Below are 576,716 nucleotides of genomic sequence, written 5' to 3'. Positions count from 1 at the left end.
TGAGTCCAATATGTCAGTCTGTCGATTTTGTCATTTCGCCGAAATCCTCTTGGAGGACATTGAATGGTTCTTTCCTTCCTCTTTAACTTTTGGGGGATTGTGTGAATGGATTACTGATGTAGGTTATCAAGGATCTCTAAGGGACTTGTCCTGTATCTGGAGGAATGGCTTCTAGATGGTATTCACCGTCTCTGGGACTTCCAGGAGGGAAGTCAAAACTCGGACTGGCAAAGGGTTCGAGTCTGGCCTGTCTTTTAAAAAAGGTAGAAGAGAAGCGTTCCTAGGCAGTTTTCTACTGCCTCTGTTCAGGGACTTGTTCTGTATCTCTGCACAATTGAAACTGATTTGTTGGTATTTTGTGGTGTAAATGTGGCACGCGCCTGTGTAAAAATGTTTTTTTTTGTTTCTGTTTTGTTTTGTTTCCTTTGAAAAAACCTTCTAAACATCTCCTGAGTTTCTGTGGTGATTCAAAGTTTTAATGGGGAATGTATCTAGTTGTCGTGTCTATTAGTCTTGCTTTCTTTGTTCAGTATGAGTACCGTTTCTTTCTGGATGAGACATGGGTCGAGAATCCTGTCCTGGGATGTGGGAAAGGGAGGCCCCCACATCTGTTCCTGTCAGGCCCCCAACAGGGGACTTGGGCAGTGTTCCTGTTATCTGCTCAGATCCCAAGACTGTAAAAGTACTTGTTCACTGAAAGGGTGTAAGTGTGGATGTTTATTTAATGTTTGTATGTCTAATTAGGCATAATTATTTGTTCATATAAGTGTGGAAGTCTGTGAAAAGAAAAAAAAATGTTTGATTTAAGGCTGAATGCTCTGACCGATAGCAAACTGGGTTCTTTTCCAAAGGGCGCTTGCTCTCTGTCAGAGGTGGAATCAGCCCGCCTAACTAGTAAAAATTGCTATCTGTTTGTTTACTAAGGACATTGATTTGCTCTGTGATATTTCTGTGTTGGGTTGAAATTTTGGAATTCTAAAGTAGATTTAAAGGTATTTGTGGCTTTTCTTGTCTGATTGGGACATTCCTCAGGGCACAGAGAATTTATAGGCCCTGCCCCTGCCTGTGATGAACTGAGGATCTTTCAGGAGACCCTCCAGGCTTTTAGTAAAATTTCCTGCACACCCTAGTCATCCTCTGCCTTCTTTTTCCAAGGCGACTAAGAGTCATTTTCCTCCACAGGGATTGTCTTCCTCTAACTCACAATGGGAAATAATACAGGCCAGTGTCATTTGGCTTGCTGGTTAAAGGAAGACAATGGGCCCTGGAATCTGTAAAGGTGGGCGGGAATAAAGCTGGTCAAATGTATTGAAAGGGTTCGGTACCTGTTGCTGCTAGCAGAGGAGGGGCTGATATCACCTTCCAGTCCTCCAGTGCACTCCCTTGGGAGAGGCCTGATCGCTGCTCTGTCACAGGGGATGGTACGATGGCAGGGGCCTGGTACCCAACCCACTGCCACAGGAGCGCTTTGTAATGTGCAGGGCATATTTCCCCTGGCCAGCTAAGGGCTGCTGGCCCCCACCATGCCACCATTGCTGGCTGGAGGCAAGCGCTTTTTCCAGTGGGAACAGAGAGAAAAGGGCTGCCAGATAAAAATGCCTCTTCCCCTGTGGCGGGAGCACCTCCACTGGTCACCTGGGGACCTGCGTCAAGCTCCCCACCTCCGCCTATCCGGCTCCCATCTCCCGCACCCTCTGGTCCTCTGCTCACCGGGGTGTAATTCCCTCTCATCCCCCCAGGGGTTATTTTGAGTAGGTGGTGAGGAGGAAATTTCCCTGCGCCTCCTTGTGCCTCCCTGCGCCCCAATGAGACCCAAGAACCCCCAGGGACAAGGCCTCCTTGGACACTTTTCACCGCGTTCTGTTGGAGGTTTGGTGCGGGGGGGGGGGGGGGGTTGCTTAAAAGGAGGTAGAAGGAATGAATTGGTCACAGCTGGTAGAGGTAGCCCAGAAAGTCGTTAACAGTAGGGACACCCCAGAGGAGAAATAGGACTAAAGGAAAGAAAAGGCCAGCAGCAAACTAGGAAGAAATTAGTATACCTATTGTAGGAAGTAGGGGCACTGAAAGAGAGAATATCCTGGTAGGTTAACAAAGGAAAGCGGAAGGCTGAAGGGAAAATGCAGGCTCTGAAGGATTTACACTCAGGGAAGGGAACTAATAGGGCCATGACCCCCAGTTAGTTTCCTGGTGTATTCTGGAGCAGCCTATTCAGTCTTGACAGAGCCAATGGGACCTGAAACATCTAAGAAGACATCGGTCCAGGGAGCCACCGGACAAACTGCCTTTTTCCTTGGACATCAAAGAGAACTGTGGACATTGGAAAGAACGTGGTAACACATTCGTTTCTGGTCATGCCAGTTTGCCTGTACCCCTTTCTTGGACGTGATCTCTTACAGAAACAACAAGCCACCATATCCTTTGAGGGGGATGGAGCACACTTCACTGTGGATCCAAGGAACCCAGGCCCGGACCCATCTACCCCTGGCCGCATTCTTCTAACCTGTCCTCTCTCAGATGAATATCTCTTGCAGGAAAGGGCCAATGTGACTCTGCTTACTTGGGGAAATTACGTCTCTTTCCCATGGTTTGGGCAGAAAACAACCCCCTGGAGTTAGCAAGTCATCAAGCACCTGTAGTGGTCCAATTGCAAGCCACCGCCACTCCAGCTTGGGTTCGGGAATACTTAGGGGCAGTTGGATACTGCCGCCTGTGGATACTGGCGTTTGCGGAGATTGCTAAACTGGACCGAAGTGGAACAATGGGCTTTTTGAGGAGCTAAAGAAGGCTCTCATCTCAGCACCTGCCCTAGCCTTGCCAGATGTCAGGAAGCCCTTCCACCTCTACGTGAGTGAGGTAAGGGGCATTGCCAAAGGGGTTCTCACCCAGACTCTAGGTCCCTGGAAGAGACCTGTGGCCTATCTGTCTAAGAGACTAGACCCCGTGGCTGCAGGGTGGCCAGCGTGCCTCCGGGCAGTGGCCACCACAGCATTGCTGGTAAAGGAGGCAGATAAACTGACTTTGGTCCAGGAACTAGCCCTGACAATACCCCATGCTGCAGAAGCCCTCCTTTGAGGTGCTCTGGAGAGATGGATGTCAAACACCAGGGTCACCCAGTACCAAGCTGCCAAGGAAGCCGTGCAAAAACCAGTGGGGCCTTTACAAGAGAAAGTATTGGCAGAACAGAAGCAAGCTACCAGAGGACCAAATGCTTGGTCGACTCTACCAGATGGCAGACTGTTGGTCCCAGAGGCTCTAGGTCGGACTTTAGTTGCCCAGTTACACCAGGCTACCCACATAGGCGTCACCAAGACTTCTGAACTTTTGTGAGGCAGGTCACAGGTAAATGCAAGGTAAAGAGGGTCCCCCTGGGAATTCGGGCCCAGTGAAACTCCCTAGGAGAGCATTGGGAGGTGGATTTCACAGAGATTAAGCCACCGACATCAGTGTATAAGTACCTGCTAGTTTTTATAGACTCTTTCTCTGGATGGGTTGAAGTCTAGCCCATCAGGACAGAATCTGCCTCTATAATGGTCCTTCAGCAGCAGTATCAACCTGTATCCCTAGACGAAGGTCTCTAGTTCCATGATTGAAACTCCCCAAAAGAAAAGGGGGGAATGTAAGGCCGCTGAAACCTCCCTTCCCCCTCTTAACTAACTTTTCCAGTAAGCCCTGGTTATTGTAAGAACAAAGAGAAAACCCCCCCTCCTCCTGTGTTTTAACTGACCTTTCCAGTAAGCCCTGGTGCCCTGGTCTGGTCATAGCATAGCTATCTTATCTCTTCCTGGGACCGGTTTGTGTAAAGACAAACCACCCTGCCCCTTAGGAAATGAGGCAACTACTAACAAAGGTCTGTCCCTGCAGGAGAGGAGTTAACTGTTAACCTAGTTCCCTGTTTTCCAGACCACCTGCGTGTGGTTTTTGCCTTTATAAACTCATGTTCTGCAATTGCTCGGGGCTCCAGTCAGCCAGCGCTTCCCTTGTGTTGCTGTCTGCCTGAGAGCCCCTGCGCTGCGCTTGTAATAAAGAACCTCTTGCTTTTGCATCAAGTTTCGGTCTCCGCGTTTGACTTGGGGTCGTCGCCCCCTCCATAGGACTCACCGGGGGTCTTGGGACCTTACAATTGGACCACAGACATAGACTATCTTTTCTTACTTGTCAACTTATAAAATTCAGATCACACTAAAGTCTATAGTTCCTTTTTTTATTCAAAACATGGAATGTGGTCCCTCCCTGGGCCACACTTGAGGGTGCAACAGCTGCTGGAACTAAGGACCCCTGAGCCCTGGACCCAGGGCAGCTCCTCCAGGCATTTACCCACTTGCTGCTACTCCCTGCCTGGCTGCTGGAGACCCCGGAGTACTTGCTCCTAACCTAAAGCAGTAGGAGAACAAATCACTTTTAACTCCAAATGCAAAAGGCTGCCCTGCCCAACATGGGGTTAGTGCAATGAATTATCATGCAGGCTGTTGCTTACCTTTGGTGCCTTCTCCCATGTTCCTCACTTTCAAACCGTGTCCCCTCCAGGTCCCAGGAGCAGGCACATAGCGCCAGAGGCTCTTCGTGCCCACTCTGGGCAGCACAATCACCCAGCCAGGCTCTGAGAGCCCTGCTCAGAAGGGCCAGTTCAGCTCTTGAGTGCCATCTTCCTCACTGTTGGTGGCAGGGAAGGGGCATGGTTGTGTGAATCACAGCCAGCTTCTAGAGGAGGCCGCTGAGGCCCCGCCCAACCAACTCTCTACAACATAGGGAGATGGAGTGAGGCCTACCTTACCTTTGGGTTTCCTCCCAAAGATCCCTGGGATAAGGATGCGGTGGGTGCTGGCTGGCAGCTCAGAGAGTACTCCATTCCCAGGTGGGCCGACGCAGCTCATGGAGCCTCATCTTGCCCTCGGGCCTTAGTGTGCGCGGAAGCCCTAGTCTGTGAGCCATGGCATGAGGCCGCATGGCACACCCAGGCCCTGAGGATCTTTAGTGCTAGCACTGGGCAAGCCCACCTTGTCTGAACTGCCCCAGACCTAGAGACTCTCCACCCAGCATACTTAGTGCCTTCACATCATGCCCAGCTTCAGGAGATGCAGGTAGGTGGCAGAGCGAGACGGCTGCCCCACCCCAAGGCACAGGCTGACTCCACTTCCCCAGAAAACTGACAGAAGATGCAGGGGAAATCCCAGAAACAGTTGCTCCAATTTAATTTAGCCAGAAGAAGGTGTGTGGATGTAAAGCAAGTGTTAAATGACTAAAACCAGTGTTTAATCAAGACCTACCTTCAGTTCTGTAAGGATTCAGGGAAGGCCTAGACCAGGAGGGTGACACTGGGATTGAGTTAGGTGACAGGTGGAAAAGTGACTGGGCCAGTGGGTGGTATGAGAGTAGTCAGGGCACATAAAAAGCACATTTTTATTGCCTATTCTAGCCATGATGGTATAACCCTGACCCACGGTCTTTCTGTCCATGGTCCATGTCTTCACCAGTCCCACCAGAGGAAATACCCAATTCCTGGGCTCGGGGTCTGCTTGCATCCCCAGGACCAAGGCCCACTGTGTGTGTGTTTTATTCCTATGCTCCCGTGGTTACCACAATTGGGAAGCAGTGACTATTTCTCCTGAACTTGCACAGATGTGATTACATCATTCATCAGGGGCTTCTTTTCTACAAAGGCCTTCCAGATTGGCGGCTGAGGTTCAGTCCTGCCCAGCATCCGTTAGCACCCATCTGTGCCAAGCTGCCTGGGCCCCAGGAGCACACACACAACCACTCATGCCTGGAAGAGTTCACGGGCCATGCGAACACAGGTGAGAACAACCACACTGCAATGTGATCAATGACAACGTAAAAAGTCCCACTTCAAAAACTAAGTTTTATTTGAGCCAACTCATTCGTGGCCACATAAGGGCCAAATCAGGGAAGCCACACAGACAGAGGCAGACAGGCGGAAAAACAACGAAACATGTGTGTTTTTCAAGGTAATTGCTAACTCCGTTTTAGAGATCAGCTTTCACCTGATTAATTATCTAGGAAAAGAGAAGACAATAAGCCCACAACTTGAATGTTGTTTAAGTACATTGTCTGGCATACAATTTAATGAGACCACTTTTTGAAGAGTATTTAAAATTATAATTTTTGTTGAAAGAACATTTGTTGAGGGCCAATAAATCTATTGCATGTGTATGTAATTTAAAAAAAATAAATCAGATCTCCCTTCAGTAGCTCAAAACTAACACTGGCAGTAACTGTCTGATTGCAGCTTTAATGGTGCTGTAATGGGGACAGCACATTGTACAGTTAACAGCAATTGCCTGTAGTTAGGGAAGCTGATCAAGAGAAGAGAATGTTTATTATTCCTATCATTGAAAAGAGCGAGTCTCGTCCCATTTCATTTAAGGGAAATTATTCTGTTAGGATATGCATGTGAACCCACCGCCTCATCGTCATTCGGTTTTATTATTCTCTCTGAGCCGCTGTTAGGGTCTCAGACGCTGCCTTGCGAGCCAAGTGAAAACGCGGAAGAGAAGGACCACAGCCATGACTCTCTCTGACATCCGCTCTGTGAGACCCAAGTGCTGTCCCCACCCAATCAGAAAACAGGCCAGCTCCCTGGAGTTACTTCTTTGTTTACCAACGGTTGTCCCCTGAAGAAAGGTGCCAGGACTCAGTTACTTAAAACAAAGACCATTTGGATTGCTCACCTGCCTTCTGGTTCCTTGGCGAAGGCGCTGATCTAGGATGGACTGGGCTCAGCTGCAGCTCTGGCTGTTTGACCTCTCCCTGCGGACTCGGGTCTGTTCCAGGAAGGGAAGCAGCTATGAAGTGGAAGCTCCTGGCAGGAAGATGGCAAAAACACAAACCCAACACCACAAGCACAGTGCAAGCCTTTGCTCATCTTTGATCTGCTGATATTCTAGAGAATGCTAGTCACATGACCAAGCTCAACATACCTCCATGGAGCTGGTATTCAAGCACAGGCTGGGGCCCTGGAACAGGCTGGCAGCACCCCACACCTCATGGCATCCCCACCCCACAACTCTGCAGATAGCCCTACCCACCAGAGCTGGGCAGCACCTCCTCCTGGATCCTTGGCCTTGACTTCCCCTTTAAATCTCAGGCCCACAAACAGGCTACACAGAAGGACATTATCCCACTGCTCAGTCATCACTAGCATTCACTCCTGCAAGAGGCAGTGATGAGGGGGAGGGTGGGGGTTACGTGAAATTATTTATGTCGTGTTTGCTCTCAGCATTTCAGGATGGAAGCTGAGCTCCCTCACTGACTGATGGGTGCAGTTAGAAGAATCCACAGCGATGGGAGGCTGGGCACTCGGAAAATCCTGGCACGCAGGGGAAAGGATGCAAAGGGCTCAGGGAGCCTTCTGTGAAAGCCCCACAAACTAAGCCTCTCTGAGCTCTGTCACTTACAGCTGCTCACCTTGGGCAAATTAGTCACCGTCTCTGAAGCCTGTTTTCTCATCTGGAAAATCAGGGTATCTCCCCCAGCTCACAGGGCTGTGTCAGGAGTCAGTGAGGAAACTGTGAATGCTGCTAAGAGAGGGGCTGGCACACAGCCTGGCTGCATCCCTTGGCACAAACTCCATTTATTATCAGATGAGAAGTGATTTAGAAAGGTTAGGAGACCCAACCCAGTCAACCAGCTGACAAATGGCAAGGATGGAGTTGAAGGCAGGTGTGTTTTCAGCCAAAGCCTGTTTCCTTCCTCATCTCTAGAAGCTTAAAAACAGGAGGCAAGAGTTAACAACTGTGAATTCCATCTGCTTCCCAAGAGAAACAAGAATCATTAGATGGTGTCGGGGAGCTAAGCCCTGTACAGAGGACTTCTCCAGGGGGCTTACTAACTCTGAGGACCGCCATAAAGATTAACCGAGATGCTGTGTGAATACGCCTGCCCCAGAGTAGATGGTCAATAGCGGTAGCTGTCATGTCCTGGTCACTGAAGTTGCCTCTCTTCCCCTGTATTAATCACCTACGGTGCACAGCCATTCCCACAACTTGGCAGCTTAACACAACACCAATTAATCCCACAGTGTCTGTGGTTCTGGCGTTGGGGCATGGGCAGGTGGAACCTCTCCTCAGGGTCTCACAAAGCCACAATCAAGGTGTTGGCCGGGGGCAGCATCTCCTCTAAGGCCCTGGTGGAATCCCTGGCTCAACGGTGAAGTTCGGTTTCTTGCTACTAGAGGAGTGAGGTCACCGGGTCCTGGGAGCCACCTGTCATTCCCTGTCACGTGAGGCAGTTGATTCTTCAATGCCCGCAGGAGAACGCTGCTGCCGCCACTTCCATCTCTGATCCCTGGACCCTGCTTGCCCAGGCCCACCCAGAACAACCTGCTGTTTGATTACATCTGTGAGATACCTTCATCTTTGCCTCATTGCAACATCTAACTGTGGGAGTGAAATCGGATTCACAGGTCCCATCACAGACAAAAGGAGAGGATTACACCCAGTGTGACCCATAAGGGATTCCCTCAGGATTCTCGCAGGCCGCCCATCCGCATCCGAACAGAACACAGAATCTCCTGCCGGAGGAATAAAACTCTAACAGTGTTGTTTGGTCAGCGTCCCTGAAACAACTCCCTTTCAGGATCTCCATAACAGATGGCATTTTATTTCACCAGTGGGTGTCTTTGGTTACTGGGCTATTCCTGGAACAAAGCTGGCTGACACAACCTAATTATGTCACAACACTGTGAATTTAGGTAAAAACGGCACATCGTTTGGAACATAACAGAGTTGGTTAGCTTCTATCTCTGTCTTCTAAGCATGTCGGTGAGTGCCTCGGGCCACAGCAGCCCTGCCCTGGGAGGCCTGGACACTCACTGCAAGTGTCCAGTGTCCCCCACGTGGCCTGATGGACAGAGAAGGTCCGGGCCTCATCGACCCAGGAGGAAAGCAGACTTTCAGAGCGAGGATCCTCCTGGAGACCCCTCCCATCTGACCCCACAAGCAGCTGGTCCTGCCTCCACCACAGCCCCACCTCCTGGTTCTCATGTGTCATTCTGGAACTCTGTTTGCGGTGCGAACGGGGCATCACTAACACCCATTGCCATGAGGAGCCCTCAGGCCAGAGGAAGACTGAAGTTTTAGCCTTAGTGTGAGGAAGGAAGAAAAGCATCTGTGCGAACAGGACATGTACTTCCCAAGCACTCCCAGTCACCTTCAGTGATACTCAGATGACTATTCGTACAAAGCAATATCCTCTTCCCTGCATCACCTTGAATACTCCTCACCAGGGCTGAAGGGCTGAGCAGGTGAGGATTCACGGGGCTCCCGAATTTATGCCCTGTGGATTTTGGACTTGCAGTTTCACAATTGCATGTGCCCATTCAGATATAGATATAGGAGAGAGAGAGAGAGAGAGAGAGAGAGAGAGAGAGAGAGAGAGAGAGAATGTGGTTAGAGAGAGAGAGAGATGGAGATGGGCATGCACATGGACATGGACACAGACACAGACACAGACACAGACACAGACACAGACACAGACACAGACACAGACAGCCTTCGGGTTTCACTCCCTGGAGAATCCTGACTGGCACAGAGGCCTTCATGCTGTGCTGCATGTGGGGCAAGAGCAGAGCCTGAGCAATGTGCAGAGGCCATGAGGGGTCAAGTGCAGTGCCAGGGTCCTTCCAACTCTAATCCTTTCTGACAACAGGACAGTAGGACCACAGACAGACTGGCTCAACAGAGCAGGGGAAGTCTGATTTAGACGCTTGTCTCAGTCCCAGAGGCTAAGCAGGGCAAAAGGCGAAATTGCCCTGGTTCCCTAATCTACCACCTACCTACTCCGCCTCCACCAGTGCTAACACCGCATGCAGGGTCTCAGATGTGGAATTATTTCAAAGGAAACTGTTGGAGGCCATGGAGATGCCTTCCAGTCACAAAGAGGGAGAAGGACACCCTCTCGTTCCTCATTTCACAAAGATGACATCACGCCAGCTATAACCAAGCTCTTTAGAAACAAGCTTCTGCACCGAGTGGCATGTGGACAACATCCGAGCACCTGCTCTGTGCCTCGCCCCAGGTGAGCACCCACGGGGCAAATGCTAGAAGGAGGAGGCCCAGTTCCTCCCCTAAAAACCTGACCTCCTATCAGGTGCATATCCCTCTCTATGCCAGGCCTGGCCCTAAAGAGGGCCCCAAACCATACTGTACAGAACACGTGGGCAGTCATTGTGACCCCACCTGCTCCACCCCTGCCCACTTTGTGACTGCTCTGTGAAGCCCTCTTTCCACCCCTCTGTCATGAGCCCTCTGCCTCCCTCAACCCTCTACCTCATGCTTGTGGACTTGATCCCCAGTGAGGGGCGTGCAGAAGGCAGCTGATCAGTGATTCTCTCTCATCATTGATGTTTCTATCTCTCCCTCTCCCTTCTTCTCTGAAATCAATAAAAGTATATATATTTTTTTAAATCAGGCAGGACCTTACCTCCTTCACATCTACCCACCAACCCTGAGAGGGGGGCCAACCAAGCTTCAGGAAGAGGGTCTTAGTCTACTCAGGCTGCCATCGCAAAATACCACACACGGAGCAGCTTACACAAAAGGGGTGTATTTCTCACAGTTCTGGAGGCTGGATGTCCAAGATCGGCATGTTTGGTACTTCCTAAGGCCTCTCTCCGCGGCGTGCAGATGGCCATCTTCTTGCTGTCATCACACAGTCTTTGCTCTGTGCATGTGCACCCCTGGTGTCTTGGTACATCCCAATCTCCCTTCTTATAAGGACACCCATCAGATTGGATCAGGCCTACCCTAACCACCCCATTGTATTTTAATAACCTTTAAGGCCTGCCTCCAAGCACAGCCATATTCAGTGGTGCAGGGGATTCCAGTATCAACATATGAATTTGGAGTGACACAATTTAGCCCATAACACAAAAAATGTGAGTTTGTTCCATTTTGGGGGAATGGGGTGAACCATCCCGGAGGATGAGTCATGGAAGGCAATTCACAACAGAGGTGGGTCCCCACTGGATCCGGTTCCCTCATTCCCTTCATGACAACCCCTGGAGTTCCCAGAGCTCACGTCATCCTCCCTCTGGGAGAGAAAACTACAGACATCTGGAGGAGCAGTGGCCTTGCTCCTCACCCAGGTCTGGCCGGACAGAGAGGCACCCCAACAACCACCAGGCCTTTGAGCATGTCCCTTCCAGCCAGTCTCAGCAGCTAAGTTAGGTAGGTTGGTAGAATTTGCCATTTGGGGGACATTTTTTACACAACTCAATGGAATATTATGTAGCAAAGAAAATGATTAAGTGGTTTGTTAATTTTACTACACTAAAATAAAAAATTTCCAAAATTATATGATCACGATTGCATTTTTAATTAAATTACATATTTATATGAGAAAATACTCAAAATCTCATGTTTTAATGCTAAATGGTGCCGTCTCTATACATTAGAATTGTATGTCATTTGCTTTCTGGTTATGCATTTTCTTTTTCTACAATGGCCATGTATTGCACACAGAAGGAAGCAGTAGAATGGAGCTCTTAAAAGTGTACACTCTGCAGTCAAACCTCCTGGGCTCCCCAAAGCCGTGCTGTGGCTGGGAAGCAGCTGGCACGCCGCACCAGTTCCCTCGCTGTGAATGAGGCTGCCTCAGCCTCCCCCTCATGGGGCTGTGATGGGGATGAAAGGGGAGGATTCACTTCAAGCCCTCAGCACAGGACCTGGGCTTCAACAGTGTCCAGAGTTGTTATTTCTATAAGTAATACTCAAAACCGGGCAAGCATTTCTCTGATGGTTAGTAACATTGAGCACCCTTTCGTATGTCTCTTGGCTATCTGTATGTCCTCTTTGGAGAAGTGTCTGTTCAGGTTATTTGCCCATTTTTAATTGGATTGTTTGGGGGGTTTTTGGTGTTGAGTTTTATAAGTTCTTTATAAATTTTGGATATTACCCCTTATATTCTCCCATTCAGTGGGCTGTCTTTTCATTTTGTTCGTGGTTTCCTTTGCTGTACAAAAAAACATTTTAGTTTGATGTAGTCCCAGTTGTTTATTTTTTCTTTTGTTTCCCTTTGCCTGTGGAAATATATCAGAAAAAAAATATTGCTATAAGAAATGACAAATTTTACTGCCTATGTTTTCTTCTAAGAGTCTTAAGTTTTGAGTCTTTAAAACATTTTGAGTTTATTCTTGTGTATGGTGTAAGAAGGTGGTCTAATTTATTTTTTTTTTTTATCTATCTGTCTGATTTTCCCAACATCATATATTGAATAGACTATCTTTAACACATTGTGTGTTTTTGCCTCCTTTGTCAAATATGTATTAATAGGTCATAAAGGTGTGGGTTTATTTCTGAGCACTCTACTTAGTTTCATTTATCTATATGTGTGTTTTATGTCAATACCATGCTGTTTTGATTACTATGGCCTTGTAGTAAGATTTGAAATCAGGTAGCATAATTCCTCTAACTTTGTTCTTCTTTCTCAAGATTGCTATGGCTATTCCAGGCCTTTTGTGGATCACATACATTTTTGGAATATGTGATCTAGTTCTGATAAATACACCACTGTAATCTTGATCGGAATTGTGTTGAACCTATAGATTGCTTTCAATAATATGGACACTTTAATGATGTCAATTCTTCCTCACCATGAACACGATATATGCTTCCACTTATCTGTAGCTTCTTCAGTTTCTTTCTTGAGTATCTTGTAATTTCCCAAGAACAGGTCTTTTACATCCTTGGTTAAATTTATTCCAAAGTATATTATTTTTTGAAGCAATTGTAAATGGGATTGTTTTCTTAGTTTCCCTTTCTGATAGTTCTTTGGTGTATAGAAATGCAACTGATTTCTGGTTATTAAATTGTATCCTGCTACCTTACTGAATTCATTTATCAATTCCAATTGTTTTATTATGGAAGCTTTAGGGTTCTCTAAATACAGTGTCATGTCATCTGCAAATAATGACAGTTTTACTTCTCCCTTTGAAATTTGGATGCCTTTCTTTCTTCTTGTTGTCTGATTGATATGTCTAGGACTTCCAAGGACTAAGTTGAATACGAGTGGTAAAAGCAGACATCTCTGTCTTTTTCCCTGATCTCGAGGAAAATGCTCATAGTTTTTGCTCACTGAGTATGATGTTAGCTGTGGATTTGTCATATATGGCCTTTATTACGTTGACATATGATCCCTCTATTGCCACTTTGCTGAGAGTTTTTATCATAAATGGATGCTGGGTTTTATCAAATGCTTTTCTGCATGTATTGATATGATTATGTGGTTTTTATCCTTCATTTTGTTTATATGGTGTGCCACATTTATTGATTTGCGGATATTTTACCAACCTTGCATCCCAGGAATAAATCCCACTTGATTATGACTTTTTTAGTGTATTGCTGAATCTGATTTGCTAATGTTTTGTTGAAGTTTTTGCATATTTGTTCATCAGGAATATTGGCCCATAATTTTCTTTTGTGTGTGTGTGTGTGTCTTTGGTTTTGGAATTAGGGTAATGCTGGCCTTGTAAGATGAGCTTGGAAGACGTCCTTCCTCTTGAGTTTTTTGGAACAGTTTAAGAAGGATAAATGTTATTTCTTCTTGGAATATTTCACAAAATTCACTTGTGAAGCCATCTGGTCTGGGACCTTTGTTTGTTGGGATTTGTTGTTGTTTTTTTATTACTGCTTCAATTTCAATAGTTGTAACCTGTCTATTCATAGTGAGGAGGCTAAAAGGCTAATTCCAATGTAACACTGATATTTGGGGCGGGGGGTGAGGGGGCCTAGCAATCTGAATCCATGCCAGCAAGTCCGGTGTACATTCTTGATAACCTATAATTAAGTCACTACCTCTTTCCCAGAAACTGGCCTTGTAGAACTTGTTACAGAGGCCATAAAATTGTGAACAGTGCACTGCCCCAGAGGGAGGGTTATTAACGCTGGCACCAGGCCAAACCATCAGATATGGCCTGGAGACCCCCAACACCTGGGGGCCTTCTTGCAAACCCCACAAAAACGACCAGAAGCATAATCCATATTCAAGGGATGAAGACCCCATAAAGATATAAAAGAGAAGCCTCCTGCATGTTACTTTACTCAGATTTGGAAAGTTATTCCCTGAGTCCACCGGTGTAAATAAACAGTGTCACTCCTTTTCTCTAAAGCATTACTTGGTTTTTCTCTGGTCTTCTGCAACAATAGTCTCTGATTCTTCCTGATTCAGTTTTGGAATATTGTATGCTTCTAGAAATTTATCCATTTTTTCCATATTGTCTAATTTGTTGGCATATAGTTGTTCATAGTATTTTCTTGCAATCTTTTGTCCTTCTTTGAAGTCAGTTGTTACTTCTCCTCTTACATTTCTGACTTTTATTATTTGGGTCCTCTCTCTTTTTTTCTGGATGCATGTGGTTACAGGTCTGTCAACCTTGTCCTTGGTCCTTGAAAAAAATGCATGAAGCAGATTATTCCTTAACCACCCACCAACCACATCAGAGTTGAGCAATTAATCTGTTCTGCATCTTAAGCTATTGAGATTTAAGAGCTTTTTGTTACAGTAGCTACCATTATTTTCCCAGTATGATAGGATCCTGAGATGTGGGGCTGTCACCAGAAAGGGACTGGGACTAAAGCGAGTGTGCCCCAACATGGTCTGGAATGTGTGGGTTATTGATTTTATGCAAGGAAGATTTCATAACACAAGTCCAGATGATTTTGAGAGTATGTTTATTATTTATTTATTTATTTATTTATTTTTATGGATTTCAGAGAGGAAGGGAGGGAGAGGGGAGAGATAGAAACATCAATGATGAGAGAGAATCCTGCACACCCCCTACAAGGGAATTGAGCCCACAGCCCACAGCCCAGGCATGTTGCCTGACTAGGAATCAAATCATGATCTCCTGGTTCATGGGTTGATGCTCAATCACCGAGACACACTGGCTGGGCTGAGACTATGTTTATTAAAGTTGGGAACAGTGAAACAAAGGAAAGGCTTAAAAAAGATCACAGAAACAGAAGTGAGCCTCAGCAGAGCTGCCTGGCCCTTTAGGAAGAAAGTCACAGAGGAAGAAGAAGTGAGCCAGCTGGGTTTCATGGACTCAGGAAACAAGTTACAGAGGCAAAAGGAGGGCCTTTGGAGACAGGTTTGGGGCTTAGTCCTGGATGAGCTGCTGCCATTCACTGCTCCCCTGGTTGCAAGTCTAGTGGGGACTTGTGAAAGGGCGAGGGCTGTGCCCTCCATCTTGCCCCGTACCCTCCATGTTGGGGCAGCTGCCATGTGCTCAGGAGAGTACCTTCTTCCCGGAAGCCCAGGCCCCTGCTGGCCACGCCTAGGATTTCTTTAAACTAACCAATGACAATCTAGGGATGTGCGCGCCATAGAGATGACCACATCCTGTGTAAGAAGACCCGACTGGCGCCTGGCCAATTGGCAGGGCCCACAGTCAGCTCCCCTCCCCTCACTCCACCCCCTATTAAAACCCTGTTTTTCCCACTGTGGGGGCACTCTGCTTCCAGTCGCTGCGTCGGCCAGGAGGAGGAGCTGAGCTAGCTCAATAAAGGACCCTCTGCTTTTGCATCGGACTGGCCAGCTCCCTGGTGTGGTTTTCTTGGGGATCTTGAAATCTGGGCACAACAACTTGCACTTAGAGCTTAGCAGAAAGAGATCAAAGATAGTGCCTGAGGAAGGTGTAGGTTTGCTCTAGGAAGATTGTGCACTGGGGTCCTTTGCTTCAGAGTTTTTATCTGTTTTCTTAAAGCAGGAATTTAAGGGCAAGTCTCAGGGGAGGATCTCAATACAATAGTCATTGGCTTTCCAGGTGTGTCCTTCAATATGCTGACTCATCAAAATGAGCATATAGAGGGGTCAGGATCATTCCCCAGTCAGTTTCACCTTCAAATAATGTCACTGAAGAGGGACTGGGACCAAGGTGGGAATGCCCTGGCCTCCCTGGAAGGTGTAAACCACTTGCTCCTAAATGTCCTTGGTTAGGGAGGACAGGAACTTGTGATTTACTCACTGGCTATAAATTGCTGGGTCTTGCTTAGCTATCTGTCTCAGTTTCCCCATTTCTTGCCAAGAGATTTTTCTAGTTTTTTACTATCCTGCCTCAGGGCAACAAATGTTCAATTTTTTTGTTACCATCTCTGCTGTACTAATTAAAAGCTGTGTGCCTTTGAAGCAAATTATTTAACCTATGTTAACTGTGATTTGCATATTGTAAAGTGCATCTAATAAGACATAAAATACAGGGTTGTGGGGATATTTAAATATAAATTCCCTAACATTGCCACTGGCTTGTAGTGTTAAAAAATAAAATCCAACTCAGCACATTTGAAGATCTAATTGGCTTTATTAAATAATTCATAAATTAGAAAGCATTCCATCTAGCAAATAGAAGGGCTTTCTGAGAGAATATACAAAATGAAGGACTTTATGGAAAGAAGGGTGGTACAAGGGAGCTATTTGCAAAACAAAAGAAAAGATTATTTGGGGGGCAGAACATTTTTTCTTTGGAAGTAGAGAAGAGGAAGGGGGATGATCATGCAGATTGCCTCTTCTTTTAATACGGGATGAAGAGGGCCCAGGTGACAGATTACCTCACTGAAAATTTGACCAGAAAACTCCATACTGGTTGATTAAGATTATGTTTTGGGGAGAGAATGAAACTGCAATTTGATCAAGTATTAAATCTAGGTTTGGTATCATGGGCTTTAGCATGAATTATACCATTTGGGGTGTGTGTGTGTGTGTGTGTGTGTGTGTGTGTTTTAAGCAGTAGCAAGTGCTCAATTAGTGGTACTTAGCTATCTCCCTGAAACCCTTCAAGTCCAAATTTTTCACAAAAATAAATGATACTATATGAAGAAGGAAGAGAACTGTATTTTTCTTCTTCCCTTGAGATGGACTGAGTCAGGATTTTCACAGTTTGCCTCAGTTTGGTTTCACACTTCTGTGTTCACCTGAGAATGCTTTATTTACCTGTAGTAGAATTGAATAGGTGTGAATTTCAAGGTAACAGCTCTGTAGGACTTACATTAGCATTTCAAAAAAAGCCGTCAAATGGCTGATGAGAAGGAAGTGCTTTCACACACTGCCTAATCTCTTTTCACACATCTGTGCTCCAGGCTAGATGCTTTTATCACCTGTGGAAGGAATTGAATAACTGTGAGTTCCAAAGCCATCATATTTTAGCATTTCAAAGAGAAATCAAAGGAACTTTAAAAAACACTTTCATATTTCTAAAAGTTATACCGGAGTTTTTTAGGCTTCTAGGAAGTAAGTTTTACTTTAAATACAAAAAGAACTGAGCTAAGAAATATTGGCAAACCAGTTTCACAGTGGCTAAGAACCTCAGAGTTCAGCAGGGCCCTTCTGCCACCTGGTAATGAAGTGGTCCCTCAGCCTCTGCTACATTCCATGGGTGATTGAAAACTAACCCACTGGACCCCACTGATGCACCACTCTATGAGAATTTTCCTTTTCCTTAGCAAACATCTGCTTCCCTAAACATCTATCCATTCTTCTGGATTTATATGCTTTATAATAAGTTCCAATGAGCTAAGTTCCCTGGAACTTAGTTATGGAACTAAGCTATGAAACTAAGTTATGGAACTGCGGTAGGCAATTACACAGACATGACTAGAGCAAGGACAAAGGGCCAGGTACAGAATATTACCAGGGCAGCAAGCAGCAGGCGAAACTGGGAAAGCAGAGACCTTTCCCCAGGGAAACCTTTGCTCCCCTAACGTATTCGATTTGGACCCCCTGACCTTCCATCTCGCTGGTCATGCAGTTCAGACCCTCCCCTGACCTTTCCTCCCTTGGCAAGTTGTAGTTATATAGATTAAACCCCTCAGAGGAGAATAGTCCTTAAGCATTGAGCCCCCAGGACAATGAGGTTCTGACCTGTATCAAATACACATAGCCCTGAGTTTGTTTCAGCTCCAGGCCCAGACAAGCAACAAAACCATATAAGTGATGCCATCAGGACCAGCTGCATTGACTAATGACCCCTGCCCTGGCACCGACCAATCAGTGGTGACCACAACCCTGGAAGGACCCCCTGAAAAGCTGATGAATATTCTACTGTGATCCTCCCCTGGGACCTCCCCTAAAATCTCCACCCTTAAAAGCTTTTAGGATGGAGAACCCAGTGCACTCTTCCTCCTGGGAGCATGCCTGCATGTTTCCCATCCCCATCTTCGTCCCCCACTTGCACGCAACTCCTCCACTTTAGGGACATTACGAGACCCGTGACCAGAGAGCAATGGGCAGTGGCAGCTCATCCCCGGCCAACCCCCTGACCCTGTCGCAAAGACCCCCTTTTCTCTGATTTCTTAGTGAGCCAAAGCAGCACAGCCTCAGCTCATTTCCCCACCTAGTCGCTCTCCTGTTGCTTCTTCTATGCTAAGTCCTTTCCTGTTTCACTGACCTCAGCTTTAAATAGCATACCCTCGTAGTCACCTGGACTTGTGTTGAAATCTTTCCTGTATGAAATCAAGGCCACACACACTCAGCTAGCCCTAGCCCAGTGATGGCGAACCTATGACACGTGTGTCAGAGGTGACACGCAAACTCATTTTTTTGGTTGAGTTTTCTTTGTTAAATGGCATTTAAATATATAAAATAAATATCAAAAATATAAGTCTTGCCGGAACCAGTTTGGCTCAGTTGGCCTGCAGACTGAAAGGTCCCGGGTTCGATTCCAGTCAAGGACATGTACCTTGGTTGCGGTACATGCAGACAGGCTAAAGGCCAGGTCCCTTTCTGGTAACATTTTCTAGCACTCCAGGTGAGACCCCTAGATGGTGAGCCTGGAACATACCTACACCCTTCCCTTTCCATTCTCACCCTGCCTAATGTGTTACCTTTGACCTTCCCTCTCCTAAGCTCCATTGTCAAATGTGTCATAACAACTGATGCTGTTCCAACATTATGGTGCCCTGACTTGGACTGCTTCATTCCTGGTAAGCTGGTCATCCCTGCCACCTTGGCTTGCAGAAACTGACTGACTGTGTTTTCTTTCTCCTTGCATCCTTTCATCAGGCCATGAAGTTTTCTTTCTTTGTGTGTGGACTGCCACCCTGTGCGAGCATGGGACGAGCATCTAAGAGCCACTATGGCATTCACCACTTGAAGACTCCTGTGACAAGTTAAGTTGGTCATGGACTGGGGAAGTTTGCACTAGGCACCTCACTGACTACTGAAAGGGTGAGGGCTATGCCCTCCATCTTACCCCAGATCCTCCATTTTTGGGCAGCAGCCTTAGCCATGTGCTCGGCAAGGAGCTTCTTCCCGCAAACCCAGGCCTCTGCTAGCCACACCTAGGATTTCTTTAAACTAACCAATGACAATCAAGGGAAGTGCGCGCCATAGACACAACCACATCCTGTGTAACAAGACCCCGACTTGCACCTGGCCAGTCGGCAGGGCCCACAGTCCTCTCTCCTCCCCTTACTCCAACTCCCCTATAAAATCCCTCTTCCCACAGAGCTAGCTCTCTCTGCCCCCGCCACCCCTACCCCCCCCCACCCCCCTGCTTCAGCGAGTGTGGTCGGGGAGCTCGAGCTAGCCCAAATAAAGACTCTATCTTCTTTTGCATCGGACTCGGCTGGCTCCCTGGTGGTCTATTGGGGATCCTGAAATCTGGGCTTAACAACTACAAGATAATGTCCATGGACCCAGGAGCACTATAAAATCACTCAAGTGCCTTCCCTTGGCTCTCCCTTTGTAGTTACTAGTTCCAATTAAGAGAGAGAGGTCCTTGACTTTAGGCTAGAACAGTGATGGCGAACCTTTTGAGCTCAGCATGTCAGCATTTTGAAAAACTCTAACTTAACTTTGGTGCCGTGTCACATATAGAAATTTTTTGATATTTGCAACCATAGTAAAACAAAGACTTATATTTTATATATATATAATTGATTTTTTACAGAGAGGAAGAGAGATAGAGAGTTAGAAACATCGATGAGAGAGAAACATCAATCAGCCACCTCCTGCACATCTCCTACTGGGGATGTGCCTGCAACCAAGGTACATGCCCTTGACCGGAATCGAACCCGGGACCTTTCAGTCCGCAGGCCGATGCTCTATCCACTGAGCCAAACCGGTTCTGGCAAGACTTATATTTTTGATATTTATTTTATATATTTAAATGCCATTTAACAAAGAAAAATCAACCAAAAAAATGAGTTCGCATGTCACCTCTGACACACGTGTCATAGGTTCGCCATCACTGGGCTAGAAGGACGTTCTTTTCTATCCATTTTTTTTCCTTCCTTTATGTCTGGGGTTGAATTCATGCTAACTTTCTTTGAGCTGGGTTGTTGCTGTTTTTTAATCCTCAAAGTGCAGCTAAAGGTTAATGGTTGAGAAATTATAGGCAGTAGATAAGGGTTGATATAACTAAGGACAGGAGAAAAAATGGGTGGCTTATTTTTAACTTTGGCTTTTCAACTGGAATTGCTTTCTGAGGGTCTGAACAAAACGTTTTACAGAAATGAGAACCTGAACTCATTCGGCTCCAAAGATAAGGGGCACTTCCTCCCTCCAGCACGATCTTGGGTGTACTTAGGTGACTAAGAATCTTTGTGGAGGTGTCAGGGGCCATCTCACATGACCTGAAGGCACCCATAGGGAATGACAATTCAACTGTAATTAAACAATTGACTCACCCAGGGGCATGCATATCAAGGTTGGTCACCTAGCACTTTGAGTCCTCACAGCTGTATTAGACAACCAGGGAGAGAAACTGAGGCATGTAAAAGGCTTGATGTGACTTGGGAGGTGAGAGCCCCATGGAGCTCAACTCATAAACAGCACACTTCAACCCACTACACAACACCCCTAGGAATTTGTTCAGACTCTGCAGATATCCAAAAAAGACTAAGATATTAAAATGGGAAATGAGGCCTCTAAGGTCAATAAAACCCAAGAATCACAGCTCCCTGTTAATACTCCTGCGGATTATATGTATAATTTGTACAAAATTTCAACTTGCAATTATCTACAAAAAAATGGAAATTTTAACTAAAAATAATATCAGTTTGAAATGGCCACAATGGGGAACATTTCACCCCTATAAGTTAATTTTTCTGCATGTTCAATTAGAAAAAGTTAGCTCTAAAATTAAAATGAACAAATGGGAAGTTTATCTTGATTGATAATTAGAAGCTTCAATTAAAGGCACAGATAAATTATCTTCTCTCTAGGAAGTTAATAAGAACATTTTGAAGACGTGTCTGAACTAAAGCAGGCTTCTGGGAAAAATTAAAAATAGTGCAGAGTAAGTGAATGCTACACAGATAAACTTCCAGGACCAAAATGGAATTACAACTAAAATACAAAAAAAATAAAAAAGCCTGATAAAAAACAAAACAGCCTGAATAATCTACTGAAAATTAGCTGGAGAGAACCTTGATAACCAAGGACAGAAAGTGGAGACCACATAGAGACTGGTAGGAAGGGCAGAGGTGCGAAAGAATTGGTCGGGCTCCCACAGACAGCAGCTGAAGTTCCAGAAAGAAATCTCAGCTGTGGAGGGTTACCACTGAGAACTCTGGGGTCTAAACCCCAAGATGGGAGCACCAGAACTGAGAAATGTTCCAGCATAACATCTGGCTCTGAAAAGCAGCAAGGTTGCTGTCTGCCAGGGAGAGATGGCTAGAAATACAGGTACCCTTTTAAAGGGCCAACACACAAAATTTTCATGTGCAGCCACCCACCTGTGCTCCAGCAGAGGGAGGGTAGAGTGGACTAGAGCTGTGTAAGCAGAAGCCAGGATTAAGGGCTTTGGGGTTAGAGCTCAGAGGGCAGACACCCTGAATACCTGTACTGAGTGTTGCCCTCACGCTGCAGAGGACATCATTCTCAGGCAGACCTTTGCTAGACAGGTGATTTTTGCCTGGGGAGAAGACAATTACTCACCCTATTGGAAAACCCCTTGCTCCACAGTTTGGAGTTTCTCAGGCCCATTAAGAGATTGAGAATAGAGAACCTGGCGAGAGAAACCAAGATGGCGGAATAGGTAAACACCGGAAATTGCTGCCTCCCACAACAAATTCAAAAATACAACTAAAAGACAAAACGGACATCGTCCAGAACTACAGGAAGGCTGGCTGAGTGGAAATTCTACAACTAGAAGGAAAGAGAAAAGCACACTGAGACTCAGAGGAGCTGCGGAGGTGGAGTGCAGAAGTATGGAGGCGCACGCAGCAAGGGCTGGTGACTGAGGATGCGGCTGTCTTTTTGAATTGGGAGGGAGTCACAAGCCCCCAACTGCTCTGAACTCTGGTTCTGGGAAGTCTCTGGGGACCCAGACTCATGCAGGGAGAGACTGGATGGTCTGGCAGTGGGCAGAACTCAGAACTCAAGGGCGGCTTTCCCTCAGAGGTGCTTGCAGCAATTACCGGGACACTGAGATGCTGGGCCCCTTAGTGCAGGGCTGAGGATCAGCCATAGCTGCTTGCTCCACCCTGTTGATCCCCTGAGACCCCACCTAACCCAAGCTGCTGCAGAGGCTTTTGCATATGAATGGCCTGGCCCTTTGCAATCTGAAAATTACCTAACAAACTGCAGCTGGGCCAGACAGACCCAGAACTTCCAAGAGAAGCCCAAGGCCACACAGCAGCTTGCATTGCTTCACAGCTGGGCCTCATTTGGGCACCTCCAAACCCCAAACAAGGAAGGGGAATCTTCAGATCTCTTCATAGCACCTGCTGGGTAGCCTCAGGCAGAGGCTAAATTAGCACCTCCTTAGATCCAAGAGCCAGTGTACCCAGTGGTCAGAGTAGGACCAACCAGATTACAGCTCCTCAGATCCATAAGGGACACACTCAGGGGGCAGATTCAGTGAGCACCAAAGCCCCACTGAAACAAGTCTTACCCCATAAGGGTTTCTTCAGCACAGAAGTTCTCCCACTGCAGACACAGCTGATTCTCACAGCCAATTGGCCTGGAGGTCAATTCCTCCCAGTGATATCTACAACAATCAAGGCTTAACTACAACAAGACTGTGCACAAAGCTCACAAACGGGTGCGCCAAGAGTGTCCACCTCAGGTAACTGGGGAGGCTGAGCCACTGGGCCCTATAGGACACCTAGCAAACAAAGCCACTCTACCAACACAGGGAAGCATAAAAAATGCAGAGACAAAGAAACAGGACACAAATGACAGAAACAGAGGAAAGCAAACTACTGAATATAGAGTTCAAAGCCACACTTTTAAGATTTTTCAAGAACTTTCTAGAAACCGCCGATAAATTTAGTAAGACCCTCAAAAAGTCTGGTGAGACCGCCGATAAATGTAGTGAGACCCTCAAGAAATCTAGTGAGACCCTTGAGGTTATGAAAAAGGACCAACTAGAAATTAAGCATACACTGACTGAAATAAAGGATATTATGCAGAGTTCCAACAGCAGACTAGAGGATCCCAAGAATCAAGTCAAAGGTTTGAAATACGAAGAAGCAAAAAACACCCAACCAGAAAAGCAAAATGAAAAAAGAATCCGAAAATACGAAGATAGCGTAAGGAGCCTCTGGGACAGCTTCAAGAGCACCAACATCCGAATTATAGGGGTGCCAGGAGAAGAGAGAGAGAGCAAGATATTGAAAACCTATTTGAAGAAATAATGACAGAAAACTTCCCCTACCTGGTGAAAGAAACAGACTTACAAGTCCAGGAAGTGCAGAGAACCCCAAACGAAAGGAATCCAAAGAGGACCACACCAAGACACATCATAATTAAAATGCCAAGAGCAAAAGACAAAGAGAGAATCTTAAAAGCAGCAAGAGAAAGAAACTCAGTTACCTACAAGGGAATACCCATACAACTGTCAGCTGATTTCTCAACAGAAGCTTTGCAGGCCAGAAGGGAGTGGCAAGAAATATTCAAAGTGATGAATGCCAAGAACCTACAACCAAGATTACTTTATCCAGCAAAGCTATCATTCAGAATTGAAGGTCAGATAAAGAGCTTCACAGATAAGGAAAAGCTAAAGGAGTTCATTACCACCAAACCAGTATTATATGAAATGCTAAAAGGTATCCTTTAAGAAGAAGAGGAAGAAGAAGAAAAAGGTAAAGATACGAATTATGAACAACAAATACACATCTATCAACAAGTGAATCTAAAAAGCAAGTGAATAAATAATCTGATGAACAGACTAAACTGGTGATTATAATAGAATCAGGGGCATAGAAAGGGAGTGGACTGACTATTCTTGGGGGGGAAAGGGGTGTGGAGGATGCAGGAAGAGACTGGACAATAATCGTGCACCTATGGATGAGGACAGTGGGGGTGGGGGTGAGGGCAGAGGGGAGGGTGGGAACTGGGTGGAGGGGAGCTATGGGGGGAAAAAAGAGGAACTGTAATAATCTGAACAATAAAGATTTAATTTAAAAAGAGAGAGAGAGAGAGAGAGAGAGAGAGAGAGAGAGAGAACCTGGCTAGAGAACCTCCCTATGCTGATCAACTGAAAAAAGAGAGAGAGAGAGAGAGAGAGAGAGAGAGAGAGAGAGAGAGAGAGAGATTGAGAATAACAATAAGCCTTTGGGCAGAAACAATTACCCCACCCAGTTAGAAAACCTCCTGCCCCACCTGTGGATGATTGTTTAAGAGCTACTCAAGACTGAATCCAATCAGTCTGAAGGAAGAGGCCAGTCTCTGGAGGCTTTGAAACTTTGCATGATCTAATTAGTCAGAAACAGAATTTTACACAGGCCCATGTCCAGACACATCATAATTAAAATGCCAACAATTAAATAAAAGAAAGAAACTTAAAGGCAACAAGAGAAAAGCAATTTGTTACCTACAATGGAGCTCCCATAAAGCTATTAGCTGCACTAGAGATTGGGAAGCATAGCAGATCTACCTAGTACATAGTCACAAGCCTAGAGAGTTAGCCATAATAAGAAGACAAAAAAAGCAACCCCAAATTGCTGGGGTCCAACCCCAGAGGGTCCATGGGTCCCCAAAGGTGTGGACGGAGTCGGCAAAGAAGGAATGACACAGAGACAGCGTTCAGTTGATCAGCAGCCTAGCCAGGATCTCTGGCCAGGATCTCCAGCCATGTTCTCTCCAGCGAAGTTCTTCTGTCCCTAGGTTCCGTGTAGGTTCTGTCTTCTTAGTTCTGAGTTCTAAGTTCTGTGTGTTGCTGTCTTGTTACATCTGTATTTATACCAGTTGATTCAATCCTATCAATCTCTATTACAAAGGTTAGGGCGTTTCTTATCTCCATTCCAGGGAGTAAAGATTATGTAGCTTAAGCATGATTGTTCGTAGTTAAAGTGATTAATTACCCGCCTGGCACTTAGTTAAGAGGTTTTTATTCCCTCCCTAACTTCAGGGGAAAATCCCTACCTGGGGAAACAACCTTTCTCAGAGACCTTGGTTAAAACACATAGAGCAAACATATTAAGAACAGTATGCCATATATGCCAGGTCCCTTGAAACAGCAAGCATGGACCGGCTCCCGGCACCAAATGAAAGAACAAGATAATTCTCCTGAAGAAGAGATAAATGAAATGGAGATAAGAAATTTATCAGACAGAGTTCAGAATAATGATGGTAAAGCTGCTGAACAGCATAAGAAAGATATAGTGAAGAATGACATAGCACTAATAAAGAACACAATGGAAGGAATACACAGCAGATTAGGGGAAGCTGAGCATCAGATCAGTGAAATAGGAGATAGGGTAGGAAAAAAAAATCATGCAATCACAGAGCCAAAAAGGAAAAAAAAAAAACAAAACAATTTAAAAAGAGGAGGAAATCTTATAGGGGAGCTGTGGGACAACATGAAATGTAACAATATTCACATAGAAGGTGTACCAGAAGAGGAAAAAGGCAGAAAGGGATAAAAAAAAAAAGTGTTTGAAAAAATAATGGCAGAAAACACCCCTAACCTGATGAAGGAAAAAGTCACATAAGTTCAGGAGGCACAGAGAATCCCAAAAAAGAAGAACCCAAACAGGCCCATGTCCAGACACATCATAATTAAAATGCCCACAATTAAAGACAAAGAAAGAAACTTAAAGGCAGCAAGAGAAAAGCAATTTGTTACCTACAATGGAGCTCCCATAAAGCTATTAGCTGATTTCTCATCAGAAACTATACAGGCCAGAGGGAATGGCATGAAGTACTCAATGTAATGGAAAGCAAGAATCTGAAACCAAGATTACTATATCAAACAAGGCTATCATTCACAATAGATGGTGAAATAAAGAGCTTCTTAAAAAAAAAAAAAAAACTAAAGCATTTATCACCACCAAACTAGCAATACAAGAAATGTTAAAGAGACTGCTGGAATGAGAAGAAGAGAGAGAGAAACATAGGCATACAGAATTAAAATGGCAATAAGTAAGTAGCTATCGATAATATCCTGAAATATAGATGGATTAAATGCTCCAATCAAAAGGCATAGGGTAAGAGTAAAGAACCAAATGGTGGCATAGGTAAACACCTGAACTTGCTGCCATGTACAACCACATTAAAACTACAACTAAAAGACAAAACAAACCACGGGAAGGCTGGCTGAGTGGAAATTCTACAACTAGAAGGAAAGAGAAAAGTGCATTGAGTCAGGCAGGAGGTGGAAGTGTGGAGGTACAGAGGCACATAAGAAAGGGGCTGGTAGCTGGGTATGCTGTTGTCTTTTTCAGTCGGGAGGGAGATACAAGCTCCTGACTGCTCTGAACTCCAGCTGCAGGCAAAAATTTGGGGACCCATACTCATACGGAGTGAAACTGTATTGTCTGGCATTGGGCTGGAACGTGAGGGTGGCTTCCTCGCAGAAGTGCTTGCAGTGTGTATTGTTCCTGCACAGGGCCGTGGGACACAGACCCCAGGTCCTTTTTGAGGCAAAGCAGACTGGCAGCCATTGCGGTTTGCTCTGCCCTGTTGATTCACTGAGACCCTGCCCCACCCAATTTACATCCCCACCGAGGCTGTGCCCAGAGGCTTTTGCATATTAATGGTCTGGCCTTTCTCTGCCTAAAAACCTGTCAAACTTTAGCTGGGTCAGAGAATCCCAGAGATTCCAAAAGAAGGCCTAAGGCTCGTTAGCAGCCTGCATTACTTCACAGCAGTGCCTCATCTGGGATCCTCCAAACCCCAAACAAAGAGGAGGAATCTGCAGATCTCTCTGTAGCTTCTGCTGGGTGGCCTCAGGCAGTGGTTGACTTTGTACCTCCTTGGAGATCCAAGAGCCAGTCTACCCAGTGGTCAGAGGGAGACCATCCAGATTACAACTCTTCACATCCATGAGAGACAAATTCAGGGGGCAGACTCAGTGAGTGCCAAAGCCCCACTGAAGCAAGTCCTGCCCCATAAGGGTGTCTCCAGCACAGAAGTTCTCCCATTGTGGACACAACTGGTCCTCACAGCCAATTGACCTAGAGGTCAATTCCTCCCAATGACACCAACAGCAATCAAGGCTTAACTACAACAAGACTGTGCACACAGCCCACAAAGGGTTCACCAAGAGTGTCCACCACAGGTAATTAGGGAGGCTGAGCCACTGGCCCTATAGGACACCTAGCACACAAAGCCACTCTATCAACACAGGGAAGCAGCAAAACCTCAGACATCTTTCATAGCAATATGTTTATGGATACATCTCCTAGGGGAAAGAAAACTAAGGAGAAAATAAATAAATGGGACTACATCAAAATAAAAAGCTCTGCACAGCAAAAGAAACCATCAACCAAGTGAAAAGGGAGTGTACTGTATGGGAGAACATATTTGGCAGGGATACATCTGATAAAGGGTTAATATCTAAAATGCTCAAAGTCACTGATCAGAGAGACGCAAATTAAAATTAGAATGAGGTATCACCTCACACCTATCAGAATGGCTACCATCAACAAATCAATAAATGACAAGTGCTGGTGAGTATGTGGAGAAAAGGGAACTCTAGTACACTGCTGGTGGGAATGCAGACTGATGCAGCCATTATGGAAAACAGTATGGAGTTTTCTCAAAAAATTAAATATGAAACTGCCATTTGACCCAGTGATCCCACTTCTAGGAATATATCCTAAGAAATCCAAAACACCAATCAGAAAGAATGTTTGAACCCCTATGTACATAGCAGCACAATTTACAATAGCTAAGATCTGGAACAGCCCAAGTGCCCAACAGTAGGTGAGTGCATAAAAAAGCTGTGGTACATTTACACCATGGAATACTCTGCAGCAGTAAAAAAGAAGGGTCTATTACCCTTTGAGACAGCATGGAGGGACCTGGAGTGTATTATGCTAAGTGAAATAAGCCAGCCGAAACCGGTTTGGCTCAGTGGATAGAGCGTCGGCTTGCAGACTGAGGGGTCCCAGGTTCGATTCCGGTCAAGGGCATGTACCTGGGTTGCGGGCACATCCCCAGTAGGAGATGTGCAGGAGGCAGCTGATCGATGTTTCTCTCTCATCGATGTTTCTAACTCTCTATCTCTCTCCCTTCCTCTCTGTAAAAAATCAATAAAATATATTTAAAAAAAAAAAAAAAAGAAATAAGCCAGTCAGAAAAAGGCAAGTATCACATGATCTCACTCATGTAGAATTAAATGAACAAAATAAACTGATGAACAAAATAGATCCAAACATAGAACCACAGAACAGACTGTTGAATCTCAGAGGGAAGGTGGGGGAGGGTGGGTAATTGGGAAGAGATCAACCAAAGAATTTGTATGCATATATGCATAAAGGCCTGGGGCAGGAGGCAGAACGGGCTAGAAGGGGTCAATGGGGCGGAAAAAGACACCATCTTCCTCCTTTTTCCTTCCCTGTTTTTCTACTCTCTATCTCCTCCACTACAGCTCCCTATTGACCTAGAGAAAAGTGAAAATAGAAATTTAGACAAAAATAATCCAGGAATTCTAGCAACTCCCTTCATATAGAAGTCTGTCCCAGGCACATGGGGAACCAGCAATTGTATATGTTTCCTCGGACTAGAACAGAATCAAGAAATTTAACTAATGATTTTCCTGACCCTCTCCAAGATTCCAATGGGTTTGCAAAGAAACTTAATTTAACTGTTATAACATACAATCCTGGCTATTCTGACCTATTCTAATTAAGACACCTACTGGTTTCTGAGAGCAAGGCAACCAAATGGCTGAATAAGGATCGATGGCATACTCTTGTAGGGGATTTTTACAACAGAGAGAGACAGTTCAGGAAAAATGCAGGAAACTAGCTCACCAGCTTTACTAAGCCATACCTGAGAATTTTCCCCAGAAAACGGACTGGATCAAAATTCAGCAATGTAAAAGAAAGCCTGACAAACCGGTGCTTGATTTCTCAAAACATTTTGAAAAAGACTTTTAAACAATACTCAGGTCTGTCTCCAGACAGTTTTAAGGATCATCAAAATGGTCCCGTACTAAATTTGGCATTTTTTGGAAGGACTAGATGAACTTTGATCAAACAGTATAAATTAAACTGGCAGACTACACATACTGATAAACTAGGTATTCTGGCTGATCAACTATCTAAAATTATTCAAAGAAAAAGATAAAGCTGCCAAAATTATGAAATTACAGCTCCAACAATTAAGCAATCAAGTCAGATACACCCAAAGCTTTCTCAGACAAGGGGAAAGGATAGTCTGTTTTTACTGTAAAAAGCCAGGTCAACGTAAGAAAACTAAAATGGGATTTAGAAAGAAAAAAAACAAAAGCAAGCATAGGGCTGCTCTGAGGGCTATATGAGGGCATTTCCCCTTCTCCTTACTAACGCTTTAGAAGACATTGAAATTACAATAAAAGCAGTAATTTCTAAGGCCCTTGTAGATAGTGTGGCTACTTTATGTGTTTATAACCTCTCCCCGGAGTCAAGGTTATCTAACCAATCAATGACTGTTTTAAAATCAGAACCTGCCCTCTTCAAACTAGGGGATGTTACGGGGCAACATATATTTTTACTGGTCAAATTAGCCCCAATTCATCTGATAGAGATTTTCTTAAAACCCATGACACACACATATCCTTTTCCAAGAATGGTGAAATATATTTAGAACAAAATGAATCAAATACTGAACCAATTGGGAAAATAATTATTTTAAAGGAACTTCCACAAAAGGGAAATGAATAATCTTGAAACTTAACATTTTTGCAGGATATTCCAGTGCAACTTTGGGCCCTTTCTAGTACAGATATTGGCAAGATCAAGTCAGTCACTTCTATTAAAATAACTATTGATAATACTTTGCCTCTACCTAATATTTACCAATATCTTTTAAGTCTTATATATCCTTTCACAGGGGTTGCCTAAGACCATCAGAAAACACATATATAATTACATATTGTTTTTGTGATGAATCACTATGCTTTAATTATGTTCAATTTGTAACAATGAAATTGGGGGTCACCACAACATGAGGAACTGTATTAAAGGGTCGCGGCATTAGGAAGGTTGAGAGCCACTGCTTTAAGACCTGATGCACTAGCTGGAATTAAGCCCATTATACAAGATTACTTAAAAGGGGGACTTATCATGTTATGCACACGGTCTTGTAATTTTCCTATCCATTCACAAAGAAACCCAATGGGAAAGGGTGGAGACTTTACATGATCTCAGAGCTATAAATAAGATAGTTATTTCCAGATATGCTTGGGTTCCAAATCCACACACCTTATTTTCAGCCATTCCCATGGCCTGCCAATATTTTTCAGTAATAGATTTATGCAGTGCCTTTTTCAGCATTCCAGTAGAAAAAGACAGTCAATATTTCTTTGCCTTCACCTGGAAAGATCACCAATTTACTTGGAATGTAATACCCCAGGGATATACAGAGAGTTCCACCTATTTCTCCCAGATATTAAAAGCTGATTTAAATTTCCCAGGGATTCTAATCTAATCCAATATGTGGATGATTTACTTTTCTACCCTAGTACATTACTAGAATCCCCCCCCCCAAAAAAAAACCCTACAATTTACTTATTACAATAGCTATAAAAGGACATAAAGTCTCAAAGGATAAGCATCAATTTTCTTACCTCTAGTAAAATACCTTGGCCATCTCATATCTAAAGATTGGCTACTGATTAACTATGGAGGAACCCTATCTTCTCCTCTTCTAAAAACAAGAAATCAGCTTAGAGGATTCCTGGGTTTGACTGGATATTGTCACAATTGGGTTCCAAATGTTTCATTGTCAGATCAACCTAATCCAATTCAATGGAACACTGAACGGGAGCAAGCTATAGGAGCTTTAAGTCTAATGAGAGTACTGGTATTATCTAAAGCTCTGGGTTATCCGAATTATAAACTTCTCTTCTTCCTTTTCACACATGTAAGTAAAAGAAATGCTTTAGGAGTTCTAACTCAGAAACATGAAAATCATCACAGACCTATAGGATATTATAGTCAGCAGTTACACTGCAACCAAAGGGCTCCCTCCCTGCATGAGGGCCATCTCCGCTACAGCCATGTTATGTAAACAAACAGAAGAGATAGTATGGGCCCTCCTTTAACTATTCATGCTCTTCATTATGTTGAATCTTTACTGAACTCTCATCACATTAAACATTTCTCTGTCAGTTGACTGGCTTCTTATGAAGTACCCCCACTCTCTGAACCTAGTATTACTTCAGTGTAATCATCTTAACCAGCAACTTTGTTATCCTCTTTACAGAATGAAGACACCCACAATTGTGTTTTGCTTACTGACCATCTTCTTGTTCCTAGGAATGATTTACAGGAAACTCCTATTGATAATGCTGATTATCTGGAAGATAAGCAGGGACATTATTGCTGAATATGCAAAAATGTCCATGAACATAATTGAAAGTTCTTATCTACCTGAAATAAGATCTTCCCAACAGGCTAAACTAATTGCTCTAGCTTGGGCTTATCAAATGGCCAAAGACAAATATTTATACTGATAGTCGCTATGCATTTGGTGTAATGATATGGAAGCAAGGAGGCTTCTTAACTTCCTCAGGAAAGCTCATAAAAAATGGAAAACTGTTTGCAGAATTATGAGATGCCATACAGCAACCAAAACAATCGGCAATTATCAGAATTCTGGGACACTCTAAAGCTACCACCATGGAAGCAAAAAGAAATCATCTCACCAGCACTACAGCTAGGCAGGCAGCAGCAAACAGGCAAGTTATCCAGAACCGAGAATGTTCTTTGCTTCCTGTTAATTCAATAAGAGACTATCTTTTACAGTTCCAACAGACGGCTGTGGAGGAAGTAAAGAGGAGATGACAATAAAAAGAAAAAAACCTTTGACACAGACAAACAAATATGGACCCAATCAGAAACCTATCTTACCTAAAGGGGCCCAACTCCCTATACTTCAACATGTACATGAGCTAACACAGTGAGGTCCTGAAAAGATGATTGCATGGCATAAAAAATATTGCTGGAAACCTCCTACTGTAGCTCATAAAGTGTACAGCTGATGTTGTATCTGTCCAAAATATAACCCAGAGAAACCACTTCATGGACCCCAAGGACATTTCCCTCTGGAAATTGGATTTTATCCATTTCAGAGATACAAATATATATTAGTTATGATTTGTGTGTTTTCTCACTGGGTAGAGACATTCCCTTGTAGGAGAGCAACAGCCATAATGGTGGGTAAATTGTTATTAGAAAAATTTAATTCCAATTGGGGAGTTCCCTCTGAGTTACACAGTGACCAAGGGACCGATTTTACTGGACAAATAATAAAATCCATCTGTAACATTTGTCCCATTCTACCGCGTTTTCATTGTGCTTATCACCCCCAGGCCTCTGGATTGGTGGCATGTACCAATGATACAATCAAAATTCAACTATCCAAGCCCTAGGGGGGTGGCTCTATTGATTGGAGCATCATCCTGTGTATCAAAAAGGTTACAGGTTTGATTCCTGGTCGGGACACATACCTAGGTTGTGGGTTCAATCCCTGGTTGGGGTGCATAAGGGAGGCAACTGATCAATGTTTCTCTCTCACATCAATGTTTCTCTCTCTCTCTCTCTCTCTCTCTCTCTCTCTCTCTCTCTCTCTCTTTCTCTCTCTCTCTCTCTCTCCCTTCTTTCTCTGAAAATCAATGAAAATATATCCTCAAGTGAGGATTTTTAAAAAGTCAACTTGCCAAAATTTCAAAAACCTTTAATCTCCCCTGGACAAAAGCTCTCCTTAGAGTGCCCCTCAACCTGAGATCTACTCCTTTTGGTAAACATAGCTTTTCTCTTTATGAAATAGTCACTGGCTGCCCTATGCATTTCCATGAAGGGCCAAATGCACTGACTGTGCTAAAAGGAGACATTCTAAATTATTGTCAAGGGATTATTATCAGTTTAAAGAGATTAATAAAAATTAGTAGCTGATTCATTTCACAGCACAATTCCAGGAGATGAAGATTTCAAAGACTGTGGTTTACAACCAGGAGATTTGGTTTATTGGAAAAGACATTAAATAAAAGACTCTCTCCAACCTCACTGGAGGAGACCTTACCAGGTATTACTAACTAACCCATGTACAGCCAAACTCATGTATCCACATTTCTCATTTTTTAAAAAGGCACTTACCTGCAAATGGAAACTACTCCTGTCTCTGACACTCACTCGCCTCTGTCTGCAGCAGAGATCAAAAACATTCTGCTGACATCAAAGGCAGACAGCTATCTCACGGCCTGTATGCTCACAAATGAATGTTGAAAACTGTTAAATTTGTTTTTAAAATTTTTTTTATATCATCTAATTGTTACTGACTGTATGCACATAAAATGATTCTTACATTGTTATTATCCTCCTGTGATTGCCTAATGTAAACACTATCTGTCTCCACAGACCCCCTCTCCATTATTAGATATGAAAAATTTAACTTGGGTACCTGCATTTCTTTCCCACATACTAGACAATGATATTCTGATTATTAGTTATGATAATGAAATTAACGCTTTGTTGGTCCTCTCTTACTATTAATATAAGCTTCGGTACATTTTTATCCTTTATATCTATTAAAAATTATCCATCTTAGGCAAATACCTCCCAAAGCAGCGCCATAATAATTCCCCTGGTAGAATTATATATGGATCTAATCTAAATAAACACTGTATAGCTATAGGAATCAATAATATAAAGCTAAGACAAATACCTGGATATGATGGGAAAAGCCTTGCAGCAACCTGCCCTATCTGTCATCCTATCTAATAATAGACAAACATGGTAATTAACCGTAACTTCGCTACCCTTCCCATTGACTAATCAGGGTGATATGCAAATTAACTGCCAACAAAGATGGCAGTTAACCGCCAACAAAGATGGCGGTTAATTTGCATACATAGGCGCAATGATGGGAGGCCATAGGGGAAGGATGGTGATTGGAAACACAGGTGGCAGGCAAGAGCCGGGAGGCACTGCCCTGGCTGCCTTTGCCCGCCCCTCTGCTGGTGATCAGAGAAGCCAACGGGGGCAGGGAAGAGGCAGGTGCCGTGTGTGTGTGTGTGTGTGTGTGTGTGTGTGTGTGATCCCACAGCAGGAAAGGGCGGCCTGCAGCCAGCCCCCGTGTGCACCTGCCTCCCCATGGGATCACGGATGTGATCCCACAGCAGGATAGGGCAGCCTGCAGCCACCCCCCCTGTGCACCTGTCCCTGGGTCGCCCTGGCGATCCCACAGCAGGAAAGGGCACCCCACACTGGCCACAGCTCAAGGGAGAGTACAACATGCAGTGGAGGCCAGGAGCCTGAGAGATCAACAGAGAGGGGCACCTGCTCCAAGCCTCCAGGGTGTGGCTGGGGTCAGGTCCCCAGCAGAGACACACACACACACACACACACACACACACACACAGCGCCTACTCTGAGCTTCCAATGTGGCTGGGAGCAGACCACCAGTGGACACACACACACGGCAACTGCTCGGAGCCTATGTGGCATGGCTGGGGGCAGGCCCCAGCAGACACACACACACACACACACACACACACACACACAAACACACACATGGGACGCCTGCACCAAGCCTCTGCTGCCAGACTGTGGCCATCAGTAGGACATCCACTGAGGGCTCCTGGACTGAGGGGCAGGCTTGGCTGAGGGAACCCCATCCCCCAGTGCACAAATTTTGTGCACCGGGCCTCTAGTATTATATATTGTCCTTAGACTCACCAGTCATGCTCTTGTGGCTAGATGTTAATGAAACAAGAAAAATAAATCAATGAGTCTCCATTTCAGAAATGATCAGAATTAGTTGGTAGGTAGATATGTCTGTAACTAGCCTATCCTCCTTGCATCCTGATACCTGTGGGAAGGCATATGGAATACTCAAACTCTAGCTCATTTGGGGTAACCTCTACTCATTTAAATATGCCATAGAAAATTCAACATTTTTTGGCCCATTCAATATACCCCAATTGTTCCCAAGCCATAGCAACCCAATGGCAACAACATTCCTGGTAAATCCAACAACATTGCCCTCTGGAAGAAATAAAAGGAGACTACTTGGATTATTAGAAGCTGAACTTGGTATTCTGGGGCAAGTTGAACTTGCACCTAATAAAGAACATCATCATTAGAAAAAGACTCTATCTAAAATAGGTCACCCAGGAATTTGAAGATGTCAGCATAGGTGAACACAGGTACTCGCCACCTCCCACAACCACATCAAAATTAAAATTAAATATGGAACAACCATCATTCAGAACAACCTGAAATCTGGCTGAATGAAAGTCCTACAACTAGAGAAGTAAAAAGGAAAGCACATTGATACCAGTAGGAGGGGTGGAGGCTGGTCCAACAACCATGTGTGGCATTTTTTTAATCAGGAGGGATATCTTGGCTGAGGAGGCTTCCTGTGAGGAGCAAGGGGTCCAATCGCCACCCCAGACCCCCAGCCCAGGATTCCAGAGCTGGGAAGAGAAGCTCTCATAACTTCAGGCTGTAAAAACCAGTGGGGATTGTGGCTCAGTGACATGGAGGCTACTGGAGACTCAAGCAGTTCCTCGTAAAGGGCCAGTGCACAAACTTACTTGGACTCACTCCCTCTGAGCTCCAGCACTGGGACAAGAGCTTGGGGGATCCAGCCACCCCCAAGGGGAGGAACTGGATTGTCTAGCATCAGAGCAAGAACTCAGGAGCAGCTTTGTCCCAGACAAGGGTGCTTGGAGGGGTTATTGTTCTTATGCTAAGACCTCCCCCATCGCAGAGCAACTAGCAGCCATATCTGAGTTTCCATCAGCCTGGTTCACACTGTTCACTCCACCATGGTGATTCCCTGAGACCCTTTCCCATCCAATTTGCAGCCCCACCCAAGCTATTTGCAGCAGCTTTTCCATATGAATGGCCTGTCCTGGCTCAGACTTCAGACTTTGCTAAAATCTCTCAAACAACCAGCAGCTGGCATCAGCAAGACCTGGCACTAGCAGTAGCCTGCCTTGCTTCACATCTTGGTCACACCTGAGCATTTCCAATCCCAACAAAAAAAGCAACCATCTGCAGATTGTCCTGTAGCTCCTGCCTAGTATCCCTAGGCAGTGGCTGACTTTGTACCTCCTGGGAGGCCCCAGAGCCAGTGCACCCAGTGGACAGTTTCAGACCATGCCAGATTACAATTCTACACATCCATGAGCAACACATTCAAAGGGCAGACTCAATGAACACCAAAGCCCCAGTGAAGCAAGTCCTGCTCCACAGGGGTGTCTCCTGCACAGCAGCCCTTCCACTGTAGTTACAGCTGGTCCTCAAAGTCAATTGGCCTGAAGGTCAACTCCCAGTGATGTCAACAGCAATAAAGTTTCGACTACAACAAAACTGTGCACACAGCCCACTCAGGGGCACAGTGCACCTAGAGTGCCCAGCTCAGGTGACTGTGTAGGCTGAGCCACTGGGCCCTACAGGACACCTACTCCACAAGGTCACTCTACCAATTCCAGGAGACATAGCAGCTCTACCTAATACATAGAAACAAACACAGGAAAGCAGCAAAAATGAGAGACAAAGAAACATGTCACAAATGAAAGAACAGAAGAAATTTCCAGGAAAAAAAAACTAAATGAAACAAACTGCTAGATACAGAGTTCAAAACAATAGTTATAAGGTTGCTCAAAGATATTAATGAGAGCTTTAAGGGACTTAGTGAGACTTTTAAGGATCTTAGTGAGAATGTCAAAAACATGAAAAAGCATCAGACAGAAATTTAGCATACACAAACTGAAATAAAGAATAATTTATGAGGATTCAACAGTAGACTAGAGGATGCCAAGAATCAAATCAATGATTTGGAATATGAGGAAGGAAAAAACACCAATTAGAAGAGCAAAACAAAAAAAGAATCCAAAAATATGAAGATAGTGTAAGAAGCCTCTGGGACAACTTCAAGCCTACCAACATTTGCATCATGGGAATATCAGAAAGAGGAGAGAACAAGATATTGAAAACTTATTGAATTAAATTATGACAGAAAACTTCCCCTACCTGATAAAAGAAATAGGTGTATAAGTCCAAGAAGTACAGAAAGTCCCAAACAAGAGGAACCCAAAGAGGCCCACACCAACACACATCATAATTAAAATGCTAAGGGTTAAAGACAAAGAGAGAATCTTAAAAGCAGCAAGAGAACAGCAGTTAGTTAACTACAAGGGAGCACCCATGCAACTGTCCACTGATTTCTCAACAGAAACTTTGCAGGCCAGAAGGGAGTGGCAAGAAATACTCAAAGTGATGAATAGCAGGGACCTACACCCAAGATTACTCTACCCAGAAAAACTATCATTTAGAATTGAAGGTCAGATAAAGAGCTTCACAGATAAGAAAAAACTAAAGGAGTTCATCACCACTAAACCAGTATTACAGGAAACTGAAGTGTCTTCTTTAAGAAGAGAAAGAGGAAGAGGAAGAGGAAGAAGAAGAAGAAGGAGAAGGGGAAGGGGAAGGGGAAGGAGAAAGAGAAGGAAGAGGGATAAAAAATATGAACAATAAAATGGCAATGAATACATTTCTATCAACAATTGAATCTAAAAATCAAAATAAATGAACAAGGAATCTAATAAGCAAAATAAACTGATGAATAAAATAGAACCAGAGGCATGGAAACATGGAACAGACTGACGAATCCCAGAGGGAAGGGGGAAGGGGAGGAAGCAGGAAGAGATGATTAGCCAAAGAACTTATACTAGTATGCATATATGCATTTCCTATGGACACAGACAATAGGGTGGTGAAGACCTGGGGCAGGGCGGGAACTGGGTGGAGGGAGACAATGGGGGGAAATAAAGGGGACATCTGTAATATTCTCAACAATAAAGATTTTTAAAAATAAATAAATAAACTAGGTCACACAGGAAATGTTTCAAGTGGAAGGAAAAGAGTGGGAAGCAGCATGAAAAGACAATGAGGCCTTAGCTCAATGGATAGAACAGACTGGACAGACTATAAAACTCATACACAAACCCACCAAAAGGAATGTGCTAAGAAGGCAACTATTTCAAACTCATTATATGAGGCCAGCATTACCCTAATACCAAATCCAGACAAGGACACAAGGAAAGAAAATTACAGGGCAGTATCCTTAATAAACATGGATGTAAAAATCCTCAACAAAATATTAGTAAACCTAATTCAACAACACATTAAAAGAATCATACATCATTATCAAGTGGGACTTGTGCCAGGGATGCAAAGATGATTCAACAGCCAAAAGTCCATTAATATCATAAAAGACATTAACAAAATGAGATATAAAAATCATATCATCTCACTAGATGCAGAAAACACATTTGACAAAATTTATAATCCATTAAAAAAACTGTCTACAAACTGGGTATAGAGAAAACATATCTCAGCATAATAAAGGCCATATTTTACAAGCCCACAGCTAACACCAGACTCAAAGGTGAAAAGCTGAAAGTGTTTTCCCCTCTAAAATCAGAAATAAGAGAAAGTTTCAACATACCTTTGGAATGCCTGGCAAAGCAACTTGGTAATAAAATAAAAAGGCATCAAAATGGAAAGGAAGAAGTAAAACTGCCACTACTTGTAGATGACATGATATTATATATAGAAAACCCTAAAAACTACACCAAGAGACTGTTAAAGTTGATAAATAAACAAGTTCAGTAAATTTGAAGGGTAAAAAATCAATATTCAAAAATCTGTTCTGTTTCTGTTTACTAACAATAAAGTATCAGAAAGAGAAATTAAAAAAACAATCCCATTTACAATTATATTTTTAAAAAGCAAAATACCTAGAAATAAATTTGAGTAGATAAAATAGCTGTATAAGACATTAATAAAAGAAATTGAAAAAGATATAGGTAAATGAAATAATATCCTATGCTTATGGATTGAAAGAATTAATATTAAAATGTCCATACTATCTAAAGCAATCTACAGGTTCAGTGTAATCCCTATCAAAATATCAATGGAATTTTCCCTTAACTGGGGAAACATATACAAAAAATATATATTACTAAGAGCAATGCCTTTGAATTTACTATCTATGTTTTTTTTCTTGTTTTATGGTTTTGGGTCTTACCTTTAAGTCTTTTATTCATTTTGAGTTTATTCTTATATATGGTGTAGGAAAGTGCTCTATTTTCATTTTTTGCATATATCTGTCCAGTTTTCCCAAAATTATTTATTAAATAATTGTATATTCTTACCTCCTTTGTCATAAATTAATTGATCATGTAGACCAGGGTTTATCTCTATTCTGCCCCATTGATCTATGTGTCTGTAACTATAGCCTTGTAGTATAGTTTGTTATTAAGTAGCATACTACCTCCAACTTTGTTCTTCTTTCTCCAGATTGCTGTGGCTATTTGGGGTCTTTTTTGGTTCCATATAAATTTTAGGATTATTTGTCCTAGTTCTATGAAAAATGCCATTGGTGTTTTGAAAGGAATTGCATTGAATCTGCAGATTGTGCATTTTAAAAATGTTGATTCTTCCTATTCATAAGAATGTTACATGCTTCCATTTCTTTCTCTGGTGTCTTACAGTTTTCCAAATACAAGTCTTTTACCTCCTTAGTGAAATTAATCCTAGGTATTTTTGATGAAAATATAAATGAGATTCTTTCCTTAATTTCTCTTAATCCAAAATACAAATTCAAAAATATATGTGTATTACTATGTTCATCACAGCATTACTTACAATATTCAAGATATGGAAGCAACCTAAGTGTATGTGATGGGGAGCATAAGACATTTTTGGGGGGGCTAGCAATCTGAACTTGTCCCAGTAACCTGCCTTCTACTGCACACTCTTGCTAGTCGATAATTAACTCCATTTGTGAAAGAATGTAGGAGACTAGCAGCCAGACTCTGTAGCTAGTTAATCAGTGTCCCTAATGCACATTCCTGGTAGCCAAGAATGAAGTCACTGCCCCTTCCTTAATTATCTGGTCTTGCAAGACCTATTTACCTAAATACTTCCAATTTACAAGGGGCCCTAAACCAAGGATGTAACAGCTTAACTACAGGGCGGTCACTGGTGCCCTCCAGGATGGACATTAGCTACAATCTAGGTTAACCATCTAACTGACTCTCGAGGGGGCTATGAGAGTCCACTACAGAAGCTGGTAGTTAGGAAACAAAGAAACTCAGAAATATATAAAGAGAAAATCTCATTGTCTAAGTTGTTCAGGATCTGGACCTTCGAGTCTCCTGAACCAGCAGCACGGCTTTGAATAAAGGCTTTCCTGAACCTCTGAAGTGTTCAACTATCTTCTTCCACGCCAATTCCATAACACATGTCTATAGACAAGTGGATAAAGACGATATGGTACATATATACAATGGAATATTACTCATCCATAAAAAGGAATAAACTCTTGCCATTGGTGGCAACATGAATGGAACTAGAAGTATTATGCTAAGTGAAATAAGTTAGTAGAGAAAGACAAATACCATATCCTTTCACTTTCATGTGGAATCTAAAAAACAAAATAAATGAACAAATAAAACAGAAATAAACTTATAGAAATAACAAACTGACGGTTGCCAGATTGAAGGGAGATAGAGGACTGGGTGAAAAAGGTGAACGGATTAAAAATAAGCAGGCAGTTACAGACTAGTCACAGGGATGTGAAGTACAGCATAGGGAATATAGTCAATAACATTGTGATGACTATGGATGGTGTCAGGTGGGCACTAGACTCTTAAGTTATATAAATGTCTAACCACTGTGCTGTACATATAACCTCATATGTATTGAATGTCAACTATAATCCTATCTAATAATAGACAAACATGGTAATTGACCTTACCTTCGCTATGCCTCCCATTGGCTGATCAGAGCGATATGCAAATTAACTGCCAACAAATATGGCAGCTAATTTGCATACGGCAGGCAGGGTGGGACAGCGTGAGCCACCATCCAGGCCCCCGTGTGCGACCTGGGGGCGGGGGCTCAGGAGAGGCAATCGGCATCACTTGCCTTCGCCTGAGCCCTGCCTGCCCACCGGGACACGAAGCCCACTCCCATGTGCGACCCAGAGGGTGGGTGGGGGCTCAGGTGAAGGCAAGCGATGCCGATCACCTCGCCTGAGCCCCCGCCTGCCCAATGGAGACACGGGGCCCTCCCAGAGAGAGAGAGAGAGAGAGAGAGAGAATTTGGCACCCCACATCCCTCCCTGATCAACCACTGAAATTCCAAGCCAGCAAGGGCTGCCTTCAGGCCGCAGCTCCAGGTCCCTCACCCCTACCCCAAGCCCCAGAGCACAGTGCTGGGCAGGGGCACCCAGGAGTTCAGGAATGCAGTGCGAGGGGCTGGCACAACGTGGGCGGGGGGGCTGTGTTTACACCGCCAAGTTTCCCACTTCTGCCCTGGCCCACATCCCTCCTCCTTCCCCTCAGAGGCCCAGCTCCTGCCTATATGCTTGCTGGGCAGGCCCAACTGCACCGGGGAGTGAGCCATGGTGATCGGGATGGCCACTTCCTGGGATGGGATGGCCGGACCACGGCGATTCATGAGGGTAATGAGGCCCATGGGGCATGCGCAGCCCTCAGGCAGCGGGGGTGGCTGGCCAAGCCAAGTCTGGCTTCAGTGGAGCCAGTGGGAGCCCGAGGCCACCCGAACCCCCACAGGTCCTGGGTGAACGGTGGCTCAGTGGAGAGCGGTGTCTCCATGCATGGTGCCCAGGGGCGGCTGTGAGCTTCTGCAACCCCACCCCACACTTCAGGGAGAGGGAGAAGGCTCGTAGCCACCAGCACCCTAGGCTGCACCGCCTGTGCCTCAGCCTGCCAGGTTGGCAGGATCCAGAGCAGGTGAGCTGCTCCCTTCCCCCAGTGGTAGAACAGGGAGGAGAGCACTGGGTGCAGGGAGGGGACCTCAGCTGGGATCCTCCTGATGTGGGGAAGGGGCCCAGCATGGGCCCGGTGGGGAGCTTAGGAAGTCTGGCTAAGCAGGCGCTAGTCCAGCCGTGGGCAAACTACGGCCTGCGGGCCAGATCCGGCCCGTTTGAAATGAATAAAACTAAAAAAAAAAAAAAAACCGTACCCTTTTATGTAATGATGTTTACTTTGAATTTATATTAGTTCACACAAACACTCCATCCATGCTTTTGTTCCGGCCCCCCGGTCCAGTTTAAGAACCCATTGTGGCCCTCGAGTCAAAAAGTTTGCCCACCCCTGCGCTAGTTCATACCAACTCTTACTCTGCCATCTTCCTCCAGCTCTTCAAGCTATCCCCGCTGCCCCACCTGTCCGGGGGAATGGGCTCTGGGTGACCTCCCTGCGCTCAGACTGTGGGCCCAGAGACCTCAAGGAAGAGTGCCCGGCTGGGCCCGGGCAGGGGCTGGTGCAGAACTTTCAGGGCAGAGCTGCTTCGGTGTCTCGGTGAAGTTTGCAACTGACCCAAGGCGGAATCCCGAGAGGGGAAAGGCCGGGAGGCATGAATTGCCAGCACTTTAGCCACTTGAAAACAGCTCCACTTGGAATGTGAGGCGGTTGTATGTTCATCTGAGAAGTGAGGGGGCTGAACTCCACCGTCGCTGGGCTCCTGTCAGTCTGAGGCCCAAGCATCCACCATGACAAGGAAAGAACGGAGTGAGGGGCCCAGAGGAAGGGAGGACGATTGAAGAAAACCGTGTCTAGACTTTCCCCAGCCCTCTCCTTCTCTCTGCTGCCTACAAGAGCCCCAGGCCCGGCCACAGTTCTGTGTCCACCTTTCAGTCCCCTATTCTCCAACCACAGAGGAAAGAAATAAGGAAAGAGTCTGTGCTGCCTTCAGAAAGTATCTATATACCTGATCGGCCAGTTGCCTTCCACAGAGGGAGGCCAGACTGCGGCTTAGGCCCACTCCCCACAGGGACATCAGTAGGACATCCTGTGAGGGCTCCCAGACTGTTAGAGGGGGCAGGCTGGGCTGAGGGATGCCCTGCAAGTGCATAAATTTTTGTGCACCAGGCCTCTAGCCTATATATATAAAAGCCAAGCAACTGAAAGAAAGGAATGACCGGACAACCCATTGCTATGACGCACATTGTGGCAGCCTGATTGGGGCCCCAATCAGCCCTCCCAACCTCCTATGGCCCCTCCCCCTGGCCGGCCCCACCCCTGATTACCCCCCCCCCCCATCAGGATGGGCCAACCGGACCCCACCCATGCACAAATTCGTGCACTGGGCCTCTTTTTTTTTTTTTAGAAAAGGGAGGGAGGCACTCTGCCTTCTTCTTTGCTTTCTCACTTGAACTGCTCCCTCTGGGAAAGTCAGATGCCATGTCATAAGGGCATTCAAGTGGGCTATGGAGATGACCACCCATGGCCGAGTTCTCCTGTCCATTGGCATGTGAATGAGCCACCTTGGACAAATCCTCCATCTCCAGTTAAGCCCTTGCGGTGACCCGCACCTTGGAGAGGGTCCGACGGGTAGAGGCGGAGTGGGATGAAATACAAGAGTCCGGGGTTGGGAGGACTGGCACAAGGCACCAGCACCAGCACCAGTACCAGCAACTTTATTCTTTACACACACTGCTTTATATCTAAGCTGTGGCTGGTCATGCTTCATAGATCACTGCTAGGACTTGGCCAATTATAGGGAAGTAGCAGATTGTTACAGGCTGGGCAAGACTGGGCAAGCTTTGTCTAGATCCATCTATGTTTGACAGTTACTATGACAATCAGGTTATATTTTAGTAACTGCACTTTTAGCCACCGAGGTCGTGCCTCGGTCAAGCCTAGTCTAATTCCACTTTGCTGCAAACTCTAATAAGGCCTTAAACCTTTCCTGAGCTTTGACCTTAAAACCTTCCAGGATTGACATAGGGTAGAGTCCAGGGCTTTGCCATGTCCTCTGGTCAGCTTAGACTTTGCCAGCAGCATGACGGTCCCCAACAAGCCCTCCAACTGCTGCAGCCCCTGCCAACACCCCAATCGCCATTCATGAGATAATCTGAGCCTTAACTTCCCAGCTAAGCCTCTCCTGAATTTCTAATATACACAAACTGTAAAAAATAGTAATAATAATAAATGCTAGTTAATCTAAGCCTCTAAATTTTAGGGTAATTATTCTTTCAGCAATAGATAATCCATAGCAGTTTACATTCATTTTCACTTGATATAATTACTAATATGGTTGGTTTAATTCTATCATCTTGCTTTTGTTTTCTATTTGTCCCACCTGTTCTTTGATACTTAGCTTATGTTTCACTTCCCCTGCCTGTCTTCTTTTGGATTAATCAAGTAGTTTTGTTATCTTTCATTTTATTTACTCTATTGGCTTTAAGCTATAACTGTAATTTTAAATGGTTTCTCCAGGGACTTCAATAGGCATCCTCAATTTATAGTAGTCTGGCATGAATTAATATTACAGCATTCATTTAAAATATAATAATTTATAATGGTATAACTCTAGTTATCCCCCTATTCCATGCTTTTGTTGTTATATGTTCTACTTCTACATACAAAGCTAATCCCACCGTATTTTTAGTATTGCCTTAAACCAGTGGTTCTCAATCTGTGGGTCTCGACCCCTTTGGGGGTCGAACAACTCTTTCACAGGGGTCACCTAAGACCATTGGAAAACACATATATAATTACATATTGTTTTTGTGATTAATCACTATGCTTTAATTATGTTCAATTTGTAACAATGAAAATACATCCTGCATATCAGATATTTACATTATGATTCATAACAGTAGCAAAATTACAGTTATGAAGTAGCAATGAAAATAATTTTATGGTTGGGGGTCACCACAACATGAGGAACTGTATTAAAGGGTCATGGCATTAGGAAGATTGAGAACCACTGCTTTAAAAAATCGACAGTTCTTAAAGAAAAAGTTAAAACATCCCTTTACATTTACCCACATATTACAATGTCAAGTATTTTTTCTTCTTTCTTTGCTAATCTGACCTTATATGTGGGTTCCTTTATATACTAGTATATAGCAATTTTTTTTCCTTTGAAATGATTTTGTAGCATAATTCTGATGGACACAAATTATATCAAACTGTGTTTGCCTTTTAAAGTTTCTTTTTCCCTTCATTTTTAGAGGATATTTTGACTGGATATAGAATTCTTCACTTTCAGTATCTTATGTTATTTCAACATTTTAAAGATGATATTTCATTGCCTTCTGATTTTGTTTCTATTGTTCCCATCAACATAATATTGTGCACACACACACCAACTGCTAAGACTTTTTTATCTTTGTTTTTTATCACCTTGACTATGATTTACATAGGTATTTTTTCTGCTTGGCATTTGATGAGCTTCTGGGATTTGTAGTTAATGTCTTCCATCAATTTTGACATATTCAGCCATTATCTGTTCAAACTTTTTTTTCTCTCTCCTCTACTTCTGGTACCCTAATTGTCACATGTTAGATTGTTTGATAATTTTTGATCATTCTGTTTGGCATTGGTTGTTGGGGGGGGTGGGGGGGGGTGTTTGCTTTGTTTTTTACTTTCTTTTTTCTTATTTTTCCATTTGTGTAATTTTTATTGGCTTGTTATTTAATTTACTATTTTTTTCAATTATGTCCATTATAGTATTAAGTCAGCCCAATAGATTTTTAATATCAAGGAAAACATTTTTTGGTTATAAAATTTCCATTTTAAAATTTTATTTTTTAATTCCTTTCCATCTTTCATTTATTTTTTTCACCTTTTCTGAACTTCTTTAAAGTATTTATAATAGTTATTTGATACCTTGTCTGCTAATTCCAACATCTGGGTCATCTTTGAATCAACTTCTATTTACTTTATTGTCATTATTATAGATCATATTTTTCTGCTTATTCATGTGTGGTTATTTTTCATTGTATGCTGAACATTTTCAATGATACTTTGTGGAAATTCTGGATTCTATCATTTATCTCTATATAGTGCTTTATTTTATCCTATTAGGCAGTGGAATTCCTGGCAATAAGGGTCTATTTCTGGTTTATTCTTAATCTTAGAGTATTTCCTTCCAAGGAAATTGCAGCCACATAGCAGCCTCAAATTCCAATCTATGTTCCCTGTGTTCAACAAGACTTCTACCTTCTACTTGGGCTCTATTTTCCTGTACTATGGCTGGAAAATTGCCCGAGGCAGGAAACCAGGGCAAATACAGAGCTCATCTCCTGTACTTGCCACTAGGCTCATTGGAGGATGGCATTGGACTGTGACAGGGAATTCGGGGTGGTCTCTGGCCAATAGCTAAAGCAAAACTGGGGCACTTGGTTCAACAGCCTGCAAAGCAACCGAGACCCCACCCATACCACCACCTTGATTGCAGCCTTTCAGAGGTCTCAGCTAAGGTGTGCCTAGAATCCTGACCGACAGAAACTATGAGATAATAAATGTGTGTGCATTTAAGCAAAAAGTCTGTGGTAATATTGTTATGCAGCAAAATATATATAACACAAATAGCAAGTCTGATACCATCAAGTTCTTTGTGACAGAAGTAGAAGTGATCCCTTCTTGTTAATCACAGAAAAGGAAACCCCAGGATATGGGACCTGGAGAAGGGCAGGAGACACGCTGCCTTATGCATCAGTTGTCAGCTAGAAGAGACCACCCAACCTCAAAGCACCCCTTCCCATCTTAGTGCCCCGTAGTCCACCCTTAGAGCTTTATTCTTTGAATTAAATATTCTTCCATTCAACAAAGTTATATTAAGTTTCCTATATCAAAGCCCCTGTGCTTGGCACTAAGGTAATGAAGATAAATTACCCATTCTCCTTGCTTTCAGGAAAGGCACAATGCTATTAATTTTATGTATGCTATCTCATTTTAATGTTCACAATAATCCATGAGGTGGGTGCGATTATTTTCTGCATTTTTCACATTAGGAGTTAACACTCAGAAACATTGCAAACATAGGCATACATCTAATGAGTGATCGAATCAGAATTTGAACCCAGACTTCTTTTTATTCCGAAGTCTCCCCACTCCATTATGCTAAATTACTGCCTTGTGGGGGAGAGACAAATAAAAACTGCACTTGTAGCGCAATGTGATAAACACTCCATTGGGGGGAGTCCTCTGGACTCAGGAAAGGCTTCAAGGAGCTGCGCCTTCCTGGGACCAAGAAGAGGGGTGCTGGAGAGATGCATGCCCGATCAGAGAGGCGGGGGCAGCAGGGCCAGGTGGCATGGTGCCTGTGGAAGGCTATGATCTGCTCAGGTGGGGAGTGGGCCTGTGGGAAGGGTGACAGGTAGGCACAGAGCCCCGTGCTGGAACACAAGGCTAGGATGGGAACTAGGTGTGAGGGAGTTCCCCTCGAAGCAGGAAGAGCACAGCAGAATAACTTGGACACTGGAGTCTCCTCTGACCCTGAGGGGAATCTGGGAGCAGGGACAGGGACCCAATGTCTCCTTCTCACGGTGACATCTGGTGTCAGCCGTCAGCCATGCCATGGTTGCCTCCCTATCCCAGTGAGAGAAACTGCTCCACCCACAGCCCTTGTTCAAGGGGTGGTCTAAGTAGCCATGGCTCTACCCATTGACCTTATGCCTCTGGCCACAGATAACTGCCCCAGGAATGGACACATGCTTTTGCTTTCCTCGAATGTCATGTAATAAGTACACCACACTCCAGACAGATTGGCTGAGGTGCAAAACCATGTAGCTCAAGGCCAGTGAGCGCCACATCTGGTCAAAGCCATGGTAAGCATAGGTATAGGAGGGGTCTAACGAGTCACACAGGAAACTAGTCTACAGAGAGAAACAGAGGATGGAACAGAGACACAGAGGGGAGCGGAGCTGAGGCCACCAGACCCCAGAAGGTGAGAGAAGAAAAGATGGTTAGAGGTGCTTCCTCAAGACTTCCTGGTCCTCACAAGATCTAGTTGTACACCCTTCTCCTCGATTCCAGTATATTTCCCTAAGTCCTCACAATAAATTACCTTCATCCATGCGTTAGTTTAACTAGGTTTCCACTTGTTGCAACAAATGATCCCTCTTTGATTAGAACTCTCCTTGCCAGTGATGGAAACCCTGCACTAATTGGCTCCATTGTGTGCTCACTCACACAACTGAGAGAAACTGCAAGGGGGCGGAGGAGCTGGCGACCGACACAGCTGAGTCCAGGATGCGTGCCATGTCCCTGGTGAGCTCTCTTGCTCTCTTGCTGGAAGCTGGTCCATCCTTGCTGCTTGACACAGTCACTGCAGGGAAGAAACATCTGCACAGCTTATGTTTCAAGGGACCTGGCATATATGGCATACTATTCTTAATATGTTTGCTCCCCCTCTTAGCGCTATGTGTTTTAAACAGGACCACCTCCCCGAGAAAGGTTGTTTCCCCAGGTTAGGGATTAACAGGACTAGGGAAGAGAATAAATCAGTAAATCCCCCTAGTGTTACAGAAATACCATGTACTACTTATGAGGAACTTGGACTAAGACTGTTGGCAATAAATTTGGGACTTGTTGGGCCCACATCTCCAGGGGTCTGCCCACCAGGGAAAGCACCAAAGCCTATACCCCTGGATACCCACCAACACAGCAGTCCCAGGGAAGGCAAGCAACGGGGCTGGGAGGACATAACCTTTACTGGGTAGGATAATCTCCTTCAGTCACTTCCTTGTAGCTTATCAGTAGAGCAATGACCTTGGAATAGCCCTTGTAATGGAAACACAGAGATTAACCTAGACAAGATTAAAATCAACAGAACTAGATTAACAAACGCCCTAACCTTTGGAATAGAATGGATAGGATTAAACTCAACTGGTATAAATACAGATGTAACAGGACAGTAAAGACTGAACCTGGCTGGAGAACCTCCTACGCTGATCAACTGAACATTGCCTCCCTGTCATTCCTTCTTCGCAGACTCCGTCCATCCACACCTTTGGGAACCCCTGGACCTGCTGGGGTTGGACCCCAACATCTGGCGCTCAGCGTCTCGGCATGAACCCACAACCCTGAGATTAAGAGTCTGGTGTTCTACCGACTGAGCAGCCGGCCACGTTCCAGCCTCACACCCCACGGGGCTGGCATCCACTGACTGCCTCAGGAGCTGCGCAGAGCTCGAGCGGAAGGCGGGGCGCCCGGAGCCTCTCCCGGGGATCCGCGCCTGAGGAGGCGGGAGAGCCCCCCTGACGGGGCGTGAGCTGGCGACACCGCCCCTCCCGCTCTCACTGCGCCGCGCGGGCCCCTGCCCCAGCCCCTGCCGCGGAGGCGCCGCTGTCTGCTCTTGAGCCCTGGGTCAGCCGCTCTTGGGAGTCCCCGCTCTCGCCCTCCCCCCATCCCCCCTCTCCACCCCGCCCGCCCGAGCCCCCGGCATGGCGTGCGGGGCCACTCTGAAAAGGACTCTGGATTTCGACCCGCTGCTGAGCCCGGCGTCCCGAAGCGCCGGCGATGTGCGCCATGGTCGGCGCCCACCTCGGCCTCGGCCGTCGCCTCGCGGCTGAAGCGCCTCCGAATGGAGCCGTCCCCCTTCGGCGGAGTCTCGTCCCGCCTCACCGCAGAACAAATTCTGTACAACGGAAAACAAGAGCATCAACGCATGCAGAAGAGAAGACATTTAGAAACTAGTTTTCAACAGACGGATCCACGTTGTACTTCGGATGCACAGCCACATGCATTTCTCCTCAGTGGACCAGCTTTGCCAGGGACTTCACCTGCAACATCCTCACCTTTAAAGCAAGAACAGCCCTTATTCACCCTACAGCAAGTTGGGGTGATCTGTGAACGCTTGTTGAACGAACGTGAAGAGAAAGTTCGAGAAGAGTATGAAGAAATACTGAACACAAAACTTGCAGAACAATATGATGCATTTGCGAAGTTTACGCATGATCAGATAATGCGACGATACGGAGAACAGCCTGCTAGTTATATCTCATGAATCACATTGGAACCCTGATCTAACTAAACCTCAAGCCTTCATCAAATGGAGAGACTTACTTACAGCAGCCTGGAAGGGACCTGGTGTACTTTTAACCTGGGTGGGGGGATATGCTTGTATATTTCCACAGGACACAGACTCACCTGTGTGGATTCCATACCATCTAGTCCGACCTTATGTCACACCACCCTCCGTCTCTGCCTCACCCTCCTCCTCCCCGGTACCATCCATATCGGCCGACCCAGAGGGCACAGCTGACTCCCCCCCGGACACCGACACCACCATCAAGCACAGCCCTGATGGACCCATGATCCAGCCCTTCAACGCTATGACACTTCGGGAAGCCCGTCGCCAATGACGCCGCCCTCTAACCAGATCAACAAGGACAACCAAACCGCCGCCTCGAGGACAGCTGAAATCCCTTGACTGAAGAGGCCAGCAACCTTCTACAGGAACAAGGCTCCGTGTGCACGCCATCCACTATGTTTATAGCTATGCTCACTATCATTGCTTGTCAGTCTTCTTCCGAGTCTTAAACAACCCAATCCGAGAGGTGCCCGCTGATTTACACGCACTATCATTGAAAAAATAAAAAAGGGAGAATTTGCTGGAAGCCGGTCCATCCTTGAAATAGAATGGATAGGATTAAAATCAACTGGTATAAATACAGATGTAACAGGACAATAAAGACAGAACCTGGCTGGAGAACCTCGCTATGCTGATCAACTGAACGCTGTCTCCGTGTCATTCCTTCTTCTCTGACTCCATCCACACCTTTGGGAACCCCTGGACCTGCTGGGGCTGGACCCCAACACTCTCTCTATATTTTAAGCTTCCTCTCTTCCTGCAAATGGTCTTCTTCCCTGAAGTGGGGAGATGCTTCTGGCAGCCCAGAGTCACATTCTTCCAGCATTGTGATCCCCAAGGTAAAGACAGTCTTTCCATCATCAAGAGAAAATCCTGGAGAAAGACTCACATTGGTTAGGTGGACCAAGTTAATATTCCTTCACATATCACTAAGGCCAGGGAAACTGTGATGCTCTAATTTGCTGGGTATGGGTCATATTATCCCTCTGACCTGAAGGAGACCTGAGGAACAGGTAACCAAAGGAGGGGGGAAAGGGAGAGCCCTGCTGGGAATCTATATATATAAAACCCTAACATGCAAGTAGACTGAACGGTGGAACAACTGAACAACCAAACAACCAAACAACTGGTCGCTGTGACATGCGCTGACCACCAGGGGGCATGCACGGAACATGGCAGGCATCAGCTGTGGCTGGATGGTGGAGCAGGTAAGCAGGGGCACCAAACCAAGGCGGGGTGCCAGTCACTGTCATCAGGGCAAGCCTCTGTTGGTTACTGAAAATTCTTTGCTCCCGCACGCCATAGTCCTGCCGGCTGCTCACCTGCTGCCAGCACTGACCCCGCTTGCACCCACTGCTGGCACCAGAGCCACCACTCGCACCCACTGCCGGTTCCCAGCGCTGACCCTAATCTCTCGGCACCATCAGCAGTTGTGAGCAGTGGCTGCCGGCCCCGATCACCCCTTAGGGCTTCTCCACCTCCCCCTGCTCCTGAGGGGCAATCCAGGCCAGCAGCCGCCTCTTGCACCCGCTGCCGGCAACAGCTCCACTCACACACACTGCTGGCACCAGAGCCACCGGTCACACCCACAGCTGGCACCGGGGCCCCAATCGCTTTGCGCCCTCAGCGGGTGAGGGCAGGGCCAGCACCATCAGCGTGTGGGAGTGGCAGCAGTGGGAGCGGGGCTGCCAGCAGACAGGGGACAGGGGGCTGCAGTGGGAGGGGCCGGGCGGGGGCGTGAAGGATGGGCCGGGACCCGCTCCTGTGCCCACTGCAGCCTTGCGGCCCACAGTTCCTTTCAAGGAGCACAAATTCGTGCACTAGGCCCCTAGACCCAGTATAACAGCTACGACATTCTTGAGCTAAGTGGCAACCAAAGAAGCAAGGACCCTGTATTCCACAAAACACTTAAGATACACAGGGAATCCATCAATAACTGATCCCATGCAACTCCAGCATATGAGCAAAAGTAGAGACACTGGGGGTCCGAATCTCTATCCATTTGCCACCAAACACCAGACCAATGGAGGTGTCTCTGTTCTTATGTGAAGCAGCACAGCAAAGCAGAAAAAGTCAGCCTTGGCATCGCGACCTGGGTTTACGCCTCAGTTCTGCTGTTTACTGACTACGGGATCTTAGGCAGCCAACATAACCTCTGAGCCTCACCTTTTCATCAATAGTCTGGAAGAAATATTACCTACATCACAAACTAAATGCAAGGATCACATGACAACAAAAACACCTATACTGTAATGCTTAACAAAGAGCAAACACAGAAGAGCAGGTGGGCTGTGGCTGCTACCGTCCCTGAGACACACCTGCATGTGGGGACTTGTGGAGCCATGGACACGACAGGGGGGTGCCTTTGGCAATGGGACTTGAGAAAATGTTCCTGACTGGTCACATTTCTTCCTATTTGTATCTCAGACCGGAGACTTGGGATTTGGGCTTCTCTGATTCTGTATGACAATGCCCTACGCCCTTGCTTCAGACAATGTCCTACTCATGGTTCAGCTGCCCAAACGGGGGACAATTTTAGTGTAAAAGGCATTGCCAATGATAAACTAGTCTTATCACAGTACCAAAATGGCCTGCTATGTCTCCATTATACATGCCCCAATATAATAAAGGCATCTTCCTTTTACATCACGAGGAGAAAGCCTTTTTCTCCCATTTCTATCTTAAGATGAACCCAGGTCGCTCATGCTCTGAATTCAATGCTGTCTTCCTCGTGTCTGGTTCTCCCGTGAGGGAGGGCAGTGAGACACCTTCCTCTTGGATGTCACAGCCCTGACCTCAGTCACAGTTCTCCAACTGCACACACTCAGAGGTTGGAACCATCCAAATGCTCACACATTTAAGAAAAGGCTGGAGGCGGCTGGTGTGGCTCAGTAGTCGAGCGCCAGCCCATGAACAAAGAAGTCACTGGTTCGATTCCCAGTCAGAGCACATGCCTGGGTTGGGCTCGATCTCCAGTAGGGGGTGTGCAGGAGGCAGTCGATCGATGTTTCTCTCTCATCAGAGTTTCTATCTCTCTATCCCAGTGGTCGGCAAACTCATTAGTCAACAGAGCCAAATATCAACAGTACAACGATTGAAATTTCTTTTGAGAGCCAAATTTTCTAAACTTGAACTATATAGGAAGCCACATTCAACTTTAAATTCACGGTTTTCGTCTTCCGTTTTTCTTTGCTGCTTCTTTGTAGCTATCTCAAACAGGGCACCTAAAAAAAGTTTCATTTTATAATAATAAAGCCACCAACACAAAAGAATTACAATTCTCAAACTGATGACAAAAATACCTGTAGGATTTGCAGCTGGTTGGAAAAATACAGGTAACTTTATGTTTCGAGTAGGTACTTTTGTCACCCGCGCGATTTGCGGATGCGACTAGCTCTAACCACTGCACATGAGACTGCTGACTGACTGGCTCACTCAACTCATGCATGAATCGCGCATGCCTCCCCCTCCCCGCCCCCTCCCCCCCCCCCCACCCCGCGCGCTGCGTATCCCGCGGCCTCGTCTTTCATCACCCAACGGACCGACACCCCCCACTTCTTCTAACGCCACTTCTTCAAAATAGACTCGCCCAGTCCGAAACCCGACTTCTGCGCATGGGCCACGAAGTTTCAATCGCACTGTATGTGCGCACCCGCATGTGGTATTTTGTGGAAGAGCCACACTCAAGGGGCCAAAGAGGCGCATGTGGCTCAGGAACCGGGGTTTGCCGACCACTGCTCTATCCCTCTCCCTTCTTCTCCCTCTAAAAATCAATAAAAACATTTTTTAAAAAGAGAGAGAGAAAGAGGAAAGAAGGAAGGAAGGAAGGAAGGAAGGAAGGAAGGAAGGAAGGAAGGAAGGAAGGAAGGAAAGCTGGAAAGCCCAGGCCTGGCTCAGAGTCCCTGGTTCCCACACAGCTATTCTCAGGCTCAGAGGCACCCTGGTTCCAAAACCATCTGCACAGCTGCTCCTTCTGTATCCGTTATCAACCCAATAGCGCCATCACCTGGTGCCAGCTCTGCCTGCCCTGGGTCCTCTGAGCTCCCCCAGGGCAGGGGCTGCGTCTTCATCACATACACACAGAGCCAGGCACCTCACAAACTCGGATGTTGAGAGCAGTAATACCTCCACGTGCGGGTGGAGGAAGGATGCATGGGAGAGTGGAGAGGTGGGTAAAGGGATGGATGGCTTCTGACTCAGTGTCCACGTTCCACCCTTCACTTTGCTCCTGGTGTCCTCGCTCCGCCGCCTGGCGCCTGGCGAGGCACTGCGCTCCCCGCTGCCTGGGCGGCCCTCCAATTGCTCCTGGCCTCAGCTTCTCCCACTGACTCCCAGGAGCCTTTCCCAAGCGAGGCTCCCGCCCGCACATACTGTAAGCGCGCTCCCCTCCTTCCTGAGACCTCCCTGCCGGCGGCTCCCTGCTGCAGGCCCCTTGTGCTCCCCCCTGGGCTGTGGGGACAGCGGGGAGGTCAGTGCAGTGGCCGCACAGACGCCCTCGTGCCCACCCAAGGCCGCCTCTCCAGCTGGTGAATTCTGCAAGTCACTGCGGATTTCCGCTTCCTGATCTACCAGACGGAGGCCATTTGCCAACCTCGCAGGGTTATTTTAAGGATCAGAGGACATGAAAGTGAGTACAGGGCCTGGTACACGGTGAACTTTGAGTTGGAGCCCCTGGTTCCCTCTCCCCTCCTGCCCGCAGCCCGCAGCCTGGCCCTCCGCCGCCCGGTTCCCTGTGGGCTTGGAAAGGTCTGCAAAGTCCTGGGAAGCAAGCGGTAGCTCCTACCTTAGGATATGGCCCGTTAGACCACGGGAAACGGAGGCCCAGAGACATGGAGCACTGGGTGCATTAGAGGCGGCCATAAACTCGCATCCCTGCGGCCCTCCCGAGATCCGCCGGACCGTCCGAGGGGCCGGGCAGATGCAGGGCGCAGTGGGCACTCACACCCGCCTCCCTGGGCCACCGCCGCCGGTGGTCGCACACGGGCACTAACCGCAGTGGGAGCGCAGCTGCCCTCCGCGCTCCCCAGCACCAGTGCCAGCCGCCGATGCGCCGCCCCAGGGGCTCAGCCGCAGCCCTCGGACACAGCGCCCGCCAGCACCAGGGTCCCGGACACTCACGGGTCGCGGCAGGTCATAAAATGGCTGAGCCACGAGTGTTGGCGTGGTTTACACAGCAAATAGGTACCTGGAACAGATGCCTCGACGAGCCGGGTCACACCCAGCTCCGCTCTGGACCCTGGGGGCGCGGCAGGGGCTTTGTCGGGGCAACAGGTGCATCGCCCTCCACGGACGCGGAGCCAAACGCGGGCTCTGTCGCCCTCTGGCGGCGCTGCGCGGCACTGCATCGCGCTCCCTGCCAGCATCCTGCCCGGCTGCCCGCCCTCCCTGCCAGCCCAGCAGCCCCGCGCCGCCAGGAAGGACTGTTGGTGAGGCAGGAGCCTCCGGCTGTACCAGCCCCAGCCGCCATGATCAGCATCAGAGCAGCCAGCCCTGTGCTCATCAGGCCTGCCGACAGGATTGGAGAGAACAGCGGGAGGCGTTTTCCTCATGAACTGGGGCTTCCAGAGGGGAGATGGAAAGCAGGCCGGCAGAGGAGGGTCAGCCGCCCTGTGTGAGCCCGCCAGGCAGGGCCTGGCACACGGAAAGCAGCCTCCCCTCATAAGGAGACCTCACAGCGCCAGATGGGGACAGCCCTGGAACAGAAGAAGGCTCAGAAGGCGGAGGGACTTTGCCAGTCCCTTCTACCCACAGGGAATGGCACCCCAAATAAGAGCTGGATGGTTTTGTTGTCATAAAATATACATAACATCCATGGCCAGTGTCTCTCAGTGGTTAGAGCATCATCCCGTGCACCAAAGGGTGGCAGGTTCAATTCCTGGTCAAGGCACATACCCCCAGCCATGATCGGAGAATCAGGTGCCTTTTCCACCCTGGCCAGTGATAGCAGGAAGTAGGGGTGGAGCCAGCAATGGGAGCTGGGCACAGTCGAAGCTGGCAGTCCCAGGAGCTAGGGGTCCCTTGCCTTGGCCTAAAGCGAAGCCCACGATCGTGGGGCCGCTGCAGCTGTGGGTCCCCGCTGCCCGGGCCAGGGCACGCTATCGCGGGCTCCCCCCTCCTCCCGGCCCCCGCTGCCACTGCAGGTCCCCGCTGCCCGGGCCAGACGCCTAGGCCAGAGGCGTCAGGCCTGGTCAAGGGGCCGATCCTGTGTTTGGAGGGTGATGGGGGTCAACGCCTGAGGGCTCCCAGTATGTGAGAGGGGGCAGGCTGGGTTGAGGGACACTCCCCCCCACACACACACACACACCCAGTGCATGAATTTCGTGTACCAGGCCCCTAGTATATATATATTACATAAACGTTACCATTTTTACCACTTCAGTGGTATTAACTACAGTCATAATGTTGTGAAACCCTCTCTACCATCCACCTCCATAACCCTTCATCTTCCCAAACTGAAGCTGTGTGCTCGTTAAACAACAGCTGCCCACTCCCACTCCCCAGCCCCTGGCAGCCCCCATTCTACTTTCTATCTCTACAGATGTGACCACTCTGGTACCTCCTGTAAGAGGAATCACAGTATCTGTCCTTTTGTGACTGGATGTAATATCCTCAGAGTTCATCCATGTTGCCCAAGTGTTAGAATTCCCTCCTTTTAGACTGAATGGCTGTACCTCGTTCTGCTTATCCCTCCGTCCATCAGCGGGCAGCTCCCAGCTGTGGGCTATGCGAACAGTGCTGCTGTGAGCACGCGTGTACAGAGCAGTGCTGCTGTGAGCACGTGTGTACAGAGCAGTGCCGCTGTGAGCACGCGTGTACAGAGCAGTGCTGCTGTGAGCGTGCGTGTACAGACCTCCGTTTGTGTCCCTATTTTCACTTCTTTCTGGATTTTTTTTTAATTTTTTTAATATATTTTATTGATTTTTTACAGAGAGGAAGGGAGAGGGATAGAGAGTTAGAAACATCGATGAGAGAGATCAATCAGCTGCCTCCTGCACACCCCCCAGTGGGGATGTGCCCGCAACCAAGGTACATGCCCTTGACCGGAATCGAACCTGGGACCCTTCAGTCCACAGGCCGACGCTCTATCCACTGAGCCAAACCGGTTCGGCCTTTCTGGATTTTTACAAAGTGCTTTTTCTCTCTGTTGACTACAAAATTTAGAGATTTAATCTTTCCCATCTGCCCACCCAGCTCTACCCTACACCAAAGCCTGGCTGAAGACGGAGCCAGCCTTGTAAGCCTTTTGCCTGGACCCCTCAGGTTAACAATAACAGCATCTATAGAGCAGTTACTGCATGTCACTGCTTTACAAAAGCTCTAATGCTTACAACCCCAAGAGGTGGGTACCACCTTCACACTTTATAAATGAAGAAAAAAGGGATCGAAATGGGCTGAGTCTTGCTAAAGTCACCAGCTAGTGAGTAGCAGAGTCAGGAGTTGCAGTCAGGGCTGTGTGGGTCCAAACTCCCCGCCCTTCCATCTGTCCACCTACTTGGTCCATTCACGAGGGCTCGCTCTCGCCTCCCTCACCTGAATCTTTCCGCTGATCTCTTTCCTTCCCTCCTTGATCAGCACTGAAGCAGCACTTCCCCGGCACACCACTGTGCTGCCAGGGAACGCAGCCCTTCCCCCGCCCAGGAGTGCCCCGCTGGCACACCACTGTGCTGCCAGGGAACGCAGCCCTTTCCCCGCCCAGGAGTGCCCCGCCGCTCTCCCCAGCGGAGATAATGCCTGGCAGCGGCTTCCAGTCCATATTGTGGAAAAGAGAGCAGAGGCCTCTCCAGAGCGGGTCCTACTTACCCTCACCCCTCGGCACAACAGTGTCTCCTGACGAGTCCCCTTTGCCAGGAGGCAGAGCCTGTGCCATGACCTGTGACCCCAGGGAGGGCAGAGCAAGGTTAGGAGGCTCCCAGGGTCGAGCTCGGGGAGGTGGAAGGGAGAGCCAGCACACTCCCCCAGACCAGCGGTCAGCAGGACGTCCCCTCTCCACTCCGGCTCTGTGTCCAGCTTCCCTTGGCCAGGCCCTGGAGGGCAGGGGCCCCCTGAGCCAGTGTTCCAGTGCTCGTGCAGCCGTCATGGCCGCAGGACACCTGCTGGGCCCCCTCAGGAGGACACTGGCCCACACGGTCCTGCAAGAGGCCCAGGGTGGGAAGATGGAGACCAGGGCGTGGGGGGAGGGAAGACTCACATCTAGAGGAGGGGAGCCTCCTGGCCGCCCTGCCCTCCCCCTCAATGTGCCGCATTTCACTGAGATTTAATTAGAATGTAATGTGAGCAAGAGCAAACGAGGGCTCTTAATTGAAATTACATTTCCAGCTCCATCAAGGCTCACAGCCCCGAAGCTACTAAAGCTACCATAGACACGGCAGCACCCCGCAGAGCGGGCCCGAGTGCCCCTTCACCCCTGCTGCAGGGCCAGCAGGCAGCGGTGGGGACACCGCTCTCCAGGGGACGCCTTCGCGGAGACCCGCTTTCTGCTCCTCAGAGGCCCTGCCTCGCACCAGACCCCAGGAGCAGGAGGAAACGCACGCCTGGGAGCTCTCCCCCCTCGTTCTCCTCCTCTCGGGTGTGAGTCTTCCCTCCCCCCCACGCCATGGTTCTTACTTTTTACCCGTTTCATAGGTGAGAAAAACAGACTCAGAAGCTAGACAGCTCGCCTGCCTGCGCCACCAAGCCAGCCAGAGAGGACTGGGCCTTGCACGCAGGAGCCGCTCCCCTCCAAGCAGGTGCGTCCTTTCTCTCCACGGCTCTGACGCCACCCGCAGCTCCTTTCATGGAGTCCCAGGAAAGCGCTCCAGGGCCCATGTGTGCAGGCTGAGGCCTGGTGCTGGCAAACACAGAGGCTGTCTCTGGTTCAGCTCCGGGCTCTCACCTCCATCCGGCCCCCGGGGAAGAAGCCAGCCTGGTCTCCATCAGGCCCAGGACAAAGTGTGGTCCGTGTGAGGCTTAGACCTGCTTGTCCCACCCGCTGGCTGGGTCTGCTTCTGGCTGCGAGGGCCACGTGGCTGCTCTGGGGAGACAGCTGGTGAGCAAACAGGGCCAGCATGTGCTACCAACCAGCCAGAGAGAGCACCTTTGTTAGGCTGGGTGTGGGGACCCTGACCAGAGTGCACCGCGTGTTAAAGGCCCACGTGCCACACGCATGTGCAAAGGCCATGACACAGTGGCGTTACTGCACGCACTACGCAGGATCACCTCTATCGTGTGTAACACGGATGTCCCTACCTGGCAGGAAGCCTCTTTTATCCGCGTTAGTATAAAATATGTTGCTGAACAGCGGTGGGGGCTGCTGCTTGGCTGGCTGCTGTGTGTGCAATGGCTGCTTTGTCTGCATGAAAGCATGTCCCATCCACCTCTGGCTGCTCGCGTCCAATTCCCCAGCATCCAAAGAGGTCCCATCCCCAGCAGAGGGGCTCGGATCCAACAACTAGTATAGCTGGCAAGAGTCTGGGGTAAGTAGCCCGTCTGCCCTGCTGGAGGACAGTGGCCTCGCGGGCTGTGGTATCCGGTAGCAGTGGTCCTGATGTCTTGGACCCCCTCAGAGGACTGGGAGCAGGTCAAGGTAACACCGATGGTGTTGGGGAAGCCATGTTGTCCCTGATGAACCAGATCCCCAAAGACCAGCAGAAAGCAGCCGGAGAGAACTGAGACAAAGGCGGGCCCAGTCCAGGAACAGGGAGCAGTGCAGCCTGGAAGAGATAGAGCCTCGGGAGACAGGCAAAGGCAAAGGGCCGCCATCTGCCCACGCAGCCGCTGGGAGCAAAAGCCGGCGAAAGACAATGGGGGCGAGGAGGGGTGCTGAGAACCTGAGCCTCCAAGCCACAGGTGATGAGCATTTTATAATGTGTGTGAAAAATGGTTCTCACCACAGCCCCTCCAGCAATGTTCGGCTCGCTGGCAGCCATTCTGACCCCTTTTGTAGACCGCCATATACATGAAGTTACGATGACTACGGCCAGCTTGGGGGATGTGGAAGTCAAGTGGCAAGAGAAGGGAGTGATGAGACCTGTAATACATCCTGGGAATGGATGTGCTAAAGCAGCGGTTCTCAACCTGTGGGTCGCGACCCCTTTGGGAGTCAAACGACCTTTTCACAGGGGTCGCCTAAGACCATCGGAAAACACATGTATAATGACATATTGTTTTTGTGATGAATCACTATGCTTTAATTATGTTCAATTTGTAACAATGAGATTGGGGGTCACCACCACATGAGGAACTGTATTAAAGGGTCGCGGCATCAGGACGGTGGAGAACCGCTGTGCCAAAGGATTAATGACTGCAGCAACCCGAAGTGAATTCCCCCGCAGGTGTGTGGTGAAGCCCATCACTGGGGGCACCAGCATCACGCGGCCATACAGTTGCCTGGCCTGCCCACTAGCCCGGGTAGGACAGTGTTGTGTCCCAGGGGCCATGGAGAGATTGGACAGGTGGTATTGCAGCCAGAACAGACGAGGATCGCCCGCCCGCCCGCCCGCATGCAGCCGCTACGGCCCCCAGAGTGGCCGGCGGAGGAGCCTGACGGCGCCTGGCGGATGACTAGATAGCAAGGAACTGACGTGGGAAAGTCGACGGTGAACTTTTGTCGTCCTCCCTCAGGGATATTTGCACAGCCCTGCCATTTGTCATGGTTTGGTGTCACAAGACTTAGCTGCCTGGGTGTGCCCCTCACGGTGCCGATGTTCCGTTGTGTTGATGGTGTTGTGCTAACCTCTGGTTCTCTTGCCGATGTAAACGCAGCTGCCAGTAGTCTACAGCAGGCTTTGAACTCATGGGGATGGGCAGTCAACGACTGCAAGGTCGAGCGACCTGGCTTATCTGTCAGATTCTGGGGAGTTGTCTGGTCGGGTAGGACCAAGGTGAGCCCTGAAGCAGGCATTGGCAGGTGCAGGCTTGCCCACAACGTGAAACAGCTGCAACCTGTTAGCCTCTGGGGGGACTGGCGAGTGTTCACTCCCCGCCTGGCGCAGTTGTTACGGCTACTGTATCTGTTGTCCTGGAAGGGGGCGACCTAGGACTGGACTCCAGAAGTAAAGGAGGCCTTGCTAGCTGCCAAGAAGGCAGTCGCCCAAGTGGGCGGAGAAGGTACCCATCAGATTCTGGCACCAGTTATGGAAGGAAACCGGGAGTGGACATGCTCTTGTTGAGACAGTGGGCAGCCATGTGTGCTGCCTTGCAGGCCTGTGAAGCTGTTACGGCATAAGGCAAAGTGCTTGTAAAGGCAGCTAGTCCTATAGTGGGGTGGCTTAGTCTCAGATAACCATGCCCAGGTCGAGAGCAGCACAAACTCCAGGTTTAGCAAAGTGGGGGTCCCTATGTTGGGACCTGTGATTTATGAGACTCTGTCAAGGGGTGGAACTCCTATGGAGGCGCTGCTCCCTAGTCCATTCTGAGAGGGCCCGCCAACCCCCACTCCCACCCTGGAGACCATGTGGTGTACGGACGGGTCTAGCAGGGGAGCCCTGCTGCACGGACAACTGTAGCTGTCCATTTAGATACTGACGAACTGTGTGGTTCGATTCAAATGCTGGGAAAAGAAGCCATTGGAACAGACAGCTGAGCTGTCTTTAAAGACTTAACTTTGTGTTGCCACAATGGCACAAGCAACAGTGGATAATAGATCATCGCCCCAAATAGAGACAAGAAATAGGGCCTGTTAAAAGGCAAGCTCTGCTAGGGGCAGACCCACCTAGCCTAAGAGGCTGGGCTAGATGAGTTAGTGATACAGAGATATCCTCAGACACTGCACATGCAGATGAAAACAGCAGGTGAACAGTTGTGACCCAAAGCCTGCCCCCTGGCAGAGGGGGAGAGGCAGTGTGGACCTGGCCGTGGTCCGTTACAGGAGAAGGGCCATGGTGGCCCTCCTATCCGCTTGGGGAAACGGGCACGACTATAAGTTACAGCCACACCCCTGGATCCAGCCCTGGCAATGTAAGCAATGCCCTGCAAGAGGTAGATAAGGACGTTCAGGCCATACAAGCCCTCTCCCATGACCCCCTCTGAGAGGGGTGAAATGGACTGTCAGGCATTGGACGTTCTTGAATTTTGCTATTGGGGATGGAGTACTGATCCTAACATGCTGCAGTTTGTATTGTTATTGTGGGCTCTATGTTCAAGGAGCTGCATATGGGCCAGGATACCCCTAAAAGACCGTCCAGCATAAGGGCTGGGTGTGAGGACCCTGACCAGAGTGCACCGCGTGTTAAAGGCCCACGTGCCACACACATGTGCAAAGGCCATGACACAGTGGCGTTACTGCACACACTATGCAGGATCACCTCTATCTTGTGTAACACGGATGTCCCTATCTGGCAGGAAGCCTGTCGTGTCTGCTTTAGTATAAAATATGTCACTGAACAGCTGTGGGGGCTGCTGCTTGGCTGGCTGCTGTGTGTGCAATGGCTGCTTTGTCTGCATGAAAGCATGTCCTATCTACCTCTGGCTGCTCCCCTAACCATCTCTTTCCTAGACCTTCAAGGGTGTTGTGTCCCCTGTCCAATCCCATCCTTTGCCCAGGCTACTCAGGCAGGTCTCTATGGTCCCATCTTGGCTTCTACTGTGCATGTGCCCAGCAGAGGAGTTGCCCTTTATTTTTCATTCCTCCCCGCAGTAATCTGTGAGGAACGGGCTGGTGGTTCCCTGGGGAGAGTGTGAAGCTGTACCTCCTAGTGAAGCGAGCAGGCTTATGGTTCCGCTCCCTCGTTCATTCGGCTGAATAGTGTCTGATTCCCTTTGCGCCCTTCCTCATTACTATCTAGCTGCCTACACTAACCATAGACACACTTCCTGCGATGGTGAGGGCAGGGTACTGAGATAAAACAGCGCCCCAACCAGGCACACTGACCCAGAGGACGCCTGACCCTCGGGGCGACACAGGGCTCTCCCCTAGAATATGCATGTTGAAAGGGTAATACAGAGGCTGGACTTGTCCCCTGCTGCCCAGGGCTTACCACCACCAGATGCCAAAGCCTAGGAACCGGCGCTCCGTCCTCTTCTGCCTCTGCAGCACACGCATTGCCCGCCCCACACCTGGCGATCCTGCCCGTTTCCTTCAGACAGGCTAGCTTTCTGTTGCTTGCGGCCCAAGAACTTTAATATACATGTCAAGGAGCCTGAAAGAGTGTATAGACAGAGACCTTTGGCATCCTAACTCCATGCACTTGCCCAAAGCTCATTCTTACTCGCTCCCCAGTGCTCACCCCCTCCATCCGGCCAGTCTCCGCTCTGCTCAAGCTGAGTCCGTTCCGGCCTATGCCCAGGCCACTCTTCTGCAAAAACCACCCTCCACACCTCAAACTCCACTTTTCCTCAGCCACAGAAATTCTACCCGTCCTCCAAGGCTCCTCCTAACCCTCTCAGCACACTCTGAGCTACCACAATACTAACCACAAAATAAGAATCAAGCCCAAAGTATGTTGCTTTGTATTGCTATTTACTTGGTTCGTAAGACCTTTGCTCATAGCAACCTTATACTCTCCTGGTGTTGTACAGGGAGGGTCTAGCACAGGCTGGGCACAGAGCAGAGGAACTGAATTGCTTGTCGGATGGCCTGGCAGAGACTGCTACCACGTGTTTAAAAACTGTTTTACTGCACTTCTCACGTCCCCTCGCTTTTAGGCATGGCCAATGACTGTGTTCCAAGGGCCACTGGAATGTGAGCAGAAATGATGTGTGCACTTCCAGCCCAAGACTTTAAGAAGCAGGTGTACGTGGGACCACCCACACCCTCCTAACCCCCTTTGGCTACATGCGGATGACAGTGAGGCGCTAGAAGACGACAGAGGCTAAGCTCTAAATCACGGTGGAGGAAGCCCTCTGCCCACCAAGAGCACGTGCTTTGAGCAATTACGTAAGTGAGGAATGATCTCCTATTGTATTTGAGCATTTGTGAGAGCCCTTGTTGTGGCCCATTTGTTAGAGCGGCTCACATTATGCAGCGATCACCGATGCTGGTCACAGTGGTGTTGGAGAAGGTCATGGTGTTTGCAGTGGGAATCATGGTGAAGGTGGCCAGTGGGTATGGAACTATGATAACCGTGAGGATGGCAGGGAGGGTGACCACGACAATTTTAATAATTATACAATCTGGCTGATGTTGTTAATGATTGTGCGAGTAACTATAACAATAGTGATTTCATAGGCACTGATGAAGACTTTGCTGTTACACAGAATTGGCAACTAGGCCCAAAGCTGATGGAAAAGAGTCACTGAGTCCTCCTTCTTTAAACAAGGCCACCAATATTTAGGCAGCAGGCACTTCCTCGGAGACCAGTAAGAGTTGGCAGAAAAGGCTCAGTGGGTAGGATAGAGCATTGGCCTGTGGACTGAAGGGTACCAGGTTCGATTCCAGTCAAGGGCATATACCTGGGTTGCAGGCACATCCCCAGTAGGGAGTGTGCAGGAGGCAGCTGATCAATGTTTCTCTGTCATCGATGCTTCTAACTCTCTATCCCTCTCCCTTCCTCTCTGTGAAAAATCAATAAAATATCTTTTTTTAAAGAATAAATGAAAGAAAAGAGTGTGTGTGTCTTTCTCACTCCTTCTTCACTACCAGCCTGGGAGAAGCAGGGACTTGGAGATGAAAGGGAGGTGGGAGGAGATGGCCATTCACTTATGAGAAAGTGGGTTTTAAGTTGAATGAACTTGCATAACAAAGCACAAGAGCTTGGGGCAATGGAAAATTGTCCAAGATATTATTAAAGGATGGGAAGGGGAAGTCCACAGAGCACAGATAAAGTGCTTACTTGCAGGGGGAAATACAACCAATCCATGTTTCTATGTAAATGTGAGCATCTTCAATAGGTTGATTACATCACAAAGGGAATGAAGGTAACTCATTAATTTTTTTCATGAAATGTTTACCAAGTGGCTACCAAATTCCAGACCACTTGTTCACGGGAATGATGCTGACAGGGACCACCCGGTGAAAGCTAGTCTCATTTAGATGCTGGGGCCTGAGTTCCTTTGGCCCCTGGTGTGCCCTGGGCCATCTCCGCCTGTAATGATATGGTGTGCCCACTATAGTAGAGACCCAATTTAATAAAAATTGAGCAAGGTCGACATTTATTGTTCACCCCTGAAAACACCCAGGTAAGACAGCCGGGCCTGCGAGGCAGCCCCCCCTCATCGGTCTGCATTTGCCCGCTGCTCTGCCATCCTCATCACATGGCTTCCATCTCAAGGGAAGCTCCCACCCACAGGTCCACGTCCAGCCAGTCGCAGAAGAGAAGTGGAAAGGAAGGCGCACACCTGCCCTGAGAGGGCGTGGGCCAGAGGCAGCAGCTGTCACTTCCGCTCGCCCTCCATTGGCCAGAACCTGGTCACATGGCCACACCGATGGCCAGGGCGGCTGGAATGTCATCTTGAGCTGGGTGGCCACGTGACAGGTGAGAAACTCCTTTGCTGCGTAAAAAGGAGAGATGAATAATGGACAGAGCTGGCAGCCTCTGCCACACATGGTGGCTACACAGCCAAAGTGATCTTTGAAGAAATATAAGTTGGATTCTGTCACCCTTGCCCAAATTAAAATATTTTTATTCCATTGCAATAAAACCTAATCCCCACCCCCCCCCAACCCACCCTGCCTTGTAAGATCTGGTACCTGCCCTCATTCAAACCTCACCCTGTACCTCGTTTTCCTGGCTCATGATACTCTGCCCACAAGGGCCAGATTCTGTGAGATCCCATAACATGCAAGCTCCTCGCCATGTTGGGGCCTTTGGGTTCTTGGTTCTCTCATCCAAGGATGCTCTCCCCTCAGCCCTGCTCATGGCTGGCTCCTCCCCATCTTTCAGGCCCAGATAAATGGAAGCTCCTCAGCCAGGCCAGCCTCCCACCCCTTACCAAGCTACTCTGCAGGTACTTCTGTCAGGGGCCTTACCACCATCAGTAACCCAGCATTGATTTGTTCAGTTAGCCACCGCACGTCTCCCGCCCCACCCCACCCCCCCACCCCCCCACCCCCCACCCCCACCCTCACCCCCATCCCCCGCCTCCGGGATGGGAGCACCCAGAGGGCAGGAGTCCTGTTCGTTGTTCACCATTTCAACCCCCACACCTAGCATGGGTAGGGACTCAATGCATATTTGCTAATAGCACTGAGGGTCTAAGACCTTCTCCTCCCTTTCCACGAATAAATCTGTAGATAAGCATGTCAAATTCAAAGGCTAACACAGGCTAAATAAACGAGGCATGCAGCCCGCAGGCCGCGAGTTTGACTGACTTACTGTAGATCCATATTCCCCATCACGCCTGTAGAGATTAAGTAGGTGATCTGGCCCCAGAAGAATCCTGATTTCACCTACACAACCAGCCACGTGGTGGAGAACAGCTGGCCTGCTGCAGGAGGCCGCCCATTCATTGTCTTCACTAGCAGCGATGTGCAAACAAGGATCCCGGAGCGCTGGTGAGCCTTGAACCCATGGCAAGGGCCAGAGTTATGCGCCGATTGTCTAGTCCAGACAATGGGGGCTCAAGCTATTTCCTGATCAAATAGTCTCAGAGTAAATCCTTCTAATATTTACTGACCTTTAAGATAGTCTGTCTGTTACTGCAATTGCCTGCCTGACTAAGGGCTTTATGTGACGAAGGGCTTTGTGTATCCAATATTAAATAAAAGGCTGGCAAGGCCTGGGCACCAGTGGAAGTCCTTCCCCTTGAGTTGGGCTTGCCCACCTGGCCCCCAGTATTTCCAAATTATCTCTTGTCTCGTCTCTTTCATTTGTGTGCGGCTCCTCCTCCAGATCCTGAACCGTGAACCACGCGGGACGTGGGGGAACATACACAGCTGCTCCTAGCTCTTCACCCAAAGGCACCACACAGATCGGAGAAGAGGAAAACTGCACACGGCCCCTGACATTAGGCCAGGAAATCACATCCCTAATAAAACTTGGAGACAAAGAGCGAGGGGCGCTGTGAAGAGGAACAGGGCATCGCTGCCTGGGGCTGGTCGTTTGGGCGAATCCGTAAAAGTGAACATAAAGGCCCCGAGCAAGGAAGGGGGACTGCCTGCAGGTGCGGAGAGCCAGCGTCCTGCTTCCCGCTGTGAGGAGACCGAGCCGCTGGTCTCAGCCCCGCCTTCATTCACTGCAAGAACAAGGACAACGCAGTGGCCTCGCCATCTGTTTGCTGAGAAGCTTGGGCGAAGTCATGTCTGCGCTCCTTCCAGCTCCAACGCCCCCGGGAAGAAGGGCTTTCTTCGTTGGTCTCAAAGCCCACGAACTGCTGCACTGAGTGGGTTCCGTCCAAATGCCTCCTCCCTCCGGGGCTGCAGAGCCCCTTTTCTCTTCACACTCTTGTCCGGTGCATCTCTCTGCCATCAAACACTGGCCAGGAGGCTGGAGAGGCTGCGCCGCAGCCCAGCGCGGGGGCGGGGCGGGGGGGGGGGGGGGCGGGCTGGGAAGCCAGGACTGGCTTCTTGCCTTCTCGGGGTCCTTCCCCATCAGGAGGAAACACCCTGGCCCTCTGTTCCCGAGCCACACGCCAGCGAGGAGACAAGAACTGCTTGCTCAATAGCCATGGGACTCCCAGCCTGAGCGCCAAGTCAGCACTGTCAGCAGCATCCTTTCTCATTCAGGGCGGACAGAGCTTCAAGCTATGTGTGGGGTCCTGCATAGAGTGTTAGACACAGGAAACGGAGAAATTCCACCACGGCTGGGGAATGAAAAGACAGCAGGAGAATTAAAGGACATATAGTGAGTTTCTATTTTCAGTCTGCCCCTAGACCGCATGCTATAACGACGACATCCAGGATGGAGCTTCCCGTCACTCCCAACCTCGGGAAATAGGAGGGTGAGCAGGATAAGGGGAAGCCTGGCAGGGTGATGTGCAGGTCATTTTCTTTCGAGAGGGACTACTGACACAAATACATTGCTGGGGACACACAGCCACACAGGAAGTAGACAATCTGAATAATTCTATAACGATTAAAGAAACCAAAACTTTTATAAATAAAACAAAAATATTTCCACAAACAAAGCTCCAGGCCAAGGTGACTACCCCAGAAAACTGTAGCCAGAGCCTTTATAGACACAAAAAGAGGAGACGTGCCCCAGTCACTTCACTAGACCAGCGCAACCTCGGTCCCCACACCTGGCTGGCCGGCAGGAGAATGTCGCTGGGCCAGCTCATCACAGCCAGACTGCAGGAGTCCTCTCACATGAGCAAAGTAAACCCCGCGGTCATTTAAAAGGCCACTACATCATGAAGTGCAACATTTAAACATCAACTGACGTAACAGAATATAGGGGGGAAACCCTATGATTATTTCAAAAGATACCAAGAAAGATAAATTTCAAGACCAGTTTATAATAAACCCTCAGCAAACTGGAAATAACAAGGAACTTCTAACATTTGCTCCAGAATACAACTAGCATCAAGCTGAACAAACATGTCCCCCCAGGGTCAGGGAGAGCTCAGGGTGGCTGCTCAGCACCGTCACCAACATTGCGCTGGGGCTGTGGCCCAGCAGAGGAGCAGAAGTGAAAGGCATAGTCTGGAAAGAAAAAATAAAACTATGAGCAAATGGCCCGGGTACATGTGTTCACCACACAAAAGAAAAAAACTAATCATTGAATTTTGCAGAAATGCAAGATACAAGGTCAGTATTTAAAAAATCAATCTTATTTCTGTACCCTAGCAACAGACACTTGGAAATTAAATGTAAGAGATCACAGCATTTATCACAGCTACAAAAACTATTAAGAATTTAGGAAGGCCCTAGCCAGTTTGGCTCAGTGGATAGAGCGTCAGCCTGCAGACTCAAGGGCCCCAGGTTCAATTCCAGTCAAGGGCATGTACCTTGGTTGAGGGCGCATCCCCAGTGTGGGAGTGTGCAGGAGGCAGCTGATCAATGTTTCTCTCTCATTGATGTTTCTAACTCTCTATCCCTCTCCCTTCCTCTCTGTAAAAAATCAATAAAATATATATTTTTTTAAAAAAGAATTTAGGAAGTAACCCAGAGCCATGCTGGAGCTGGCGTGTCTGCTTGCAAAGACCCACCCAACACACTTGTGTTGGTTCCCTGTTGCCCTGTAACAGGCCATCACTCGCCGGCAGCTGGTATTCCACGGCTCAGGGGGCAGAACCGCACAGCGAGGTGGGGTTCCTGGCCCAGGGTCTCACAGGCTCCGGCCACGTTGTGAGCTGGGCTGAGGTCTTACCTCGAGGGTCTGGAGAAAATTCCTGTTCCACCTTTTTTTTTTATTATTGTTTAAAGTATTACACATAGTAGTACATGTATCTCCTCTTTTTTTTCCCAATTGACATTCCCCCAGCCTCCCCTACCCTGTCACATGGTACTGGCACAAGAACAGACATATAGACCAATGGAATAGAATAGAGAATCCAGATATCCACCCAAACCACTATGCTCAATTAATATTTGACAAAGGAGGGAAGAACCTACAATGGAGTCAAGACAGTCTCTTCAGTGTTCGCTTTGGCAGCACTTATACTAAATTGGAACGATACAGAGAAGAGAGATTTGCATGGCCCCTGCATAAGGATGTCCAGCAAATCTTGTGACGCGTTCCACATTTAAAAAAAAAAAAAAAAGACAGTCTCTTCAATAAATGGGGTTGGGAAATTGGACAGATACATGCAAAAAAAAGAAACTAGACCACCAACTTACACCATACATAAAAATAAACTCAAAATGGATAAAGGACTTAAACATAAGACAGGAAACCATAATAATACTAGAGGAATCCACAGGCAGAGAAATCTCAGACATACGCTGAAGCAATTTCTTCACCGATACTGCTCCTATGGCAAGGGAAACTAAAGAGAAAATAAACAAATGGGACTACATCAAAATAAAAAGCTTTTGCATAGCAAAAGAAACCATCAACAAAACAACAAGAAAGCCCACTGCATGGGAGAACATAATTGCAAATGTTATCACTGATAAAGGTTTAATCTCCAACATTTACAGGGAACTCATACAACTTAATAAAAGGAACATAAATGATCCCATAAAAAAATGGGCAATGCCCTGACCGGTTTCGCTCAGTGGATGGCGCGTCGGCCTGCGGACTGAAGGGTCCCAGGTTCGATTCCAGTCAAGGGCGTGTACCTTGGTTGCAGGCACATCCCCAGTAGGGAGTGTGCAGGAGGCAGCTGATCGATGTTTCTCTCTCATCGATGTTTCTAACTCTCTATCCCTCTCCCTTCCTCTCTGTAAAAAAATCAATAAAAATATTTTTTTTAAATGCGCAATGGACCTAAATAGATACTTTTCTAAAGAAGACAGAAGGAAGGCCAAGAGACATATGAAAACATGCTCAAAGTCACTAATTACCCGAGAGATGCAAATCAAAACAACAATGTGGTACCATCTCACACCTGTCAGACTGGCTATCATCAACAAATCAATAAACAACAAGTGCTGGAGAGGATGTGGAGAAAAAGGAACCCTTGTGCACTGCTGATGGGAATGCAGACTGGTGCAGCCACTGTGGAAAACAGTATGGACTTTCCTCAAAAAACTAAAAATGAACTCCCATTTGACCCAGTAATCCCACTTCTAGGAATATATCCCAAGAAACTAGAAACACCAATCAGAAAGGATATATGCGCCCTATGTTCATAGCAGCACAATTCACCATAGCTAAGATTTGGAAACAGCCTAAATGCCCATCAGCAGATGAGTGGATTAGAAAACATCTACACAATGGAATACTATGCTGCTGTAAAAAAGAAGGAATTCTTACCATTTGCAGCAGCGTGGATGGAACTGGAGAGCATTATGCTAAGTGAAATGAGCCAGGCAATGAAAGAAAAACACCACATGATCTCACTCATTTATGGAAAATAAGGAACATTATAACCTGATGAACAAAAACATAGATACAGAGGCAGTAAAACAGATACAGACTGTCAAATTACAGTGGGAGGCTGGGGAGTGTTGGGGAGGGGGTGGTAAGAGATCAACCAAAGGACTTCTATACATGCATATAAGCACAACCAATGGTCTCTTCCACCTTATTTTTTCTGGCACAATTCACTTCCTTGCTGCTGGAAGACTGAGTCCCCCCTCCCACAGGCTGTGGGCAGGGACCATCTCAGCTCCCAGGCTGCTAAGTCATCAGCAGGGAGCCTGCCTCAGGTTGCATATTTCTCTGCTTCCAGTCTCTCTAACTCACACTTCTTCAACCAGCCAGAGACACGCCCTGCTTTTAAAGGGCTCCTGTAACTCGGTTACACCCCTTGGATTGTCGGCCTACCTTAAGGTCAGCTGTGCCACTATCACGGGAAACCTAATCACAGGGGTACATTCCACGTCCTCACAACCTGAGGACTACGCAGTGTGTACACCAAGGGGGCGGGAAGTCCTGGGCCATCCTGGCGGCTCCTGCCACCACAGCATTTCCTCCAAACCCACGTTCATTGCTCTCACGCTGTTATCTTGAAATCCACGTCGGTGGGAGTACTCGCACCACAGAAATTAGCAGATGCCATAAATCGGGGCTTTCCTGTCGCCCTGCATCCCAAAGAGCAGGTTTATCAGCAAAGTGCTGAATAAATCTAACAAGAGATGGACCCGACTCTACACTGAGTGAGGATGGCCCACATGCATGGGCCATACCTGGTCCATGGATTGGGAGACTCAATACTGGGAAAATGTCAGCTCTCCAGCAGTGATCTGTAGGCACAATCCAATCTCAATCAAAATCTCACTGGCTGTCTGTGTAAATCATGTGATTCTAAAATTAATACGGAGGCGGGCTCTCTCTGGGGCACGCCCACGCCTTGTTTGTGGGAATTATAGGAACTGACAATACTAAATCCCGGCAAGAACGTGTGTAACTGTTAACTCGTATTCACTGCTGCTGGGAACGCAGTTAAGACAGCCGCTGACACCCTCTGAGCAACAGCTCCACCCTTGAGTAAGGTCACCAACAGTGACATAAAAGAGTCTCAATAGTGGCTTTATTTAGGAATGGAAGACAACTCAATTACCTATGAGCAGAAGACTAGACACATAACTTATGCATGTTCATAAAACGGAGTTTAACATAGCAGTGAACAAAAATTAACTACAGCCACATACAACAGTGAGTGAGTCACCCAGATGTAATCATGAGTGAAAAACACAAAAGAGTACATACAGTACACATTCAATGAAATTTAAGAAGAGGCAAACTAAAACTTCTACATTCATCAAAGACATTTGGGGGATAATTAAGACGATGTAAATAAGTACAGTATTAGAGATTTGTTCATTTTCTTAGGTGTGATGATGGTCTTGTTACCTTTCATCTGAAATAATTAAGAGTGAAGTGTCATAATATTTTTCAACCTACTTTTAAATAGTAAATACTAAGATCATTATTTTTATTATTAAAAATAAAGCTATTTTCATCTTGGAAAATTATGAGAAAGAACTATAGTTTTCTCATAAAATATAATATAAATGCTTCATTTTGGAATAAATTTTTAACCAGGAATAAAGGGAAAGATTGATATAGTTGACTATATTAAAATTAAGAACTAGTAAGAACTTCTTTCATCACAAGGTTAGTAAGAGAAAGGGTAAGCCACAAAATGGGGGACGAGATTAATGAGTATTCGCTTTACAATAATGCATTAGGCTGCACGTTTAATGTCATGTGCTTCTCTGTGTGTTTTTGTTTTCCACAGAAGCAAATAAAAGGTTAAAAAGACATTGGGATGTAAAGGACCCAGTGGATTTGCTCAGCCAGTAGCCCCTGAGGAGGCCTTTATCTTGCTTGTTAAATGGGTCGTTTAGTTGAAAGGAGGGGTAGCTCTGCTGCCTGTGGAAGCTTTGAAAACAAACAAACACACACAAAAACTAACAAGCAATTTTCTCCAAAGTGCTGGGGAAGAAGAACCTGGGGCGGCGAAGAGGTGGGGCCTCCGCCCGGGGAGCCGCCTGGAAAATATAAAACATGAAGCCAATTAATTTTCCCTGATTGGCATAAAAATTAATTTGCCTAGAATTATTCATGCTGGAGGGTTCTAATTATTCCTCTCCATCAAGATGCAAATTGAGTTTTGTGCAAGGAAAACAAGAGGGACGCCAGAGGAAAATGGTGGGAGACAGGCCTATAGGGAGGGAGCAGCTGGGACCCAGTGGGTGACAAACACTTAAGCATCCTGAGCTGTGTGTTTGGGGCGAGGGGGGAGATCCTCGGGGCCAGCTGCTAGAAGTTGCTCTCCCCTGAGAGGAAGCACTGAGTCAGAGAAGCACACCTGAGTGCCCATGCTGACAGCTCCGGCCCAATATGTGCCAAAACTGGGGAGACCCAGAGCTGCTCCCTCAGCTGATGCCGGTGCTGGGGACAGCTACATAACAAAATAAAAGGATGTGCTGTATGTGCATCTCTGCTGGTGACGGGTGTTCAATAAATGCCTGATGACTCACTGCTGCGTTACTCATCTTTCAGCAGCCCACTGAAGTCACACCTAGAACTAAGGTAACTGAAGAAGAACCAAAATGGCGGCATAGGTAAACACCGGAGTTTGCTGCCTCGAACAACCACTTCGAAAATACAAGTAAAAGACGGAACGGACATCACCCAGAACCACAGGAAAGCTGGCTGAGGGGAAATTCTTCAACTAGAAGGAAAGAGAACAGCATACGAGACTCAGAGGAGGCGCAGTGCGGAAAATACAAAGGTGCGGAGGTACGCGCGGAGCGGGCTGGTGGCTGAGGGCGCGGTTGGCGTTTTCAATCGGGAGGGAGGCTCAGGCTCTGAGCTCCAGTTCTGGGCGAGTCTCTAGGGACCCAGACTCAAACAGAAGAAGCAGGACTGTCTGGCTTTGGTCAGAGCGAGTGCAGCTTTCTCTCCGAGGTTTGCAGCAGTTGCTGGGACTCTGAGAGGCAGAGACTCTGGGGACGGGACTGAGAGCAGCCATAACTGCTCGCTCCAGCCCACCCTGTTTGATCCCGTGCGACCCGCCCCGCCCAAGCCCTGCACAGAGCCATTTGCCAGATAGCCTCAGGCAAAGGCTAGATTAGCACCTCCCCAGAGGACAGAAGTTTTCCCACTGCAGACACAGCTGATTCTCACAGCCAGTTGGCCTGGAGGTCAAATCCCCCCAGTATCAACTACAACAATCAAGGCTTAACTACAACAAGACTGCGCACAAAGACCACTAGGGGGTGCACCAAGAAAGCATACAAAATGCGGAGACAAAGAAACAGGACAAAATTGTCCATGGAGGATATAGAGTTCAGAACCACACTTTTAAGGGCTCTCAAGAACTGTCTAGAAGCCGTCGATAAACTTAATGAGATCTATAAGAAATCTAATGAGACCCTCGATGTTATGATAAAGAACCAAATAGAAACTAAGCATAGACCGACTGAAATAAAGAATATTATACAGACTCCCAACAGCAGACCAGAGGAGCGCAAGAATCAAGTCAAAGATTTGAAATACAAAGAAGCAAAAAACACCCAACCAGAAAAGCAAAATGAAAAAAGAATCCGAAAATACGAAGATAGTGTAAGGAGCCTCTGGGACAGCTTCAAGCGTACCAACATCAGAATTATAGGGGTGCCAGAAGATGAGAGAGAGCAAGATATTGAAAACCTATTTGAAGAAATAATGACAGAAAACTTCCCCTACCTGGTGAAAGAAATAGACTTACAGGTCCAGGAAGTGCAGAGAACCCCAAACAAAAGGAATCCAAAGAGGACCACACCAAGACACATCATAATTAAAATGCCAAGAGCAAAAGACAAAGAGAGAATCTTAAAAGCAGCAAGAGAAAGAAACTCAGTTACCTACAAGGGAATACCCATACGACTGTCAGCGGATTTCTCAACAGAAACTTTGCATGCCAGAAGGCAGTGGCAAGAAATATTCAAAGTGATGAATGCCAAGAACCTACAACCAAGATTACTTTACCCACCAAAGCTATCATTCAGAATTGAAGGTCAGATAAAGAGCTTCACAGATAAGGAAAAGCTAAAGGAGTTCATTACCACCAAACCAGTATTATATGAAACGCTAAAAGGTATCCTTTAAGAAGAAGAGGAAGAAGAAGAAAAAGGTAAAGATGTAAAGATACAAATTATGAACAACAAATACACATCTATCAACAAGTGAATCTGAAAACAAGTGAATAATCTGATGAACAGAATGAACTGGTGATTATAATAGAATCAGGGGCATAGAAAGGGAGTGGACTGGCTATTCTTGGGAGGGAAGGGGTGAGGGGGATCCGGGGAAGAGACTGGACAAAAGTCGTGCACCTATGGATGAGGACAGTGGATGGGGAGTGAGGGAGGAAGGTGGGGTGGGAACTGGGTGGAGGGGAGTTATGGGGGGAAAAAAGAGGAACAAATGTAATAATCTGAACAATAAAGATTTAATTAATAAAAAATTAAATAAATAAAATAAAACATCAAAAAAAAGAAAGAAAAAATTAAATGTCAAAAATTGAATCCAGAATATAATAAAGGATACTATCTCATGACAAGTAAAATTTAATCTAGTACTTTGGGGATGCTTTTATATTAGGAGATCTATCAAAATAATATACTATATTAAATTGTTTAAAAGAAAAAAACAAGCAATATGATAATGTAAATACATGTTTCAAGTATAAAAATAAATCAATGGGGGGAAAAATATCCTCGGGTGAGAATTAACAAAACAAAAAAAGAAGTCCCTGCATACTGCACATCAGCCTGCACCCTTTGCAAGGTGATGACACCGGAGGCAAAACCTCCCAGTGCAGGTCTGTCTGAACTCATGGTGTCTCCTCACTGGCAACGTGTACATTTTGAAAATGGAGCTTGACTTTTGCTAATTCAGACTCATCAGAGTTTTAATACAATCAAATTAGGCCCTATCATATGACATTAGTTGACGTCAAATAAAATTAGACATTTTTGAAAATCTGAGTTAAGAAGGAAGGCTGCTCCTACCCATAAGCTTTGCAGAAAATGAGCATGACTTCTGGAGCAGCAACTCGAAGCCCAGGGACTCTGCTTGCAGCCAAGGCCCTCCTGTAAACTCCCCTCCTGGCTCACGGCAGGTCTCCTCCTCCCAGGGTGGCCTCCCATCCACGGCATTGTACTTCCCCTCAGCACAGCCAGCCGAGCTGCTGACATGGAAGCTGGACTGAAATTAACATCTGAAACATGTGATTTCTAAGGGGGTCAGGGTGCAGAGCAGAGCAAACTTGGTGTGTGGCCCTGATTCAAGAGGATGTCCATGGTGCTGAAATGATACCTCCCACACACACACTCTGGGACCCCCCTACCCCACCTCCTCCTTCCACAAATGAATGTCTAGAAATACAAATACTAGGTGAGTAAGGGGGCATTAGCCCAGGGAGGTAAAGGGCAGGGAGGCGACTTCTCCACACTCTGGGCTCATCCATGGTAGCTTCAAGTCTCCTATTTCAGGACCAGAGGGCAGGAAACCATGTGACAAAAACAATCTTATAAAATTAGCATTTTTCCCCAAAACTCTAAGCCACTTCTGAAAAGGGAAAGATAAACAGCAAGGCAAAGACAGTGTCTCAGCCCTTCCTTGCTCAAAAGCCCTGGGGTCATGGGGTCCAAGCAGAAGGTCTGTGGGCTTGGGGATGCCTCCTAGTCACCTCCTTGTCATTTCCACCACTGCTCATCCCCTCCGGTCCGGTATGCAACTGTTTGCCCATTCAGAGTGACAACTGCTCTACCAGAAAATGTGGGGTTTGGGGTACTTTGGGGCTGCAATGGGAGGCAGGGATACCCCCTGGCCTGTGCTTATGGAAGAGTAACTTCATGGTTAAGGACTCCAGTTTTGATGGGCTGGCTCTAGGTGTGGTTGGAGGACTGAGTCCATGCTCAGGGTGGGTCTGGGGTCCGTGGTCCCACTGAAGTCCCAGTCACTGAGCACAGAGGGGTCTTTTCTGTCTCCATATCCCCAGTGAATGGCATGGTGGGTGCTCAGACTAGACTAGACTAGCCTCTGCCTGAGGCTACCCAGCAGGAGCTATGGAGAGATCTGCAGATTCCTCTTCTTTGTTTGGGGTTTGGAGGTGCCCAGATGAGGCCCAGCTGTGAAGCAATGCAAGCTGCTATGGGGCCTTGGGCCTTCTTTTGGATGTTGTGGGTCTCTCTGACCCAGCTGCAGTTTGTTAGATAATTTTAGGTTGCAAAGGGCCAGGCTATTCATATGCAAAAGCCTCTGTGCACAGCTTGTGTGGGGCGGGTCTCAGGGAATCAACAGGGCAGAGCAAACAGCTATGGCTGATCCTCAGCCCTGCCCTAAGAGGCCCCAGGTCTCAGTGTCCCGTGGTAATCGCTGCAAGCACCTCTGAGAGAAAGCCGCCCTCGAGTTCCGCCTGCTGCCAGACTCCCCATATGAGTCTGGGTCCCCAGAGCCTCGCCCAGAACTGGAGTTCAGAGCAGTCGGGAGCTTGAGACTTCCTCCCAATTGAAAAAGACAACCATGTCCTCTGCCAACCCTTTCCACGTGCGCCTCCATACCTCTGCACTTTACTTCCACACCTCCTCTGAGTCTCGGTATGCTTTTCTCTTTCCTTCTAGTTGTAGAATTTCCACTCAGCCAGCCTTCCTGTGGTTCTGGATGGTGTTCGTTTTGTCTTCTAGTTGTATTTTTGAAGTGGTTGTGCGAGGCAGCAATTTCAGGTGTTTACCTATGCCGCCATCTTGGTTTTCCAATTGTTGATTCTTTTTTTTTTCTTTTTTTTAATATATTTTATTGATTTTTTACAGAGAGGAAGGGAGAGAGATAATTAGAAACATCGATGAGAGAGAAACATCGATCAGCTGTCTCCTGCACATCTCCCACTGGGGATATGCCCGCAACCCAGGTACATGCCCTTGACCGGAATCGAACCTGGGACCTTTCAGTCCGCAGGCCGACGCTCTATCCACTGAGCCAAACCGGTTTTGGCCAATTGTTGATTCTTTAGGAAGTCATATGTACATGATGTAATCTGTGGTCTGTGAATAGACATAGTTTTGCTTTTCCCCCCCATCTATGGATGCCTTTCATTTCTTTCCCATTTGCTCTGGATAGAACTTCCAGTACCATAAAGAGTCACAGTGGTAGTCAGCTTTCTGGTCTTGCTACTGATTTCAGGAGTAAACTGTACAGCCTTCAACAGTGAGCATAATGTTTGTGTTGGTTTGGTATTATGCTATGTATCATATTCAGCTAAGTTTCTACTTTCTTGAGTGTTATATTCTGTTTAAGGCTTTTTCTGCATCCACTACTATAATCCTGTGCTTTTATGTCACAGTTATTTTGGCACATTACATTGTGAGGTTTCAGTGAGCTGAATAATTGTGTGGAGAGTTCCTGGTGTAGAGACCCTTGCTTATGGTGCATAATGTTTTTATGTGCTGTTGTTTGGGGAGGATTCTTTCATCTACATTTATTAATATAACAGATACTGGTCTGCTGTCATTTTGTTTTTGTGATGTACTTGTGTGATTTGACTGGATTGGGTTAGGTGTCAGCAGTCCCAAGTGCTAGGGCAGCATCAGTGCAGGAGAGAAGGATGTGGCCTGGCCCCTCCAGTGTCCTGTGCCAGGGTTTGCATCTCAGTGGAAGGAACTAGGCGTGTGCATCTGGGGTCTGAGTTCAGATTTTGGCTTAACCCTTAGCCACTAGATGACGTGGACAACAAGGTGCTGGCCAGAGGAAACCTGGGTTTACTAATTTGCTGTTTGCACAGCTGGTCACTCTCTCTGCTTTCAGAGCCATCATGCAAGTTCAGCTCTAACGCATCCAAATTCTACTTTCATAAAAACAGCCCATCACTCCCGGGTCCCCATCACCCGTAAAGAAGTGCCAGGGCTGGGGAGGGGGCTGGGCTGGAGTAGATGTTGTGGTTGTGGTTTATAGTTGATGGTTATAGTTATTTATTATGGTTTGTGGTTTGTAGTTATGGCTTATTAGTCTTTCATTTATGGTTTAAAGTTTTTGGTTACATATGTACAGTTCATGGTTATATTTTATGATCATGGTGTGAAGTTTTTCGTTATGAATTGATTTTTATAGTTTAATGTTTATTGCTATGGATTAAGTTTTATGGTTATGGATTAAGGTTTATGGTTTTATGGTTCAATAGTTTCATAGTTTGTTTCTTGGTTTAATGGTTTATGATTTTACGGTGTTCAGATTTATGGTCTTATGGTCCAACTAGGAGCCCAGTGCACGAATTTGTGCACCTTGAAAGGAACTGTGGGCCGCAAGGCTGTGGTGGGCACAGGGGTAGGTCTGGGCTCATCCTCCACGCCCCTTCCCGGCACCTCCCACTGTGGACCCCAGCCCCGTCTGCATGAAGCCCCACTCCTGCCACCACCGCTCCCACGTGCTGGCGGCGCCAGCCCCACTCACACCATTGACAGCACAGAACGATCAGGACAGGTGTCAGGCACCGGCAGTGAGTGCGAGAGACAGCTGCCAGCCCCAATCGCCCCTCAGGAGCAGGGGGAGGTAGAGAAGCCCTGAGGGGCAATCAGGGCCAGCAGCTGCCACTCACACCCGCTGATAATGCTAAGCGATCAGGGCTGGTGCCAGACACCAGCAGCAGGTGCAAGCGGGGCCAGTGCCAGCAGCAGATGTGAGTGCCGGGCAGAACCGTGACACACCGGAGCAAAGAATTTTCAGTAACCACCAGAGGCTCGCCCCGATGACAGTGACCGGCGCCCCGCCTTTGTCTGGCGCCCTGCTCACCTGCTCCACCATCCAGCCACAGCCAATGCCCACCATGTTCCACGCACTGCCACCTGCTACTGATGCCTGTCATGTTCCGCGTTGTGTCCCCTGGTGGTCAGCATACATCATAGCGACCAGTTGTTCGGTTGTTCTGCCATTCGGTCTATTTGCATATTAGGGTTTTATGTATATGTAGATACTATGAACCTTTGTGTGCAAGTCTCCGCATAAACATGTTTCCAACACTCACGTATGTATCTAGGGATGGAACTGTTGGGTGATAGTCACTGTATGTTTAACTTTTCCAGAAACTGCCAAACTGTTTTCCATAGCAGCAATAAGACCAGTTTTGAACCCTTGACACTGAGGTGTCGAAGTGGTGATCAGAATCCACGCATAGAGAACAGACAGATCAACTGGCGAGTGGACATGGCAGAGAAGACAGGCTGAGAAGAAAGGAAACCCCCAGGAAGAGCTCCTTCGTGTGGCCTCGGCCTCCTATTTCCACACAGACTATCACAGGACAGCTCTCGAAGTCAGATGATATGATGAATGTAAAAATACAAAGCAGAAAGTGACATGAAATTTGTTCCCAATTTCAAGAATATGCAACTACAGTCTGTTTGCTCCCATGCCCGCTTGGCTCAGAGGTGCTGTGTAAGCTGTGCTGAGACAAATGACTGCAACCCTGGGCCTCGCCTCCCAGCTCACCAGGGTCAGCGCCAATGCATCCGTCTTTACCTCTGTGGGAGGGGCTCAGGAAAGAGAACGGACATTCACACAGCGCTTCCTAAATGGTAACACTCTAGTCAAAATTTAATAGAGTCCACAATTCTTTCAAAATAAGGTTTTTAAAAAGTTAGTAGATTTAGGAAAAAACACAATGCAAAGATTATATATGCATTTTAAGATCTTTGTTGTAATTTCCCAATTTTCTCCCATGCTTACCTATCCTATATAATAAAAGGCTAATATGCAAATCAACACAACAGCATAACAACCAGTCACTATGATGGGCACTGACCACCAGGGGGCAGACGCTCAACGCAGGAACTGCCCCCTGGTGGTCAGTGTGCTCCCACAGGAGGAGTCCTGCTCAGCCAGAAGCCCTGAGCCAGGCTCATGGCTGGCGAGCACAGTGGCGGTGGCGAGGGCCTCTCCCGCCTCTGCGGCAGCACTAAGGATGTCCAACGGGTGACTTAGGCCAACCCTCAAGGACTCCCGGACTACAAGAGGCCACAGGCTGGGCTGAGGGATGCCGCCCCCCCCTCCCCCGCCCCAGAGTGCAAGAATTTCATGCACTGGACCTCTAGTTCTTTTATAACCACAAAAGTAACATGTCAAAGAAAAATAGTTCTACTCCCTTCTCCCATTATGTATAAAATATATGAGGATTAAAATCAAACTCTTCTGCCATTGGCTCAACAATGCTTGTGCCAACCCTGCATCCTTTTCTGCTTTTCCTCTGCAATCTTGGAAATGCAGGGGTATTCACATTCCCAGGCTCATCTCAGTTTAAGAAGTTAGAGCCGCTTGATGTCACAAGACAGGCCACAGCCTAATAACCTCGGTGCCCACAGGGCACGTTTTATTAAACGAGATGCAGTCATGTCGGGTCATCTGAGGGGTGACCCTATAGGCAAGGCATGAGAAGGCTCAGAGCCACAGCCCTCCACCTCCAGGGTCGGAACCAGAAGGCTGGTGGCCCGGCTCTGCTAGGCACAGTGGAAGAGAACCTGGGTCCCTACCTGGCCCTTAGTTCTCTCTGGGGATTTGAAAGTTATCTTCTGGGTGCAAAGAAATGAAGCCCTAACATTTGATTTTGATCTTTTTTAACACTGAGAATGGGTCTCTGTCCTAGTTATATCAGTTCTGGATCTAATCAGTTTCTTATTAAAATGGAAGGGCCCAATCCACTGACACTGCACCCAAAACCCCTTAGTGATTAAAACCATCTTGCAGTCTTCCCCAAGAACGCAAACACCCAGCCCTTGGTTCTCCCCAACTGTGAAAAATACTCTGGCTTCCCTTCATCATCAGGGTGAGCAGTTTGACAGAGGGACATGACAGGGAGCCAACGGGGAGTCTTTTCTGCCTTCTAACCTGGTCTCGCTGGCAGGTCCACTGGTACATGCAGACAGCAAGGTCAGATTCCACCACTGAAACACACTGCTGACACATGAACACAAAACTCCAGCCAGAGCAAATGGCTTTGGATAAATGTTCATATTAAATGACACCAGATGATCATGAGTAACAAATGTAAGGGAAAGGGTAAATAAGAAAAAAAGGAGGGGGAGGGGAAAGAAGCCTAAGTTTCTTGCCTAAAGATTTTACATATTTTCATAGTTTTATTTTCCTTCAGCCAAAAACCCTGAGGTCTTTATAGTAAGTAAAGGATTTATGGTGATAGGATGGAGCAGTGTACATGCATTTGTCCCAGCTCCTTCATGGACACATGAGCTAGAGAATGACACAGGCCTCTGCTCCTCCCCCATCTTCCCCTCCATGTCTCCAACCCCCTCCACAGTCCCCTAGGTTGCTTATTACAGACCACTCCTCTTCTCTCCCAGACCTCTCCCAGCCGCCAAGAGCTCCTCCGTAGTCATTGATTCATATACCCTACCCACTCTATCTAAAGGACTCCTCATCTCAAGAGTCCTAAATTCTAGTCCAAAAAGGACAGCCATTTGTGCAATATCTCCTATCAGAATAAACTCAACACTAGGAAACTGAACTCATCTTCCCCTCAAAACAACTCCAACTTTCTCATGTTTATGCTTTCAGCTCATGCACCTGTCTCCTCTCAACTCCGCTCCCCTCGTCTTATTCTGTTCACCGCTATAACAAAAATACCATAGACGGGGCAGTTTAAACAACAGAACTTTATTTCTCACAGTCCTGGAAGCTAGAAAGTCCACGAACAAGGTGCCGGCAGATTTGGTGTCTAGTGAGGGCCCGCTTCCTGGCTCACAGACACCCCTCTTCTGACTGTGTCCTCACAGGGCAGAGGGAGGAGAGCTCTCTGGATCCCTTTTATGAGGGCACTAACCCCACTCATGAGGACTCCACCCTCATGACCTAATCACCTCTCACCCCCCTTCCCAACCTCCTAATACCATCCAATTGGGAATTTGGCTTCAATATGTGAATTAGGGGGAACATTAACATTCAGTCCATAGCATTTCTCTACCCCCAGTCAGCACATTTACTCAATGTTTTTCTTTGCAGTGCATTTCATCTGCACCTTACCCATGCCCAACCTCAGCTCCCCAAGATGACCCTTATAACCTCAAAGACATTCTCCCTACCTCTGCTCTCTCACCTTGGTAACATTACAGAGCTGGGATTCTCCTGCCACCTCCTAAAACAAATAAACAAACAAAAAACTACAGTATTCCCATGCCTACTCTTAAAGTCCAAACTCCCTAACCTCTCAGTCCTAGTTCCACACTATCTAAATCCTACCTCTTTCATGGACTAGTTCAAATCCTACCTTCTAAATCCCTATAGCAATCGTTCACAAGTTATTTAGCAGTTAAGTACTACTTATTATGACACCTTGTCTATTAGCATCTTGAATTTTAACTTACAGGAGGGAATCCTCATAGTTGGTTGAGAAAACAGATTGGCAGTTTCTTAAAAAGCTAACATAAAATTACCATTTTTATCAGAGACTCCTACATATGTATCCAAAAGAAATGGAAACAGACTTGCACAAGAATCTTCACAGCAGCATTATTCATAATAACCAAAACAATGAAACTTACACCTTCACCATCTGATGAATGGGTAAAATGTGGAGTATCATACAAAGGAATACTACTCAGGAACCAAAAGGACAACCTGGATGAACATATTAATGTGGATGAACCTTAAAACATTATGCAAAGTGGAAAGACATGCTGGTGATTCCTGTTATATGAGACATGCAGAAAGGCAAATTTATAGACAGAAAGTTGATTGGTGGTTGCCTGGGGCTGAGAGTGGAACAGGGATCATGGGAGAAGATAAAAAACTGATTTGTTGGGATTGTTGCACTGCTTGATAAATTAAATCACTAAATTGAATACTTGTTGAGTCAATTTTATATGTAAAATGCGCTTCAATAAAGTTAACATTTCTTTAATTACAGTAGGTACTCAAATATTACTTGAATATTTCATCTCTTACCTGTTTTTATTTTCCTCACCACCCTTTCCCCTGCAATTAGACTCTGAACACCTTGAGGGTACAGACGACATCTCCCACTTATTTATTTTTTATGCTAACTTTAATATGAATTGCACCTACTCCAAAGCTATACATACTATTCTGTGTTCCTAACAATTTGCAGTTTGTGGCTTTGACTTTTGCCTTGCCAGGCTATGGAGTGACGCATTCAAAAGCATCAAGGACGGAATGGTGTATGTGGTAGTTGAATCGCAGCTCCTCTGCTTCAAAGCTAGAACTCAGGGCAAGTTAACTGCCCACGCCTATTGCCCAGGTCTCTAATGAAAGAAAAAAAAAAAGTGGTAACTACCTTACAGAGTTGCTATGACGATGAGTGAGGCGGTCTGGATTAATGGTTGGCCCAGTGCTAGAAACATGTCAGCTCACCGAATGCTGGCTGAAACACGCACAGCTCACCGAATGCTGGCTAAAACACGCACAGCTCACCGAATGCTGGCTAAAACACACACAGCTCACCGAATGCTGGCTGAAACACGCACAGCTCACCCCGAATGCTGGCTGAAACACGCACAGCTCACCGAATGCTGGCTGAAACATGCACAGCTCACCGAATGCTGGCTGAAACATGTCAGCTCACCGAATGCTGGCTGAAACACGCACAGCTCACCGAATGCTGGCTGAAACATGTCAGCTCACCGAATGCTGGCTGAAACATGTCAGCTCACTGAATGCTGGCTGAAACACGCACAGCTCACCGAATGCTGGCTGAAACATGCACGCACAAACCCAGCCCCAAAGGCAGGTGCCCTAGAGAAGCATCTTTCAAACAGGACACAACCTTCAACAACAGAGTGGACACCTACAGACTGCGCTACCCTCTTCTTGTCATCTACCAGGCAAGAGTGGCCCGGTGTCAAATGGAGTTGAAAATAAATATTAAAATTATAAAACTAAGCAAGAGTGGCCCTGGAACATCTTTTCTCCCGCCCAAGCCCACTGAAGTGTATGTATGACAGAAACACTACTAATCATTAAACAAAAGGAACTGAACATACCTACAACTTTCAACATAGTTTCTCTCCCAAGGGGGATTGCACTTCCTAGCCCCCTTGGTGTTTAGCAGGGCCAATGTCCAGCTCTAACCAACGAGAAAAAGTGACCTGTCACTTCCAAACCAGAGCATGCTGCCAAAACCCTCCCAGTCCTTTCCCTCTCCCACAGCAATGGTCCAGCCGCTGGCCGCTCTTGAGGACGGCGTGGAGATCCCCAGCCACCTGCGATAGACAGGGAGTGTGAGAACACACCTTGTTCTTGGCCAGAGTTTGGAGGTTGTCTCCACAGCACAATCTAGACTTGCCTGACAGTCACAAGGCTCTCAGGCTATGAAGTTATATGCTTTAAATATCTCACCCAAAAGAGCCTTCTAAAACTCTTTATTCTCTGGCTCCGTGACAAGCCACTCTCCGTTTTCTGGCAACTTCTGTAACCATTTCTCCATTCCCTCATGAACATACTTCCTCTGCCTAACTCACTAAACCCTACTGTTAGCCAGGGTTTTGTCCTCAGCTCATTACTGTTCTCATTCCACATGCTCTCCAGGGAGGCCTTACCCACTCTCCTGATTTATCCACATGTGAAGCCGTCCAAAGCTATCTCCAGGCTAGTTCAGGGTTTCCCTTATACCCAAAGTCCTGCTGGGCCTAGCTGACCCACAGCATCATAAATCCAACATATCCAAAAGCAAACACATCAGTGCCAAGCCACCTCGACATGTATCTCCGCCTACCTCTCCCTTAGTTAACAGCACCTAAATCTACTGTCACCCAGATCAGAAACCTGACAGTAAACTAGAGTACTCCCTCTCCCCCACCTCCACCCTCCCTCAACCAACCAGTCCAGTCCAGTTCACCTCCCTTAAATGTGTGTTATTGTTTGAGGAGAGGGGAGATAGTTTTTTTATTTGTTTAACTCTTATTACAGTATATACTTAGAAAAACATGTCAAGTTCAGAAAATGTCTTATTTTGGTATCAGCTATGACAGTAATGTTCTACCCTGAAGAGACAAGTAGTTTAGTCCAGACCAAGAAACAAGAGAACTATAATTTCATAATTATGTCAGTAGCAACCTACATCTTCATCTCATCTCTTTAGCCACTTGCTTCAGTAAATGTCTCAGAACACTGCCAAAGAGCTGTCATTTTTTATTAGTCTCTTAAGCAATAATTCATATTATTCAAGCTGAAAACAGGGTAAATCTTATGGTTCTTTTTATGGAGTTCTCTTCTTCTTATAAGTCTACTAGTGCCCGGTGCATGGATCCGTGCACATTGAAAGGAAATAGGTGGCCGGTGGGGTGGAACTGGGCGAGAAGGGCCGGACACGCTCTGGAGCCAACCTCCCGCTCTGGAGCCAACCTCCCGTGGCCCCTCCCCAGCCGGCCGCACACCTGGGGCGGTGTCATGGCTCAAAGGGCGTCTGTGGACTGAGCGGAGTCCCTCTAGCAGGGGGGTCCCTTGGCCTGGCCTATGGGGATGGGGCTGAAACCAGTTCTCCGACATCCCCCCGAGGGGTCCTGGATTGCGAGGGCGGTTCTCGGGAAACGCACCCCAGAATCGGGCTCCCTCCTGTCTGGTTCCAGGGTGCATCACCTGAGAACCGCCGCTGTCAAGTCACCGCAGCTCGGCAGTTCCTGCGTTGAGCATCTGCCCTAATGGTCAGAGCACATCATAACCACCGGTTAGAGCATCTCATCCCTGGTAGTCACTGCACGTCATAGCTGCCGGTCGGACAGTCAGACGGTCACTTAGCCTTTTATATATATAGATGAAGAAAGCATCCACTAATTCATGCCGTTCTCTAAACTGCTTGGTTTTCTAAAACGGAATAAAATAATGCTGGTATATAAAACCAGAGCCAACGCTTCTCAGCTATGCAGCCAAAACTCTTGCAATTTTCCAAGCAAGGTGGACCACGCGAATGCACCTACTCGCTGGGCAGTGCCATGCCCACTGTCCTCTGGTTACTGTACCTACTGCACAGCCGTCTGTGCTGCCCACGCTGGTCTTCTTCAGCCTCAAACAGCATTCAGAAGCTATTCTCCATACAGACGAGTTCTCACAGCAACACAATTAATCACCACGGACCAGAAAACAAATGCCCACTTCTTATTGCTTTACAGTAAGCCAGCAACGAACACAAATAAATAATTATAAACTTGACTCTTAAACTCTCAAATGGAGCTACAAGACCAGAATGTGCTTCTATACTTAAAATGCTTTTGTTAAAACTAAAATCCACAACTTCTGCCACAAAAACTTAATATTCTCAAGCAGAATCAATTTACTTTAAGAGGCAAAGAAAACTAGTCAAATGTACTGCCTATGTCTGACTATGTAATTAAAAGCCTATCATACTCAATGTAGACAGTGTTCGTGTCACACTTTAAAGATCCAAACACTTTTTCCTTTCTGCAAACTCTTCTGCAGAAAGAGCTAAATCCAACAGTGCAGAGCAATTATGCCTCATTTCTACTTCTTTCCTCACAATGGCAAATTTGTCAGTCCTTAACTCAACCTGATAAAAGCTCTGATTTCCAGGCCAAACATCCACTGTACACACAGAACGCCCAAAATGGAATCAGGCATGGAAGGGTGGTACACCTGAAATCTTCAGATTCTGGAAACACTGGCACCTTCCTTTCAATGAGCTCCAAAAAACTGCGGATGTCACCATTTTAATAACTTCAATTCAAGCACCACCACCTCCACACACACACACCTGGTAAACAGCCAATGACATGGCAAGTATTCGCAGTACTGCCTGAAATGAGGGGAAGGAGGGTGCAACCAGATTTATGTGACTTGCCCAAAACTGTCCATCTAAAACCTGACTATCGGGAGAATCACCAACAACCTGAAACTGCTTACTTTGAAAACAGTGCCAAATCTGCTGGTTCATTTTTTCAGCTGGTTTTTTAATTCAATGTTTTCTCTTTCTTCCAGAAAAAGCACAGCATTTTTCTCTCAGAACACACCAGTCAGGGTATTGCTAACTAACTTGACTGGGTGGCTTTATACTCCCACACCAAACAGTGCAGCTGGCTGCTAGGAAAAAGGTTTCATATCTTAGAAATACATCATAAGAAGTGTTAAAGATGTGTGTGAAACGATTTTTAATTGCTTGCAATAGCACAATGTGAAGGCAACATCAGGAAACCAGGTGTTTAAAACACTAAGTGCTACCCCCACACCGGTAAAACAGCCAAATGATAGCATGTTACTCAATTATTAAAACAAAAACTTCCCAGACGTATCTGCTGAACTTGACTTTGCAGTTTAATTCTATGTTTTGATGGCAGTGAGGGAACCCTGGAGCTATTACTTCCTTGTAAAAAATTTCAACACCTGATTTACTCACCTGGCTTAAAAAAAGAGAGGAAAATATAAAATAAGTGTCCTTTGGTTAGCAATCATCCTTTTTAATTATCTGTTTGCATACCTGTGTATGGGGGCTACTTTGGATATAGAAAATACCGAGGATCACAAGACAATAAGCTTCTCAATCAGGACACCAACAGCATCAGGGTAAGCAGGAAATAAACTTTACCAAGAGACTGACACTTGCACTTTTGACAGAACTGAACTACAGAGCAAATTCACTGAAACAACAAAAAAAAACCCTGTCCTTGTAAAGGCTAATCTTTAACCCCCAAAGATGTGTTCCGATTCTGATACACATACCACACAACTGGCTAAGAAAATAAATCGCGGTGCTTAGCAACAGGGCACCGTGACTGCAGTGAGCGGCCCTGCGCCCACCTCGCTGGCGACTGAGGTCAGCAAGGCCAGGCCCGGGGAGAGTCTCCTATTTCTCCACACACGCTGCTGCTGTCTCCTTATTGAAGCCTCGGATGGAGAGGTCATACACCACCTCCTCCACTTTCTTCACGTCGTACTTCAAGCCATCGTAGCGCTTCCTCAGGGAGTCGTTTTTCAGGTTGAGGAGGCGGAACCCGGAATCCAGCTCATTGATGAAGGTGGAGATGTGAAGGGGCCGGGAGTAGTCTCCAGCAGTCACACTGTTGACAGACAGCCTCGACTGTGCAAGGAAAGAGAGACTGGGATGTGTTACAATGTGGCTCCGCCGTACCATGTCCCCCAAATCACCACAAGACCCTCAGGCCACACACTTTCACATATTATCTTGAATGAATACATTTCTGACAAATGCTTAATATTACTACTAACTTAATAACTTAAGAAATCATTTTTCTTTTGTTAGAGTTCCTATGGGCTACAACTTATTCTACATAAATATTATTTGTAAACCCACAGTGAACAGCCTTATAACAGCTTTTTTTTTCCATCTTTAGAATTATTTTCATAACATAATTTCTCAGGAAAGAGACTAAGAAGATAAAAGCAAGAATAATTAATATAGTTATGTAGGTAAGTTGCTCTCCAAAACAATTACATGAGTTAACACAGTTACCAGGAATATGTTTTTCCACTACTTTGAAACAAAGAGGTATAATCATCTCTTAAAAATCCACACATTAGTAAATATGCACCTCGTCAGAATGGCATTTCTCTGGTGACAAGCAAAACTCATACCGTGCACAGTCAATGACTATCTGGTGACCAACAGATGGCTTCTAAATGAATCAGACTCCCGGGATTTTCGTACCCATTTTAAAAAATAACAGCGAAGTGGGAAGGTGAAAAAAATTAACAGCTCCAGGACCAGACAACTTCACAGGTGAATTCTACCAACATTCAAAGAAAATGTAATACCTATCCATCTCCAACTCTTCCAACATATTGAAGAGGAAAGAATGAATGTGTCCTAACTCAGCCAACATTATTTGGAAACCAAAACCAGGCAGGAACAACACACACACACACACACACACACACAAAGATTACAGGTCAATATCTCTGATAAACATAGATGCAAAAGTCCTTAACAAAATACTAGCAAATCAAATAAAACAATACATTTAAAGCAGCGGTTCTCACCATGTGGGTCGACACCCCTTTGGGGGTCGAACGACCCTTTCACAGGGGTCGCCTAAGACCATCGGAAAACACATATATAATTACATATTGGTTTTGTGATTAATCACTATGCTTTAATTATGTTCAATTTGTAACAATGAAATTGGGGGTCACCACAACATGAGGAACTGTATTAAAGGGTTGCAGAATTAGGAGGTTGAGAACCACTGATTTAAAGGATCATACACCACAATCAAATGCATTTCACTGTAGGGATACAAGGGTGGTTCTATATTTGCAAATCAACCAATGTAGTACACATTAACAAAATGAGGTAAAAATCATATGATCATTTCACTAGATGCAGAAAAAGCATGTGACAGGATACAACATCCATTTATGATCTTTTTAAATATATATATATATATATATATATATATATATATATATATATATATATAATTTTTATTTCAGAGAGGAAGGGAGAGAGGAAGAGAGAGAAACATCAATGATGAGAAAGAATAATCTATTGGCTGCCTCCTGAACATCCCCCTGCTGGGGGTGGAGCCCGCAACTTGGGCACATGCCCTGAACAGGGAATGAAACTGTAATCGCCTGGTTCATAGGTTGATGCTCAACCCCTGAGCCACACCAGCCAGGAAGCCATTTATGATTTTTTAAAGAGACCTCTCAATAAAATGGATATAGAAGGAAAAGTGCCTTAACATAATAAAGGCCATATAAGACAACCCCACAGCTAGCTAACTTCATACTCAACAGTGAAAAACAAAGCTTTTCCTCTAAGATCGAACAGAAACAAGACAAGGATGCCCACTCTTGCCAGTTTTACTCAACACTACTACAAGTCCTAGTCAGAGAAATTAGACAAGAAATAAAAAGCATCCAAATTGGAAAGGAAAGAGTAAAACTGTCACTATTTGCAGATGGCATGATTTTATATATATAAAACCCTAACGATCCCACCAAAAAAAATCAGAAATAAAATTTCAAAATACAAAATCAACATACAGAAATCTGCTGCATTTCTATATGCTAACAATGAACTATCAGAAAGATAAAGAAAAACAATTCTGTTTACAACTGCAATAGAAAAAAAAAATACCTAGGAATAAGCAAAGGAAAGGAAACACTTGTACACTGAAAAGGAAAAGACATTCTTTCTTGAAAGAAATTAAAGACAAAAAAAGATGAAAAAAACATTCTGTGTCGATGGACTGGAAGAATTAACATTGTTAAAATGTCCGTATTACCTACAGGAATCTACAGATTCAACACAATCTCTATTAAAATCCCAATGGCATTTTTCACAGAAATAGAACAAAACAAATCCTCAAATTTTGGAACCACGAAAGACCCCAAATAGAAATCCTGGGGAAAAGAGAACACAGCCAGAGATATCACACTACCCGATTTCAAACTACACTACAAAGCTACAATAATCAACAGTATGGTAATGGCAAACACACACACACAGAGACCCATGGAAGAGAACTGAGCCCAGAAATAATCCCAGACATATATGGACAAGTAACTTACAGCAAAGGAGACAAGAATATACAGTGGAGAAAGTTTCTTCAATAAAGCTGGGAAAAGTGGACGGCCCTATACAAAAGAATGAAAGTAAACTACTATTGGCCCTAACCGGTTTGGCTCAGTGGATAGAGCGTCAACCTGCGGACTCAAGGGTCCCAGGTTCGATTCCGGTCAAGGGCACATGCTCAGGTTGCGGGCTCAATCCCCAGTAGGGGGCATGCAGGAGGCAGCCAATCAATGATTCTGCCCTAACCGGTTTGGCTCAGTGTATAGAGCGTCAGCCTGCGGATTCAAGGGTCCCAGGTTCGATTCCGGTCAAGGGCATATACCTTGGTTGCGGGCACATCCCCAGTAGGGGGTGTGGAGGAGGCAGCTTATCTATGTTTCTCTGTCATCGATGTTTCTAACTCTCTATCCCTCTCCCTTCCTCTCTGTAAAAAATAAATAAAATATATTTTTAAAAAAATAAAAATAAAAAAATGGGACTACATCAAACCAAAAACCTTCTGCACAGCAAAGAAAATCATTAACAACAAAGGCAACCAACCAAATGGGGCAAGATATTTGCAAATGGTACTTACAATAAGGTACTAATTTAAAAAATATAAAAAGAACTCATACAACTCAACAACAATAACAACAACCACCTAATTAAGAATGGGCAGGCCCTGGCCAGTGTAGGTAAGTGGTTAAAGCGGCGGCCTGTGCACCAGAGGGTCTCATGTTCAGTTCCCGGTCAGGGGGCACGCACCTCAGATGCGGGTTCACTCCCCACCCCTGGTTAGGGTGCATGTGGAGGCAACCAGTGGATGTGTCTCTCTCACATCGATGTTTCTTCCTCCCTCTCCCAACACCCCCCACCCCCCCACCCCCCCCACCCCCCCACCCCCCGTCTCCTTACCTCCCTTCTACTCTCTCTGAAAAGCAAAGGAAAAAATATTCTCAAGGTGAGATTAACAAAGAAACAAAAAATGGTCAGAGGATCTGAGTAGCCATTTTTCCAAGAAGACATACAGATGGCTAACAGACACATGAAAAGATGCTCAACATCACTAATCATCAGGGAAATGCACATCAAAATCACAATGAGATATCACTTCACACCTCTTCACACTTGTTAGAATGGCTATTATCAAAGAAATAGGAAATAATAAATGCTGGGGAGGATGTGAAGGAAAGGAAACCCTCATACACCATTGATGGGAAAGTAAATTGGTGCAGCCACCATGAAAAACAGTATGGAGATTCCTCAAACAACTAAGAAGAGAACTATTATGGTCCACCTATTCTACTTCTGGTTATTTATCCAAAGAATATAAAAACATTAATTTGAAAAGGCATATGCACCCGTGTTCACTGAAACTTTATTTTTAACAGCCAAGATATATAAAAAATTAAGTGTCCATGGATGGATGAATAAATAAAGAAGTGGTATATATACAATGGAATACCACACAGTCATTAGAAAGAATGAAATCTTGCCATTTGTGACAACATGGGCGGACCTTGAGGGTATTATGGCAAGAGAAATAAGATGGAGAAAAATAAATGCTCTCACTTATATGTGGAAACTTAAAAAAAAAAAAGCAAAACAAAAACAAACTTACAGATACACACAACAGACTGGTGCTTAACGGAGGGAACTTGGGGGAGGGAGAGTGAAATGGATTAAAGGGGTCAAATACATGGTGACAGATGGAAACCAGACTTTGGTGGTGAGCATGCAATAGAGTATAGAGACATCAAGCTATAATGTTGTACACCTGAAATTTATGTTAGTATTAACCAATTAACAGTAAAAAATAAAAAGAAAGAAAATGGCAAATTACTAAGTATATTACCAGTTCACTAGCAAGAATTAGAACTCCTGAGAGATAATCTTCTACATCCAGGTGAAATCCTTTCTCCCGATCTGGCTCAACTAAAAAAAAAAAAATCAAGATAAAAATGAGATCATGATATGAATATAATTTAAGCCTTAGCATTTTTTTTAAGTGTGTAAAAAAGGATGAATCATATAAAACAATCTTTTGTTTCCTAGTAATTCTTATTTTTCAATTACAGTTGACATACAATATTAACCTTGGCAACTAGACTTCATTAAAAATTTTTCTAGCTCTCAAGCAAAGTTCAATTTTCCTGTCCACTCTTCTTTTAAAAAGTAATACCACAAAAAATGTCAGAGAATATCTGTTTTTAGCAGAAGTCGCAATATCTGCAACTGACTTCAAATGGTTGACAAGCGCACACAAATAATGCACACATGCACACACAGACACACCCAGTGTGGAGACTAAGTAGATGTGGCAAAATGTTAAGAGTAGTGAGTCTGACAGAACCTAGACACAGAACCTACTCAGAACCTAGAGACAGAAGAACTTCGCTGGAGAGAACATGGCAAAAGATCCTGGACAGAAACTGGAGACAGAACCTAGAGACAGAACCTAGCGAGAGAACCTGGCCGAAGAACCTAGAGACAGAACGTGGCTACAGAACCTGGATAGAACATGGCAAGAGAACCTCACTAGAACCTGGTGACTGAACCTGGCTGGAGAACCTGGACAGAACCTAGCGAGGGAACATGGCTATGGAACCTGGCTGGAGAGGCTGGAGAACCTGGCTGGAGAACCTAGCAAGAGAACATGGACACAGAACCTGGCTGGAGATCCTAACCAGAACTTTGCTGGAGATCCTGACCAGAACTTGGCTAGAGATCCTGGCTAGGCTGCTGATCAACGAACGCTGTCTCCCTAGCATTCCTTCTTCGCCAACTCCGTCCACACCTTTGGGGACCCCTGGACCTGCTGGGGCAGGACCCCAGCAGTAATGTAATTCCCTAAGCCTGTTTCATGATTGAGGAAATGGGGTAATACTAATAATTCCTTCAAAGGATTGTTGTGAAGATTAAATGAGATGATATAAGGAAAACATTAGCACACAGTAGGGATGCTGTATTGTGAAATCAAAGGCAAAATCCTTTCAGAGGTCTTGCTTAATTCAGAAAATATTTATTTGAGGATCTGAGACTAAGGTTATTTCCACTTAAGTCTTTACTCCCTATGAGACAGGTTACCAACTGGGTGATGTGAGCCATAAAACATACATGTTTAAAACCAAGAAATAATTAATTAACATTATCAACTTATGCTCACAAACTGATAAAATTAGGCAGACGTGTCCTAAGACTACATCCATAGGCCCTTAAAAAAAAAAAAAAAAAGAAGAAAAGAGTAGTGAGTCTAAGTGAGCTGTAAACAGGCATTCACTGTATTATTCTTCTAACTTTCCTACAGCCTTGACATTTTTAAAAACTAAAGTTTACAATTATAACAGCCAAGTACAAAGAGAAGCCACTACATATTTTTAGGTTTTGTGTTTCCAAGTGACTGGTTTTCCACCTAGTTCTCATTTGCTATAATAGAGATTATAAGCCAACAGCCTCTTCCACCAAAAATTAACCTACCCATGAGTATTGGTTCTGCAGATCAATACTAACGAAGACACTTACTGCCAAGGATTTCTGTGACTGCTTCTCGAGTCACCAGTGTTTCTGATTCCAAGTACACAACAAAGGCCGCCAGGAAGACCAGCCGCTGCAACACAAACCTCCAGTGCTCGTGAAATCTACGGAAAGACAAGCACCCAGTTTGAGGGACCAGAGGCCTTAAAAAAGACAGGTGTAGTACAGTCAAGTTCAAACATTTTAGAATTGGAATTCTTTTCCAAATAAAATTTTACATGAAACCCCAACATACGAAACATGTAAGAGCAATATGACATTTAAATATATTAGATAGATTTAGTGTAGATTTTGCAAGTTCAAATTTATAATTACAAACTAAAAGTTTAATAAATAAGCATGATTCAATTTTATGAATACAAAAATTTACAGCTGAAGATTATGTTCTTAATAAATAAGAACAATGACAGTGCTCTGAGAAAAATACTGGCAGCTGAAGACTGAGGAGAAACACAATTGTACATCAGCTTCAACACCTAACTCATTCCTACATTTTGAGTGTAGTGTATCAAGAAAATTCTGATTCACACATTAAGTAATAACTACCATTTGCCATCACTACATAAATAGACTTAAAAAATCAGGGCTACTACAGTTAAACTGAGCCAGAAACCTGGAAAAGAAATAGGAAATTTGACAACTTCTGGATATTGATGCTATGCCTCCTGTGGCAACAATTCAGAAAAAAATTTCAACACAATGCAGGCCAAACAAAACCTTCTGAGGGCCAAATCAGCCACAGGGCAGCCTGTGTCTGACTCCAAATTACCTGGTCTCTAGGGACGCTGACAATTCTATCCTCCTGCTTCTCTAAGCTTCAGTTACTACCTCTGCAAGGTTTGGCAAACTTTCTCTGTGAAAGGCCAGACGATAAATATTTTAGGCTTTGCAGGTCACTTTCAGTCTGTTACATATTCTTATTTCTTTCTTTTTCTAACAACTTTAAAATAAAGAAGCAATTCTTAGCTTCCAGGGGCAGCAAGCCACGGGTAGTTTGCCAATCCCTGCCTTAAAAAACCTTGTGAGGTTGTGCTACCCACTCCCCACATGCATGTTCTATTTATTGCCCATAAATATGTCTGAAATGAGTATCTTCTTCAGTAAGAAAATAAACATAAATAGATAGTTTAGGTTCTTATTTACCATATTTTATCAACATCCATTTAATATCTGTGAAATCAGGATGCATTTTACAATCTACATGTTTCACAATTATGATTGGCAACAACTTTTCTTCCATAAAACAATATATACTTTAAAATAACTGGGAAGTAAATCCAACAACATATGGCATAAAATATTGGATAAATATGTTAGTTGGCAGTGAAAGTCAAGCTTTAAGGTAAAGCTCAACTCCAGAGCCTTAACAGCAGATAAGGTTCATCCAATTTCACAAGCAACTTGAATACACTAAAAAGATACTTTATTTTGACCTCACACAACAAATATTTTGTTTTTAGCTGCTTTTTCATTGCAAAAATTATACATGATCTTTAAGAAAATTTTGAAAATAAAAGGGAAGAAAATAATATCACCAATTTTGTCACCGTTCAAATACTGCCATTAATAGTTTGATTTTGTTTCTTTTTGTTGCTTCTTCTACATAGAGGGATTTTTAACCTAGTGCTAAGCAATCATTCAGTACATATAATTTTCTGCCTTTTTTAAACTTAATATTATAAAATAATGCTACTTTTCTTACAAACCTGTAATACTGTTCAGCAGGGAACTTGGTCTTCAAAGACATTAGATGTGTTTTCACGGTACCAAAATGTTCTCGAGCTTTCAAACACCTCTTTGGAACTGATCACACCAAAAAAAACCCAAACAAACAAAAAAAACAATAATCAAACATCATAATGAAAGACCAAATTTCAAATACTTAATAGTGCTTAATACTTACTATTGCTTAATAATCTATGCAGTCTACCTGGAAATAAATCAACTTTTTAAAAAAGCTCATGACCAACTATAGGATATGAATCTCTGCTTTTCAACCTGGCTTTCAAATTTTCACCTCTAGTTCGCCTACTGATGAACCAATACTGAGAAATAAACAAAAACTTGCTGAAAGGGAATGTTAGGAAACACAGCATGAGCTATCAGGAATGACCTCATCCCTAAGTGGCTGCACACCAGATGCACTACTAGGCAGTCCTCAAAGGAGGCGTAAAATTGATCTGCTTCTAGCTTTCATATTTGGTCAAGAAGAAGTTTTACCAATTATTCTCAATCAGGCTGACCAACTACATATCATGGAGAAAAATGACTTGCCTCTGACACCTATAAATTACTTTATTATACCATTCTCTATCTGAAAATGTATTTCAGCTCTTTCAGCTGTGCTTACAATGAAGGTTCCATGTTAAAATTTATCATAATTGATCTCCATCCATTCAAGGGACTAACTGTACACACAATCAGAACATTTTACAGTGGCCATTTCATATCTACAAATGTGTACTAAACCATATGCAATACCTGAAAGGTTTGGTGTGTTTCTGAAGCACCAAATAAACGTTGCTAAATACACAAGTGAACTATGATACTACCACTATTATCAGCAGCAGCACGTCATCAAATAGAAAACATCCCATATTACGTGAAAGTGGGAAATCAATCAGAACACAACTCTGCAAACCTGTAAAAACGATAAACTCCCCTACTCCAGCTTTCATTCCCCATCAAGGATGAGGAACATTCCTCACAATGAAATGACACAGAGCTGAAATGCTCTTTGGATGGTAACGCTCTTTAAATGAGATTGATGAACTGGGTTAAAACCTCAAACGTCAAAACGAAACACTTACTGTCCTGAAACCCAGCACCTTGATGGACCCCTTGCAGTAGAGTTAAAATCTCCCGGGCTGTTTGTTCTAAGCTCTGCACTACTTTTCGGATTTCCTAGAAAGAATTAAAAACCAAAATATCAGGTCAGTTCAACATCATTATCGTCATAGCCTCAAACCAAATATGCCAGGTAGCACGTCTGATTATGACACCTTCACATACAAGGGAAACACTAACCATCTTCACAGGGACTGAGCCGGCACAGACAACCCCGGGTCTGAATCCCGACTCCCGCCCCTTCCTCTGAGGCCCTCGGGGAGGGAAGCCGTCGGGAAGCCTGAGGTTCCTCATTAACCCTCAAGGGTAAGAGCCGCCTCCCCGCATCTCAGCTTCCCCGCAGGACCCCACAGCGCTGAAAGGGGCTCAGGCACCTGCATGCCGTTTGCAAAGACGAGAATAAAAGGCAGCACAGGGGCGGGTCTTTCTCATTCACTCATTCATTCTACAAACACTCACGCAGCACATCCCCGTGCTAGGCATGTGTCAATGCCGGGGAGCCAAGTACAGCCCCTCCTTCCGGGCAGTTCAGCTGGCATTCAGAAGACAGGGCTTGCACAGGTTTCTGAAATGTTAATGCGTTACCAGAAAGCGTAACAGGCAATCGATCACTTGGCCGGGGAAATCCCGGAGATGAATATGGGAGCGCGGGAGGGGGGCGGGGGGGATGGAAAGCAGCGGATTTCAGGAAGAGCAGAGAGCATGCAAAACCTCTGAGGCCGGCACCTACGGGGAGCCGGAGAGATGAAAGGGGGTAACGTGACCACGACATAAGCGGAAGGTGGGGTACGGTGACAATGGACACATACGCGCAGCTGGGTTTTCACCCTCCGTGCAATGAGCAGCCATGGGAGTTTAAAGAGAGGCCCGGGGGTGCTTTGAAAGACACGACACACAAACCGCCCGCCGCCCGAGCCCCGGGAGCTGGCGGAGGCTTTCAGTCCACGGGCTGGGGAGGGGCGGGGGGGGGGGACTGGCACTACAATGAGGCAGGGGAGCCGGGGAGAGGCCGGACCCGGGGGGGACGAGGCGCTCCCCTAAGCAGAGGGAAGCACCGCGCTCGGAGGCTGAGCGACGGAAGGGCCGGGCGGTGGGGCCCACCGGGGCCGGGAGAGGGGCTGGGCCAGCAGGGCTCACCTCCCGGATGTCCTGCTCGGCAGCCAGAAAGCCCTGCAGCTCCACGAAGATCTCGCTCACAGACATGGCGCCGGCGGCACCGGGATCGGCCAGCGGCGAGGGCGAGGGCGAGGGCGAGGGCGGCCGGCTGAGAGGGCTCCGCAGACGACCAGAGTTCCGTCAGTCGCAGGGGCCGCCGCCACCGCAGCCGCCTCGTCGCCGGGCCCTGTGCTACCTCCGTCGCTGGGGTCCTCCCAGGCCCTCGGCGCGCAGGGAGCAGGGCTGCCCGCCACGATGCCTGCGGTGCCGCCCGCCTCCTCCGGAGCCAGGCGCGCTCCGAGGGCGGGCGCTGTCCACAGGCCTCGCCGGAAACAGCTCGGGCCGGGCGCCTCAGGGCGGCGGGCTGCCGGAAGTGGGGGCGTGGCGTGCAGGTGGCGCCGCGCTTCCGCTAACTTACACAGTGAGCTTTATGCCCCAGCGCATGGCGGGGGCGGGGGGAGGCGCTCAGTGCTGAGAGGTGCATTCGGCTGGAAAGAGGTTGCAGTCGTCCTCTGAGAGTAAGAGAGAAAACAGTGCGTTAGAATCGGCAGAAAATGCAAGGGAACGTGGAAGTATGAGGGACCCAGTGTGTGCAAAAACCTTACCCCTGTGCTCCTTGAACGCATTCTCTGTAGCACCTATTTTTAAATTGCATGGCTTTATGCGGGTCCTCAACCAGTTCAACCCGCAAGAACCCCAGGTTGGAGTGTGGTGACGAAGGGAACTCACTCAGTGCAAAGCGGGTCAAAAGGCTCGAGCACCATCAGGCTCCGCTGGGAAGCAGCCTCGGCCGGGCTGCTGCTGGCTGCCGGGCCCCGCTCTGCTCCAGGCCTGTCTGCCTTGCCTGCGCTGGGCGCCGAGGGAGACACAGTCTTCCCTGGAAAGAGAAAGGGACCCCAGAGAGTGTTTTACAGGCTTACCCAGGGGGTGGCTCGGTGGCTGAGCGCCGACCTAAGAACCAGGAGGTCACGGTGCCACTCCCAGTTGGGCCATATGCCCGGATTGTGGGCTCAGTCCCCAGTAGGAGGTGTGCAGGAGGCAGCCCATCAATGATTCTCTCTCATCGTTGCTGTTTCTAGCTCTCTCCCCCTCCCTTCCTCTCTGAAATAAAAATATATTTTTTTAAAAAAAAAGATTATGACTTTTAAAAATCTGAGAGGAGTTAGCTTGACCTGCAGGCAGACAGGCAGGGGTCCAATGGAAAACAAAGGCAGGTGACATGAGTCAGGGCCAGACACGGCAGTTTGAGCAAGCCTACTCACAGAAACCTACCATGCAGGAATAAATGTTTCTGGGCTCAGAGCAGGAGGTCTGTGAAAGTAGGAAGAGTCTGCAACAATAAGGTGAACTGACCCATAGGGACAGGGTAGTTCAGGCCTGTAGCTGGGCAAGCACAATTGAGGGAATCAATCAGGTGTTGACAGATAGGGAGCAGGCTCGTAGCACATATATACCTCTGGAGTGGACTGATTAGCTTCACCGGACACCCATTATTGGGGCCCCTCCCCGTGGGGGGAGCTGAACCTGCTTGTAACAAATTTTCCATGCTTTTGCTTAAATCTGCAGGTCTGTGATCTCATTTTTCAGCTTCAGGAGACACAACCCCGGACAAAAACCTCAGCTCACCGTTCTGGTTATCAATTCTAGCTGAAACAGGAAGTCTGCCAAATCACTTTATTTCTGAAATTCTAAGGTGATTTTCAAGCCTACCATAAGGGAGTCTTTTCTCATTTGTCAAGTTAGAATTAGTACCTCCTATCTCTAAAAGTTATGAGGATTAGCAATAATGTGTGTAAAAGACTACTTTCTATCTCTGAATTTGACTACTCAGGTGCCTAGAAACGGAATTCATACAGTATTTGTCTTTTGTGCCTGGCTTACCTCACTTAGCATAATGACCTCAAGATTCATGCATGTTGTACTTGGTGTCAGAATTTCATTCCATTTTAACACTGAATATTCCACTTTATGTATATACTACATACTATTTATCTATTCACCTGTCAATGGACATTTTGGTTGTCCACCTTTTGGCTAATGTGAATAATACTGCTATGAACATGGGTGCAAAATTATCTGCTCGAGTCCCTGCTTTCAGTTCTTCTGGGTATATAACCTGAAGTGGAATGGTTGGATCATGTGGTAATACTATGCTTAATTTTTTTGAGAAACCTTCATACTGTTTTATAAGCCCTTTTTTTAACAACTGTTTTTATTTCACTTCTCCCACAAGAATTTTAATCCAACGTAAAAGTATTTCTTGTTTAAAATCTTATGATTATCCATCATAATCCCCTAAAATTTAATATAAATTAAAGTGCAAATTTTCTATTATCATAAGGAACTAGATGTTAAAATTCCTTCTAGATTATTCGACAGTAATACATGGTTGATCAAAATAACATAAATATATTATTCATTTTATAAATATTAAACAAGAAGAGTAAAGTTTTAATGGACTTGATCTTTAAATGAGATGAATAGAGCTATATGTTCTTTTTTAAAAAATATATATATTTTTATTGATTTCAGAGAGGAAGAGAGAGGGAGAGAGAGAGAGAAACATCAATGATGAGAGAGAATCACTGATTGGCTGCCTCCTGCACGCCCCCTACTGGGGATCGAGCCCGAGCCCAGGTATGTGCCCTGACCAGGAATCAAATTGTGATCTCCTGGTTCATAGGTCCACACTCAACCGGCTGGGCTATATGTTCTTTTTTTCCCCCAATTCATATAGCTGTGGATGAATATTCTATAGATAGGTAGGTAGGTAGATAGATAATTAAATTCACAGTAATTATCCCCTGGAGACTTCCCCCATTATTCTTTACAAGAAGCAACATGGAAACCTAGAAAACTCTCAGTGTAGAGTCCCACCCGACAACCTCACTGCGCTAATTAATCCCACGGGTGCCTTGGCCTCCCCTGGGTCATGGGTTAAGCTTCAGAACTGCCATTATTATGCTCCCTATGATAGCCGCAGCCCAGTTCCAACTCACAGAGGCTCTGGCTTCACCAGCGACGTCCCAGGGGGGCTGTGTACATAACCTGAAAGGGTGTGAGGTTAACTCTCCAGGGGCAAACTTTGACAGTGAAAAGCAGGATATGGTTACAAACTCACAGATAAACTCCTTGCCCTTTCTCTTCCTAACAGACTATTCTAAGAACCAATAGCTCCAAGCAGTCTTCCCATAAATGCAGAAATGGCCCATGTATCTGAGCAACCAACTGCGTTTTTTGTAAGACTGTGACAAGTGTAACAATGCACAATGTTGCATTGGCATTCTGTCTTTTGCTGCCTCATTCCATTTGTCTTTTACTCTCAATGACCTGAGATTCACCCATCCACCCAATAATATGTTAGCGCCTAACCTTTTCTTTACACTTTGCCGTCTTGAGAATTCAGTCTAACATATTCATGAAGATAAGGAATGGAAGAAGTTCTCTTATAGTAATTTCACTTAAATTCCTTGCTTGAGCCCTAGCCAGTCTGGCTCAGTAGATAGGGTGTCAGCCTGTGGACTGAAAGGTCCCGGGTTTGATTCGGGTCAAGGGCACATGCCTGGGTTGCGGGCTTGTTCCCCAGTGTGGGGCATGCAGGAGGCAGCCAGTCAATGATTCTCTCTCATCATTGATGTTTCCATCTCTCTCCCTCTCCCTTCCTCTCTGAAATCAATAAAAATATTTTTTTAGCCCTGACTGGTTTGGCTCAGTGGATAAAGCGTCGGCCTGCGGAGTCAAGGGTCCCAGGTTCGATTCCAGTCAAGGGCATGTACCTTGGTTACAGGCACATCCCCAGGAGGGAATGTGCAGGAGGCAGCTGATCGATGTTTCTCTCTATCCCTCTCCCTTCCTCTCTGTAAAAAATCAATAAAATATATTTTTTTAAAAAATTCCTCGCTTGGCTTCCCCAGGAAGCCATTCCGCAAGGCTCAGCAGCGGGAACGGAGGCGGCCGCCATTTGCTGCCGGACCCCAGGATGTCCCCCAAACTCTCAGACTCTGCGGAGCGGCTGCGCCCTGCGGGCAGCCAGAGCTTCCCCAACAGCCAGTTCTCCGAGGCCGCCTCGCTCTACAGCCGTGCGCAGCGGGTGATGCAGGAGCAAGGTTCTTTGGACTATAAAGAAGAAAGTGTTCTCTACTCCAACCGAGCTGCCTGCCACTTGAAGGATGGGAACTGCAGAGATTGCATCGAAGATTGCAGTTCAGGGGCCGGGACGGGGGGGTAAGAGCTCAACTGAAGGACTTGTATGTATGCATATAAGCATAACCAATGGACATAAGACACTTGGGGGTAGGAGAGGCCCGGGGATTGTCAAGGGGGGAAAAAAGGAGACATATGTAATACTCTTTGTAATAATTTAAGAAAAAAAAAAAAAAGGCCCTAGCTGTTTTGGCTCAGCGGATAGAGCGTCGGCCTGCGGACTCAGGGGTCCCAGGTTCGATTCCGGCCAAGGCATGTACCTGGATTTCGGGCACATCCCCAGTGGGGGGCATGCAAGAGGCAGCTGAATTGATGTTTCTCTCTCATCGATGTTTCTAACTCACTATCCCTCTCCCTCTCCCTTCCTCTCTGTAAACAAATCAATAAAATATATTTAAAAAAAAAAAAAAGATTGCACTTCAGCACTGGCCTTGGTTCCCTTCGGCATGAAGCCATCGCCGCTGCGAGCATCGGCCCATGGGGCACTGGAAAATATCCCCTGGCCTACGTGGACTGCAAGACTGTGCTGCAAATTGATGACAGTGTGATGTCAGCCTTGGAAGGCGTCAACAGCATGACCAGAGCTCTCATGGACGCACTTGGGGCGGAGTGGCGTCTGAAACTGCCCTCTATCCCCTTGGTGCCTGTTTCAGCTCAGAAGAGGAGGGATTCAGAATATCACAAAGAGACACCTAAAGGCAAATCCAAAGAAACCACAACTGCCAAGAGCAGAGTGCGTTCTGGGGATGTGGAGAGAGCCAGAGTTCTGAAGGAAGAAGGCAATGAGCTTGTAAAGAAGGGAAACCATAAGAAAGCTATTGAGAAGTACAGCGAAAGCCTCTCGTACAGTAACTGGAGTCCACCACGTACAGCCACAGAGCGCTCTGCTATCTGGCCCTGAAGCAGTACTACAAGGAAGCGGTGAAAAACTGCACAGAAGCCCTCAAGCTGGATGGGGAAAACGTGAAGGCATTTTACAGACGGGCTCAAGCCTGTAAGGCTCTCAAGGACTGTAAGTCCAGCTTTGCAGACATCAACAGTCTCCTAAAAATTGAGCCTAAGAATGTCCCTGCACAGATGTTGCAGCAAGAAGTTAACCAGAACTTAAACTAAAATCCCAAAAGGGCAGCAGGAAACCTCCACTGGGTGACCTCCTCTGTGTCTGCTTCTGGGACCCAGCATGCCCCCCAGTGAGCTCTGAAGCACCCTCCCTCTGCCCGACAAAGCAGTAGGAGCCTCCAACCCCTGAAGAGGCTTTGTTCAAACTAAGCTCAGTGTAGCAAAAACCAGACATTGTTTTGCTGGAAAGGTCCCCTGCTGTGCCCAAGCCCTGTTCTCCATCCCCCTGCCTGGACAGCTAGCGGACCACACAAACAGGTCCTCATCAGCAAACCCCTGGGCCTCGGCCCTGCCCCGAGCATGCTCCAGACTGAGTGCTGCCCATGAGCGTCGCCAGGCCCACCTCACTGTGGTTCATGAGCAGACTAAGCTGGGGGTGTGGAAGGGGGACCACGGGACTAGAAACACCTGAAGCAGCCTGTTGAGCTGGTTCTCCAGGGCTGCCAGCCTGCCCTGTCCTTGCCATAGTCCCCTGTGTTCTGAGTTCCAGCCCGCTTTGGCCAGGCCCCACTTTGGTAGGGATGCAGAACCCTGACCCTTGGGTGGCTTTGGGGCTCTGCGCTGCTGCTTGCATCAAGGAGCCTAGGCTGTGTCAGGAGCCCAGAGGTGGCCACTCCTCCTGAAGGGGGGTAGGATCAAGGCCTCCTTGAAGTCCGTGTCCTTCTGTTCTGGGCAGGGACTTTGGACCCCAACAGTGGCCCTCCAGGCTTCTTATTTCTTTGTTATATGGAGTTAATTTGAACTGAACTGACTCGGTTTTGTTGAACTGTGCATTTAAGCGATTACATTAAACATTTTTCTTCTGAAAAGTAGTAATAAAATAAAATAAAATTCCTCGCTTGCTATTGACCAAAATAACAGTGGTTTATCATCCAATATTGTTTTTAATAATTATTGGTGGACATTTAACATAGGCTTTCATCAATGCTTTTGAAAATGAATTAGACACAAACTTACAAAAAAACAACTTACAAAACGTTGTGTTATCAGCCAGTAGATTATCCCTTTCCCAACACTTACACCAATACTTCAAATGGTTCCTTTGTCTGGTGGCCTAAAAGTTTAAGCACCCAATGACAATGCACCAAGCAATGCATCATAGTAAGATTTGAATGGATTAGAGATTTTTACTTTTTTTTTTAATTATAAGAAAGAAAGTCCACAGCTCAGGCAAATTTGTTGGCAAATGGAATTTGTGTCATACCCACTAAAGTCATCGGCTAAGCAGCTGTTCCTTCCTGTCCCCCTCGGTCCCTCCTTGGGCACTGGTTTGCTTCAGGATGGTCATACCTTAAACTCACAAACTAGTCTCATCCGTGTTAATGTTGGCCTCACTGGGTGGCTGATGTGGGAAAGTCCAACACTTTCCTTTATGATTTAATTCCTTAAATGCCTTTAACTACACCAACATGAGGCTAGGTATTAAGAAGTTATGAACAACCAGAGAAATTGCAAAGCAGAAGAAAAAATTTAAAACTGTACTATTCCCATAGTCCAAAGAAAAAGCAAAATAAAACGGGGGAGAGCCTGTTACTCTTTTATCATCCTTTACTTTCAACCTGCTTATATAATTATATTTGAAGTCAGTTTCTTTTTTTCTAATTTCAGGGAGGAAGGGAGAGGGAGAAAAGGATAGAAACATCAATGATGAGAATCATTGATTGGCTGCCTCCTGAACACCCCCTACTAGGGATTGAGCCCACAACCCGGGCATGTGCCCTTGACTGGAATTGAACCTGGACTCTTCAGTCTGCAGGTGGACGCTCTATCCACTGAACCAAACCAGCTAGGGCTGAAGTGAGTTTCTTGCAGACAGAATATAGTTGGGTCATGTTTTTTAATTCACTGACCAATCTCTGTCTTTTAATTGGTGTATTTAGGCCATTTACTTTTAATGTAATTATTGATATATTAGTGCTTAATTATTGATATATTAGTGCTTAAGTCTTTCATTTTTATTTTGCTTTCTGTTTGTTCTCTACTTTTCATTTCTCTGTTTTCTTTTTCCTGCCTTCTTGTGAATTTTTTTATAATTCCACTTTTATGTATAGTGTTTTTAATATATCTCTTTGCATAGCTTTTTTAGTGGTTGCTATAGATATTACATTATATATACACTAGGGGCCCAGTGCACAAATGCGTGCACCTTGAAAGGAACTGTGGGCCGGGAGGCTGAGGTGGGCACAGGGGCAGGTCTTGGCCCACCCTCCACACCCCCAGCCCAGCCCCTCCTGCAGCAGTCCCCTGGTCCCTTGTCTGCTGGCAGCCCCGCTTCCGCTTCTGCCACTCCCACACACTCACGGCACCAGCCCCACTTGCGCTCGCACTCACAGCGCCAGCAGCAGGTGTGAGTGGGGCTGGCACCATCAGTGGGTGTGAGCAGCAGCTGCTGCCCCAATTGCCCCTCAGGAGCAGGGGGAGGTGGAGAAGCCCTCAGGGGCGATTGGGGCTAGTGCCAGGTGCCAGCAACGGGTGCAAGCGGTGGCTCTGGCGCTGGCTGCGGGTGTGAGCAGGGCCAGTGTCAGCAGCAAGTGCAACCTCCAAGGGGGACTGCAGCGCATGGAAGCAAAGAATTCTCAGTAACCACCAGAGACTCACCCAGATGACAGCGACTGGCGCCCCGCCTTGGTCTGGCGCCCCTGCTCACCTGCTCCACCTTGCCACCGTGCTCTGCTGCCTGCTGCCAACACCCACCATGTTCTGCACATGCCCCCAGGTGGTCAGCACACGTCATAGTGACCAGTTGTTCGGTTGTTCTGCTGCTCAGTCTATTTGCATATTTGTCTTTCATATATATATATATATATATATATATATATATATATATATATATAGTGGGGCCTTAACTTACGAGTTTAATTCGTTCTGTGACGGAACTCGTAACTCAAATTACTCATATGTCAAATCAAAAGTGAATGAGTGAGACACGTGATGCTGGGCTGATGTTGTGGCGTTCACTGTGACGTTCGCTGCGCAACTAGCGGTGGGGTATCTGAAGCTGGCTCGTAACCCGAATTTTAGCTCGCAACTCAAAGCAAAAAATCGGCCGAGAGACAGCTCGTATCTCAAAAAACTCGTTAGTCGGGACACTTGTAATTCAAGGCCCCACTGTATAAGACAACTTAATATAGCTGTTAAATATTTTCTGTACATGCAATTATAACAACATCAGTCAGTGTTATGTTTCTTCAATAATCAAACATAATTTAGAAAATTCAAAAGAAGAAAAGTCTATTGAATTTACCATATTTTGCTTACTCTAGTCTTCCTTCCTGATGTCTAAGTTTTTCTTTTCTTTCCTTTTCTTTTTTTCCCTTTTCTTTTCTTCTCTTTTCGTCCTGTCTAGAGACATTTGTCATCTTTCTTTTAAGGTAGGTCTGATGGAAATAAATTCTCAGTTTTCTTTCATCAGAAATATCTTAATTTCCCCTTAATTCCAATGGGTATAGATTTCTGTGTTTATAGTTCTTTTTATTCCAGGCTTTAAAAAGCATTAGGCTACTTCTTTCTTGCTTTATGGTTTCTGATTAGAAGTCTTCTGTCGTTCTAATAATTTTCCCTCTATAGGTAAAGTATCATTTTTTCCTCTGGCTGCAAGATTTTTTTCTTTGTCTTTAATTTTCAGGAGTTTAATTATAATGTGCCTTTTCTTTTTAGCTTATTCTATTTGGGATTTGCTCACCTTTTAATCTGCAAGTTTATGTCTCTTGACAAATTTTAGGAGTTTTTGGACATTATTCCTTTAAGTACTTTTCCAGGCCTGCCTTCTTGCATCTCTCCATCTGGGACTTCAATGACAATAATGTTAGATATTTTGTTATAATCCTACAATTCCCTGGAGCTTTGCTCATTTTTTATAGTCTGTTTTATCTCTGTTTTTTTTTTTTTTTTTTTTTTTTTTTTTTTTAAATATATTTTATTGATTTTTTACAGAGAGGAAGGGAGAGAGATAGAGAGTTAGAAACATCGATGAGAGAGAATCATCGATCAGCTGCCTCCCGCACATCTCCCACTGGGGATATGCCCGCAACCCAGGTACATGCCCTTGACCGGAATCGAACCTGGGACCTCTCAGTCCGCAGGCCGACGCTCTATCCACTGAGCCAAACCGGTTTCGGCTATCTCTGTTTTTTGAATTTGTAACTTTTATTTTTCATTTCACTGATTCTTACCTCTCTTTTCTCCATTCTGCTCAACTTTTCATTTTGTATATTATATTTTTAATTCTAAAATTTCTATTTGGTTCCTTTTATGTTTTTTATTTTATCACTAAAACTTTCTATTTCTTTGCTGAGACTATTTCTTTCATTCATTTCAATTACGTTCATAGTTTCTCATTGAAGATTTTTTAGCATGGTTGCTCTAAATCTTTATCAGATAATTATCATGTTATCTTGCTCTTGGCATCTATTGGTTTATCTTTTTTATTCAGTTGAAATCTTCCTGGATCTCGGAAGGACAAGTAATGTTTTCTTGAAACCTAAACATTTTTTAATATGTTATGAGACTCTGGATTTTATTTCAACCTTCAGTTTTCCTGGCTTCCTTTGACACTGCTCCAGCAGGGACAGGGGGACACTGCCTTGTTACTGACAGATGGGATAGAAGAGCAGGTCCCCCACTAGGCCTCCTTTGACCCCCCAGGTAGGAGCTCTTCATTATGGCTGAATGAGAGTGAAAGTCCAGTGTCCCCACAGAAAGGGATTTGACTGATCTTGGCTGGGCTGGGCTGGGCTGGGCTGAGCAGGAAGTCTGTGCTTGGTGTCAGCTAAAACGGGCTAGAATAAACTGGATAACTCTACTGTACTTGGCAGGGCTTGCTTGTGTGATTCAGGCTCAGCTAGTGTTAGGTTGATGTAGGCTAGGCCAGCTGGTGTCTGGCTGTGTCCCACTTCTCTCTCTTCCTCCTTCTGGGAACAGCAGGAAAGCCCAACAGTGGATTCCCATAGCAATTGCAGAGACAGAAGCAAGCCACTGGAGAGCACTTACAGTATCCTTATCCATGGCGGATATATGTCACAAGACCCCAAGTGGATGCCGGAAACAGTGGACAATACCAAACCCTATATATACATGCTTTTTTCTATACATATTTGCCTATGATAAAGCTTAATTTCTAAATTAGGCACAGTAAGAGATTAACAATCCTATCTAATAAAAGAGAAACATGGTAATTAGCCGTACCTCTGCTACCCTCCCCATTGGCTAATCAGGGCAATATGCAAATTAACTGCCAGCCAAGATGGCGGCCGGCAACCAGGCAGCTTGAAGCAAACATGAGGCTTGTTTGCTTCAGTGACGGAGGACTCCAACGTTCCCCACCTGCTGCTGCCGGCCTCTGAGCTTGCAGTTTAAAACATTGTTACAAATATAGAAGCTAAACAAAACCCCAGAAACCTGCTTTCAGCCAGCCGGGATCTCAGAGTTGGAGTTGAAACAGTGTTTTGATTATAGAACCCAAACAAGCCGAAACCGGTTTGGCTCAGTGGATAGAGCGTCGGCCTGTGGACTGAAAGGTCCCAGGTTCGATTCCGGTCAGGGGCATGTACCTGGGTTGCGGGCATATCCCCAGTTGGAGATGTGCAGGAGGCAGCTGATCGATGTTTCTCTCTCATCGATGTTTCTAACTCTCTATCTCTCTCCCTTCCTCTCTGTAAAAAATCAATAAAATATATTTAAAAAAAAAAAAAAAGAACCCAAACAAACCAGATACCTGCTTTCAGCTGCCGAGGCCTCAGAGCTGGAGCCAAGCCTCAGAGCTAAAGCTGGCCCAGAATAAAAGAAAAAAGAAAAAAAAGGAGCAGTTGGGAGCTTCAGTCACCCGCCAGCCTGAAAATAGCCCTCAGCCCCTCACCCAGACTGGCCAGGCACCCCAGTGGGGACCCCCACCCTGAAGGGTGTGTGACCAGCTGCAAACAGCCATCATCCCCTCACCCAGGCTGGCCAGGCACCCCAGTGGGGACCCCCACCCTGATCCAGGACACCCTTCAGGGCAAACCAGCTGGCCCCCACCCATGTACCAGGCCTCTATCCTATATAGTAAAAGGGTAATATGCCTCCCAGCACCAGGATCAAGGGAGCCGCGAGGCCTCCCGGCACCAGGATCAGCGTGACAGGGGGCAGTGCTCAAACCCCCTGATCGCCCTGCGGCTCTGTGTGTGACAAGGTGCGGCACCCCCCCCCCCAACGGGCCCTGCTCTGTGTGTGACAGGGTAGAGCCATAACCTCCCCATCGGCCCTGCCCTGAGTGTGACAGTGGCGGCGCCCCAACCCCCTGATCCGCCCTGCTCTGTGTGTGACGGGGCGGTGCCCCAACTCCTCTATTGGCCCTGCTCTGTGCGTGACAGGGGGGAGCTCCCCAACCCCCTGATCGACCCTGCTCTGTGTGTGACAAGGGGGAGCTCCCCAACCCCCCAATCGGCCCTACCCTGAGCATGACTGAGGGTGGCATCGCAACCTCCCAATCCGCCCTGCTCTGTGCATGACAGGGGGCGCACCCCAACTCCCCAATCTGGCCTGCTCTGAGCCCAACCAGGGGCTGCACCTAGGGATTGGGCCTGCCCTCTGCCACCCGGGAGCAGGCCTAAGCCAGCAGGTCGTTATCTCCCGAGGGGTCCCAGACTGCGAGAGGGCACAGGCCGGGCTGAGGGGCCCCCCTCCCCCCCGAGTGCACAAATTTTTGTGCACCGGGCCTCTAGTCTATACTAATAAAAGGGTAATATGCTAATTAGACTGGACATCCATCTGGACGTCCTTTCAGACAAAGCCACAGTGTCAGGCGCCGAGGCAGAGGCAATTAGGGGCGATCAGGCCAGCAGGCAGAGGCAGTTAGGGATGATCAGGAAGGCAGGCAGAGTGGTTAAGGCGATCAGGCAGGCAGGCCGGTGAGCAGTTAGGAGCCAGTGGTCCAGGATTGTGAGAGGGGAGAGGAATGTCCACTGCCAGTTTAGGCCCCTGAGGGGTCCCGGATTAGAAAGGGTGCAGGCTGGGCTAAGGAACCCCCACTCCCGTGCATGGATTTTGTGCACCAGGCCTCTAGTAACTAATAAAATGGAACAATTATGACAATATACTGTAATAAAAGTGAATGTGGTCTTTCTTTAAAACTACCTTATTGTACTGTACTCTCTCCTCCTCCTCCTCATCTTCATCCTCCTCCTCCTCTTCTTCCTCCTCCTCCTCCTGCTGCTCGTCCTTGTGATTATATGAGATGATAAAATGCCAAACTTGGTCCTGAATCTGTGTACCCATCCCCTACTTGCAGTAAATGTCTTGGTGCCACTCATTTCGAGGCTCCCTTGCTGAAGTGTTCCTATCGGTTCAGTGCTTTCTGGTGCAACTCTTTGCCATCAGTTGGAACATGTTTTCTGTTCATGTCCTCCACACACAGAATGTAATGCCTTTTCCATCTTAACTAAGCATTTACCATGCACTTATCATGCTACAATTTTTACAGTTTGAGGTACAAGAGCAAAACCAGCACATATTTATTTTTTCTTCTTCCCAATTTCACAGACTTGTTCTTAGCAACCTCAGCACATGATATTTTTTCTTTCCTTATAATTTGAGAACTTTCACCTTTTCATTTAAAAGAAGCACTTTATGGCTTCTCTTGGCATATCCAAATTGCCAGCTTCACTATTATACTTAAGTGATTATATAATTACTCAACCAGAAGCTCAGTAAAATTATAATTCTTAGTATTGTGTTTTGCTCTAACTGGTTTGGCTCAGTAGATGGAACACTGGCCTGCGTGACCAAAAGGTCCCAGGTTCAATTCCGGTCAAGGGCATGTACCTCGGCTGTAGGCTCCTCCCGGCCTGGGCCCTGGTCAGGGCTTGTGTAGGAGGCAACCAATCAGTGGGTTTCTCTCACATCGATGTTTCTCTTTGTCTTCCCCTCTCTCCACTCTCTCTAAAAATCAATGGAAAAAATAACCCCAGGTGAGGATTAAAAATAAACAAGATTGTGTTTTAGCAATGCAGTGTATTTTGAAGTGCATCCCCTGAGTCATTGTTTCCTTTCCTCCTGTTGCCGATTTCTGCTATTTACCAAGTCCCCATAATTCGAACAGCAGTGGGAGTTGCACGTGAGCAATCTTGTCACTGCGGACATTTGGAACTCAAATCCATTTCTACAGACCAGGGGCTGACTTACTCCAGTGGTAGCACAGCATGTTTGCCAAATAACGTTTCTTTAAGCTCTGATTGCTCTCACTGTGCTTAGGTGAAATCCAAGCCCCTTCCCTGGTCCCCAGGGTCCTGCCTGGACCCGGCCCCTCCGCCTCTGCTCTCTGCACTCCAGCCCCCAGGCCCACCCACTCCTCCTGCTCTGCCCACACTGGTCCTTCAGCCTGCAGCGCTTCCCCCACTCGGAGCCTCACTCTTCCTCGGCCCCAGGTCTTACGTCCTTGTAGAGGCTCTCACTGACTTCCCATTCAAACTATTGCTCCTGCTCCTCTTTCATCCCAGGTTTCAACTTGTCATTAATGGCACTTCTTTCAACATACAGTCATACAATTTTTGGTGTCGACTGTGCACATTCATCCCACAGCTCCATTTTTTCATTGTCTGTATCCAGTGTTTTGGGGGCAGAGAATTGGGGGTGCTTAAGGTATTTGGAGGGACAATTCTTTCTTGATGATGATGTTTAGCAAACAACCACAATATCCTTGATGATGATGTTTAGCAAACAACCTCCAAATCTCAGTGCTCACAACAAGCTCTGATATCCACTCCTGGGCTGGCCCGGCTGGGCTGAGCCAGGCTCAGATCTGCTCCCTTCTCTCACATCGGGAGCTCGTCCAAGGGCCCAGGCAGAGGGCGCAATGGCTGCCAGAGTACATTCTTCTCACGATGGATGACACCAGAGAGTGAGAAGAACAGAGGATTCTTCTTAGCACCTCCATTTAGAAATGGCACAGTCTCACCTGCCCACGTTCCTCTGGTCAAAGCAAATCGCAGGACCTGAAGTCAGTGGGTCAGGAGCTTGGACCCACCTGCGGGAAAGCACAGCAAAGGGGTGAAGAAAGAATAAACAGTGGGCAAATAATAGGATGAAAACACTGGACTGTCCCGCTCAGGGCAGGATGCTCAGTACCTATAAAACGTGGGTGCTAAATTTTCACACACCAAGTCAGCGTGAAGACCCCATATGCCCCCAACCTTTCCAAATGCTCCCAAAGGGGCTAAGTCACGCCCACCCCACCCCACTGTGAACCCCTCTCAATGCGTGGTGAATGAATCAACTCTGCCAAATCACCTTCCAGTATAGTTGTAACAATTTGCACACTGTTTTAATGTGTAAATATCATCCTATATAATAAAAGCCTAATATGCTAAGTGTCCGACCGTGCGACCAGTCGCTATGATGCACACTGACCACCAGGGGGCAGATGCTCCAACCATAGGTCAGCTTGCTGCTGGCGTCCGGCCGATTGAGACTGGGTGAGATGGGTTGGACACGCCCTGAAGCCCTCCCGCGGTCCTACCCCAGCCCCAGTTGTGCACCAGTCGGGTTCCTTGACCTGGCCTGCACCCCCTCGCAATCCAGGACTCCTCAGAGGATGTCAGAGAACCAGTTTCAGCCTAATTCCCGCAGGCCAGGCCGAGGGACCCCACCTGGTGCACTAATCCGTGTACCAGGCCTCTAAAATATATATAGATAGATAGATAGATTTTAATTGATTTTATAGAGAGGAAGTGAGAGAGATAGACATATCAATGATGAGAGAGAATCATTGATAGGCTGCCTCCTGCACACCCCACACTGGGGGTCAAGCCCACAATCCACGCATGTGCCCTGACCGGGAATCGAACTGTGACTTCCTGGCTCATAGGTCAGTGCTCAACCACTGAGTCATGCCAATTGGGCTGTATCAGTGTCTTTTAAGCACTAGAATCTGATCAGGCAGTAAGGGAATCTCACTTAACTTTTCAATGTGTTTGAGTGATTTTTCTTATGTATACTAAAATTTCTTTTGGGTATTGTTTCCTGGACATCTTTTTATTAAAGCTTTTATCTTTCTCTTATTCATTTCTAATAACTTTTGTCACTTGAAAATAGTTTCTCATCTTTTATAAAATTTTAAAATAATTTTTGAAGTGCGGACATTAGCCATGATTTTATTTGCCAAATGAACATGCCATTTTTATTAGCCCAGTAGGTCCCTTGTCAGTAAGCTCTTTGGGCTGCTTCCAATTCCATCCATCATAAGTAGCATTGTGATAAAAGCCTCTGTAAGCCGTCATCAGGACTTAGATCACTTCTTTTGATGGGTTCTGTTTTTGGGGGGGGACGGGCCGGGGTGGGGGACAAAATGTTATGCTCTTATTAACACAAAGACAATGTGCACACAAAATATCTATTCATTTCCTTTGCTGTGCAGTCTGGCATTGGGATTGCTGACTCTCGTGGCCAGCTGGGCTGCTCTTTGCACAGTGGCTTTGCGGCTCTGCGGAGATGTGGACCATTGCGGGACAGTAAGATCTGTTGTGCGCCAGCAGCCTTCAAGCTCCTTGGCGTTGCAGACCAGGAACTTCCAAAAGCCCCTAGGCAGCATGAGCTGTGTGTTCATGTTGCTCCTGTCACCAACGCTGGGCGTCGAGATCTGACCTTGAATCTTCCATGTACCCTATTGTCAGCGGCTCTAGGTTTCCGCCAGTTATGCTGAATTGTGACATAGCAGACTGACTGGTGTCCAGTGAACTTCTTGGTCCTCTTTTCTATGATCTTGTGCTTCATGAGGGGTCTGAGGGCAGCACGGTGCCAAGTAGGAGATGCTGCCACCTACACTGAGGAATGACAGGTTGTGTTTTTAAAGTTCTTGACATATTTTGCCAAATCACTCTCCATAGAGATAAAACTGATTTCTACGGCCCTTCCCCCCAGTTCCAGTGCACTCTTCCCAGTGTGCATGTGAGCACTGCAGACATCCTGGGCTAATTTAAGGGTGAAATTATGCCTCGTTTAATAGCACAGAAGGTTATGTAGTGGGTGGTGCACTTCGGCAGGGTTCCTTGAAGGGCAAGAGGGAGTGGAAACAGAAGACTGGCTGGGAGGCAGGGCCTGGAGCCTGAGAACAGGAGGAAGGAGTTAGAACGTCAGAGTGAAGAGGGAGAGAAAGAATAGTCTCATTGGTACCCGCAGGATCTTAACTCTGAGGCGACAGAGTGACTGCATGGAAAGGCCAGTGTCACTGAGAGGAGTTTCTCACTCGCGGCTCCCAGGAGGACGGCACACACGCCCTGCAGGGCGCATGGCCTGGTCAGGAAGCAGAGGCAGCAGCTGGGAGGCCAGGCAGGGCTTCACTGGGGCTGGCATGGGGTAGGCAAGGCAGGGCAGGACCCTGGCTTAGGACGGGCCAGTTTGAATGACTTTTGTAGCTTTGGACCATAGGCGTGGTCCCCGGTTGCCTGGTACCTGGCCCTGGAGTGATCTGGAGCAGGGGGGCAGTGGTTGGTGTGGGAGTTAGACAAAGAGGAGGCGCGTGAAAGGCATGGCAGGCAGGGCCTGTGCTACCTCCGAGAACTGGCTTGCCCTGAAAGGACAGCCTCTCCCAGCCAGACAGCTTCTGAAGGCGTCAAAACATTATGAAATACAGAAAACACCTGACTAATCCAGGCTGGGAAGAGGGCATCACGCCGTGGACTGCAGGCCCTGCCAGGCCCACGGCACCGTGACCCATACTCCATGGCAGGAAAGGATCACGAGGTGGAGGAGGAGATTGGCGAGTCAGCCCGGGGCCTTTAGAGGGAGTCTGGACCTTTGGGCACCCCCACAATCCCCTCCCCCTATCTGCACCCCCTGGGGTAGTCACCCCACTTCACCCACGTCACTACCGACAAAGAGGCTGGGTTGGCCAGCTGTGTTCAGCTTGCAGGTGACACTCATTGGGGTGGCGCTGCCGACAGGCTTTCTCCCCTCTTCCCTCTCCCCGGAAGTCTCCCTCTCAGGCCCGTCCCCACAAGCCGTTGCCTGAGTGGGCCGAGCAGGCTGACTCCGACAGCGTGGCCCCTCTCGGGTGGCACATGTGGATGACTCCACAGAGACCCGGCAGAGTGATAGGAAGGTAGAACAGGGGAGGGGAAGGTGGGCAGGGTGAGCAGGCCCCTCCCGGCGCCCACCCTGTGTCCCTGCCCCTGCCAGCCCTCAGGCTCACCCCACAGAGTCCTCTCCTCCTGGGCCCAGCTCCTGCGCACGCGGCACACCCTGTCTCGCCTACCGCCCACCCACCTCCTATCCCAGCCACCAGTCCTCCCATCTTGGCCCCCAGCAGGTGCTCCAGCCTATGGGCGGTGATGGTGGTGCCACAGAACGACAGGCCATTGTTCTGTCCCCACGGAGGCATGGTGCCGGAGGCTAGTGGGAGGCAGGGAAGAGAGAGACCCACAGTGGGCACACTCATCAGTCCACTCGGGGGTGTGGAAGCGCATGCAGGCACTTTGGTTATTTCGATGACTGGGGTTGAGTGCTGGGGGAGGGGGCAGTGTGCGCGGGACAGCCCAGCTGGGTGAAGGCCTGCTCCACCCAAGGCTCAGGTGGTCTCCCAGCAAAACAGAAAGAAGGGAGTGAGGGGAGGAAGGACAGAAGGAAAGAAGGGGGGAGGACGAGGAAAGGGAAAGGAAGGACGAACACACTGGCACGGCTGGTCCCCTGGGATGAGGAAGGCCGCTGCGGGTCTATCAATAGCCTCTTGCTGCTGCCACAGGACAGCGCCGTCTCACCAGACACTTCCTCAGAGATGAGAAGCCTGCGGCCCAGAGCGGAGGAGGGCCTCCCCCGGGACATGGCGGGGGCTGGGCAGGGGGTGTGACAGGCTTCTGGATGTTCTGACCAGGATGCCAGACAATTCCTGTGACCACCTGCCCAGGTGACCCTCAGACCCTGGGTGGCAGAGGCACAGAATGGGACCTTGCCCTGCAGGTCGGAGCACACATCACTGGAATTCCTGGAGGGCACTGTTCTCTGAGCGTGACCAGGGCTGGGAAGGGTATGAAAGCAGGCCAGGGCTGGGCTGAGTGAGGATGGGGGGCTAGACTCTCTGCCCCCAGTAAGTGCTGGCTTCTATGGTCTAGTGAAGGGCCAAGGCGAGGGTGCCTGGCACTCCTGGTGAGCACCCACGCTCCTCAGCGCCAGCCCTGACACGGCCAGGCAGGCACCGCACAGGCTGACCAGCCAATGCGGCCGTGTTGGTCTCCTCCGGCTGCCAATACAAGATACCAACACTTGACAGGAACGGGGTGCAGGGGAGAAGGTGGAACTGTTACAGGATTCCAGGGCAGGAGGAATAGGGAAACTGAGGCAGGAAAGTTAAAACAAGGCCAAACAGTGTGAGCATTTTGTAGCCAGTTTGTAATTCCCCAGCCAAGGCCACAGCAAATGGTTAAAAACCTCCCTAATGAGAGAAGGCAGAAACGGAGGGGAAAAGGGAAAGTCAAAAAGGGCAGGCTTACTCCCTAAGCGAGAAGCCAGCAGTCTCAGGCTGGGCGAGATAAAGTTGCCAGGTGCTTCTCATGAATTCTGGGAAGGTCACCACAAAGTAAAAAGGGGCCTGGAGAATTAATCTACGCCAAGATATTCAGCAGAGCAATTTTGAGACCTCTAGACAGGAGGGTATATAACGCCTCAGACCCCCACCCAACGCGCTCTTCAGATTAGCTGAGAGCCCTCTGTGCTCCATGAGCCAGATGCGTGGGTTTGCTTGCTTTGCTTTTTCAATAAAGCTTTAATAAATTGGCTTTTCACAACGCAGTCAAGGTCTCATATAAACTCATTTATATGAGAAGACAAGGATCGAGGTTGGGCACAGCCCTCTCCACTGACTCAGGGGGCTGTCTTGTCCAGTAACACCTCTGGTGAGAGTTGCCTAGAACAGAATCAAGAGGGACAATGTCAACAGTGACCCCCTTGAGAATTTCTCACCTGAGACAGGTCTGAGCTGGGGGAGAGGAGATATTTGACATCAGATTTTGAACACCTGGAAAATGCTCCTATTTGCTGATGTCCCCAAGATTTCATCCAGGGGAGAGAGAAACGAGCTCATGAAAAGGAGTCCTGAGAGAAAATACCATAGTTCTCTGCGTGCACGCTCCTAACCATCCAACCTGTTCATGAAAACACAGTTGTAAGGAAACATTTAATAGAAAGAGCTGATCCAGCTACAGAGTCATAGAAGGCTGGCCCTGCGGGGTGAGGGTCGAGCTGAGGGAGACCGGGGTGACGGAGGCAAAGCAGGCCTGGGAGGCAGGAATTTTAGGGGAGCATTGGCAGGTTTAGGGAGTTTTTAGAATTGGGGTCCATGGAAAAACACAGGACTACAGACTGGGAGAAGGTACATTTCCATAACACAGGAAGCCAGGTGCAGTTACATCTCCATAAGACAAGGGAGCAGCAACAGTTGCATTTACATAGACAAGGGAACTGGGAGTAACAGGTCTATATTTACCAAATAAAGAAGGAGGAAGAAAGCCCAGAAAGAAAAGAGCAATGAGGGAGGAGGGCCTCAGGAGTTCCTCTAGTAACTAATTCCAAAGGGAACAGTGACCAATCAGAGCGATATCAGGACACAGGAACTGCAGCCTTTATAAACCCTGGAAACAGGAAGTCGGTGGGACCCTTTTCCCCTTCCCCACGTGGGAGTCTATTCTGTGGGACTCTTTCTCCCTCCCCACGTGGGAGTCTGTACTTGTTCTTCAATAAATTTTTACCTTTGCTATATGTACTACCCTCTGTCTGTGCATTCATTCTTCGTCTCCGGCAGACAAAGAATCCAGGTTCCAGTCCAAAAATTCTGTTTCAAATGGAAGCAGGCTGGTCCTCATTAGGGGGGACATATAATCTAATAGATAGAGCACCTATTTGAAATCTTAGAACACATATACTTGCCGAAGCCGGTTTGGCTCAGTGGATGGAGTGTCAGCCTGTGGACTGAGGGGTCCCAGGTTCGATTCCGGTCAAGGGCATGTACCTGGGTTGCAGGCACTTCCCCAGTAGGAGATGTGCAGGAGGCAGCTGATCGATGTTTCTCTCTCATCGATGTTTCTAACTCTCTATCTCTCTCCCTTCCTCTCTGTAAAAAATCAATAAAATATATTTTTTTAAAAAAAGAACACATATACTTATGTGAATAGGGGGTTAAGTTTCTTATATGTGAATAGGGGGTTAAGTTTCTTATATGTGAATAGGGGGTTAAGTTTTTCTTAAAGTTTCCTTTTCAAGGCCCATGCGAAGCGATTGCGGAGGTGACTCAGCTGTGAATCCAGCAAACAGCCGATAAGCAGGGTCAGGCCGACCCATCAGGAGCCAAAGCATCATCTCATCCCTGATGACTAATTACACTAGCAGGCTCTGCGGGCCCCCAGGCCTGCACATAGCTGCATTCCTCACCCCAGCCCCAGCCCCTTTAGAATCCTGTCCCCTGAATCTTGCTGGGAGGCAGGATTTGATGCTTGTAAGCGCCCTGTCTTCTTGGTTGGCTAGCCTTCTCAATAAACGCCCAATATGATCCAACCCTGCCTTTGCTATTGGACACAGCGACTGGCGGCTGGAGCCCAACCGGGGGGTTTCCCGGTAACACTCACTGCACAGCCCCTCCCATGCCACTCGACCTGCAGACCCACCCCACTCTTCCTGCACCTGCAGGTGGGCACCAGCCAAACCTGGCTCTCGCTGGCTCCGGAACACCTGCTGCCTCCATCCCCCAGACCAGCTCTGCTTGGACCTTTCCTGTGGCCTCCCTCTCCCTGCTTCCTCCGCAACCCACTCTCCTTTACTATTTGAAAGGGATGCCCAGCCACAGCCTTGCTTAAAACCCTCACACCTACTTCCATTTACAACAAACCTCAAGCTTTCAACTTCGGCACGCAGAGCCCTAGAGCTCCAGTCTGCCCCCAGCTCCTCTCCTCACGCAGGGAGCTGCAGCCACACTGGACGGTTCCTTCTTTCCAGCCCTAAGGGCTCTGCACGTGCTGTCCTCCTGCCGGCATATGGGCTTCCAGGTCTTCACTCCGGCTCCTTGCAGCCTTCAGGTCGCAGCTCAAGTGCCACCTCCGTCTGATCACCCAGTGTGCCTCGTCCCCGTGGGACTCCCTCATCTCTCCGGAGCACCAATCCCACCCTCGGACGTCCTTTATCCAGCCCTCCCCCGAGTCTGGAAGTTCCCTAAAGGGAAGCAGCACAGGGACACACAGTAAGGGCTCACCGACAAGTCAGTGACAAAGAAAAAAGAACTAAAGTATGGGTAGCAAGACCTCAAGGTCACGGGTATTGTTTTGGAATTAATTTTTTAAACATCCCACCTGCCCTCTCTTCGCCCTCCCCCCCCCCCCCCCCCCCCGCCCGCCCCAACCCTCCTCCCCGCTGCGATATTGGCAGGCCGCACAGTAGGCGTGAACGCATTACCATCTACCATAAGCAAAAGCAGGTATGAGAGCGAGGCCAAGCGGCGCCTCACCAGCAGGGGGCGCCCGCCCCCGTGCTCCGCCCCCCGTTCCCTGTGGCGCCGGGCACGTCGGCCGCCTCCACTTCCGCTTGGGCGGAGCTACGGGCTCTGGGACTTCCGGGGCTGCCGCGTGGAGCTCTGCGGCTCGGGCGCTGTCGGCATGGCGGTCTTCGCGGGCCCGGCGCAGCCGCTCCTGTCGCTGAACCCGCAGGAGGACGACAAGTTTCACAAGGAGGTGGCCCAGGCCCGCCGGCGCGCAACGAAGGTGGGCGCCTCCGCGACGCGCGGGCCCGCGGAGCCCGGGTCGGTCCCGGCCTCGCCCTCCTCCGGCCTCCGCCGCCTCCCGGGTCTCCCAGGGCGGCCCCACCCCACGAGCTTGGGGGCCGAGGCGGGAGGTGGAGCTGGCGGGGAAAGCATGGCGAGGCATGCAGCGGGTTCGTGGGCGCGGGGACGGGGGCTCTAGAGGACGGTACCCGCCGGCTTCACTCGCTGACGGGGCCCGGCATCGGTTGCATTCGCCGTGGCTTCCAGCTGGAGACACCCGTTTGGAGTTGACCCGGGGGAGGTCCCGGCGGCGTGAAGGCTCGCCGTGGCCCGGGAATGTGCGGTTGGCGTGTTCGACTCCACGGCGATCTGCATGCGAAGTGGAGGCTGTGTCGGTGGAGGTCCCCGCCGGGTGGTGTGGAATAGCGTTACAGACCCGCTCGCGCAGCCATGGGCCACGACAGAGGTTGAGCGCCCCCATCGGCGGGGGTGGCCAGCGGCGCGGCCGGGCCTCGGGGGAGGCGGGCACCGCTCAGCGGAGCCTCAGCTCTGCTGCTCCGCGGGCGGAGAGGCTCGCAGTCCCGATCTGGACGGAGAGCTAGGGTTCTCCAAGCTTCGTTGCAATGTGATTTTTTTTTAATTATTAAAAAAGTATTATCCTGGTTTTCATGTCTTCAGAAACAGAAGCAAGAAAAAGAAAAACTCACTCCCGGAGTCATTTATGTGGGCCACCTGCCTCCAGCACTGTACGAAACCCAGATCCGAGCGTATTTCTCCCAGTTTGGCACTGTGACGAGGTTCAAGCTGTCCAGAAGTAAAAGGGTAAGGTTTTCCTACTGAAGCAGGCGATTTGTTTTATTTTTCAAAAGCACATCGTCGTGGACAGTGTAGAGGGCGTGCTCACACGGTATTATTCTTACCCGTCTTCGCTCCAGAAGGGGTCACGGGCGAGGTTCAGAGCCTGAGTGGCTGCCCCAGAGCCTCTGATGACATGGGCAGTTTTGGTAAAGGGATCGCGGTGTCCTGCAGCTGCGCGTTCAGCTGCACAGGGACGCCAGTTTGAGGAGCAGTTCGCACCCCTTGTGTTGGCCTGGGTGTACGCACCCTGTGACAGCAGAGGTGTGTACGTGAACCGTGAAGAGCAGGGACACGGGCCAGGCCACGTGTGTGCACGGCCTGGCCTCCACGGGTTGCTGGCTGTATGGCCTTGGACACAGTATGTAACCTGTCCATGCTTTAGTTTTCTCATTTGCAAAATATGAGTGAAATAGCACCATCGTCCTAGGGGTATCTCATTACAGATTAGGCGAGGTAGGGGATGTGAGGTTCTTGGGACAGCGCCTGCTACAGAAAGAGAGGTGTGTGTGTGTGTGTGTGTGTGTGTGTGTGTGTGTGTGTGTGTGTGATTGTTATGTCATCCCTACCTTCTAATTTAAAAAGGTTTATGTGGTTTGTTTCAGGAATAGAGTGTGCTGACTTCTCCTATAAAACTTACAATGTTCCCAGCAGCTTCACCCAAGAGTGAAATATTATAAAACCTAAGGTTCAGTGGGAAGCTAGGTAAACTTGAGTGTGTTCAAGCAGAGGAACATAGCAATGACACTGAATGTAGTAGTTACATGGATAAAGCTCAAAATAGGTTGTTGAATGAATTTTTTTTTTCGTTCTCTGTTTATTTTTTTACCACACACGTACACTTATATTGTTGTAACCATAGAGACCTCTCATTGTTGGGATCTTTATTTTTCTTGATGTAGTTTCTTCACATTTTCCCACTTGAGTTATAACAGATCAAAGTTAGTTTTATATTTGGTACGTGAGTGGATAAGGTATGTATCCATCTTCCGCTAGTTGTTCTAAAGTTACAGGTATTAAGTTTTGTCAAAGCAACATCTCAACATTAAAGTGGATTTCAAATTTAAAATGCCCTGGTATTTCTCTAATCCTAACCAAAGTAACACATTTTCTTTGTATGCCTCCTCTTCCCCCCCCCCCCCATTTGTCTATTTATAATGGTAATGGTTGCTTATTTTGTGGGTGAGCTATTTCAAACGTCCTGAAATCTACCAGAAAATGATTTAGAGACTTGAGGTATCCATTTTCCTTTATCAAACATCAACTTGCTTCAGGCCTTTGTGTTTTTTTATTCAAATATATTTTATTGATTTTTTTACGGAGAGGGGGAGAGGGATAGAGAGTTAGAAACATCAATGAGAGAGAAACATCGATCAGCCGCCTCCTGCACACCCCCTACTGGGGATGTGCCTGCAACCAAGGTACATGCCCTTGACGGAATCGAACCTGGGACCCTTGAGTCTGCAGGCCGATGCTCTATCCACTGAGCCAAACCGGAAGGGCCAGGCCTCTGTTTTTTTAGAAATAGATTTTAGGTAGGTTTAAGGTCCCTTTTGTGCCCTTCCCCAGTCTTCTGCACCTGCTCCCATGCCCAGGAAATTACTGTTCACAAAGTCAGTGTTTTTCATTACTGTATGTGTTTTGGAAATCTGTACTACAGATTGTATAGTAGTATTCTCTCTTTCTGCACTTTTATTTATTTACTAGAGGCTCGGTGCACAAAAATTTGTGCACTCGGGGGGGAAGGGGGAGTCCCTCAGCCTGGCTTGTGCCCTCTCGCAGTCTGGGACCCCTCGGGAGATAACGACCTGCTGGCTTAGGCCTGCTCCCGGGTGGCAGAGGGCAGGCCCAATCCCTACGTGCAGCCCCTGGTCGGGCTCAGAGCAGGGCCGATTGGGGAGTTGGAGCACCGCCCCCTGTCATGCATAGAGCAGGGCGGATCGGGAGGTTGCGATGCCACCCTCAGTCACGCTCAGGGTAGGGCCGATTGGGGGGTTGGGGCACCGCCCCCTATCACACACAAGGCAGGGTCGATGGGGAGGTTGCGGCGCCACCCCCTGTCACGCACAGAGCAGGGCCAATCGGGGTTGGGGCACTGCCCCCTGTCACTCACAGAGCAGGGCCCATCAGGGGGGTTGGGGCTATGTACCCTGTCACACACAGAGCAGGGTCGATCAGGGGGTTGGGGAGCTTCCCCCTGTCACTCACAGTGCAGGGCGAATCAGGGGGTTGAGGAGCTCCCCCCGTCACTCACAGAGTAGGGCTGATAGGGGAGTTGGGGCACCACCCCCTGTCACACACAGAGCTGGGCAGATCAGGGGGTTGGGGTGCCGCACCTTGTCACACTCAGGGCAAGGCGATGGGGAGGTTATGGCTCTACCCTGTCACACACAGAGCATGGTCCGTGGGGGGGCGGTTGGGGCGCCGCCCTCTATCACCCACAGAGCAGGGCGATCAGGGGGTTTGGTCGCTGCCCCCTGTCACGCTGATCCCGGTGCTGGGAGGCATATTACCCTTTTACTATATAGGATAGAGGCCTAGTGCATGGGTGGGTGCCGGCTGGTTTGCCCTGAAGGGCGTCCTGGATCAGGGTGAGGGTCCCCACTGGGGTGCCTGGCCAGCCTGGATGAGGGGCTGAGGGCTGTTTGCATCTGGTCACACACCCTTCAGGGTGGGGGTCCCCACTGAGGTGCCTGGCCAGTCTGGGTGAGGGGCTGAGGGCTGTTTTCAGGCTGGCAGGTGACTGAAGCTCCCAACCCCTCCTTTTTTTCTTTTTTTTATTCTGGGCCAGCTTTAGCTCTGAGGCTTGGCTCCAGCTCTTAGGCCTTAGCTGCTGAAAGCAGGTATCTGGTTTGTTTGGGTTCTATAATTGAAACACTGTTTCAACTCCAGCTCTGAGATCCCGGCTGGCTGAAAGCAGGTTTCTGGGGTTTTGTTTAGCTTCTATATTTATAACAATGTTTGAAACTGCAAGCTCAGAGGCCGGCAAGGCAGGCAGGGAACGTTGGATTCCTCCATCACTGAAGCAAGCAAGCCTCATGTTTGCTTCAAGCTGCCTGGCTGCCGGCTGCCATCTTGGCTGGCAGTTAATTTGCATATCTCCCTGATTAGCCAATGGGAAGGGTAGTGGAGGTATGGCTAATTACCATGTTTCTCTTTTATTAGATAGGATTCAGTCTATTTTGAGCTTTATCCACGTAACTACTACATTCACTGTCATTGCTATGTTCCACTGCTTGAACACACTCAAGTTTACCTAGCTTCCCATTGAACATTAGGTTTTTATATTTCACTCTTGGGTGAAGCTGCTGGGAACATTCTAAGTTTTATAGGAGAAGTCAGCACACATATACATGTATGAACACATAACTGAAATACAAGTTCTATGAGACACTACTTAACCATTCTGTTCAGTTGTTTAACATGACCTTCTGACCTAAATTGATTGTGTTGAGTGTCATTATGGGTTTATTAGCCATTAGAATTCCCTCATCTGTGAACTGCCTATTCTTTTTTCTTTTTTTTTTTAATTTTTTTCTTTATTTATTAAGGTATTACATGTGTGTCCTTACTGCCCCGTTGCCCCCCCCCCCCCCACTCATGCCCTTCACCCCCCTGTTGTCTGTGTCCATTGGTTAGGCTCATATGCATGCATCCAAGTCCTTTGGTTGATCTCTCCCTCTTACCCCCACCCTGAACTGCCTATTCTTATCTTTTGCCCTTACCGTCTTTTTCACAAACTTTTTTCTGCCTTTTTTGAGGATCATTTGTAAATATTTTTCTGTACTGTAATATAATCATTGTTTCCCCCAGAATTGTATTTTGAAAATGTTCAAGTCTACAGAGAAGTGGAAAGAACAATAATGTAATGAACATCTCTTCTCTCTCCTGGATTCACCCGTTATTGACACCCTGACACATTAGCTGTATGTCTCCATAGCTATAAACACACATACTTCGTTTTGCTGAACCTTAGAAGGAAGTAGCAATCATAAAGACTTGAAATACTTCATCGTAAATGTACTAGGAATCCGGACACGATACAGTAGTCTGGCACAGCGGTCGCCAGCCGGTGGTCCGTGAGGTCCGACAGGTTGGCGCCCGCTGGTCCAGCGTGGACTTGCCGTAGTCACCCAGTAGTCCCAGACGTCTTTAGCTGCCGGTTTCCTTCCTGACCTGGGATCAGTCACGGTTCCTGCATTGCATTTGGTCGGTGTGACTCTTCAGCCTGTGTAGGATAGTCTCCTTGCCCTTCTGCACTTTGTTTTTCTTCACATTGGCTATTTTGAAGAGTTCAAACTGTGAATTCCAGCTGTGGTTATGGACTTACTGTGTGATCAGATCCCAGGAATACCCCGAGGTCAGTGGCATGTTCAGCCTTTTTGGGATCTTTCCTTTTCCCACAACAGTTTCCACATTGTATGCCATGATGTTATTTGCTAATGGGGCTGATGTGATTATTTAAATTAATGGCATTTTAGCAGCTCAGTGATGTATTAGAGTTTAATTGTTTTCGTGGCGGATTTTTTAATTGCAGACTGGAAATAGCAAAGGTTATGCCTTTGTGGAATTTGAATCTGAAGATGTTGCCAAGATAGTTGCTGAAACAATGAACAACTACCTTTTTGGTGAAAGGCTCTTGAAGTGTAAGTGCACTTGTCTCCCCGTGGGCCTGGTTACCTGCTGTTGATGGGTGGCTGTGGTGTGAAGGACAGATTGCTCAGCTACTCAGACATCCCACGTCATTTCTGGAGGATCCCCTTAAGGATGGTGCAAGATCAGTTCTAATTAGAATTTTAAAATCTAAACCAGACTGAGCTGTGTTTGTGCCGAGATGGAATTGGGGAGTGATTTTAGGCGCAGATAGGAAGAGCGACTAACCCACCTTAAAGGGCTGTGGAAGGCTTCCCTGAGGAAGTATTTAGATTAAAATCTGAAGTTTTAAAAGGAGTGAGCCAGGTTCAGGGAAGGAGATGAAGATTGAGATCCTGGCCGAGCGGACAGCAAATGCAAAGCTAGAGGTGACTAGCAGTATCTGCCTATGAGGGACTGAGGAGAAGAGCAAGAGATGAGGGAGAAGACGAGGGGAGGCCAGGTCTTTGAATCCTTATAAATCTGGGAGTTCGATATGTGTCCTGAGGACAGTCGGAGACCATTAATGGGTTCTAGATAGGGTAACAGTGAAGGGGGGAGTCACAGTTCAGACGGTGCAGCTCTTCTACCAGAGAAACCATGACAGCACCAGACTAGAAGTTCGCCTACAGAAACTGGCGCCGCCGGCTTGCCATCCCAGCGCAGCCCTGTCTGGGTCCCAGGGCCCTTCAGAGGCAGAGTTACGTTTCGGGGGGGGGGGGGGGGGGGGGCATCCAGGTACCCAAGTCAGGCACATCTTGTCAGGCAGCTGATGAGGCTGCCCAGGCGGCATCTCCCCGGCCTCTCTTCGTTTTGGTTCCTCCTGCCGTGACAGTCCCAGCAGCCTTGCTGCCGGCATGGGTTCATTCACAGAAATGAAGGAAGGGTTGAGGTGAGCCAAAAGGTGTCAGAGGACTGCACATGTGGGTCCGTGCTATGCTGTGCCCCTCCCACTCGGGTGAAAACTTGTTTCTTTTTTGCATATAGGTCATTTTATGCCACCTGAGAGTGTACATGCGGAACTTTTTAGAGAGTGGCACCTTCCGTTTAAGAACCCGTCTTTCCCAGCAGTGAAACGGTATAATCAGAACCGGACCCTTCTTGAAAAGCTGCGGATGGAGGAGCGATTTAAAAAGAAAGAAAAATTACTCAGGAAGAGACTAGCTAAGAAGGGAATTAGTTATGATTTTCCTTCATTGGTAAATATTTCTTCAGAAAATACATTTTGTGCTTTTCTTCTTGGAGGTGGGCTTTGTGTCTCAGTCGCTGTGACATGATTACGGTTTTCTCTGTAAAGTGTCTAGCTCACTGCTTACCACATACTAGGGTTTGACTGAATTTTTGAGGCGCTGCATTGTCAGCTCTTCCTAAAGTGTGTCAGGCCAGACCCAATGGTCCACATTGTATAGAAAAGGGAATTTCAGAAAGGGATTAGGTTTTGCATGATCTGTTTTAAATTACTGAAGTTACACCACCCTTTAACCCAAACCATAATGCTTCTAGATTGCTATTAAAAGTGTCCTTACCAGAATTAAATGAAGTTTGGCATTACATGGTATCGGTAAACATAAAGACTATAAATTGGCCACCCTTTTTATGCCATTCCAGTTAAAATTTTGGTTTTTGTCCTTTTAAATTGGAGATAAAGTGCATGTCAGATTTCAGCAGCGTTGTCTGTGAATTAAGTGAGCAGGGGTTAGAATGTAGCGAACCTGCCGGCATGAAGCTGCCTCAGCACAGGTGCCACTCAGTCCCCGTGTCCCTGCTCGCTGGTTCTCCCTCCGCTTTCCTGGGGGAGAGCTGTGTCTTCCACTACGAAACGAGTGCAGGCCGCTCGGGTGGCTAGGATAGGTGACGATCTTATTTCTTCTCTAAATTCTGAGGTTGGTTTGGATCTTTCACAGACCCTTCCAGCTTATTTTCAAACAGCTAATTTGTTGGGAAGAGATGGGTGGCATCTCTTCCTAAGTTTATTAGGTCTTTTAGCCTTATCCAGAAACCAGAAGACTGAGTACGCCTTTTGGCCCAGTTCTGGTTGTTGATCCTTTGCCTAAATCCCAAACAGGCTTTAACAGCATGTGTTTAAAAATCACTGTGTCCCAGGCAGCAGGCCCTGGTCCTCTTACGAACCATTTGGGAGCTGGTCCTCTAAAGCAGGACGCTAGGCCAGCTCAGGTCTCAGCCTCACTTCATCTCCACAGCTTCTGCCCATCCCCCAACTCGGCCCCTCTTTACTTTTTGCCCTTTACTGGAGATCATTCACTATATTTGTGGATTTTGCTTTTTAAATTGGAATGCTTTCTCATTTAGGAAGGATCTGCTGATAACATGTGTAAGGATCTAATGGTAAGTTAAAAACGTAAATATGTGATACTGCCAGGTAATAACTTCTTTGTGTTTACTTAAGGTTTTACGTAGGAAAAAGAAGAAAAGCAATGCTTCAAACACCAACCTTCAGAAATCCACAAATATGCAGGTAAGATTTTTCTTTTATTCCATGCCAGGTGTTAGGGAAAGATAAATGGGTAAATATATTCAAACTACGAAAACTGTTAAATATACAAATTGATGAAGTTTCTTAAACTTTATTGAAGGCTTTACCTAAGAAGGAAAAGGAGAAGGCTTCAGCCACCCCTGAAACTCCTGAGAATACTGTGGATAGCCAGGTAAAATTGTCGTTAGTATTTTGAGAATCAGGTAGTATAGTTCAAAAGAGGAGAAACAGTTCCTGCTACTGTCAGTTTGTTAAAATTTCACATTTAGCCCTAGCCGTTTTGGCTCAGTGGATAGAGCTGGGTCTGGGGACTAAAGGGTCCCCAGGTTCGATTCTGGTCAGGGGCACATGCCCAGGTTGTGGGCTCGATCCCCAGTAGGGGGAGTGCAGGAGGCAGCTGATCAATGATTCTCCTCATCATTGATGTTTCTCTCTCTCTCTCTCCCTCTCCCTTTCTCTCTGTAATCAATAAAAATATTTAGAAAAATTTTTCTCACATTTAATTTGTGACTTCAGCAGATACTGTGAGTTTACAAGCAAAAGTTATCGTTGTGAGTTTATTATTGCACTTTGTACCTCTTAAGCAAAGTGACTGAGTTAGGAGAGAGGAGGCCACTGTTTTTATAAATATAAGATCAAGGTTTTCTACCTCATACCCTATAATGGAGCATATTATATTACAATCGATTGTGGCTTTTTTGTACTAAGTTTGATAAGCACCTAAACTCGTTCCTGTGTGATTATGTCACTGAAAGATGGAAATAGGCCTGAAGTAACATTGCACAACTTGTAAAAATAGGAGGGAGGGGTAAAATATTCCTCATATCTTCCCACATTTATGTATTATTTCTTGTTGAATTTAGGGCCCCACACCAGTTTGTACACCAACATTTTTGGATAAACGAAAATCTGAAGTGGCTGAAATGAATGATGATGAAGATAATGAAATAGTTTTCAAACAGCCCTTATCGGGCATAAAAGAGCAATCACAAGAGACTGAAACACCTGCACAGTCCAGGAAAAAAAGAAGAAAAAGCAGTCAGTGACTCTGAGCGTGTTGTGAACAGCACTTCTTCTGGAAAATGTGATTTTATTATGAGGGCTGTGGATTGGAAGGAGCACTGTCGGTTCCAGTCAGTAACAACAGGAACTGGTGACTGGCTTGCCTGCCCCTGCCCCGGTCTCCCAGTCTCTTCCCAGATTCATATTCATGTCTGCATAAAAGGGTCACCATGAACTGCAGGTTTAAATACTAAACTGCAGCGTTTGTTAAAGAAAATAAAACCTTGCTTTATTGTCTGCATGGGTCTCTGTGTAGGCTGTGCACATTTAACCCATAAGGGGATTTTAGACTTCCGCATCCAGTGGTCAAAACTGGGGTCTCTGTGTAGGCTGTGCACATTTAACCCATAAGGGGATTTTAGACTTCCGCATCCAGTGGTCAAAACTGGGCATTAGGTACAGTGAGAAGGCAATTCAAGTGTGTATACATGTGTATGTGGTCATTTTCCTAATGGTAAGTTAGTTTTTGGTAAGCTAGTATGGACTACTAACCATTAAAGTATCATCAGTGTGGAATTGGATTTCATGGCTTAAACAGTGACCAGCAAATAAACGTGTTCTACTTACAATTTATTTGTATGCAAGTGGGACTTGGGTGTCTTGAAGTAAAATAGTAGGTTTTCACCTCAAATATTTTTAATTTTCTAATGCCCTTGAAATATGCTTTTGTATTAGCTAATTCATGTTCATTGAAAACTGCCTTCAAATATTTTTTATCCAGTATTTAGTAAATCTTTAAAGTGATAGTGGGCTGAGATGGCAGCATTTGTGCTACAAGACTTAGTTGTGATAGAGACAATATGTGGTGCTCTCATTGCTGAGCGCACTACAGGTGGCAGTGGCACAGTTTCATCTCGATGACCTTTGTGTGCCCCATGTCTCAGTACCATGGGTTTTACGTATTTTGATTACCAGTGCATACCTATCCAGTCTAAAGAGAAAATGTTCACGGTGGACTGGATTATTTTATCCATTCAGATGGCAGTGGCACATCAGCTGTGCTAAAAGAACACAATATATATAGACATTATCAGACGAAGCATTCATCACAATATTCCCAACTCAAAAAGCAGAATTAACCATTTTAAATGGACTATCAGCACAATTTTGCTAATCCTCACCCAAGGATATCTTTCCATTGATTTTTAAAGTGACTAGAAAGGAGGGGGAGAGACAAGCATTAATGTGAACAAGACATGTCAGTTGGCTGCCTCCTGCATGTGCCCAAGTTACTTGCCCTTGACCAGACTCAAGGCCAGGACCCTTTGGTCCAAGGGCCAAAACTCTATCCATTTAGCCAAACTGGCTAGGGCTCAGCAGTTTTTTTACCCCAAAGTTTATAAGGTGGTAATGTTTCCGTGTGGCTTATTAGGCAAGCAAGGAAAGCCCTTTACCAATGGTGAGGTAAATTGTGATTGCAGCAGCTGAAGAAATGTGTCCAATAAAAAGAACTTACAAAAAAATTTTTTGTTGATTTCAGAGGAAGGGAGAAGATGGAGATAGAAATGTCAATGATGATAATCATTGATCGGCTGCCCCCGGCACACCCCTTACTGGGGACTGAGCCAGCAACCTGGGCATGCACCCTTGACTGGAATCAAACTTGGGACCCTTCAGTCTGTAGGCCAACACTCTATCCATAGAGCCAAACCAGTTAGGGCTAAAATGAACTTTATTTTTCTTAAAATATATTTTATTGATTTTTTTACAGAGAGGAAGGGAGAGGGATAGAAAGAAACATTGATGAGAGAGACAAACCGGTTAGGGCATAAAATGAACTTTTTTTAAGGTAGCCTTTATCCCTGGCCAGTGTGGCTCGATTGAACTTTGACCTGTGAACCAGGCCAGTGTGGCTCGATTGGTTGAACTTTGACCATGAACCAGGAGGTCACGATTTGATTCCTGGTCATGGCACATGCCTGGGTTGCTAGGGGCCGTGCAGAAGGCATCCAATCAATGATTCTCATTGATGTTTCTCCCTCTGAAATCAATAAAAACATTTTTTTTTTAAGAAGATAGCCTTGCCGAAACCGGTTTGGCTCAGTGGATGGAGAGTCGGCCTGCGGACTGAGGGGTCCCAGGTTCGATTCCGGTCGAGGGCATGTACCTGGGTTGCAGGCACATCCCCAGTGGGAGATGTGCAGGAGGCAGCTGATTGATGTTTCTAACTCTACCTCTCTCCCTTCCTCTCTGTAAAAAATCAATAAAATATATTAAAAAAAAAAAAAAGATAGCCTTTAAACAAGAAAGTTGCTTGAAGAGTTGAAGTAACAATAGTTAATTTAAAAACAAGGCCAGTGAAAATGGTGACGGAAGGAGATTTGACTTGGGTTGGTGAAGAAACAAAAAAGTAAAATAAAAACAAGGCAAATTATTTTGATTGTTTTTCCCAGGCACTTAAGAAGTTAAAAGACCTTACCAATACTGTTCAGCTCACTGTTCAAAAAGTCAAGATTTGAAGTGCTGGGATGACCAATTCATCAAGGTTTCCCCAGAACCTTTCTGGTTTTAACACTGAAAGTCACATGTTAGGCGAACCTCCTCAGTCCCAGGCTAATGCAGGCAGTTTGTCACCCTAGAAATGACTGAAGAATTAGCCTCTGTGCAGAATTAGCCTGTCTGTGGAACAACTATAAGCAAAAATATTTTCAAAGTGGAGAGAACATTCATTCAGTACAACTGAAGTGGAACCTTCCAACATGTGCCATACCTGATTTTGGTAAAAAAGAAAAGAAAAAAAACAACAAACATAGGGAACTAGAAAAAGACTTAGACAAATGTAGAGTTTCTGAAAATATAAGGTGTTTAAGGCCTGCTTCTTGTATTATTCACCAGCAAGTACTTAAAGAAATATGTGAATTGCCCAGCTGGGTGTGTCTCTGTGCTTGAGCATGGACTTAGGGTTCAATTCCTGGTCAGGGCACATGCACAAGTTGCAGGCTCAATCTCCAGTAGGGGGCGTACAGGAGGCAATGATTCTCATCATTGATGTTTCTATCCTCCCTCTCTGAAATCAATAAAAATAAATTTTAAAAATTAAAAACATTTAAAGAAAAATATGTGAACCTATCATGTGTTTTTGAACTAATCATGTCACTGTTGTACTTCATTTGTTGTGGACTTAGCTATCATCAGTTCCAGCAATTTCTGACAGAAATAGAAGCTCAGTATTCTGGCCCTAGCCAGTCTGGCTCAGTGGATAGAGCATCGGCCTGTGGACTAAATGGTTCCAGGTTTGATTCTGGTCAAGGGCACATGCCCAGGTTGCAGGCTCGATCCCCAGCAGGGGATGTGCAGGAGGCAGCCAATCAATGATTCTCATCATTGATGTTTCTATCTCTTCCTCTCCCTTCCTCTCTGAAATCAATAAAAATGTATTTTTTTTTTTTAATGTCTATATGTGACACGGCACCAGAGTTAAGTTGGGGTTTTTCTTTTTTTTTTCTTTTTTATATTTTACTGACTTTTTACAGAGAGGAAGGGAGAGAGATAGAGAGTTAGAAACATCGATGAGAGAGAAACATCGATCAGCTGCCTCCTGCACATCTCCCACTGGGGATGTGCCCACAACCCAGGTACATGCCCTTGACCGGAATCGAACCTGGGACCTTTCAGTCCGCAGGCCGACGCTCTAGCCACTGAGCCAAACCGGTTTCGGCAATAAAAATGTATTTTTAAAGAAGAAGCTAGCCGAAACCGGTTTGGCTCAATAGATAGAGCGTTTGCCTGCGGACTGAAAGGTCCCAGGTTCGATTCTGGTCAAGGGCATGTACCTGGGTTGCGGGCACATCCCCAGTAGGAGATGTGCAGGAGGCAGCTGATCGATGTTTCTCTCTTATCAATGTTTCTAACTCTCTATCCTCCCTTCCTCTCTGTAAAAAATATATTAAAAAAAAAAAAAAAGAAGAAGAAGAAGCAGCTAAGTATTCTGACTTGCCTACCACACAGCAGTTCGATGGCTTTGTGGTGGTAAAGTTTTGTTGAGACGTCCCAACTTGAGAGCCAAAACTGCACATTTCTGAATGCGAAGAACCCCCCTCAAACACTGAATGGCCTTATCATTTAGCTTTCGCTGCAGACTTGGTGTTTCTTAATGAATTCAACCTAGAAGCAGAAGTCAGAGCACCACTTATATTTGAAACTAATATTTTGCTAAAGTAACTTTGATGACAACATCTGAATACAAGAAATGTCACGCTGTATATGCTGGCAAAAGTTAAAACAGATCTCCATACCCACACAAATCTGTAGCAGATATATTTTCCATCCTCAAACTACAGTTCCAGACCTCAATATAAGTGAAAAGGAAATTTGCATATTTCAAAACCCATTGCAAGTAACTTTGATGATAGAAAACACTAACTTAACACCGACAAAAACTCAAAATATAAAACTAAAAAACAGGAAAACAGAAGGAAACTCCATGACCTAGTGTTAGGCAAACAGTTCTTAAACGTGACATCAAAAGCACGATCCGTAAAAGAAAGAACTGATATGTTGAACTTAAAATATAAGACTTACTCTGTTTCAGACACTGTTAAGAGAATGAAAGGGTAGGCTGCAGACGGGGTGGAACTGTTTGCAGAGGACTTTTTATGTAGCCTAGGCCTCTCAATCAGCCCACTTGTCATAGGGAACCCAACTTCTGCCTTCTGACCTTAAAATGGAAAGCAGTATAGACTATTTTCATCACTTGTATTCCCAGTAAGGACTCAAACATGATTTAAAGTATATGGTGATTAACATCTATTAAATATCTGCATATGTCAGATATTGTAAGCATTTTAAATATACTAACTCATTTAATTAAAAAACCCTATGAAATAGATATTACTATTCCTATCTAAGAGGTGAGGAAACTGAAGCCCAGAGAGCTTAAATAACTTGCGAAAGATAGTATATGGTCAACATACAGCCAATTAAGCTGACTATGGACTTAAAGTTTCCTTTCAACAGGATAAGCTAGGTTGTTAGTGGTAATGTTAAAAAAAGAAAGATGTGAAATCCTTGCACTGACAAGACCTGGTGCCGTTTTTATTATTCTTGTAAGACCTGGTGAATTTTTTATTTAATTATTCTTGTAAGACCTGGGGACCTTTTGAAACGGAGGCAGAAATGGGGCACTGGGGCTGGCATGGGAGGAGGAGGATATTAGGTTCCCTTCTTATGTGCTCAGGTTTGAAACAACTGGAAACAACATAACACTAGATGGCACTAGACCCCAGGCACTTAAATCTACAGTAAATTCATTTTACTTAAAGACATTGGCAAAATGGTATTATTTCTAAAGAGGTTTATACCTTAATGCTAATATTTTAAAAAACCTCCCTGAGAAGCATCACTTTACACACACACACACACACACACACACACACACACACGCACAGCACCAAGTTCTACACTAGAGTGCAGAAACTGCTACTGTGAAATCACACACCTGGGTGCTTAGTAACATCCTTTGGATAATTGCTTACTGTTGAAAAATATATTTGCCAAAGGATTCCAGGGCATCAGCAATCCAACAGACTGATGATGAAAGTTTTTAGCTTATCTAATTGCATGTAGTTATGAACTTATGTTAATCGTGCAATAATGTGAGCTAACAGTTTTATAATTTGATGTTCCCCAGTGTATATTAGAATGTGGTGGTTCTGGTTAAAAAGAGCGTTTTATGTAAGAGAACTTTGTTTTACTACCGTAATCATGATACTTAGTCATGGTATTCAGGGTATTTCCCATTTTCAGCTCTCTGTGCTCACTTAGGTATTATTTTTGTGTGTGAGGCCTGAATTATAAACATGAGTAAAATACTGCACTTAGAATTTGGGGCATTTTTCTACTTCAATTAGTAAATTTTAATATTTTGGAATTGTTTTTTCAAATCGTATTGAAGTGATATACTTCTGGCCTTCTCTCTCAAAAACAAAAAACCCCTAACTGTTTGGGAAGTTAGGGATTTACTAGGGTCAGGATCTAATGTCCATTTATCCAGTCTTAGAATGCTTCACATACCTATCTACAAATTTCTCCAGTTCCAGTAACCAATCTGTTTTATAATTAAATTGCTTACCAAGTATTTCAGTGGCCAGCTCTGCTTCTATTTGTGCTAGCAGAAAGGAAGAAATTAATTTTCATTTCATTCAGCAGTGGTATTATGGAAGTTACTTTTTTGTGCTGACAAGTGGCCCATTTCAGAATCTCCTCTGTTATAAATAAATGCTGTCACCCTAGATGCCCAGGAAAAGACATTCAGACATTTGCCACTTGCCATCGTGTCCGTAGCAAATGCGCCGTGAGAAACACTGCCGTCCTCCGGCCGCCTCATTCGCAGGTTCTTCTGTGGCTGCAGTCTCCCGGCGGCAGTGCCAGAGCGCTGGTTTGGAGGGAAGCAAAGGAACCATGAAAAGATCTGTATTTTCTGTCCGAAAGAGAAACTATTCAGATGGTTTTTGGCAGGGATACAGGGTAATCACTGGCAATTTTTTTCTTCTGACGGATTGTGTCAGTTTTTCTTCTAGTTCTACTTTAACACTTAGCTAGATGATAAATATTGTGGCTTTTTTCTAATTAGCTTTTTTAAAAAAATCACTACTGATGCATGCTTGGTATAATAAAAAATGCAAACAAGTAGTTTAGTAAGTGCAAATTGTATAACTATTTCCCACTTTGCAAATCTGTACTTAGCCAGTTATCTGATTTGATGTTAATGTAGAAGCAGCCATATAAAAGCATAGTTACTCATCTAGCTCATTATTTATGATTTACTGGTGACTTTTTTCCTTTAATTTCCTATTTTGTTGTTAATCCTCACCCAAGGATATTTTTCCATGGATTATTTTTTCCTCTTTTTTTTTTTTTTTTTTTTTAGAGAGAGTAGAAGGGAGGGGGAGAAACAGAGAGAGAGAAACATTGATGTGAGAGACACATCAATTGGTTGCCTCTCACACATGCCCTGGCCAGAGCAAGGAATCAAACCCACAACCAAGGTACGTGCTCTTGACCAGAATGAAACGCAGGACCCTTCAGTCCTCTGGCCGATGCTCTACCCCCTGAGCCAAACCAGCGAGGGCTCCTTTTATTTCTTAAATTTAATTTGTTACCTGAAGAGGGAATACATACAGAAGGTACAAAAATTCAAACAGTTCCAAAAGGTACGGAGTGAGAAGTCAGTCTGTGTCTGTGGGTTGCTCACTCTGCTCCCACCCATTGGCATGTCACTCCCACCTCAGCACATGCAGCAGCTGATCTCATGGTCTCCCTCCCATGCTGCCTCCTCAGGAAGTGCTCGCCGCCCAATCACTTGAATAGAGAGTCCCCGTTGGCTTTGCCTCTATTATCTGTTTTCTACTTATTGTCTATCCCCAGCCCACACCAGGTACCCACATTTCTAAGGGCAAGGACTTTGTCATGTTTGTAGTTATATCCCCAGCAATTAAGAAAATGCTGGCAATCCTATTTGTTTCATTAATGCATTCAAACACATTGGTGTCAGGCACTGAGGGTTAGCAGTGAATAATGCCAGCAATATTTTTGTCTTCCATTCTAGTATTGTGAGGCAAAGCAATTATCAAAAAAGTAAAAGAAATACTTATTATGGTAGAAAGTGGTAAAATGCTGTGAGAGTTGTGAGAATAAACAAGTAATCTTTTCTGACAAAGAAGGAATTTAGCCAACTGTCTTTTGAAACCACAAAGGTCAACCTTCCCATCCTCCTTTTTCCTTTAAATTAGCCAATCGCACAAGAATGTGAACCTAAACTCTGACCAATCAAGAGTGAGGGTCGGATGGTGTGCGTCAGGGATAAAACCCGGTGGACCATCTGCTCAGTGTGCACTCTGCCAGACCCTATGCATGCACACCCTCCTGCAGGAGGAATGTATTTGCCTTGCTGTCTGGCTCCCAAGTGTCCTGTGTGTTCTCCCAGGACCCCTGGTTTTGGCGCCCACCTTCTTTCTAACAATTTTGGGGGCTCATCTGGGATTCCATTGGTTGCCATGGGGGCCATTGGACCCATCTCCTGAGGAGGCGCATCTCGCTGCCAAGTTGCAGTGGCCTCGGTGAGGAGGAACAGCCATTACCCCCTGGGCCAACTATGTTCCTCTCTCTATATATATTTCTTCTCGTTACAGCAGTCCCTTTAGCATTTCTTGCAGTGCTGGTTTGATGATGATAAACGCCTTTAGCCTTTTTTTGTTTGGGAAGCTCTTTATTTTACCATCTATTTTGAATGGTAGCCTTGCTGGGTATAGTAATCTTGGTTTCAGATCCTTGCTTTCCATTACCTTGAGCACTTCATGCCATTCCCTTTTGGCTTGTAGAGTTTCTGATGAGAAATCAGCTGACAGCCTGATGGGAACTCCTTTGTAGGCAACAAATTGCTTTTCTCTTGCTGCCTTTAAGATTCTCGCTTTGTTTTTACTTTTTGGCATTTTAATTATGATGTGTCTGGGCATGGACCTGTTTGGGTTCTTCTTGCTTGGGACTCTCTGTGTCTCCTGAACTTGTGTGACTTTCTCCTTCCCCAGGTTAGGGAAGTTTTCTGCCATTATTTCTTCAAACATGTTCTCTAGCCTTTGTTTGCTTTCTCTATCCCTTGCTTGCTCTCTTCCCCTTTTGGCACTCCATTATGTGAATATTGTTATGTTTCATGTTGTCCCACAGCTCCTTAAGCTGTCCTCCTATTTTTTAATTGTTTTTTCTTTTTGGTTTTCTGAGTGATTTTTTTCTACCCGGTCTTCTAATTTACTGATCCTATCCTCAGCTTCCCCTAATCTGCTGTGTATCCCTTGCAAAGTGTTCTTTATTAGGTCTATGCCATTCGTTATTTGCGACTGATCATCTTGCATAGTTACTATATATTTTTTCATGTTGTTGAGCATCTTTACTATCATTATTCTGAATTCTATATAAGATACATTTCTTATCTCCCTTTCATTTATCTCTTCTTCTGGAGAATTTTCTTATTCTTTCATTGTTTTTGTTTGTGTTTTTTGTTGTGTTTTTTTTTCCCATTTGGGCTGCCTGTTTGGATTTGTGTCTATGTATTAGGTAGATCTGCTTTGACTCCCAATCTCTAGTGCAGGACAATGTTGGACACTGTTTCTGACTGGCCCTGTGTACCCTCCTTGAAGCTATCAGCAATCCACAGCCTAATGCTCCCTCTGCAGGGGCTGGATGCCTTTGGAAAGGACCAAGGTGTTACCAGGGTCTGCTTTTCCTAGCCCCAGCACGGAAGGAGAACAGGCAAAAACTCAAAGCCTCCAGAGGTCCTCCTCTGCCTGCAGTCCGATTGTTATCAGCCTTGATTGCTCTCAGGCTAATGAACACAGGGTGGGGCAAGAGTTTTTTCAACAGGTTGTGGCAACTGCCTTTCCCTCAGGCCAAAACCACCAGGATATCAGATTCCTAGAGGAAAGATGTCCTCTGCAGCGAGGGAATGACTCAGCACAGGAGACCAGGGTGGCTGCCCTCTGAGCTCCAACCCCAGAGCCCTCAACCCTGGACTCTCCTCACACAGCTCCAGTCCACTCTGCCTTCCCTCTGCTGGAGCCCAAGGTGAGTGGCTGCATACACAATTTTGTGCACTGGACCTTTAAGAGGGTGCCTCTATTTCCAGCTGTCTCTGGAGGGCAGACAGCAGCTCTGCTGCTTTTCACAGCCATGTGTTATGTGGGCACCTTTCTCAGTTCTGGTGACCTGGGCTGGGGGGCCCAGCTTGGGGTTTAAACCCCAGAGTTCTCCGTGGGAACCCCAACAGCTAAGATATCCCTTCAGCTGCTGTCTGTGGGAGCCCAGCCAGCCTTTCTCGCCTCTGCCCTTCCTGCCGGTCTCTATGTGGCCTCCACTTCCCATGCTCGGTTAGCAGGGTTCTCCCAGCCAGCGTTCCGTTGATTTTTCAGGGTGGCTTTTCTGTATTTAGTTGTATTTCCAGTTTGGTCCTGGGAGAGTGTCCGTGTAGTTCCCACTTACTCCACTGCCATTTTTTTAATCTTCTCCATACAAGTTATTTGAATTGAATCCTATCTAATAATGCATGGTAATTGACTGTACCTTCGCTACACCTCCCATTGGCTCATCAGCATGACATGCAAATTAACCAATAAAGATGGCGGCTAATTTGCATACTGCAGGCGGGGCGCGGGCCCCGCGTCCTGGATCCGTGACCCGGCGAGGCGGGGCCGGCAGCGCGTGATGCTGCCCTCGGGACCAGGGCCGCGGATCCATGACCTGGCAAGGGAGCAAAGCAGCAGCGAAGGAAGAGAGCCCAGGTGGCAGAGAAGGGAGGGAGTCGAGGGCTAAGCAGTGAAGGGAGGGAGAGAGGCAGTGGAGAAGGGAGCAAAGCCCGTGTAGGTGGGCTTCGCTCCCTTCTCTGCTTTGCTCCGTTCTCAGGAACCCCTATTCTTGCAGTAATCTTCCTGCAACGGGCATCTAGTAATTAATAATGAAACGATTCAAATCAGGCAAAAGCAGTTCCCTCATTAGAGGTAACCTGACACCTCCCATTTGTAGAGCAAGGGTGGGAAGCATGGAGCTGTTACTTCTCATGATTCTCTGGCACCTTACTCTGCTTAGGGACTCTGGCTTTAAGATTGGAGTCAGGATTCAAACCTGGGATAGCTTTCCTCCACATCTTTCTCCTCATGACCTTTTTATTCCTTTTTAGAGCAAGATCTTTTCAGCCCTGAAACTTCTGGTAGTTACAGATCAGTGTCTTCATTTTTGCTCGGCTTTAGAAAACTTGACACTGTCCTACAGAATGTTCTTTTTCTTTTTATTCAAGCATTTTGTGCTGCTGATTGGTCTGAAAAACGTCATTCCTCTAATCCATAATTACATATCTGAGACAGTCATGGACAGATTAGGAGAAAAGATACCATTACAGAGAACAAGGCAACAGGATCCAAGCTCATAGAAGACCGTAGTTTTGTTGATCACTAGGGAGTCTGTCTTAAACATCTCCTGTGATGCGTAGCGTCCCAACTGGTATAACATAAAGAATTCCTCCTATTTGAGTCTTTGGCTGCCCTTAACCATGAATCCTTGATCTGTCCTTGGCTTTTATTCCTCTTACTCTCCCTTGGGGAGTTCTATCTGCACACCATGAATTTGACCACAGACTTTCACTGATGGTATACCAGAGTATGTTCTTTCTTAATGCTGCATAAAATAATGGAGTCTTACAATCCACAGGTGCCTCAAATTCTGTGAAGTGTGACACAGCCATGTGCAAACTGTACATGCCAAGCACCTGTGCTGCTGCTGTGCCCCTTCCGTGTGCCCCTCAGCTCCCTGCTTATCTCAGTCTCTGACCTCTCCTCACAGCACAGCATTTTTTCCCAACCAACATTAGCTACTTGTTATTTTCTTATTTCCTCTATTTGTACAATGGAAATATTTCTCAGTAACCCATCTTCCTTTTTTGGTATTCTGTAAACCAAAAGCATTGCCTTTTATTTGTTTTCTCACTTGATCCATTTTTTCCCTCCCAGGAAATGAAATCAGCATACATGACACAAAACCTGGGCCCCAATGCTGGTGGAGGCAGGAGACCTGGGAGGAGGTCCGGGATCCGGGCCCTCTCCTGGCCGTGCAGGAACTCACTGAGCCTGGGTTTCTGGATCATGGAAAGAAGGCACTGAGTTAACTAATCTCTGAGGTCCTTCTTGCCCTAAATTCTGGAGTCCTTCATTTGACTCTACCGCACATCCTCACTGGAGAAGTTCTGCTCAATCCCAGTCTGCCCTGGGGCGGGAGATCTCTGAGACAAGCGGGCTGGAGCAATCTGTGCCCTCTCTAGTGTGGAGTTAAACCTCGCCTCCAAGACAACACCCCTCGTCACCCTTGTCTCCCCATTCACAGCTCATTCTAACATCCAGAGAACCAGTCTGAGGAACACAGGAAAGGGAGCGTGAGCTGCCAGCAGCTAGGGGACACCCCACTGTAGTGACTATTCACTTGTCTGTCTCCCTAGGACGGGTCTTGTTCAACTTTGTGCCCACCCTCACCCCCTCTTTCACACTCAGCAATGGACAGCAGAGTAGGTACTCAGGAAATGCCCAGCGAGTGGATAGGTCATATGTGGGCAGTACGAGTGGGAGACATGCCCAACTAGGTAAGTGAGAAGGAGTGAAGCAAGGAGGGAATTATCTGATGCTACTGTGGGGACGAGGGTGGACCTAAGATTCAGAACATGCCAACATGCTGGGAGATGATTAAGAAACAGAAAAAGGACTGTGACAGACCTGTGTTGTTTTTGCTTGCCCAGCATCCTTCCCTGTGCATTAGCACCCGCCCCCACCACCACCACTTTCCATTGAGTTTACCACCTTTCCCCACTGTCATCCATGTGATTTGAATGGAGTGACTGCAGCCTGAGGTGTTACAGTAGCCACGAGACCTGGGCTGCAGGCAGGCATGTTACAGGATTTGAGTGGCTTCCCTGGGACTCTTGCTGGAACGATTGGGAATAGGCATCTCTTTACAGGGCCTCTGACTCCCAGCACACAACTCAGGTGGCCCATTTATCACCAAATGGAGCTGAGAAGAAAGCCAACCCCAAAAAGCTGAACATAAATATGGAGGCAGCTGGTTCCTGACACACTTCACTGGTTTGGATCCCTTGCTCCAGCAGAGCCCAACCTCCTGGGGCCTTCTCAGCAAGGCCTGTCATCATTCCCCCTTTTCCTCCCTTAACTCAGCTTGTATTCGGTTTCTACCACACACAACCAAAGATATGCTAACACAAGTGACCGATTTTTCCGGACTGGCAGATTTCAAACAGTTGCAGGCGTAAAAGAGTAAAGTCTGATCCTAATGAACAGCATTGGGAATTATAGCCAGAGATGAGCTGAGAGCAGTGCTGGGCAGGGGAAGGCTTGCAAAGCCTTGCTGGGCTGCGGGGCTGTCGTGGCCTGGAGAACATTCCTCTCACCCAGTGAGCTCGGGAAATAGGAACCGCACTCCGCTGGCCTCGTGTAGGCAGGTGCTGCAGTCTTCAGACAACACTTCCAGAAGTCTCACCGAGCTGACAGCAAGGGTTCTCGGGAGCCTGCGGGGGTGGCCGCCACCTGTTCTGCTAGTAAAATGTCCATACTCTTGTCACCCTCGGTGTGACCAGTGGAACAATTTCTCCCCCACCCCACATGGTTTACACTGTAAACATGTCTTGCTTAATTTAGCCTCTTCTTTTCTGACTAAACATTACCCACAGCTGCCTGCTGGGTGGGAAAACAGCCAACAAATCACCAAGCAGGTGTGTGTCAGTGAAGACTTTCCTACTAACCAGTGGGGATGCTGACCATTTTAAAAGCCTGGGGGTGGGAGGCCATAAAAGTCACTTGTGCAGAGGGTGTGGGGTGGCAGTTAATTACCCCACCCCCACCCCCCGTGGGTACATGTGCATGCCAGGGCATCCTCTGATCTGTAACAGCCATGCCAAAGGCAGATCCCTTAAGCAGACAGCATAGGCCAGTGGCAAAGTTTTCATTTGTTTCTCCTCCCAAAGCCAGGTTTTCAGATTAAAAATTTGTTTTGCTTTCCAGTGCATTGAAACTTGCCATGGCCCAATCTTGTCGGTATGGCTCAGTTGGTTGAGCATCAAACCATAGACCAGGAAGTTACCGGCTCAGTTCCCAGTAGGGGGCGTGCAGGAGGCAGCCAATCAATGTTTCTCTCTCATCATCGATGTCTCTATCTCTCCCTCTCTTCTCTCTAAAATCAATTAAAAAACATTTTTTTAAAGGAAAAAATAAACTTGCCACGTTTTCCTCAAAAAGAACAGAAGAGGAGAGATTTAGGATGGCAGAGGACTAGATGGATGTAACACTCTCCTCCTCTTAGGACCAACCTGGAATTACAACTAAACTATAGGGCAGTCAACCTGAATAACAAACTGCAGTCTAGCTGAACAGCAGGCTTACAAGCAAGGATTTACAGAATAAGTCACATCAACTCTGGTAGGAAGAGTGGAGACACAGAAACGGCTGGACCCCCACCCACAGGCAGCGGCTGAGATTCCAGAGGGATATCTCGGCTGCAAAGGTTCCGCTGAGGAGCAAGGGGTCCACACCGCCCTGGGCTCCCCAGCCCAGAGCACCAGAGCTGGGAAGAGGCGTCCACATAACACCAGGCTGTGAAAACTAGCAAGGATTCTGTCTGCCAAGGAAAAGACAGGAGTCTGCTGGAGACGCAGGCACCCTCCTAAAGGGCCAACACAAAGTCTCACGCACAGCCACGCCCCCTCCGCCGGCACAGGGAGGGAGGGGGAAGCTCTCTGGAGCCCCTGGAGGAGAGACTTGGGTTTGGGGCTCTGCGGAGAGAGCTGAGCTGACAGCCACTGGGACCTCCGTGCTGAGTCACAGTTCTGCACCAGACACCATTTTTCTTTCTTTCTTCTTTTTTTTTAAAAATATATTTTATTGATTTTTTTACAGAGAGGAAGTGAGAGGGATAGAGAGAAACATCGATGAGAGAGAAACATCGATCAGCTGCCTCCTGCACACTCCCTACTGGGGATGTGCCCGCAATCAAGGTACATGCCCCTGACCGGAATCGAACCTGGGACCCTTGAGTCCACAGGCTGACGCTCTATCCACTGAGCCAAACCAGCTAGGGCAAAATATATATGTGTGAATGTGAGTTTTATTTTATTTTTAATGCAAAACAACCATACAGACAATAATGATAGTTTTATGCTCACACAGACTAAGCAACTGGCTCAAACTCACAGAGGTGAGAGAGCGTTCTCTGAGTCTGTTGGATCGAAAACCCTATTTTCTATCTACTTTCTGTCACCTCCAACCACATAACTGAAGGAATGGCAAGATTTTAAATTTCAATAAGAAACAGAACTGCAAATTGATTTTTTTCCTTCTTGGTATTCTAACAGCACTTACTTTCTTTGTCCCTCATTTTTTAAAAAATGTATTTTTATTTCAGAGAGGAAGCGAGAGGAATGATGAGAGAGAATCATTGATCATCGGCCTCCTGTACGCCCCCCCACTGGGGATGGAGCCTGCAACCCAGGCATGTGCCCTTTACCAGAATCGAACCTGGGACCCTTCAGTCCTCAGGATGACGCTCTATCCACTGAGCCAAACCAGCTAGGGCCTTTGTCCTTCATTGTTAAAAAAAAAAAAATCAGTTTTATTGGGATATAATTTGCAAACAATAAAATTATATTTATTTAATTTTTTACTTTTAAGTGTGAGCTGAGTGAGTCTGACAAGTGCAGCCAGCACCACGATGAAGATACAGACCCCTTCCCCTGCCGGAAGTGCCCCCTTCCCACCGCTGGTCTCCTCCCCCAGCCCTGCGCCGGCAACCAGGGCCCTCATTTCTGAAGGCAGGGTCTCCCGGGCTGTAATTTCACATGAGTGGAGTCATACAGCGTGTACTCGTCTTTGTCTGTTTCTTTCACAGAATGTAATGCCTTCAAGATCATTCGTGTGCCCGTGGTCTGTCCTTTTCATGGCCGCGTGGTGTCCCGCTGTGGCTGAAGCATAGATTATCCCCTCACAACTGATGGGAGTTTGGATTGTTTCCATTCTTATACCGTCATTCATAAAGCTGCTCTAAACATTGCTGTACCAGGCTACGATGGAAATACCTGGTGGTGGAATCTCTGGGTTATATGATGTGCATTTTAACTTTATAGGAACCTGCCAAACTGTTTTATCTTTCCAACAGCAAATCCCTGCCCATACTTGGTACAGACAGTCTGTAATTGTAGTCATTCTAGTGGATGTTTAGAGATAGCTCACTGTGGTTTTAATGTCTGCCCCTTGTTTTCATAGAGAATTCGAGGGGGGGGTCAGAGCTTAACTTGATGCACTCATGGTCACATCCAAAGGCTGAGCTGCCCAAGTCAAAACCTGGGAGAAAAGCCTACCTTTTGGAGGACAAACCCCACGTCCTGGTTGGTTTGAAAGCACAGTTTACTAGGAAACCCACTGCTCACCTGCATTGTTCCCGAGGTTAATGTTACCAAGTCTAAATGTGCAGCTGCTCTGCTTTGGGAAGAGGAGGGCTGGCTTCACTCTACTCACTGGCCATAGTCATGACCTCCACCCCCTGAAGCCCCTGGGCATCTATCTCTTCAGACCCCTGACCACAGAAGAGACATTGTAACAGTGTGCCAGGCACTGTCCCAGGCACTGGGCACCAGCCCTCACAGGGCCTACTGCCTAGTGGAGAAGACAGGTACCAAACAAGCAATTATGCAAGTAACGTGTTCCGAAAGGCAAGTACAGCAACCCATGCGCATAACAGTGCCAGGGGCCAGAAAGGTGCCCAGGCACTCCAGGAGGGAAAGAAAGAGGCACAGCTCTGAGGAGGCTCCAGCAGGGTGAGTGTGGTGAAACAAGTGAAGTCCGGCACGGCCAGCGCCTCTAAGAGATCAGGCCCTGCTCACTGCAGTAGGACAGGGCTCGGCCTCTGTCTTTGCCAAGTTCCCCAGGCTGTGCTGATGCCCGCCGGCTTGGCCAGCCACAGCCTTAGAGGAGAATCGGCGGGACCACCTCCCACACCATGCCGGTCACAGCCTGGCCTCAGGGGAGCGCAACTCGTAACAGATCTGATCTCGGTTTTTATTGTTGACTCTATTACAGATGCCCCTCACCCCCCTGCCCCTTGCCTCCCTTCACCCTGCCCTCCTAGGCCTTCACTGCATTATTGTCCGAGTCCATGGGCCCTTGTTTATTTTATTTTATTTTTTTTTTTTTAATGACTGTCTTTTCCCTTCTATTTTTATTTTTTATTTTTTTTAATATTTTTTATTGATTAAGATATTACATATGTGTACCCTCTACCCCCCTCCCCCCGCTCATCCCCTCACCCCCCCCCCCCCCCCCGTTGTCCGTGTCCATTGGTTAGGCCTATATGCTTGCATATAAGTCCTTTGGTTGATCTTTCCCCCTTGCCCCCACCCTCCCCTACCTTCCCTCCAAGGCCCGACAGTCCAATCAAAGCCTCTCCGTCTCTGGATCAGTCCTTGTTCATCAGTTTATGTTGTTCATTATATTCCACAAATAAGTGAGATCTTGTGGTATTTATCCGCTCTCCAGTTCCATCCATGCTGTGGCAAATGGTAAGAGTTCCTTTTTCTTCTTCCTCTTCTTAAAGAATACCTTTCAGCATTTCATATAATGCTGGTTTGGTGGTGATGAACTCCTTTAGCTTTTTCTTATCCGTGAAGCTCTTTATCTGACCTTCCATTCTGAATGATAGCTTTGCTGGATAAAGTAATCTTGGTTGCAGGTTCTTGCTATTCATCTCTTTGAATATTTCTTGCCACTCTCTTCTGGCCTGCATGGTTTCTGTTGAGAAATCAGCTGACAGTCGGATGGGTACTCCCTTGTAGGTAACTGACTGTCTTTCTCTTGCTGCTTTTAAGATTCTCTCTTTATCTTTTGCTCTTGGCATTTTAATTATGATGTGTCTTGGTGTGGTCCTCTTTGGATTCCTTTTGTTTGGGGTTCTCTGCGCTTCCTGGACTTGTAAGTCCATTTCTTTCACCAGGTGGGGGAAGTTTTCTGTCATTATTTCTTCAAAAAGGTTTTCAATATCTTGCCCTCTCTCTCCTTCTGATACCCCTATAATTCTGATGTTGGTACGCTTGAAGTTGTCCCAGAGGTTCCTTACACTATCTTCATATTTTTTGAATCTCTTTTCTTTTTTCTTTTTCGGTTGGGTATTTTTTGTTTCTTTGCATTTCAAATCTTTGACTTGATTCTTGGGATCCTCTTGTCTGCTGTTGGATCTCTGTAAATTATTCTTTATTTCAGTCAGTGTATGCTTAATTTCTAGTTGGTCCTTTTTCATGTCCTCCATGGTCTCACTATACTCCTTGAGGGATTCATTAAATTTATTGGCGGTTTCCATAAAATTCTTGACAAACCTTATAAACGTGGCCTTGAACTCTATATCCAGTCGTCTGGTCTCCTCCGTTTCTGCCAATTGTGACCTGTTTCTTTGTCTCCGCATTTTAGCTGCTTCCCTGTGTTGATAGAGTGGCCTGCGCGCCAGGTGTCCTGTAGGGCCCAGTGGCTCAGCCTCCCCAGTTACCTGGGGTGGACACTCTTGGTGCACTCTTGGTGCCTTGGTTGTTGTAGGATCACTGGGAGGAATTGACCTCCAGGCCAATTGGCTGTGGGAAGCAGCTGTGTCTGAAGTGGGAGAATGGACCCCCTCTGACCACTGGGTACAGTGGCTCCTGGATCTAAGGAGGTGCTAATTCAGCCCCTGCCTGAGGCCACACAGCAGGAACCACGAAGAGGCTCAGCTGTGAAGCAATGCAAGCCGCTGCGGGGCCTTGGGCCTTCTCTTGGAAGTTCTGGGTCTGGCTGGCCCGGCTGCAGTTAGGTAATTATCAGGTTGCAAAGGGCCGGGGCATTCACATGCAAAAGCCTCTGCCGCAGCCTGGGTGGGGCGGGGTCTCAGGGAGTCAAAAGGGCGGAGAAAGAAGCTATGGCTGATTCTCCGCGCCCGGAGTCGCGCGTCTCAGTGTCCCGGTAACAGCTGCAAGCACCTCTGAGGGAAATCCACCCTCAAGTTCGCCCGCTGCCGCCTGACAGACCAGCCTCTCCCCATATGAGTCCTGGGTCCCCAGAGACTTCCCGGAACCGGAGTTCAGAGCAGTCGGGAGCTTGTGATTCAAAAAGACAGCCGCGTCCTCAGGTGCCACCCCCTTTCCGCGCGCGCGAGCCGCCGCCATACCTCTGCACTCAGCCTCCGCAGCTCCTCTGGCTCTCAGCGTGCTTTTCTTTTCTTCTAGTTGTAGAAATTACACTCAGCCAGCCTTCCTGTTGTTTTGGACGATGTTTGCTCCGTCCTTTGGGATAATTTTCAATTGTTGTGTGGGGCGACTATTTCCCGGTGTTTATCTATGCCGCCATCTTAGTTTCTCTCCCTTGTTTATTTTTAAAATCAACTTTATTCATGTATTTTCTACAGCAGCTTTTACTAATTTAAAAAAATCAATGAGTTTCCACAAATATACAGCTATAAAACCACCATCACCCCCAAAACTTCTCTTGTACCCCTCTCCCCTTGCCCCCACTCTGGGCCCTGAGCAACCACTGATCGGCTTTCTGCAATACTAGAGGCCCAGTGCACGAAATCGCACATGGGTAGGGTCCCTAGCACCTGCTGGCCAGGGCCACCTCCCTAACCCCGCTCTCCCCACCACCTGCCACGACTGCCACCACCAGCCCCGCCCCCTGGTCAAACTCCTGTTGAACTTCCCATCGAGGGGACAATTTTCATATTAGGCTTTTATTATAGAGGATAATTTCCTATTAATGAAATCATGCAGTATGGAGTCTTCAGTGTCTAGCTTCTCATTTAGCATAATGCTTCTGAGTTTCATATATGCCGTGTGTATCAGTAATTCATTTAATTTAATTACTAAGTGGTATTCCTTTGTCTAGATTACTACACTTTGTTCACCAGGTGATGGGCATTTGAGTTGTTTCCACTGTTTGTCTATTATAAATAAAACTTTTTTAAAAAATATATTTTATTGATTTTTTACAGAGAGGAAGGGAGAGAGATAGAGAGTTAGAAACATCAATGAGAGAGAAACATCGATCAGCTGCCTCCTGCACATCTCCTACTGGGGATGTGCTCGAAACCCAGGTACATGCCCTTGACCGGAATCGAACCTGGGACCCTTCAGTCCGCAGGCCGACGCTCTATCCATTGAGCCAAACCGGTTTCGGCATAAATAAAACTTTATGAAAAAAAAAAACTTTATGAAAAACAAGTCTGGCCCTAACCAGTTTGGCTCAGTTGATAGAGCGTCGGCCTGCGGACTGAAAGGTCCTGGGTTCGATTCCGGTCAAGGGCATGTACCTTGGTTGCGGGCACATCCCCATTAAGGGGTGTGCAGGAGGCAGCTGATCGATGTTTCTCTCTCATCGATGTTTCTAACTCTCTATCCCTCTCCCTTCTTCTCTGTAAAAAATCAATAAAATATATTAAGAAAAAAGAAAAACAAGTCTGTTTTTATTTTGTTTTTCTTGGGTAAGAAGTGGGATTGCAGGGTTTATGCCAACATACATTTAACTTTTTTAAAAAAATATATTTTATTGATTTTTTTGCAGAGAGGAAGGGAGAGGGATAGAGAGCTAGAAACATCGATCAGCTGCCTCTTGCATACCCCCGACTGGGGATGTGCCCGCAACCAAGGCACATGCCCTTGGCCGGAATCGAACCTGAGACCCTTCAATCCGCAGGCCGATGCTCTATCCACTGAGCCAAACTAACTGGTCAGGGCACGTTTAACTTTTAAGTAACTGCCAAACTGTTTTCCAGCGTGACTGAACCATTTTGCATTCCCACCAAAATGTAGGGGCCTTCCCGTCCCTCCCCATCTGTGCCAGGACCGGCATGTCAGTCTTTTTAACTCAGGTTGATTGTTAATAAAATCGGTCTTCCTGCAGAAAGGAAATGGGTTGAAAGGGACAAAAGACTGGTTAGGGTGCCGCCGTAGTAGCTTGGGCAGATGGCTTTGAGAGGCCCTTGGAAAACCTCTGGTCTGCCTTCACCGCAGCAGAGGCTGCAGGAAGGAGATATAGGAAGTTTGCCTTAAACGCGCCGAGTCCAGAGTGCACAGAGGAAATGAGACCCTGACCAGGTAGGACTGATCAAGGCACAGGAAACTCTTGACCCGCCAAGACACGCTCCTGCCTGCTTTGGGGAGTGGAACTGCATCAGTGGAGGAGGAGGGGCAAGGCCAAGAGATGGTTCTTCTCTCCTTGGCGGGAAAGAAAAAGTAAATCCTCACAGGAAGGAAGTTATACGTCGTGACTTATTGATTGATTGATTGATTGATTGATTGATTTTTAATCCTCACCTGAGGATATGTTATTGATTTTGGAGGGAGAGGAAGAGAGAGAGAAACAGCAGTGTGAGAGAGAAACATTGACCGGCTGCCTCCTGATGGAGGTCGGACCCACGTCCTCGGTATGGAATCAAACCCACAGCCTTTCAGCGCACAGGACAGTGCTCTAACCAACGGAACCGCGCTGGTCCGGGCGGGTTATCTTTTGAAATAACACTATATCACAACAGCACTCACTTAATTAGTGTTAATTTACAAAGCAGCTCATCCTGAGGGCACAGAACTTCCCCTCACGTCCTCACAGCTTAGTAGCCAAGTGAAGGGAGCTGACCATCTTTCCTAACATTGTTCCCACCGGAAGCTGCATTTCTCGGACACTCTCTCCGTGTCTAGCCTATTTGTTTGCAGCCTCTCCTGCGCAGGCCTGGCCGCTGGAAAGAGCGGCCACATAACGTGCATCACTGCAGCCTTGGCCACGGCGGTACCTTCGCAAGGGCCCGCTAGCATGCCTGTGTGCTCCCAGGGTTCCAGCAGGGGGCGCTGCGGAGGCCCGGGCCCTGGGCGGCTCCATCCTCAGCGCTGGTTCCCTGAAGCCACACAGGCACCTGCTTTCACGCCCATCTCGGAGCGGATTGAAATGGGGGTCAGCCACAGGAAGTGCGCTACGGAGACGGAGTGGCTGTGAAAGGTGCCAATCGGGCACACGCTCCCAGCTCCCCAGGTGTGTCAAGGGGCCAATCTGCTCTACGCGCTCCCTGAGAGAAAAGCGCTCCTCTATCGGAGGACAGAACTGGAGCTTTGGCTGCAACGCTGTGCCTTCAACGGCAACTCTTTAATCCCTTTGTCTGGGGCGTGAACTCAGCTGCCAGAACACAGGGGTTATTAATAACGGTAGGACTTTTCCCCAGTCTCCAGATCAGTTAGCAGAGGCCTCCGGTTACTTCCTTCTGGATGCTTCTATTATTTAGGGCGGGAAGTGGCCTTCTCATTGAAACCTGTACAGTTTTCACCAGCTTGGGAATTGCACTGCGCCCCCCACCCCCAAACTGAAGCCACCAGGAGGTCTTGCCCACCCTTGCAGCCCCCCGAGCTGGCTCGGCCCGGCGGGCACCTTCGCTCGTGCTGAGCTGCTCCTGCCGTCCCCAGTGGAGCCAGTGTCTGCCTCTCCTTTCCACGGGCTCCTCACTGCCAGGTGCAGTCCCACGTGCCGGCCGGGATCTGAGGACCGGCCTGATTTAGAACGAGGTCATTCTGCGCTGACTCTTCTCCTGCTGGAGGCCCCAGAATCAGCTGCTGGGCAGGTGCTAAGCCGGGCCCAGGTCTTAATTTGGGGACACTGGGGTGGACCCTCTGCGGGAGGAGCTCCGATGGCAGCAGCTGCCTCAGCGGGGGATGGGGGCGGGGATGTCCTGACTGTAGGTCTGCCTCCAGGCGTGCCCTCAGCTCTCCTTTTCCCGTTCACCCGTTCCAGGGCCCTCGCCACGCCTGGATCTCAACTCCGGAAACTCGCTCCTCTGACTCTAACCTTCCAAGGTGGCCGCCCGGGGCCTGTGGCCACATTGTCAGAGATGGCATGCTGCCATCCTCAGCCCAGCTGGGCACACTGGGGAGGACAGGCCTGGGGTCCCCTCCCTGCCCCAGGCCTGTCCTCACCTGCAAAGAAGCTACAACGAGACCACCTGCCCCGTGAGGGTTAGTGAGTGGGCGCACCTCCCACACCAGCGCACAGTAGGCACACACTAAGTGAGCGCCAAGAGCTGCCTTCGTCTTCCCCAGCCCTGCTCCTCCTCTAATGCCCGCCCCTCAGTCACTCAGACTGGATGACAAAGCAGCATTCTTTTTCTTTCAGGAAATGTGGCTGAGACAATGGTGTAAAAGCAAGATCATCGCTTTGGCCTCCGTCAGGCCTCCTGCCTGTGGTCTCTGTTCTTCTTACTCAGAAAGACCCGTGGAGACCCGCGTCCCTAGTAAGGTTGCCTAGCGCTGCTCCGGAGCGTCCTGGTGGGGCAGGTGCCCCTGAGTCCACGCCCTGGAGCAGCTTCCTCTCACCACAGCAGGATCGGCTGCTGGCCGCTCTCCCCGGATCGGCTGCTTCTGCCCACAAAGCAGTATTCTTGTACGTCTATCATTAGTTTTTTTTTTCTTTTGTGATAAAATACACCTAACGTAAAATTTAGCATTTTAACCATTTTTAAATGTACAATTCAGTGGTATTAAGTACATTTACATTATTGTGCTACCACCATCCATCTCCAGAACATTCCCATCTTCTCAAACTGAAACTCTGTCTCCTTTAAATGGCAATTCTCTATCCCCCTCCCACACACCCCTGCACCCACCTTCTGTCTTTAGGAATGTGACCGCTCTAGGTGTCTCCTACAAGTGGAATTACACAAGTGTGTGTGTGTGTGTGTGTGTGTGTGTGTGTGTGCGCGCGCGCGCGCGTGCGCGACTAGCTTATTTCATTTAGCCTCGTGTCCTCGGGGTATTCCATGAGTAATATGTGTCAGATTTTTTTTCTTTTTAAGGCCGAATGATAGTTTTTTGTATGTATACAGCACATTTTAAAAATCCATTTATTGGCCTACTTTGTAAAAGGATTTACAGAGAGGAAATTAGGGAACAGTCTTAAACCCACAAATTACAGAGGAGCGTACAGTGAAGCTTGTCTCCTCCTGGCTGAGGATGGGGCACCCAGCCCTCTGATTGTCCCTCAGCCACGACCCGGCCATTCCCCTCCTTTCTGTGCCCACTGCCCAGCCCTGGTTTCCCCCCGAAACCTTCCAGTCTGGTTTCTCCAACCCAGACTCCGTCTCTGGAGGGCATCCCACTCGCCTGTCCTAAAGAGAGCCCCCCTCACCGCCCCTGGCCTTCCAGGCGGCCCCACTGCCATGACCGACCATGATGGTGCCCGGACCCCCAGTGGGGATAGCTTCCTCGCCAAATGCCTGGAGAGATCTTCTCACAGTCGTCAGCACAAGTGTCTCCTCCCTTAGAAAGGCCTCAGAAGTGCCCGGCCGGTGTGGCTCAGGGGACAAAAAAGCTGCAATACATTTACACAGTGGAATACTACGCAGCTGTGAAAAAGGAGCTTTTACCCTTTGCGACAGCATGGATGGAACTGGAGAGTACAGTAACCCCTTGATTTTGTGGATCTCAATTTAACAGACTTCGGATTCAATGGACTAAATCTCCGGTCTGTATGTCATATGTGAAAATCAACACCTGTTAATTTTAAAATGCTTTGAACCAAGATTTGCTTATAACAGTGATGGCGAACCTTTTGAGCTTGGCGTGTCATCATTTTGAAAAACCCTAACTTAACTCTGGTGTTGTGTCACATATAGAAATTTTTTGATATTTGCAACCATAGTAAAACAAAGACTTATATTTTTGATATGTATTTTATATATTTAAATGCCATTTAACAAAGAAAAATCAACCAAAAAATGAGTTTGCGTGTCACCTCTGACACGCGTGTCATAGGTTCGCCATCACTGGCTTATAATTAAAATAACAGGTTATTTTTTGTTATTAATTATATATTTTAAAAAATATTTTTATTGATTTCAAAGAGAGGAAGGGAGAAGGAGAAAGATAGACACGTCATTGATGAGAGAAAATCATTGATTGGCTGCATCCTACACAACCCCTATTGGGGAATGAGCCCACAACCAGGGCATGTGCTCTGACTAGGAATTGAACCGTGACCTCCTGGTTTATAGTAGACACTCAATCACTGAGCTACACTGGCTGGGCAATTCACTGTTCTTTTTAACAAATTTTAGCAAATAGGCCATATATTGGAAAAAACACTGTAGTAATTTCACCAACATAGATAAACATTACAAATCTACAACTATAGTCCACACATTTAAATCTAAGAGTCACTATTCAGAAACAATGTTCAGCGAAAGATTAGCACGTGACCAACCACATTACTCAGGTCATTGGTTCTGTTGTCACGTGGCTGATTTTCTGCAGCAGTTTTTTCTAATGTATCTTTATTGTGGAAAGTATTACAAATGTCCCATTTTTCCCCATTGACCCCCTTCCCCACCTTCACCCCCCAACCCCCTCCCCCATGCCTTCACTGTGCTATTGTCTGTGTCCCTGGGTGCATATCCTATATAATAAAAGCCCAGCGACCATAACGGCAGAATGACCAGAATGACCACTCAACCAGTCACTATGAGGTGCACTGACCACCTCTCGGTCCCTTTCCCCAGCCGGCAGGCTCCCATCACCAGGTGGCGAACAGGGACCCGGGGGTGGGTGGCGGCGGGGTGTAGGACTGGTGAGCAGACAGAACGGCCAACCTCTTGGTCCCTCACCCCAGATGGCAGGCTCCAATCACTGGATGGCGAACAGGGAATCAGGGTGGGTGGCGGGGGATGCGGGCAGCACCAGGCCACGGCCCCCGCCCCCGCCGGTTGCCCCACACACAGAGGGCGACCTGCGGCAGGGGTGGGGCCGGTGAGCAGGCAAGAACGGCAGACCTCTCGGTTGGTTTCTCCCCCCACTGGCAGGCTCCCATCGCCCAATGGCAAACTGGGAACCCGGGTGGGTGGTGGCGGGGGTCGGGGGTGAGGTTGGCTACCAGCAGCCGGGGAAGATGGCCCTGATTGCAGGCTAGGCCTAGGGACTGTACCTGCACACGATTCCATGCACTGGCCTCTAGTATGCATATAAATTCTTTGTTTAATCTCTTCCAACCTCCAGCCCCACCCCCAAATTCCCTCTGAGATTTGTCAGTCTGTCCCATGCCTCTACCCCTGTCTCATGCCCCTATCCCTGCTACTTGCTTCTATAATGAGATCTGGCTGATGTTCCTAGGTGCACTAAGCCATGCCCCAAATTTGTGCATTTGTTTACTTGTATTACTGGTGAAAGCATGAATTTAAGCTAAGTAAAGTAAGCCGGCCGAAACCGGTTTGGCTCAGTGGATAGAGCGTCGGCCTGCGGACTGAAAGGTCCCAGGTTCGATTCCGGTCAAGGGCATGTACCTGGGTTGCGGGCATATCCCCAGTGGGGGATGTGCAGGAGGCAGCTGATCGATGTTTCTCTCTCATCGATGTTTCTAACTCTCTATCTCTCTCCCTTCCTCTCTGTAAAAAATCAATAAAATATATTTAAAAAAAAAAAAAAAAAAAAAAAAAAAAAAAAAAAAAAAGTAAGCCCATTAGAGAAAGACAAACATCACATGATCTCATTTTTATGTGGAATCTCTTTTGTTTTTGTTTTTGTTAATCCTCACCTGAGGATATATTTCTATTGAGTTTTAGAGAGAGTGGAAGGGAAGGGGGAAAGACACAGAGAGAGGAACATTGATGTGAGAGAGACACATTGATTGGTTGCCTCCCGCACATGCCCTGACCAGGGCTGGAGCTTGAGCCTACAACCGAGGTTTCTGTCCTTGGCCAGAATCAAACCTGGGACCCTTCAGTCTGCAGACTGATGCTCTATCCACTGAGCCAAACTGCCCGGGGCTATGTGGAATCTAATGAACAAAATACATTGATGAACAGAATAGGTCCAGAGGCATGGATGCATGGAACAGAATAACAGATCTCAGTGGGGAGGGGGTGAAGGGGTTGGGAAGAGATTAACCAAAGATCATACATGCATATATGCATAACCCATGGACACAGACAACAGTGTGGGGAAGGCCAGGTGTGTGGGGCGGGGCAAAAAGGGGGAAAGTGGGGCACATTGTGATACTGACAATGATTTAAAAATGCAAAAAAAAGTGATAACTCTGCATGTGTGTGTGTGCGGGACATGTGTGTGTGTGTGTGTGCGGGACGTGTGTGTGCGTGTGTGTGTGCGGGACGTGTGTGTGTGCGCGGGACGTGTGTGTGTGTGTGCGCGGGACGTGTGTGTGTGTGTGTGTGCGCGCGGGACGTGTGTGTGCGCGCGCGGGACGTGTGTGTGTGCGCGGGACGTGTGTGTGTGTGTGTGTGTGTGTGCGTGCGGGACGTGTGTGTGTGTGTGCGCGCGGGACGTGTGTGTGTGCGCGGGACGTGTGTGTGTGTGTGCGGGACGTGTGTGTGTGTGCGGGACGTGTGTGTGTGTGTGCGGGACGTGTGTGGACGTGTGTGCGTGTGTGCGGGACGTGTGTGTGTGTGTGTGCGGGACGTGTGTGTGTGTGTGTTGGGGGCCAGGTGTGTGTGTGTGTGTGTTGCGAGACGTGTGTGTGTGTGTGTTGCAGGACGTGTGTGTGTGCGTGTGCGGGACATGTGTGTGCGTGTGTGCGGGACGTGTGTGTGCGTGTGTGCGGGAAGTGTGTGTGTGTGCGGGACGTGTGTGTGTGTGTTGGGGGCCAGGTGTGTGTGCGTGTGTGCGGGAAGTGTGTGTGTGTGTGCGTGCGGGACGTGTGTGTGTGTGTGTGTGCGGGACGTGTGTGTGCGTGTGTGCGGGATGTGTGCGTGTGTGCGGGACGTGTGTGTGTGTGTGCGGGACGTGTGTGTGTGCGGGACGTGTGTGTGCGCGCGCGCGACGTGTGTGTGTGTGCGGGACGTGTGTGTGCGCGCGCGACGTGTGTGTGTGTGCGGGACGTGTGTGTGTGTGTGCGGGACGTGTGTGTGCGTGTGGGACGTGTGTGTGTGTGTGTTGCGGGACGTGTGTGTGTGTGTGCGGGACGTGTGTGTGCGTGTGTGCGGGACGTGTGTGTGTGTGCGGGACGTGTGTGTGTGTGTGTGGGACGTGTGTGTGTGCGGGACGTGTGTGTGCGCGCGCGCGACGTGTGTGTGTGTGCGCGACGTGTGTGTGTGTGCGGGACGTGTGTGTGTGTGCGGGACGTGTGTGCGTGTGCGCGCGCGACGTGTGTGCGTGTGTGTGCGGGACGTGTGTGTGTGCGGGACGTGTGTGTGTGTGTGGGACGTGTGTGTGTGTGTGTGCGGGACGTGTGTGTGTGTGTGTTGGGGGTCAGGTGTGTGTGTGTGTGCGGGACGTGTGTGTGTGTGTGTGTTGGGGGCCAGGTGTTTGTGTGTGTGCGCGGGACGTGTGTGTGTGTGTGCGGGACGTGTGTGTGTGTGTGTGCGGGACGTGTGTGTGCGTGCGTGTGGGACGTGTGTGTGTGTGTGTGTGCGGGACGTGTGTGTGTGTGCACGGGACGTGTGTGTGTGTGTGCGGGACGTGTGTACGTGTGTGTGTGCGGGACGTGTGTGTGTGTGCATGTGTGCGGGACGTGTGTGTGTGACGTGTGCGTGACGTGTGTGTGTGTGTGCGGGACGTGTGTGTGTGTGCGGGTCGTGTGTGTGTGCGGGACGTGTGTGTGTGTGCGTGTGTGCGGGACGTGTGTGTGCGTGACGTGTGTGTGTGTGCGCGCGGGACGTGTTTGTGTGTGTGCGCGGGACGTGTGTGCGTGTGTGCGGGACGTGTGTGTGTGCGCGCGGGACGTGTGTGCGTGTGTGCGGGACGTGTGCGTGTGCGTGTGTGCGCGACGTGTGTGCGTGTGTGTGCGGGACGTGTGTGTGTGTGCGGGACGTGTGTGTGTGTGCGGGACGTGTGTGTGCGGGACGTGTGTGTGTGTGTGTGCATGACGTGTGTGTGTGTGTTAGGGGCCAGGGGTGTGTGTGTGTGCGGGACGTGTGTGTGTGTGTGTTGGGGGCCAGGTGTGTGTGTGTGTGCGCGGGACTTGTGTGTGTGTGTGCGGGACGTGTGTGTGTGTGCGTGTGGGACGTGTGTGTGTGTGCGGGACGTGTGTGTGTGTGCGGGACGTGTGTACGTGTGTGTGTGCGGGACGTGTGTGTGTGCGGGACGTGTGTGTGTGTGTACGGGACGTGTGTGTGTGTGTGCGGGACGTGTGTGTGTGTGCGTGTGTGCGGGACGTGTGTGTACGGGACGTGTGTGTGTGCGCGGGACGTGTGTGCGTGTGCGCGGGACGTGTGTGCGTGCGTGTGCGTGTGTGCGTCATGTGTGTGTGCGTGACGTGTGTGTGTTCGTGCGGGACGTGTTTGTGTGCGGGGCATTTGTGTGTGCGGGACGTGTGTGTGTGTGCGCGGGACGTGTGTGTGTGTGTGTGCGGGACGTGTGTGTGTGTGTGTTGGGGGCCAGGTGTTTGTGTGTGTGCGCGGGACGTGTGTGTGTGTGTGTGGGACGTGTGTGTGTGTGTGTGTGCGGGACGTGTGTGTGTGTGTGTTGGGGGTCAGGTGTGTGTGTGTGTGCGGGACGTGTGTGTGTGTGTGTTGGGGGCCAGGTGTTTGTGTGTGTGCGCGGGACGTGTGTGTGTGTGTGTGCAGGACGTGTGTGTGTGTGCGCGCGGGACGTGTGTGTGTGTGTGTGCGGGACGTGTGTGTGCGTGCGTGTGGGACGTGTGTGTGTGTGCGGGACGTGTGTGTGTGTGTGCACGGGACGTGTGTGTGTGTGCGGTACGTGTGTACGTGTGTGTGTGCGGGACGTGTGTGTGTGTGCATGTGTGCGGGACGTGTGTGTGTGACGTGTGCGTGACGTGTGTGTGTGTGTGCGGGACGTGTGTGTGTGTGCGGGACGTGTGTGTGTGCGGGACGTGTGTGTGTGTGCGTGTGTGCGGGACGTGTGTGTGCGTGACGTGTGTGTGTGTGTGCGCGGGACGTGTGTGCGTGTGTGCGGGACGTGTGCGTGTGCGTGTGCGCGCGACGTGTGTGCGTGTGTGCGGGACGTGTGTGTGTGTGTGTGCGGGACGTGTGTGTGTGTGCGGGACGTGTGTGTGCGGGACGTGTGTGTGTGTGTGTGCATGACGTGTGTGTGTGTGTTGGGGGCCAGGGGTGTGTGTGTGTGCGGGACGTGTGTGTGTGTGTGTTGGGGGCCAGGTGTGTGTGTGTGTGCGCGGGACGTGTGTGTGTGTGTGCGGGACGTGTGTGTGTGTGCGTGTGGGATGTGTGTGTGTGTGCGGGACGTGTGTGTGTGTGCGGGACGTGTGTACGTGTGTGTGTGCGGGACGTGTGTGTGTGCGGGACGTGTGTGTGTGTGTGCGGGACGTGTGTGTGTGTGCGTGTGTGCGGGACGTGTTTGTACGGGACGTGTGTGTGTGCGCGGGACGTGTGTGCGTGTGCGCGGGACGTGTGTGCGTGCGTGTGCGTGTGTGCGTGATGTGTGCGTGCGTGACGTGTGTGTGTTCGTGCGGGACGTGTTTGTGTGCGGGGCATTTGTGTGTGCGGGACGTGTGTGTGTGTGCGCGGGACGTGTGTGTGTGTGCGGGACGTGTGTGTGTGTGCGCGGGACGTGTGTGTGTGCGTGTGGGATGTGTGTGTGTGCGGGACGTGTGTGTGCGCGCGTGCGGGACGTGTGTGTGTGTGCGGGACGTGTGTGTGTGTGTGCGCGACGTGTGTGTGTGTGTGTGTTGGGGGCGAGGTGTGTGTGTGTGTGTGCGGGACGTGTGTGTATGTGCGGGACGTGTTTGTGTGTGTGTTGGGGGCTAGGTGTGTGTGTGTGTGCATGACGTGTGTGTGTGCGTGTGCGGGACGTGTGTGTGTGTGCGGGACGTGTGTGTGTGTGCGGGACGTGTGTGTGTGCGTGCGGGACGTGTGTGTGTATGTGTGCGGGACGTGTGTGCGTGTGTGCGGGACGTGTGTGTGTGTGTGTGTGTGCGTGACGTGTGTGTGTGTGTGCGGGACGTGTGTGTGTGTGCGGGACGTGTGTGTGTGCGGGACGTGTGTGTGTGTGCGTGTGTGCGGGACGTGTGTGTGCGTGACGTGTGTGTGTGTGTGCGCGGGACGTGTGTGCGTGTGTGCGGGACGTGTGCGTGTGCGTGTGTGCGCGACGTGTGTGCGTGTGTGTGCGGGACGTGTGTGTGTGTGTGTGCGGGACGTGTGTGTGTGTGCGGGACGTGTGTGTGCGGGACGTGTGTGTGTGTGTGTGCATGACGTGTGTGTGTGTGTGTTGGGGGCCAGGGGTGTGTGTGTGTGCGGGACGTGTGTGTGTGTGTGTTGGGGGCCAGGTGTGTGTGTGTGTGCGCGGGACGTGTGTGTGTGTGTGCGGGACGTGTGTGTGTGTGCGTGTGGGACGTGTGTGTGTGTGCGGGACGTGTGTGTGTGTGCGGGACGTGTGTACGTGTGTGTGTGCGGGACGTGTGTGTGTGCGGGACGTGTGTGTGTGTGCGGGACGTGTGTGTGTGTGTGCGGGACGTGTGTGTGTGTGCGTGTGTGCGGGACGTGTTTGTACGGGACGTGTTTGTGTGCGCGGGACGTGTGTGCGTGTGCGCGGGACGTGTGTGCGTGCGTGTGCGTGTGTGCGTGATGTGTGTGTGCGTGACGTGTGTGTGTTCGTGCGGGACGTGTTTGTGTGCGGGGCATTTGTGTGTGCGGGACGTGTGTGTGTGTGCGCGGGATGTGTGTGTGTGTGTGTGCGGGACGTGTGTGTGTGTGCGGGACGTGTGTGTGTGTGCGCGGGACGTGTGTGTGTGCGTGTGGGATGTGTGTGTGTGCGGGACGTGTGTGTGCGCGCGTGCGGGACGTGTGTGTGTGTGCGGGACGTGTGTGTGTGTGTGCGCGACGTGTGTGTGTGTGTGTTGGGGGCGAGGTGTGTGTGTGTGTGTGCGGGACGTGTGTGTATGTGCGGGACGTGTTTGTGTGTGTGTTGGGGGCTAGGTGTGTGTGTGTGTGCAGGACGTGTGTGTGTGTGTGTGCGGGACGTGTGTGTGTGTGCGGGACGTGTGTGTGTGTGCGGGACGTGTGTGTGTGCGTGCGGGACGTGTGTGTGTATGTGTGCGGGACGTGTGTGTGTGTGTGCGGGACGTGTGTGTGTGTGTGTGTGTGCGTGACGTGTGTGTGTGCGTGACGTGTGTGTGTGTGCGCGTGTGTGTGGGACGTGTGTGTGCGTGTGCGGGACGTGTGTGTGTGTGTGCGGGACGTGTGTGTGTGTGTGTGTGTGTGTGGGACGTGTGTGTGTGTGTGCGCGGGACGTGTGTGTGTGCAGGACGTGTGTGTGTGTGTGCGGGACGTGTGTGTGTGTGTGCGGGACGTGTGTGTGTGCAGGACGTGTGTGTGTGTGTGCGGGACGTGTGTGTGTGTGTGTGCGGGACGTGTGTGTGTGTGCGGGACGTGTGTGTGTGTGTGTGTGTGCGGGACGTGTGTGTGTGTGTGTGCGGGATGTGTGTGTGTGTGTGTGTGCGGGACGTGTGTGTGTGTGTGCGGGACGTGTGTGTGTGTGTTGCGGGCCAGGTGTGTGGGCTGCTGCGGGCTAGTGGCTCCCTGAGAAGCCAGGGCCCGGTCCGAGTCCGAGGCTTTGAGCAACAAGGCTGCCGGGTTCTGGGCCCCAGCAAGGAGCTGTCACAGAAGCAGCGTAGCCTTGGGGCTTGAAGGGAACTTGCAGCCTGAGACCCGGTTGGTTCTAGCAATCTCTCTGAGCTAACGCCCATGAAGGGAAAGGGCCTCACGTGTGTAACAGACAAATCGCCACCCGCAAGAGCATGTGCTGCACGGCACGCTGTGTTCGCGGCGACTGGGGCCAATCAGTCAAAGTGGATAAAGGATCCTGAACTTGGAGTGACCCCTGGCCCTGCCGGCCAGGACCTCACTGACCAGCAGGCGGCAGGACGCGTTTCAGACACCTGTGTGCAGACTTGCGGACTTAGTCTTGTCCGGAGTGCTAGTTTCAGAGTTTACCCACCATAACGCTTTAGTCCTTAAACACCCCAACTTTTCTTTCTCAGGGGCTGCCTCTGAGCTCCTTCGCTGGTGGGTTCTCCTGCATGGCGTGCTAACGGACTCAGCTTTGTAAACCTCACCTCCATTAGTCCTCACAGTATTTTGTTCTCTGATTATCTGGAGATCCTACCAAAATTGCCCTGACAAACCTTTCTCTCTGGGGCCAGGATTGCAGACTTCTGAACCCACGTGCACTGTGGGAGCCCTGAGGTGCTCCCCTGTGGTCTTGCGGGGCCCCACTCCGTGCTGACGGCTCTGCTTGCTCCACCGGAGCCTTCCCGTGAGGGAGGACAGTAAGAAGCTGGAAAAATGCCTGGGCCGGTGGAATGGGGAAACTGACACAGACAGCTGAACAACTGGCCTCACCCAGCTCCCAACTCACCTGCCTTCTCCCTTGCACGTCCACTCCCTCAGTCGGCCCGCAGGACAACGAGGTTCTGACTGGCACAAAAAATGTTAGAAGCAAAGCCTGGCGGCTTGTAAACCCACAGAGGCTGAGTTTTGGCCAAGCTAGAGCTAACATGTAGGCCTCGGTTCTGTTTGAACTCCAGGACCCAAACCAGTTGGAGCGAGGCCATGGCTGACACCAGGACCAGATGCAATGGCCAGTGACGCCTGCCCAAGGGCAGAACAATCCTTAGAGACCGTGACCCTGACCCTAAATGCTCATTTTGCTGAATCAGCATATTAAAGGACACACCTGGAAAGCTGATGAGTTCTATTGAGATCCTCCCCTGACACCCCCCTAAAATTCCTGCCTTTAGAAACAGATAAAAACCCTTAAGACAAAGGACCCAGTGCGCACTCTCTGTCTCTAAAGAATGCCCACGTCTTTGTTTGTCAAGCATGTGCCGTATCTGCTTTCTTTCTTCTAAGCTCCGAGGGTTCCCCTGAGACCTGCAACCAGGGAGAGGGGCAGCAGCTTGTGCCGGGCTAACCCCAGAACCTGTCGCCAAGCGCCCTCCTTTTGCCTCTGCAACTCCTTTCTTGAGTCCATGCAGCCCAGCTGGCTCACTTCTTCTGCCTCTGTGACTTTCTTTCTAAAAGGCTAAATTTTCTCTTGTGCTAGAGTTCTCAGTTCTGAATTTATTTTTATTTTTATTGTTTGTTAATCCTTACCAGAGGATTTTATTCCCATTGCTTTTAAGAGAGAGAGTGGAAGGGAAAGATGGAGGGAGAGATAGAGACAGACAGAAACAGAGAAAGAGAAACATGGACGTGAGAGAGGCACATGGATTGATTGTCTCCTACACAAGCCCTGACCGGGGGCTGGGAGCGAACCCATGACCCGGGTATGTGCCCTTGACTGAGAATCAAACCCAAGACCCTTCGGTGTGAGGGCTGATGCTCTAGCCACTGAGTGACTTTTAAATAATTCCCAGCAGTTTCCTGAGACTGCACTTTGGGAGCCCTCTCAAGTGTTTAACTCTCAAGTGTTGATTTGTTGTCTGATTGGTTTAGGAGGGAAGTACCAGCCACAGCCTTTCCCTGCGCTCATTTAAGGGGCTGCTGTAGAAGGAACCCCCTCTGTCTGTTCGGTGTGGAAGTGAGGACTGCTATGGTGGGAGCCCTCAGTATCCCTACCTCATAGGGAAGTATGAGTCCTCTGGTCGCAGCCCTTCGGGTGGGTGGTGCAGGCTGTCATCATGTGTGCTCCCGGATCAGTCAGCCAGTCAGCCAGAACATTTAGGAGAAGAAACTTCATGAATTAGGTTACCAGGTTTCTTAAATTCTATGGAAACTCTTGTGCTAATTGGTTCATTGAACTTAGGAAACTTTATATTAAACTAGTGGCCCAGTGCACAAAATTCGTGCATGGGGTGTCCCTCAGCCTGGCCTGCACCCTCTCCAATCTGGGACCCCTCAGGGTATGTCTGCTGCCAGTTGAGGTGCGATCCCACAATTGGACATCCCTTTCACAATCCCGGGCCGCTGGCTCCTAACCACTAGATTGCCTGCCTGATTGCCCCTAACTGCTTCTGCCTGCCAGCCTGATTGCCCCCTAACTGCTCCCCTGCCTGCCCGATCGCCCCCAACTGCCCTCCCCTGCCGCGACCCGCCTCCTCCACGCGAGGTGGCAGAGACGCCGGGACCAGCCTCCTCCCTGCCATGTGGAACCACAGGACGCCCAGGCCTCACTGTATGAAGCAGCCGCCGCGCCCTGCTTCCACTGTGTGCGTGGCCATCTTGTGGTGGCCATCTTGTGATGACTTCGCACGTGAGGGTCACCGAAGTTTTTATTAGTATAGATTTTATTTATTTATTTATTTATTTATTTATTTATTTATTTATTTTTAATTGATTTCAGAGAGGAAGGGAGAGGGAGAGAGATAAAAACATCAACAATGAGAGAGAATCATTGATCAGCTGCCTCCTGCATGCCTCACACTGGAGACTGAGCCCAGAACCAATACATATGCCCTGACCAGGAATCGAACCCTCTGGTTCATAGATCAATGCTCAACCACTGAGCCATACCAGGCTATATATTACATTTTTTAAACTCTCAATAATTTCTAAAGGAAAAACACTTATTTCCAATGTGTCAAATATTTTGAAAACAGTTCTTGTTAACTCTGAAGCTCAAAAGAGAAATGAGGGTTTGGGTTAAAGACTTTAGATATTAAGTTACAATTAAAAGTTTATTACGTTACAAACAACTCAATGCTTTCAACAATTTAAAGTGTTGATAGTTGTTATGTAAGTGTAAAAAGAGGAAATTTTCAAACTTTTTAATCAAGGTAAATACTTGGAAAATACTTTTACATGCTGTCCCATTGCTTTTATCAAAGTATAAAAATAAAGTTAGTGCCCAGCCGGGTGTGGCTCAGTGGTTGAGCACTGACCCAGAAACCAAGAGGTCACCAGTTCAATTCCCGGTCAGGGCACAGCCTGGGTTGCGGGCTCAATCCCCAGTGTGGGGCGTGCAGGAGGCAGCCAATCAATGATTTTCTCTCATCATTGATGTTTCTATCTCTCTCTCCCTCTCCCTCTCCCTTCCTCTCTGAAATCACAGGCTGACGCTCTATCCACTGAGCCAAACCGGTTAGGGCTTTAAGTAACAATTGGTTGTCAATTAGGAAAAAAAGACAAATAGTTTCCTACCTGACACAACACACAAAAGTAAATTCTAAGTTTGTAAAAGGATGAAAGGTGATAAAAAAAAATTAGAGGGAGAAAGCATTTTGAGATCTTTTCCCTCAGCATATGTTGGCAGTGTGGTTTAAATGAACTCTTTTTTTTTTAATATATTTTATTGATTTTTTTACAGAGAGGAAGGGAGAGGGATAGAGAGTTATAAACATCGATGAGAGAGAAACATCGATCAGCTGCCTCCTGCACACCCCTCACTGGGGATGTGCCCGCAACCTAGGTACATGCCCTTGACCGGAATCGAACCGGGGACCTTTCAGTCCGCAGGCCGACGCTCTATCCACTGAGCCAAACCGGTTTCGGCGGTTTAAATGAACTCTTATGAAAACTGTCTACAGGTTCAGATGTCCTTATGGCATGTAGGTCAGAAGTCTGGTGTGAGTCTCACTGGGCTAAAGCCAGTGTCCTTCATTCGGGAAGCTCTGGGGGACAATTTGTTTCCTTGCCTTTTCAGGTTGCCCGAATTCCACGGCCCTGTTCCTCCATATTCAAAGCAAGTAATGCCATTTGTCTGGTTCTCTGGCTACGACCTTGACAGGTTCTCTCCCTCTGAGGACTCATATAATTTGCTTGGCCCAGTTAGATAGGCCAGGATAATATCCCCATCTCAGGGTCTTTAACTTTAGTCACATCTGTGAAATCCATTTTGCCAGGTAAAGCAACATATTCACAGGCTCTGGGGATTCGGGTGTGGACATCTTTGTCTCCCTGAAAAGGAGGCTCTGTGCCTTCTGCTCTGTCTGTGGTTCCCTAACCCAGGTAAGCGGGCCTCCATATTAATGTACTTTCACACTTTTACGCCCCTGCCGTAACTGTTACACAGCTGACCTTGACATGTTATTCCTTGGCCAGGCACTCAGCTCAGTCCGTAGGGGGGTCCTCAGTCACCCCTTCTCATCCTGGTCTTGCACAAGAACTTCGTGTTCTGGTCGGATGAGTTTACTTGCCACAGCCCTTGGTCCGCTGTTCTGTTCTGCACATTCCTGACTACACGCCTTTGCCTGGGTTGTTCCTGCTAAACCAGAACACTCTTCCCTGATTCTGCACATCCTTCCTGAGAAGTCCTGTGAGACTATCTTTGCTCACATGCAGAGTTATCTTAATTATCTAGTGCTGTGCTGAACTTTTATGTGACTGTATTTGGTATTTCCACCAGGACCCTAACGTGCTTGTTAAAAAGCAGAGTCTTGGGCTTCACCCTCAGAGAGATTAACAAAAGAAAAAGAAAAAAGAAAACTAGAGGGAAATAGAGGAGAATATTTATGACTTTGGAGTGGGGAAAGATTTTCTTTAAAAGAAGAAACAATTAGTATAAATAAAAACAGAAAAGGTTGATAAATATGATCATAAAGACACCACTGTAAAAAAGTGAAGAACCAAGTTCTAGCCTGGAAGGAGATAGATATTGGCTTCATATGACTAATGAAGAATTTAGATACTGACTATAGAAAAGTTTCTAAAATTAAAATATAAAAAGACAAGCAGTCTATCTGAGAAGTGGCCCAGGCAGAAAAAAAGATCCAACTGCTCGTGAGGAGAGAGACGCAGCCCCTGAGAAACCTGAAAAATGCAAACTAACACCGTAAGAAAGTACCATTTCACACTCTTCAAATTAGTACAAAGTTAAAATACACACATAGTGCTAGTGTTGGACACTTTCATATTCTGCTGGTAATTTTTGGTATTTTTGTCAAGTTGAAGATATGCAAACACTAATACCTCATAAATGTCACTAGAGAAACTTGTGAACATGCACTAGAAGTGGGTTTTATAAAAATGTTTATATAGCAAGGTTGAAAAAAATAGCAAACAAAACTAAACAAAATCCCTAGGAACTCACTAGATGTCCATTAATTGGAGATTAGAAAATGTTAACACATTCATACAGTGGAATAACAGAGTACTAACACAAATTAACTGGAGCGATCCTATATATCCTCCATTGGAAAAGTCTCAAAAACAGTATTGAACAACAACAATAAAAAAGAGCCAGTTGCAGAAAGATAGATACAATAAAACTTACATAAATACAATGTATATAATAAATATATACACAATGTATAGTACAAATACTATGTATACATTACATATAATATATACACTATATACAAAATTTAAAGTATACAAATAATACTAAACATCACTTACCAATACATTTATATGTAGGAAAAACATAAGAGGTATGGAAATCTAAGCACCAAATTCAGGAGGGAGGGAGGGATATGGGATCAGGTGGAGCTACATAGGAGTTCAGCAGTTTCTATGCTTTTTTATATTCCTGAGATACATTAAAAGCAAGTAAACAAAACTAAAATAGCTCCAGTGTTGTGAGATAGCGCCCAATTCAATTTTCTGTAAACTCTTTTATTCAGGTATAATTTCAGCCTACTGCTTCCAAAAAAGTTGCCAGCTCTCAGCCTGGTGACACAATCGGTTTTTAACTTTAATCTCATGACTAGGACTCTTCTTTGTCTTGGGGAACACAAATACTTGCTTCCAGTTAGCAAGTCTGTACAGGAATTTCTTCCCAATTTATAGCCAGCGTTCTGTTTTCACATTATTCCAACCTGCTTGTCTCCTTTTCAGAGAAAGGGCATTCATGAGCTGGACAAAGGATATTTTTGGGGGCATGGGTTCAGGTATGGGTTGTCAAATCTGTTAGCCAGCTTTCAGGCTACTGAAATGGAGTCAGGATTGCCTAGTTCTAGTTCTGAATCTGTCCTGAACCAGGAGTGCAAGACCTTGGGTGAATGAATCCCTTAACTGCTTTGGCCTTCAGTTTTCCCACAGCCAAATGAGGGTGGTGATGAAATACTCTCAAAGGTACCATCCTTTTATATTTGTATTTATTTTTTAAAATATATTTTTTATTCCAGAGAGGAAGGGAGAGGGAGAGAGAAACATCAATGGTGAGAGAGAAACATTGATCGGCTACCTCCTGCACGCCCCCTACTAAGGACAAGCTCGCAACCTGGGTTGTGCTTTGACTGGCAATCCAATCTGTGACCTCCTGGTTCATAGGTCAATGCTCAACCACTGAGCCATGCAGGTCGGGCTAAGGTACCATCTTGATGTAACTTTCCATGTTTCAAAGGCAGAATTTTAGGCTCTTTTTTGTTGTTAATTTTTACCCAAGGTTATTTTTTCCATTGGTTTTTAGAGAGAGTAGAAGGGAGGGAGGGGATGGGAGGAAGGGAAGGAGGAGAGAGAGAGAGAGAAAGAGAGAACACATTGTTCGGGTGCCTCCCTCATACACTGGGACTGGGCTGGGGTTTAAACCTGAAACCCAGGTACATGTCCGCGACCAGGCATCTAACCTGGGACACTTCAGTGTGTGGGCCGATGCTCTAATCCAGGGGTGGGCAAACTTTTTGACTCGAGGGCCACAGTGGGTTCTTAAACTGGACCGGAGGGCCAGAACAAAAGCATGGATGGAGTGTTTGTGTGAACTAATATAAATTCAAAGTAAACATCATTACATAAAAGGGTACGGTCTTTTTTTTTTAGTTTTATTCATTTCAAATGGGCCGGATCCCCATTCAAAAGAAAGGAGATGGGCAGTGGAGTTTGAATACTACTGTGTAAATAGCAGGGAGGGTGCGTAATTCCAGGTGACTCACTGTGGGAGACAATGCAGAGAAATGCACTGGGGCCAAGTTCATGAGCGAAGACACAGCTACATAGCTAAATCATGCATGAGCAAAGGCACGTTTTGGGAATTAACAAAACACATTTGAAGATATTCATTTAAAGACTGTGAACAGATTAATATCATGTATGCTATGACTCACTAAAAACTAGATGAAGCAATAAGGAGAGCTAGGAAGCATGACACTAAATCAGTGATGGCGAACCTTTTGAGGTCGGCGTGTCAGCATTTTGAAAAACCCTAACTTAACTCTGGTGCCGTGTCACATATAGAAATTTTTTGATATTTGCAACCATAGTAAAACAAAGACTTTTATTTTTGATATTTATTTTATATATTTAAATGCCATTTAACAAAGAAAAATCAACCAAAAAAAATGAGTTAGCGTGTCACCTCTGACACGCGTGTCATAGGTTCGCCATCACTGCACTAGATGATTTGAAAAGAAGAAAAAGAATTTGAGTTACTGTGAACTGCAGAAGGCAAGAGAATTTCATCCAGGAATAGGACACTCTGAATAAACACGACTACCTGGGAAATAAGACAAATACAAATCTTATAATTTTAAAATATGCTGATTTCTTAATGGATCCTTTAACTTTTAAGCTGCAAGCTGGCAGAGTAAGAGCCTCCGCCTCCATTTCAAGTCCTACATGATATGATCAATGTGACAAAAACAGAGGAGAAAGGCAAGAGTGCCGCTCTGGAGCAGCCAAGATTCCCATGCACGACAAGCGGGCAGTACCCTTAGATTTAGGAGATACTTGGAATTATTTTATCCTTAAGATGGTGAACAAACAGACCAGATCTGTTACCTTTCCTAAGGCAACAAAGTAGGGCAGTTTCACTTACAGATTCTAATCTAGCTAATGCACTCCTCTCTGACTTTGCTCTGATTCTGAAGTATGTGTGCATGTGATAATGGTCTACGTGCCAAAATATGCCAATTTTTGTAAATATTGTCTGTGAAATTCTAAATGACCTTATTAAAATGGAAAGAGTTAGGCTTGCTCAAGAGTATTAGAATAAATAAACCTTGCCCAAAGCCTATTCTAAAACATCATTCTAGTTCTGAGTCTAAATATGTCATAATGGCTTCAATGTTTATTGGGGTTAGCTCAAGAAACATTCTCGTCACTCCTCAGCTTTTGACCCACCCCCACCTGCGGAGTGTCCCCTTTTAGGTTCCACCATTATAACAACTGTATAGTCTAGTAACTTCTGCTTTCCTTCCTACACAGGCTATCTTGTGTGTAAGAACTGTACTTTTTCAGCTATGCATACTCAGGAGCCGGCCAAGTTCTGGCAAAGGAGAGGCTATTAGATAACATATAAATGAACGCAAATTGGCCCTTCACTTGGTTTTGGATGTTTCCAAATGGCTCTCTGCACTTGGATGGGCTGATTGGTCCACTGGCGCAAGAGTCCATCTGAGAATTGGCAGGGACTAATGTTGCTTGAGAGACCTCACTGATGGCGGTTCAAAAGGAAAACTCTATGCCCGGTTACCTACTTGTTGGCATTTGCCCTTTGAATTCACTAGGTAAGGACTGCTCTTCTAAAAGCCTGAACGGGTCCAGATTATGACACACTGGCTACAGGGAATGTTTGAAGGGATACTTGGTCATTTGCTTTGCATCAGAGCTGTCCACAGACCACATGGATTTGTCATGCTTCTTAAGGTAAGAACACCAACTTTCACTCTGCCATGGTTACTGACAAGTGGATTTTGTAGCATCAATTTCACTAGTTGTGACAACACTGGCAACGAGAACTATCCTCTTTACTGGAGTGAACTTAATGCTTCTGACTAGACTAAGTGACTTCGTTGGGACTCATAGTGACTTGATGGCCATGAGGGCACCCCCGAATCTATCAGTTCTCTCATAACTGCCACTGTAGTGTTTAAAGAGGGTCAGACTGGCAGCGTAAGAAAACTCATGAGAGGTAAGCCAGACACCTGCATTGTCCTTCAGTGGGTGATACTTACCATGTAAGCCAAATAATGAGAGTAATTGCACTCCAGGGAGTGGTTACAAACATGAACTAGCAAACTACTTTCTAATCTGTTTCTATCACGTATAAAAGACACACCCTGCTTTTGCCCACACATTTCTGTGACACACATTACTTCTCTAGCAGAGACTACCTGTTCCCCAAGTAGTGCAAAGCCAGATTCCATGTGGACTATTACACAGATGTTGATATACGAATTGCTGAATTTAAATTTCTATAGGCATACTTCTTTTTTTTTTTACTTTAACTTTTTAAAAAATATGTTTTATTGATTTTTTACAGAGAGGAAGGGAGAGGGACAGAGAGTTAGAAACACCGATGAGAGAGAAACATGGATCAGCTGCCTCCTGCACACTCCCCACTGGGGATGTGCCCACAACCAAGGTACATGCCCTTGACTGGAATCGAACCTGGGACCCTTGAGTCTGCAGGCCAACGCTCTCTCCACTGAGCCAAACCGGTCAGGGAACTTTAATTTTTATAAGAGTTTATTTGAGCCAAACTGGCAAATATGCCAGGGAGCATATCTCAAATTCTCCTCATACTTTCATATTGATTTCAGAGAGGAAGCGAGAGGGAAGGAAAGATAGAAACAACAATGATGAGATTGATCGGCTGCCTCCTGCACACCTGATCAAGCCCGTATCCCGGCCATGTACCCTTGACCAGAATCAAACCGGGACCCTTCAGTCTGCATGCAGGCTGATGCTCTATCCACTGAGCCAAACCAGTAGGGCCATACTTCCTTTTTCACTGAGATTATTGAAGCGGGTTACTAAAGTATGTTGGCTACCCTAGACTGGAAGATACTGCTTAACTGAAGCACAGGGAGGAATATCCTCTTACCCAGAGTTTAGCAATTTCTGTTTGTTAGGGCATTCCATCAAATTCTTTAGGAATGACTTTTAAAAATTATAAAAAATATGTTTGCAGAATAAAGAATATGGCATAAGTTTAAAAATAACCAATAATCTTACCACCCTGAGATGGTCACTTGCTCATATTTTGATCTAGCAAGTTTTCTATGACCAAGCTGCAGTTACTTTTTTAATATATTTTTTATTGATTTTTACAGAGAGGAAGGGAGAGGGATAGAGAGTTAGAAACATCGACAAGAGAGAAATATCAACCAACTGCCTCCTGCACAACCCCTACTGGGGATCGAGTCTGCAACCAAGATACATGCCCTTGATCAGAATTGAACCTGGCACCCTTCAGTCCGCGGGCCAATGCTCTACCCACTGAGCCAAAATGGTTAGGGCTAAGCTGCACTTCTTATAGGAACTGATACCTAGAGGCCAGGTATCTATAAATCAATAAAATATATTTTTTATAAATCAGTTGCTGAGTAAAACATAATCAGAAAGCAGAGAAAAACAGGAAGAGCTGATGACATTAATAAAAATTGTCATCCTCAAAATTGTAATGATAATAAAAAGGCATAAAATCATAAAGCTTGTGTGCCTTTAGAAACCATTAGTGCAGTATTTTACTCTGTGGATAAGACCCTGAGAATGTGACCAGCTGAGAGAAGGCACAGCCAAGAATTAGAATTTAGGAGTCAAGGCTTTTGGCATAGTCTCCTTGTTCTCACAATGCTTTTAACTGATTGGATTTAATGATTGATAAACTTGGCTTTGGAATGAACATTATTGTATGAGATGGGAAGAATAATAAAATGGGTAGTGACTCCTAATGGGTATAGAACTTCTTTGTGGGGTGATGAAAATGTTCTAAAATGGATTGTGGTGGTGACTGCACAACTCTGAATATACTAAAGACTATTGAACTGCATACTTTACATGGGCAAATTATATGTATGAATTATATCTCAATGAATCTGGTAGCAAAAATGTATGAGACATAGGAAAATTTAAAGATTGACAGGGTAGATGATACTAGAAATTCATTAAGTTGTATACTTTAAATGAGCTAACTGTATGGTATTTGAATTATATCTCAGTAAATCTGGTAGCAAAAATAAACATTTAAGGAGATCTAACATGATATGATAGATGAATGTTTTTTAGAATTATTTTTAGGTGAGATAGTGGTATTGAGGTTATATTTATAAAAATCTTTACTAGTAACTTAGAAATACTACATTTATGGGTGACATAAAAATTACTTTCTTGACCTTGAAGTATGTGGGGGCCCTGTCCAGATGTTCAAGACCAGTGTGAGTGTGGAAGCCCGTCAGTCAGTGGGATGTTCAAGGCCAATTTGCCACATGCAGATGCAGAAGCAAGGACGCAGCAGTCTTCCTGCACACACTGCGCAGGCGCACCTTTCTACAACCCAAATGCTGGCGCCACTGTTTGGCAAGAAGCCTCTGTTATCCGAGTTCGTATAAAGACGTGCTGTTGACCGGCCGCTTGCTGGACTGCTTTATTAGCGGCTATGTGGGCTCCTGTTTGCTGCGGCTGCTTTGAAGAACTGTTTTGTCTGATGGCTCCTTGTTAGCAATGGCTACTTGATCTACAATAAAGTTTCTCCTATATGTCTACGGCTTCTCATACCTTCTCCATCTAATACCCGGTCTCCAAGGACCAGTGCTCCCACAAAGTATCACCTCACTTTATTGCTCCCCTAATCTTAAAACTAAATTCCTCCTTCAAATTACCTATCTTCCCTCTCTCCAGTTCTGTTTCTACCCTTCTTTTTTAAAAAAAATCTATTTTATTGATTTTTTTACAGAGCGGAAGGGAGAGGGACAGAGAGTTAGAAACATTGATGAGAGAGAAACATGAATCAGCTGCCTCCTGCACACCCCCCACTGGGGATGTGCCTGCAACCAAGGTACATGCCCTTGACTGGAATCGAACCTGGGACCTTTCAGTCTGCAGGCGGACGCTCTATCCACTGAGCCAAACCAGTCAGGTTCTACCCTTTTTTCTGAAGCCATTCCCATCAGGCTTTCATCCTCACTACTCCAATGTGAGAGCCAAAGGTCAGTATAGCCTCTTGGCAATTGACTTGGTTGCTCGTCCTGATTTCCTTCCATGGCTTCCTCGTATTTCAGTGGCTGCCGTCTCCTTTGGTTTCATAACCATCTCAATCCCTGAAATGCTTGAGTGCTCCAAGGATCCTCAGATAACTTTTAGGTCTCCCAGATTTACAGATTCAGCTTGTACCTTTATTCTGAACTTGATTCATATATCCTTCCTGATATTTCCACGTTAATAGGCATTTCAAACTTAACATCTCCAAAATTAATCTATTCCCATTTTAGTAAATGGCAACTCCATTCTTCAAGTGGCTCAGGCATCTAACTCTTCTTTTTCGCACACCCTTCATGCATTAATCAATCAAATCTTGTGTCTCATTTGGATATATCCAGATGTCTCACCCCTCCAATGCTTGCACTTTGCCCAAGCCACCTACCAGTCTCTCCCTTGGTCTACAGCAGCAACCTGTCCCCACCCCTGATCCCTTACAATCTATTCTCAAACAAAAGCTAAAGTGATTCTTTTCTTTTTATTGCTTTCAGAGAGGAAGAGGGAGAGAAACATCAATGATGAGAGAGAACCACTGATTAGCTGCCTCCTGCACAACCCCTATTGGCGATCGAACCCTTGACAGGAATGGAACATGGGACCCTTCAGTCCGCAGGCCTGTGCTCTATCCACTGAGCCAAATTTGCTATGACCTAAAGTGATTCTTTTATTTAATAAAAGTGATTGTTTAAAAGGCTTCCTCTCACAATGCCCTAGTCCCTATACAACTTGGCATCCTGCTACCTATGACCTCATTTCCTCCCTTTCCTCTCCATGCTCTGCTGTCACCCTGGCCTCTTTTCTGTTCTTAGAATGTAGTAGACATCCCGCTGCCTCAGAATCATTTGTGCACTTTCCATTCTTCCTACCTGGAATGCTTTTCCCAAATAAAGAACATTGCTTGTTCCCTCGCTTCCTTCAGATCTTTGCTAAGTTTTCTTCTCAGTGAGCCTCCCTCCCCTCTTGCAGCAATTAAGCAGAAATCATTCCTCAGCATTCTCCATTACTGCCTCACTGCTTCATTTTTCCCACAATACTGACCCTACCCGATATATATTTTATTATTTTTCTATCTCTTCTAAGAACAGCAATTTTTCCCCTGCTTTGCCAAGTGTCTGGCACACAATCTTCTCGAGTGTATGAATGCTGTTCATAATGCAGTTTAAACAGCACCAGCTTCATGCACTCCCGAGGAAGATGACACTGACTGCTATCTATCTTTGCAAGGGAGCTCACAGCAGAGGGAATTCCAGGGGTCAGCTTTCAGCGCCAGTCCTGGTACCAATCAGCCATATGACATTGGGTGAATAACTTCCCTTTCTGGCCCTCAATTTCCTCACCTGCCAAAGGACATTATTGCTTTAAATGATCTCACAGGATGCTTGAGAATGCAAAATGAAAGATGAAGTGTTAACTAGAAAGTGGTGTTTTTACATTACCTACAAAGATATACTTATCTGACATTTTGTATTTTTTTAAAGGCAATAAACATACCTGGAGTTAACTCCCATACTCTTTAGGGACCTCACAGGGGCAGTTTTGGTGTTTGAGCTCTTATACATTCCAGTCATTTGACAGGGAAAGCTCTTGATGTCAGCCTATCCTTTCTTCTGGGAACATTCACTCTTGGCATGTGAATACTTTCTCTCAACATTCCTGTCCAAACTAGTGAGTGGTCAGTGGCCATGGTGCTGGGCTCCCATGGGAGTTTTGTTTCAAAATTACTTGTGGGTATGTGGTCCGTTAGCCTCCTCTCAGCCCATCTCTAAGCCCAAAACCTAATTTTTGCAGCTACAAATGTGGTAAATAACAACTGGCTCACATTTACTAGTATCTTTTTTTTTTTTAAATATATTTTATTGATTTTTTACAGAGAGGAAGGGAGAGAGATAGAGAGCTAGAAATATCGATGAGAGAGAAACATCGATCAGCTGCCTCCTGCACGCCCCCCACTGGGGATGTGCCCGCAACCCAGGCACATGCCCTTGACCGGAATCGAACCCGGGACCCCTCAGTCCGCAGGCCGACGCTCTATCCACTGAGCCAAACCGGTTTCGGCTTTTTACTAGTATCTTGATGTTTAATGATATATCAATAATTTATCCAAAGTAGTACTCAATGTATGGCATATCTCAAAACCTCCATAAATGCTTTACATAAAGGGAGTATGTTTTAAGCTTCCAGTTCCTAAGTTTTTTCACCATGTTCTTACCCCAAGCGAAGGACCTGAAACTGTATAGGTTTCTCCCCTTGGTTTCAAAATGTTCCCCATCCTATTGAGAGCAAAGGGTTACGCACTGCCCCGATCACAAAAGCATCATTCACAATAGCCAAAGGGAGCAAGGAACTCAAGTGTCCACCATGGCAAACAATGGAACATTATTCAGTCTTAAAAAGTAAGGAAATTCTGACACATGCTGCAACATGCGTGAACATTAAAGATGCTACGTTAGGTGAAATAAGCCAGTCACATGCAAAAACCCCCCAATAGGTTTGTGGGGTTCCACTTACACGAGGCACCCGAGTAGTCACATTTACACAGAAAGTAGGAGGGTGGTCGCAGGAGCTGGGGAACGGGGCCTCGGCACAGAATTCATTTTATGGGAGGAAGAGTTCAGGGGATGCTGCATCCCACGGCGAGTGTCCTGACCTCCACTGTGCACTCAGAAATGGTGAAGACGGTCCGTTTTATGCTGCTGCCCACACCCCCCATTCCATCCATCACACCCTCCTTCCCCCGTCCCGTGTGCGCTCTGCTCTCACTCACTCCCCGCGCAACACGCACTCGGGGCCCCCGCCCCGCGGCGCCTCTGCCCCGGAGCGCTTTCCCCAGCGCCCGCCCGTTTTCACAGGGCTGCTCGCGCTTTCGCCCTGGAGATGTCACCTCTTCCCGGTCCCAGGAGCCCCATGCCACCCTATTCCTGCGGCCCACGGTGCTCGCTGCCGCACTGCAGAGGACCTACACAGGGCTCTACTGTTTGAGCCGCCTCCCCAGCCCGACGTGTGCGCCCGGAGGCCGGGGCGTTACCTGCCGCCCTCCCGCGCCCCTCCCCAGCCGGACACAACCCCCAGCACGGCGTGCGGCGCACAAGAGCTGCCCGGGAGCACGCAACGCACAGGACTCCGCCATGCGCTGGCGATGGAGGGGGCCAACTCGGACCGAGGGGTTTCCGCGAGGCGGTGTTGGGGTCGACACGAAGCTGACAATGTCGGTACCGGCGAGCGCAGGCTCCTGCGCGGCAAGCCCTAGGTGCAGCCTCAAAACGCGCCCTTTTGGCTCCGCAGCACTGTCCTAGAGGGGAACGCGAGGGGGGCAGCGCGGCGTGGAGACGCTCGTCCCACCCAACAGGCTCCGCTCCAAACAGGTCAAAGAACCGTTAAAAAGTGTGCTTCCGGCGCAAGTGCCGCCCCTACTCCAGAAAGGAAGGAGAAGGGACGCGGTACGGAAAGCCGCAGGGCCCGCGGGCGGGGGAGCGCGCAACCCCGAAGGGAAAGGCCGGCTCCTTCAGGGTCAGACGCCGGCCCGAGGCGGATCCTCCTGGGCCCTGCGCACCGCACGGCCTGCTCTGCGGGGCCCTGCCGCCTGGCCGCTTAGACCAGACCCTCCTGGTTTAGCCTAGTTTTGCCGCCAGTTCCCCGGGAGCCCACCTGCACCCTGGCCACGATTCCTTAGGGAACCTGCCCCCTACGGGTCCCCGTCAGGGTCAGCCGACGTGCTCCGAGGGCGAAAGCTCGCGGAATTCCAGCTTTCACGTCCGGCGCCGCCAGGCCTGCGCCTGCGCGGGGCGTGACCATAGAGATGCAGCCGCCTCTCTGGCCTCAGTTTACATTCTCTATGGTCCCGCTGGGTCGGTGGCGGTAAGGAGAAAAAGGGAGAGCGCAGTGCGCAGGCGCTCTCGGCTTTTTTTTTTTTTTTTTTTTTATTTAATCCCAGCACCAAGCACTTAACCTCATTAGGGTGGAGGAGAAGGCGGCGGCGATCTGGTAAGGCAGCGGCCACTCAGCGAATAATGCGGCTGCAGGTGTGCGGTGAGGGCGAGGGGAGGCAGAGCCCAGCCCGCCCAGGCCCCCGCGCCTCCCCCCGGTGGAGGTCGCCGGGACGGGGTGAGGGCGATGTCCAGCCTAGTCATCGGTTCTTGGGTGCACTTTGGGGGGAGGGGGCGCCCGAGGTGGGAGCCGGCGTGGAGCGGGATGGGAGGGGTGTTTTTCCAACCCGCGGATCGCCGGTCCCAGGCTGCTTTGCAGAGGCTGGGGGAGGGTGCCGGCTGTGAGGTCAGCTTGCTTTGTGTGCCCCTTTCTCCTTCCCTCTCCCAGACCCCACCCCTGACCAGACTCAGCCCGGCCGGCGGGAGAAGCCAGCGAACCCCAATCGCATTGGGAAAGACCCCCCGGAATCGCACGGGGAGGGGGCAAGGGAGAGAAGCCCACCACAGCTAGTCGGCGAGTGATGGGTGTGGAGAACTCCAGAGGGAAGGGTGCCGGGGAGGCGGGCGGCGGGGCTCCCGGCCCGGCCAGACAAAAGCTGAGCTGGCGGCGGGCGGGATGGGGGTCCCCGGGATCCCTGGGGCGCGGGGAGCTTTCGGGAGCTGGGCAGGCGAGTGCTGAGTGAAGCCCGTGCAGCCTCCTCTACTTGCCTTTGTTGTTCATGTTGGCAGAGGCGCCCTGCCGAGGAGTGTGCGATCTTGCCCCTTAGCCTGGCTGGGTACAACGGAGCTAATTGAATTGTGCTTTCCATGTTCTGAGCCGCTCCGCTGGGTATGGGGTTTTCTAGCTTCGAACTTATTACATAACTAGTGGCCCGGTGCACGAAATTCGTGCACAGGAGTGGGGTGGGGGGGAGGGGTGTTCCTCAGCCCGGCCTCCGCCCTCTCCAATTTGGGACCTCTCTGGGAATAACCCGCAGAGGACATCCCTCTCATAATCTAGAACCGCTGTCTCCTAACCGCTTGCCTGCCTGCCTGCCTGCCTGATTGCCCCTAACTGCTTCTGCCTGCCAACCTGATCATCCCTAATTGCTCCCCTGCTGGCTTGATTGCCCCTAACCATCTCTGAGTCAGCCCTACACCCGGGACCCAGGATTCCCTCCTCCAGCCGACCACAGGCACCTGGGACCTGGGCTTCCCTCCCAGTGGTCAGCCATAGGCACGTGGAACCCAGGCCTGCTTTGCCCATGCCGGTTGCAGCTGCAGGGGATGGTGGGCAGGTGGCTTTGCCCGAGCTGCAGCCGCAGGTGCTGGCACCTGGGACCACAGGGTGGGCGGCTTCTCCATCTCCCAGGCCACAGCCAGCTGCAGGCACTGGTGCCCGGGACTGCTGGCAGGTGGCTTTGCCCGGCCCGGCTTTGTCAGGAAGGATGTTCAGATGGTTGTCCAGAAGAAGTGCAGTCTAATTAGCATATTACTCTTTTATTAGAATAGATCATGGTGTGTGTGTGTGTGTTTTTTTTTTTTTTGCCATCATTAACCATAGTAACTATTGCTTATGTATTAAAGTTCTATTCCTGCTAAGTCTAGAAGCAGCCTCAAAATCCTTCTCACCATTCATCTTAAGTCTGATGCTTAGTTGATCAGAATTAATACCTGAGGTGAAGCCTCTTACTGCAGATGTATCCCAGAATGTATGGCATCCTCTCTGCTTTATGATCCAGCTAATAATACATTGCCTCAATCATGTTGATTGAGGTCATTTTTCCCCGTGCAGTTTCTAGTAGATTACCATCTACTGCCGAGGAAGTAAAATTGACTGTCTCCATGTAGATCACAAAATAAGGCATTTTTCTCATCGATAAAATTTCATTCTTTCAGCACGAGTAATTTTGTCAACAACGTTTTGAGGCAGTAACAGTTTGTAACAAATTGAATTATTGTTTCAGGTACTGTGCTGTGTCATACACAGATTTCATTTTATCTTTGCAACAACTCTATACAGTAGGTACTAGAATGACAGAAGAGAACACTGAGGTATATAGAGATCAGGTAACTTGACCAGTAAAACCTGAAAGTGGCTGAGTCTCATTTCAAATCCATGAGCCATGCCCTTTAACCGTTACACTCCACTCAGTACTGTGCTAGGGCAGTGATGGCGAACGTATGACACGCGTGTCAGAGGTGACACACAAGCTCATTTTTTTGGTTGATTTTTCTTTGTTAAATGGCATTTAAATATATAAAATAAATATCAAAAATATAAGTCTTTGTTTTACTATGGTTGCCAATATCAGAAAATTTCTATATGTGACACGGCACCAGAGTTAAGTTAGCGTTTTTCAAAATGTTGACAAGCCGACCTCAAAAGGTTCGCCATCACTGTGCTAGAGCGTGCTCTTACTGGCTCACAAATTTTCAAGGATTTTGTAAGCTGGTTGTTAAACATGTTCATTATTAAAAATTAAATTATATAATCTTAAAAGTGAATAAATTGCATTAAAACCAAAGGTAATACATACTCTAAATTCATCACTTCTCAATTATTTACTACACTGTTCTGACTCTTGACATTATTTATATCTTTTGGGTCTTTCTGGTAGAATATAATAGTGTATTACTGCATGTTTCTCCTCAGCTCTGCATTTAGTGGCATCACACTAGCAGCTGAAATCAGCCGTGGATGGAGAATTTATGCCACAGAAATTGGCCGATAGTATATTGTTTTCTTTGGTTGAGAGCCAGTTGTTAAACGTTTATCGGCACAACACTGACCACATTGGTGGTGGTGGTGGTCTTGTCAGAATGTGTTATATTATGCAGATGAAAATCTATTTACATAGACTTGATGTAGATATTTTCAAAGATGGAAGAATTGTCCCTGTCAACTATTTTAGTTGATTCATATCTTCACTAATTGTCATCATTGCAGTTTTTAGTTCCCATATGGATTGCTGGATGTAATAGGTCATGCCCTGTCCCTGTCCCCTCCCTTTGTAGCCTTTGTTACCTTAAGGACTCTAGTTTTCCATTTATATGTTTAAGTACCAACCTTACAGGCTTAAAAACGTAAGCTTTTAACACTGCTCTCTCTGTTCTGTATCCTTCAGATGAAAAGTGGAGTTGGGTTGCAGCGCAGGAGAGAAATTCGGAAGGGGAATATTGGAGTAATGACTGCAGTAGGAGAAGAGGGAACCCATTTCCCTGGCCACAGGGGTGGCAGCTTCTCTGGGTGGCTGCAGCCTGGGACCTTGGGGCGGGTGGCTTGTCTGGCGCCTGGACCGCAGCCAGCTGTAGGCGCTGGCACCTGGACCACAGGTGGGCGGCTTCTCCGTGTCCCCTGTGATGCAGTGTGGGCAGCTTCTCTGGCCGGCTGCGGCCTGGGATCACCGGGCAGGCGGCTTCTTCGTCTCCCAGGCTGCAGCCAGCCTCAGGTGCTGGAACCCAGCTTCTCAGTCTTCCCGAGGACAGGGGGCGGGCAGAGGTGGGGCAGGCAGCTTCTCCGGCCGGCTGCGGCCTGGGATCACCGGCTTCTTCATCTCCCGGGCGGAAGCCAGCCTCAGGCGCTGGAGCCGGACTTCTGTCTCCCCTGATTTCTGCGTCTCCAACAGGCCTGGAGTGGCCAGAGCTGGGATGCTTGCATGGTAGCTGTGGCTGCGATGCAAGTATCCCGGCTCCAGCCTCCGCCATCTTTGTTGGGTTAATGTGCATATCACTCTAGATTGGCTGGTGGGCGTGGCTTAGCATAGCGGAGGGATGGCTAATTTGCATGTTTGTCTATTATTATATGTCTATTATTGTATAGGATGTTTTAAAAACAATTATGCTTGTTTCTAAAATTTAAAAAAAAAGTTAGGTGGAGCCTTGAAAGCATGTTTTGTTGCATCTGGACCAGTTTCCGTCTTGGGGTTCATTCATGAATACGGACCGATCGCAGAACCCGTGAGCTCTTTGATCGCGATCCTTTAATTGTGGATGTGGCAGTGAGCGCTGCAGACCTAGTTCTTCGGGAGGCGGTGATGCAGAAACGTCAGGGGGGAGAAGTAGTTGCATGCTGCCATGTGCCTTGCACCGAATGCGGGTGCCTTGGTCTGCTATAAATTCTGGCTTTAAAAGTTGCTTCTATTCCTGTTAGTTGCCACATACACTGAGCACTCACTATGAAGCCTCCTGGACAGTGGGCTCCTTCTGGAGGAGTGGGAGAATAGTACCATTGATGCACGCAGACCATATAAACAACAAAAATAACACCATGATGTCCCAGTGTGACTCCATATTATTTATCTCCTCTATTTGCTAAGAAGGATTTAAATTTTGGTGTGCTGTTTGCTTATTCATCTTTGTAAACTTTGGTAAGTTTTTCTTTTTAGCAATTGTTACTCAAATCTCCCTTTCCGTAATTCATAGTTTATTAGCTAACCTATAGCCCTGTTTTAGATTTTTAAAGTTTCACTTTTTATTGAGGAGTTTTCAGCCATAGCTTTATATTTTCTTAACTAAGTCAGAAATCTTTTGAAGAGACTGTTGGTGGTGGAGGTGTCAAAAACTATCACCATATAATCTTAGTGGTAAATAAAGAAAAGGCCTTTTGCTAAACTGACATTTTAGTGTTAGAAGTGAAAACCAGATCTCCTAGTATGTCAGGATTTTGGCCACAGACTCACCTTTATGTAAAAGGGATAAGCATTTTTTTTGGACTAATAAGAAACAAAAATTTGAAACGTGGCGTGTGCTTCCGTAACTACTGTGATAGAACCTTGGGCAGTTCAGATGATGGGAACTTGCTTTTTATAGAGCAAGATTTCAGACCCTTAAAATAGTTTGACAGGGATGTTGAGAAATGATTGGCTAGAAGAACATTAAGTTTATTGTTCAAATGTGATATATTTTCTTCACTGGTTTTTGATTTAGATATTTTGCTTCAGTCTTTTGTTAATTCTATTTCCTTAAGTGGCAGTCTCATGATTTATAAGTTGGGTAAGATAGTTTATTGGATCAGATACTTAAATTTGTTTTTTTGAGACTCCATATAGTCTTAATAGTCTTCTACTTAAAGTCATAGTTTTTAGATTATTCCATAATACATTTTATTTTATAGTACTATTAGTAAATATTATAACCATTGAAGGGATTATAACTATTACACTTAGAGCTGAATTATTAAAACTGTCAGTTTATTTTAATAACTACAAGTCGTTGTCATATTGAATAGTGGAAAGAGTAGACAATAGCAAAAAATAACAAATGTTTAAAAACAATCATCTAAAAGATTTCCTAGAAAATAAGAGAAGGATCATTAGTCTTAAACAAGAAGCTAAATTAAGAAGAAATCATTGCCTAGCCGGCGTGGCTCAGGCTATGAACCAGGAGGTCACGGTTCGATTCCGGTCAGGGCACGTGCCTGGGTTTCCGGCTCCATCCCTAATTGGGGTTGTGCAGGAGGCAGCCTATCAATGATTCTCTCTCATCATTGATGTTTCTATCTCTCTTTCCCTCTCTGATTTTCTCCAAAATCAATAAAAAATATTTTTTTTTTAAAAAAGAAGAAATCATTGATGAAGTAGTTTTTGGTTTGTAAAATGTAATTTAAGAAATTAATCGACCTTTTTTTTTTTTTTTAACCCAGTGCAGTCAGGGTAAAAAATGTACGTGTGTGACTAAATGATTGTGTCAGCACCAGAATTTAGTGATTGTTTTACTACCCTAGGGCTACTCTTCTTCTTTTTAGCTTTGATAACTGAAAGTTTACTCCTTACCACTCTGATACAAATTTGTGCTGTTCATTTTTTTTGAAAGGGCTCTATATTTTTACACCATGCTTAATTATTGTTTCCCTATGCATTCTCTCTTGGCATTGCATTGGTCAGAATATAAATCCAAAACTGATAAAAGATTCCTGGGTCCGTGTAGCAATTTTTGGTCAATTTTATTATGAAATTTTCAAACCTCTCTAGTTGCAGTACTTCCACTCAGCCAGCTTTCCCGTGGTTCTGGATGACAGTTGTTTTGTATTTTAGTTGTAATTTTGATGTGGTTGTGGGAGGTGGTTACCTATGCCGCCACCTTGGTTCTGCTCTCCTCCTTTATGCTCAGACATTACGGCCACAGGGAATGCTCTCCTCCCCAGGTTCTGTGGCGGTCCTCAGATCCGATGGCCGTTCCAGTCTACATCTCCTTATGGTTCTCTGAAGACCTAGCTCAAACGGCGGCCTTTCTTCCTCTACGTTTTTGTTGACTTTCTTCCTGCCTCTTGCCTGGAAGTCTCCACTCCTTGCTGTTTCCTATTGTGTGTATTCATTACGCGCCTCCTTGGAAGATCACGCCTGTGCATTTACTCTTGTCTAGATCCTTGAGGGCCCTGCGAGTTTGTAGAACACTTGGTGGTAGCCTCTGTTGCTTACTCCTGGGACATGTGTAACTGCAGAATGTATGAAAGAATAAATCAACATGTCATTACTTAGAATAGTAGAATTTGAGCCTTGGAGAAGTTCTTAGAGTGCAACCCCCAGTCGAGTATCCTACCTTCTGTTTACTGTAGTCTGATCTTCGGCCTCAGACTGCAGGCATACTTCACTGTTCCTGGACAGGTCTGGTTGCTAGAAAGGTATTTTAGACTGTACCACAACCTCCCCCTGCCCTGCTGATTTTAGCTATACCCTGTGCAGCAACATGAGCTAAGTCTGCTGCTTCACCTGTAGTAGCTTCTCATTTCCTAGGACAGTCATCAGGCCTTTTCTAGGTTTATTGATGAATTCATCTATTAAACCTTTCTTTCGTTAGGCACCAGGTACCATGAGGGTACAGTTGAAGACATACATGGTCCTCACACTTCAGGGGCTCACAATGTAGGGGCTGAGAGATGAAATGGTATGAATTGATGCCGGTTATGCTGGAAGTATGTAAATCCTTCCTGGTTTAATATGATTTCAGCATGCTTTCTTTAGACAACTCTGGTTTTGCCAGTGTCCTTTATATGTGTTTAAAATAAAACCATTTGATATTGTGACTTGAGCAGCATCTACAACTATTGTCTTAGGTTAGAAAACTGTATCAATGATTTCAAACTTCATTGTGCATTTGGTTCTGCCGCTATACTAGCTCTGTGACGTTATGACATTAAATCATCTCTGTATTTTAATGTTTTCATCTATAAAATGAGGGTGAAAGGAGGATGGTGGTAATAGTAGTGCTTACTTATAGGGTTGTTGTAAGGATTAAATGAGATAATATATGTAAAGTGCTGAGAATAGTGGCTGGCATACGATGAATGTATTAATATATAACATGTACAGTTAATATTAATAATAATGTAGGACTAGTAGCAGTAATCAAGTCACCAGACTCAATGGGGAGCTTGTTAAAATATAAATGGCCAGGGCCTTATTTATTTGCTAGAGACCCGATGCACGAAATTCGTGCAAGAGTAGGTTCTCGCAGCCCCTGCTTTGTCCTCATAGCCCTGGCTTTGTCCGGACAGTTGTCTGGACACTCGTTCTGCTGTTCGGCCGTTTGGTCAATTTGCATATTACGCTTTTATTGTTATAGATTATTATAGAATACCTGTCTACCTAGAGATTTGGTCAGAAAGTCTGAGTGGAGACTGGGCAGCCACAGTTTTACCACTCCCCAGGTGATTCTTAAAATCCCCCAAATTTGAGAATCCTGCACTCCATATTAATATTGTCAGTGATTGCATTGGCTTTTACAAATTTAAAAGCTTACCAGGTAATAGGAGAATAGGTTTTCCTAAAAGATTCAACCAGAGCAGGTAAAGTGAAATGCGTGGCCCTGGGTCCCAGGCCCCTTGGGAAGCATCATCCGCTTAGTATCAGTTTGGAACTTATTCTTCTAAACACTTACCCTTTTTTGTAGCTACACATATATGAATGTCTTCATAATAATGGGCAGATTTAACGGTAAAAGGTTTTTTTAAATAACTTACATTCATGATGTTGTTTGCTTCCTTACAAGTCCTGGGACGTAGGTAGGGAGATATTCTGTCAATTTACAGATGAGAAACCAAGTTAAATCCAGTACGTGATAGAGCCAGATGAGAACTGGGCCTTCTGTTTCTCAGCTTAATGTTCTTTTCGTGTGCGCTGTCTCTTAGCTACATCATTTTGTTGGCTTATATTGAAGTTATAGTTCATGAAGCCTTCTGATCTTTTGCCATGTGAATAGTTGCCAAACCAGATCTCCTATCTTTTAGTTTGTTTATACTTGCTTTTTAAAAAATGTACATTCAAGGTTTAGTAGTTACATATATCTGTTAAGATTTATCTTTTTGTGGAAAAAAAATCTAGAACTGGCATGGCATATTTCGGTGAGGTTATCTTAATTTAGGATAGCTGAGGTTTTTCAACCTGCTTCTGTAACTGTTGTTCATCTAACTTGCCAAGCAGGATCAGTAAAATTTATTTATAGTCTTATTAGAATAATATAGCAATAATACAGAAAGTGCAGGGACCAGAGGAAGAAAACCCACATGAAACCATTCTAACACAGCTGTTATTTGTTAATGTATCACCCTTTGAGGCTGTCCACATGTCCATACTTTGTAGAAAGTAATTTTAGGTGTTGCATGTTTTATGAATAGTTTCTGTGTAATGACATAGTATGCATCATTTTAATGCTTAATAGTTTTGTCATATTTAATTAATATGGCAAATTTGGTAAAATGGGATCCTTGACATGCAAGTATCTTTTATTTTTTTGTATTACATATACTACAACAGTGACTATTTTTTGAATATAGTTTGTTTCTTTTGTGTTGTTTTAGGATAAATTCAAAGTGAGATTATTGGATGACTTTTATGCACATTGCCTGACTCAGAAGTTGTACCAGTTAATAGTTTTCCTAGCAATCTAAGGACATACCAGTTTCACAAAATTTTTACCAACTTCTGGTAATATAATTTAAGTATATTTTTTGTTTTTGTGAAGAGTGTAGAATGTACATTATTTTTATTTTTCATGTCTTAGTGTGTATTTATTTTTAAAAAGAATAAGCAATAATGACAGACTTTTATGAACCCACTATATGCAGTTTTTAAAAAAATATATATTTTATTGATTTTTTACAGAGCGGAAGGGAGAGGGAAAGAGAGTTAGAAACATCGATGAGAGAGAAACATGGACCAGCTGCCTCCTACACACTCCCCACTGGGGATGTGCCCGCAACCCAGGTACATGCCCTTGACCGGAATCGAACCTGGGACCCTTGAGTCCGCAGGCCGGCGCTCTATCCACTGAGCCAAACCGGTTAGGGCCCCACTAGATGCAGTTGTTATTGGATGTTCTGTGCAGGCGTTCTCTCGGCCATCCTTGTTTCCGTTCCTGTCCTGCATGGCTAGGTAGGTGTGGAGGAGACGGCACCTCTGGCTTTGGGTGGCCAACTGTTCTAGTTGTCAGTGTCAGAATGTAATCTAACGTTTTTGGGGCCTACCTTCAAGTGTGTCTGCAGTTACGCCCAAGGCCTTACCCGAAATACAGGTTGGGGCAACAGTAGGTTTACAGCTGTGAGTTCGTGAAACACTGTATTATTTATTAATTATTGTATTATTTTCCATATGAACAACTATAACCTACTTTTATCCTATCCTGTATTTAGTAATCAGAATTCGTGGTGGAGGTGAGGCATCTGCTTTTTTAAGTTTCCCAGGTGATTCTGAGGCCATTCGAACTTGAGTGCTGCCGCAGGCCCACCTTCTAGCTGATTTTCTGCTCAGTTTCTTCAGTGCCTGTGAGTAGAGGCAGCCTCCTATGAAGGGGGCTCAGACGTGCTAACAGAGGCCTGTTGTATAGAGAATGAATGGCAGAGTGGTGCCCTTCCTAATGTAGAGTAGCTGGTTCATTCTAGGAACAATGAGCCAGTCTTTCCAAGAGTAGTTGAACTGTATAAAAACAGCTCCTTCTCTGAAGTCTTCTCCTGAGGCTGTGGCTGTTGTTTTATTGAAGTTCTCGTAAGTCCTCAGCTCTTCAGTGTTAGGGTGGCACATAGACCTATTACAACAGCAGTAGCCACCATAGACTGAACACCCAGCATTTGCTAGGCACTAGCCTGGGTGCTATAGGTACACTTTATATATATATGTAGAGAGAGAGAGAGAGAGAGAGAGAGAGAGAGAGAGAGAGAGAGAGAGAGAGAGAGAGAGAATATGATTGATTTCAGAGCGGAAGGGTGCGGGAGAGAGAGATAGAAACATCAGTGATGAGAGACAGTCATTGATCAGCTGCCTCCTGCACACCCCCTACTGGAGATTGAGCCCACAATCTGGGCATGTGCCCTGACCAGGACTTGAACTGTGACTTCCTGGTTTGTAGGTCAATGTTCAACTACTGAGCTACACCAGCCAGGCTATAGATATACTTTGCCAATTCTTTTAGCAACATTTAAAGGCAGATACTATTTTATTTTTTTAACTAGAGGTTTGGTGCACCGGTGGGGTCCCTCGGCCTGGTCTGTGCCCCCTCGCAATCTGGGATCCCTCCGGGGATGTTGGACTGCGGGTTTCGGCCCAATCCCCACAGCCAGGCCGAGGGACCCCACCGGTGCATGGGCCTCTAGTATGCATATAAGATCTTTGTTTTATCTCTTCCAGCCCTCCCCCCTCCCCCCTTCCCTCTGAGATTCATCAGTCTGGTCCATGTTTTGATGCATGTGCGTTGAGCGTCTGCACCCTGGTGGTCAGTGCACATCATAGCTACTGGTCAAATGGTTAGGCTTTTATATATATAAATGAGGGGAAGCTGAGGCTTAGAGAACCATCGCTTAGGCTTTTATATATATAAATGAGGGGAAGCTGAGGCTTAGAGAAGTTGAATAATTTGGTCATGATCACACAGCAGCAAAGTAGCAGAGTTCGGCTCTCGGACTCTTCCTTTTCCTTTTCGTTTATTTCTGTTCTTTCCCAGCATGAAAGGTCAGTGGGCTGCCTTGGGAGAAAATGCTCCCAGCATCCAGCAGCAGCTGGAGATGCCTCCTCATTTGTTGGGAAGAACATGGAGATGCATGTTTCTCACTAGGGTTTCCATAAAGGGGGTAGATCAGGTATCTACAGACATTTTTAGACTTAAGTCCCTGATTGAAATCTATCCTTGGACAGTCCAAATCACTAAAGACCTATATAAGCTTTTTTTTTTTTTTTTAACACATTGGGCACCAGTAGTTTTATTGCTAGCTTTACCCAGTGGCCACATAAGTTTCTATTGAACAAGTCCAAAAAACGTTTTACAAAGTATCATACTTTAAAAAGATACTAGCTTGTAAGAACATGTAATAAATAACTTCAAAGTGCAATGGGTATTTAATTTTAAGGCTTGCCTTTAACATTTATGTCAAACACTGTGTAATATGAAAACACAAGAATGCTTGTGATCTGCCCACAATGTGTGAATTTAAGATTTTATTGTAAAATATAACAATGTGCAATTTAAGCCATATTTAAGTATATAATTCAGTAGAATGAAGTACATTCACACTGTTGTGCAACCATCACCACAGTCTAAATCTTTTCCATCACTCCAAACAGAAATGTAACTATTAAGCAATAAATCCCCATTCCTTCCTCTCCTGCAGCCACTGGTAACTTCTGATCTGCTGTCTCCGAATTGGCCGATTCTACATATTTAATATAAGTGGGATCATATAATATTTGTCCTTTTGCCACTGGTTTATTCCACTTAGCATATTTTCAAGGTTCATTTATGTTGTAGCATGTTTTAGAATGTTATTCCTTTTTTTAAAAAAATATTTTTATTGATTTCAGAGAGGAAGAGAGCGGGAGAGAGAGAAACAGCAATGATGAGAGAGAATCATTGATTGGCTGCCTCCTGCACGCTCCACACTGGGGAGCTAGCCTGCAAACCAGGCATGTGCGCGGACCGGGGATTGAACCCGTGACCTCCTGGTTCATAGTTCGACGCTCAACCACTGAGCCACACTGTTGGGGCAGAATGTTATTCCTTTTTAATTGCTGGATAGTATTCCATTGTATGGATATACTATGTATGGATATATTTTGTTAATCCTTTCATCTGTTGACGGATATTGGATTGTTTCCACTTTTCAACTATTGTGAACAATGCTACGATGTACATTGTTTTACAGATTTGTATTTGAGTCTCTGTTTTCAATTCTTTTGGGTACATACCTAGGGGTAGACTACCTGGGTTGGCTGGTAATTCTTTGTTTAGCTTTTTGAGAAGCTGCCAAACGTTTCCGCAGTGGCTGTATCATTTTACACTCCCAGCAGCACCATGTGAAGGTTCAGTTTCTCTACATCCTTGCCAACACTTGTTATTTTCTTTCTTTCTTTTGCCTTTTTTAAAATTTAAAGCCATCCTGGTAAGTGTGAAGTAGTATCTCATTGTGGTTTTGATTTGTATTTTCCTAATGATTAAGTAGTTGAGCATCTTTTCATGTATTTATTGGCTATTTGTATATTCTTTTTAAAAATACATATTTTTATTGATTTCAGAGAGGATGGGAGAGGGAGAGAGACATAGAAACATCAATGATGAGAGAATGATCGATCGGCTGCCTCCTGCATGTGCCCTGACCAGGAATTGAACCGTGACCTCTTGGTTCATAGGTCGATGCTCAACCATTGAGCAACACTGGCTGGGTCATTTGTATATTCATATTTGGAGAACTATCTATTCAAGGTCTTTGCCCATTTTTAAATTGGATAGTGTGTTTTTCTGTTGTTGAGTTTTACAAGTTCTTAAATATTCTGGACATTAAACCCTTGTCAGATACATGATTTGCAAATACTTTTTTCCAGTTATTCTGTAGGTTGTCTTTTCACTTTCTTTATAATGTCCTTTGAGAAACAAAAATTTTTGATTTTGATGAAGTCCAATTAATTTTTTGTTTGTTTGTTTGTTTCTTTTTGCTGTGCCCGCTTTTGGTATGATATCTAAGAAGCTGTTGCCAAATCCAGGGTCATAAAGATTTATTCCTATGTTTTCTTAGAGTTTTATAGTTTTAGCTCTTATATTTAGGTTATTGATCCATTTTGAGTTAATTTTTGTATATAGTGTGAAGTTGGGATCCAACTTCATTGTTTTGCATGTTGATTCCAATTGTTCCAGTACCATTTGTTGAAGACTGATGTAACTTTTTTTTTTACACCAAGTAACCTACAGGGCTGCTTCTTCCGATATAATTTTTTATTTACTTATTTTGTGTATCACTCACTGGTGTTTATATTTTGCTTTGAGTTTTCTTACTTTACTACTTACTCTCAACCGAACCCCTCCTCTGCCCCGTTGTCTTTCTTTAAAGGAGGATACATGGATATTTTGTGTGTATTACAGCTTTGCTGCTTGACATGTAATAGAGACACTAACAAGTCTGAGTTCCTTCCCTTTCATTCAGTTTTGTGTTCTTACTTTTGCGTTGTTTGTTTTCCAGAATAGATTGTTAAGGACCTTCAAGATAAGTTTGTATTATATTTCTTTGTTTTCCATTTTCCAATTCTTTCTTGTCCCCCCATCACTCTGGTGCCCAGTCTAGTATCATGCAAGTCATGTGCTTAACTTTTATTGACTGAATTATGAAGCTAAAATACTATTTTGAGTTTGTGCAATGTATAATATACAGATGATGTAGTATAGAATTGCACACCTGAAATCTGGGCAATTTTATTTTATTGTTTTATAGTTTTTATTTCTTTTTAATCCTCACCCAAGGATACTTTTTCATTGATTTTCAGAAAGAGTGGAAGAGAGAGAGACAAAGACAGAGAGAGATATTGATGTGGGAGAAACACATCGATTGGTTGCCTCCTATACGTACCCCGACCAGGGCTCTGTGCTGGGGTGGAGCCTGCAACCAAAGTATGTGCCCTTGAGGGGAATCGAACTGGGACCCTCTGGTCTGCAGTCTGATGCTCTATCCACTGAGCCAAACTGGCTAGGGCCAATTTTATTTAAAAAAAACCCACATTATTTTGAGTTTGTATAATGAATGTATATTATTTTTCTAACATAAAATTAAAAATCATTAGGAATTCTCCTTTTGCCTAGAAATCCCAAAATTAACTGGTGAAGAAGTACGTGGTTTTCTGTCTGGATCTGTATTGCCAGGTTGTCCTTCATCACACTCTTTAGTGCTTAGTGGGGTCTAATGTCCGTGTCCTAAGTGATCGCCCTCGGGAGTGCATTTTGTCATCTCCGTCCCGATGTCAGTGCAGGGGAGGCTCGGCTTGAAGGTTGGCCCTTGGTGTTTCATGCCCCAGTAGGGTTTAATCCTAAGTAGGCATTCCTTAGTATTTTGTTATATAAGCACTTTTATCATGTGAAATACTGGTTATTCATCCATTGCTTTTTTTAGTAGGTCATTATTATTAATAGTGAAAACAAAGAATTATTTTATTATTTTATTTTCTAGTTCCAAGCAACGTAAGAATATCAGAGAGGCCAGAGCAAATCCAGTATTTTATTTAGAAAGACCTAGGTAGTATTATCAATCCTCACATTTAGGAAAATGACAAAAGGACCTGAGTTAAAAATTTTGAAAAACTTTATAAAATACTGATTATTAATCTTGTAAGGAAATGTTCTGCCTAATGCTGATTGAATTTATCTATTGGTAGTAATTGGCATGCCAGGTAGATTTCCTGTGGCCTGTGACTATGTTTTAAAAGTAAACATGATGGAAAAAGCTTTTAATTACTTGGAAATTTTCAAAGGAATACTTGTTTGGACAAAGTAACAGTATTTAGATAAATTGTACAGTAATGACTTTTCGGAAACATGAAAGAATGACCAAGCTCTGGAAGGTAAGGAACATCTAACCATTTGATTGTAGACCTCTTGGGGTGGAATGTGGTGAGTGGATGGGATGCCGAAAGGCTGCACATAAGGTGTTAATGAGAAATGGCCCAAAACACAGTCTTAACATGTTAAGTGCCATGTAAGTTGCCGGTGACTGACACTGTACTTTCTGTCTGGACCGGTCAGTCACTGGTGCCGCCAGCATATTGGTGAAATCGGATATCACGGGCTAAACGGAAAGGAAGACAAAACAGGCTTGGCGCTTAACGTGTTAAGAAAACTGTTGCTATTTATCTATTTACTAGAGGCCTGGTGCACGAAAATTGTGCATGGGTGGGGTCCCTAGGCCACCAAGTGGTTCCCCGCCTTCCTCCCCCCCCCCCTCCTCCTTCCCTCGCCTCCGTTCCACAGGCCGATTGGGGCCTGCTGGCTGGGGGGAGGGATAGGGCACGGGAGGTTGACCGCCAGGCCCAAGGAGAGAGCTGGCTCTTGGTCCCCTGGGAAAGGCGTCATGTCTGCCACCACCCACCCCCGGTTCCCTGTCCCAGCCGGGGCCTGCCGGCCGGGGGGGTGGGGGGGGGAGGGGAAGGACTGCAGGAAATTGGCCAGCTGGGGGAGGTTGGCTGTGGGAGCTCACTGACCACCAGGTGGCAGTTCCTGCGTTGAGCGTCTGCCCCCTGGTGGTCAGTGCACATCATAGCGACCAGTCATTCCGGTTGTTTGGTCGTAACAGTTGCTTAGGCTTTTATAAATATAGATTTATTTACTAGAGGCCCGATGCACGAAATTCATGCAAGAGTAGGCCTTCCTTCCCCTGGCTGCCAGCACCAGCTTCCCTCTGGCACCCAGGACCCGGGTTTCCCTCCGGCACCCGGTACCCGGGCTTCCCTCTGGCCGCAGGCAGGCACCCAGGACCCGGGCTTCCCTCGCAGCCCCAGCTTTGTCCGGAAGGACGTCTGGTATGCTTTTATTATTATAGATATTGTTGCCATGTAAATAAGAGAGCCTAGAGTACATCCTGGGAAGACAGAAGAGGGATAGGTTCCTAATCTGGGGGTGGGAGAGAGATGTACCCCCTTTTTATTTTGTCCTGAGGGATATGAGGCCCTGAACCAGGTACACACTCACCTGGTTGGCCATGCTGGGGGCTGCTTGTTGCCTTCTTTATATGCTGGCTAGGCATCTAGCCTGTGACCATGGGACCAGGAGCCTGACTCTTGGCTCTATGAATGCCATGGTCTAATTTTGTGAAGTGGCCACAGACAAGAGCCAAGAATGCACTGCTCTTGCTGAGAGAAGGCTGTTTGAAAGTGACATCTTGCAGAGGACCCTAGGTCTTGGGGAAATCAGGACTAATTTTTTTTTCTTTTTTAAATTAAACCTTTATTGTTCAGATTATTACAGGTGTTCCTCTCCCCCCCCGCCCCCCCATAGCTCCCCTCCACCTGGTTCTCACCTCAACCTCTGCCCTTACCACCCCTCCCCCGCACTGTCCTCATCCATAGATGTTTGATTTTTGTCCAATTTCTTCCTGCACCCCCCACACCCCTTTTCCCCTGAGAACTGTCAGTCCACTCCCTTTCTATGCCTCTGATTCTGTTGTATTCACCAGTTTATTCTGTTCTTCAGATTTTTTATTCACTTGATTTTTAGATTCATTTGTTGATAGATATGTACTTGTTCATAATTTTTATCTTTACCTTTTTCTTCTTCTTCCTCTTCTTAAAGAATACCTTTCAGCATTTCATATAATACTGGTTTGGTGGTGATGAACTCCTTTAGTTTTTTCTTATCTGTGAAGCTCTTTATCTGACCTCAATTCTGAATGATAGCTTTGCTGGGTAAAGTAATCTTGGTTGTAGATCAGGAGCCCTCAAACTACGGCCCGCGGGCCACATGCAAATACAAATATTGTATTTGTTCCCGTTTTGTTTTTTTACTTCAAAATAAGATATGTGCAGTGTGCATAGGAATTTGTTCATAGTTTTTTTTTAAACTATAGTCCGGCCCTCCAACGGTCTGAGGGACAGTGAACTGGCCCCCTGTTTAAAAAGTTTGAGGACCCCTGTTGTAGATTCTTGTTACTCATCACTTTGAATATTTCTTGCCACTCCCTTCTGGCCTGCATAGTTTCTGTTGAGAAATCAGCTGACAGTCTTATGGGTACTCCCTTATAGGTAACTAACCGTTTTTCTCTTGCCGCTTTTAAGATTCTCTCTTTATCTTTTGCTCTTGGCATTTTAATTATGATGTGTGTTGGTGTGGTCCTCTTTGGATTCCTTTTGTTTGGGGTTCTCTGTGCTTCCTGGACTTGTAAGTCTATTTCTTTCACCAGGTACGGGAAGTTTTCTGTCATTATTTCTTCAAATAGGTTTTCAATATCTTGCTCTCTCTCTTCTTCTGGGACCCCTATAATTTGGATGTTGGTACGCTTGAAGTTGTCCCAGAGGCTCCTTACACTATCTTCATATTTTTGGATTCTTTTTTCTTTTCCGGTTGGGTGTTTTTTACTTCTTCGTATTTCAAATCTTTGACTTGATTCTTGGGATCCCCTAGTCGGCTGTTGGATCTCTGTATGATATTCTTTATTTCAGTCAATGTATGCTTAATTTCTAGTTGGTCCTTTTTCATATTCTCGAGGGTCTCACTAAATTTATCAGCAGTTTCTAGAAAATTCTTGAAAAACCTTATAACCGTGGTTTTGAACTCTATATCCAGTAGTTTGCTTTCCTCCATTTCTGTCATTTGTGACCTGTTTCTTTGTCTCTGCATTTTGGCTGCTTCCCTGTGTTGATAGGGTGGCTTTCTGTGCTAGGTGTCCTATAGGGCCCAGTAGCTCAGCCTCCCCAATTACCTGAGGTGGACACTCTTGGTGCACCCCTTTGTGGGCTTTGTGCACAGTCTTGTTGTAGTTAAGCCTTGATTGTAGTTTGTATCACTGGGAGGAATTGACCTCCAGGCCAATTGGCTGTGAGAATCAGCTGTGTCTACATTGGGAGAACTTCTGTGCTGGAGACACCCTTCTGGGGCAAGACTTGCCTCAGTGGGGCTTTGATGCTCACTGAGTCTGCCCCCTGAGTGTGTCCCTTATGGATCTGAGGAGTTGTAATCTGGATGGTCCCACTCTGACCACTGGGTACACTGGCACTTGGATCTCTAAGGAGGTGCTAATTTAGCCTCTGCCTGAGTCTACCCAGCAGGAGCTACAGAGAGATCTGCAGATTCCTTTTCTTTTCTTTTTTTTTTTTTTTTTTTTTGATTCCTTTTCTTTGTTTGGGATTTGGAGGTGCCCAGATGAGGCCCAGCTGTGAAGCAGTGCAAGCTGCTGTAGGGCCTTGGGCCTTCTTTTGGATATTCTGGGTCTCTCTGACCCAGCTGCAGTTTGTTAGGTGATATTAGATTGCAAAGGGCCAGGACATTCATATGCAAAAGCCTCTGTGCACAGCTTGGGTGGGGCGGGGTCTCAGGGAATCAACAGGGTGGAGCAAACAGCTATGGCTGATCCTCAGTCCTGCCCTGAGAGGCCCTGGGTCGCAGTGTCCCGGTAATCGCTGCAAGCACCTCTGAGAGAAAGCCGCCCTCGAGTTCCGCCTGCTGCCAGACAGTTCAGTTTCTCCCCGTATGAGGATGGGTCCCCAGAGACTTCCCGGAACTGGAGTTCAGAGCAGTTGGGAGCTTGTCTCCCTCCAGATTGAAAAAGATAACTGTGCCCTCCGTTGCCAGCCCTTTCCGTGCTTGAGCCTCCGTACCTCTGCACTTTACTTCCGCAGCTCCTCTGAGTCTCAGTGTGCTTTTCTCTTTCCTTCTAGTTGTAGAATTTCCACTCAGTCAGCCTTCCTGTGGTTCTGGATGATGTCCGTTTTGTCTTTTAGTTGTATTTTTGAAGTGGTTGTGTGAGGCAGCACTTTCGGGTGTTTACCTATGCCGCCATCTTGGTTTCTCCTCATTTTTTTTTTAAAGATACTTAGGGGCCCTGGCTCTGTGGCTTAGTTGGTTGGAGCTTTTTCCCATACACCAAAAGGTTGCTTGTTTGCTTCCTGGTGAGGACACATACCTAGTTTTCGGGTTTGGTCCCTAGTTGGGGTGTGTAGGGAGGCAACCAGTCGATGTTTCTCACATTCTCTCTCTCCCTTCCTCTCTCTGAACATGTCCTCAGGTGAGGATTGAAAAAAAAAGGAGACCTAGTAGATATTCTTATGTCCCTTTTTATTATGTGCAAGTTTGAATCTCTTGTAGTTGTATAAGAAGATTCTTTTCATCTTGTTTAGACTACTTAGAAAGGAGAAGAACTGTTAGTTAAATGCATTAATTTTTTAAAGATGTAACATATTAGTTTTGAACAGATAATACATACACATGATTTAAAACTTAAGTTTTCCTCCTATCCTATCTGCCACTATCCAGTAGACTTCAATGTTATTAATTACATGTATGAAAAAATACATATATGTACACATACCTATCTTCCCTCCCCTGCTCTATTTTTGTACAGGTGTTAGCCTATTACAGACTATTCTTTTTTCCCTTTTCCCCCTAATGTATCTTGGAAATCATTTATGTAAGCATTTGAAGGCTTCCTCATTTTTTTTTCAATGAGGAGTATAGCTGAATAGTTTGGCATTGTGTGACGTAGCGTAATTACTTAGCCCCCTAATGAGGAACATTTAGTTCTTTCTAGTCTTCTGAGTTTATAAACAGTACTACAAAGAATAATTCTATAATAATTGATTTTGCCCACATACGGACATATAAATTCCTATAAGTTGTTAGTTTGGGTTTGAAAGTTATATGCCTTTAAAATTTTTGAGAGATATTGCTAAATTATTCACCCTAGTGTGTTTTTTAAAAACAGTTTTTTAAGTCCTAGCCAGCTTGGCTCAGTGGATAAGGCGTCAGCCTGCGAACTGAAGGGTCCCAGGTTTGATTCCAGCCAAGGGCACATGCCTGGGTTGCAGGCTCAATCCCCAGTAGGGCACGTGCAGGAGGCAGCCGATCAATGCTTCTCTCTCATCATTGATGTTTCTATCTCTCCTCCCTTCCTCTCTGAAACCAATAAAGAAATATATTTAAAAAAATTAAAAAAAAACATATTTGTATTGATTTCAGAGAGGAAGGGGGAAGGAGAGAGAAATATCAATGATGAGAGAGAATCACTGATCAGCTGTCTCCTGCACGTCCCCTACTGGGGATCAAGCCCGAAACCCGGGCATGTGCCCTGACTGGGAATTGAGTTGATGCTCAACCACTGAGCACACTGGCCGGGCTGAAGTAATCTTTTCTTTGTCATTGCTCAGTTGGTTTTCTAAGCTATTGTTGGAAGCGAAGCCTAGTAAGATTTGATTTGTCAGTGAATAAATGAATCCCTGAGGCCTCCTTGCAGGTCTCTTTCCTCAGCAAGCACAAGACTCCCTTACATTGAAGGCTCCGTGACTGTGTAGGTTTCCCCAGTCCATCTGATTCTGTGTTCTCGCTATGACTTGCTGGGAGCAAGGATGGGAAGCCAGGGAAATGATTTGGAGGGTGAGAGACCAAAGCATGTGTAATCATGACATCGCACACCTCAGGCAGCGTTGCCATAACAGTTGGTTCACTCTTTGTAGTCTTTCCTTACTCCCTGCTTACTAAGGAGTCATCAGAAAAGTAGACAGTCTTACAGGAAAGTGCCTTGATATTGTGTTGGAATAGATTGTTCACTTGTCTTTTTCTCCCCAGTGAACCAGGAGCTCATTGAAGGCCATGCCTGGCAGGTTGGCTGCCACATTCGCTATTCAGTGAACTTAGGAAGCCAGTTCATTGACAAGAGCCCATCCACATCATGTGTATCTTTTCACTTTTTCTTCTTTGATTTTGGAATTTTAGATTCACAAGAAGTTACAAAAATAGTACAGAGAGTTTCTGTTACCTTCCCTCAGTTTCCCCATGGTTATGTGCTACCCTTTTCTCTCTTTCTTTTTCTGGTTTTGATCATGCCTTTGGCTTGCCATTGGCATCTGAACTACACATTGCTGATACGTTCCCAGGGTTACTTGTGCTGCTGCATGTGTGGTTCTTTCTCTTCCTTTGTTCTCTATGGGCACTTGCTTAGTATGTGGTGCTGGGCCAGGTGCTAGTTGCTCCTCTCTATTCAGGCTCTTATTTAGGAACAGGAAGTACAGTGGGGCCTTGACTTACGAGTTTAATTCGTTTGGAGACCGAGCTCCTTAAGGAGCTCGTTAACTCAAATTACTCTTTCAACTCAATGCAAAAAATCGGTGGAGAGACAGCTGGTATCTCAAAAAACTCGTTAGTCGGGACACTCGTAAGTCAAGGCCCCACTGTATGGTGAACTATTCCTAAATTACATATCCTATCCATGTCTACAATACTTAGAGACCCATGCCCATTGTTGGAGGAAAGCTATGACTTGGTGGAAAGAGCCCTGGGTTTGGAGTTAGAAGCCCAGTTCAAATCCTGATTGTTTCCTACTTGCTGTGTGATCCTGGAAGTCATGTTGCTGCTGAATTTGGTCCTCTTCTGTAAATGGGCGTGATAATAATGCTCTTGCAGAGGCTTCAGTGGGGGGAGGTAAAGAAAGTATCATTTGTATAATCCTTTAGTGAATTGGAAATTGTTTCAAATGTTTTGTAGCTCTGCTTATTTTACTTATTAATTTTTGCTATGCTTAGTTTAAATTGTTAAAATGAAAGCCAGATTTTAAACTATTGCTCATTACTTCTTTATAGTTTGACTTAGCTTAACTTTTACTCAGTAACAGAGAAAAACTCTCTGCTTTTATATCCCAAGCCTTACACCTTCTGCCTTCACATTAAATAACCAGTACTTAATAGGGTTTTCTTTTTGTCAACTGGTTGTAACCTGCTCCCTCGGGAAATTTGGGATGGTCATGTCAGCTGTTCTGCTATCAAGTGACATATCAAATGCTCTCCTCTCTTCTTATTCACCTAATCTAGGGATTTCATGTTCCAGAAACCTCTTAGAAAATCGTAGATGATCTTTTTAGCTTACCTTTTAAACAGGTGTCACTCTTAGAAACCAATTCTTAAAATGGTGCTAGAAACTAACATTTTTATTTTTAAAGAAGACTTGATTTTTATATATAAATAAAATAAGTAGCATAAAAAGTGGGGGAAAAACATGAAAAATTTAAGATTTAGATAATTGACATTTTTAAAAATGTGGTCTAGATGCAGGCACATGCTTTTATTTTCTATTTTTTAAAGATATATATGTGTATATATATATTTTTAAATATATATATATATATTTAAATATATTTGTATTGATTTCAGAGAGGAAGGGAAAGGGAGAAAGAGATAGAAAAATCAATGATGAGAGTAGAATACACATTGTTCTCAAGTGCATGGGGGACATTCCCTAGGATAGATCATACATTATGCCATAAAACAGGACTCACTACATTTAAACATTTAAATGGGAATTATACAAAGTATGTGCTCTGACCACAATGGAATGAAATTAGATATCAATAACAGTGGGAAATTTGGGAAACTCACAGATATGTGGTAATTAAACAATATACTAAGTCACCAGTGGATAAAGAAGAAATCACAAGGAAAAGTAGAAAATATTCGGAGGTGATTAATAAAAACATAAAACAACCAACATACCATGTGATAAAGGTAGCACAACAGTGTGAATGTACTTAATGCCAATAAACAGTACACTTAGAAGTGGTTAAAACGTAAATTAATGTATGTTTTACCACAATTAAAAGAAAGCTGCCACTCATTCAGTGTTCAACAATAAATGCTCATTGAGTACCTATTATGCTTCATGCAGAAAAAAATCCTACCATAACTTTAGGGTAATTAGTAAAAGCATTGCTCGGAAATTTATAGGAGGAAACACCTATATTAAAAAAAGAGAAAGATCTTAAGTCAGTAACCATTGTCAGAAACTAGTAAGAGAAGAACAAACTATAGCAAAGGAAGAGGAAGTGCCCCCCGTTTCTCCTTGAGGCTGCCCTTACTCTGCTTCCAAAACCACACAGACGATGTGGGTATTCTGGCCTGGAATGAGCGGTGTTCCCCTGGGCAGGATGGCTTTTCCCGGGCTCTTTGTCGTTGGAGTCGAAGAGTGAAAGAAACCACAGACAGAAGAGGGTATAGTAAAGGTGGAAATTTATTGAAGAGCAAGCACAGACTCCTACATGGGGAGGGGGAAAGGGTCCCACTGAGTCCCTTTTCCCTACAGTTTTTAAAGGCTGCAGATCTTTTGTGCCTTGATATCCCCTCTGATTGGTCGCTATTCCCCTTTGATTTGGTCACTGAAGTAACTCCTGAGCTCGAAGGTCTAACTTCACAGGGGACATGTGAGGCCCTCCTTGTTATCTTATTCCCTCGTCTTCCCCCTTCCCTTTATTCTGTAAATGTGTACCTTTTGCTACTCCCAGTTTCCTTATTTTATGGAAATGTAACTGTTGCCTCTCCCAACTCCTTTGTTTTATAGAAATGTAACTTCTGCCCCCCCCCCCCCCAACTCCCTTGTTTTACGGAAATGTAACTTTTTGCAGCTCGGTAGCCTGTGCTTTTTCCATGGACCCCCTTAATTTAAAAAATTCCCTAAACCTGCCTATTTTACCCATAAAAATTCCTATTTCATAGAGATATCTCAAGCAAATTACAGACCAATATCTTTTATGAATATAGATGCAAAAAAATTCTCAACAATACTGGCAAATTGAATCTAGCATCATATTATATTTATACACTGGTCAAGTAGGATTTATCCCAGGAATGCAAGTGTTAACGTAAAAACATTGAAACCTGTAAAGAATTTTTGTGAGTTTATTTGAGCCAAACTGTTGACATATGCCAGGAAGCAGACCTCAATGAATTGAGATAATGCTCCAGAGAATGGCGGGTTACATCTGTATTTATACATTGCAATCAAAGGAAAGGGACATAGGTGGGTTACATGAAATCCATTGGTGATAGACAAGAGAGGTGGGAGAAAGCAAAGCGGGGAAACCCCTGGGATTGGATAAAAAGTAAAATGATAGACACATACTTAGGTGGGCACAGGGACAATTAACATGCTAATGAAGGAATTTGTGGTCTCTGTCCTGTAGCCCAGCACATTAGGTTGTGCCCCCAAGGCGTCCAGAAAAAGGGAAGTTTCAAGTTACCCAGACATTTCAAGGGTGTGTTATCATAGATGCAAAAAGACAGATAGGCTCAGTTAAGGTAAAGGTTGACCTTGTCCGTGAAGATACCGGCCTAGGGTGTAACTGCCCACCATCACTGCTTTTAGTTAAAGGTTAATTTCAGACCGTCCTTTGTGGTGACTTTAGGTCTCTGAGTTTGCAAGCCTGCCATGCAGGCCTCCCCTGAGCGCGTCAGGTAGCATGTGGCCCCTTTCGTCCACACAAGCTTGGATTAATATCTGAAAATTCATGTAGTACAACATATTAATAGAATAAAGAAAACCATATTATGTTTTCAATAGCTGTTAAGAAAAGCATTTGACAAAATCCAATATCATTGCCCTAGCTAGTTTGGCTCAGTGGATAGAGCGTCGGTCTGCAGACTGAAGGTTCGCAGGTTTGATTTTGGTCAAGGGCATATGCCTGGGTTGCAGGCTTGATTCTCCAGCCCCAGTCGGGGTGCGTGCGGGAGGCAACCAGTCAATGTGTTTCTCTCATATCGCTGTTTCTGTCTCTCCCTCTCCCTTCCACTCCCAAAAAATCAATGGAAAATATCCTAGGGTAAGGATTCACAACAACAAAATCTAATATTATGTGATAAAAATACTCAACAAACTAGGAATAGAAGGAAACTTTATCAGTGTGATACAGGCCATTGTGAAAACCAACTCATGTCAGACTTAGTGATAAAAGAATGCATACATTCTTCCCAAGATCAGGAACAAGACAAGGATTTTCTTAAAAAATTAAATTTATTGGGGTGCACTCAGGAAAATCAGAGGAGATAGGGAGGTGGGTGGTTGCATATGTACCTGGTGAAAGCCAGGGATGTATCTGCCTGGTCGCATCTTTGACATTCCTGGCTGAATTCCTTCAGGCAGCATTTCATATTCCTTTCTCTGCCATCTACACATCACCTCTACCACCATCTGGTTTAGACTTGTCCCAGTACTATTGCAACTGTTTGCATTTTGGTCTCTTTCCAGGCAGCCACCTCCTTTGGGACCTTGACCAAGTCTTACATTCTGTGACTTCTAGTAGTTAGCATAGTGTATACATAACTTGGCACAGAGTAAATGTTTGTTGACTGAGTGAGTGTGTGAGCTTGAAAGTGATTGGGGCTGTGGGAGGGAGAGGAAGGAGAGGGAAACAACAGAAGTATCAGGTAGAATAAGAACAGAGACTTATTGCTGGCAGGGCAAGGCAGTGTCTTTTTAAAATTTCAGACCGCATTATAATTATAAAAATCATTGTAATGTGGAGAGTCTTATTGATAGAAACACACCACTTTTGACTTAGTGTGACTAAATTCTGCTAATTTCTGGCTTCCATAGTTGGCTATTAATGTATTATGCCTGCCATCTCCATAATTTCTAGGGAGATTTTTGATGTTATTGATTAACTGGTGCTGGTAATTTAAATTGTACTTCTTGTAAATATGTTTTTATTGATTTCAGAGAGGAAGGGAGGAGAGAAAGATAGAAACATCAGTGATGAGAGAGAATCATTGATTGGCTGTCTCCTGCACGACCCCTACTGGGGATCAAGCCAGCAGCCTGGGCATGTTTTCTGACTGGGAATCAAACTGTGACTTCCTGGTTCATGGGTTGATGGTCAACGAACTGCACCACACTGGCTGGGCTAAATTGTACTTCTTGATACCATGATATAGAATATTATTTTACTGAAGCTTCATAAGTGCTTTATTTTTTATTGTTTCTTGTTTTTATGAACTCATAGTCGTTGGAGTCAATTCAGTGCCAACAGGAATCCGCTGTTTGGAGTGCGGTTATACTGGTCTGCTCTGGCCTTTGCTGGTCAGCTCTGTTCTGTTCCCAGGAGCATTCTTGGCAGGTGGGTGGTGATGATAGGAAGGCGGGAGGGGAGAGTAGTGTTCTCAAAGCCAGAGTGGGGCTGGCTTATGTAGACAGAAGTCACCCCCCTTCCCCCATCCCTGACTGGTTTGTCTTCATGCAAATGAGGACTCTAAATCCTCATACTTTGATTGGGGGTCCAAGAGGCACTGGCTTGATTGATCAGAAGAGAGCTGCTCTGGTTGGCTGGATCTGTGAAGCTCCGATTGGATGGGGAAAACCTCAGTCCTATTGGTTGGAGTAGGATTCCAGGAACTCCTTTATAAAGGCTGGTGTAGGAAGCCACCCATTGTCTTCACTTTCAGAGAAGTGTAAACAAGGAACCCAGAGCTGGTGAGCCTTGAGCCCTGGCAAGGTCCAGAGCTATGCACTGATTGTTTAGTCGAGACAATGGTGGCTCAAGCAATTTACTGACCTTTAAGATAGTCTGTCTGTCTGTCACCAGAATTGCCTGACTAAGGGCTAGATGTCTGGTCTCTGTCATTTGCGCGCAGCCCTTCTCCAGATCCCGAATCCTGAACCATGCGGGACATGGCTCACACAGGCTGGCACAGTGCAGGCAGGCAGCTTAGCAGAGAGACCTGTAGTTCCGTGCAGGCTTGTCCCTGAAGTATAGTTGCATGAAAGGTTCTCGTGTAGAAATGGCTGCTAGGCTCTATTTTTCTTTTTTTAAAAGGTTGCCACCAGAGCTCTTTTTGGTAGGGTCTTCTTTCTCAGGGTTCTCATTTTAATCCCCTACTTCTCATGTTCCACGTACTACATATAGCTCTTTAACATTTTCATTATGCCTGACTTCTCCATAATTTCTAGGGAGATTTTTGATGTAGTCATTGATTAACTGGTGCTGGTAATTTAAATTGTACTTCTTGTAAATATGTTTTTATTGATTTCAGAGAGGAAGGGAGAGGGAGAGAGAGATAGCAACATCATTGATGAGAGAGAATCATTGATCGGCTGCCTCCTGCATGCCCCACATTGGGGATTGAGCCCACAATCTGGGCATGTGCCCTGACTGGGAATTGAACCATGTCCTTCTGGTTCATAGGTCGACACTCAACCGCTGAGCCACGCCAGCCGGGCAACATTTTCATTTTTATTTATTGAGTGCCCATGCTTTGGACTTTAATGAGGCGGTAGTAGAGTGATGTAGAATTGTGGAAAGAATACAAACTTTGGGGCAGGTTGATCTGGTTTTTAATAACTGCCTGATAATAACTAGCTTTAAAACCCTGGGTAGTGTTCTTTTTAAAACCTAACCTTTCTGAGATTTATTTCCTTATGTTCAAAATAGGAGTGCTAATGCCTACTTATCTCACTGGTATTTCATTGTCTCTGCCTTACCACACTTCTTCCCTCAATCATTCACAAGGTCCCACCTCCCTTGTTAATTGTCATTAACTAATGGGTGCACATTCTATCCACATTTTAAGACAGAGTTCAAACTGAGTTTTGTTTACTGGTATATAGTTTTGACTTGGTCATTCCAGGTCTTCTTGATCCATCCCTTCTCCGATATGACCACAGTATGTACTTAATACCCCTTATTAGGCAGGTGCAACATTCTGCCTGTGGAATCAGCAACCTATGTTTTTGTTGAGTTCATATATGACAACCTCTCTGTATGTTGTCTCCAAGTAAGTTGGAAGCACTTTCACGTTGTCATAGACTATAGTTACTTCTTTAAAACTTTTTTTTTTCTTTTAACAATGGGTCTGAACATTCTGTGACAGATTTTTGGTCAAGTTGTTTTGATTAAAAAGTACTGATTTTAAAAACTAATAACTTAAAAACTGCCACACACACAGAAGAACCAAATGGTCCACAAGACAATCTCCTTTCCTCCTGAATGCTTTACCATGAGTGCAGTCATTAACCAGTCTTTTACTATTAAACTTAAATGGCCAATTGAGACAAACAGTTCTGAGACCGTTCTCCCACCACTGAGTAAGACGGGGTGGCCGCTATGGGGATGACATCATTCGTCCTTCTGAGCTTTCTGGGCAGACTTGGTGCTTTGCCAGCTCCAGCTGCCTTCTTGTCCACTGCTTTGATGACTCCCACAGCAACTGTCTGTCTCATGTCACGAACACTGACACGGCCCACAGGAGGGTAGTCAGAGAAGCTCTCAGCACACTTGAGCTTGCCATGAACCATGTCGATAAGGGCAGCATCACCAGATTTCAAAAACTTAGGGCCATCCATCTTCCAGCTTTTCCCCAGAACGACGATCAATCTTCTCCTTCAGCTCAGCAAATTTACAAGCAACGTGAGCTGTGTGACCATCCAGCACTGGTGCATATCTGGCCCGGATGGCTCAGGATAATCACCTGAGATGTGAAGCCAGCTGCTTCCGTTGGTGGGTCATTTTTGCTGTCACCAGCCACCTTGCCTCGGCGAACATCTTTGACAGACACGTTCTTGACGTTGAAGCCCACATGGTCCTCAGGAAGAGCTTCACTCAAAGCTTCATGGTGCATTTCAGCAGACTTCCCTTCTGTTGTAACGTTGACTGGAGCAAAGGTGACCACCTTCCGGGTTTGAGAACACTGTTGAGGTCCAGCCCCAACAGGTCCAGGGGTTCCCAAAGGTGTGGACAGAGTCGGCGAAGAATGAAGGACACGGAGACAGCTGCTCTACTGATAAGCTACAAGGAAGTGACTGAAGGAGATTCTCCTACCCAGTAAAGGTTATATGTCCTCCCAGCCTTGCTGCTTGCCTTCCCTGGGACTGCCCTGTGTCGGTGGATCTCCAGGGGTATAGGCTTTGGTGCTTTCCCTGGTGGGCAGACCCCTGGGGATGTGGGCCCAACAAGTCCCAAATTTATTGCCAACAGTCTTAGTCCAAGTTCTTCATAAGTAGTACATGGTATTTCTGTAACACTAGGGGGTTTCACTGATTTATTCTCTTCCTTAGTCCTGTTAATCCCTACCTCCAGGGAAAAATCCTCACCTGGGGAAACAACCTTTCTCGGGGAGGTGGTCCTGTTTAAAACACATAGCGCTAAGAGGGGGAGCAAATATATGCCATATACACCAGGTCCTTTGAAACATAAGCTGTGCAGATGTTTCTTCCCTGGAGCGACTGTGTCAAGCAGCAAGGGTGGACCGGCTTCCGGCAGAGCACCAGTCTCCACTCGGTTCTGTCACAGGGATAGGACCAATACCGCCAATTAGGTAGACATCCTGGGGGGCCAGACGCAGGGCCTGGTCAGTTGCACGAGTTGGTGGCAGGATGCTATCCAGAGCTTCAAGCCATCTTTATGGGTGACTTTCCATCCCTTGAACCAAGGCATATTAATACTTGGCTCCAGCATGTTGTCATCATTCCAATGAGAATTTGGCACAAATGCTACTGTGTGACAACTGTAGCCAATTTTCTTAATGTGGGTGCTGACTTCTTTAACAATTTCCTCATCTTTTCTGGCTGTAGAGTAGCTCAGTGGAATCCATTTTGCTAACATCAACAATCAGTTGTTTCACACCCACTATGTAAGCCAGAGGGGCATGCTCATGGGTCTGCCCATTCTTGGAGATGCCAGCAGCAACAATCCGGACAGCACAGGTAGCCTGAGATGTGCCTGTAACGATGTTTTGATGAAGTCTCTGTGTCCTGGGCCATCAATGATGTTCACATAATACTTGCTGGTCTCGAATTTCCACAGGAGATATCAATGGTGATACCTCACTCACGTTCAGCTTTCAGTTTATCCAAGACTCAGGCATACTTGAAGGAGCCCTTCTGAATCTCTGCACTCTCCTCAAATTTTTCAGTGGTTCTTTTGTCGATCCCACCACATTCATAGATCAGATGGCCAGTAGTGGTAGACTTGCTGGAATGTTCGTGTCTAATGACAGTGATGTTGATATGAGTCTTTTCCCATTTTGGGTTTGAGTTAGTGGTGGTTTTCATGACACCTGTGTTTTGGTGGCAAACCTGTGGTGAAAAACCTATAGTTATATCTTTTGTAGCTTCTTCAGTGAGGTGTGGTTATGATGAGGGACTTGCCTCGACCAATGGAATGTAGCAGGAGTGATTTACAAGTTGTGGATCCTAGGCCTTGGCAGTCCTGGCAGCTTCCCACTTTGCTGTTTTGGAGTGCTCCACCCACTATGTAGTGAATGTGTGCTGTACTCCCGAATGGTTAGAGATCATGCATGGCAGGGTGTCCAGCCAGCAGCCAATATCAATGCCTCAGACATGTGAACGTTGCCACTGTAACGTCTTCGGCCCCTATCAAGCTGGCAGATGACAGCAGCTGCATAAAGGTTCTAAGGAAGATTAGTAGAATCTCCCATCTGAGCCCAGCCAACCCACAGACCTTTGAGAAATATTAACTTTTTAAGCCACCAAATGAAAAGAGTCCTACTTTTAACTTGTAACTTATGGAGAAGTCTGCAGTAGACTAAGAAGTTGCAGAGCTTGCGGTTGGTTCCGTTCTCCCCATTCGCCACCTTTAATACTCAATAGTTGTGTACCTGAGTGCCACAGAGTGGTTATGATGAGTCAGGGCTAGAGATAGGAGCTATTAAAAAATGCCTTCTGCAGCCTCTTCCCATCCTTACTCTTGGTTAGTGTATGTGGAGCCAGTATTCCCCAGAGTGCAATGCAGAGGTAGCAGTCAAGACTAGAGGGCAGGATTCTCAACCTTATTGCTCTTTTCATGACATCAGACTGTCTTATTCATTCTTGTTGAAGATGGTACTTTTTAACTTCTGCCTCTTAGCCTGCAGCAGAGTTGGGCTATTGTTCTGGTTTAGGTTCTAATCTATATATACTAGTGGCCCGGTGCACGAAATTCGTGCATGGGGGAGGAGGTGTTCCTCAGCCCGGCCTGCACCCTCTCCAATCTGGGACCCCTTGAAAGATGTCCTATTGCCGGTTTAGAGGGATTGGGCCTAAACCAGCAGTTGGACATCCCTCTCGCAATCCGGGACTGCTGGCTCCTAACTGCTTGCCTGCCTGCCTGCCTGCCTGATTGCCCCTAACCACTCTGCCTGCCAGCCTGCTCGCCCCCAACTGCCCCCCGCCGCCAGCCTCCTTGCCCCCAAATGCCCCCCCTCCAGCCTGATCATCCCCAATTCCCCCCTTGCTGGCCTGCTCGCCCCCACCTTCCCTCCCCACTGGCCAGCTTGCCCCCAACTGCCCCCCTGCTGGCCTGTTCACTCCAAACTCACACCCCCCCCCCCCCCCCCCGCTGTCCTGATCACCTCCAACTGACTCCCACTGATGGCCTGCTTACCCCCAACGGCCCCACCCCCCACCTGATTACCCACAACTGCCCTCCCCTCTTGGCCTCTAACCACTTCTACCTCGGTCCCACCACCATGGATTTGTCCAGAAGAATGTCCGGAAGGTCTCCTGGAAGGTCTCCCAGTCTAATTAGCATATTACCCTTTTATTAGTATAGATAGAGTCCTGGTGCATGGGGGGGAGGGGGCGGAGCGGGTGGCTGGTTTGCCCTGGGTGTCCAGGATCAGGGTGGGGGTTCTCTTGGGATGTGGGGCGGCCTGGGTGAGGGCCTGTGGTGGTTTTAGGCCTGCCATGCCCCCATGGGGTGAGGGTCCCCGCTGGGGGGCATAGCCAGCCTGGGTGAGGGGCTGAGGGCTGTTTTCAAGCTGGCCATACCCCCTTCAGGGTAGGGGTCCCCGCTGGGGTGCCTGGCCAGCCTGGGTGAGGGGCTGATGACTGCAGGCTGGCCAAACCCCCAGCGGGGATCCTCACCCCATGAGGGTGTGGCCAGCCTGGGTGAGGGGCTGAGGGCTGTTTTCAGGCTGGCCACACCCCCTTCAGGAGGGGGTCCCCAGTGGGGTGCCTGGCCAGCCTGGTGAGGGGCTGATGACTGTTTACAGGGTGGCCACGGCCCTTGGCAACCCAGGCTCCCAGACCCTCCTTGAGTGGAGGCCATGCCAGCTGGAAGCAGGTATCTGTTATTTATTTGTTTTCTGTAATTGAAACTTTGTAGCCTTGAGCGGAGCACAGGGCGGCAGGGCAGGCAGGAACCTTGGCTTCCTCCATCGCCAGGGGCAACCCAAGCCTCCTGTTCGCTCCAGCTCCCTGGCCACCACCATCTTGGTTGGGTTTATTTGTATACTCGCTACTGATTGGCTGGTGGGGGTGGCGTATGAGTGTAGCAGAGATACGGTCAATTTGCATGTTTCTTTTTTTTAAAAAAATTTTTTTTAGATTAAATCTTTATTGTTTGCATGTTTCTCTTTTATTAGATAAGATAAAAGCCTAAGTGACCAAATGACTGGCCCGACCAGCTGACCGGCTGACTGGCTGGAAGCTATGACATGCACTGACCACCAGGGGGCAGATGCTCAATGCAGGGGCTGCCCACTGATGGTCAGTGCACTCCCACAGCCAACCTCCCGTGACCGGCCAACCTCCCACAATCCCTCCCCCTGGCCGGCCAGGCCCAATCGGCCCTGATTGCTGGCTAGGCTGGGACCCCACCCGTGAATGAACTAGTCCAGAAGCTCACCTTGGGCCCTGGCTGTGTCCTGTTTGTTCTTGTGTCCCCGGGCCTTTCAGTAATGCCTTACACATAACATACCTCATTTTTATTTAGCTCACCCATCGGTAACTGCTGTGGTTCCTGGTTCCAGGTGAACTTCAGACCTTAGTTTCCTTTTTGCAGTCTTCCCTAGTAGGGAACCCGGGTAGGATGTCCTATAGCAGTGGTTCTCAACCTGCTGGCCCTTTAAATACAGTTCCTCATGTTGTGACCCAACCATAAAATTATTTTTGTTGCTACTTCATAACTGTAATGTTGCTACTGTTATGAATCATAATGTAAATATCTGATATGCAGGATGGTCTTAGGCGACCCCTGTGAAAGGGTCGTTCAACCGCCAAAGGGGTCGTGACCCACAGGTTGAGAACCGCTGTCCTATAGGGAACCCGGGCAGGATGTCCTATAGGGGGCCTGGGCAGGATGTGGGTGGAAGGAAAAGATTTTTCCTTCCTCCTCCTGGGTCATCTTCCAAATCCTCCTGCACCTCCTTTTCTAAGTCCTCCACATCCTCTTCTGTTTACTTTCTAAGTTTTCTGAATTATTTAAAATATTAAGTCTTTATGTAATTTTGTTGCTGTATGAAGTTTTGCCTATATGTTTGTCAGTTTGCTTTCGATCTCTTTTTTTAAAAAATATATTTTTATTGATTTCAGAGAAGAAGGGAGAAGGAGAGGAAAAGATAGAAACATAAATGAGAGATGAATGAGAGAATCATTGATCGGCTGCCTCCTGCTCGCCCCCCACTGGGGCTGGAGCCTGCAACCTGGGCATGTGCCCTGACCGGGAATTGAACCGTGACCTCCTGGTTCATAGGTCAACACTCAACCACTGAGCCACGCCGGCTGGGCACTTTCGATCTCTTTTTATGATTCAACTGTAAATGCTTAGAAACTTCTTCCTAGGGGTGGGGGGGAGGTTCCGAGAGGAGAATGCATAATTATTTGCTTATGTATCTAAATATGTCTGTGGAAAGACACAGAAAAGGGGTCATTATTTGCTTAGGCAGGGAAGTCGGGTGGCTGGGCAGCAGTGGGAAGGAGGTCTTGTACTCGTGTACCCTGTGAATTCGGGACCGTGTGGCTGTTGTCCCTGAATACCTGAGATGGAGAAAGTGCTCGAAAGCTTGGGGAAAAGGTACCAAAATCCAGTTTAGTAAGAATAAGAGAGGATTGTCCATTCCATTTTTTTTTTTTTTTAATTAAGAGAAAGAAGAGGAAATGGGGTCTCGGTCTGTGCAATGCCTAGGGCTTCCAGTGGTTTTCATTCTGCACGTGATCGGTGGGAATTTGGGGCCAATTTTTGAGTGTGCTGGAATTCTAACAGAGAGCTTTTATATTATACATATATTATAAGCCACTCTTAGACTGGAATGAGCGGGATCATTTTTCTCCCTGGAATGGAGGCTTGGCTGTCTTGCCCCATTCTTCCCAGGTAAGCACGAAGTCTGACCTCCTTTCTCTGAGTCAGCACAGAACTAGGCCAGACTTGTAATAGCAAGGGTTTGAAGGTGGGGAGAGGAAACTCACTGGGCATGTGGCCTTGGAAAGTTACCTTTGCCTCAGTTCCTTCATCTGTAAAATAGGGATTAATACGTACTTTATAGAGTTGGTTGGAGAATTAGAGATGGTATGTATACATTGTCTAGCATGGAAGCTGACACCCAGGTAGATTCTTTAAAATGGTGTTATCATCATTATTGGTTAGTGCCGGTTGATTTTAGGCTCCTTGAAGGAGTAAAGGACATGGATTCTTTCGGTTGAGAATGACAGGTAGATGTTTAGGGGAGGAAGGAGTGGGTCAATTATCTCTTGGTGTGGTTTGACTAGGTCAGGGGTGGGCAACCTTTTTGTGAGTGCGTGCCAAAACCAGCAAAATCTCTGACTCAAAATTCTTCTGCGTGCCAACCCTAATTTTTTGAGAACATGTTACGCCTACTTGATATCTCTTAAGGTGTACGTATGTGAGGAACCTTGAAGCAATAATAAAATTCATTCGAGCGACAAAAACACAGTATATGATGATGAAAAATACATTTATTTTTTAATGTATACATGTACACTGATAGTCCGACAGAAAACTTTACGACTCTGTTTGATATTATCAGTGGGACTTTTGCTGCTGCATCACTGGTGACAGAGATTTTACATCAGGTTTATATTTTGTGACCTTCAGAGATATGCACGAGCTACTACTTTCATCCGTCAGGCTACTCCTATTATGAGACATAACAAAATTCATCACTGAGAACAAAGATTCACAAGCGTATGTGGATGAAATCAAAACACTGGTCGGATCTAGGAAGGCAGGGAGAGTTAAGGCAGAGGCATAGAAATTGCTCTTTCCCTCTCTCATCAATCCATGTCTATGGTCTTTAAGATAACTTGTTATGTAAACTTATTTATTTATCTAAGATGCACCTACACTGAATTTATCTGAAAAATAAAAAAACTCGATATTAAGAAAAAAATTGTAAATGGAAGATTGTAAGAGAGGGTTTTGTGTGCCAGCAAAAGTTACTGGCGTGCCATGTTTGGCATGCGTGCCAGGGGTTGCCCACCCTAGACTAGGTGGATTTGGTGCTGGTCTCCTTAGATTGATTTGCGTAGCTACAGTCCGATGAATGGCTGCCCGGTTCCAACTGGCCTCGCTCAGGCCTGACCGTTGCTCCTGGAAGTGGGCTGGAGAACATGGCCTCTCGCGTTTTGGAAGCTAGAGCATCTTCCTGGTAGCATGGCAGCCTCAGGCGGCATTCTGAGGGGCTCCAGTGCTTGCTGTCAAACCCCTGCTTGCTTTGCAGTTGCTGATTTCCAGCTGGCCACAGCAAGTCTCAGGACCAGTTCTAGAGTCACTGTGGGTGTGGCAGACTACGCCTTGGTGGGGGAGGAGTAGCAAAGAATTTGTGGCCATTTCACAAGCCCAACCTTGCTTGCTCTGCTTCTTGGGCTAATACTGGGCCTGGAAAGAAAAGGTTCTGTTGGTTGCTCCTGTTTCCTGTATCACTGATACCTTCTGTAGTCCAGCTTACGAGCTGTTAAGGAACTAGAGATATTTTTGTTTGAACTAAAAATTGGAGAGAAGGGTAATAGCTGCTTTTATCTATCTCAGATCCTTCTTGTGAGGGAGGGACTGGTTCCCGGGTGTGGAACTGACTGGAGAACAGATGCTCCTCCCTTTGGGGAAGGCTTGCCATGTGAGATGGTGAGTTTTACTCCCCGTCCCCAACCCCCTGCGTTGTTTGACGCAGTAAAGCACGAGTTGGGCAAGCACACACCTGGGGCTTTGAGGGAGCATTTTCCTTACTGACTTACATGATTCCTGTGGGTATAAAAAATCTCTGATTCTGGAACTCGGAAAGACCATTGTGCTTCGTGTGCGGAGAGAGGGGATGAGGCTGGGTGATGCTAGGGAAGGAAGTACTGTGTGCAGAGTGGAAGAGCTGCCACGCACAGCCTTTGAACTTACTATGTGTAATAGCTCAGCGTTCCCTGCTGGAGCCCTGAGAGCTGGTGCAGGGTTGCTGTGCAGAACTTCTCTCTTTAGCAGTGTCAGGGGCTGCTGCATCTGGAAGGCAGACTTTCTATGGGTCTTCTTAGGTTGGATTGAAAGGAATTGACGTAGGAAGTACGCGTGTACAATTGCTTCAGCAGCTGTAGATTAAATGGTCAGCTTTTTCACTTAATGAAAAGGATTGTGGTACTTTTCCTGTATCATGTGTTTTGCCCTACCCCAAACATGATTTTGAGGTCTCCTGCTTTTATAACAGTACCAGGCCCATGTGGAGCGATTGTCTGCCAGTGGAGAGCTCCATGTCAGTAACTGATCAGAATATGAGCCGATTTCCTTCTTTCCTTCATTACTTTCTTTGTTGTGGAGGGGTTGTATAAAGGCTACCGCTCAACTGTTGTAAAGCTGCTAAGCAAGAAGTTTGATGTAGGGACTGGCTTTGACTTCTAATGTTACCAGACTGACCACTTTGGTCAATGGTGTTTCTATGGAGCCAACCCCATATCCAGCCCTTGGTTTTTGGAAAACTGAGAGGGAGGCAATAAGCTGCAGACACAGAATGGTGTTAAGTTTTTGTTGGGAAGCAACATTTAAGCTACAAATAAATAAGCCAGCTAAAGCAGAGAGTGCTTTGCTGACTGGTACATTTATAAACTGGAAAATTGTGACAAACCTCAACCCACCAACTGTGTAGCCCATTGGCTCTGCTTGGGCCTTCCGTGTTCTTCCTGATAGCAATAGTAACCATGGCCCTGGCCCGTGTGCCGGTTGGTTGGGTGAATGGTCGCTGGTTAGATTCCTGATTGGGGCACATGCCCAAGTTGTGGGCTTGATCCCCAGTAAGGAGTGTGCAGGAGGCAGCCGATCCATGTTTCACTCTTAATGGATGTTTCCCTCTCCCTCCCTCTCCCTCTAAAAAATCAATTAAAAAATCTTAAAAAAATAATGATTATGTTATTCTGATATGATTGCCGAGCATTCCTGATTCTCGTTTCCACTTGCCATTATAAATGATTCTGCAGCATGAACTGCTTTGTCTTTGATTCAGTGTTTTATAACATTTGAGTGTTACATTATCTGTGCTGATTTGTTCTTTTCTTACTTTTCAGAATGGACTGCTGAATTATGAAGTATTTCAGACCCAATACCAGGACTGCACTCTGCCATTCACTCCTTTATCGTCTACTAGTTATTTAAATTGAACTTTTAATATCCTGCCAGCTGCTCTTCAGACACACATGGTGCATTGTTGCCATTCCCCGGATTGCATCTTTGAAACACAGGCTCTTAGTAACCTTCAGCGAACAAAGAGGCAACCTCCCGGGTACACTAACTGGGAGGGTGTCACCCTGACTGCCCTCTAGCTTTTGCTGCATCTCAATTTGAATTCACCATGGAGCCTCGCATGGAGTCCTGCCTGGCACAGGTGTTGCAGAAGGATGTGGGGAAACGACTGCAGGTTGGCCAAGAACTCATAGACTATTTCTCAGACAAACAGAAGTCTGCTGACCTTGAGCATGACCAGACCATGTTAGATAAACTTGTGGATGGACTCGCTACCTCTTGGGTGAACTCTAGCAATTACAAGGTAAGCTGTGCATTAGAAGGCACTCCAGGTGGCTGGGCTGCCTTCGTGGATCCGAATTGGTCCTTAGGAAAAAAATCTTTGTGAGCAATCAGCATGATTCCTTGGCTTCCAGTAAGACACCTGGTCAGGTTATGGCTCCTAGACATGTCATTCTAGAAGAAGTAGAGTTTCCTTTGATTTTTGTTTGAGATCAAGAATTGTTATCTTTCAGCACTTTGAGAGAAGGCCAAGTGAACCGGTAAAGAGAAGGTCTTATGTTGGAAAGCATTTGCAGCCTTAAGGTAGAAGTGAATGTTGTGTCCTGCACCGGGTGGGTCATGATACCTTGGTGAGTGGCCTTTCATGAATGAGGAATGTCTTCCTGATTTTCTCGGGGACTCTTCTGTGTGATGGCCTGGAGCTTATACTTCAGTTCTAAAAACCAAGGCTTTCTGTGCCCTTGCCCGGTGGAAGGTGCAGGCAGGGTCCTCTGACCAGCTGAGTTGTGAAGGTTGACCATATATACCAAGGACTGAGTTTTCGTGAATAAAAACTGGACTGGACTTGAAGTGCAGAAGAGGTGTCTTGCTCTCTCTGCCTCCCCCCTCCCATGAAATGCTTTTAGTGTGAAAAGAGGGTGGCCTTTTTGGGTCAAGGTTGTATTGCCAATAGGTGCTGTAGTCATTGGGAAAGGGGCTTACAGAAACAGAATTTTTTGTGCTTTTTCATTGACCCAGTCTTCTGAGATTTATTTGGACTTGAAAACTAGTGCTTACAGTATTCCTTTGTTTACTTGAGTAAACTATACACTGTTTTCCAAATACATTAAACCTTGGTCTTGTCTAAGAGTTAGCAGACTTTATACTTATTAAGAGTGTTACATAGGAATCTAATATTTCACCTACAACTGGATATAAAATTTATTTAAAAGCTGGGCTTAAGTTCTACTCCATCCATCTGTTTATTCACTTAGTTGGAGTTAACAAGTGCTCCTTCCCTGCTGGCATTGGTGCTGAAGGTAGGAGTGTCAGAGTTGAGAGATCCGACTCGAGTGTTCACACTTTTGAGGGCTGTGAAGTCACCTGCGCATGTTGGAAGCACAGCCCCACCTCTCTTTCTCTGTACGTGTTAGGGTGCTTCTGGCTGACCGTAACCAAACACGGACTCAGTTGACTTAGTTACTATTAGAGTAATTTCCTCTAAGAATTTAAGAAATCCACAGTGTCAGGGAAGAAGAGTGCCTGCTGTGTCTTCACCTGAGACGAAATCTTTCTTAGACGCTCCCAGCAGATTTTACATAGCAGAATGGCTTTGCGTGCTTCCCCCAGCATCACTGGAAAATGGGTGGTGTCCATGCTTGCTTTTGACTGTCAGGCTTAACCTCCTGTGTTAAGGAGGCGGCCGGCCTCCGCTGAATGAAGCCCTGGCCGTGTGAAAGGGGGAGTTTGTGAACAGTGTCACACTCCTGTGAGGAAGGTTAGGCAGGGCACCTAGGTACCGTGGGTGTTAACTGAGTAACCTGCCGTCGCTACACTGCGTGAACTTTCTCAGCCTTTCCACGCGTTAGTGTCCTCGTCCATAATGTGTGATGATCGAGTTATTGTAAGCACTAAATGAGAGCATATACCATAACCTTATCACATGCCTGCCACGTAACACACACTCAGACATTAGCAATTGTTATCAAGACTTGGTTCCTGCCTTCAAGGAGTTTAGGTGGGGGTGAGCACTGATAAAGAAGCAAATGGTTACAGGATAGTGTGTGCAGTAATGGAGATTCCCAGGATTTGGTGGGAAGACAGAAGAGAGTAGTAGTGCTGCCAAGAGGAATCCAAGATTTTGAAGATTGACTAGTTTTTTCAGAATAGCACTTGCAAGTAGAGTTTTTCTTTAATTCACCCTGGAGCCTCGCATGGAGTCCTGCCTGGCACAGGGGTTGCAGAAGGATGTGGGGAAATGACTACACGTTGGCCAAGAACTTATACACTATTTCTCAGACAAACAAGGTGACATTTTCTGGGCTGTGGCAGCTCAAGGGAATGAGGGAAACTTATGCTGAGCAGCTTTCCTACTTAATCTCGACAACTTTTATTCAGGCAACACTGCAGTCACCTGCACACTTAGTGGGCCTTGTGCGAACAAACACCAGTGCTTTTTGTGAGTATAGTCCCATAGCCCTTTCTTCAGTTTTAGAATCCCCAAAGCTCTGGAGATTTAGTGTTTTTTACTTGTGAACTGAGGTGCAACTGTTACAGTATAGTCTTTATTTGCTTAGCATGTATTTCACTGCAAAAGTATGAATATGTTTGATTGTGGGTTGCTGTCCCAAATTCTGTTCAAAGGTGTGCACACACACACATATATGTATGTATGTATGTGTGTGTGCGTATATATATGTGTGTGTGTGTGTGTGTGTATACATATATATATTTATATAGCTATGTGCACTGTTTTAACTTGAAAAAATCTGTTCTTATTATTTTGGATCCATCATTGAGGACCTGTATTAACATTGTGGAATAATAATAATAATAGCCCAGATGGTTATGGGACATTTACTATGTACCAGAAAGTGTGCTAAATATATGTTCCTTTTTAACTTATAATTACCACTAGTAGCCCGGTGCATGAAATTTGTGCAAATTGAAAGGAATTAATTAGAGGAACATAATTTGGACTCACTATCTAATATCAATAATATGTGAGCATGAGGCAGTCCACGTTTCTGAAATTCAATGACATGAATTTTAGCTATTACTTTGCCAAAGAAATGGAATTTTCAGATATCATTTAAAAGAGCATTCAATTTAATATTAAAAATTCTGGCTACCAAGTCAGGTCTGTTTTCAATTTTTTGCCAGTGTTGTAAATTGTTTGCAATATCTGCCCATTTGGGGTTGCACGTCATGGTTATGAATAAATCGGGCTTGCCATACCTTGTTACAATTGCCATAGCCTCCTGATATTGCTGCTGCATATTTCTGGGACTACCCTCAGAAGATGATGGAAGTATTATCATTTTACCAATCGGCACATTGTCATTTTCAGATCTAGATTTGAGATAATCCATCAAACCGTTATATTTTTCAACTCTCAACTTAGATTGGTTTGCTTTGATGAAATTCATCCAATTGGCCTCCATTTTTGAATACGAATCTATGATAAACTGTTGAGTTAATTTTCCTGCATTTAAAATAGGATTGAATGTGTCCCGCACAGAGAGATGAAATCCATAATACTGTATTTGTGTGACTCGTGTCCTTACAGTTTGTCTAGTATTATTGTTGATTACACTGTTGTCTCTGAGTCTTAATGCAATATCTGTTCCCCAGCTTTGTTCACCATGTGGAAAAGAATAGGATATGTCATTGCATCTAATGTAGGAAACAGGATATTGATTTGTTTCATTTTAGTGGCATTTGGATTATTTGGATCTGGTTTACAATGAATGAGCAAGTCCCTTTCAAAAGGAGGTTCTCCATCTTCGTTTCTGAATATGACAGCAACCTCGGTTATATGGGGAGAATTATATCTACCTGGGTCACTGTTGCGATTGTATTTAATCACCATTGTTACCTCTGTGGGAGCAATACCTTTTGCTGCTGCTTCAGTTTGGGCTTCCTTTTCTACCTCATGTAGCATCTTGTATGATTTTGTTAAGTCATTTATTTCATGCATGAGGTTGTTGATGTTGATGATGAGTCTTTCTGAGCAGCCCTGGTTTGCTGGCATTGCTAATCTTTTACTTGTAGCTTCGGTTGTATCCAAAATACAGAGTTGAGCAAACTTCCAAGAAACACCATCTGAAGGATGTAAAGTTCCAGTACGGTGATAAACTTGTCCGTGTATTCTAAAACAGTATGGCCCATATCCTGATGGCAATGTAATATTTGCACCCACTGAAGCAAAAGCAAAAGAACTATTTATTGAACGAATATTTTCCATGACATTTTTACTGTCAGAATCTTCCTTTGTAATTACTCTTTTTAAATATGCCGGGTAATCTGGAAAATGTTTATCATTTGCACAGACTTTCCCTTTGCTACAACATCGAGTAAATTTCCCATTGGATGGTTTTTCATCCGAGAAATTGAGTGATAGGCAAAATTCACATCGAACAGTCTTTCCACCACAACTATGTCCGAGAATTGCATGTTGGTAGTACTTGTTGATGACTGTTCTCTCAACATATTCTGTCGTCGCCACCACCTTCTTTCAACTTCAAAGGCACGCTGCTCTGCAGACATTTTCTGTAGATGACGCTGGTGTTTTTCGGCATCAGAGCTACGTTGTATCAACAGGTGTTCTTTAGATGTAGTCCCAACTCTCTACTGTCACGGTCTGAGATGCAGGTGAATGAGAGTCCTGGCTGTCAGGCCGCTGAGAGCTGGTGGGCGTGGCTTGAGCATAGCAGAAAGACGGCTAATTTGCATGTTTCTCTTATTATATAGGATATGAGGTAGATATTGCTCTCCTCATTTTTTTTAAAATATATTTTATTGATTTTCTTACAGAGTGGAAGGGAGAGAGATAGAGAGCCAGAAACATCTATGAGAGAGAAACATTGATCAGTTGCCTCCTGCATGCCCCCCACTGGGGATGTGCCCGCAACTAAGGTACATGCCCTTGACCGGAATCGAACCCGGGACCCTTGAGTCCACAGGCCAACGCTCTATCCACTGAGCCAAACCGGTTCTGGCTGCTCTCCTCATTTTACAGCTGAGACTGATGCTGAAATAAATCAATTAACTTGTTCAAGGTGGCAGAGCCAGTAAATAAGGTTTTTGGACCTCGAACACGCCTCTCCCCAGGTGTTCATGCAGCCGGCGTGTATTAAGCACTTACTATGATGTGGCAGATACTGCACTGAGGGCTGGGTATCCAGAGGGGAAGAGATTGGCCCGGGCCCTGCTCTGACTGGGTATGGTCACTGCTTGGCACTCGAACTATGTCTCAGTCTAGTACAGCCGTGGGCAAACTACGGCCTGCGGGCCGAATCCGGCCCATTTGAAATGAATAAAACTATTTTATGTAATGATGTTTACTTTGAATTTATATTAGTTCACACAAACACTCCATCCATGCTTTTGTTCCGGCCCTCCGGTCCAGTTTAAGAACCCATTGTGGCCCTCGAGTCAAAAAGTTTGCCCACCCCTGCTCTAGTATGTCTGGACTTTATCCCTGGGCACTGTTGTCTCAAGGCCCATGCCATGCTGCCTTGTATTTGAAATTTGTAGGGTTCCTATTGACCTAAGGCTTCCTTTGCCTCTGCCGTAATGATCTTAATGGTCTAATTAATTGAGAGACAGGTAAGACAGAGGAGAGGACAGTGCGAAATGCTGGATAGGAAATAATTCACTGTTAAATTGCATCATATCCGAAAGGCCTTGGTGGAGAAGAATTAAATAAAGGCGCAAGGATCCAGAGGAGGGAGTTGCACAGTGTTCAGAGCAGCCCCTCTCCTCTTTTGTTCCTCGCTTTCTGGGTAGCACATTCTCTGGATAGACCAGTGGTTCTCAACCTTCCTAATGCTGCGACCCTTTAATACATTTCTCATGTTGTGGTGACCCCCAGCCATAAAATTATTTTTGTTGCTACTTCATAACTGTAATTTTGCTACTGTTATGAATCGTAATGTAAATATCTCATATGTGGGATGTATTTAGACGACCCCTGTGAAAGGGTCGTTTGACCCCCAAATGGGTCGCGACCCACAGGTTGAGAACCGCTGGTATAGACTGAAGATTTAGTCTGTCCTTAGGCTTGAGCAGTTAGCCCTGCCCTGGGGCAAGTGGGTGGAGGAGAGGGTGTTGGCAGATAAGGGAGGTTCCCCTTGTTTCCCTTGCCCATCGCTTGGAAAGATGGTTGGTTCAGATTAGCTGACTGCTGATTCTTTTTCTGGCGTTGCCACCAAGTGATGGGTCCTTTCAGCAGTTGTCCATCCTCCCAGGTTTTTCCTGCAGTGTTATCCTGTTGCTTGCACACATGACATTTTCTGGTATAATTTTAAAAGACAGTTGCCTCTCTTGTAAGTGGGGAAGCCATAGTGAGCAATACTAACCAAAAGCAAAAAACAAAAACAAAAAACAACCCTTAGGAAAAGTTACTTCAAGGAAATTTATGTGGATTGTCGAATAAAATAGTGTCCTTGATATATGTGGTTAATGGCATTTTCCCTACATGCTTGTTTACGCATATGGACAGGCAGCAGAGTCTATTGGAAATAATTCAGATTTGAGTCTGACCAGTCTGATTTCTCTCCTGACTCTGCCACTTAGACTTTTGAGCAGGTAATTTTCCTCATCTGTGTAGGGTGTGATGATTCCCATTACGTGGCGTTGGTATGAAGACTCAGTGAGCCAGTGCGCATAAGGCACCAGCAGTGCCTCACATGCAGCCTATGGTCAGTGCAAGGAAGATGGTGAAGCTGTAATGTAGTTATTGGACCAACTGACAACGAGATCTGTAGAAAATTAACTTATTTTTATGTGGGGCCAAAGTTGTATGCCTTCCTGTGGCCCTCGTCAGTCTGTGTCCTGGGACAGAGGCAGCACATCTTTTGCGATGATGTGAATTGTTCAGCTGTGCACTGTTGATGACCAAGTCCCTGGACAAAGTGGCAGCTGGCCGCACATTCTAAGGGTGAGTTTAAACCTTTGAGTGAGGACCCCTGTGTTAGGAAGGTTTCACTTGTTCTTTTTATTTTTAATACTTACGTATACTTTGCCTTGTTTCGGAAGGCTAACATTTAAATAAGGATATATGTAATAGAAGAAATGATAAATTGAATGTCAAAGCAAAAAGAAATGATAAATTGAATGTCAAAGCAAAAAGAAAAAGAAACAGCTGGGGTGAGAATATGGTGCCAACAATGAGGCTGATGTTTACTAAAAGCTAACATTCATTACGCATTCATTATGTGCCAGGGACTGTTACGTGCTTCAGACCATTGCCGCGTTTAGTCATGCTGTAAGTACTGTGTGATAAGCTCTATGATTGTACCCATTCTGCAGCTCAGGACACTGCCTGAGAGAAGAAAAACCTTACCCAAGATTACATAACTAGAAAGTGTAAGAGGCAGGATTCTAATTGGATAGTCTGACTTTAGAGCCCACATCTGAGTCAATATGAAATACTACTTTCTTCATAACATTGCAACAATATTCATAACTTATTTGTCAGAGCATAAAGAAAAGAGTGTACGATACCCCACATTTAATAATGATTGCTTTAGGAGACCAGGTCTTTTTTATTTTTATTTTTATTTTATTTTATTGATTTTTTACAGAGAGGAAGGGAGAGAGATAGAGAGCCAGAAACATCGATGAGAGAGAAACATCGACCAGCTGCCTCCTGCACATCTCCTACTGGGGATGTGCCCGCAACCCAGGTACATGCCCTTGACCGGAATCGAACCTGGGACCTTTTAGTCCGCAGGCCGACGCTCTATCCATTGAGCCAAACCGGTTCTGGCAGGAGACCAGGTCTTGAGTGAGAGATAAGCAACTCATTTTGTACTTTAATTAAAACAAACAAACAAAAATCTTTAAGATTAATATATGTAAAACAGTGCTTTTACTGGTCCTAGTAGAATCATGACCATATGTACTTTTAACATTTTCTATTTTTGGAAAATATTAGACCTACAAGAAACTTTCAAAAAGCAGTGCAAAGAAGCACTATTTACAAAAACCAAGAATTGGAAATAACCTAAGTATCTATCAGCGGATGAATGGATAAAAAAAAATCTGTGAATATATTCAATGAAATATTATTTGGCCATAAAAAAGGATGAAATCCTGCCATTTGTGACAACATGGATGGACCTTGAGGGCTTTATACTAAGTGAAAAAAAACAAAGGCAAATACTGTATGATCTCCCTTATATGTGGACTCTAAAAAAATACCAAAACCCCTTCCATAAACCAAGCTCATAGATGCAGAGAACAGATTGGTGTTGTCCGGGGTGGGGTTGGGATTGGGAAGAATGGATGAAGGGTGGTCAAAGGGTGCAAACTTTCAGTTATAATACGTTACGGGAATGTGATGTATGGCATGGAGACTATAGTTAGTAATACTGGATTGTATACTTGAAAGTTGCTCAGAGTATATCTTAAAAGTTTCCATTACAAGAAAAAACTTCTGTAATTATGTATAGTGATGGATGTGAAGTAGACAGACTTCCTGTGGTGATCATTTTGCAATACACACAAATATTGAATCATTATGTTGTACACTTGAAACTGATATAATGATAAAAAAAAGGACATTCATTTATGTAATCTTAGTACAGTTACCTAAATCAGTATTAGGATTGATAGAGTACTAACATGTAGTCCATAAACCTTATTCACAGTTCACCTATTCTTCTAATGCCCCTTATAAGGAAAGGAAAATAACTGCTTTCTGGTCCATGATCCAATACAAGATCGCAGGTTGCATTCAGTTCTCATCTGTATAGTCTTCCTTTAATCCAGAGTAGTTCATAATCTGCATGTCCTTGTCTTTCTTGACTTAATACTTTTGAAGAGGACAGGCCATTTATTTTGTATCGCCCTTTAGTTTGAGCTTGTTTGATGTTTCTCATGATTATTAAAGGCTGTGCATTTGTGGCAGGCATACCGCAGGGGTGATGTTCTGTCCTCAGTGTATCATTACAGTGCACCTCTTGTCCTCCCTGGTGCAAGAGGTGTTTGCCAGGTGGCTTCAAAAAGTTGCTATGTTTTCCGTTTATGATTAATAGGTATCTTGTGGGGAGATATTTTGAGACTATGTATAAATATCCTGTTTGTCATCAAATTTTCACCTACTAGTTATAGCATCCATTGATGATTTTTGCCTGAGGTAGCTATTACTACGTTGGCTGCCAAAGGGTGATTTAATAATTTCGCTACTACGTACTTCTTTATTATTTGACTCCATATATTTTTGAGATATGCCTCCTATGTCTGTTTGTATAGCAGAAGGTAAGTGTGTATTTCATAGTTATTCCAAAGAGGATCGACTGTGAAGAAAGGAAAAACTGTTTAAAAATAGTCTTACTTAGGTACATTTATATTCATAAAGGTTTTAAGACAACCTAAACATATAATAAAATAATGCGATAAAGTTTGCATTGGGCTCTGGGCCTCCTGCAGTAGAAATGGAGAAATGGTCAGCTGTAAGTTTTTATAACAATTGTGAAAGGAATATAGAAAGTCAAATAACAGCAAAATGTCTTCCTGGAGTTACAAGATACTCGACACTTTGCAGGAAGGGAAAAAGCAGAGCATGGGAAATGGTGAAAGAAGACAGTACCGAGTGTGAGATCCAGATTATTCAGCTGCGCTTTTCCTGTAGACAGAGCTCACCAGCCCGAGCTTTAGACTAGGCGGGCGTTGTCAGATGGCATCCAGGTTGAAAAGAAAACCAAGAGCTTGTAGGCCTCATTGAGCTATCTTTTTAGCAAGTTGGGTAGAGGGAGAGCCTTGGACAAGGAGCATGGCACAGAATCCAGACAATCGGGTAAAAGTGGCTTGAAATATAGAATGGGAGGTCAGCCTGGAGGAATAATCAGGTTACAGCTGCTTTTTACATGGGATTTTGGGTAGAGCAAAGATGGTTGTCCGTTTTGGACCAAATAGACGGGGTGACAGATAAGGAGGAAGTGCTTTGTGCCAGGTTTGATGATGGGCAGGAATTTCTGTGTTTAACCATCCTTAAAGGCTCTGGAAGGGATGGCTCAGTGGCTCCACGAAGGAGCATGTTGCCAGCCTCAGTAGTAGAGGTAATATTCTGAGATAAGCAGACTGGTCATAGACCCGTGAAGCTGAGCAATATTCCCAGTTGGAGAAGCCTGGAGGGGGAGAAGGGCCTTGGAACCAACTTGTGGGCAACGGCAGCCATTGAAGGACCGTTGGGAGAGCGCAGCATTGCAGCACAGGTGCTAACGGCTGCCTGAGGAGTTAGGGATCCGTGAAGGTCAAGTGGACTAGGGCCAAGGGGAAGTGAGGGGGAAGCAAATTGGAGTAAGAACGAGGGTGGTTGTTCTTGGTGTGTTTGGATGAGTGAAGGACTGGGATGAATTTGAGAAGTTTTCAAGATTTCAGGCTTCAGGATACAGTTTATTGGCTGAGGGTAGCCTTATAAAAAAGATGGTCAGGTTCTTCTCCAGCAGGATGCTTTTTTAAAATTATTTTCTTATTTGGAGAAGGCCTTGTTTTTGGTTTTGTTTTAATATATTTTTAATTGATTTCAGAAAGGAAGGGAGAGGAGAGATAGAAACATCACTGATGAGCTACTTCCTGCACGCCCCCTACTGGGCATCGAGCCCGAAACCTGGGCTGGTGCCCTGACCAGGAATCGAACCATGACCTCCTGGTTCGGTTTCACTGAGCCATGCCAGCTGGGCTGGAGAAGGCCTTTTAAGAAAAAAAAAAAAAAAAAAAAGCCAAATAATTTTGAGGAACAATTTAGAAAAGTGGAGAAAGTTTTCTTTGGCTTCTTACTTTGGCTGAGGATCCTAAGCCTAGTGTATGTCAGCAGATGGTAGTTGGAGCCAATTCAATACCAGTAGGAATCTCCAGTTTGGAGTGGTGAAGAAGGAAACTTTATTCAGTGCATACAACTCAGTTGTGATGCAGCATGGCTGTGAAAACAGCATGGCTGTGGAACAGTTCACTCGACGATGTGTTACACCTCAGTTACGAAGCAGCACAGCAGCCTGGTTGTGAGGAGGCCCTGGGGCCAGGCAGCCCTGGGCAAGGGTCCTCTACTGCCAGATAGCTCTGCTCTGCCTGCTCTGCTCCCTGCCAGTCTGTACTGTTTTTCCCTGCCTGTCCAATCCCTTCGGGGTTTTGTCTTTGGTACTTCAGTTCCAACTAGGAAACACAACCTTCAGTGGAAAGGGAAAGTGCTCTCTCTGAGCTAGAGGGGAGCTGACTTATATAAAGAGAGGTCTCTGCCCTGGTTCCTGATTGGTCTGGTCTGTCCGCTTGCAACTGAGGATTCCAGATCCTCACAGTTTGATTGGTCTAAAAGGCTTTGTCCTCATTGGTCATAATGGAGCCACTCTGATTGGTCAGTGAAGTTGCTGATGGGGGAGATAGCTGCACAGCTCTGATGGGATGGGGAGTCTCAGTCCTATTGGTTGAAATGCAATTTCAGGAACTCCTTTATAAGGGCTGGCTCAGATGTCAGGAACTCAGTGCAGGCTTTTCCCTGAAGTATGGTTGCATTTGAGTGAGAGGCCCTGGTTAAAAAACAGCTGGTAGGGTTTCTCTCTCTCTCTCTCTCTCTCTCTCTCTCTGTCTCTCTCTCTCTCTCTTTTATAGTGTATTTTTATTAATTTCAGAGAGGAAGGGAGAGGGAGAAAGATAGAAACATCAGTGATGAGAGAGAATCATCGATTGGCTGCCTTCTGCACACCCCCTACTGAGGATTATGCCCCCTACTGGGGATTGAGCCTACAACCCAACAGGTGTGCCCTGACCAGGAATCGAACTGTGACCTTTTGGTTCATAGGTTGGTGCTCAGCTGCTGAGCCACAGTGGCTGGGCATAGGATCTACTTTTAAATTTGAGTTCAGTTAACCACCAGAAGTTCTTGGTAGGTATATTCTTTCTCAGGCTCTGCATGTGCTTTGTGATTTATATTTATACTAGAGACCTGGTGCACGAAATTTGTGGACAGGTAGGGTCTCTAGTCCTGGCCGGCGATCAGGGCCGATCTGTGGGGCGACCGGCGAGGCAATGGGGGGGCCCCACTAGCACCTGCCTTGGCTGGTCTGGCACTGCCTGCTCGCTGGCCCCATCCCCTGCTGCCGGTCGCTTCCTTCTGCAGGGCGATCGGGGGACCCCTGCTGGCACCTGCCTTGGCTGGCACCTGCCTTGGCTGGCCTAGGGCCTGTGGGCTGGAGACAGCTCCTGCGTTGAGTGTCTACCCCCTGGTGATCAGTGGGCATCATAGCCATCGGTCGTTCTGCTGTTTGGCCTATTTGCATATTAGGTTTTTATTACATAGGATCTTGGGAACAACCTTTTAAAACAAATTTCTTGAGGCTGCCCAATTGAAGTGTTTTTACAAATGCTAATTTTAAAAAAGAAATTTGTTTTTATTACAGTAAAAGTGGTATGTGTACATTGTACAAATAAGAACAAACTAACACAACTTCTGACAAAATTATAATGGAAAATTGAAAATTGCTCATGGTTTTTGCCATGTGATAACTATTTTATTTATATGTCCATAGAAAAAAGATGGCGAGAATACTTATGTAAGACTGACCATACTATTTTGTTAGCAATTTTCTTTTTAGGTCAAATGTATGTCATGATTATTTTTCCAAATCAATAAATTAGATCTCTTATGAGTGAGTACAATTTCAGTGTATTATTTTCTTCTGTGAATGGTTAGCCATTATTTTATTTTTTTTATTCATCCTTGGTTGCCAACATCTAGGTCAGCGATTTTCAATCAGTGTTCCATGGCACACTGGTGTGCCACAAGAATTTTTAAAACATGCAGTATTTGACTGTTAGAGGTTAGGGGTGCTGACCTCTTTTGCCTAAGATTGTCAAAGAAGAAGTGACAGCAGCCAACACAATAGCTGTCTGCTGTGAATGAATAAAAATTATACCTAATTTTTTTGTCAGATTGGCAAGAAATAAGAGTATTTTTTGGTATGCCACAGAATTTTAGTAATTAGTTTATGAGTGCCATGAGATGAAAAAGGTTGAAAATCACTGATTTAGGCAGTTCCCAGCTGTTTTGGTCATAGCACCACTACACTGAGCATGCATACCTTTGTGCCCTCCGTGTCTGTGCTGAAAGTTCTGAATGGCTGAGTGGCTGAATCGGAGGCCAGATTGCCCATCCATCAGTGGTGTGTGGCGTTAGCATTTCTCTTGGGGTGTTTCCTTTTGGATGGGCAAAAGCTATCTCTGTTGCTGGAAGCAGCATTGAAGAGTACTTCTTATGCTCTTAACCTTCAGATAAGACCAAATCTGAGGAGGATACAAAGTAAATAATTTTATTTTTGTGATTGCTGAAAATATCTTTGCCCATGGTGTATAAAATATTAACAGAAGGGTATATCAGCAGTTAGGAGGAGGAAGTCCTGATATCGCACTCAAGCCCACTTTGAGGTGGGTTAAAGAAGTTGGGTCTTGCCTTAACCGGTTTGGCTCAGTGGATAGAACGTCGGCCTCCAGACTCAAGGGTCCCAGGTTCGATTCCGATCAAGGGTATATCCCTTGGTTGCAGGCACATATCCAGTAGGGAGTGTGCAGAAGGCAGCTGGTCGATGTTTTCTCTCTCATCGATGTTTCTAACTCTCTAACCCTCACCCCTCCTCTCTGTAAAAAATCAATAAAACAGATTTTTTAAAAAGTTGGGTCTTTCCATTTGTTGTTCTTTAATTTCATTAGCTTACTTTTGTGTTTTTTTTAACACACTGAGAATAATACTGATTTATCTCCCAAGAGAGTTGTGAGGAAAAACCCATCATAAGCTGTTATTTTGGAATGTTCCTTTCCTTTCCCAGGTGCTTTCACAGCTTCTATTAACCTACATGTCAGCTCATCTTCACTGGGCTGAGATGGGAGATGCTAAGTTAAGGAGATGGCAGTTTTGTTTGTGTTGGGCAGTGAGGGGTAGGTGTGTGATCTTAGTTGGTTCTTCGTAAGATTCCAGCCTAACCTAACAAGTATTTAAAAAAAAACCTCAGCTTTTTAAGAAAAATGATTGTTAACCTTTCTGATCATGGTTAGGACTTTGTATTGAACAAGATGGACTTTGTATTGAATAAGAACTCAGTTCAAACTGGACATTATTGGGGCAGATCACTGGCCAGGGTGGTGGTTGAGATGACCGCGGAGACGGTGCTGGGGATTAGGTGAGACGGGCTCTGCTTCTGTGTGGCCGGTGTCCACGATCTTGGACGAAGGCTTCTGTTTAGTGTTGACTCATGTCCGCCTGCTATGACCCCTATGCTCACTACCAGAGGAAAGAACCTCCCTTATTCCAGCTTGGAGTAAAACAAACACAAACCCTTAAAGAGATCCTTAAACCCTTCATCCACTCCTTGTGGCCAGGGACATGTGGCAGTGCAAGAACATGGTGGTCCGCTGAAACCGGTTTGGCTCAGTGGATAGAGCGTCGGCCTGCGGACTGAAGGATCCCAGGTTCGATTCCGGTCAAGGGCATGTACCTGGGTTGCGGGCACATCCCCAGTGGGGGATGTGCAGGAGGCGGCTGATCGATGTTTCTCTCTCATCGATGTTTCTGACTCTCTGTCTCTCTCCCTTCCTCTCTGTAAAAAATCAATAAAATATATTAAAAAAAAAAAAAAAAAAGAACATGGTGGTCCCCTCAGAAACCTGGTGTTCAAGGGAGGGAGTAAGGAGGGTGTGTTTTTCTGAAAAACAGGCGTGGCTGGGGCAAGTGGCTCAGGGGCAACCATGGGGTTGGGGGGGGGGGGTGGATTTTGCCGCCTCCGGAATGTGGTGTTTTAGATTGCGGAGAGGCTGCAAGCTCTAGTGCAGTGGTTCTCAGCCTTGGCTGCACATTAGAATCGCCTGGGAATCTTTTTAAAATCCTGATTTCTGGGCCCCATCCTCCGGAAATTCTGTTTTCTATGTGATGGGGTGGGGCCACAACATTAGTAACAAAGAAACAGAATTTCCGGAGGATGAGGCCCGGAAATCAGGATTTTAAAAAGATTCCCAGGTGATTCTAATGTGCAGCCAAGGCCGAGAACCACTGCTCTAGAGGGAGGCTCGGGTTGGGATCAGAGGCCTGGGCTTGCATGACAGCTCTGCACTTCGCGGTGGGTGGACTTAGGCGCGCCATCGAACCTCTGCCTCCTGTGGCCAGGAGCGGTGGGCCTGAGGAGTGGCCCGTGTGCCACCGTGCATGGCACGGGGCTGTCTCTGTGTGTGCACCTCATTTCACTGCTTTGTCTTCGATGACCCTGTATTACTTGGATTTTCACTTCTGACCTCAGGTGAGAGCTTTTCTATCCCAAACCCCTTTCGCTGAGAATCCCAGCCTTAGTGATTATACTAGATTTTGGAGTCTTAGCACTAAAATGCCAGTGCGCTTATGGGTATAATGCCATTCTTTCTGTGTTTGACAAATCTGAAATCTGAATCACTTGTGTGTTGATGTACACAGAGAGCATATGCTGCTTAGCGCTCAGGTGTGCACTGACCGCCTGTCCTGCGCTAGACCAGGCCTGGGCATCTTGTAACGAAGGCAGTGGGAGTTAAAACTGGGCAGCTTGAGCCTCTTATGTTTATTCATCGCTTGTATTTTTCTGAGAGCCAGTTTGAGCCCTTTATTCTGCTGTAATTCCCAAATGGGGTAGTTTTAAAATCAGGGGAGGAGCTATTTGTTAAAGAAATGAAGCAGAGGCTATGGTAGGGGGTGAGGAAGTGGGAAGTCCCAGGCCCTGTTTCCACCCCTCCTCCCGATCTGGGCCACTTTCTTCTTTGTAGGAGCTGGATTCCCTGTTCTCTTCTTTTTCTAGACATTTCCTTAGGGCCAAACCTTTCTTCCCTAGGATATCATGCTAGGCCAGCCTCTGGCTTAGTCATGCTGCTTTGAGAGAAGAGCATGAGCAGGTGGTGAAAGCCAGTGCTTTGCACAGGAAGGAATGCTTGGGGTTAACTATAGACTACAACCCAGCCCCGAGGGCCACCTGAGGGTTTCGGCTCACAGGGCCCCAAACACAGGTGGATGGGTGTGTACGTGCACAGTGGAAACATGCATTCAGGGTGGGCAAAATTACAGTTGTTCGCACGGAAAGTAATGTAACGATTAATAAACAATAATACAAGAATAAACTCTGTTTTGTGTACTCAACACTGTAAACCTATTTTTGCCCCACCCTGTACATACTGGGACAACTGGCAGTAGGTGGACCTTTTATGATTGTTTTTAATACTATTAAGCATAGTTTAGTTGGAGAAAACTTTATATGCATCACATATAGACTGATGTATGTAGGGAGTTACATGCTTTATCACTTATGCTTTAACTCTGTACATCAATCCATAAATGATTCAGACTTCACATTTTCAAAATACAGCAAGAGTGGCATTATGCCCACACAAACCCTGGCCTTTTGGTACTAGAATTCCAAGAAAAAAAAATGTGGTATGGCATATGCCAACCTATTAAAAGATCACTTTTAAGAGAAGGGGGTCTTTAGAGGGGAATGTTTTATTGTTGGGTTTTTCAAAATTATACAACTGGCATTTAAAAAAGATCTTTTTCTTTTTTCTTTTTAAATATATTTTATTGATCTTTTACAGAGAGGAAGGGAGAGGGATAGAGAGTTAGAAACATTGATGAGAGAGAAACATCAATCAGCTGCCTCTTGCACACCCCCTACTGGGAATGTGCCCACAACCAAGGTACATGCCCTTGACTGGAATCGAACCTGGGACCCTTCAGTCCGCAGGCCGACGCTCTATCCACTGAGCCAAACCGGTTAGGGCAAGATCTTTTTCTTTTTGAAGAATACTATAGGGCCTTCAAAAGTGGCAGTTCTCTGTGCAGGTCAGTTTTATTTGAATTGGAAAGGTGTTTGCTTCCTGCCCAGGGCTGCTGCTGCTGCTGCACAAGAAGAGTGAAGAGGGTGAAGGTGGCCAGACAGGAAGCCATCTGACATCATTAGCTTTTCTTTGCTCTGAAGAGAAGCAACCTGAAGCACCTTGCTAGAGGGATTATTTTTATAGACTGAAGTCTTGTTTCCTTTCTGAGGGAAAATTGATCTGTTTCTTGTGCCACCTCCCAAACTGGTACACCCTGCTTAGGCAGGCGTGCACCTCTGGCCACGGGAACACGGGCGACTCGAGTTGAAGTGCTCGGGGTCTGTGGAGCCCTGTTCTAGAATCTTACTGTGGCGACTGCTTCCTCTCCTCTGAAGTCACAGCCGGCCTCTGCTGCTCCAGTGGTCGGATTTTGTAACTTGCCGGCAGGCGCTCCCTGGCTCCAGTGTAATGTTGGAGGGTCAACTCAGTTCCTAGTTGACACTCTTCTTTCCCATGGTTTCTTCAGAGGTGGCCTTGGCTCTGTAAAGTAGATGATTTATAACGGAAAAGTTAAGAGCTTGAGCTCTGGGACCAGACTGCTTGGGTTAAAACCCATGTGCCTTCCCTATTCCTTCATTCATCTGTTGTGTGTAAACAGTCTAGTTGCAGAGCAGCCTCCTTTCAAGGACTTGGCTGTGTCTTTCCAGGGTAGGAGGTGAAAGTTTACTGGCATTAAAATTCCTACGAGTATGGATTGTGGGGTGTATACTTTACTTTTCTTTCTCCCTTCCCTTCCCTTCCCTTCCCTTCCCTTCCCTTCCCTTCCCTTCCCTCCCCTCCCCTCCCCTCCCCTCCCCTCCCCTCCCCTCTGCCAGGGTCCAACCCCAGCGGGTCCAGGGGTCCCCAAAGGTGTGGACGGAGTCGGCGAAGAAGGAATGACACGGAGACAGCGTTCAGTTGATCAGCATAGCCGGGTTCTCTTGTCAGGGTCTCCAGCCAGGTTCTGTAGCCAGGTTCTGTCCAGGTTCTCCAGCCAGGTTCAGTCACCAGGTTCTAGTCAGGTTCTCTTGCCATGTTCTATAGTCAGGTTCAGTCCAGGATCTTTTGCCATGTTCTCTCCAGCGAAGTTCTTCTGTCTGTAGGTTCTGTGTAGGTTCTGTCTGTGTAGGTTCTGTCTCCTTAGTTCTGTGTCTTGTTGTCTTGTTACAACTGTATTTATACCAGTTGATTCAATCCTATCAATCTCTATTACAAAGGTTAGGGCGTTTCTTATCTCCATTCTAGGGAGTAAAGATTATGTAGCTTAAGCATGATTGTTCGTAGTTAAAGTGATTAATTACCCACCTGGCACTTAGTTAAGAGGTTTTATTCCCTCCCTAACTTCAGGGGAAAATCCCTACCTGGGGAAACAACCTTTCTCAGAGACCTTGGTTAAAACACATAGTGCCAAGAAGGTGAGCAAACATATTAAGAACAGTATGCCATATATGCCAGGTCCTTTGAAACAGCAAGGATGGACCGGCTCCCGGCACCCCTCCCCTCCCCTCCCCTCCCCTCCCCTCCCCTCCCCTCCCCTTCTTTCTTTCTTTCACTATTTTGGAAACAAATAAGCAGTCGTCTCTGGTGGGGCAGATCAGATCCACTGGGATCTTAACCTCCTCCCTCTGATGAAAACCACCAGTAGAGTGTGTCCAGGCTTCAGGAGCTGATTTTCAATGAGGCTGTAGTGAGGGAGGAGTTTCAAGGCAGTGTGCACACGTTTGATGAGCTGTGTCAGTGAGCTGTGAGCACCGTAAAAGGTTTCAGTATTGGAAGAAATTGCACTCAAATGAGCATAAAGCTGATCATAGTGAAGAACAAAAGTGAATACATAAGAACAAGAATAGAAAAGGATTTGAGTGGGGAGCTTCTCGCCTGGTGGACACAGTATAAAGAGGAGGAGGATGTTGTTTGAGTGAAGTCAAAAGTGAACTAGAAGTGTTTGCTTTATGTATTTTGCCAAAATGTGATTAAATGGTGACAGGAATTACAGAAAAGGAACTGTCTGAATATCATCAAGATATTTGATCTCCTGTGTCAGAAATAATAGTATGCTTCTGTATGCACTACTTTTATTTATTTTATTTTAAATTATTTAAAAGATATATTTTTCTTGATTTCAGAGAGGAAGGGAGGAGAGAGAGAGAAACATCATGATGAGAGAGAATCATTAATTGGTTGCCTCCTACACACTCCCTACTGAACCCGTAACCAGGGCATGTGCCCTGTCCGGGAACTGGACCATGACCTCCTGGTCCATAGGTGGGTGCTCAACCACTGAGCCACGCCAGCTGGGCTCTATACTTGACTTTTAAATCTTACCCCACGTCCCTGAGGTTCGCCCTGGACTCTTGAAGGTTATGTAATGTTCTCTAGGGCACATGGCATTGGACTGGATTTGGATGGGAAGCTCTAGGCCTTTAGTTCTCTTGTTCAGCCAGACTCTGCTGATAGAGGTAACTAGCGGCTTTGTGATCATCGTGTTTGGGGAGTAGGGTAAAAATATAAAACAATCTTGGATTTCCTGCTGGGCTAATAGTGGCGGGTATGAGTTTAAATTTTCAGTGGAAAGAATAAAAACTTCAGCAGAAGTTGGGAAGAACAGCAGTGTTGTAACAGTGACGTGGAAGTGGCTGGGTGTCTACAGGTGAAGAAGAAAAACCAACCCAGTGTTAGGATTTTAAGTGGACTAGCATTCTGACAGCCAGATGAGCAATGTTGATGATCTTAGAACCAAGTTTAGAAAGAAAACATTTATTTCATACTAAGAACAAAAGGTCCTTCTGGGAGGGAGAGAAATGATTGTAGGTGTAAAGATCCGAAGGAAATAGCTTGCTGATAGTGGAGCAGCAGATAAGATAAAGTAAATCTGCAATCTTATCTTTAAAATGAAAGATATGCCAGGATCCAATATATGTTATGTTTTGTTTTAATATTTGATTTAGACTCTGAAAGTTTTTGGCAGAAAAATTTGTTTTAACTTAATTTAAAAAAATCAATATGCTCTTGGACTGAGATGGAGAATTAGAAGTTTCTGCTTATATTTATTTGGCTGGGTAAGTAATTGAAAATGGGTCCTAAAATCTTCGGTTCTGCTTTGCATCCGGACGTGGGTCCTTGTCCTGCAGTGTTTGGCATCAGCCTTTTTTTCTGAGTGGATTCTTGGCCCTGCAGTCACCTTTGTGAGATGCTGGTCTGCCCAAGAAGGGAGTTTAAAGTAGAAATTCAAGGTCAGCTGTGCATGCTAGCCATTGCCAAAGTGACACACAGGCAAACAGAATGACTCTGTGCTCCTCACATTCTTGTTCTTAGAGGTCAGGGGAAGGATCTGATTGCAAGTTTAGGTTAGGAGAGAGTGATTTTTGACTTGTTAAGGCATGGCTTTTCATTTCTAAGTGCTTTAAAGAATTACAGTTCATTGTTCATTCCAAAGTCCTAATGATTTGGATATTTTTTTCTCTGACAAGAATGTGGCTTTTCGCCAAACCGGTTTGGCTCAGTGGATAGAGCATCGGCCTGCGGACTGAAAGGTCCCAGGTTCGATTCTGGTCAAGGGCATATACCTGGGTTGCGGGCACATCCCCAGTAGGAGGTGTGCAGGAGGCGGCTGGTCGATGTTTCTCTCTCATCGATGTTTCTAACTCTCTATCCCTCTCCCTTCCTCTCTGTAAAAAATCAATAAAAAATATATTTAAAAAAAAAAAAAAAAAGAATGTGGCTTTTGGCAGAGACTGTGCATCACAATTGCTTAAAATAACCAAGTCCTTTAGAACCTGAATGAAAATGTGTGGCCTCTGTGCATGTGATGTGTTTATGAAAGAAATGTGTGTATGATGATTAAAAAATCATTTTAAAGGGGAAACAGTGACGTTCAAATTGGGGAAATATCAAATGTCCAGCATTAGGAGAATATAAAATATATGTAAGTTCTCTGGTTGGTGTGGCTAAGTTGGTTGGGCATCGTCCTGTGCACTGAAAGGTTGTCTGTTTGATTCTGCTCAGGGCACACACCGGGGTTGTGGCCTTGATCCCTGGTGGGTATGTGTGATCGATGTGTTGCTCTCACATCGATGTTTCTGTCTCTCTCTCCCCCTCTCTCTTCCTCCCTCTCTAAAATTCTATCTATATATATAAAAGCCTAAGTGACTGTTACGACCAGACAGCTGGATGACCGTGGTAACTGTGACAAGCACTGACCATCAGGGGGCAAACACTCAATGCAGGAGCTGCCCCCTGGTGGTCAGTGCACTCCCACAGCCAACCTCCCACGGTCCCTCCCCCTTGCTGGCCAGCCCCGATTGGTCCCAATTGGGAATGGGCAAGACGGCCCCGATCGCTGGCCAGGCTGAGGGACCCCACCTGTGCATGAATTTGTACACCAGGCCTCTAGTAAAACATAAAAATATACATGTAAGTATTTCTATATGTTTATCCAGAAGATGGTGTACTCTGCAGCAGCTGTAGTTTATAAAGAGTTTTTAGTGACATGGGGAAATGCCAATGGAATAATATAAAATGATAAGGCTGGTGCAAAATTTATATATAGCAAGATCTCAGCTATATATAAATGTGTAGGAAAAATGATCTGAGAAGAGATATGTAAAAATTTTAATGCTTTTAATCCATATTCTGAAATAATAGCTGATAGGTTTTCTTCCTTTGTTCCTGTATTTTCTAAATTTTCCACAGTATGCATATATTGGTTTTTAAACAGGAATTTTAAAATTTCCCTCTACAACAGCTCTGAGAAGATATGGGTCAGGATATGATAGAGATGATGTTTAATCTGTATGGTCTGCTACATGAAGAAATAGAAGTTGGATTTACAGCATAAAGCAGCACCTTTGGTAGGTGCACAGTTGCATATCTGAGATTAAGGGGATCACCAGTAATTAGTGATTTACAGTGATTCCTTAATTTTTCTCTGGGAATTATGGCAACAAGTAACTTTTCATATTGAAAATATGGATGATACCCAAGCAATATTGCAATTAGGATCAAGGCTCCACTAGACATATTCAACTGCTTCAGCCCCACTTTTTTTTCTCATAAATTTTCAACAGTTGGTCTAAAGTTCTTTTTTTTAAATCCTCAAGTTAGGAATGAGGATATTTTTCCCTTTGATATTTAGAGAGAGTGGAAAAGAGGGGGGAGGGGACAGAGAAAATGAGGGGAGAGGGAGAGAGAGAAACATCTATGTGAGAAAGACACATCAATTGGTTGCTCCAGTACTTGCTCCAACCTGGGGCAGGGAATGAACCTGCAACCCAGGAATGTGCCCTTGACCAGGAATAGAACCCAAGACCCTCTGGTGTGCAGGCAGACACTCTAATCACCATGCCACACCAGCCAGGGCTAAAAAGATTTTAAATAAATCTGTAGAAAATCTGTTAGTGCACTGTTTTGATAAAGACTGTTTTGATAAGTTTGCCAGCTAAATGAGCAAACATTGGTTTGAATTTAGCTTGTCTTAATGACTTAATATACTTCATTTTAAAATTTATCTTCCAGTGGTAATTGCTAGATTTTATTTTGTTGTTGTCTGAGAATCTTGAGATAGAAGATTGTGAAACATGCCGAAGCCAGATGCTCAGAGTTGATTAACAGTGCAGTAGGAGTAATCCAGCTCTGGCTGTTTGATTTGGTTTCTGCTTTATGTAGAAGGAGGATTAATCCAAGAGGGAAAAGGCTTCTTTATCCTTGCTAATGCATGATGGTACACGTGCGTTTGAAGCATGCTCTTTATGTATTTCAAACCTTTAGAATCGAGATTTTTTTTTCTGTAACTATTTTTTTTCTTTTTTGTCCACAACCCTTGTGTCAAGAGCTGACTTTGAATAGATTGCAGTGAGGGAATGGCTCTACTGAGTATGAAACCCCACCCAGAAGCGCCCTGTTTCTGAGAGGAGGGGCTCTCGCATCCTCCCAGTCCCAGTCCTGATGTTCTGCTGGGATGGCAGGGGACCCAGCTCTCCAAGGCCAACCTAGGCCATCTGAGGCCACCTGAGACCAGCTCACGCTATCCGGGGCCACCTGAGGTCACCTGAGGCCAATGGAAGTGCTCCAGGGCTGCCCTAACCTTCTGTCTGGGTGGGATTCTGACTTAGAGGCATTCAGTCATAATCCTGTAGGTGGTAGCTGTCCCATGGTAGAATGGAGATCTCTCTCTTATTAAAAAATTTTTACCTGAGGCCCTAGCTGGTTTGGCTCAGTGGATCAAGTGTTGGCCTGCAGACTGAAGGGTCCCAGGTTTGATTCCGGTCAAGGGCATGTACCTCTGTTGCAGGTTCCGTCCTGGCCCTGGCCCGGCTGTGTGTGGGAGGCAACCAATCCTTGTGCCTCTCTCACATGGATGTTTCTCTGTTTCTCCCCCTCCCTTCTACTCTGTCTAAAAAAAAATCAATGAGAAAATATCCTTGGTTGAGGATTAACAAAACAAACAAACAAAAATTTTCATCTGAGGTTTTGTTTAGAGAGATGAAGGAAGGGAGGGAGGAGAGAGAGAGAGAGAGAGAGAGAGAGAGAGAGAGAGAGAGAGAGAGAGAGATGCTAGGGCTAGAATGGAACTCTTTGACATGAAGGAATGTGTTAAGTCTTTTTATCCCCTTCACTAACAAAACAGTCTTAGTAAGAATTATAATTATAATTGCATTAGTGATTGTCAGAGGGAGAGAAATGGGAAGTTATAAAAAGACAATCTAAGGCAGCGGTTCTCAACCTGTGGGTCCCGACCCCTTTGGCGGTCGAACGACCCTTTCACAGGGGTCGCCTAAGACCATCCTGCATGTCAGATATTTACATTACGATTCATAACAGTAGCAACATTACAGTTACGAAGTAGCAACAAAAATAATTTTATGGTTGGGTCACAACATGAGGAACTGTATTTAAAGGGCCAGAAGGCCCTGATCGGTTTGGCTCAGGGTCCTGGGTTCGATTCCAGTCAAGGGCATGTACCTGGGTTGCGGGCACATCCCCAGTGAGGGGTGTGCAGGAGGCATCTGGTCGATGTTTCTCTCTCATCGATGTTTCTAACTCTCTATCCCTCTCCCCTCCTCTCTGTAAAAAATCAATAAAAAATATATTTAAAAAAAGAATAATAAAGGGCCAGAAGGTTGAGAACCACTGATCTAAGGAAACTGATAATACCATACAGTACTTTCAAAAGATCTGTTTCAAAAGAAACATTATAGGGATGTATTCATGAAGACCGAATTCTGTTTTAAACTTTAAAATAAAACATGTGTCAACTAAATGAAGGAAGAGAAGGAAAGTGTGTATGTTTTAGACTCAAAGGAGTGTTTTTAAATTTTATTTATTGATTTTAGAGAGAGAAGAAGGAGAGGAGAGAAACATCGATTTGTTGTTCCACTTACTTACGCATTCATTGGTTAATTCTGGTATATGCCCTGACTGGGTATCATACCCACAACCTTGGTATATCAGGACAATACTAGCCAGCTCAACTACCCAGCCAGGGCTGTATGTATGTATGTATGTATGTATGTATTTATTTATTTATTTATAGAAGTGAGTGGTTTAATACAGCTTACAAATGTAGTAAAAAAAATAAAAAAAAGAGCTTTAACATGTTTTGAATGTCTAGTTATATACCAGATCTTGTGATAATCGCTTTTAATATTTTATGCCACTTAAGAATCATAAGAATTGAATTTTCAACCCCTTTTTAAATTTGGGAAACAAAATAAATATTTACCATCTTCTCCTCCCTAAAAAGTTATTTGAGTGAAAGTCTTTTTAAGAAATTCCAAACAGTCAGTGATGAAAGTAACTTGCTTAATATGTGACTACCCAGAGGTGCCCACACCTTGGTGAGCATCTTTCTGGGCTTTTCCCTGTGCATGTGCCACATTAGAATTACAGTATGTTTGCTTTGTTTTACTCAATATAAAAAAGTTTTTGGAATTTTTTAAATATTAAAATATAGTCATTTCTTTTGCCTCGTGATACTCCTTTTTATGCATGTTGTGCCTTACCTACCTATTTCCAATAGATTTAGGTTATTTGTTCATTTTGACCATTTAAATAACATTGTGACAATTATCCATGCATAATGGTTGTATGTTTTCCCCCCAACATTTTTTATGGATTTTTTTTCAAATATGCATAAAAGTAAAGAAAATAAAACAATTAATCTCCACATACCCATCACCTACTTCAGTTATTATTAGCATCCTGCCATTCATTTCATCTGTCCTCTCTCTGCTTTTCCCCCTGAAATATTTCAAAATACGTTCTACATGTCATACAATTTTATCTGTAAATATTCCTTATGTATCTCAAATGAGGACTTTAAAAATAACCTCAATCACCTCAATCACACTCAACAAAATTACCATAAATTAAAATAATATAATAATTGCTCTATGTTCAGTTATCCTCAGTTGTTTCAAAAATGTCTTTTTACAGTTGATTTTTTGAATCTGGATCCAGCTGCTCTCCCATGTTTCACCTTTTTTTTCCATATAATTTATTTGTTGAAGGAATTGTATAATTTGTACTGTAGAATCTCCCTCAATCTGGGTTTAACTGATTGCATTTTTTGTGTCATTAAGCATGTTCTGTGTCTTTAAACTGGTAATTGGATCTGACTCTTGGAGGCTTGATTAGCTTCAGCTTTCCTTTTGTAACTAATGCCTCTTAGGTGCTGGTGTGGTCCCGTCTGCATCACTTTAGCAGACCCATCTTGTCTGGTTGCCCTACTTTTGGTGGTGCGAAGATCGCTCAGTGGGGTCAGGGATCATCACCAGTCCCGTTGTCATGTTTCCCATCCAACCTGTCACTTAATGGTTTAGTAGCAGTTGATGATTCTTGCTCAGATTTTTTCATTAGACAGCAGTAGGACGGTTTTCTAATTCTGTAATTTCCTTTCATTATTTCTTATCTATGATTCTTCTATAGAGAACTTTGCCTCATCAACTATTTGGTTACTCTGAAATAGCTTCTTTATAGGAAAGGCAGTTTGAGTGCTTTTCTCTCCTTTGATTATCAAGTTTCAGAACGTGAGTTGATGCCTGCCACCTCCAGAGATGACCCTAGAGGGCACGTTAGTATTAATACAGTTGATGAATTTACACATACTTGTGTGTTCAGCCCATTACATTTGAGCGTCTTCTTCCAGAAGGAGCCCTCTTAAGTCATCAGACGGGCACACAGCCAAAGGCGTCCTTCCCAATAAAAGTAATTGGGGCACCTTAGAGAAGGCTGACTCTGGGTCTAGGCAGGAATTGTCCAAGATGAGTCTGAGGCATCTTGTCAGACTTGGAAGCAAGGCGATGCTTTTATCTGGGTTCAGTATATTCAATTACCTGTTGGTGTGTGGCCTCCCATAAAGTATGAGCTTCTGGCGGGCAGGGACTGTGCTGTTTTTGGAGTCGCATAACCCAGATCTCTCCCTGCTGGAGGTGCTGCATCCCACCCCACCTCCAGCATACAACACGGCAGAGCACTCAGCTGCGTGCCTCGGGATTTTCGGAAGGCTCCCTTCCCTTTCTGTAAACCCACCATAATAGTTTCCCCCGTGGTTTTCCAAGAGCTGTGAGTGACTTTCTGAGAGCTGACTCTTTGGGGTCCAGTCTTACTTTGACTTTCTTTCCTGTGTCCTATAGCAAATATAAGTAAAGTAATAGTGGAGTTTGACCATTCCTCCACTATTGATTTTATAGATAAGCAAACAGTAGGCTTAGATCATACATTGATTGAGTCATGCAGTTTGGTTAAGAAAATAGTCAGGTATAGCCCTGGCTGGTTTGGCTCAATGGATAGAGCAGCAGCCCGGGGATTGAAGGGTTCCAGGTTCGATTCCTGTCAAGGGCATGTACCTCATTTGCAGGCTCGATTCCTGGCTCCAGTGGGACTTGTGCAGGAGGCAACCAACTGATGTGTCTCACAAACCGATGTTTCTCTCTCTCTGTCTCTCCCCTCCCTTCCACTCTCTTTCAAATTCAATTTTTGTGTTTTAGAGCCTATTTTCTGTATTTTGTAGCTGTATATTTCTTTCTTTTAGAACCGAATTTTTCATTACTTACATTATGTTCCACAATTTTGATCTCTCATCGAATCTTATTTCTTGCTCTTCAGACTAGAACTGATCCCCACTGTATATACCTTTAAAGCTTTCCCTTGTAGCTGACTTTCTATTGTGATGATAACGGTAAGTGTCTGGCTCTCTCTCTCTCTACCTTTCTTCTTCTTTTTAAAAATATATTTTATTGATTTTTTACAGAGAGGAAGGGATAGGGATAGAGAGTTAGAAACATCGATGAGAGAGAAACATCAACCAGCTGCCTCCTGCACATTCGCTGCCTCCTGTGCACTCCCCACTGGGTATGTGCCCGCAACCAAGGTACATGCCCCTGACAGGAATCGAACCTGGGACCCTTGAGTCCGCAGATGAATGCTCTATCCACTGAGCCAAACTGGTCAGGGCGACCTTTCTTCTTTTTAAAGGCATTTTACCTGTTACTCCCTGCTTAATGCCTTGGCACAGTTGTTGCTCCATAAAATTTGTCGAAAATTTTGAATAAAAAGAAAAAAAATAATGAAAGGAGATTACAGAATTAGAAAACTGCCCTACTGCTGGCTAATGAAAATAATCCTAACCTTTCCTGCTCGTGAGATTTTTGATAGTCAAATGAGAATAATATCAGAGAAAGCCAGAGTGCAAGTATCTTGCCATTGTAGAGACCTGCCCGCCAGGGCCAGCAGCAGCAGCAGCAGCATTTTTCAGTTGTAGGTGGGGATTTGCACCCTTTGGTGTTGGGCAAGGTTTAACCCTCTCTTCCTAACAGGAGGCCTCTCAGTAGATCAGCGGTTCTCAACCTGTGGGTCGCGATCCCTTTGGTGGTCGAATGATCCTTTCACAGGGGTCGCCTAAGACCATCCTGTATATCAGATATTTACATTACTATTCATAATAGTAGCAACATTACAGTTATGAAGTAGCAACGAAAATAATTTTATGGTTGGGGGTCACCACAACGTGAGGAACTGTTTTTAAAGGGCCAGAAGGTTGACAACCACTGCGAGTAGATCATGAACTTGGTTGATTTATCTTGCTGCTGAGGTGACATTGGTTGAATAATACCAATTTGGGTGCATTTAACCCTCGGCCGTCCTATCTCCCCCCCCCCCCCCCCCCACACACACACACGCATACACCTCCTTAGTAGGAAATTAGACTTTCTTTGGCATTTTTACTCTGGGTTTCCAACACTTGGTTTTGCTGAGCTCCCCTCTGGTGAGGAGACTTGGGCAGATCATGTGACCTCTGAGCCTTTGCTTCCAGTGGGGAGCAGTGATGCTGCCGTGTCTCCCTCCTTAGAGGGCTGTGCAGAGCCCGAGACAAGTCTTTCTGTTCACCATCCTTCTCTTATTTTCTCCCTTTCACTTTGTGGTCACTGAGATTTTCAATCTGATACATTTCTATGTTTTAACCTATAAGCAGCTGCAAAGCTTCCCTTTTTGTTAGTCTATTGTGCAGCCAAAGTAAATTAGGGCTTCACAGGACAGAGCTGTCCATTGGTGTTTTGTTTTGTTTTTAAAAGAATTAAACCATTTAAAAAATTGAGATAATTATAGGTTCATGTAAGAAATAATACAGAGAGACCCTTGTACAAATACCCAGTTTCTCTGAAATAGTTATATTTTATCAAACTGTGGTGCCATGTCCTAACCATAACCAGGATGTTGACATTGATCCAAGCCAACACCCTTAATTCAGATTCATGCAGTTGTATTTGTGTTCATTTATGTGTCTCCATTGGCTTTTGGCTTTTGATCTGAAGTTTCCTAAGACAGCATTTCAGTTTTGAGGTGACTGAGTAATAGGGATAAATATCACATTTAATGTAAGAGAATTAATTTATAGATTAAGAAGAAATATGATATTTTCCCTTTTAATTCTAGTGACTGTAGTAATATAGGCCATGATAATTTGGGACCATATAGTGCAATAACTATTTAACAAACAAATGATCCAAAGTAGAGAATTAGCCCTGGCTGGTGTTTGCTCAGTGGTTAGAGTGTCGGGCAGTGCACCAAAGCATGGTGGGTTCAGTTCCTGGTCAAGGGCATGTACTTGGGTTGTAGGTTCAATCCCCGGCCCCAGTCAGGGCTCGTGTGGGAGGCAATCAACCAATGTGTCTGTTTCTTCATCCCTCCCTCCCTCCCTCCCTCCCTCCCTTTCACTCTCTCTCAAAATCAGTGGAAAAAATATCCTTGGATAAGAATTAACAAACAAACAAGAAAATAGAGAACCAGTTTACTACCATGTGCATTCTTGGCATGTCAGGAATACTTTAAAAATGTCTTTAAATATGCTTGAGAACTGATGACCTATCCCACTGCCGGCTTGGTTCACACACCCCTTAGTCCTTTGCTCAGGAAAACGTTTCCATGAGCACTGCCCAGCTCTGGGTCAGTGGAACCTGAACTAGATTGACATCTTTGGTTTTCCTTTTCCTTTTTGAACTGATTGGAAGAAGAGGGTGGATGGACCTTAGAAGATTGGTTCCTTTCCTTTCCTCACATGTTCCTGTTTGGGTTTGAGACGTGGCCAGGCACCATCTGTAGAAGTCTGGGGTTAATTTTTATCTCCCCCAACATACACAACCCAATTGTCGGTTTTAGTAGTTTTTTTCTTAAATAATTCTTTTTGTACTTATCTCTCCCCACCCCCCCACCCCCCATATTTGTGAATGTGTGGCTACTTGAAAGTAGCAGAAAAGCATAAAGAAAATGTTACTATTTTATCTGAAGTATCTTTGCAAACTTGTCATCGTAGCCTCTTTAGCATAGGAATAAGACAGCAGTTCACGCTCTTTAGCCTGTTGAAGTAGCTTTCTGATTGGTCTCCTCTCTAGGTCAAGTAAACTTTCTGAAACAGATACTTGTTCTGTGCACCCCTACTCAGGAGCCCGCGGAAGAAAGCTTGAACACTGAGTGTGATGTTCAAAGCCCTGCAATATGTTTGTCTCAAACACGTTTTCTTTGCTTTTCTTCCACACATCCCCTCCGTACTGTCGCTACACTGATTGGGATCCCCACTCCCTCCTCCCGCCTCCGTTCTCTTTTCTCTTTATGAATCACTTCTTGGCTTTTTCAAACTCCTTTACATACTTGGAGGTTTAGCTTCTGTGATAAAGCCCAGGGTGATTTTTCCCAGTTGAGAGTACTTGTTCAGTGGTTGGTGTTCCCATATCACTTAGACCGCACTTCCCTTTTGCCAGACCCAGTGTGGCCTTATATTGTGGTCATTTGCATACTTCAACCATATTATTAATATTGTTACTGGCGAGGGCTGCATTTTATCTTTCTGTCTCTGAACCCTTTGCTTGCACCCAGCATATGGTAGCTACTTATTCATTTAATTGTATTCAACTTTGTAATTAGTATCTTCTGCTTGCCCGTGTTTGAGATGGCTTTTTTTGTGTGTGTGGATTTTTTTGTTTAATCTGCTTTGTCATGTGAAAACATTACTTTGACAACTTCCTCTCTTATAGTTGTGTCCTAATACAGTGTAGTTCTATGAGAGGTACTAGCTGTGGGATGAATGTGTAGAAATGGTGTCTGTGAGGCAGGAGGATTCTAATGATTTCTAAATCCTATGGGTGGTGACTTTCATCTCATGACGATGAAGTAAGGGAAGGGTAGGTAGTGGGAGGAGACACCTGAAAATCAGCCAGGAATAGTCCTTGTTTCCTTCCTATCCAATAATTCTGGAAAATCAGTTTTGGTTGGTTGACTGTCCTTCCTAACCTTTGTTGGTAACTTAATAATTTGATTTCAAGTTGTAATTTGTTCCCAGAAAATTCCAATAGGAAAATCATGAATGTCATATCGTATAGAATCTCATTGAAGGAAATCTAGAAATATAAATTGTAGTTTTGACCTTATATAATAAATACTGATACATGTGCGCCGTACTCCACTTTGAAGGGGGAGGCTGGGCGTCGTACTCACAGCTCTGTGGCTTTGTGACAGGGTGCCTGGCAGACTGGAAGTCCTGTGTGTGATCATCGGGAGTTCATTAGATCTCTCTGCAGCTGCTAGAAAATTAACGATCAGGCACGCGGGAGTCTACCATGTTGCTCAAATGCTCAGCATGGTAACTGTAGCCACAGAGCTATTTCCCTCAGAGAAGGAAAGCCTTTCCTAGCCAAGAGAAAATGAAAGACACTTAGACCTTTGGGTACCTTTAAAACTCTGAGATGTTTAACTTTCTCTCCATTTTACAGAGGAAGCATACAAGGGCAGTAATTTGCCCCAAGTTACTTAGCCAGTAACAGGCCCAGGCCGGGTCTGCACTGTTCACTACTGTGCAGTATCATCATGACGCCAGTTTACAAACCAGAGTGGCCCAGGTGAGGCTCCAGTGCAAACAGCCTTCAGAATAACCTTTGAAAATCATAACTTGGATTCTCTCACTTCTCAGCCTAGCCCTCTCCCATGTCTTAGAATAAAACAAAAACTTTGCTTTATTGCAGCAATTTTCAACCAGTGTGCCGTTAAGAATTTTTAAAACGTGCAATATTTAGTCAGGGGCACTGACCTCTTTTCCCTTAGATGGTCAAATACAAAAATGACAACAGCCAACACAACAATAGCTGTCCGATGTGAATGAATCAAAATTACGCCTATTTTATTTGTCAGATCAGCAAAAAATGTATTTTTTGATGTGCCACAGAATTTTAGTGATGAATGTGTGTGCCATGAGATGAAAAGGTGGAAAATTGCTGCCTTATTGTGTAGATGACCTGGGGCCCATGGCCTGTCTCTCGTGCTCTTCCCTCTGCTGCTGCCTTTCCGATGCTTCAGGCACACTGCCTGTCTGTCACTAGAGCTTGCTTTCTCATGATGGCCAGCTTTCTCCCAGATCTGTGTGTTGTGAGCACTGCATCTTACTCAGGTCTCAGCACAAGTCTCATGTTTTCAGAAACCTTCCCTGATCCCCTAGCTGCGTAGTCTCTTCCCTCAGCCCGCTCCTTGTCCCTGTCTCATATTTCCCCGCTCCAACGTGTTTCCTGACTCCAGAGCCCTTCCTTGTCTTGTTTAACCACAAACCTCCATTGCTGAGCACATTCAGTCTCCATGGCGCCAGTGCTTGGGACAGTTAACTGCTCCATACATTTTCTGAGTAAATGAACGTGAGGGTTGAACAGTTACACCTCTGGAGGCCCATGGCTTTCCTGAGACCAAGCATTTAGGACCCTCTGCTGTAAAGGATGTATGGCCAGCTCTGGATAGCTAGAGGCTACCTTACCCACTCTTTCCCTCCAAACTGCCAAACTAGAGCTTGAGTTTGCCTCCTCTAATGTCTCAGCAGCCAGTGAAGGTAGGAGAGGGTACCCAAGGCCTGCAAGGTACGGAAGGCTTTCTCTGATTTGTTGTGAGTGTAAACTAATGATCATTGGCGCCAATTCAGCACCAATAGGAATCCCCAATTTGGGGTGTGGTGAAGAAGGAAACTTTATTCCTTGCAAACGGCTCAATAGTGATACAGCACATCTGTGGAAAACAGCACTGTTGTGAGGCAGCTTTGGGGCCAGGGGGCTCTCTGCTGGTCTGGTCTGTGCTCTGCTCTGCTCTGCTCAGCTCTATTATGTGCCAGGCTGCTCTGGCCCATGCTGATCTGCTTCGCTTGGCTCTGGTGAGACATCAGTGGGGGAAACACAGTCCTCAATCTTCAGTGGAAAGGGAAAGTGTGCTGTCCCAGCCCTGGTCCCTGATTGGTGTGTCTTCATGCAAATGATGACTCCAAATCCTCACAGTTTCATTGGCCCAAAAGGCACTGTCCTGATTGGTCAGAATAGAGCCACTTTAGTTGGTCCAGGCTGCACAGCTCTGATTGGATGGGGAAAGCCTCAGTCCTATTGGTTGAAATAGGATTCCAGGTACTCCTTTATAAGGGCTGGCTCAGGTGGCAGAAAGTTCAGTGTAGGCTTCTCCCTGAAGTGCATTTTGCATAAGAGGACTCTCCCTTTATCCCCCACCCCCTTGGTAAAAATGGCTGCTGGTGTTGATTTTTTAAAATTTGAGCTCAGTGAGCCACCCAGGAGCCCTATTTATTTATTTATTTATTAATTATGTTTTCATTTTTATTTTTTTCCAGGAGCCCTATTTAGTAGATATTTTCTTTCTCAGGATCCACACTAGGGTTTTAGGATCATGGAAAGGAACTCTTGGACTTCTGCTCAGCACATGACTATGTAATGATGACTCTGAGACACCAAGAAATGCTAAATTCTAGAGTACTCTCTGTAACAGACATGCTAGTGATTTAGGAGACTTGCATTAACTAAGTGGAATGTTTAGACGTTTGGAACCATCCTTAGATATCTGGAAGACCTGGCAGACCCCGCTTTTCTATTAGCTGTGGGCCTGTTGCTTAGTGCTGGAGGCGTAGGGGGCAGTCTTTCCTAAAGCTGTGTTGTGGTTATTCATTTGTTCTTCTACCTGTGTAGAATACAACACATTCCTTATCTGCAGTCAAGGCGGTTTGGTTTTCTGAAGGTCACTTGTTACCTGATTGACTCTTCCAGTGAGAGTTCCTGGAGGCTGTGAAGGTCACTTTGGTGCATTGGTCACAATTGCCCCCAGGGTTCCATGAGGGAGGCAGGATCGGACTTCTGACCCTGCTGGGCAGAGATAGTGCTCAAAGGAATCGGCTGGGCTTGGTGAGCCACCCCTCTCCTGCGGTGATTTGGCCGTGAGCCTGAGAGCATGTTCCCTATCACCCTGAAGCCCTCTGGATGTGTCCTCCTGTTCTCTAAAGTACCTTTTCCCCTCATGGCGTTTAGTGAAAATTTAACACTGAGGAAAGGAAGGCCTTCTTTGTGTTTTGTTTCCCTGGTGTAAAAGCATGCAAGTCTTAGAAATTCACCAGTCTACTGAAACTTTACCAGTTTACCAGTCCCAATGAAGAAGACAAAGGTGGTCACACAGAGATGTAACTCACCAACATAAATCACTGACATGTCGGCAGTATGTGTGGGGCTCTATTTTTCTTTCCTAATACTTCTTTATAGCCCAGATTTCTCTTTGAGTTCCTTGCCTTAATTATAGGATGATGATTGCATAATTAGGTTAGAGATTTATTTGCACTAAATTTTTGAGAAAATGTGCCAGTTATTGAGAGGAAAAGGACCTTCCTGTGATTATAACCGAGTAGATGTGGCTTGGATGCGAGGATCTCATGGTTTACAAACAGTGCTCCAGTCCAGGCTTCCTTCCGTGGGAGGAGACTAGCAGCGCTCCCTGGATGTGGGGGCCCAGGAGCCGGGCTGTAAAACATAGGCAGGGTTCTGGCAGGTGGAAGTGAACACTGTAGGTGGAAATGGTGCCTGAGCAAAGTTGTGGCTGGAGAAGGCCGAGGAAGATTCCACTCGGGTCAGCCTAGTGCAGCCATGGGGTGCTCTGCCTTCCCCATTCACGCAGAAGCTCCAGGAAGGCAGAGCTCTGGTTTGCTCTGCAAGGCAAGCACGTGGAGGAGGGCCTGATCACAGCAGTGCTCCAGTCTTTGTTCAGTGGGAAGGGAGATGGGTATAATGAGAACAGCTGGTGCTGTTGAACAGGTCTGTGCACCACGCCTGCGCTGGGCTCTTTCAGGCAGGTTCCTTCACTTAACCTCACAGCCGTCCTCTTAGCTTCTGTTGTAGGGAGGAAAGTGGTAGCGTGGCAGCTGAGACGCGGCTATCTGGGTTCAGAACCAAACTCTTCCCCTGGCCCGTGCTTCCTAGAAAGGTAGGTTTGTGCTGGACCTTGGATGGTATGAATGCCATACAAAGCAACTAGGCTGTCTTTTAACAGGCTGCGAGGAAGCATTGAAGATTTTGAGCAAACTCCTAGGATGTTCCAGATTGCATGTTGGAAAGTTAAAAAAATATGGTGTCTAAGCTGATTTGGGTCAAATAGGAGTTACGTGGAATCTTGGTTCTTGAACTTAATTTGTTCCACAAGGCTGTTCAAGAGCAATTTGTTAAAAAAAACGAATTGTTTTTCCCATTAGAAATAATGCAAGTTGCCCGTTGGTGTGGGTCAGTGGTTGAGTGTGGACTTATGAACCAGGAGGTCATAGTTTATTCTTAGTCAAGGCACATGCCCAGGTTGCGGGCTTGATCCCGTGTGAGGTGTGCAGGAGGCAGCTGATCCATGACTCTCTCTCATATTGATGTTTCTATTTTTCCCTCTGCCTTCGTCTCTGAAATCAATAAAAATATCTTTTTAAAAAATTAATGTAAATTGATTGAGTTAATCCATTCCAAACTCCTAAAAGCAAAAAAACATGAAGATATTCACAGCACAATTTCCTGAGATGTTAACAGCCCAACATTTAGTGGTAAACTGACACATACTCGCTCATTCTCTCCTTTGTCACCTGACTGATCATACAGATATCAGCATGAAAGGGTTGTCGGGTCAAGAACCAAAGTTTTGTTTGACAATTGTGACATTTTTTTGTGTGAACAACTTGGTTGAGAACTGAATTATTGGAGATGGGAGATGTTTGAGAACCAAGGTTTTACTGTACTAGGAAATAGTTCAGTGAGGTGAGAGGTAATGAGGTTATTGTAGTGGGCTATTGAAATGGTATGGGAAAGCTGGGTAATGATTTGAGCATTTGGCATTGGAACGTAGATATTATCAAAATTAATAGTGGTGCCCTAGTCAGTTTGGCTGAGTGGATAGAGCTTCGGCTCATGTAGTGAAGGGTCCTGGGTTTGATTCTGGTCGAGGGCACATACCTCAGTTGCAGGCTCGATCCCTGGTCAGGGCGTGTGTATGTCTCTCTCACATTGACGTTTCTCCCTGTTTCTCTCTCTCCCTTCCATTCTCTCTAAAAATCAATGGAAAAATATCATTTAAGTCATGAGGTGTACTTTGCACACAGTAAATTTGCAATAAAATAAATGGGTTTCATTTTCCTCTATAATGCCTGCTACAGTGGGGCCTTGACTTAGGAGTGTAATTCGTTCCTGCCGGAAGCCAGTCCATCCTTGCTGCTTGACACAGTTGCTGCAGGGAAGAAACATTTGCACAGCATATGTTTCAAGGGACCTGGCTTATATGGCATACTGTTCTTAATATGTTTGCTCCCCTTCTTAGTGCTATGTGTTTTAACCAAGGTCACCTCTCCAAGAAAGGTTGTTTCCCGAGGTGGGGATTTTTCCCTGAAGTTAGGGAGGGAATAAAACCCCTTAACTAAGTGCCAGGCGGGTAGTTAATCACTTTAACTACGAACAATCACGCTTAAGCTACATAATCTTTACTCCCTGGAATGGAGATAAGAAACACCCTAACCTTTGGAATAGAAATTGATAGGATTAAAATCAACTGGTATAAATACAGTTGTAACAAGACAATAACACACAGAGCCTGGCTGGAAAACCTAGCGAGAGAACATGGCAACAGAACCTGGATAGAACCTGGCTGGAGATCCTGGATAGAACCAGGCGAGAGAATACAACTATGCTGATGAACTATGCTGCCTCCATGTCATTCCTTCTTCGCCGACTCCGTCCATACCTTTGGGAACCCCTGGACCTGTTGGGGCTGGACCTCAACACGTTCTGAGACCGAGCTTGTTAAGGAGCTCGCTAACTCAAATTACTCTGTCAACTCAATGCAAAAAATCGGCCGAGAGACAGCTGGTATCTCAAAAAACTCCTTAGTGGGAACACTCCTAAGTCAAGGCCCCACTGTATTTGGGAACTCTCATCTCCCTGACCTAAGGAAGTTTAATCTGTGGACATTGGAGGAATTGTGCTTCTAAAGGTACCTCTTTGCTCCCCATCATAGTTCCACTGGAAAACAGAGCCTTTCAGAAAGAGGCCCAAATCATTTCCATCATAATGTTTACATTTAGTTAACTAGTACTTTTAACACAAAGTATATAGTGCAACATAGAACATGCTATAATCCAATATAATTGTGTTGTTCATCAAATAATTACAGGGTTTATAAAATGAGAACACATAACCCTGGCATGTGCTCTGATAATGGGACCCAAGAAATACAAGGCAGTTTGAGGTCTGGTCAAAGAGCCCACTAGTCTCCTCCTCATTTCTGTCCCCATTGTGGAAGCACCTGGGCACCTGCTTCAGAGGCACCTGGACAGTTTATGGGCTGGGCCAGGGGTGGGCAAACTTTTTGACTCGAGGGCCACAATGGGTTCTTAAACTGGACTGGAGGGCCGGAACAAAAGCATGGATGGAGTGTTTGTGTGAACTAATATAAATTCAAAGTAAACATCATTACATAAAAGGGTACGGTCTTTTTTTTTTTTAGTTTTATTCATTTCAAACAGGCCGGATCCGGCCCATGGGCCGTAGTTTGCCCACGGTTGGGCTGGGCTCATTAGAGCAGTGGTTCTCAGCCTTGGCTGCACATTAGAATCACCTGGGAGTCTTTTTAAAATCCTGATTTCTGGGCCTCATCTTCCGGACATTCTGTTTCTTTGTTATGGGGTGGGGCCACAACATTAATAACAAAGAAACAGAATTTCCCGAGGATGAGGCCCAGAAATCAGGATTTTAAAAAGACTCCCAGGTGATTCTAATGTGCAGCCAAGGTTGAGAACCACTGCATTAGAGTTATCTGGTAGCTTGGATTAAGCCAGTGAAATAGGACTCAAAGCTGTTCATCTCAGGAGAAGTGAAGGCAGGGCCAGTGCTAACTCCTCCCTGAAACACCCCTGCAGGAAATCCTCTCTTGTGCTTTCTCGGCATTGTCTCCTCAGAAAAGAATCTTGAACCTTTCCTGCGGATGAGAAACTCACCCCACAAGGGAAAGGACTCAGAATACATTTCAGAATCTTCCCCCTCTTTTTGTGTATCCTGAGTCTCGGTATTGCTATAAACATCTAGACTAGAGCCCGCTGATCTGCTTGTCATGACTAATGAGCTTTGTGTGGAGTTCCTAAGCCAGAGCGTGGCCAGAGGTGGGGCTGCCCTCCTGAGAAAGCCCGTAGGCCAGTGATGGCAAACCTATGACACGCATATCAGAGGTGACACGCGAACTCAGTTTTTTGGTTGATTTTTCTTTGTTAAATGGCATTTAAGTATATAAAATAAATATCAAAAATATAAATCTTTGTTTTACTATGGTTGCAAAGATCAAAAAATTTCTGTATGTGACACGGCACCAGAGTTAAGGTTTTTCAAAATGCTGACACGCCGAGCTGAAAAGGTTCGCCATCGCTGCCCTAGGCTCTCCGCGTGGGGCACCGGCTGGCCAGCAGCTCCCAGGGCTCTGTGATGGGCTTTCCCAGCCAGGGACAGTGTAAACATGGGCAGGGACGAGGCTTTAGGGCAGAGCTTTGGTTGGCTGTGGATGACTTTCTATGTGACTTGAAGATCACATAGAAATATTTTTGCTTTTTTGTTGTTGTTAAGCCTCACCCCAGGACATTTTTTATTGCTTTTAGATAAGTGGAAGAGAGGCAGGGGTGGAGAGAGACAGAGAGAAGAGAGAGATCCATTTGTACCCCAACGAACCTGCAACTCGGGCACATGCCCTTGACTGGGACTTGAACCCTTGACCCTTCAGTACGCGGGCCACACTGGCCAGGGTTGCTTTAAAATAAACAAATAAAAAATATAAAAAGTGTACCTCCTTTCACAGAATGCACCTGCCACATACAGCTGCGAAGGTGCCCCGTGGAGTTTTCCACAAGGCGGCCATGGTAGGAATAATACACAGATTGCCTTTGGCAAATTTAGAATTACAGAAGAAAGTAGTTATATCAGTTGTGCAGCCAGCACTTACTGAGAGCCCACTTGGTTTTAGGATTACGGAACAGAATAAGACAGTTCCTGCCTTGAGGGACTTGTGCCTAGGAGACCACAGGTCCGTTTTGCCTGGACCAGTCCCAATTTATGCCTGTGGTATTAGTAGCACTCCTTTTGTATCAAAGCCCCTGCCTCCCCCAGTGTGGATAGTAAACTATGTGGTTACCTTCCTCATAGCCTAGTGGTGAGAGGCAAACATGAAAATACAACAGAATTGAGCTGCTTGTTGGGCAAAGATGCTCCTCCCTGCTCTCACACCTGCTTACACAGAGAGCCAGCTCGCCCCTGGGCAGCCCCCTGGTCTACTTGCGTTCTCCTGCTTCTTGATGTGTGCCAATCCCTCACTCCTCCCAGCTGCTACGGGGCCCAGAACTTATTTAGGATCCAGGTGATGAGCTTTCACCCCATTGCAGCCCCTTGGAGAGTATTGGGGTTGCAGCTTCTTCCCTTCTCTTTTCTTCTAAAACGAGTGCCCCGGTGCACGGATTCATGCACATTGAAAGGATATTAATTAGAAGGTGAGGAACTGGAGAGCATTATGCTAAGTGAAATAAGCCAGTCAATGAAGGAAAAATACCACATGATCTCACTCATTCATGGATAATAGAGACCAGTATAAACTTTTGAACAATAATAGATACAGAGGCAGAGCTGCCTCAAACAGATTGTCAAACTGCAGCGGGAAGGCCAGGAAGGGTTGGGGGGCAGGAGGGAGGGGGGGTAAGAGATCAACCGAAGGACTTGTATGCATGCATATAAGCATAACCAATGGACATAAGACACTGGGGGGTAGGGGAGGCTAGGGGACTGTCTAGGGCAGGGGGGAAAAAAAGGACACATATGTAATACCCTTTGTAATACTGTAAGCAATAAAAAAAAAAAAGAAGGTGGCTGGCAGGGTGGGAATGGGCGAGATGGGCTGGACATGCCCCGGAGCCAATCTCCCCGCCGGCCGCACCTCAGGTGGTGCCATGGGGCTTGAAGGGCATCTGCAGGGTGAGTGGGATCCCTCCGACAGGTGGGGTCCCTTGGCCTGGCCTGTGGGGATCGGGCTGAAACTGGCTCTCCAGCATCCCCTGAGGGGTCCAGGATTGCGAGAGGGCAGTTCTCGGGTGCCACACCCCGGAATCGGGCTTCCTCCTCTCTGGTTCCGGGGTGCGTCACCCGAGAACCCCCACTGCCAAGTCACTGCAGCTTGGCAGCTCCTGCATTGAGCATCTGCCCCCTGGTGGTCAGTGTGCATCATAGCTGCCGGTTGGATGGTTGAACTGTTGGAAGGTTGCTTAGGCTTTTATATATATGGATTGTGCCTGGGGGAATTTTCATTTGCTGATGGCCACTGTGTGTGTCCCCCCACCCACTTCTCTAGGTTGTCATAGAATATAATCCTGTACTCCTCTGCTGGCATTGGATGGGCTAGCAGGAGTGAAAGCTGATACAAGTGTGTGTGGGATCCTGTCCTCACCTGGCATGCCTTTGGACTCTGGTTTCTACTTCCATCTACACTTGGGAAGAGAACAAAGTGCTGTAGGAAGAACTGGGCTCTGGCGCCCCTCGATGGGGAAATGAATGCAGGTGATGAGGCTGTTGCCGAGAGGGGAAACCAAGCACAGGATGAACCTCAGATCATTCCTCTTCAGTGGTTTTGAGTTAGGGAGAACTTCTAATTACAGAAATCAAACCACTTTAGGGTCATAATGTGAGGTTGTTCAGATCCAGGCTAGAGAGATTATGGCACATAATCTCAGCTAGAAGAGAATGTGGATCCAGCTGGAGTGTGTCCAGAGGAATGGATGAGTGGAGCATTAGACTTCCTCTTTGACTGGGCAGTGAATTCCTCATTTGAAGTAATTCCATTGGGAAGTGGTATTTTCATCTTTTGCTTTTATTTCCCCCAAATGTGGTCCTGCCTACTTTCAAAATTTGAAATTAGGATTAGATATGCGCAGGCGGTAGTACAGAGGGCACTGGTTTCCCCAGAGCTGAGAATTTATCCCCAGTTCCCAGGCCTTTTCTGTTTTCCAAGGAGCTGGAAGTTAGAAGAAATTGCAGCAGAAAATTTCATTTTGATTTCTCTATCCTGCCTTTAGGCTCGCTCCTATGCTAGAATAAGTTGGGCTTGTTTTCCATAAGTGAGTTTATTAAGTGTGTAGGCATGTGACATTTTTTATTTTTGGCAAGGCTACTGTGAATTGTGTTTGAAAGCATGAATGAACTTCTGGAATGGAAGAGGTGGGGCTCAGCCCACAAGGGAGGTTGCTACTGTGCCTTCCTCCGCCTATTGAAATTGTTGCTTTCCCACCTGATAAAAGCACATTGCTTCCACCCGCCCCCGTTTTCCTTGGGATGTAGGCACTTCCAGCAGGTCACCAGCCAGTCATTTCACAAGTGAAGGAACTGGGGACCCAGAAGACACTGGTGGCTCCCTTTTCAGTTCTTTCAAGAGCAGAATCCTGTGAGGAAACTGATGGGTTTCCACAGTGAACGTACTAATTACGACTATCCTTTAAATACCTCCATTATCCTTTATTTGGGAAGACTGGGCTCACTTACCCTCATCTGAGCTCCAAATTCTTGTCTTCCTGGGTTTTTTGGCTCGGAGCGTTCCTTTGACAGTGGCTGTATACAAGATCAGTGTCCTGCAAGGTACTGCTGTCAGTCACTGCGGTATTTAGTATTTAGGATCAGGGAGAGGGGCCTTAGGATCGGTGGTGCAGTGAGGGAACATTCCTCATGGGCCTTAACCCACAATTTCTAGGTAATTAGGGGAGCTGGACCCTAGAGATCAAAGAGAGAGGCACCTCTATAGTTTTTCTTTAACTTTGTATTATGGAAATTTTTAGACCTCCGCAAAGGAGAGAATGTTATAATAGATCCACATGTATCCATCAGCTAGCTTCTGTTCCTTCCAGGCAGGCGGCCTTGCAGGGAATTTAGATTTATACGTTAAAAATTTATAATATTAGACCTAGCCAGTTTGGCTCAGTGGATAGAGCAGTGGATTGAAGGGTCCTGTGTTTGATTCAGGTCAAGGGCACATGCCTGAGTTGTGGGCTCGATTTCCGGGGTGTGGGGGGGTGGGGGGGTGGGAGGAGCGGGGAGGGCATGCAAGAGACAGCCAATCAATGATTCTCTCTCGTCTTTTATGTTTCTGTCTTTCTTTCCCTCCCCTTCCTCCCTAAAAACTATGAAATATATTTTTAAAAAATTTAAAATATTAAACAAATTTTTATTGTGACTTTCTTAAACTGCAACACTCCATGTGCTTGTGAAATTATTATAATAGAAATGTATGAAGCATAAGATGAAAGGTCTGCTCCCCTTAATATAAGCACACCTGCACACAAGCACTGCATGTAAGTTTTTGAAAAAAATAGGGTCAGACTATGCTTATTCTGCAGCTTGCTCTATTTTTTTTTAAGTCAACTTCAAAAAAGTTTTCAAGTTATTTTCTGCAGAAAAAGGCAGCTGGAATTTTGGTAGCAATCAAACTGTCTATCAGTTTAGGGAGTAATACCATCTTAACAATATTAAGTCTTCTGTTCCATAAACAAAGAATATCTTAGGTTTTCTTTCAGCAGTATTTTATAGTTTTGAGTGTACAAAATTTGCACTTTTTTTGGTTAAATTTATTTCTAAGCATTTTTTTTTCTTTTTGGTGTTAGTGTAAATGGAATTGTTTTCTTAATTTCATTTTTGGTTGTTTATTGCCAGTGTGTTCATTATTATTAATTATGCAAATAGCACACATCAATATATAACCAGTTTACCCAGTTACCTATTGATGGATTTGTAGGATTATTTTAAAGGTTTTCTTTTTACAAAGTAATCTGCAGTAACCTTTGTTTAAGTACACTCTACTACTTTGCATACTTATATTAATGTTTCTGAAATAGATTACTAAAGATGAACTTGCTGGGTCAAAGTTTATACATATTAAAAATGTGAGGGATATCAAATTGTGTGTCAAAATGCTGTTATCATTTACAGTAGCTTGCAGTCAGCTTATGCTAGTGTCTATTTCCCTGATCTCTTCAGAAACATGAATCTTTTAAAAGTTATGTCAGTCTGATAAGTTATAAATGGCGTGTCATTATTTTGATTTGCAGTTCTTTGGATATAAATGAGATTGGGCAACTTTTTAAAAAATACATATTTTTATTGATTTTAGAGAGGAAGGGAGAGGGAGAGAGAGAAATATCAATGATGAAAGAAAGAATCATTGATTGGCTGCCCCCTGCATGCCCTCTACTGGGGACCAAGCTCACAATCTGGACATGTGCTCTGACTAGGAACAAACCATGACCTCCTCCTGGTTCATAGGTCAATGTTTAACCATTGGGCCACATTGGCCAGGCAGAGATTGGGTAACTTTTAATTTTTATTGTTGTTTTATAGAATAGATTGTCTATAAATTGTCTTTTGCCCATCTAACAATTTTTTTTAATTAAAAAAATTGATTTTAGCCCTAACCAGTTTGGCTCAGTGGGTAGAGTGTCGGCCTGCGAACTGAAAGGTCCCAGGTTTGATTCCGGTCAAGGGCACATGCCCGGGTTGTGGGCTTCGAGCCCCAGTGGGGGACTTGCAGAGGCAGCCAAGCCCTGATGTTTCTATCTCTCTCTCCCTCTTCCTTCTCTGAAATCAATATTTATTAAAAAAAATTGATTTTAGAGAGAGGAGGTGGGTGAGAGAGAAAGAGAGAGAAACATCAATTTGTCGTTCTGCTTATTTATGCACTCATTGGTTGATTCTTGTATGTGTCCTGACTGGGGATTGAACTCGCAACCTTGGTGAACAAGGATGACTCTCTAACCAAGTGAGCTACCTACCAGAGCCCAAATTTGTAAAATTATTTTTTTATTACTTGTACGTTTTTAAAAAATGTTATGTATACAATTCTTCACTATATTTTACAGATATTTTTGTCCAGTTTGTTTCTTTCTTTTTTTAAAATATATTTTATTGATTTTTTTACAGAGTGGAAGGAAGAGGGATAGAGAATTAGAAACATCAAAGAGAGAGAAACCTCAATCAGCTGCCTCCTGCACACCCCCTCCTGGGGATGTGCCCACAACCAAGGTATATGCCCTTGACCGGAATCGAACCTGGGACCCTTCAGTTCACAGGCCGATGCTCTATCCACTGAGCCAAACCAGTTAGGGCAGTTTGTTTCTTTTTTACTTGTTTTTATCCCTATCTTCCCCCCTTTTGGAATGTGAAGTTTCTTTTCATTTATTTGTGCCTTTTTAATGCCCATTAGTATAATTTTATGGTTTTATTTATGTAAGTTTTAATGTTCAGTCCTAATTACTATTTCTTTTTTTGCTGGATTTTTGAATTTGATTTTTTTAAGCTGGCTTAATTCACTTTATTTTTTTCGTATAAAATTATGTGGTGGCCACAGCTGGAGCCTGGGCCCTCTGCACAGAAACTCTGGTGTGGGTCTTTACAAGATGGGCAGTGAATTCCTGATAGGGAGACTTGGTGAACACAGTCTCTGTCCAGAGATCTGGGGTGAGATAGCTGTAGCTCATCGTCAATACCGGCCACCATCAGCAACTTCTTAGATACAGTACAGGGGCCCAGGCAGCGCCAGTGCCCTTGGGGCAGGGGTGAGGCGCACCAGTACAGAGCCACAGCGGCCAGTCACTTCGCAAGGAACGGTGCGGGGTGTGCCGATCTTGTTTCCCCAGTAGCCTGGCTGCTGGGGGACAATAGAGAGCTTGGTGGATGCCGCTGCCAAGCCCCTGCGACCTATTCCAGGGCCCCGGGCCCCCGCAGCACACGCGGCGTTATGCACCATTTGGTGTTTCATCGGAAAACTGAATTTGATTTTTCCCATTAAACTTTCTCCCTGGTTCTAATTGAGATAATGAAAAGGTATAGGTTTTCCTATATTCGTATAAGATTTGGCCACTTATTCTCTTGTTGGTTCTAATTTTCTGGTAATTCGCTGGGATTTTTTTAGTAGTTTGCAATTTACTTGCAAATAATGATAACTTATATTTTAGTTCCCTCATCTCTTTACTTTCCTCATTTTTATTGTACAGCTAAGGCTTGTCAGAATGATAATGGACTGTCCCCTACTCTATCCTGAGGGAGAGCTCTGGGTTTCAGTTTGGGGTACAGCTGATTTCTGATAGGAGCCTTATCATTTGTTGAAAGATGTTTCCTCCGGTTCTTTAGTTGCTAGTGGAATACTCATAATCAGAATAAAGAGCAGAAATGAGAGTTAACGTTTTTCTTTTTTTCTTTCGTGGGACATTTTCATTCTAATGATACCGTCTTATTCTTTGTTACCTCAGTTTGCTTCCCTGGGTTCCCCCCTTCTCAGTGCCCCTCCCCACACCTTTATTATTCCTGATTTCCTCTCTCCCGTTAACCAGAAAAATTCAAGGCCGCGTAATTAATTTTATAAATATTGTGGGTGCTCATGATAAGGAAAACACTTAAATTTTTAAATATTTCAGTATAAGATTTCTGGGAATTGATTGGAAATGGTGGACAGCTTACTCCAGTACCTGACACCTACCCAGTTCCGAGCAAAAGAGCTCTCTATCAGAACTGATTTAAAACACGGAACGTGGTTTCTGCCTCCACACCACACTCGGGCAGTCATGGGATGATCCTGCTTGACCACCACATTCTAGCAAATTCTCACATTGTTCTCAGAGCTCCTGCTCTGCCACCCTTTCTGTGGAAACCAGGACTCTACTTTCTGTCTCCAGGAATCTGCCTGTTGTAGGTACCTCATACAAGTGCAGTCATGCGATCTGTGTCCTTTGTGCCTGGCGTATTTCACTTCGCCCAAGGTTTGCAAATACTCCTGCACTTGATTTTTACCTAGGAATGAAGGGGAGGACGAGGCCGTACCCTGCCAGCTATGTAATAGGCGGCTTCAGTATTCTAGTCTTGTGCAGAAGGGGATATTAGGTCTCCCATTGTACAGACAATAGGGCATGGACGTTGAGATGTTAATTTTCTTTTTATTTCAAGCAGAAGTTTTATTTAAAATGTAAAAGAAATGGTTCTTGAAGGTGCTGATGAATAAAGCAAAGGCGGTTACAGGGAGTGCTCTCTTCCTGCTAGTCAGCCAGCCGGTCCAAGCACAGGACAGTTTGTACAGTACGCAAATGCTGGTAGGTTTCAGTGGTTTAACATTAGTGTCTGTGCCTAGACTATGTAGAGCAGTGGTTGTCAACCTTCTGGCCCTTTAAATACAGTTCCTCATGTTGTGACCCAACCATAAAATTATTTTCGTTGCTACATCATAACTATAATGTTGCTACTGTTCTGAATTGTAATGTAAATATCTGATATGCAGGATGGTCTTAGGTGACCCCTGTGAAAGGGTCATTTGACCGCCAAAGGGGTCACTACCCACAGGTTGAGAACCGCTGATGTAGAGATTCTCAGATCTCAGTTCTGGGTTTACACCTTTACTGAGCAAGAGGAGTCCTGCCCCTTGGCCATTGCCAAATCTCCGGGGCCAAAGTACTTTGCACAGCCTCCTTCACAACAGATCTCACCTGCTTTCTCGGAGTTGTTGATTTAAACTCCCCACACATGGCACATCAGGAACAGGTATTGTGCCAGAGCGTCCCGCTCCAGTGATCTCAGCAGTACACAGGGACCCCCACAGCTGGAGCACTTCTCAGCACCTCAGTATTTCTGAGCCAGTGTAGAAGTGCTTGGATTTGTCAGAGGCCTGTGAGGGGGAACGTTCTGGCTTGATGCCCAGTCTCAGTCCATGTTGAGTGGGCAGTGCCCTGGGCCGTACTCCTTTCTGTGGCAGGATCCGCAGTAGACCTCTTCATCAGCAAGCGCCGCAGCTGTGCTGCCCAAACTCTCCTGCCCACCGCGCATTATTAACCGGTACAGCTAGTAATTGGAGAGAGAGAGAGAGAGAGAGAGAGAGAGAGAGAGAGAGAGAGAGAGAGAGAGAGCATCAATCCATTGCTTCTTGTACACAACCCAGAACCCACAACCTGGGTAGGTGCCCTGACCAGGAATCAAACCCAAGACCTTTGGATGTGTGTATAGGACGACACCTCAACCAACTCAGCAACACTGGCCAGCCTGGAGTGAGAGTGATTTTGACTTTTCAGTTGTTATAGTAAACTTAATGTTTCAGTTTGCCCTTTTGTAAAACTAATGGTTTAATGAATATTATGTAAGTAACCTTGCCCAGTTCCCTGTTTCCTTATCTGTAAAGTAGGGATATTTATAGCTGTGGTATTTGGCTCTAGGTGTTGTTGTGAGGTTAAATAAGATAAAAAGCAAGATAACAGTTACTTTTTGCCATTGCTATCTCTGGGGAAGGGGGTGGGGATGAGAAAGGCTGCATATAGAATTCCCCTGCTCTGGGCAGATGCCCCCCCCTTTTTTAAATTTTGTTTTATTGCTTAAGTATTACAAAGAGTAGTACATATGTCTCCTTTTTCCCCCCCTTGACATTCCCCCGACCTCCCCTACCCCCCAGAGTCTTGTGTCCATTGGTTATGCTTACATGCATGCATACAAGTCCTTCGGTTGATCTTTTACCCCCCCCTCCCTCCGCTCCCCCCGCCAACCCTCCCCAGCCTTCCCGCTGTAGTTTAACAGTCTGTTTGAGGCAGCTCTGCCCCTGTATCTATTTTTGTTCATCAGTTTATAATGGTCTTTATTATCCATAAATGAGTGAGATCATGTGGTATTTTTCTTTCATTGACTGGCTTATTTCACTTAGCATAATGCTCTCCAGTTCCATCCATGATGTTGCAAATGGTAAGAGTTCCTTCCTTTTTAGAGCAGCATAGTATTCCATCGTGTAGATGTACCACAGTTTTCTAATCCATTCGTTTACTGATGGGCACTTACGCTGTTTCCAAATCTTAGCTATGGTGAATTGTGCTGCTATGAACATAGGGGTGCATATATCCTTTCTGATTGGTGTTTCTGGTTTCTTGGGATATATTCCTAGAAGTGGGATCACGGGGTCAAATGGGAGTTCCATTTTTAGTTTTTTGAGGAAACTCCATACTGTTCTCCACAGTGGCTGCACCAGTCTGCATTCCCACCAGCAGTGCACAAGTGTTCCTTTTTCTCCGCATCCTCTCCAGCATTTGTCGTTTGTTGATTTGTTGATGATAGCCAGTCTGACAGCTGTGAGATGGTACCTCATTGTTGTTTTGATTTGCATCTCTCGGATGATTAGTGACTTTGAGCATGTTTTCATATGTCACTTGGCTTTCTGAATGTCCTCTTTTGAAAGGTGTCTGGAGCAGCATTCCAAGTGGATTAAGTTCGAGATCTGAGGTTCCACTGGATATTGCAGGCAATTTGTTAAAAACTCTTAGCCCTCCTGTGTATTCCCTAAGGTCAGTGTGTTATTGTTCCTATTGGACTGACAAAGCATTTTAAGCTCAGCTGGCCAGCAGGGGTGGTAGCCGGGATCCCACCCCAGATCTTTATTTATAAAGCCCTTGCACCTGTTCCTGTACTCAGCCTCAGAGCACCAGAGAGGCTTGGAGCTGAGGCTGGCTGGGGGTTATCTAGTCCTGGCAGAGAAGTACTGTGACTTGCTCAAGGTCTTAAGCTAGCTAGGGGAGGAACAAGACTGTGCACGTGGGTTCTGTGACTATGCTTTTGCTGTACTGCACATGGCCTTGACTTAGGAGGCTTTGGTTAGTTCTCAGATTGGTCACTATCTGAACTTCTTGACTTGAGTAATTCTCTCTCTTTGGTCTTTATTTTCCTCATTTGCAAAGAGGATAATACAGTCTGCATCTCAGATTATTGTGAGATTACTCAGATTCACCCAAAAGTGCCTTAAAAACAATAAAGTACGAGTGTGAAATACTGATTTTAGTCTTGTCAATGTAAGAAATGTTCAAACCTGTAGAGGTTTTTATTATTTTATTTGAGCCAAAACTGATGATATTTGCCGGGAAGCAAGATCTCAGTGCTCTGGAGAGTAAGAGTTTTTTTTATTTTATGCATTTGGAATTAAGGAAGGATTATATGGAGGTGGGAGAAAGCAAGGCGGAGATTGGATTACAGGTACTATTCCAGTTAACAAGATAATGTGCTCTTGAGGGTGGTTACACTTATTTCAAAGGTGTGTTAACCTAGAGCAGCGGTTCTCAACCTGTGGGTCGCGACCCCTTCGGGGGGTCGAACGACCCTTTCACGGGGGTCGCCTAAGACCATCGGAAAACACATATATAATGATATATTGTTTTTGTGACTAATCACTATGCTTTCATTATGTTCCATTTGTAACAATGAAATTGGGGGTCACCACAACATGAGGAACTGTATTAAAGGGTCGCGGCATTAGGAAGGTTGAGAACCACTGACCTAGATGTACAGAAACAAGGGACAGGGCTTGCTTGACAAAAAATAAGTCTTTACTAAAGAAATTCCATGCGTGAGTGTGACTCCCTAGGGCTTATATTGCCATCATTTTTATGATGGCTAATGGATCTTTCCATAACTGGCTCAATGGTCTAATACATGATGTTGAAGTACAAAGGCATATTTGTGAAGTGAGTTATTTGCACATTTTGAAGTGTACATGCAGCCTACAACCTAGGTTAAGTATAAGAAAGTAAAACATACTAAAATTTGAGATGCCTACTAAAATAGAGACAGACTCAGAGAGCAGGCTAACAGATGGGAGGGGGCGGTGTTTGAGGGTTGAGCAAAAAGGAAAAAAAACGGGCAGGACGTGTCCCCCACGAAATTAAAAAAGAATGGTGAAGCCAGTCTCCGGGAAGTAAACTGGAGGTGCCAGGTTAGTTTGGCCAGCAGGTGGCACACGCAGCAACACTGTGTCAGTGAGACGGTTGTAAATCATTATGAACAGGTTAGTTTTAAAAGACGGGTTTGTAATTGTTCCAAAAATTGCACCAAGGCAAAGCAGAGCCTAGCCTGATGCGAACGTGTTGTTTAGGCGTTAGCAGTACTGCCCTCACTAGGCGTTCATTGGACAGTAGCGCAACCCCAAGAAAAGGATGGTTGGCATCGTATTTAGGGTGCGCTGCTGGCAGTGCTGGCCAATACCTGGTTGGGTTGTGGTGACTAATTTGCAAGTCCCGGCCTCGCTGCGCGTTAGTGCACTTAAGTTGACTGCAGCTCCCAAAGCAAGCTACCAGCTCCTAGTTTCCTGAGGCTTTTGAGAGAGCAAAGAGGCCGCTCGGTTTTACCCAGGAGGCCACGCGCCAGCCGCGAGACAATTTGCATATGCGCTCCTCGCTGGGGCGGGGCCAGGGGGCGGGGCTGCATCTTATTCTCCCATTCTTGGCTCACGGGACTTGTAGTCAGGCTGTAGGAGCTTTTTATTTCGTTTTTCGCCTCCGACCGTTTCCTTTTGAAACTAAACGGCTCTATTTGTACAAGAGCAGCCCTCTTGATGACCAGTGTAATCTTGCCAGTCGGCACGCGCTCTCTGGGCCCTGGGATAGCGCTTGAGCCAGAAATGTGGGGGCGCCCTGGGAGCTGCTGGGCGAGGGCCCAGGGGCTGAAGCCGGCTGCTCACGGGGTCTCGGTGTTTCCCATTCATTGCAGGTGGCTCTTCTGGGCATGGACATCCTATCCGCGCTAGTCACCCGGCTGCAGGATCGGTTCAAGGCTCAGATTGGCACAGGTGAGCTGTGGGCAAGTGTGGGGCGGGTCCCCAGACTCTCCTCCCTCTGGCCTCCAGTCTCTTCAGTCTCCCCAAATCCTGCAGTTAGCCGTGCCCAACCTCCCCGCCAGCGCCCCTGCTCCCCTCCTACCCGTCAACCATCTCCTTTAGCCTCAGCCTTCTGCTGGGGCTGCACCACTGCCCTCCCTGACCTCCCGAGATCCCCATCCTTTCCAGACCCCGCTCTCCATTTGTGTGCTTCCAGCATTTGTGTTTTATTAGCACGAAGTATTACTGCTAATTTTTTTTTATTTCTGTGCAAATTAGCTGTCCTAATTTAGCTCTGGCTGGCCCTGCTGGGCCCTGACCCCCCTCTGAGAGCAGTCCTTCCCTCTAAGCCAGTGGTTCTCAACCTTCCTAATGCCGCGACCCTTTAAAATAGTTCCTCATGTTGTGGTGACCCCCAACCATAAAATTATTTTTGTTGCTACTTCATAACTGTAATTTTGCTACTGTTATGAATCATAATGTAAATATCTGATATGCAGGATGTATTTTCATTATTACAAATTGAACATAATTAAAGCATAGTGATTAATCACAAAAACAATATGTAATTATGTATGTGTTTTCCGATGGTCTTAGGCGACCCCTGTGAAAGGGTCGTTCGACCCCCAAAGGGGTCGCAACCCACAGGTTGAGAACCGCTGCTCTAAGCCGTCCTGCAGACGCCAGCAGTCCTGCGCTTCCAGGCGATGGGACTGCTGTTACCTCTCACTTTGTTACATCCTTACAAGCGTGTATTAAATCATCACTCTCTTACTTTGAAGGGAAAACAGTATGTCAGTAAAATGAAATGAAAATAACCACAGGTTTTATAGGTCCAGAGATAATTTCATCTCTAAATTCCTGACCTCTGCGAGTTTATGACAACATGAGCACCAAGCAGATCTGTGTGTGTGAGCATTTCTCACAGACGTCTCTGTGTCAGTTGGTCTACATATACCTGGTATCTGTTACTTTCTTTTAACTTTCTGATTAGTGTGCTCCTGTGGATAAGGTTGAGCTCTTTTCCCATTCAATAAAACCCCCTTACTTTAAGAAATTCAACATTTTAATAGGGTTTCACTTTCCTCTTAAATTAACTGAATTGGTCAGGAATATCTTCTGTAAAAGAAAGGTTCATATTCATAGACTCTTAGAAGAATCTGACCTCTGGATGCCTGTGCGTTTGGAGCACTGGCCAGTGGCCCGCCCCTGGGTGCCTGGAGGAGGGGGGAGAACAGATGCGCTCCGCGTAGGGGCGGGATAAGCACACATGTGTCTTATGTAAAACAGAGACAAAGGGTAGGTTGAGCCATAAGTGTCCGCACCTACCCCCAAGGAGATGTGCTGGAGCCCGTCTCTCTTACCTGAATTTCCTTTTGTATGACTCTTTCCTGCTAAGGTCGCCATTGACATCTTTTTTAAATGTTTGACCAGCATGAAGATGTTGGGAGGTGGCCGGAGGAATGTGCGAGTCAGAAGACACACATACCCATGCAAAAAGGATTCTGCTGATTCTTAGAGTAGTTCCCTGGACTTTAAGGAGAACAGTGCTGTGGGGATTGGTGGGTTTTTTTTGTTTTTATTTTTTAAAATATATTTTATTGATTTTTTACAGAGAGAAAGGGAGAGGAGGAAGAGGGATAGAGAGTTAGAAACATCGATGAGAGAGAAACATCGATCAGCTGCCTCCTGCACACCCCCCACTGGGGATATGCCTGCAACCCAGGTACATGCCCTTGACCGGAATTGAACCTGGGACCTTTCAGTCTGCAGGCCGACGCTCTATCCACTGAGCCACACCGGCTACGGCATTTGGGGGGTGGGGGTGGGGATCGGTGGTTTTAGATGAGGGACCTCATTTCTGCTAGGATTTGTCTTCCCAGTTAATGGAAATATCAACAGTTGGGGACACCTCCCCACCCCAACAGTAGTTCATTTGATCACTTTGCATTTTGATTTCCAGTGCTGCCAAGTTTAATAGACAGACTGGGAGATGCTAAAGACTCCGTGAGGGAGCAGGACCAGGCTCTGCTGCTAAAGATCATGGATCAAGCTGCTAATCCCCAGGTAGGGTGTTCGGTGGCCCGCGGCAGGCATGCGGGTGCTCCCCTAACATTGGTGGGTTACTCCATACAGAAAGACGATTTATTTTAATCTGATGTATTGCAGATGGAAATTTTCATAGCTCCCCCTCACCCCCATATTTAAATAAATAATAAATAGCAAAGGGTGTATTTTGAATAAATTAGTGGACTTAACATGGGTTTTGAGTGCTTGGTTTAATCCGTAAACTTGAGCTCATTTATGTAACCGATTCTGTATTTCTTTGAAAAGAGCAGTTATGTCTGGGTGTCAGGAGGCCTGGCTGGTCTCTGTCTGCTAGTGAGCTGGGGCCGCTGGGACCCAGACACAGCCCTGCCTTCCAGAGTCTAGCTGTGCATTGCTGGGGAAGGGGCATGTCATTGGAAAAATCCTTCTAGGGAAGGTGAAAACTGTACTGGCTTTCAGAGATGAGCAGATGGTGGGCTCTGGGTGGGTGGAGACGGCTGGTCCAGGCGGGAGAGCAGTGTGGGTGTGACCTTTGAAGTCACCCAACCTTTTGCGACCTCCCTTTCCTCACCCGTGAAATGGGGGCAGCTATACCCCCTGCTGGGGTCGTTGGGAGGGTGAAATACAATTATATGAAGAAATGTGTTTGGAGGAAATTTAACTTGATACACAAATAGTCACCATTTTCAGTGTGCTCGGCTGAAGATGACGAAATGGGGGGTAGCGGCCGGGACTGACTGGCCCCTGTGGAGAGTCCCTCTTCTCCTGGCCCCGAGTTAAGCAAAAGGCTGCGGGAGTCTCCTCTCTTTTCACCTGTCCGTTGCCATCCGCAGTACGTGTGGGACCGGATGCTGGGCGGCTTCAAGCACAAGAACTTCCGGACTCGGGAAGGCATGTGTGTCTGCCTTGTCGCCACACTCAATGCGTAAGTCTGGGCGGGGCCTGAGGATTTTCTTGTCTGAGCTTTTTCATTTTTAACTTTTTATTTTGAAATAACTATTGATTTCAGGAAGTTGTAGAGAAATGTATTGGGAGAGTCGTGCAAACCCCCTCTCCCTCCTTCCCTCAATGTTATCATGTTGCCTGTGCAATGACAACACAGGAAATTAATACTGATACAACCCACGGAGCTTATTCACATTCCTCCAGTCACACACATGTGAGTGCAGTTCTGCACAGTTCTGTCACGTGTGTAGTTCCATGTCAAGGTACTAAGCTGTGCGTCACCCCAGGCTCCCTCACACGGCCCCTTTGTAGTTAGTCCCTAACCTCTGGCAGCCACTAGTCCATTCTCCACCTCGATGGCTTTATTCCAAGAATGTTATATAGATGGAATCATACACAGTGTAACCCTTTGAGATTGGCTTTTTTCATTCCACTTGAGGTTGCATATATGTTGCTTAAACAATGGTTCATTTCTTTTTATTGCTGAGTAGAATTCCATGCGTAGACATATCAGGATTTGTTTAACCATTCAGCTGTTGAAGGACATTTGAATCACTCCCAGTTTTTTGCTGTTAGAAATAAAGCTGCTATGAACACTTGTACAAGTTTGTTTCAGCATCAGCTTTCATGTCTCTTGGGTCAGTGCTCAAGAGTGCAATGGCTGTGCACTGGTAAGTTTATTTTTAGTTTTTTTAAAATAACTTTCTCCCCTTTGTCTGACTGATGTCCCCAATGGGTGCACCACTTCCCAGAAGTACTACAATACCAGGTGGATGCGAGGTGTGGATGGAGCGAGCTCCTAGGCCATTTCTCTCCTCCAAAAATCCACTTGATATGCTGTCCTTGGGTGGAGGCCGTATCCGGTGTTAAACTGATGAGGCTAAGTGATCATTTTTAGTTTTAAAAGAAACTGCCAAACTATTTTCCCGAGGTGTCTATACCATTTTACATTCCCACCAGCAATGTGTGAATGAATCAATTTCATCACATCCCTGCTAGCATTGAATGTTATCACTATTTTAATTTTAGCCATTTTGATATGTGTGTGGTGATATCTCATGGTGTGAATTTGTATTTCCTTATGTGACTGTTGACGTGATTATTTTTCATGTGCTTATTTGTAGGAAAGGCTTTTTTAAAATTGAAATTACAAATCATCTTTTCTGATTGTGTTACAAAAAATTTAAATAAAGAAGAAAATGATGAATACCCATAATTCTAGCACCTTCAGATAATCACTGTTAACTGTGGTGCATTTTACTCCAGTCTCTAAAGTTACATTATTTTTATAAGCAAAATTGGGATGATAACATTTCTATCACCATGTAAATTCCCCCTCCTAAGGTGTTAGCCTTTTTAGTGCCATTAAATTTGGCCATATGTATAGGAAACTTTAAAAAAAAAATGTTTCTAGCCTTTGATTGTAGTAGTTTCACTTTTTTTTTTTTTTCAAATATATTTCTTTATTGATTTCAGAGAGGAAGGGAGAAGGAGAGAGAGATAGAAACATCAATGATGAGAGAGAATCATTGATTGGCTGCCTCCTACACACCCCCTATTGGGGAATGAGCCCACAACCCAGGCATGTGCCCTTGGCCGGAATCGAACCTGGGACCCTTCAGTCCACAGGCAGACGCTCTATCCACTGAGCCAAGCCGGAGAGGGCTGATCGTAGTAGTTTCACTTCTAAGAGTTTATCCTAAGGAAGCAGCCAGCTTGCCAGAGAGTTGTGTTCACAAAGGCTGTCTGTGCCAGTGCTCACGATGCGGGCCCTTGTGAACACATGCTCGCCCCACGCAGGGTCAGCCGGAATCCTCTGCAGCCACTTCATCAGCCCCATTCAGCTCTTACTACCTGACTGCTAGTGCCCGCATCGGGCTGTGCACAGTTTAGTTGAGTGTGCCAAGCTGGGCAGAGTAGGAGCCATTACATGAAAAAACAGTAATGCAGAGACAGCCATGTGGGAGGTGAGCTGGCTGGAAGGGCTGAGGCTTGGCTTGGCCCAGCGTGGGGCCAGGTGGAGAGAGCCCAAGTGCCAGGGCGAAGACATGCCCGGGAGAGGCACTCACGGTTCCGAACTCAGTGCCCAGGGGCCGCCACAGCACCTTTATTTTGGATCCAGGTGGGAAAGGGATGGAGAAGATGGGAAGACGAGAGCCCGGTGCGAGGGATGATAGGCCCTGGGCACGGAGGGGAGGGTGAGTGTGGGCAGAGTAGCTTCTGTTTCTTCTTTCTCACTGATGATAAAACACTCCTTTTGTTTTCAGCTCCGGAGCACATACTTTGACACTAAACAAGATTGTGCCACATATATGTAATTTACTTGGAGATCCAAACAGTCAGGTGAGTGTGTTTCCCTGAGAATGGTCATTGGTTTAGACAGCTAACATGCTTGTTGGTGTTCTATGTATACCTGATGGTGGGTGGGACTATTCATCTTTCTAGAACTCTGATTACTGTTTAAGATCATGAGACCATTAGCTTTATAAGATATGGTAAATGTGGCGGCCACTCTGCCCTCTTTCCACATGGGGCTGAGACTTCAAGAGCCTGTAAAGTGATGTCCTCCAGACCAGCCTCCAGGATCCCATCACTCTGGCCACCATCTCTGCAGCCAGAAGAGGGTGGGCCTCGAGGAGGATGCCCAACACTGATTGGAGGTGAACACTGTGGGTGGGGATTGACCGGAAGTTGTGAGGGGACTGCTCTAGGCCTGGAAACGTTCATGGTTTGCTTTGGGTAGCCGCCATGCTGGTGTGTACCTGTGGAAACTCCTCTAACCCTTGACAACTGTAGATATTTTATATAAAATTTACCTAAATTCAAAAACAAAACAAAACACGAAAACGAGGCCCCACTTCCTGAGATGACGGGAGGGAGAGGAGTGGGTAACCTGTGGCCAGGTGCCATCTTCCCGGGCTGGGCAGGTCTGGGGAGCTCGTTCACAGCTGAGTCCTCTGGTCCACAGTCACTCGTGCAGGCTGTTAAGAAAACATTTCAGGGTTAAAAATAGGAAAATAGGAACACAAACTTACCAAGGATACATTTGTATAGTAAACAGGTCTTCAGTTTATGTATTTTTATTTTAAAATTTTTTATTAATTGATTAATTTGAGAGAGGGAGGAAAAAGAGAGAGAGAGAGAGAGAGAGAGAGAGAGAGAAAGAGAGAGAGAGAGAGATTTGTCATTCCACTTATTTCTGCATTCACGGGTTGATTCTTGTATGTGCCCTGACTGGGGGATCAAACCTGCAACCTTGGCGCATGGGGATGATGCTCTGATCAACTGAATCCCAGCCAGGGCCGAACAGGCCTTTGTGATTGCTCAAGTCCCTGCAGAGAGCCTCGCCGTGCTCTCCTGCTTCCCCCAGCTCCTGGGACCCTCCCATTCATTGTCTTATCCTTTCTTCTTGGCCCTGAACCCCAGTTGCACTTTCGCACCCTCTCAGCTGCTGCTCTGCTGCTTTTCTCCCCAGCCTGGCGTCTCAGGCTCACTGCCCACTGTCTCGTCTCCTCGGGTGGCGCCTACTTCTCTCCATTCATCTCTTACCCAGCCGCATTGAAAATATATAGTTAACATCCAAATACAATTGTTAGACATTTTTATTTATGGAATCATACTTTATGTTCAGCATTAATTTAAAAATTCTAGATTACCCAATGAGTTATTGGCCCCCGCCCCTTTTTGGTGTTGTCTCCATTTTTTGTTTTCTATGGAAAAGTCCTTTATAGAGGCCACACTTGGAGGGCATCCTTTCGTGGAGCAGGAAAGCCAGCATGGCTAGTTGAACTTGCTTGTCCCTAATGCAGGTGCTTACTTAGCCACAGGTGATGAGAAGTCACGCTGGGCCTGTGGGAGATGGACATTTCTGGTGAAATGAGGTTGGTGCTCCCTGGGCAGCTGTTAGCAATCTGACAGTCAGAGCGTTCCAGATGGAGTGCTCAGGGGTCATGTACTCACACCTGCTTTTGGAGTGTGTGGTCTGCACGGATGCGTGTGCAAGTGCAGACGCACACGAGCCGCATCCCCAGCACCCTCCTGCAGGAAACTTCCCAGTCGCTTCTCTGATCCCATCCACTTACCCATGCCTCCTTCACCTGAGGCTATTTTCCACGGATTTTCTTAGAGTGACAGGTGGGGGAGAGGCACAGAGAGGGAGACACCAATGTGAGAGAGACACATCGGTTGGTTGCCTCCCACATGCACTTGGACCAGACGCCAGACATTGAGCCCACCACCAAGGTACGTGCCCTTGACCGGAATGAAATGGAAGACCCTTCTGGGCTTGGCCGATGCTCTAACCACTGAGCAACCGGCCAGGACTTGCCTTTAACTTTTCATTAGTCTGGCCCTTGAGGTCAGGACTGTGACTGGCTCCTCTTCCTTGTCCCAGGACTGCCTTCCAGCAGTGTGAGGGTTCAGTAGACACCCCACAGCTGCTTGAATGACTTGCCCTTCTTAGCATTTGTCTCAGGCCAGAGAGGACAGTGGTATCTGGGCAGTGCTGCCGCTGTGCTCCCTGCCTTCAGCTCTCGTGAGGGGAGTTCGCCTGGCTCTGCAAGAGGCCGCTGACACTGGGTGTGAACTCTGGACACCTCTCCCTTAGAGGGCGTGAGTTCATTTGCATATTGGTCTGGGCAGAGTGACTCCAAGTGGGAAACCCCTCCGTACAGATAGAGGGGTGTTGCTTAGGATGCTTTCGCTGGAGCCGTGGGAGAACGCATTGTCCTGCATCATGAGGAGGGGCTCTAGGCTTTGTTAGTGAACAGTCATTTCCCAGAGACTGGCTCAGTCCTTGGGCTTTGTCCTTGGCAGCTGTCCCCAAAGACACAGCCCAGGCCCAGCCCAGCCGCCTGCACGCTCTGCCTGCCTGGTTGATGAAAGCCGGGTGCTTCCCGTGTTCCACCTGTTTTAACTTTTCTGTCCTGAGAGCTTGAAACCTGCATGGACACTGAGAATGAGAGTGCATCTCATTGCCATCATCGAGCTTCAGCAGCAGATGAGACAAGGCCAGTTTAGTTCCATCTGTGCTCCCTTCCCCGTCCCAATATTTTGAAGCAAATCTTAGACAGCATTTCATTTACTTCTTTAAAAAAATGTTTTTATTGATTTCAGAGAGGAAGGAGAGGGGCAGAGAGATAGAAACATCAGTAATGTGAGAGAATCATTGATTGGCCACCTCCTTCACACCCTGTACTTGGGATTGAGCCCACAAGCCAGCCATGTGCCCTGACCAGGAATTCAACCGTGACCTCCTGGTTTATAGGTTGATGCTCAACCACTGAGCCACACAGGTCGAGCTCATTTAATTCTTAAATACTGTAAAAGATAAGACTCTTTTCATACATAACAACACTGTATTCCCTCCTGTCCACCAGGAACGAGTGGTTCTCAGGTTATCAAGTTCCCGCCAGCGACCCCTGTCCCTCAGTGTCGCCTGTTTGTGGTGTCCCGCATTTCTCTTGGCAAGGATGGAGACGCACGCCCCTGAGTTCCCTGCGGCCCTCCCGCCCCCTCAGGTTTCCTGCGGAGAATCCCTTCCCTTCCCTGTGTTACACTGAGATTTTACCTCCTGAGCTGAGGATAGGGTTTCCTTCCTGGAGTGCAGTTTGCAGAGCTAGGAGGACAGTTGCTCCAGCACAGGCAGCGTGCTGAGACGTCACTCACCATAGGAAGTCTCTGTTCTAGATAAGGACTTTCGTGCACATCTTTAAGTGTCTGAGGATTGTTGTCTCAGCACTCCCTGCGCTGGACCTGAGCTGGGCTGAGCCAGCTGTGCTCCAAACGGGGAGCCTGTGCCCAGGGCTGCAGGCCATGGCAGTGCGCGCAGTGCACATGAGGCCCCGCTGAGTCCGCAGGGGTGTGGCACCCGCTCTCCACGGCAGGCTGGCTGGGGCTGTTCTCCCAGGAGAGGGTAGGTGTGCTTCCCGTCAGCTTACCGCACCCTTCCTTTCTCTGGAGGTGGAGCCGTCCCTCAAGTTGTAAGATTCACAGGGACCTCTATTTTGACTCCCTCAGTGGAAGGCAATGTTCTAAGGTGAGAAGGATGAGGGCCTGCACTCAGGCGGCAGCCAGCTCCCTGCCCTGCTGGTCACCTGCTGTGGGCCCAGCAGGTGGCTGGCCTCACTGCCCCAGACCCCATGACACGGTCCACAGAGGCCCTGCGAGGATGGCTGCAGAGGCAGAGACCTCAGAATCTGTAAAGCATTCAACTCAGGCCTGGCAGGTAATGCTGAACATGTGGGCTCTTGTCTTGTGCAGTCCTACTGGCCTGAAATGTTAGGGTTCCTTCTTGTGGTGAGTTTGAGGTAGACAAAAGTACACTTTTTTCTGAACATTTGAAAGTGTCTTATAGACATGATATTTTTAGTCCTGATGCTTTATACTGTGCATCTCCTAACAGGACATTTTCTTATATAAGCACTAGTGGCCCAGTGCACGGATTTGTGCACATTGAAAGGAAATTAATTAGAAGAAATATATATATATATATTTTTAAATATATTTTATTGATTTTTTACAGAGAGGAAGGGAGAGAGATAGAGAGTTAGAAACATCGATGAGAGAGAAACATCGATCAGCTGCCTCCTGCACATCTCCTACTGGGGATGTGCCCGCAACCCAGGTACATGCCCTTGACCGGAATCGAACCTGGGACCTTTCAGTCCGCAGGCCGATGCTCTATCCACTGAGCCAAACCGGTTTCGGCAAGAAGAAATATTTTAATATCACTATTCTCTATATTAGAAGTGTCAACCAAATTCATGTTTGACAATGACAGATTGAAACATACGCATGAGATTGGTGCCAGCGAGAGCTTTATACATATTGTGCAAGCACAAGCCAACTTAGCCTTTTATATATATAGAATGAACTTGCTTAATTAGACCTGCTTTCTGATGTAGCTAAACTTCTTCCAGCTCAGTGAAGCACCCCAACTTCTCTTTCAGGTAATTGTCAGCAACACAGCAGTAAATATCAACATGAAGCAGATCATTATTGTAGATCACACAGGGAGAACAAAGGGTAAAATATTTAACTGCAGCAGTGTTTGACTATATTCTGCGCAGTGAGAGAACCTGAAGTCATTTTCAAGGTCCACCATTTCTTACTTCTTTTCAGTCGGGTCAAGTTTCTAAACTTTCTAAATCTCCATTTTCCTGCTAATGAAAAGAAAATGGGATTCCACCGAGTCTATCTACCTCCTCCAGGACTTCTGTGAGGATCAAATGAGATGAGGCAGGGGAAAACGCTTTACAGACATTTGGTTAAAGTGTGAAATGTTTGCACCTGGCTACAAAGTAAGCTGTGTTCCTGGGCTGAAGAAACTGCAAGGAGGGTAGTTGCTGCCAAGGAGAGGGAGCCGGGCGGTTGCTATGTGACGCTATTACCTGGTGCCATAGCCACCATTTCTGGGCTGGGCTGGGCTGGGCTGGGCTGTGGGCTGCATTTTGCACCATGGGGTCTGGGCAGTGTTGGCTGTGATTTGGTGGACTGTGGCTGTGCAGGGTGGTGGTGGGGCCTGTGTCTCACTTGGGGAAGCTGAGTGTTGCTTTGTGAGTGCCAGGTCCTTGGTGCCATTTCTCTGTGCGCATCATGGCAGCTCTTGCATTGAGCGTCTGCCCCCATGGTGGTCAGTGTGCATCATAGCGACCGGTCGGACCCTTGGACACTTAGCATATTAGCCTTTCATATATATACACTAGTAGCCCGGTGCACGAAATTCGTGCACTGGGGTAGGAGGGGGGAAAGGGGCCCCTCAGTCTGGCCTTCACCTTCTTTAATCTGAGACCCCTCAGGGAATGTCCAACTACCTGTTTGTGCCCACACTTTTAAAAGATAACAGCTCCATTGTTGTTTCTTTTTTTTTTTTTTTAATTTTTTTTTTTAAAAATATATTTTATTGATTTTTTACAGAGAGGAAGGGAGAGAGATAGTTAGAAACATCGATGAGAGAGAAACATCGATCAGCTGCCTCCTGCACATCTCCTACTGGGGATATGCCCGCAACCCAGGTACATGCCCTTGACCGGAATCGAACCTGGGACCTTTCAGTCCGCAGGCCCACGCTCTATCCACTGAGCCAAACCGGTTTCGGCTGTTGTTTCTTTCTTATGCTTAAAACCATTGAAATTAGTAGGTATTCAAAGTGTGTATACATTTTGGGAGGACACCCTGTATATTTCTAGTCAGCAGTGAAAGAAACCAACAGCAGATTTGGAACCCCAAGACAGGGAACCTCGCTCACTCCCCACGTCTCCCCACTTTACTTTCCACCTTCGTGGGCAGCAGGAGAATCAACGTTTTCTCTCATTAATTCGGAAAAGCATGTCCTGTCACCCACTGCCCAGCAGAAGTGCGCTAGGCCCCAAGCAAGCGAGGCTCAGTCAGGGCAGCCTTCGCTTATGGGTGCTGGCACCCAAAGTGCACATTCCTTCTCTACAGTCGCCCCGACTATCCCACTGTTTCACTGAGGACAGAATTCCTCTCTGCCTCTGGGTTCTTGATCTTGAACGCTGACCGAAGGCACCTCAGCGAGGGCTGCCCATGCCCAACCAGGTGTGTCTGTCTGCACCTGCTCCTGCCTCAGCACCTGCATTAACCCCCCAGAGGTGATCTCGTAGCTGCACTGGCCTCCGTGGGAACAGGGCATCACCACTCTGCCCTCTCACTGTCATCTTACAGGCGCCCACGCTCAGCACCCAGAACACCCAGACACTCTCCAAAGGACGTGAGCGCATAAGAGGGGATGTGTGCACATCCTGTGGGGGTGTTAGGCATGCTGGGTTGATGGAAGTGCAGTGAAGAGGCAAGGGGAACTTGTTTTGCACGCCTTGGTTTGCAACTGTTGCAGGCGCGGGAGGGTGACAGTGTGCTGGGGGATGTTCGCATGCCGGGGGGGATGTGCACACCGGAGGCCTCTGGCTTTGCAGATCTGCAAACCCTCGTGGTGCGGTCAGGAGGACATCAGTCTGGCTCGCCATGGTGGCTGTCCCTGCGATCCTGCACCTTCTGGGCCAGGAGGCGGATCTTGCGCAGCCACGCCTGGGCGCTGATGGCCTGCAGGCGCTACTTCAGCTCAGCCTGCAGCCTCCGCTTGGCGCGCTCACAGCTGTCACCACCGCCATGTGGGGAGTACAGGCCGCCCTCCGCCGGCCTGCCTCCCCTGTCCAGAGGCTCTCTGCGCTGCTCACCTGCCCAGAGTGACTGGGGCTGGGTGGAAGCCAGGCGTCCTGCCCTGCCCAATCCCGGCCAATCCGCCCCTGTGCGAGCTGCTGCCCCACCAGGAAGGGTCACGGATCTGGGTCCCGGGACTACGGACAGCCTCAAGCACTGCCCCCCGCCTGGCAGGGTCACAGATCCGGTCCCGGACTGCGGACAGCCTCAAGCACTGCCCCCCGCCCGGCAGGATCACAGATCCGGTCCCAGACTGCGGACAGCCTTGCCCACTGCCGCCTGCCTTCAGTATGCAAATTAGCCGCCATCTTGTTGCTTCAGGGTGGGGGTCCCCACTGGGGTGCCTGGCCAGTCTGGGTGAGGGGATGATGGCTGTTTTCAGGCTGGCGGGCAACTGAGGCTCCCAACCTTTTTTTCTTTTTTTTTTATTCTGGGATTTATTTACCTTTTATGGCTGTCACTGGAGCTGAGAGCCGGCTTTAGCTCTGAGGCCCGGCTGCAGCTCTGAGACCTCGGCTGCTGAAAGCAGGGATCTGGGTTTGTTTGGGTTCTATAATTGAAACACTGTTGCGATCCTGCTGGCCGAAGCCCGGCTGGCTGAAAGCAGGTTTCTGGGGAATGTTTAGCTTCTATATTTGCAACATTGTTTCTTAGAGTTGCAGCTCAGAGGCCGGCAGCGGCAGGCGGGGAACCTTGGCTTCCTCCGTCACTGGAGCAAGCAAGCCTCCTATTCACTTCAGCTGCCTGGCTGCTGGCCGCCATCTTGGTTGGCAGTTAATTTGCATATATCCTGATTAGCCAATGGGAAGGGTGTCAGGGTTATGGTCAATTTGCATGTTTCTCTTATTAGATAGGATAGCTATCTCATTTTCACATTCAATACATTTAATATTGAGATAATGGTAATGTGTAATAGACAGTTCATAGTTGAGTTTCCCCTAGTTTCTTTCTTTCTTTCTTTTTTTAATTCCATTCTGCCCTTGAGCCTTATTTATTGCTGCCTCCTTCTGCCGGGGTCCAACCCCAGCGGGTCCAGGGGTCCCCAAAGGTGTAGACGGAGTCGGCGAAGAAGGAATGACACGGAGGCAGCGTTCAGTTGATCATCATAGCCGGGTTCTCTTGTCAGGGTCTCCTGCCAAGTTCTGGTCTGGATCTCCAGCGAAGTTCTGGCTAGGATCTCCAGCCAGGTTCTGTGTCCATGTTCTCTTGCTAGGTTCTCCAGCCAGGTTCTCCAGATTCTCCAGCCAGGTTCTGTAGCCATGTTCCCTCGCTAGGTTCTCCAGCCAGGTTCTGTCCAGGTTCTCCAGCCAAGTTCAGTCACCAGGTTCTAGTCAGGTTCTCTTGCCAATTTCTGTAGTCAGGTTCAGTCCAGGATCTTTTGCCATGTTCTCTCCAGCGAAGTTCTTCTGTCTGTAGGTTCTGTGTAGGTGCTGTCTTCTTTCTGTCTCCTAAGTTCTGTGTCTTGCTGTCTTATTACATCTGTATTTATACCAGTTGATTCAATCCTATCAATCTCTATTACAAAGGTTAGGGCATTTCTTATCTCCATTCCAGGGAGTAAAGATTATGTAGCTTAAGCATGATTGTTCATAGTTAAAGTGATTAATTACCCGCCTGGCACTTAGTTGAGGGGTTTTATTCCCTCCCTAACTTCAGGGAAAAATTCCTACCTGGGGAAACAACCTTTCTAGGAGAGGCATCCCCTCCCTGACTTCAGGGAAAAATTCCTACCTGGGGAAACAACCTTTCTCGGAGAGGTGACCTTGGTTAAAACACACAGCGCTAAGGGGAGCAAACATATTAAGAACAGTATGCTATATATGCCAGGTCTCTTGAAACAGCAAGGATGGACCGGCTCCCGGCATCCTTCGTTCATATTTGTGTTTGTCCTGGCTGCTTACTTGCTCTTCCCGAGGCTCATGCCCTTCACTCTGCTCCCAGGTCCTTGTGCAGGCTGTGCCTCGCTTGGCAGCTGCCTCATTGCATCCTTTCCTGGTAAAATGCACATTCAGGCACATTCCAGGTGGTTCCTTCCTCCCCATAGAACATTCCTTGGTCTCCTGTGGTGTGCGTGTTCCCTCCCTAAACTACCCAGCTCTTTGTACTCTTGTATAAAATGATTTTATTACAGTCTCTCCTGTATTAAATGTAGAATATATGGAATTTTCCCCATTTCCTTTCTAGAACCGTGAGTGTTTTTCCCATTTTTAATTTTTTAATTTATGAACTTCTTGAATACAGGCCGTACTGCCCATTTTCCTTACTCAGTGTTTGACCTAAATCCAGAGTACTTTACATGGTGTTTTATTGTCAGTATAATTTAACTTTCTAATTTGGAAAGATGCCCTGAAAATTCTAGTTTTCTGACTTCATCTTAAAGAATGAAAAAAAAAACCAACTAAGGGATATGGACTTGAATATGTATATGGGAATAGGACCTAAGTTTTTCTACTCTTTGGGATTGTACCTACAGAGTCAGAACTGTTAACCATGGGTTCATCTGGTCAAATATCTAGAAAGGATTGTATACACCAGCCGTGGGCAAACTACGGCTCGCGGGCCTCCCGTTTGAAATGAATAAAACTAAAAAAAATAAAGACCGTATCCTTTTATGTAATGATGTTTACTTTGAATTTATATTAGTTCACACAAACACTCAATCCATGCTTTTGTTCCGGCCCTCCGGTCCAGTTTAAGAACCCATTGTGGCCCTCGAGTCAAAAAGTTTGCCCACCCCTGGTTTACACAGTTGCACTGGTAAAATGGCGATGAACTTGGGGTGGTGTGTAGCCTGCTGTGTCCCAGCAGGAAGTGCTGTGGGATGACACTGAGAGCTATAAGATCTCTTCTTTTACATCTAGGTTCGAGATGCAGCAATAAACAGCTTAGTGGAAATTTACAGACATGTAGGAGAACGTGTGAGGGCAGACCTCAGTAAAAAAGGATTGCCGCAGTCCCGGTGAGTTCAGACTTTTTTCCCTTCTTCTGCTCTTCCTCCTACTCTTTTTCAGTTAACATTTTGGTTTGCACTTCTTATTTTGTTGTGATAAATTTTCAAAGAATGTATGGTTAGTGGATTGGTGATGGGAGAGATTGTCCTGATCGTATGCTATGTCAGGGGTCCCTTCCCATTCCAATTTCTCAAAAGTAAGACTCTCTCACCCAGACATCTAGCCAAGTGCCAGGCCATCCCCTGATTTTAGAAGCATATTTAAAATGGATGGATTTTGAAAATTCACGATTCTTTTGGTTCAGATGGTTCTATATATTATATACACACAGCATCTCATTATAATATGCGCTTAGAATATCTTTGAGTGAGTGGAGCCTTTCTAAGAATGAGTTTGGTTTGGAAAACATCTTTGAAATGGTAGTTTTCTCACCAATCAGAAAGGATATATGCACCTCTATGTTCATAGCAGCACAATTCACCATAGCTAAGATCTGGAAACAGCCTAAGTGCCCATCAGTAGATGAATGGATTAGAAAACTGGTACATCTACATGATGGAATACTATGCTGCTCTAAAAAGGAAGGAACTCTTACCATTTGCAAGGGCATGGATGGAACTGGAGAGCATTATGCTAAGTGAAATAAGCCAGTCAATGAAGGAAAAATACCACATGATCTCACTCATTCATGGATAATAGAGACCATTATAAACTTTTGAACAATAATAGATGCAGAGGCAGAGCTGCCTCAAACAGATTGTCAAACTGCAGCGGGAAGGCCGGGGAGGGTTGGGGGGCAGGAGGGAGGGGGGTAAGAGATCAACTAAAGGACTTGTATGCATGCATATAAGCATAACCAGTGGACATAAGACACGGGGGGATAGGGGAGGCTAGGGGACTGTCTAGGGTGGGGGGGAAAAATGGCCACATATGTAATACCCTTTGTAATACTTTAAGCAATAAAATAAAAAAAAAAAAAATAAAGAAATGGTAGTTTTCTGTTCAGTAATGTCAGCCTCCCCGCGAAGAAGCTGGGGGTCAGCATCTTATCAGACCCAAGGCAACTGTTGTGTCTGAATTTAAAAATTAATGGAGAGTTGGATGTGCATAATTTGAACTGTGATGCAGAAACCTTGCACCAAATGAATTTCAAACCCCTTGCCCCGCCCATTCCTTTAAGGGAGAAAGTCATTGTGAAAACCCTGGGAGTTAGAGGTGGACTGCACTCACAGAGCAGCTGGTCAGAGCCTGTCCTTGTGGCCACGGCAACAGCAGAGGCCCAGAGACATGCAGTGAGCTCACACAGCCGAGTCAGAGCTGGGCCTGAAGCTCTGTTCTCTGCCTTGCCTTTTCGTTTCTTCATCCTGTTTGACAAGAGTTCACAGAGCACCTAGGCATGGGACGGAATATTGAAGTATACAGGGGTCTTGATGTCCCTTAATTGGATGTGACAGTGGGCCCCTCACCCTAAGGACGGGGTTCCACGAGCAGCTGAGTGGGGCTATATTCTTTCTTGCTGAGTCATGTCGGACCCGGTATCGCTCTCACTATGGGCCCTGAGCTGTGCACAAGGCAAGGAGATGGGCCGCTAACTACTCTTCATGTGCTTACAAAGGTAATCTCTGAGAATAAAGGTTTTTTGCCCATGTTTTACTAACCTCAGCCTTCTGGATTGTGAATGAATGGTGAGAACACTTATGGTGAGAGACAAAACTTAAAGACGAAACTACTGAACAATCTCTTGGGCCAAATTGGAGGGAGGACACAGATGAACGGCAGAGCAGGGGCTGGAGGCAGAGGGCTGTTTGATGATGTCACGATCATTGTTGGGAAAACAGGCCTTAGGCAGTGAGACTCCTGCTCCAGGATGGCTCTCCATGCGCTGCAGCTCCCAGGGGCCAGGGCCTGAGCGGACCGGCAGCGCACACGGTGGGGTTCCTGGGTGACGCCGAAGGTTGCTGCGGTGAGACCTAGAGGTGGGTGTAGGAAGGAGCCGGCCCCGCAGGCCAGACGGCTGTCTGGAGACGCCTGCTTACAGGGTTGGCCCTGGGCCATGTCTGGAAACTTGGATGTGGAGAGGATTCCCAGTGTTCCCAAAGAGCGAGATAAGAGTGGCTCTCTGTGCCCCACGGCGCAGGCCTTAGCTGAGCCCCTGCTTCCCTTCAGGGAGTCTGACAATTTGGGAAGTGCTGGGCAGAGGGTGTCTGTGTGACCAGCCCCAATAAAACCTCCAGGCACTGAGACTCTAATGAGCAGACCGCCTTTCCCAGGGGTTCCCCACCCGTTGCTGGGAGAGTAACCACATCCTGTGTGACTTCACCAGGGGAGGCTCTAGGAAGCTTGTGCCTGGCGCACCTGGTCCTCACCCCGCGCACCTTTTCCAGTTGCTGGTTTTTCTTTGTGTTCTTTTACTACGATTGTCCTGTAATAATTACAGCTGTGAGTATGACTATATGGTGAGTGCTGTGAGTTGTGTTAGCAAATTGTTGAATGTGGGAGTGGCCTAGAGGCCCCTCAGCACAGAGGGTGCTTTAGGTAAGGTCCCAGAGACAGTGGATGCCAGAGCCCCAGGCATGCGTGTCATGTGCTTTCTGCTAATCTTTTTTTTTTTTTTTTTAATTTGAGAGAGAGGAGGGGAGAGAGAGAGAGAGAGAGAGAGAGAGAGAGGAGAGAGAGAGAGAGAGAGAGAGAGAGAACACGCCTGGACTGGGGATCAAACCCGTAACCTGGGTATGTGCCCTGACCGGGAATCAAACCCACCACCTTCTGGTGTATGGGGCAACACTCCAACCAACTGAGCCACACCATCCAGGGCCACATACTTTTAAAAAATATATAAAAAGCTACAGAAGAGCTGGGCCTCTGTGAATAGGAATGGGGTTTTTTGCTATCTCATGTTATCTAAAAATTTCCCCCCTAATTCTGAACCAAATGGAGAAGGTAGTCCTGTTAAAATGGATACACATGGGCACAGCCGTTCTGTGAACGCACAGGGCTTGGAGAATGAGGCTGGCGGTTCTTTACAAACGCGCTCTAGTGAAAGAAGCTGAAACCAGGTTTCTTTGGATTTATGGCAAGACAGTTACCTAAGGTCTAGCACTGTGAGTGTCGGAGGCTCTGGCTGCCACCTTTATTTTGTCGGGGATGTGTCCAAATGGAACAAGACTTGTAAAGAACCCTGTTGTTCGGGAAACTCAGTGTCTGCTCTGTGTGGCTCCGATGGCTGGCTTGAGTACTTGACTCTTCTAGACCTCTGTTACATCATTATAGATTTTTTTGTTACTATGTGAGCATAACAGATTTTTCAGCTTAGCGGGATTCCATAGGACTAATGAAATCTTGTAGAATTTGCTTAATGCTTTCTAAAACTTGAGTTTTGTCCCGGAATGAAAATGTTGACCTCCTATGAGTTTGCTCATTGAGAACTACATTTGAGAAGAAGGTTAACTATAACTCTAAAAAAATACATGATGTAAAAGAATGCCTTCATCATACCAGCTAAATAACTTTGACAAGAGCAGACTCATCTGAGCAGCAGTTCTCTTTGTTCATTCACAGTTGGGAAGTGCCTGTCACGTTGGAGGAGCTGGAATTAGGGGTTTGGGTCACGTGTTAAAAGCTGTTTTAGCCTTGTTGTCTGGTGGCTAAAGTCATATTTGAGCCAAAAAGTAAAGCAGAGATTTTCAGCCAAGTCTCCATGTGAGCAGGTCTCCCCACCCCCCACAGGATCTCAGCATTGTTGAGCTGTGAACTTCAGTTAGGACAGTCTTCGGCCATTTTACATTGTTTAACACATTATTTTCGCAGTTCATGCATGTGATATGTGCAGAGAGTAAGTGCACAGTTTGTAGCTATCCAGTGTGGCATGCCATATGGTTGCGTGATATTTGTGTGGCACGCTGGGCACCCTCTGTCACTCCTGTGGCTTACTTTCATAGACACGTGCTTTCAGCACGCTATGGCATTCCCTGTCCTGGTGGATATGCCAGGCGATATTTGTATCTGTGGTATATTTAGTTTGGAAGCTATAGGTAAAAGACTGGTGTTAAGTTTGTCTCTGGTACCATCATTTGGGAACCAATTGCCTGAACAGCAGCTGCTTTAAACCTGGAGAAACTTTAATTTATAGAGGGAGCCGACGCATGCCATCTGATGCATTGTGGCCATGTGGTAAACTTACTGTGACCCTGCAGTTTTGAATAGTTCTCATAATGTTTGGTTTGCTATTTCAATCTATTTAAAAATTTATGGACATTCACTAGACATTATTACCTACTGACTGTATAGTTAAGGGAAAAAATGGAAACTTTCTCGTTGTAAATTTGCTTGCACTTGCTAAAGCTTTTAGTGCCCATGGCAAGAGCAGGATGAGAGATGTGCTCGGCAATGTCTGCTCTCATTTCTAAGTTTGTTCTGCCAGTGATGTATGCAGAGAGAGCTGACGAGGTGGATAAGAGATGGAAGAAAGGCAGGTCCTTGCCCCTCTGCCATTTTTCTGCAGAGGCAGACGCTGTCACCTGGCTTATGGCTGCTTTTGTACCTATTGCTCTGTCTCCAAATACTGTGCATGTACTGCTAAACCTTAGGTTTTTTGTCACAAGAACTTTACTTTGCATCATGGAGGGTAAATTTCAGCTCTTTCTTTCTAACCTCCCTCATGTATAGCTGCCATCTCCACACCCACCAAATATAGTCATGTTTTAATTTTGATTAGAACATTTAGTTTATATTATAGTTAAGTATGCCATGCACTATCTATATTTGGTGAATTATGATTACTTTACCTTTCCCCCCCCACATCCTTTTGCTTGTCCTGGGTTATTAATCATATCATGTGCATAGTGTCCACATCTTACCCTGAGGACTGTCTGTGTACTGCCAGTTGTGGACGTGACCTTGAGCCTGTCCGGTCTGCCGGGCTGCCTCTCTGCCTTCACAGCCTCAATTTCACGTATCCTCCTGGCAGCTCTACCAGCATGTTGGGGCTTCACTTCTCCTTTCTCTGCAGAAGCATCTGGTGTTTTTTGTGTGTTTTTTTTTTTTGGGGGGGGGGGCACCGTGTCTTTTTTGGTTTTCTCTCTTATTTTAGTTATGCATATCCTCCATTAGCTTTCTCAGAAAAGATGTGGAGGAGACTTTCTTTGAGTCTGAGAAGATCTTTATTCTATTTTGATATTGGTAGTTTGTCAGGGTTTAGAAATCTAGGTTGAAAGTTATTTTCATCCAGAATGTTAAAACTAATGTCCATGTATTCCAGCTTTTAGTGTTTCTTTCTATTGAGAAGTCCAAAGTCATTCTGATTCTGCAGTCTATCAAAGTAGGTAACTTTGATTTTCTGTCTCTAGAGTTTGTCTGAAACTTTATGGCGAGGAGTCTTATAGAGACCATTTTCATTGCTTGGAGGGCCTTTCAACTTGGAACCTTGTGTTTGGATCTGGGCTAGTTTCTTTACCAGTATCTCTGTATCTATCTATACTTATCTACCTACCTAAAAATTATTTACTATTTTTTAAAAAATATTTTTATTGATTTCATAGAGAGGAAAGGAGAGATAGAAACATCAGTTATGAGAAAGAGTCATTGAACAGCTGCCTCCTGCACCCCTGATGACCCTACTGGAGATGGCGCTTTCAGCTCCTGGCGTGTGTCCTGACCTGGAATCGAACTGTGACCTCCTGGTTCATGGGTTAATGCTCTGCCACTTGAGCCAGTTAATGCTCTACACTGGCTGGGCCAGACTATTTTTTAGAGCCGTTCTAGATTTATAGGAAAGCTGATTATCCTCTCCTCCTCTACCTAGTTTCCCCTGTCCTCATCTATATTTTAAAAGACTTTGTGAAGGATTGGTATTAATTCTTGTTTAAACATTTATTAGAATTTACCAAGTGTTCACCATCTGGGCCTTTGCTTTAGGGCTGTGGTTCCTAACCTTCCTAATGCCGCGACCCTTTAGTACAGTTCCTCATGTTTTTTTTTTTTTTTGTTTTGTTTTTTTTTTTTTGTTTACTAAACTATTATTTATTGAAATTTGCTAATGCTTCATTCTGCCCTGTGTGTAGGAATACTGCAGTGAAGAAGTCACTGCCTGGGGTGAACGGAGGGGGTGAAATAGAAACCCTGAGTTCTACAAACAAGATCCACAGAAACCTACATGAGGGCATTACGACAGTAATAAACTTTTTTCCTCCCAGGAATTCTGTACTGTCTCAAAGTCTAAAAGTAAAGATGGAGGGTAGTCTGGTCACAGATACTCCGTTTGTCCTTCTCTGACACATGGTCGGAGAGAAGTTTCCTGCCTCCTTGAGGTTACTAGTAGAAGTGGTCCAGGACTGGCTTTTACCAATGTGAGTTGGAGTGATGTGTGTGACTTCCTGGCAGAAACTCTAGTTGTTGACCTTGGCTCTTCACAGCTCATTCATGAATGCAGGCATAGGTCTGGAGCAGCACGTCTGCTGGCTGATACAGAAACTATGCAAGCTGGCTTATCGCCAGGGTGGGACAGTCCCAGATACGCCAAGTACCAAATGGTCACAGGCGGTGACATCCTAACCCTTCCTTCCTTTTAGAACAGGAGCTAGGCGAAGAACAGGGTCCAATCTCATTCCAGCCCAACTGTGAAGCAACTTTGTTATCATGGGATGCGTATCTTGGGTTTTCTGGGTTAAGTGGATGTCGACAATTTGCACCAGGCACTGAGTCAGCCTCAGGACGTTGCAGGGAATGTGACAGGCACAGTTCTGTCCTCATGCCCAGTTCCTCATGTTGTGGTGACCCCCAATTTCATTGTTACAAATTGAACATAATTAAAGCATAGTGATTAATCACAAAAACAATATGTCATTATATATGTGTTTTCCGATGGTCTTAGGTGACCCCTGTGAAAGGGTCGTTTGACCCCAAAGGGGTCGCGACCCATAGGTTGAGAACCGCTGCTTTAGGGGGATGTGTTTTGATTACTATAATTAATGTCTTTTGGTATAGGTCTATTAGGATTTTGTTACTTGTTGAGTCCATTTTGGTAGTTTGTGTCTATCTAGGAATTTTATCTAAGTTATCTAAATTTTGACAGAGTTCATATTGCCCTCTTGTAATTTTTCTTTTTTTCTAAGGACAATTAGAAATATGTCTTCTTTCATCTTTTAATTCCAGTAGTTTGAATCTTTTCTCTGTGGTCATTCTAGCTAAAGGTCTTTTCCAAGAACTAACTTTTGGTTTGTTGATTTTCTCTAATGTTTTTCTGTTTCCCTTTTCTATATATTTCTGCTCTAATTGTCATTATTTCTTCCTGTTGTTTGGTTGCTTTTGCTCTCCCCACCCCCACCAAGATTTTTAAGGGGAAGGTTAGGTTATTGATTTGAAATCTTGTGTTTTAAGATACATTTATGCCTATAAATTTTTCTTTAAAGAGTTCTACTTTAGCTGCATCCTATAAGTTTGGGCATATTGTATTTTCATTTTCATTCATCTCAAAGTATTTTATAATTCCTCTTTTGATTTCATCCTTTTTTATTTTAGTTTTTTATTGTTGACACTTTACAGATGTCCCCCAATCTCCCCATTTTTGACCCCTCCACCCAGCTCCTGCCCCACCCTAGACCTTCACCACACTATTGTCTGTGTCCATGGGCTGTGCATATATGTTCTCAGGGTAATCTCTTCCCATCTCCCTCACCCCCCTTTCCCCTGACAGTCAACAGTCTGTTCCATGTTTCCATCTCTCTGGACCTATTTTTTTTTGTTAGTGTATTTTGTTCTTAGATTCCACATATGAGTGAGATCATGTGATACTTGTTTTTCTCTGACTGGCTTTATTTTGCTTAGCATAATACTCTCCAGGTCCATCCATGCTGTCAGCTTCATTTTAAAAATATATATATTTTTATTGATTTCAGAGAGTAAGAGAGAGAGATAGAAACATCAATGATGAGAGAGAATCATTGATTGGCTGCCTCCTGCACACACCCTACTGGGGATTGAGTCCGCAACCCCAGCATGCACTTTTGACTGGAATTGAACCCAGGACCCTTTAGTCTGCAGGCCGATGCTTTATTCACTGAGCCAAACCAGCTAGGGCTGCTGCTTCTTTATTTTTTGTTCTTTGTTGTTGTTGTTAATCCTCACCAGAGGATATTTTTCTGTTGACTTTTTAGGGAGAGCGGAAGAGAGAGGGAAAGACAGAGAGAGAACCATGAATGTGAGAGAAACACATTGATTGGTTGCTTCCTGCAGGAGCCCTCACCAGGGCCCAGCCCGGCCCGGGGAGGAGCTTGCAGCCAAGGTACTGTCCCCAAGGTACATGCCCTTGACTGGAATCGAACCCGGGACCCTTTGATCCGCAGGCTGACACTCTATCCACTGAACCAAAAAGGCTAGGGCACTGCTTCATTTTTGAAGGGTAAATTTGTTGGTTATAGAATTCTTGGTGGAGATTTTTAATTTCAGGACTTTGAATATGTCATCCCACTGCTGCCTGCCCCCCCGTTTTTTTTTATGAGAAGGCAGTTACTAATTTTATTAAGGATCCTTGTATATGAGCAGCTTCTGTACTGTTGCTTTCAAGAATTTGTCTTTTCTATTGACATTTTGCTTATCATGTATCCAGGTTAGGTTCTCTTTAACTTTATCCTGTTTGGAATTTGTTAAAACTTCTTCTTTAATGTATGGGTTAATATTTTATATTAAATTTGGAAAGTTTATAGTCATTATTTTTTTACATATTCTTTCTGTCCCTTTTTTTCTTCTCTGCTGGCATTTCCATTATGTATATGTTCGTATTGTAGGAAGATGATCTCTTAGTTGCTGCTCTTTTTTTTTTTTTTTTTACACCCCCTCTGTTGTTGTTTTTCTCTTGTTTCTCAAACAGGGTATTTGCAGTTGGCTCATGTTTAAGTTTGCTCCTTCTTCCTTCTGCAGCTCAAACCCATTGCTGAGTCCCTAGTGAATTTTTGCAATTATTGTAATTTTCATTTCTAGAATTTTTACCTGTTTCTTTCTTATGTTTTCTCTCTCTTTATTAATATTATCTATTTGTTGAGACATTGCTCTTATACTTTCCTCTAGTTCAGTGGTTCTCAACCTGTGGGTTGCGACCCCTTTGCCTGTCGAACGACCCTTTCACAGGGGTCGCCTAAGACCATCCTGCATATCAGATATTTACATTACGATTCATAACAGTAGCAACATTACAGTCCTGAAGTAGCAACGAAAATAATTTTATGGTTGGGTCACAACATGAGGAACTGTACTTAAAGGGCCAGAAGGTTGAGAACCACTGCTCTAGTTCTTTACAACGTACTTATAATGGTAGATTTCATTCGGTTAATTCCAGCGTCTGGGCTTCCATTAAAGATGGTTTCTGTTGATTGATTTTTTCCCTGTGTATGGGCTATATTTTCTTATTACTTTACATGTCTCATAATTTTTTGTTGAAATTCATCATTTCAAATTATTTGTTGTGGCGCCTCTGAAAAGCACCTTCTTCTCCCTCCCCAGGCTTGTTGATGGTGTTCGTTGCTTATTGCTTACTTAGTGACTTGCCTGAACCGATTCTGTAGTCTGTATTCTGTAGTTGTGTGTGACTACTGAAGTCTTTGCTTGGTTAGCTTAGACTGCCGTGGTGGCAAATTGCGGCTCGCGAGCCACATGCGGCTCTTTGGCCCCTTGAGTGTGGCTCTTCCACAAAATACCCGTGCGTCCGCGCATGTACAGTGCGATCGAAACTTCGGGGAGTCTATTTTGAAGAAGTACTGTTGATATTTGGCTCTGTTGACTAATGAGTTTGCCGACCACTGGCTTAGAGTTCAGCTAACGATTGAATAGGTTTTCAGCCGGTGTATCTCTCAGCCTTTGCCGAAGGGCTCTCTGTGTGTGTTGCGGCATGCTTTCAGTTTCCTGGCCGGCAGACTGCATCTCCACCTTCCCCTTTACTGCCAGTGCCTTCTTCGGTCTTTCCTGGGCAGGTACCCAGCCTTGCACACACGTGTGGCCTCCTAGTTTCCCAGGAATATGTAAAGAAACCTATTTTTCTTGTTCTCTGAAAGCAAAATATTTCCTATTGCGCACACCAAGCAAGTCAGTACAAGACTAATGACGTGGCATGTGCTGTGACCGGGAATCAAACCCTGACTTCCTGGTTCTTGGGTTGACGCTCAACCACTGAGCAACACTGGTGGGGCTAGATTTTTAATTTAAATGCCAACCGTGCTTAATTGTGAGTGGCTGCCTAGCGCAGTTTGAGAAGGGATCTGAGGCTATAGCTGGACTTAGATGGAAAGATGGGTTGAAAAGATTATTGATACGGACCATGGAATGGGAAGGGAGAAGAAGTACATCAGGCTAGTTCCTCTCTTTCATTTTACCTCTGTCTGCTGATGTGCATTTTTGGCTCCCCTGTTACTTAGAATTCTAAGTAGAATAGAATGAAGAGGTTAGGAACCTCTAGAGGCTAGGAACTTTCCACATTCAGCATCTAGCTAACTCTGCGGGATTCAGTGAATGAACTCAGGCACTGAGACCAAAATGATTGAAATAACTAGTTTTCTGAAGTGAGGGCAGGGGACAGCATTAGGTACCAGCTTTGTCACATGTGGTATCACTCCCCTACATGGCATAGTACTTGGTGTATACAGAATACGAAAAGAATATAGTTCCCATCTTCACCCCAAGGAATTTCCATTCTGGTTGGAAAGAAAGGACACACATGGTTGGAATGATTAGAGCTTGTGCGACTGGATTGTTTGTAAGAAAAGTGCTAACATTTCAAATTAGGTCCCTGAAATGGATGGCGTAGGTTTGAATGCAGAAGTACATTACCTTGGTATCTTAACCTTTATACTTATTCAAATGTATCTGTGTTTGCTTGGGAAAGCCTCTTTTTTTTTGACCCCCCCCCACCCCCAACTTTCCTCTAATTTTTGGTGTCACTCAGAATACTGAGTTTTGCTTTAATTTAAATGTCAAGGTGAAAATGATCCACTAATAAAAAATTAATGTCATATTGCTTTTTTTAAAAGATGAAGATTACCCAGTTACAATGTTTGTAGATAAATTATTTATAGCATTTTAAAATTAAGCATAAATCACCAAAAAGAAAAGCCTTTGTAATATTTAGAGCATTTTACAAATCTTTATCCTAAGTAATTAGCAGTCTGTGCTTAGGCAGAAAAATATGCTTTTCATAGATTCATTTTGTATAGATCAATAAATTTAATATAATGTCCGAGAGGATGAGCTCTGGATTCTTAATCTCAGGGCTGAAATCTCCACCCCAACTGTGTCACCTATGCAAGCTGTGGGGTTCTTGATTTCCTGATCTGTAAAATGGGGATGGTAATAATCCCATATAAGGCTGTTACAAGGGTTAAACAAGATCTCCCAGTTAGAGCCCTCAGGTCAGTGCTTGACCGATAGTAAGTGCTTGTTGATGTTCTTATTGTTATAGTCACTGTCTTTGTTATTAGGTGGGTTTGTATTACTGTTTTTTCAGTGATGGTTAATAATTTATATTTTTTCATTCATACAGGTTGAATTTAATTTTTACAAAATTTGATGAAGTCCAAAAATCTGGAAATATGATACAATCTGCAAATGGTGAGTAGAGAAAGCAGTCATTTTGTTTTTGCTTTGTCAGTTTTATGTCAGCAATGCTTATGCTATTTCTGAGCAGTTGAATTTAATGTCTTGATAAGAGTTTCTAGGTCTTAAGACTTAATTTCCATTTACTCACTTTCCGAAGCCAAAAGCTATGGAGGTGTCATTGACATTCTTTCATAACCTGCCTTGAGTTCATCAGCTGTTCCTGTTGGCTTTACTTTTAAAAATACACCTAGAGTCCCAGTGGTTCTCACTGGAGCAGCTACTTTTCTCTTCGTGAAAGCCGTCATGGTAATTTACCTGAGCTCTTGTGTTAGCCTAACCAGTATTCTTAATTTTAGTCTATCACTGCACCTAAAGTTTATTTTCACACAGCAATCAGAGTAATCCTTTTAGAATGTAACTTAAGCGATGTCAATTCCCTCTTCAAAGTCCTCCAGACGTTTCCCATCACATAGAGACGACAGTTCAGTGGGTCGTCATGGCCTCCAGGCCCTGCGTGGTCTGGTGCTGATCACCATTCCGATGGCATCTTGTTTTGTTCTTCCCCAAAGTTCTCTCGGCTGCCATCCCATTGGCCTTTCTGATTTTGAACATCCTAAGCTTCTCTGTGGGTCGCGAACAATGAAAATACGTCCTGCATATCAGATATTTACATTACGATTCATAACAGTAGCAACATTACAGTTATGAAGTAGCAACGAAAATAATTTTATGGTTGAGTCACCACAACATGAGGAACTGTATTAAAGGGTCGCGGCATTGGGAAGGTTGAGAACCACTGCTCTAGGGCCTCCGTGCTTACGAATCCTTCTGCTCGAAACGTTTGTGCCCTCTGTGTCATCAGGGCTGTCTTCCTCATTCCATGCAGATCGTGGCTGTAGTATCACTTCATTACAAAGGCCGCCTGGAATAGCACACCCCGTTTCCTAAGGGAACTCTCTCTGCCTTCATCCTGCTTGACTTACCTTCTTAGTGCATATCACTACAAAACATTTTTATTCATGAGGGCAAGAACTTTGTTTTATTCCTTTATCCTTAATGCCTCACAAAGTCCCTGGCATGTGGTAGGTTGAATAAATAAAATAATAACTGAGACTTGAGTTCTGACCCATTGTCCAGTATTTGTATTCAGTTTATTGTAGCTTGTAATGATATTTGAGGACAAGGGGTAATTCTTGTGATTACAGAAGGGAAAGAAAAGAGTGAATTACTGTGTAAATAAAGTCATCAAAGGGACAATTGTGAACAAGAACTTTTTTATACTCTGGATACCTCATTGCATCATAGCTATTTCAGAATTGCTGGGGATCTGAAATCATAGCAGAACTTTCAAATTTTGAATATCTTGAGATTGTCAAGAAGTTTGAGTGATTTCCTCCATGTAAGGAAGGGCAAAGCCAGAACCCAATCCAGGCCTTTTGACTTACACTCGGCTATGTACCTACCATTATCAGTAAAGAATTTGTCTTTAGATAGCATGTTTCTTATAAAATGCTTAAACTGTCCTAAAAATTCTTTTATTAATTCCTTTTATTTCTTATTTTCTAATTCCCTTTATTTCTAAAGTAATTTTTTATTTTCAATCACAGGTGACATACACTATTATATTAGTCTCAGGCGTACACCCCAGCAATTAGATATTACATACTTAATACGTGATCATCCTGATAAATCCTGCACCTGTCTGACACTATGCAGAGTTATTAGACTGTTATTGACAGTGTTCCTTATGCTGTACTTTACATCCCTGTGACTATTCTGTAACAACCAATTTGTACTTCTCGATCCCTTCATCTTTCTCACCCATCCCACAACCCCCCTCCCATCTGGCAACAGTCAAAATGTTCTCTGTATCTGTGATTCTGTTTCGGTCCTGCTTGTTTGTTTATTTTATTTTTTAGATTTAATTGTTGATAGATATGTATTTATTACCATTCTACTGTTCATATTTTTTATATTCTTCTTAAAGAAGACCCTTTAACATTCATATGATATTGATTTAATGGTGATAAATTCCTTTAGTCTGGGAAGCTATTTAGCTGTCCGTTGATTCTAAATGATAGCTTTGCTGGGTAGAGTAATCTTGGTTATAGGTCCTTGCTTTTCATCACTTTGAATATTTCTTGCCAATCCCTCTGGCCTGCAAGGTTTCTGTTGAGAAATCAGCTGGAAATCTTAAGGGAGCTCCCCTGGTAGGTAACGGCTTCTCTCTTGCTGCTTTTAAGATTCTTTCTGTCTTTAACCTTTTGAACTTTAATTATGATGTATCTTGATGCGGGCCTGTTTGGATTCCTCTTCTTTGGGACTGTGTGCTTTCTGAACTTGTATGTCTTCCTTCACCAATAGGGAAGGTTTCTGTCATTATTTTTTCAGTGTATTTTCAATTTCTTGCTCTCTCTGTTCTCCTTCCGAAACCCCATGATGTGAATGTTGGAACGCTTGAAGTTGTCTCAGAAGCTCCCTACCCTGTCCTCATTTTTTTGGATTCTTTTTTCTTGTTGCTGTTCTGATTGGGTGATTTTTGCTTCCTTATATTCCAAATCATTTATTTGATTCTTGACTTCATCTACTCTACTGTTGATTCTCTGTAAATTATTCTTCATTTCAGTTAGTGTATCCTTCATTTTTACCAGTCCTTTTTCATGTGTTTGAAATTATCATTAAGATTCTTGAGCAACCTTATACCAGTGATGGCGAACCTATGACACGCGTGTCAGAGGTGACACGCGAACTCATTTTTTTGGTTGATTTTTCTTTGTTAAATGGCATTTAAATATATAAAATAAATATAGAAAAAATAAGTCTTTTTTTTACTATGGTTGCAAAGATCAAAAATTTTTTATATGTGACACAGCACCAGAGTTAAGTTAGGGTTTTTCAAAATGCTGACACGCCGAGCTCAAAAAAGTTTGCCATCACTGCCTTATACCATTGTTTTGAACTCTGTATCCAGTAGTTTGCTTGCTTCCATTTCATTTATTTCTCTTTCTGGAGATTTCTTTCATTCTTTCATTTGTGATGTGTTTCTTTGTCTCTGCATTTTGACTGCTTCCTTGTTTTTGTTTTGGGTAGAGCTGTTATGGTTCCTGGAATTGGTAGAGTGGCTTTTAAGAGGAGTACCTGGGACTCCAACAGCCTCCATTGTCACTCAACTATAATCTGGCTGGTTTTTACAGCCTGAAGATACGTGGACTTCTCTTCCCAGATCTGGAACCCTGGGCTAGGGGTCTGGTGTTGGGCTGGGAACCCCTTGTTCCTTATGGGAGGCTTTGGCAGGGGAGATATCCCTTCTGATTAAAAACATGCCACGCATCCCATCAGTGATTCTCTCTCATCGTTGATATTTCTCGCCCTCTCTCTTCCTCTCTGAAATTAAAAAAAAAAGCCCTAGCCAGTTTGGTTCAGTGGATAGAGTATCAACCTGCGGACTGAAGGGTCCCAGGTTTGATTCCGGTCAGGGGCACATGCTTGGGTTGTGGGCTCGATCCCCAGTGTGTGGTGTGCAGGAGGCAGCCCATCAACGATTCTCTCTCATCATTGATGTTTCTCTCACTTCTCTCCCTTCCTCTCTGAAATAAATAAAATATATTTAACAAAACAACAAAAAACATGCCACACATGGGTGTTGGACCAGCCTGTTCCACGCCTCCGCCCCTCCTACCAGTCTCAGTGAGCTTTCTTCTTGACCTTTCTAGTTGTAGGACTTCCATTCAGCCAGATTTCAGGCGGTTATGAATGATGGTTTTTCTGTATGTTAGTTGTAATTTTGATGTGGTTGAAAGAGGCAGCGAGTACTGGCATTTACCTACGCTGCCATCTCAGTTCTCCAATAATAATGCTTTTCTGATTAGGTAGCAAAAGCCCTGGATTTGAGCTAAGTTGAAAGAAACTATTAATGTAATAGCAATACTCTTAGGGAAGAAATGAGTTTCATCCTTGGTTGTATTTCTTGACATATTCAAATTGCTTTCTAAGATGTGTAATTTGGTCATATTTATATAAAGTGTAAGAATTGTGACTAAATCAACAAGTAAAAAACAGCTGAGTAGCAATTAGTCCTGTCTGTAATAGAATACTTCATACTCGAATGGTTCTTTTCGTGTTGCTAGGTTACCCCTAAGATCTTTTAGCTTTGACTGGCAAGAATATGGGAGTATAAAATACATTGTGTTATAGATGTTTCTCTTTTTTTCCATGTCTAGATAATTAGCAAACTCCTTGAAGCAAAAATTACAGTTTTTCTTTCCTTGGGTTTTGAAAGCAAATTATTTTCTATTTAAGCTTTTGTTCTTTCAATCATTCAGATATGTGTATGTTCACGGGGAACTTGGTTTTCAGCATGGAAGAGCCAGTTATTAAAGACTGGTTAGTGTCCTTCATCCGCAGCCACTCCTGATCTTTAATTGGATTTGACTGAAGCGAGGCCCATCATGAATTTGGTTAAATATGTTCATGTTCTTGAGTTTCATAAGCAAAGCTAACATGTTTATGAGGGAAGAATGAAAATATCATACTGGTAAATCCATGAACATTTCATCATTCAGAACCGCCTGAAATCTGGCTGAATGGAAGTCCTACAGCTAGAAAGCCAAAGAAAAAGACAAAATATTTATTTGCCAACAAAACTATAAACTAGATAAAAGATAATCAATTGGTCTTTGTACATGAATGTATCTAGTTTATCCTTTTACTGCCAAATGCATCCTACCTAATGTTTTTTTACTGAAAATTTTTATAATTTGAAAAATGTTACATATCTTTTTTAAAAAAAAATATATTTTATTGATTTTTTTACAGAGAGGAAGGGAGAAGGATAGAGAGTTAGAAACATCAATAAGAGAGAAACATCGATCAGCCGCCTCCTGCACATCCCCCACTAGGGATGTGCCCGCAACCCAGGTACATGCCCTTGACCAGAATTGAACCCGGGACCCTTGAGTCTGCAGGCCAATGCTCTATCCACTGAGCCAAACCGGTTAGGGCTACATATCTTTTTAAGTTGTTGGAAATGAGAAATACTTGTGCAAGTCTGATAACAAATAGACCAATGATTAATTGTTAGGTAAGATCTGAATTGTTGCCCAGTGTAGCTACGACTAAGTGTCAACATAAGGAACATCCAAACCCATAAGAATTTTTATGATTTTATTTAAGCCAAACTGATGACAGTTGCTGGGGAGCAAAATCTCAGCAGAATGAGAAAATGCTCCAGAGAATGCACCTTATTTTGTACATCAGAATCAAGGAGAAAGACACGATCTTCATTGGTGGTAGAGTTAGGGGGGTGGGAGAAAGGAAAGTGGGGATTAGATACAAAGTGAAATAAAGAGAGACACTTCTTTTGCATTGATAGGTATAGGATAGTTAACAGTATAGCACATAGAGATGGTATTGGGGGAACAAGATAACAATGAGGGTTCTGTGGTCTGGTGCTTTGGTGGGAGATTTGTGCTCTGAGGAGTCTGGAAAAAGGGATTTCTCAGGCATTCCAAAGGTATGTTATCTTTGCTGCAAAAAGACAGTTGACAGGGTCAGTTAAGTTAAAGATTGACCTTTGTCAAAGAAGATGCCAGCCTAGGATAGTACTACTCACCATGACTTGCTTTTCATTAGGAAGTTTGAATTCCAGACCATCTCATATGGCTACTTGTGGTCTCTGAGTTTGTAAGGCTGTCATGCAGGCCTCCCCTGAGCTTGTCATGTTTAGTATATGGCCCCTTTTTCATCCACAAGACCATTCACTTAAAAGTGAATTTATTGCCTATTGTTTTATTAAAAAGCCAAGCTTTCATTATTTTGCATAGTCTTTAAAACAATGCTGATGCCAGCCGGTTTGGGTTAGTGGCTAGAGCATTGGCCTGCGGACTGAAGGGTCCCGGGTTGGATTCAGGCCCAGGGCACATGCCCAGGTTGCGGGCTCGATCCCCAGTAAGGGGTGTGCAGGAGGCAGCTGATCGGTGACTCTCATCATTGATGTTTCTGTCTCTCTCCCTCTCCCTCTCCCTTCCTCTCTGAAATAAAAACGTATATTTAAAAACAATGCTGCTAGGGTTCCCAGGCCCTCCCATGCTTGTCTATTGGACTCTGCATGTCCCAAGGTGTGGGATTCCGGTTCAGTGTCTTAGGAAAGTGTTCCCATGGTCACAGGCTCAGGGATAAGCTGGTAGAAAGCTGGCAAGTGTGCTGTGCTCGGAAGACCACCTAAAACAGCCGGGAGGTGACAGTTTCTGAGACCAGCTTAAGCTACAGCTGACAGTTTGTTTTCTCTTCTGTGTGGAAATAAGATTGCTTTTTGACATTGTTCTTATTTAAGGTTTATGTTTGTAATGTTCTTCTCTGTTTTCAAGAGGAAAAGTCAGACAGTTCGTTAAATTTTTTTTAAAACTAGTTTTAAAGAAGGCTGCCTTACATGAGTAAAGTCAGATGAAAAGGTTTACCTCCTCCCCACCCCTTTAAAAAAAACCACTGTTATATATAGTCCAGGCTTTTATTTTGGAATAGGGTGCAGTTGTCCGTGGTGCAGATCACACTGCAGAAGGCCGTGGGTGGGAGCTGCTGGTGCAAGTTGCTGTGGGTAGACACAGCTTTCAGAGCACTGTTTGTGTTTGTACCGAGACCCCTGACAAACATGGCTACTGGGAAAGGTGGGCTCTTCTAATACATTCTGAAATTTTGCTGTTTAGGAAATAAATTCAATATGCAGATATTTAAGATTTTAAATATTGTGGCTGAAACTTAGGAAAATAATTGCCATGAACATTTGCATTTAGGCAGGGAAAACTGTGAGACCTACAGATACGTTCACGTTAACCTTTGAGGACCAGAGAGGAAGTAGATACAGTAAATCCAGATTGCTGAGTTTTCCTCAGCCTCTGGGTTCCACGTACTTTTAATTTCTTTCTGCTCTTGTACTCGCGGTATGTGGAGTTACTTTACACTTGCAGCACATTTGTCAGTAGGAATAAGCTGTCCTGAAAGGAATCTAGTGGCTAGAAATGCCAGGGTTTTAGCTGTGGGTAGAGGGAGACACAGGGAATTACCGCAGTGACGGGTGCTGCCTTTCTTCTTGAGAATCAGTTTGTACAATTTTCCCTTCCCTTTTAAAGACTTGCATTTTAAAAATGCACAAGTGGAACCGAAAAACTACTAAAGAAGTATTGTTTTCAGAAAACCTTGTTGAGTAGTCTTCAGTCTTCACAGGGAGGGCTTACCTATGCCTTGCCGCGTTGGAAGGACTCCCTGCGCACCAGGTTTGCGTTTGAAGGAGAGTGGGCTTGGTGTGATGGGGACACCTGCTCCGCTGTCTTGCTTTCCTCTGGGATGGCCCTCCTGGCAGGCTTTGAATTTGTTGTCTCTGAAGGATATTGCCATACCCGGCAACGGAAACAAGATGTAACAACAGAGACTCTGCCACTATACAGGTACTGTGCTGAGTAAATTTGCTGTGTTTATTTTGTAGGGGATTGTGAAGGTGTGTATTTATCTTCTTACACTAAATTTGGTTCAGTTTATAGAAAGTGGTCATATTGGAAGATAAGCATTTCTGCTTCTTAGTTGTGTTTTCACACTGGAGATTTAAAGCATAGAGTGGTGGTATTTCTTTTCATTTCCTCCCTCATGACATTATTCTGTATTCAGGTTAAGCTGCTGTGGGAAATCAACACCTGGCTGGAGGGTTAAATCACTCCTGTCTGGAGTGGCCTCTTTCAGAGCCCTTCACTTGACAATTTGACAGTGTGTTGCTTATAGCATTTGTCTTAAGTTGTTGTATTTGTTATTATTTTTTAAACGACAGGGCAAAATAATTATGAAAGTCAACTAATGTATTAAAAGCCATGGAGAGAGCCTGTAGATCTGAATTTAAAACGAAGACTTTTTCACTTGATAATTCCTTCAAATTGTGTCCTTGAAATGCAAGCCTAGAAGCATTGGTAACTTTTACCTTAAGTGGCTGCAAATGTAGTAGGAAATAAGGCTTAAAAGCTGATTTTTGTGGTTGTGGCATATTTGAATTTTCCTCTATGAAGCCGTGATTAACAAAGACCATTAGCCGTCTGCAGAATACAATACCTACGATTCTGCCACAGTTGAGTGGAGAGTATTTTAGTATTTTCAGAGCACTTTCCTGAATGCCTTTTGTTTGTCTTTGTTTTATGATCAGCACAGCAGCCCCTGAGGAGTAGGCAGGGCAGCTTTTAAACGTGGGTACGGAAGGCTTCAGGTTTTCTCTACTTGTGCTGGTGCTGGACAGAGCGGGCCGGACCGTGTCGTCTTAGTCCTTTCAGGTCTTAGTCCTTCCAGCAAAACCCGTAGGAAGCACTGTCTGCTGCTGGGATACAGCGCGTCTTTGTTTCTGACGTTGTACCATTTTCAGTCGCTGCCTTGGGGAATAATTAAGAAATGAAAGCATTCAAAGAGATACAGTGGGGCCTTGACTTACGAGTGTCCCGACTAACGAGTTTTTCGAGATACGAGCTGTCTCTTGGCCGATTTTTTGCTTTGATTTGCAAGCTAAAGTTCGGGTTACGAGCCAGCTTCAGATACCCCACCGCTAGTTGGCGCAGCAAACGTCACAGTGAACGCCACAGCATCAGCCCAGCATCACGTCTCACTGGTTCACTTTTTGATTTGACATACGAGTAATTTGAGTTACGAGCTCCGTCACGGAACGAATTAAACTCGTAAGTCAAGGCCCTACTGTATTATTAAACAGGCACTAGTACTCTATAACCAAGTTTTAGACACTTTGAAGTGTGGTTTTCCTAATCAGTTGTTTGCCAGTTGATAGGGGCTTCCAGGGAGGCAGTCTGGGAGAGGAAATTGTGTTATAAACCTGACGAGTTTGTTTTCAAAATCTGTTTGGTGTAATGCTGCAGGGGCAGATGAACAGGGGCCTTGTGTGCTTTCTCAGAAACTGAGGTTTTTGTTGTAGGCCATTTACTTCTGAGCTGAATTTTTAAAACAGAGAGTGTGTGTGTGCGGGGGCGGGGGAGGGGGCAGGGGGGGGCGGGGGGCGAGGGGGGGAGATTGCTACAGGGTGACCAACTTTAATTTTACTAAATATAACAACAACAACCAAACAAAATCCCACCTATCTCTTGTTCTTTCATAAAACAAGGACTATTAACACCAATAAAAAATAAGAAAGATGTAATTTGGAATAAAAGATAGTCCTTAAAGTGAACTAAATTTAACTCTAAGATTAATTACAAGTTTGTCCTTACAGTTCTCAGTTTGGTGCAGACTGGTGTAAATCATCCAAAAATGTCACCAGTACTTGTAAGTGGCTTTTGTGCTTAGAGGGTGGATGTAAGTGGGCAGGTGACGTCAGGGCAGCCTGGAATCCCCCACACTGTGGCTGCAGGAGTGGTGTGGCCTGCTCTGATAGCTTGTGTCTCAGCTTTGGTTTTTTCCCGCACAAGTTGGGGATAGTAATTCCTGCGCCACTGTGGGGGGTAAATGAGAGGGCGCATGTAGCTAGCCTGGCTGAGACCTGCCCATAAATACAGGACACCATCCACTGTGGCACCTTTACATGGTCTAATGGGAGGTGACAAGCTGGGCTGGGTGTTTAAAGCGATATAATTGATGTTTTTGTTTAGATATGGAAAGCTCTCTAAAGAAAAACAGAAGCAGAATCATGTGTGTAATAAGCCCAGATCTGGGTTTCCGACAGCAACAGGACTTCATGGGGAAATGGCTGATTTTAGGGCTGGAGCAGGGAACATACCCAGTGAGCCTGGTACATCTTATGCCAAAAAGTAAGGACCTGCTCAAGCAAGACAGAACAAAAGGCAGTCATGGGGTGTCTGAGGGACACAGGCCTCAACTGAAAGATTCTCAGTGGTCAGAGCCGGAACAAGTTGAGCAATGAAACAAAGTAGTATTGGCTTATTACCCAAAGTATAAACTCTGTAGTGGTGAGTCCATACCAGTAAGCAAGGGAGACAGACAACTCTCCCACGCGGAGTTACTCCCGATCAGCTTTATAGCTCTCCAGCCTAGGAGAGGAGAGCATAGCTCCCATGCTGTGTGTGATGAGCACAGCGGCTTCTCCAGAGGGCAGTGCGGCCAGCCGGACACACACTCCCTTAGGGGACCGAGGCCCATGTCAGGAGGCTAGTTGATGGCATGTTCTCTTGATGTGATGTGATGTGATGTGATGAGATGTGAGTGGCATTTTATCTTGTACTTTTCCTTCCCCAAACCCATAAACTCCATCTAACCATGAAGGAAAAATCAGGTAAATATTTGCAGATTGAAGGATATCTGTGAACGCTCCTACCAGTGCTCCTGGAAGCTGTCAAGGAAGTCTGAGGACTCACACCTGGAGGCCCCTAGGGAGGTGTGATGACTGCGTGTCGCTTGGTATCCTTAGTGGGATCTGGAACAGATAAAGGACAGTAGGAGAAAAGGAAGGAACTCTGAATAAACGATGGATTTTAGTTAATAATAACGTACCAAAAGTGCACGGCTAATGTTAGATGCTAATAGTAGGGAGACTGTGCGTGGGGTAAATGGGAACTCTGTGCTGTCTTCACAACTGTCTGTCACTCGGGCACTATTCCAAAATAGAAAATTAAAAACAAAAGCCTGGAAGCTAGTAGTGGAGTGGGAGAGAAGCCTTTTATTCTCATTTTATTGTCTTGTAATATTTGAGCTATTTAATTATGTTTATACATGTATTAATTTTGTTCTTTGAGAAAGGTTCCGTAGTGGGATTATATGCTTTTATTTTTATGTTTTTTTTTTAAATTTAAATTCTTTATTGTTGAAAGTATTACATATGTCTCCCTTTTCCCCCATTGACCTCTCTCCGGCCACCCCCGCTCTCCCAGCACATGCCCTCACCCCCCTACTGTCTATGTCCATTGCTTATGCTTATAGGCATACATAAAAGTCCTTGGTTGATCTCTTATCCGCCACCCCCTTCCCTCTGAGGTTTGACAGTCTATTCAGTGCTTTTTAAAAAAAGTATATTTTTATTGATTTCAGAGAGGAAGGGAGAGGGAGAGAGAGATAGAAACATCAATGATGAGAGAGAATCAATTGACTGCCTCCTGCACGTCCCACGCTGGGGATCGAGCCCACAACTTGGGCATGTGCCCTGACTGGGAATCCAGCCAGGACCTCCTGGTTCATAGGTCAACACTCAACCCCTGAGCCGTGCCGGCAGGGGATGCCAGCTATTATTTAAAACTGCATGACCGAACGGTCAAACACATGCTAAAATGTTTCTAAGTGGTGGCCTTACGAGAGATTGCTTTCTTCTTTATGTGTTATCTATTTTCCAAGTGGGTGGAGGGGTCCCAGATTAGTGAGAGTGAACTGGATGGTGTGGCTGCATTCTGGACTCACCTGAGGCCTGGACAGACCCTGAACAGGCACTCCGATTCCAAAAGAGGAGGCAAGCTATTCACCTCTAAGGCTAGATGTTTGAAGTTCAGGCAAAAAAGTTCTTAGAAAACACAACAAAAAAACAGTGATTTCTGTGCTTACTCTTCAGATAAAAATTTTGATGATGAAGATTCTGTGGATGGTAACAGACCTTCCTCTGCCAGTTCTACATCATCCAAAGCCCCACCGAGCTCACGGAGAAACGCTGGAACGGGGACCACCCGGCGGCTTGGACCGTCCACTCTCGGGTCTAAATCTTCAGGTAATTCCAGCCCTGGGGGGCGTTGTGCGGTCAGCTGTGCAAGCTTTTGAAACCAGACGTGCGTGGTACTTGCCTCTGGGTGCTTCAGAAGTGAAGCAGTCTCGCTTGCAATATGTTTCTGCTGCCGTTCTTTAACTTCTGTGCTGGTGCTGTCGGTGGTGAGGAGTTGGAGGGATGTAAATTTGAGATGCTGTGTTGCCACCTTTTGGTAAGCGGAGCCTGTAGGACAGTGGTTCTCAACCTTCCTAACGCCGCGACCCTTTAATACAGTTCCTCATGTTGTGGTGACCCCCAACCATAAAATTATTTTTGTTGCTACTTCATAATTATAATTTTGCTACTGTTATGAATCGTAATGTAAATATCTGATATGCAGGATGTATTTTCGTTGTTACAGATTGAACATAATTAAAGCATAGTGATTAATCACAAAAACAATATGTAATTATATGTGTTTTCCGGTGGTCTTGGGCGATCCCGGTGAAAGGGGTCGCGACCCACAGGTTGAGAACCGCTGCTGTAGGAGCATGAAGCCCACACCCAGGGAAGAAGAGCTAAGAGATAGAGGAAGAGCATTTGTTGATTGTTGGGATCTAGCGGTGTCTGAAATGGGGCCTTTTTAGCCTGTTTTTATTTATCAAGACAGACTATCTGGAAGTCAGATTGTATCTTCTGTCTTTAAAATGTATTTTGTTTCTCCAGGTAGCATTATTCCTTGTGAGATTAGTATAGATATTAAATTAAGTAAATAGGAGGGATTAGTTCCTTGAGGCTTGAAAATTGATTTACAAAGACTTCCTCCCTAAATCCCTCCTCCCACCCCCGAATTTGGACAGTTTGAGTCCTTATTATCTACTTTCATTTTGATGTCACATTGTGCATTTATATGCAAATTTCCTACTTTTTACTTCTAAAACACTATGTGGCTACTGGTTTTAGACTGTGCTCCTGTTAGCATTGGGCTTTTGAGTTTGCTGATGTGCTGAGTTAAAGCTGGAGCCGGGTTAGCACCCGCATGCTGCGTCCTGCTGGTCTTGGCTGCTCTCCGAACTGGCCCTGGAGTGCTGGAGTCTGGACTGGAGTGGCGCGCTGCACTGCAGGCCCTCTGCCAGCAGCTCTGTCTGCTTGGAGAGCGTGAACCTCTAACTTTTTTAGGGGAGTGCATTTAAAAATTTTTATTTTTGTTATTGAGCTTAAATTCACATAGCATAAAATTAACCATTTTAAAGGTCACAATTCATTGGCATTTAGTATATTCACAGTATTGTGCACCTACCACTTCTAGTTCCAACACAGTTTCCTCACCCCAAAAGAAAGCCCCACACTCTTTATCCATTGCTCCCCTTCCTCCCAGCCCCTGGCCACCACAGTCTGCATTTTGTTCCCGAGACTTTACCTATGCTGGCTTTTTGGAGAAATGAGATCTTTGCTCTGGCTTCTTTCACTGAGCATGTTTTTGAGGTTCATCTGTGTTGTAGCATGTATCAGTACTTCATTCCTCTTATGGCCAAACAGCCTTCCTACTCCTTTTTCTTGATCTATTCTTGAGTGGTGTCGATTCTACAAACAAGGTTTCAGAAAGTTCTGCATGATCAGACCTCTTCATTTCCTTCCCACCCTTCACCCAGGCGTTCCTTCCAAAAGTCTCAGCTGTGTAACTAGCAGAGACACCAGCCCTGTCTCCCCTTCGGCCCTGACCTCATCTCTTCCCCATTTTGCCTAGCACCATGGCCATGAAGTTCCTTGTTGGCTCCTTCTTGTCAGATTCCTTAGGTCTTGGCGTCCTCTTCCCTTCGTGGGTACGTGGGGCAGTGCCTTATGCAGAGGAGGCACTCCGGACCTGTCTGCTCAGTGGGATCCAGTCCTAGTGCTAGAACAGGCACAGAGCACCCCAGCTCAGTGCGTGACTGTCACCTGTCCATAGTTGGCCTGTAAATGCAGTGTGAGTGAGTGTTCATCGGGGGTTGGCATGCATGTACTGCTGCCAGGAGTTGTCCATAAAGCCCTTGTCTGTGCGGGTTCCAGCAGGACACCCCTTTTCTGTGCGGGTTCTAGCAGGACACCAACCACCAGAGAGGTGTCTGGTAAGAAGCTCTAGGGAAGCACTCACAGGGACCAATGCGAATCAATGAGGGTTACAAGGATGACTGCAGGCACCAGTTTTGAAATCTTTAGTATGAAAAACAACAACTGTAAGATGTCATAATGCCGGGGTCCAACCCCAGCGGGTCCAGGGGTCCCCAAAGGCGTAGACCGAGTCGGCAAAGAAGGAATGACCCGGAGACAGCGTTCAGTTGATCATCAGCCTAGCCAGGATCTCCAGCCACGTTCTGGTCTCGATCTCCAGAGGGGTTCTGCTTAGGATCTCCAGCCAGGTTCTGTGTCCATGTTCTCTTGCTAGGTTCTCCAGGTTCTCCAGCCAGGCTCTGTAGCCATGTTCCCTCGCTAGGTTCTCCAGCCAGGTTCTGTCCAGGTTCTCCAGCCAGGTTCAGTCACCAGGTTCTAGTCAGGTTCTCTTGCCAATTTCTGTAGTCAGGTTCAGTCCAGGATCTTTTGCCATGTTCTCTCCAGTGAAGTTCTTCTGTCTCTAGAGAACGTTCTGTGTAGGTTCTGTGCCAATTTCTGTCTCTCCCTCTGTCTCTTGCTGTCTTGTTACATCTGTATTTATACCAGTTGATTCAATCCTATCAATCTCTATTACAAAGGTTAGGGCGTTTCTTATCTCCATTGCAGGGAGTAAAGATTATGTAGCTTAAGCATGATTGTTCGTAGTTAAAGTGATTAATTACCCGCCTGGCACTTAGTTGAGGGGTTTTATTCCCTCCCTAACTTCAGGGAAAAATCCCTACCTGGGGAAACAACCTTTCTCAGAGAGGAGACCTTGGCTAAAACACAGTGCCAAGAAGGTGAGCAAACATATCAAGAACAGTATGCCATATATGCCAGGTCCCTTGAAACAGCAAGGATGGACCGGCTCCCGGCATCATAAGATTTTATATGTGGCGTTCTTAATAGCAAAAAGAAAAACATGCTTCTAAATGACAGCAATTAACTTTTAAGTATACAAAGCATCTTACAACAATTTTATAGGGGGAACTTGCTACTGATGTATAAATGAAAAATTGACAATTATCATGAGTTCGAAGGAAATGAAAATGTTTTAAGGCTAATTTAAAGTGGAAATGAAACTATTAAATGCGTTAGAACTTATTTTAATTGGTTGTGTATTGACCCATGAACCAGGAGGTCACAGTTTGATTCCCAATCAGGGCACATGCGAGGTTGCAGGCTCGATCCCCAATAGAGTGTGTGTAGGAGGCAGCTGATCAATGATTCTCATTATTGATGTTTCTATCTCTCCCTCTTCCTTCCCCTCTAAAATCAATAAAAACATATTTAAAAAAAAATCAGTAAAATATTGTGGAATCACACTTTATATTTTTATTAAGCTTTAAAGAAATGATTACAAATCTACCAAAATATAACGTTTATTGTATTTATTCAGATTCTTCCAATGCACTTAATTTACACTTTAAAATAAATTTTTTATAGCTCCAAAAGAAGGAGCTGGCGCTGTTGATGAAGAGGATTTTATTAAAGCCTTTGACGACGTACCTGCAGTGCAGGTGAGTGAGGATGTTTGAGTTTGATTAAAAGCAAGGAGAGGCTTACTCTTCAAATTTCACTTTTCAAATATGTGGTACGGAAAGTTCCTTACTCGGTAAGTAATTTTAAGTATCGAGACTATAGGAGATCTGAGGTTGCAGACTAGAAAGTGTTGGAGCCTTTTATAGCTGAAATGAGCAGAAGTCAAGGCCCAGGATGATCTTTCAGTAAGAACTAGAAGTAAGTTGCTTCCTCTAGTAGCAAGTTGGTAGGTCAGGGCACATAAAAGAGGGGGGAAGGGAGTGATTAGATTATACAAAGGAACAAAGAAGCATGCTTATTTAGGGATTTTTCTTAGAAAGAAAAATTTGTAAATTTGAAGGGTTTTGGTGTCTGAGAAGCTATGAAGAATGGTTTGATAAAAGCTTATTTATGCCATCTTGATGCTTCGCTTAAGTACCTAACAGATGAAGCAAAGGTATTGATAAAAGTTGGGGTAAAGTCATATATTTTATCTGCTTTGAATATCACAGTATTTTTTTATCAGTGACTGGAGGTAGTAATACTTTTCTTCGCCTACATTGACTATCCAATGCTCTGGATTCCTATAGCATTTTATGTCTATACTAGAGGCCTGGTGCATGGATTTGTGCACTGGTGGGGCCCCTCAGCCTGGCCTGTGCCTTCTCGCAATCCGGGACACTTCGGAGGATATTGGACTGCCGGTTTTGGCCCAATCCCCACAGGCCAGGCCAGGCTGAATAGGGCAGAAGCCCGCAGTCCAACATCCCCTGAGGGATGTAGTAGTGTGCAAAGCAGCAGGCAGCTGGGGAGGAGCCCGAGCCTGGGCGGGCACCACGCCACTCCCACTCATCCTTGCCCCGCTGCGCCACTGCTGCTCGGGTAGCACAGTTGCGGAGGCGGGAGAAGTTTGTGCCGCTGCAGCTGCACTTGGCAGCCATGAGCCTGGCATCTGGCACCCATCAGTCAGCTGAGTGGAGCTCCTGCTGTGAGAAGGCACTGACCATCAGCGGGCAGCTCCTGTGTTGAGCGTCTGCCTCCTGGTGGTCAGCGCACGTCATAGCAACTGATCGACTGACTGTTCTGTTCTTGGTCGCTTAGGCTTTTATATATATAGATGAATTGCTAGTTAACTACTGTTTGGTTTCCAAATGTGTGTAAATAAGATAACAGGCATCTTCGGCTAAGTTTCATCTTTAAGTCCTTGATCTTCCCAGCATGTCTCATTCCTGGTTGATGATTTTCCTACCTGTCTGATCAGATGTGGGAGTAAATGAAAAAGTAGATTTGAAAGTGATGGATGTGAAATGGATTGTGTAATGCACTGTTATATGTGCTACTAGGAATCCTAAAGGACTTGTGCACCGCTGACCGTTCCCAGCAGGTCTTGTTCTTTTTTTTTTTTTAAAATATATTTTATTGGTTTTTTACAGAGAGGAAGGGAGAGAGATAGAGTTAGAAACATCGATGAGAGAGAAACATCGATCAGCCGCCTCCTGCACATCCCCCACCGGGGATGTGCCCGCAACCCAGGCACACGCCCTTGACCGGAATCGAACCCGGGACCTCCCAGTCCGCAGGCCGACACTCCATCCACTGAGCCAAACCGGTTTCGGCGGGGTCTTGTTCTTTTTAAATGGCAAGCCATCTGTTAAGCTTACCATAAAGCTGTATTTGAGGCTGGGTTACTCATATATGGGCACCAGATCTAGTGGGTACATGCTCACAAGGGGGATGAAGCTCACTCTAGGACAGGGGTGGGCAAACTTTTTGACTCGAGGGCCACAATGGGTTCTTAAACTGGACCGGAGGGCTGGAACAAAAGCATGAATGGAGTGTTTGTGTGAACTAGTATAAATTCAAAGTAAACATCATTACATAAAAGGGTACGGTCTTTTTTTTTTTTTTTTTTTTAGTTTTATTCATTTCAAACGGGCCGGATCCAGCCCACGGGCCGTAGTTTGCCCATGGCTGCTCTAGGACAAATCTGTCCAGATGTTATCTCATAGGCTCTTCTGGAAAATGAAATGATTTATTTTACTAAATGCTCTTGACTTCATGTAATTAAGAAATAATCTTTTTTATTCTTTACATTATCTTATGCTTATTGTAAATTAATTTTGCTTACAGATTTATTCCAGTCGAGACCTCGAGGAATCCATAAACAAGATTAGAGAAATATTATCTGATGACAAGCATGATTGGGAGCAAAGAGTAAATGCTGTAAGCCAGTGATTTTATGTGATTTCATTTTCACTAGATTTATTTATATCTTCTAAACTCTTTATTTTGAAATTGGGATACAGCTCTAATGAATTTTAAGGAGTAAATATTTTAAATAAAAATTACTGCATTAACATTTTACCTTTTAGTAGAGTACCTCACATCTATTTTTAAAGCATGCAAACTTACACCTTTATGCAGATCCTATATTTTTAACAAAGACCTAATTGTGGAATGTCTGGTGATGCCCTCCACTTTCATCTGGTAAAGACAGCGAAGATGCTTTTTAGTGGCATTTAGTGTGATCCTCCCTTCCTTTCTTCACATTGCATGCTAGAAAGTCCTGTTTGTCTGTTTTTAAAAGTAGATTAATGAAAGCAAGTAGCTGAATGTTAAAGGGACGGTGCGTCTGATCTGAGAAAGCTGTTTTTACAGTGGTTGGCTGGCAAAAAGAGGGGTGGTAAGAAAGCTATTGTATTCCCTTTCAAATTCAGACCAGCTTTTAGTAATGATACAGTGGAGGATACTAAAAGAGACTGTAGGATTGCTACTTCCTTTGATTTATTAAATAAATGGCAGTTGGAGTGGGTGTGGGGGATGGTAAGCTTAGGAAGGAAGAGCCTTTTACAAGCTAAAATGCAGGCTCTGGTGATTTTATCATTAGGATAGAATGTATACACTAAGGTGTTTTCAATTTAAAATGCATTTTGTAGAATTGTATTTATCATAGATACTACATTTTAAAAATTGTTCTTATTTTTGCTATGTAGATTTGTTCCATATATTAGCTAACATTTAATTGGCCGAGTTCTTTTTGGAAAACTATTTCTATATCATTTAAGATTGACATTGATCTCTCATATTTGATGGCTTCTGTTATTCCGTATGTTCTGTTTTAGGAACAGTTTTGTATATCTCCTAATTTTCTCTATCCCATTAGCTAAAAAAGATTAGATCTTTACTTTTGGCTGGTGCTGCTGAATATGATAACTTCTTTCAACATTTGAGACTTTTGGATGGAGCCTTTAAACTATCTGCTAAGGATCTGCGGTCTCAGGTAGTGCGGGAGGCTTGTATCACGTTGGGGTAAGGACTGCAAAGCTCCAGATTCTCACGTCGTAACATCCTAGGCACAGGCTTCGGGGCGGTTCATGGCTCTGTCCGATGGGTCTTTCTAATGTTACTCCCGTCTAGTCTCCAAGACCCATTCCAGTTACACTGCTGCTAATACTTTTACAATACTTCTCGCCCAATTATGTAAAGTATGACAGATTTTAAACTTTATTCCGTGACTTAGCTCTGAAGCAGTTGTTACTAATAATACTGAAAAATGAAATTTATAAACTTGTTTCTCAGCTTTTTCATTGATTTTGCTGACAGGAGATAGCATGCTTATCAGAATTTTTTATTGTTTCTAGAAGAGTACTCTAGCTATAAAATTAAAGACATGCAATGTAGTCTAGTAAATGTTTATCCTACTTAAACTGAATCTGGACCAATGTTTGGAGCTGCAACTTCTGTGTTAGGAAGTATGTCAGAACATCAGAGGAGCAGTGACAGCAGATGGCATTGCGGCTGTTTAAAAGCTTTGGCTGCAGTCAGATGTTGAAGCATGAATATTTTATGTTGAAAATAAAAAGGGTGAAAGAGAAAGAGTGAGGCAGCTTTTCCCTGTTTATGTTTTATTAGTGTATGATAAATTTGTCTTTTGCTATTTGAATTCTAATTTGTTGGAAATGATTTACTTTTTTTTTAAAAGGAACAATGGGCTTCTGGCTATTTGCCAAGTCCTCTACATGTACATTGGAAAGATTTGAGACCCTTGTCCTTAATTTCTAGATAACTTTAAATGAGGGTTCTAAAATGTTAAGAGTTTTATATGCTTCTCTGTTTGCAAGAAATAGAACTACAGTCCAGTATTCATTTCTTATTTTAGGCATCTGTCATCAGTTCTGGGGAATAAGTTTGACCATGGAGCTGAAGCCATTATGCCAACTATCTTTAATTTAATTCCAAACAGTGCCAAAATTATGGCCACTTCTGGTGTTGTAGCTGTTAGGTTAATCATTCGGGTAAGTATTGGCCTTTTGCCCCACTTAATTATAGCACATGAGCCTTTCACATTCCATCACGTGAATTATGGATGCGGTGTATAGTTACTGAGGTGTTGTCATGGACTCATCATTGCTTGTAAATATTGGAGCATCCCCATCTGCTTCTGAGTTTCTACTATTATTTACATCTCCACATTACGCTCCCTTTCCTTCCTTCCTAATGCCTGGTCGTTCCACTCTAGGTATTTGTGTTTGTGGTTTTGTTACTCACCTGTAATTGTTATTTACTTAATAGTAGGTAGCAGAGAAACAAAATATTCTCTTTAGTTCAGCTTTCTAAACATTTACATTTAAGTAATTATTGAAGTAATTTATATACAAGTTTTCAGTAAAATTCAGTTGTTCACATGGGTTAAAATGAAAGTTCTCCCTATCACCGCTCCCCACTCTCAAGTCCCTTTTCCCAGAGGCAGCATTGGCCGCTGAGGCTTGAGGTTAACCAGAGCCTACCCAGAATATTCTTATGATTGTGGTTACTTACTTCGTATTACTTTTAGTTCTTACTATTTGCACTGCCTGCTTAATATTAAACAGAAAGCCATTTTGGGGTATTTCCATTAAAACAATATCAAAATAAATTGGTCTGCTGACCTCTTTTCAAGTGTTCGTTTTTTTGTTCTCAGCACACACATATCCCTAGGCTAATACCCGTGATAACAAGCAACTGTACCTCCAAGTCTGTTGCAGTTAGAAGGTAAAATTTTAAACAGTTTCTTATTATTTTTGCATTGTTTAAAAACCAAAAAAAATTTCAATAGGAAAAAGTTTGTTTGAAATGTTTAATAGTATTTAAGATTGCTGCAATAAATAACTTTATATTGAAGAATTATGATCTAAATAGTCGGGAAAGTAAATTTGGACAACCTTGATTATTTGTGCGTGCATCATGCAAGAGAGAATGAATGAATGAATGAGTGTGTGTGTGTGTGTGTTGGTATGTGAGTTAATTGGGGTTTGGGTGGGGGGAGGGGAAAGGATCCTCTGTACATCTTTTCCTGAGATAATCTCTCTACCTATGCCATTGGTGTACCCTTTGACGGAAGACAGTAACTGTGTATGTGCAAGAAAAGAATGAATGGCAGTTGTTTAATAGTAATAGATAGGAGGAGGTGTGTGTGTTTGCATCGTCTGATAGTGGTTTCTGGGATTCTGGATTCTGACCAATCACCCGCTTCTGCACAGTTATGGGAGATACACGCAGAAGATACAAACCTGCGTGGCTAGGTCTTTGTTCCTAACCCCGTTTCGTCTTGGGTCCTGGTGAGCCCTAGATCACATGTGAGGAATACAGGCTCTCTCGCTGGGATTTGTGATTCTTGACTCTTGAGTCACAGGGTCTTTTGAGAGTCTATTCAGATCTGCGGGCCGTCTTCCCAGGCAAACGTAAATACACAGGGTGGTTTGTGTAGGTTTTGTGAAGCCTCTCCAGGGACTGCGTCAGGAGCTTTGTAGTGTACATAGCAGGCAGCAGCCTCCTGGCTCCATCCTGCAGGACGATGTCTTGATTCTAGCCAGTGAGAGCCCTCCCCCCACCCAGTCACGTTAGCTGCCTGCTGTTCCCGCCTTTCCTGGGGTGTCATGTTGGTCCTGCCAGGGCTCCATGGATAGGGGATCCTTTTAAGCATGAGGTGGCCCCATATCTATCTTACGGGCACATGGTAGTCATGTGGAAGGAAAGGGCAATCATCCAACTGTATAAGTCAAGAAAGAAATGTGCTCCTCCCACTGAAAAAGCTTAATTTTGAGCTGCAAGGCCAAATTGCATAGAGCTGAGGAGGCAGCCTGCCCTGGACCCACTCAGCTCTCCCTGGGATCAGCGCAGAGCGGCTCCGCCTCTCCTAGAGCTCAGCGTGCAGAGGCAGCAGGGACAGAGCTGCCAGTGGGTCCCGAGGAGGCAGACTTGGGGAGGAGCATTGCCTTGTCCCACGCACTGACTATTTGGCCTGAGAGGACCCTGTGCAGAGTTGTTCTGCGGAGCCACAGTCACTTAGGTGAAAGGGTTCGGCACTTAGTAAAAGCTTAATGGATGGTAACCCGTGTTAGAATTTGCTGCTGCTGCTGCTATTGTCTTACTGTTTGTAGGTTTCCTAGAGAAGTGCAGAGGTGTTTTTCCTTTGTGTAAGGCAGAGTTGCTGCAGTGAGCTGACACCCACCTTTGTGGTGGACATTGCAGGGTGTTTGGTGCAGTAGCCGGCGTGGGCTGCCCTAAAGGACCGTGCACTGGGTGACTGACAGCAGAGATGTACTCAGTTCTGGAGCCGGCGGGCTGCGAGCAGGGTGCCTGATGGTTGGTTCCAAGGAGGGTAGCTTGCAGATGGCAGCCTTATCTCTGTGTCTTCCCAGGCTGCTCTAGTATCTAGCAGAGGGTAAGGGCTTGTTAAAGATTTACTGAGTGGTTAATTGTATGGATTATGAGGTTTTGAATTAGGAAGATCATGGGAAGGAAAGTCGGGTCATTCGAGAAAGATCACCTTCTGACCTGTTTCCTCGAATGGGTTCCTAAAACCATTAAGATTTCTTCCCACAAAGATGGCTACCCTGGCCTTCACCCAAAGTGGTGATGTCATCCAAAGGAGAGGAGACAGGAATGTTTCAGTGCACAGATCAGACTAAGAAATATCATAGACGTGAAAAGACTGAAAGAGAAAGGCTATTGAATGATTGAGGAGAGGAAAATGGCTGAGTAGCTAGAAAAAAAAGGATTTTTAGCACTACCTAGAACCTTCTTAACAGGAAAATTTGTTAAACACTTTTTGTTTCTCAAAGACACTGCAGGGCGGTGTTTTGATTCTAGCCAGTGAGAGAGCCGTCCCCCCCCCCCCCTCCCCCGCAGGCTTCCACCCAGTCACGTTAGCTGTGTGCTGTTCCCGCCTTTCCTGGGGTGTCATGTTGGTTCTGCCTGGTCTCCATGGATAAGGGATCCTTTTAAGCATGAGGTGGCCCCATATCCATCTTACGGGCACATCTTACGAATGTTTTTTACTTTTTTTGTGTGCAAGGCATTCTGTGAAATTAATGCAAAGACCAATTGCCTGATTCTGTAGTATATGTTGCTCCTTTGTGCATGTTTGCGTCTGTATCCACGTGTTGCTTGAGGTAGAATAAACACTTGAGAACGATGCACCCTGTGGGTGATGTTGCTGGGGGGAATATTTGCATCCTGTCCCTATAGTTAGCTCTGATTTTTCTCTTGACCACCATAGATGCTTCATTTTTTAAATTTTCTTTGACTTTGTTAATTCTGATTCCATCTTTATGTTCCGTTTTTTAAATCATAAAAATTAGAAGTCACTTATCAATTATAAAAAGTAGTGTTGGGTCATTTAAGAAAAAAGCTTTTATTTTTACTAACATACAAATCACTAAGTTACATATTTTTTCTTTACAATTTTCAGACGCTGTTTTGAATTTTTAGATTTACTTTTACAAGAATGGCAAACACATTCACTGGAACGGTGAGCATCCAATTTGCTGTTTTTTCCCCTCTGAATTGAATCTTGAGATTTAATGACTCAGTGAGTGGTCCACTTTCTGTCAGCAATGAAGGAATCTAAGCATTTGTTCTCATGACTGCATCTGCTATTTCTACTGCTCTGAGGCACATAATAGCCTGGCGTGAACTTCACTGACTGAAGGATTAGTGTGTCTAGAGGTGTGGGCAGATGTGCACTGTGACAGCCACACAGCCCGGCTGCCCCTTCGCTGACTGGTCCTGCAGCTGGCCTCCTGTGGCTAAGGTGTTCTGAGCAGCCTGGGTAGATCAGAAAGCCAGCAGGTTTCTCTTTATTCAGATTGGTGTTTGGTAAGTTTCTCATCATCATAATGAAAACAGGGATTATGACAATTCCTGAAGAATAGAAGCCTGCCTCAGAATTTTGAGTCATTTTTTTTGTTATTCCTGAGTTAAATTTGGAGAAATAAATGCTGATTTTTGTGCCACCCGTTTTTGTTGTTGTTGTTGTTTTAAAAATATATTTTATTGATTTTCTACAGAGAGGAAGGGAGAGAGAGATAGAGAGTTCGAAACATCGATGAGAGAGAAACATCGATCAGCTGCCTCCTGCACACCTCCCACCGGGGATGTGCCCGCAACCCAGGTACATGCCCTTGACCGGAATCGAACCCGGGACCTTTCAGTCCGCAGGCCAACGCTCTGTCCACTGAGCCAAACCGGTTTCGGCTGTGCCACTCGTTTTTAATGATATATCGTATAATTTGTGAAGGCCTTCATAGCATATTAAACTTATTAGAGTGGGATTTTAATAAGTTGAGTGCTCCTGGGAGGCCCATCCATGCTGCAGTGGTCAGAGATGAAACAAAGCCGAGGCTCCCTGGGCACATTTTCACCTGGACGTACTTTGCATCTAGAAGATAGTCTCACATTCTTTTTCAATACTTTCTTGGTTTTTAATCTCATAGTAGTACTACTATATCCTCTTTATTTGGTGGCAGCTTTGGAATTTAGAGAAAAGTGGAATGAGGATTTAACGTGGGGACAAGTGAAGAGAATAGAAAAGCATGAAGAGCTCAGATGTAGCCTCATGTATTCATTCACCTTCCAACTCTGTATTTGTCACTAAATACTGAATGAATGAAGGAGTGAGGGAAAGACTGTGCATGGGCTGGTAAAATTGGTAACTGCTCTTTGTTCTGTGAAACTATTCATTCCAGCATTTCCCTTTTTTTAAAACTTTGTTAAATGTCAATGAGACAGTTTAATGATTTCTTCTCACCTAGAGTAGAACATAACTAAAGAGAATACCTATCTATAAAATGGTTACATAATTTTATAAAATTGTTCATGATACATAGTGGAACTTGAAAAAACATTCTCTTTAAATACAGAAATGTGATGCAGATAGCCTCTTTAGTATTAAGATTATAATTGTCTTATTACAAATTTCCATAGAAACGAGTTCTGACTATGGAAAAGTGGGGTTTTGTTGTTTTGGTTCATAAAAAATTGAGCTAAATAAGTATGGCCTGAAAAAAATCAGCTTTAACTTAAAAAAAAAATCACACCAGAGTGTACAGTTATCAGGGTGCTTGGGGGGGAGGGGGGGCACTGGGCCAGGCACTGGGCCAGACCCCGGGCCCCAGGACACTCCGATGCGGAAGCTGCATTGTGACTGGACTCGCACAAAGGCTCTATGTTCCATGTGGCCATTTTGAAGTTACGTCTCACACTTGTGTCCATCTGCACAGCACATACGTTATTAATGGTTGCTTTCTTTTCTAAATGTCTAGGCACATATCAGTATTAGCCGAAACGATAAAGAAGGGAATACACGATGCCGACTCTGAAGCCAGGATAGAAGCCAGAAAGTAAGTGTGTATTTGTACACCACCTTTTCCTATGCTCGGGTGTTCTCTGACTCCTTCAGTGAGCCCTGCTGACGCCAGGCCAGAGTCCACAGGGACTTCCTTCCCCGCGGTCAGTCAGTGAGCGTCAGGCGGTGTTTTGGGGGTGTGCGTCACAGTTAGGGGAGGGGTGAGCGGAGGCTCAGGATTGTCCCAGTGATGACCTGCTGCTGCCGTCACGTTTGAGGCAGTTCTGCTCTGTTCACAAGGCTATGGCCCCGGACGCCCAGTACTCCCCGGGAGTAATTTTGCACTGTGGCCATGAACACCAGAGGTTTCATGCCAAGTCTTTCTCAGGCACAGGAGCGCATAGATGAGCACTGCCAGCTTTGCCTGTGGCGTTTTTCTCTGTGCTTTTGTGGTTGATCAGCTCTTCTCCTTGACACAGGTTAAAAACCTATTCTTGCCCTAACTGGTTTGGCTCAGTAGATAGAGGGTGGGCCTGCAGACTGAAGGGTCCCGGGTTCGATTCCAGGCAAGGGCACATGCCCAGGTTGTGGGCTCGATCCCCAGTGGGAGGCGTGCAGCAGGCAGCCAATTGATGATGCTCTCTCATCATTGATGTTTCTCTCTCCCTCTCCCTTCCTCTCTGAAATCAATAAAAATATATTAAAAAATAGCAACAACCCTATTCCTTCTTACAAGCATGGAGTATGGTTATTTTACTTAGCTGCATTAATATGTCCTGATCAATTACTTCCTGTTCTTTGTGTTCTCAGATAAATCCTATTTCTCTGGTTTCTGAGTTCTTTGGAGGACCTCACTATGACAGTGAAGTGCTCACCACAAGCTCATCTTGGGTGGGTGGTTCCTACCAAAGTAACTGCAATAATTAATAGCTGGTAAAAACTATTAGGAAGGTATCTGTTAATGACCTACTTATGCTCTTTTTATCCTTGTATTCTTCCCCTTCCCCAATTCATTGTAGTTCTTTAGGTATCATTTTAAGTAGTTCTGAACATCTTTCCCCTTTTTTTTTTTTTTTTGGTACACATTATCTAGGGCAATTTTTAAATACTCCAAATCAATGAGTGTCAAATTACATTGATAAAAACTACCATTAGTCCTGGCAGTGTCTCGAAATGGTTAGAGCACCAGCCTGTGCATCAAAGGTTTTCAGGTTCAATTCCTGGTCAAGGGCATGTACCTGGGTCGCAGGTTCGATCCCTCCCCCCAGTCTGGGTGCTTGTGTGAGGCAACCAGTCAAAAATGTGTCTCACTTCCATGTTTTTTTTCTTCTCTTTCTTTCTCTCTATCTATCTCTATCTCTATCTCTATCTCTATCTCTATCTCTATCTCTATCTCTATCTCTATCTCTATCTCTACCTCTACCTCTCTACCTCTCTACCTCTCTTTCTCTCTCTCCCTTCCACTCTCCGAAAATCAATGAAAAAAAAAAAACCCTCCGGTGAGGATTAACAAAACAACAAAAACTGCCGTTTGTGACTCCCTCAGGTTTTAGGTATAGTTCTCCATGTTTCAGCTCCCTCTCCCTTAAGGCTGCCCAGTGTTCTTGCAGGTGAGCCTCTTTAGTTTCCGTTTTGTAACGAGACTGAGATTCAGAGACGTTCCTGCCCAGTGTCAGCACGCCAGCACGTTGTGCGGTCAGCCCCCTTTGTTCATGGTGTCCTCCGCACCCAGGCTCCGGGAGCAGGGAGACAGGCTGCTGGTCCTGGGACGTGTCCTGTCGGGCACGGTGCCGAGCTCAGCGAAGCTCCTGCGCCCTCGCGGTAACGGGGAGCTGTGTTTTCCCGAGGTGCTACTGGGGGTTCCACAGTCACTTCAGCAGAGAAGCAGAGCACTTGTACCACGCGCTGGAGGCCTCCTACCAGAAGGCCCTGCAGTCCCACTTGAAGAACTCGGACAGCATCGTGTCCTTGCCGCAGTCCGATCGCTCGTCTTCTAGCTCTCAAGAGAGTCTGAAGTAAGGATTCATTCGTGTGAGATTTTATGTTTAAAATCTGCTGCATGAAAACACACATTCTAGCTGTGTTTCTACATATACAAGCCTGTTATAAGTCCCCCTTCAGGTGGCTCTGGTACGAGGTAAGACGCCATGGGAAGGGTAAGAAATAGTGGCCTTGGTCTTTCCCTAAGTCGATTTTAGTTACATTTAGGTGATGGTTCAGTAGTAGAGTTTAGTGTCTTCTGAGAGCACAGCAATTACAACTGCAGGACAGGCTTGTAAAGGGAGGGCGTTCTGAACCTGAGGCTGAATGTCACGTCACCTTTACTCTGTGTCTCAGCGTCTGTCTCTAGGTGGGACTGCTCTCTGTGTGTTTGCAAGATAGTCCACATTGGAATGGTAAAGCTTTCTCAAACGGGGAGATTATAAGATTGTGGGCCAACTTGCCTGAGAAATTCTGAAGACTCCGAAATCATTCTTCATTATTATAATTTCCAGTTATTGATTGTACTTGTGTTAATGAAAATAAGCAGGTGTCTACTTTATTTCCAGTCGGCCGCTCTCTGCCAAAAGAAGTTCCACTGGAAGTAGCGCCTCTAGAGGTAAGCTGATGGGCCAGGCATTGCGGAGGCTGTGACTCACCTTGGTCAGGGCCGCATGGAAGCCGCCCCAGCCCCTGCCCCTGTGCCTGCCCCTGCCCCTGCTTCGGCCCCTGCCCTGGCCCAGCCCCTGCCTTGGCCCCTGCTTCGGCCCCAGCCCCAGCCCCTATCCCCTGCACCAGCCCTTGCCCTGGCCCCAGCTTCAGCTTCAACCCCAGCCCTAGCCCCAGCCCCGGCCTCGGCCTCGGCCCCTGCCCTGGCCCAGCCCCTGCCTTGGCCCCAGCCCTGGCCCAGCCCCAGCCCCAGCCCCGGCCTCGGCCTCGGCTGGTTTGCAGTATGCGCTCCCCAGCAGAGCTCCCCTTCTCCAGGGCCGTGAGCTGTGAGGACGGCTTCTTCAGGCAGAAATTAAGCTCTGACCTTTCCTCACACATGTCCCCCCAGCATGTGGATCCTGCCACACGCAGTGCGGCTCCTCCACTCTGGCCACCGGGTCCGGAGCAAAGACCACGGGTGCTTAGGGCAGCGGCAGCTCTGCGGCCTTGGGCGGGCGGGAGCAGGCAGGGCTTCTCCAAGGGGGCGGGCCGCTAGGTAAGAGCACACTTTTGCCACATTGGGAAGAAACTGGCCAGATGTGAACAATTTTTTGTTTCACTTCTCATACTAAGCAGAAATGGGGTCCATCTCTGGGCTTTATTATAGTCTGTGATTGCAAGAAGACAGATGCAATAGTGCGTGTCGTTGCAGTCCCTTCTCTTTCCTCAGCATGGACTGAACTGTCTTCAAGGACCAGGAGAAAGTGTTGGTCAGTGCTGTGTCCAGCCTTTGTTAAAATGATATTTGCTGTAAAGAAAAGCAAAATTAGTTTAACAATATATGTGTACAAGTCTAGTGTGGTTCTTGCTAATGTTTCTTTGGTTACCACCACAGCTTCTACCGTCAGCACCAAATCTGGGTCAACGACTGGGTCCCTTCAGCGATCCCGGAGTGACATCGATGTGAATGCAGCGGCCAGCGCCAAGTCCAAAGCCTCGGCTTCCAGCTCCGCGCCCTTCAGCTCCGCAGCGGCCTTGCCTCCCGGCTCATATGCATCCTTAGGTAACCAGATCTCCGCCACCTCCCCGTCTGCTCCCTGAGATGACCCTTACCTCTGCTCTGGCTCACTTAGCTAATTCCAAGAGCAGTCCCCGAGGAGCTTGCCACTGTCGCAGGGCTGCTGTGTGAGTATGAGTGACTGGCCCATTGCAGGTTAGCAGCTCCCTTCCGTCGAGCTTCCCCTTTCTCTGGCGCATCCTGCTTGTTAGTGACGAGCAGGTAGCTGGTGCTCACGTGGTGCGTGGCACTGAGCACGGCCTGCCTTCAGCTCCCCTTCCTCGGGGTGGGCCCACGCGCTCCCTTCCGTATCGCCAAAGCTGGGTTTCCTCCCCTCCTGCCTTTGGTGGGAGCAGAGCAGGCAGGGTCTAGTGAGGAATTCACCAAAGATAGTCACTGTACTTAGATATTTTCTAATTTGAAAATGTAGTTGGACTGGGAGTGGGGAAAGCTGGGGGTGGAAATGGGGGTGAGGGGGGTGACGGTGGGAGGGTTCCTTTGAGGAGTGGGGTGCACTTGTTAGCCAGCGTCACCATGCTGTGCAGAAGAGCATTGCCTCCCCTGTGTCACTGTGGGAGGAGCATGCACTCACTCTAATGACAGCCCGAAAGAGTAAAAAAATAATAATTCTCCAGAGAGTGAGTGTCTGACGGAGGGGCAGTGTCTCAGCAGACACAGCACCTGCTCTCCATAGGCTGATGGCTTTTTAAATTTTATTTTTGCGTGAGTGAAGTCGTCCAGAGCCAAAATCTGGGGGCTTAGATGATCAGTTTGATTTTGGATTCTTTGGAAATTAATACAATTTAAACTTTTTGAAACATGGAGACTGAATTATGTGGTTTACATATTCCAAAATCAGTCCTAAAGTTAATGTCCTAAAAGTGTTGTGTGCATGGAAGCACAGTGAGAGAACACCAGGCGGAGACCCCGGGCCTGCCACTCATCGGTAACCTGGAGCAGCCATGGGGCCCGCGTCTTCCTGGGCCCTTCAGTTAGCCGCAGTCATAGCCACCCAGCTCAGATATGTGACAGAGAGTCATACAGCAGAGAAAGAAACTGCAGTTATGATAGGAACATTATTAGTTTGAAAGGTAGATGCGCTCTGGAATGTTTGTTAAACCAGTCTTGTGTTCTCTACGGAAATGCCTATACCTGGGCGGATAGATACATGGGTGGATAATACGTTTAGATCGGGAAGAAACCCACCCGGAGCGCTCCTTTCCTGCCGTGTGGCCTACGCAGGAGTCTGTGACAGTATGCTGACATGCAGTCACAGCAGGAGGGAAGGCCGAACTCCCGCTCCCGCCGTGAAGTGAAGGCGTTATGTTCAGTTCAGTCCAGTGTTTGAAGTGCTTCCCAGTGTTTCCAGGACATTTGTTTCATTGCTAGAAAACTTGAGTAAAAACCATGTAGAGGCCTCAGGAGCCTCTGATTTCTGTTCACATTGGATGTTGTAACATGGACTCCGTTGTAACATAGACTTCCCTCGCTGCTAGGAGAAGCACCTGGCCTTTTGGCTGATGATGCAGGATTGACCTTTGGAAGCACTGATAACTTTTCAGCCCAATGTTCCCTCTTCCAGTGCTAAGACTGGAGTCTTCTCATTCTCTCCCCTTTTCCTGACCCTCTCTAACTTTCCTTATGTTCAAAACGACAGCAAACACAGCCACCCTGAAATGCAACCTACCCTTCTGAGGAGTTGTTACCTTACCCTTAGGCTGACAGTTACACCTGTGCAGAAGCGTAGCATTACCGCTGACGGTCCTTTTCCAAACTTCTAGAGTCCAGACGCATGCGGGACGATGTGGAGTCCGTAGGCCCTGATTCAGGTACCACGTGCAGCTTGGCTGCTGGCGAGCAGCGGGGTAGGCATTGCTAGAGCTAGCTTCTCTCAGCTTCCTCACCGCTGCCCTTAGTTGACTCTTTAGTAGTTTAGTTTTTAGCCCCATGTCCTCCCCCAACCTCTTCTGCTGGTACCTTGTTCCTTGAAAAAGGAACTCTTAAGAACGTAAGGTTTGGCTGAAAGAAAAACAGCAATCACTATCCACTGAGACCTGCCCTGGATGCCCTTTTTTGTGTTTTCCAAAGGCAAAAAGCACATGATTCTAACTAAACTGATTTCAAGATAAGCCACTTTTCTTGCTTCGGACTCTGCTTCGCTGTTGAACTTGTTTCCTTTTTAATTTTATTTTAAATTGTACTTTTGCTTTTTTAGTAGCTAATAACATTCTGCTTTTTAAGTTTTTAAATGTTACTAACTGTTCCCTGTTACCCCTCCCCTTGTTTTTTAATTTGCTTAAAGATGGTACTGCCACTAAAGCGGAGGGTAAGCGGTTTGTTTCTGTGACGGAGGTGTGTCTCCCTTCCACGGCCCTGTGCTCACGAATGTCTCCTCCTGCCCCGTCTCACTGAGGCCCCTGCATGCGACTGCACGCTGCTCCCTGCCCTCCTCATTGTCTCCGCTGGTTTCTGCCTCACCTCTACCTGAGTTCTCCCTTCTTGTTCGGTGGTTCTCGTGAATGAGCACTTGAGTATGCTGTTCGTGGTTTCAGCTCTGAGCGCACACTGGGGAGGAGGTGCGTGACATTGTGTGCTGCTGTCCCCAGCTGCCGTCTCAGAGCTTGTGATCCTGAAGCATTTCCTCACCTTTTGTTTCCTTTTGTGTCCTTCTCTTTACTTTTGTGCTTTTGTGGGCCTTCAGGATTTGCTTTCCTGTTTTGAAAATAAATTTGTGTCAATTATTCAGGTTAAAGACGGGTAAAGGTTTTCTACCAGGTAATTTATAGAAATTGTTAAAAATGCATTTCTATCCCCCAGTGATGTGACACCATGCCATTTTTATTTGTATCACTGAGCGTACCCCAGTCATTCATATGTTTTCGTTCATTCACTCCCCGGCCATGCAGTAAGTGCCTCTGCGTGCTGCGTCCTCTGCTCCACACTAGGACAGAGCACGGTGGCCAGAGTGCCCGGGTCCAGATCCGCTTGTTTGGTTCTGTGCTGTTCTCTAGAAGGCCTCCCCGATGGCGCATTGGCCTTTGGATGTTAGACGTGGCCGTCGAGGGTGTGTGGTCTTTGACTAGCACATGCTAGACAAGATCATCCTTTTACAAAGTCTCTAGAGAGAAAGCATGATAATGTTTCACACAGTTGGAATTTAGAATTACCTCGTCTGCTTAAGATAGTGGCTTAGACACACCAACCCTCAGGATGATGGTTTAACAGTTAGGGTGCTTGTTTACTTTCATATATTATTTAGGACTCTAAAAGGCTAACCTGCAGAGCAAACTGGATTTTATGTTGATATGTGTAGTTCACGGTACATTATTTATGAAGGGAGGGAGAGATAGAAACATCAATGATGAGAGAGAATCACTGATTTGCTGCCTCCTGCATGCCCATTTGGGATCAAGCCCGCAACTCAGGCATGTGCCCCGGCCGGGAATCGAACCCTTGTTACCTCCTGGCTCATAGGATGATGCTCAACCACTGAGCCACGTGGGCCAGGCAGTTCACAGTACTTTTAATCCATATACTACTTCCTAAGATAAACATAGTCCCAAGATCAATGTTCTTCAAACTTCTCATAAAAATTACCTAAAAGAATAGAGGTCCTGTCTTTCCCCTGAACATTCTGATAAAGTTCGAAGCAGCAGGTGAATATGAACTTTCAACAAGCCCCACCCCACGCCCCCCCCCCCCCCCCGGTAATTTGTGGGGTTGGAGAAGTTTGTGAAATGAAAAATTACCAAAAATGAAAAATGGAAAAACATTTATGTCATAACGAGAACCTCATTTGTGATAGGAGCCTGATGCTGGGTGTAATTTTCCGTTTTTAGCTGATAGGAGTAATTAATTTATTTTCCTTTCCCATAGAAATCATCTTTAATAGTTTCTTAGCCGAGGTGGAAGGACAGTGTGGAGGGTGCAATACAGTAATGCCAATGAAATGGAAAGTGAAATACACTGTGAGGGGAATTATATTTTTTCCCCAGAATATCTTGATTGATATGCCTGTATAACACAGTTGAAATAAGTCTGTTATTTTAGCCAGTTCTGGGATTTTTTTCCCTTTTTAAAAAAAATATATTTTATTGATTTTTTACAGAGAGGAAGGGAGAGAGATAGAGAGTTAGAAACATTGACTCAGCTGCCTCCTTCACACTCCCTACTGGGGGTGTGCCCGCAATGAAAGTGCATGTCCTTGACCGGAATTGAACCTGGGACCCTTCAGTCCACAGGCTGACACTCTATCCACTGAGCCAAACCGGTTAGGGCTTTTTTCCCTTTTTAATCAGTTTTCTTTTTACTAGTCAGAGCAAGTTCAGAAATTTGCCCGTTGATGACTGTGCTGACTGACAAGAAGTGTCTTTCTGGTCCTCATTCCAGTGGGGCAGTGAGAACATGTGGGCCCTGAATTGTACCGAGTTCAGAATCAGACAGAGAGGGCTCCTCGAGTGGAGCCCCCGAGCCTTCGTCTCCGTGTCCCAGGGCTTTCCCAGGGCTGTGCCTTGAGCCTGGGTGAGGAGGGGAGGGGCAGAGGGGGCCTGGGAGGCCTGTAGCTAAATGTCATTCCTGTTTGTTGCAGCAACATGACAGGGCAGTGATGTTTAGAAAAGCCACAGACAGTTATGAGAAAAAGGCAGCAGTAAATATTACAAAGTGTCTTGTCATAAGTTTCCATGTCTGAAATTTTGGAATCATTATGGGCCTTTTAAAAAAGTTATTTTTAAAAATCTCTTAATTTTTATCATCTAGCTCCTGAGATAAGAAGAAATAGGTACTATCATTATTAGGAGACAAAGATGATTTTGAATCAGTGCTTGGATGATCTAAATTTAAAATTCAGACAGTACATTTAAATTTTGGCAACTTCATTATAGTAATTGAGAAAAATATATATTCTTTGGAGGTTATTTATTACACACATCGAGCAGCCTTTCTAACATTTATGACTAATTAGAAAAATGTTTTTTGTGATGAACCAAAAGCTTGACTATTGGACAAAAGTTTATTTCCAGGACAGCCTTCAGTGTGTTGTGTTCAGTAACTTTGGGAATTTGAAAGGAAGCATTTATGTAGTCTGTTGTACTGCGCAGGAGAAAGTTTATGACTAGATGTTGAACTTGTATGGCAGATAAATACACTGTCTAATTTTTTTTAGCTACTATATTTAGAAAATTTGTTTATTCATATTTTTCCCTGAAATAAGTAATTTCAAGTGAAAGGTTACCATGTCTGAGTGACCTGTGTGGGTACTAGTAACTTACGGATAGTTTCAGAGAATAGACGATCACGTGTGATTAAGTATGGTCAGAGGCCGGCATCACTATTGGCGACTTCCAGGTTACCCAGTAGAAACTGTGGGGCTTGTCTGCTTTTCCAAGAGAGGACCTGAGGCCTTCGTTTTGCTGAGAACTAAACCGTTTGGTATTATTGTCCTTACACCCAAGAATTCTGAAGTGTAAGTGGTTGGCTTTTTTTTTACACAATGCAAAAATATGTATGTTTGCATGTAGAAGTAAAAGTGTTACGAGTGTTTATCTTTAAAATATGTAAGGAAAGTTACTCTTTTTGGGAGAGTATTTGTAGGTAGCAAAATTTACAGCTGATCAATTTCCCAAATTTTGATTCTGTCAAAAATGCTACCTGTGAGTAGAGGTTGGTTTAATTGTGCCCCTGAGCAATGAGTCGTAAAATAGATCTGTATGCAAAATGTCCCAATATGATGACAGTTGAGATTTACCTAGGAACCTTTTAATTTTGATACCCTCTAAACCAGCGGTTCTCAACCTGTGGGTCGTGACCCCTTTGGCGGTCCAGCGACCCTTTCACAGGGGTCACCTAAGACCATCCTGCATATCAGATATTTACATTACGATTCATAACAGTAGCAACATGACAGTTATGAAGTAGCAACGAAAATAATTTTATGGTTGGGTTACAACATGAGGAACTGTATTTAAAGGGCCAGAAGGTTGAGAACCACTGCTTTAAATTGAGAATTGCTTCAGACTTGAAACATATGGGGGACAAAAAACAAAACACCCTACTGTATGAAGCTAACTGGAAATTTAAAGTTACCTTAAGCTAAATGGGCTATGGGAAACCCACGCCTGCAAATTAAACTAGGTGCGCAGGTTCCGTTTCCTGATTTGAGGGCTTCTGTAGAAGAATGGCAGTGCTATTGGAAAAACCCTCAGCTGCGCTATGAGAAGCCAGAGACACGGACGCTCTCTCTTTACTCCCTGAAAGTCAAAGACTGCACTCCTCTTACAGTCTTTGTTTTCCTCTGGGTCTGCTTCTCTCTGGGTGGATGCATTTGTCGATGTGCTTGTCCCTCCCTGCAGAATATTTTTTGTTGTACAGTTGTCTAATATCTCTTATTTCTATTTCTCTTACTTACTGTGACTTTCTTTCATATCTGCTTCTGTCTGTCATAATACAATACAGTATGAATGTGAATATGTCATTAACAAGTCAATACAGCACTGAAGACTATTTTTTCTATTTGATGCATTTATTGAGTAGGCTTTGTTTTTCCTAAAGACCACAGACTGTTTTATGTAGACTAAAGCGTACACAGGCACTTCACAGCAATAGCACCAAATTAATAAAATGAAAAAACAATGTCTATAAAAGAAATAAATATCTGAGTACAGCGTAGTAGAGGCCCTTTAAACTCTGCCCCAAAGAAGGATTTTAAGGATGCCCTGAGGGCTCAATTACTAATGTGAGTCCCTAGGGCAGGCAGGAAATGAGCCCTTGACTTCACCAGGTGAGTATCATGAGTTGGCATGAAGTCAGCTTGGCCGAGGTGCTATAGACCATTGAGAAAGTGGAGGTGCTGTGGATCCATGAGGAAGTGGAGATGCTGTTGGTCCATGAGGAAGTGGAGGTGCTGTGGGTCCATGAGGAAGTGGAGATGCTGTTGGTCCATGAGGAAGTGGAGGTGCTGTGGGTCCATGAGAAAGTCGAGGTGCTGCTGATCCATGAGAAAGCGAAGGTGCTGTGGATCCATGAGGAAGAGGAGGTGCTGTGGGTCCATGAGGAAGTGGAGATGCTGTTGGTCCATGAGAAAGTGGAGGTGTGTGGGTCCATGAGGAAGTGGAGATGCTGTTGGTCCATGAGGAAGTGGAGGTGTGTGGATCCATGAGGAAGTGGAGGTGCTGTGGATCCATGAGGAAGTGGAGGTGCTGTGGATCCATGAGGAAGTGGAGGTGCTGTGGATCCATGAGGAAGTGGAGGTGAGTGGGTCCATGAGGAAGTGGAGATGCTGTTGGTCCATGAGGAAGTGGAGGTGTGTGGATCCATGAGGAAGTGGAGGTGCTGTGGATCCATGAGGAAGCGGAGGTGTGTGGATCCATGAGGAAGTGGAGGTGTGTGGATCCATGAGGAAGTGGAGGTGCTGTGGATCCATGAGGAAGTGGAGGTGTGTGGGTCCATGAGGAAGTGGAGGTGTGTGGGTCCATGAGGAAGTGGAGGTGCTGTGGATCCATGAGGAAGTGGAGGTGTGTGGATCCATGAGAAAGCGAAGGTGCTGCTGATCCATGAGAAAGCGAAGGTGCTGTGGATCCATGAGGAAGTGGATCTGTGTGGATCCATGAGGAAGTGGAGGTGTGTGGGTCCATGAGGAAGTGGAGGTGTGTGGGTCCATGAGGAAGTGGAGGTGTGTGGGTCCATGAGGAAGTGGAGGTGTGTGGGTCCATGAGGAAGTGGAGGTGCTGTGGATCCATGAGGAAGTGGAGGTGCTGTGGGTCCATGAGGAAGTGGAGGTGTGTGGGTCCATGAGGAAGCGGAGGTGCTGTGGGTCCATGAGGAAGTGGAGGTGCTGTGGATCCATGAGGAAGTGGAGGTGTGTGGGTCCATGAGGAAGTGGAGGTGCTGTGGATCCATGAGGAAGTGGAGGTGTGTGGGTCCATGAGGAAGTGGAGGTGCTGTGGATCCATGAGGAAGTGGATCTGTTGGGTCCATGAGGAAGTGGAGGTGCTGTGGGTCCATGAGGAAGTGGAGGTGTGTGGGTCCATGAGGAAGTGGAGGTGTGTGGGTCCATGAGGAAGTGGAGGTGTGTGGGTCCATGAGGAAGTGGACTGGGAAAGACCCTTCATCCTCTCTTGACCTTGTCCTAGGCCAGTGATGGCGAATGTCGACACGCGTGTCGGAGGTGACACGCGAACTCATTTTTTTGGTTGATTTTTCTTTGTTAAATGGCATTTAAATATATAAAATAAATATCAAAAATATAAATCTGTTTTACTATGGTTGCAAATATCAGAAAATTTCTATATGTGACCTGGCACCAGAGTTAATTTAGGGATTTTCAAAATGCTGACACGCCGAGCTCAAAGGTTCGCCATCACTGTCCTAGGCAGAGGAAGAGAATACCTTCCCTGACTTGTTACAAGCTCTCTTGTCATGGAAGTTGTTTCAGTCTTCCTTCCCTGTGGTGTCTGGGAAACCCCACGCTGATGAATAAAGTGATCTGGGATGGTAACCCCCATGGGTGCCTGCCAAGAACAAACATTGAACTTTTACAGAGGAAGCCACTTTCAACCTGGTTCCTTGGGATCCCCACAGATTCAATAGGGTGGCGCAAAAGTAGGGTTACAGTTGTGAGTATGCAAAACAGTTTATTAATTGTATTAATTGTATTATTTTCCATATGAACAGCTTTAGACTACACTTGCCTGCTCTGTATGCCAAATAGGAGTTCATAGTTCAAAATTGTGTAACCGGACAACCAAGGGGTCCGGGCTGCCTGTCGCTACTCGAGCCAATTCAGCAGAGACAGGGTTGAATCATATCTGAGCGTCTATTCCAGTCCTGCCGGCAGTGTGGGAGAGCAGCAGGTCCCCCACAGAAATCTGCCCTGCCCTCCCATCAGCCAGCTGCTTATATTGGGTAGAAGGACAAGGTTATGTGCGGAAGTAGGAATTACAGGCATGGAAAGTGGGCACAGGATAATCATCACAGGTTACAAGTCATACGGGCTGAGAAGGGAGTGGTCAGGGACCAGATTACAGGTAATAGGGGAGGGGCTTGTGAAGAGCAGGTGCCTCCAGGACTAGGTGCCACGAGGTTGTAAATCTTTTCATAATGATAGGGCAATTCTTGGGAGGATGACAAACTGTATTCCGATGTTAGCTCCCATATCCCAGGGCGTACAACTCTCAGTGAGTGTAGAATGTGCTTTCTCTAATCAGAACAGAACCATCATGGTTAACAGAGCATGATTAATATTTCTTATAATTGTAGCTGGTCCCCAATGTATTCTGTTTCTGCCTCTGTAATGAGTTAGAGGTAGCAGAGAGAAAGAAAAGCATACCCTTGTACTTGTAAGGCTTTTATATAATACAAAGTAGCTGTATTTAAGTGTTTAAAAGAAATAAGTAACTTGCATTTTTAGCAGTCTGCAGAATTTATTAGTGTGATTGATCCTGCCAGTTGAGAACACATCACTAATCGGAATAAAGGCAGGGGAAGTCACACATCTCCAAAGCAAAAGCAGGAACCTCAGGAGGTAAGGGGCAAAGCTGGCCGCACCCTGGGGAATGTGGAGGCCTGGGCATTTGCTGTGATGACTGATGAGGATATGGAGGACAAGAAGCACCTCGAAACCCACCCAAGAGCTACATCGTCAGTGATAAACAAGAAGTTAACTGTTAAACTGGAGCAGATGAGAGGGAATTTTGCCATTCTTAACCTTCATACGAGGGTAGAGGACTCCCTTCAGAATTTATAGCTGCCTTTGTGGTGTGAAAAACCAAATAGATAATCATTTTAAAGTAGCTGTGGATTGCTGGTGTCCATAGAACTAGCAAAAGCAAACAGATCCTCGTTGGAAGAATTCAACTGCAGTCTAGATCTTGACATGGCTGTTTAGCCCAGCTTTTATAAGCACTGATGCCCTCATCACACTTAGGAGAAGGATCCTCTTATTCTCAGAAGATGCAGGCAAAGCATTAAAAATTCAACACACGTTTTTGACAGCAATTCTTAGCAATTAGGAATAGAAGTGGTTTTTTTCAACCTGTTGAAATATCAAACTTTTTGTGAAATTTCAGAATTATTCTTTTTTTAAAATGTGGCTCAAGGCTATGGAGCCTGCTGCCATGCTTTTCTTTACTGTTGCAGCCCATGTCCAGGACAGCAGGGTAAAAGCAGAGAAACGAAAGGGCAGTTATTTGAAGCGAAAAACCTGAGTCTTATTTGTAGATGACATTCTGTTTAGATAGCCCCAGATAATCGTGTAAATTAATAGAATTAATAAGAGTTTAGCAAGGTTCTTGTTTAAGACCAAATATAAATAATAATTATGAACTTATTTGTCAATAAGTTTAAGTATAATAAATTTATTGTGCATAAGACACCTTTTAATAAGTCTATAAAAATTTAGTAAGATATTTTGGGAAAAATATAAAACTTTATTGAAAGACATTGAAGAGAGTGAAATTCAGAAAACATTAGTGAGTGGGAAGATCATTGTCAGAAAGCTGTCTTTCCCCCCAAAAAATTAACCCAAAATGCCACATAAGGCCAGTCAATATTTTAATAGTTTGTTTGTTTTTTTCTCACCCAAAAGTGTGTTTTTGTTGATTTTAGAGAGAGAGGCAGGGAGAGAGGCAGAGAAAATATGGATGTGAGAGAGAAATAGTGATTGGTTGCTTCCCGTATGCACTCTGACTGGGGGGTCAAACCCACATCTTTTTGGTGTATGGGATGACGCTCCAACTAGCAGAGCCACCCGGCCAGGGCTAGGTCTTCTCATTGCATCTTCACATGCATAATGAGGAGAGCAGAGGGCCTTAGGGAAAAGTGGGTTTATTTCCCCTACCAATGGGCAAGACTTTTGTTAAAAGCTCATCACAGCGTGGTGATGTTGCATGCTATGAACACATGGACTGTTGGGACAGAATGGACAGCTGAGGAACAGACACATCTGCATATACTGTAAGTATTGGTAGATGTTGGAGATGGCTTTGTAGATCAGTAAGAAAGTGGTTGAGTAGATTGATTTGGACGTAGGTTAGTCATATGGAAAAAATGAGATGAATCTCTCCTTTACCTTCTACAGAAAAATCAGTTCCATAAGTGACCTCACCAAAAAGATGTTGAGCAAAACACTAAGTTTTGGGAAAATATATACCCTATGGTATAATTAAAACTATTTAAAATGTAAAAAATAATGCCATATAATTTTTCAGTTATGCAACTGAGAAAATATTATTGAGAAGAAAACATTGAAAGGATAAAGAAATACAAGAGAATGGCGAACACTGGATTTAGGATCCTATTACCAAATGTAGAGGATATAGGGACATAAGCAAAGAAGATTTTTGTTTTATAAGTTGAATGGGTATGGCTGTTTATTTAAAAAATCTGTTTGTGACTTAAATCTTTTATGATAAATTTAAAGTAAAAAATTAAATTCCGTCATTTTCATGTTGATGTTGCCTTGGTGACTGCCTTGATTTAGCTCGGTGATTTCCATGGGGAAGTAAGAACTCCTCACTCATAGGCCAGCAAGGCAGGCAGGCACAGGTATCCAAACTAATAGTGTGATCTTGGACAAATTAATTATTCCCCATTTCTCTGTTCCCTCATCTGTAAACTGGGTTCACACATGTACACTCTTAGATATATATATGGTATAGCCTTAATTTTACTGTAGGTTCTAGAATTTGTGAAAGTCTTTCCTTAAACTGCTATGAAGTCATTAATTTTAATTTTTTTAATGCAGTGCTTTCTTTTATTGCTCCTTACCTCCCTTTTTTGAAACTTTTTCAAGCCTTATGATTTGTTTTTCTGTGTACTCTTCTGCAGGTTTTCTCAGATGATGAAGTATAAATTATTTGTTTAAATATATTTTTATTGATTTCGGAGAGGAAGGGAGAGAGAGAGAGATAGAAACATCAATGATGAGAGAGAATCATTGATCGGCTGCCTCCTAAACGCCCGCTACTGGGGGTCGAGCCCATAACCTGGGCATGTGCCCTGATTTGAAATCGAATTGTGACCTCTTGGTTCGTAGGTTTGCACTCAGCCACACCGGCTGCACAGGTTATTTATTTGTTTGTTTATTTATTTATTTATTTACTTTTGTTAAGCCTCACTCAAGGATATTTTTCCATTGATCTTTAGAGAGGGTGGGAGGAAGGGGGAGAGACAGAGAGAAACATCGATGTGAGATATACACATCAATTGGTTGCTTCCTGCACATGCCCCACCAGGGTGGGGGATCGAGTCCACAACCGAGGCACACACCCCTGACCACAACCCAACCCAGGACACTTCAGTCTGTGGGCCGACGCTCTGTCTACTGAGCCAAACTGGGTAGGGGAGAAGTTATTTTTACAATATAAGAAGCCAATAGGGATTCAAAATGGTTTGTGTTTTCTCCATCAGATTGTTATTCTGATTGAATTATGGACAGAGAGGCATTTTGTATCCCTTGGAAACCACAAAATGCCTGAATTTTAAAAAGTTTAACCCCTAATCATACTAGTCTGAACATCAATGATTTTGCATTTCTGAATTCATTTTTATTGTAAGGTTTCATGGTTTAATAATTGGAGTTAACAGATTGCTTTACTTTGAGTGACAAGTTCTTTTCATAAATGTACTTTACTTTTTTAAAAAATATTTTTTTATTTGATTTCAGAGAGGAAGGGAGCGGGAGAGATAGAAACATCAATGATGAGAGAGAATCATTGATTGGCTGCCTCCTACATGCCCCCTACTGGGGATCAAACCTCAAACCTGGCATATGCTGTGACCTGATTCCATAGGTCAGCACTCAGCCATGGAGTCATGCCAGCTAGATTACAACATTATATTATTTTTAGGTCATTGTTTTTCTAGGACCTAGGTACTCCTAAGATTTATTCTTTCTTAAAAATTATTTTTAAATTACAGTTTACATGCAATATTATTTTGTATTACTTTCAGGTGCTAATTTTAATCATTTGCAACCTAGAAATTTGTGGGCATACATGCTTTAAATTAGAAGTTTAATGCTACATATCAAAACACATTTATTCCCCAGGGTGTTGTAGTTTTTGTTGATTGCTGAATATTTTGCATTTGTTCCTTTTTTCTATTGTATTTTTCTTAAGACAACAGCTAATATTTTCTGATTCTGGACATTTGACAGATTTCTAGCCAATAAAAAAGAATTTAACTGAAAATTTTTTGATAAAAAAATTCTCCAATAGATATCACCTCCTCATCTGAAAATATAATATGCTAAAATAATTGAAACAGAGGTACCTGATAGGTTCATGACTCACTCTCAGGAGTTCCTAACTTTTTTAAAAAATTGATTTGAGAGACAGTCAGACATTGACTGTTGCTCCACTTATTGATGCATTCATTGGGTATGTCTTGTATGTGACCCGGCCAGGGATCAAACCCACAACTTTGGCGTGTCAGGACAACACTCTAACCAACCGAGCAACCCGGCCAGGGTCCGTTACGTATTTTTAGAATTTGTGTGTACAGACCGTAAGCTTGTGTGTGCTGCTAGGAAAACATGTCAGGACCCTGGGTGGGGAAGACCTGCTCCCCCTCTCGGTGGCCCAGTCAGTGCCCCTCGGTCATGTGTGGGCTGTTTGCTTGTGTAGGTTGCACTGACTGAAAACCTATGGAAACACTGTTTTTGCTGTATTCTCTAGGTCGGATTCGTACGAGAAGGCAGAACTCTGGGAGTACCACCAATGTCGCCTCTATACCTTCTGATAATCGAGGCCGCAGTCGCGCTAAAGTGGTTTCACAGTCCCAGCGTAAGAAATCTATTTTATGCTCTCTGTTAACTAGGTTTTCTTCAACAGCCCATTCTCATTGACTTCAGGGGGAAAAATACTGTGAGTAATCTTGATGTTTCTTGGGTAAGCTTACAAAATGGGAGTATTCAAGTGTACTTTTGTCTCCTGTCCAGGTGATTTAAATTTTTTATCATTCCTCATTAAACATTAAAATGTGCTTTCTCTCCCTCTCCTCGTCTCTCTCGTTGAAACATGCCCCCTTGTTCTGTTGGTAGGCAGTGCTCCTGTCATACCTGGGAGCCGTACCTGGAGAGAGGCCGGGTACTGCGAGGCCCTCTTTGCAGTGCTCATAAGTAAATCCATTGAAAGCTCTGCCCTTTAACCTTCTGTTCTAACACCACCACCCGCTCCTGTCTCCTCACCAGCGTGGGCTCTTGCTTGCACGCTGCCTGCCTCCATGCTTGCTTCTCTGTATATGTTGAGTCACTTAGTCTGTTAGCCTGACACGTGAAAGCAGCCGTAGAAGGAATGAATGCATCCCTGGGGTCACCCCTGGTGTCTCACTTTGAGTCGCCTGCTCCCTCTCTGCATGTGGAGGGGAGCCGGGTGTCGGTCTCCGGGGCCCGGGGCGTGGAGAGGCCTCCCCTTCCCAGGAGCCGCCCTGCTCTCTCCACACCGCGCTGCAGCGCCTCCTGTGCAGAGAGCACTGGGTCTGTGGCCGGACCCTCGGTCTCCTCGTGCTCAGGATGCCTTCCCGGCGGCTTCTGACGTTCGGCACTTCTCCGTACCCTTCGATACTCTGGTCCTCACGTTAAGCCAGCTTCTACTTTTCTGGAAAGAAAGTGCGAGGTTGGTTGTACCTCTGCCTTTGGAGAGTTGAAGAACCCAGGCTTGTCTGGCACAGAAGTCCCTTTTCCTACTCGATACCACACCACACACACCCACCACACCACACACACTGCACACTACACACACCACACCGCACCGCACCACACCACACCACACCACACCACACCACACCACACCACACACACCCACCACACCACACACACTGCACACTACACACACCACACCACACCACACCACACCACACCACACACACCACACACACCCACCACACCACACACACCACACACTACACACACCACACACTACACACACCACACACTACACACACCACACCACAGCACACACCACACACACCGCACACTACACACACCACACCACACCGCACCACACCACACCACACCGCACCACACCACACACACCACACACACCACACTACACACACCACACCACACCGCACCACACCACACCACACCACACACACCACACACACCACACTACACACACCACACCACACCGCACCACACCACACCACACCACACCACACCGCACACACCACACCACACCACACCACACCGCACACACCACACCACACCACAGCACACAGCACACCGCACACACCACACACACCACACACACCACACCACACCACAGCACACCACACCACACCACACCACACCACAGCACACTACACACACCACACCGCACCATACCACACCACACCACACCACACACACCACAGCACACACCACACCACACCACACCGCACCGCACCGCACCGCACACACCCACCACACCACACCACAGCACACTACACACACCACACCACACCACACCGCACACACCACACCACACACACCACACCACACCACAGCACACACCACACCGCACCACAGCACACAGCACACCGCACCGCACACACCACACCGCACACACCACACCACACCACACCACACTACACACACCACACCACACCACACCACACCACACCACACCACACCGCACCGCACCGCACACACCCACCACACCACACCACAGCACACTACACACACCACACCACACCACACCGCACACACCACACCACACACACCACACCACACCACAGCACACAGCACACCGCACCGCACACACCACACCGCACACACCACACCGCACACACCATACCACACCGCACCACGCCACACCACACCACACACACCCACCACACCACACACACCGCACACTACACACACCACACCACACCGCACCACACCACACCACACCACACCACACCACACCATACCACACCACACACACCCACCACACCACACACACTGCACACTACACACACCACACCACACCATACCACACCACACCACACCACACCATACCACACCACACCACACCACAATTGGTAAAGTGTAGCCCAGAAGCTTCTAAAGCCTCAGGGACAGTACCCCGGCTCTGTTATTCTGTTGAGCCCTAGTGTCCTGGAGCCACAAGCAGATCTAATACTCTGGTCATGGTCTCTTTCAGCTTCAGTATGTTGACATTGAGTTGAATAAAAAATGTCTAACCCTTTAGCTGTGTAGCACTAGTTCCTTTCTTAGAGAGTGAGGGTCGAACGGAGTTTTATGTTTCTTCTTTCATGTCTGGCGTGTATTGGCATTGGCCTCTGCCGGGGTCCCTGCCCTCGCTGGTCCTCTGCTTAGAGGTGGTGAGGATGAAAGTCCCTCTGGAGTGGTGTTGAGGGGGATGGCTGAGCCTTAACTCAGTCTTACAAAAACACTGCACTCTCCCTGCCTTCGGGCTCCACCTTAAAACTTCATTTTACTCCACCTACTGCAGGAGACAACAGCAACAAGTGATCAAGCCTGGGTCTTAAGCTCATAAATAGAAATTAAATATTTTTTAAAAATAATTTTGATAGGAAGAAAATGTGAACATATAATATATATATATATATATATATTACAAATGTAGATATATTAGCATTCAGAGTCCTGGTTTAATAGCATGTAGATTTTATTGATATTAGATTTAGGGCTCTTAACAGTTCACATATTTTAAATATTTGAAGATTTAAATATTGAGGCTTTAAATCTTAGAGGATTAATATTACATATTTGAGGATTTGGCATCAGGCACTCTGGTGAACTGTTAGTAGCTCTTTTTAATTCATTGCTGCTTATCGAGCACTCCTGGTGGTGAGCCCTGTGTTAGGTGGTAGTGATGCACAGATAAGTCACTTCCCTCAGGGTGCTGGGAGCCAGAGAGCAGATGGACTCCCAGAAGGTCATCACTTTCTTACTCTTCTCTGCATCCCTTACGTCGGGCACTGTGCCTGGCATATTGTGGGTTTGTAAGTGTTCCATGTACAGACAAGAAATAAATGCTAAATAGTGTGACATATAAAATCAACATGAGTACAAAGTAGACTAGGAGGATTAAGAACTAGAAAAAGATAGTTTGTGAACAAAGACATGTGTTTGCATGCTGACCTCTGTATTGTGTTATTGTCTTTTAATCCACTTCTTGCCTGTTCTTTGGTCTGCTCTCATAATCAAGGATCCAGATCTGCTAATCCTGCTGGTGGTAAGCCATTTCTCTTCTTGTTTGTTTGTTGTTTTGTTCGTTCTCTCTCACCCATGTTCCTTGCACAATATTAATTTTTATATTATGAGCTTAATTAATCTTTCTGCATTTTTTCTGTATGTTAAAATCCAAAATTTGAAATAGATTTTCTTTTTCCTTTTACATAGCTTAATGGTTTATGTATATGCTCAAATTTTATGGGCAAAATTAATGGATCACGAGGTGGGTTCTTCATGGTAATGTGTACTTGTGATTTTTGCAATGAATTTCACTTTAAATTATAGTTAAATCATTATAGAGTATTAATTTTTGTGAGTATGCACCTTAATGATTCATTTGAATGGTGTGTGTGTGTAATTTCCAGTTAAGTGTTTTTCGAAGGTTCTACCTTTGGCTCATCCTTACTCTGGTAAATAATAATGTGCACTTTGTTTTAGAATTTTATTGCCTTCTGTACTTAAGCAGATGATCTAAGTAAATTACTGCCATTTGGGTGTGTTGATAATTTTGACCCTAAGAAATTGTTATTTAGGTATCTAGTCACTTAGCCATAATAAAAATTACTAAGCATATCATTTGTTTTTATTTTATAATTTATTGCATACATCTCAGAGAATGTGATCTGTATGGCTGCTACTTTTGTAGGTTTTTGAGATTTCCTTTGAGGCTTAGTATACAGTTGGTTTTTGTAATATATGTGTAAAGGTGAAAAACGTGTATTCCGTTTGTTGAGTTACACTTGTGTCTGTGGAAAGTGTTTATACATGACTGTATAATTTTGACTACTCTGACAATTTCTGCGAGGTATGTTATTTTTTTAGTGGTTATTAGTCTTTCTGAGTGGTATATTAATAATTAGGACTTTTTCAATTTCTTCCTGTATTTTTAGTTTTATGTTTAATATTACAAAGCTATGTTATTTGGAGCATAAAGGTTCATGATTATCATATCTTCATGGACAATTTGTTTATCAATATAATATATCCTTTGTTCTTTTTTTAATGCTGTGTTTTACTCTATTTTGTTGTTTTAGGTATGTTGTTTCTTATAAACAACATACATTTAATTTTTATTTTATTTTTTTAAAGCCAATCCAAACATCTTTGTCTTTTAATAGGTGAATTTAATCTAGCCACATTTATTTTTTTAAGATTTAAAAAAAATATATTTTTATTGATTTCAGAAAGGAAGAAGGAGGGAGAGAGAGATAGAAACATCAATGATGAGAGAGAATCATTGATTAGCTGCCTCATGCACGCGCCCCCCCCCCCCCCCCACACACACACACACTGGGTATTGAGCCCGCAACCCAGGCATGTGCCCTTGACCGGAATTAAACCTGGGACCCTTCACTCTGCTCTACCCACTAAGCCAAACTGGCTAGGGCGTAGCCACATTTATTATGATTACTGATATATTTGAGCTTAGTCCTACCATCTTATTTTGTGATTTTTATTTATCATGTTTCTATTTATTTATTCCCCTTCTCCCTTTTCTTCAAATTGTTAAATTAATAGAGTTCTCTTGAATCCATTTTCTTTAACGACTGTTTAAAAAATTTTTGTTAACATTTATACTTTTCCAGCAGTTATACTTAAAAATTGTGACATACCAACTGTCACAGAAAAAAAGAACAAAACACTAAAGAAATGCCATTGAGATTATTTCTAGAAATTTCCTGTGGAACAGGGAGGCTATTGGTACTCATCCTGCTTTTTGAATCAGAAGTTTTGCAGTTATTTTTGTAGCACAGCACCAGTAACTGTCCATGTATATTCTTTTATGATACTTTAATATTCTTTCATGCTCCTAATGTTTAAAAAAAATTAGTACTAACACCAACTACAAAGCCATTTTTATATTTGATCCAAATTAATGTATAAACTGGTTTCTGAAATACTATCATTTATTCCCTGATTACATCCATTATTCAATTTTGTTTTGCTTCATTTTTAGCTGGCAGCCGGTCAAGTTCTCCAGGGAAATTGTTGGGAAGTGGTTATAGTGGCCTTGCTGGGGGTTCCTCAAGAGGCCCGCCGGTGACACTCCCTTCAGAAAAACGAAGCAAGATTCCCAGAAGTCAGGGATGCAGCCGAGAAACAAGTCCAAACCGGATAGGATTAGGTAAGGATTCTCCAAGACCCTGGAGCACCATTTCCAACTTGGTCAGAATTTTTATCATAATCCAATACCTTTTTCTAATGCGGCAAATAGAGCTTTGTTTTTGAATTGAGGATGCCATTTTGCCTGTGTTAAAAAGACATTTTGATTTGTGCTTTTTATAGATTATGGCATGTTCAGGTTTCAGTTATAACTGAAAGGTGTGTGGGGCTTACCATTTCAGATTGATGAGGAAGAATTGTGTCATTGTGGGTTTTCGTTTTTTAGAGTCATTTTGCAAAATATTAGAATTGGGGGGATGGGCAGGGTTTTCTACTGTACCCGTAGAAGCAGTGTTGCTTTTCACTTTTCTTTCACTGATTAGCACTAAGTAGCTATTAACCTAAATTTTCAAAAGCAATTTGTAAGGTCCACATTTATTTTGATTCTGATCTTCTCTAACCTAATTGGTGAAAATAGTCAAAAATATATATACTTACTTTTGCCATAGTATTGTTCAAACATAAAATCCAGGACTAGATGGAAATGAAGTATGTAGTATTTGTGTTGTAGTATCAAGTTTCATTGTAATAGCGTATAGACCTTTTACCTCTATTAAAATCTAATTGTACACTGCTTTTTAATATAAAAGGTAGTAGTCTGTTGTAATATATTATGCAAAATGTATGTTCAAACTCTGTCTTTACCTGCTTTCTAAAGGTAAAAATCTATTAATGTGAAATCAGTGCTATATTTTTTAGTCTTATGGGCTATGTTTCTTATTCATTTATCTCCTTAACAACTTTTACTTGAATGTTTACTGTGATGTGCAATGTACTTTGTTAGACTTCAGGAATGGAAGTAAATGAAATAGATTGAACTTCTGACTTCAAATAGCTTGCGGTCTTAGAGGTGAAAATGTGTAGAGTATAACAAATACGATGACTTGGCCCTCTGGGATCCTTCGGCTCGCTTCCCGTGGCGTGGAAGTCCTCAGAATTCCATAGTACTTGCTACCACTGCACCAAGATGTCTGGCTGAGTTTCTGCTCAGTCACAGTTTTACTTGAAAGCAAGAATTGTCCTAGAAAAGGAGTGTCTACCCCATATCTTCCTTAGTTCCTGCTAGGAGAGGTTCCCCAGAGTAGAACCTGCTGTGGTTAAGTATAAGGTGGGGAGATGAGGAGAAAGGTGCTGTAGGGCAGAGAGGAGCATGTGCAGAGCAGTCAGACAAGCGGGAGCATAGTGCATCCTGAGTAACACAAGTAATTCATACTTGGCTACAATAAAGGAAGTTGGTTAGGGTGGGGTGGGAGATGAGGGCAGAGGGGCTCTTAGCATCCAGCTCATGAAAGTCCTTGAAAGCTACCTGAGCTAAGAGAAGGCAGAGGCAGAGATGTAAGAAGTAGAATGCATAGGATTTGGTTTGACTAACATTTCCAAAGCAGGTGAGAAATGTAACCAAGCAGTGGTTAGTTAATTAGTTAATTCTACATAATGTCAACATAAAGTGGCATTACATAGCATGCTGCCTGAGCTGACAAGTTATTTGGATCCAGTAATAACAAGTAATGTGGATAAAATTAGAGAAAATAGTCATGGCTGGAATATATAAATTTCAGAGTTGATTAACATATGTGTGTTTGGATCTGGTTTTGTTTGGAAAATGCATTTGATTTCAAATCTGGGTGTGAGGATTTAAGCTGGTTTTTTTCCAAAGTTAATTAAATTCATAGGATGTTTTGGCAATCCAGATTAGAGTCATACTTTTAAATTAGGGGTGGGGGAGATTTTACTTTATTTATTAAGGATGCCGTTTTTACCTTCTTGAAATTGGAAAATAAATCAACTTTAGTCATCTAACATAACTTTAGGACCTGATATTCCATCGTCTTAACTATGAAGTTTGTGTTATGGATAGTTGAAAAGACCACATTTAATAAGCTTTTAAAAGAGGTACTATGAAACATCATCCATCAGTAAGAACTAAATAGGAGCCCACTTCCTTCTGAAGAGTTTTTATTTAAAACATTATTTTGAAGCAAATTATTTCCTTGATGCTCCCTCCTGTGGATCATCATGGGGATCAGTTAGTTATATGTCAAGCTTTGAGGTCATACATATAATTCTGAATAAAATAGGTATTTTATTTAAATATCTGCACATTGGGAGAATAAGAACATACACACAGATATAAAGATCCATATATGAATAAAATGTACCTTCCCATTTCTGCCTGTGATAATCTTAGAGATTCCAGTTCATAGGATGTCAGATATATTAGCATTTTTTTCAGTAATAGATTGTATATTTCTGTGATCATTTAGTATATACTGGGTATATGCCTGTGTATCTAAATATTTTGTTTATTGCGTAGCAACTTTGAATATAAATATTCAAAATAAGAGGGATCATCTTTTAAGAATATTTTGTATAATTCCCAGACTAATTAGTAATTTTAATTATAGCTAAGGTAGGCTTATAATTTGCATTGAGAATTGCTTTTAGTTATATACAAATTATGTTTGGTTCAGCTATATTTTTTTTGCTTGAAATAATATTTCTTAAGTAAATTTTCTTTTCTCATCTGTGATCAAAATGATACCCAAGCTCTTTTTCATTAGTATTTACTTAAGCAAAATAGGATGCAATTCCAGTAAAATAGCAAAGAAACCAAATAAAACCCTGATACCATGTCTTTTCTTGGCAATTTATTCCTTCATAAACTATTCAACCAAAATAGAAGAATATACTATTTGTGAATTATTTCATTTTTGTCTTTTATTCTATTTTTGATTAATAATAGTCACATAAGTAGCTGACATTCATAGCAATTCTATTTTAGAAGTTTGCCTTTGTTTTTTTTCTTCTCCTGCTCTTCTATTAAAAAGGCTAAAAGAAAGATTTGAATTTTTGCAGTTTACATTCTGTGGGTATATGTTTAAAATGCTTTTACATTCTCTGCTTTAAAATAGTTTGAAAGAATTAAAAATTAATAATTAACTTCCAGCAGTTAAATTAGACTACTGTGAGCAAGACTAAAACATAATAATATCTAGACTAGAGAGATAGTTTATGTTTTAATTTCTGGTACTTTTCATTTTTCCTCTTGTACTCCTTAAGTTCTGGTAGAATTCTTCCTTAAAAGGCAAGGTCAGGATTACCCTTAAAACACTATAAAGGTGGAATAAAGCGTCACTCAGGAAATGAAAACCAATCAAATAGTTTCTCAAGGCTTCCCAGCAATTCGTGTGAGCACAGGACGCCGGAGCTGCCTAAGAACGCCGCTTCAGAGCGTTCAGATAGCAAGTATGTTGATCCCTTCTTCCTCTGCGGGCCTTCTCCTCCCTGTGCTCCCATGGAATGTCCCCTTTGGGCACTCGATACAGAGGCAAGTTGATTTGGTGTATTGTTTTTGGGTTTTACCACCTAATTAATTAGTCCTCGTAGAAATGATTTATTTATGTACTTATTTTAAATCCTTCTTATAGATTGGCCTCTGGAGGAGGTATTATAAGTGTTTTAAATTATCCAACATTTAAACTGTTGATGTCACCACTAAAGGTGCTTTAATGAGGTTTGGAGCAACCATATGGGAAGATTTTTACAAAATCGTAAATGGGATTCTTCTGTGTTACTACTAGCCATATGTTAAAGGAGCCAGGCAACATGGATGCACAAAGGAACTTCTACTAGGAGGCTAAACCTTACTAAGAATTGTGCATATTGTTTCCGATCATATCTATCTCTTTATTGTCTGCACGAAGCAGGGAAAGCAGATTTCCCATTGCTGCAGCATGTATGTTAGTTTAAAGGAGGGAGTGAGAGCTGGGTAGAACTTCAGAAGTAATTGGGTGAGAACTCTTAAGAAAATGCTGAGCTAAGCATGACATATGTTAAAAACTATCAGGACTGTTTTTATTACTTTTGACTATGAGTTTTGGAGTAGGCAGTGCAGCAGACAAGATGTGCATGTGTGCCTTTCCTCAGGGAGCCAGAAGTATTACCATGTGTGCCTCACCTCACAGTACCGTGCTCTTGAAATGCCGACTTTCTCCTTAGCCTTCCTAAGGGCAGCGCAGTGGCCGGGCCAGTGAGTGAGCGGGGCACTGTGAGGTCGCTGCATGAATTGGATGCGGCGTCGATCCTCTGAGCGTAAGCAGTGCTGCTTTGTAGGTTCTATGCAACTTGCATATATTGGCGGTGTCAGCGGATACTCCCTAGTTGTTGTTTTTAAGAGTTTAGCACCTGCTGGTTTTGCCCTCATTGTAGGAGCTATTCAGAATGTTTTCAAACATTGCTGATTGCATACTGCTACTTTGAGTGGAAACTCAGTGCGCCATGTCACTGGCAAGATGAAGGAGAATTTAGGAATTACTAGGGACTTCCAGATGCAGCTCTGTTTTGACTGTTGCTTAGATTGCATTCCTGTGCTCGCCACTGCAGCCCTGAGCTGTTGGACACCACTCACTGAGCATTCGGGTCTAATTGAACTCTAGCCCTGAGGAAGACCACAGTCGGAAGTTGGTTGCTTCTCTACCTTTGTAGTCTTTACTGAGGGCTTCACAGTTCTGGTTTGTAAGGTATTCTTGTTGTGGTTTGGCCATACAGTAAAGATACCTTTGCTTTAAAATAAATAGGTTATGCTCATTGATGCATTGATCTGAAAATAGCCATGTTTTTATATCAGTGGATCAAGTTTATTTTTTCCAAAATTTCTAAAGAAGGCATTTCTACCCAGTCGAGAAGAATAGACCCTCTCAAGATGGAGATCTTTGTTGTCCCCATCCACTGTGACATTGGTGGTTATACGCCTGCAGTATGTCAGGGTGTTTCCAAATACTATTCCAGTACTGTATTTCTGTTTTCTCAAAATAAAATGAAAAATAAGGGCATAATGATCTTTTCTGTGATTTTATAGCCAAATTATATTAGAAACCTTATGCTGTTTATGTGATTGTGTTTTCAGTGTTTTATAATGTGAGTATAATAACATTATCTGTAGATAACATAAAGTAATTGGCCGTTTTCAGGTCAGTGGAGGGATCTCATGGTGCCGAGACTGGGTTATCAGTCCATCACTATCAGACTGTGTGAGGCTGGAGAGGTGAAGGTGCTTGAGTAAGGACCGCGGGCCGAGTTTTGATTCCCATAGAAAAAGCAGGAATCCATGTTGGGGCAGTAAAAAGGGGCTGCAGTCCCAGCTCTTTCTCTCTGTTGGTTCCGATAGTGAAGTGAGTTTTTACGTCTCCACACTCACTTGAGTGCACAGGCTCTCTGGCTGTCAGTCCAGGGGCTTCTCTTTGTAAAGAAGGCCGGGCTGGGAGAGGTGGGCTCTCAGTTAAGTTCACGGATGGCAGTGCCCAGGACCCTTATTCTGTTTTTTCACCTAAATTGAGAACCCAGTGCACATGGAAATGGCTTTGGTCCTTTACCCTCCAGGGGAGAAAGAAGTTTGCCAAAGCCATAACAATGATCATTTCGAAAAGACGAGCTTTTATTTTCTGATGCCGGTTTGCTCTGTGGAAGCTTTCTTTTCATTTTTCACACTGAGGCGCTATTTTACCTTAACACCAAATTCACAGCTTTCTGAGGCGTTGAGCGTAGTGGAGTTTTGTACAAACCTCCTGCTGTTGGCACGGCCGTCAGGAGACGTAGCAGGGGTACATGCTCAGCCATCAGGACAGTGTCGTGATTACATTAATGGAATGTGACTGACATTGTGTGAGTTTTTCTGTCTTCATTAAACTTGTTCACCTTCTCTGAAACCCCTCATGCTGCACACTAGCACGGAGCAGCCGTATCCCTCGACCCAGCATGAGTCAGGGGTGCAGCCGCGATACCAGCCGTGAGAGCAGCCGAGATACAAGCCCTGCTCGGGGCTTCCCTCCACTGGGTGAGTACACGGAGGCGCTGGCTCTCGGAGCATCCTGCCCCTGCTCCAGATGCTGTCCCGGACACTGCCAGGGAATGACCTGCTTTCCCTCCTGCTGTCTGTGGCCCTTTCTTCTTCCTTTCCTCTTCCTTAGCCGCCCTTTGTTGTCCCCCTCTGCATGCTTAAGTTTGGAGCCTTTCCAGGTTTTCAGTATTAGAGGAAAAGCATCACTTCAGTCTGTGCTGTTACTTATGGCCACTTAGCCGGGCAAGCTCATCCGTGTGTTCATTTCTAACATAAGATGAAGCTTAGCCCAAGTTCATTGCTGCTTGAAAGTAGAGCTAATGCAGAGTTTATTCTTACTCATTGAATTTCTACAATTTGTGTTTAATTTTGCCAGAGATTGGGCCATATGTGGTTTAATTCCAAGAAGGAAAAAAATATAAAAACACGATCATGTTTAGGACAGTAAATGTGCTCAGTTTCGGGATGATGACAGTAATTTAAAAAGCAGCATGAATGAAGATACTAGCCATGCTTTTGTTAACGGAGTCATTTCAAAGCTTTCATCCAAGCAATCTGAAAGTAGCTTTTTGATAAATTGCTCAGGTATATAGCTCAATGCAAAACTTCCTGATGTTGCTTGTTCATTAGATAGTTCCATGCTTCCTGGGCTCAAGAGGCGGTTTAATGTCTGTGGCCTGATGCCATCCCAGGACAAAAAATTACAATATTTGGTCATGAGGTGGTGTCAGCACCATGCCCAGTCACCAGCCAGGCCCCAGCTGGGCTCTTCGTTCCCCATCCCACCCTCAGTTTTTCTTATATCCAGAATTTGTGTTTTAACAGTTTCTAGGCTTCAGGAAAACAAGGGGGGAAATGTATCCATTATAGGATATTTTATTTGCCTTTTCTTTTTAGCTTTAATAGTTCTGCCTTTCTCTAATATGGACATATAAATTACTTTTTTATGTAGTGCAAATTATTAATCCCCAAAGTCTTCTGTCAGCACATAAAAGAAATGTTTGTATTCTTCAGTAATTGTGTCTCAGTCCTTTGTCATGTGAAGTGCTGTACAACTGCTTGTTTTCCTTTTGATAAGCCGGCAGAAATCGCTTACAACGAAAGGCCCGAGTGTTACATGGAACTGGGGACGGCAGGGGTCTGTTATTTTCACTCGGATTTCTGGTCTTTTAAATATAAAAATGTCAAAAGCATAAGGTCTTAATAGTTGTTTTAGTGCCTTCTAATGCCATACACTGCTTCCCAATATCTTTTCCCCCCAGTCGGTATCAATAATCAAATATATTCCTTTACGACCCCTTATCCTTTATGAAGTTCTGAGGAAGAGCAGGTAACAGATGCAGACGCCCTGCTGGATGGCCCTCGCGGCCTGGTGAGGTGCCTGGGAGGAATGCAGTTTGCCTGCTGCGGTCAGCCCTTTCCCAGCAATCTGAGGGACAGATCAGATTTCCCAACCAGTCAAGGGCAGCAGTGGTGGGGTTTTTTCTGAGTGAACTGGTGATTTTTCCTTTTAAGTTAAGAATTTATTTCTGTATATCCTGCTCGCTATTTGACCTTCTAGAACAGCGGTCGCCAACCGGTGGTCTGCAGACCACTGGTGGTCCATGAGGTCCGAAGGTTGGCGACCGTTGTTCTAGAAAACCGGTTACATAAGTGAACAAGTCAGTCTGTTTATTGGCCACTTTGTCTCTTAGAGGCAATTCAGTCTTTTTATTCCATACACATCCTGGCATTTTTGTTCTTTCCATGGACGCAGCCTGTGTAACATCTTGTGGTCTTTGGACCGGGCAGGTTGCGCTGCTCTCTTGAGGTCCCAGGCAAACCCTGAGGAGCTGAGTGAGCTAGTCTGTCTTCACTTTCTTTGGCAAAGGGATCTGCTCTGTGTCTGGTGACAGCCCAGGGGGCTTAATGCATGTTGCTCCCACTGATGCAGACGACGTGGCTGCAGCTGTTTCCCTTCCGAATGGGCTCCGGCATCGGCACGTGTCTTCGGTGGCGTCAGGCAGTAGTACCATCTTTTCAGATGAACTTTCATACCATGCCCGTTGCTTCCCTCCATGGGTTAAATTTGTTTATAAAACTTTGGTTACACAGGAACAACAGCGCTCACATGTACCTGGCACCATGCTGACTGAGCCAGTCCCTCCTGGTTCCTCGGATAGGTATCACCCTCTGTTATGGAGGGCAAAACAGGCTCAATCAAGATAAGCCACTTTCTCAAGTCACACAGCTATGCAGTGGTCTGGGTTTGAATCCAGGTCTGATTTCAAAGCTTGGTTGTTACCCTGCCTCAGTTGAAAGCAACACGTTTCATTTATTCTCTGAAATGTATTAAATGCTGTCTGCGAGGCCTCTGCAGGCTTAGGCAAAGGGAAGAGCTCAGCGGGCTCTGAAGATTTCCAGGCTTGGGGCTAGGACCTGGGGATTCGTAGAAAAGTCCCAGGAGGTTGCTGTCCCCAGGGGAACTTACTACGCCCTTCAAAGAATGTGAAGGGTTCTTCTTTTTCTTACCCACTTAAGCAAGCATTTCCCACCCCCTTTATAAATAAGCGAGATTGTGTGTGAGTGCCCCTTTGTATCAACTCACATGGTCAATTTTCACGTTCAAAAAGGGTGTGGGGTGAAGGTAATTATGTGACTATATATTGGCTTTAAGTTTGCATTTTTATAACTAGATTGTTTGGGCCATTTTAATGGTATGAGTATGTATTTATATAGTTATAATGACAAGACTTAAGTGGAATTAAGGGCTCTAGCATTTGTAAATAAGACTTTGATGTAAATGGTTTCACCTTGGATTCCATTGTCCGGTATTTACTGAGATTGTGACAAAGGATTCATTACACGACAGATTTACTATAAAATATTTTATTGAAATAGAACCAAAGGACACTTTATAAGAAACATTTAGATCATGTATTCCTAAAAAGCTACTTTTAGTTTAAACTATCAAGTGATTCTGATCAACCTGTATAATGAAATGATTATTTGGCTTCAGACTAAAAAAAAACATTTTGTCATCTTCCTTATTTGAGTAAAGGGACTATTTTATAATACCTGTTTTAGAGATTGCTGATTTATTTTTGTGCTTCTTGAAGAATTAGGAATTCTTAAGTTTTTGTAAGATGATAAAAATGTGCCCTCATTGGCCAGGTAGGTAGCCTTTGCTGTGTAATACCACACACACCACCAATATGTGCATTTCATCAAGTGACATGGTCTTTAATGAGTAAATTGTACTGGAGATGTTTTGATACTTGATGACAGTGAATGCTGACGTGTGCAGGACCCTGCACCCCAGTGTGTGTGAGAAATAGCTCTGCTCAGTATCACCGTTAAACTGAGGGGCTTTCTGGGGTGCAGTCATCGTGTTCTTTTCAGAGTAATGGATAGAAGCATATTATCTTGTTTGGCTTTCCTGAGGTAAAGAAAAGCCACATATTGGATGGCACTCTGGTAAAAAAATTCATGTTTGAATCATGTCTATATTTCATAATTAATTGTAAAAGTTATTATCTCCACGAGGATATAGTTAAGCATGCATTTCCTCCAACTGATGACTTAATATGCGTATTATGAATACTTGCTAATGAAACAATATTTAATGTATAGATGTGCATTGGAATTCACTCTTCACTATTACTGCCACGACCAGCACCACTACCGTGACTTTTAACCACTGTTTGTTCTGTGCCTGGCATTGTGTTTAGTGCTGTATGTATGAGCTCTTAATTCTCTTAACTCCCAAGAGGTAGGTACTGTTATCAGCATCATTTTACAGATGAGGAAACGGAGACACAGAGATGTTAAGTACTTACAGATCAAACCAGGATTTTGCCCCCAGTTGTATTACAGAGGCAGTATTCATATCGTGGTACTGCAAATGCCTCTCCCAGGAAGGCCATTTAAACTTAAAACTAAATTTCCAATAATTAAAAAGTAAATTCATTAATTAGGATAGCCATGCAACAGAACAACAAACGTTTGACTGGGGAGGATGGAAGTCCAGTTGTTGAGCCCTCTTCTTGTGATTCATTCTGTTTGTGTTCAGATGACATTATAAATTCTCTTTTGTTTTTGGTGCATGGTTACATGTGCATCACATACTGATGAGACATCTTGTGGGCTGAGTGAATCCATCCTGCTGTTCGACCCGGATTCAGACGGTGCTGGTGACTCCTGATGTTCTTCATGTTGCATATTTCATAATGGCTGGTAGAGGCTTCATGGAATAAAGATCCACCTGGAGTCTGAATTCGTTGGTGCATAAGGAATGCCTTACAGAGGGCCTTTGAGTGCCTGTGTATTTAAGAGCTGCCTGAGAGCCAGCAGCCGTGGAATTTAGGGATTGCCCTTGCTATCCATTCATATGTAGCACCATTTCTTTTCATGAGAAAACGTGGCCCGTGGCGGCAGTCGCTGCATTTCCTTTGGACTGTGGCATTCTGTCTGGGTACCTCTGTGTTAATCCTGTGGGTGTCACCATTCCTTTTACCTGCAGCCTCTCGACGGCATTCCAGGTCCACTAGCGCTCTCTCCACTGCTGACTCTGTCGGGCAGTCAGGTGAACAAGTGCTAACTGCATGCCTCGGCTTCTCCATCCCCTAGTTCCGCACTCATTTTACATTCGTTTTCATCAGTGTTGGCTAGCACTTGGCATGTGTGCACTTACCACCCCCCACCCCATGTGCTTGAATTTTTTTAAGTTGTTGAATGTTTATGGTTCTGTTAATAGGCTGTAGATGCTTTATAGCTTGTTTTGACAACATTATTTCTCCAGTGTTCGTATTTATGTTAAAACGAAGCAAAGCAAAGGCGGGGGGGGGGGGGCACTTCTCACCCTCTTTTGCTCCCTCCCCCAGGAAAGCACCCAGACTTTAGGTATCAGAAGGGTCCCTGTGGGGAGTGGAGTATGAATATTATCCAACAGAATCTTTCATCTCCCAAGTCTTCACTCCCAATAAAGTGATGATTACTAATGTTAGTTAGTGTCAAGTTCTAATTTGGAGGTACTATTTAGTTACCAAAGTAGGTCATACGTAAAATTGTAGCTATAAAAATAAGTGGATTGTCCTAACTCTTCTGTGGAAAAAGAAGATCATGATTCAGATAACATAGTCAGGCCAGTGGCAGCTTTTGCAGCCTTTGGTCCCCAAGCTTTTTCCATCTCGGCCCCTTTTTGACAATACCAAAAATTCACTGGTTAGCCATTGGGGCAAAAGTAAGCGTACAGTAATATATATATATATATATATATATATATATATATATATGATAACTAATATATATATAATAACTAATATATATAATAACTAATTATATATATATGTATATATATATATATATATATATATATTAGTTTGCCAGATTTAATTGGCATCATTTTCAGATACTAGAAACCCTAATGACTACAGTATCGAGTAAGACACAATCTTATTAAGTCACAAGTGATAACTGTGACCAATTCACTGAGTTAGATATTTTCTTTGTTCCTCCTCTACATGAAACCAGGTATGCATTTTTAAAATATATGCTCTCCCATTCCCCTGAAGGTTATGGGCCAGACTGGGTACAGTCATCTGTATCCATCGCTTAGAAATGGAGCTTCATAATAGTATCAGAGCAGCAAGAATGCAGAACAGAGTTTTCTCTGGTTGAAATAAAAGGCTTACAGTTCTGCTTAGATCCAAACATTTCCTCTTAAGACTTGGAATTCAGTGATCTCTGATACATATAGAATGAGCTGCAGACACTGTGACAAAGCTGTATGCATTTGGGAAGCAAGATTAATTAATTGCATTGTTCTTTTAGTTTTAATTTTGTGTCTGAAAAATCAGTATTATCCCTTGAGCAAGAACTGCTGGCATGAGATCTAATTCCTTATTTTATTTTATATAGACTTCGTTTTTAAGTTCATGCTGGTAATTTTTAAATGGCTTTTAACTGAATTACTTTCATTCTGTTATTCATAAATCCCTTACTATCTACCCTTTTTTAATGGGGGAAAAATGAACGAAGATCATTTATGAAACTGTGCAAAATAAATCTCAAATTTATACTCGTTTTATATTTCAACTGGTAATTTATATCTATATAATTATGTAGATATAATTGTTTTGTGGTTTCTCTATAGTTTATATGGCACATTATATTGCCTTAAATGTCTAAGGTGACATTCAGTATGATCAGCAAGTGCATTAAAAAAGGGGATAGTATAACATACAATTTTTGTTTCTTTATAAAAATTCATGACTGTATAACTTTTTTGATTAGCACTGTTTACATTTTTTTTCTTTCTGTGGCGATGGAAGATGTAATGTTTTGAAACTGGCATTTTAAAAGCGTTAAATAACACTTCACTTTTAAAGTTCACCGGCTTTGTAGGTGATGTTTGTTATAGATCTAAAATCTTATTTGTAAGATTTTACATATCACTTCATAGGAAAGATCAATTTATTTAAAACAAATACTAGTTTTCCTTTTATTGTAAATGCTTTATATGGCTAGTAACAGAGATTTTCCTTGTCCAGTATATGTTAATAAAAAGAAAGCATCTTTTATCTTAACATTTCTTCCAAAGCTTTTTTAAAAAATATGTCTTAGCATTTTAAATAAGAAACTAGTGTGATATTCCTGTGAAGTATAATTTACATGGACCTTCTATTATAGTTTAAATCTCAGTACTTCTTAAGGAAGGCTGGTCAAATGTAATGTAAAGGACTTTAAAAAGCTAGTTTTCATTGTCCATGATCATTAGCAAGCTTAGAATAGTTGTTTGAACTGTAAAATTTGTTTTAAATCTTGTGGATTCTATCCATTTTGTCCACATGTATAAAGACTATCATTTAAAAATCCTTTGAAGGACTCAGGAAAAATGTATACAATATTATCTTACTTATTAATATTTTGCAGTTGCAATGCTAGCTTTTGTGGTGATTATTAAAGAATTTTAATAAATTTATTTAAATAACCTTTGGTGATACAGGAATTATGAATATATGCCTAAAATTAATTGAGTTTAATTAATAATAGTTAAATAGTATTGACACTGATGAAAATTTGCACAGTGATCAACTGAATACATTTGTTTTAAATTTTGACTATTGCACATTGCATTAGAACTCATTGACCTGCAGCCACAGTAACCTTGAAGCGTCCTAATTAGTTTGACTAAACCTCAGGGCCACTTGACTCTAGAGCAGCGATTCTCAGCCTGTGGGTCGCAACCCCTTTGGGGGGTCGAACGACCCTTTCACAGGGGTTGCCTAAGATCATCAGAAAACACATATATAATGACATATTGTTTTTGTGATTAATCACTATGCTTTAATTATGTTCAATTTGTAACAATGAAATTGGGGGTCACCACAATATGAGGAACTGTATTGAGGAACAAACTCAAAGGCTAACATGGGCCAAATAAACAAGGTTTAAGTTTATGTGGGCCTCAAAAAAATAAAAACTTCAATATTCATAGAAACGTAGGTTTATTTCGATAGAGACATGCTGAATACAAAGGGCTGAAATAAATGAATAATCGTTAACATAAAATAATAGAACATTTTAATAAAAATTAGTACTTTTTCTTGAACGGTAACTTACCAGACACTGAATAACTGCACAAATTAATAAGCGTAACACAAATAAACCTATTTTTTTTTTGTTCTCCGAAAGTGAAATATTTCCTGTTGTGCACACCAAATAAATCAGTCCAAGACTAATGACGTGGCAATCGGCTGCTGAAATATTCGCTGCTGGTATTAGTGGAGATAAATGGTGTGCCTGTGCATTAGGCACGTAAGGGAAATAAAAGCAACACGATTAAAGTAATGAGTCATTAGTGAACATTGTACTTCGTTATTAATAATTATGTATAACAGGATATTGTAAAAATTAAGTTACAAAATTTTTATTAAGACATTTCTTACATATGTTTATATTGGCTGGGCCACAAAAATATTCGCTGTGGGCCACATGTGGCTCATAGGCTGCGAGTTTGACATGCTTGCTCTAGAGCAGTAGTTCTCAACCTTCCTAATGCCACGACCCTTTAATAGAGTTCCTCATGTTGTGATGACTCCCAACCATAAAATTATTTTCGTTGCTACTTCATAACTGTAATTTTGCTACTGTTATGAATCGTAATGTAAGTATCTGATATGCAGGATGTATTTTCATTGTTACAGATTGAACATAATTAAAGCATAGTGTTTAATCACAAAAACAATATGTAATTATATGTGTTTTCCGATGGTCTTAGGCGACCCCTGTGAAAGGGTTGTTCGACCCCCAAAGGGGTCGCGACCCACAGGTTGAGAACCGCTGCTCTAGAGGGAATGCTAAACAGATTGAGAGACTCAACCCATAGCTCTGCTCCCTTCTATAATAAGTTGCTCTCTCCTATATCTCAGCACTTTTCAAAAATAAAATACCATTAAAGAACCATTTCAACTGTCAGGATGCTTTGTGGCACGATGGTACTAACTGCGAACATTCTACCCTCTGTCACTGGGAAACAAGTGTAGCTAAAACTCCAAGTCCAATGTATTTAAATGGGCTGGGCAGTTTCCACAGCCTCTGTTCTGTAGGTGGGAAGAGGGAGGGATCCTTGCAAAGAAATGGAGAAAATGTGAATTAAAGTGACATATCTTTTGCTTTTGTTTTTTAAATAGACCGGTTTGGGCTTGGCCAGGCAGGAAGAATACCTGGTTCTGTGAATGCCATGCGCGTGTTAAGCACAAGTACAGATCTTGAAGCTGCTGTTGCTGACGCTTTGGTAAGAGTCACAGTGCCTGTCCGTCTCTTTGACTTACTCATCCGAATTATTCTGTCTTAACAGAAAAGTGCCTCCAAATCAGGTTACCTTGACACTCTTTAAGTTGGGTAAATTTATATTACTGGTTTAAGTGAAAGGTAGCCTTACGGAAATTATTAGCATCAAGTATTTCTTCTGTGCTCCTCAGTGTTGAGGAAGTTATGATGACATTGGGCTTCTCTGATGTCATTGGGTGTCTTTTTTCTTTTTTCTTTTTTTCAGCATCTTTTCCCCATTTTATTGCTTCTGTTGCTTTACAAGCTTTGATGGCATAACCTAAAAAAAAATTATTATACTAGGTCGTAGAGTTTGTGGTTTGAAAATCTGCATTTATTCCTTTGCCTCACTAGTTGTTCCGTATCACTTTGCTTTTTTGTTTGTTTGTTTTTAAAAATGAGTTTGTAAGTCTTTTTATATGGAAACTTCCCCCAAGTTTAAGATGAGCCCTTTGAGGCTCTCAAGCACGGGTGGAGTATGTTTTTGCATCCTTATAATGTAATATCTAAAAACAATAGGAAGTGCCCAGAGGCCCTTACATTTATGGTTATAGCAAAAAGGTCCTTCCTAGAGTCTGCTAGTGGTCAAGGTGCTTTCTAAAGATCCATTTCAGCAAGTAGGGGCACAGCCGCGGGGGTCTTTTGGTCGGTGTGCTCAGCATTAAACTAGGCTCTCTTTAGAACTGTCTGACCTCTGGCTGTGACTTTGCTGTTGGAAGATTTTTCTCCTCTAAGGAAGCATCCACCTTTCAGACCCTGAAGTTTTAATTCAGCCATGTTTTGTGTGATCAAAATGTATGGTTTGTGGCTACAAGTGATTCTGACTCTCTCTCTCTCTCTCTCTCTCTCTCTCTCTCTCTCTCTCTCTCTCTCTTTCTCTCTCGTTCGTTCTTGCTCAGATTTTTTGGCAAGCGGCTGTGAGCAGGCAGCTTGCTGCTCTCTCTCATAATGCTTTCCTTTCTGCAGGGCTGCCTGGCCAGCTCCTGCATGAGCTGCTCTGCAGGTGGGCCTTTTCTGGCACATGCAGGAACTGAGGGAGATTGCTCTATCAGGGGCTTTAACTTAAGGGTCAGGAGCTGGAACAGAATTCTGTGACGCTGTTTTTCCTTCCAAGTTGCAATGTTTAGATTCTGTTTCTTTTTTATTCAGAGACCCTAGGCAGTGGAGGTCAGAGGTTGGGAAAAGGTAGATGTGCCAAATCCTTAGTTAAATGGGACTTGCCGTTAAGGCGGGGGTTTCTTAGTTCTCTGAAGAACTACGGAGGGACTGCACAAAGTTCCAGGAGGCAGAGCAGGCCTGGAGAGCGAATCTGGCTCTTTGACTTGGGCTTTTCTCTGAGCTCCAGCTCCATTGACACTCACGTTGCCCTCATTAGTTTTGTTTGAACTGCTTGGTTTCTCCGGTGGTCCTGCTTCGGAAGAGAAAGCGCAAAATGGTCCACGATTCTTGCCTCACAGGATAGAAGCCCGGGGCAGACAGAATGTACCACAGGGACAGACCACAGAATTAATGGTGACTTAGGAGATGTCCCTTGGTGTGGGAGAGCTTTAGCAGAGAATTACAGCAAACACAGGAAGGTCTTGTAAGAAGGCTAGAAGTGTTAGGAAATGCCATTGTGAAAGCATTTTTTATTATTACTTGATCTCACGTGCTATGAATCGCTCGCTACTCTGTATTTTTGGTTTGCTAAGATATGTTTTGCTGTACACTTTTGTTGCAAGAATGATCCCCACATATGCTTCTGACATAATTCTCTATGCTTTTTCCCCATCCTTCAATATTTTCCTGCCTACAGCTGTTAGGAGACTCCAGGAGCAAGGTACCAGTGCTTTAACATTTGTTTTACAACTCCGTTTTTTCTGTTGCAAGTATATTTCCTTTAGGAGCTAGTGAAAGCAACAAAAACGATAGTGCAATATAGAAATTCTGGTCTGAATTATGATATTGTTGAATCTGGTGACACTTTTATTAGTGGTAGAGTCAGGCAACTCTATTTGTTCTAGTATTTATTTTTAATGTAAGGCTGTGCCTTCTCCCCATAGCGTTTAATTTTATTTTTAAACCCCAGTTATAACTACGCTTATGTCGTTATTTGATGATTAGATATATTCAGTATTTTTCTTATTTGAGGGATCTAGTGTCTGGATAAGTAAGGTGGCCATACTTTTGAGAGTGAAAGGGGCTTACTAATGAGGCATAGAGCAGCACTGTCCTGAGCAATTTGGGATGTACTAAAAACCACCTTATTAGGAAATTACATCTATACAGTTTAAGCAAATAACTGTGCTTTTCTCTTAAATTGTATTTTATAAATTTTATCAATTTTATTTAGCTGTTGCATTATTATATATGGGTTTAACTTGTGTTCAGGGTAAGATAAATGCTAATCTACAGGAAGCCCGTTTGTGCTGTAAAACTTTATCCTTAATAAAAGTGGCTCAGATAATTTAGGAATCCTTGTACATAGATTACTCTGCCACTGTCATTTCCATTTGAGACTTTAAGGAAGTATGAGTATTCAAACAAATTTACTCATAGACCATGCTCAAGATATATTACTTTTGGTTGGGAGGAGGCTGTGGGTGCACAGCTTGCATTGTGTCCAGTGGCTAAGCCAGGTTACTTAACATACAATTCCATTTATTTATTCGTTATTTTTTAATGTTTTTATTTCACAGAGAGGAAGGGAGAGGGAGAAAGAGAGATAGAAATATCAATGATGAGTGAGAATCATTGATTGGCTACCTCCTGCACTGGGGATCTAGCCTGCAACCTGGGTATGTGCCCTGACCGGGAATCGAACCTCCTGGTTCATGGGTCGATGCTCAATCCCTGAGCCACACCAGCCGGGCAACATTTAATCCTTAGAAGAAGCCTGTAAGGGGGGTAATTATTATCTCAAAGATGGGGAAACTAAAGCAGAAAGGGCCGGAGGCTTTCTGCAGTCACACAGCCAGCCAGTGGTGGCAGCAGGATTATAACCCAAGAAGCCCAGACAGTGTGCTAGAGACCATGCTCTTTTTCTCTGCTACAGGTGCTCTGCTTATTACTCACTATGCCTTCCAGAAATCTGCCTTCCTGTTTTCACTCCCTAATCTGTAAACACAGGCAGGCGTGGTGCCCCCGCATCTGCGTGTGCATCCTTTGACATGCAACTCTTTGTTGGTGGTGGATTTGTTTGGGACGACTCACGGTCATTTCATCTTTCCACTTCTTTCTCCATCACCCCATCCCTCTTCGGACCTGGCAGAAGAAGCCTGTGAGGAGGAGATATGAGCCCTATGGGATGTATTCTGACGATGATGCCAACAGTGATGCCTCGAGTGTTTGCTCGGAGCGCTCGTATGGTTCCAGGAACGGCGGCATCCCCCACTACCTGCGGCAGACCGAGGATGTGGCAGAAGTTCTCAACCACTGCGCCAGCTCGAACTGGTCAGAGAGGAAGGAAGGGCTCCTGGGCCTGCAGAACTTGCTGAAGAGCCAGCGAGCACTGAGGTGAGGGCAGTGGCTCGGTGCGCTGCTTCGCGTCCATACTGTCCGCGTCGGGGGTGGGCTCTGACGTTTGTGGAGCCCCGATGGAGTTCCAGCACCAGAGGTGCTGAGGTGACCGAGACCCAGTCTTTGCCTTCAGAGATTTAGAAATATCTGGCGAGTTCTCTGCAGTTTATCAGATTTATAAAAACGTCTGGTTCCCTGGCGGCTCACATTTGGCTGGTAGCTATTATTTGAGAAATCGTGGTGCAGGTTGCAATTTAGGTGAAAAACAAAACTGGGAACTGTCACTCATAGCTGATAGGGAAAGAAAATGGCACAGCTGCTTTGGAAAAAGAAAAGAAAAGGAAACTCTGCAGGTTGGTGTGGCTCATTACACTTTAGGGTTGTGGGTCAGATGATAGCAGTCTCCGTCTAAAAAATTTTAATACACATGCATATCTGTAGCTTATAAATGCTAAAGTGATTCTGAAATGATTTACTAAATTGGACTACTAATAGTAACAGTATTTAATATTTTTGCTTTTTTCTTTATGTTCCTGTATTTCATAAATTTCTAACATGAGCAGGTATTACACACATACCAAAAAAGTATGTTTTTATACCATATTTCACCAAATCTAAGGCACCATAGACAAATCATCCTATCTAATAAAAGAGCAATATGCAAATTAACCATCACTCCATCACAAAGATGGCAGTAGCCATGGAGCTGGAGCGAGCAGGGGGCTTGGGTTGCCCCTAGCAATGGAGGAAGCCAAGCTTGCTGCCTGCCCTGCCAACCTGGGCTCCACTCAAGGCTACTAAGTTTTAATTATAGAAGATAAATAAATCCCAGATACCTGCTTCCAGGCCAGCATGAAAAAAAGAAAAAAAGGAGAGGCTGGGAGTTTGGGTCGTCGGGGGGCATGGCCAGCCTGAAAACGGCCATTAGCCCCTCACCCAGGCTGACCAGGCACCCCAGCGGAACCCCCCCTCACCCTGAAGGGGATGTGGCCAGCCTGAAAACAGCCCTCAGCCCCTCACCCAGGCTGGCCACACCCCCATGGGGTGAGGGTCCCCACTGGGGGGCATGGTCAGCCTGCAAACAGCCATCAGCTCCTCGCCTAGGCTGGCCAGGCACTCCAGTGGGGATCCCCACCCTGAAGGGGGTGTGGCCAGCCTGAAAACAGCCCTCAGCCCCTCACCCAGGCTGGCCAGGCACCCCAGCGGGACCCCCACCCTCATCCGGGACACCCTTCACGGCAAACCAGCCGGCCCCCACCAGTGCACCAGGCCTCTATCCTATATAATAAAAGGGTAATATGCAAATTGACCCTAACAGCAGAACGACTGGGAATGACTGGTCACTATGACACACACTGACCACCAGGGGGCAGATGCTCAATGCAGGAGCTGCCCCCTGGTGGTCAGTGCGCTCCCATCAGCCACAAGCCAGGCTGCCAGCTGCCAGCATAGCGGTGTTGGCAGGAACCTTTCCCGCCTCTTTAGCAGTGCTAAGGATGTCCGACTGCAGCTTAGGCATGCCCCCCGCTGGCAAGTGGACATCCCCTGAGGGCTCCCAGGCTGCCAGAGTGATGTCTGACTGCCAGCTTAGGCCCAATTGCCTGGGGAGTGGGCCTAAGCCAGCAGGTGGACATCCCCCGAGGTGTCCTAGACTGCGAGAGGGCACAGGCCGGGCTGAGGAGACCCCCCCCCCCCCCAGTGCACAAATTTCTAGTTATTTTATATCCCTTTTAAGAAGAAATGCTGCTTATTAAACCTGATGTTAATATGTCATTGATTATAAGATGAATCTCACAATTACAGAGATGTTAAAAATGTGAAAAAGTGGGCAACTTAGAATCCATGACAGTGTATTATATTCTTTAGATAATTTTTTAAAGATAAATTATGACACCGGATACTTTTGTGGTCCTAGATGGGTTCTGCAAAGTTAAGTGAGCACTGCCCCAGGAATCCCTATGTGGTGTGGCTCCCAAGTCAGCCTGACTCTACCCTGCTCCCTGCGCGCCCCGCGCCCCCCCCCCCCCCCAAATTCTATTCCGTTCATGAAGATGTCCTGAGAACTTCTGTCATGTGCCTTCTGAAAGGCAGGTCACTTCTGACCGCTAGTGATCTGTCAAAGAACAAAATGAGGATTATTTGTTGTGATTGTTGCCTCAGAGTCTAGTTAGTTCTGCTGGTCTCAGTTTCTTACATCTCGGTGTTCACCAAGTATCCACTGAATCGCCTCTAGAAATCTTTGATTAGCTTTGGTCTAATCTAGATTGTGTTGTGTGTATAAGGGGAGATTACTCAGGCATGATTTGGGAAAAATATGTCCCTTCTAATCAGCCTTGAAGTAAAATTGGGACTTGGTAGTACAGTTAAGGATAAGAAAGGCAGAGGGGCCCTAAAACGAAACGCGGTTGCTGTGTCTTAGGCACAGTTGTTGGAAGGAGGTGTCATCTCTTCTCATCCTCGCAGCAGCCAGGGAGCTCTTACCCTGTGTGACTCATACTTTCTCTGGCAGAACTGAGATTAAGATTCAGGTCTGTATGACCCCAGAGTACATGCTTTACTAGTTTATCCTGTTGCCCTCCATCTGTGGCAGGTGGAAAACAGACCTGGATGAAATGAACAGGATTTATCTCGTGGCTTTGCTACTTCCATACCTGCAAACTTAGGCACTCTCTGAGATTTAGTTTCCTAATTTTAAAATAAAAACAAAACTATTATAGTTTCATATTCCCGTTTGATTTCATCATGAGTTAAATAATATAAAGTTTTTTGTGTGAAAAAAACTTTAATAAAAATTATATAAAACGTATGTAGTTGACTGAAATAAAAGGATTTTTAAACCAAAGTTATAACTAATTTTAGTGTTGACATAATAAAGGGAATTTATTTCCGTTTTATTTTTTTTTAGTCGAGTAGAATTGAAAAGATTGTGTGAGATCTTCACACGAATGTTTGCTGACCCACATAGCAAGGTAAGTCTGGGAATCATGCCTTGCTTACCTTTCTCTCTGCATGTCTGTGAGCTGTGTCATATACTTCTAAAGAATGAGAGATAATTCCCTGTAGTGAAGTTAAGACCTTACAGATTAGCCCTGGTTTGTGGCTCAGCTAGCTGGAGCATTGTCCTGTACACCAAAAGGTTGCAGGTTTGTTCCCAGGTCAGGGCACATACCTAGGTTGCAGGTTCTGTCGCTGGTGCATCCATGTTTTTCTCTTTCCCCCTTTTCTACCCCTCCTCCCTCCCTTTTTCCCTCTCCCTCTCTCTCCCTTCCACTAAACATATCCTTGGGGGAGGATTAAAAAACACACAAAAAAGACCTCACAGATGTAACACTAATTTCAGCAATAGCTTATGTCACATCTTTTAAAAATGGAATTCTTGGAAGCTTCAAATGTCTGTGAAGCTTCAAGTTATATATAAAGTGCATTTCAAGTACGAGTTATTATGGAGGGAATCAGTTGTCTTTCAGCAGATATTTTTGAGTGGCTCCTATTAGCCAACAGTGGGCTAGATGCTAGAATGTAACATTGTATTATATAATATAGTGACTTTTAAAAAAAATTTCAGTAGTGAAGAAAATAATCAAGTATATAATAATTTTTTTGCATCCCAGGTAGAATATTTCTATATAAGACAAGATAGAAAAGTGGAAGCATTTATGTAATAGATTTATTAGAGAACCAGGTTAAGTTATTTTTACAAATAGAATTTGCCAGCCCCAAGAACTTGCTGACTGGTAGCCACTTAGCTGGTGCCTCCCCCTCCTGGGAGCCCAGGAGAGCACGGAGCCTGAGGCCTGCCTTTCTGACAAGGGCATCCCTGCCCAAGGAGCACACCACAAGGAGGGGTCCGGGCCCTCTCAGGAGTGGTCCGAGAGGGGCCTTTAGACCGCTTACTCGGAGTCCAGGTTCTACATAATTGGCATTGTTTGGGGATGATGATATTGGGAAAGTTAAAGGGTGGATAAAGGACAGAAACTAAAGTACAGAAATTGAGAAAATCTTAGTCACCATAAGCAAATCTTAAATGCTTTACATGCAGGACTTCACTATCTTATACTTCAGTTTCCTAGTGAAAATGGTCTGTCCTAAGTTTTTCTGGAAGCATGAAGCCGTGGTGGCCCAGAGAGAAGCTGTTTTTGTGATGTCCCCTTTTCCGAGCCTTTCCTCTTCATGGGATTTGTCCCTGAAGCTGCCACCTCTGAGCCATCGTTCAGCATTCCTGGCACCCACTCTGGGCAAAGGGTGCACGGAGCAGCATGTGACCCCTGCCTTTTGAGATGCTCACACAGCACAGGGGAATGAGTGCAGGCATTCTCCCCCTTTTTGGACAGCACATCTCAATCGGTCTTGAAGTGTGGTTTAAAATCCCTGTTAGGACCCTGACCCTCACAGCAAGGTTAACATTAACTATTAATAAGATCCAAGAAAGGTTGAGTTTAAGGGCCAAATGATATAATTATCAAGATTTCTTCTCTAAAATAATGTTAAAAACACTAAGATTTAAATCATAAGCATAAGATTTATAGAATTCATAGCATAAAGGATTAGATGGTTTGGGACATTGACGAAATTTCTGTTACCTGTCACCTCTAGATTGCTGATTCAGAACCAGAATGTGAGGATAAAGAAGGAAATTTGTTTCCATCAGAAGGCTCTTGTACAGTGAGTTTGGAGGTCTCAGTCTAGTTACTATTTGCAAGCTGCCTTTGAGCTAACCTAGGAACCCCACAGCTGAGCTCATGGACTTTCTTCTGAGCCACTTGACACCCTGGTGGTTAATAGTTGCTGCACTATTTGGTATATGATGACTGGGTTGTCTCCGTAGAGCGATGTTCATAACCAAGTAGAGGGAGATAGGTGCCACTTACCTCTCGTGAGATTGGTCCACTGTGACTGTCTCACCCTAGACAGCAATAATAAGTATATAGCAGCATGATAATAATGTGAGGTTTTAAGCCATAACCTTTTATAAGCTTTTTATGGCTTTTGTAATATCCTATCTAATAATAGACAAACATGATAATTGACCATACCTTTGCTACACCGCCCATTGGCTAATCAGCATGATATGCAAATTAACCACCAACAAAGATGGCATCTAATTTGCATACTGCAGGCAGGGCGGGACAGCGCGAGCCACCAGTGCTCCGCAATCCAGGGCAGGCCCGCCCCCACCCCAGAAGCCCCAGGAGCCGGCCACACTTTGCCGCCCCAGAAGCCCCTGATATGGTAGTAACTCTATTAGTAAGCACTCTGAAAGTCAGTGGCATAAATGCACCAATTAAAAGACAGATTATGAGGGTGAATCAAAAACAAAACCCACTTTAAACATAAAGAAACATATAGATTAAAAGTAAATGAATTAAGCTGCAGCCTGTTTTTCTCAGTGGATAGAGCATTAGCCCGTGGACTGAGGGTCCCAGGTTCGATTCCAGTCGAGGGCATGTACCTCAGTTGCTGGCTTGATCCCCAGTCCCTATCAAAGCATGTGCAGGAGGCAACCAATCAATGTGTCTCTCCCTTTCCCTTCACTCTCTCTAAAATTCAATGGAAAAATATCCTTGGGTGAAGATTAACAAGAACAAAGTAAATGGATTAAGTAACATTAAAGAGATTATAAGAAAAATATATTCCAAATTTTGTTAGTTGTATAATGGTTATGTTTAAATTATTAACACCTTAAGCCAGTCAGAGAAGGATAGATACCACATGATCTCACTCATTTGTGGGTTATAGAGAACAACATAGACTGATGAAAAGGGACAGATCCAAAGACTGAGAAACAGCGATCAGGCTATCAATCCCCAGAAGGAAAGTAGGGGAGGGCGGGGGGAAGGGGAAGAGATCAACCGAAGGACTTGTATACATGTATATAAGCCAAACCAATGGACATGGACAACAGGGGGATGGGAGCACGAGTGTGCGGGGCGGGGGGCGGGGGGAGGTTGGGGGTTAATGGGGGGGATGAGGACACATTTGTAATACCTTAACTAATAATAATAAAAAAAAATTATTAATACCTAAGAAATTGGGTGAAAGGTACATAAAATATGCTGTAGTATTTTATAGGTTTTTTTTTATATGTATGAGATTATTTCAAATTAAAATATTAAAAATTAAAAATTAATAAAATATTAATTGAAATGTATCTGCATTACATGAAAAATCTCCTAATTGCTTCTAGCATAATTTATTAAATTGTGCTAAAATTTACAAGGGTTCAATTAAAAAATATCTTAAGTCTAAATGATATAATAGAAAATATATAATAGTGCAGTTATAAGGATTTATCTGAAAATAAAAATTTAAAGAAGTGAATTTAAAGAAGGGATTAGCCAAAGAAAATATATGCACAACCCATGGACACAGACAACAGTATGGTGATGGCCAGAGAGAAGGTGGGGGCAAGAGCGGGGTAGAGGGGGCAAAAGGGGGGAAATAGGCACATCCTATATAATAATAATAAAAGGCTAATATGCACATTGACTGAACGGCAGAATGACCGGTTCCTATGATGTGCACTGGCCACCAGGGGGCAGATGCTCAATGCATGAGCTGCCCCCTGGTGGTCAGTGCACTTCCATACGGGGAGTGCCACTCAGCCAGAAGCTGGCTCATGGCAGCTTATATTTTTATATTTTTTAACCTCTCCCACCTCCGTGGGAGCACTAAGAATGTCCAACTAACGGTTTCGACCCAATCCCTTGGGGGCCTAAGCCTTTAGTTAAACATTCCCCGAGGGCTCCCTGGCTGCCAGAAGAATGTCTGACTGCAAGCTTAGGCCTGATCCCCCGGGGAATGGGCCTAAGTCGACAGGTGGACATCCCCCAAGGGGTCCTGGACTGTAAATGGGCACAGGCCGGGCTGAGGGACCCCCCCCACCCTGAGTGCACAAATTAAATTTTTGTGCACTGGGCCTCTAGTCATTTTATAAAGATATTACTTGACAATATCTGAATTTTGGTATGCATTAAAATAGATGACTAGAATGAAAAAAAATACACAAGTTTTTTCCCCTTCATCCTGTAACTTTTTTTTTTGTATAGATGTCACATGGTAATCTTTATTTAAAAATTTAAAAATTTTTTTCAGTTATACTTAGCATACAACTGTGGTCAACAAACTCATTAGTCAACAGAGCCAAATATCAACATTACAACGATTGAAATTTCTTTTGAGAGCCAAATTTTTTAAATTTAAACTATATAGGTAGGTACATTGTTATTAACTCAATTAGGGTACTCCTAAGGCTTAGGAAGAGCCACACTCAAGGGGCCAAAGAGGCGCATGTGGCTGGTGAATCGCAGTTTGCTGAACAGGGGCATACAACATTACATTAGTTTAACTTATACAACATAGTGATTAGACATTTATGTAACTTACTAAGTGATCACCCAAGTCTAGTACCCACCCAATACCTTACACAGTTATTACAGTATTATTGACTATACTAGAGGCCCGGTGCACAAAATTTCTACGGGGGGGGGGGGGGCGGGCGGAGGGAATCCCCTCAGCCCAGCCTGCAACCTCTCCAATCCAGGACCCCTTGGGATCAGGCCTAAACCAGCAGTTGGACATCCCTCTCTCAATTCAGGACCGCTGACTCCTAACTGCTTGCCTGCCTGCCTACCTGATTGCCTCTAACTGCCTCTGCCTGCCAGCCTGATGCCCCTAACTGCTCCCCTGCTGGCCTGATTGCTCCTAACTGCCTCTGCCTACCGGCCTAATTGCCCCCTAACTGCTTCCCTGCTGTGCCGGCCTGATTGCCCCCTAACTGCTCCCCTGCTGTGCTGGCCTGATTGCCCCCTAACTGCTCCCCTGCCAGCCTGATTGCCCCTAACTGCCCTCCCCTGCCGGCCTGATCGCCCCTAACTGCTCTCCCCTGCCAACCTGATAGTCCCTAATTGCCTCTGCCTTGGTCCCCACCACCATGGCTTTGTCTGGAAAGATGTTCCGAAGATGTCCGGTCTAATTAGCATATTATCCTTTTATTAGTATAGATTCCTATGATGTACTTTAATCTCAATGACTGTTTTTATAATTGGCAATTTGTACATTTTAATCCCTTCACCTGAATAATATTCCATTGCATATATGGACTACCTCTTCTATTGTCTGTTGATGGTGACTTACTTTGCCTCCATATCTTGGCTCTTATAAATAATGCTGCAATGAACATGGGATGCATGTGTCTTTTCCAATTAATGTTTTGGATTTCTTTGGATGAATACCCAGAAGCGGACTTGCAGAGTCATATGGTAGTTCTGTTTTTAATTTTTTGAGGAATCTCCATGGTGTTTTCCATGGTGGCTGTACCAGTTTGCAATCTCAAGAACAGTGCACAAGGGTTTTCTTTTCTCTGCATCCTCATCAAAACTTGTTTGTTGATTTATTGATGATAGCCATTCTGACACGTGTGAAGTGATATCTCATTGTGATTTTAATTTGCATTTCTCTGTTGATTAGTTACATTGAGCATCTTTTCATACGTTTGTTGCCCATCTTTATGTCCTCTTTGGAAAAATATCTATTCAAATCCTCTGCCCATTTCTTAATTTCTTTGTTATTAGGTTGTATGAGTTTCTTATATATTTTGGGTATTAGCTCCTTATCTGGCATATCATTGACGATATCGTCACCAATGTAGTAGGTTGTCATTTTGTTTTGTTAATGATTTCTTCCCTCTGGAAAAACTTTTTAATTAGATGAAGTCCCATTTATTTATTTATTTATTTATTTATTTATTTATTTATTTTATTACCCTTCCCCGAGGACATATATGAATGAATATATATATATATATATATATATATATATATATATATATATGAATATGACTAAGAAGCGATGTCAGAGGGTTTACTGCCTATGTTTTCTTATAGGAGTTTTGTGATTTTTGGTCTTAAATTTAATTCTTTAATCAGTTTTGAGTTTATTCTTGTATATGGTGTAGGTTGGTGATCTAGTTTTATCTTTTTGCATGTGTCTGTCCAGTTTTCCCATTTATTGAAGGGACTGTCTTTACTCCATTGTATATTCTTGCCTCCTCTGTCATATATATTAATTGACCATATATTCATGGCTTTATTTCTGGGTTTTCTCTTCTATTCCATTGATTTATGTGTTTTTATGCCAGTATAATGTTATTTTGATTACTATAGCCTTGTAGTATAGTTTGATACCAGATAGCTTGAAATGTCTATCTTTGTTCTTTCTCAAGATTGCTTTGGCTATTGGGAGCTTTTACAGTTTCATATAAATTTTAGGACTATTCTAATTTCATTGGTATTTTGATAGGGGTTGCATTGAATCTTTAGATTGCTTTGGAAAGTATACACATTTTGATGATGTTACTTATTCCTGTCCATGAGCATGGTATTTGTTTCCATTTATTTGTATCTTCCATTTTTTTGGTACCTTATAATTTTTCAGAATATGGGTCTTTTACCTTTTGGCTTAAATTTATTTCTGTATGTTTTATTATTTTTCATGCAATCATAAATGGGATTATTTTCTTAATTTCTCTGATAGTTGATATTTTCTTTTTAAAAATGCAATCAATTTGTGAATATTAATTTTGTATCCTGCTACTTGACTGAATTCATAGTTTTTTGGTGAAATCTCTGTGTATAGTATCATGTTATCTGAAAATAATTACAGTTTTATACTTTCTTTCCAATTTGGTTGCCTTTTATTTCTTTTCCTTGTCTGATTGCTGTGGCAAGGGCTTCCATTACTATGTTGAAGAAATCATATAGTATTTGTCTTTCTGTGGTTAAAAGGAGACATCCTTGCCTTGTTCCTGAACTTAAAAAAAATGCTTTTAGCTTTTCACCATTGAGTTTGATGTTAGCTGTGGATTTGTCATTTATGGCCTTTATTATGTTGAGGTTTATTTCCTCTCTTCCCACTTTGCTAAAAGTTATTATTATAAATGGATGTTGCATTTTGTCAGGTGCTTTTTCTGCATCTATTGATATGATTTTTATTATTCATTTTATGTAGTGTATCATGTTAATTGATTTGCGAGTATTGAACCAAACTTGCATCCTAGGAATAAATTCCACTTGATCTTTTGATTGTATTGCTGAATTTGGTTTGCTTATATCTTGTTGAGGATTTTTACGTCTATGTTCATCAGGGAAATTGACTTATAAATTTTTCTTTTTGTAGTGTTTTTTATCTGGTTTTGTTATCAGGGTTATGCTGCCTCATAAAATGATCTTGGGATCCTTCCATCCTCTTAAAAGTTTTTGAAATAATTTGGAAAGGATAGCTATTAATTCACCTGCGGAGCCATCTGGTGCAGGACTTTTGTTTATTGGGTGCCAGGGCTGAGCAGCAGATACTGAGTGATGGGTGAATGATTACTCTGACACATGTTTCTGTGAAAGAGAGGGCTAAGGGACTGCTTGGCTTGAGAAACCAAGCAGCCCCATTCGCCTGCCTCCTAAGGCTTTTATTGTAACAACAGCTTGAACTAAAATGAACTATTAGATACTATCAGTAGGGTAAGCATCCTTGAGAAGACACATGCATCTGTTGTGTCCTTTAAGCAACGATGTCTAAAGAATAGACATAAAGATTCCAGTAAACACCTGGAGGCTCAAACTTGTTTGGAAAAGTCAAGGCAGGGGCTGCCACTTTGGCAAGGTCCCCCTAGAGGCCTCCATCCTTTTGGAGAATCCTCCTTAAACTTTGCAACCAAGTCCCATGCTTCACCACATTTGGGAGTTTTTTAATTACTGATTTGATTTTGTTGTAGTTACCCATCTTCACATGTTCTGTTTATTCTTGATTCAGTCTTGGAAGATTGTATGCTTCTAGGAATTTGTCCATTTCTTCCAAATTGTCCAATTTGTTGGCATATAATTGTTTGTAGCATTTTCTTATAATACTTTGTATTTCTGTCATGTCAGTTGTAATTTCTCTTTTATTTATGATTTTATTTATTTGGGTCCTCTGTCTTTTTTTGATGATGTGTTTTGTCTATTTTTTCGAAAGAGCAGCTCTTGGTTTTACTGATCTTTTCTAGTCTTGTTATTTCTGCTCTGATCTTTATTATTTCCTTCTACTCATACATTGGGCTTTGTTTGTTCTTTTTCTAGTCCATTTAGGTGTAAGGTTAGATTGTTTATTTGAGATTTTTCTTGTTTCTTGAGGTTAGCCTATTTGCTATGAATTTCCCTTTTAGGACTGCTTTCGCTGTGTCCCATAGGTTTTGGGTTGTTGTGTTTTCATTTGTCTCTAGATGTCTTGATTTTTTAAAACCACATTATTAACCCCATTTATTTTTTAGTAGCATGTTATTTAGCCTCCATGTGTCTGTGTGTTTTTTGTAATTGATTTCTAGTTTCCTGCCATTATGATCAGAGAATACGCTTGTTATGATTTCAGTCTTTTAAATTTTATTGATACTTGTTTTGTGGCCTAATAGTTCATCTGTACTGGGAAATGGTCCTTGTGCACTTGAAAAAAATGTATAGTCTCTTGCTTTTGGGTGAAATGTCCTAAAAATATGGGTTATTAGATAATCTGATGGATTGTGTCATTTAAGTCAGTCCATTGATATCAATGGGTATTAAAGTCCCCTGCAATAATTGTATTACTTGTTGATCGCTCCCTTTAGTTCTATCAATATTTGCTTTACATACTTAGGTGCTCAGCACCTATGATGGGTACGTAAAATGTTTAAAAGTTATATCCTCCTATTGAATTGGTTCCTTTATCATTATGAAATGTCCTTTTTTTGTCTCTTGTTACAACCTTTGTTTGAAACTTTATTTTGAAAGTATCTTTTCCCATTCCTTTACTTATAGGCTGTGTGTTTTTTGATCTGAAAAAGGTCTCCTATAGGCATCATATATAAGATGCCTAGGTCACATAGGTCACACAGGTCACGTAGGTCACTAAAACACATAGGTCTTGTGTTTTGTTTTTTGTTTTTATCCCTTTACTCACCCTATATCTTTTGACTGGAGCATTTAGTACATTTACATTTAAAGTAACTAATTACTTACATTTAAAGTAAGCATGTGGTTATTGGCATTTTATTATTGTTTTTATATCTCTCTATTGCTGCCTTATTCTCTTACTCTCTTCTCTTGTATGTTGATGACTTTGTGTAGTGTTGTTTTAGATTCCTTTCTCTTTACTTTTTGTATAAATCTTTGTAGATTTTTGGTTTTTGGTTACTGTGTGCTTCATATATACTAGTTTGTAATAATCTGTTTTAAGTTGATGGTCACTTAAGTTTGAAAACATTCACAAAATCCCTACCATTTTCATTCTCTTCCCCCATATTTATGTTTTTGTCATATTTTTAATATTTCTTTTGTGTGTGTTTTAAGTGTATCTCTTAATTTATTGTTGTAATTATACACAATTGCCTTTTAATCTTTGTGTTAGCTTTATAGTTGGTTGATCTGCTTTTATTATGTTTGCCTTTGTTAGTGAGAATTTTTTCTTTACTTATTTTCATATTCATATATTTCATATTGTTTTTCTCTAGAAGTCCCTTTTAGTATTTCCTATAATGCTGGTTTGGTGGTGATGGATTTTTTTAGGTTTATTTTAGCTGGGAAACTCTTTAGCTCACCCTCAATTCTAGATGATAACCTTGCTCTGGTTAGAGTAACCTTGGTTGTAGATTCTTGCTTTTCATCACTGAATATTTCCTAGTGTAATCTTGGTTGTAGGTCCTTGCTTTTCATCCTTTTGAATATTTCGTGCCAGTCCTTTCTGGCCTGCAAAGTTTCTGTTGAGTAATCAGCTGACATCTTTTATAAGTAGCTGTCTTTCTCTTGCTGCTTTTAAAATTGTCTTTAAACTTTGCCATTTTAATTATGATATCTTCATATGGGCCTCTTTCGGCTGATCTTGTTTTGGAGTCTCTGCACTTTCTGGCCTTTTATAACTACCTTATTTTTGCCAGGTTAGTGGAGTTTTCAGTCATTATTTATTCAAATAGGCTTTCCATCTCTTGATCTCTCTCTTCTCCTTCCGGCACCCCCATAACACGAATGTTAATATGCTTGACATTGTCCAAGAGGTCCCTTCAAACAGCAGTCACCAACTTTTCGGACCTCATGGATCACCAGTGGTCTGTGGACCACCAGTTGGTGACCGCTATTCCAAAGGTTTCCTTAAACCTGTGGTCGCCAACCTTTCAGACCTCACAGACCACCATGGTCCATGGACCACCAGTTGGCAACCACTGGCTTCAACTATCCTTAATTTTTTTTCCTTCTTTTTGCTTTCTAATGGGTTGTTTTCCACAACCTTTTCTTCCATGTTGCTGATTCAGTCCTCTGGTTTTTCTAATCTGCTGTTGATTCTATGTAATGTACTTTTCATTTCAGTTATGGTATTCTTTATTTCTGACTAGTTCTTTTTTTAATATATTTTTTAACTCTTTTTTTATGTTTCCTGTCTCTTTGTTGAAGTTCACACTGAGATTATCTATTCTTCCTATAAATTCATGGAGCATTCTTATTAGCAGTGTTTTGAACTCAATCTGGTACATTGCTGGCCTTCATTTCATTTAATTATTTTTCTGGAGTTTTGTCCAGTTCTTTCATTTGAGACATGTTTCTTTTTCTCCTTATTTTGGCTGCTTCCCCCTGTTTGTATGTATTAGGTAGAGCTGCTACATCTCCCAGTTGACAGTGGCCTTAAGTAATAGGTGTCCTTTCAGGTCCTGTGGTGGACTTCCTGGACACCTGAGCAGGGTGCTCCCTTGTGTGGGTTTTGTGTATCATTTCCTGTTGTAATTTAGCCTTGATTGCTGTTGGCACATCAGCGTGTGAGATTGACCCTCAGGATAACTGGCTATGAGGACTGGCCATGACTACAGTGGGCCAGCTGTTGTGCAGTGGTTGACCCCACAGAGCAATATTTGCTTTAACAGGGCTCTGCTGCCTGCTGAGTCTTCTCTTTGTGTGTGTTGTTTATGGAGGTGGTTCGGTGGTGCTCTGATGTGGTCTGAACCTGGCCACCAGGCGTGTTGGTTCTTGGGACTCTTGGGAAGGACTCTAGTGCAGGCCCATGTCAACTTCTGCCTGTGTCTGCTTAGGGGCTACCTATTAGGAGCTAAAAACTGACCTGTAGTTGGTAGCCTCCTGTGGTAGGCTTGGGGCTCCCTGGGAAGAAGTATGGAGAATGCTGAGACCAACTGATGCTTGTTTGGGGTTTGTGGATTTTTGAGAGACCTTAGAAAATTCCACAGTGCATGCCATTTTAGCTGCTTGTGTGGAATAGCCCCTGCAAGGGGTTCTGGCCAGGGTCATAACTTGGGTGGGGCAGGGTTTCAGGGAATCATCAGAGCGCAGTGAAGAGCGTTAGCCAGATTAATGGAGAGTTCAGACTTGGCACTTGACGGCACCTGCCACTTGGGTGGGGTGAGGATCAACAAAGGAACAGTGGCCAGCGCTTTTGTCCCGGAGAGAGCTATCCCAGCTACTACTGCTGCACTGCAACTCCGAGTTAAGTGAGTCCTGTGTGGGCCCCTTTAAGACCTGCAGCACCTTCATTCTAGCAGTCTCTTGTCTTTCTCAGACACAATTAGTGCTGGTTTTTACAGCCTGATGTAAGGGACTTTTCAGGCTCTGATGCCCTGGGCTGGGGAACTCGGTGTGGGGCTGGGACCTCTTGCTTCTTAGGAGGTCCTCCACGGCCTAGTTATCCCTCCCAATTCTTTTTTTTTTTTTTTAGAAACTGTTTATTTTCCATCAGCCTTATTTCCGTTCTGTTAAGAATTTGTGGAAGAACAGCTTAGGACTGCTCAGTGGTTGTTCCTACCCATTCTGAGCAGTGGGGGCTGCAGACCAGTCTTCAGTGGCAGGCTGAGCACTCCAGTCTTCAGTAGGAAACTGCTGAATGGGTTGGGTACAGAGGGCACCTCCACGCCTTCAGACCAGTCTGTAACCTCAGGCTGGGCAGCAGTGAACTCAGGAGCAGGGGCAGTCCATTCTCCCTGAAATTCCTCCTTGGCCACAGCCTTTTCGGCAGCGGCCTGCTCTTCCTTTTCGGTCTCTTCAGGATCTCTGTAGAAGTAAAGATCAGGCATGACTTCCCGTGGGTGCTCACGGGAGATAGTGCCACGCATATGGAGTACTTCCCGGGCCAGCATCCACCTCATCAGACCCACTGAGTGAGCCCCCTTGTTGCAAGGGATGGAAATGTCCACATAGCGCAGAGGAGAGTCTGTGTTGCACAGAGTGATGGTGGGCAAGGTAACATAAGACGCCTCTGTGAGAGGCTGGTGGTCAGCCCTGGGGCCAGTAGCCACCAGAAGTCTTGGCTCCCGGAAGGCTGCCTGCATCTGGTTGGCGAAGGTTCCAGGAGTGAAGCGGCCGGCAGTAGGAGTGGCTCCAGTGGCAGCAGCAAACTTCAGCACAGCTCGCTGGCCAGGATTCCTGGACGACATGACACTGACGTCAGCTGGGTTTTCGATGGCAGCAATGGCACGAGCTGCCAGCAGAAGCTTCTCCCAGGTCCTCTTCAGATTGATGATGTAGATGCCATCACTGTTCCTTTTGTAGATGGACTGTTCCATTTGGAAGTCAAGGTGGTGCCACCTAAGTGGGTTCCTGCTGCAAGGAACTTGAGGACATCCTCCTCCTTCATTTGCAGGACACCAAGGGCTCCGGTCATTGTGAGAAGTTTCCCTATAAGTTACGTGGGAACCGAGAACAACACAGTATGGAGCCCTCCCTGGGTAGCACGGAAAGCTCCCTCCCAATTCTTAACCTTCACTCAGGGATGTTGGACAAGCCTGTTCTGGGTCTCCACCCCTCCTACCAGTCTCACTGGCTTTTCTTTATAGCCTTTATTATAGGACTTCTGATCAGCTAGTCTTCAGATGGTTTTCGGTGATGGTTGTTCTATAATTTAGTTGTAGTTTTGATGTGGCCATGGAGGAGGCAAGCACAGTATCTACACCTACTTTTTCTTCTTGATGGAAAGTCTTCCTATCATAGTATTTTTTTAATGATAGATAATGAAAAATAATAGTATAGAATTATGATGATTTAAATGTGTGTTTTTCTTTTAAGAAAGAAAAACGCCACCCTGGCCAGAATGGCTCTGTGGTTAAAGCATCAGCCAGCAGACTTGAAGGTCACGGGTTCGATTCTGTTCAAGGGCACATACCTCAATTGCAGGCTTGATCTCTGGCCCCAGTTGGGGCATGTGCGGGAAGCAACCAATTGATGTGTGTCTCTCACATCGATGTTTCTCTCTCTGTCTCTGCCCCTCCCTTACACTCTCTCTAGGGATCAATGAAAAACATGTCTTTGGGTGAGGCTTAACCAAAAAGAAAGAAAGAAAGATGACTCTAGATCAGTGGTTCTCATCCTTCCTAATGCCTTGACCCTTTAATACAGTTCCTCATGTTGTGGTGACCCCCAATTTCATTGTTAGAAATTTAATATAAGTAAAGCATAGTGATTAATCACAAAAACAATATGTAATTATATATGTGTTTTCCAATGGTCTTAGGTGATCCCTGTGAAAGGGTCGTTCAACCCCCAAAGGGATCGCGACCCACAGGTTGAGAACCGCTGCTCTAGATTAATCTAATCATTAAAGATAAATAAATCAACAAACTAATACTTTTCAGCAAAGTTATTTCTCTCTGTGTATGGATTTTAAAGGCGTATTGAGGGAGGAGAGAGTGTGGTATCAACTTGTAGCCATTTCAGGTCTTTGAGTAAACTGCATGAAAATTGTATTAATTCACTCTGGACTAACAAAGGCATTTGTTTTGTTGCATGACCTGGTTTGCGGTGGAAATCACATCAGAGAGTAAGTTCCAATTCTTTTTCCCTAATTTTCTTTAATACATTTGTCTTCTGTGATATGATCAGTTGTTAACAGTGTTAACCTAGCTTGTAAGAGATTGGGCCAAGCCAGTATAGGCATTTTTAATGGTTTGGGGACCTTGGAGGGAATTCTGAATTAAATATGTGAAATGTTCTGTTTTTATTTGTGTCTAGGTTTTCAGTATGTTTTTGGAGACTCTTGTTGATTTTATAATAATTCATAAGGATGATTTGCAAGACTGGCTTTTTGTTCTTCTCACACAATTACTTAAGAAAATGGGGGCAGATTTACTTGGATCTGTGCAAGCGAAAGTTCAGAAAGCTCTAGATGTCACAAGGTAAGTGTTTCAGAAGTAGACCATTTCCCCCCAGCTTGTGAGATGTAGTTGCATAGAACATTGTGTAAGTTTAAAGTGTACAGTGTGATGATTTTGTTTCATGTATATATTATCACATAATTATCATCTTTTTGTTGTGTTGGTGAGAACATCTCAGCTCTATTGTCTTTAGGACCTTCCAGGTGTATAATAGAGTATTGTTAACTATAATTACCACACTGTACGTTAGATCCCAGAACTTGCTCATGTTATAACTGAAAGTTTGTACCCTTTGACCAACATCTCATTTCCTCCTCCTAACCACTGACAACCACCATTCGACTCTCTGTTTCTATGGGTTTGGCTTGTTCTTTTTTAAGATTCCACATATAGACCAGAATTAGGGAACATCCCTGTACCTCAGTTTAGCAATGGATTTATAAAGCATTGACTGCAGGCGCTAGGCTGATCCAGGTGATAAAAATGAGTGAAGTAGGTAAGAGGGGAGGATTATGGATAATGTGGAGAAGTGTGATCAGTGGTGGCCATGTTGGAACCTGGGCCCAGTGGTTCCAGACTTTTCAAGGAAGGTCAGAAATGTGGATTAATGCAACATATTCAAGAATTTTTTTTTTTTTATGAAAAAGAAAAGGGATGCAGGTTCAAAACTACAAAAATTACAGGACAGATGTGAAATTTAAATGAAATGCTACAAGAAAAATGTAAAGTGCATGGCACATACTAGGTATTGTGAAAGCCAAATAAAACATTGTGAGCCCGACTTGGCCTATAGGTCACTTGCTAAATTTAAGGAAATTTATGAATGACAAGATTTGTTTCAGATTTTTAGGGGATGGCAGGAATATTACGATCATATTCCCATCCTTTGGTGATTAAGAAAAACAATTATTCCTTTCTGTTAACTTTTTTGGATGTCTCTTTCCTTTAAGAATCTTGTTCTCCTTGTGTTTGGTCTTGGTCTCTAAAGCATGTTTATCATTCCTGTCTCAGCAGCTGAGTTGTATAGCTGCTTAAGGTTATCTGGGATCAGTGCGTATCCAGGGGCTCAGTGTTGGCTGCGAGCTCTTCCTCGGGTAATAGACCTGATTGCAAATCTGCCTCAGCTTCCTGTCCTTCGGCTGTGCTAACAGGGCACATTTCCGGTTAAACACATCAGTTATTTGCTACAGAAGAAAGGAGAGACATTTTGTGTGTGGTTTGTTGACCTCGTTTCTTTAATTTACAGCCATGTGAGTCACTTAAATCATGTATTCTAACATGTACTTTGCTCCCAGAAATAGTCCTCACAGCTTCCTGGATGGTAGAAAAGGATGTGCTGTTGGGTCAAGTTTACTTCTTATTAATAACTAGAGGCCCGGTGCACAAAAATTTGTGCACTCGGGGGGAAGGAGGGGTCCCTCAGCCTGGCCTGTGCCCTCTCGCAGTCTGGGACCCCTCGGGTGATAACGCCCTGCTGGCTTAGGCCTGCTCCCGGGTGGCAGAGGGCAGGCCCAATCCCTAGGTGCAGCCCCTGGTCGGGCTCAGAGCAGGGCCGATTGGGGAGTTGGGCCGCTGCCCCCTGTCATGCACAGAGCAGGGCGGATCGGGAGGTTGCGATGCCACCCTTAGTCACGCTCAGGGTAGAGCCGATTGGGGGGTTGGGGCACCACCCCCGTCACTCACAGAGCAGGGCCAATGCGGGGGTTGGGGCGCTGCCCCCTGTCACGCACAGAGCAGGGCCCATCAGGCGGGGTTGGGGCTCCTTACCCTGTCACGCACAGAGCATGGTTGATCAGGCGGTTGGGGAGCTCCCCCCTGTCACGCACAGAGCAGGGCCCATCAGGGGGTTGAGGAGCTCCCCCCTGTCACAGAGTAGGGCCGATAGGGTAGTTGGGGCGCCCCCCCCCCCGTCACACACACAACAGGGCGGATCAGGGGGTTGGGTCACCGCACCCTGTCACACACAGAGCCGCAGGGCGATCAGGGGGTTGGGGAGCTCCCCCGTATCAGGCACAGAGCAGGGCTGATCAGGAGGTTGGGGCGCCTTCCCCTGTCACGAACAGAGCAGGGCAGATAGGGAGGTTGTGGCCCCGCCCCCTGTCACACACAGAGCCGCAGGGCGATCAGGGGGTTTGGGCGCTGCCCCCTGTCACGCTGATCCCGGTGCCGGGAGGCCTCTCGGCTCCGCTGATCCCGGTGCTTGGAGGCATATTACCCTTTTACTATATAGGATAGAGGCCTGGTGCATGGGTGCGGCTGGCTGGTTTGCTCTGAAGGGTGTCATGGATCAGGGTGGGGGTCCCCACTGGGTTGCCTGGCCAGCCTGGGTGAGGGGATGATGGCTGTTTGCAGCTGGTCACACACCCTTCAAGGTTGGGGTCCCCACTGGGGTGCCTGGCCAGCCTGGGTGAGGGGATGATGGCTGTTTGGAGCTGATCACACACCCTTAAGGGTGGGGGTCCCCACCGGGGTGCCTGGCCAGTCTGGGTGAGGGGCTGAGGGCTGAAGCTCCTAACTGCTCTTTTTTTTCTTTTTTCTTTTTATTCTGGGCCAGCTTTAGCTCTGGCTCCAGCTCTGAGGCCTCTGCTGTGAAAGCAGGTATCTGGTTTGTTTGGGTTCTATAATCGAAACAATGTATAACTCCAGCTCTGAGATCCCGGCTCGCTGAAAGCAGGTTTCAGGGGTTTTGTTTAGATTCTATATTTGTTACAATGTTTCAAACTGAAACCTCAGAGGCCGGCAAGGCAGGCGGGGAAGGTTGGTTTCCTCCGTCACTGAAGCAAGCAAGCCTCATGTTAGTTTCAAGCTGCCTGGCTGCCGGCCGCCATCTTGGCTGGCAGTTAATTTGCATATCGCCCTGATTAGCCAATGGGAAGGGTAGCGGTCGTACGCTAATTACCATGTTTCTCTTTTATTAGATAGGATTATAATGCTACCAATACTAGCACCTAGTATGTGCCATGCACTTTACATTTTTCTTATATTATTTCATTTAAATGTCACATCTGTCCTGTGATTTTCATGGTTTTGAACCTGCATCCTTTTTTTTTTTTTATTACTACTGTAGATTGAGAAAAGTCTCTAAGAGAGTCCCAGGACAGCGGTGCAATTGCTCAGCCTCAATTATAATAGATGTTTGCATTGCAGTATCTTTCCTGTTAGTCCACATGGGCTCCATTATGCAGTTTTACACTGAGACTAGTAATGGCAGCATTTTAAGGGGGATAGAGCACTGACTTTTCACTAGGCGAGAGCCCTCAGTGTCACTCAGTTGGACTAAAGGTGTGAGATGACTAAAGGAAAGGGATTGGCACCAAGTAAGAAATGGAGCAGGAGGGGCCTGCAGGGGCCCCGGTTCCTATATATGTTCGGTAGTTGCATGTGGGGGTTTTCGCTGAATGCCCCACAGGCGCTGTTCTCGTGATTATGCCAAGTGGCGATTATAAGCCCTCACCAGAAGGAGGACAGTGCAGTTAGCTTAAGCGAGGTCAGCTATAAGCTGCCTAATCAGGGTGTAAAACTAAGATTTGGAAATAGGCAGTGTTTTCCGATAAGCATTATTTAGAAAGCTGGAGAGAAGTTGAGCAGACCCCTAGAAGACAAGTACGAATATTTTCCTTATTGCTTCATATTTATTTTTAAACTAGCATACTCAAAGTAAGTTTAGTATGTGTTTTGAGATGTTTAACAAGACTTCCTTTTAAAAAATGTTTTCTGTAATGTGTGTTACTTTAGTATTTAATATAAATTGAAAAGTACTGTTTAAAAAATGTGAACAGGCTTGCATTTACATATGTTAATCTATAACAGTTTATTTTTTGTTTTTATATGGTTTTACATTATTTTTTGTTACAAATTTTTCTTAAAGAACAAGCACTTTTTTCTTTTTACCCAGGGACTCCTTTCCATTTGATCAACAATTTAACATCTTGATGAGATTTATTGTGGATCAAACTCAGACTCCTAACCTCAAGGTTGGTAATGATTTGTCCTTACAATTCAGCCGCTAGATGTGACATCGGTTCCCTTGTATTTGCCGGTTCCATATATGCCTGCTGGGGGCATTCTTGTCCACCTCTTTGTGGACTTGCTTTCATTTCTTTTGGTTCCGTACTCAATAGAGAAATTGCTAATTTATTGGGTAGGCATACGTTTAACTTTATTTTAAACTGTTCAGATGGTTGTATTATATACCTACCAGCAATTTTATGAGAGTTCTAGTTGTTCCGCATCCCTGCCAACATTTGGGTATTATTACTCTGTCACAATATTTAAACTAGAAAATTCTGATTTGTTGAGATACATGTATCTTATTCGAATTTTAAAAAATATTTACATTCTAACATATGATAATTAACTTGTTACATGTTGTTGTAAAATCATACCTGTAATAACAAGACTAAATTGGAGGCAAGATATGTGTTCATGTGAGTTAAGTCATGTACATCACCTGTTCTTTGATCATTGGGGTTTAGGACAGGCCCTGTCAGTAGCAGCCCTTTTCTCCTGAGGTCAGAACCAATTGGGACATCAGTGGAGAGGTTAGGGCGGAGTATCAGCTTGGTTACTGAACGTGCTGCCTTGCAACACATGGCCTAGCCCAGTGATGGCAAACCTATGACACACATGTCGGAGGTGACACGCAAACTCATTTTTTGATTTTTCTTTGTTAAATGGCATTTAAATATGTAAAATAAATATCAAAAATATAAGTCTTTGTTTTACTATGGTTGCAAATATCAAAACATTTCTATATGTGACACGGCACCAGAGTTAAGTTAGGGTTTTTCAAAATGCTGACATGCCGAGCTTAAATGGTTTGCCATCACTGGCCTAGACTGTCTAAAAAGCAATACTAGCTGCAGCCTTGTACTTGCCATCCCAGTCCCTGGCAGAGCTCAAAATCCCTCGGCCTCCCCACAAGAGCTCCGCCCTCTGCGTGTCCTGCAGCGAGGTGAGGAGCGGGGCACGCCTTCCCTGCCGGCTCTGGAACCGAGGAGCATTAGGCTGCATGCACTCCTGTGCCACACTCACTCTCAGTCATCCCACACTTCCTGTCCTGATGGATGCTGGCTCCATGTGGAACCACAAACCCAGCAGAAAGGTGGTGTCGCTTCAGTAGCGTTTACTTTTCTCTGATGACCAGTTAAGAATTCTACTCAAAGACTCACAAAGTGTACTTAATGTTCGTAATGATTGGATCTTTCAGGTCAAAGTTGCAATCCTGAAGTACATTGAGTCTCTCGCCAGACAGATGGATCCAATTGACTTTATAAACTCTAGTGAGACCAGGCTTGCTGTTTCTAGAATTATAACCTGGACAACAGAACCAAAGAGTTCCGACGTGAGAAAGGTACGTCCCAGGCGCTGCAGCGCAGCCTTATGACAGGCTGTCCTACCGTCAGAGAAAGGGCCTTATCCTGAAACTGCAGACCCACCAGCCCCCAACCCCACAGGCAGACTCTGGCCCGCCTCTGGGAAAGCCGAGAGTTGTCTCCTGCTCCTTCTCTCCTCTCTCCAGCTCTCCCTCGCTCCAGTTTGCGAATGTTAAAGATCCCACATCTTGTATGAGAGGCTCATGGTTGTCTTAGGCATCTATTTATCTTTTTAATGTGAAAGCAGGTTAGTGTCTCTTACAAGGAATCGGTTTCCCTTAAGTTAGTTTTATGACATGTACTTTCAAGACAGACTTAGGTCTAAGGCAGGGGTGGGCAACCTTTTTGTGAGTGCATGCCAAAACCTGCAAAATCTCTGACTCAAAATTCTTCTGCGTGCCAACCCTAATTTTTTGAGAACATGTTACGCCAACTTGATATCTCTTAAGGTGTACGTATGTGAAGAACCTTGAAGAAATAATAAAATTCATTCGAGCGACAAAAACACAGTATATGATGATGAAAATACATTTATTTTTTAATGCATACATGTACACTGATAGTCCGACAGAAAATTTTATGACTCCATTTGATATTATCAGTGGGACTTTTTGCTGCTGCATCACTGATGACAGAGATTTTACATCAGGTTTATATTTCGTGACCTTCAGAGATATGCACGAGCTACTACTTTCATCCGTCAGGCTACTCCTATTATGAGACTTGATCCACAAGCGTATGTGGATGAAACCAAAACGCTGGTCAGATCTAGGAAGGCAGGAAGAGTTAAGGCAGAGGCATAGAAATTGCTCTTCCCCTCTCTCGTCAATCCATGTCTATGGTCTTTAAGATAACTTGTTATGTAAAATTATTTATTTATCTAAGATGCACCTACACTGAATTTATCTGAAAAATAAAAAAATCGATATTAAGAAAAAAATTGTAAATGGAAAATTATAAGAGAGGGTTTCATGTGCCAGCAAAAGTTACTGGCTTGCCATGTTTGGCACGCGTGCCAGGGGTTGCCCACCCCTGGTCTAAGGCCACCTGGCCATATGGGGCCTAATAGGAAAATGTGGGTGAATGTTTGCTAAGATATAATGAATTCTTGAATTTAAAAAGAGCACAAACCTTCCTGTTCTGTGCCACATTTGGAACACTCTCTCTGATTTGGGGAGTGAGGTAGGGAGGGAGAATTCGTATATTTGAGACACCCTGATACCAAGGTGGTGTTTTGTTGTATTTTAAGCCCCCAAAGAGAAACATGTGTCTACTGTCTTCTGTAATGACCTGTTAAGTAGAAAACATAGGATACTATTATTTCTATTACTAGGCAGTATTCTGCCTCAGGACTATTATGAAGATTAATTAATATATGTAGAGCGTTCAACCAATTCCTGACCCATCATACGCCAAAGTAAATGTCAGACATTCCTGTGTGTGTTGTTTCTACTGTTCTCTTCCTGTCAGTGTCATGGTCTTCTAAGCTTAAATCCCACATGTGGCTATTGTTATTTTACTCACTATATAAACTAACTAGCCTTTATATATATGTAGTACTTTTAAAAGCCAGACTTCTGCTTTCAGACTAAAAGTACTTGATTGTGGTTATTTGTGTATGATTATGAAGGTGGCATTTTTTTTCTTCTGTATCATCCTCCTTCCACAGCCACCCCTACCAGCCATCCTTTGGCCTTGGGCAGAGTTGATCATGTGGACCACTTGGGTCCCGGCAGGGATAACGGAAAGGATGATTCCAAGGAATACTTAACATATTTTCAAATGCAAACGAGCACTCAGCTCCTTCTCTAAAGGAGCTCAAGGAGCCCTGGCTGGTACGGCTGGGTTGGTTGGAGCGTCATCCTGTGAACCAAAGTGTTGCGGGTTCAAATCCCAGTCAGGGCACATACCCAGGTTGCGGGTTTGAAGAAGAATCGGAGAATTCTCTGAAAGGTTTCTTTGGAAGGGTCACAGTTCGTGTACTTCTCCAATTCATTGTATAGTAATAAACTAAGTTGTTCAAGGTCAAAGCAACAAAGGCAGGTCTTATTAAAGCACTTATTTAAAATTGTTTTTCTGATATTAATATTTTTGATTGATGATCCTTTTGTAAAATTTCTCAACATGTATCCAAAAGAGCATTTCACTGGCAACCTTTATTTTAAGCATTAAGCCAGCTTTGGATTAGAGAGGTACAATGGGAGGTGGTTAAATGATTTGGTGGATTTGTAAGTAAAACACTGGTATTTCTTTTTTTTAAAATATATTTTTATTTCAGAGAGGAAGGAAGAAGGAGAGAGAGATAGAAACATCAGTGATCAGAGAGAATCATTGATTAGTTGCCTCCTGCAAGCCCCCTACTGGGGATTGAGCCCGTAACCCGGGCAAGTGCCCTTGACCAGAATCGAACCTGGGACCCTTCAGACCACAGGCTGACAGCTCTATCCACTGAGCCAAACAGAATAGGGCTCAAAAACCGATATTTCTGCTGTAGTTTTCAAAATCACAGATCAGCCAGTAAATACAAAACCCTTAAGTACAGCCTTCTATCTTTAGTAATAGCATGTAAGTATATGTGCATCTATGTGAGAGTGTGCTTTTGTAATTGAGTTATTGAAGTATTCCCTCCTGAAACATACTTTAGACTTCCCATTACCATAACAAGGGCCTGAATGGAAGCAACTAACTCTGAACATACTCTCCATTTTCTCTGGACATGCACATTAAAACTGTGAACTAGGATTTATCATCCTAACTTCTAATCACGACATTACAGGAAGTTTTTCCTTGGTTTATCTGGCCTGGTGCTGCACAACATTCAACTTATTTTAATACTAGCTTAAGTCAAATATGGTCAGGATATTAAATTTATTGCCAGTAATCACAGAGTTCATTTACTGTTTGATCTTCAGCACTTCATTTCAGTTACTTTGGGTCATGCAGTGCTTTTCACAAAGCCTCATCTCGCTGGCATCTGCTGCTGGTGCCCTCACTCCCCTCTCCATCGGGAGGACAAAATACCTCACCTTCAGACCGGGTTCAAACCCAGGTTCTGGGACAATAATTTTGATGTTCAGAGGAGTTTGAAAAGCTTTACATTAAGGTTCTAATCCTTAATTACATTAAGGTTCTAATCCTGGTTACAGTTAAAATCAACCTGAATACCTGGATTCTACCTGGGTAATTTGACTTAATTGGTATGGTGTAGAGCAGGAACATTGTTTTGTGTCTAATTGGATTCCCTCCATTCTTGGCTGATTTTTAATATACAGAATTGAGACCCATTATTTTAGATTTTTACCCTGGGTCTGAACCTCAAGACATACAGGTTGCAGATGTCGTCCTGACCTGGTACCCAATCTTGACTAGTTGGCAATCTGTATCTTCAAGACGAGGCCAGGCTCTGCTGTTCCCCTGTGCCTTCCCTGCCTACCTGCTCTCGCTCACCTTGTGTGCTCAGCACCCAGCACAATACCTACAGGAACAAAGTAGGCATTTAATAACTACTGTGAATGAATTAATGAATGCTAAACACCCCTAGAGAAATTAGCTGAATTCAAGTAACATTTTGAAGCTATTATTTTCAAAATCACATCTTGGAAGTTCCCCTCTTTGACTGCTTTATTAGTTTTCTCTTACATAACTACCACAAACTTAACAGCTCGAAACTACACACATTTATTATCTTGTAGTTTTGTGGCATGTGTCCTCTGGGTCCTCTGCTCGAGTCCTTACCAGGCTAAAGTCAAGGTGTGGTCTGGGTCTTCCACCTCTTCTAGGCCACACTCCTCTTCCAGCTTCCTGGTGCTTGGCCAGATCCAGTTCCTTCCAGGCATAGGGCTGACGGGCCTGCTTTCTTGCTGACTGTCAACAGGGGGCGTTTTCAGCTCATAGAGCAGGGGTTCTCAACCTGTGAGTCACGGCCCCTTTGGCGGTCGAATGACCCTTTCACAGGGGTCGCCTAAGACCATCCTGCATATCAGATATTTACATTACGATTCATAACAGTAGCAACATTACAGTTCTGAAGTAGCAACAAAAATAATTTTACGGTTGGGTCACAACATGAGGAAATGTTGAGAACCACTGTCGTAGAGGCTATTTGCCATCTCCTGTCACCTGATTGTCTCCACAACATGGCAACAGCCTTCTTTAAAGCCAGCAGGAGAGTATTTGAAGAAATAATGTCCCAAATTTGTTGAAACAATCTATACAGCTAAGCAGCTCAGGAAACTCCAAGTAGGATTTCAAAGGAGCCTCACCTAGACACATCACAATAAAACCATTGAGAGGTGAAGACAGAGAATCTTTAAAACAGCCAGAGGGAGCAGCTCCTCGTACCCCAACCCAGCCGGGTTCAGTTACATCTGCAGAGTCCCTTCAGCCCTCTACAGCTCGGCCGTGCTCCGTCTGCAGGAGGGGACTGTGCAGGCTTGTGCAGCAGGAGACAGGAACCGTGGGCCTTCTCAGTGTTTGGCTTACCAAGTGGGTTGGCAGGAATCTTTCATAGTTACCTGGCTAAGTAGGGAGCTTTATAAACTACCTGCCAGTCATGATAAGGTTCAACTTAGCAGATGCACCTTCGCTTTCTGGGAGCCATCTGTGAAGGCTTTCCGTTGTGCCTGCCCAGCACCAATGAGTAAGCGCTGCAACCCGATTCAAATAGGTGTCCTCTGCCCCAAACTACTTGCCCACACATCAGGGCACTGCCGGGTAAGTCTTCCCAGAGTCGCTTTACACGAATGCTGTGTTTTCAGGTACCATCATTCTACATTATATAATATAACTGTTGTAGGTGATGCAGCTGCCTTACCCAGCAATGGAGATGTATTTGAAAGACTGACTACAGCAGTGGTTCTCAACCTGTGGGTCGCGACCCCTTTGGGGTTGAACGACCCTTTCACAGGGGTCACCTAAGACCATCGGAAAACACATATATAATGACATATTATTTTTATGATTAATCACTATGCTTTAATTATGTTCAATTTGTAACGATGAAATTGGGGGTCACCACAACATGAGGAACTGTATTAAAGGGCCGCAGCATTAGGAAATTTGAGAACCACTGGTCTACATGAATGTAGTAGCTAAATAAAAAATAGTTAGAAATTGTGATTATTTATTACTCTGTTCTAAGATCTAAAATTGTTATTATCATTTTAAAGCTATAAAAGATAAAACAGGTTATTTTCTTGTTAATCCTCACCCAAGGATATTTTTATTTTTCCATTGATTTTTTTAGGGAGAGTGGAAGGGAGGGAAGGGGAGAGGGAACAAGAGAGGAAGAAAGAGCCCTGGCCAATTTGGCTCAGTGGATAGAGCGTCGGCCTGCGGACTGAAGGGTCCGGGTTTGATTCCATTCAAGGGCACATGCCCAGATTGCAGGCTTGATCCTCAGTAGGGAGTGTGCAGGAGGCAGCCAATCAATGATTCTCTCTTCTCTCTCATCATTGATGTTTCTATGTCTTTCTCCCACTCCTTTTCTCTCTGAAGTCAATAAAAATATTTTTTTAAAAAAGAGAGAGAGAGGAAGAAAGAAAAACATTGATGTGAGAGAGACACATTGATTGGCTGCCTCCTGCACATGCCCCGACCGGGGCCAGGTACATACCGGGACTCCAACCTGTAACCTTTCAGTGCACAGGCTGACACTGTACCCACTGAGCCGCCAGGCCAGGGCTGCCTCTGTCACTCTTTAGTGACATGAGCAAGTAATTTAACCTCTGAATTCCTTTTACTTATTTGTAAAATGAGAATAATAACACTTGCTTTAGACATTATTGGGAGGATAGAGCTGAAGGTGCTTCGTTTGCTGTTGTAGCTCTTGCTGCTACTGCTTGAGGATTGTTTTGGTTTTGTTGTTGCTGGTAGTGGAACAAATTGAAAACCAATTTTTTCCTGGCATTAGGAAGATTTCTCATCAGTTAAAGGGAGGGTGGTAATGACAGTAGAATTTGAACAATATGTTTGTATTTTAGGATTCAGAATCCCTTTGCTTTATCATATGTGATTCTCTAACATATAGCATCTGCTTTGTCAGAGGACATAACAGATTAGCCCCCAAATGTTGTGAGAAATGTGGGAAATGAAGATGGCAAAGAAAAGAGGCTGTTCCTGGAGCAGGAAAAGCATATAAATAGCCTTTAAAAGTTGAAATTTCAAAAATTGAAGAAATGTTAAATTACCAATTATAGATTGGCAGTGTGGCCTACTAAAAGCTAAGGATTTTGCCATTGATTCATCTCAGCTTAGCTGTGACTGCCCTTTCCGGTCTCACTTTGACCTCTGACCTGTTTCCGCACTAGGGCAAGAAGACTGCTCCTTCCAGGAAGGATCTCAATTGCCAAGGGCCTAGCAAACGATCGAGGTTTAAACCTGGGAGTTGCTACTGTTACTGTTCTCCTTAATCTTAGCTTTTGGATCCTATGTGTAGGACATTTTCTAAAAGGAGCCGAATGCTTTTCCAGCTCCCGGTAACCATGCTTTATGTAAGCACTTCTGCTTCTCTGACGAATCCCCCTGCCTTTCCTGTTGTAGTCCCCGCGGCAGCGTAGTCGCGTAGGTGAGGATTTCCCCACTAGGTCAGCTTCAACCTGCTCTGGGCGCGGAGAAGGAAACTTGGAAGAAAATTGTAAACAGGTAGATTTAAAACTGTGCTGATTTGAAAAGATATTTTGCTGTTTGCACTTTAGAATATTAATACTGATTACCCTTGTGGAGACAGGAGATTTTGAAGAAATCTAAAATTAATATAATTCTATGTGAGTGTGTGTGAAGCTGCGGAAATGTTTGTGTTTGGTATGTTTTTATGATTAACTCCCTTTCCAAAGAAATAGCCACGTCCAGTGCTACCCTATGTTCATGGACCAGTAAGGGACATTTCTAAGTAAGAAATGCCTAACAGTTTTCCAGTACCAACTCTTTGTGATTTTCTAAAGTAATTTTAATGACAATCTGAAGGGCATAGTAATAGTTGCTTAAACAGCAAACTCCTCTTCCTCCCCAATTTTAAGTTTCCCCTGAAGCATTTGCCAGAGCTCCGGGACCCCCTGTCCAGAAGGGTTATTTTCTGCTGTGAGGTGCACAGCGGGTAACCGGGGGGCTCTCACACAGCAGCCGTAACATTGGAAGAACCCTTCACCCTCACCCCCCACATTCTGTGTAGGGGCGTGAACGGGAATCATTTCTTCTTTCAGCTGTTACTGAATCGTTAAAATAAATCGTCCCAGCTGTTCATTAGAAGAAGCCAGCGGCTCTCTGGAGGTTGTGTGGCTACTCAGTGCCTTTTGCGGAAGGCACGAGTTCAGAGGTGGCACAGGAACCTGCTCCTCTTGATTCGTTACTGAAGGGGAGCCATGCCCAGGCTTTTTCCAATGCGTCTCTCCAACTCATCCCCGTATTTGGAATTATTTCTTTAGTGAGAGGATATTGATGGTCATGACAAATACAGCTCAGTTTTCTTCTTGGACTCTAGTATTCTAACTTCTCACTGACACAGAGGGTTGTAGATAAAATATCTTAGGACCATATACTTTGATTCCTTTTGAAACTATGATTTAAAATATTTTTAAAATAATATATTTAAATTTCACTTTTTATCCATTTCTGGAGCTTGAATCTCATTAGAAAAATATTTTATTTTGAAAATAGCTTTAACCTAAGGCATAACTTTTGTGAACTGTATAAAATCATATGCATTTTATATTTTGGAAAATATAAAAATAAATTGTATTTATTTCTATATGTAAATCACACACATATACCATCTGTCCATCGAGTTACGTTTTCAAAATTCCCTTTCTTTTTATTTGATTTCCTAAAGAAATTCAACTTTTTATTATTGAGAGAAAGTTCATTGGTGGGTCAAAGTTAGATCTGCTGCACGCCCCCCCCCCCCCCCGCCGCCCCCCCCCCCCCGCCCCCATGACGGAAAGTCACTGATGTTAAGTAGCCAGGAATCAGCACCCTTCTAGGCCCATCATCTTGCAGCCTGCGTGGTCCTGAAAGATCCCACTCATTTTGTAATTTACTTCATGTAGAACCTCAAGTAAGTTTGTGGCATTGGATATCATGTTTGGGAAGGTTGTACTATTTCCATTTTATAATTTTCAAATGTCATTTTCCGTCAACAAAAAAGTAGTTGCCTAAACTTTCTTACTAGATTTTGGTCAGCATTGATTTCCTGCCCTGCTAAATTAAGTCTGCTTCTTCCTTTCTCTTTGAAGTGCAGTTTTTTCTGCATGCACTTTTCCTAACATCTAATCCAATGTGTTTTAAAATGCACAGGTTGCTTTGCATGTTTTTTTTTTTTTTTTGGAATTTGCTCTTACGTAAACATTGAAATCATGTTACGAGTATATTAAATGGGTGGTGAAATGGATTCTTCCAGATAATGATTTATTAAGAATGATACAATAATGAAATAGAGAACTGTATATTTTAGTACAATTATAGTAACATTTTGGTCCTGTCATGAAAGCAACTGGCCTGTTGTGATTTAATTGGAATGGAAAGGTTACTAACGCCTGTTTGCAGGTCAAGAGAAAAAGTAAGATACTTTTGCCAAATGCTATGTGTAGTGAATCATTATAGATATGTTTGACATATTGAAAAGTAATTTTTGATTATTCTGTAAAGAACATCCTACTGATGTTTTAACATTCATAATTAATTTTTATTTTTGGTTAAATACATTTGGGTCTTTGGATTTTTTTTTTCTTTCTCCAGGCATAAACATCAATTTTGTCTTTACTGTACCAAAAATTTTCACATTGTAAAAGCATTGAAATATTTTGTGATGCTTATTTCCAAAGAATTTCTCAGCAGATTTTTTTTTTTTTTGGGGGGGGGTGTAATATTATATATCATGGGGAAAATATTCACAATAATTACTGCAATCCTAAAAGTTACAGTCTTAAGAAAAATAAATTTATGCTTTTAGTCAAAAGATTTTCATAGTGTTCTTTCCTTTCTTTTGACTCTTAGAAATTTGTAAGAAATGCCAGTTAGTACTTAGTAAAATGTTCTTTGGCATAGTTTTTCTAAATCAAACCTATGTAACCAATTCCTTAGGCGTTGTGTTTAGGCTAAGAGTGCCGGCTGCCTCCCCAGCACCAGAGCTTGCTGGAGGAGTTCGAGCCTCGCGTGGCTGCTATGGCTTCGGCTGATTGCTTTTCCCCACCTGCCACTGCAGTGGTGCAAGCAGTCCTGCAGTATGTTGTCCCACTAGCACGCAGAGGTAGAACGTTTTCTGAAAGGCAGGAGAATACATTTTTCATTTGTATCATGTGATTCTGCTTTGCTTCGCACTCTCTCTCCAGTTCAGAGGGGTGAACGTGGGAGTTTCCAGATGCACTTGAGCTGCCTTTTTCTAGTATTTCTCAGTCACTAGGAGTGGGGTTGAGGGGACTCGGGAGCTTGCTTAGAAGCGTGTTGTGTGTCTTCACCAGCTTCATTCCTGGTGCTCGACAGCACAGGGAAGCTTTCGGAGTTTATTATGAACGTGCTACGGAGGCTCAAGGCCGGGGCGTTAAATGCACCAGGACTTCTTTTCCAGGTTGAAGTAACACTATTTAGAGTTGATATAATTTTTTTCCAGGTACATTTTATTTTTGTTTTTTAATAGCAAAGATGTCCTTTTATTATTTATTTTATTCATATAAAAATGTTTTCTTTTAAAAACAATTTTCATGAACATTTTGACCAAGATATGCTGTTGGACACTCCATAAATTCATCATGTCTTCTTTTCCTAGGCTGCACAGATTGTGCTAATATCGCTGTTTGAATTGAACACTCCTGAATTTACTATGTTGCTTGGTGCCTTGCCCAAAACATTCCAGGATGGTGCCACCAAACTCCTGCATAACCACCTCAAGAATTCCAGTAACACCAGTGTGGTGAGTGCTTCGCCATGTTGGTGCCTTTGTGTACTGGTCATGGCCTCTCTGTGTCCCTCGTCTACAGCTTGCTCTAACAGCCAGCTTGCTTACTCTCTTTTAATAGACTGTGGTTGTCTCAAGAGTGGGAGACCAGTTTTAATCTTGCCATATTCCCAATGAATGAATGAACCTGGTATTTAAATATGGCCATTTTCACCCTGGCCTGTTTGCTAAATGGTTAGAGCGTCAGCCTGTGGACCAAGGGGTTGGGGCTTCGATTCTGGGTCACAGGCTCAATCCCTGGCCCCATTGGGGTGCATGCAGGAGGCAACCAATTGATAGTCTCGCTTACATCAGTGTTTTCTCTTCTCTTCTCTTTTCTTCTCTCTCTCTCGTCTCTCCCTCGTCTCTCCCTCATCTCTCCCTCGTCTCTCCCTTCCTTCCTCCTCTACTTTCTCTCCAAAAAAATAAAGTCAATGTAAAAAATATCCTTGGGTGAAGACTTTTTTTAAAAAAAAGTAAATGCAGCCATTTTCTTTTTCTGAAAGATTTTTTAATTGATTTTTAGAGAGAGGGGAATGGAGGGAGGGAGGGATTGAGAGAGAGACATTGATGTGAGAGCGAAACATTGATCGGCTGCCTTCTGCACATCTCCTACTGGGGATTGAGCCCGAAACCCAGGCCTGTGCCCTGACCGGGAATCACACCGGCCCCTTTCAATGCTTAGGATGATGTTCAACCAATAGCCACACCGGCCAGGGCAATATGGCCATTTTCTTAAGTTAGGTTATTCAATCAGTTACATACTTTTTTATACTGTAGAGATGTAAATGCTCAATTGTGTCTGTTACTCTAGCACAGCTGGCATCAGTTATTCGGTCTCAGGAATGCCTATATGAAAGTCATCCATTTTTTGTTTAATATGCACTTAAAATTGGCCCCGAGGATTTGGAAAAAGAATCTTTCTGATTGTACAAATTGTGCCCGTGTAGACACATGTGGGTGAAAAGGCCAAGGGAAAAGTGGGCCATATTCTCTGTTTAGCCCTGGAGTAATGATGCTTATTCTGCCTTCACCCCAGAGCTCTCCGAGCAACACAATTGGCCGGACTCCCTCCCGACACAACAGCAGCAGGACCAGCCCCCTGACCTCACCTACCAACTGTTCCCACGGGGGCCTGTCTCCAAGGTAATGGGATTCGACAGAAGTGAAGACACAGAAGTGTAGCCTATTTTTACGGTTTTTACCAAGCTTAATACCAGAAAATGTATGGGTATCAGGAGATCATGGATTCCAGTCCTCAGCCAAATCTTAACTGAATAATTTTGGGCAACATCTACAATGAAACGCGTGATTTGTACTGAATGTTCTCTGAGTTTCTTCTAACTCTGAGCACAGTCCAATACCTTAAAGGTTTTGAAGCTAAGAAGTTACATTTAGCACTGCTACACATAGAAATCGTTAGAAACTCATCGCCAGTCCTCGAAGCGGTGGGAGCCCTTGAAGAGGATGTTTAGTCACCTACACAAGCCCTCCGAGCCCACCCACACATAGCCTGGGGTAGTTTCCAGCCCAGCGCCCATTGCAAGCATAGTTGCTGTCGTTCTGGGCTCATGTTTGCAGCAGGCTGCTGCTCTGGAGGAGGGAGTAAGAACCCGAGAGCTGAACTTGGAGCAGCATTTCAGACTCAGTGAGCACTGGCTTTGCAGAGTCTAAGGCAGTGTCTCTGCCTCGGGACCGGTGGTTAACACTGCTCCTCCCGGCCAGGGTCGCAGCCGTCTCAGGTGGCTCTGGGGACCCGGCATGTGCTGGAGGCCCCCAGGACCCCCACCTGGACCTGCCAGCGCCGTGCATGCTGTGCTGTCTACAAGAAGTCCAGGTCTTTGGGATCACTGACAGCAAGAATTAAGGGGCTGTGTCTTAAGGGTTGCTGACATCAAGATCTTAAAATTATAAGAAAATGCTGCAAGTATGCCATTTTCCCTTTAAGGATTACCTCTCTAGTAGGAAGATAATCAAAACGTAAGAGCCTTAAATTTTATTTTTACACAATCAAGCGTCTCCCTGACTCCTCTGTTCTTACCGGTGAACTTCTCCTCAGTCCCTCAGGTGCTCGTATAAACATTTTGGGATATATCAAACTTGTACTTTGCTCTTGGTGAAACAAAGTGTTCTACCCGCTTATAGTAATAGTGTCCCACTGTTGCTATTGCCTTACGTTTATTCATCCCAAAGTCCCCCTCCCAGCCTCTAAGTAGGTTAAAGTCCGATGTTCCGACTCCCAGTCTGGGCTGTTGTCATGATTCAGCAGCAAGCCACTCTAACGAGACATTGGAGACCAGGAACTCAGGGGAATGTGCCTGCCTTTCCACAGGCGTGGCTGAGGCTCGCCGGCCACTTGTTTTTCATGCTAACATCTCTGTGTGTGTCACAGTGTGTGATTGTCTTCAGTGGCCCAGGGTCAGTGCTAGCAGCAAAGTCACAGAGTTCTCTGGCTATAAATTGTTGCTTCTGGAAGTGATACTTGCACCATCAATGGGAAATCTGTTCTTTCATAATACACAGATCATATGTTTTAACGATTTCATTATCAGGGTGGTACACTCTCTAGGTAATAAGCAAAAGGTAAAACAAATTAAGTATTTTATTAATTGTGCTAATAGTCTAAGTAAAAGATTGTTGGGAGCTGCTAGCATAATTTATTAGAGCTAAGTATTAATCTCATGGATCCCTAAATTAATAAAAATTTTATTTTTTCCAGATCATCATTCATTCTTAATTGGCTTAACTTTAATGTTTACTGCTAGGGTTACAGGTCAGTAGAAGAAATGAAGAGATTTATTTTCTATATTAAAACCTCCAAGTGTGGCCTAAATAGTTTTTTGGTTGAAAAATTCTTTAGGGAATTACTTAGTTATGTAGTTTCTTTTTTTCTTTCTTAAATATAGTTTTATTGATTTCAGAGAGGAAGGGAGAGGGAGAGAGAGATAGAAACATCAATGATGAGAGAGAATCCTTGATCGGCTGCCTCCTGCACGCCCCCCACTGGAGATCAAGCCTGAAACCCAGGCATGTGCCCTGATCGTGACCTCCTGGTTCACAGGGTGACGCTCACCACTGAGCCACGCCCGCTGGGCCTTTCTTTTTTAAAAGCCTGTGTCCTAGTCAGTGCCTAACTAGCCGGATGGGCTGAGCCCAGTTTGTACTCATTTAGAGAAATGTTTTTCTCAACTAAAACTGCCCCAAGTAGGAAAAACGGCCTCACGACATCACATCACTGGAAATATTCAAATAGGCAATATACTTCCTACCAGGTAAACTCTAAGAGAAAGGAACTCTTGCACTCACTGGGAGAATGGACCTGTCGCCAGCTCCCGAGGAGGCGGTCTCTCAGGCTCTGGAAGCGCCCGTTCTCTGGGCCTGTGCGCTTGCGGCCGCCATGATAGTGGCTTTCCACACTGAAGGGGAGAAGTCAGCGCTGATTATTTTTTAATCTAATATTGAGTATCAGAATGAACTATTATTAGTTTTTTTTCCAAATATTCTATCCTTGAATCATGATGGTAATAAGGAAATATTCTAAAAAGATGTGGGGGGGATCTAATTTGGTAGTTGGTGTTTTTTTTTAATCACTAGTAAAGAAGTCACTTTTATTAAGCCAATAGTATTAGATAAGCCATAGCTAACAGGCCAAACTTTTGTGGCACATTCCATTCCTTGTGTCTGTGTGAGGGAGGAACTACTGCTTATTCTCATCTAGTAAACAAATACTCTGGGTATTTGGAGAGGAGAGTTCTGACCTGCAGTTGTCACCATTGAACACACTACCCCGTGTGGTTTATGTTGAATGGAAGCAGAGTTGGAAGGACTTCAGAAATCCATTGCCTTGAAGATAAAAAAGTACGTGCCGTCCTCACTCCGGTGCTGGCAGACCTGCCGCAGAGCGAGTGGCACTGCGAGGGGACCTCTGCCACCCCTGGCAGTCCCAGGTCGCTCGGGGGTTTACATTCACCACCGGAGGATCAGGACCATCTGTAGAATCAAAGTGGGTGCATGGGGGGCCCGGCCTTCCGTAGGAGGGAGCAGAGTTCCGGCCTGAGAGGGTTGCCCTCCCCCAACCCAGTGTGTGACGGAGAGACAGTTCTTAGCCCCTTTAAGGCACAGGGACTCGCATCTCCACACTTCATTTGTCCACGAAATGGGGCCATGACTGTCCTCAGGTGGAGGTAAGCTTTGTGCTCCTGCTTGTAGCACTGCGAGGAGCCGGCAGGGGGCGGTGTGCGCGGTGTCCTTGCGCCCGGCCTCCCCCAGCCTCCTGTCCCCTGTCCAGCCAGGCTGCCCAGCCTTTCCCAGGCCCCTGGCTCTCTTGAATTGCAACAGTTGTAAGAACTGCCGGCAGGGCGCCTGGCAAGCCCAGGTCATGGAGTGCTCTGTGCACGGGAAGAGGAATGCTTGTGTTCGCAGGCGATCTCAGCCTTCTCATTGGGTGGCAGGAGCAGAGGACTGGATCTGGGGTGCCCTCTGAGCTGGCTAGCTGAGCGTTGGCGCCTGGCCTTCCAGTGGTGACGTTACTGTTTCAGGAGGAAATGGCTGTGGCAGCCTCAGAGTTCCCGTCTGATTGGACCCCAGCCTCTGGCCACAAGGACACGTCCTCTGAGTCTTCCTGCTATAGTTCCTTTGGTCCCATTTGAATTAAGGCCTGTAGCTCCTTCTTTGGTTCTTTCTAAAACAAGTGATTACGTGATCTGACACAGAATATCCATGTATTTTTTTAAGTGCCTATAATGTCCTTCCCAATGTATGCACACGCTTCACTCAGAATCTCCTGTGATTTAAAAATGTAAATGCATGACTGAGGGGGAAAGGATTGCAGTCTCATCGAAGCCAAATGGTAACCAAAAACAGCGTTCTTTTTCCCTGTGTGGTGAAGTATTAACTTTGCTCCAATGAATTTCGATAGAACTTGGTCAGGGAAAGAGCGGACTCTGAGACACTAGAACGTAGCGTCTTCCTCCGCCCTTCCCCTTTGCCTTCTTTTGCTTCTCTTTCTGATTTTCCTCTTCTGATCACTGTAGTCGGTTATGGGGTTGGAGTGCCGATGGGCTGTCGAAGCACCCCCCTCCCCTTTCTCAGCCCAGCTCCATTCCCACCGCTCCCTCCCACAAGACACTCAGGCGCTCTTACTCTCCCAGGTCACACGCTACCTGTCAGCTCGTCTGAGGTGTCACAATATTATTGCATCCCCAAGGTCGCCTTGGCCTCCGAAAGCCTCTCAGCTGCCCCCTGCTTTGGCTTCGACCAGCGGGAGGAGAGCCTTGGTGAGAAGCGTGAGCAGGTGCGTGATCCTTGTCGGACCTCGTGAGTGCGGTTCCTCCCGTGTCACAAGGACTGAGGGTCCTGTTAGCATCTCCCGCGCGAGCCTCGCCCGGTGCGGTGCTCAGCCCCCGGGAGGTGCCAGGCGGTGCGTGAAGTGAGGCAGGCACAGCAGTTTCCTTAGCCTTCTTCTCAGGGCCCAAGGCATTCCCACCAAGAGCCAGTCAGACCTGCTCTTCCCAAACTCCACCTGCAGCTCTCAGGCGTGCTGGCGAGAGTGTGGACTGACAGCTGGGTAATGGCCGGTCACCTGGTGATCGTCTCAGGACACAGACCCAGAAAGGAAGCCCTGCGAAGGGAAGGGCGTTTAGGTGCATCTCCGGGGAGGCCGGCCCCTAGCAGGAGGGCTGTTGGTGTCCTCACCAGCCCCTGCTTCAATGGCACAGTGCAGCTGAGTCTGGGGAAGGGGAGGGGCCTGCTTCAGATGGTAAGTCCAGGGCACAGGGCAGGGGCCAGGTATTCCTACAGAGCGGCAGGTCTCTTCGTGCTCCGTGTAAGGTTCCGAGACCGAGACCAAAGAACCCGGCCCTGAAGGCTGCGGTCGGCAGGGCAGGGCAGGGCAGGGCAGGGCAGCTCCGGTGGCGGTGCTGTGTCCGATGGGCTTGTGCCCTCGCTGGGGCGGCGAGCGCGAAGCTCACTTCTGAGCGCTGCAGAGAAGACGACAGCTAGGCTGTACGTGGCAAACAGTCAGGTGAGCGTTTTAACGTCTTTCTTTTGAAACACGCTGTCTAAAGTCACTTCTGACGTGGAGAGAACCCTGCAAGACTGTAGGTAGGCACGGTTAGGTGTCCCTCTGTCCTCAGCGTTAGTAACGATGTCGCTACACTTCCCTTTTTTTAAAAAAATATATTTTATTGATTTTATTTTTTTTTTTTATTTATTTTTACAGAGAGGAAGGGAGAGGGATAGAGAGTTAGAAACATCGATGAGAGAGATCAGCTGCCTCCTGCACATCTCCTACTGGGGATGTGCCCGCAACCAAGGTACATGCCTTTGACCAGAATCGAATCTGGGACCTTTCAGTCCGCAGGCTGGCGCTCTATCCACTGAACCAAACCGGTTAGGGTTCCTTTTTTTTTTTTTTTTTAAGATTAATCAGGCCTCAAGTTGTAAGACCAGTTTAATGTCTCCCGGTAAACTGTGCCCTAATGGGCACCAAGCTTCACCCCACCAGTCTCCCCAGCCAGCCGCCATGCCCTCCGAGGGTGCCCTGTTCCCAGAATCCTCATTCGCACGTGGCACAGTAATGCAGCTGATGAATAACAAATCCTGGACCTTATGCAACCATTGGGAGAGAGGTGGCGAGCTTTTACAGTTAGAAAACCTATTGCTCACATAAAACCAAGAGGAAATCTAAGTCTGTCTCTTTGCTCTCTACCAAAACCCTATGTATTTCATAACAAGGACCAGTTGTCCTTTTTCTATACCCTAGTCTCTTTTCCCTACAGAATAACAGAGAAAACCTAGGGGGCAATTGCTCCTCTCCGGTTTCTCTTTCCTTGGCAACCTGACCTCCTGCACCTCCCCACCCAGGATCCACGCCCTTCACAGCCTGCGGCCCAGGGCTGTGCTGGGCTCAGTGTTGGGTGCGTGGCTGGCCCCAGGTCAGTGACTGCTGACCAGTGGAGCCACTCTTGCTGATCTAAAGGCTCCTGAGGCAAACTTTCTGGACTCTCATCACAGGTTTACAGGGACAGGGCCTGGCCTTGCCTTAGGGTCATTCCCGGAGCTGTCTCCGCGCTGAGTGCGGGGCAGGTGACAGGCCGGGCTACCCCCGAGTGAGGCTGCTGCGTGTGGCTTGCTGCTCCCCCAGCGTGTGGCTTGTTGGGGCCACAGTATCTACAGTTCCCTGATGACGGCGTTCATGGGAGTTTCCTTTTTCTGTATGAAATGAGGGCTCAGAGGCGTTGACTTGAAAAGAGACAAATCAAGCCAAAGCATAAAATAGCCAAGAAAGCAGCCCTGTTTCCTGTTCGAGGGAAACAATGATCGCTCTCACCTGGAGCTCACAGTTTTCGCTTCGTACCAAGGAGCCTTCCGAGACCTCAGCTAGCGAGTCTGAAAGGAGCGGCAGCCTGGCCTCGGCCGTGCACATGGGCGGCTGCAGGGAGGTCTGCCCTGCTTTAGTAATTGACAGTACGGAGGACCATGAGCTGGCAGAATCCTTTGCTTTCTCTTTTAAAAAGAGGCTACGGTAATGCTAAAGTCATGTGAACTGAAATGAAATATTCTAAGGAGGTTCACATAAAGGAAAATAAGATGAATTATGTGAAAGTTAACATCATCTGAAGCGACACATGGAAAATAATATTGTGACATCCCTTAAAAAGCTGACCGTCATCACTCCTCCTGTCCGTCCGTCATTCTTCCTTTTCTTTTTGGTGTGTGTGTGCGCATGGGCTATGTTACTAGTTTTGGTTGTTTTGATTCAAAGTATTTTACGACATCTTTTTACATCTTATATATGTATTTTTTGTTTATTCAGTCTTTATATATTAAAAATAGTGTACTGGCCAGATGTATAAATGGTTTTGCTCATACAAAGCTGGGATGGTGGTGTTTGTGGAGCTCATGGGGCGATAATGTTGGCGACTTAGAAGGACTGGAAATCTTGAATTCTGTCCGAGTTTTTATCCACCTCCTGTCAGTGTGTACAGGGATTTTAGCTGTATGTTCAGGTTTATTCCCTCTTTGTTTGACGCCAGAGCCAATCTTTGAGTTGATATGTCTGTGAACTGGCCAAGTACAGGTAGGGTGTGTATTTTCTTTCATCAGAACAGAAAAGTGCGTTCTGTCTGGGCCGGTTCTGCAGTTTTAGGCAGCTAGCTCCCATCTCTAAGAGTGAATTTGCCTGACGCTCCAGCGGAACCTGACTAGCCTAGAAAACGCATCGTTGCACCCTCAGGCAGCCTGACACTCCAAGTGAGAGCTGTCCAAAGCCTGCCCAAGCTCTAAAAAAACAACAGTAGACAGGGGAGGGGCTTAGGACGTGTGTTTGTTTTTAAGTGACAGGAAACTTACCTCTGTGAGGGGTGGCTTGTGCTGTCCTGTGGAAGGGCTCCTGCCAGTGGGTGCTTAGTTCATTATTTCTCTTTAGAGGAGCAGAAAGAGTGCCGTCCCTAGTAATGGTGAAAGCTTCCTTATACACAGCCAAGGACTCTTCAGTGTTCCTAGCAGTCCTCCGTGTAGCTCAGGACTTTTTGCAGCCACATAGACCACGCAACTGATTTTGTCCTGGGTATTTTTTGAAACAAGTGACATCTAAACTAAGTTATAGTTTGGACTTGTCTTTGTTGAGTGTTCCTTCACATTTGCTTTCTTTATATTCTTGTGTTTTTTCTGTGCTTTTAAAATATATTCTTAGTGAGGGGTAGCTGATGGTTTTTGTTCTTGGGATTTTCAATTTCAGTGTACTTTTCAGACACCTAAAGCCACTTGTTGGTACACTGCATTCCACCAAAGGCTGGTTAGGATTTTTGCTTCATTTCATTTTAGTTATGCTAAATTTTTTTAAAAAATGACATCAGTTGGCAATCACTTTTCTTTAAGGGACAGATAATTTTGTTTTTTTTGAAAATGGTTTTAAACATGCATCTAGAAACTGACTCATCTTTATAAGATCGGCTCTTATTATAAAACTCCAAAAAAAGCATCTACAAGGATTTGATATTCCCAACAAGTTCCTGGGTTAGATAGCCGAGTTAGACTCTCAGGAGCCCAGTGATAAGGTGGAGCTGACTTCAACTTATAGGGTTGGTGTTTTAGTTTTAGTTTTGTTTAGTTTTTATTGATTTCAGAGAGGAAGAGAGAGAGAGAGAGAGAGAAACATCAGTGATGAGAGAGAATCATTTATCAGCTGCCTCCTGCACGCCCCCAACTGGGGATCGAGCCCGCAACCTAGGCATGTGCCCTGACTGGGAATTGAACCCTGATCTCCTGGTTCATAGGTCAGTGCTCAACCACTGAGTCACGCCAGCTGGGCGGTAACACAAGATTTTATGTATGAGTTTCTGATACTGGTGAGCATAACCCAGCTTGGTGAAGTCATTTGCTTTGCTCATCTGAAATCTGTTTGTAATCTAGCTTTACTTTGAAGTGCCCATTCCTTTTCATTTAAGTTTGTACATTTGAGACCAGTAGCAACCAATCTACTTTCTTCCATGCTCAAGATATGCCGGTTATTTTTCCACTTTCATTACCTCGTGCATTCAGTCACCAGTCGTCACTCTGAGTTCTTGCATCCTCGTGGTGGTTTCCCGCTGGTTCTAATTGTGTGTGATGCAACGTGTTAGGACCAGGCTTGCCAGGGAAGGTGTGCACTTGTCCCCCAGTGGTGCTCTAAGAACAGATGTCTTCTTTTCATTCCACCTAATCACCGAAAGAAGCAAAACTGTACCTTACTCCGTAAATTATTAGAAGAAATGTATGCACACATCTCAATTCTATGCATATGCCTCAATTTAAGAAAGAAAATATTTTGATCTTTAGCTTGCTGGACAATGACACAGAAAACCTGAACTCTGAAGAAATCTATAGTTCTTTGCGTGGAGTTACAGAAGCCATTGAAAAGTTTAGTTTTCGAAGCCAAGAGGATCTGAATGAGCCAATTAAACGAGATGGCAAGAAGGACTGTGATATTGTAAGTATCCCCGGACTAATAGAGAACTGTATATCGATTAAGTGGTGATTAATGATTCTTCTGAACACTGACCACTGTCATTACTGAGCTTCATCGTTATTTTTAGCGTGTAATAGAAAGGATTATTTTTAGAGGCCCAAGGCAATTTTGAGTTAGCCTTGCTATCTTTGTGAAAAATGTTAAATACCTTTGTTCTCAGTTTGCTTTTGTTTGTGCTGGTTATATTTTTGTTCCTGTGATGTGATAAAAGTTGCGAGCCTGAATCAGATACCAGCATGGCTGAGTGGGAGCTCTGGTCTCATGCGGAGGCAGGCAGATAAGCAGGAGATTGTGGTGCATGTGGTGGGTGGTCGGGCTCAGCACCAAGACCCACCAGGACCAGTCTCGGTGCCCAGGGAGGATCTGCAAGCGATGAAGCATGAAAGCCAAGTAGGAGGTTGTAGTCAGAACAGGGGGAGAAGGTGGAGAGATGGGAGTGGTTCCCCCTGAGTGGAGAGAGGGAGCATGCTGTGTTTGGGGGAGATCTGCAGAAGGGGCTCAGGCGGGCTCACCCCAGGGGGATTTCCAGCCGTGTCTTGACTTCACTGGGGACACTGGAGAGTCCGTGAAGGATTTTAACTGGGGACGTGGCATGGTCCCATGAAGTTTTGGGAAGATTGCTATCACTCAGTTGGAGAATTATTCCAAGGCATTTGGGTTCAGTAGGAGAAAAGCAGAAATAGAAGAGTTACAGGTCTGACTACGACTCATGAGTAGGTGCCGGTGCAATTCAATGAGAAAATTTCATAGCAGGAGGGAAAAAGTGTATGATAACCCCTTTGAATACATGTGACTCCCAAGACCTGCACGGCATCCAAGCAGAGGTATCCATTAGGCCTCTGGATATGGCCATCTGAAGTTTAGGCCGGCGAGTGAGGCTGGAGACAGACTTGAGGGGCATTGATTGACTAGTTGCTCCATGGGAACCAAAGAAAAGCAAATGAAATCAGCCAGGTAAAGGGTAAAGGCAAAATCCAAAGCAGCACCAACACTAAGGAAGAAGTTGGAAGAACAGCTGGAGAGGAGGGAGGCCCGGAACGCGTGGTGAATGGTGTTACAGGGAACTCTCGGGAGGAAGTTGTGGCCAAGGGATCCCACCAGTCAGACCCGGAGGGGAGGGCTCCATTGGATGTTTAATTTACTTATATACGTGCAAATCCCATGTTAACCTGAAACACAGGAAACACATGCTCATTCACCAGTGTTTTGATACAGAGCCAAGACCTTTCCTTTGAGAAGGGCCCAGCGTTTACTTTCGTGTTCTTAAGTAATCACAGTCCACACTTCACAGGTTTTGTTTCTCTCAGGGGTCCATTGGACTTTGTGGGCATGGTTCCGGAAGGGTTGAAAGTGGGTTGAAGAGTGAACAAACTGGGGAGAGAAGAGGGCGTTGGGGTGTTCCCCGTGGGAGAGGCCTGACCTGCGTGAATGCCAGTGGGCCAGAGAGAGAAGAAAGCTCCCTGTGCAGGGAAGGGCCCATTGGTGGACACGGCCCCTGAGGACATGGAGGGATGCGGTCTGGGCCCTGCCAAGGAGCTGGCCTTGGCCACAAAGGAGGGGCAGGAAGATGGAGGGTCCTTCCCCCTCTATCCCCCCGCTCCCCCGCCCCTGACAGCTCCCACTCTCTGTGCCATCAGTGGAGAGAGAGGCCTGGCACTGGGCTGCTGGGAGGGCCTGGGAAAGGTTTCCAAGTAGCTGGGGGTCGGGGCAGGGCTCTGCCTAGTGAGGAGACATCCTGTAGGAACAGAAGCCACTCTGGGAGGAGGGGGGTGCCTAGGTATTACTCGTCCCAACTGTAAATGTGACAGATAGCCAACACATAATATTTTAAAAGTGTGAAAAGAAGTCACCATCTCTAGAGATAATGAACTTTAACATTTTACTGTGCATTTTTCTATTTCTTTATGTGTATTTATACATTAATGTGTTTCAGGAGGGTGTGCAGAGTATTTTTAAAATAAAAGTGACATCTGCCCTAGCTAGTTTGGCTCAGTGGATAGAGCGTCAGCCAGTGGACTGGAGGGCTCCGGGATCAGTTCCGGTCAAGGGCACATGCCTGGGTTGTGGGCTTCATCCCCAGTGGGAAGAGTGCAGGAGGCAGCCAATCAATGATTCTCTCTCATTGATGTTTCTATCTCTCCCTCTCCCTTTCTCTCTGAAATCAATAAAAATATATTTTAAAAATAAGTAAAATCAAAGTGGCATCAAAGTGTGCGTCCTGTTTCACAAGGACACGAGTGCTGTCCTCCAGTGCTCTTCCCTGTGCCTTCTGGGGCTGGGTGGTGATCCTCATGGATGTGCCATAGTCATGTCCCCAGTGCCCTGTTTTTTGGAACGTTTAAGTGTTTTCAACTTTTTAGAGCATAAAAGTACTGTGCTGAGAGTTGAAAGGAATGCAGCGTGGTAGTGAGAAGTGAGAGCTGGGCCAGGAAGCCTCTGCACTCCCAGGGTGGGAGGAGCAGAGGCTGGAGAGGAAGCAGCGAGGCCAGAGGAGAACCTGATGCAGAGACAGGGCTGTCCCACTGGAGGAGGGGCCTCCGGGAGCATGAGAAGAGGCAGTGACAGCGAGGAGTTGAGGTTTACCACTCAACCTCTTGGCCACTGGTTACCAGGTTTTTAACTATGAAGCTGTGGTAGATCTAATAGTGTGTTGAAGGTGGGACTCGGGAGCCAGTCTGCCTCTTTGTAAGCTTGACCAGTGACTTGTCTGAGGAGGCAGACGCTCACGCACGGGCATCAGAGCCAGGGGAGGTGGTTCACAGAAGCAGAGATGCCAGCTTTGTTTCAAGTAGAAGTTGCAACACTTAGTGCCAGAAAGGCTAGAGCAGTGGTTCTCAACCTTCTGGCCCCTTAAATACAGTTCCTCATGTTGTGACCCAACCATAAAATTATTTTCGTTGCTACTTCATAACTGTAATGTTGCTACTGTTATGAATCGTAATGTAAATATCTGACATGCAGGATGGTCTTAGGCGACCCCTATGAAAGGGTCGTTTGACTGCCAAAGGGGTCGCGACCCACAGGTTGAGAACCGCTGGGCTAGAGGGACATGTTGTGGCGGCTGGCAGATTGCCACTGTCATTGTGGAACTTAGTAAAGTGACAGTTAGCAAAAGGACTTTAGTTTCATAGCCTTTAATGATATATCTTCTAACAAGCTCAGCAAAAAGAAAAAGGATAAGTTTTTACGCAAAGTAGTTTATTTTAGTATTATTTATAATGGCCAAAACCAAAAACTAAAAAATCAGTAGAAGGGGAATATTTAGGTAAATCTTGTTAAAACCTCCTATCTAATAATAGAGAAACATGGTAATTAGCCGTACCTCCGCTACCCTTCCCATTGGCTAATCAGGGTGATATGCAAATTAACTGCCAGCCAAGATGGCGGCCGGCAGCCAGGCAGCTTGAAGCGAACATGAGGCTTGCTTGCTTCAGTGACGGAGGAAGCAAACTTTCCCTGCCTGCCTTGCCGGCCTCTGAGCTTGCAGTTTAAGAAACAGTGTTACAAGTATAGAAGCTAAACAAAACCCCAGAAACCTTTCAGCCAGCAGGACCGCAACATTGTTTCAATTATAGAACAAATGCAGATCCCTGCTTTCAGCCAGCCGGGATCTCAGAGCTGGAGTGAGCAGGATCACAACAGTGTTACAATTATAGAACCCAAACAAACCAGATACCTGCTTTCAGCAGGCGAGGCCTCAGAGCTGGAGCCAAGCCTCAGAGCTAAAGCTGGCCCAAAATTAAAAACAAAAAGGATAAAGGACAGGTTGGGACCGTCAGTCACCCGCAACCCTGAAAACGGCCCTCAGCACCTCACCCAGACTGGCCAGGCACCCCAGTGGGGACCCCCACCGCGAAGGGTGTGTGACCAGCTGCAAACAGCCATCATCCCCTCATCCAGGCTGGCCAGGCACCCCAGTGGGGACCTCCACCCTGATCCAGGACACCCTTTAGGGCAAACCAGCGGGTCCCCACTCGTGCACCAGGCCTCTATCCTATATAGTAAAAGGGTAATATGCCTCCCAGCACCGGGATCAGCGGAGCCGCAAGGCCTCCCGGCACCGGGATCAGCGTGACAGGGGGCAGCGACCAAACCCCCTGATCGCCCCACAGCTCTGTGTGTGAAGCGGGCGGGGCCACAACCTCCCTATCCGCCCTGCTCTGTTCGTGACAGGGGAAGGCGCCCCAACCCCTTGATCGGCCCTGCTCTGTGCCTGATAGGAGGGAGCTCCAGAAACCCCTGATCGACCCTGCTCTGTGTGTGACAGGGGGGAGCTCCTCAACCCCCTGATCGGCCCTGCTCTGTGCGTGACAGGGTACAGAGCCCCAACCCCCCTGATGGGCCCTGCTCTGTGCATGACGGGGTGGCGCTGCAACCTCCCTATCGACCCTGCCTTGAGTGTGACGGGGCAGTGCCCCAACCCCCCAGTCGGCCCTGCTCTGAGCCCAACCAGGGGCTGCACCTAGGGATTGGGCCTGCCCTCTGCCACCCGGGAGCAGGCCTAAGCCATCAGGTCGTTATCTCCCGAGGGGTCCCAGACTGCGAGAGGGCACAGGCCGGGCTGAGGGACCCCCCTCCCGTTCCCCCCGAGTGCACAAATTTTTGTGCACCGGGCCTCTAGTCCTATCTAATAAAAGAGAAACATGGTAATTAGCTGTACCTCCGCTACCCTTCCCATTGGCTAATCAGGACGATATGCAAATTAACTGCCATCCAAGATGGCGGCTGGCAGCCAGGCAGCTTGAAGCGAACATGAGGCTTGCTTGCTTCAGTGACGGAGGACTCCAACGTTCCCCGCCTGCCGCTGCCGGCCTCTGAGCTTGCAGTTTGAAACATTGTTACAAATATAGAAGCTAAACAAAACCCCAGAAACCTGCTTTCAACCAGCCGGGATCTCAGAGCTGGAGTTGAAACAGTGTTTCGATTATAGAACCCAAACAAACCAGATACCTGCTTTCAGCAGCCTAAGCTGGCCCAGAATAAAAAAAAAAGAGAAAAAAAGGAGCGGTTGGGAGCTTCAGTCACCCGCCAGCCTGAAAACAGCCCTCAGTCCCTCACTGGGGCTGGCCAGGCACCCAAGCAGGACCCCCACCCTGATCCAGGACACCCTTCAGGGCAAACCAGCCGCCTCCTACCCATGCACCAGGCCTCTATTCTATATAGTAAAAGGGTAATATGCCTCCCAGCACAAGGATCAGTGGAGCCGCGAGGCCAACTGGCACCGGGATCAGCATGACGGGGCAGCGCCCAAACCCCCTGATCACCCTGTGGCTCTCTTCATGACAAGGGAAGGCGCCCCAACCCCCTGTTCAGCCCTGCTCTGTGCCTGATAAGGGGGAGCTCCCCAACCCCCTGATCACCCTGCGTCTCTGTGTGTGACAGGGTGCGGGGCCTCAGCCCCCTGATCAGCCCTGCTCTGTGTGTGACAGGGTGCGGCGCCCCAACCCCCCCATCCCCCCACGGGCCCTGCTCTGTGTGTGACGGAGTAGAGCCATAACCTCCCCATCGACCCTGCCCTGAGTGTGACAGTGGCGGCGCCCCAACCCCCTGATCAGCCCTGCTCCTGATGATAGCAGGCGGCGCCCTAACACCCCCCCCCCCCGACGGGCCCTGCTCTGTGTGTGACAGGGGGTAGTGCCCCAACTCCCCTATCGGCCCTACTCTGTGACAGTGGGGAGCTCCTCAACCCCCTGATTGGACCTGCTCTGTGCATGACAAGGGGGAGCTCCCCAACCTCCTGATGGGCCCTGCTCTGTGCGTGACAAGGTACGGAGCCCCAACCTCCTGTTTGGCCCTGCTCTGTGCATGACAGGGTAAGGAGCCCCAACCCACCTGATGTGTCCTGCTCTGTGAGTGACAGGGGGCAGCGCCCTAACCTCCTGATTGACCCTGCTCTGTACGTGACAGGGGTGGCGCCACAACCTCCCCATCGACACTGCCTTGAGTGTGACAGGGGGCGGTGCCCCAACCCCCCAGTCGGCCCTACCCTGAGCGTGACTGAGGATGGCAGCGCAACCTCCTGATCCACCCTGCTCTGTGCATGACAGGGGCGGCACCCCAACTCCCCAATCAGCCCTACTCTGAGCCCGACTAGGGGCTGCACCTAGGGATTGGGCCTGCCCTCTGCCACCCAGGATCAGGCCATAAGCCAGCATGTCGTTATCTCCCGAGGGGTCCCAGAGCACAAATTTTTGTGCACCAGGCCTCTAGTCCTATCTAATAAAAGAGAAACATGGTAATTAGCCATACCTCCGCTACCCTTCCCATTGGCTAATCAGGACGATATGCAAATTAACTGCCATCCAAGATGGCGGCCGGCAGCCAGGCAGCTTGAAGCGAACATGAGGCTTGCTTGCTTCAGTACCGGTGGACTCCAACGTTCCCTGCCTGCCACTGCCGGGCTTTGAGCTTGCAGTTTGAAACATTGTTACAAATATAGAAGCTAAACAAAACCCCATAAACCTGCTCTCAGCCAGCCAGGATCTCAGAGCTGGAGTTGAAACAGTGTTTCGATTATAGAACCCAAACAAACCAGATACCTGCTTTCAGCAGAGGAGGCCTAAGAGCTGGAGCCAAGCCTCAGAGCTAAAGCTGGCCCAGAATTAAAAAAAAAAAAAATGAAAAAAAGGAGCAGTTGGGAGCTTCAGTCACCTGCCAGCCTGAAAACAGCCCTCAGCTCCTCACCCAGACTGGCCAGGCACCCCAGTGGAGACCCCCACCCTGAAGGGTGTGTGACCAGCTGCAAGCAGTCATCATCCCCTCATCCAGGCTGGCCAGGCCTGGATCCAGGACACCCTTCAGGGCAAACCAGCGGGTCCCCACTCGTGCACCAGGCCTCTATCCTATATAGTAATAGGGTAATATGCCTCCCAGCACCGGGATCAGCGGAGCTGCGAGGCCTCCCGGCACCGGGATCAGCGTGACAGGGGGCAACGCCCAAACCCCCTGATTGCCCTGCCGCTCTGTGTGTGACAGGGGGCGGGGCCACAACCTCCCTATCCGCCCTGCTCTGTTCGTGACAGGGGCAGGCACCCCAACCCCCTGATCAGCCCTGCTCTGTGCCTGATAGGGTGGAGCTCACCAACCCTCTGATCGCCCTGCGGCTCTCTGTGTGACAGGGTGAGGCGCCCCAACCCCCTGATCGGCCCTGCTCTGTGTGTGACAGGGTGCGGCGCCCCAACCCCCCCACACGGGCCCTGCTCTGTGTCTGACGGGATAGAGCCATAACCTCCCCATCGGCCCTGCCCCGAGTGTGACAGTGGCAGCGCTCCAACCCCATGATCGGCCCTGCTCTGTGGGTGATAGAGGGCGGCGCCCCAACCCCCCCCACACACACACACACAGGCCCTGCTCTGTGTGTGACGGGGTAGAGCCATAACCTCCCGATCGGCCCTGCCCTGAGTGTGACAGGGTGCGGCAGTCCAACCCCCTGATCCACCCTGCTCTGTGTGTGACAGGGGCGGTACCCCAACTCCCCTATCGGCCCTACTGTGAGTGACGGGGGAGCTCCTCAACCCCCTGATTGGCCCTGCTCTGTGCGTGACAGGGTACGGAGCCCCCCAACCCCCTGATCCACCCTGCTCTGTGCGTGACAGGGTACAGAGCCCCCCAACCCCCTGATCCACCCTGCTCTGTGCGTGACAGGGGTCAGGGCCCCAACCCCCTGATCGGCCCTGCTCTGTGCATGATGGGGTGGTGCCACAACCTCCCTATCGACCCTGCCTTGAGTGTGACGGGGCAGTGCCCTACCCCCCAATCAGCCCTGCTCTGAGCCCGACCAGGGGCTGCACCTAGGGATTGGGCCTGCCCTCTGCCACCCAGGAACAGGCCTAAGCCAGCAGGTCGTTATCTCCTGAGGGGTCCCAAACTGAGAGAGGGCACAGGCCGGGCTAAGGGACCCCCCTCCATCCCCCCGAGTGCACAAATTTTTGTGCACCGGGCCTTTAGTATTATCATAAAAGGCTAATACGCAAATCAACTGAATGGCAGAACAACTGGTCACTATGATGCACACTGAACACCAGGAGGCCGATGCTCAATGCAGGTGCTGCCCCCTGGTGGTCAGTGCGTTCCCACAGGGGGAGCACCTCTCAGCTGGAAGCCGTGCTCATGGCTGGCGAGCGCAGCAGCGGAGGCAGGAGCCTCTCCCGCCTCTGAGGCAGCGCTAAAGACCCCGAGGGGGGATGTCCGCCTAAGTCAGCAGATGGACATCCTCTCAGGGGTCCCAGACTGTGAGAGGGCGCAGGGCGGGCTGAGGATCCCTCCCCCCTCTTCCCGCCCCCCTCCGCAGTTCATGAATGTCGTACACCGGGCCTCTAGTTAAGGTTATAAAAACTGTGTGGGACATGCTTACGCTACAAGGAAAGCAAAGTACAGTGCGTCCCCAAAATGTATACACCCTTTAACAGTGGGTAGCTCAATTTTGAAAATGAGATCATTTTAATAAACACTGCCTTTATAGTTATTCACAGTGTGTGTGTACATTTTTGGGACACCCTGTATATTGCAGTATGTGCACTGTGATTCCCACACTATAAAACATGCATGTAGTCAAGGATGGAGATAAAAAGCAAAGTTTAAAAAGTAAGATTTTTTTTGTTTTAAAAGTGATTAGAATTAGGATAGTTTAGCTTTGTTTTTTGAATGTCTTTGTTCTTTAAAACTCTCCCTTTATAAATCATTTTCCATTATTAAGGTATGTTTTATTTTTAGAAGAGAGTTACAAAAAGAAGAAAATTAAAAATCATCTGTGAATTATCTTCCCTGAGAGAAAACCCCTGTTAAATCATTTTGCTCATATCCATGAATGTATTTTACATCCTCCTCCTTCCTATATAATAAAAGAGAAACATGGTAATTGGCGTATAACCGCTACCCTTCCCATTGGCTAATCAGGGCATTATGCAAATTAACTGCCAGCCAAGATGGCGGCTGGCAGCCAGGCAGCTTGAAACTAACATGAGGCTTGCTTGCTTCAGTGACGGAGGACTCCAACGTTCCCCGCCTGCCACTGCAGGCCTCTGAGCTGCAACTCTAAGCAACTATGTAACAAATATAGAATCTAAACAAAACCCCAGAAACCTGCTTTACCACCGGGCTTCAGCCAGCAGGATCGCAACATTGTATGCAAAGGCCAGAAACCTACTTTCAGCAGTGGAGGCCTAAGAGCTGGAGCCAAGCCTCAAAGCTAAAGCTGGCCCAGAATAAAAAAAAGAAAAGAAAAAGAGAAAAAGGAGCGGTTGGGAGCTTCAGTCACCCCCAGCCTGAAAACAGCCCTCAGCCCCTCACCCAGACTGGCCAGGCACCTCAGTGGGGACCCCCATCCTGAAGGGTGTGTGACCAGCTGCAAACAGCCATCATCCCCTCACCCAGGCTGGCCAGGCAACCCAGTGGGGACCCCCACCCTGATCCAGGACACTCTTCAGCGCAAACCAGCGGGCCCCCACCCATGCACCAGGCCTATACCCTATATTGTAAAAGGGTAATATGCCTCCTAGCACCGGGATCAGCAGAGCCGCAAGGCCTCCCAGCCCCGGGATGTGTGTGATAGGGTGTGGCGCCCCAAACCGCCCCCCCGCCCACGGGCCCTGCTCTGTGTGTGATGGGGTAGAGCCATAACCTCCCCATTGGCCCTGCCCTGAGTGTGAGCGTGGCCGCACGCCAACCCCCTGATGGGCCCTGCTCTGTGCGTGACAAGGGGCAGCGCCCCAACCCCCTGATTGGCCTTGCTCTGTGCGTGACAGGGTACAGAGCCCCAACCCCCCTGATGGGCCCTGCTCTGTGAGTGACAGGGGGCAGTGCCCCAACCCCCTAATTGACCCTGCTCTGTGTGTGACGGGGTGGCGCCGCAACCTCCCCATAAACCCTGCCTTGAGTGTGACAGGGGACGGTGCCCCAACCCCCCCAATCGGCCCTACCCTGAGCGTGACTGAGGGTGGCATCACAACCTCCCGATCGCCCTGCTCTGAGCCCGACTAGGGGCTGCACCTAGGGATTGGGCCTGCCCTCTGCTACCCGGGAGCAGGCCTAAGCCAGCAGGGCGTTATCTCCCGAGGGGTCCCAGACTGCAAGAGAGCACAGGCCGGGCTGAGAGACCCCTCTCCCCACTGAGTGCACAAATTTTTGTGCATTGGGCCTCTAGTAGTAGTATATTAGTAGACAGTCTTTTGGGAGGGGTGTTAATCAAGTACGTTCCAGCAGTTTCACTAGGTATATGTCCAAAAAGTTGGAAGAAGGGACTTGAACACAAATTTCTATACCAGGGTTCATAGGAGCATTATTCATTATTGCCAAAAGGTGGTTAACGCAGTTTCTATCAACAGATAAATGGGTTTTTAAATGTGATGTGTGTGTGCAGTGGAAGACTATTAGCCCTAAAAAAGGAGTGTGATACTGACACATGTTGCAACACCAATGCAATTTGAAAATAGTATGCTAAGTGAAATAAGCCAGACACAGAGGTTACCAGGCTGGGAGAGCGGGAGTTAGTACATGATGGATACAGAGTTTCGGTTAGGAAAGATGAAAAAGTTTTGCCCAAAATCTAACAGTGGTGGATAATGGTTTCACAAGACTGTGAATGGGTTTAATGTCACTGAATTGTACACTTAGGGTTGAAATGATGTAAGTATAAGTGCATCTGCACAAGGAGTCTGACTGCTGAGGCTGTTTCCACTTGCTTTAGTAACATGTCTGGGTGAGGAGAAGACAGGTCTGCTGTTCCCCAGGCAGCCCATGCCGCTCATGTCCCAGTGCTGCCAGCAAAAGGCCCCGGAGAAGGGATGCTGAGAGTTAAGGAGTCAAAAGCATGGCAGGGACAGAGGACCAGGGCTTTCATTTGTTGAAGACAAGACTCAGAAGCTATTAGAAAAAAGATTTTTTGGAAAACAATAAGAGACCTGTTCTTTTTTTTATCTTCACCTAAAGATAATTTTCCCATTGGTTTTTAGAGACAGGGAAAGACTGAGAGGAAATATTGATGTGAGAGAGACGCATCGACTGGTTGCCTCCTGCACGCTGACCAGGGCCTGGGCTGGGGAGGACCCCGTACCCGAGGTACATGCTCTTGACCGGAATCGGACCTGGGACCCTTCGGTCCACAGGCCAATGCTCTATCCACTGAGCCAAACTGGCGAGGGCAAAAGACCTGTTCTTTGACCCAACGTAAAGACCAACTCAGAGTCAGAAACATGCAAAGGAAGGACGACCCGTAGGGGATCCTGAGTCCTCCATTGCTAGAGACCATTAGCCATGGTTTGGCTCCCCGCGTGGTGGGCCATGTGCAAGGGGTTCTCGGACAGCAGAACTGCGTTCGGTCTGGTGGTGGTAGTTGGGGCCTGTCGGCCTGGTGTCGGGCTGCAGAGGAAGCCCTGCTGTTTTACAGGAAGTGACAGGCTGCAGTGCTGGTCCAGGGCTCTGAGGAGCGGGATGGGGCTGTGGCCTTCATTCTCAAGGGACTTTCCAGAATTTCATGTTATTAATCTCTCAAAAAATGTTTGCATAAAGTTAATCACACATTCAAAATAAAACAGATTTTACGTGTAATTTAATGAAAGAGGAGATGACAATATAAGCATATTCTGTTCCCTTTTAGGCAGTTTATGAAGTAGATATTTACAAATTGAATTCTAACAACTGTTCTTTTGTTAGTGGCCAGATTTCAAGTGAGAAGTCTCTGGCTCTCCTAAATGCTTCTGAAAACTTAAGGAAACATTTTTTAAAAGTCCTAAAAAGGACTAATACCTGTTCTGTGCGCAGGTATCCCGGGATGGTGGAGTTGCGTCCCCTGCCACGGAGGGCCGGGGCGGCAGTGACGTGGTGGAAGGAGGCAGAACAGCTCTGGACAACAAGACCTCCCTGCTCAACACCCAGCCGCCGCGCGCCTTCCCGGGGCCGCGGGCGCGCGACTACAACCTGTACCCCTACCCGGACACCATCAACACCTACGACAAGACAGCCCTGAAGGAGGCCGTGTTTGACGACGACATGGAGCAGCTTCGAGATGGTTTGTCTTTCTTTGTTTGATTGTCCCCATCCAGAAGTTTCTCCCATGGGCTTCCCCTCTTGTCTGACCAACTCTGGGCATATTGGTCGAATGGACATGGACATGGGTCAGGCCTGGTTAGTCCTGTGTTCAGCAGCTACATGTCCAGCCATGTGCTTGGGCATGGAAAGCACAACAGTGAACAAAAGGACACACAGTCCCACCCTCCAGAGGCACACGGGTGACCTCAGGTGGCAGCTCTGAAAGCTGCAGTGAGGGAGGCTCAGGATGCCACCAGGGAAGCCGTCACTCGGACCCAGGGCCCGAGGAGCTCAGGAGAGGAGTTAGTGAGGTGGAGAGCAAAGGCTCGGCAGTCCCAGCTCTGGGCTCAGCATGTTGCCGTGTAGCTGTGGGAGTCGGGTCTGAAGCACCACAGGGCTCCCCTCCCCTCCCCAGCGTATCGGCAACTGTCCTGGAACTGCTCCGGTGACTGCCCTGCAGCTGGGAGATGGGCCCCGGCATGCGCTGAACACTCGCATTGCCTTGTTAGTCCACTGCAGCACTCATGCTTTACACACAGCTTCCAGTGTGGACGTAGCGCTCATGCTTTACACACAGCATCCAAGGTGGGGAGCGTTCTCACGCTTTACACACAGCATCCAAGGTGGGGAGCGCTCTCACGCTTTACACACGGCATCCAAGGTGAGGAAGGGCTCATGCTTTACACACGGCATCCAGTGTGAAGAGCTCTCATGCTTTACACACGGCATCCAAGGTGGGGAAGGGCTCATGCTTTACACACGGCGTCCAGTGTGGAGAGCTCTCATGCTTTACACACGGCATCCAAGGTGGGGAGCGCTCATGCTTTACACACAGCATCCAAGGTGGGGAGCGCTCTCACGCTTTACACACAGCATCCAAGGTGGGGAGCGCTCTCACGCTTTACACACGGCATCCAAGGTGAGGAAGGGCTCATGCTTTACACACGGCGTCCAGTGTGGAGAGCTCTCATGCTTTACACACGGCATCCAGTGTGAAGAGCTCTCATGCTTTACACACGGCATCCAAGGTGGGGAAGGGCTCATGCTTTACACACGGCATCCAGTGTGGAGAGCTCTCATGCTTTACACACGGCATCCAGTGTGGAGAGCTCTCATGCTTTACACACGGCGTCCAGTGTGGAGAGCTCTCATGCTTTACACACGGCGTCCAGTGTGGAGAGCTCTCATGCTTTACACACGGCATCTAGTGTGAAGAGCTCTCATGCTTTACACATGGCATCCAAGGTGGGGAAGGGCTCATGCTTTACACACGGCATCCAGTGTGGAGAGCTCTCATGCTTTACACACGGCATCCAAGGTGGGGAAGGGATCATGCTTTACACACGGCATCCAGTGTGAAGAGCTCTCATGCTTTACACACCGCATCCAAGGTGAGGAAGGGCTCATGCTTTACACACGGCATCCAGTGTGAAGAGCTCTCATGCTTTACACACGGCATCCAGTGTGAAGAGTTCTCATGCTTTACACACGGCATCCAGTGTGAAGAGCTCTCATGCTTTACACATGGCGTCCAGTGTGGAGAGCTCTCATGCTTTACACACGGCATCCAGTGTGAAGAGCTCTCATGCTTTACACACGGCATCCAAGATGGGGAAGGGCTCATGCTTTACACACGGCATCCAGTGTGGAGAGCTCTCATACTTTACACACGGCATCCAAGGTGGGGAAGGGCTCATGCTTTACACACGGCATCCAGTGTGGAGAGCTCTCATGCTTTACACACGGCATCCAGTGTGGAGAGCTCTCACGCTTTACACACGGCATCCAAGGTGAGGAAGGGCTCATGCTTTACACACGGCGTCCAGTGTGGAGAGCTCTCATGCTTTACACACGGCATCCAGTGTGGAGAGCTCTCACGCTTTACACACGGCGTCCAGTGTGGAGAGCTCTCATGCTTTACACACGGCATCCAAGGTGGGGAGCGCTCTCACGCTTTACACACAGCATCCAGTGCCGGGGTCCAACCCCAGCGGGTCCAGGGGTCCCCAAAGGTGTAGACGGAGTCGGCGAAGAAGGAATGGCACAGAGGCAGCGTTCAGGTGATCATCATAGCCGGGTTCTCTTGTCAGGGTCTCCAGCCAAGTTCTGTTCAGGATCTCCAGTGAAGTTCTGGTTAGGATCTCCAGCCAGGTTCTGTGTCCATGTTCTCTTGCTAGGTTCTCCAGCCAGGTTCTCCAGCCAGGTTCTCCAGGTTCTCCAGCCAGGTTCTGTAGCCATGTTCCCTCACTAGGTTCTCCAGCCAGGTTCTGTCCAGGTTCTCCAGCCAGGTTCAGTCACCAGGTTCTAGTCAGGTTCTCTTGCCAATTTCTGTAGTCAGGTTCAGTCCAGGATCTTTTGCCATGTTCTCTCCAGCGAAGTTCTTCTGTCTGTAGGTTCTGTGTAGGTTCTGTCTTCTTACATCTGTATTTATACCAGTTGATTCCAATCCTATCAATCTCTATTTCAAAGGTTAGGGCGTTTCTTATCTCCATTCCAGGGAGTAAAGATTATGTAGCTTAAGCATGATTGTTCGTAGTTAAAGTGATTAATTACCCACCTGGCACTTAGTTAAGAGGTTTTATTCCCTCCCTAACTTCAGGGGAAAATCCCTACCTGGGGAAACAACCTTTCTCAGAGACCTTGGTTAAAACACATAGTGCCAAGAAGGTGAGCAAACATATTAAGAACAGTATGCCATATATGCCAGGTCCTTTGAAACAGCAAGCATGGACCGGCTTCCGGCAATCCAGTGTGAAGAGCTCTCATGCTTTACACACGGCATCCAGTGTGGACATAGTGCTCACGCTTTATACACGGCATCCAGTGGACATAGCGGCAGTTGTTTCGGTTCTGCAGATTAAGAAGCTGAGGTTCAGAAAGGTTGAGTTCCTTGCCCAAGTGTAGCATGTTCACTATGGAATAGAACTAGTCTGGCTTTTTCTGACTCTGTTAAGACCGTGTCCTTTACTGAGGAACAAGTGAGTAAGTATATTTCGGTGTGATGGTATTTTATCTGGAACTTAATTTGTTTTCCACCTCATTGTCATGTTGACAAATTTTGAGTTATTTCAGCTTAGTAGTCATTTTAGCTGTCTGCATGACAGAGGAACTGCCTGCGCTAAAGCTGACCCAACTTAGTCAGTTTTTTAAAAGCATACATATATACTTCTTAGGGCCTGGCGCGGGGGGGGTGGGGGGTGGGGGTTTGCAGCGTGGAGAAGTCCAGCCGGTGAAAGCATAGTCCGGCTGTTCAGAGCTCACTGCTGGTGGCTGCAGTGTGCACCCCAGGCGTCTGCTCCCTGGCAGAGGTTCGGTTAGTGTTGGTCTGACTGCCCTTTCTGGACCACTGGCCTGTGGCCTTTCATTGCTCATAGACTTAGTGCATCATTTCACTTACCACTGTGGGTCTTATTGAAGATGGAATGGAGATTAGGATGTTGGTTGTTATTTATTCAGCAACTGGATAATAAAAGACTTGAAGAAAAAGGTGGGAGAGCAGGGGAAATGGTAGAGTTCTTTCTCATTTCAGACTTCTGTATTTGTTCCCCAGTTTTGGAATCTAAAGAAATGTGCACATGCAAATTAAGTAGTTCCTGCCCTAACTGGTTTGGATAGACTGTCAGCCTGAGGACTGAAGGGTCCTGGGTTCGATTCTACTCAAGGGCACATACCTGGGTTGCAGGCCCGATCCCCAGCAGGGGGTGTGCAAGAGGCAGCTGATCAATGATTCTCTTTCATCATTGATGTTTCTATCTCTCTCTCCCTCTCCCTTCCTCTCTGAAATCAGTAAAAATATATCTTTAAAAAAAAAAAAAGTAGTTCCCGATGATTTGTCTGACTTGTTTCTTCACGCTTTCTACTTAAAGTGCATTCAGAGTGGAGGTCTCTTAAAAGAACATGCAGAGAAGGGATATGCTCCCCTGCCATATGGTTCAAGTCCTTGCAAGTCATTCGCTAGAGGCCTTGGGAAGCTTGACAGTCGACCTTGGCTGGTGTCTGTTTCCTGTGCTAGCTCCTAACCTCTGGACGCTCCGGGGCGGGTGGGTGTTGGTGGGAGGGAACTGTGAGGAGTGCCTTGAGGAAAGCGTGCTCTGGGGGAGGGGGTGCTAGTGAGCGGGTTCCGCGGCAGCGCCTGACGCAGGACTGTCGAGTGGAGATGGAGTTAGGACGGGCTTTGCGAGGGCTTCTTCTCTGTGAACCGATGAAAGAAATGGCGGTTTCTCCTCTTTGAGTGGAAAGGTGGGAAGATGGTAAGGCAGGGTAGAGACATTGAGTATTGGTGCTCGATACGTATTCTCCCACCTTTGTTTGGGTTTTTTAAATATATTTTTATTGATTTCAGAAAGGAAGGGAGAGAGAGAGAGAAACATTAGTGATGAGAGAATCATTCATCAGCTGCCTCCTGCACACCGCCCCCTGGGGATCGAGCCCACAACCCCGGCATGTGCCCTGACTGGGAATCAAACTGTGACCTCCTGGACTATAGGTCGATGCTCAACCACTGAGCCGCGCTGGCTGGGCCCACCTCTGTTTTGACAGTTAGTTTGGTGGAATGACCTGCTGCGGGTGTAGAGTGAGGCTCGGCCGCAGGTCAGGATGGAGGGGGTGATGGGAAGAGACCGGAGGGCAGAGGAGGGCGGCTGCATCGCTGAGGCAGCACCTGCAGCCGGCATCCCTCGTGCAGTAACGTGTGTGTGTTGTGTCTCACAAGTGCCCATTGACCATTCGGACTTGGTGGCGGACCTTCTGAAAGAGCTGTCCAACCACAACGAGCGCGTGGAGGAGCGGAAGGGCGCCCTGCTGGAGCTGCTCAAGGTCACCCGGGAGGACAGCCTGGGCGTCTGGGAGGAGCACTTCAAGACCATCCTGCTCCTGCTCCTGGAGACCCTTGGGGACAAAGACGTGAGAGATGCTCTTCTGCATTCCCTTCCGGGGGTGGGGGGCTGCCCTTGTGGGGTGGCTCAGCTCTCCTTTCCTACTGGGCTCACAGTTTCCATCAAAGCACGCCTGAGCTGGCCTTGGAGCCCAGGGAGCAAGCCCCACCTAGAGTACGCTCACGTCGATGAGGGGACTTGTTCCTGCGTCAGGTCACTTTACACAAAATTTCCTAAAACTCTGTTAGCTTAAAATGTCGTTTGTAACAATGAGCTTTTTTCCTTGTGACTTTTATTTTTGTTTCATGTTTAATTGCGAAACAGAAATTCCTTTTTAAAGACCCTACGAAATGCTGCATTCCGGCACATTCTGCCTCCGTTCACCCGCGCGTGCACCAGGGCCGCGCGCCAGGCTCCGGAACCGGGGTGGTTAGCATCGCCTATTATTTTCTGTTGTTAATTTTAAAGTAAAGGCCCTCTTCACACGGTGACATCTGAATGTGACACACTAGGCATTTGCTGTGTAATCTTAGAGGTGGGAAGAACCCAGAGTCCTGCCTTCCTGCCCCGTGCCGCTGGCCCGTCCACAGAGACAGGAGTCAATGGAGGGATTGCCAAGTAAGCCGCGCCCCTCCGCACTGGGCTCTGTGTCCGCAGCAGAAACAGCAATCGCCTGAGCGTGGGGAAGAGCTCCAGGGCAGGCCCGGGCTGAAATTCGACACAGCCCACGGTGAAGGTCATGCCCAGGCTCATGCTGACGGTGGTGGGAATGGGAGACAGGGGAGCCGGAGGCTGGGAGTGTCACGCTGACTTGGATTGCTTTCTGCTGCTTAGGATTAGTGGTTTGGTCTAGAACAGGCTGAGGGAGGCTAGAAGAATGGTGATGAAAGATCTGTATCACCTTTTCTTAAAACAAAGCATTGGTTTCTGAAGCCCTTCTCCTGGGTTGGGCTTTGAGGTCGGGAGATAGAGCGATGTCATGTAGAGGCAGCAGAACGGGGTGGAGGGTGAATTGCACAGGTGAGTGACAAAGAATCAGGATGTACTTTTTGGCTGTGTTTGGTGTAAACTCCATTCTCTTTTATTGAGATTAGGAGTCTGTTTAGAATGGCTTTCCTCCAGACACATGACCCGGGCCTCAAGGTCCTCAAGCACCTCGAGGCTGGTACAGTCCCCTCCCCCGTGGCCTCATCACTCAGCAGGTCGGGAGAATGACAGGTCTCAGCTGCCCTTGGAGAGCTCAGTCTTACAGGCCACACGTCCCGGTGTCCAGGCGCCGTTTACCTGTCCTCCGGGCATTTGACACAGAGTGGTTTGCATCTCTGAGCCTCAGGAAGTCCCCATCCCCAGAGCGCCATTGTCCTCATTTGGCTCATTGAAGAAACCTTCATCAGGCCCCTCTTAGGTGTGGGCAGGGTCCTGGGAATGCCACCAGGGGCACGGGCTGCTCATGGGGCTGGCTGTCCAAGAGCCCAGCAGGTCAGCAGAGTAACCGTGTCCAGGCGTCTGCGGACGCTCGGTGCCCTGGACCCTGCCACCGGGTGTGTGCGTGGGTGCAGGCTGCTGACGTCTTCCTTCCTCCTGTTCCCCAGCATTCCATTCGCGCGCTGGCGCTGAGAGTTTTACGGGAGATTCTGAGAAACCAGCCAGCAAGATTCAAAAACTACGCCGAGCTGACGATCATGAAGACTCTGGAGGCCCACAAAGACTCCCACAAGGAGGTGAGCCGCCCGAACCGGGAATGCGGAAACAAGTGCGGGCGCGGTGGGCAGTGTGGGGAGAGAGGACTGTCAGTCACTGCGCGGCTTCCAAACAGGAGTCCTCCCTGACCGCAGGCCGAGCCGCTCCCAGGGGTGAGCCAGGGCTGCGTGGTGGCCGCGGGCAGCGCCGTGCAGGGGCTGGTGTCACGTGGTGGGTTCCTGACCCCCTTTCTGCCTGTGCAGTGGGCTCGGCCTGATCCTGGGGTTCCCACATCTGTGGTTCCCATTGGTTTGGTCCAAAGGAAAGGTCTTCCGTTTCTTCCTGGCGTTGGGCATCATGCGGGTGATGTTGGAGAGCGAGATCCGCTCTGAAGATGCAGGCATCCTAGGACAAGTCGCGACAAGGCCTCGCTCCAGAACCCCGGAGAACTTACGTCACGAACTCTGAGCCTCATTTCCTTATGTGTAAATAGAGATGGTACCACTAAGCTTTTCATGAGAATTCAGTGAGACGACCAGTGACGGTTCCTGGCCGGTGCTTGGCGACAGCGGGTACTGCACTGTGTGGGTCTCCCTTCCCTTATCTGCTGGCAGGGCTCCTCTGTGGCTGTGCCACGCCTCGTCCACTAGCTCCTGAATGTTGGCCAGGCTAGCAAATGGCGCCTGCGGTTCCTGGCACCTCAGGTGCCATTGGAGAGCAGCGGATGTGTGTCTGCCCCGCGCATGTATTGCAGACAGGCACGCAGTAAATCCTCGTCCATTTGCTTACCTAGTTGTTCCAGCCCATGGATCACCAGTCCTTTCTGGAGGTCTACACAGACTGGGGAAGTGCGTGGAGCATCCTAAGTAAAAATGATTTCAATAACACTATTCCAGTAAAAGCCATTGTGGAAAATGAACCAGATATTTAGAACTTTAGGAACCTTTATACTGCAGACGATGGGTTTGACCCCCCAGCGAAAGACACAACCGCGTGCTCATTTCAGTCTCTCGGCTCACATGTGACTATTTCATGGGCGTACTGTGGATTAAAGGAATTACGATTAGAGCAATTCTTATATCAACAAAAAGCGCCTGACCCTAAATCAGTGGTTCTCAATCTTCCTAATGCCTAGACCCTTTAATACAGTTCCTCATGTTGTAGTGACCCCCAACTATAAAATTATTTTTGTTGCTACTTCATAACTGTAATTTTGCTACTGGCCTGCATAGTTTCTGTTGAAAAATCAGCTGACAGTCGTATGGGTACTCCCTTGTAGGTAACTGGCGGTTTTTCTCTTGCTGCTTTTAAGATTCTCTCTTTGTCTTTTGCTCTTGACATTTTAATTATGTGTCTTGGTGTGGTACTCTTTGGATTCCTTTTGTTTGGGGTTCTCTGCGCTTCCTGGACTTGGAAGTCTATTTCTTTCACCAGGTTTCACAGTTTTCTGTCATTATTTCTTCAAAGAGGTTTTCAATATCTTGCTCTCTCTCTTCTTCTGGCACCCCTATAATTCGGATGTTGGTACACTTGAAGCTGTCCCAGAGGCTCCTTACACTATCTTCATATTTTTTGGATTCTTTTTTCATTTTGCTTTTCCGGTTGGGTGTTTTTTACTTCTTCATATTTCAAATCTTTGACTTGATTCTTGGGATCCTCTGGTCTGCTGTTGGGAGTCTGTATAATATTCTTTATTTCAGTCAGTGTATGCTTAATTTCTAGTTGGTTCTTTATCACAACATCCAGGGTCTCACTAGATTTCTTGAGGGTCTCATTAAGTTTATCAGCGGTTTCTAGAAAATTCTTGAAAAACCTTAAAAGTGTGGCTTTGAACTCTATATCCAGTAGTTTGCTTTCCTCCATTTCTGTCATTTGTGTCCTGTTTCTTTGTCTCCGCATTTTTTATGCTTTTTGTGTCAATGGAGTGGCTTTCTGTGCTAAGCGTCCTGTAGGGCCCAGTGGCTCAGCCTCCCCAATTACCTGAGGTAGACACTCTTGGTGCACCCCCTTGTGGGCTTTGTGCACAGTCTTGTTGTAGTTAAGCCTTGATTGTTGTAGGTATGACTGGGAGGAATTGACCTCCAGGCCAATTGTCTGTGAGAATCAGCTGTGTCTACGGTGGGATAACTTCTGTGCTGGAGACACCCTTCTGGGGCAAGACTTGCTTCAGTGGGGCTTTGGTGCTCACTGAGTCTGCCCCCTGAGTGTGTCCCTTATGGATATGAGGAGTTGTAATTGGATGGTCCCACTCTGACCACTGGGGACACTGGCTCTTGGATCTAAGGAGGTGCTAATCTAGCCTCTGCCTGTGGCTAACCAGCAGAAGCCAGCTGTAAAGCAGTGCAAGTTGCTGTGGGGCCTTGGGCCAGCTGCAGTTTGTTAAGTAATTTTCAGATTACAAAGGGCCGGGCCTTTCATATGCACAGCTTGGGTGGGGCGGGGCCCCAGGGATCAACAGGGCAGGTGGAGCAAGCAGTATGGCTGCTCTCAGTCCTGCCCTCAGAGGCCCCAGCAATCTCTGCGAGCACCTCCGAGAGAAAGCTGCCCTCGAGTTCCGACCAATGCCAGACAGTCCCATTTCTCCCGTATGAGTCTGGGTCCCCAGAGACTCCCCTGGAACTGGAGCTCAGAGCTTGAGACTCCCTCCCGATTGAAAAAGACAATCGTGTCCTCAGCCGCCAGCCCTCTCCGCATGCACCTCCGCACCTTTGTATTTTACTTCCTCACCGCACCTCCTCTGAATCTCGGTATGCTTTTTTCTTTCCTTCTAGTTGTAGAATTTCCACTCAGCCAGCCTTCCTGTAGTTCTGGATGATGTCTGTTCCGTCTTTTAGTTGTATTTTTGAAGTGGTTGTGCGAGGCAGCAATCTCCGGTGTTTACCTATGCCATCATCTTGGTTTCTCTCCTCTATGTCCTCTTTAGAAAAGTGTTTATTTAGGTCCATTGCCCATTTTTTGATTGGTTGTTTATCTTCCTTTTGTTAAATTGTATGAGTTCCCTGTAAATGTTGAGATTAAACTTTTATTGGAGATAACACTGGCAAATATGTTCTCCCATGCAGTGGACTTTCTTGTTGTTTTGATGATGGTTTCTTTTGCTGTGCAGCAGCTTTTTATTTTGATGTAGTTCCATTTGTTTATTTTCTCCTTAGTTTCCATTGCCCTAAAGCTGTATCAGTGAAGATATTGCTACGACATATGTCTGATATTTTGCTGCCTATGGATTCTTCTAAGATTTTTATGGTTTCCCATTTTACATTTAAGTTCTTTAGCCATTTTGAGTTTGTTTTTGTGTATGGTGTGAGTTGGTGATCTAGTTTCATTTTTGTGTGTCTATCTGTCCAATTTTCCCAACACTGTTTATTGAAGACTGTCTTGACTCCATTGTATGCTCTTGTCTTCTTTGTCAAATATTAATTGAGCATAATGGCTTGGGTCAACTTCTGGGTTCTCTGTTCTGTTCCATTGGTCTATATGTCTGTTCCTGTGCCAGCACCAGGCAGTTTTGAGTACCGTGGCTTGGTAATATAGCTTGATATCTGGTATTATGATCCCTCCAACTTTGTTCTTTCTCAGAATTTCTGCACTATTCAGGGTCATTTTTTATTTCATTTGAATTTCTGGAGAGTTCGTTCTAGGCCTGTGAAATATGTTATTGGTATTTTAATGGGGAGTGCATTGAATCTATAAATTGCTTTGAGTAGTATGGACATTTTAATGTTGTTGATTCTTCCAATCCATGAACACGGTATATTCTCCTAATTGTTTATGTCTTCCTCTATCTCTTTTTTTCAACGTCCTGTAGTTTTCCGAGTACTGGTCTTTCACCTCCTTAGTTAAGTTTATTTCTAGGTGTCTTACTTTTTTGATGCAATAGTAAATGGGATTGTTAGTTTCTCTTTCTGTGAGTTCATTATCTATATATATAAAAGCCAAGCCACTGGAATGCCAGAACAACCAGTTCTTATGACACGCACTGCGGCCAGCCAGCCGGCCTGATGGGGGGTAAGGGGGGCAGCCCCACCCCCCGGCTGGACATGCCCCCAATTGCCCCCCCTCCCTGATCAGGGGTGGGCTCAACCTCCTGCATCCCATCCCCCCTGCCAGCTTGGCTTGATCAGCCCCCATGGTTGCATATGGCCAGACCTCACCCATGCACCAATTCATGCATCGGGCCTCTAGTTGATGTATAAAAAAAGCCATAGATTTCTGGGTGTTAATTTTGTATCTTGCTACATTGCCAAATTCATTTATCAAGTCTAGTAGTTTTTTGAGGGAGTCTTTGGGATTTTCTATGTACAATATCATGTCATCTGAAAATAATGACAGTTCTTCTTTTCCAATTTGGATGCCGTTTATTTTTTATTTATTTATATTTTTTAAATATGTTTTTATTGGTTTCAGAGAGGAAGGGGGAGAGAGAGAGAGAGAGAGAGAGAGAAACACCAGTGATAAGAGAGAATCATTGATCACTGCCTCCTTCACTCCCCCTACTGGGAATCAAGCCTGCAACCTGAGCACGTGCCCTTGACTGGAATTGAACCTGGGACCCTCCAGTCTGCAGGCTGACATTCTAGCCATTGAGCCAAACCAACTAGGGCTTGGATGCCTTTTATTTCTTCTTGTCTAATTGCTATGGCTGGCACTTCCAGTTCTATGTCGAACAGGAGTGGTGGTGAATGTGGGCATCCTTATCTTGTTCCTGTTCTTAGAGGAAATGGTTTTAGTTTTTGCCCATTGACTATGATGTTGGCTGTAGGCTTGTCATATATGGCCTTTATCATGTTGAGATATGCTCCCCCTATTCCCAGTTTGCTAAGAGTTTTTATCAAAAATGGGTGTTGGATTTTGTCAAATGTTTTTTCTGCGTCTATCAATATGATCATGTGATTTTTGTCTTTCATTCTGTTTATGTGATCACGTTTATTGATTTGTGAATATTGTACCAGCCTTGCATCCCTGTAATAAATCCCACTTGCTTATGGTATATGATCTTTTTAATATATTGCTGGATGCAGTTTGCTAATACTTTGTTGAGGATTTTAGCATCTATGTTCATCAGACATATTGGCCTGTAATGCTCTTTATTTGTAGTGTCTTTATCTGGTTTTGGAATTAGGATAATGCTGGCCTCATAAAAAGAGTTTGAAAGTGTTCCTTCCTCTTGGATTTTCTGAAACAGTTTGAGGAGTATAGGTGATAGTCTTTTTTGAATGTTTGGTAAAACTCACCTGTGAAGCTGTCCAGACGTGGGGTTTTGTTTAGTGGGAGTTTTTTTTATTATTATTAATTCTTCTATTTCATCAGTTGTTATTGGCCTATTCAGATTTTTTTATTCTTCCTTATTCAGCTTTGGGAGTTTGTATTTTTTTAGGAATTTGTCTATTTCATCCACATTGTCCAGCTTGTTGGCATATAGTTGTTCATAGTATTTTCTTACCATCTTTATTTCTGTGATGCCCATGGTTACTCCTCCACTTTCGTTTCTGATCTTATTTATTTGGGTCCTCCTTCCTTGTTTCTTGATGAGTCTGGCTAATGGTTCATCAATCTTGTTTATCTTTCGAAGAACCAGCTCTTGTTTTCATTGATTTTTTTGGATTTTTTTTTTGTCTCTATATTATTTATTTCTACTCTAATCTTTATTATTTCCTTCTGTCTGCTTACTCTGGGCTTTTGTTGTTCTCGTTCTAGTTCTTTAAGTTGTAGGGCTAAATAGTTTATTGCTGATTTTTCTTGTTTTTTGAGGTGGTATACCTGTAGTGCTATGAACTTCCCTCTCAGGACTGCTTTTGCTGTGTCCCAGAGATTTTGGGTTGCTGTGTATTCATTTTCATTTGTTTCCAGGAAGTTTTTTATTTCTTTCTTGATCTTGTTGGTAACCCATTCATTGTTTAATAACATGCTATTTAGCCGCATGTGTTTGAATGTTTTTGGGTGTTTTTACTTTAGTTGATTTCTAATTTCATTCCACTGTAATCTGAGAGGATGCTTGATATGATTTAAATCTTCTTGAATATGTAGAGACTTGTTTTATGTCCTAACATGTGGTCTATCTTTGTGAATGACCCATGTGCACTTGAGAAGAATGTATATTCTGCGTTGGGGTGAAATGTTCTATAAATGTCAATTAAATCCATCAGATCCAGTGTGTCCTTTAGAGTCTCTGTTTCCTTGTTAAGTTTTTGTCTAGAATATCTATCCAGTGAAGTCATTGGGTTGTTAAAGTCCCCTACTATGACTGTATTGTTGTCGATCTCTCCATTAAAATCCTCTAGAAGATTTTTTATATATTTAGGTGCTCCTATGTTGGGTGCATATATGTTTACCAGGCTTATATCTTCTTGTTGGATCGATCCCTTCTGTATTATATAGTGACCTTTGTTGTCTCTTGTGATAGCCTTCATTTTACTACTACATATTGCTACTCCAGCATTTTTTTTTTTTCCATTTGCATGGAAAAATTTTTTCCATCCTTTCACTCTCATCCTATGTGTGTCTTTCATTTTGAGGTGGTCTCATGTAGACAGCATATAGTTGGGTCATGTTTTTGTATCCATTCTGCTACCCTATGCTTTTTGACTAGAGCATTTAGTCCATTTACATTTAGAGTTATTATTGATAGGTACTTATTTATTGCCATTTTAATTCTGTATGCCTAGTTTTCTCTCTCCATTTCTTCTCATTACAGCAGTCTCTTTAGCATTTCTTGTAATGTTGGCTTGGTGGTGATGTACTCCTTTAGCCCTTTTTTGTCTGGGAAGCTCTTTATTTGACTGTTTATTTTGAATGATAGCCTTGCTGGATATAGTAACCTTGGTCTCAGATCCTTGCTTTCCATTACCTTGAGTACTTCATGCCATTCCCTTCTGGCCTGTAGAGTTTCTGATGAGAAATCAGGTGTCAATCTTATGGGAACTCCTTTGTAGGTAAGAGTTTTGTTTTCTCTTTCTGCCTTTAAGATTCTCTCTTTGTCTTTAATTTTTGGCATTTTAATTATGATGTGTCTGGGTGTGAGCCTGTTTAGGTTCTTCTTGTTTGTGGTTCTCTGTGCCTCCTGAACTTGTGTGACTTTTTCCTTTACCAGGTTAGGGAAGTTTTCTGCCATTATTTCTTCAAACACCTCCTCTATGCCTTTCTCCCTTTCTGCGTCTTCTGGCACACCTGCTATTCTAATATTGTTATGTTTCACTTTGTCTCACAGCTCCCTTAAGCTGTCCTTCTATTTCGTAATTGTTTTTTTCTTTTTAGTTTTCTGATTGAGTGATATTTTCAAGTCTGTCTTCTAATTCACTGATTCGATTCTCAGCTTCTCCTAATCTGCTGTGTGTTCTTTCCAACATGTTCTTTATTTGTGTTATGTCATTCTTTATCTCAGACCATTCTTTTTTCATCGTTACTGTATCTTTTTCATGCTGTTAAGCATCTTTACCACCATTACTCTGAACTCTGTTTCAGATACATTTCTTATCTCTGCTTCATTTATCTCTTCTTCTGGACAATTCTCTAGTTCTTTCATTTGGGGGTTGTTTCTTTGTCTCCTCATTTTGGCTTTCTGTTTGGTTTTGTGACTATGTATTGGGTAGATCTTCCTACACTTCTCAATCTCTAGTGCAGACAGTGTTAAAGGCTGTTTCTGACTAATTAGAGCAGGCAAAGACTCAAAGCCCCCAGAGACCACCTCTGCCTACAGACTAGTACAGTGGTTCTCAACCTTCCTAATGCCACGACCCTTTAATACAGTTCCTCATGTTGTGGTGACCCCCAACCATAAAATTATTTTTGTTGCTACTTCATAACTATAATTTTTCTACTGTAAACAATATGTAATTATATATGTGTTTTCCAATGGTCTTAGGCGACCCCTGTGAAAGGGTCATTCAAGGGGGTCGTGACCCACAGGTTGAGAACTGCTGGACTAATAGGATTCCAACTTTAAATCCCCCCCCCACCACCACCACCACCCCCCCCCCCCCCACAATCGTCCTCAGGTGTGGGGAGAGTTTTTTCAACAGGGTGGGGTGGTTGCTACTGCCTGGAGGCTAATTGTTATTTTTAATATCTTAAGTGGCCTCAGGGCAAGGTTCTTTTCAGTAGGATGTGTCAACTGTCTTCCCCCCAGGCAAGGCAGATGTCTATGTGGGAAAGATGTCCTCTGCTGTGTGAGGGAATAACTCAGCCCAGGAAACTTAGTGTCTGCCTTCTGAGCTCCATCCCCCGAGTCCCCAGTCCTGGCTTCTGCCCTCACAGCTCCAGTCCACTTCACCCTCCCTCTGTCAGAGCACAAGGTGGGTGGCTCCACAGGGAATTTTGTGCATTGGCCCTTTAAGAGGGTGTTTGAATTTTCAGCTGTTACTCTCTGGCAGACAGCCCCCCACTGCTTTTCACAGCCAGATGTTATGTGCGTACCTTCCTCAGTCCTGGTGTTCTCTGCTGGGGGGCCCAGCTTGGGGATTAGATCCCAGAGTTCTCAGTGGCAACCCCCACAGCTGAGATACCCCTCAGAACTCAGTTGCTGTCTGTGGGCGCCCAGCCAGCCCTTTGGTGCCTCTGCCCCTCCTGCCAGTCTCTATGCGGTCTCCACTTTCTGTCCTCCATGTCAGGGTTCTCTCCAGCAAGTCTTCCGTTGATTATTCAGGAAGTTTTTCTGTGTTTCAGTTGTAATTTCAGTTTGTTCCTGGGAGCATGTCTGTGCAGCATCCACTTACTCTGCCGCCGCTTTTAATCTTCAGTGATGCTTGTGTTTGCAAACCAGTAACTTAGGCTTTCGAAATCTTGCTTGATTGCGTGATGATGATAATCACTCATGTTTGAACAAAATACTTTAGACCTAAATAACTTGGTTGATTGGAGCATTGTCCCACACACTAAAAGGTTGCAGGTTCGATTTCTGGTCAGGACACATGCCTCCATTGCAGGTTCAATCCCCAGCTGGGGGTGTGTATGGGAAGCAACTGATCAATGTTTCTCTCTCTAAAATCAATAAACATAGCCTTGGGTGAGGATTTAAAAAACAATCTGAGGACCAGATGAACTAATATAGTCAACAAAATTATTCCCGGGTGAGGGAAGAAGGTCACAGGAGGTGCCGTAATTTGCCAGCTAATGCATGGCGACTCCTGGCAGAACCAAGTTACAAACCAGGTATGTGTCTGTTTTAAGAGGCAACTGACTTGTGCTGACTTTTTTCCTCTTGTCCTGTGTTTTTTGTTTGTTTGTTTGTTTGTTTTTTGTACAATAGCTTTTTCTTAATGAGAATACATGAACAAAAAAAGCAAAATAAAATTGGTGTTCTTCTGCATATATGACATCAGGTGTTTCACTGGGGAGGACATATGTAGAATGTGGCGTTGAGGTGAAACTGAGCCATCTGCAAGGTGTGGCACTTGCTGGCTGCCCCTTTGAAAGAGGTCCGTCTTTAAAGTGGGCATCCTTGCCGGAACCGGTTTGGCTCAGTGGATAGAACGTCGGCCTGCGGACTGAAGGGTCCTGGGTTCGATTCCGGTCGGGGGCGTGTACCTGGGTTGCGGGCACATCCCCGGTGGGAGATGTGCAGGAGGCAGCTGATCGATGTTTCTCTCTCATCGATGTTTCTGACTCTCTATCTCTCTCCCTTCCTCTCTGTAAAAAATCAATAAAATATATTTTTTAAAAAAATAAAAATAAAGTGGGCATCCTGATCTTCAACTTTGAGACTGACGTGGGCCCTCAGAAGTACAAGTTAACAGAATTAAGTCATCCATTTGCTGTTTACTGTTTTCTTGAGAGATCTCACTATTTTTTCCCTGCAAAATGAGAAATTTAGGAGAGAAGTTCTTAGGTGTGAAGTCCTTTAAATTGCCGCAGGGACAAAGGCAGGAAAACCTACTATTGAAAGTCAATTTAGGGCCCTCAGTTGCCATCCGCACCCTGTCGCTGATGCTGCCTGCAGCCTCCCCCATGCACTGCCCTCGGCTTCCCTGACAAAGTGTGGCTCCTGTTTGCCAGAAGCTCCTAACTTGGGCACCTATGTATGTAGGTTTTTGTTTTTGTTTTTCTTTTCCGTTTCCTTCAAAATTCTTCTAGTCTTGCTCTTATTTTAACCAATCTGTCTCTGTTCCTTGTTTTTGTTTTTTAGGGCAAAATAATTTGTGTTGTGGCCATCGTCCTGGCATATGATGTTGCACACAGTATTACTCTGGTCATACTTTCTCATCATTGCAGACACTTATTCAGACATTATTTGGACATTTATTGAAAAGGATCTAAGTGTCTGTAGACCCGGTTATTACACCAGCCAGGGCGGCAGAGCCTGCGTTCCTGTCTAATCAGTACTTCAGAGTGGGCCATCCCGGGGCTCCCCTCTCTGGAGGTTTGGATTCCTAGACAGGACCCGGGTTTCGGCGGGTGGTGAAGAGCACTAGGCCGAGAGGCTGGCACAGGGCACACCTCGCACCCACGTCTTCCCTTGCCCTCCGTGGTGGTGGCCACGCCATGGTGCACACTGGTATTCCGTCTGTGGGACTATAGCAGTGAAGGCCAACTTTTTGAAATGCCATTTCTATAAATTGACATTATTATAAAAGCCTATGGAAGATGAATGAGGCAAGGCTGGTATAAGGTGGTGTGTCATCTTAGGAGCCATGTTCTGTTTTCTTGGAGTCTTTTAAAAAGAGTTGTGCATGCAAACCCGCTTTTTAAATATTGAAAGTGTACCAGGCATGGAGGCTACCTCAGGCATCTGCATCCTGAGCTGACACATTCTATAGTAGCCAAGACAGAGGGTTGCGATGCCAGTTTCGAGTTTTTATTTTAAAGGGTAGTGCTTGCCAGCTTGGGCATGTTTTCATGTTTCCTAGTTGAATAAGTAAATCTCTCTCATTCTCCAGGTCCTCGTTTTTTACCTTCTCAGTAAATAAAACATGCTCTAGCATCTCAGGGCCCCTTAGTGAAGTTACTATGGTTACAGTAGTGTTAGCTTTTAGCAAACACTTTGAAAGGGCTAAGGCTTTTGACAGTGGCCTTTTAAAAGCTCAAGCCCATTTTCTGTTTTGAAAGAGAACTACTGACTCACTCTTTCCATCTCAGTTTGTCATCTGTTTGTGGGGAGGGGTACAGAGTCTCACCTTCCTTGATTAAGAGAGGATTCCATAAGGGAACTCATGCAGTGAACGAGGTTCCGGGGTAGTGTGAGGTCTGAATGGAGGCAGGAAGCCTTGTTTTGGGTCAAGCCTCTGCACGTCCAGCTCCGCAGCTCATTCCCAGGTGCTCCGTGCGCCCGCGCGAGCGTGACCGTGTGGGAAGGAAAGACAGTGACGTGGAGATGTGCTTCCAGTGCCTGCTGCGCGCAGATCGCTCCTAAGCTGCTGTCGGACAGCCCGTCCTCAGGAGGCTCTCTACCTGGTGAATAGTCGATACGCCAATTACTCATCGTTTTATGCACATTGAGTGTAAGGATGCTTGTTGCTCCCGCTCAGTTTCTTACAGATCATCTGTAATGGAGACGGTTTGGTCACCAGTACATTCTGATAACTGGCCTGTCAGCAGAGGCAGCATCGCCATCGCCTCACGTCCCTGCGCGGACGTGCTGGCGCGTGATGTGTGGCGCGTGGGAGTCCAGCCCCAGGTGCTGTGGCTTGTGTGGGGACGTCCGAGTCTTCTGTAAATATAAAGCAGCCACTCTTAAATTTCCAGGGTTTTATTTGTAATTTTTAAATAATTTCTAGTTAATGTAATGCTTTATGACTTAAGGAATTAAAACAAAAAACAAAGTTAGACCAATGTTACTTTAAAAATGAAGGAGAACTTTCTGGGGACCAGGGCTTCTGCTTCATGCAGTCCTTTGGACAAACCCCAGAGCCGGAGGACAGGGTGGAGGGTCAGAAGGCAGCGTAGTGAGTGAGGTGCCGCTCCAAAGAGCAACGAAAACCACTGTCCAGCCGCGTCTTCAACACACCCTGTGCGGGGCGCGGCTCGGGCGCCCCTCGGGAAAGCAGCCGCAGTGCCGCAGTCGGTCGGTCAGTGGCTCTCAGGACAGTGCGGGGCGTGAACTGGGAAACTACTTTATGTCCCCGCACCGCGGTATGCTTCCCTGTTAGCCCGGGGGCTGGAGGAGTGCCTGTTCTCGTCCAGCCTCCAGCTGGTGGGACTGGCTGTTGAGGAACACACCTAAACCGTTATAGTTATGAACCTCCAGTTTTTCATGGGCCCAATCCTGAGGTGTGGCCAGAAGCCCATTTCCTTTGTGAGTGAATACCTTCTAACGAAAAGATGAAGCCAGAAACCTCTCTAGTCAGCCTCTTGCGGGTAAGGCCTAGGAAGGCCCCGCCTGAGAGCCCTCACTCACTGGAAAGCGGCAGACTGCGCCCCGAGCCTGCTTTTCCCAGCGAGGATGTGATGGCTGGCGGTGGAGACCATCTCACTCAGAGTCTGCCTCCCAGCGAGGATGTGATGGCTGGCGGTGGAGACCATCTCACTCAGAGTCTGCCTCCCAGCGAGGATGTGATGGCTGGCGGTGGAGACCATCTCACTCAGAGTCTGCCTCCCAGCGAGGATGTGATGGCTGGTGGTGGAGACCATCTCACTCAGAGTCTGCCTCCCAGTGAGGATGTGATGGCTGGTGGTGGAGACCAACTCACTCAGAGTCTGCCTCCCAGCGAGGATGTGATGGCTGGCGGTGGAGACCATCTCACTCAGAGTCTGCCTCCTGAAATGTGTCTAGGGGGAGTATAAACCAGTAGGGGTAGAAGAGAAGGTTTTGAAACCCAAAAATAATGTAGAAATTCTTCTGATTCTCCCCCTTATTTTACTGATGAGGGAACTGAGGCCTAGAAAGTAAAATAAATTTTCCCAAGATCACCAGACGACAGAACCAGGTCCAAACTCAGATCTCCACACTTTGAACCGGGAGCTTTGCTTTTCTCCCTCCTCCCACTGGACAGAGCTGGCGATGTGAGGACTCGCCTGCGGGGTCCAGACCATGTGGACGCTGCACCTCCTCCCACTGGACGGAGCTGGTGATGTGAGGACTCGCCTGCGGGGTCCAGACCATGTGGACGCTGCACCTCCTCCCACTGGACGGAGCTGGTGATGTGAGGACTCGCCTGCGGGGTCCAGACCATGTGGACACTGCACCTCCTCCCACTAGACAGAGCTGGCGATGTGAGGACTCGCCTGCGGGGTCCAGACCATGTGGACGCTGCACCTCCTCCCACTAGACAGAGCTGGTGATGTGAGGACTCGCCTGCGGGGTCCAGACCATGTGGACGCTGCACGTCCTCCCACTGGACGGAGCTGGTGATGTGAGGACTCGCCTGCGGGGTCCAGGCCGTGTGGACGCTGCACCTTAAATCCCAGGATTTTTAGCAGAGCCTCTCTTTTACCAAAAACATAGTTTGCCTAAAACGCTTGTCAAACCTTTTTTATAAGGTCTTTCCAGCTTTTCCTGGGAGGTGGCACCAACCTTTTCCCTGGCTCCCAAGTGATTGCAGAGCTAAGCTGGGAGTACCCACTGGGAAGAGCACTTTGATTCTGGGCGTTTGCTATCTATCCATTTATTTATTTATGCTTTTATTGAGCCGGTTATTCTGATGTGTCTGTGACAGGGCCAGATCAAACTTATTAAAACATGCCATTCAAATTTTGACAAGTTCTTTGCTCCAAAAGAAACCTCATCTTTAAGCAAACATTCTCTAGTAGTCTGAGTAATGATCTCATTTTTTAAAAAAGTTAGATAAGGAAATTATGCTTTTCCTTGCTAGACAATATTATTTCACCAACTTTGAAAAGGAAGAATTTCTATGTTTCTAACCAGACTAGCAAAATCACCAGAATTGGAATAATTGTGACAGCTTCAAGGTGGATTATGATCCAAAAGTCTCTTTAATCTGCTGTCTCTCATGCATACGCCCACCCCCCTTTCTAAATCCTTGCCTCCTCCTGACATCTAATCTACTAAACTGTCTGCCCTCCCTTCCTTCTGTTGCCCATGTTTACTTTTGCTCTCCATGTGCTTACATTGCTAATCTTTGCTTCTTATGTTACATAGAACTCAGGGCAAAACCTAAAGTTCACCCTGACTCAAGCAGCCTGCCAAAGCCGGGGTTTGGCATGTACGGCGAAGCCAGGAGCACCGACCTGCCTTGGCAGGAAGAGCTGTCCTGGGGTCCGACCACAGCGCGAGGGAGTGCCGCCACGCCCACCTGGAGGAGCAGCGTCTGCATTCTGCTTTCAGGAATTCTAGAAGCCTCCCTGTGTTAGGTGCATGGGATTAGCTGCTTCGTGCTGTGGAGTTTTGTGGAAGGGAGGTCTCCTTGGTTCGGGTGTGAGTTCCGTAGATCCGAAGCCTTCCGTGTCCGCACTGACGACAGTGAGCACAGAGCCCGGCGGGGAGGAGGAGCCTGCGGCAGGTCTCATGTGCACCTGGCCGCTGCTTCCTGCCTTTGTGCCCGGAGACTCCTGGGAGGCGCCCAGGGAGGGTTAGTTTATTCCTGTTGTGACTGTTAGAGCCACTGCTGAGCCTGAATCCCAGTCTGTCCCTAAAGCCTACGCCTTCCCACCCACGGCTGCTTCCCATCTCCTGTTGGTTTTGTTTTTTGTTTTTTAATATTTTTATTGATTCTTGAGAGGAAGGGAGAGGGAGAGAGAAACATCAGTGATGAGAGAATCATTGATCGGCATGTGGATGCAGATCAGCGAGGCTGCCTCCTGCACACCCCCTACTGGGGATCGAGCCTGTAACCCGGGCATGTGCCCTGACTGGAATCGAACTAGGGACCCTTCGTTTCAGGCTGATGCTCTATCCACTGGGCCACACCAACTAGGGCTCCTGTTGGGATCTTAAACGTCTGCTTCTGTACATCACTGTTTTCTAACTTGGATTTATCTATGAAATCATTCAGAGTCTCCTGATCCTTTTGTTTTTTCCAAGTTTAAGAGCTAAGACCCACCGTTTCCTCAGTTTCCTTTCTGCTAGCATGTCAGGGTGCTTGTGCTTGTCCTAAGGTGATGTCCTAAGCTACCCAGCTCAGCGCGGGGTGTGCAGGAGCTGAGGAGGAAGAAGAGCACTTCATCTCCGATCACGCACCGCATGATGGAGCTCTTCCAGGACAGGCTGCCCTCTCAGACAGCATTGTAGGGAGAAGCTCACCTGAACGGAGGTCTTTGCCGAAGAACAGATCTGTGTCGTCCTTTCCAGTATGTCACCTGGAAGGGGGCACTCTGGTGCAGGGCTTTCCTGAGGCTCATGTGGGTCATTGGTAGACATCTTGCCTCCTCCTTAATGGCTGGGCCACTCCTTAGCTGGAGCATGTGGATGCCGAGGGGCGACTGCCAGTTGTGAGTACTTTACAACTCCATGCACGAGGGGAAAGTTAGTTCGACAGACGTTTATAATGTCCCTAATGTACAGTGGACATGGCCTGTGCTGGACGTGCGGGAGAGCACAGTGGCTGAGGTGCATGCTGGCCCTCCCAGAGCTGCTAGTCAGGTGGCAGAGACGCTGAGCAGATGTCTAGGTGCAGGGAGTCAGGTGGCAGAGATGCCCAGCGGATGTCTAGGTGCGGCGTGCAGTGTGCACACAGAGCTTCCTGCAGTTCTGCTATAGCGACTGGCTCCTAGGGGTGGCTAGGCCTAGCCAGGTGAAGGGCAGGCATGATCCACATTCAGGGAATGTACAGGGACTAGACGTGGGCACTGAGGCTTGGCCGGCTGGGCCTGTGCAGGGTGGGCCCTCAGCTTGGCATTACCAGGCACAGTGGGAAGTTCAGCTAGAAGGACCAGCCAAAGCCAGGCCTCATTGGCCCGCCATGCTGATTGAAGGGCGTCGACGTGGGCAGCAGCCAGGCAGGAGGCATCCTCTGGACAGCTCTGCGCTCTGGCAGCCCCAGCTCCGGCTGGCCGCTGTGTCCCTTCAGCAAGGCCTGCTGGTACCTTCACGTGTTTCCTAGGGGCAGTCACTCGTATACTGTCTTCACCCAAGGAACAGTGACAGCAGGGCTCTTATTGGTTTGAGTGCGAGAGAGACATCGGTGTGCTGTTCTGCTTGTTTATGCATTCATTGGTTGATTCTTGTATGTGCCTTGACTGGGATCAGACCTGCACTCTTGGGCTATCGGAACGATGTCCTAAGCTACCCAGCCAGGGTAGTCTGCGTTTTTAAATCCTCCTTTTAGAGTTTTTAAAAATTATGGCTCAGACCAATGAAGTTCCTTGCCAGAGGGTCAAGCTGAGGTTTGTGTGTGGTGCTCTCTGAGGTTGAGAATGTGCCCACGCAAACCTGGACTCTGCTTTCGTGGGGTAAAGGGGTAAAGGTCGTGTGCACACCAGGGCCAAACAGCACTCTACTTTCAGGCATCTGTGTAGGAAAAGCTGCACTCCGCAGGAGATTGAGCTGTCAAGAAAAACTCGCCGTGGGTTTCTTTTAAATACTCTCATTTCCATGTGTCCGTAAACTAACGTGGCATCCTGTGGATGTGACTCAGTTAATGCTTGCTGACAGGGAAGCCCGCCCACTTATTTTGAGGTGCATGCACGCCCGGTCTGCTGTGGCCAACTCTCATCACTGGCTTGCTGTGCAGGAGAGAGGCAGGCGGAGCTGGCTCTGTAGGGCCGGGAGCCCTGGAGCTGGAAGAATTCCTGCAGAACACCGGAGCATCCTGCTACAGTCCTCCTACTTCCCATCCCTCACCACCCTCTGCCCAGGCCTGGCCACTGGAAGAAGCTCCTCAGGTAGCAGATTCCCACCACCTGGCCCCACCTGCTTCCCTGGCCTTGGCTGCCATTTTCTGGGCCTTTGCATCCTCACGCTGCCCTCTGTATGGACTACCCCACCTGCCCAGCACCCGGAGGGCAAGGCCGGGGCCCACTGTCTGCACCTCTGGTCTGAGCTCTGAGCTAGCCCCCGACACATAGGACTGAATGGATGCACACACTGAGCACAGCTGGAAGGCAGGGAGAAGGGTGGTGAGAAAAAAAATTGCTGGGGCTGTGAAAATCTTAAGAATCGTATGAGCTTTTTGAGGGTAGAACATGACTCTTAAAATCACTTCTCCGCTATGCTTCGCAGCCAAGTCTGACCTTTTACGTGTATAGGAAGCACAGACAAGTCTTGGAAGCTCTTCACACCTGTGTCCTCACACGCACACAGTATTTTCCCTGAACCCTGCTAACCTGGGTCTCCATTTGGCTCTTTAAGGGATTAATGCATAATCCTAGGTGTATGCTTTGTGTCCATGAGCATGCTGACCAGGTGATGGTGGGGTGAGCAGGTGAGCTTATTTAACGAGACACTTACCCTTTAGTCATGTCTGAAGGAGATATCTGGTCCTCTCAGGGAAAGCCCAGAGGGTCCCCAACAAGAAAGAAATGTGACAGAATTCAGCTTCTTTAAACAGAACAAATCCTCCGGCAGACAGGAGCAGGGGGACCCACCTTGCTGGGGACTGTGAAGTGGTTCTGATAGAGGGACAGGGCGGGCTGGTCCGAGGATAAATGTGCTGGATTTTCACTGTGTTTGTAAGGAAATGCATACCTCTTTACGGTTTGGTGTTTTCGCGTATCATTTATGTATGTACTCCTTTTTATCAGTAGTAGTTACTGCCATTTACTGACTGGCCAGATATCTCCATCCCTCCTCAGATGATCTGTTTTTACGGACCAGGAGGTGGGGTTCGCCTGTGTGAATGATGGGCTAGGGTTTGCTTCCAGCTCTCTGAGCCCAAACCCCTGCCCGTCCTGTTCTCTGGGCTTTGCACTTGGCTTCCCCTATGACAGGGTGCCTGTGGCCCTTCGTGTGTCCCAGTGCGCCGGGGCCCCTTCACAGGTCAGCTGCTCCTCTGCGGTGAGGTGAGCGTGTGAGCTGGACGAGCAGCTTTCTCAGGGCTGCTCGGGACCCTCCCTGCAGCTGGAACCCGCGTGCTGTGGCCACTCCGACTTCCTTCCATTTCTCTCGTTATTCCTGCTGTGGGGCCCACAGACGTGGGGAGTGTTTCTGTTCTCGGGTCCGATCTCCTCGGGCAGACTCTCAAATGTCCCTGCACCTAAGAATCTCCGAGTGCTTGACACGCTGCGGCCCCAGCCCACAGTCTGAGGCCGCGGGTCTGGGGCCTGGGGAGGTGGCTCTCCTAAGGAGGCCGCAGCTGCTGCTGCGGTGGAGGGGTGGGGCAGGCTGCACTCGGAGAACCACTTTTCTAAGGTTTTTGCCAAAATCCACTGTACCCGCCTTCCCAGGGCCTCCATACCCCTGGGAAATTACTCTTCAAACTTCTGGAACAACATTGGCCCGAGGAAGTGACGGTGGCATTGAGCGAAGCATGTCGCTCGGCTCTGGAATTAGGAGCACTGTTCTGGCTGCTCCTGGCTGTGGCACTCACGCTCGGGGGGGACCTGTGTTTCAGGTGGTGAGAGCCGCCGAGGAAGCTGCGTCCACTCTGGCCAGCTCCATCCACCCGGAGCAGTGCATCAAAGTGCTCTGCCCCATCATCCAGACGGCCGACTACCCCATCAACCTGGCTGCCATCAAGATGCAGACCAAGGTCGTGGAGAGGATCGCCAGGGAGTCCCTGCTGCAGCTGCTGGCTGACATCATCCCGGGCCTGCTGCAGGTGGGCTGGGCGCGGTGCCACACCCCCTCAGGGGTGCGAGGGGGCACGGGGCCTGGCTTCCCTTGCTCGCTTGAAGCAGGGCAGGTAGGGAAAGTCGGGAGGTGACCTGTTTTAGAACCTGGGAAGCTGTGTGGTGTGGCTGCCTCACGTCTTTTCTCTCGGCTCCCAGTCTATCCTTCCCGGAGTGCAGCAAGGAGGTGTCCTGGCAGCCTGGAACTGGGCTGGAGAATGAACTCTGTTTACTGTAAACATATTTGGATCATTGTTGTTGTTCATTCCTTCAACAAACCCTTATTGCACATCTGTGGGCCCCAGCCCTGGGCAGGTGGGCCGTGGAGTGGGAAACCAGACAGTGGTCCTGCTCTCACCGACCCAGCAAATGTGGATTGGAACCCCCCTGAGCATGAGACGTGGAGTTAGATAGGCTCTGGGGGAAGGTGGTCTCCACTGATCGGCATCACCTCAGGGGCCGCAGCCTGCATGGCCGAGCGGAGACGCCGGGGCTGTGCTAAGCTACCCAGGGAGGTGTGTGCTGACAGCTGGGAACGGAGCAGGAGTGGCGGTTCCTGGCAGGTAGCAGAGAGAGAAGGGCTCATCCGGGAGGCGGTGTCGCGTGGGGTCCTGGAGAGAGAGTTCCCTGGGCAGGGTAGAGAGAAATCAGAGCCACGTGTGGTGCTGCTGTTTGCTGAGCAGGGGGCCGGGGTTATGCCAGGCAGAGGGGACGACAGTGGCTGGGAAGTCCTGGAGTCCGTGTGGGGAACAGCAGGCAGGTCCCTCGGGGGAGGGGGCAGGGGTGAGGGGGGTGGGTGTGTGGATGAGGCGACGGTAGGTTGAGGTCCAGCTCTAGCCGGTGCTAACTGATGTCCGGGCACGAGAGTGTGTAGTTCTCATTTCTTTAAAGGGTTTTCACACATGAAACTTGTTTTACCTTCCGGAAAGTACGAAAGAAGCAAGTTATTGTCCCCCTTCACCTCTTCCTTCTTCTGTCTCCCTCGATGCTTGGGGGGCTGCTGGGCAGTTCCTTGCAGTGGCCCGGGCGGGGCAGGTCGGCCGCAGCTCCCAGCCTCCGGGAAGCTCCCTGGATCAGGTGCAGAGCTGAGTTACACCCTGGTTGTTTTGACAAGTCCAAGGTTGAGCTCTGAGGGCACTTGTGGAAATGTTGAAATATTGACGGTGAAATGACTCTTTGATCTCGTTTCCTTTCTGTGTTCCCCTCCGACTCTGTAGGGTTATGACAACACTGAAAGTAGTGTGCGGAAGGCCAGTGTGTTCTGCTTGGTGGCAATTTATTCCGTAATCGGAGAAGAGCTGAAACCTCACCTCGCACAGCTCACGGGGAGCAAGGTATGTATCCTGTTACATGGCTGAGGCGCACCCGGGCTCTGCCAGCAGGTCGGAACTCGCTGCCCGCAGCTCTGGACCGCACCGGCTTCCTCATCGTGTGTGTTGTAGTTGGGCCTCATTTCTCCGAAAGCATTTTCCTAAAGATAAAAGTGACCAACTAGATAGCGAAGTCACGGCAAGTTACAGCGGGGTCTGTTGTAACTGTTTATTCCCAAAGGGAAGGTGACTTTGTTAGAAACCAGCTTGTCTTCTTTCACAGAAACGCTAAGGAGATTTGCCTGCTGGGTTAGCAGCTTGCTGGGTCGGAACTGGGTTCTCGGGGCATCCGCGGTACTGGTGGCCGACTCACCACGTGCCCGCCGGGTCCCAGACACCGTTCTCTGCACTTGGTGTTGTTGACTCATTTACTCAGGACAGCATCCCTGTGGCTAAGGACAGTCACGCCGCGTTTAACCTGCCCATGCGCATACAGGGATCTTAACTCCCGACGCCAAGATCTCAACACCCTGTGCTGCCGCTCATGTTTCCTGTAGGAGTAGCTTAGAATCGGGCAGAAAGTAAGAAAAAGAACTATTGGCTAGAGTGCTTATTGGTTTAAAAATAAACTCAGATCTGATGCACCTGCTGCTGAGAGCAGGTAGAAACCCAAGCTCTGGCAGGAGAGGCAGGGTGGGAGGCGGTGCCTTGGTGGTCGTCCGTGGGGAAGGGCCCAGCTGCTCCAGGCCTGCCTGTGGGCGGGGCCGGCAGCGGTGCCATTAGAGCAGGAAGCCAGTGGCCTCACCTTGCTCCCGAGGAAAGGAGGAGTCAGCAGGTGCCGCCCGGCGCTGCTCCTTCGACACAGTGGGGGCATCACAGCAGGAGCCCTGCTTTCCCAGAGTTCCCCGCAAAGCTGCCTCTGCCCGCCTTTCCAGAGCACGGCCTGTGGGCCCTCAGCACTGCTGACACTTCAGGCCACTCTGTGTGTGTGCTGGGCGGGCGGGGGAGGGAGCTCCTACGTGTTGTAGGGAATTTAGCGTCCCTGGCTGCCACCTATAGATTCCCGTAGCACACCTCGCCCCTCAGTTGTGACTCACTAACGTCTGCACACAGCCAGGTATCCCCTAGAGGACAGAACGGCCCCTGGTGGAGAACCACTCTCCTTGCAGACAGAAGTGAGCGTCGAGGTGGAGATGTGTGCATCAGGTGTGCTGAGGGGTTGGGGACTGCTGCTCCCGATTCCATTGCAGCTTCCCCTTTCCCCTCTGCTCCCACAGCCTCCTCACTGATCCCTTTCCTGACCCCCATCTGGAAGGACTGGGCTGGGAGTCCCAGCGAGTGCCAGGCTGGAAACCCCCTCCCCTCCTCTTGCCTCCAGCAGGGGCCTGTGGGTGGTTCCTGGCCGCAGTGAAGGCCTAGAAGACAAAGGGAGTTCAATTTATAAAATAGACAATTCATCCATAATTCACATAGTCAGAGCTCAGTTTTGTCTGCACTTTTTACCTTCCTCACGAGGGAGCTGTGCAGTCATCTCACGTGACCCTTCTCATGAGGAGCTGAGAGTGACAGGTGTCGTCTCATCCCTGCCCTGCAGCCAGCCCTGCTGCTGCCCTTTCTCAATGGAGGCCTTGGGCCTGGAGCCCAGGTCCTAACCAGGAGCCAGGCCTTCCCACCCCCAGCTAAACTTTCTTTCTTAACCATTTCAAGTGTATGATTCCCTGCCACTAAGTGCATTCATATTGTACAGCCGTCACTACCATCCGTCTTCAGAACTCTTCACCTTGTAAAACTGAAGCTCTCCCCGTTAAACAGTGACTCCCCATCCTCCCCCTCCCCCCCTGGCAACCACCATTCTACTCTCCGCTATGAACTGGCTCCTCAGGTGCCTCATGTAAGAGGGATCAGGCAGTGTCTGTGTTTTCTTGTGACTGGCGATGTAGCACGTGTCAGAATTTCCTTCTTAAGGCTGAATAAAATACTCCATTTGTTGCACATCTTGGGGATGCACACTTGAGTTGTTTACACCCTCGGCTATTGTGAAGAACACTGCTGTGAACATGGGTGTACAAACATCTCTTTGAGTCCCTACTTTCAGTTCTTTTGGGTGTATATCCAGGACTAGAATTACCGGATCATATGATAATTGCCAAACTGTTTTCCATGGTGGCTACGCCATTTTACACGCCAACCAAAGTGTAAAGGGTTGCAGTTTCTCTTCGTCCCTGCTAACACTTGTTATTTTCTCGTTCTGATAAGTAGCCATCCTAACAACTGGGGCAAGGTGGTATCTCATTGCTGTTTTGATTTGCATGTTCTTAATGATTGGTGGGTTGAAAATCTTCTTATAGGCTTCTTGGCCACTTGTCTGTCTTTGGAGAAATGTCTATTCAAGTCCTTTCCCTTTTTTAAATTGGATTGTTTGGATTTTGTTACTGTTAAGTTTTAGACGTTCTCTTTAAGTTCTGGGTGTTAATTCCTTGTCTGTTTATGCACAAAATTTTAAATTTTCATGAAGTTCAATTTTTTAAAAAATTTTTGTTGCTATTCTTTTGGTGTCATATCCAAGAAGTCATTCCAAATCCAGTGTTGTGAAGTTTTTTCCCTATGTTTTCTTCTAAGAGTTTATAATTTTAGCTCTTACACACAGGTGTCTGATCCATTTTGAGTTAATTTTTGCATAGGTGTTAAGTAAGGGTCCAACTTCATTCTTTTGCTTGTAAATACTCAGTTTTTTTTTTATACTATTTGTTGAAAAGACTACCCTCTTTTCATTGAATGGCCTTGGCACCCTTGTCAAAAATCATTTGACAACATATGTGAGGGTTTATTTCTGGGCTCTCTGTTTTGTTCCATTGGACTATATGTCTGTCTTTATGACAGCACACTATGTGGGGGTTTTTAAAAAATCTTTATTGTTGAGAGTATTTCAGATGTACCCCTTCTATCCCCACATTGCCCCCCTGCCCCTGGTTCCCACTCCGCCTCAGGCCTTCACCACCCTGTTGTCTGTGTCCATAGGTAATGCATATATATATAAGTTTTTTCTTTAATTGCTTCCCACTCCCCTCTGCCCCTTTCCCTTTGAGATTTGTCAGTCTGTTCCATGTTTCCATAACTCTGGTTCTATTTTATTCATCACTTTATTTTGTTAATTAGATTTCTTGTTTATTTATTTTGATTTGTAGATACACTTGTTGATAGACATGTATTTATTGCCATTTTATTGTTAATATTTTTTATCTTTTTTCTTTCTTCTCCTTCCTCTTAAAGAATACCCTTCTACATTTCATGTAATACTTATTGGTGGTGATGAACTCCTTTAGCTCTTTGTTGTCATTAAGCTCTTTATCTGACCTTCATTTCTAAATGTGAGCTTTGCTGGGTGGAGTATTCTTGGTTGTAGTCTTAGCTATTCATCACTTTGAATATTTCTTGCCATTCCCTCTGGCCTGCAAAGTTTCTGTTGAGAAATCAATTGACAGTCTTATGGGCGCTCCCTTGCAAGTAACTAACTACTTTTCTCTTGCTGCTTTTAAGATTCTCTCTTTGTCTTTACCTCTTGGCATTTTAATTATGATGTGTCTGGGTGTGGGCCTCTTTGAGTTCCTCTTGTTTGGGACTCACTGTGCTTCCTGAACTTGTAAGTCTATTTCTTTCACCAGGTAGGAGAGTTTTCTGTCATTATTTCTTCAAATAAGTTTTCAGTATCTTGCTCTCTCTCTCTTGTCCTTCTGGCACCCCCATAATGCGAATGTTGGTGTATGCTTGATGTTCCCAGAGGCTCCTTACACTGTTTTCATATTTTTGGATTCATTTTTCTTTTTGCACTTCTGATTGGGTGTTTTTTCCTTCCTCATATTCCAAATCGCTGATTTGATTCTCATTATCCTCTACTTTTGATTGGCTTTAAATATTCTTCATTTCAGTTAGTGCAGTGGTCGCCAAACTGCGGCTTATGAGCCACATGCAGCTCTTTGGCCCCTTGAGTGTGGCTCCTCCATAAAATACCACGTGTTGCGTGCACATACAGTGCAATTGAAACTTCGTGGCCCATGCGCAGAAGTCAGGTTTTGGCCTGGGCGAGTCTGTTTTGAAGAAGTACTCTTGATATTTGGCTCTGTTGACTAATGAGTTTGCCGACCACTGACCTTATTTCTCACTGGTCCTTTTTTAGGTCTTTGACATCCTCATTAAGATTACTGAGCAACTTTATAACCATTGTTTTGAAGTCTACATCCAGTAGTTTGCTTGCTTCCATCTCATTTAGGTCTTTTTCTGGAGATTTCTTCTGTTCTTCCATCTGCGACATGTTTCTTGGTCTCCGCATTTTGGCTGCTTCCCTATGTTTGTTTCTGTGTATTAGGTAGAGCTGCTATGTCTCCTGGAGTTGGTGGAGTGGCCTTTTATGTATGTAGTAGGTGTCCTGTAGGTCCCAGTGATGGACTCCCCAGTGACCTGAGCTCCAGACACTTTAGGTGCACCCCTGTGTGGTGTGCATAGTCTTGTTGTTATTTGAGCCTTGATTGCTGCTGGTATAACTGGGAGGAATTAACCTCCCGGCCAGTTAGCTGTGAAGAGCAGCTGCAATTACAGTGGGAGAGCTGCTGTGCAGGAGATACCATATGGAGCAGGAATTGCTTCAGTTTGGCTTTCGTGCTCCCTGAGTCTGCCCCTTAAGTGTGTCGCTTGTGGATGCATAGAGTTGTGATCTGGTATGGTCAGAAGCTGTCCACTGGGTGCACTGGCTCTGGGGCCTCCTGGGAAGTGCAAAGTCAGCCACTGCCCAGGTGACCCGGCAGGAGCTACAGAGAGATCTGCAGATGGCTGCTACTTGTTTTGGACTAGGAAGTGCCCAGGAGAGGCCAGGCTGTGAAACAAGGCAGGATGCTGCCAGTGCCGGGTCTTGGGCCTCTTATTGATAAGTATGGGGCATGCTGCTGCAGCTGCTGCTTGAGAGATTTTAGGAAAGTCTGAAGCCTGAGCCAGGTCAGGCCATTCATATGGAAAAGCTGCTGTAAACAGCTTGGGTGGGTCTGCAAATTGGGTGGGGCAGGCTCTCAGGGAATCACCAGGGCAGAGGGAACAGTGTGGGCCACACTGATGGAAACTCAGATATGGCTGCAGGCATCTCTGCAGAGGAACAGTGGTCTCAGCATAGGAACAATGACCCCTGTGAGCACCCCTGTGTGGGAGAACACCGCCCTTGAGTTCTTGCTCCAATGCCAGACAATCCAGTTCCTCTCCGTATGTCCCTGGATCCCCCTGAACCATGGCCCCAGTGCTGGATCTCAGAAGGATCAAATCCCTAGTGATTCGGTGCTCCAGCACTTTTAAGAGGGACTGTCTGGGTCTCCAGCACCCTCCGTGTCAGCCACAGTACCTGCTGGTTTTTACAACCTGAAGTTACGGGACTTCTTTTCCCAGTTCTGGAACCCCAGACAGTGTTCTGGTGTGAGGTTAGGAGCCCTTGATTCTCACGGGAGGTCTTCACAGCAGAGACATCCCTCCCAATTGAAAACATGCCACAGCCCTAGCCGGTTTGGCTCAGAGGATAGAGTCTCAGCGTTCCAGGTTTGATTCCAGCCAAGGGCACGTACCTCGGTTTCTGACTCCCAGCCTTGGTCCGGGCCGTGAGAGAGGCAACCAATTGCTATTTCTCTCTGTCTCTCCCTGTCCCTTCCACTCTCTCTAAAAGTCAATGGAAAAAGTATCTTCAGGTGAGGATTTAAGATAATAATAATAATAATAATAATAATAATAATAGTGATAATAAAAATAAAATATAAACACGCCATATGTGGGTGTTGAATCATCCAATTCCATGCCTCCACCCCTCCTACCAATCTTCATGTACATTCTTCTTTAGTTGTAGGACTTCCATTCAGCCAGATTTCAGATGGTTCCGAATGATGTTTGTACTTCATTTTAGTTGTAATTCTGCTGTGGTTGTGAGAGGCAACGAGGACCCCTCGCTGCTTCCAGCAAACAGACCTCTCTACGCTCCCATCTTCGTTCTCCTTGCCACCCACAGTGTGTTTTTATTACTGTAGCTTTGTGGTAAGTTTTGAAATTGAAGCGTGAGTCCTTCAGCTTTATTCTTTTTCTAGATAATTTGGCTATGGTGTCTATTGAGATTCCGTATGAATTTATGGTTGATTTTTCATTTCTATAAAAACCTCAGTGGGATTTTGAGAGAGATTTTATTGACTTTAAATAGCTTTTGGGGGTCGTATTGGCATCATAACAATTGTCTTGCATCATAACAATTGTCTTCCATCCTATGCGCATTGGGTGTCTTTTTTATTTATGTGTCTTTAATTACTTTTAGCAACATATTACAGTTTTCATTTTACAAGTCTTTCACTTCGTAGTTTTAGTTACAGTATTTTATTTCTTATGTTTTTAGAAATGGAGATGTTTTTTTAATTTTCTCTTCATTGTTAGTGTAAAGAAATGCAACTGGTTTTTGGTCATTGGTTTTTGTATCCTGCTACATTGCTGAATTTATTACTCTTAACTTTTTTTGTAGAATCTTACGGGTTTTCTACATATAAAATCATCTGTAAACAAAGATAATTTTATTTTTCCTTTATAATGTGGATGCCTTTCATTTATTTTCCTGCCTAATTGCTCTGGCTGGAACTTATAGTTCTATATTGAGTAGAATTGGTAAAAGCAGGCATCCTTCCCTTGTTCGTAATATTAGAAAAAAGGCTTTGTCTTTACCATTGAGCATAATTTTCGCTGTGGGCTTTTCATATATAGCTTTGGATATGTTGAGGTAGTTTCCTTCTATTCCTAGTTTGTTGAGTATTTTCATCAAAAATTTTCATCAAAAATTTGTCAAATTTTTTTCTGCATCAGTTGAGATAACTGTGGGGTTGTTGTTTTTTCCTTCATTCTGTTAATGTGATGTGTATATAATATTGATCAATTTTCATATGTTGAACTATCCTTGCGTTTCAGGAATTTATCCTCAGTTATGTTATATAACCTTTTAAATATGCTATCAAATACTGTTTGTTAGCCTTTTCTTGAAGATTTTTGCGTCAGTGTTCATAACTGTTTATAAGGGATCTATAGTTTTCTTGTAATGTCTTTATCTGGCTTTGGTATCAGGACAAATGTTAACTTCATAGCATGAGTTTGAAAGTGTTCTTTTCTCTTTAGTTTTCTGGAAATACTTGAGAAGGGTTGTATTAGTTCTCTAAATGTTTTTTTAGAACATTTGTAGAACATTTGAAGTAAAGCCACCTGATCTTTTCTTTGTCAGGAGATTTCTTATTACACTTTAGTGTCCTTACTAATTATAGGCCTGTTTAGTCTTTCTCTTCATGATGCTGTCTTGGTAGGTTTGTGTTTCTAGGAAATGATCCATTTCATCTTTATCTTAATTTGTTGGTGTACTATCGTTTATAGTATTCTCTTGTAATATTTTTGATTTCTTTAGAATCAGTAATAATGTATACATATTCATTTCTGATTTTAGTAATTTGAGTCTTTTTTTTAGTCAGCTTAGCTAAAGGTTTGTCAGTTTTGTTGTTGTTTTTTGTTGAATGAATCAACTTTTGGTTTCATTGATATGTCTCTGTTTTTGTTTCATTTATTTCTGCTCTAATCTTTAGTATTTCCTTCATTCTGCTAGCTTGGGGTTTAGTTTATTCTTTTTCTAGTTCCTTAAAATGTAAAGTTATGTTAATGTTAAGGGATCTTTCTTTTTTAATATAAGCATTTACTGTTGTAAATATCCCTCTTTGCGCTGCTTTCAGTGCCTCTCATAAGTTTTGGTATGTTGTGTTTTCATTTCATTTGTTTCAAGGTATTTTCTAATTTCTTTTGTGATTTCTTCTTTGACCCATTGGTGGTTTAAAAGTGTGTTCAATTTCTACAGATTTAGGATTTTTTTCTTATAGTTTTCTTTTTGTTATTGATTTCTAGCTTCATTCATTGTGACCAGAAACGATACTTTGAATGATATTTATCTTTTAAAATCTGTTGAGGCCCTGGCCGGGCAGCTCAGTTGGTTAGAGTATTGTCCCGATATGCCAAGGTTGTGAGTTCAATCTCCAATCAGGGTACATACAAGAATTAACCAATGAATGCATAAATAAATGGAACAACAAGTCAATGTTTTCTCTCAAAATAAAAAAATCTCTTGGGATCTAATTTGTTTCTTAACATATAGTCTATCCTGGAGAATGCTCCATGTGCATTTGAAAAGAGTGTGCATTCTGTTGTTTGGTAGAATGCTCTGTGTGCTTGTTAGATCTAGTTGGCTTATTGTGTTGTTCGGGCCTTTTTTTCTTTATTTTCTTTTTCTTATTTTCTTTTTTTGAGTTCTTTCCATTATTAAGAATGGGTTATTGAAGTCTCAAACTATTGTTGTAAAACTGTTTCTCTCTTCAGGTCTGTCAGTTTTTACTTTATATATTTGATATTATGTTATTAGATGCATAAATGTTTGTAATTGTTATGTTTTTGCAGTATTGATCTTTTGTTGATATATAATTTCCTTCTTTGTCTCTTGTAACCTTTTTTGACTTAAAGTCTATTTTATCTGATATTAGTGTAGCTACCCTGTGCTCTTGGTTACTGTTTGCATGGAATATCTTTTCCATCCTTTCACTTTCAACCTCTTTATTCTTTGGATCTAACGTGAATTTTTTTGTGGCTAGCATATAGTTGAATCATGTTATTCTGTCCACTCTACCAATCTCTGTCCTTTGACTGGAGAGTTTAATCCATTTATATTTACAGTAACTACTGATAAAGGAGGAGAGACTTCTAGCATTTGGTATTTGTTTTCTATATACCATAACGCTTTTACTTCCCTCCTTTTCTGCATTACTGTCTTTTGTGTTTGTTTGCTTTTTGTACTGAAATATTTTAATTCCTGTTTCCTTCTGTGTGTATTCTATAGCTGTTTTCATTGTGCTTACCATGGGGATTGCATTTGACATTCTGAAGTTACAGTAGTCCCATTTGAATTTATACCCGCTAATGAGCAAGCTTTCTGAACCCTGGCTTTTTATTTGTAAAACAGGAGACCCTGTTCTATCTACCGCGAAGGATTTTTATAAGGCATCAAAGCTCCTTGTAGATTGTTAAACATGTGCACATCATTAACTCTACTGTTGTCTTTCCCTTGGACTTACAGTTGTATTCTAGACTTGACTGGGTGGATACATTAGTGGTCTGAGTTGCAAAGAAGTCTAACAGTAACTCATTTTTAACTGGCCTTACATAGAAATATCTTCTAGATAATTTTTGTTTTTTAAAAACTCATCCATTCAGCAGGTATGTGTTAGGAACCTGCTTTCTTCACTACACTAGGCCAAGGCATGTGGGAAAAGCACAGCTCACTCTGCCCTGAAGAGCTGGGGCACAGGCTGGACCACAGGGACCCTCCATAGCAGCCCAGGAGTGAGCGGCGTGTAGTGAACGCTGTGGGACAAGCTCCGATTCTGGGTTCTAGGCCAGGGGTGGGCAAACTTTTTGACTCAAGGGCCACAGTGGGTTCTTAAACTGGACCGGAGGGCCGGAACAAAAGCATGGATGGAGTGTTTGTGTGAACTAATATAAATTCAAAGTAAACATCATTACATAAAAGGGTACAGTCTTTTTTTTTTATTAGTTTTATTCATTTCAAACGGGCCGTAGTTTGCCCACGGCTGGTCTAGGCCATGGGAGCAGGAGGAGAGGGACCAAACTGGGCTGGGCTGGGCAGGGCAGGGCGGGGCGGGGTGAGCTGCTTAGGAGGGAAGAAGGAGCAAACAGCAGGAAGGAACAGTGTGAGCCATCGGGGAGGGGCGTTCAGAGGACACATTTGCTGAACAAGGAGCCACAGAGGGCACCTTGGAATGTTACTGCTCTTCATTTTGCAGGCGGGGAAGTTAAGGCTCAGGAAGTGTTTTGTCTGCGGTCACGTAACTAGTTAGTGTGAAGTTGGTTCTAGAATTCGGCAGCATCTGTGGAGCCTCGGGCCAGGGTTTCCCTGGGTCCTGGTTGGCCCAGAGGTGTCATACTGAGCCCCAGAGCCTTCAGATGGTGCTTTCATCGTAGCACGACATCATATTAAACGTTTCTACATTTAAAAGGTGGGGAATGAAAAACAAACTGGTAGGGAGTGTAAGTTACCATGGCCTAGCCCAGTGGTTCTCAACCTTGGCTGCACATTAGAATCAGCTGGGAATCTGTTTAAAATCCTGATTCCTGGGCCTCACCCTCCGGAAATTATTTCTTTGTTACTAATGTTGTGGCCTCACCTCATAACAAAGAAACAGAATTCCCAGAGGATGAGGCCCAGAACTCAGGATTTTAAAAGATTCCCAGGTGATTCTAATGTGCAGCCAAGGTTGAGAACCATTGGCCTACAGCCGCTGCGGGGCGGGGGGGGGGGGGGGGGGGGGGGGGGAGGCAGGCATGGGCGTGGGCAAAGGCAGCTCCAGGATGCCCGCCCAGACGCCCTGTGTGGAGAGCCCACCACACGGGTTTCAGTCTCGAGTGCGCGTGGCGGAGAGCACCTGGGGCGGGGCGGGGCGGGCGGGCGGGGAGGTCCCCTGCTGCCTGTAGCAGGAGGCGGCATGTGCCACGGGGTAAAGTGCCACGGAGCAGCGAGGGAGACAGGACTGCCTCCAAGGGAGCAGCTGGGAGCGCGCCGCGTGGGGGCGGCCCGGCGGGGTCTGCGATGCGCAGTGCGGCGTGGGCTCTGGCTGCGGGGGGGGGGGGGGGGGGCGGGGTGTGACGCCCCCTCACCGTGGCTGAGCTACCTTGTCCCTGTGGCGCCTGGGCTCTGCCCTGCTTCCCGCCAGCGCGGACGGAGCTGCTGGCTGCAGGCGCCCGTGAGGTGGGGGGTCTGTCCTGCGTGTGCCTTGTCCAAGGGCCCTGCTTTGTAGCAGCGCTTGCATTCTCTCCTCCGGGTCTCTGGCCCTGGCGGGCGTGGAATGAGGCATCGACACTCGGTAACTGTTTGTTTAACGAGTTCCTCGGTGAAAGGGTGCCGGCTTTTTCCTGTTTTCCATTCCCGGCTGCCTCGCCTCCCGCTAACCCAGCCCTCTCTCCCTGCAGATGAAGCTGCTGAACTTGTACATCAAGAGGGCGCAGACCACGAACAGCAACAGCAGCTCCTCCTCCGACGTCTCCACGCACAGCTAATGGCAGCGCGGCGTCCGAGCCGCAGAGCAGCCGCGGTGCCTCTCAGACCTTCCCGCCCCTCGTAGGCTCCCGTCAGGGCGAGGAGGCCACGCATATTTATTACAATCAGTATTTGGTCCCTTCCAGCTTTCGTGTAGAATCTTACTGGCATTGAATGTAAAGGAGCAAGGCCTGTTTTGCGTCCGCACACACAGCGGCAGGAGTGAAAGAGCCATGCGTGTCCAGCGCTGAGGGCACGGGGCGCAGCGTGCGAGCCGCCCTCCAGCCAGCAGCGGCACCCGGCGGGGAGGGAGCGCTCCGATGAGCAGGGTGTGGCGGTCTGTTTCTCTTTCATCTTAGCGCCCTGCGTCCTGGACGTGGCCGTGCAGGGCAGGTTCCCTCCCCTCCACCCCAGCCGACGCCCTGAAAGGGTTAGTTGTGCTTCTAAGTTGTATGTTGAGACCTGCTAAGGACGTGGAGCCCGTGGCAGGACGGAGGGAAAGCTGCGGAGGGCCTCCGGCAGACCCCGGTGTGGCTTCTGGACCTGGGCAAAGGCCGCGCCCTCGCGCCAGTGTCCGCGCCGTGCCCGGTGCTGCCCCGCTGCCGCGGCTCCCGGGTCTGCGGAAGCTTCTTCAGGGGCTCCTCTCGGGCCCTGGGTCTTGGTCTTTCTGACTGGGCGCTGTCGTCTGTCCCTCCTGTCCCCCCACCCCCAGCGTTTGCTTAAGCTGCGCAGTTCTAAAGCGTCTCACTGAACCCGCCGGCTCCCGCTTTCTGCCGCTGCCATCGCTGCCATCGTCAGGCTGCGGCCGGAGGCGGCTCCTCAAGGACACTCCCCTCTGGCCAGCACTCGCGTCCAACACCCTCTGCAGCTGCTGCAGCGGGGTTTCCTCATCTGCTCCCCCTGCCGCCCTTTATTTATCAAACATAACACACATCAAACAACAGCAAGCAGGAACTCTGTAGAACCCGCAGGACTTTGCTGGCAGTGACGTTTGGAAGTGAAAAGAAAATGCTCTAAAAGATACCGGCCACCAAATGTTTGGTCAGCGCTGTGTGTGCACGCATGGTCCCACACCCCCCGGTTGGGTTTCTGTTTTTTGGTTTTATTTGGGGGGGCTTTTTCACGTTTCACTCTCTAGTGTATCATGCAAATGTACAGACTCTTTTGTTAATAATGTAGGATTTGCTAAAAAATAAAAAATAAAAGAACCCTTTTGAGTTTGCCCTAGAATAAATGACGCTTAATTCCGTGTCCTGCTGGGGGCATCTTTCTCCTCACCCTGCTCTGGGGTGGCCTGGCCGCCCTGGCAGCGGAGCGTGGCCACGGCTAGGAAGAAGGCGGGTGCTCCGTCCTGGAGGTTCTTCCTCACGACGGGCGCTGCTGCGTGTCGTGTGGTGGGCAGGTCGCACATTAACTGCCTGGGAGCTGCAGCAGCAGGGCCTCCTGCCGGCTCCTCCCTCGGCCGAGGGGGAGCAGGTGGGTGCAGAGCCTCAGACCGGCCTGTGCCGCTGGGGCCTGGTGGGGGCTCGCAGGGCTGCAGCCTGCAGGGCGTGGGCCTCGGAGGAGCACCGGCCACCAGGCACCAGGGCATTTCTCTGGAGGTTTACTCTTATTTAAATATTGTTTAATATCGTGTTTCATGGTTCATTTCAAGTGTCACTACCCATGGCTCTCAGCCTCCTTTCCCCTGTGACCTACCGCATCCTGCCCGTTTGACATGTGACTGCAGTGATCACAGATTCCTGGGTTCAAACCCCAGCTCCCCTTTCTCCCTTGGGCAGCCATGTCACTTCCTGCCTCAGCCTTTCCTTTCACAGACGGGCTAAGAACTACCACAGGAAGGTGCAGTGGGGTCAGTAGGGTGGTGTGAGGGAGGCGGCTGCAGAGGCCCACCTGCCCCTGCGTAGACTGGGCTGCCAGGGAGTCCGTGCCATCTCAGGGTCATGGGCCAGGGTAGGGGTGGGGGGACAGAGGCCCATGTTGGCAATGGTCTGTGGGGGCTCTGTGGTCGCTCCAGGAAAACGAACATCGCTCACACAGTTTTGCACTTGGTTGTGCGCTGTGGGCTCTGAGCGTCGCCGGAGAGCAGCCCAGCAGCCACTCGCTCTGCGCTCGGCCTGGGGCTTCCTGGAGGCCGCCTCCCGATAGCTTCCCTTTCTCGGGTGGCTCTTCCCAGCTCAGAGCCTGCCTTCTCCCTTCTCCTGCGCCCAAGCAGGACACTCCAGTCATGTCATTCAACTCCAGCGATGTTTCATCTTCCTGGTCCAGGGTCTGCAGAGGGCCTGCCTCCAACACCACCTGTCAAATGAAGCCACGTGCTTCTGTCACCTCCTCCCGCTCCACCGTTACATCTGACACGGTGGTGGGATACAAGGTGTGGTGGTCAGGGCCTTGGTCCCCAGGGACACCTTTGCCCTGGGGGTCTCCTCACCCTCCAGGGGCTGCCCTCCCGAGGCCCCGCCTTCTCTTGATGCCTTGGCTGCAGCCTCCAGTGGAACTGATGACTGAAGCAGGTAAGCAGAGTCGGTAACGGTTCCCATGTCTGCCATCTGTTGCTGTGTGTCTTCTGTAATCGCCACATGTCTTCTTGGTGCTCAAATGCAAGCCTGTTGGGCACTGTCATTGACGTCATTTTGGTCCCTTGCTGCCAGGAAGCTGGGGCGCCGGCATATTTTAAATTATCCAAGTTCCCACTCAGCGGGAGAGGCCGCAGACCCCCGCAGCTGCTCTGGACGCCCCGGGTCATTGACGGGCGGGCGTTGACAGGCGGCCTTGAGGAGGCACTCAGACGTGAGAGCGCTCGCCTGGGTGCACATCAGCTGAGCTGCCAGGAAGGATGGGCTGCCATGCTGTCTCCAGGCGAGGCCCAGGCCCAGGGGGATACCCAGCTGGTCCCATGGGGCTGGGCGGGAGCTCAAGTCCTGTCTCTCTAGCAGCTGTCTTCCCTGCCTCCCAGCTCCCACCCTTCGAACATCTTCCCTGAAATCACAGTGGCCACGCCAGAATCTCCTGGAGGGCTTGTGAGGCAGCAGCTGCCTTCCCCCCGCCCCGTCTCCCCCAGTGCTGCTGATGCTGGAGGGCTCAGGGCCTGGAAATGGGCATTTCCAACAAGTCTTGGGGGATGCAGGTGCTGCTGGCCTGGGACCAGCGTTTGAGAAACACTGCAGGGCATTTTCCTTAAAACACGGCAGGGCGTGGTCCCAGGCCTGGACCATCCTTGAGACAAGCTGCTGCAGAAAACAGCTCTGGGCTTCAGTGGATGTCGCCAGACCATCACTGGCGTTAGGGGAGTCGGTGGTGACTAAGCATCTAGACTAGGACTGTGGGAGGGAAATGGGGTGCCATTAGCGGAGGGCAAACAGGACCCCACCTCCCCTGGTACAAAGCTCCGCTTGGCTGCCCTGTTTCCTCCAATACTTATTAACTCCCACTGCAGGGCTCGAGGCAAGAACGGACAAAGGTCATGTGAATGAGCATCTAATCTTAGATTATGTATTTAAAACACATTAAAATGCTCCCACACCAGTGCCCTCAGCCCTGGGCCTGCTGCCAGGGCTGGAGCCCGCGAGCTTGACTCCCCTGGGCTCTGGGCCGCTCGGGACAGCGTCCGGGTCAATTCCTGGCAGCTCGGAGAGGACCCTGCCTCCCTCGGTGCCGCCAGGGGAGGGGAGTGGGGGGGGGGGGGGGCAGGAAGGCCGCCCCGACAGCTCCAGGTTCACTCTGAGGCGCCAGGTGTGGGCCTGGCAGGAGAACAGCCCTGCTGGGGTTTGGGAAGTCAGGGTCTGTTCCAACTCCAAGCCTTTCAGGGTCCAGCTGAAGGTGACCTCAGTGTCGTCCTCTGTGGCGCCCCCAGGTGGGGAAGTGGGCACTGCTGGTGGAGGGTGAGGGTTAGGTGCTGCGGGCAAAGCTCCTGGCAGGTCTCGGGCCCCCACCGATGTCCGCTGTTACAGTCCTTATCACTGAAATTGCTATTATCGAGGCACCTGCCCCAGTTGATGACATAGATGATGCTCAGTAAGTGTTTGGACAAACAAATGAAAGAATGAATGTGTCAGCCCCTCAAAACCCAGCTTTCAAACCCATAATCGACAGGACCCTCAGCGGCATGACTCACCAGGTGAACGGCGTGGAGTGTGACTAATGGGAATGGGTGACACGCGGGAGTTTCCGGGCACAGGGGACGGGTGAGGAGCAATGAATTTGTACCATTTTAGGAAGGTGGCTGAGTTCCTTTTATGACTGGCAGAGGCATTGACAAGAAATAACCTGACCTGTTGCACTTCCGTTGATGAAATAAGAGGCTGCGTTTGGCTCACATGGCTGACACGGTTTGTCTGCACAGGGAACTCCCACGCTCACCTCACGTGATGATGTCGCAGTTTGGGTGGCGGGCTCAGGGGTGTTTGTGTATTTTTGTGGCTCATCTGACACACACATTACACAGTAGGTCCAAGACTCCAGCTTAAGATGACTCAGCTTAAGATGTCCTCTTCAGCATGGACTTGTACGGTTGCTGAGACGCTAGGAACTTACTCTTTTTATATCAAGTAGCCGGTGGTTACATCGGTTTTGTTTTATGTTGTTTCAAAGTTGCAGAACCTATTGACAAGGTTAAGGGCGGACTTACTGCGTAAGGGAGGACTTGCTTTTTGCATCATCAAATTTCATAATTTAGCAACAAAAACGTGTGCGGACACTAAGTTATAAGGTGATTTAGATGAGACTCCCGTCAATTCTTTGGTTAGCATAGACACAGCCGCCCACCCCCCCACACGCCCCCCCAACCCCCGACTTTTAAACTTTTGTGGGAAATGTGTCGACTCCGGAGAGTACATCTGCGGACTTTCTTTCAAGGGAAGCGAGCTCCATGCCAGGGTCCTGCAGGCCGGGTCAGAGGGGAGGCTCGGGCATAGCACACGTGGGGTGGATGGACACCCTCCTGCCTCTCAGCCCCTCGGTCCCCTGGCTGCTCCTGCTCAGTCCACGCCTCCCCACCCGGTGCTGCCCCCTATCTTCCGAAAGGAGAAACGGTGCGGATGTTGTTCAGATGGTTGATCAGAGCCCTGCTTGTTCAGCGGATTCTGGGGTCCCTTAGACTGTGAGACCTTCTCCCAAAGGATGAAAAGAGGCCCCGAGAGGGAGGCACCCAGGGGAACGGCCACTCTGGACGCGTCAGGTTGCCCAGGAGAGATGTTGGCTGAGGCAGGGCCGCTCCTCTCCCAGGCCTCCCACAGGCCCCGCACTGCAGCCATCCCTCCCCCGAGCCCAGCCGCCTCCCCCCCAGCCCAGCTCCCAGGAGCACAGCCCCCTCTCCACCCCCCTCCCCCAGCTGCTTCCGCTCAGCCAGCTTCTGCCAAGGGGATGCACTGTCCAGATGGGAAATAGCTGTAGCTGAGGACATGTTGGGGTGACATGTGGTTCCTGAGGGGCAGCTCAGGCGTAGGTCCCAGCTTGTCCCAGTGTCATGGCTACCAAACAGCACGTGAACACCCAGGGCTGTCCCCTTCCCCGGGGAGACCTCCTGTCTGTTGCTGTGCCTGGGCTCATGAGCGGCCCACTGGGCCCAACTCCCCTGAAGGCAGTGTGGCTCCCCACTCTCTGTAAGAGCCCTTCTGCATAACTAACGACAGTGGGTTCCCTCACGAGTAATCAGAACCCTGAGCAGTGGCGGCAAACAACTCAGAGCATCCCACTGGATGCCCTGGCCGTGTGGCTCAGTGGGTTGGTCATCACCCAGTGCACCGAAAGGCTGCCGGTTCCATTCCTAAGCAAATGCCGGGTTGTGGACTCCATCCCTGGTCCGGGATGCTCCAGGCAGAGAGGAAGGAACCCAAATGTTAGTGGTTATTGCAGGAAGGAATTGAGATGGTAAATGAAGGGAAGTCTAAATAATTCTGACTGTAAAACAACAGTAATAATGTCCTATGGGATTTAAAATGTATATGAAATTAAAGCCCACCACAACAATAACATGTAAGTAAAAGGCAAATTAAAGACGGGAATGAAGTTCAAGTGTTCTAAGGAAGAGAATAGAAGTGCTGATTAACATTTGGATTTGAAAAGTCAAGGATGCATTTAGAAACTGTAGGGAAAACTTAAGAATAAAATTAAAACAGAGTTAAGGTGTAACTTCCAAACTAATGAAAGGGGAAAACTGTGTAATAACCTGAAAGAAGAAAAAAAGATAGAAAAGGAAATATTGCAGGCGGGACAAATGGAAAGCATATAGTAAGATGTTAGATTTAAGCCAACATATAACCAATTACATTAAATACAAATAAACATAAAACTCCAGTTAAATTAAAAAAAATTTAGACTGGATTTAAAAACAACTGTATGCTGTTCCCAAGATGCATATCTATACCTAAGGATGTAGGTAAGTTGAAAACAGGTCGGAAAAAGATATACCACACAAGTCCTATATTTTCAAATGCACTTTATAATAACCCAATGCACAAGGAAGAAATTACAATCTAAATGAGAAAATTTCTCTAACTGAATGATAATTAAAACATTACATAGAGAAATGTGTGGAATGTAGCTAAAGCCAAGCTTAGAGGGGAATTTTAGCCTTGGATGCATATGTTGGATAAAAGGAAAAGCTGAACATTTATAACAACCATTTATATCGAGAACTTATAAAAAGAAAATCACAAAGAATAAACACAAAGTAGAATGGAAATAACATAATGCAGAAATCAAATAAAAAGGCATATAATAGGGAGGATAGATAAGCTTTTTTGCTGATTATTTGGAAATACTAATACACTGCAAATAACACTCAAAATCAATAAACCCTTGGCAAGGTTCAGATAAAAGGAAAAGGCACAAATTATCAATATCAGAATAAAAAAGAGGAACATTGTCAGAGAGACCATACATGTTAAAAAGATAGTCAGGAGCAAGAGAAAACACATGTGGATCCCTACCTCACACCACATACAAAAATTAACTCAAAATGGATCGAAGAGCGAAATGTGAGAGATAAAACTACAAACTCTTAGAAAAAAACAGATGTTAAATCTTTCTGACCTCGTATTAGGCAATATGACACCAAAAGTACAAGCAACAAATGAAGAAATAGACAAATTGGACTTCACCAAAATTTAAAACTTAACATTTGTTATGCTTCAAAAAAAAATCCTCAAGAAAGTAAAACAACCACACACAGGATGAGAGAAAATATTTTCAAAATTGTGTATCTGATCAGGGACTTATATTCAGAATGTATAAAGAACTCTTATAAGTCAACAATAAAAGACAAGTAACCCAACTTAAAAATGGGCAAAGAATCTGAATAGCTCTACCTTTCTCAAAAAATAGGAAATTTAATGGCCAAAAATCACATGAAAAATGATCACCCTCATTAGTCATTAGAGAAATGCAAATCAAACCACAGCCAGCTATGACTTCACACTCACTAAAATGGCTAGAGTTAAAACATCAGACAAGAATAATTTTGTCAAATATGTGGAGAAATTGTAACCCTCACATACTGTTGGTGGGAATGTAAATGGTAGTCACTTTGGAAAATAGGCTATGTCTCAAAAAGTTAAACACAGAGTTACCATATGACCCACTAATTTCAACCTAGATATTGACCCAAGAGAATTGAAAACACATGTCCACACAATAACCTATAAAAATTATAACAACATTATTCATAATATCCCAAAAGTAGAAGCACAAGTGTCCATCAGCTGATGAACAGATTAACAAACTGTAGTACATGTACACCATACAATGAAATACTATTTGTCCATAGAAAGGAATGAAGTACTGATATATGTTACAACATAAACAAACCTTAAAAGCATGCTGAGTGAACTAAGTCAGTCACAAAAGACCATGTATTGTGTGACTCCATCTCTATGAGATGCCCACAACAGGCACATCTATAGAGGCAGGAGGCAGATTGCTAGTCGCCAGGGGCTGGAGAGATGGGAGAATAGGAGTGACTGCTGATGGTTATGGAGTTTCTTTGGGGGATAATTGACATATTCGGGAATGAAATAGTGGCGAGGGTTGTACAACTATTTGTATATACTAAAACCTACTGTTTAGTACACCTAAAAATAAAAACTAAAGAGAGTATATACAATGTCACAATGTTATGCTAAAATGTAGGCAAAATGGACAAATTGCAGAAAAATACAACAATCCAAAATTGACACACACAAAGTGTTAACCGTCATAGCTATTAAAAGTTGAGTCTGGCCAAAACCGGTTTGGCTCAGTGGATAGAGTGTCGGTCTGTGGACTGAAAGGTCCCAGGTTCGATTCCGGTCAAGGGGATGGACCTGGGTTGTGGGTACATCCCCAGTAGGAGATGTGCAGGAGGCAGCTGGTCGATGTTTCTCTTTCATCGATGTTTCTAACTCTCTATCTCTCTCCCTTCCTCTCTGTAAAAAATCAATAAAATATATTAAAAAAAAAAAAAGTTGAGTCTGGGGAGTGAACGAAGGGACGCAATGGGCTTTCTGCTGCCGCCCGCACACAGAGGGACTCCAAGATCATGCAGCAGAAGCAGAAAAAGGCAAACGAGAAGAAGGAGGAACCCAAGTAGCTTTGTGGCTTCGTGTCCAACCCTCTTGCCCTTCGTCTGTGTGCCTGGAGCCAGTCCCACCACGCTCCCGTTTCCTCCTGTAGTGCTCACAGGTCCCAGCTCCGATGGCATTCCCTTTGCCCGAGTCTGCAGCGGGCCCCTTTTGTGCTTCCTTCCCCTCAGGTAGCCTCTCTCCCCCTGGGCCACTCCTGGGGGTAAGAGGGTTACCCCTTCCCAGTGTTTTTTTTATTCCTGTGGGGCTCACCCATAAAAAAAAAAAAAAAAAAAAAAAAAAAAAAAAAAAAGTTGAGTCTGTTATTTTAACCTTCATGCAAAGAAAACACCAAGCCCAGAGAGCGCTCCTATCTGTGCATTTCTCCTGACATGCAGGGAAGAAGAAAATGCCAATCACACAATCGAGGGAACACACCTGACCAGGCCAGAATAACCCTGATGCCATACCTGATAAGACATCATGAGAAAGGAAAATTACAGGCCACTCACTCCTTAGCGTAAATGTGAAAATCCTAAACAAAGTATTAGCAAACTGAATCTTGTAATATATAATGATGAAGGAGTGGGTTTAATGTCAGAAAATGAAATTCATCACATGAACAGAGTATAGAGGAAAAATCATGATCATCTTAGAAGATAAAGAAACTGCATTTGATAAAACTCAACATCCAGACACCCATTCGTGATGGTAAACATACTTTTGAAAACCCGGAAGGAGCCTTTCTGAATCTGATAACGGTTGCCGACAAAAAGCCTGGAGCAAATGTCACACTTAATGAAGAGACGCTGAAAGCTTTCCCTCTGAGATTCGGAACAAGGCAAGGATGTGTATCGCTGCTGCCGCCACTGCAGGTCACACCAGACTGTGCAGAGGTCTCCGGGCAGAAGGGCAAGGAAAAGGAGAGTAAAGTCACAATGACTAGAAAGGAAGACATTGTCATAATTTGTGGATGAAATGACTTTGTAAATAGGAAATCCAAAGAATTTATAGAAAATTATTGGAATTAATAACGAGTTCAGCAAAGTTGCTGATAAGATTCAGTAAAAATAACCTTGCTGTATGTCAGCAACAAATAGAAATTAAAATTTTAAATAGATACCGTTTAAAACAATAAAATTTTCTAATACCTAGAGATAAATCTAACAAAAATATGGACAAGATATCTCTAAAGAAAACTATACAATTATTCCTGAAAGAAAATGAATATTAAATGGAGATATTTGTTCATCGGAAGGTGTAGTTCTCCCCCAAGTCATCTATATATTGGATGCAATTCTAAAAAATATTCAAGTGTTTTTATGTATTTTGAAAAGCTAATTCTAAAGTGTTTATGAAAATGCAAAGGGACAAAAATAGCCAAGACACCAGCAGAAGAAGAAAGAACAAAAACAAGGCAGAAGGCTTTGTTCTGCCGGAAATAAGAATTTCTCCAAAGCCCGCTCATTATGGCAGTGTGGTGTTCTGCAGTAACAGGCAAACAGACCAAGGGAACAAATGGCGACTCAGAGGCAGACCCAGGCACTTGTGACTTTGACTTATGATGAAGGTGGCCCTGCCCAGCAGTGGGAAAAGGAATTTCCAATAAGAAGATTGGGTCCAGTAGATACAAATATGGGGAGAAAAAAAGAGAAACTTGACCCCTGGCTTACACCCTGCACAAAAGCTAACCCCAGGGAAACTGTTAGCTTAGACATAAAAGGAGAAACAGTATATCTTTGAGAAGATCATTGAGAAGAACTTCATGACCTCAAAGTAGGGGAGATTTAAATAGGACACAAAGAACAATAATTGTAAAGGAATGAATTGATAAATGGACTGCTTACAGTAATAACTTCTAGTCACCAAAAGACTCATTAAAAGAGTGAAAGGCAAGCTAGAGTATGAAAATACATTTGCAATATATTTAACCCACAATGGGCTGAAAATCAAAATGTGTAAGAGAAAAACTCCTGTAAATCAACAAGAAAAAGACCCTCTCCAGAAGACCAGGGGCAGTGGAGCGGTTTGCAAGATTGGGTGCTGAAGGGAAGCTACGGAGAGCACTCAGCCCCCACAGAGCACAGTGAGGCCACAGGAAGCACGTCCGCTCTCGCCACAAGGATGAGGAAAAGGAAAGGGACGAGCCGTACTGAGGCTGGAGCAATGGCGTTCTTGTGTGAACAGTGTGGAAACCCAGACAGCGCTTCTGAAGTTGAACAGCGTATATCCTACAATGCAGCCATTTCACTTCACAGAAAAGTACCAGGGCACGAGGAGGCCGAAGAATGTCCCCGGCAGCACTCTGTTTAATATTCCCCTCCCCTCTCAGAGCCCCTCAACCTGTAGACAACTGGAAAACCTATGAGCAGCAGAAGGGATAAGTACGCTGTGGTATATTCATGCAATGCAACACTTCGCAGCTACACGACCTGCGTCTATTAAACAAAATGCCCACCAAAGGACACAGACACAACGGGTATCCTTACATTTATGTAACTTTCAGCAAGAGATGGCCATAACCTATAATGTTTATTGATGAACACATAGTCAATGAAAGTATAAAGAAAACCAAGGGAGAGGACAAATCAAAAGAGCTTATAAAGAGCCCATCATGCACCCTGGCTGGTGTGGCTCAGTGGTTCTGTCATAGGCCCTCTCACAGACACCAGACAAGTGGTACCGGACAGGACAGCCCCGGAGCCAGTGGGAGAGGCTTTCCCCAACCCCGTCCTTGTCTTCTCATATAAATGAATTTATAGGAGAGACCTTGACTGCGTTGTGGAAGCCAATTTATTAAAGCAAAGCATGCACCTTTATCGAAAAAGCAAAGCAAGCAAACCTATGCATCTGGCTCATGGAGCACAGAGGGCTCTCCGCTAATGAGAAGAGCGCGTTGGGTGGGGGTCTGAGGCGTTATATACCCTCCTGTCTATAGGTCTCAAAATTGCTCTGCTGAATATCTTAGAGTAGATTAATTCTCCAGGCCCCTTTTTACTTTGTGGTGACCTTCCCAGAATTCATGAGAAGCACCTGGCAACTTTATCTCGCCCAGCCTGAGACTGCTGGCTTCTCGCTTAGGGAGTAAGCCTGCCCTTTTTTCCTTTTCCCCTTTCCCCTCCCTTTCTGCCTTCTCTCATTAGGGAGTTTTTTGTTTGTTTGTTTGTTTGTTTGTTTTTAAATCATTTGCTCTTGGCTGGGGATGATAATAGTTTGTTAGTTACAAGCTGGCTGCAAATTGCCACACTTCTTGGCCTTGTTTTAACTTTCCTGCCTCTGTTTCCCTATTCCTCCTGCCCTGCAATCCTATAACAGTTCGAGTGTCGGCCCATGCACCAAAGAGTCGTGGGTTCAATTCATGGTCAAGGGCACATACCTGGCTTGCAGGTTTGATCCTCAGCCCCAGTCAGGACATATGTGGGAGGCAATAAATCAATGTGTCTTTTCTTTCCCCCCATCCCTTCCACTCTCTCCCTTCCACTCTCTCTCTAAAAATCAATGGGAAGAATATTCTCAGGTGAGAATCAACAACAACATCAAAAGAGCACATCGTCCACACAAATATCTGTTATGGATATTTTTAGCAATAAAATTTTATCCTGCCGAAACCGGTTTGGCTCAGTGGATGGAGCGTCGGCCTGTGGACTGAGGGGTCCCAGGTTCGATTCCGGTCAAGGGCATGTGCCTGGGTTGCAGGCACATCCCCAGTGGGGAATGTGCAAGAGGCAGCTGATCGATGTTTCTCTCTCATCAATGTTTCTGACTTTCTTTCTCTCTCCCTTCCTCTCTGTAAAAAATCAATAAAATATATTTAAAAAAAAAATTTTTATCCTGACTTGCCTTTAGTAACTATGACATAATGCAGTTGGCGCTGTGGTATTCTAACACACACACATACACACACGGGATCTCAAACAAGCGGCCAGTACCCCTTGCTCAGTGGCCCAAGGCACAGCACTAGTGGGAGCTGATCAAGGCACAGCTTGGCCTCTCATCAGTACCTCCAAGCCCAGCGCAAATAGCAGCCATCTGGATAGCACTTTGAGCAAGCACATGCAGTGGACGGCTCCAGGCCATGTCGAATCACCACCCAACCACCTCCACAAGGGACACACACAAGGGACAGACTCAGTGGGCACCAGAGGTGGGCGCTGCACAGCTGATGCTCCACCCTGGTTGTAGCCAGGTCTTGCAGTTAATCAACCTGGGGGTAGATCCCTCCCATTGAGGGGCCAACAGCAATCAAGCCTCAACTACAACAGGAGGGTGCACACAGCCCACACGAGGGGCACCCCTGAAGTGCCCAGCCCAGGTGAATGGCAAGGCTGCCACTGGACCCAAAAGGACACCCACTGCGTTAGGCCACTCTGCCAAGACCAGGAGATGCAGCGGTTCTCTCTGACACGTAGACACAGACACAGGAGGCTGCACAGTGAGGAGACAAAGAAAGAGGCCCCAAAAAGAACAGAACGAAACTCCAGAAACAGAACTAAACAAAATGGAGACCAGTAATCTATTGGATGCAGAGTTCAAAACACTGTTTATAAGGACGCTCAATGAACTTCAGAGAAGAGTAGATGAACTTAGAGACAACTTCATCAGCATAAAAAAGGACTTGGAAACCATAAAAAGGAACCAGTCAAAAATGAAGAATTTGGAAGAACCAAAATGATGGCATGGGTAAACATTGACACTCGCCACCTCCAACAACCACATAAAATTAACAGCTAAAATACAGAACAACCATCGTTCAGAAATGCCTGAAATTTGGCTGAATGGAAGTCCTACCCCTAGAGAATTAGAGAAGAAAGCACATCGAGACTGGTGGGAGGGGCGGAGGTGTGGAAAGGGCTGATCTGACACCCGTGTGTGGTGTGTTTTTAATTGGGAAGGAAATCTCACTGTAGAGACCTCCCAGCCCCACACCAGACCTCCAGCCCAGGGTTCCACAGTTGGAAAGAGAAGTCCCGTAACTTCAGGCTGTAAAAACCAGCAGGTATCGTGGCTGACACGGAGGGTGCTGAGACCCAGGCAGTCCCTCTTCAAAGTGCTGGAGCACCGAATCACTAGGGATTTGATCCTTCTGGGATCCAGGACTGGGGCCACGGTTCAGGGGGATTCAGGGACATACGGAGAGGAACTGGATTGTCTGGCATTGGAGCAAGAACTCAGGGCGGTGTTCTCCCACACAGGGGTGCTCACAGGGGTCATTGTTCCTATGCTGAGACCACTGTTCCTCTGCAGAGATGCCTGCAGCCATATCTGAGTTTCCATCAGTGTGGCTCACACTGTTCCCTCTGCCCTGGTGATTCCCTGAGAGCCTGCCCCACCCAATTTGCAGACTCACCCAAGCTGTTTACAGCAGCTTTTCCATATGAATGGCCTGACCTGGCTCAGGCTTCAGACTTTCCTAAAATCTCTCAAGCAGCAGCTGCAGCAGCATGCCCTATACTTACCAATAAGCGGCCCAAGACCCGGCACTAGCAGCACCCTGCCTTGCTTCACAGCCTGGCCTCTCCTGGGCACTTCCTAGTCCAAAACAAGTAGCAGCCATCTGCAGATCTCTCTGTCACTCCTGCCTGGTGGCCCCAGGCAGTGGCTGACTTTGCACCTCCCTGGAGGCCCTAGACCCAGTGCACCCAGTGGATAGCTTCTGACCATACCAGATCACAGCTCTGCACATCCACAAGCGACACACTCAAGGGGCAGACTCAGTGAGAACCAAGACCCCACTGAAGCAAGTCCTGCTCCACAGGGGTGTTTCCTGCATAGCAGCTCTCCCACTGTAGTTGTAGCTGGTCCTCACAGCCAATTGTTCTGGAGATCAAGTACTCCCAGTGACACCAACAGCAATCAAGGCTCAACTACAACAAGACAGTGTACACAGCCCACACGGGGCACACCTAAAAGCTAGCATTTAGAATCAAAAGTCAGGCAAAGAGCTTCCCAGACAAGAAAAAGCTAGAGGAGTTCATCACCACCAAACCAGTATTGCGTGAAATCTTGAAGTGTCTTCTGTAAGAAGAAGAAAATATGAACAATAAAATGGGCAAGAAATACATATCTATCAATAATTGAATCTAAAAAATAAATAAATGAACAAGCAGAACAGAAACAGACTTAGAGATAGAACATTTTGATGGTTGCCAGTGGGAGGGAGGTTAGGGGGATAGGGAAAAAGGTGACGGGATTAAGAAGTACAACTTGGTAGTTACAGACTAGTCATAGGGGTGCAAAATACAGCATAGGGAATATAGTCAAGTATTCTAATAACTATGTATGGGCTTAATGGGTATGAAATGTATTGTTATGATCACTTAGTATGTTTATATAATGTGTAATCACTGGGGTGTACACCTGAAACTAATAGAATATAGTATGTAAATGTAATTGAAAAAGAAAAAATATATTAGCCATATGTATTAAATAATAGCAACTATGATATTACATATACGTATAAGAAAATATGTAGTTGTCTTTGTAAAGTGAAAACATGGATACTTTTTCTGTTTCATTATGTTTTCCAAGTTTCCTTTATTGGGTCTATATTACTTTTATAAGCAGGAATAAAATTAGCATTAATTAAAAGATACCCAGATTCAGAAGAAAAAAAAAGAATTCTATGAAAGAGCAAGGTAGGTGAAGCAAATGTGGCAAACAGTTAACATTGTTGGCCTTGGGAAGTGGCTATATGGATATTCTACATACTTTTACTTAAAATGTTCTGTATGTTAGAAATTTTTCATAATAACAAGTTGAAAAGGAAAAAAAAAAAAAAAAAGGCTGTGAGGAAGGCTAGTCCCAGGTGGAGCTGTGGAGCCTCCCTGCAGAGGGAGATGGAACTAGGGGCAGTGGTGAGCTTTGATCTTCCTAGAAGCCCGTGCGCAGGAGATAGGCCCTGCAGGTCCCCGCCAGAGGCTGTCTCTTGGAAATCAGGTGTGCAGACCTGCTCTTTCGTGTGTTTCCCAGGTGGTCTCCCTCTCGGTCTCATGGCATCAGACAGGCTTTCCAGAGAGACAGCCCTTCCCAGTAGGACTGACTCCTCCGGTTTTTTGGCTGCTGCGGGTGGCGAGACTCTGGTCTAGTGCTATAAGCTGAATCTGCATGTTTAAGTCTTAATTCCCAGTCCCTCAGACTGTGACTGTGTTCAGAGATGGGCTTCTAACGAGGTGATTAGGTTAAAATGGGGTCCTGAGGGTTGGCCCTAATCCACTATGACTGGTGTCCTGACAAGGAGAGGAAATTTGGCCCCATGAAGGGTGCCAGGGATGTGCGTGCACAGAAAGACCACGTGAAGATGGCGAGAAACAGCTGTCTTCAAGCCAAGGGCAGCGTCCTCAGAACAAAATCAGCCCTGCCGCTGGCCGTGCACCCACAGACGGCAACTGAAGTCCTGGAGAGATATCTCAGCTGGGGGGGGGGGGGGGCGGGGGGGTATACCACCGAGAACTCTGGAATCTAATCCTGAAACTGGGCTTCCCAGCAGAGAGCACCAAACTGAGGAGGGTACCCACATAACATCTAGCTATGAAAAGCAGTGGGGTGCTGTCTGCCAGGGAGTGGCAGCTGAAAGTTCCGGCACCCTCTTAAAGGGCCAATGCACAAAAATTCCCTGTGGAGCCACCCATCTTGTGCTCTGGCAGAGGGAGGGTGAAGTGGACTGGAGCTGTGGGGATAGAGCTCAGAAGACAGACACCCCAAGTTTCCTGGGCTGAGTCATTCCCTCACCCAGTGGAGGACATCTTTCCCACACAGACATTTGCCTTGCCTGGGGGGGCAGGGGGCGGGGGGGGAGACAGACACCTTGCCCTGAGGCCACTTAAGAGATTAAAAATAACAATAGCCTCCAGGCAGTAGCAACCACCCCACCCTATTGAAAAAAACTCTCCCCACACCTGAGGATGATTGCCTGGGGGGAATTTAAAGTTGGAATCCTATTAGTCTGTAGGCAGAGGCGGTCTCTGGAGGCTTTGAGTCTTTGCCTGATCCAATTATTCAGAAACAGCCTTTAACACTGTCCTGCACTAGAGATTAAGAGGTGTAGGAGGATCTATCCAATACATAGTCACAAAGCCAAACAGAAAGCCAAAATGAGGAGACAAAGAAACAACCCCCAAATGAAAGAATTAGAGAATTCTCCAGAAGAAGAGATAAATGAAGCAGAGATAAGAAATTTATCTGAAACAGAGTTCAGAGTAATGATGTTAAAAATGCTCAACAGTATGAAAAAATATATAGTAACTATGAAAAAGAATGTTCTAAGATAAAGAATGACATAACACAAATAAAGAACGCATTAGAAGGAATACACAACAGATTAGGGCAAGTTGAGTATTGAATCAGTGAATTAGAAGACAGTTGAAAATAACACTCAATTAGAAAACAAAAAAGAAAAAACAATTAAAAATAGGACAGCTTAAGGGAGCTAGCTGTAGGACAATGTAAAACATAACAATATTAGAAATCATACTATATTAGTACAGTTTTGGTAACATTATTATACTTAAAATCGTTTTATTCCTGAAATAGTAATGTTTATTGCATGTAATATTATTATTTTTTCTTTTTTAATTTATTTTATTTATTTAATTAAATCTTTATTGTTCAGATTATTACATTTGTTCCTCTTTTTCCCCCCCATAACTCCCCTCCACCCAGTTCCTGCCCCACCCTCCGCCCTCACTCCCCACCCACTGCCCTCATCCATAGGTGCACGATTTTTGTCCAGTCTCTTCCCGCATCTCCCACACCCCTTTCCCCCCCAAGAATGGTCAGTCCATTCCCTTTCTATGTCCCTGATTCTATTATAATCACCAGATTATCTATTCACTTGATTCTTAGATTCACTTGTTGATAGATGCATGTTTGTTGTTCATAATTTGTATCTTTACCTTTTTCTTCTTCTTCCTCTTCTTAAAGGATACCTTTCAGCATTTCATATAATCCTGGTTTGGTGGTGATGAACTCCTTTAGCTTTTCCTTATCTGTGAAGCTCTTTATCTGACCTTCAGTTCTGAATGATAGCTTTGCTGGATAAAGTAATCTTGGTTGTAGGTTCTTGGTATTCATCACTTTGAATATTTCTTGCCATTCCCTTCTGGCCTGCAAAGTTTCTGTTGAGAAATCAGCTGACAGTCGTATGGGTACTCCCTTGTAGGTAACTGAGTTTCTTTCTCTTGCTGCTTTTAAGATTCTCTGTTTGTCTTTTGCTCTTGGCATTTTAATTATGACGTGTCTTGGTGTGGTCCTCTTTTGATTCCTTTTGTTTGGGGTTCTCTGCGCTTCCTGGACCTGTAAGTCTTTTTCTTTCACCAGGTGGAGGAAGTTTTCTGTCATTATTTCTTCAAAGAGGTTTTCAATATCTTGCTCTCTCTCATCTTCTGGCACCCCTATAATTCTGATGTTGGCACGCTTGAAGCTGTCCCAGAGGCTCCTTACACTATCTTCGTATTTTCGGATTCTTTTTTCATTTTGCTTTTCCGGTTGGGTGTTTTTTGCTTCTTAGCATTTTGAATCTTTGACTTGATTCTTGCGCTCCTCTGGTCTACTGTTGGGTGTTTGTATAATATTCTTTATTTCAGTCAGTGTATGCTTAATTTCTAGTTGGTTCTTTATCACAACATCGAGGGTCTCATTAGATTTCTTGAGGGTCTCACTACATTTATCAGCAGTTAATATTATTATATGTTAGGTAATTTTTCTTGAATAATTGGTGTTTATTGCGTGTAACATTATCATATTTAAAATCGTTTTTCTTGAGATATTAATGTTTATTGCATATAACATTAAAAAAAAATCAGCCCTGCCCACACCTTTGCCTTGGACTTCCGGTTTCCAGAACTGGGAGAAAATATATTTGTTGTCTACGCCCCACAGTCGGTGGTATTCGTTGGGGCAAACTAAGCGGAAAGCACTGGGAAAGGTTCTCAGGTCCGGCCATCGGGGGCCAGAGAAGGAGGAGCAGGAGCAGGACCCAGCTGGCAGATGTTCCCTCCCCATCGATCCACAGCTTTCCCAGGGGAGCCCAGCTGCCTTCTTTGCCGAGAAGGATAAAAAGGAACAAGGCAGGAGTCCTGCCCGAAGAGTTACAGTCTTTTTTTTTTTTTTTAAATATATTTTATTGATTTTTTACAGAGAGGAAGGGAGAGAGATAGAGAGTTAGAAACATCGACAAGAGAGAAACATCAATCAGCTGCCTCCTGCACATTTCCCACTGGAGATGTGCCCGCAACCCAGGTACATGCCCTTGACCGGGATCGAACCTGGGACCTTTCAGTCCTCAGGCCGACACTCTAGCCACTGAGCCAAACCGGTTTCAGCAAGAGTTACAGTCTTATTGAGGAGAGAGAGGGCAGGTAGTGAAACAATTGTCGTGTTTGCACCAAAAGAAAATGAAAATCCAGTTCCTCCAGGAAAAACCTCTTGTTTTGAAAGAGTTGACCTCACTGTCCACAAACAGTAGTTCCTTTTTTTTTTTTTAAATAATGAAACTACCACCATGGTCACCAGAGAGAAGGGTGTGAGTGGGTGTGTAAGAGCACTCACACCTGGCTGTGGGAGTGTGACCTGGCACAGTCTTTCTGAAGGATGAGTCAGCTTTCTGAATGAAAGGCCCTGAAGGGCAAAGCCTTTTTTTAAAAAAAAAAATTTTAATTGATTTTTTACAGAAAGGAAGGAAGAGGGATAAAGAGGTAGAAACATCGATGAGAGAGAAACATCTATCAGCTGCCTCTTGCACACCCCCTATTGGGGATGTGCCCACAACCAAGGTACATGCCTTTGACCAGAATCGAACCTGGGACCCTTCAGTCCGTAGGCCAATGCTCTATCCACCGAGCCAAACTGGTTAGGGCAAGGGCAAAGCCTTTTGACTTAGGAATTCTACTTCTAGGACAGTCCCCCAACAAAACACAGGACAAGTGTACAAGTATCATGTATAAGAATGTCATTTAAAATCGGTCTACATTATGACATGCCTGTATGATTAGTGGCTACTGGAATTCAGGTTCTACATAAACATGCAGTGATATGTGGAAACGCTTATGGCATATTAAATGACAAAAGCCATTTGCAAAAGAGTGCAGTAATATGAACTCAATTTTATTTGGTCTCTGTTCATATATGAAATAAACATATTAAAATGCTACCACGCTTACTGCAATAGTTGTCTATTGTTGCATAACAAATTAGTGCAGACGAACAGCTCAGAGCAACACAAATGTATTATTTAAGTTTCTGTGGTCAGGAATCCCACCTCAGTTTCTCCCAGTCCTCTGCTCAGGGTCTGTAAAGCTAAAAGCAAGGTATCAGCTGAGCTGCAGTCCTTCCGGGAATGTGGGTCACCTTCCAAGCCCACATGCTTGTTGTCAGAGTTCAGCTTCTTGTGGTTGCAGGACTCACCTCCCTTCCTCTGGCCTTCACGGAGGCTGCTCACCCCGGGCTGCGCTCCTGCACTGGTCCCTGCCCAGGTCCTGCTCCCCACTGGGCAGTTTACTTCCTCACATCCAGCAGGAGAGCGTCCGCTGCATCTTTAGCTCACTCTGACCTCCTGTGCCTCAGGCGTCCAGGCCCATTTCAAAGGGCCCGGGATTAAGTTGTGTCACCCACATGCAAGGATGGAAATCTGAGGGCCATGCTGAATTCCGTCTACCTCTCTTATACCAAATGGTAGGACTGGAGGATACAATGTTTTACAGCTAACCACCTTTCACCAGAAGAATTGTCATTAAAATATTTGCTCACTGCCCTGACCAGTTTGGCTCGGTGGATAGAGCATCGGCCCGCAGACTGAAGGGTCCCAGGTTCGATTCCGGTCAAGGGCATGTACCTTGGTTGTGGGCACATCTCCAGTGGGGGTTGTGCAGGAGGCAGCTGATCGATGTTTCTCTCTCATCGATGTTTCTCACTCTCTATCCCTCTCTCTTCCTCTCTGTAAAAAATCAATAAAATATATTTTAAAAATATATATACTGTATATATATTTGCTCACTTGTTCCTCAGAGCGCTGTGGGGAGGGAGGAGCTCCAGCCTGGGAAGGGCTGTCCAACGTCTGTCACCAGCACCTCCAGTCTGGCTCCCAAGTCCCTGTGTTGTCACCACCCTACAATGACTTTGGCTCAATTTCCTGGTGACATTGTGAATGATCTGAGCACTGGGGATATCCTGGGATAACCTCCCGACTCAGGCTCCAAGAACCACATTCCTTGAACTCCATTAATGAGTGCTTGGGGCTGCTAGTTTCTAATCTTATGTTGAGGCCCAGCATCTGATAAAGGTTTTACACATGGTAGGCATGCAGTCTGTGCTTTATGTAGCATTCTTTATGTAGCATTTGCCTGTTCATTCAACCATTCGTTGTTCATTCACTCAACCATGTTGATTGAGTATCAGGCCCCAGACAGGCCCCCAATTGTTGAGTAAATGACCACCTCTGAGTCCCACCCCACTTCTCTGTGACCCAGCTAGTGCTCGAACTGGTCTCCTGCCCCCAGCAGTCCGGAGAAAAATGAGCCAAAGGGAAAAGAAGTGAAAGATGATTCCTCAGGAGGACACATAAGGGCACCCGATCCAAAGAAAGGGGGCAGAATGTAAATGGGGTGGAGCCCATGCACAGAGGTCATGGAAGTGCAGGTGGGGCAGGAGAGCAGTGGGAAGGGTCCTAGGCCACAGCCAAGCAGGTCTGCGGGTGCAACTCATCGCAAGAGGCTTTTGTACGTGACAAATGAGCAGCTGGAGGGTGTGAAGCAGGAGGGTGAGCACCCGGGGAAAGTAATAAGCCGGAGGAAACAACTTTAGCAAGTAAAGGCATCAGGGATGAAGAAGGCCATTATATACTAATGAAGAAGTAAGTTTTTCATGGAGACATAACTATGCTTAGTGTGTATGTGCTTAACAACAAAGTGTCAAACGATGTGAGGCAAAACTGAATAGAATTGCAAGGAAAAATAGATGCCTCTACTATCATAGTTGGAGACTTCGGCATTCTATCCACAATGAACAGATCCATCAGGCAGAAAATCAGTAGGGATATAGTTGAACTCAACAACACCATCACTCAATTGGCTGTAATTGACACCTATAAACTACTTCATCTAATAACGGGAGGATACACATCCTTCTCCAGCTCATATGGAACATTCAACAAGATAGACGAGCCCGGCCGGCATGGCTCAGTGGTTGAGCGTTAACCTACGAACTAGGAGGTCATGGTTCAATTCCCAGTCAGGGCACATGCCAGGGTTGCAGGCTCGATCCCAGTGGGGGACATGCAGGCAGCAACCTATCAACAATTTCCTTTCATTATTAATGTTTCTGTTGCGCTCTCCCTCTCCCTTCCTCTCTAAAATCAATAAAATAATTTTTAAAAAAGATAGACTACTGTCTGGGCAATAAAAACACATCTTAACAAATTTAAAATAATAGAAATCATACAGTGTCTGTTCTCAGAGTACAAAGATAGTAAAATAGGAATTTATAACAGAAAAGTGAATGGAAAATATCAAAATATTTGGAGATTAAACAATACATTACTAAGTAGCACATGGGTCAAAGAAGAAATCTCAAGAGAAATTTTAAAATATTTTGTACTAAATAAAAATGAAAACACAACTTATCAAAGTTTGTGGGATGCTCCAAAAACAATACTTAGAAATTTGCAGCATTGAATGTATACATTAGAGTAGAAGAAAGATCTAAAATAAATAGTCTAAGTTTCCACCTTAGAAAAGTAGCAAAAGAATATGAAATTAAATACAAAGAAAGCAGAAGAAAAGAAAGAATAAGAATCAGAGAAGAAACTAATGAAATTACAAACAGGAAATCAATAGAGAGAATCAATGAAACCAGAAGCTGGTTCTTTGATAAGATCAATAAAACCAATAAACCTCTAGCCAGGTTAAACCTAAGGGAAAAAGTGAGAGGACACAAATTACTAATATCAGAAATGAAAGAGATGTGACTATAAATCCTATGGATAGTAAGAGGATAATAAAGGAACTCTATGAACAACTTTCTGCCCATAAATTTGATTATCTAGATGAAACGGGCCAATTCTTTGAAAGACACCATTTGCCAAAACTCACACAAGAAATAAAACATTTGAATAGGCTTGTCTCTATTAAAGAAATTAAATGAATAATTAATAACCTTCCAAAACAGAAAGCCCCAGGCCCAGATGAATCCGCTGGTGGATCCTACCAAATATTTAAGGAAGAAATTATACCAATTCTCTATAATCGTTTTCAGAGGATAAAAGCAGAGGGAATTCTAATTCATTCTACAAGACCAGCATTACTTTAAATACCAAAACCAGACAAAGACATTACAAGAAAGAAAACTATAAACCAATATCTCTCATAAACATAAATGCAAAAATCCCCAAAATGTTAGTGAATTGAATCCAATAATGTATAAAAAGAATTATACACCATGAGGAAGTGGAATTTATTCCATGTAAAGCTGGTTCAATGTTAAAAAATCAATGTAATCCATCACATCAACAGGCTAAAAAAATCATATGATCATGTCAATAGGTACAGAAAAGCATTTAACAAAATCCAACACCCATTCATGATTAAAAACTCTCAGTAAATTAGGAATAGAGGAGACCCTCCTCAACTTGATAAAGAATATCTGCAAAAAGCCTACAGCTAACCTCATACTTAACGTTCAGAAACTGAAAGCTTTCCCTCTAAGGTCATGGGCAAGGCAAAGATGTCCCCTCTCATCATTCCTTTTCAACAACATACTGGAATTTCTTGCTAATGCAATAAGACAAGAAAAGGGAAATAAGCATGTATTGATACGTGTGGGCCTGAGACATACTGCAACAATGCTGTGTGTGATAGAACAGTCTCTGTGTTCAGGTGTAGGTGCCTTGCATTTAAAGCTCATATCATCCTTCAAAGCCTCAGTGAACCACCCAGTTTTATTACCATCCCATTTCCTAGAAGAGCAAACTGAGGCACAGAAAGATGAAGCCACTTGCCCAAGAGCACATAACTAGTACATGACAGAGCTGGGACTGGAACCTAGGTCCTTCATCTCCAAAGCCTATGGGCTTAATCCCTTAACTGTTTTGTCCTCTCTTTGCCTGGTCAAGCCCTACTCATTCATCCTAGGGACCTTATCCTGCATGTCCTTGACCCTTCAGGACTCTCTTTCCACCTCTCCACCCCCAGGTCCCTGTGACCAAAGCCCTCACCGCTCATTTACCATTGTCAGTTTAGTCTCTTGGGCCCATGTCCCCCAGGAGGACACCTGGGTGTCTCCAGCACTTAGTCCAAGGCCCCACAGAGTAGGTGCTCAGTGAACATGCTCTGTATCAGGGGAAAGCTGGGTGGATGGGTATGACACTCCCCGAGGTTCAATAGTTCACCCATGGCTGCACAGCAAGGAAGGGGCTGCACTTGGTCTTAGTTTCAAGTCCTCAAAAAGCTGGTCCATGCTGGCCTCTGAGCCCTCTGCCTTTGGATGTGGGCCTATCCAGTGACGTGAGTGGGGTGTTGAAGTTCCCTACTATGACTGTGTTGCTATTGATCTCTCCCTTAAAGTCCTCTAGAAGTTTTTAAAAATATATATATTTAGGTGCTCCTATACTGGGTACATAGATATTTACAGGGTTATATCCTCCTGGTGGATCGATCCTTTTAGTATTATATAGTGACCTTGGATGTCTCTTGTGATGGCCTTCATTTTGAAGTCTATTTTGTCAGATATGAGTATTGCTACCCCAGCTTTTCTTTCATTTCCATTTGCCTGGAAGATTTTTTCCATCCCTTCACTCTCATCCTGTGTGAGTCTTTTGTTCTGAGGTAGGTCTCTTGCAGACAGAGTATAATTGGGTCATGTTTTTGTATCCATTCAACTTCCCTGTCTTTTGATTGGAGCATTTAATCCATTTACACTTAAGGTTATTATTGATAGGTACTTGTTTATTGCCATTTTAATTCTGTATGCCTAGGTTTCTGTCTATATATATCTTCTCATTACAGCAATTCCTTTAGCATCCCTTGCAGTGCTGGTTTGGTGGTGATAAACTCCTTTAACTTTTTTTATTTTTATTTTTTTGTCTGGGAAGCTCTTTATTTCACCATCTATTTTGAGTGATAGCCTTGCAGAATATAGTAGTCTTGGTGTCAGATCCTTGCTTTTCATTACATTGAGTACTTCATGCCATTCCCTTCTGGACTGTAGAGTTTTTGATGAGAAATCAGGTGTCAGTCTTATAGGAGCTCCTTTGTAGGTAACAGTTTGCTTTTCTCTTGCTGCCTTTAAGATTCTCTCTTTGTCTTTACTTTTTGGCATTTTAATTATGATGTGTCTGGGCATGGACTTGTTTGGGTTCTTCTTGCTTGGGACTCTCTGTGTCTCCTGAACTTGTGTGACTTTCTCCTTCCCCATGTTAGGGAAGTTTTCTGCCATTATTTCTTCAAACACGTTGCTAGCCTTTGCTTGCTTTCTCTATCCCTTGCTTGCTCTCTTCCCCTTTTGGCACTCCATTATGTGAATATTTTTATGTTTCATGTTGTCCCACAGCTCCTTAAGCTGTTCTCCTATTTTTAATTGTTTTTTCTTTTTGATTATCTGAGTGAGTGATTTTTTTCTACCCGGTCTTCTAATTTACTGATCCTATCCTCAGCTTCCCCTAACCTGCTGTGTATCCCTTGCAAAGTGTTCTTTATTAGGTCTATGCCATTCTTTATTTGTGACTGATCATCTTGCATAGTTACTATATATTTTTTCATGTTGTTGAGCATCTTTACTATCATTATTCTGAATTCTATATCAGATAAATTTCTTATCTCCCTTTCATTTATCTCTTCTTCTGGAGAATTTTCTTATTCTTTCATTGTTTTTTTTTGTTTGTTTGTGGTTTTTTTTTGGTGTGTGTGTGTGTGTGTTTTCCATTTGGGCTGCCTGTTTGGGTTTGTGTCTATGTATTAGGTAGATCTGCTTTGACTCCCAATCTCTAGTGCAGGACAATGTTGGACACTGTTTCTGACTGGCCCTGTGTACCCTCCTTGGGGCTATCAGCAATCCACAGCCTAATGCTCCCTCTGCAGGGGCTGGATGCCTTTGGAAAGGACCAAGGTGTTACCAGGGTCTGCTTTTCCTAGCCCCAGCACGGAAGGAGAACAGGCAAAGACTCACAGCCTCCCGAGGTCCCCTTCTGCCTGCAGTCCGATTGTTATCAGCCTTGATTAGCCTCAGGCTTTCAACCACAGGGTGGGGCAAGAGTTCTTTCAACAGGTTGTGGTGGCTGCCTTTCCTCCAGACCCAAACCATCTGTACAGCACAGGTCTGTAGGAGAAAGATGTCCTCCGCCGCACGAGGGAATGACTCAGCACAGGAAATCAGGGTGGCTGCCCTCTGAGCTCCAACCTTGCACTGTCCTCACACAGCTCCAGTTCACTCTTTGTTTCCTCTGCCAGAGCCCAAGGTGTGTGGCTGCGTACACAATTTTGTGCACTGGCCCTTTAAGAGGGTGCCTGCATTTCCAGCTGTCTCTGTCCCTGCTGCTTTTCACAGCCAGGTGTGATGTGGGCACCTTTCTCAGTTCTGGGGCTCTGGGCTGGGGGGCCCAGCTCTGGGTTTAGACCCCAGAGTTCTCCGTGGGAACCCCCACAGCTGAGATATCCCTCCGGACGTCAGCTGCTGTCTGTGGGAGCCCAGCCAGCCTTTTCGCGGCTCTGCCCTTCCTGCCGGTCTCTCTGTGGCCTCCACTTCCCATGCCCGGTTAGCAGGGTTCTCCCAGCCAGCGTTCCGTTGGTTTTTCAGGGTGGCTTTTCTGTATTTAGTTGTATTTCCAGTTTGGTCCTGGGGGAGTGTCTGTGTAGCTTCCAGTTACTCCACCACCTTTTTTTTTTTTTTTTAATCTTTTTCTCAGTAACATTTTTTATTCCTGGGAATCTTCATGTGCTCAGAGGCTGTGTTCTATGCACAGTCACTCTGGTAAACGGCCACGGGTACCGTGAGGGAAGGCTGTGGGGGCGAAGTCAGTCCATCTGCCTCAGGGGACTCCGCAGGTGTGGGGACTGGGGGTGAGGATGCTGTCTCGCTGTCTCGGCCACACCTCCATTCTCAGTACCTCTCGCCTCTCCTCAGTTTGGTGGATCGTAGCCGCTCCGTGGGCTGCCGCGCAGGTGCAGGCCCAGCGACGCCCCGCTCAGCGCTGTTGCCCAGGTGGCTGCCCTGCACCTGGCAGACATGCTCTGTGGCCTCGGCCCCGCAGGCCCCTCATCCCACTGGAAACTGAGACCCTTGTCATCGCTCCCTTCACCACAGGCTTCTCAGGGACTCGCACAGGCTCACGAATGACTTTCGCACCATCCGGGTGAACAGGATGTACGATGGTCCCCTTAGGGAACCAAGTGAGGGGGCAGGTACAGGGTCACATAGCTGACTCCCTCCCACAGTCTGCCCCTAAGCACTTTGATTCCTTTTTGTAACTTTCGCCGAGGAATCTCGACCTCCTGCCTATGTTAGCCCTGGCCGCTTCTACAAACAAGCACGCTCAGCCCGCGGCTGCCACATGGCATCCAGACTGGCTCACAGGGACTTACTGAGCACTCTGTGTGCCAGGCGCGCTTCCTGCGCTGGGAGTTCAGCAGTGAACAAAACGAACATTCTCCCTTCTGAGAGAGCTGGGGAGAGCTTAGAAGCTAGAAAACAAGTAGAATGCAGACATGTCAAACAGCAGTAAGGGCTCTGGAGAAAATGAATGAGGGAAGGGGCTAGGAGGGGCTGGGCGGGGCAGGCGACAGTGAACTGGGTGGTCAGGGAAGGCCTGTTGGCATTTAAACAGAGACTGCGGGGAGCAATGGGTGAGGAGTGTGGACACCGAGGAAGAGCATCCTTGCAAAGGCGGGGCCTCGGGCAGGAGCGCAGCCGGAGCACTCAGGAACAGTGGGAAGAGGAGGCCCGGGCAGAGCAGCTGGGGGAGGGTGGTGACAGCAGAGTCTGGAGGGCCGTGTAGGTCATGGCAAGGACTCCGTCTCTCTCTGAAATGGAAGTTGTGGCAGAGGCTGCTGGCTGCTTGCCATTTGCTTTTCCTGCTGGACACCCAGGGCTGGACTGCATTTTCACGTGTTCCTTGCCATGTTGTGTGGCCAGGTGATGGGATTGTTGTCAGTCGTTGTGGTGAAAGTGACTTTGCCAATGACAATCTCCCGTGTTCTCCATGTTCGCTCATCCCCCACCTGCTGGCTGACTGTTGACTCCCGGGGGCTCGGCAAGCACGTGTGAGGGTGGTGAGGCCCCATCTTCATGCTGCGTGAGTGAGGAGTCAACTTCTGCTGTGTGAGGCCACTGAAGACTCCGGCTGTTGGTTAAACCTTCTGGCCAACCCTCACCACCACAGAGGTCACTGCAGGTTTTGAGTGGAGGAGTGGAGTGCTCTGACCCATGTTTCCAAAGGCCGCTGGGATGGTGAGGCAGACATGCAGGGAGGCCGGTGTGAGCAGGACCCTAGAGGGAGGCTGCGCTCGGATGTGTAGAAATTGTAACCCTGTGTTTCTGGTGGGAATTCTGGTAAAGTGGTGTAGCTGTTGTGCAAAATAGTATGGCAGTTCCTCAAAAAAGTACAAAACAGAATTACGATGATTCAGCAGGGTTTATTACAAAAGGATGATAGCAAGATCTTGAAGAGATTTGTACACCTAGTTTATAGCAGCACTATTCACAAGAGCCAAGAGGTAGAAGCAATCCAAATGTTCATTGGTGGTAAATGGATGAGCAAAACATGGCATATACATGCAATATTATTATTCAGCCTTAAATGGGAAGGAAATTCTGGCACAGGCTACACTTTGAGGGCATTATGCTGAGTGAAATAAGTCAGTCACAAAAAGACAAATACTATATGATTTCACTTACATGAGATACCCAGAGCAGTCAAACTCATAGAGACAGAAAGTAGAATGGTGGTTGCCAGGGGATGAGAGGAAGGAGGAAATGGGGAGTTGTTTAATGGGTATACAGCAGTGGTTCTCAACCTTCCTAATGCCGCGACCCTTTAATACAGTTCCTCATGTTGTGGTGACCCCCAATTTTATTGTTACAAATTGAACATAATTAAAGCATAGTGATTAATCTCAAAAACAATATGTAATTATGTATGTGTTTTCCGATGGTCTTAGGCCAGTGGTCAGCAAACTGCGGCTCATGAGCCACATGCGGTTCTTTGGCCCCTTAAATGTGGCTCTTCCACAAAATACCGACTTCTACGCATGGGCCACGAAGTTTCAATCGCACTGTATGTGCACGCCCACACGTGGTATTTTGTGGAAGAGCCACACTCAAGGGGCCAAAGAGCCACATGTGGCTCGCGAGTCGCAGTTTTCCAACCACTGTCTTAGGCGACCCCTGTGAAAGGGTCGTTTGACCCCCAAAGGGGTCGTGACCCACAGGTTGAGAACCGCTGGTATAGAGTTTCATTTTTCAGTCAAATACATATCTATCAATAATTACTTTAAAGCAAATGGATAAAATGTTCCCATCAAAAGATATACGGTGACTGAATGGATAACAAAACAAAACCCTTACATATGTTGTCTACAAGAGATTCACTTCAGATCAAAAGACACACACAGATTGAAAGAAAAGGGATGGAAAAAGATATTTCATGAAAATGGAAACAAAACAAAAATTTGGAGTAGCAATACTTATACCAGACAAGATAGACTTTAAAACAAAGGCTATAACAAGAGACAAGGATGGACCCAGCAACTCCACTCCTGGGTATTTATCTGAAGAAACCCAAAACGCTATGTTGAAAAGACATCCATCCATATGTTCATTGCAGTATTATTTACAAAGGCCAAGATACGGAAGCAACCCAAGTGTCCATCAACAGATAAAGAAGAAGTGGTGCATATATGATTCAGCCATAAAAAATAATGAAATCTTGACATCTAAAACAATATAAATGTACCTAGAGGTATTATGCTAAGTGCATAAGTCAGACAGAGGAAGACAAATGCCCAATGACTTCACTTACATGTGGAGTCCTAAAAAACCTCCCAAAATAAACAAACAAGCAGAACAGAAGCCAGAGGTAAGGGGTTTTGCAGGGATGGGTGAAACAGATGAAGCGATTAAGAAGTACAAATTGGTAGTTACAGAATAGTCATGGGGATGTAAAGAACAGCACAAAAATATGTCAATAATATTGTAATAACTATAGTATCAGATAGGTAGTAGGTTTATTGGGATGATCACTTCATAAGTCATATAAATATCTAATTACGGGTTATACACTTGAAACTAATATAATATGTATGTCAACTCTAATTTAAACATTAAAATTTTAATAAAAAGAGGAAATTAATAGCTATTGAATTATAAATATGAGTTTCCCAAAGACAGACATTATTCACTCACCAACTTTATTGAGGAATAATTGACAAATATAATTGTACATATTTATAGGGCAGAATGTGATGATATGGTATGTATTCCATACACATTGTGGAATGGTTACCAAGATCAAGATAATTAATAGACTCATTACCTTACCTAGTTAAGGACATTAATTACTATTCAATGACAAGTCTTGCTAATACAAAATAAACCCCAAATCAGTGGTTAGGTAATTCCAAAATTTACCTGAAAATAAAGCAAAGCAATAAGCTGAGGATTCCTGTCAAATATTTCCTGCAGTAACATTATCTACAGAAGCACTTTGCCATTGTCTTTAAAATATATTTTTATTGATTTCAGAGAGGAAGGAAGAGAGATAGAAACACCAATGATGAGGGAGAATCATTGATCAGCTACCTCCTGCATGCCCCCTACTGGGGATTGAGCTTGCAACCCAGGCATGTGCCCTTGACCGGAAACTGGGGGGCCCTTCAGTCCATAGGCTGAGGCTCTATCCACTGAGCAAAACTGGCCAGGCTACTTTGCCATTTTGTACCCAGCAACTCCTTCTGCAGCTGACTGGAGTTCAGGCATAATGAGACTAAGGGACACAACTGAAAGAGTGCTCTCCATTGCCTGTGGGGTTATCAGTGGACAGCAGGAGACCTACGGTTCCATACTGGTTGCCTTATAGTCCAAATATGCATTTCAGGATGTGATTTTGTTTTGATGCTACTTCTCTTGAATATGTGTCCAATGGGTACAACTAACAATAATAAATGAAACTCTAGCTTTGAGAAGCTGATCCACACTATCTCATCTGAGGGATAGTATCTTGTGGAACATACTGAGGTCAGCTCACCTTCTGAGGAATTTCCTGATAAGTTTCACCCGCCAACTTCTACTTACATCTCATTGGCCAGAACTTAGTCAATGTATTATCCCTCCCTTTGAGGGAGCCTGAGAAATGTAGTTCTTTTGAGCTGGGCACAAACTGTTAAGCCTCAGCTACCTCAGGGCTTTTTTGAACAAGGAAGGAAAGAAATGATAGCTTACATAGGTAATTCTAGCTTGTTGGAGCAGAAAGGAATTTGTCTCCCACAGAATTGTTAGAAGGGCTGCAGAAGCAAATCTAGGAAATACTCCCAGAAACGGCACTGCTTAATTGATCAGCTTAACCTCAGAAACACTTTTTCTGAAGCCATACATGTCAACAAAATAAATGACTTCTGCTCAGTCTGTTTCTTCATTTTACTTCCAAATTAGAGCCTTCAGTGAGTGCATCTTATTGGTGGAAACGAGGCCACAGGTCGGCAAGGGAGTCTGGGAAATAAATTTTAAAAAGCTCAGCCTTAAGAAGATAAAAATTGCCCGGCCAGAATGGCTCAGTCGGTTGAGCTTTGGCCCATGCATCAGGAGGTCACCAGTTCAATTCCTGGTCAGGACACATGCCTAGGTTGTGGACTCAATCTGCAGTAGGGGATGTGCAGGAGGCAGCCAAACAATATTTCTCTCTCACTGATGTTTCTGTCTCTCTTCCTTTCCCTTTCTCTCACTGAAGTAAATAAGAACATTTTTTTTTTAAAAAAAGAAGAGAATTACAGTTGTGATGAGCCAGCATATTTCATGATTCCAAGACACGCAATTTGTTTTTTGCATTCCATGTTTCTAAAATCAGAATGCTTCTGACAGTTGGGGATGGCTCTTGGCCTTTGGGCAGTTTGTGATGGGGCTGACATTGTCTGCATGAAATTTCCATATAAGGTGAAGAAATTGTCTTCACCAAAAGGGGGCAGATGGAGTATTAGTGACTTAGAATAAAATTCTGGAGCCAACCATGGGGCACTCTGCTTATATATGCAGCAAGAACAATGTTCCCGATACCCCAAAAGATAGCACAGGGTACAGAACCTGCAACACAGACAACTCTGAGTTCAAAAGAGATCCAGAAGAGTTGTACCTGAAACATAAAGCATTTCTAGAAATAATCTAACTGATCTATGTTTGCTTATGTTTTCCTTTCTAAGTATTCACAAGAGATATCAATGCCTAAATAAATATAAAGCAGATCTTTCAACATGATCAAAATGCAAATTCTAAGTGATAAGAAAACATTATGTTATAGTTTCAGTGGCAGTGTTATCTCTTATTGGTCTATAAAATAATGGTGCATCTGTGCCATTGGTCTATAAAATAATGATGCATCTGGGTGTAAGGCCACTTAGGGTGTTGGCTATAGAGAGGAGTGGGCTGCACCTGAAATGACCCCCAAGCATCTGCATTAAACTAAACTGCAGACACTTCGGGAGCCTGGGGAGTCCAATATCAAGGTGCCAGCAGATATGATGTCTGGTGCACTTGGAAAGAATGACTGCTGGAGGCAGCTGAACAGAAAATGGCTATAACAATGATTGGCAGCCAAGGCTCAGGTTGTGGTGAAAATGGAGGCTCAGGCAGCGTGAGCACCTGTACAACAGCTCATATAACATGGGTGGGATTGAGCCTCACAGTCAGCCAGCCTGAGAGGAGATTCCACCCATAAACTGGAAAACAACAATCAAGACCCAATTACAATAGGAGACCCCAAATAACCCACAAAAGGGAGACTCCTAGAGCATCCAGCTCAGGACTTCAAGGAGACAGCACCCCTGGGTCCCACAGGACATTCACTACAAAAGGCCACCTAACAAAGACTGGGAGTCATAGCAGTTATATCTAATACATAGAAACAAACACACAGAGATAACTAAAATGGGGAGACAAAGAAACAACCCCCAAAAGAAAGAAAAAAGTAATCTCCAGAAAAAAAAAACTAAATGATATGGAAGTAAGCAATTGATCAGACATAGAGTTCAGAGTAATGGTTATACCGATGCTGAAGGAACTTGTGAGAACAATGAGGGACTTAATGGGAACTACAAAGAACTTAGTGGGAACTACATCAGCATGAAAAAGGACATAGAAACCATGAATAAGAACCAGTAGGAAATGAACACTACTACATCTGACATCAAGAATACACTTGAAGGAATTAAAGGCAGGTTTGATGAAGCAGAGGATTGAATCAGTGATTTGGAAGACAAGGTGGAAAAAACACTCATTTAGAACAACACACAAAAAAAACACTTAAAAAGCATGAGGACAGTTTAAAGGAACTTTGGGACAACATGAAATGGAACAACATCCACATAATAGTGGTACCAGAGGGAGAAGAAAGTGAGCAAGGGCTAGAGAACTGGTTTGAAGAAATAATGACAGAAAACTTCCCTAACCAGGTCAAGGAAGAAGTCACACAAGTTCAGGAAGCACAGAGAATCCCAATCAAGATGCACGCAAAGAAACCCACACCAAGACACATCATAATTAAAATAGCAAAGGTTAAAGACAAAGAGAGATTTTTAAGGGCAGCGAGAGAGAAACAGTCAGTTACCTACAAGGGAGCTCCCATAAAGCTGTCAACTGATTTCTCAACAGAAACACAGCAGGCCAGAAGCAAATGGCATGAACTATTCAAGTAATGAAAATCAAGGATCTGAAACTAAGACTACTCTATCCAGCAAGGCTCTCATTCAAAATTGAAGGTAAAATAAAGAGCTGCCCTCCCCCACAAGACTAAAAAGAGAGAGAGAGAGAGAGAGAGAGAGAGAGAGAGAGAGAGAGAGGAACAGAGCCATAAAAATAAAAATGGCAATAAAGAAGTACCTATCAATAATAATGTTAAAGGTAAATGAATTAAATGCTCCAGTCAAAAGACATAGGGTAGCTGAATGGATAAGAAAACATGACCTATATACATGCTGTCTATAAGAGACCCACCTCAGAACAAAAGACTCACATAGGATGAAAGTGAAGGGACGGGAAAAAATTTTCCATGCAAATACTCATATCTGACAAAATAGACTTCAAAATATAGGCAATAAAAGAGACAAAGAAGGTCACTACATAATACTAAAAGCGATCAATCCAACAAGAGGATATAACCCTGGTAAACATATATGTACTCAATATAGGAGCACCTAAATATATAAAAAAGCTCTAGGAGGAGTTTAGGGAGAGGTCGACAGCAATGCAGTCATAGTAGCGGATTTTAACACCACACTGCCATCACTGGATAGATCGTCTGGACAAAAAATCAGCCCAGATGGTGTGGTTCAGTAGTCGAGAGTCGACCTATGAACCAGAAGGTCACAGTTCAATTCATGATCATGGCACATGCCCGGGTTGCAGGCTCAGTCTCCACTGGGAGACATGCAGAAGGCAGCTAATCAATGATTTTCTCTCATCATTGATGTTTCTACCTTTCTCTCCCTCTTCCTTCCTCTCTGAAATTAATAAAAAATATATATTTAAAACATCAACAAGGAAACAGCAACCTTAAATGACACACTAGGTCAGATTAATTTAATTGATATTTATAGAACACTTCATCCCAAAGCTGCAGAATATACATTCTTCTCAAGTGCACATAAAACATTCTCAAAGTAGACCACATGTTAGGACACAAAACAAGTCTTAACAAACTCAAGAAGACTGAAAGCATATCAAGCATCTTTTCAGATCACAACAGCATGACACTAGAAATCAACAGCAATAAAAAACTGAAAAACACTCAAGCATATAGAGGCTAAATAGCATGTTATGAAACAATGAATGGGTTACCAATGAGATAAAAAAGAAATAAAAAATTTACTGGAAACAAATGAAAATAAACACACAACAACCCCAAATCTATGTGACACAGTGAAAGCAGTCCTGAGAGGGAAGTTCATAGTATGACAGGCTTACCTCAGGAAACAAGAAAAAGCTCAAATAAATGATCTAATCCTACAACTAAAATAATCAGAAAGAGAATAACAAGAAAAGCCCAGAGTAAGTAGAAGGAAGGAAATAATAAAGATCAAAGTGGAAATAAATGACATAGAGATGGAAAAAAACAATACAAAAGATCAATGAGACCAAGAACTGGTTCTTTGAAAAAATAAACAAGATAGATGGATCATTAGCCAGACTCACCAAGAAACAAAGAGAGAGGACCCAAATAAATAAAATCAGAAAGGGAAGGGGAGAAATAACCACTGATACCACAGAAATACAATGGATTGTAATACATTACTATAAACATGTATATGCCAACAAATTGGGCAACCTGGATGAAATGGACAAATTCCTAGAAACATATGATCTTCCAAAACTCAATCAGGAAGAATCAGAAAACCCGAATAGGCCAATATTAAATAATGAAATCGAAGCAGTAATAAATAAACTCTGAATGGATTCACAGGCGAGTTTCATCAAACATTCTAAAAAGAACTATAACACCTATTCTCCTCAAACTATTCGAAAAAGTTCAAGAGGAGGGAAGACTTTCAAGCTCTTTTTACAAGGCCACCATTCTCCTAATTCCAAAACTGGATAAAGATACTACAAAGAAAGAAAATTATAGGCCAATATTCCTGATGAAAGTAAATGTTAAAAATCCTCAACAGCCCTAGCCAGTTTTGCTCAGTGGATAGAGTGTAGGCCTGTGGACCAAAGGGTCCTGGGTTCAATTCCAGTCAAGGGCACATACCTTGGTTACAGGCTCCTCCCTGGCCCTGGCCCTGGCCTTGGTCATGGCACATGCAGGAGGCAACCAATTGGTGTGTGTTCCTCTCATATCGATGGTTCTCTCTGTCTTTTCCTCTCTCTTCCACTCTCTCTAAAAAATCAATGGAGCCCTAGCCAGTTTGGCTCCGTGGATAGAGCATTGGCCTGCAGACTGAGGGGTCCCAGGTTTGATTCCAGGCAAGGGCATGTACCTTGGTTGCGGGCACATCTCCAGTGGGCGGTGTGCAGGAGGCAGCCGATCGATGTTTCTCTCTCATTGATGTTTCTAACTCTCTATCCCTCTCCCTTCCTCTCTGTAAAAAATCAATAAAATATATTTAAAAAACAAACAAACAAACAAAAACAAACAGAAAAATCAATGGAAAAAAATCCTCGGGTGAGGATTAACAACAACAACAACACATCCTCAACAAAATATTAGCAAATCAAATCCAGCAATACATTACAAAGATCATACACCATGACCAAGTGAGATTTATTCTAGGGATGCATGGCTGGTACAATATTTGCAAATCAATAAATACAATACATCGCATAAACAAAATGAAGGACAAAAATCACGATTACAACTAGATGCAGAAAAAGCATTCAACAAAATCTTACATCCTTTTTTATAAAAACTCAGCAAAGTAAGAATAGAGGGGACCTAACTCAATATAATAAAGGCCATATATGATAAACCTACCGCCAACATCATAATCACTGGGCAAAAACTAAAAGCGTTTCCTTTAGGAGCAGGGATGTCTACTTACACCACTTTTATTCAACATAGTACTGGAAGTCCTGGCCACAGTGATCAGACAAACTGGAAAGGAGGAAGTAAAACTGTCATTATTTTCAGATGACATAATATTGTATATAGAAAACCATTAAGACTCCACCAAAAAACTACTAGATCTAATAAATGAATTTGGCAAAGTAGCAAGGTACAAAATTAACATCCAGAAATCGATGGCATTTTTATACACCAATAATGAACTCTCAGAAAAAAGAACAATTCCAATTACCATTGCAACAAAAGAAATAGGATACCTAGGAATGAACTTAATCAAGTAGGTAAAAGACCTGTTCTTGGAAAAGTATGGGACATTGAAAAAAAGAAATAGAGGAAGATACAAACAAGTAGCATATACTGTGTTCATTGATTGGAAGATCTAACACCATTAAAATGTCCATACTACCCAAAGCAACCTACAGATTCAATGCAATTACTATTAAAATTTCATCAGCATATTTCACAGACCTAGAACAAATATTCCAAAAATTTTATGGAACCAAGAAAGGCCCAGAAGAGCAGCAGCAATCTTGAGAAAGAACAAAGCTGGAGGGATCACAATACCAGATATCAAACTATACTACAAAGCCATTGTAATCAAAATAGCCTGGTACAGGCACAAGAACAGGCATATAGATCAATGGAACAGAATAGAGACCCCAGAAATTGACCCATGCCATTATGGTAAATTAATATTTGACAAAGGAGGCAAGAGCATATGATGAAGTAAAGATAGTTCTTCAATAAATGGCATTGGAAAAATTGGACAGGTACATGCAAAAAAATGAAACTAGACCACCAACTCACACCATACACAAGAATAAACTCAAAATGGATAAAAGAGTTAAATGTACTAGTAAGTCATGAAACCATAAAAATCCTCACATTGCAGAATTTTCACTGACACATCTCCTAGGCCCTAGGACAGGGGTGGGCAAACTTTTTGACTAGAGGGCCACAATGGGTTCTTAAACTGGACTGGAGGGCCGGAACAAAAGCATGGATGGAGTGTTTGTGTGAACTAATATAAATTCAAAGTAAACATCATTACATAAAAGGGTACGGTCTTTTTTTTTTTTTTTTTTTTAGTTTTATTCATTTCAAACGGGCTGGATCCAGCCCGCGGGCCGTAGTTTGCCCACAGCTGCCCTAGGACCTAGGGTAAGAGAAACAAGAGAAAGAAGAAACAAATGGACTACATCAAGCTAAAAAGATTTTACGCAGCAAAAGAAACCATCAACAAAATGAAAAGGGAGCCCACTGTATGGGAGAGCATATTCACCAATGATACTTCTGATAAGGGGTTAATTTTCAAAATAGACAAAGAACTCATACAACTCAACGCCAGGAAGACAAACAATCCAATTAAAAAATGGGCCGAGGACCTGAATAGACACTTCTCTAAAGAGGACATACAATGGCCAAGCAACATATGAAAAAAATGCTCAACATTACTAATCATCAGAGAAATGCAAATTAAAACTACAATGAGATATCACCTCACACCTGTCAGAATGGCTATCATCAACAATTCAACAAACAAGTGCTGGCAAGGATGTGGAGAAAAGGGAACCCAAATGCACTGCTGGTGGGAATGCAGACCGGTGCAGCCACTGTGGATAACAGTATGGCGTTTCCTCAAAAAATTAAACATGAAACTGCCATTTGACCCAGTGATCTCACTTCTAGGAATATATACCAAGAAACTGGAAACACCAATCAGAAAGGCTATATGCACCCCTATGTCCATAGCAGCACAACTTACAACAGCTAAGATCTGGCAAGAGGCCACGTGCCCATCAGCAGATGAGTGACTACAAAAGCTGTGGTACATTTACACCATGGAATACTTTGCAGCTGTAAAAGAGGAGGATCCCTTACCCTTTGAGACAGCATGCAGGGACCTGGAGAGTATCATGCTAAGTGAAATAAGTCAGTCAGAGAAAGACAAATATCACATGATCTCACTCATATGTGGAATCTAATGAACAAAATAAACTGATGAACAAAATAGAACCCGAGACATGGATACATGGAACAGACCGACAGATCTTAGAGGGAAGGGAGAATTCAGCGGGGTAGCGGGAAAAGATTAATCAAAGAACGCGTGCATCACCCATGGACACAGGCCATGCCATGGGAAAGGCCTGGGTGGGGCAGAAGCTGGGTAGAGTGGGGCAAAGGGGTGAAATGGGAGGCATCTGGAATACTGTCAACAATAAAAGTAAATTTTAAAAAATAATGATGCATCTTACAATTAATGGCATGTTGGGTTTGATGAGATATTCTCTGTCACAGCGTGTGGAAGGGGGTGAGGATTCTGGGTGGCCATGGCATGTCTGCGGTGAGGTAGGGCAGTGAGGAGGCGTCTCCCTGCTCCTGACCACTGGAGGTGCACGGTGGGAGCAGTGGAAATGCTGGTAAATGGGGGGCCCTGGACATGAGGGGGTGTGCCTGGTTCCACTGGGCCAGTTCTCAGGACACTCAGGACACACAGGACAGGGCAGGGCAGGGAGCTGCCCACTGGACCAGGACTAACTCCCGAGTGATTCCAAGGAACAGGAGCGGAGCATGGCTCCCTGGGAAACCCAGGGTCCTGCAGGCAGTGAGACGAGAGCAAGGCAGTGACTGCTGGGTGCAGAACCTGCTCTTTCCCAGGCCTTTGCAGGCTCAGGAGCCTCCCACACCCCCTGCCTCCTGGGCTCCTCACAATTCACCCACCATGGGCTGTGTGCATGCTTGCATTTGTTCTCCTGCATCCAACCCTCGGCTCTGTGAGGATGGGGACGTGTGTGTGGTTCCCAACACATAATGCAACTCAACAAATACTTGTTAAATGAGTGGATTAATAAGCTAACAAATCAAAGGCTGGGATGAGGAGTCACCCTTAGAGAAGCCATTTGCCCCAGGTTGAGGAAGGCCTCAGCCAGTCCCATGGGCAGCTCTGCAGAGTTGTCCCAGACTGGGGCCTGGGAGTCAGGCCTTCACACCCAGGTCAAGCACCATTGGATGTGGGCTGTACCGGCAGAGGGGACATGGCAGCCAAGAGAAAGTTCCAGAGAGGTGCCCATATTTGGGTGTTTTGGTCTCTGTATCTTATGTTAGAACCTTTTCTCACAGGCTGGATCCATGATTATCTGCTCATATGAAGAGGGGCTAAACAGTTGATTGGTAGCTCAGAATGTATGGGAGGGGCTTGACTGACTGTCACTGCAGGCTGATCTGGCTGGGCTCTTTGACTGGGGAGTCCCCAGGGCCAAATTCTTCAAGAAAATTCTTCCAGTATCCTGCTGCAAGGGTGAAGGCTGAGAGCTGGCATTCTAGGAATGGGACTGGGTGGGAGCGAGAGCCAGGAAGGGAGAGAGTTAAACGGGACAATGAGTCAGAAGCTTAAACACCTTGGCTGGGACCCTGAGGAGGGACTCTGCATCTCATTCCCTGCTTTCCCTCATTTCTCTGGAGTAGCAGCCCGCCCCCCCGCCCCCCCCCCCCCTTACCGGGGAAAGAGGCACTACATGTGGGCTTGCTGCAGAGGCTTGAGGAAGCCGTGGTATGGACTCTTGTTTGGTCCCTGGAGGGAAGGCACTGTGACAAGGTGGCTGCGGAGCGGGTAGTAAGGCAGTTCTCATCAGAACGAGGATATTTGACTGCTGAAAAGACGGATGGGAAGATCTCAGGGAGAGAGAAGAGAATTGGCGGTGGGCAGTAGTGGGGTTTTTGGAGTGGGAGGAACTGGGGTTCAAATCCCAGCTCTTCCACTCGTTAGTCATGTGTCCGTGGGAGGGTTTCCTGATCTCTGGCCTTCTTGGACCTCCACAGCCTTATCTGTGAAATGGGCACATCCGCTGTCTTACATGGCCCCTGTGAGACTAGACGAGCTAGGAAAATCGCTTGGAACATGCTGAGAGCTGGTATTCAGTAGTTATTTGTCAGAATCCGTTCACGCTGTCCGGGCTATTTGGTGAACGATAAATGTCAATAATGCAGGTGAGCTCTGCTTTAAGAACCCCCAACCACCTGTGCCCAGATGTATCTATTTGACTCTTTGGATTCTGAAGAAACACGTTTTAAAGTCTTTTCATTTTGGAATAATTTCAGTAGCACAGAAAAGTTGCCAGTATAACACTGAGCCGCCCTATCCTCTTCCCCAGCCTCCTCCCGTGCCAACAGCTGAGGGTGCCGTGCGCATTCGTCAAAGCTGAGAAACCGAGACAGTTCGATGTTAGTACGCAGGCTCCAGACTTCTGTGAACCTGAAGGAACAGCTCTGAGAAGCCCGGGTCTTTCCTGGAGAGAGCAAGTGACGCTGTGGATGGAGAAACGGCCTTGTGGTGAGGGAGGTGACCAACAGGGACCACTGGCCAGTGGGGTTCAAAGAACAAAAGTGTGACAGCCATGCCTGCAGGGTAGCAGGGCGATGACAAGGCCCTGGCAGTCAGGAGGCCTCCGCTCACCCGAGTCTGCCCTTTCCTCTGCGTCTTGGCAAGTCCCCCTACCCACGTACCTGCTTTTTCATCTGTAACATGGGGATAATATTTCTTGCCGGTGCCCTTGGCAAGATACTAGTCCCCCCTCATTCTCCCATCTTTCTCTGTAGGAAACCACTGATTTGCAGCTGGGCAAGTGCCACTGCAGGAAGGACTACATTTCCCAGCTTTCCGTACATTAAGGTGAGACCAGGTGGCCAGGTGCCAATCAATGGAAAGGGGACAGAAGCGGCGGGTACTCTTCCTTGAAGAGAGAAAGTGTGCCCTGGCCTCCCCTCCTTGGTGGCCGGCTAGAATGCTGCCACAATGGCTGCAGCTCCAGCAGCCGTTTCAGACTGTGCTGCGACATTGCACGTGGAAGGGACGCCTGGCAAAGACACAAGATGTGAGAAGTTGGGCTGCTCATGCTGTAGGATACAGGGAGGAATTAAATTAGACCTGCTCAGCTTAAGCCCTAGGAACATTCTGTGCTGGGGAATTCTTTGTGGTGGGGTTGTCCTGTGCCGCTAGATGCCGGCAGCCCCTGACCCTGCAAGTTGTGACACCAAAAATATTTCTGGAGAATGCCACGTGCCCCGTGTCCTCTGGGGGAAAGTCACCTCTGCTTGAGAATCATGCTCTAGAGCAGCCGTGGGCAAACAACGGCCCGCGGGCCGGATCCGGCCAGTTTGAAATGAATAAAACTATTGAAAAAAAAGACCGTACCCTTTTATGTAATGATGTTTACTTTGAATTTATATTAGTTCACACAAACACTCCATCCATGCTTTTGTTCCGGCCCTCCGGTCCAGTTTAAGAACCCATTGTGGCCCTCGAGTCAAAAAGTTTGCCCACCCCTGGCCTAGTGTCTAGACCAATTCTGTCCAATAGGAACACATTACGGATGCGAGCCGCATGTTTAAATTTGATTTTTTTTTTTTTAGTAGTCACATTTTAAAAGGTAAAATAACCAGGTGAAATTAATTTCAATAATATACATAGGATATTTAACTCAATGTATTGAACATATCATTTATCATGGGGTCAGTATAAGCATTATTGACAGGCTAATTTTATTGTTTTCAGACAAGAGCTTTGAAATCAGTGTGTATTTTGCACTTCTAACACATCTTGATTAAGACCAGCCATATTTCAGTGCTCAGTGGCCACACGTGCACTGGGTGCTGTGTTGGGTGGCGTGAGCCATAGACTTAGAACTTAAGGGGGAAGTAAGCCTCTACCTCATTTAAGCCACTTTATTGGGGGTTTCTTTTACTTGCAGCAGAGCGTAACTGGGGTTTTGGATCACCAGTTTTGGACATTTGAGAAGCAATTAAAAATCAGATTGATGACATGCCGCTGAGAATCTGGAGAGCTTTGGAGAAGGGGCAGCGTGCTCTGCACCCCCATGCATTGTCTCCCATAGTCCCCAACAGCTCCAAGAGCAGGGGTCTTCATTTCACAATGGAGACTCAGCTCCAAGAGCATGGTGGGTGCTGTCATGCCCGGACCAGGCGTCCCCTCCCGAGTCAAGGCGCCCAAGCCCCTGCTGCAGGGTGCGTTGCCAGGTGACACCACCGACTGGGTCCCTCTGCAGGACGCGCCCCTCAGCTGAGTCGCTCGGTCATGTGCCCTCCCCACCCTTCTCCAGGGGCAACCTTCCTCTGACCATCGCTGGGGTGGTGAGCACACTATCCACTACACAGATGATGTATTGTAGGAATGTTCACCTGAAATCTATACACTTTTATAAACCAACGTCACTCCCATAAATTCAATAAAAATGCATTTTAAAAAATCACGTAATAGACTGCACTAGTGTTCTTGCTATTGGGAGCCTCTGCCACAGTGTTTCACGTCAGTCAGTTCATGAGCAGCTCCCAAGTAGCCTCTGTGAACCCGTGACAGGCGCAGGGGCCGCATTTTGGAGAGGACAGGACGCTGCCTGGGAGATTACAGAGCTGGTGGGGGCGCAGATGCGGGGAAGATCCCGTCTTCCCACTGGGGCCTCCGACCCCAGCTCCACAGCTGTCTGTGCATGGCCCAGGCCAGGCCGAGGCTGGGGGTGTAGCAGCTGCGCCCAGGACTGAGCTTGGGGTCCTGAGTCAGATGGCCTGGGTTCAAATCTTGAATCTTAGCCACCCTGCCTTGGGCAAGGCACTCCAGCCTTGGAGCCTCAGTTTCCCTCCCTGGCTACCTGGGTTACCACAGTGAGCTGGCAGGATGTGGGGGCCAGGGGATGCACTAGTTAAGTCAGGGCCCACGCTCAGCAGGCGGGAGCTTCCTTCTTCCCCTGCCCGAGGCCCTGCCGCCCCACGGGAGTCAGGGGCTGAGATGCTGTGAAGAGGGCCTGGCAGGCCTGAGACCTGGTCTCGGAGGCTCCGCCCCATTGCCCTGCCTGGCAGCCTGCACAGCATGAGGGCTGGCCCTGCCTGGGCCCAGCACGCGGCATGCGCTGCTTTGGAAACCACCCTTCGTCACCCCATCACTCCATCTGGGTCTGCGCAACAGGAGGCTCCTCCCAGGAGGAAATTCCTGCCTGAGTCCCGCAGAGGCATCTGCTGGGGGGGGGGGGGGGCAGGGGAAAGTGCCAGGGGCTGGGGCGGGGGGCATTTCTCTGGGGACGGTGGACAGGCAGGTACCTCTTCCCCCCTCCCGGCCCTCTTCCTTCCCTCTGTGGCCTTGCACATTTCAGCAGCTGGCTTCCTCTGTTGACCTCAGCTTCCCCACCCGCAAATGGGCATTCAAGCCCCACCTCCCAGGGCTACTGTGGGTGCCCAGCCGGAGCAGGTATTCCAAAAATAACAGCTGGGATGTAAGTTCCTTCCCCTTCAGGGAATCCGAGTGGGGAAAACAGACGGCTTTTCAGGATTAGACATTGTTGAGGCCCTCCACCCTCTTTCCACTTACCTCCAACCAAACAGTCCATCCTCATGGGTGGGCCCTGGGCAGCGGACACCGGGGAACAGGGCACAGCCTGTCCCGGGAAGGGACATGGTATCTGGGTAGATGTGAGCTGCTTGCTACCTTCTGGGAGCATCCACACCTGCCTTTTCAGAAGGGGCCTCGTCCTCTCCAGGCAAAGCCCATTGTACTTGATGCTGGAGCAGGGCAGCCAGGGCCCTTCTCTCCTCTCCCAGGCCACACACAGGGAAGGACGGCGAGCTCCTCCCAGAGGGAAGACGTTGTGTGTGTCACCTCCTAGACACACGGGCAAGCACCCTGGACAATATTTAGTGTTGTTTCGCGTGTTCTAACCTTAGCATAAAGCAGTATCACACAGTGTGCAACCAGCAGGTTGCTTTTCTTTGCTCAGCCTTGTCTGTGAGTTCAGCCAAGTAGCTCTAATCAGTTTCATGCTTATAGAGGATTCCATTGTGTGGCCAGACCACAGCTGAGGATCTAGCCTACTACTGATGGACATTCAGTTTGCCTCTAGTTTTCGAAATTATAGACAACTAGAGGCCTGGTGCACAAAAATTTGTGCACTCGGGGGGGAGGGGGGCCCTCAGCCTGGCCTGTGCCCTCTCGCAGTCTGGGACCCCCTCGGGAGATAACGACCTGCTGTCAGAGGGCAGGCCCAATCCCTAGGTGCAGCCCCTGGTCGGGTTCAGAGCAGGGCCAATTGGGGAGTTGGGGCACCGCCCTCTGTCATGCACAGAGCAGGGCAGATCGGGAGGTTGCGATGCCACCCTTAGTCACACTCAGGGTAGGGCTGATTGGGGGTTTGGGGCACTGCCCCTTGTCACACTCAAGGCAGGGTTGATGGGGAGGTTGCGGTGCCATCCCCTGTCACACACAGAGCAGGGCCAATCAGGGGGGTTGGGGCTCCGTACCCTGTCACGCACAGAGCAGGGCCCATCAGGGGGTTGGGGAGCTCGCCCCTGTCACGCACAGAGCAGGGTGGATCAGGGAGTTGGGGCACCGCCCTCTATCATCCACAGAGCAGGGCCAATCAGGGGGTTGAGGCGCCACCACTGTCACACTCAGGGCAGGGCCGATGGGGAGGTTATGGCTCTTCCCCGTCACACACAGAGCAGGGCCCGTGGGGGGGGGGGGTAGAAGTTGGGGTGCCGCACCCTGTCACACACAGAGCCACGGGCCGATCAGGGTGTTGGGGCGCCTTCCCCTGTCACGAACAGAGCAGGGCGGATAGGGAGGTTGTGGCCCCGCCCCCTGTCACACACAGAGCCTCAGGGCGATCAGGGGGTTTGGGCGCTGCCCCCTGTCACAGTAATCCCGGTGCCGGGAGGCCTCTCGGCTCCGCTGATCCCGGTGCTGGGAGGCCTCGTGGCTCCGCTGATCCCGGTGCTGGGAGGCATATTACCCTTTTACTATTAGGATAGAGGCCTGGTGCATGGGTGGGGGCCTGCTGGTTTGCCCTGAAGGGTGTCCTGGATCAGGGTGGGGGTCCCCACTGGGGTGCCTGGCCAGCCTGGGTGAGGGGGTGATGGCTGTTTGCAGCTGGTCACACACCCTTCTGGGTGGGGGTCCCCACTGGGGTGCCTGGCCAGTCTGGGTGAGGGGCTGAGGGCTGTTTTCAGGCTGGCGGGTGACTGAAGCTCCCAACCACTCCTTTTTTTCTTTTTTTCTTTTTATTCTGGGACAGCTTTAGCCCTGGCTCCAGCTCTGAGGCCTCTGCTGCTGAAAGCAGGTATCTGGTTTGTTTGGGTTCTATAATCGAAACAGTGTATAACTCCAGCTCTGAGATCCCGGCTTGCTGAAAGCAGGTTTCTGGGGTTTTGTTTAGCTTCTATATTTGTAACTATGTTTCAAACTGCAAGCTCAGAGGCCGGCAAGGCAGGCGGGGAACGTTGGTTTCCTCCGTCACTGAAGCAAGCAAGCCTCATGTTAGTTTCAAGCTGCCTGGCTGCTGGCCGCCATCTTGGCTGGCAGTTAATTTGCATATCTCGCTGATTAGCCAATGGGAAGGGTAGCGGATGTACGCTAATTACCATGTTTCTCTTTTAGTAGATAGGATACTGTGATAAACATATGTATGCATGCTTTTCCTTCTGAGACCCCTTCCCCACTTGGTCAGTCCTTAGGCTCCCGTTCACCCACCCAAACCACCCTCTCCGCTCTGTGCCTAGAGCTGGGGGCTCGGGAGGATGAGGACCAGGGGAGAGCGGGAGGGTGGCATGCAGGCAGGAAGGGGTCCAGACTGCCTCCCACCTCCAGTGCCTCAGAGCCACCAGACGGAGGGTGCAGAGGGGAAGAAAGGCCACGGGATTGGGCAATGGGACGCAGAAAACATGGGGCTCAAAACCTGAAGAATCAGCAACTGTCTTCATTTTTCATCTCGAGTCCCAGCCACAAAGATCATGGCCGGAGGCAAGAGCACAGGCAGCACCAAGAGGAAAATGAGCCCCTTCTCTTCTCCCCACGGTGAGTGTCCTCCAAGTCCCGAAATGGATGTGCACTGCTCCAGCCACATCCAGTCTGTGTTGGGATGGGATTCTCGTCAGCCCAGAGGCAGAAGAGGAAGGGTGTGCACAGAGGAAAGCACCGGAGGAAGTGCTCCTGGATTTTGGTCCTCAAGGGCTTCCGCGGTGACCCCTATGTGGGGAGACCCCGGGAGCCGAGCCCATCACTCAGGCAGCCTCACTAAGAGCCCCACCCTGACCACTGCTTGGAAGGAAACCTTACTCTCCAGCTCCCTCCCTGATGCAGCTACTACTCTGCTGAAGCGAGAATCCACCATCCCAGAGTGCCTCCCGTCTACATGTGGTGCTTGGCACGGACCCTGAGACGAAGATTAGTGTTCAGGATGCTCATTAGGAAGTTCCCCTGAGATTAACACCTGTGCAGGGGATGAGAGGAAAACAGGGGCGGATCAGACGGAGGGAACGCCACCCTCCAGCAATTGCAACGGGTGCATGTGGGGTCCTGGGCTAAAGCAGCCTATCTGCTGAGAGGGCCAGATGCTTTTTTAAAAACATGTTTTTATTGGTTTCAGGGAGGAAGGAAGAGGGAGAGAGATGTAAGCATCAATGATGATAAAGAATCATTGATCAGCTGCTTCCTGCACGCCCACACTGGGGATGGAGCAGCAACTGGACATATGCTCTGACTGGGGATCAAACTGTGACCTCCTGGTTCATAGGTAGACACTCAACCTCCCAGCCACGCCAGCCAGCGGGGCAGGGTACAGATAGTGGCTCCGCGGAGCAGAGGCAGTCCCAGCAGCGCTGGGGGCGGAGTGCTGGCTGCACAGTGCTCCCTGTGGCCAGTGCAGCAAGTCCCTCCTTGACGGGGAACTGAGCTGCACATTTTCATTGTCCGCAAGGGGCAGAAGAGCAGGGGCGGGTAGTAGTTCTTGGAGCTACTCAGGGTAAGTGCCTTGCAGCTGTGGCTGGAGGGAGGGGAGCTGAGAGAACAGAGAGGGGAGCGGGGGATTCTGGGCCCAGGTCTCCATGCGACTTCATTTCCTTTGATTAACACGCAGGGACAGAACTTGGTGTTATGGCTGTTTGACCTCCACTCCCTCCTAACTGACCTCCATTACGACCCTCTGTCCACACTCCTTCCAGATTGATCTTTCCCAAAGGCACATCAGATATGCAGCTCCTCTGCTTAAGACACCGGGAACATAACCCCAGTTCCTGGCAGGTTCTGCTGGGCCCCCTAGGGCCCGTCCTGCCTGCCTCTCCCACCTCAGCCCCCTCTCTCTCGCTCTGGTCACCCAGCCCAGCCATGCTCAGGGGTCTGTTCTGGGGCCTTGGCGATTGATCGCTGTTGCCTCTGCCTGGAACCTCTTTCCCTCCAGATGCTCCTAGAGATGCGTCCTCAGCTCAATGCCACCTCCTCCCGGTGACTGATGACTCACTGGACCATCCCTTTTCTCACATTTATTCAACGAATACCCATGAGCACTTACCATGTCCCAAAGCACCTTTCTAGGCAGCGGAGCTAACAGGGCGAGTGAGTCCAGGCCTTGCCTCGTGGAGCTCACATTCTAGGAGATCAACACACAACTAAAAGGAAAACACCGCGAGCTCAGAGTGTAAAGTGCTGAATGCACAGGGCGCGGGGGGAGCGGAGGGTGCCTGGATCTCGGCCCTGACTTCGTGCTCAGAGCGGCCTCTCTTGCCCCGCGGGGCCGCTCCGGGCCCTGCGCTGAGCGCGGAGGAGGTGCGGGCGGCCATCGGGGCTCCGGTTGGGGTGACGCGCCAGCCACTCCAGTCCCGCGTCCGTCCGTCCGCCCGCACCTTCGCTCCGGGGAAGGGCGCGCGGGCGCGGACCTGCCAGGTGCGGGGCGGGGCCCGGGCGGGTCGGCGCAGCCCCGCCCCCCGGGCCGTCTATAAAGGCGCGGGCAGGGCCGGCGCTGCGCCCGGAGCGCGTTCAGGTGACCGAGCGGGAGGCGCGGCGGCGTCGGGCTCCAGCCATGCTGTTCTGGCACACGCAGCCCGAGCACTACAACCAGCACGGCTCCGGCGGCTACCTGCGGTGAGGCCCGCGGCGGCGGGGCGGGGGGCGGGGAGCTCCGGGCACGGGTTCCCCCCGCCGCGCCCCGATTCCGGCTCTCCGCCCTTGGCGGACTTGAGACAGCAGCGCCCAGCCTGCGTCGGGACGCACGGACGCCGGCGGGACGGGCGCGCGGTGTCGGGGGCCCGGCCGGCAGAGACTGGTGCCTGGTGCCCGGGAGGGCGCCGCCCCTAACGACCCCGGGCGTGGGGCGCGCACCTGCCGGCCTCAGCCACCTCCGTGCGCCTGCCCCCGGCTCCTTCCCCTGGCGTCGGGGGGCTGCCCGCCCCGGGGAGTCTGGTCTGCTCTTCGCCCCTGTCCTCCCAGCCCTCTCTCCTCCCGAACCCCTCTACTGCCTCTCGGCCCCCCGGCCCCCCAGCCCCCTCTCCAGCCTTCCGGCCCCCCGGGCCCCCTCCAGCGTCCTTGGTCCGGCCGAGGGGCGAGTGAGTGAGCGGCGCGCGCCGCCCTGCGCCTGAGCCTCGCGGGCGCCGGCGGGGGCTCGGGCGGGCCGGCGGCCCCCTCGCTGCAGGTGGCCTTGCGCGCGTTCGCCCGAGGCCCGCCCGTCTCTGGCCTTGAGGGCATCTTCCTTCTTTGACGTGTGCTCTTCAGAGGGAAGTGAGTCCCGCCTGTGTGCGGAGTTCCCCTCTGCCCCCAGGCAGTGGGACCCCGTTGGCGTCCCTCCCGGGAGGACTGTTGACCACTGTTGTGCTCATTTCATTTTCCGAGCTTGCCCGAACCAGCTTTAGCCAGTCTGGTTTCCATCCTAGGCACAGTTTATGGAAGTACCGGGTTTAAACCCAAACGGGACTTGGCTCGGAGCAGAGAACCTGAGCAGTGAGGCCCCACAGTGAGAGCCACCGGGAGGGTCTTTTTCTTTCTTTTTTCCCTCTCAAAGTTTCCATGCAGATTTATTTGTGAATCTGTTTCTGACACACATTGGTCCAATAGCCCTCCTTGTAGACACCCCTTCTAGAAGGCGAAGGAATGGCTGAGTTGATGTCTGCTGGTTTTACTCATGGCCAGAGTAATGGGAGATGGCATGAGTCTGGGGTCTTAGTGAAGGACTGACAGGACTGACGGCTCTGTCCGAAACCTTGTGGTGTCACCAGAGCGAAGCCGCTCTGGGGGACTTGTGCAGCCCCCGGCCGGTGTTCATCCCTGGCGAAGAGTAAGCGCCCATTCACTTACAAAATGTTACAGCATTTTTTTATTACTGCGTGATGCAGCTTTAGGCATAGTTTTGCCCGAGTTTTAGTTTGTGGCCGTTAAGCATGTGCCATACCTTAAAAATGATTTTGAAGGTGACCTTGAATGGAGGGTGAATGTTTTTAAATCTTCCCGGATACCTAAAATGTCATCCCATTATGGAATAATTCCCTGTGCATGGGAGGTGCCTCTGCTACTGAGATGGAAATTTGTCTTTGGGGTACCTGAGGTACCTTTTAGGATTTTGGTATTGGGGGTGGGGGAATTGGGGTAAAAGGAGCTATAAAGCCATATTGATTTCTGGGGTCATTTTGGGTCCATGGATAAAGAAGCATTTGGTCCATGCCCCCTTAAAAATTTTTTGTTGTTGTTAATCCTGAGGATTTTTTTTTCTATTGATTTTTAGAGAGAATGGAAGGAAGAGAGGGAGGGAGAGAGAGAGAAACATGGATGTGGGAGAGACACTGATTGGTTGCCTCCTGCATGTGCCCCTAGGGTGGTCAGGGATTGAACCTGCAACCCAGGTAGTGTCCTTGATGGGGAATTGAACCCATGACCCTTCAGTGCACAGGCTGACACTCTGATCACTGAGCACACCAACCATATCCATGCCATTTTAAATTTTTTTTGTTAATCCTCACTCAAGGATATTTCTCCATTGGTTTTTTAAGAGAGTGGAAGGCTGGGGAAGAGAACGAGAAACATCGATGTGAGAGAGATACACCAAGAGGTTGCCTCCCGCACATGCCCCGACCCGGGCCAGGGATCGAGCCCGCAACCAAGGTATGTGCCCTTGATCGGAATCAAACCTGGGACCCTCCAGTCAGATGGCTGACACTCTATGCACTGAGCCAAATGGGCTGGGGCCCTGCCCTTTTTTAAAAATGTCACTTTTGGAAGCTGGGGTTTTCACCTGGTAGAAGTTGACCTCAAGGAAGGCCAAGGTGAGGGGTCGTGAGTATTCCCTCGTCCCCTCAACTCTGGAGTGAGGGTCTTGCCTTTTTCCCGGGCTTTCCTGCTTTATGTTTGGCTGCCTCCTTCCTCCCTGCGGACGACAAGTGGTTTGACTTTACCAGGCAGTGGCCTTGTCTCCTTTGCCGTTTCTGTTTGGTGTTCCCGTGACTTTATTCCTTGGCAAATAAGGATGCCAGGCTTGAAACGAGTGACTGTTGAGAGATGGTTCTTACCCCTGCCCCCTTGTTGTGTTTAAAGGCAGCGGCCCGTGGATTATTAACTCCATGGTTTGGGCGAACATGAAATTATTATGCGATCCCCAGGTGAGCAGGCCTGGGCTCTTCCTCTGTTCCTAGACACCACTGGGGCCGCCGCCTGGAGAGGAGGGTGCTGACCGCGGGCCGCGCTCCAGGTGCTCCAAGCCTGACTTTCCTTCTGAGAATTGTTAGACATTGTTGGGTGTGTGCTGGGTTGTGTTTTAGAGACATGCGTTTATTGTGCTGTATGAGGAACAGAGTGTACCAGTGACTGCTGTTTATACAGCGCAGCGGGCCCGGGGAATCTGATTCAGAGCCCTGCACACGGGGGGGAGGGGGGGGGCGCGTTATCAAGATAAGGGCACTGGCACTTCTCTGGCACCTGTTCCTGTGCTGCTCATAATGTGGACGCCTGAAACAGGTCTGCCCACAGGTCACTCATGTTCTCAGGGATTTCTTTCCAATTTGCAAGGGCATTTAAAAATACATCTAGAAGTAGATTCTCCAGGCATACGCTGATGTGGGGCTGATTTTTTTGGGATATGGCGAGGATTTTGGTTCAGAAGTGGAGGAAAAGAATCGTTGAGCATCTTCCCATTTCCCGTTTGGATAAGAAAACCGAATTGAAATCAAGGTCCTTCCTTCTTGTTATGCATTTAGGAGGTACTAGCATGACCCTTAACATAGGGGTTAGGGGCCAGCGGTCCTTTTTATTTTTAAAGGGTGGCGGGATGTCTCAGCAGTTTCTGTATTTTCAGAGCCCCAAGGACAGGGCTGTATTATTCTGAGAAGTGGCCAATAAATAGAATAGTTTATTTAAGCCATTAAAATATTTGTCCAGAGTTGTATTCTAAAAGCAAGACTTTGTAATGTCTTTCTTATGGGTGGAAACCAAATGGCATCTAAGGTTCACTCCATTGCTGGGAGTCCCACTGTCACAGAGATTTCTGTAATTTGCAGTATTAGATGACTTTGCATTTTTTTCCTCGTTAATGATCTGATTGAATAGATCTCCTGCGTGTCATTGAGAGAAAGTAGAGTCATCGCAGGTTGGTTTGCTCTTTCAGAAAGCATTTGCGCTGTGAGGCCTGGGACGCTGACCCAGCTCTCGGCCCTGTGCTTTGCTGGGCTGCCCTTGAGGACGCGGTCTGCATCCGCCTCTCCCAGCGCGGCCGTCGTTGCTCCTGACGCCCCCCTCTGTGTGTTGCAGTGATGTGCTCGCGCTGCCCATCTTCAAGCAGGAGGAGCCCCAGCTGTCCCCCGAGAACGAGGCCCGCCTGCCACCCCTGCAGTACGTGCTGTGTGCGGCCACGTCCCCAGCCGTGAAGCTGCATGAAGAGACACTGACCTACCTCAACCAAGGTAGTGGCGGAGCCGTGGGCCGGGGCGGGTCGGGGCTGGGCAGACTGCCCAGAGGAGGGGGCCTTGACCGAAACCACCGATTTGGGTTTCATTATCTTGTCACAGCAGGAGAGGTGGAGGTTAGGAAGGAGGCTGTGGTAGCTGATTGATTCCATTTCCTGTGGTGAGACTTTGTGGAGCCTCTGTGTTTTCATCTGAAAAATGGACACATCAACTCTGTTGTCACTCAGGCCAAATATGGGTAACATTCCTAGGGCAGGCCCTCCACAGGGCAGATGCTTAGTGATTGCAGCCATTGTTATAATTACTGGTTACTGTGACCCCGGCTGATGCCCTTTCCTGGACCGAGATTAAGCTGTTGGGTAGACTGTCTCTGTCGGGGTCCGGAGCTGCAGCCGGCAGCGGTGGCGGGAAGACTGGCCCTGTCCTAACGCAGCGTGGGGCTGATCCCACAGGGCCCGACAGGAGTCCTCTGTGGCGACAGGATCAGGACGTCTCCTGCGTGCTGAGGGAAATGGCATGGCCCCTGAAGTTCCAATTCCAAGGTCCGCATTTCCTACTCTGCGACTTTGAGCTGCCTTTTTTTTTCTCCGAGCCTCCGTGTTTCCATGTGTGAACGGGAAGTTTAATTTTGTGACGTTTAAAGGAATGAAAGTGTGTGAGCGGCTGAGATGACAGTGGCTTCTCTGTGATGTCTGGCTCCCTTTATCAGGAAGCGTGCATCAGTGTTCTGACGGTGGCATTTTTGTGGTTTCTCTGTGATTGTATGTATGTGCTTACTGCATCCTTCCTGGGTCACCTAAGTAGGTCAATTGCCCCTCAGTTTTACATGGGTAGAGCAGAGGGGCAGGGGACACAGCGGTTTCTGGGGTGGCGGTTGCCGGGGAGCTGTAGGGACAGGGGACACAGCAGTTTCTGGGGTGGTGGTTGCGGGGAGCTGTAGGGGCTGGGACACAGTGGTTTCTGGGGTGGTGGTTGCGGGAGCTGTAGGGGCTGGGACACAGCGGTTTCTGGGGTGGCGGTTGCAGGAGCTGGTGTGCTAGCGGTGCGCCTCAGCAGCCTGCTCCTCTCGGTGGAACTTGGACTCCTCCTTGGGAAGCTGGCCGGGGTGGAAGTCCAACCTGATGAGCCAGCTCCCTGACAGCTGCCCTGGCCAGCGTCCGGGCCGGGACCAGGCAGGATTAGCAGGTGTCTCAGTGGAAGGGCATGCTCATCCCTGTGGCGTCAGTGAAGCCACGCTCGGTCAGCAAGGGCGCCTGGCTCAGGCCCTGAGGTTTGCGCTCCCTCTGCCCAGGCGGTGGCCGCTCGGGCCGGTGCCGAGGCCTCGGGGCAGCTCCTCTGACCCGCGCTTGTTTGGGAAGGGCTTCGCCTCTGTCGTTTCTCTTAAGGAAGGTCACACTTGTGTCCCTCTGAGCAGCTGCTTCGCTGCCTGGCCTGGATGTAGCAAGAAGACCTGGGCGGGGGGGGGGGGGGGGGGGGCGGGTTACAGAGCGCGCTCCGAGGCGGTTCTCATTGTTGGCCCTTCCTGTGGTGCTGAGGAGGGAGAGGGCTGAGCACACCGCCTCCTGCTTCCCCCACCTTCTCTCCACCCCCTTCCGCCTTTAATCAGTCAACTTTGGACAGTCAACATACCAGGATTTTAAGAGTTTACCCTTTGCTCAACACGGGTAAGGTAAAGGAGGGGGAAGAAGAGCTGCCGCATGGTCTTACCATCCTGTGTTAATTTGAAATCGGTGTGTTTACTTTGGATTTTTTAAGCGACATTTTCCTGATTAAAAATAATACCTGTTCATTAAGTTTTTTTGGACGATTTAGAAAAGTAGAAGGAGGAAAATTGGAGGAAAAATAAAATCAAAATCTCTAATCGTACTTGAGAACCACTGCTAACCTTGTCTCTGCATATTTGGACATGCGTCTTTGACAATTATGATCCTGCTGCAGACATGGGTCCCTGTTTTCTTATTTTACTCCATTTGTGAACTTCGTTTCCTTTTTAAAAGGAGGATATGTTTTTATTGATTTGAGAGAGAGACATCATCTGTTGTCTCCCATAGGGGCCCAGACCAGGCATCGAACCCTCAACCTGGGTACGTACCCTGACCGGGAATCCAGCCCTCAGCCTTTGGTGCGTGGGGTGAGTCACCCTGCGGGGCTGTTTGTGGAATTTCTCATGTCGTTAGACATGCTTTGAGAATGTACGTTTTTGTGCTGGCTGCACAGTATTGTATTTTACGGTTGTTGTCCAGTGTCACAGTAAGAACGCAGTTTTCACTTGTCTTTGTGTGAAATGTTGATTATTTATTTACTTCCTGGAAGGAAGCCCGAGTCCTGGGTGCCAGATACAGACTTTAGAAGTGGAACCAGGGTTCCTGAGTCAGAGGGTCTGAGTAAGGCTTTTGATACGTTTACCACGGTGCCTTCTCAGAATGCTGTACCCATCTACGTGTGGTGCATTTCACTGTCTCCCAGGATTGGGCACTGTCATTTTTCACCTGATTAGTGAAGCATAGAATTTAATGTTAAACTAGCATTTCTGTCATTGCTAATATGATTGGGTATTTGACCTTTTTTATTTCTCCATCAGTTTTGCTCTGTCCTTCGCACTTTTTCCTACCAGGCTGTTGTATCTTGGGGGTTGTAAGACACACCATACATGGTCTCTCAGCCTTCTGGCTGCTGTACATGGCAGACGTGTTCCCTGTTGGTTGCTGGCCTTTGAACTATTTTCTTGTATGATAACTATATTTGTAGTGTGAGATATATATGTCATGGTTTCTTAATTTTCTGTGTAGAAATTTATTTTAAAGGTCTATTGTCAACTTTGTGTCTTTTTTTTTTTAAAAAAATATATTCCTTTTTGATTTCAGAGAGGAAGGGAGAAGGAGAGAGATAGAAACATCAATGATGAGAGAGAATCATTGATTGGCTGCCTTCTGCATGCCCCCCACTGAGGATCGAGCCCACAATCCGGGCAAGCGCCCTAGACTAGAATTGAACCTGGGACCTTTCAGTTTGCAGCTGATGCTCTATCCACCAAGCCAAACCAGCTAGGGCAGTGGTCGGCAAACTCATTAGTCATCAGAGCCAAATATCAACAGTACAACCATTGAAATTTCTTCTGAGAGCCAAATTTTTTAAACTTAAACTGTATAGGTAGGTACATTGTTATGAACTTAATTAGGGTACTCCTAAGCTGGCCTTTGCTAAAAACGTCCTCAATCTGATTGAGGTACGTTCGCTGAGGTCGACCCCTTCCAACTCTCCCATCCACACTCGTCTTGTATACTTGTTTCGTCTATCTCCTTTCGTTCGTCCTCACTATATGTCCAAGCCATCTCAACATACCTTTCTCAGTCCTTGACACTACATCTTCTTTCACTCCACAACGTTCCCTAAAATTAACTTAATAAACTTTACTTAAAGTTTTAAATCAACTTCGCACTGTACGTGCGCACCCGCATGTAGTATTTTGTGGGAGAGCCACACTCAAGGGGCCAAAGAGCCGCATATGGCTCGCAAGCCGCGGTTTGCCGACCACTGAGCTAGGGCATGGAAGACCTACCCCTGCACGAATTTCATGCATCGGGTCTCTAGTCTATAATAATAAAAGCATAATATGCTAATTAGACTGGACATCCTTCTGGACGACCTTCTGGACAAACTTGGGGCTGTGAGGGAAGCCCGGGTCCTGTGTGCCAGAGGGAAGCCAGTGCCAGCAGCTGGGGGAAGGAAGACCTACTTTTGAATTATCCTATAGAATAAAAGGCTAATATGCAAATTGACCAAATGGCAAAATGACTGGTCGCTATGACATGCACTGACCACTAGGGGGCAGACACTCAACATAGGAGCTGCCCCCTAATGGTCAGTGGGCTTCCACAGGGGGAGTGCTGCTCAGCCAGAAGCTGGGCTCACGGCTGGCGACTCTGATGCAGCGCTAAGGACCCCTTGGGGGATGTCCGCCTGCTGGCTTAAGGTGGACATCCCCCAAGGGGTCCTGGACTGCGAGAGGGTGCAGGCCAGGCTGAGGGACTTCACCCCCCCCCCCACTCCAGTGCATGAATGTTGTGCACCAGGCCTCTAGTTACTCCATGAAATGTATGTTTTTTCCCAGCTTTACCAGTGAGATTTATAATATTATGCTGCATTTGGAATTTATAATGTGATATAAAGGTCTAAGTTTATTTTTCTAAATAGATAACCTATTAGTTATTACCTAGTTTATCCTTTACTTACTGGTTTAAAATGCCACTTTTGAAACATTTACAAAACCATTCTCTAAAGTATTAGTCTAGAAACAGACCCTTGTATAGGTATTAGTCCTGTACCCCTGAGGTTAATTGATTCTCACCCCATTTCTCATTGAACTATTTATTGTAGCTTGAAATAAATATTTCCCTATTTGGGACTAGAAGTTCCTTTCAAAACTTTTCTTAGCCATTCTCAATTATTCTTATAGATGGATTTTACAGCCATTACTCTTCTTTCTATACTATTTTTTAACATTTATGAGGTCATATACTTTATAAAATTGTTTCTTGCTTTTTTATTAAATACTACTAGAGGTTCGGTGCATGAAATTTGTGCACGGGGGGGGGGGTGTCCCTCAGTCCGACCTGTGCCCTCTTGCAATCCAGGACCCCTAGGGTAGGGTCCCTAGGCCTGGACGGTGATCAAGGCCTATCAGGGCTTTCCTTCCCCCAGCTGCCGGCTGCTGGCCCCGCCCCCACTACTGCCTGCCATCTATGCAGCACTGCTCCCCCCTCCCCCGCCACCAGTTGCCTCCCTCTGTGGGCAACAGGAGTGAGGTGTGATCAGTTGGTTGGCCTGGGCCTCCCTCTGTGGGGTGATTGCAGGTTGGCCCCCCACACCTGCCACAGCATTGCTGGTCGGTGGCCTGGGCCTCCCTCTGTGGGGCGATCGATATTGGGGCTCCGTGATCAATTGCCGCGCAAAGGGAGACTCCGCCCACCCAGCCGGGGCTCCATGATCGATCACAGTGGAGTCCCCCCTTCCCCCTCCCATTTGATCACCCTGCCAGCCGGTGGCCTGGGCCTCCCTCTGTGGGGTGATCGAGGGGCGATGGCGGGCGCTCCCTCCCGCCCCCGACCAATTGCATCACACCCTGCCATCAGTGCATGTCATAGGGTGGTCATCTGAAAGGTCGCCCAGACGGTCATTCTGCTGTTCTGTCCTTTGGTTGATTTGCATATTACACTTTTATTATTATAGACTAGAGGCCCGGTGCACAAAAATTTGTGCACTTGGGGGGAAGGGGGGTCCCTCAGCCCGGCCTGTGCCCTCTCGCAGTCTGGGACCCCTCGGGAGATAGCGACCTGCTGGCTTAGGCCTGCTCCCGGGTGGCAGAGGGCAGGCCCAATCCCTAGGTGCAGCCCCTGGTCGGGCTCAGAGCAGGGTCGATGGGAGGTTGCGGTGCCACCCCCTGTCACGCACAGAGCAGGGCCAAACAGGGGGTTGGGGCGCTGCCCCCTGTCACTCACAGAGCAGGGCCCATCAGGGGGGTTGGGGCTCTGTACCCTGTCACGCACAGAGCAGGGCCCATCAGGGGGTTGGGGCACCGCCCTCTATCACCCACAGAGCAGGGCCGATCAGGGGGTTGGGGCGCCCCCACCCTCACACTCAGGGCAGGGCTGATGGGGAGGTTATGGCTCTACCCCGTCACACACAGAGCTGGGCCCGTGGGGCGCCGCACCCTGTCACACACAGAGCAGGGCCGATCAGGGGGTTGGGGAGCTCCCCCCTATCAGGCACAGAGCAGGGCTGATCAGGGGGTTGGGGCGCCTTCCCCTGTCACAAACAGAGCAGGGTGGATAGGGAGGTTGTGGCCCCGCCCCCTGTCACACACAGAGCTGCAGGGCGATCAGGGGGTTTGGGCGCTGCCTCCTGTCACGCTGATCCCGGTGCCGGGAGGCCTCACGGCTCCGCTGATCCCGGTGCTAGGAGGCATATTACCCTTTTACTATATAGGGTAGAGGCCTGGTGCACGGGTGGGTGCCGGCTGGTTTGACCTGAAGGGTGTCCTGGATCAGGGTGGGGGTCCCCACTGGGGTGCCTGGCCAGCCTAGGTGAGGGGATGATGGCTGTTTGCAGCTGGTCACACATCCTTCAGGGTGGGGTCCCCACTGGGGTGCCTGGCCAGCCTGGGTGAGGGGATGATGGCCGTTTGCAGCTGGTCACACACCCTTCAGGGTGGGGGTCCCCACTGGGGTGCCTGGCCAGTCTGGGTGAGGGGCTGAGGGCTGTTTTCAGGCTGGGAGTGACTGAAGCTCCCAACCGCTCCTTTTTTTCTTTTTTTTCTTTTTTATTCTGGGCCAGCTTTAGCTTTGAGGCTTGGCTCCAGCTCTTAGGCCTCTGCTGCTGAAAGTAGGTTTCTGGCCTTTGCTTACAATGTTGCGATCCTGCTGGCTGAAGCCCTGCGGATTCTGGCCTTTGCTTACAATGTTGGGATCCTGCTGGCTGAAGCCCAGCGGACTAAAGCAGGTTTCTGGGGTTTTGTTTAGCTTCTATATTTGTTACATAGTTGCTTAGAGTTGCAGCTCAGAGGCCTGCAGCGGCAGGTGTGGAACGTTGGAGTCCTCCGTCACTGAAGCAAGCAAGCCTCATGTTAGTTTCAAGCTGCCTGGCTGCTGGTCACCATCTTGGCTGGCAGTTAATTTGCATATTGCCCTGATTAGCCAATGGGAAGGGTAGCAGTCGTATGCTAATTACCATGTTTCTCTTTTATTAGATAGGATTGTTGTACTAACATTTTCTGCCATTTTCACAGTCTCTTAAACATCATTTACTATGTCTGTACATTATTTTACTATTTCCTTGTATTATGACAATATTGTCATGACCCCTGGGTGAAATTATACAGTGTGATTATTTTAGTGCCTGTCTCCCATAATAGGATGAAGCTCTGTGAGGGCTTTTTAACATTATATCCCCAACATTCAGCTTGATAGTAGGTGCTCTATGAATATTCATAAAATTAGAAATTAGGCATGATTTATTCCATTTTACTTCTCTCTCCTTTTGTTGCTATCCTCACTTATGCTGTACTGGACATCTTTTTCAACATACCTTATTTAAAGTAGCCTATACATCTGTGTCATGCAACACAGGCATTGATTCCATCAAATAATAGTTTTGACACAACTTTTCCGGTTAATTGGGAAGTTTGCTATGAGGATTAATGTTTCCTGCATTGGCTCCGTGATGCTGCCCTCTTTCCAGGAGGCCAGCCCAGGCCATCTTCCTTGAAATGTCTGATGTTCTCTGGAAACATGGAAAGGGTGCTGCATCTTAAATCAAAATGTCATTTCAACCATTTCAACCAGCGCCCTGACCTCGCGTGGCTGGGGCAAGCATATTGGATTTCACATCGCCAAGCCCAGCGGCGGATTTTGGAGATGGTGAAAATGGTTTGCAAGTATGTCCTCTTCCTCTGAAGTGGGATCCTGTGGAAAAGGGGTGGACAGCTGTTGAATGTGGGTCTAAAAACTTCGCGATCAGCTTCTGTCAGTGGCCAAAGGTCACAGTGGACAGACCTTTCCCCAAGGCAGGCTGGCCCTGAGGGAGAGGATGAAGTGGGTGGTGCAGGCGGGGTCACGGAAAACAAAGGAAAAAGAACCCTAGGCAATCTGTGTAGTACATTCTGGCTTTGCGATAAGACACAACTTTGCAAAAATGGCTTGTTATGGAGAAAGCTTGTGTATTTCCTACAACAACAACTCTTGAATCCCAACATAATCATGAATTACTGTAGGATTCTTACTTTCATTTCTTCACGGAAGAAAACTTACTGTTCATTGGAAGGAGTGTAAAAGCCATGTGCAAAGGCAGGAATAGGTTGGGGTGGTGGTGGTGCAGCTAAGCACACTGTCTGTCCAGAGAATCTTAAGTAGTTCAGGATAACTAGGGATTGGAACACAAGGAGGAGTGTGAGTGATGTGGGTGGAGAGGTAGACCAGGTGGCCAAGATCTCCAATTGCGTTGCAGAGGCTGGGCCATTGGGCAGCCACTTGGGCAAGTCACTTCACCTATCAGTTTCTCCAGTTCCTCATCTGTAAAGCGGGAGAGAAAATTCCTGCAAAGTAGGTGCTACTATGTGTATAAAGTGAGTAAATACATGTAGGACACTGGAAAGGTGTAGAGCACATAGTAAGCGTTCACATATTGGCCATTAAAGTGGACACGTGTTCACCCCAATCCTATTTCGGGAGTTAACAGGGTCATCAAATTGGGACTCGGAAAGCGTTGGTCCTAGAACTCCTTCGGACTGATTATAGGCAGGAAGGCCTCTGAGCTTTCCGGTTTGTTCTTCATTCGCTACAACCAGACAACAGACATAAACTGGCGGAGACAAGCCTGTGCAGGGTGTTAAAATACCATCTTTAAAACCGATTACAGAGAGCACAGTGACTCGTAAACCACGTGAGCTTTTGTGTCAAGGATTCCTTTACGTCGGCACCTTGGCCAAATAGAGCTTTATGCAGAGACCACACGCCTTTAAGGGGACACTTTGTTTAGCACTTCAGAATTTACAAAACACTTTTTAATTTTCCATTGAAGTTATTCTCCCCAAATGTTTTACGCATTCCCATTTTACAGATGGCAGGCTGAGAGAGGTGCCCTCAGGTCCCCCTTCCTCAGGTTCCCCTTCCGCTCACACCCCGCAAGCCTGGCAGTGGATGAGCTGTGATGTGGGATTTCTGGAAGAAGCACCGTCTTCTTTTTATTTATTTATTTATTTTTTAAATATATTTTATTGATTTTTTACAGAGAGGAAGGGAGAGGGATAGAGAGTGAGAAACATCGATGAGAGAGAAACATCGATCAGCTGCCTCCTGCACACTCCCTACTGGGTATGTGCCCACAACCAAGGTACATGCCCTTGACCGGAATCGAACCCGGGACCCTTAAGTCCGCAGGCTGATGCTCTATCCACTGAGCCAAACCGGTTAGGGTAGAAGCACCGTCTTCTGGCCACTTTTTTTAGGGCTCCTGATGGGCGGACTCTGTGCTGGGCACTTCCCTGGGGGGCGGGGGGGGTCGGCTCTGAGGCATGTGGAAGGAACTTGGGGGGGAGAGGACCCGGAAGGAGTGGAGGGGTAGAAAGTGCCTCCTTGAAGAAAAACATCATCAGGCTCCACTCCACCTTCAGTCTCTCCGCCACAGTGACTGGAGGAGTGGCCAGGCCATCTTCCTGCTTAGAACCCAGACAGAATGGCAGGTTTTTTTTGTTTTGTTTTGTTTTTTTACCAGCTTCTGCTCTGGGGAAATCACTTAATCTCTAGGAGTGTTCATTTACCTGGAATTGGGACGATTTCATTTGGTGTGTTGCCTTGAGAATTAAGTGATTAATGAATGTCTGGCAAATAAGTACATAGTTATATTTTTTCTCCTCCCCAATCACACCGGGGACTTTGGATTTAAGGAATGAGGCAGGGGTGAGTCACTTTATCCTTTCTCCACAGCTGAAGTTTTCTCTCCAGATTAATTTTTACCCTGACGTTCGGGGTACAAACTGCGTAAGCTAAGTGGCCCTCAAATGCATTACCCTCTTAAACACGCTTTCCCCCCTTACTGTTTCCCCCCAAAGTATAAAAGCAGCACATACTTACTGTAAAGAATAGCCAGCTTGTACGTAAACTTGTGCCCCAGAAAGCTGCTTGTAACCTCACTTCCGAGATTTTTCTTAGTCATGCATTAACCCATGGATGTCTAATTGTAAGGCATACATAACTACATATATCAACTTTATAGACACTCGCGCACAGATACTTGTAGAAATGTGCGTGCCTCTGTTTAAGAGAAATGGGGTCATATGATATATACTGTGTAGCAACTTGCTTTTTTTTTGTCCAACAAAATGCCCTCCACGTGGGCGCATTACAAAAACAAGCCGAAGCCCATCCTTGCTGGTCACGTGAGGAGCCTTGGCCTGTCAGCCGTGGGCAAACTACGGCCCGCGGGCCGGATCCGGCCTGTTTGAAATGAATAAAACTAAAAAAAAAAAGAAAGACCGTACCCTTTTATGTAATGATGTTTACTTTGAATTTATATTAGTTCACACAAACACTCCATCCATGCTTTTGTTCCGGCCCTCCGGTCCAGTTTAAGAACCCATTGTGGCCCTCAGTCAAAAAGTTTGCCCACCCCTGGGGCCCCGGCTGCTGCATCGCTGGCCTTCCTGAGCAGCGGCCGCTTGTTGCCACGCTTTCGTCACCACGCCTAGCACTCCAGTGAGCGTCTCTGTGCCCACAGCTTTGCGCTTAAGCAGGAGTGAAGTATCTACAGTTAGAATTGCCAGCACAACATTTTGGTAGATGCTGCCATATTGCCCTGTAATCACATTGTACCGATTTGTGATTTTATGAACAATAACTATGAGTAATTGTTTATTTCCTTTTCCCTTATTATCTATTCCCCATCTCTACCATGCCTAGAATGTAACATTTATTTTAATCCCCCCCTCCCCCCCAGGATATGCTTTTTAATTGATTTTTAGAAAGAAGGGGGGCGGGGGGAAGCATCAATTGGTTGCCTCCTGTACGTACCTCGCCTGGGGATCAAACCAGCAACCTTTTTGGTGTTCAGGACGTTGCTCAAACCAATGAGCCAGCCACCCAGCCAAGTCTGGAATATAACTTTTTGAAGGCGGATACCTTGAGTATCTTGTTCACTGCTAGTCCTAGCACATATGTAACTTTTTTGAATGAGTGAAGAATGTCTATTTTTCTATGCCTTTGTCAACACTCTTTAACCTTTGGTGATTAGTGGGGAAAATCTAAAGTATTCCTTTTTTAATAGTTTATTTCCTCAATTTTGTTGAATATATTTCATGTTTTATTTGGTTGTTTCTATTCCTTTAACCTTCCATGTGATTTACCCATATTTCAGATGGGATTTTCATTCTGTTCTTACTTTTTTATAAGAGCCCTCTGCATGTTTGTGCTAATGTGTTAGAAATATGTTTCCACATTTTCTTGTTGTTTGCTTGCTCTTTTACATAATAAAATTTTTATACATTTTCATGTGATCAGGTTTATTGGATTTTTACCTTAAAGTTTTTTGTGTTACACGTCCCATTTAGGAAAGCCTTCTTCACTTTAAGATTTTAATAATATTCACCTGTTTGTTAAAGATTTTTCTTCCTGAGTCTTTACTATTGTGCCATTCATTTTGGTGTGTAAGGAATGAGGTAGGAACCCTACTCCACTGCTTTACACATGGTCCCATAATAACTTACTGAGGGGAGAGCCTCACGTGGTAGAATCCTGTGCAGCCATAGAAGCACGAGGTAGAGCCTTTCGTGCAGCCTGGGCTGTGAAGTTTTAAGAAGTCTTTCTCCCTGTTGGTGACACTGACTTGGAAGATAGCATTAATCTTCTTTCTTAGAGACTGGGTGGGGGTCAGAGGCAGGAATTGTGGGTTTGGATACACCCAGGCTCCATTCCGGCTCGCTCTTCTCTCCCAAGTTACAGGACCCGGCAACCTGTGTGTTTTGTGAAATAGGCACAATACCCACCTGAGGCCTTGCCTTGAGAATTAAGTGAGGCATGGTGTTGTTTGGTTTGTTCGTGCCATGCAAGGATATTTTATTTTGGCGACATAAACTCTCGAATTGCTTACTCAGTGAAGAACTTTATAAACCACATCACAGAGGTTAGTTAAGAGGAAAACCAAGTCAGAGACAGATGCTTTTCCTAATGTCAGGTCCTCATAATTAATCTATGAGTTAATCCTAGATAATAAAGAGGTAATATGCAAATTGACCATCACTCCAACACACAAGATGGCCACCCCCATGTGGTCAAAGATGGCCAGCAGGGGAGGGCAGTTGTGGGGACCAGGCCTGCAGGGAAAGGCAGTTGGGGGTGACTGGGCTGGCAAGGGAGGGCAGTTGGGGGCGATCGGGCTAGCAGAGGAGCAGTTAGGCGTTGTTCAGGCTGGCAGGGGAGTGGTTAGGGGGTGATCAGGCTGGCAGGCAGAAGCAGTTAGGAGCAATCAGGAAGGCAGGCAGGTGAGCGGTTGGGAGCCAGCAGTCCTGGATTGTGAGAGGGATGTCCCACTGCCCACAGGGATCGGGCCTAAATGGGCAGTTGGACAAACCCCCCCACCACCACCAGTGCATGAATTTCGTGCACCGGGCCTCTAGTAAACTAATAAAAATACTAACAGTGTAGCCGGGCTGTGGTTGTCATTGATTGGGTTTCTTGGTTTCTTTGTTGTGTTTTAAAACCAATCAGCATTTATTGACATAAGTCTGAGGTGACTTGTACACATTGCTTACTACAGCTCATAGAATGTAGAAATGAGTCTCAGTGTTTCAAAGGTCTCTTCCTGGTCATGTCAGATTTCAATTATGTTTTAATAGTAGACCAATTAATTTCGTTAAAATACAATACTTACAATTCCAGATGGTACAATGAACTGGGAATGATATATTCTTAAGAATTATGTTAAAACCATCCATGTTCTGGAAATAGTATGTTAAAAATCATAATTACTAAAACTTGTTTATCTGATGCCCAGTGGCCATCATTCGTGCCATCTTTTCTAGCTGAAAGCAGCGCGTTGGTCACTGTAGCGCAGTGTCAGTCAGGGTCCTCATCCCTCTTTACCCTGCCCTCCTGCTCCCCCATGGGTTGAGGTGTTCGAGCTCTTCTCTTCCTCGGCTCCCTCCTCTCCTGTCCTCTCCTGGGGCAGGCAGCTGTGGCTTTCCCGAAGCCGACTGTCATCAGAACCACCCACCGTTTCCATCGGATGTCGTTAGGCGTTCTTCTGAGATGTCTCTCAGATGTGTCTGACCTCCTTGGGACTAAAAGGATCTTGATGCCCTGAGGGTCCAGGTCTGTCCTTCCAGACGAGCCATCATTGCTCCATGAATGACAATTTAGAGGAGGCCCTGCTCTCATCTTTACTAAATGCTGCCAACACGGAGTTTGCAACGACCGAGGCGTGGCCCCCACTGTTGGGGCTCGGGCTTTGGTGGCCCCTGTAGAGCATCCCGTCTGCTCACCGATGTTACAGACTTCAGTCTGGGCGGACACTCTTTTAAGCTCGCTCACTGTTCTGCAAAGTACCTTGGCTTTTTGCTGTTAAAATAATCAGAACAGCGCCCTCCAAATTTTCAGGGAAACTCAGGCAGACTGGAGCCTGTGCCATAATTTACACAGCCTTGTGGGAGCGCTGCACGGACGTGTCTGTGGCTGTCACGCTGCCCCCGTGCTTCCAGGTGGCACATGGCTCTATCTCTTGTGGGGTGCAGCTGGCAGCCTGGAACCTTGGGAGTGCCCAGCCCCTAAACCAGCAAGTTCCTGGCGTCCAGCACAGGCCATCAGTGGAGCCAGAGGACTGGGACCAGGTTTAATCAACTTTGCTTTGGTCACTGCACACATAGAAAGGGTCATCATTTGTGTGGTTCATTATAGAAAGACAGTATTTAATGCCAGGTATATCCATGGGTCTTAATAAAAGTTATTTCTCTTCTGCAGTTAAGTTTGGCTATTTTCTTGGGGTGTTTGGAGGGGAAGGGAGCAGCAAGAAGGTTAGGGTAGGAAAAACCACTTGACTCTGTGTAAGTGGATCTGAGTCTGGTCTCTGGGGCTGAGGAATTGTGGTAGAAATACTGCTTAGAAGCATGTATGCAGATCAGCCGCTCTGAGTGAGGAAGTGGCTGCTTTAACACATTTTGCTATGTGTGAAAGTAGCCGTTCTGCACAGGTAGATACTGTGATCACTACAACCCCTTCTTTTCCTAGGACAGGGGTGGGCAACCCCTGGCACGCGTGCCAAACATGGCACGCCAGTAACTTTTGCTGGCACGGGAAACCCTCTCTTAAAATTTTCCATTTACAATTGTGAATCTTTGTTCTCAGTGATGAATTTTGTTAAGTCTCATAATAGGAGTAGCCTGACGGATGAAAGTAGTAGCTTGTGCAAATCTCTGAAGGTCACGAAATATAAACCTGATGTAAAGTCTCTGTCATCAGTGATGCAGCAGCAAAAGTCCCACTGATAATATCAAATGGAGTCATAAAGTTTTCTGTCGGACTATCAGTGTACATGTATGCATTAAAAAATAAATGTATTTTTCATCATCATATACTGTGTTTTTGTCGCTCGAATGAATTTTATCATTTCTTCAAGGTTCTTCACATACATACACCTTAAGAGATATCAAGTAGGCGTAACATGTTCTCAAAAAATTAGGGTTGGCACGCAGAAGAATTTTGAGTCAGAGATTTTGCTGGTTTTGGCACGCACTCACAAAAAGGTTGCCCACCCCTGCCCTAGGAGGAGAGGGGCAGCCCAGTAAAGGTGGAAGGCTCCGGGGTCAGTCGACCTACTGAGGCGGGGCCAGGCGTGAGCCAGGTGTGCACAGCTCTGGAGTCTGTAGAGGCCACAGGGAGGACAGGTGCTCCTGCATTGGACCTGTGAGCTGCGCATTCCATATAGACGTGCCCGCAAAAGGTCTGTGCCTGACTCCTTCGCTCAGCACCACCTGAGGGTGCATCAGAGCTCCTCCTCTTCCTTGCCCAGGAGCACTCCGGGGTGGGTGAGCCTCGTTTTATTTATTCATTCTTCAGGCGAGGGACAGCTGGGTTTTGTCCCACTTTGCGGCCATGATGAAGATGTTGCTGCGAGCGTTATGCACTAGTGTTTGTGGCCCGGTGCTCTCGTTTCTCTTGTGCGTAGCCCTAGGAGTGCAACCTCTGGGTCACATGGTCACTCTATCCAATGTTCTGAGGAGCTGCCAGACTGTTCTCTGAAGTGGCTGCAGCACTTTGCATCCCATCGGTGTACGGGGTTCCCGTTTGTCCACACCCAGCACTAGGTATTGTCCGTCCTGACGGAGGAAGGACGAGTGACAGAGACGTCTTCTGCTGGCCACACTGCCACTGCTGGCAGCACACGGAGTGGGGGCCTCCAGGCGGGGTGCAGCGGGCCTCGGGGTAAACGGAACCCAGAGGCTCCGACGCCGGGAGGATTCTTGGACCCCCTTCTCTGTTCCTTGCTGGGGATCCCCTTCTGCTCTCTCTCCCCACCAGGTCCCCCGCCTCAGTGGCCAGAGGGCTGACAGCCAGGCCATTAACAGCTCACCACCTGGAGAGCTGGCACTCTCTTCCCCGCTCCCACTCCACACTCCCAGGGAGGGGCTGTTGGCCTGGCGGGCCCTGTGTAAGCATGGCTGCGCCCACCCGCCCCTTCTCCACTCTGGAAGCAGGGCTAGTGGTGGAGCCGTTCCCTGAGGTGGCCATAGGCGTCCACTCTCCTGGGAGGCTGGGGGGACGGGGGAGGAGGCTGTGGTTGTCTCAGGCTGGACTGACGCCTGTGTACCCTGGCAGTGACTGCCCCTTACCTAGCTTACCAGTGGCTAAGACAGAAAGTGGTGGCCTGGGGCCTGATGGCGGCGCCTGGGAGGAGAGCAACCAGGCGGTCAGGCTCCCACCTCTAAGGTCTGGCCCATCAGGGCGTGTGAGTGCCTCAGCCCCAGCGCGGATGTGGTTCCCGGCTGGAGGGAGGTGCCCGAGTGAGTCTAGTCCTGAGCTTATGCAGAGATTTGGTTTTCTCTCTTCACTGTCCTTTGTCCACTAACTTAGGCTTTCACATCCCAACACCTGTCAACCTTTTGTAATATGCACACAGAAAATTAGCGCTTTATTTTCATTTGCATTTATGTCATTTTTAACCACAGGAGTGAAATTGAGCATCTTCTTAGATGTTTACACGCCTTTCTTGTATCCATTGCCTTTTTTCTTCTGTTGCCTTTTTGCTTATTGACCTGTGAGAACCATTGCATTAGGTGGAACTGTAATTCAAAATGGGCCGGTCTGCGGTTTCATAGGCTTTAGGACAGCAGTGTAGTTAGGTACAAGTACCGCATGAAAAATTAGTGAATTTCCTGTGAGCCAGCAACAGCCACACATAAAATAAAATAAAATAAAACAGGAAAAGGAGATTCCATTCACAGCACCAACAGCAAATCAGTGTTTAGAATGCTGACCCACTGGGGTCCGAGGCCCCTGATTCGGAATCCCGGCAGTGTGCCTGAGCTCTGAGCTCGCCACCTGCTGGGCCCCCCACCTTTACTCTCTACAGTTCTGGCTGCGGCTTGGGAATCTGGGGCATTTGGGGGAAGAAAAGAGAATAATTTTTGACTGAAAGAAAAGTGTCAAATAGTACCGAGGTCCTGGCAGGACGTGCTTGGCGGTTACAGAGTCGGCCTGTGCGCCGGAGGGTCACTGGTTCGATTCCAGTCAAGGGCACGTGCCTGGGTTTCAGGTTCAGACCCCAGCCCCTGTCGGGCACGTGTGGGAGAAAACCAATCGATGTGTTTCTCTAACGTGTCTGCAGGACGTAACTGACTCTGACTTCTGTGCGTCCGCACACATGCCCACCACCGGCCAAGGACTGGTATTTACCGGAGATCCGCTGAGTGCCAGGCAGAGGCCTGGGCCTGCCGTCTGTGTTTGCGAGAGGGAAGCGCCTCACCCGAGGTCGCCGGTGGTCGGCCCTCAGGACTGGGCTTGGGCCTGTGGCGGCGGAGCCTTCTCCCTGAAGCTCATGCCTGTGTGGGGTGCTCTGCCCACACACGTGCGTGACACGGCACATATGCAAGTGACCGGACGAGCCACACGTGCTGGACAGTGTGCAGCGTCATGCTCTCTGTCTGCCCTCAGGGCAGGGCTGCTGGCGCCCAGCCCTCCTTCTCTGAGGCGATGGTGGCCTCCATCATGCTTTATGTGGCATTAGTCACCCGAAGCAGTAACTGCTGGAAAGTAAACAACCTGTCAGTCTTGGCCGGCCAGGAATTGCCTCCTGTTCTTGGGAACATTGTGATCCGGGCGGGAGGCCCTGCCCTGGGTTCCGCTTGCTGGGCAGAGCCACTCCGCGGGAGAGCCCGCTGGGCACGGCCCCGGGAGGCAGCCGCAGTGGTATGGGCGCCCCCACCTCCCTACCTCAGGCCTAGAAGCCCTCCCCCTGCCACCCATCTCCCCCTCTGCCCCAAGCCCCTTCCGGTTGAGGGTTGAGGCATCGGCCTGGGGGCATGTCCTAGTTTGGCTTCCTCCTGGCTGTGTGACCTTGGATGGCCTTGGGCGGCAGGCCTGGAGTACAGTGCCTGGGCCTGGGCGGGCGGGGCTCAGTGCAGGGGGAGCATGTGAGGCTTGTTGTTTGGAAGAGGCAGTTGTGACTGGCACTTGCTGAGGGCTTGTTACAGGCCAGGCTGAGTACGTTGTCTCGTCTGATCCTCACAGCTGCCTGCGAGGAACATTTTGCAGATGCGGAGCGTGAGCTGCAGAGAAGTTCCTGAACTTGCCAGGACGCGGAGGGTCTGCCTCAGCCCCGTCTGACTTGACGTCACATCCTCTCTCCCCTTTGTCCCGGACCAGGCCACAGGCTGTGATGTCTTCACTGCCAACTGGGGCACAGCACTCCTGCCCTGGGCCTTGGCGTCCTCACCTCTAAAATGGGCGCAGGCGTACTGTGCTTGTGGATCCCCAGGGTGGCCTCCCAGAGAGAGGCTGGGTTGAAGGATCTCTCTCTGTCTGACTTCAGTTGCATGTGTTTGGTGTTTTATTGATGAAATGCAGACTGTTTTCCCCAAGTGCCCACCTGTGTGATGGGCTCTAGGTACCAGCCTGGCACTGGAATAAAAACACCAACCATTGCCCCTGTGGACACCTGTTACATGCTTGGAGTGGAATGAACACCTACCCCGCCCTTTTTAAATTCATATGTAATATATTCCTAGTTTTTAAAAAGTTGATGCTGAAAATGTATATAATTTAAAAGGGAAGTATTCCTCTTGATCCACTGTCAGACTCACAAATACAAGGGCATGTGTATAACATTTTAAATAAAAGTACAATCACACTGCGTACCTATTATTTCGCACTTCTTGGATGGCATAGTTAGGTCTCAGGCTGTTGGTGTCCGCAGTGTTGATGGTTGTCAAAATGCCCAATGGGCCGTGACGCACTGTCTCCCGGTCCAGCAGGTGTGAAGGCCGCTCCCCATCTTTTGTCCTGGAGGGTGAGCAGTTCGCTGCCGCCGAGGCTGGCGTGGCACTGCCTGCATTTGGCATGTCTGTGACTGTTAGGAGGTGGAGCATCTTTTCACGCTCTGCTCATTTGGCTTAGTTCCAGCTCTGCTGTTGGCTTTAGGAAATTTATATCAAATTCTGCCACCGTCAGTTACAGGCCTGTCACATGCCAGTACTGTACAGGGGCTGGTGTGGGTGTGCAAATGGGTTCAGGTGGACTGGTACGTGGGCCTCGAGGGCTTCCAGTCCAGTTGGGGAGCTACAGCATAGCCGTCATGCGGGAGAGCCGAGGGGGAAAGTGGAAAGTGCCCAAAGAAGTTGAGAGGAAGCTTGAACATCCTGTGAAAATTCAAATAAAGTTTTATTGGAACACAGCCAGGCCCATTCACTCACATACTGTCTGTGGCTGCTTCCTTGTTTCTGTGGTGGAGTTCAGTAGTTGTGACAGAGAGCTGTGGCCCACAGGCTGAAAATGTTACTGTCCGGCCTTTGCGGGGAAACTGCTGATGCCGGGCCAGATGTTACATGTGTGGTTGCGTGAAGGAAGAGGGAGGAAGCAAAAGTGAGCTGAGCTCCTCCCTGGGCAGGCACAGTGTAGAGCGCTGTATGTGTGAGTTTCGTTTCATGTTCCTTGGAAACCTTTTCTCTTCCATCCCTTATTCTCATTGCCCCCCACGCCGCGCCCCCCCCCCCATTTCTGTGTGGGGTGGAGGTAAGGAAGGGGACAGATGGAGGCCGAACCAAGCTCAGGCCAAGGGTTGGGGTAGAGGGAAACTCGAACCCTTGCAAATGTTCAGGGCCCTTTGGTCTGGATCCAAGCCATTCTGCCAGGGTTGTGGCCAGCGGAGGAGCCCACCTCTGCCGAGGGCTAAGGATGGAGTGCTGAGCTGGCGGGGCAGGGCTCTGGGCATTGCTGGTGGGAGTGAGGAGGTGGGGGGAAAGGGTGTGGCCACCCCTCCTCTCCCTCTGGTGCTCCAGGCCCTCCCCCTCTGGGCTGGGCTGGTGGCCGTGGAAGATGGTTTACATCACCTGGTGCCGACCCATTCTCCTTCCTTGCTTTAAAGGCCTTTCACATTTCCAAAGTAGAGGGTGGGGCCAGAGATAGTGAAAGCTTTGAGGCCGAGGACCCTGTGTGCCAGCCGTGCGGGGCTGGACGCACCTTCAGTCCTCCCACACCTCTGCGTTTAAGTACCGACACCGTCCGCTTTTTCAAGGCGTGGAAGCTAGTGCTCACAAATGGAGCCAATAGTAAGTGGTGGGCCCAGATGTGAGCCCAGGCCCCACACCTGGGTGTTGACCAGGTTCCCAAGGTAATTTTTGGGGTACGGAGAAGAACATCGATTGTTGCATATCTATATAATTTTTACAATTACTGTTTATCTATGATATATATTTTTTAATGTGTCATTTTCATGTTTTTATTGTTTTTTGTTTCTTTTTTTGATATATATATATATTTTTATTGATTCAGAGAGGAAGGGAGAGGGAGAGAGAGAGATAGAAATATCAATGATGAGAGAGAATCATGGAATGGCTGCCTCTGGCACATCCCCTACTGGGGATTGAGGCCACGACCCAGGCATGTGCCCTGATGGGGAACCAAATCCCGGGACCCTTCAGTCCACAGGCTGACGCTCTATCCACTGAGCCAAACTGGTTAGGGCTATGGTATATGATTTTGATTTTGTATTTGCAGGGATGATATACACTTAAAAAATTAAGTTTAAAAAGTGAGTTGATTAAATAAGAGGCTCTTCATGTTGCAGGCTGTTCCTAATTTCATTGGCAAAATTGTGAGGTGGTGTGTGAATGAGTGGGACAGTCAGTCACCCTGCACCCTATGGCAGCATCTTGGGATTGTACCCAGCATGTCCCTGGCACAGAGGGTAGGGTGAGGTGTACAAGGGCTGCTGAACAGAAAGCAGTACAGAGCGAGGACTGGCTCCAGCATTCCTCCCCACTCCATGGTTGTGTGTGTGATGGAAATATTTTAATTTCAGATCGATTGAATGCTACAGAGAATAAGAGAACAAATAATCACGCTCAACACAGTTTTTTCAACCTTGCCAAATTTGCTTCTGATTTTTACTTTTTTCTCATTCGTTGCCTTCCCTCTTCCCCAGAAGCAAAACCAATTTGTGAAGTTGGTGTTGGTTTGAGATTGAGTGCACATTCGTAAATTTTTACTCTTTGCATAGTCAGCCCTAAAAATAAATAGTATTGTTTTGCATGTTTTCAAACTTTATACAAGTTATTTATATGTATATCACCATGTAGCTTTTTTGTTTAATGTTATGTTTCTGAGATTTCTCCATGTTGTTTATTAAAAGTGCCATTTGCTATTCCATTCCAAGTTAAATAATAGAATTAACATCTCTCTCTTTTTATTGCTGAATCTGTAGGTTATTTACAGTTTCTCCCTGTGATGAGCATTTTTGCCTGTTTCCCGGTGCACAGCAAGTTCTGCTTTAGGATATGCCTGTAGAACTGGAATGAATTTATTATATATGGTGTGAGGTAGGGGTTTATTTTTCCATATGGATAACCAGTCATCCTGCACCATTGAAAAGCTTTTTTCTCACTGTCATAGATCAAGTTTCCAAGTATCTGAAAATGTATTTGTGAACTCTTCCCCCACCTCCATTGGTCTGTTTATCTCCATGAAAAAAATGACATGGTTTTGGTGCTGTAGCATTCAGAGTCTTTAAAATGGTTTAGGAGCATGTGTTTCATGGAGATGAGTTTTTTAGAAGGAAACGAATATCAAACCTTATGCCACAGTGTAGTTACATATCCACATAGCACTTCTTGGTTCAAAGAACTAAGATCTTGGGGCATAAGGATTTGAGCCTTAAGGGAAGTGGGGAGGGTTTAGGTGTGTGGACGAGGGTCATGCAATAAAGTGAATATCAAGAAATTCAGGAGTAATGAAATAGATAGACTCTGTGAATATTTGAAGCAAGAAGACACTGTGTGGAGTAGTTTGGCTAGGGTTTAGTCCTTGGAGTCAGAGACCAAGGTTTGATCTTTAGCAAGGCACTCTGGATCATAATTTCTTCATCTATAATAGGGTTGCCCTGGCTGGGTGGCTCACTTGGTTGGAGTGTTGTCCTGGTACACCAAAAGGTTGGCGGTTCAATTTCTGGTCTGGGCACATACCTAGGTTGTGGGTTTGATGCCCCCCCCCCCCTCCCCGCTGCCCCTCCGGTCAGGGCATCTATGGGAGGCAACTGATCGATGTTTCTTTCTCACATCAATGTTTCTCTCTCTCTCTCTCTCTCTCTCTCTCTCTCTCTCTCTCTCTCTCTCTCTCTTTCATATCAGTAAAATAAAACAAACATATCCTTGGGTGAGGATTAAAAAAAAAGGTGTCAATAATGTATTTTCCTTATGGACTGTTGAGAGGACTAAGTGAAATAATGCACATAAGTGGCATAGCTGACCTTTGTCTTTCTTTCCCACAGTTTGCATTCTGAAATTAGAACAGGCTTTACTGTGATTTCCTGCAGTGATTTCGTTTTGCTCTCAGATCACTGTTGAGATCAGCGATCCGAGAGCAGGAAATGGAGTGTTTTATAGCAGGAAACGGAGTGTTTTATAGGCACGAAGGTGGAGTCAGTGTGCTCTGTCTAAGCTCATCCTGGGACTTGTCGGTACTGCTGGTCCTAAAGGAAGAAGGAAGGAGGGAAACACCATCTTAACTTGGGATGGTGAAGGTAGGGGTGCTCTTAATGTCACAGATGCTGCGGGCAGTAGAGCGGGAATAGATGGTGATGGAAGGAGACTTGAGCTGGGTGGTGAACACACAATACAATATACAGATGATGGATTGTAGAACTACACACCTGAAACCTATATGTTAATAACCGATGCCACCCAATAAATTCAATAAGAAAAATAGATGTTATAGGCATCTTCGCTGAGCAAGAAATAACTTCCAGAAAGGAGAAGTTGGCAATCATGTAGAACTACATGTCCTCGGACCAGCAAATGACACCCCCATGGAGGGTGTGGCAAAGCGTGCAGTAGGTTCTGGAAACATTTAGTTTCTGCTCCTGGCTCTGCCACTGACTGCTGTGCGAGCTTGTCCAAGTGTAACCTCTCTGAGCCTCTGCTTCCTTCTACCAGTGGGCTCTTCCCACACGCCCCCATCATGTGGTCTGAGGGTCAGGTGGCTTAATACCTGAGCAGACTTGCCACTGGATCAGAGGCCAGTGGGTGGAAGCTGCCCCTCTGTTCCCCAGGCGCACCTCTCCCCTCGCACCTCCTTGCTACGGGCTGCGGAGGATTGCTTTCTCATTCATTCTTCCCTTCAACTCTCCCCTCCTGCCCCTCTTCAAAGTCTGTCTCTAATGTTATCTCCTCTAACCTTTTCACCATCCTCCCCATTCTGGGTGAGTGTTGCCCGCCTCTTAGAGATTTTTCAAATTCTGCCTTACAGTAGTACTTTTCCTGTGCTGTTCAATGTACCCCAGAAAATTGCTAACCTTTGAGGGCAGGCGTGTGTCTTACTTTTGCAAACCCTGTAGTTCCAGCACAGTGGCATAGCAAAGAGTGTGAAATCACGGTCAGGCTTTTGCTGAGCACCTGCTATTCCTCAAACAGCACAGTGGTGAGCCAAACAGCCTGTGTCTTCACTTCCTGGCCCCCCCCACGCCCCAGGGAGACCCCACCAAGCAGAGGAATGCCCATGCGCTTCAGATTGAGTGAGATTCCCCCTCGCACATCAGCTTGTGGATGGAGATGAACAGCTGTCTTCTGGATGGTGCTCTCCTGAGGGGAGCAGGGCTCTGGGAGTGGGGTGGGGGTGGGGGGCAGGCCTGAGGAGGGAGTCAGGGAGGTGCCATGTGGCTGGGAGGGGCTCTAGAGTGCATGCAAGAGGCAGGGATAAGGAGGGACGTTCTGTAGGGAAGCACACAGGTCAGGTCTCTGCTGGTAGAGGGGGCTGTGACCTGGGCCTGGGTCAGGTCTCGGCTGCTGGTGGAGGGGGCTGTGACCTGGGCCTGGGTCAGGTCTCTGCTGCTGGAGGAGGAGGAGGAGGAGGAGGAGGAGGAGGAGGAGGAGGAGGAGGAGGAGGCTGTGACCGGGCCTAAAGCCCCACTATAGAACTGCTCTGTATGGGGCAGCAGGTGCCTCCTGCCGGGCATGAGCTGAGGGTGCTGCCGTGCTGGGTCAGTATTCATTGAGCCATGGGGCACCTGTCCACCCAGGTACTGAGCACCTGGGCGCTGGGCCTCATGCCGGCCATTGCTCTCCTCCTGGGAACAGGAGGACACTGGAAACCAGTTAGGGTGTGAGAGGCTCCAGGTTACGTTGCCCTCAGAGGAGTGTCAGCTCAGGAGCCTGGAAATGTGTGTTAAAAATCCGACTTCCCAGAAAGGTAGAGGTGTTGGTTAGGTCTGTGAGGCCTTTCTGGGAGTGTGACTTCTGAACGGGCAGTGGGCAGAACAAGAGTTTGGGGTTCGCGCCACTTCCCTCTGGCATGATGTGCCCAGTGCCTCGCCCTGCGCGGGCCGTGGCATGTTCGTCAAGTGTCCGCTGGGCCGGTGAGACGGGCTGGGAAAGCTGGGGGAGGGGCCCCTTCCCCAGAAGAAGGTTTGCCGATGGCTGTGTCTGAGCTGCGGGAGCTGGGGGCGCTGTGTCCACTCTGCTGGCTCCGTCCGAGGAGTCGCACGGAATTCGGCGCATAGTTGTAGCTCAGCAAATGTTTGGACGAATGACTTAATTTCATATTTTTGTCCATTCTGTTCATTGTGTGTGTGGGGGTATGTTAGTTTCCTGTGGCTCCTTCAGCAAGGTCCTGCAAGCATACTAACTCGGAGCCATGGAGGTCGATTCTCCGGCAGGTCTGGAGGCTGGACGCCGGGAATCGACCCGGCCCAACTCCCTGGGGCCTCAGGGGCCGGCCTGTTCTCTGCCTCCTCGTCTGGTGGGGCTCCGGGAGGCGTGGCTGTATCCGGCTCTGTGCCCACGGCTCCTCCTCCTTCCCTCTGTGTGTCTCTCACAAGGACACCTGTCCCTGTGCCCAGGACACAGGACACACCCAGGCCGAGCTCCTCATCCCATGCTTCTTAACCTACTTGCATCTGCAAGGACTCTTGTTTCCCGATGAGGTAACCCTCAGGTCCTGGAGATGAGGGTGCAGGCTTATTGGGGGGGCACCACTCAGTCCACTATAAGGGGTCTTAGTATTTTTCTGATCAGCTCTCTTTTAGCTATTTTTAAGACTGTTAGTCACTGGGTGTGTGTGTCCTAACTTGTTGTTTGCAATATATATATATGTATGTGTGTGTGTGTGTGTATATATATATATATAAATACAGCTAGATTTCACTCCCCTTGCCCACGAATTTTAGGTTCAGAAAGTCCTTCCCCACTGACTGTCCGATAAGTAGTCATTCACGTGAAAATAAAACCTTGGGAAATTAACTTTTAAATCCAGTGGTAACTTGGTTTGATATCTGCTGTGAGGTGAGGGTCTGCACTTTGGAAAAAAATAGCTAATCTTAACAGATGAACATTTGAACAGACCTGTACACACAAACACACAGACGAGAGAGAAACCTGCAAACCCAGGGCAGCCTGAGCAAGGCCTGGGCTTAGTTAACTTGGTGCCACAGCCGGTTCCTGGTGCCACCACAGGGCACGCTGGCTGGGCACCAGGGCCTTTCTGTTCTATTTTTGTAATTTCTTGTAGACTATCATTATTTAAAAAAACATTTTTTTAAAAACAGTGAATCAGATTTACCAATACCAACTATTAAATAATTTATTCTGTGATTTGTAAAGCTGTGACAGATGCTAGGGTGTTGTAGCGTTGTGGTCAAACTTATTTAACTTGGGAAGAGTGACATCATTTGATGTGTGGTCTTTCCCCTAGAAGCGATGTGCCCTTTTATTCAGGCTATACTTTCTCTTCTCATGACATGTGTGCAGCTTGGTCATAGATACTTTCACGTTTTTGTTGTTATTGTGCATGAATCTCTTTTCCTTTTATACTCTAACCAGCTTGTGCTGGCTCCATGGCACCAAGCAGAATGCCCTCACCCTTTCAAATACGTGGAATTCTTTTAACTTGGTGAGTGCTCTCATCTGCACCTAAGACAATGATTAACAGGCTTTCTCTTCTTTAGTTATTTAGTTAGACCTGCTGTCGGGAGGGGTGGTTGGCTGTTTACTCTGACGTGGATTTCGGTAGCTGCTCGCCATCCGAGTGTGTGGGGACATTCTTTGTGAAGGAATACAAAGTTATGTTCCATGACTGTAACGCTAACTGTATCGGGTTGGATTCTATTTCTGTGAAAATTATAGAGGTGCTGCCTCTCAAGGGTCAGGCGGTGTGTTACCTGGGGTGCCCTTGGCCCAGCCGGGTGGTAGACAGATGGGGCTGCCCGCCCAGGGGCCCGGAGCTGGTGCTGGGCTTTCCTCCTGGCCGCGAGCCTGGGTGGCGCTGAGGAGGCTGGAAGGCCGCTAGCTGGTGAGCCCACATTTGGAAACACTCAGAAGTGGGAACTGTACTAACCTTCCTCCAGGTCAGTCTTATGAAATTCGGCTGCTGGAGAATCGGAAGCTGGGAGACTTCCAGGATCTGAACACAAAGTACGTCAAGGTAAGTCTGTGGGGCGCTCTCCCTCCCGGAGGGGCCGTGGGGGTCTCAGCGCTGGGCGCGCTGTGGTGGTCAGGAGTGGCATGGGGGTTCGGGGAAGGCCCCAGAGGGAGTGGGCCCCTGTTCTCCCAGGTGCTCTCCCAGGGACTAGGACAGGCCACAGCCGAGGGCCGAGTGGCGTGGGCTGATGGACGAGGCTCTGGGCTCCAGGTTGGCCACTCCCTGAGCCTGTCCGAGCTTCCGCTGGCTCGTCAGCACAGAAGGAATGACAAGTAGCCGTGCATGTAAAGCACTGGGTCGTCATGGAGAAAGGGCAGGCAGCAGTCTGCTCACTGCTGTTCCTGTTGCTGGGACTCTGTGGCGGGAGTGGGGCGCCCGGGGCGGACGACACCAGGAGGGGCGACCTCGAAGGCGGGGGCACCCTGGCTCAGAAGGCGGGAGGTGGGTTCCTCTGGGTGCCCACACTCAGCTCCTCCCGCCTGTTTCCCTGCCAGAGCATCATCCGTGTGGTTTTCCATGACCGTCGGCTGCAGTACACAGAGCACCAGCAGCTGGAGGGCTGGCGGTGGAGCCGGCCTGGGGACCGGATCCTGGACCTCGGTGAGCATGTTGGGCTTCTTCCTGGACGCCACCTGGCCTGGGCGGGGCACCTTAGGGCCCCTGTCTGGTGTGAAACCCTGTGGGAGCTGGCAGTCACCAGGCCTGCTGCCAGGAGTCCCAGGGAAGCTTTGAGAAGGATCACGTGTTAAAGGATGTTGATAAGTGATAACGGGAAGGCTGGCATCGCAGGTGGGCGTGGAGATGGAAGCTCGGGGGCTCAGGCAGTGGTCCGTACCCTCATCCACAGCCTTTGGGCAGACGGGTTTCGGAATTCAGAAGCTGGAGTGACAGGCTGTGGTGCGTGGACACAGCATCGGACATGCCTCCAACAGGCAGTTGAGCACAGTCCTTTCTGCAGCAAATAACATGACTGTTCACGCAGATTGGACCAAGACTAACAGCTTCATGGCAACCCACGCCAGGCTTGCTGCCAAAGGAGCTTTGCACGGCCTGGTTTCTGAACGTTTGGCGTCTCCGTGGTTAGAGCGGGGCCTGCGATGGTCCCGCCTTCAGCATCGGCGAGGCTGACAGTGCGCTTTGTGTGTGTGCAGATATTCCACTGTCTGTTGGTATCTTGGACCCCAGGGCCAGCCCGACCCAGCTGAACACAGTCGAGTTTTTGTGGGACCCTTCGAAGAGAGCCTCCGCGTTCATTCAGGTATGTGGGGGTGTGTGTGTGGGCTGCCCGCTGGGGGGTATGCAGGGGGGAGGGGCTTCCCACTGGGGGGTACGCGGGGAGGCTGCCCACTGGGGGGTACGCAGGGGGACTGCCCACTGGGGGGTATGCAGGGGGGGTTGCCCACTGGGGGGTACGCGGGGGGGGCTGCCCACTGGGGGGCACGCGGGAGGGGGGCTGCCCACTGGGGGGTGCGCGGGGGGGCTGCCCACTGGGGGGTACGCGGGGGGCTGCCCACTGGGGGGTATGCAGGGGGGCTGCCTGCTGGGGGGTACGCAGGAGGGGGGCTGCCCGCTGGGGGGGTATGCAGGAGGGGGGCTGCCCGCTGGGGGGTATGCAGGGGGGCTGCCCACTGGGGGGTACGCAGGAGGGGGCTGTCCACTGGGGGGTACGCAGGACGGGGGCTGCCCACTGGGGGGTATGTAGGAGGGGGCTGTCCACTGGGGGGTATGCAGGAGGGGGGCTGCCCACTGGGGGGTACGCGGGGGCTGCCCACTGGGGGGTACGCGGGGGGGGGCTGCCCACTGGGGGGTATGCAGGAGGGGGGCTGCCCACTGGGGGGTACGTGGGGGGGCTGCCCACTGGGGGGTATGCAGGGGCGGCTGCCCACTGGGGGGTACGCGGGGGGGCTGCCCACTGGGGTGTACGCAGGAGGGGGGCTGCCCGCTGGGGGGTACGCAGGAGGAGAGCTGCCCGCTGGGGGCTACGCAGGAGGAGGCTGCCCACGGGGGGGGGGGGTACACAGGAGGGGGGCTGCCCGCTGGGGGGTATGCAGGAGGGGGTGCCCCTGGGGGGGTCCATGCTGGGTTTCTCCAACCAGCCCGTGCAGGCGCTGCTGGGCCCTGCCCTCTGCTGGGGGCCAGGGGGTTGCAGGGGAGGAGTGTGCGTGCTCATAACCAGAGCTTGTTGGTCACGGGGCTGGGAAAAGGATGGGAATGTTTTAGAATCCTGTGTGTGGTTTGCTTATGACTATGGAAGCTTTTTATAAAATAAAGTCTTCCCTAGCGTATTTGAGGTAAAAAAACGGTCCTTAAGAGTTTCTGTTATTAAGTTAATTACTTAACGGTCAAGCCCTGTGTGTGGGTCCAGCTTCATGGTCAGCACAGCAGGAGACTGAGCCGCTGAGGGCGTGGCCGCACGCCTGCCGCGGACCCGCGTGGCTCTCCCTCCCGCGGGGCCCTTGGTGAGCCTCTTCTCTTCAGAGACTAGTAGTGAATATAAAGCCATCACCACAGTGCCCAGTTCATAACAATGGCTCAGTAGAAGTTCATGATCTTTTCCCCATGATTATAATACTCTTGTATCTTAAAGTTATTACGTTATTGTGTTATCATAGTATGTATTGTACTAAAACAAACAGCGTTATAACAATAAATACATATCAAGTGCCCTCCGTGTAGTAAGTACAGAAATGGTTCCGGCCTTCTGGTCACCTCCCGGCCTGGCCCACGTAACCTGGATGCCAGGCCGTAGGGGCTAAGCTGCGCCATCACCCCCACCCCCCCTGCTGCCTGTAACATTTGCCAAGGGAGGTTCTGGGGGAGGGGGGAGAGGGCTCCTGGGGTCAGCAGGCCTGGAGCAATGGCCAGGACTTAGCTGGTCAGGCAGGGCCTCTGAGGTCAAGGGACAAAGGTGGGAGGGCATGTCTTTGTGGAGAGGGCGGTGGAGAGACCACCTGCCCGGTGGCATGGGCAGTGCTGGGGGAGAGGGGAGGTTGGGTGTGCACCGCCAGGCAGGATGGGCGCCTTCCTGGGAGAGGAGCCCGCCTGGCCCTCCCCCAGCAGCCCCACGTCTCCCCTCCCAGGTGCACTGCATCAGCACAGAGTTCACCCCGAGGAAGCACGGGGGCGAGAAGGGGGTGCCTTTCCGAGTGCAGATCGACACGTTTAAGCAGAACGAGAATGGGGAGTACACCGAGCACTTGCACTCCGCCAGCTGCCAGATCAAGGTGTTCAAGGTAGGGACGGCCTCGCCACGCCCGCCACGGTCCATGCCCTGGGCACACCTGCTTCCCCTGACGCCGGACAGCGACGCCAGACATTCTCGCAGTGCCACGTGGGCGCCCAGCAAGGAGCCTCGATTGGGCTCCTGCCTGCGCCGCCGTGTCCTGGGACAGGCTCCTGCCGTGCCCACCCCTCAGCTTCCAGCATCACATGTGTCCGCGCTCACCTCCACCTGATAAGAATGAGTGCTTTTGCACATTTAAAAATTTGTGTTTTCCTCCCAAGGAAACACTTGGACTTTCCCTCAAGGAAAGACAGGGACTGTGCCCTCCATCTCTGTAGCCCATGGCTCCCAGTAGCTCCCCTTTCTGCACCTGAGGCAGAAGCTTAGCAGTGAGGGCCCTCCCACCAGGCTCCTTGACCGCACACCAGGTGTTCGGGGAACTGGGCCAGCCATGCTGCTGCCGTGTCTGAGTGACCCGAGAAAGGCATGGCACCTCCTGTCCCGAGGGGGCACAGCGCCCACCCGCCCACGCCAGTCACAGAGGTCGTTCAAGCAGGTGTTTGCACGTGTCAGGCCGAGTCCAGCCGACCTGTCCGTCGCTCTCCCACCCTGGTCGCCCCGTCCCTGGGAAGCACTGGCTTTTGGAGGCCTGACCTGGGGCTCTGTGTGGGTCTCGGGGCCTTTGCAAGGGAAGACAGGGCCCCTCTGGCCAGCAGCGCCCTGTGGTGTCACCGGGCTGAGTGTGTCCCACACGCAGGCACAGCCTTGCTCTGTGTCTTCTGGGGAACAGGGCCCGGGGGCAGAGCAGGTGATGTGGGCTTGGCGGCCACATGCCTGCCCTCGCGCTGAACACTGGGCCTGTCCTTATGTCCCCGTAGGACCCCCTGCAAGCCCGCCTCTGTGCTGTGTGGGCATCACTCTGAGCACTGTTTCCTAAAATCCCCCGAGCTGGGAGCCAACAGCGGTGCCTGAGGAAGGTGCCGGAGGGTGGAAATCCTTGACGAGGCCATTGAACTGGAGAGTGAGCTTTGCTCACTGACTGCCCACTGTGTGTGGCCTGGGTGTGCATAGTACTGCTCAGTCCTGGGCTGCTGGGTGCCTTGGTATCGGAACTCGCCAACCCCACTGTGAGCCCTGGACGCCAGAGCCCAGCGGTTCCGTCCGCAGCCTGCTAGGGCCGGCTAGCCGGCACACCCCTGCTCTCACATCTGAACTGTGACCTGGTCAGCACTTGGTTCCTCCCCTGTAAATGAGGGGATGAGAGTACCTGTGAGGTCGGGACACCTCAAGTCCCTCAAGCTCACAGGCACCCAGACAGGCTCTGTCAGGGCAGAGACCTCATGTGATGTGTGAGCCTCTAGTGGCAGGAGTCCTGGTGTTGGGGGGCCTGGAGGCCTTCATGACGTGTCTGGGAGCTCACAGCCTGTAAGCGTGGGCCAAACCCCGACCGGCAACCCCCAGCTCTCTTCCCTCCCATCCATGGCTAAGCCAGGGAGTGCATTGGGATTGTCATGGCTCTTGGGGTTCCTTTCCCCGGTACTCCCCCACTCCCCCCGCCCCCCAGCGGCCTGCAACCCTGTGGCAGGCTGAGTTCCCTGGAGCGGGGAAGGGCTCCAGGCAGGAGGACTTGTGCTCGATGTCTGGGAAGAGAGAGAGGCTGTCCGGCCGGCCCACAAGATCCTGCCTGGGCTCTTGCACCAGCCCTGGGTCCTCCACCGATCGCCATCCCTGCCTGCTGTGGGCTAATCGGACCCCTGTGCTCTGCCTTTGTAGCCGAAGGGAGCAGACCGCAAACAAAAGACCGACCGAGAGAAGATGGAGAAGAGAACCGCTCAGGAGAAGGAGAAGTACCAGCCGTCCTATGAAACCACCATTCTCACCGAGGTGAGCGCCCTGGCGCTGCGGGCGAGTCTCGGGGGGTTCCCAGCTCGGGGAGTGCTGTTTTGAGAGCCCCGGTGGTGGTGGTGGTGTGCTCTTGGTTTGGAGCTGTCTTCCTCTGACCAGGCCCCGAGGCCAGGAAGCGTTTCAGAAATAACTTGTAGTTGTCTGCACTTTTCAAAATCAGGGCATTACTTTTCAAAATAGGTAATAGGTCCCCAGTTCAAAAGCTGTAAGAGAATAGACATTAGGAAAGGCCCCTCCCGCCGCTGCTCAGCCTGCAGTCCTCGCCCCAGGGCAGCCAGCAGCTCTGAATCTGGCCCGACTTGCTCTGCCAGGGACTCCAGTCCGTACACGGGTTTACACCAGCAGTGCACACAGACATCCTGGTCTGCAGCTTGCCTTTTTTTTAATCTAATAGTGTATCTTGGAGTCTGCTCCCTATCTGTTCATAGAGAGCTTTCTAGGTCTTTACCCCGCTTGTTGCCTTTGTCGTTGGTGGACATTGTTGTTTCCCGGCTCTTGCCTCTTCAGACAGGTGCCGTGGGCCTGGTGCACGAGGTGTTCTCAGTGGGAGAATGTCTGCAGCTCCCGTTTTCGGAGCAGCATTGCTGGCTCAGAGGGTGTGAACCCTTCCTGTTTGGGGGTTTGGGTAGATACCAGAATGCATTTTCTCTTTTTAAAAAAATATACTTTTTATTGATTTCAGAGAGGAAGGGAGAGGGAGATAGAGATAGAAGCATCAATGATGGCAGAGAATCGTTGATTGGCTGCCTCCGGCACACCCCACACTGGGGATCGAGCCCCCAACTGCCGGGGTCCAACCCCAGCGGGTCCAGGGGTCCCCAAAGGTGTGGACGGAGTCGGCGAAGAAGGAATGACACGGAGACAGCGTTCAGTTGATCCGCAGCCTAGCCAGGATCTCCAGCCAAGTTCTGGTCTCGATCTCCAGCGAAGTTCTGTTTAGGATCTCCAGCCAGGTTCTGTGTCCATGGTCTCTTGCTAGGTTCTCCAGCCAGGTTCTCCAGGTTCTCCAGCCAGGTTCAGTAGCCATGTTCCCTCGCTAGGTTCTCCAGCCAGGTTCTGTCCAGGTTCTCCAGCCAGGTTCAGTCACCAGGTTCTAGTCAGGTTCTCTTGCCAATTTCTGTAGTCAGGTTCAGTCCAGGATCTTTTGCCATGTTCTCTCGCTAGGTTCTGTCTCTAGGTTCTGAGGCCAGTTTCTGTCCAGGATCTTTTGCCATGTTCTCTCCAGCGAAGTTCTTCTGTCTCTAGAGAACGTTCTGTGTAGGTTCTGTGCAGGTTCTGTGCCAATTTCTGTCTCTCTCTGTCTCTTGCTGTCTTGTTACATCTGTATTTATACCAGTTGATTCAATCCTATCAATCCCTATTACAAAGATTAGGGCGTTTCTTATCTCCATTCCAGGGAGTAAAGATTATGTAGCTTAAGCATGATTGTTCATAGTTAAAGTGATTAATTACCCGCCTGGCACTTAGTTAAGAGGTTTTATTCCCTCCCTAACTTCAGGGGAAAATCCCTACCTGGGGAAACAACCTTTCTCAGAGACCTTGGTTAAAACACATAGTGCCAAGAAGGTGAGCAAACATATTAAGAACAGTATGCCATATATGCCAGGTCCCTTGAAACAGCAAGCATGGACCGGCTCCCGGCACCCAACCCAGGCATGTGCCCTGACCGGGAATCAAACCGTGACCTCCGGGTTCAACACTGAGCCAACACGGCCCCGCAGAATGCATTTTCTCTTAACCCTGATGCCAGTACCAGCCTGCTCCACCATCCTCTGTCCCGGGCACTTCTGAGATGCTCACAGTCAGAGGCCTTTTTCTCCGGTCACAGGTCACTGCTGGTGTCACCTCTCTTAGTACAGGCTCCATGATTGTTTTTAAACAGCTGGTCCCTGCTGTGTTCTGCAGTCCGGCCAGTTCCTAGGTGGTGTTTGTTCACTGAGTAACTTGACTATTCAGAAGGCCCCACAGATATGTAAGGCCCAGCCATGGCCGTGGCGAGGTTAAGGCTGTGTTAAGGGTGAGACCCAGGCAGAGTGTCTCTGAGGACTGGCCTGGTCCTGACTGACGAGCTGCCTGTGGATGTGTGTGTGTGTGTGTGTGTGTGTGTATGCATGTGGGCATGCATGTGTGTGCGTGTAGTAAGCCACATGCGGAAGACTATCTGTAATGAGAGAGCATGGGAGTTAATTTAATGGCAGAGACAGATGGGCGCTGGCGTTTATCTGAGGGTAACAGCGGCCAGAGAATCCTGCCTCCCCCCACCTTGCACCCCCTCCCGGCGCATGAAGCAGTGCCAGCCTGCACTGCGGGGCCAGCTCAGGCCCGGGTGGTGCCCAGGCTGAGTTCTGCCCGGGCTGCTGCTCTCCTCGGCCTCCGGGCTGAGCCTCATTCGGCCTCTGCACCCCGCGCTCCTGTGGCTTCCTCGTGTGGGCGGGCCTGCGTTTCATGCATCTTTCCGCACCCTGCACAGTGTGGCGTGGCCGGCGCAGCACCCCCTGGCCTGGGGCCGTGTAAGGTGACGGCTCCTTTGTATCTCGTCAGTTTGTTCCGCTGGGGTTTACACAACAAACCCAGCCACACTGAGAGCAGAGGTAAATATTCCCCAGCCCTTGCTGGTGACAGTGCGTCTTCAGGAACGCTTTAGACTGGCCTCTCCAAAGACGTGTTGTCATGGGGAAGGCAGGTGAGCCGTCGCTGGCTTCCCATCAGGCCAGCCCCGTGCGTCTGCTTCCTCCGGGACCCTCCGCGTACTCACCTTCAGCTTCTGCACAAAAAGTTCCTCGAGGTTGAGGGTGCGTCTGGTGCTGCTGTCTCCCTGAGCTGGAGCAGGGCGCCTGCGTGCCCTACACCCCCAGGACTGAGCGGACGAGGCTGCTGGTGAACGCGAAGGCCCGTCTGCTGGGCTTCCCAGCGGTTTCTTGTTTGGGAGTTGTCTGGTCCGAGCTCCCTGCTTCCTGCCTTTGCACCCATCTGTCTGCCCCGGGACCTGCTGTGGGCAGTCGCCTGCTTTTGTTTTCCTCTCTCGTGGGCCCAGTAGTCATGTGGCCGATGGTGTGTCCCTGTTTGGTTTGACGGCTAGGAAGCTCACAGAGACATGTGTCCACTTTGCTCCGGGATGACCTGCTGCGCATCTGGTCTCTGCTGCTGTCTTCGATTATTGGGGTGGGAGTGAGCCTCCCGTCCGGGCTCATGGGGCCACAGGGTGAAGGCAGCCGGGTGTTGAAGGGTCCGTGAGTTTGTCCATTGACTTCAGTGGATGCAGCTCAGTGCAGCCCAGGTGCTGGCAGGTCTGGCTCCTCCTGGAGCTCCGCGGCAGTCACCGCTGCCTGCGCTCTCTCCCCGCAGTGCTCCCCGTGGCCCGACGTGGCCTACCAGGTGAACAGTGCCCCGTCCCCCAGCTACAACGGCTCTCCAAACAGCTTCGGCCTTGGCGAAGGGTATGTGTGAACCCCCCCCCCCCCCCCCCCCGCCCCTGGAGGGATGACAGGCATGGTTCTTTCCCTGCCCTTCCTCTTCACATCTTCTCTCCTGTAGCCTGGCCTCGATGTGGGTGTCAGGGTGGCTGACGGGTGCTGCACTCACAACATGTTTAGCACTTGCCCAGCTTTTTGTGCTTGGACAGCTTCTCTGAATGCTGTCGGCAGCCCAGCGCCCACCCTGTCCCCTCCTCCAGTGCAGGAGGCAGCCGATCAATGTTTCTCTCTCATCATTGATGTTTCTCTCTCGCTCCCTCTCCTTAACCTCTCTCTCTCAAATCAACAAAACAAAAATATATTAAAAAAATAAATAAAACCGCCTCCGAGCTGAGGGGGGGGGAGCAACAGGCAGGTGAGGACCTGCACTGCCCGAGGCCTCGCACTCACACCTGCCGCTTCCTTTGCAGCAGCGCCTCACCGACCCACTCCCACCCGCTGGAGACCCTGCCCATGGGCAGCGATGTAAGTGTGCGGCCCTGCGTGTCTTGTCCCTGGGCCCTGCCCATCCTGTCCCCGCGGCCCCATGGCATCCTGGCCCCGCGGCCTGTCCCTGGGCCCTGGGCCGCCATGTCAAGGCTCCCCCCTCTCCCGCAGCACCTGCTCCCGTCCGCCTCCATCCAGGACGCCCAGCAGTGGCTGCACCGCCACAGGTTCTCGCAGTTCTGCCGGCTCTTCGCCAGCTTCTCAGGTGAGCGGCTCTGGACATGCGGGACCTTGGACATGGGGACCTCGGAACTGCGCAGCAAGGCCAGTTACCTCCCGGGACGCGCCCTCAGGGCCAGGGGCTGTGGTTTGTCCTGGGGACCCAGAGCGGTGTGGGCCACTCACTCACACGTGCTGACCTGGGCCCAGTGCTGAGCGCCGGGGTCCTGCCTGAGAAGCTCCCAGCCGAGTGCGGCTCTAAGGGAGGGTCACCTGGCACCTTATCAGCATCCGCCACACCTGCCAGGCTCCTGTCTGCCTGGGTTGGCCCCTGAGCCGCGCAGGCCAGTGCACATGCGACAAGCCTCCCTGGTAGCTCTCCCACCAAATGCTGCTCGTCACATGGGGTCCAGGGCCACTCCTGGACAGTGGGGGCGAAGCCCCAGGTGAGAAGGGAAAGCTGTTCTATCTCTTTAAAAGGTGTTTAAGCCTTACTGATGACTCATCAGGCGGAGGAAGCTGGAGCTAGGAGCTATGGGTGCGAGGGTAAACTGAGCGTGAGCCGTCCACCAAGCGGAGTGAGTCCAGAGGGACAGGGACAGGAGCAGGGTCAGTCCAGAGGGACAGGAGCAGGTCAGTCCAGAGGGACAGGAGCAGGTCAGTCCAGAGGGGACAGGAGCAGGTCAGTCCAAAACGGACAGGAGCAGGTCAGTCCAGAGGGACAGGAACAGGAGCAGGTCAGTCCAGAGGGGACAGGAGCAGGTCAGTCCAGAGGGACAGGAACAGGAGCAGGTCAGTCCAGAGGGACAGGAGCAGGTCAGTCCAGAGGGACAGGAACAGGAGCAGGTCAGTCCAGAGGGGACAGGAGCAGGTCAGTCCAGAGGGATAGGAGTAGGTCAGTCCAGAGGGGACAGGAGCAGGTCAGTCCAGAGGTCCAGAGGGACAGGAGCAGGTCAGTCCAGAGGGACAGGAGCAGGTCAGTCCGGGGGGCCAGAGACCAAGGAGGAGAGTGGCTCTCTAGGACCTCTGTGGCAGTGGGAAGAAAGCTCCCAGTTGTTTTCCAGCTCAGCTTTTGTCAGGATGGGGAAGGGGCGTGTGAGGAGGGCCTGACAGGGACCCTGTCCCCACGGAGTCAGTGCGGATACATAAACCAGGCGTTGCAGAGTGGTGTGACCCATCTGGGATGGGAAGGCTCAGAGGAGGGGCCTGGCCTGGCCTGGAGGGGGTGCAGGGAGGGCCGGCTGTGGTCTTGAGCAGGGTGGTCAGCATAGGCCTTACTGAGAAGGGGTCTTGAGTCAAGGCTGAAACGAGGCCAGAGAGTGGGCCCCGTGGGTCGTAGGGAGGGGTGGGGCTCGCTTTGCAAGCAGAGGGAAATGCCAAGGCTGCCAGGAGACACCTGCCTGGTGTGGCCATGCAGCAGGGATCCGGCTGAGGGGCTGAGGGGATGGGGGAGGGGGGGTGAGAGAGGTGCTGAGGGCCCTGTGGGACACTGGAAGGACTTTGGGTTTCTTTAAAAATAAATGTTTTTATTGATTTTAGAGAGAAGGGAGAGGGAGAGAGAGAAAAACATCAATTGGTTGCCTCCCGTATGCACCCCAACCAGGGATTGAACCCACAACCTGGGTATGTGCCCTGACTGGGAATCAAACCAGAGACCTTTCAGTGCATGGGACGATGCTCAATCCACTGAGCCCCACCGGCAGGGTGGCTTCCACCCCCAGTGGGAAGGGAGCTGTTGTGCCTACAGAATTGTACCCAAAACATCGTATTAACTGTAAGAAGTCAGGACAGCGGTTCCCAGAGCCGGGGCAGTGCTGGCGCGAGGGCTGCGGGATGCTGGGCGCGCTCTGCCCCGTGTGTGTGCTGGCTGCACGGTGTGTGCGGAATGGCTGCAGCCATGAATGAGCATGTATTCTGCCTGCAGACGAGTGTACACGGAATCCATGCCCCGCCCCCTCAGAGGTACACACGCATCATCTGCCGAGAGTACAGAGGCTGGGGCTGGGGGGGGGCAGGCACAGCTCTGTAAACGCCTGTCCTACCGCCTCTTGTGAGCATGTCGTGTAGCTTCTGACATCTTGGGGCTGTGATCTGATGCTGTTTGGCTCTTTGCTGCTTCTCGCTCCACGGAGCGTCTGGTGCCCGGTAGGATGAGGCTGGCTCCCTGTCCTCTGCCCTCCTCTGGTGCCCGGTAGGATGAGGCTGGCTCCCTGTCCCCTGCCCTCCTCTGGTGCCCGGTAGGATGAGGCTGGCTCCCTGTCCTCTGCCCTCCTCTGGTGCCCGGTAGGATGAGGCTGGCTCCCTGTCCCCGGCCCTCCTCTGGTGCCCAGTAGGATGAGGCTGGCTCCCTGTCCCCGGCCCTCCTCTGCCCTCTGCCCCGGTGCCGGGTCTGTGGGGTTTGGGAACGGAGCCTTTCTGTGTCCCACATAATGGGCAGTCCCACGTGCCTGCCCAGGTGCTGACTTGCTGAAGATGTCTCGAGACGATCTGGTGCAGATCTGTGGCCCTGCAGATGGGATCCGGCTCTTCAACGCCATCAAAGGCAGGTGGGTGTCAGCCTCCAGCTGGAGGCAGGGCGGGCAGGAAGCCGACACAGCCTGGGGCAAGTGTGGGAGGAGATGCGGTAGAGGGTGAGGGGCAGGGGCTGCGAACGCACCAGAACCCGGGAACCCGGAGCAGCCGCTGCAGCGCCCCTGGACGCAAGGCCCCTCTTCCTGGTCTGCCGGGAGCCGTGGCTGTTGGCCACAGGTCGTCAGATGCCTGCGTGGTGGGGTTCAGGCTGCCTCCTCCCGGAGGGACCGTGGGCTGGGCAGGCTGCTCAGCCTGTGAGTGGTTTCCGGGAGGACTGGAGCAGGGCTGGGTCCTGGGCACTGCCTGCCACCACGGCAGCGCTCTGGCCATGGAGTATTCAGGGCAGCAGCCCTGGCCGTGCCATGGAGCGCTTGATCTGACAAACGGAGTTTTAAGCTTTAACTAATGAATTTAAATCCCAATATCTACACGTGGGTAGTAGAGTGAGAGCCTGGGTTTGAACCCGATCTGCCCTCAGGAGCTTTGCAACTGGGTGAAGGCCCTGACCCCTGTGAGCCTGTTTCCCCATCAGTAGGATGGGGATGGCAGTCCCTGCTCCCTCGAAGGCGGTGTGAGGATGGAAGGCTTTATGCACGTAACGTTCTAGAATGTCCCGGTGCAGTCAGCCCGAGGAAGGGTTTGCTCTCATGACCCTGCGAAATGCCTCGTTCTGGAGGTTCCTGTTCTGGGCAGAGCCCCTCAGCAGGTCGGCCTGGCTGGGATTCTGCCCCACCCCCACCATGAAAGGCATTCTGCACCCCACGGCCTTCTTCCTTTCTCCCCGACCTTCCGGCGGCTGGGTCGCCCTGTGTTCTGGAACAATCTGCAACAACAGAGTTTGGTCTCCCGCACCTGCTATTTACTTCCTTTCTTCCTGCCAGGAACGTGAGGCCGAAGATGACCATTTATGTCTGTCAGGAGGTGGAGCAGAGCCGGGCACCCCTGCAGCAGAAGCGGGACGGTGGTGGGGACAGCGGTCTGTGTGGTGAGCTGTGAGCCCCCCCCCCTCCCCCGACCGGTAATGGGTGGCAATAGAACGGAAGAAACACCAGGGCTCTCACTGAGAATGAGTCCCTGGTCCCCTCACTTCGGTTCTTGCAGGATAAGTTTTGCTGAACTTCATCCTGGGATGGAAATGTTTAAGGTGGAAGGTATCCCCCCGATATCTCTGGTCCAGCGTACTTATTTTATACCCCAGGAAACGGGGGCCCAGAGTGTGGGTGTGTCCCCCAAAGCCGCTGAGGTTCTCGTGGTCGGACTGGGAGCTGGGCCTTCTGGCTCCAGGACAGGCGACACGTGGCTTGGTGGCTGTGGTCCCAGGAGCACGTCACCCTGTGACCCCGGCCGGAGGGTGTGGCTGCTGCATGAGGGCTCAGGAGCGCCGCTGAGGGGTCCCGGAGCCCCGAGGGGCACAGGGCTTCTTGGGTGGGAGTTTGGGGCAGTGCGAGAGAGGACACAAGCTTTGAGGTCAGCTGTCCCTGAGAACCAGTGCTGGCCGTGCCCCTGGCGGCCCCGTGTCCTGCGGCAGGTACCGGGGCCTGTGCGTCAGCTTCCATGTGTGTGAAAGGAGCACAGCGCCACTGCCGTGTTGTGTGAGGTCCGGGAGGTGAGCAGAGAGCTCCCGCTGTGAGCCCTGCGCACTGAGTGCGAGCCGCCGTGGCGTCCTGGGTGCCGTGTCTGCAGGAGCCGTCTGCTCTGCAGCCCCCGGCAGGGAGCATGCTGCAGCCCCTGCCGCAAGGCTGCCCACGTGGTCGCTTATCTGCTTCTCAGGAGGAACGGTTGCTAACGGGGTCTCACTGTGGGGACAGAGGCACAGCTGACTGGCCCAAGGTGACCGCGTTGTAAGTGGCAGAGCCAGGATCCAAACAGTGGGACCCTGGTGCTGGCTTCTGAGCCCTTAGTGTGGCCTTCATACTTCTGGTGAAGCCCCGGTGCCCCTGCTCTCGGCATGGTCGGCCTGCGAAGCACAGAGCCAAGTGCTGCGTGCCACACAGGGAGAGGAGACAGGTCCACACGGGGAGAGGGGCCAGGTCCGCACGGGGCGAGGGCAGGTGTTCCACGCACGGTGCGTGATTTAACTGGTGGTGGCTTTGCAGTGCAGGTGCTGACAGGACCCCCAAGGCTCCTAGAGGAGTGGGGACTGTCCTGGGTGGCAGAGTTAGGACTTGAACCAGGGTTGCCCGATCCAGAGCCCCTTCTTTTCCCAAACTGCCCCCCACGCTTTGCAGTGCAGGTGCTGACAGGACCCCCAAGGCTCCTAGAGGAGTAGGGACTGTCCTGGGTGGCAGAGTTAGGACTTGAACCAGGGTTGCCCGATCCAGAGCCCCTTCTTTTCCCAAACTGCCCCCCACGCTGCCCCTGAGGAGAGCCGGGCATGGCAGGAGTTCGGGGAGTGGCTGACCCTCCTGGCTCTGAGCGTTCCTGGTGGCCGATTGCAGCTGGGGCAGGGAAGCTAGGGAGACAGTGACGGCAAAAGGAGTCAGCCTATCTTCCTTCAGCTCCTCTTTGCAGCAGTCAGATTGGTTTGGGAAGTAAAATTGGAGAAAGTGGAACAGGTTCTCTAAAAGAATGGAAACAGGAGTACAATGAGAATTCTGATGTTAAAAGGAACCTGAGGAGAGAGGCCGGGAGCCACTACTGGAGTCGGTACTGGAGGAGCATTGCGCAGGGACCACACTGTCCCGACGAAACCTGTTGGAGTTGTGGGAAGGTGAACCTGCCACATGGCTGGGACCTGGTGGCCTCTGCCACCCACTTCCAAAGACCCACTGTGTGTGTGTATGTGCATGTGTGCATGCATTTGTACATATGTATGTGTGTACGTGCATGTGTACATACAGATGTGCACATGTGAGTACATATACGTGCGCACACATGTATATGTGTGCTGTGTATATGTGCATGTGTGCACTTTCATGTGCATGTGTGTGTGCGTGTATGTGTATGTCTGTGTGTGCCTGTGCATGGTTTAAAGTTGGGCCTCTGGTCAGATGTGTTGGATCTGAGGGTTCCTTGGTTGAGGGAGGAGTTGGGAGCTGCTGGTTGAATCCAGCTATTGTAGTTTGAGGAACTTGAGGCCTGAAGCATTAACTCACCAGGTCTCCATGGGGCCTGGCTGGCTGGGGCTTGGTGCCGCCCCAACCTCAGGTCACTGACTTTCTGACCGGCTGGTGCCCCTTCTCCCGCTGGGGCCACGGTGCCCACGTGCACTGCTGCTGACTGTGGAGAAGGGCGAGGACGAGACCCCTCTCTGCTGCCCAGTAGCAGTTGTCTTTACATCTCTCTCTCGGCCACTGACAGCATCAGTGACCCCTGTGGGCAGTGCAAGGAAGGAAGGGCTCAGGGCTGCCTCCTGCTCCCGCACTGAGCACCCTGGGAGCTTGTTAGAGCTGCAGATTTCTGCAGCCTTCCTGCCTCCAGCCTCCACCCTCCGTGGATGTCACGGGGCCTGGGGTGGGTCCAGGAGTTCCGCACTTACATGAGTCCCCTGAGAGACTGAAAGCCAGGAGGAACCGCAGCCGGCACCTCTTCACCCGTTGATTCCAGGGATGTGCCCACTGCAGCCCAACCCCATGGATCCGTGTGGGCAGGAGCACCCCCACGAGCAAGTCATTGCTCTCCTGGGCGGGGTGGGGCGGAGCGGGTGGGGGAGAGACGAGCTCCTCGGAAAGCAGGCGCTTGCTCTATAGAAGCACCTCTTTCTGCCTCCTCAGTGTACCATGCCATCTTCTTGGAAGAGCTGACCACCTTGGAGTTGATTGAGAAGATCGCCAACCTGTACAGCATCTCCCCACAGCACATCCACCGAGTCTACCGGCAGGGGCCCACAGGCATCCACGTGGTGGTCAGCAACGAGGTGAGCTTGCTCCTGCCCTGCCCCGGTGAGCTGGAGCTTCGTGTCCCAGGGAGGAGCGGCGGACCCTGCATCCTGTGGGGCCTGGGCTGACTCTAGCCCAAAGACGGCCATGGTCTCACCGGCATGCCACAGGCTGCAGCGGCCGCCCGGCGTGCTGGGAGGGAGAGAGCTCTGAAGCCACAACTGGGTGTGAATAGCTTTCGAGTATCCACTCCATTACCTACCCTCGGCCAGGTGCCATGCAGGAGCTGGGAGCACAGACGGCACCCCTGCCCTCAGGGTTCTTGCAGGGCAGGCGGCAGGGCCCAGTGAGAAGTGAACTGGACGGGGGTTGGTGATGGGAAGGATGTGGCTCAGTACGGAGGACCCCTCTGCTGAATAGGGAAGGTGCCACAGCCCTCCGGGGCCGGTCACAAGCAGCCCTGGCAGGTCTGATTCCACAGGCTGAGGAGGGCTGCTCACCGGGCTTGCTGGCACATCGCGTTCCTGCGAGTTGTAGAATGGAGGCTGTTGCGCCTGTTCTGTCCTGACCTTTCCTCTTAACACTGATGGTAAGGGAGCCAGCACTACTGGGCGCTGGCTGCTCCCACTGCTGTCCCACGTGCACGTGCAGTGACTCATTTGATTCTTTTTTTAAAAAATATATTTTATTGATTTTTTTACAGAGAGGAAGGGAGAGGGATAGAGAGTTAGAAACATTGCTGAGAGAGAAACATCGATCAGCTGCCTCCTGCACACCCCCTACTGGGGATATGCCCTTGACTAGAATCGAACTTGGGACCCTTGAGTCTGCAGGCCAATGCTCTATCCACTGAGCCAAACTGGTTAGGGCTGATTCTTTTTCATTTAAAAGAATCTTTACTGTTGGGAGTATTACAGCTGTCCCCCTCTAATCTCCCCATTGTCCCCCTCCACCTGGTTCCCACCCCACCCCAGGCCTTCACCACCCTATTGCCTGTGTCCATAGGTAATGCATATATGCATATATGTTCTTTAATTAATCTCCTCTGAGATTCGTTGGTCTATTCCATGTTTCCATGCCTCTGGTTCTATCTTATTCATCAGTTTATTTTGTTCATTAGATTCTTTGTTCATTTATTTTCATTTTTAGATTCAGTTGTTGATATATATGTATTTATTGCCACTTTATTTTTCATATATTTAAAAATAATTTTTTAATTGATTTCAGAGAGGAAGGGAGTGGGAGAGAGAGAAACATCAATGATGAGAGAGAATCATTGATTGGTTGCCTTCTGCACACGCCGCCCCCCCCCCCCCGCCACCCCCCCCCCCCCCCCGGGGGGATTGAACCTGCAACCTGGGCAAGTGCCCTGACTGGGAATTGAACCATGACCTCTTTGTTCATAGGTTGACTCTCATCCACTGAGCCACGCCCATTTGTTTATATTTTTTATCTTCTACTTCTTTTCCTTTTTCTTCTTTTTCTTCAAGAATACCCTTCAAAATTTCATGTAATACTGATTTGATAGTGATGAACTCCTTTAGCTTTTTCTTGTCTGTGAAGCTCTTTAGCTATCCTTTAATTCTAAATGATGGCTTTGCTGGGTAGAGTATTCTTGGTTGTAGGTCCTTGCTATTCATCATTTTGAATATTTCTTGCCACTCCCTTCTGGCCTGCAAAGTTTCTCTTGAGAAATCAGCTGACAGTCATATGGGTGCTCCCTTGTGGATAACTGACTGCTTTTCTCTTGCTGTTTTTAAGATGCTCTTTATCTTTAACTTTTGGCATTTTAATTATGATGTGTCTTGGTGTGGGCCTCTTTGGGTTCCTCTTGTTTGGGGTTCTCTGCAATTACTGTACTTGTAAGTCTATTTCGTTCACCAGGTAGGGGAAGTTTTCTGTCATTATTTCTTCAAATAGGTTTTCAATATCTTGCTCTCTCTGTTTTCCTTCTGGCACCCCCATAATTCGGATGTTGGTAGGCTTAATGTTGTCCCAGAGGCTCCGTATGTTACCTTCATATTTTAGATTCTTTATTCTTTTTGCTCTTCTAATTGGGTGTTTTTTGCTGCCTCATATTCTAAATTGTTGATTTGATTCTCCACATTCTATGTTCTACTGTTGAAACCCTGTAAATTATTCTTTATTTCAGTTAGTGTATACTGAATTTCTGACTGGTCCTTTTTCATGTCTTTGACGTTCTCACCTACATTCTTGAAATTCTCAGTAAGTGCCTTGAAACTCTCATTAAGATCCTGAGTATCCTTATAACCATTGTTTAGAACTCTATATCTAGTACTTTGTTTGCTTCCACTTCATTTTATTCTTTTTCTGGAGATTTTTTTCTGTTTTATTTTCATTTGTAACATGTTTCTTTGTCTTCGCATTTTGGCTGCTTCCCTGTGTTTGTTTCTGTGTATTGGTTAGAGCTGCTATATTTCCTGGAATTGGAGAGTAACCTTGTGGAGTAGGTGTCCTGTAGGCCCCAGTGGCTCAGCCTCCCCAGTCACCTGAGCTGGGCACTGTAGGTACACCCCTGTGTGGGCTGTGTACACTGTCTTGTTGTAGTTGAGCCTTGATTTCTGTTGGTGTCACTGGGAGGAATTGACCTCCAGGCCAATTGGCTGTGAGGACCAGTGGCAACTACAATGGAAGAGCTGCTGTACAGGAGATACCCCTATGGATTAGGACTTGCTTCAGTGGGGCCTTGGTGCTCACAGAATCTTCCCTTTGAATGTGTCACTCGTGGATGTGTAGAGCTGAAATCTGGTATGGTCTGAAGCTGTCCACTTGGTGTATGGCTGTGGAGCCTCCTGGGAGGTGCAAAGTCAGACACTGCCTGTGCCCTTGCTGGGGCCACTGGGCAGGAGCTACAGATTGATCTGCAGATGGCTGCTACTTGTGTTGGGCTTGGAAGTGCCCAGGGGAGGCCAAGCTGTGAAGCAAGGCAAGCTGCTGCTAATGCCAGGCCTGGGGCCACTTATCAGGAGGTATGGGGCACACTGACATCAGCTGCTACTTGTCTGAGAGATTTTAGGAAAGGCTGAAGACTGAGCTAGGACAGGTTATATGAAAAAGCCTTCTTCAAGCAGTTTGGGTGGGGCTGCAGATTGGGTGAGGGGAATCACCAGAGCGAAGCGAACAGTGTGAGCCAGGTTGATGGAGACTCAGATATGGTGCCTGCCAGTCAGCTCTGTGGGGTGTCAGGGGAGGGATGTGGGGGTTGGGGGATGGGGAGGTCTCACATAGGAACAGTGACCCCTGTGAGCATCCCTGTCTGGGAGAAAGCTGCCCCCAAGTTCTTGCCCTGATGCCAGACAATCCCAGTGGGAATGAGTCCAAGTAAGTCTGTGTGTTGCGCCTTTAAGAGGAACTGCCTGGGTCTCCAGCAGCCTCTGTGAATGACTCGTAGCCCACCTATGATGGATTATCCCATCTCACAGGTAGGAAACTGAGACAAGAGAGCAAATGCCCAGGTTGCACAGCTGGTAAGGGCTGGAGCCAGGGGGGGATCCCTGGTAGTCCAGCTGTAGAGCCCAAGCACTCAGCCAGTAGGCTACCCAACCTTTCCTAAATTGAACCCTTTAAAAATATCGGCTGGAACCCTGATCCCCCTGCTCAGCCCCTGCAGACCCTGAGCCAGCTGTGGGAACTCTGAAATCTATCTCGAGGATTTTAGGGGAAATGGCACAAGAGTGGTTGCTGGGGACATAGAGAAAAGGTGGCATTTGGAGTTGGACTGGTGTCCCCACCTGGAACGGGCTCCTAGTAGCTGAGCAACCTTGGGCAAATTTATTTAACCTTTTTGAGCCTCAGTTTCCACATCTGTAAAATGGGGATAATTATACCTATCGAGCAGGTAAGGATAAAATGAGGAAACTGTGTTAGGTACCGGAAGATGCTAAATAAACAGTGGATGTTGTTGTTGACAGTGCTAGGCACTTGTTATTTTGGGGAGCAACTGATGGACAGATCTTTAAATTTGACAATGTATAAAATGTAAGGCTTTTAATGGTCTGTGTATATTTATTTCATAAATTGTCATTATTAGTAATAATCCTGTACTTCAGAGCCCGTTTCGTGGGTATCTCATCCTGGAGGTCCGTGAGGTGAGGTGAGGTGAGGTGAGGTGGTGGTCCTTCCTTTTTATTTAAAAAGCAATTCACAGAGTAAGCAGCCAGGCAGCGTGGAGCAGCAGAAGGCAGGTGTGAAAGGCTCTGGCTTCCCCACTCTCTTCCTGTAGGAGTTTACTTAAGTGTGATGAGGTGCTGCCCGATAGTCTTATGCCAGTGGTGGTATGTCTGAGCGTGTACTTCCAGTTTCTCAAACGTGCAACCCACATGCAGCTGTACATCCCTCTGCACTTTGCTGTTTGCGTCACGAGGTCAGAATTCCTTCCATGTCATTATGTTCAAATCTAATGCAGTTATTTTTTTGCCCCATTTCACAGATAAAGAAAATGAAGCCCAGAGTCTCTGGCCCGAGAACTTAACTTTGGACTAGGCAGGAAGGTCAAACTGTCCTGAGCAGTGGGTTGTTGTTGTGGCGTGGAAAACTTGTTACTTTGCAATTCAGAATGGATTTCTTCTGTGAAGACAGAAGCCAAGAATGTATGGAACCCTTGCAATTTCACTGGTCCCTGAAGGAAGGTCCTTCCCCAGCTTGCCCTGTGCCCCCAAGAGTAGGCAGTTAAGCAAGTGAAGCAGAGAGCAGAACTCAAATACCACCTCAGCTAAGTAGGCCATTCTTATTCCCCGAAGTCTCCTTGCCTCTTGACCCCAAATCAATTGGAAACCTCTGGTTCTTAATTGTCCGGAGCACTGCAGGCAGTCTGGCCAGCCGCCGAGCGGCCCCTGGGGTGCAAGGGCACTTAATTAAATGAGGGAGTTACTGATTAAGCCCGTGTGGTCTCTGCCTCGGGCTTTCCATGCCCAAGTGGGTGGCTGCCAAGGGACCTCGCGGGAGCAGGCCAACAGTACAGAATAAATGTGCTTCACACATCATTAGGCCCTGCAGGGTGGGGCTGGGGTCTACAGGTGGGTGGGTTTGCAGGATTTGGGGCAGTAATCCAGACAGGCAATAAAATGTGGTTGCATTTTTTAAGTTGGAAAGGGTTTTGCTGTCATATTGGCTAGTGTGTGAGTGTGGTGTGTGTGTATTTTTAGAATTCTTTCCATTTATATAGTGGAATACAGCATGCGTATGCCAAGAGTATATGAAGTGTATGTGCACAGTTTCAAGAATAACCGAAGTACCCAGTACCTGCCCTGAGGTTAACACAGTGTTATGTTAGGAGCCCCTTTGTGAGCTCATTTCATATTCCTCTCCATCCCTCCACCTGCTGGTCTGAATTTTGTATTAATCATTCTCTTGTTCCTCCTCAATGTATTGTTGAATTTTGCCTATTTAAAAATTTCATATCTATATATATAAAAGCCTAAGTGGCCGAATGACCAGAACGACCAGCCGACCAGTTGCTATCACATTCACTGACCACCAGGGGGCAGACGCTCAATGCAGGAGCTGCCCCGTGATGGTCAGTGCGCTCCCATAGCCAACCTCCCACAGCCAGCCAACCTCCCCTGGTCCCTCCCCCTGGCCGGCAAACCCCATGCATGAATTTCGTGCACCGGGCCTCTAGTAAGTGGAATAATAGCGTGTGGCGTCTGTGCCTTCCTTTTTTCCCCACTTGATGTCTTTGAGGTGTGCTGCTGGAGGTCGCTGGCACTGCAGACAGCATGGGGCCGATTGGGTTTGGGTGCCACATTGAACGTTTCTCGGCGCTCTGTGTGTGCGGTGCTCTGTGTGTGCGTGCAGTCCTCCAGTGTGTCTGCCTGGAGGGCAGGTGTTCCAGGGTCATGTTCACAGGCCCATGGACAGTTCTGCAAAGCACTTGTACACAGTCACACCCAGCAGTTGTGATGCCAGCTTCCGTCAGTCTACATCCTGGTTATGTTTTTATCATCGAAATAGCCCTATTTTACAGATAGGACATGAAACAGGAAGAAACTTGTCCAAAATCACAAGGTATTTATCAAAATGGGGACTCCCAAGAGGTGGCTGGTGGGGAATCTTCAATTCCTGCCACATTTTGAGATGCAGGGAGTGGCGCTCTGTTTAGACAGGGGTGGGCAAAGGTAGGCTTACAGCTGTTCGTATTGTCCATCTAAGAAACGTCCAAACCTATAAGATTTTTTTATGAGTTTATTTGAGCCAAACTGACGACAGTTGCCAGGAAGCAAAATCTCAAAAGTTTGAGAGAATGGCAGTTTTGCACGTTATTTTATTATATTTTTTATGGTGGTTGTCTCCCTCCTTGCCCCCAGTCTTTTTAAAAATACAGTTTATATTTTTAGAGCAGTTTTAGGTTTATAGAAAAATTATGCAGAAAGTGCAGAGAGTTCCCATATCACCCCCCCCCCTCGCCAACACATGCACAAGTTCTTCTATCATTCGTGTGGTACATTTGTTATAATTGATGAGGCAATGTTGGTATATTATTAGCTAAAGTCCCTAGTTTACATCAGATTTCACTCTTGCTGCTGTAAGGTTCTGTGGGTTTTGACAAAGGCACGATGTCATGTACATTACATTCATGTACAGTCACTTCACTGCCCCCAAAAGTGCCCTGTGTTCTACCTCTTCGTCCCTCTCCCCCTCTCCTCGTCCCTGGAAACTCAGGCAATTATTGCTCATTTCACTGGCTAGGTAGTTTTGCCGTTTCAGAATGTTGTATGGTTAGCATCGCATAGTAGGTAGCCTTGTCAGACTGGCTTCTGGCACTGAAAAATGGGCATTTAGGTTCCCCTGTGTCTTTTCGTGGCTTGATAGTTCATTTCTTTTTATTGTAGAACTAGAGGCCCGGGGCACAAATATTTGTGCTCTTGGGGGGGAGGGGGGGTCCCTCAGCCCGGCCTGTGCCCTCTCGCAGTCTGGGACCCTTCGGGAGATAATGACCTGCTGGCTTAGGCCCGCTCCTGGGTGGCATAGGGCAGGCCCAATCCCTAGGTGCCGCCCCTGGTCGGGCTCAGAGCAGGCCCGTTTGGGGAGTTGGGGCGCCGCCCCCTGTCATGCACAGAGCAGGGCAATCGGGAAGTTGTGATGCCACCCTCAGTCACACTCAGGGTAGGGCCGATTGGGGGGTTGGGGCACCGTCCCCTGTCACACTCAAGGCAGGGTCGATGGGGAGGTTGCGGTGCCACCCCCTGTCACGCACAGAGCAGGGCCAATTAGGGGGTTGGGACACTGCACCCTGTCACTCACAGAGCAGGGCCCATCAGGGAGGTTGGGGCTTTGTACCCTGTCACGCACAGAGCAGGGCCAATCAGGGGGTTGGGGTGCTGCCCCCTGTCACGCGCAGAGCAGGGCCGATGGGGAGGTTATGGCTCTACCCCATCACACACAGAGCAGGGCCCATGGCGGGGAGGGTTGGGGCGCCGCACCCAGTCACACACAGAGCAGGACTGATCAGGGGGTTGGGGCGCCACACCCTGTCACACACAGAGTCGCAGGGCGATCAGGGGGTTGGGGAGCTCCCCCCTATCAGACATAGAGCAGGGCTGATCAGGGGGTTGGGGCGCCGCACCCAGTCACACACAGCAGGACTGATCAGGGGGTTGTGGCCCCGCCCCCTGTCACACACAGAGCCGCAGGGCAATCAGGGGGTTTGGGCGCTGCCCCCTGTCACGCTGATCCCGGTGCTGGGAGGCATATTACCCTTTTACTATATAGGGTAGAGGCCTGGTGCACGGGTGGGGGCTGGCTGGTTTGCCCTGAAGGGTGTCCTGGATCAGGGTGGGGGTCCCCACTGGGGTGCCTGGCCAGCCTGGGTGAGGGGATGATGGCTGTTTGCAGCTGGTCACACACCCTTCTGGGTGGGGGTCCCCACTGGGGTGCCTGGCCAGTCTGGGTGAGGGGCTGAGGGCTGTTTTCAGGCTGAGGGTGACTGAAGCTCCCAACCGCTCCTTTTTTTCTTTTTCTTTTTTTATTCTGGGCCAGCTTTAGCTCTGAGGCTTGGCTCCAGCTCTGAGGCCTCCGCTGCTGAAAGTAGGTTTCTGGCCTTTGCTTACAATGTTGCGATCCTGCTGGCTGAAGCCCGGCGGACTAAAACAGGTTTCTGGGGTTTTGTTTAGCTTCTATATTTGTTACATAGTTGCTTAGACTTGCAGCTCAGAGGCCTGCAATGGCAGGCGGGGAACGTTGGAGTCCTCCGTCACTGAAGCAAGCAAGCCTCATGTTAGTTTCAAGCTGCCTGGCTGCCGGCCGCCATCTTGGCTGGCAGTTAATTTGCATATTGCCCTGATTAGCCAATGGGAAGGGTAGCGGTCGTACGCCAATTACCATGTTTCTCTTTTATTAGATAGGATAATGCTCCCCTTTATGGATATACCAGTTTGTTTATACATGTACCTGTCTGGACATCTGATTTGCTTCCTGTTTTTGTTTTGAAGCCTCTATTGTTGAGTGTATTACAGGTGTCCCCCCTTCGTTTCCCCCCAGTGCCTCCCTCCACCCAGTTCCTGCCCCGCCCCAGGCCCTCACCACCCTATTGTCTGTGTCATAGGTAATGCATATATGCATAGAACATTTTTGGTTATTCTCTTCCCATCCTCTTTTCCCCCTTCCCTCTGAAATTCGTAAGTCTGTTCCATGTTTCCGTGCCTCTGTTCTATTTTATTCATCAGTTTATTTTGTTCATTAAATTTCTTGTTTATTTTGATTTAGATTCAGTTGTTGATATGTATTTATTGCCACTTTATTGTTCATATTTTTATCTCTTCTCCTTCTTTTTCCTTCTTTCCCCTTTCTTCTTTCTTCTGTCTTCCTCTTCTAAAGAATGCTGTTTAACATTTCATGTAATACTGGTTTAGTGGTGGTGAACTCCTTCAGCTTTTTCTTGTCTTTGAAACTCTATATGACCTTCAATTCTAAATGATAGCTTTGCTGGGTAGAGTAATCTTGGTTGTAGGTCCTTGCTATTCATCATTTTGAATATTTCTTGCCACCTCCTTCTGGCCTGCAAACTTTCTGTTGAGAAATCAGCTGACAGTCGTACAGGCGCCCCCTTGTAGGTAACTAATTGCTTTTCTCTTGCTGCTTTTAAGATTGTTTCTTGGCATTTTAATTATGATGTGTCTGGGTGTGAGTTTCTTTGGATTCCTCTTGTTTGGGGTTCTCTGTGCTTCCTGGACTTGTAAGTCTGTTTCCTTCACCAGGTAGGGAAGTTTTCTGTCATTATTTCTTCAAATAAGTTTTCAATATCTTGCTCTATCTTTTCTTCTGGCATCCCCATTATGCTAATGTTGTTATGCTTGACATTGTCCCAGAGGCTCCTTATACTATTTTCATATTTTTGGATTCTTTATTCTTTTTGCTCTTCTGATTGGGTGTTTTTCCTTCCTCATATTCCAAATCGTTGATTTGATTCTCAGAATCCTATACTACTGCATTCCTGTAAATTATTCTTTATTTCAGTAAATGTATGCTGAATTTCTCACTGGTCCTTTTTCATGTCTTTGAAATTCTCAGTAAGTCCCGTGAAGCTCCCATTAATTCCCTTGAAGCGCTCATTAAGATCCTTAAACAACCTTATAACCATTGTTGTGAACTCTGTATCCAGTAGTTTGCTTGCTTCCATTTCTTTGGTTTGTGACATGTTTCTTAGTCTCCACATTTTGGCTGCTTCCTGTGTTTGTTTCTATGTATTAGGTAGAGCTGCTGTGTCTCCTGGAGTTGGTAGAGTGACCTTGTGGAATAGGTGTTCTGTAGGCCCCAGTGGCTCCACCTCCCCAGTCTTCTCAGCTGGGCACTCTAGGTGTGCCCTCGTGTGGGCTATGTACACTGTCTTGTTGTAGTTGAGCTTTGATTGCTGTTGGTGTCACTGGGAGTACTTGACCCCCACGCCAATTGGCTGTAAGGACCAGTGGCAACTACAGTGAAAGAGCTGCTGTGCAAGAGACACCTCTATGGAGTGGGACTTGCTTCAGTGGGGTTTTGGTGCGCATTGTGACTTCCCCTTGAGTGTGTCACTTGTGAATGTGTAGAGTTGTGATCTGGTATGATCTGAAGCTGTCCACGTGGTGCACTGGCTCTGAGGCCTCCCAGGAGTTGCAAAGTCAGCCACTGCCTGGGGCAGGAGCTGCAGAGAGATCTGCAGATGGTTACTACTTGTGTTGGGCTTGGAAGTGACCAAGTGCACCCAACTGTGAAGCAAGGCAGGCTGGTGCTAGTGCTGGGTCTTAATTCTCTTATTGATGTCAGCTGCTTCTTGTTTAAGAGATTGTAGGAAAGTCTGAAGCCTGAACCTGGACAGGCCATATATATGGAAAAGCCAATGCAAACAGCATCAGTGGGGCTCCAAATTGGATGGGGTGTGGTCTCAGGGAATCATCAGGATGGAGCAAACAGTGTGAACCAAGCTTATGGAAATTTTCCCTGTGAGCCAAGATGATGGCTGTCAGTCAGCTCTGGGATAGGGGAGGTCCCAGCATAGGAACAATGACCCTCGTGAGTGCCCCCATCTGGAAGAAAGCCACCCCCAGGTTCTTGCCCCGATGCCAGACAATCCAGTTCCTTCCCTAATGTCTCACGTTCCTTTCAAGCCGCCACTCCAGTGTTGGAGCCCAGAGGGATGGAGTTTGGGTAAGTCCATGTGCTGGCCCTTTAAGAAGAACTCCCTGGCACTCCAACCGCCTCCATGTCACTCAGCCACAATCCCCACTGGCTTTTACAGCCTGAAGTTATGGGGTCTGCTCTTCCCAGCACTGGAACTCTGGGCTGGGGGGCTGGTGTGTGGCTGGGACCCCTTGCTCCTCACAGGAGGCCTCCACAGCCATGATATCTCTCCCAGTTAGAAAAAGACTACACATGGGTGTTGGCCCAGCCCTTTCTGTGCCTCCGTGCTTCCATCCCTCCTCTCAGCTTCGATGTGCTTTCTTCTTTACGTCTCTAGTTGTAGAGCTGCCATTCAGCCAGCCTTCAGGCTGTTCTGAATGATGGTGTTCTGTATTTTAATTGTAATTTTGATGTGGTTGTGGGAGGTGGCGAGTGCTGGCCTTTACCTACGCTGCCATCTTGGTCCTCCTCTGCACCTTTATTTTATACATTACAGTCAAAGGAGAAGGTGTAAGAGGGTTACATGAAGTTCATTGGTGATCGATTAGGGAGGTGGGAGAAGACAAAGCAGAGAAATCTCTGGGATTGGGTGAAAAGTAAAAGGAATAGACACTTCTTTTACATTGGTGGGTATAAGGTAATGAACAGTCAACAACTAACACAATAGCAATGACAATGAGGGGATCTGTGGTCTCTGCTCTGGGGAGGCTGTGCTTTGAGGGCCCCGGAAAAGAGGAAATTATGTTGACATTCCAAAGGCATGTTATCAGGTATGTTATCCTAGATGCAAAACTAGACAGCAGACAGGCTCAGGTAAGGTGAAGACTGGCCTTTGTCAGGGAGCAGTGCCAGCCTAGGGCATGATGCCCGCCATGACCTCTTGCAGTTGGGAAGTTTTCATTTCAGACCGTCCTCTGCGGTCACTTCAAGTCTGAGTTTGTAAGGCCTCACGCAGGCCTCCCTCAGCTTGTCAGGTTAGCAGGGGGCTCCTTTTTCATTCACATTATGGAAAAAAAACATGCAGGTTATGATTATTACAGTAGCTTTATTAACTACTAGAGGCCTGGTGCACGATCAGGGCTGGGGAGGGACGCGGGAGGTTGGACAGCTGGGGAGGGACCGTGGGAGGGCTCCAAGGTGTGTCCAGCCCATCTCACTAAGTCCTGATCGGCTGGACCTCAGCAGCAAGCTAACCTACCGGTCAGAGTGCCTGCCCCCTGGTGGTCAGTGCACGTCATAGCGAGCAATTGAGTGCCCTTAGCATATCGTTAGCATATTAGGCTTTTATTATATAGGACTGAGACCCGATGCACGAAAATTCGTGCATGAGTAGGCCTTCCTTCCCCTGGCTGCTGGCCCCAGCTTCGTCAGGAAGGATATCTGGAATGACGTCCGGTCTCATTAGCATATTACCCTTTATTATTATAGATGTGTTTCACGGACTCAAAACTATAAACCTACTGTTTGTTGCCCACTCCTGTACTTGGCTCTCCTAGGACTCACAATCAGAACCAGCTAATTACCCAGGTTCTTAAAGCACACTATTTTTTTTTTTTTATCTTTTGCTACTATATACATACAGGCTCCTGTATTGTGTCTGTGATGGGGCTGGAAGACCCAGTAACTGGGAAACAGCAAAACAAAAGCGAGCAAAAATGTAGTCCGGGCTCTGGGCTCCTACCCCTGAGGCTTTCCTATTGAGCTCATGGTTGAAGGAACATGGTCTCTCTCTTGCCTTTCAGATGGTGCAGAATTTCCAGGATGAATCCTGTTTTGTCCTCAGCACTTTAAAAGGTAAAGCCCCCACCAGCTGTTTTCGCTTAGTTGAAGTATGATGGCTGCACCCCCAGGGTAACATGCTGAGAAAGTGGGGCTGCCTGCGCACTGTCCCCTGTAGAGGATGTTACCTGGGGGCATCCTCGGGGAAGGAGAAGCACAAACTTCCCGGGAAGCCTGCCCTGGTGGGTGAGGATCCGTGAGACTGGCCCCAGAGTCCCTTCTGAAAGGGAAGTCCTGGCCAGACAGTGTGTTCCCCACAGACTCAGTGTCAGGTGGACAGAAGATGCGTTTGAGTTTTTCTAAACCTCAGGCTCTAGGAAAAGTGAGCATGGAACACGGCAGCTGGGTCTGGTGGGTTGGGGACACGGGGGGCGGGGTATGAAGGGCCCTCCTGAGGAAGGAGTCGAGCTCATGGGCCAGAAGGAAAGGCAGTGTGTGTGTGGAGTCCATCAGAATGATGCTGCTTCGTGACGGCCCTGAGGCCGTTCACCTAGAAACAGTGTGTGCAGAGCCTCCTTGGATGTGGGTCTTTTGGTCCTTGGCCCGGAGCTGAGGTGGGAAGGTCCGTTGTCAGATGGGAAGGCATGTGTGGAGGTACCTGCTTCTGTCAGTGCAGCCTGATTTTGTGGTCTCGCCAACATTCGTGATGGGGCTTCCGTGGCGCCCTATTCCATGCCACCCGTGACTCCCCCATGCCAGGGCGCTGTGCCTTTCTTCCTGAAAAATGCCCAGTGTTTCCCTCTTGCAGCGGAAAGCAGCGATGGCTACCACATCATCCTGAAATGTGGCCTCTGAGCAGCAGAGAGCGGCAGCCGCCTCCGCCTCCCAGCCCCATCGACCCCCTTGGATGTAGGAATTCACCATCGGAAGCTGCAGCCTCCCTGGCCAGCTGTGGCTAGAAGGGACCTTGCTGATCTAAGAAAGCTGCACACCGGCAGCCAGCAGACACCCACACAGACCTCTGCATGCAGATCCCACCGGCAGAAACCCACACAGACCTCTGCATGCAGATCCCACCGGCAGCCAGCAGAAACCCACACAGACCTCTGCATGCAGATCCCACCGGCAGCCACCAGAAACCCACACAGACCTCTGCATGCAGATCCCACCGGCAGCCAGCAGAAACCCACACAGACCTCTGCATGCAGATCCCACCGGCAGCCACCAGAAACCCACACAGACCTCTGCATGCAGATCCCACCGGCAGCCAGCAGACACCCACACAGACCTCTGCATGCAGATCCCACCGGCAGAAACCCACACAGACCTCTGCATGCAGATCCCACCGGCAGCCAGCAGAAACCCACACAGACCTCTGCATGCAGATCCCACCGGCAGCCAGCAGACACCCACACAGACCTCTGCATGCAGATCCCACCGGCAGCCAGCAGACACCCACACAGACCTCTGCATGCAGATCCCACCGGCAGAAACCCACACAGACCTCTGCATGCAGATCCCACCGGCAGAAACCCACACAGACCTCTGCATGCAGATCCCCGCCGACTCCTCTCTCCCTTGCTCTTGGCCTCCAGCTTTTGAATGGTCCCTTGGTCCTTTCCCCACGCCTGCCTCTCTAAAGAGGCCGACAGCGGTGAGCGGGGGGCGTCTGGTCGGAAACGCCTTGCTCTCTTAGTTGGAGACTAGTTCATGGCTGTCTTGGTGCCAATGTGTTGGTTCCTTCTGACCACTCCCCTGCCTCCAGGCAAAGCTCTGTCCCAACCTTCGCCTTCTTCTCTGGTAACTGGCTCCATGGCCAGGACTGCTGACTAGATAAGGGTGATTTGCCACCATCATCTGTCTTCGTGTTCATTTCCGTTCTTGAAGGTCCTGGTGAGCAGCTGCCTGTCCTGCTCTTGGTGGATTGATGGGAGTGGGGTTTACTCCGTGCCTTCTTTCACTTTACCTTGTTCCTAAGGATCTGCTATCACAAAGCCCTGAGATGGGGCACCTCTCTGCGTAGGTGGGTGGACACCACGTATGCATGTGGGACCTGCCACACAGACCAAGGCCCGGGAGGGTGGGGAGTGGGTAGAAAGGCTATTTTTAGGCTCATTCTCACCAGTGTAAAAGGGATGAGAACAAAATAACTCCTGTTGAGTTCCTGTGGCGTGATGTTATTTCTGAGCAGTCATGGGTGAGGAGGACTAGGACAGTGGTTGGCAAACTGTGGCTCGCGAGCCACATGTGGCTCTTTGGCCCCTTCGGTGTGGCTCTTCCACAAAATACCACGTGCACGCATGCACCTACAGTGCGATTGAAACTTCGTGGCCTATGCACAGAAGTCAGTATTTTGTGGAAGAGCCGATATTTTGTGGAAGAGCCACACTCAAGGAGCCAGAGAGCCGCATGCAGTTTGCCAACCACGGGACTAGGACATGATCATCCCATTATGTGATCAGGTGACCTTGGCCGTCACAATACCTAGCCCTCTTGAGTGCCTCACCAAATCCCATTTAGAGAAGACTCGGCTGCCTGCTGCCAAACCTGGCATGTTCCCTAAGGATATCGTGTTTTCTGTGAGGGCCCCTCACAGGAAATGCTGATCTTTTTTCATTTGTAGGGCCTGTGGTTAGAGCGTTTCCCCCTCGTTGCTGTGATTGGATCACCTTTCTTAGTGGCGTCGGAGGAAATTTGAATGTCAGTAACTGGTGCACTAAGGAATTCCTCTTTGTCTTGCCTCTGTTTCCTGGGATCCAGTAATTAATGCTGGCCCAGGGCTTCAACTCTTTGCTAATTTAGATTCATCTTCCAAAGCATGATGCACCTACGGCCGACTGAGCGGGATTTTACAGCTTCTAGAGTGGAGCTTTTGGGATATAGTGCTGGGTCAGAGGTGGCCAGAACTGGGGGGAGCCCGGTTTACAGATGGGGAAACTGAAGGCCAGGGGGCACAGCCAGCTCCTGATAACACAGTGACGGGGGTGACGCACATTTATCTGCCAGCCAGGGCACTTGGAGAGAGAATGGGATGATGTAGTAATCATGTTGGCACAGCAGGTGTGGTACTCCTATAGCGGAAAGACAGGTTCCTGCTTCCCTTTCCTTTTTGGGGGGAAGAAGGAGCCAATAACAGCTTTATTGAGACACAATTCACTGACCATACCGTTTACCCACTTACAGTGTACAATTAAATGGTTTTTGGTAAGTTCACAGAATGACCGTAATCAGTTTTAGAACATTTTCATACCCTCCCCCCAAAGAAGCCCTGTACCTTTAGCAGTCACGTTCCCACTTTTCTCCCACCTCCCCTGGTCCTGGGCAGCGTCTACTTTTTATCGAGCTTCGCCTATTTGGGGCATTTTCTACGTAGATGGAATCAGACAATTTGTGGTCTTTTGTGACGAGCTTCTTCGACTTAGCCTATTGCTTTCTAGGGTCATCCATATTGAACGTGTATCAGTACTTCAGTCCTTTTGTTAGCTGAGTCATAGTTCATCCAGTGGATAGACTGCATTTTGTTTATCCGTTTATCACTTGATGGACATTTGAGTTGTTTCTACTTTTTGGCTGTTATGAAAAATGCTGCTATAAACATACTTGTACAAGTTTTATGTACACACGTTTTTATTTTTCTTGGGAATATACATCAGAGTTGAGTTGCTGGGCGATGTAGTAACTATGTTTAGCTTTCTGAGTAACTGCTGGACTGTTTTCCAGAGCAGCTCAGCGTTTTCCTGTCAGCGGTGGGTGAGGGTTCTGCTTTCTCCACACACTTGCTATTGCCTGTGTCTTTTTGATGAGAGCATCCTAGTGGGTGTGAAGTGATCTCATTGTGGTTTTGATTTCATTTCCCTGATGGCTAATGATGTTGAGCGTTTTTTTTTCATGTGCTTATTGGCGATTTGTATATCTTTGGAGAAATGTTTATCCTTTGCCCGTTTTTTAATTGGCTTATTTGTCTTTTTATTATTGAGTTATATGAGTGCTTTGCATATTCTAGATACAGGTCCTTTATCAGATAGATGATTTGGAAACATTTCTCCCATCCTGTGGGTTGTCTTCACTTCCTTGATGTTGTTCTTTCAATTTGATGAAATGCAAGACTACCCATTTTTTCTTTTCTTTTTTAAAAAATTGATTTTAAAGAGAAAAGAATGGGGGGGGGGACAGTGATTCGTTGCTCCACTTAATTTATGCATTTATTGGTTCTTGTATGTGCCTGATCGGGGACCGAGCCTGCCACCTTGGCGTGTCAGGACAGCAGCTGAACTACCTGGCCAGGCCTGACCATTTGTTCTTTCATTGTTTGTGCTTTTGGTGTCAAATTTAAGAAACCATTGCCTAACCCAAGGTCAAGGAGATTTATGTTTATATTTCCTTCTAAGAAGTCTTATTGTTTAGTTTTCACAATGATCTTTGATTCATTTTGAGCTAGTTTTTGTGCAAGTGTAGCTAGTTTGGGTGCACTTCACAGATGTTACTTTTTTTTTTAATCAGAAGATCTTTTTCTTTTAAATATATTTTATTGATTTTTTACAGAGAGGAAGGGAGAGGGATAGAGAGTTAGAAACATCGATGAGAGAGAAACATCGATCAGCTGCCTCCTGCACACCCCCTACTGGGGATGTGTCCGCAACCAAGGTACATGCCCTTGACCGGAATCGAACTTGGGACCCTTGAGTCCGCAGGCTGACGCTCTATCCACTGAGCCAAACCGGTTAGGGCAGATGTTATATTTTTTACAAATTGAAGGCAAGACCCTCTGCCAGCAAAACTCCTATGACTTGCTTTCTTATGATACCAGCTTTCTTGCAGTGGCCTGGAGCCAAACCCACAGTGCCTCCGAGGGATGCCTGCAGACGGCGTGGGGTAGGGGCCTAACTTTGTTCTTTTGCGGGTGTCTGTCCAGTTGTCCAGCACCAGTTGTAGAAAAGGCTGCTAGAATTCCCGGGACTCATTGCCATGGCACTCCTGCTAAGGTCCCTGGTTCGCACCTGATCCTTTTTTTTTTTTAAGGATGTGAGGTTGTCATTGGAAAGCTCACCTTTTCTCTTCTGCAACTGGCTTTGTGTTCTCTTTCTGCTGTCTCCTCCTTGTCCTGTCTCAACAACACCGGGTCAGATCACTGTCTGATGTTCTGTAGTCTTGGAGCATATTCTAACATTACACACTGTTCCCGGGAAAGGTCAGTGCCAGTCTTTTTTTTTTTTTTTTGAGGAAACTGAGTCACATAGAAGTGGAATAACTTGCCTACGTTTACACAGAACCAGACTAGACCTTTGGTCTTCTGACTTCCAGCCGTTCAAGGTGGCGTCAGCCACTGCCTGAGTGGTGTTCCTACCCAGGCCAAGCGACGGCAGGCTAAATTTTAATCCTAAAAGATGGCAGGCTAATATTTTTTATTTCTTAATTCCAAAGGAAGGCCTAATAAAGATCTATTACCTTAAGTGTGCTGTTAGTAGAATCTTTCATTCTGTGAAATGCCCACTGCTGTCTGTGCTCCTAATGGTTATAGCTAAATCTTGTGGCTCACAAACAAGTAGGAAATAAGAAATACCAAAAAGAATATGATAGTGGCGTGGCATCGGACACTTTAGCCACCTCATTCAGCAGCTTGTCCCTTCCATCAGTCAGATGAGCCAAAGCTGTCAGTTTTATTTTTAGTTTATGAAGTAAAACGCTTGGGCACTGTCTTTCCTGTGAGCTCCGGTCCAGCCCTGGGCCCGCTGGGCGGAGCCTCCCAGGGCCCCACGCGTCCTAGGCAGAGGCTCCTGCTGGGCAGGGGCAGTTTTGAAAGGTGACCCCTGAGGGAGAGAGTCCTGCTCTCTGGCCACTAACTTGAACCCAGACCCCAAGCCATGCTCTTGACTGTCAGGCCGTGGCTTCTCAGGACCGAGCAAGCCTCTGTTTGTGAGGCAGTTTCCCAGGTTGCACCTTAAAGACGCAGAGGCGTTCGAGGGGGAGCGGCAGGGTTTGCTGGGCGAAGGGGCTTCGTGCCCTTGGGAAAAGCAGGACGGCGGAATCTGAAGCCCAGGCCTGGGCCTACGCAAAGGGCAGGCATTGCCCTGGCGACCCGCAGGCCGCCCCGGCCCCTGGGGAGAGCCGCTGCTCTAGGTTCGGGGCCTCACGGGGAGATTGGAGCTGGCTGAGGTGTGTGTCAGTGTCCAGTCCAGGTGGCTGCAGGCCGGCCTGTCACCGCAGGTCAGAAAGTCGTTAAGGAGTTGGTGGAAAACATGGAAAAGCCTCTTGCTGCTGTCAGCGGAGCAGAGGGCGGAAGAACGAGTCTCCGAGGAGGTGGGAAAGCAGCTGACGAGAGGGGATGGGTGAGGTGGAGAGAGGTGGGAAGGACAGGGGACCAAGTCAGGGGTCCTAGGCCCCAAACTGCCCGCCTTCTATGAGTCTCTGCCTCTCTGGGTCTCAGTGTGCACCCCTTAAAATGAGGGCTCGGTCACGTGGTGACGGGAGGGGCAGTGGGCCTCTCCCGTCTTCCCTCCCTCGGAGTCGCATCGCGAGCAGGTGGTGGGAGGGCGCGGCGTTCTGCTGTACACGGCCCCTGCCCCTGCTCCGCTCAGGCTGCTGCTCCGAGAGGCTGCCTGCGCCTCCATGGGAGGCACTGGTCTCGGTCGTGCCTTTGAGAATCAGTCTGGCTTACGGGTGGGCTGGCCCCTGCAGCACGTAGAGCGGCCAGAGCAGGACAGGGTCGGCTGCTCGGCAGCTCCGGTCCAGGGGTTCTGCAAGCAGCGCATCGCTCTCCCCGCTCCGTGTCAGGCTAGACTAGAGTGACCCTCGGCATGGCTGGCTGGTTGCTGCTGCTCCTTTGCATCTCAGGTGGCATTCCTGGTGTGGGCTCTCGCTGAAGCTGGTTAAGGTAAAGTTGCCCGACCTGGGGGAGTCCACACCCCAGTCCAGCTTTCCTGGGGAGGGGGCAGTGCTGGGCGACAGGGCCCCGAGAGCAAGGCCCAGGGAGCCTGTGTCCACACAGCTGCCCGTCCGTTGTCCTCCTGGTTTCCTACTCTGGGTGTGGAGCAGTCGGGCACTGGCAGCAAATGCTTGTACGTCCTTTCTGATCACCTCCCAGCCCCCGTCCCTTTACCCGGTGCCAAGAGGACAGGAGGGCCTTTGAGATGACCCTGGCCTGGAGATGTGGGTGTTGCCATGATGCCCTCGGGGGGCCTGGGGCAATGAAGTGCTGGTCAGGTCACCGGGCCTCCTTCCAGGGACCTGCCAGGGGCGCCCAGGGAGCGCGCCAGGCCTCTGAGAGGCTGCCGTGGGCCTTCGTCCAGGCCCTGTGGGTGATGAGGGCGCCAGGAGGAGGAAGGCAGCAGCTCTGAGTGGTGGCTCTCCTGCCAGTGACTCCGGCTGGGCCTGCCCCCACCCCTCCATGTGGAGACCTAGAGGGGGTGCCCCCAGGAAGCAGCTCCGAGGGTGGTCACTGCCTGTGGCTCGGCCTGACCATTCAGGCAGCCAAACCGGCCCTCTCCGAACGGGCCGTGGAGCCCCCTCTCTGAAGGGGCTGTGGGAGCATCCTCACCCTTCGTCCTCAGAGCCCCAGGCCCTGGGCTGCAGGGAGCCAGCTGGGACGGGAAGCCTTTTGTCATAGAAAAGCTCTCAAACCTTCATCCAAGAGAAAGCCACATAATTCACCCCGGCATCCAGCATTGGTCCCGGGAGCCCACTCCAGGAGGTGGATCCATGGGCGCCCACCCTTCAGGGGCTGGCCTGCTGCACCCCAGCCCAGTTCTCTGCCTGGGAGTGAGCTGCTGGGTGATAATGAGCTCTCTTCAAGCCCAATTAAGTGAAATACTACCTTGCACCCCTTCAAAAATTCCATCTTCTCATTAGTAGACCTATATTACAAAAAGTACTCCATCACTAAATTTGAATTTCATTTAAGAAATGTGGAATTCACTTTCTCCTATGCTGACCTAATATTTTTTTATCTTATGTAATTTTTTCATAGTTCTTTATTGTTGAAAGTATTACATATGTCCCCCTGTCCCCCATTGACCCCCTCAGCCCGCCCCGCCCCCACTGCCCCAGGCCTTCACCACCCTGTTGTCTGTGTCCATGGGTTATGCATATGTTATGCTGACATAATATTGATATGCTTCTTGGCCCTTAAAGCTGAAAATATTAACTGTCTAACCCTTCACAGAAAAAGTTTGCTAACCATGAGCTAGTCTTTCATTACTATCTATCCCACTGGATTATTTTTTTTAAAAATCCAGAAAGTAAGACTTTTCTTAAATAATAAAAAGTACTTTGTTTTAATCTCTGAAGCGAGAGAAGCATTCAGCTGCAAGGCCTGGGGTCTCCCTGCATTGGGTGCCCTGCCGTGGCCGCGAGCCCTCGCCCTGGTGGGGTCCACCCAGCCTGGCGGGACGTGTCCGAGCCCTTCCCCCGCTTCCTGCAGGCCTGGTGCGCCTGTGCATCCCGGTCCAGGTGCCAGCGGGCGTTGGTGGGCCCTGGAGGGGAAGGCTTCTGTGCTGGTGTTAGCAGGTCGCCAAGCCACGCGGGGTGGTGCCTCCTGACCGGAGGGCTCTGGAACTTTCCTGTTCACGGAGGGTGCAGCCGACCTTCACTTCCAGCTGGCACCTTGGGGACCGTGGACCTCTGGCCTCTCCGGGAACTCACGATGCCTCCTCACGCGTCCTGCTGTTCTTCCTCCTACAAAGGGAACCACTGGCGGCGGCCTCCTCCTCGTGATTGAGAGGGGCTGCCTCCGCCCGCCCTCCAGGAGGGCTCATGGACCAGGTTCCCGGCTCTGCCCTTGGGAAACCGGAGGGAGCCAAATGCCAGCCTCCTTGGGCGACTCCCACGTGCTGCTGTCCAACTCTCGGCTGGGGCAGTGCCCCCTCCCTGGGCTCGGCCAGCCTTGGACCCTCGCTTCCCTCTTGACAGCCGGCCGGACGCGTCCAGTTCTCCATTACACCCACACCCACACCCACACCAGCAGCAGCAGCTGAGGCTGCCGGGCCTCCGTGGTTTGGGTTCTGTGATCGGTGCTTTTGCCGTCCTTTCACTTGATCCTCCCCACAGAGCTGGAGGCCCCAGGGCCTGGTTTTCCAGGGGAGGAGATGAAGACAGAAAAATAGGAGCTCTGGGTCCTGCAGCTGCTGGTGGCCACCAAGGAGGAGCGGCCGCGGAGTCCAGACCCGCATCTAGAGGGCGTGCTTGCTTGCTTGCGGAGGGACTCCATTGTTGGGCTGGGGCTATGGTGGGCAGACGGTGGGGCTTGTTACAGGCGGAGGAGGAGAAGGGGCTGTTTTGTGTGCCTTCCCCGGCCCTTCCCTGGGTGGGTAAACACTTGGTCACTGTGTTCTCTGATGTTCCTGTATTTAAAGTGATTTCTTTCTTAAAATGCAACTTCCCCACCTTTTTCCCGTTGGGTGACTTTCTAAAGGTGGTGGGAGTCTCTTGGGGTGGTAGGCCCTGGGAGGGCCCTGGGAGTGGTGGTTATGGAGAGAGGTGGCATCAAGACACGTTGTCACACGGCCTCATGGTTTTGTGCCTGAAATACAGCCCATGTGCACCTGTCTCTGTTCCATCGTGCGACGAGGAGCCTGAATGTGGGATCTGTGCTCGGGTCATAGTGCAAATAAAATCGTAAGAAACTGTGGCTCAGACCTCCTGACCTCCAGGCTTTTTATTTAAAAAAAAAAAAAAAAAGGTAAAATACATAGAGCATGAAGTTTACCATCGTGACCATTTTTAGGCATCTCAAGTACATGCACATTGTTCTCCAACGTCAGCACCATCCATCTTCAGAACTCATCTTCCCCAACCAGAGCTCTGTCCCCACTACGCCCTAGCTCAGCCGTGGGCAAACTACGGCCCGTGGGCCGGATCCGGCCCGTTTGAAATGAATAAAACTATTGAAATAAAAGACCGTACCCTTTTATGTAATGATGTTTACTTTGAATTTATATTAGTTCACACAAACTCTCCATCCATGCTTTTGTTCCGGCCCTCCGGTCCAGTTTAAGAACCCATTGTGGCCCTCGGGTCAAAAAGTTTGCCCACCCCTGCCCTAGCGCTCGCCCTCCCCCAGCTCTCGTCCGCCTGTGAGGGGGGCACGCTCGGTGCCTCGCCAAGTGGACTCGTCACAGTGTCTGTCCGTTTGTGACTGGCCTCTTTCACTTAGCGTAACGTCCTCGGGTCATCCGTAGTGATGCACATGTCAGAATTTCCTCCCTTTTTTAAGGCTGAAAGATTCTCTGTTATCTCTATACTAGTAGCCCCGCGTACGCAAGTAGCTCGCTGCCGCTCGCCTCAGCTGGCCACCCTGCCCACTGCCGCCGGTAGCTCTCCGCTGCTCATAGCTCACTGCCCCACCCTCCTGTACCTCTCCACTGCTTGTAGATCAGTCGTGACATTATGGCGCCCCAGCTAATTTGCGTATTCCTCTATTATATTAGACTAGAGGCCCGGTGCATAAAAATTTGTGCACTCGGGGTAGGGGGTCCCTCAGCCCGGCCTGTGCCCTTTCGCAGTCTGGGACCCCTCAGGGGTGACCACTTGCTGGCTTAGGCCCACTCCCCGGGGGATTGGGCCTAAGATGGCAATCAGACGTCCCTCTGGCAGCCCGGCAGTCCTCGGGGAATGTCCACTTGCCAGCGGGGAGCAGACCTAAACTGCAGTCGGACATCCTTAGCGCTGCTGAGGAGGCAGGAGAGGCTCCCGCCACCACCGCTGTGCTGCCAGCCATCAGCCTGGCTTGTGGCTGAGCAGAGCTCCTCCCATATGAGAGCACACTGACCACCAGAGGGCAGCTCCTGCATTGAGCATCTGCCCACTGGTGGTCAGTGTGTGTCATAGTGACCAATCATTCCCAGTCTTTCTGCTCTTAGGATCAGTTTGCATATTACCCTTTTACTATATAAGATAGAGGCCTGGTGCACGGGTGGGGGCCGGCTGGTTTGCCCTGAAGGGTGTCCTGATCAGGGTTGGGCTCCCACTTGGGTGCCTGGCCAACCTGGATGAGGGGCTGATGGCTGTTTGCAACTGGTCACACCCCCTTCAGGGTGGGGGTCCCCACTGGGGTGCCTGGCCAGCCTGGGTGAGGGGTTGAGGGCCATTTTCAGGCTTGTGGGCGACTGAAGCTCCCAGCCTCTTTTTTATTCTTTTTTTTTTTTTTTATTCTGGGATTTATTTACCTTCTATAGCTGTCACTGGAGCTGAGAGCTGGCTCCAGCTCTGAGGCGGTTGCTGGCTGAAAGCAGGTATCTGGGTTTGTTTTGCTTCTATAATTGAAATTCTGTTGCCATCACTGGCCTGCTCTAAGCTCTGAGCCTGCTGCCAGCTGAAAGCAGGTATCTGGGGTTTGTTTAGCTTCTATAATTGAAACATTGTTGCTTCCGGACCTCAGAGCTGGGCCGCGGCAGGCGGAGAACCTTGGCTTCCTCCATCACTGGAGCAACCAAGCCTCATGTTCGCTTCAGCTTCGTGGCTGCTGGCCGCCATCTTTGTTGGCAGTTAATTTGCATATCCTGCTGATTAGCCAATGGGAAGCTTAGTGGAGGTATGGTTAATTACCATGTTTGTCTATTATTAGGATACCACATTTTATTAATTCGCTCATGAACACTTGGGTTGCTTCTTTTGGCTACTGTGAATGATGATGTGAGTGTGGTCTACAAATCTCTGTGGGGTCTCTGCCTTCTCTTGGGTGTACACCCAGAGGTGGGGTTGCTGGGTCAGACGCTAATGCTGTTCTCCACAGCGGCTGCCCCATTTCCATTCCCGCCAGTGGTGCACAAACATCCGGTTTCTCCACATCCTTGCCAAGACTCAGTCTGGCTGGCTAGCTGTCTCCGTCTCCAATGGGAGCCATTCTTATGGGAGTCCTCCGGTCTTGGAAGTTTGGTCATGGGAGAGCCGCGCTGAACCCTGGGGTGGGCACATGTGCAGTGCCACCACCCCTGGCCCTTGTCATCCTCTAAGGCCGAGGCTGCAGTCTCACGAGCCACCCACGGCCTCCCTAAACCAGCTGTGTTCTCCTGGGGACCGTGGACCTCTTGGCTCTGCTCAGAAACCTTCCTCCCAGACCATACATTTTCCAAGCATCTGCCCCAGTGCTCCACGTCAGGCAAGCGTATGTGCTGTGCCCAGGGCTCCTGTGTCTCCCGCCATGTTCTCCCTGTCCTCACGAGCCCAGTGAATCCCCCTCCCCACAGCATGCCCAGGTCCCATGAGAAGAGCAAAGGGTGAGGTGCCAGGTGCACAGGGGTGAGGCGCCGAGTCTTAGGTTGGAATCCTGATCCCAATGGATTTAGAGCAAGCCAACCTCCCCAACCACTGTCTTCTCACCTGTGAAGTAGGACTCCCATCTGCCTTGCCATTGTGAGGCTGCGATGGCAGTGTGCACGTGCAGCAGTGAGCTTGGCTGGGCTCAGAGCTGGAAGATAGCTCAGTGTTTTACAGGATCCAAAGGAGAGGGACATGGAGGGTGGGGAATGGAGGTGGGAGTGGACAGCGGGGTGTTGGGTCAGATAACAAAGTGAGTCTGTTCACTGTTAAACACATGTTAACAAGCGTTTCACAGAGCTGTGCTTCAATGACTCCCACTCGTGTGTCCTTGAGAGATGCAGGCCCTGACCTGCCAAGCTGACTTTCTGGCCCAGCAGCAGGCGATACCCTGCAGTTTGACACAGTGACACGGGGTCTCAGACCATGGCGGGGAGGGGCGTTTGCATTTGCCCTCTAAGTGCGGGGAAAACAGCAGTGGAGGCCCTTAAACTAAGAAAGGACAAGACGGGGTTGGGTCCAAAAGGGAGCTGGTTGAGGCCGCTGAGCCGCTAGGGGCTGGAGCTGGGGAGCCGCGCTGCCTCTACCTGCCTTTTGCTGGGGCTTGGCTGCTGGCTGCCCCACCACCTGTGTGGCCTCTGCCCCGAAGGGAGCGTCCAGGAGCAGGACACCCAGCCCGAGGGTGTACCCAGAGCGCTCAGGGCCCAGCGGGCAGGCCCCCAGCAGGGCCCAAGCTTGGTCCTCCCAGACCATACATTTTTCATACAGCAGCTGTTCCTCCCGTCAGTCCCAGGAGAGCTGCGCGGAGGTGAGCCCCTGAGGCAGGAGTGGCCACAGTGCGAGGCGATGCGGAATGAAGCCTTCGGCGTGAATTCCGCATGACGCCCCGTTCAGGCAGCAGGGATGGGGTGGCCCTCAGACTGCACCCGACCACCTCAAGAGTTTCTGATGCAGTAGGTCTGAGCTGGGGACTGAGAATTTGTATTTCTAGAAAGTTCCAGCTGGTGCTGATGCCGCTGGTGTAGGGACCGCACTTGGAGAACCCCGGACTAGAAGGTGACTGTGCCTTGTTCCAAGCTCAGCTTCCATGCTGGCGCCTGGCCCAGGTGCTCCCTTCCCTGTGCCCGGCTTGCCTCACCCTCGGGCCTGCAGTGCATGCCTGCGCCAGGATGCTGTGCACTTACTTACAGAGGGTAGCGTGGCCCTGCGGGCAGCCAGCCAGGGCAGCGAGGTAGTGCCCAGTGTGGGGGAGCTTTGTAGACCTGCCGAGAGCCATGTGTCAGAGCCATGTGTCGGGGCCTCGCCGCCCTGAGGGGTGGAGCCGCAGCTGTGGGACCCTCCTATCCTCTTTCAGGGCAAGCTTCCTAAGAGCAGGCGCACGGAGGCCACCAGCTGTCTGTCCTCACTGCCAGGCCTGGCAAGTCCGCTGCAGCGGCTCCCAGGGACTGGGACAGTCCACGTGGAAGTCTCCAGTGGGGGTGGAGGGGGCTGTCTGGCCTCCATCCTGCAGGCTGGGAAGCTGTCAGGACAGCCTCTGGGAGCTGAGGGCAAGCAAAGCAGTCGGGAGGGAGGAGGGTGTGCGGGCTGCTCTCCCGCTCAGCACAGCGACTGGAGAGTTGGTTCCCATGTCCTTCCCTGGCCAGAGCGATGTGCACTCCCCAGGGCCTGGCCCACCCCGCCCTCCCCCCGCCCTCCCCCCCCCTCCCTTTGGGAAGCAGATGCTGGGGCTCCCGTGCCCAGGCACAGACGGACACAGGCATGGATGGACACAGGCACCGAGACTCCGTTTCCAGAGGGTTCTTGGGTCTGCCAAGGGCTGAACCAGGACCAGACAGCCCCCAGCCCAAGCCCCCAGGCGAACACAATTCCCAAGGAAGGCTGTGCCCTCCCTCAGAACTCCCCCCCCCCTCCCCCCGCCCCTCTCTTGCTGGGAGGCTTCGGAGCTCTGCTGGGTTGAACATTAACCTGCCTTGATCGGGCCATCAATATTTAAACTCAATTACAAGGGAAAGGAGCTATCTGGAGAGAGGTTATTGGGCAAGAGGAGCTATTGGGATGCCTGATACTCTGAAAAGTGGAGATGGAGTGGGAGAAGGGGCTGGCCCCACACATCAGAGTGGAGAGGAGAACAGAAACCAGCTAGCTAACTTACCTCCCTTCCTCCCTCCCTCCCTTCCTTCCTTCCTTCCTTCCTTCCTTCCTTCCTTCCTTCCTTCCTCCCTCCCTCCCTCCCTCCCTCCCTCCCTCCCTCCCTCCCTTCCTTCCTTCCTTCCTTCCTTCCTTCCTTCCTTCCTTCCTTCCTGAAAACAGAACCTCCCACCAGAACTCACTGTAATAAAGGCTCAACCCTGGAACTTTGCAACCAGGGGCCTGACTCCTGTCACCAGAGGCGAGAAGGCGACATCAGGACAAGTAATCACCTAACAGACATTGTCACAAAACTCACCTCTTCTGTTCTCCGAGGGGCTGCTTGTATTCCCTAAGCATCCTGTTTGCCCAGGTTGCCCTTCTCCCCTACTCCCCCTGTTAAGATGGTACATATTGCTAAGTCCCAAATCCTAACCACCTCCCGGGGCCACACTGTTCTGTGAACTTCCGCATACACAGGTGAATAAACCTGTCTTTCCTCCTGCGAGTCTTGCTGTTCGTCTAATTCTCTGGCCCCTGGAAGTGAGCACGGTTAGAGGAAGAGTTTGCATCCCGGCCGGCCGTTCATGGCCTCACCCAGGGCTTGGAGCGCCGTGGAAGCAGGCGTTGGTCTCCACGCGGCCCACGCGGAGGCTGAGGCTCAGGGCTGGGTGGCCTGTTCCAGGACACACAGCTGGCCGTGGGCAGAGTCCTCAGCTCCAAGGACTGCCATGGACTCCAAGGACCGTGCCCTGGGGCTCTGAGGCAGGGGGGGGGGGCAGGGGGGGCGTGGCGGGAGCAGGGGCGGCGGCAGGGCAAATGCATCCTGGGTACGGTGCGGCTGCAGCTGGGCAGGAGGATCGGTCAGGGTAGGCTGTGGGAGTCCCCTCCTCCAGTTGGTCACAGCCTCGGGGTGGTGAGCCTTGGCACAATCTGCGCTCCATGATCCTCCCCTCCCTGTGTCAGTCTCGTCCCAACTGTGCCCTTGGGGCTGTGAAAGGGCTGGGCCAGGACCCCCTCCTCTGCCCAGCACTGCACTTGAGTCCCCACCTGCCATTTGCTGTGAGAGCAAAAGTGGTGGTGGGGGCAGCGGGGAGTCAGGGGCTGGCTGGATAAGTCTTCATTTCGGAGCCCGGCCCCGGGGCCCCCAGACCCACACATGGTCACTGAGGGGGCATCTTCCCCACAGCTGCAGGTGTCCCTGTGCTGCCCTCTGGGTGTGTGCCCGGGACAGGAAGCCCCGGTCCCCACAGGTGCAGCTCTTCCTCTGGGCCCCTTCTCCAGAGGTGCCTCAGCACCCCCTGCCCAGTGGCCTCTGGGAGCCCGGGATGGGGGGAGGTACTGGAGATGGCACCGTGCTAGTGAGCTCCGTGCTCACGTGAGCTGACGGGCATTGAAGAATGTCTGCATCGGGCCATCTGGAAATCTGGTGTGAGAGCGTTTGGGCCTGGCACGCTGGGCCATGCCAGCATCTCTGGGCCAACCCCTGCTCACCCTCTGGCGGTGAGCTTCAGGGAGAATTGCCTTTTCCTTTGGGCTGTGAGAGCATCCCAGCGGTGGGGCCGAGCTCTGCAAGGGGTTCCGTGGGCTCCACCTGACTCCGCCCCCCCAGCCGTGATGGAATTGTCCACTGGAAGCTGCTGCTCCCTGTGCCCTGCCGCCCTGATGGCAGGGCCTCCTGGCTCTGAATTTAACCTGACGCTAGTGTTGTGGTGAATGGCCCAGGAGAAGCGACAGCCGGCCCCCAGAGGAATGGGGAAAGGAAACCTTTATTGCGGCGCTGCTAGTCCAGGGGACTCTGACCCAGCCTGCCCTGCCCATGTGGGAGGTGTTGATACATGTATCTCCTTGTGGCGGCCCCTCGGGTGGGCTTTGTGGCTCCGCCCAAGGCAGCTAGAACGGGGAAGTAAGATACTGAGCGAGGCTGTAAGCCCCCAACATTGCCTCCCATTGTCCTTTTCACCGGACGAGAGGTCCCCAGGGCCCTGTGAGCCAGCTGTGCCAAGGCATCGTTGGGTGCCACTTTTTCATTGTTGTGGTGACTTAAGAGTTTGTCACCACAACAAACTCTTGGTCTGAAATTAAAACTTTTTAAATTAAAAAGCAGTTTATCGTGAGTAGTCACCTCCTAGGCCGGTATCTTCCCTGACAAGGTCAGTCTTTACCTTAACTGAGCCTATTGTCTTCTTGCATCTACACAACACACCCTTGAAATGTCTGGGTAACTTGTAACTTCCCTTTTTCCCGGACCCCTCAGGGCACAACCAAATGCTCTGGGTGCCAGAACAGAGGCCACAAATTCCCTCATTGTTACTGTTATCGTGTTCATTGATGACTGTTAACTATCCTGCACCCATCTATGCAAAGGAAGTGTGTGTCTATCATTTTACTGTTTATCCAATCCCAGAGGTTTCCCCCCTTTGCCTTCTCCTGCCTCTCTAGCCTATCAGCAATGGATCTCATGTAACGCACCCACGTCTCCCCCTTTGATTGTAATGTATAAAAATAGGTAAAAAACTGCCATTCTCTGGAGCATTATCCCAATCTGTTGCATTCTGCTCCCTGGCAGTTGTCGACAATTAGGCTCAAATAAACTCACAAAAATTCTTTTTTTTTTTTTTCTTCACAAAAATTCTTTACAGGTCTGAATGTTTTTATGTTAACAATGCATTCACAGAGGATAAAGAAAAGTCACAGGATAATGGAAAGAAGGAAACATTTTCACAGAAAATTGAGGAATGTTGCAAGATAAGGGGAGAGAAAGAAGGGGCACCACTTTAGCCTTTGAAACTGATACTATGTAACAAATAAGCAATGAGGAAAGCACGGGGTCCTAGATTAATGAAAGGTCCAATTAGAACGGGTCAGGTTCAAACAAGGAACTACAGCATATATAAACCGGAGACAAAGGGACACAGGCAGGACTTTTTTAATTTTTCCTGTTAGAGAGAGCGAGTGAGTAGGCTTTTCCCATTTGGGGGCCCCTCCCCAGGGGGTCCCCTTTGGGGACACCTCTGCCCTGATGGAGTTTGTGTATGCTTCCAATAAACTTCTACATTTTATTAAAGAAATCTGTTAGTCCACGAATTTATTCTTCATCTTCTTCAGATAAAAACCCATGAGAAGAAGCCTGTACCCCAAACTCCACCTTTCAGTTGGGAAATGCAGTAGACCCAGCATTTGCTGCCACCATGGCATCCTATCTAATAAAGCGAGACTATGCTAATTGACTGTCATGCTGACACAAAGATGGTGGCACCCACAGCCAATAAGGAGGAAATATGCTAATTGACTGTCACACCCTCAAAGATGGCAGTGCCCAGTCCCCTCAGCCCCCCAGCCACCCAGGGCCGGCCTGAGGCACAGGCAAACCTTAGATTTTGGCTGCCCAGCTGTCCAGGGCTGCCCGAGGCTCAGGTAACCAGGGCGGGCTGAGGTTTGCGCTGCCGGCAGTGGCAGCAGCAGAGGTGTGATGGGGCGTCACCTACCCCTGATTGCTGGGTCACCTCCCGCCCCTCAGGGCTCCCAGACTGTGAGAGGGGGCAGGCTGGGCTGAGGGACCCCCCTCCAGTGCATGAATTTTCATGGGCCAGGCCTCTAATCCTATATAATAAAGAGGTAACCTGCAAATTAATCCTCATGCCCTCACAAGATGGCTGCCTACGACCAGGGCAGCAGGGAGTTAGTGAGGGACGACCAAACGACTGAACAGCAGGCTGTGTGGGGTGACCAGGCCGCAGGGGGGTTAATGAGGGACAACCAAACTACTGAACAGCAAGCTGTGTGTGGTGACCAGGCCAGCAGGGAGGTTAGTGGGATTGGGCCTAAACTGGCGGTCGGACATCTCCCAAGAGGTCTCAGATTGGAGAGGGTGCAGGCTGGGCTGAGGGGGACACAACCCCCCACCCTGTGCAGGAATTTTGTGCACCGGGCCTCTAGTTTACTAAATAAAATTTAAAAACCCACCAGGTGAATGGAAAAAGAAATGGCCAACCTACATGTTGCCAGCCTTTGCTGGACTCCATCTGGAGTTTGCAGATACAGTGCTCCAGGCAGCTCTGCCCAAGCCCCATCATAACCCATTTTAGGAAGCAGGAGGCAGAAGGGGTGCATCAACTTGCCCAAGACAGGATTTGAACCTGGCTATTCTGGCTCAGGTCTGTGCACTAAATCACTACTTAAATCTCTCTCTCGCTCTCTTTTTTTTTTAAAAAAAATATATTTTATTGATTTTTTACAGAGAGGAAGGGAGAGAGATAGTTAGAAACATCGATCAGCTGCCTCCTACACATCTCCTACTGGGGATATGCCCGCAACCCAGGTACATGCCCTTGACCGGAATTGAACCTGGGACCTTTCAGTCTGCAGGCCGACGCTCTATCCACTGAGCCAAACCGGTTTGGGCTCTCTCTCTATTTTTTAAAAAATATATTTTATTGCTTTTTTTACAGAGAGGAAGGGAGAGGGATAGAGAGTTAGGAACATCGATGAGAGAGAAACATTGATTCAGCTGCCTCCTGCACACCCCCTACTGGGGATGTTCCTGCAACCAAGGTACATACCCTTGACCGGAATCAAACCTGGGACCCTTCAGTCTGCAGGCCGACACTCTATCCACTGAGCCAAACCGGTTAGGGCTAAATCTCTCTTAATAGAGATACAAGGTAAAAAGTAAAAGGGGGGGGGGTCAAAAGTGGGCTGATCTTTAGGGCCCCTCAGGGGGACCTCCAATGTAGGTAGTGGGAAGACACTAGAGTTAAGAGAATGACTGTAGTCCTCTCCTCCAGACCCCTCCAATGGCTGCCATATGCCTCTTGCACCCGAATGTGCACTGGTGCCTTTAAGAAAAAAAGGGCATTGTTGTTGGAAAGACAAGATTAGCCTGAAGGTTCCCAATGCCCCCAAATGGGGGTGTTTGTGTACAAAACAAAGGCAGGGCCTGGGGTGGCAGGTTGGGCAGGCGCCCACAGGGCCCACTGTGAGGACTGGGCTTGTTTCAGTCGGGATGTCTCTGGCCCTGAAGGTGGGGGAGGAGATGTGGGTGGGGCACTGCTCCAGTGTGACCTGGCAGGGGCACCGGGGCCAAGTTCCAGCCAGAGCCCGTGTAACACAGTCCTGGAGCCGACACTGCAAGGACCCCAGGCATCGCCCAGCCAGGCATCTTCACACGTGCTCCCAAAACTCTTGGTTAAAGGGAGCAACACGCCCTGGCTGGTTTGGGTCAGTGGATAGAGCGTCAGCCTGTGGGCTGAAGGGTCCCAGGTTCGATTCCGGTCAAGGGCACATGCCCAAGTTGAGGGCTCGATCCCCAGTGTGGGCGTGCAGGAGGCAACCAATCAATGACTCTCTCTCATCATTGATGTTTCTATCTCTCTCTCCCTCGCCCTTCCTTTCTGAAATAAATCTACACTAATAAAAGAGAAACATGCAAAGTGACTATCCCTCCACTACACACACCAGTCAATCAGAGCAAGTATGCAAATTAACCCAACAAAGATGGCAGTTAATTTGCATTTGCAGGCAAGGAGCGAAGACTGAAGACAGTGTAGAAGGAAGCCAAGTGCTGCAGAAGGGAGCAAAGCTGTGGAGAAGCAAGCTGGGCGGCGGAGATGGGAGCAAAGCTGCAGAAAGCCCTATTCTTGCAGGAATATTCCTGCAACAGGCCTCTAGTAAAAATACATTTAAAAAGAAATAAATACAGGGAGCAACACGTGGCAATGCACCAAACCAGGAGCCCTGCTAAGGGACTGGATAGGGTAGGAGGAGCCCATGAACTTTTGAGAGGACTCCAAGGACACCCAGGAATTCCAGGGGGCGTGCAGGGCGTGACAACTCTGAGCTCCTCTCAATGCTTTTGCTGGGGAAACTGAGGTCCCCAGAAAAGAAGCAATAAGGGGGACCCTGGTGACTGGGGCCCATTCAGGCTGAGAGGAACCCTGGTGCCCATGTCCTCAGCAAGGCTCTGCCTCAAGCCCAGGCCTTTCTCTCACCAGAGTCA

At 46.7% G+C, this 576,716-nt stretch overlaps 6 protein-coding genes, 1 long non-coding RNA gene and 2 pseudogenes across 11 annotated transcripts; 6 read left to right on the top strand and 3 right to left on the bottom strand.

Annotated features, from left to right (window-relative positions):
* Positions 1 to 49,608: 49,608 nt before the first annotated feature.
* Positions 49,609 to 50,171, top strand: LOC308522463 (akirin-2-like; annotated as a pseudogene). Its single transcript has one exon. The product of its transcript is annotated as an akirin-2-like (transcript).
* A 38,508-nt stretch (positions 50,172 to 88,679) lies between these two features.
* Positions 88,680 to 99,498, bottom strand: TSN (translin). Of its 2 annotated transcripts, XM_081095270.1 has the most exons (6): positions 99,150 to 99,498; positions 97,976 to 98,069; positions 96,872 to 96,968; positions 95,154 to 95,269; positions 93,487 to 93,566; positions 88,680 to 89,192 (listed from the first exon to the last, which is right to left on the bottom strand). In XM_081095270.1, exons 1-6 carry the CDS (start codon positions 99,213 to 99,215, stop codon positions 88,959 to 88,961), a joined length of 687 nt encoding a protein of 228 aa, XP_080951396.1. In that variant the 5' UTR covers positions 99,216 to 99,498; the 3' UTR covers positions 88,680 to 88,958. The 2 variants fall into 2 exon arrangements, with proteins under 2 accessions (XP_080951396.1, XP_080951397.1); XM_081095271.1 differs by lacking the exon at positions 93,487 to 93,566.
* A 3,648-nt stretch (positions 99,499 to 103,146) lies between these two features.
* On the top strand, positions 103,147 to 104,483 carry LOC308522361 (mitochondrial import receptor subunit TOM34-like; the record flags this gene model as incomplete). The annotated part of the gene is given in 4 exon segments (XM_081095720.1): positions 103,147 to 103,369; positions 103,782 to 103,856; positions 103,859 to 104,221; positions 104,224 to 104,483. Coding segments are annotated over 4 exon segments (921 nt in total).
* A 16,554-nt stretch (positions 104,484 to 121,037) lies between these two features.
* On the top strand, positions 121,038 to 130,474 carry NIFK (nucleolar protein interacting with the FHA domain of MKI67). The gene is made up of 7 exons (XM_081095461.1): positions 121,038 to 121,195; positions 121,873 to 122,016; positions 126,587 to 126,695; positions 127,669 to 127,880; positions 129,089 to 129,157; positions 129,276 to 129,347; positions 130,039 to 130,474. Exons 1-7 carry the CDS (start codon positions 121,091 to 121,093, stop codon positions 130,219 to 130,221), a joined length of 894 nt encoding a protein of 297 aa, XP_080951587.1. The 5' UTR covers positions 121,038 to 121,090; the 3' UTR covers positions 130,222 to 130,474.
* A 47,892-nt stretch (positions 130,475 to 178,366) lies between these two features.
* Positions 178,367 to 451,929, top strand: CLASP1 (cytoplasmic linker associated protein 1). The gene is made up of 40 exons (XM_081096080.1): positions 178,367 to 178,504; positions 215,395 to 215,873; positions 265,768 to 265,846; positions 267,837 to 267,940; positions 268,756 to 268,847; positions 271,135 to 271,210; positions 280,906 to 281,003; positions 292,517 to 292,584; positions 304,097 to 304,249; positions 307,802 to 307,875; positions 310,007 to 310,099; positions 311,040 to 311,185; positions 312,036 to 312,171; positions 312,837 to 312,907; positions 315,609 to 315,668; positions 317,461 to 317,538; positions 319,331 to 319,498; positions 320,033 to 320,082; positions 321,007 to 321,174; positions 323,471 to 323,494; positions 334,842 to 334,949; positions 338,325 to 338,351; positions 340,308 to 340,475; positions 346,239 to 346,346; positions 355,022 to 355,125; positions 356,956 to 356,979; positions 358,411 to 358,655; positions 361,564 to 361,627; positions 375,656 to 375,819; positions 379,694 to 379,772; positions 381,008 to 381,151; positions 390,931 to 391,074; positions 392,138 to 392,244; positions 400,918 to 401,068; positions 412,865 to 413,111; positions 417,843 to 418,033; positions 419,598 to 419,726; positions 438,060 to 438,266; positions 439,494 to 439,610; positions 450,654 to 451,929. The coding sequence occupies exons 2-40, from the start codon at positions 215,679 to 215,681 to the stop codon at positions 450,738 to 450,740; spliced, it is 4,548 nt and encodes a 1,515-aa protein (XP_080952206.1). The 5' UTR covers positions 178,367 to 178,504; positions 215,395 to 215,678; the 3' UTR covers positions 450,741 to 451,929.
* On the bottom strand, positions 206,240 to 208,173 carry LOC308522046 (elongation factor 1-alpha 1-like; annotated as a pseudogene). The gene is made up of 2 exons: positions 207,388 to 208,173; positions 206,240 to 206,810 (listed from the first exon to the last, which is right to left on the bottom strand). The product of its transcript is annotated as an elongation factor 1-alpha 1-like (transcript).
* On the top strand, positions 221,273 to 226,257 carry LOC308522608. The gene is made up of 3 exons (XR_013996249.1): positions 221,273 to 223,094; positions 223,337 to 225,132; positions 225,175 to 226,257. It is a non-coding gene; the product is annotated as an uncharacterized lncRNA (long non-coding RNA).
* On the bottom strand, positions 373,235 to 374,964 carry LOC308522481 (small ribosomal subunit protein uS2-like). Its single transcript, XM_081095970.1, has one exon. It carries the CDS (start codon positions 374,212 to 374,214, stop codon positions 373,441 to 373,443), a length of 774 nt encoding a protein of 257 aa, XP_080952096.1. The 5' UTR covers positions 374,215 to 374,964; the 3' UTR covers positions 373,235 to 373,440.
* A 46,922-nt stretch (positions 451,930 to 498,851) lies between the features above and the next one.
* On the top strand, positions 498,852 to 558,500 carry TFCP2L1 (transcription factor CP2 like 1; the record flags this gene model as incomplete). Of its 2 annotated transcripts, XM_081096355.1 has the most annotated exons (15): positions 498,852 to 498,913; positions 502,559 to 502,710; positions 528,301 to 528,377; positions 528,869 to 528,974; positions 529,526 to 529,632; positions 531,455 to 531,607; positions 533,371 to 533,481; positions 536,848 to 536,939; positions 537,386 to 537,440; positions 537,573 to 537,666; positions 540,076 to 540,166; positions 541,073 to 541,176; positions 543,905 to 544,047; positions 556,366 to 556,417; positions 557,151 to 558,500. In XM_081096355.1, the coding sequence occupies 15 exons, from the start codon at positions 498,852 to 498,854 to the stop codon at positions 557,195 to 557,197; spliced, it is 1,446 nt and encodes a 481-aa protein (XP_080952481.1). In that variant the 3' UTR covers positions 557,198 to 558,500. The 2 variants fall into 2 exon arrangements, with proteins under 2 accessions (XP_080952481.1, XP_080952480.1); XM_081096354.1 differs by lacking the exons at positions 498,852 to 498,913; positions 502,559 to 502,710; positions 528,301 to 528,377; positions 556,366 to 556,417; positions 557,151 to 558,500 and adding an exon at positions 548,460 to 549,117 and having other exon boundaries at positions 528,675 to 528,974.
* Between the last annotated feature and the right edge of the window lie 18,216 nt (positions 558,501 to 576,716).

This window comes from Myotis nattereri (assembly GCF_964212035.1).
Source record: "Myotis nattereri genome assembly, chromosome: 7".
NCBI lineage: Eukaryota > Metazoa > Chordata > Mammalia > Chiroptera > Vespertilionidae > Myotis > Myotis nattereri.
This window is presented reverse-complemented; position numbering and strand designations above follow the sequence as displayed.

Bases quoted from the DNA above. Each gene is read 5' to 3' on its own strand.
- TSN (XM_081095270.1), bottom strand. From the start codon at position 99,215: ATGTCTGTGAGCGAGATCTTCGTGGAGCTGCAGGGCTTTCTGGCTGCC. The intron at 96,969-97,975 runs GTAAGTGTTTCG...TGGTGTGATCAG, and splicing joins AGGTGCTGGGTTTCAGGACA to TTCCAAAGAGGTGTTTGAAA. The intron at 93,567-95,153 runs GTAAGTGTCTTC...TTTTTTTTTTAG, and splicing joins AGTCACAGAAATCCTTGGCA to TTGAGCCAGATCGGGAGAAA.
- CLASP1 (XM_081096080.1), top strand. From the start codon at position 215,679: ATGGAGCCTCGCATGGAGTCCTGCCTGGCACAGGTGTTGCAGAAGGAT. The intron at 312,908-315,608 runs GTAAAATTTTAA...TACAATTTTCAG, and splicing joins AAGTCTGTTGCAGTTAGAAG to ACGCTGTTTTGAATTTTTAG. The intron at 439,611-450,653 runs GTATGTATCCTG...CTCTCCCTGCAG, and splicing joins CACAGCTCACGGGGAGCAAG to ATGAAGCTGCTGAACTTGTA.
- LOC308522481 (XM_081095970.1), bottom strand. From the start codon at position 374,214: ATGGAACAGTCCATCTACAAAAGGAACAGTGATGGCATCTACATCATC.
- NIFK (XM_081095461.1), top strand. From the start codon at position 121,091: ATGGCGGTCTTCGCGGGCCCGGCGCAGCCGCTCCTGTCGCTGAACCCG. The intron at 122,017-126,586 runs GTAAGGTTTTCC...TTTTAATTGCAG, and splicing joins AGCTGTCCAGAAGTAAAAGG to ACTGGAAATAGCAAAGGTTA. The intron at 126,696-127,668 runs GTAAGTGCACTT...TTTTGCATATAG, and splicing joins TGGTGAAAGGCTCTTGAAGT to GTCATTTTATGCCACCTGAG.